This window comes from Larimichthys crocea, chromosome III (genome assembly GCF_000972845.2).
Source record: "Larimichthys crocea isolate SSNF chromosome III, L_crocea_2.0, whole genome shotgun sequence".
Lineage (NCBI taxonomy): Eukaryota > Metazoa > Chordata > Actinopteri > Sciaenidae > Larimichthys > Larimichthys crocea.
In genome coordinates this window covers 23538339-24115054 of record NC_040013.1, presented here as the reverse complement: position 1 = coordinate 24115054, position 576716 = coordinate 23538339, and the positions used below count along the sequence as shown (strand labels likewise).

Here is a 576716-nt window from a genome sequence, read left to right as displayed (position 1 = left end):
ACGAACTCACCAAAACCGTCTTTGTTCGTCCTTTTGGCAAATAGTTGCTTGCTGCTTCCTTTAAGAATCAAAAATGTCCTTGGACTTGGATTACTCTGAATCTTCATGCATATAATCATACTTAATATGTAGATAATGGAGGAATAACCATTAAAAAAGGACATTGGCAGTAATTTGCAGGAAAAAACAACAACAATCCTGTCTTTTAAAGGATAATTGGTGCATTGGAACATTGGAATTGATTGTCCAGTCATACTGTTTAGGCAGGAACTCATAAAAGACAGCCTGCTGTATCATCCAGAAAGGACCTGTGTAATGGGGATACGCTCTGTAGCTTCACGACAGAGGGGCACACAGAAAGAGCAAGAGTTCATTGTTGATGCCTTTAAAGGGTTAGCACCCCTGCCAAAAAGTGACAGGAGGCCAGAAACCTGGTGCCAATTTATTTATTTATTTCTATATTTTTACTTACTTTCTTTGTGGAACAAAAAAAAAACAGCAGCATTGTTAGTTAGAAAAGATCACAGAACAGTTTTTGTGCATGGTGGTGATTTGTTGGACACATAGCCTCTTTTTTAAAATGATACATTCATCTCAAACATCAACAAAGGCTCACAGAATCGCCCGATGATGACTTTAATACTACTTAGATTTTTTTTTTTTGCCTTGCTCGTTGAAAATAATTCATTCCAAATCATGCATTCACACAGCATGTTAGCTGAAACTATTTGCAAATTGCTTAACAAAAAGCTGCAATTCAGACGGCACATACTGTTGAGATGATCACAAGTGAATTTATTATAAACACAGAAAAAGCACAGAGAGACTCAGAATATATAACGATTTAAGAAAAAAAGGTCTAACTATTTATATTTGATGAAAAATCTTAGAGCTCTTTGAAACTGGCTGGCAAAAAATACTTTTGGGTTTTCAACTCCTGGGAAAAATATGTCAGGATTTTTTCTTACTGATACTTCACATAACTTCTTGTACAGTAGATGCTGATGACAAATGCGACTCTCCAAGCCGTCTCCTGCTGGGGATGTTTGGTACTCTATAGCAACTGCAAATTGAAGCAACAGGGAAATTACCCATAAATTACATGTCCGGTCAATTTTATTCATACAGCCTGATATTACAAATTACAAATCTGCCTCAAGGGGATTTACGAGCAAAAGGTTCCTTTCCATTTCCTTACAACCTGTAGAAACCTCAAGAACAGAGAAGGATCTCTCATCCAGGTCAAGCATGGACAATCGGGATGACAAAATGAAATGATAGCAAACACATATGGAGACATGGATCCAGGAGGACCTCAAGCAACTTTCAGGTGCCACCAAACAACCACACGACCTCCTCTCCGTCACAGAGATCTGGAAAGAGGACAAACTGCACAAAAAAGACAAGAGGCACAGCTAAAGCACACCATCCACACAGAAAACACAGAGGGAGAGAGAGACAATGACAACATGCACAAGAGACAGGAGGAGAGGCAGAATCTCCTAGAGCCCGATCCAACACATCTGGAAGGAGGCACCGACAGCCAAGAGAGAGAGAGAGAGGGGGGCCCCAGGGTGTCAGTTGAGAGGGCCAAGAACAAAACCCTGAGGTACTCCTCAATTCACACCAGAAAATGTTGATGTAGTATTACTATAGGAAACACGCTGTGTACTTTCAGATAAGACTTTAACCACGTGAGAGCCAGAGACACCAAATTGATTTTCTGGGAGTACACAGTGCCACCAAACATCTGTGAATGTGTAAAAACATTTCAAAGAAGCAGCAAAAAGGACAACTGGCAACCTCATGCTTCATCTGTGGGGTGTTTTTTGTTTTTTTTTCTCACTCAGTTACTTGTTGTTTCCCAGAGACACTGATGCTGCTAATGGGGCCTAGGATGGTAAAAGGCTTTTCAGATTAGTGCTCCTAAAGCAGCTTTAGGATTCTTCCCAGTCCCAGCTGTGGGAGAGTTTGGCTGTACAAAACACTCGGTTAGTCCAGGAAGAAAACTCAAGTTTGTATAAAGACAGCTTTGAAGGTTGAAATGATTGCCGTGCGATGTTTGTGCTAGTTTATCAAGTGTGCGGTTAATGCGTCGTGGTGTATGCATTTTTTGTCTGTTGATTTCCATATGAGGCAGCGTGCAAGCCTGTCTGTGTGTGAGTTATTGGTTTAATTTTCACCTTTATGCGACTGTAAATGGACGCTATTTGAATAAAGCTACCGAGGCTCATAAAAATGCCTCTGTTGAGATAGTGGATCTAGTTAAGTTCCTTCTCACATTCGAAGAAGAACGAGCTGATGGGCAGTGACAGGGACAGGAGCTGAATAGAAAATCCTACCACTCCTTCCCTTCAGTTGTGATATCTTTAAAGTCTTATTCGCACTGTCGATGAAACACTTTTGGGGTTTTTTTGTGACATCTCACTTAGAATCGACCTGAAAGATCAGGAACGAGGAACGCTATATATAAAAAGGCCAAGTATCACTTGGGTGGAGGCCCAGTCAACTACACTCATCCGCGTTTCAACTGCAGCCAGCCCTGCAGCAAATTTATCCTATCACTCATTTTATTTCGTTTTTAGACTATTGTGGGAATAAAAGATAAAAAAGGGTCTGATTCTAAAAGAATATATCTGTTTTGAGAAGACTCCACTGTCCTGACATTCATAAGCCATTTTTTTCCTCAAACACAGGTAAAATAAAACCAGAATTTGAGCCTATTGTTCAGGAAATCTCTTTAAAACGACTCGGCAGTAAGTCTTTTGAGCACAATCATGTAGGAATTTAAGTGCAGATTTATCCATATAGCCTCATTTTGGATTTAAATGCTCACATTTTCATGGTAGACCTCAAAATCAGCATCCGAATTACTGCAAATCTGTGTCACGTTGTCTTGTTAGGAGGGATCTGCAAGATGCATGCTAAGAACAATCCTGACATTTAAATAGCATGAGAGAAATAATAATAAGGTCACAAGACCTCCCATATAGAAACGAGGACACGGGTGTTTACACGGAAATCAGCATTAATTGCCTGTTTTAGCAGAGAACATGAATAAATAACATGGAAGTGCTTAATGAGGACTTCACAGAGAACTATGAGCCATTTTCCAAAATATTTCAGAGCAAAGTAAGGTTTCTGTATTTTGGCAGTCATAATAACCGCCTGACAAATTGCCAGAAAATATTCATCCTGATCAAATATGCTTTCAACTCAGTTGTAATGATGATGATTTGGGAGAGTTATGAAACCAGCCTGTGAGGATTTTGGGTTGTTATCTTCAAACATACAGAAGCTGTTCTTTGATGGGGAAGCACAACAGTGGGTTTGGTTGGAATATCTTAAAATGACAGCATGAGAACGTCTTTAGCAACTCCACTAATACCAGAAAAATGGGTTATGATTATGGGCAGGATGTATGAACTGTATGAACCACTGAAATGTATGAACCGCCGTCTTTACGAATAACCACGATGAGCAGTTGGTTTATGCATAATAAATGTGTTAAATAAAAACAGCAGATCCATTATTTACTCAGTGTTTCCTTCCACAGCTATGCAGATGACACCCAACTAATCCTGTGCTTTTCCTGATCTGAAATCCAGGTTGGCAGCGTGAACTCCCGAGCGTCAGGGTGACATACGCCTGAAACTCAATCTTCTCCTGTCAGTGGCTTCTCCTTTAACATTAACTTTGTGGTGTATCTAGCTCGGACTTTAAGGAACCTGGGCGATGACCAGCCGTCTTTCACTGCCGACATCGCTGCACCGACATGCTCCTGCAGATTCACGCGCTACAACGCAAAGGTTTTGTTCTGCAGCCAGCCTCAAGTGGCCAATTGAAACAACTGCAGTTTTTGCCACTTTGGCTTTGGGTTCATTTTACAGCCGCAGAGGTTGCTGCTTGGATTGAATGAAGTAATGGCAACGTGTGATAAAAAGATGATTCATTTACATCCTTTCCTTTTTTGCCACCTCAATAATTTCATGAAGTGTCTTTTGGGTCATCATCTATTTTTACCTCCTTGCGTTCTAACTTTCCTCTACCAGCATAGCATTAGCATATGAGTCAGAGCACCAGAGGGTGACACATGATCCAACGTTTAGTCTCCATGCAAAATGTGCAGAGCAGCGAAAGATGCTCTGACTTACATGTCAGGTGTTATTTACTTCAAAACTTGCTCTGTGTGAGTGTGCAGATAGATATTTGTGTTGGGTGAAGTATGCATGCCTACGTTCAACACCACAGGACCTAAGCAGATGCTGCTGCTCCTTCCTTCATTATTTTTAAATGTCACTGTTGTCGTATTTCTCTATACTCAACCCTGTCCACTGCAAATGCCACAGTCTGAGCTCAGTGTCTGTTTTTCCTCTTATTCCTTTCATTGTTTTCATTTCGACACACGAATCAATACTTACAAAATTCAGACAGGTAAAGTAAATAAGAGCCTCTGAGCCAGAGCGGGTATTGTTAAGGTACGGATGTCAGAAACTCAACCCTAATTTTCCCACTATGCTGACAGAAAACTGTAAATGAACTGCATCCATCCTCATTCAGCTCTCTCCATGTAAACTTTGTGCACCTTAATAACGCCTTTCTACACCACTCAAGGCTCTTTTACACTACACATCACATACACTGATTGGCCATGCACGGTGCCGACAGCACATTCACACGCCGATGGCACGAGCAGGTTGGGGGTTCAGTGTCTTGCCCAAGAACACTTCAACGTGCAGACTGGAGGATCCACCCGCTGATCTTTTGATTCGTGGACGATCAGCTCTATACTCCCGAGCCACAGCCACTCCACTCAGGTGAAACCCTTTAAACTTGTGAGAAAATAAAACTCCTAAACTCTTTGCTTGTGAACTTTTTCAGTTATTATTTTCTTTGGTTATCATACACCAGATGTTTGGACAGATAGCAGCCCTCTGTGTTTGGTTTCCACACACCAATCACTGGAATATGTGTGTACTATGAACCACAATCTGTTTGTGTACTAAAGGGCACGTTGTGTAGCAGTTATTATACCCTCTGCAGGGTTAATGTGTTGAATGATTAAATCAGCAGCATGTGAGCTCAAGCACGGATGATTGCGCCACCTGAAGCTTTGTGACGAATTGATTGATTGTTTGTCTGCAAGCAACAGCAGCTGCTATCGAGTTCAGGGTGCACACCAAAATATGTGACCGTAACTCTAGCTGGTTTAAAAATGCCAAGAAGCACAGTTTCAAACATATGAATATGAAACATGATTATCATTTAAGATTATAATGTTTCCCCACACGAACAGGTGATCATATACCCAAACATTAAAGCAGGTTTTTCATCTTTAAAAAAAAAAAAAATGTAGAGAATAAATTTGGATTCATTCATATAGCCTCACTTTGAATTGCAAATGTTGAAATTTGCATGGCAACAACATAAAGCATCCGTTTTACTGCACATTTTAAATCTGCGTTGCTTTGTCTTGGTATGAGTGGAATATAATTCTCAGTAATATATGACAGTATAGTCAACAGGGATCAGCAACTTGAATCACGTGAGAGAAATGATAATGAGGTCACAAGACCTCCCAAATGGAAACGAGGACATGGGTGTTTACATGGAGATGAGCAGAACAGTACATTTGCATGTCTTAGCATAGAGCATAAATAAATAAGATGTTTATGATGCACTCTGGTTCATTGATATGATTTCCATGTTTCAGCCACACTGCTTTAAAAGATGTACCAGCCAATCAGCCTAAGCAATACATCAATATGCAGAGTCAACTATGAACCATTGGACGGATTGTCGTGACATATTGTTCATTTGTAATTGATGGTCTCCAGATGAATCTTAATCATTTCCGTGATCCCCTGACTTTTCATCTGTAATGCCACCAGAAGGTTGACATTTTTTGGTGTCAGACTGACAGAGCTTGACGAGTGCTGAATGGACTGCCATGTTGCATTTGCTACTCACATTTATTCGTGTACAAGACTGTGCCAAACATCGGCATGTCTTGCAGGTGATGTTGTGAGCAATGGCGTGAGGTACTTTTGGGCTCTGGCTCTTGTATATCGTGGCTGCACTGTCTATATTTCTGCACCTGACTGGGAGCATGTTAGTATTTCCTAGTTAGCTCAAAGCCAACTTTATATGACTCCCACCAAAAAAGAGAAAATAATAGAAGAAACCTCAAGAAGAGCAAGAGTAGTAGTAGTTTTCCAGGATGGACAGACATGCAATAGAAGCCATGTACAGAATAGACCAATGTATAAAATGACTGTATGGACAGCGTCAGTGTTTTTCATATTCCATCAATATGAAACATTTTGCCGTTCATGTTTTTTGGAAAGTTAAAGTCTTTTTTTTGTTGTTGTTCAGGTTGGGATACATTATTCTGGTTTAATCAAAAGTAATATCTTTCTCTTCCGACAGATATAATAAATCATGGTTTTGTATTTTTGACTACAAATGTACCCCTGTTGAGAAAAAATGGGAAATATGCAACTGTTCAAGTTTTAGGATTATTTTTTATGCTTTCGGACTTTATGGAGGAGTGGTGAGATGAGCATGGGAGCTCTGATGACATGAAACATAAATCACGAGCTGGTGTCAGAGTCATTTACCACTTTATGGCGCTACATGCTTCTTCGACTGCGATGCCATGTGGGAGTTTTATTGCTTCATGGGACTGGTTTGTGAAAGGGGTCTTTCCCTCTGCATTTATTTAGCATGAAATTGAATGTGAAGAGTATGTTTAGATTTCAGAGTGGAGGGCTTACAGGAGAAATTTGACTTTTTGTCAAAGGCAGTACTAATACATTTAAATTTATCCCAAAAACTTACAAATAGGTAAAAAACTGTAGCAGATTCAACTTTTCATTATGTAGATTTAACGTGACAGACTGGAGAAAGGGCATCATTTGGCCAAACATGGTTCCTGAATGACATTGAAGTTAATGATTGCTTTCTAAACTCAGTATTCATATCGCTTTTGATTTGCCATAACTTGTGCTTCAAGGTGTACCCACTGATCCGCAATTATATGTAGCTCTAATGAATTCTGGACATAAATAATGTGTCTGCTCAAATTGCTCACCGTTAAGAGTGAACTGTTAACAGCTTTAATGTTATTGCAGTTAAATGATGCAGTAAGTTGAAGTGATGGGTGCTGGTAAACAGCTGCTTCTGTGTTTTTTTTTGTTTTTTAAAAAGGTATGTTTCACTTCAGAGCTGCTTGTTTTACGCACCATTTAGTTCTGCACAGTTGTACTCATTGACTGCTCCTTCTGTGGCAGCAGAGCTCTGTGACTGTGGCAGGGTCAGACCTGTTTAGATAGCTGATCTTCGGCTCTTCAATGGCTTTGCATTTGAGTAAAAAAAAGTTTAAAACAGATTTGCATTGTGTTCGTAGAGGCTAACAATTAAGATTGTGCTTTTCCATTTAATTTTTGAGCTTGACATGTGATGGAAAATCCATAAAAGTAAATATTGCAAATTTGTGTTCATGCAAAATGTATTTTCGGGCAAAGCTTAAGATGAGAGTCACCTGTCAAGGTACTTTGCCTTATGTCACATCCTTTAAAAAAGCTCTTATTTGACTGGTTAATACATCTATATGCGTATACTTTCCATTTTAATAGCATCATAAAAATATGTATTGCATTAGTTATGAGGAGCCCAAATATTCTGGCTAGTTTTATGGATAGTCACAATTATGTTATGTCATCATTGTATAGAAATTAAATAAAGAATGTTTTGTTGTTGAGTGTTCTTTTGCTTCCATGAAAGTGTACTGACACATACAACCACCTAATTTAATCTTGTGGTAATATTTCTGACATCTGTGACTTCTTCTGTCATTTTCATGGTTTTGGTTCGTCCAGTGTGATCTTATTGTAAACTAATTATATTGCCGTGGCACGATGGAGTGGGACCGCTGTCCTTTTTGGATAAACCTTTGTGCCTATTAAGGGTCCTTTTACTATGAGCCAAGAGAAGTGGAAAACAGTTTGGTTTTAGCTCCACTTCCTGTGTTGCTTTGTGCTGTTTACAAGGTGCATGACTAGAAGGTAGGTCAGCTCAATTTATGTGAGTTATTGAGGTTAAAATGCCCTCTGCTCCTGATGATCTTCCAAGTGGACTGTCAATCCAGACTCCATTCTAAAAGCAGGTGTTTTATGGTTGAGCACAATAAAAACTCGAGTAACACGATCACTAGGACTCTTTCAGGTTACTTAATGATGTTCGTCAGTAACATCATTAAGATTCAACCACTTTAAATTGACTTTTAAATTCCTGTTTTGATTCACGGAACTTGAAACAGTTTTCAGTGCAGTCATGGAATCGGTTCAGACTTTCTTATATTCTTTTATAAGAACAGAACGCAGGAATTTTTATTTAATCCAAAATAAATTTCATTCTCTTTCATTGAATCATGTTGCAGATCCAGTGGTTAGTCTGGGACTGGCCCTCAGGTGGACCATCTGTCCAGACAGACAGGCAGATGGCCAGATGGCCTAACATATTTACTGGCCTCAGGGCCCCACTGACAGACAGACAGACCATGATGAAAACTGGAGGCTTTCCACGTCAGCTTCCTGCAAAAAATAAACACACACAAACAGACTCTCTCTGTCACAGATGTGCACAGAAAACACATACACACAGAAGGTGTTTCTGACCACACAGACCATAATACCATCTGAAAGAAATAGATGAAATGAGACAGCAGCAGGGAGACTCTTATGATAACCACATCTGGAACTGTGTGTGTTGTGTGTTTTGTATGCTTGCAGAATAAATTACGCTGCATATCTTAACATATTTTAAAAGGAAGTATAAATGATGGTCTGTTGTCACAACTAGGTTATTAATGTTTAAAAATGAGTTTAGGGTTGTCACTGAGCAGGCTTTTTATCCGCTGCAAGGGCGATCTAGAAATATTGTATGCGTTCATTTCAATGTCGGAGGTCTATTTTCCACAACTGCTTATTCTTATCAGGGTCTCAGGGGAAAGGAGCCAATCCCGGCTGGCATTGGGCGAGAGGTGGAGTACATCCTGGACAGTCCTTGCCAGTTCATCACATAGAGACTCTGACATTCACACCTACGGGCAATTCAGACTCACCAATTAACCTATAAACCTGCATGTCTTTGGATGGTGGAAAAAGGAAGCAAGCGTGCCTGGAGAGAATCCATGCAGACCAACTTCTGATGCCAAATGAACAAAAAAAACTTGGCTGACCGTGACAGTCGTATGTTTCTTTGGCAGATGTATACAAAACTGAACTCTCAGCATGTGCGGCCTACATAACCACTTTTATAGTTACAAATACTCTAGTCTACAAACTTGTCTCTTAAGTCAGGGTGAATGGATTGGCCCTCAGTTTAAAGGTAGGAACTCTGACTTTGAGTTGTGTTCTGTGTTCAGTTAAGTGCTGGATTAGCAGCTTTCATTCCAGCCAAAATAAAGTGAACTAAACACACTAATAGTTACTTTAAACCAAACTAAATAGGTTAGGTGTGAAAGCAGCCTTGGCTGTATTAGGCTTTACTCAAAGTTGTAGCCAACCATACTGGAAAGAATTAAAATAGATCCATTGCCACCTATTGGCTGCTTATCATGGTTTTTCTTATCGTGTTTCATTAGGTGACCATCACTGCCACATTATCATAATCCTTCTGCAATGCCCCAAGTCATATTGTTTCTTTGCAATACACTGAGTCTGAAAGCATTTCTCCAGAGGCGACATGTCTCTGTGTGAACCGGTGCTTACCACACAATGACAGGGTAACCAGGTTTGCCTGTCCCAGACATTTTTCTAAGATCTGAGACAAAATCCTTAAGTTATGGAATCCTCATAAAACTTTAGTGATGACTTTGCACTCCGGGAAAGAGCTCTGCCATCACCACGATCAACAACAACTGTGTGGAAACATTCACGTTTCAAGAAGCCACAATCATCATCATGAAGGCCCAGCAGAGTATGATGCACTTCCTTTGCCAGCTCAGCAAGCTCAACCTGCCTAAGGAGCTGCTGATCCAATTTCACACTGTCATTATTCAGTCTGTTCCCTACTCATCCATCACTGTCTGGTTTGGATTGGACACCAGACAGGACAGAAACAGACAACAACAGACAGTCAAAACTGAAGAGAAAATCATTGGTGCCCACCTGCCCTCCATTTAGGACGTATACATGTCCAAAGTCATGAAACAGGCATCACTACAGATCCATCATCACCAGGACACATCTAGTTTCAGGTTCTTCCCTTTGGGAGGTTCTATGGAGCACTGCATGCCAAAAGGTACACAGAGGATTAGTACTTAGTGTTGTGGAATTTTCTATCCTTAGGTTACACAAGGTCACGTGTGGGCCTTGAGGTCCTCTGCAGTATTAGTTGTTGGCTTTGATTGAGAACAGTAGGTGCCAGTACGTCAACACTGTGGTGGCCAGGGTCGAAGAGACCTATTGCTGCCTTCATCGACATACTAGATAGCTGCCGTTGACGTTCCAATCTGCGTAAACAGACATCTGTGTCTCCAGACTATAATATGCTGACAGTAACACCTGCATGGGTAAAGACATTCTCTTTGACTAATTCTGGGCGTATAGTATTTGTGGTGTTATCTTGGGGTTTAAAGTCTTTCCACCAGGATGAGTTGTGCAGAATGTGAGACCGACTCAGGCACTTCTGATGAACTTTGAGAGTGTCTCTAATTCTACTTGGCCAAGCGTCAATAAATAATACAGCATAAGACATCAGAGGCTCCTGAACACTTTCTTCCCTCCTGACCTCACCATTGACCTTTGACTTCAGCAATTTCTCCATAACACTTAGTAGTTTTGCATTTTCTAATTCTGAAATGGTTCAAATGCACCACTTGAACTAGTCACAGGTATCTGAGACAGAAGATGGAAAACATTATCCAGTATCCTTTAATGGAACAGACAACAGGTGGTGAAGAAGCTGACTCATCATGTCTTCTTTTGTTCAATTTTGCAATCACAGATCTCTTCAACTGGAATAATCTTAGAATCGATACACCTTCTCTGATATCAGTGTTTGTGCTCCGCCGCATCAACGGGACGACAGTCCTGGACAAAAGAAAAGCAGTGTGAGGAGACTTCTGATTTCTGCACTTGCTATTGAGTTACAATTTTTGTCCAAGTCTACAATCAATGGGAACTAATGGCATCTTGGAATAGTAGGAAATGCTGGTATTGTTTAGAAAATGGTTTGGGTTATGTAACATACAGGCATCTAAAGTTCACAGAGGAAGAACATATTGGTGTTTTTATAGATTTAACCTAATTCTGTTGTTACATGCATTTTCCAGTCAAAATGTTCTGTGTATTAAAAAAAACACACATTTCAACTATCAGAGTAGCAATAACAAGAGAATAATTTAATAAAAAATAAAAGAATTATTTCTGTTCTGATGTTAAGCCTCACTATCCTACAAACCATCTGCTCAAACCGGCCTTCTCTCTGTTCTCTGACCTGTGGTCAGTCTGCTTCAGTGTCTTTTACAGCTTCTCAGCCACAGTTCTACTTATCTCCCAAGTCATTTTCCTTTCAGTGATTTTGTAATCAGCTCCTCATCACGACTTTATCCAGCCCAGTCTTAATAGGTTTCCCTGTGGCTAATATCAGCTCCTTTACTCTGTATGCCATTAGCCTCTTTAATGAAAGCATGACCCCTATTCTGCAGCTCTGCCTCGGTCTCCCTCTCGGCCCATCCAAAGCTCTAGACATCACAACGGCAAGGTGATGGAAAATGTCACTTCTCGTCCTTATTCAATTTGATATTTGCCGTTACGGCTCCTCAGAGGCTCAAACGAAGATGGTGACTGAAGCAGGAAGCATTAGGTTAATTTGCTGCTTTGTGTCTTTGAGTTTGTGTTTGATATTTTCTGAGTTTCTTCCACATGGTGGGATCGTAGCACAAGCTCGAAACGAAACACAGCAGAGGCCTGAATTTGTAAAAAGTAAATAAACATCTAAATATCACAATCTGAAGTGTTTATTTGCATTCTAACAAGTGCAAGCATAAGATAGCAAGTAGTGACTCATCTTTTACTGTGAGTGGTTACATCTCCAGTCTGATCCTGCACAGCTGATATGTACGTGGTTTGTTCACATGACACCACCGAAGTAATTTGGATTTCTTATGTGCAATACGTCTTAAGTTGTCGGACACTCACTGTCCATTGGGACACAGTGTTAGGAAGTCAAAGCTTCAGAAACACTTGGTCTAACAGTAAAGTTCTGTCTTTACACAGCAGGACAACATGTTTTAGCTTGTGGCCTTCATAAGGGAATCTGTCTTCTATGGGACATGGTGTTAGGCCACAAGACTGCAGGGCAAGCTAAGAGGTTATGTTAGTATTGGCATTTAAGTCCAACATTTTACGCTTCACTGCCTTTCAAAATATTAAATGACATGCAAACAAATAACAAAACCTCCAAAATAAATAACATAACATCTAAAAGTAGTGTAACTACCAATACAAGGGTGAGTCTGGAAAAGTCTACTGTCTGACCCTGGTAAATAAACCCTGTTATCTCTTTAGTATACAGTCTACGTGTCTAGAAGGTGCTTCAGTCAAATCAATACAGTTTTTAAAACTCCTTAGCAGCAAGTACATTCAGTAACCCAGTCAGTCACCACCAGCATTGCTTAAAGCAAGTTCCACTTACTTGTCACACATGTCAAAGTGAGTTTTGTAATATTATTACATATTTCAGTACTTTAATTTTGATCTCTGGCAGCTAGTTTGGTGTATAAAGGCTGTGTGAGAGAGATTTGTCAATGTTGTACTGAAGAGTGCAAGACTGCGATTACTTCTGGAAGCAGTGCCGACTAAATTCATCCCAAACTTAAAGAAGTAATGTATTAGCAGAACATATGTGTTCTGTGGTTATACCGCACAAAGCTCTGATGCAAATGCAATTGTACTATTATGTCAGAAATAAAAAAAAGCAGGTTAACCAGGAACATGATGAAGTGGAACCAAATGATGAAATCCATAAAAGGAAGTTGAAACAGACAAGCATATCCTATTCAGAATCTATTAAACAGGCAATGTCAAAGAAGATTAAGGCAGAAATTTAAACCCCGGATCTCTTAAATGATATTTCCTTGCTCGATCTTCACTCAAACTGAAAGTTACTGTGAAGAGAGAGAGTAGGATGGGGGTAGTTCCATTTATCACATTGGATGCATATTTTGTGCGCCGACACAAACTCTATCAAAAGTTTCCACAGCTGTTGAAAGCTAACTGATAGCTGATCCAGCTGTGATCAGATGACATGTAATGCTTCAAAAGGAAAGTATGACTCATTTCTCCAAAAAAAAAACATCTTCTCTCCTCGCATGGTTATCTCGAATCTCTTCACACATACCCAGGACTAAGACACAAGTAAGGGAAATGTGGATGCATTGATTTAAGGTTGCAACCACAGACTACAGACACCATGTGAGGGGGGATAACAAGGCAGACAAAAACAAGACAGGAAGTTAAGATAACGAAGACACACGAGGAAGGACTCTTTAAACTAGATCAGAAAATAACTAAACTAAAACCCAAGTCCATAATATACAAGGCTGTGATTTAAAGAGAATACAGTCTGGTCTCTTTGCAAACCCTACTTGTTTCTTTAATGATGATGATGACTGGGCTGGGAAAGTTAAAGACAAGTGTGGAACTCAACATGAATTCTAGTATGCATGTAAGCATAACTGAGGTTACAATGTTCATTAAATATGTATCTAGTACGCAATCATGGTTGTTTTTTTTCACCTTACAAATCACTCCAGTCCTGTGAAGTCTGTAAAACCCATTTATTTGCTTGAAACCTGTCCTCCCAGCTGTGTCATTACTTCCTTGCTCCTTTGCAGCTGTAATCGTGAGGACTTCAATAATTAATGACAAACTATTCTTCTAAGTGCTGCTCTGGAGCCGCGGTTCCAACCACACAACTTTATTACAAACGTGTTCAAACAGCCGTTTAAAGAAAACGACGGGTATTCCGAACAAATGTTACGATTTAAGCGAAAAGCACTTTGGGGAAAATGGTTATCTCCTGAAGTTTAGGCAAATGCTTTCCCTGAACGATGGGAAATCTGAAAGAGTCTCTTTGCACAAAGGCTCTAACTCTGTCTCCACCTGGGATAGTATGAGAATACCATTTTCCAGTGGATCCAGTCTGCAGGGCAGTATCAGAACCGTTTTGTGTGGTTGTAAAGTGCCAATATAATTTGAACTGAAGGAAGAAAACTGAGAAAAAGATGCATTTTTAAATATAACTGCATCAGTGTGACAAACTAAACCAGTTGTTCTTAAACTGTGGAATGGGCCCACTAGGGCCAATGTAGGGCTTCTCACAGAATGGAGAAGAAAAAAAGTGGAGCAGTAAATTAAATTAATTTCTTTTTCAGTACATTGGTTCCTCTGCGGTGGGCAATCATCTGTTTTCTCTTATTATCTCCCTCGGTTTCTCTCTCTCTCTCCATGTCTCCCTTTCTGTACCCAGAGTTTTGTGTCATTCGGCTCCCGCTGGTGCTTCATCAGGATATCTCTGATCCTCCGCAGCCTCCGTTTCCCTTTGTGTTTGTTTATCACAGAACCATTTGGACATTTCTCATCGGAAACGTTCTGGAAAAAATGGCAGGCACTTTCAAAAGATACTTGTTAGGTCTATCGCCATCTATCATGGGCAAACTTCAACCAACCTTCTCAGTACAGTTGTTATGAACATGGGAATAAGCTTTAAAGACCAAAATTGTTTTGTAGCAGACTGTTAATGTTTATTTCTGCTGTGAAGTTGGGCATTTTAATATGGGGGCTCATGGAGATTGACTCGTTCTATAGCCAGCCTCAAGTGGCCATTAAAGGAACTGCATTTTTTTGGCACTTTCCTTCACTTCACACACCCGGAGCTCATGTCAGAGTTTGGACACAAATGCGTAGCTTGAAGATGGACTTGAGGATGTATCCTTCTGTTTCATCTTACATACATAACCCATTACATGAATTGTGTTCAAACTCAACAACTATGATATGGTTATGACAAGACTGTAGTTATGGCAAAGAAACTGCATTTAGTCAGACCCTTGGTTACTGTTAATAAGAAAATGGATTGCAATGGAACTCCTGTTTCTTGCTTGCAGGTCACAATATTTGAATGCCCATGCACCCCTTCTGATGTCTGTATTGACACTAACTGTTGGTGTCACACATCATTTGTGATGTGCGGAATAATCCCATACGCACAAGCTGTCAAGTCATGCATCTGCATGTCTGTCCATCCTGGAAGAGGGGATAGGAAGGGTAGAGGCGTCTACTGTTGCACAGTCTGCAGCTAAGCAAAGCAAATTTGAGTGATTTGGGTGATTTGGGATGTATAAATTAAACTGACTTGACTTGATTCATGGGTGGGGAATAAACAAGGTTGCTCCTGCGATGCTCTGAAGGCTCATACTAGCAGGATTTATTTAGGCAGCAAATCGACATGTAAAGTACAAGATGGAAAGATTTTTGACAGGGAAGGAAAACTAATGATGCTCATCAATCAGACGCACCAGTCAAATCCAAAATACGGGAAAAGGCCTTTGTGCTCTTGGGGTCAATGTCAAGAAACTGCAGTTCAAGAAAGTGCAACTTGGTTCTTCACGAACACAGCTAAACAATTACACCAGAGCTGAGAGGTTTTAAACTTACCTATGGTTGGAAAACTTCCCAAGTGTGTGCAGCACAAAAATAGCCAATCCTCTGAATGAGTGAAATAATGACCAGGGCCAGGAAGTGAGCATTAAGGAGGTGATATATGACGACAAGTTGCCATCAAGAGTTTATAAATACATAGAAACCAACGTCTGTCACGCAGGATGTTTACTCACTTTTTGACAACCGTCGCAGTAAAACTCTTTACTTTGTCACGATGTGTTTTATCAGAGCATAGAAGCAGGATCACAAGAGAAGAAACAGGACACTGATGATAGAGAAAGATAAAGACCACATGCTGCGTCAGTGTCAGCCTCTGCCTCATGGAAACACAACTGCAGATACTCCCACCTTACCACCCACCCACATCAAACACACCTTCAAACACCCTCCTCCTTTCTGCTGCCTTCCATCGTTTGCACCTCCCTCCTCCTCCTCCTCCTCCGCGGGTGCTGATACAGTGCACTAATCACCAGCTCGATAAATCAATAGCCAAGCCAATAACCATTACTTCAAATTAGATGCTTGCTCCTGTGAGGGAAAGCAGCCGACACCTTCATAAAAAGGCGCCTTTCATTAGCGACTATCGACCAGGCCGAGCTATAGCACAGAACCTGCAGGACAACACAGCGCAGCGGGGAGGCAGAAACAGCAGGAGGGAGGAGTGGAGGAGAGAAGAAAGAGACAGACTGCTAGAGAAAGAAAACCCAAAGTTGTTTCCAGTAAATAAATCTTGGCTGCTGATAAATTCCCTCTGCCAGAATTTATCCTCCTTGAACAGATGGGATTGGGTTCACTGCATTGGAGAGAGGCGAATTACTGTACGTATGTGTATGTGTGTGTGTGTGTGCTTGTTTTGAGGCAGAAAAGGGATTGAAGGGTGCAGCATCTCTGTCTCTCTCTTCCTTTCCATCTCTTTCACTCCCTGTCAGTCTGTCGGAAGCACAAAACTAGTGCACGGATGTGGGTCACATGCAAATCAGCACGGCGGGTCGAGCTGGCGTTGGCTCCCTGGTGGGATCCCCCAGCTGAACATCATCTCAGCTTGCTTATTGTAAGACAGCCAGTCACGGTGTTGGTTTATAGATCACTTATGTAAGGGCAGTCTTGTGTTGTTTTTTTTGTTTTTTTTTCCTGGCTGGTGTTCACTTACTGACCCACAGATGGCAGTGTGGGATAGCCGGTTTGAGCTGAAAGTGTTTGTCATCATCGCTGTCCGGTCTGCTGCTTGAGACAGAATGGAAAAAAAAAAAAAGCAGCTTTTACAGCCCGTGGAGAGATAACAACACAGACATTAAAAGAGCGTTGAGTTTTGAACAGCACCCTCAAATCCTGGTGGAGCAAAACCACAGCTGTAACATACGGATTGTTACTTACTGTCATGCAGAAGTGCCACCCAGCACAGACCCACTGTTTGTTTATTCACAGGCTTTAGTTACAGAAAGAGTTGGTTTATGTGAATTTATTGATTACTGCATATTGATGAATGATATAGAATAGGGGTAAGACTAGACAAACATGTTGCTTCTTACTACTCCATTTCGAACACGAAATGCAAATTTATGTTCATTATTCCTTTTAAGTATGTAAATGAAATCATGTGTAGTGCTGCCGGATCTCAGAGGGATACCACTCAGGGTACAAATTGTCTGACTGACTCTGGAGACCACGACTACAATCACTGCTTTCAAACCTTTAACTTTAATCTATAACCTCACAGGTGGTGGATCAGAAAGGACCCCAAACGGTCACTGTGCTGGCAAGTAACTCCTTGTGTCCTTGAGATGTGAGGACATGATTCTCGGTACACATTTTAAAAAGAGGAATAGTCAGAGCATATGTATTTTGAGATTTTGAGAGGTGGACAAATGGTATTACCTGCATGGAACCTTCATACCATAATCCGAGTTTATTATGACTCTGCTGGTATGCTATGCCAGCTTGAAAGAATTAGCTTCTGAAGTGACATTTCCACTTTCAAATTTCAGTTGACAAACCAAAAAAATTTAAAAGTTCCACTACCCTTCGATTCCCTTCACCACTCATGATTTAGCTCTATATAAAAAAAGGTCAGGGGGCGACAAGTATATAAAGAATTGTCTCTCGGGATCCCTGAATGACTAAGATCTTATATGAAACCTGAGGGGCAAAACTTTTTCAGTAATAATAAATAAAAAAAGAGTTCACTCCAGTGATTTTCAAAAGTTCAGCACATAAATCAATCACTGATAACAAGTGCTTCAAACTGCTGTTGGAAACAGGCTGCTTAGATCTGATGATGGCACTTACCATCACTGTGGTTCATAGGTAGCCGTTCATACCTTGATGGAACAGTCGGTGAATGGTAATGTTACTATTTGGAACTAAAGTCTGAATTAACTCTTAAGATTATCTCCAATTTCCCTAAATATAATATCATATATCACACTTAATAACGTCTTAGGCAGGAGGAATTTATTAAATCAGTCTCGTTGGAAATGAGCCAATTTAAATGTGCATTAAAGATGTTGGATGATGGCTTCCATGGCGACCATAATATCCCGGAGTTTTCTCTCAGATTAGACTGTACAGTCAGGTAGAAGTGATTTCATTTGTCTAGAAGTCGCTGATACTCAATCACCGGTGGGTATATATACACAGAGGTTGTTGGCTAATGAGCAGCAGGTGTATAGGGAGGAGACCGGTCATGTGACAGGGAGGCATGATGGGTACATGTGGTGGACAGGTGAGGAATGGCAGGCTGATCGACAAAGCTTTGAACTCCAAGGATGTTTTGTTTATCTTTAAGTGTCATTGCTGCTTATTTATTCAGTCATTAATATTTGACCTTTTTTCATGTATAAATATGAACGATTTTAGAGTTTAAGACATTAAAATAGTTTAATAGTTATTTCTTAATGAACGAAACTTTAGTTTTTCAACATATATCTTCAGATACAGCGCAGGTTTCAAGGCTTATGATGAATTATCTCAGGTTTATTACAAAAGCTTGAAACTTGCCATTTTTGGTAGTTGTTACTTTGTATAGATTGACCAAACTAGATAAAATATATTAGAATGATGTCGTATCTACTGCGTTGTCCTCACTTTTTTTGAAGGTGTATAGCATAAATTTATTTCACTATCCCTCTCTCCTTTTCCTCTGCTGTTTTTTTTCCCCTCTCTTCAGTATGGTGCAAACCATTTGTCTTTATTTGAGCTGCTAAATTATAATGTTAAACATAACTCAAGTCTCTGTAATGGAGAAGACGACCCAGTTCCCGACTGATTGGCAGACAACCAGTAACTTCAGCTCATCACATCTTCCCACCAACTGGCTTCCTTGTCCCTCGCCTGTCTCACAGCTAATTTTATTGATGGCGCCATCTTACACAAGACGGGAAAGTGAGTCAGTTCGATTTTCTGCAGCTATCCTGTGTAATTTTTTTCACCTCGCTGTCCTCTCAGAGCAGTCAAAGTCAGCAGTTAGTGTATCATAATTAAAGGGGAAATTGGTGATAGTTGAACCAGGATTGACAAAAGCAATCACATTTAGATGAACTACCTGAACCTGGCTCAATCAATAAAAACACCGGGGAGTCTTCATTGTGAGGTGAAGCGGCCGCTGTTCAAAGAGAACAATAATTTCATAACACTCCTTTCTCGATGTAGGTGGCTACTCTGGATGAGTAATTTCTGCTAAAAGATATTAGGGCACATGGAAAGAAAGGCATAAGTGGAGGTGAAGGAAAGGTGGATGAAGAGAGAGAGGGAGAGAGAAGTGCTGGAAGACAGTATCTGCAAAGTGAAAGTATTAAGGCTATTTTTATAGTGAGTTTTCCATACTACCCAAACGTACAGGTGTCGTTGTCTCCTCTGCTTAACTTTACAGCAATAACTAATCAAAACCCACATTTTAGTTTTGCAGGAATCCATGGCTGTTATTTTTTTACGCACTGTCACTCCCCGGGCTGCATCTGTAGGCATTTTAGAGGGCGATCTAAATCTGATTTGGTGTATAACTCCAAGAATATATCAACTCTGCTGCAAGATTAAAACTTGTGATTTGTGTTGGGTCTCGACTAACTCTGGCTATAGCGATGGCAATACTACCTGCCTGTGGCAGCTGATAAAAATAAATGCTTAAAATGTGGAAGGATTATTTCAGGAAAGAGTGAATACGGGTAGCATGATAAAGTGTCTCATCGAGCACGAAGAAAACTTCAGGGTGGACAGGTATATAAAAATAATGCTAATAAAAAAGTAGGTACCGAATGAAGGACTTCATTGGTAGGTAAGGAACATGTGACCATTTTATTATTATTTCAGGAGGACATCTCTAGCCCTGGAGTTGTTTTATTTTTATGTTTTGCTCATAGTTTTCTGAATAAAGAAAATGGCCTTGTTGTTTCTTATATCAGGTTCAGAGCTATTATTCTTTATGCTAAATTAAAGGGTGGTAACATGAGATGTGCTTCCTGTGGGTACACATCAACAATTCAATCACTAGACAGACAGACAGACCTCTCTTTGGCTGTCCCTTGTCCTGCCAATTCAATTACGATTTTTCATTTAGCAAACCACCATTGTGAATGCACAACAGATCTGGAGAATCATTAGACAACAAGCTCGTATGCAATATTAATTCACTTCATAATGCATAACATAAGTAATCACAGGTGCCCAACAGATGGGTTCCTTTGCAAGTACATCACAAGGAAAAAGTAAATGATGGCTCAGCTGAACTAAAAAGAACTTCAGGCTACATACTGGGATCTCAAATGACCCATGACACCTTTTCAACCATGTTTTTGTGTTCAGTAAATGAACAAAGAAACATCTGGCCTGCAGCCTTCCCTGCACACACGTCTTGTAAACTCACGATTCTTTTGTTGTCTACTATTTTAACTGTTGCATTGCATTATCTGTAGACTAATAACCTCCAATAACCTCAATTTTCTCCAGGTTTGCACTCTCCCAACTCAGACTTGCTAAAAGCCTTGAAATCTGCAATATGGTACTCTAAGCACACGCATGGCTCAAACACATGAAATATGAATGTAATATTTAGGTTTTACGTGCCTGTACTGTCATGCTGAATAGCAGCGAGCAACTTTATTCATTTATTCAAATGATATTCCTGCTTTTTGAATAATTTGAGGTTTGATGTAAACACTCTTCAAAAAGCCGTTCGGCGTCCGGCGTGTGCACGTGTGTGTCTGTGCATCCTTGATGTGCCCAGCTGGAACTGTCGCTCACTGAGGGCTGTACCTATGGGATAGCGACGTTAGAGATGTTGTAGCCTACAACAAAGCAGTTGTGTTATTCAAAAGGAAACACTCAATGCTGGCAGCATTAGTCTGTTGACACGAATTGTCAGGTCAGTTTGTGATAATGTGTCCTTGAATACAGTGCTGAACTCTCTTGTTCCTGCCCCGACTGCACTCTGATCTCACAGGATCTCTTGAGGGGATATGCAGAAGCCAAAATATTTAACACAATGCATAAAAAGTTCTACATCTTATAGACTCAGTGGGGCTTTGAGCCAAACGCTAACATCAGCATCCTTACATGCCCACAGTGACAATGCTAACATGCTGATGTTCAGTAGGTATAATGTTTACATTTTTGTCACGCCCCAGTCTAGGGGGGCCTAGAGCGTAACTTGAAAACGGGTCCCCAATCTTCCCCGAGTCCCAAGTAGCCACTTACAAGTTTTATATGCACAAAAGAAAATGATTTATTTATACAACTCAGGGATCAAACAACCATGACTATAACTAAGGGTGTCAAGTTGACACCCTTAGTTATAGTCAACTTCAGGGTGGACCAAGGCCAAAACAACAACCAAAAAAATTCTCTCTAGAGAACAAATCACTACTCTCAGAAAAACAAATGACAATGACTTACCTTCCTAACTAAAAAAAACAAAACAGGAGAGATCAAAACTAAATGGCAGTCCACCCCTACTTTCCAAACAAAAAGGGAGTTGAGGAAGTGCTGGTGTCCACCCACCGGATGCCATCTTGGCTCCTTATATACCAGCTGCAGCCAATCACAGGTTAGGGCCTGGAATGACTCCACCAATCATGTACCGGGGGTGACACATCCCTATTTACATGTGAAATTGGGAACAAAAACACATCTATCTATCTATCTATCTATCTATCTATCTATCTATCTATCCCAAGTATTGGACAAACTATGACCTGATGATGGCGCTAGTGGGAAAGTCAGACATGGATGCAATAATGGTAACATGTGCCAATTTATCTAGGGACATGAAAAAAACACCAAAAATCTCCAGTGTTATTGTTTTAACTTAAAGTAGTTTATGTTGCTCAAACTCTACTCAACACCAGCACGACTCAAAAAAGTCATGCTGGTCTTTGTCAGATAATCGGATCAGAAAACGATGTAACTCAATAAAGGTATGAGGACTGAACACTTTATGAACTAAAGGACAATTGCCAATTACCTCCATCTCTATCCCCATGAAGAATATTAAAACTTATGATGCAATATTTCCAGCACTGCTGACAAATGTCATTGTTGCCAGTTATTGTTGGTGTCAGGAATCTATTGTGTTTGGTCTACAATGACAGATTGGATTAGATGCTGGACACTGACATGGCTTTTCTGATACTGCACACTTATCAACCATTTTAATCAAGTTTTCAATTACCGTTTCTTTGGCAACTCCTCCTAAAGCATTCCTTCCTTCTGAGCTTCGCTGTCAGCCAAATGATTGTGTGATGAGCTGGACAGCAGAGCAAAAAGCTGCAGGATATAAGGCTAAGTCCCCATTCTCTACTTTTCTCTTCCTCTCTCTCTCACTTTATCCACAGTAATCCCCGAGAGCCCGGATGATAATGGGTAATGGATCTCCAGTCCCCTCCCTTCCAGAAACACACATGCACTCAGTGTTGATGCTGAGGGTGCAAGTTCCTGTGTCTAACATCCTCCGTCCCAGACCTTGTAGCCATGGCGATTAGGTTAACAGGATTACCCGGCCCTCCATCTCTCCATCCATACATTTCATTATTTGTTAACCTTTTCTCCTTTGGAGCTGGCTTTACCTTGCTTGCCACAGGTATTCAGAAAAATGAGACCAGAAATACTGAGAAAACTTCATAAACAACTTTCATTGCAAAAAAAGTCAAGAGTGAATTGAGTGAGTCAGTTATATTGGACTCATGCACTGTGGTGTTGTTTTCTTGTTTCAATGGAGAAAGAAGTGTGGTGTTATTATATGGACCTGTGACCCAATTTCAAATAAACCACAGTATGTTAAAGTCGATACTAAACTTTTTTTCAGTTATTTGTATAAGAAATGTATGGCTGAGCTCCCAAACCTGACTGGAGCAGTGCTTGATTGTGTGGTTTCCACTCTGGATTGGGACTTAAGTTGGCAAATTAAGCTGATGAGCTAATACTGAGTTGTGTGGCAGGTTGACAAAATACCACTAGTACCAACAGTCTTGTGAACAATATGGACCAATAAACACATATTTCACATGACTGTTTTCAGGAGTAGGTACTGTCCTGTCTCTGCCAGCACTTAAAAGCTGTGAAAAGATAAAAATAAACTTTGTCACAGCATCTGATGGAGATTACACGTGCCATCTCATATGCTGCCTGCACTCCGTTTAAGTTTCCCTGCTACCACGTTACATGTGGCATGCCTACATGGCCAAGTGGAAGGCAGCCAATGTAGTTTGGTGTTACAGTGTGCACAAACAGGAAATGATACAATACATGCACTGACATAAAGTCACACAGTTTTGTTTTTTTTCACAGCATGTTTCTGCATGTGTTCCTTCCTAAATGTATTAAGTTAAATTTGACCAACTTAACTAAAATTCTTGACCTGAGTCTGAGAAATTGCAGTTTTCAAGAGTTACTGTTACTTCAAATTACTTGATCATTTTGGAGTCTGTTGAGCAGGGCCAATGACCAGAATCTGAGTTCCATCAAAAAGCAAGAAAATAATTTAATAATAATAATTTTGGAATTATCATCTGCCTCAACAGGCACATACAGCTGCATCATCAGCGTAAAAGCGGACATTATTTCATGACTGTGTAGAATTTAGCCCAACATTAAAAAGTACATACGATACAAAACACATTGAGACACACCCATGTGAGAGCCAGGTCCCAGACACCAAATTGATTTTCCAATTGTCTAGGAGTATACAATGATCTAAGGTGTCAAAATTCACCCTCAGATCCAGTAAAAGACGAACAAAAGTGGAGTCTGAATCCACAATAAGCAGAAGATAATTCATCATATTAGTCAGTGCCCTGAAGGCAGATTAAAAAGTTGCTGACACAAAATTATTTTTGCTACTGAATGGAAAATTAGAGTGGCCAGCCAATAATTATTCAAAGACTATGGAATAAGGTGTGATTTTTTAAGTAGATGTTTAACCCCAGGCAGTCTTACAGCTAGCGAGAACAATGCCACGATGCCACGATGCATGTCTTAATGATGATAACTAAAAATAATAATGAGCATGACAAGAAATTACCAGAAATTTCTAGATTCTAGATGGGGGTCGAGGAGAACAGCAGCTTAGACAATGTTTCAAGAGTGTCTCAAAATGTGTAAGAACACAGAACGACGTGCTGATTTTACAAAAGTAGAGCAAGATATCTTTTTTTTTCCTTTTTTTTTTCCTCTTTGATGCTTCATTTGGATTGATTTTGAGACCAGGATGTGTTTAAGTCACTGGTACAATTTCCAAGAACACAGGCAATTGCTCACAAATTCAGAAAGTTAGTTTAGAAAAAGAAAGTGATTTAGATGGGATAGGAGAGACGTTCAGGATAGAAACCATAATCTATAACGAAGTCAAGGACATAACTGCAGTGAGTAGTTTTATGCACAAACCAAAACTATCATAAGTTCCAGAAGCATCTTACTCAGATGATCAAAAGGCCTTTTTCAGGTGAATACTGAAGTCACTAATAATTAAAAACACACGAGTAACCATGTCTGAGATAAATTCTCAAAATCCTTCTAAAACTTGGGCTGGATGGTCTATTGAGTACCACATGGTGGACTCATTGGAGTCTGTTTCCTGGACAATGAAATCCATAGTTAATTTGAAAGAGATTAATTATAGATTATAGATGAATGTAACACCACTTCCTTGTATATTGTCCTGAGCAACATGGGCATTAGTATGGTCAGAAGAAGACGTTTCATTTAATAAAAAACAAACAAAACAAAAAAAACCTTTGGTTCAATAATCATATCCTGATTATGCTGAAAAATCAAATAATTTATTAGTAAGGCTTTGGGAAAAAGCGCTATAATATTTCTTAAACCAAAGTGGGGATCTTGCTTTTATTAACAGGCCAGTATGTGAAGTTACCAGTAGATACGATAACGAGGCAAGATAACAAGATATCTTAAATTATTTTATGTGGATTCACATATTAAGGGAAAGAGAAATTGTGAGTAACATGGTGGAAAGAAGAGTTGTAGACTTCAGGCTATCACTCTGATATTCACCATGCACCATGAAGTTTTCCCTGGCTGGACATATTAACTAAGGTGATGATTCAATATCCCCACTAACTATAATTAACTACAAATCATCTGCAACATGTCAAGTTGTACGTCCCTAAAGTTAAACTTGATATAAAGATCTATCTCTGTCTATTCCAGTATTGTGGAGACCATCCTCTCATGGCTAAGCGACCAGTTAATTGATGTTGAAGTCATACATCTTGGCGTGGCCAGACTTCTGGTTTTTGCTTGATTGAGGAGAATAAATAAGTTGAAAGGGAGAAGTAATAGACAGGAGTGATCTCCAAAAAAAAAAAAATCACACAGTTTGTCACAGGAAGCTGCATCAGAGGGTCAAAGCAGCTACAAGTGAAGCAGTGCTGCTATCCAAGCTTAACTTGCTCCATGGTAGCACATTTATTCTGTTTTTTTTTTTTTTTCTCTTTAGAGTTCTCCACTGGAAGAGTAGAGGTCCAGTCAGAGGACGGTTGGAAGATGGATGAAAGGTATCACTGTGTTGCTGCGTTGACCCGTCCTGGTGGTCGATAGCCTAACCGAGACAAATCAAACGCCCCTCCAATGTCCAGTAGCCCAAGGCCATTCATCGTATTTCAAAGTCCTTGGATCTCGACCCTCTGCAGAGGCATGAGCAACTCCTTTCAACTGATGCCCAGCAGCAACAACCCACGGAGGTACAGAATGATTCTCCTCGTCTATAGTATATGCACCGATACTCAAATTGCTTCCATCAGGCATCACGTTCACAACATCATAGCCTGCTGAAATACACATTTGGCAGGTCTCCCCTTTGCTTTTGTTGTACTCCTCAGAGTCAACTTGCAGACGCCTACCTTGTTAAACTCACCCACCGCTGCACAGAAAAACTTTGAAGTAGAAAACGGTCCACCTTTCACTTCATCGAGCCCCTACAGGGCAAGATCAACAAATCTATGGGGCCCAAACCTGCCGCCTTTAGCGGGTTCAGAAAGCATGTCAGTTCAACGGAACATGGTTTTATGACTAATAATAAATGCTTAAACCTAAGATTTTTAGAGAAAGGTTACACAAAACAACACAGGGAAATGGGCCAAGTGACACATTAGTGAACATTATATTGTTTAATCTGCAGGTGTGATTCCCCACAGCAAGAAGCTTCCAGGTTCAAATCCCCCAGCTGGGGCCTTTCTGTGGAGTTTGCATGTTCTGCCTGTGTCTGTGTTGGTTCTGTCCAAGCACACCGGCTTCCTCCCACAGTCCAAAGACATGCAAGTTAATTGGTGACTCTAAATTGCCCAATTGAGTGTGAATGGTTGTTTGTCTCCATGTGTCAGCCTTGTAATGAACTGGCGACGTGTCCGTGACATCTCGCCCAATGTCAGCTGGGATTGACTCCAGCTCCTCGCGACTCTGATAAAGATAAATGATTACTGGAAATGGACAGATGGATGTTTGATCCGCACACATACAGAAATATATACATATACATATAAATTCTGATTTTAGGAGGAGTTGTGTGTTGGTTTTGACAACAATTTATCCATCCTCCCAGCACTGTACTGTACAGAGCGTCTCTGGCTTTAGCGTGGGTTGCCTGGCAGTCGCTCTGTGATGACAAGACTCTGGGAAGTCAGTGCTGAAGAGCAGGATTATAATTGGAAGAAGCCACAAAATTCAAAACATCCATGTTTCCTTGTCTTCATGTATTCTAGGTTTGACATTTTACGAACATTTCTTCTGAATGCAAAAGGTGCATGACAGCCTGTATAATTTGCATGATGACATAGATGATCAAATGTCAACGACATGACATGTAAGAGGACTTATGACATGTACTCATATTCCACTCTGAGTACTCTGACTAAAAGTGTCCTCTGGATACTGATTCTGTCCGCAAACTATTTCAATCTGAGAAGGACTGAAAGAGAAGTACTGATGGACACACTTGCCACAGTTCTCAGAGGCAGAAAAAAATAACTGAGCTTAAAGATGTCATTCATAACTGCCCTGCACCTCCTACATGACTGTGTAGGAGAGAACAGCTGAGATATCTATGGATCATACAATGACAAACTCACCACCAGCCCACGCTGCTGTTGCAGTATTGACACCGTTGGCAGCATGTACGGTCTGAGATTGATGAGTTCAAGTTAAACTGATCTATAAAGCACTAGCAGAGAGGGTTTTTTTTTCTTTGTTTGTTTTTTTTACACTATATTCAGCTCACTTAGCATGAAATAACAGCATGCTGTCGTGTCTGTGCGGGGAGTAATCATGTCAGGAAAATCTTTGCATCACAGATACCAGCTCCATAGATAATAAGCATGACATTTTCCTGACAGCTATTAGTGCTTCCCTTGTGTCATGTTGTAGAGCTGAGCCTAATCTCACCATTATTGGTTAATTAACAAATTTGATCCCAAATATTTCAATTCCACAGGTGCATTGTTGCTGTTTGACACTCATGCAAAAATAACCTCCATCTTCCTGTATAATAACAAATAAAGAACCACTTGAATTAATTTGAGTTAGAACAGCATTTGCATTTGAATATAAGCAAAATGTTTGATTGCTGTTTTTTTCTCTGTCTTTAGGGAACAATTGAGTGGAACTGATTTAAAACCATTCAAATCATTTCTCAAACGTATTCCTTTCAGCATTTTTACAAATATAACCATGTCATTATAATAATCAGTGCTAAAATTGTACAGGTTTGACAGCTGAGTGAAAGTCTCACACACTCTCAGAACATTTCGAACCATATTATTTCAGAAAAAAATAATTACTGAGTCAGGTTAGCCTATTACGGCACTGTGAGGCGCTCTAGATTTCAATTTTTGTGTTGTCACATAACATATCTTGCCTGGCTTTCAGTTATCAAGGATGTCTGGGTTACTCATCTTTTCTGCTGCCACACCGACACAGTGCTCGATAAGAAAAAAAAACAAACAAACAAACAAAAAAAAAAGAATCAGAAACTTTCAGTATGAGAAACGATCAACACTGACAGCAAGATCTGAGTAGGCTGATCGATGTCTGGAAGATTTATACAGAAAGGTTAACAGAAACTGTATGCTGTTTCCTTTTTTTGGATGGCAATAGTAAAAGATTTTGTTGACATCACATTTATTAAGCACCATCATAAAAAGGATTGCCTATAAAGTTTGGACAGGAGACTCTTGAGTCTGCTGGCTGGTGGTGTGAAGTAATGCTGCATTCAAGTCATATCATATACATCATAAATATAGAGTGGGAGAAAGATTTTCACATCTCCATATCGCATTTATGAGTATAAGCAAATTCTCCTCTACTACCTCTACTACCATATAGTTTATGTCTGGTGAAATTACTAAGAAAATAGTTCATGTAGGCTGCATATGTTAAAATACAGGGCTAGCAGTTGGGCTCTTGGAATAATATATAATCATAAAAATAACACTCTTAACAAGATGTTTTCAATTTTTTACCCCATTCTACCGACACGGCATGAATGCAGCATATAGCCAAGCAAGTAAAAATAAATGAATCCACCAGGATCAGGTTTGTTTCAGGATCAAAAACAAGATATTTAGAAAGAAGAGCAGCATCCAACAATTGATTCATTGTGGCGAACAATCAGCCAGCGCATACAAAAAGTACAGGAGGAGCTGGAAATGAAGTTCTGAACAGGAACAGATTGCAAAATAATAAGGGCAAAACATGAGAGATAAATATGGAAGCCAGGAGATGCCTTGGTATGATTCTCTCATTGTTTTTAACAACCTTCTAATTATCTTGTCTGATAACTAATCGCCTCATTAGAGGAAACAAAAGATTTTTATTAAATATCGGCATATTTATCTTGAGAAATACAATTTATTTTATCAGAATAAATGAAAAAAATATTCAGGATCTTGGGATAATACTATCTAGAGATATAACTGAACTTTGACCAAAGCTTCATATATGATGAAGCAGAGTGTGTCCACCCTTTACATTGTCTGTCTGTATAGCAGCTGCTGCTCATTACGTACAGCTTGTACTGGTCAGCATGTGTCAGTGGCCTTAACACGCTCAGTGCATACTAACACAGTTTAACTCCGGGCCACTTAAAATAGCACACTACTCTGCTGTACGGCCTTAGTCAAGCTCACTTTGCAGCACGCTTTGTTAAACATATGTTCAAATCTGGTTCCTATTTTTAATTCTCAGACTTAATGACCCAGCCAGTGTGTCACTATAGCCAGAGGAGTGGTGCTGCTCAGTGGAGCAGCTGGTTAAGGAACATTTACTCTGTATGTTTGAGTTTAGGTCAAGATGTAGATGTGTGTGTCTCGCAGTGCACTTGTACAGCTACAGCAAAGTGAAGAAATGGAAGTAAATGGAAGACCGAGCTGGAATAAAAAAAATTTGAAAGGTTCCACCTAATCCGCAGCCTAATTTTTCACATTAGCCGGAAAACAACAAACAAAAAGCCTCCAAATCCTGTGAGAAAAAACAAAAAAAAAACACTTTGTATGCAATTAGGACTGATTTGTAAGGCGTCTGCAGACACACTTGGCTGTCCAGCACTTAGCCTGTGCGTGTCATCCTCATTAACACTCTGAAACAAAGTTTAACATGTCAAAATAAAGCAAAACACTATTATTTTTTTTGGCTTTAATCTTTCTGGGTTTGCTACAAGGGCGATTATTAAATTCAAAAAGCTGTATCTGTCATCGTATTGTTGTAAAACGTTTAAAGACTTGTTGTTTCTGAACCATGAATGTGAAATTAAAAAGCATCTTAAGACGTTGCAGCATCCCTCTGACATGCTTTCATGCACCCAAAGTCGGTGTGTCTGTGTGTGTGTGTGTGTGTGTGTGTGATTAAAGAGAGCGTTTAACGATTTAAGAAGGCTGCAGAAGACAAGTCAGGTGTCTTTGATGTGCTGAAGGTTGCTTTCAGAGTGGAAACGGAGGTGTTGCTAGACCTCCATTTGTCTTTCAGTCAAGCAAACATCGACTCAGGGTAGAAAAAAAGCAACTTCTGCAAAGGTATGCAAATGGATGCACTCACATGGACGCAGTTACTAGAAAATAATACATGCTCAGAAACTCCACTATGCGCACACTAACATACACCTACACTCAAAGTGTGACCTGTGAGACTTGTTGGAATGAGATGACTGCTTCTGACATATCAGTTTGACCCTGGCTTCACCAGGGTCGCTCGTGTCGCGGCTGCAATTGTGCGTGCGTGCGCGCGAGTGCGGTGTCAGGGCTAATGTGGCGTATAGAGTGACATTCTGATAAATCTCCAGGCGGCCTGCGCTCTGCCCTTTCACAGCTGCTGACTATGTTAATGGAGAGTGCAGATAGCACGGTGTGTGCCGGCTCTCACTCTTGTTCCACCCCCACTGCAGATATTTACAGTGGTGATGGATTCGATATCTAAGCCGATACAGCCTGCAGACTGAAGAAGGAGTCAGAACTGGAAGTATTTAGCTGTATATGTGCATTTGTTATTATATCACCTATGATGAAACACTAATGACTCAACAACTTTGTTAACAGACAAACATCAAGCAAGTGCAACAACACAAGACATGGCAGCCAGCTATATTACTTCTAGTCCAACAGCATGAAGCCCAGCTCATCGTCTGTCTTTCAGCTTTTTATTTCACAAAGCTCTCATCAACGACTAAAAGTCAGTCCGGTATTTACCTATCTCTTAGCTTCCCCCCGTCCATGTCTCCTTCAGTCTTTTTGCCTCTGGCATTATGTCCACAGAGGCTGCTGAGCCTAGTTACATTACTCTCTTGCTCGGCTCAGGTTCTGGCACAACACCGGCTCTGCCCTCCGTCGGCATGTCTTCCCAGTGGTCCAAAACACTCCTTGATGCTTATAGATCACAGTCCAGGTACTATAGCAAGTATTAGCTATCTACAGTATATATATAAAAAACATAACAGCAGCTATAATTCACAACAATTTTACTTTACAGTCCATCATGAAACTCTGTAAATCAGCAGCAGTCAGTGTCAACATGACTTAAAATTGGTTATTTTAATGGTAGAAAAGTTGGGTTTCTTTAAATGCACAGAATTAGAGAATATATATTCTTGCCATTGAGCAGAAGACACTGTTCAGAGGGCAAACAGCCTCAGGAAATAAGTTCATGTGCAACCAGATTAAAAAAAAAAGTTGAGCTGCGATATTTTCCATCTGGTCATTGCTGCAAAACAGAATTCACACGTCGGTTTAGCACATTTAAAGCCAGGCTTAAATTATAAATGCCTCCCGTGGACGTCTCCAGTGGGTTATAAACATCAAAGTCTGCACTCCTTTCATCATCATTTACCTCTGCAAGTGTCAAATGTCTCTTCTGTTCTCTTCGGTGTTAGAACAAAGAGACAAGGCTTTGTGTTTTGAAATAAAAATGTTTTTTACTTTTACTTCACGGTTTAAACAGTCGATTGTTTCCGTATGAAGGGGGGACACACCAGGTGAAAAAAACAAAAAAAAACTTTTATGTTTAAATTGATCTGTTGCTAACTTTTGGTGATATGTACAGACACAAATAGCAAAGAATTACATAAAATGAACACCTTAAAGTTTATTTCCACTTCCATGTAGACATTATGCGAGCAAAAAAGCACAAAATCTGAAATATAACCAGTGGAAAATCACATAAGATACAAAGAACACTGCCTGTAATGTCTATATTCTGAACATGGAAATCAGTTTTTAACTAAATAGTACATAGGATGGTTAAAACAATGATCTGGTATTAGTTTCACAAACTAACTTTAAGCAACAACACACACAAAAGCACTATGAACAACAGAAGTAGTCCCCCACACTCAGAGAAACAGGAGTACAAGTTTCCCCTAATGTTTTATCATTTATATTCAAGTTACATATCTCAGCATCTGAAAGATAAACAACCTCTAAATAACAGGACTTTAACACTTATCGAAAGGTGCGAAGGTATTTTGAGAATCCTTGACTCTTCTCCTTGCTTTATTTATGTTGCGATCAAAAATAAATATGTAGGTGCCAATATGAACTTTATCTTTTGTTATTTTAAACTTGCATTCACATCAGTAACACCTTTTATGATTCCTTGTATCAAAAGAAACAAAAAAGAAAAGGGAACATTGTCGCTTACCGCCTTTGAGAATTTGGAAACAGAGCGGCAATTTTGGATTATGATTTTATTGTGCAGCAGATGTAATATTTTTTGGATCCAGATGGACAGAAATGTCTGGAAACCCCTTTAAACACTGCAACGAGAGTTATTTAACGACCCTCATATTTTTTTTTTTTTTGTTTGTTTGTTTGGGATTTATCTCTCAGAAACACAGATGCTTAGCTCTGCGATATGATTATAATGATGATGCTTGAGAGGGACAAACTGGGGCTATGCAGCAACTGATAAAATAAAACTAAATTTTGCTCAGTGTCAAAGAGTTGTTAGTCATACATCGTTAACAACAAATCACTAAGTTTTATGCATAATCTGCATTATGATCATATCCTGTAGCTCCCCTCTCTGTGTAACATCTCCTCTTCTCGGGTAAATGATCCCAAAACACAACAGAACATTTGTGCAATGATTTAACCCTAATGTATATAGACGACCCTCCCTTTATGGAGGAGAGAATCGGTGCTCGCCATAACCCAATGTGTCAATAACGGAGAACTTGTGTTGACAAAAGCAATTAGTCATCGCGCACCCTCCTGCCGAGAGAAAAGGAGAAGAAAAGGTTAAAAAGGAAGGACGATAAGAGGAGAGAGCAGACACCAGGAGAGGCCGTAAGGAGATGAGTAAAGAGGTGTTAAGGGAATGAAGGGGGCAGATGACGAGAGAAGATAATGAGAAATGGGTGGAAAGGTCAAACAAAAGGCTAAAAAGTGGTTATATAGACAGATAAGAGGGAGGGAAAGGGAGCATAATGGAAAAGGAGGAGAGATGAAGGAAAATGGGATATAAAGGGAAACGGATTAAAGAATGGGAAGAGGGACAGAGAAGAGAAGAGGGGTCATTGAATACTGTAAATATGAAAACTGCATTGGAATCCTTGAGGGTATTTAAAATATGCTGCAGAAGTTTATATTGTTCAGCTGCTGTACAAAGCCATTAAATACATATCACAGCACACTGGAGATGTCAAAGCATTGAGACAGAAATTGCTATGCATTTCTGAAATTCACAGAAAAGTCGAGTCAAGCTACACTGGAGACGTGCATAGGTCACGAAACGAAAAGTCCAGCGCTGTGAATTACTTTGTCATTCTCTGGGTTTCGGTGCCTCGTGTGCTTTGAAGTAGAACCATAAAACATCACTGTTTCTTTGCAAAAATCAAACACCATCAATCACAATGTTAACGTGAACGGAAGCAGACTAAAGTTGCAAAAACACAAGCTGGAGACTAGAATCAGTTTAAATGTTTTATTGAACCAGATGAGGGTGAGGTGGAAGGATCTGATCTTGCAGTCAGAGGCAGGTACTGGCTGTGGCAGAGGAATTAAGGAATGGTTGCAAGGATTCCTGGAGCACAGGAAGATTAAGTTTAAGTTTCCAAACGTCACACAAGGCTGACATTCACTGCCACGAGAGCAACCAAACAATCTGAGGCAGACTTTTGTACTGCAGAGGCTGATTGGATGACGGGGAGCAGGTGTTGAGGTGATCAGGCTGGTTAGAAGGAAAACTGGAGGTCAAGCCCATCAACACACATACGACAGAGACAACAGACGAGACAGATGGGAACACAAGGGAAAGGGGAATTTGTTTGAGTAACACAGATTAATCATACAATATTTCATAGATAAAGCGCAGTGATCCAGCTCCCCACATTCTGCCGATAGCACAGAAAGTAGACGTTAACATTGGTTTGATAAAAGATTTAGTTTTTCAGAATTCAAAATCAAAGCTTCGCAAGATGTTTCCAGATTCAGCGTGACAAATCTCCCCCTATAGATTCACTGTCTGTCCCGGGATAGAGAGATATTGGACACAGTTTTTTAAAAACACTGTGATATTCTTAACATCTACACTGATCCTGTCTTAGTTGGACTGGGAGCTCCAGACACATCTGCATTTAAAAACAGCACCGTGGCAGCAAACTTTGAGGCTGTGGCTCAGTGAAATGTCTAATTCCCTTCACAGTGAAATAATAAGGTTCTTTCTGAAGAGTATAAAGTGACAATCTGGCTCCCCCTTTATTTGTTTTCTAAGAAACAACCCATAATGGGCACTTGTAGTGCGTAGTCCACTATACATTTTCTCCTTCTGTTGTCATGTCCCATCACCACCGTTACATATAATCTATATATAGGAGCAGGGAGGCAGCTAGAGGTGGTGGGTGTGTTTTGATCTGTCTATTTATTGCAGGTATGGCAACAGATATATATCCACCTTGTCATTTTTTTTTTCTCATGTGCTTATTTGATGAAAATGTAAGATCTACTGTATAAACCTCAACAGCCAACCAGTATGTAATCATCTCTACTATTTCTGGATAATGGGCAATCACCAGTCAGTCAGAAAAGTGGAGAGTAAAAGGATATTTGCCTAGCCCTTCTTAACAGTGGCACTCATTACTACTCTTGAATTCTGACTTTCCCTTTCAGTTCTTTAAAAAAAAAAATCCTTTCTGCTGGCCTCAATCTTAACCGCATTCATCAGTGACAAAACTATCGAGAGGGAATAAAACTCGAAGGCTGGTTACTTTTTTAGGTTGCATTCATGCTGGTTGCTGACTCTGCTTACTGATTTCTTTTTTACTTGTTGAATCTAATTCCAGTTTTATTCAATGCTGACAGCAAATCCACCTGTGTTTTCAGATTTAGACTGCCAGAGTCAATAAAGGATTCTTTTTGGCTATTGTTGAATTTGGTAGCATTGGTTTACTGTAGGGCTATAAGGATATAAGGCATCCCTCTCTGTATCATATTATTCTCTTGCTGCGATTACCAATGTTGGTTGACTTGAAAATTGCAATCAGTCATGAACTAGTTATTTTAGTAGTCATGTTTGGATCCTGATGAAGATTTTAAAACTAACAGAATCGAGATTCCTGTTCAGAAATTGTGCATGCTCGCATCTTGACTTCTAAACCAAGCATGAACTTGAGGTTTTTCCTCAGTATTTGTGTCACTAATAGTATTTCAGTTTTAGAACAGAAATGCACATTTATAGTTAGAAAAACAGCTTCATGGAACATTTCAGCGAATTTATTTGGTGTGTTTTCACCTCAAGTTACAGGTTTGTATCTGTGAATTTATCTTCCTCTCACCATAGTCTTGTATCACCTCTACCCAACAGGTATTGAACCAGCTGTCAAGTGTGTGTATTTGTGTATATATTCTCTTGACTGTATGACAGTACGCGTGAAGGTGTGTGAGTAGGTGGTAGAGGTGCCAACGCTGAAGTTTGCACACACAAAAAACATCTTGATATCTTTGGTTTCTTTTGACTAAGTTGTTCTACACAACAAACATTTCTTTGAGCTTCACCTTTTTTAACCTTTGACCAGCCCTCTATATAGTCCTAAAGGTTAGGGAAGAAATGACGTTTTATTCTTCGTAGTTTTGTTGTTGAACCTGCATTGAAAGAAATGTAGTCTGCAGACTAGTTAACCCAAGTCTGTCACTACACTCACATGGCATACACTTTTCACTGTAACATATATTTAAAGCACGCTTTAAATCATGGTAGTGTACTGTTACAGCCCTGCTCACTCTTTGGCTCCATGTTTGTTGCCACATTTCTTACCAAAAAGGATCTGCTCTTCAACCCCAGCATCCACCAGTGCGCTCTGAGAGAGAGGTTGGAGCCTAGATGCTAAACATTAATGCTGCACATATTGTACATTTACATAATTCTCTATTCCACTGAAGTGAAGGTTTGGTCACTCGGGGAAATGGAAATGAGCTGTAAACAACTCAGACATATTTTTAACATTGCAAAGCGTTTTTTTTTTTTTTTGCAAACAGTTGGGTATTTACTCATCCAGCAGAATATTAATATGTATTCTAAGTTGTGATTCTGGTTATTTGGAAAGAAAGTAAGCCTGATATTCACTCTCCTCTATTTGCCTCTGACTAACTCCTGGGGGAAATACCTCACTTATTAGCTTAACACTAAACTATGTCTGTCTGTTGTGTGATGCTGTGTTGGGTTTTTAGAGCTTTTGTGCTAAAATAAACCTGCTGCTTCTGCTTCTGCTGCTGGAAACACTGATAATAACACAACAGAGTGGACCAAAACAGTGAAGTAGTGGGTTGGAAAACCAAAACAATGACCCGTAAGTGTAGCTGAAACCACAAACCTCTTGTCCAACGGGTTTGGGTTTGGGCCGAGGCTTCCACATAGCACACTGTTTGTTTTCAGAGATTATTTTGTTGAGTAAAATATAGTTCCAATGGAAACTGTAGACGTTTTGTTCTGTGAGTGTTCCAGCGTAACGATGGCACTATTTTTTGGAAAAAGTTCATTAAATGTCACGGTTTCTATTAAATTCCATTCACCTCCATTGTATTGGTGAATTTTCAAGGACTGTCTTAATGGTCAGGTCCCACCAGGCCAAGGCATTTTCATTCTTATTTTATTTTTTACTTACCTATTCATTTTTTGATCATTTGGGTGAAGCTGTGTTTTCATTACAGGACCACCATCTGTTTCCTTTCTCCATTAGATATGTTTCTTGCTTGCAATAATTCAAATTCTGCAAATCTTATTGCGTTTAATCAGCAACACTGACACAGCAGAAAAACATTGTGATTCTTGGAAGGAAATGTTCTTTGAACATCTGCTGAAACTTTGATGACGCTCGACTCATCCTGAACATGACGCTTTGAATCCCAATGATTACACAGCTGTGTTCTGTTAGTTGTGGAGCATTTAGGTTAATAGGGTTACCTTTAGATCACAATAGCACAATCAGAAGATTTAAATAATGAACAAAGGTACCTCGCACTATTTGAAGACAGTGCAATTGATCCCGCTGCTGTGTGATGGCCACGGTTATTTAATTTAAGTCAAAGAAAACACAGCTAGATTCTGCATTTGGTATTTTCAGAGTGAGTCTGAAAGGAGATGTTTCAAGCCCGAGTTGAAATGAGTTTCGACAAGGTGCGGTTCAGATGTCAGGAGGCAATTCAATTCATATTTATTTATAGAGCACCAAATCACAACAGAAATTATGTTACGACACTAGTCATATAGAGCAGCTCTACAGGGTCTCTTTATAATATTATTTATTATTTCAGAGCACAGCTGAATTGTCTGAAAGGCTCTGTAAGGATGAGGAGGCCTGCTGATACTGGTGATAACCCTTTGCTTTCCAAAAAGAGCAAATGGAAAGTCAACTATATATATATAAATAAGATATTATAATAATTATAAAAATATATATATAAATATAATAAATAATAAGCCACTTTTCTTTTTACTTTGTGACTACTTCAGTTGATTGTGTTACACGGTATCTAATTAATTGTCATGTTCTGTCTCTGTGTGTCTACCTTCCTCGCTGACAAATGACATTTTTAATTAGTAAGAACTGCAGTGTGTGTCATGTATGAATTATTGTATGACGGTATAGAAGCTAAGCCAATGTGTTTTACGCACGATTGAATAAATTGCAATCAGATTTGAAACATTTAAACGGTTTCAAGTGGAAAAAATTAAAGAATACTCCAACTGAAGTGTCAAAGAACAAAATATTAGTCAAATAATTTTTCCATGTGACGATTAAATTTACATTAACATGTAAAATCTGTGGCGCACCCCATTAAAGTCACCATTTTTCTATGATCTAATCATTGGGTCATTCAGTTTTGATGTATAATAGCATTTATTTGTGCGTTAACATTACATTTACCACAAGCAGGAAGATCCTTATCCACAGTGAGTGCTGGTATGGGCTCCAGGCGACAGTGGGAAGGTGGTGGTGGTGGTGGTGGTTGGGGGGACTGAAGCAGGAGCCTTGCTTTCAGTCGCACTTGCTGTTTATTATGGAGCTAAATGAATCTAGGTGGCAGACGGGTGAGAGGCTTCACTGCTCTGAGATCCAGTGCCATTCATCTGCATTAGGACCACTTATTATAAAGGCAGCAATTTATTTTCTCTGGCACTTTTTTTTTTTTTTTGGAGGTTGAATAAATGAAAGAGAAGTGAGAGAAAAAAATGGGAGAAGGGGAGGAAAAGAGAGAATTGATTTTGCAGGATTAATGGAGCTAATGCTGTATAATATTTATCTCCACTAGATTAACGAACCAACGGGTTAATTGAACATCTCCAGCATCCCTCTTCTCCTGGCTGTTGCCGGCTTACTGCGTGCCCTTTTCTCACTTTTCTCTCTCTTTTCATTCCTCCCTCCTGCCAGGACTCCAACAGGAACAGATGAAACTGGCTGCAGTCATTCATCGATGGGAGAGAGAGAGAGAAATAAAGAGAAGATAAATAATAGTGGTTGAGAATTTTGGCATTTTTATTACGATTGGCGCTGTTTCTATTGCAGATTTGCATTTGGGGCGTTTTTCAACTCCAATGAAGATGCACATAAGCACACACACACACACACACCACACACTCAGGGATACAAACCGACACACACACAAACACAGGCGACGTGCAAAATGTACACACGTTCACAACAATCTCACTGTTAAAGTAATGAGACGGGCAGCAGCCTTTCAGCAGAGTGTGAAGAGCTTCACTGCTGTTAATAAGCTTCACAGTCGCTCTTTATACACACCTACACACTCATCTCACTCACTTATCGCAACCGGGTTATTTTAAGCACACGTGTGAGCTGAGTTAAGGTTTCTATGCAACAATGTACATATTCATCACTGCATGGAGAAAAACATCTCCAGCTCCTCTGCATCAAATACTGCAGACGTATTTGTGATGTTGCTGTAAGGTACTTCAGTCATTTTTATTTCTGTTTAATTTCTATTGTTAATCATACTTTCTTAGTGTGTATATATATATATATATATAATAGATAGATATATATATATATATATATAAATATATATATAGAATAGATACTATAGATATATATTGCAGATGTTCCTGTATACTATCCCAGCCACTTGGTTGTGCCTCTCCATGTACGCTGATCCATGGAGAGGCACAACCAGTATTCCAACCAGTATGGAATAGAAGTACCTAAATCCCGATGGGCCATACCACAGAAGGTGGCTGAGAACAACAGGGCCAAGGTTCTGTGGGACTTCAGCTTCCAGACTGACAAACAGGTCCTGGCTAACCAACCAGACATAGTGGTGGTCATGGACGGACTGGGACAAAAAATCGGCCCTGGCATTTTTGTAGCCCACAACCCCCCATGAGGCGAACTTTTTTCTCGTGCGCCATAGATGCGCCATGCGCCCTAGCCTGACCAGCCCCCCAGGGTGTGTGATCTACTCGTTAAATACATATATATCAGGACTCGTCGGCCCAAATACCACGTCAGCCCACCGGGCAAATGCACGGTATACCAGATTGCCAGTCCGTCCCTGGTGGTGGTGGACAAATAGCAGAAGAGGGTGGTGGTGATAGATGTGGCGATCCCAGCTGACGCCAACATCAGGAAGAAGGAACATGAGAAACTTGAGAAGTATCAAGTACTTCTCAAGTACCCTAACCCTAACCCTAACCCTAACCCTTGGGGCAGTAACCCCCAAACTGGGAGAGTGGCTCCAGCAAATCCCAGGAACGACATCTGAAGCCTCAGTCCAGAAGAGTGCAGTCCTAGGAACATCGAAGATACTGCGCAGGACCCTCAAACTCCCAGGTCCCAGGAGGACCCGAGCTTGAGGATGACACGGATACCACCCCGCCGGGGTGAGAAGGAGATTTTCTTATTTTCTTAACTATACTATACATAGTATAGTTTCAAATTGTGCCATGAAATCAACATACAAACAACTTCCTGTCTTCTATGATATTGCATACATATGTCTGTCTGTCTGCAATTGGCCTATCTCGCAATCCCCGACATGATTTAGAGATTCCCCAGAATTGAATGGGTTCTTCCTTGGCTCATACTACACCCTTTCACCAAGTTTCATGAAAACTGAGCCAGCAGTTTTTCCCTAATCCTGCTGACCGGCAGAGGATTATAAACAGCCCTACACCACATTTTCTGAGCCTGTTTCTTGCATTATATTGTTCACAGTATACTACAAACAAACAACAACTTGTTGGAAGCAGAAGGAGAGAAGTCAACAGAAAGTGGTGGCGGCAGGCTTTATGATCCAGTCAGTCCAAAATTTGCCTGGAGAAATGTACTGGTGTGGTGTGGCTGAAAGCATGAGGTGTGGATATGGTTGTAAACATAAACTGCAGGAGCGAGCATGTTTAGCACGCCAAAATCTGAAATCATCCAGCTTTTTAACAAACGTTTAAATCTCACTGATGTCTGAATGTGTCCCCATTTTGGGGAAGTGAAAGCCGATCTGATTGCACAATTAAATCCCCAGGGCTACCAACCAGAAAGGTGTTTTTTTTCCAGAAATGACCTGAACAATCATTCAAATGAGCCAATCACAGCAGCACTCGGCACTGTGCAGCGTCAAGTCGAGTGGAATGCCAACAAGAGAGCGCCAGGTAGCACCTGTCCAACTCACTGTGCTATTGTCACCCAACTTCAGATTTATGTTTTATGTTACTCGATCTGTTGATGATACAACTCCTTCATGTTTAGCTGGAGTTTAAATGTTCCAAAGTACAAAGAGTGAGTCATTTTCAGCTTTAATGAAAGACTCATCCCTCCACCTGTGTTGAGTCATAGTAGGTAGAGTACACAGATAATAAAACCTCTTGCAGCAGAAACCCAGCAGACACTGTGTCAGGCTGTGTGTGTGTGTGTGTGTGTGTCCTCTCTTTTATAATCACTGCATGCAGCACTCAAACACACACACACGCACACACACACACACACACATGCACCATTTGCTGGAAAGACCAATGAGAAGTTTTGCCCTGATGTCGTTTGGTCCTTAACTCTTTGAGGGTTAGAGCTGGGCTTGGTGTGTTATCATGGGTTAAGGATTAAGGAATGCAAGTCAAGGAGGTCCCAGCATTGACCCTGTGTTTTATTAAACTGTGCTCAGACCCCTACAGGGTCATATATAATGTCAATGTAGCTGTAATAATCATGTGAAAGCATGATGGTATCAGATATCAGCCCAATAACAGCTGGCCTAACTGATAGGGTGTCAAGAACAGAAATCAGAATAACAAAAAAAACAAACAATTGCTCTTGTTACTTTACTTTTTAAATTGGGACAGGACTGTCCCTATCATGCAAGCCTACGCTCTTCTGTCATCATGCAGTGCTGGGTGGCCCAATATGCTCATTATGCATGTTGCGCAAATTACACAAGGCCCCTGCCTTTACCTCGTAGCAAATCCGGTGTCAGTGTTTACAACTTTGAAGAGAGGATGAAGTGGAACCATGCGTATGGTCACGAAAAGAAAAGAAACTGCAGGAAAAGCAATCAGGTTCTCTTGTCTCTGAGTTTCACGTCAGCAGATAACAGTGACATTAAGTTGATGTGCTCGCTTGCACCGCATTGCTCTCTGTCTGTCTGTCTAATGTTAGTTGGTCACAGCACCTTATGCATTGTTTTGTGAACTGTGTGCCTGACAAAAGTGAGAGGAAACTCCAGCAGCCTCTGTGGGAACCAGTCCAGACAATATATGGGTGTGATGGCACTCATCAAAGGTGCGTATCATTTTTAAAACAAGATTCATAAACGACGATTGTCTCGTCTCTCAGTCCAGGTTTAGTTACTGTTACGGGAATTTTAAAGAAAAACCCTTAAATAAGGAGGATTGGATTCAAAGCATCAAAGTTTAAGTTGAATTTATTGTTCTTGTACAAGAGGAGCATTTCACAGTGCAACACACTAAAGGGGTTACAGAGAAAAAGGCTCCCTGAGGAGCGTTAACAGTTGGTTCTTATACATTTTCCTGAAGATGGGCTGTCTCAACCCCTGTGTCAGGCCGGGACTCGAATGAGGACTCAGATGCAGAGTTCAGGCGGAAAGAAGCTTTTATTTGGGTCTTCAATAACCCTCGAAAGAATGAGGCTATAAAAGTAGGCCTGAATAAGGAGAAACAAAAAATCACTCCGAAGAGGAAAAACACTGAACTAGGTAAATCAAGAAAATAAACAAAATCAAAATCACTCTCAACGAGGAAAACAACAAAGGGGCATAAACTAAGGACGCTCTGACAAAACTCTAAGCTAATCTCTCAGAAACAAAAAAGGGCTAGGCTAAGAAAATACAACAGAAAATCACTCTGACGAGGAAAGAAACAAAAGATCTCAAAAGCAAGGCTATGACTTTGGTTCAGGAACGAGGCTTTGGTGTACGCTGAGACAGACGAAACACTTCGGCACAGGACAAAGGGAGACGCAGACAATATATACACAGGGTAATGGGGAACAGGTGGAAACAATCAGGGCGGGAAAGACAATCAGACCGGTGACACATGAGGAAGGGCAAGTGACCTGAAACGAGAGGAGAGTTAACTATCAAAATAAAACAGGAAATGACAAGACATAACAAAAACCCAGCTTGACCTCACCGCGGTGTGACACCCTGTAAATTGTTAACAGTCAATTTGCATATAATGCATTTAAACAGCTTTCTTCAACATATCACCTAATGAGTAGCCAGTATGTCCCCAATCTAAATATCACCTCTCTGACCTGTCCCTAGGCCTCATTCTGTTCTGAAATCCCTCTATTTATACATTAACCTGAACTTTACCTTACCCTGCCAGTCTCAGGAAAACAGCAATGAAGGGAAGTGCCCTAGGACATGTAATATAAGAACAAACATTGTATAAGTTAAAACATCTAACTAGCTGTGTAACCCTAATTTTTATAACAGTTACAACTCTGGACTAAGTTTGAAAGCAATGGATTGACACAACTATCGATTTAAATATTATTTAAAATGTTGGGGATAATGGGCAATTTAAGCCAGACTAAACAGTATTTTATATTTGAAAATGTATAATATTGTGAGGATTTGACTCAGTATTTTATATTTGAAAATGTATAATATTGTGAGGATTTGACTAATTACTAGGCAGTAGAACCAAAGCTATGCAGGAGAGTGCACTTACAAAGATTTTATTGTCATCAGCTGTGCACTGAGCGTTTTAGTGTTCAGAGCAGAGGGTTGTCTCACCTTGTTATATTTTACCGACAGCGTGTCTGAACGGGAACTCTTGATGTTGTGAACCAAATTAATCAATTGGTAAATAAGATATTCTGCCATACTAATACACTCTAGAGAGAATAAGTTGAATTATACTTCTGCTGAGCAGGTGAAACGAGGGATTATTAACGCGGTAAACTAAGCTGTCCTAAAAATGCAGTGCATGCATGAGCGTAAGTTAGTGGCGTTCCAATAAGTTGCTTAACTTCATGTGTGTTAGAAGACGCTCATGTATTTGCTAAGAACTAAAACAACAAATTACATTTGAAACTTCCACAAAACAAACTCCACTGTAATGCAAATGATGCCACTGGCTGTAGGATTTATCTCACATTAACAGTCATACTCACGTTGGGTTCGTTTTGTTTCTGTCTTTGCCTTCTTCTCAGATTTCTTGGTGTAAACTCAGTGCAAACCTATTCCTGTGGTAGTTTTCTCTGTCTTCCTCACACTGTGATGATGATGACATTAGGGCAGCAGGGCTGCAGGGTGCTTTTTTTTTTCTTTGCTCTTGTCCCTTAAGCAAATGAAAGCCAGTGCTTGCATCACCCTTTCGTCTTTCTTCCCACTCTCTGTCCCGCTGGATGTACTTTGATCAGGCGTAATGAATGTTTAACTTATGAGCAAAATGTACACACTTGACTATATTCTCTTATTGGAGTCTTTGTTGTGACTCCTGTGCAAACACAATTATGTTGTTGTAATTACTTCATTTCATGCTGCTCGGGAAGTTTTTGAAGTGTAAAGTCTTATAGCCTAGTCTCAATAGGCTTAACACGTATAGGTGGATTTCAGAGGCAGTGATCTTAGAACACAAAGTTAATGTAAAGTTAATGGGATAGTTTAAAGTTTTTGGACAAAGAACTCAGTTTTGGAATTAACTTGCAGAACTCAGTCAGTGGTCAAAGGGTGTAATGGTCCACTTTAGGACTTTCATATGCTTTGTTGTAGGTCACGTCTGTCCCTGCCCTCGTTGCTACAGGTCTGAGTGTCAAACTTGCACTCAGCTGTTTCCTCTAAAAGCCTGTTTCAATGTGTATATAGTGCGTTGTAAAATCACTGTAAGAACACAGTCTGCTCAAGGGGTGTAGCACAAAATTCTGGACCCTTTACATTGGAATTTTCTAGTGGCCGTCCCCACATCCATGACTATTCATTCTACTATCCTATACTTCTGCTGGCACCTCTAGCATTTGTCTGTCTATGCCAGCACACTTTTGAACACACCCAAAAGCGAGCCTCTTAAAAAAAAAACTTAAAGGTTTTCCTTTCCCAGTCCAATTTCCAACCAGCACTAAAGGTGACAAGTGTGCCCTGGCTTTCTTTTATCAAACGAATGTACAGAAGGAGCTTAAAACTGTCGCAGGCAGGTGCTCCACCTACTCCAGCCTCCCAGTTTCCCACCTTGTGTTGTCACGCCCCTAATCACCTTCACCTGTGTATTTAAACCCTTTGTTTCCCCTTCCCCAGTGCCAGATTGTCAGTGTACCATGTGTCCTTTCTCTAGTGTGCTTTTCAGTTTCGACCTTTGCCTGTTTTTGGACCCTGCTTTTGCCTTACCCCTTTGGATTGTTTGCCTGCCTTACCTGACTGATCTCCCGTGTACCGAACCTTTGATTGTGACTAAAGACTGGTTACGTCCTGTATCTGCCTCCCGAGTCCTGCAGTTGAGTCCTGTGTCCGTGCCTTGTAACCAAAACAGAACCTTTCTCCTTCGAGAGGAACCAGTTTAGGTGGTTTGGGCCTCTGATGAGTCACCACCATCATTTTATAACAACTACCTTTTTCCAAGATGTTGTCCATACAGTGAAAATTGTTCAACAATTACATGTTCACTGCACATTTGTCTCTTTTTTTTAGACCTATTGGCTTGTCCTATCACATTATGTCATCTTCATGTTTCATTATATAAAGAGTATCGTGACAGCTCTCACTCATTAATACTAGTACGGTGCGTCAGTTATGGAATCTGGGCACATCCGCCGAAGACAAACATGTACATATATATTTCAACTGACCTGATGTTTCTAAAAGATGTTCTGAAAGAAAGTGGAGGACGATGCTTGGAAAAAGGAAATTTTAGTTGCTAACTTAGTCTGCCACTGTGACTCAGACCTGTGTAAGTGTCCTAAAATGGATGGATGAATGGACAAGAACTAAGAAAAGTGGGTCCATGCATGGTTTAATACTACCGTTACTTCAATCAAAGCTTTGGCTATTCTCAACTTTGAGCTTCTCCTTAAATAAAAGAGCTTTTAGCCTTTAGAGCAATGACGTCTCCATACTTTCCTTCACAGAATAGAAGACAGATCTGGTCCACTTACATTTTTATCTTTCTTTTTGGAAACCGATAAGTGAAAAGGGAAAACTGAATTCATCGTGGAAAATGACGTTGAGAGGAGAAGGGTGAGGAGGTCAGCATTAATGTGTCTCTTTTCGGTCTTTTCTGTGGGGTTTAGTGGTCCAGGTGGAAGAAACGCTGAGAGAGTACTTTCCAAAATAGAAGTCTAATGGAAGGCCTCCGCAAGGTCATTCAAAAACAAGGAGTTCAAAACATTCATTCTGCCTATAGACAGTGCCAACATTTGTATACCACTAATGCAAAAACATGAGAAGATAGTGCTTTTAAAACATGATGAGGTCTTAAATAAATAGAGGTTGTTTCTAAATGGCAAATAAGCTCTGGAGTGTGCAATATTATTCAATTAAGCCAATAATGTGTTACCTTTTCTGAGTATTTTGATGGTTATACAAATGCATTTTGATGCATTTTTCTCTTAGCATCCACTCTAATATCCTTTTGTACTCCTATCATCAAGAGCTTATCACTTCTTTTACACGATATCACTCATACTGAGGTGCATGTACATATAAAGATCTCAGTATATAGCTTCAATGCAAAACATCCATGACATGACATTACAGTCTTTTGTTGTTTGTTATTTTGACATGTCACAGTTTCAGGGTCCTGGTACTGTTTGTGCTGGCTCAATGTCACACTGTACATGACTCACCGGGACACTTGAATGGAACATGGTCATCATTATCTGATTTTTAGTAAGGTAGATGATGGTCATTTGCAGACATTTGCAAAGTTTCTATTATATTTTTCTTTTCTATTTCAAACCCACCACACGTCTGGAGCTCTGGATCAATCAGCTTGCCCGAGTACTTCAGGTCCACATGAGATGTTGTTGCAACATGAGTGTTTGCCGGCTCTTCTGTGAGACCTGATTCACATATTGAAATAAAACACACACTGCATTTGTATCACATACTCAAATCATTCTGTCCAGCTCGTCTCATCCATGTAGATGTCCCACATTTTCAAATAATATGAATAAAAGATAAAAAATACTAAATGCCTTTTCAAGCAAGGCTTTAGGGCTAATTACAAAAAAAAAAAGATATCTAACTAAAAAAACAACAACAAAACAATTATAAATGGTGGAAAAATAATCCCACGCCAGCCACTAGTTTTTGGGTTGGAACTGATTGATTTTGCACAAGACTTTCCTTTTTTCTCATTAAAGGACATACACCTTTATTAATATTCATAGCAGGTATTTGGACAAATACTTGTACTGAAGGGACTGTTAGGGTTGCCACAATATTTCTGTGGGTTAATTGCTATGCATACATTTTATTTTTTGGGTTTCACCTCAGCATTATCAAATATGCGGACTGCAAACTCCTTACCCAAACAGTGTGAACACCTTGTGAGACTATACCTTCTGGTTGTGTATTGACTGTAACCCATGGGAAATATCTCACTGGCCCTCAGAGATTAATATTGTTTTCAAAGTCCGCCCTCTGGCTATGAAAGATAAAAGTTGGACGTTGGCAGTACAAAGCATGCGGCTGACAAAAGTAACCTTACTTCTCTTCTGAGTTAAATATTTCAGTATTCTTCCCCACTCTGCTCAGCAAGGACTTTAAAATGTGCTGAATGTTTCTGCCAGAGAACGTTTTCTGTTCGTTCCTGTACGTTTTCTAGAACGTTTCTTTAACATCTACAGAGGCGCCACCGTGTTTCTACAGTAGCCCAGATGGGACAGAATGGTTAGTTGTGCTGTTATACAGTAAGTGAAGCATTCTGTTATGACCCTTTTATCCTATTGGCCCACAAATCTTCTCTTATTTTATTCTTTTATTGTCTTGATGGCAGAAATTACTATGGTGCTGACTTCTTCTTCTTTTTTTATTTGTGTTTTTTGGACAATTTACTATCTACCCTCATACTGTTTACACGTGATATGAAAGCAACTGCATCTATCCGTCTTTGTTGCCTTAAAGGCTTTTGACCTCTGCCTTTCTTTCTCCATCTCTCACCATCAACCCACTCCTCCCCCCCCTTCCTCCTCCAGTCCATATCCCCACGCTGCCTCCTCACTCCATTTCTATCTATCCATCACTCCGGGCTACCAGAGGCATAAACATTTCATGTAGTGTGGGTCCATGAGGCTACTGTACACATCTCCTTTCCTAGAGTCCCCCCCCTCGCCTCCCCACCTCTCAGCCCTAAAGCAGTCAGTCCGGACCACTAGCACCCCCACCTTTAGCCCAGGCAGGGGTTGCTGCTGCTTATGGTTGGCCTTGGCAAGGCAGCAGCTAGCCAGAAGGGAGTTTGCAGACAGGACTAACCAGGCTATAATACGTTTGACAGAGTGAGAAATGTATTATACTCTTGTTGCTGGACTTGTGTTGCATCATCTCACAATTGACAAGAATCCATCTCGCCAGGCTTCAAGCTATGTGTTTGTGTCAGTGGTTCAGATCAACCAGCAGCCTGTGAGGAACTATTGGCATGAGCTCTGCATGGTTTAATGGAAGGTATGTTTAGCAATAACTAAAACAGCAGAGACGGTGCTAATATCAGTATCAGATCTGAAAACACAGCACTGAAAGCTTTTCTCAATGGAAAATATGTTTTTGTATGTATGTCGATCTAACTGGTTCACCCATGACAGGCACCGATAGACAGATGGTTCATCCAAACCCCTCCAGTAGCTTCCTTTTCACACTGATGAATCCAACCAAAAAAAACACAATGAAATCCGAGTTGATCTGCCGGAGAGTTCATTCTTAATCAACCCATTTAGAATCAAGTGTGACATTAAGCTGGTAACCACCTCACTAACTTGGAAAGGCCTTTTGAAAACAAAACTAATCTTAATGGGTCCCAACAGCTTCACAGTCAATTTCAGTTAAGTTCCTTTCTTTAAATGAGGCTTGTGGCTGTTCTCCTCAAGCTTTTGGTGTGGTGCCACGACTGATGTGTTATATATTTTAGCAGGGAGCGAGGTAATTTAAACCACTTCATTTAGCTGAATTTCCCATGAAGTGAGGAGCTCCCTGACAGCTGGAAGCTCTGCGTGAATGATTAACTGTTGCAATAAAGAAGTTGTAAAACCCTTTTTTTCTTTAAAATATAGTCTTAATTATCTGTAAATTAAAATGTAGTGGTTGAAAACATGTTACTGTCAGACCAACACAAACTGTTTGGAGCATTATATACCATAATTATATAATTCATAGTCAATATCAATAGTTCAGTTCAGTTTAGTTGAACAACCCAAGATTTGTCTGTATATGTGATCTTAATGCTGAGCTGACCGGTTCCTCTTGTCCAACACATTTTATTTCATTGTTGACCCTGTGTTAAAAAATAAAGGACAAAGAAGGTCTAGTCAGACAAAACCTGGTCAAAAGGTCAGACCTGTTCGTACTTTCCAGTGGTCATACAGTATCTGTCATCTTTGGAGTCCTTGACAATCAACCTATGTGTGATGTGCTGTCCTTACACTAGAGAACATTAAAAACCCCTTGCCTTGAATGATTTTTAGGATTTGAGCTCTAAAATTGGGTCTTAATTGTTGAAGTTTCTGTATTTGCTTTGGTACAGTCCACATGACTCTTAAAATAATATAAATGTATATATTCATGAAAACCCCAAAACTCTTTAAGTCGTCTGAAAGCTTAAAGGGGTCAGTCACACTGGAGAAAGATATTTGATTGTTGAGTTTCAGGTCATGGTAAATGGGAAAACAAACAAAGTGGTTCCCTCCCATCACAACAGGTAGCGATCATGCTTCAAGGTCATCAAGTAAAGTCCACTATTTCCCCAACAGCTGGACATTAATCGCTTCCCCTTTAGTGGCTTCAAACAGAACACAAAATAAAAGCTAAACAGTTATATTCTGAACCGCCTACCACCCACTACAGCAGAAGATTAAATCGATATTTTGTACATTGATTACTTATTACTCATGTTCTCCATGACAACTCCTCATTGAATTTTCAAATTACACATACATGCAGCCTGCTTTTCTGCCTTTGCCAGGTGATTAATGGTCGGGATGTTTCAAAACTTTTTTAATCCATACTAAACTCTTTTTTTTAAAATCCTTGCAGCAGTCACTTTGGAAAATAAAACTGGAACTAATAAGACAGATGGGCTTTGCCTTGAGAATGTAATGCCAATTAACCAGGAACGAGTATTTGGAGTCATGAGGTGTTCCCCAGACTGCTATTAGATCATTCAACTAAAAGACTCATTTGCAAAGTGATATTTTTCTTCCTCATGCTGTTTTTATTTTTAGCCTTTTTCCAGATTTAATTTAATATATATTGTTTGCTATACAAATAATATCTAATGCACATTAATTACTATTAATGAGTGTCTTTACATTTAAATGATTAATGTGTAGGATTTAGTGACAGCTAGTGGGTGAAAATAGAGCCCCTTAAATCCTACATGCTGGAGCTTCAAATCATGTTTGTTTTCTCACGCTCGTATCACCTATTACACATTACACAGGTATCATCTTTGTTTATTCTAACAATGCACAATTATTTTCCCAGGCGTAACGATATATAAAAGACACCACAGCACAATGCCTTAATGCAGCATGATAACACCACACTGAAGGATACTACGGTTCAGTAGCATCAGACGATCACACGTTGCGTTTCCTTGCTATATTTCCTCAGCGTTGTACCCACAAGCAGGAGCCTGTCGGAGAAAAAGAAGCACGCGAAGCATGAAATTAGTTCATGACAGCTGTAAAGACAAAGTCAATATGGACTAAAGAGAATTCTGCAGTGTGTAAGTCTGTGAGGCTCAGTCAGTGAAACAGTCCACCATCACTTACTGCCCCTGAGCTGGGGGCTAAGTTGAGGATGTCAGTGTGTGATGCAGACAAGGTAATATTATCAGGTAGTGGAAATGAGCCACCGCTCTTTCTTGGAATTACATTCCGCAGAGGAAAATAGCACAGACGAGGAGAGGAAATAACAGATTTCTGGTTGTTATCTTCTAAACTGCTTGAAGATGACTGCATACCTGTGCAGCTATCTTGGCCATAAGTCATCTCATGCCATGTTATCATGAACAGAGTGAGTGTACAGGTGGTCTATGGATTTATATTAGATAGATCAAGACACAGAGAGATGGGGCTGAGGTAAAGAAGCAGAGAAAATTGCATCACCAATTGCTGCACCGCGAAAAGCTTTTGCAGCCGAAACACATTTGTGTTTATCTTTGTCCTCTCTAAACTACATGATTCGACTTCACAAAGTCTACTTCCCACCTTAGACTAAAAATTCACCCAGACATTTCATCCTCAATGTGTCGTTTTCTTGGAAAAAAACAAAACAAAACATGTATTTACATGTTAATACAGCTACAAGAACATTTTCAGCAACAGAGATCAAACTCAACGTGACGCTCTCTCACTGAGAAATGCCTCTCATGCTCCTGATATTTTAGGCAATTTCACACAGCGAGCTGTGATCTATGACGGAGAACAACTGAACTCGTCTTGTTTTGTTCACTGCTGAAAAAGTGATGAAAGACTTTACTTAAGGGACAAGCTTTGAATGTGCATATAAGCTTTGGTCTTACTAAAAAAAAACGACATTTGTTCTGAAGAGCTCCTACACTGTATGGTGTGGAGGCGGCGGCACTGACGAAAGGCGGGAGGTGGAGTTGGATGCGATGGAGTTGGGAGTGAAGAGGATGGGATGGATTAGGAATGAGAATATAGAGAGACAACTTAAATATCAGAGAACAATGTTGAAGTGAGTTGTCAGGCTATAGGAACGGATGAAGACGCAGGGAACAAGAAAGGGATGGAAATGGATGATCCACTGCAACGTTTGCACCCAATGGGAGAAGAGATCTAAACAGCTACATGGCCATTATGTTTCATGCACATCCAGTTTCAACCCTAAATATTGGGAAACACTGATAATATTGTCCTTTGGAATGAAAATGAAAGCATTTTAGGGCATTGCAGCAATGTTCTGATCATGAAGTCAGAAATGTATTAGCTCATTTACACCAACCTGTGTCCATTTTATCTTGTTGAAGCACCAAGCTAAGAGTAAGTGGGTTTTATGTGTTTTTATATGATGCATTTTAGTCAGTTTCTTTAAATAGTTGCTGCGTCTAAGTTTTCATCATTTTGTTATAACTTAATCCGTTGCTTTCTTATCGAATGTTATGCAGTGACTTACTGTGGTTTTACTCATGTCACTGCACAGCAGGGACATCACAGCATCTCTCCCACAGTTCAAAGACCCGCGGTGAAACAAGTCAGGTAGTTTGGATATTAGATATAAAAATTCAAATGCATGTTTGTGAGTGTTTCTCCCCCTGCTGTTTGTGTTAGCCCTCAGCGAGACTGCCAAGTTGGTCCAGGCAGGGTTCCTGCCTTTCACTTAATGCATGGTGGGAATGGCTTCTCCTGAGATAATGAGGAATTATAAACATGGATATCCCAGATAAACAGATTTAAGAGAGGCCACGAGAAACAGAATTAACTGGTAAAAGATCTGATTGTCTCCATGTTGGTGAGGTGGAGTGGCGCGGTTTCACTTGCATAATTGACTGATCATTATTTCACTGATTTAACTAGTAAAAATGCAAAACACTTGAACAACATTTAAGACTTCACCTCGTGCTCTTGATGGATTTATTCAGTTTTGGAGCATTTACGTAGGCGTGTGTAGAAACAGATTATAAGTATTTTTTTCCAAACTGTACTCATTTACTCAGGTATATTTTTGATCCAGTAATTTGCTTTTTACTAAGCTACATTTGCCATTCACACCTTTGGTGTTACAACTCGTTTGCTCTAAATATAGGGATTGCATATAGTGGTGAGTGAGGAACACCATCTGTCTTTTGACCACAACACAATAACGATGGCGCAAAACCCAGAACGAGAGCTTGCAGCAACAATCCCTGATATAGCCATCAATACCAAAATCAACAACAGTCTTCAAAAACATGTTAATTTTTCATATCTTTGATTTTCTTTTATGATGACAATACTTGTAGTTAGTTGTCTGGTGGGCTTTTAAATGGACTTTGGCTTTTAACTGCTTTAGGAAACAGTTTAAGCCAACATAATGTTATTTTTATTATTGCAGTACTAATAACCCTCTAAAACATAAAAAACACACAAAAACAAATATTAAGATGGAAAACAACTTGTACTTTTCATCAATACTTTAACCAATAATGAACAGAGTCATTAGTCAGAGCTCTAAAAGATAAAAACAACATTAACACCATCTAGCAAATGGAAAGCGGCTCTCTGTTTTTCATTCTTATGCTCCAGTTTGGAGAGCTTGCAGGTAACACAACTCCATTTCTCTCTTGCTCTGTCACATAAAGGCACAACTGCAATAAACCTGTCAAAATTCAAGTCATTAGGTTGTTTTTTTTTTTTTTTACAGTTCACACTTTACAGCTTTTGTCCTTCGCCCAGAGCCAATAATCTTGTGACTTGTACTTCAAATAAGAAAACAACATTTTATGACTTATGTTTTTTTTTTTCTTTTCTTTGTGGCGTGTTATCAAAAAGTGTAGCATTAAGAGGGTAGAGAAGAAAAGGGAAGAGAGAGATGAAGGAAAAGGAGACATGAGAGGAAACACAAAAATAAGTGGAGTGGAAGGTGAGAGGAGAGGTTGCCAATCTGTCCACCTTGAAGCAATAATACAATGGCAACAGACTGAGAGTGAAGAAAACACATGTGGTTTTAGGTCCATAACATCTCTAAACTAATGCCTAATCTTGGGATACAGCAGACTTCACATGTTTACCTCTATATTTCATGCTTATTGGAACACAAACACGTATTTGTTTTGTTGACTCGCGTGTGAAGGCATGCCGCAGGATCACGCATTGATCTGACACTTCATTCATATTCAAATTAGCAGCCTAATCTATACTACATTCTCTTCCACCTTCATGATCAATGACTCATTTTGTAAAGCCTCTATGTGATTATTGGGAAATAAGCGATGCAAAAGCCGCAGGGGAAATGGTATCCAGGTGGATCGCTGACAATGACCATAAAGGCATGCAAGTGGCGGAAAACAAAAGATACGTGATGAATAATTATCCCTTCAGTTTTGATTGCTGTAATCCACATTCACCTATACAGCCTTTTCCAAGTGACATAAATATTTCATTTCCACTCGCACTAATGCGCTAATGATAGATTTTCTTACTCTACAAGTGGCAATTCAAGCCACAAAACATAAAAAAGCGAGTGAATGTGCTCATCAACTCTACACTGAAGTGTTCATCTTAATCCCAAGAATATTCAATTTCAGAACAGCTATTGAATTTTAAGAGGATGCAATAAGGCCCTGCTTTGGTTGGATATGTTCTGTTTGCCAGGGAAATTGCTGATATGGGTTACAAATGGCTGCAGAGTGATAGAGACAATTGTGCTGATATCCCTGATCGCATTTGCTGTGCCATCTGTGTGAGGAAATTGGTTAAAGGGCTTTTAAATGTAGAATAAATGACAAATAGAACTCCGGTATTGCCTTTTCTTCTATTAAACTGCATGCTTGACGATGACAGGAATGGAAGACAGTGCTAGAACGAGCTGTCTGTTCATTTATTCAGACATTTAACAAGACAGCAGAAATAATTCCAACTTTCTTTGTGCTAATTTTAGTGTACTGTCTAGCTTCAATACGAGTCACCATGTTTCAGCGCTTGAAAACAGTCGAAATCAACTCGCCGTACCGACTAGCTGCACACTCTTGTCAAACTATGGCTGTTTCGAGCTTCGCAAAGCCAAGAACTTCCATCAAGCCATACTCAAGGCTTCAAAGTGTTCATCTGCAACATCATTATAGGCTACGTTCCTGTCGCATTATCTGTTGTTTCTGTACTTTAAGTACATTTCACTTACACTTATTATGTTAGCCACATTGTAGCTAAATGTACTATTTATGAGTCACAGTAAGACCACAGTAAATGTTTTATTTGCGACTGCCAGATCTTTTGCAGGAGAAAGTCCCTAATCGTTCATATTACAGCGTTTAGTAAAGTGGCCATGTTCTGCTCTTTGTTCGTCGTGGAAAACCTTATTACCACTGTTATGAAATTTTCTGTCCTTAGGTAACACAAGGTCACGTGGGGGCCTTGAGGTACTCGGCAGTATTAATTGTTTGTCTTTGACTAGGTGCCACCATATCTGAACACTGTGGTGACCAGGGTCAAAGAGACCTATTGCTGCCTTCCTAGACATAACAGATAGCTGCCGTTGACGTTCCAATCTGCGTAAACAGACATCTGTGTCTCCAGACTAGAATATGCTGACAATAACACCTCCATGGGTAAAGACATTCTCTTTGACTAATTCTGGGGCGTGTAGTATTTGTGTATTATGTTTGAGTTCGGCAGAATGTGAGACCGACTCAGGCACTTCTGATGAACTTTGAGAGTGTCTCTAATTCTCCTTGGCCAAGCGTCAATAAATAAAGACATCAGAGGCTGCTGAACACTTTCTTCCTTCCTGACCTCACCAATGACCTTTTGACTTCAGCAATTTCCCCACAACAACCACATTTTGCAATTCCAGCCACACTCAAAAGCATCAGCAACGTATAGGAGTGTTTTCTGATCTGACGCCACTATTGGCAAGATGATATAATTGGTCTTCTGCCTTCCGAAGCTGTCACAAATCATTGCTGAAAAAGAAATTTGGTTTATGGTGTGACAAGGCCATGTTTGAGGTTTGATTAGGGTTTAAGAACTAAAAATATGATGGTGAGGTAATGCTTTAATACAAACAACAATTTTCACCCATCATAATTAATACGGCTCCTAAAGGGCTTTATCACATGTTATTTTAGGGCACCTGCTTTTGTTATTCTTGGTAGGACACAAGAGAAAAGGCTTCAAACATGAGGACTATGGGAAACCTACCCACCTCCAATAGAGGGCAGTGATTTCCCTCCAGTTTTCAACTGGACGCACCACAAAAAGGATCAGGCGGTCCCAAATCAGGCCAATAAATCACTAAATAGACTACTTCTAGTACAGAGTCGTTCATTTTTATTCATATGATTATTATTTGGAATGTACTTAAGGTGGCAGTCCAAAAAAGGATCAACCATTTTGATCAACAAAAGTGGATTCTCTTCTCCACTCTTCTCAGTTGTGTTTGTGAAATGTTTCTATGGATTTTTTTGTTTATTGTAGTATTGCTTTACATCTTGACCTATACAGCTTTATCATATCTTTGTGTTTGGACATTAGCAATTGTGAGCTCTGTTAAATGCAGCGCTTGTCTTGCAATCCCCAGAAGCCATGTAATACCTGTCAAAAATACCCATTTTCCTGTACCATCTTGAACCCAGACACATTTAGCCAATGATTGATACCTGAAGTCTGGCACAACGCTTCACAAGATTGGCTCCCAAGGCTATCTGTGTAAATAAGGGGGTTTACCTGACAATCTATTCCATGCTTGATCCCTTACGCTATTCCTTTGATCCGTCCACAGCTCTTTGGTTGTCTGCTGTCCCTTAGGTGATCAGGCTCCTGGCCAAATGCTCTTTCTCAGTCATTCTCTACACTTCCTATCCATCCGTTAGCTTTTAAGGCTTACTGCACATAATGGAGGTTGACATTAAAATATAGTCCACCCAGACCTCTGCTTCTTCTCCTCAAAATACTTCTCTGCAAACAAAACTGTTTCAGGAAGGCACAGTATCTTGGCTGTATTGCAGCTGGACATTTTATCTACTTTCACCGGCTATGTTTACACGTTTTCCACCAACAATCCAAAACTAATGCATGCAAATAAACCCATGTATATGACATACTCTGATTACGTTCATGCGATAATGCACAGCCTAAGCAGAAAATATGCAGAGTAGTGTGTTTTTTGATGAGCTTTTCAGCCATGTGCACATTTTCATTTAGCCATGACACCTTACTGGAGTTTCCGCACACATAAATTCTTGTAGCGGAAGACACATGCCAAAGATGTTTCTTTCATCGTTTTGTCTTTTACAAACGCTTTCCGGGCTGCAGACAAATTTACTGTGCTTCATCAGTCTCTTTCTTAGGGAAAACATCTTTGTATTCACTCAAATATGTTGAATAACTCACAAAGAACAATGCAGTTTTACTGAAATATTTCTCCCAAGGTTTTTTATTAATGTTCTTGTTTATCTTTATTTTATTAATCCACTCAAGGAGCATCTGTTTTTCCTTTCTCCCTCTATGTATATTCTCTTCCTTCTTACTTTCTGTGAAGACGCTACATGAATAAGGTTTGACTTATTTTGTCTGTGTATGTGGAACTAATTGAAAATCTCTGCATGATCATAATTTGGTGGGGTTTTTTTTGTTGTTTTTTCCCCCATAAAGCCTCTTCACACTGGAAAGCCATCAATAGATCAATGTAATTGCTATGCCTAGCAGAGTTTCATGTGTCGCATTGAGACTATTTGCATACTGGAACAGCTAGATTTCCCCCTGGCATGATTAGTTGGTAAACTGTCAGTGCGGTGCTGCCACAAAGAGAAGAGAAGCATTAGTCCCATCCAGGTACTGACACCTGCAACAGGAGCCTGTCTCTTTCTCTTCCACATACACTGAGTCAAAGTACTTAGGGTTAAAGATTAGTCCGTCAGTATGCCTTTTGAAGATCTGAATTCATGAGTAAAGTTTTATTTAAAATCAGGAACTATCTCGGTACGTGTGCAAGAGAAGTTAAACATTTGATAACGTGACATTGTGCCATTTCCCCCTCCTCCACATGTGTGATTTCAGTTGAATAAATCATTCGACTTGTTGTGAATGAGCCTGGAAAGATCCCACCGTGACTCATTAAAGGAGAAATACCAATTGGTCGATCAATACAGGACAGACTTGAAGCACGCTGAAATGAAATCTATTGTACAGATGGAGAACCTTCAAAATCAGTTACAATGATAAACACAGGACAACATTACAACTACAAATCAAAAATAGGAATCCATCATCAGGTGAACCTTATTCATATCCTCAAGTAGAAAAATTAGATCATGAATATCTTTATTTATGACCTCACAGAGAGGAGAAATTCACAATGACTTATTTAAATGATCAAGAAGTTGGTGAGGGAATTACAAGTACCAGCCTCAAGTTTTACAATACTTTAATGATAGTTCTACTTCCAGCAGCAAGTTCTTCATCGTCAACATCGCTATACTTGCTGCAAATAGAGTTGCAGTACCTGCATAATGAAAGCTGGATTGGAGGGTGGCAGCCTGCACCTCCCATGGTGAAGCTCCTTGCTGACAAGTGAAATGAAGCAGCTGTACAAACCATGTGCCACAGTGGTAGTACATGTCTCTCACAGCCCCAAAGTCTCTTGAATTGTGTTCATATCGGATCCGACACCTCACGATTAACACCCACTCCCAACATTTAGTGTCAGACTGTCCTCCCAACAACAGCATTGGCCGTTTTAGGATACATGTTTACGAGACAAAAGCTGTCTAGTGGCCATGGTAATTATGATGGGGGCAAAGGAGAATGTAGAGCAGCAACATTTCTGTAGGCAAGAGGCTTAAGGTGGATGGATGTGTAAACAAAATGTTGGACTTTAACACAAAAGGCCGCTGTTTGTACCCCGTTTTCCACATTCAACAGTCATGCTCATTACCATTCCTTTCATACCTTGACCAGATGCTTTTGCATGCCGATGAAGGTCCCAAAACATGAACGAAGTGGCAATTTTGAACTAAACTTCAATGCTTCCCAACTCAACAGTGATTTATTACAGTTTTGGAAGGTACAGCTACCCTGGCTCTGTCTGAAGGTAACCAAAGCTCCTCTAGAAGCACCCCTAAATCTCACAAATGAACAAGTTATACCTTACTTGTATATTTCTTACAAATGGAGTCTTTTCATGTAAACTCTACAATGTAAACATAATCAGTTCTGAAAAAAATTTCTTTATTCAGAATATGAGTACAGAAATCTGCATACTTTACTTTAATAGTGGTACCACAATTGAGACACTAGGACAGACAAACAGACAGTTGGAATCTTTAAATTAATCTCATCTGTCATAAAATGTACATGAGGAAATTATAATTAGCCTTACACATGGAAACAAACAGAAGAACATTAACATTTAACTTATGCTCTGTGTGGTACTTGTTTTAGAAAAGTTATTGTCTATTATAAATATATCCATCAATATATCTATCTTAAGCTATGCCGCCAAAGGATATTCAACAAAAACTAATTACTGTTTTCACAGAGGTTTGGAGATATTCGAGCAAGTGCAGAAGAGTCTGCATTATTCAGTGTGCTGAGATAAATATTTTGTTCCTGCATTCCTGCAGTCTGTCTTTGATGATATTTTAGACCTGTCATTCATTTCTCCTTTTCAAAAAGACACAAAAGGCTTGTTAACAAATTCCACCGTGTGTAGTAAGTCCTTTTGAAATGAACCACTGTATGTAAACAAAGCTGGAGTTTGGATTTTAGCATTTCAGGGTACACCATTATACACAAGGCTTTCACATAACCCGCAATTTGATCAAAGTAGCCATGATTTGCTAATATGTATTTAAATGCCAGCACAATTTGGGTCTCTTTATCTTGTTATGTTTTGAACAATGTATGCAAAATGTGAGATTGGACACAGCTGCACGGAGCTGTGTGCAACAGAGCATGTGAGATTAGATGTACAGTAGTGAGTTCAGCTGCTATGCTTTCCTCTGGGTGTTCCTGATTCAACATAAACGTTGTAAAATATATATATGTTTGATGTTTAACCATTCAGACCAAGGTGGTCATATGAGAGAGCAGCTTATTCCTGTGCTGCATCTTATCTTAGCTCAAAAAAAGCTTTGATTTAGATGCAAATGAGGCTAAGTCAAAATGGTGTGTGTGTGTGTGTGTGTGTGTTTGGAGGAGCTTTGTATGTGCACTCTGTGTGCCTGCAGCTCATTAAGGGCAGTGCGTCCACTGATTACAGTCATGTCATGAAATGGCCCCTCTTTTCTTCCCCTTTGATTAAATACGCTGCATGGAAAAAAGTCTAGATTTAATATTATATTGATGCTTGTCTGGGCATGTCGAAAAATGCAAACCAAAAAGAAAAAAAAGGAGGTGGTTTGTCAATGGGAACCCTCCTCTTCATCTACTCTTCATCATATCCACAGATCCTATACACACAACCTCTGCACAAACGCACACACTTGCAGCGTTTACATTTTCTCTCACCTTCTTTGCCGCTCTCTGTGTATTAGTTGGGATGTTGGATGGAAAGTCAGTGACAATGCATCTCTACAGCCGGCCCTGCTGAAAGATAATCACATTCAATAATAGCCTTGACTCTGCACTCTTTGGTGGCCTCTTATTTCTGTACTCTCTTTCCACGATGGCTCGCACTCTCACACGCTGTCTCTCTCTCTCTCTCTTCCTTTTGTTGCCAACTTGGCAACTGCTAAGTGAACTGATGCATCCCGCATAGTTTGTTTCAAAGTCTATGATGAGTAATTTAGAAGGATTGTGTGACCCGTGAGGACCACCTGACACACACAATTAGGGGACTACACTTTGTTGGGCTACAGAGCTATACTACTGTACCTGCAAGTCTATTAGATTTTATTTTTTTTCCAAACAGTAGATTGTTCAGTATAATTCATTGTGTGTTATTTGCAACCACTAAGTGACTGAGACCTGCTGTTAAGGTATTTGGTCATGCACTAAAGTATTGCATAAATTCTGACCTGATGATAAAAAGTTTAAAGTATAATGAGCAGAAACTGCTGCACCAACTATGGAAATCCTTTCAGTCAATTTTGAGACATTGTCTGGCAGCTGTGACTGTCGCAAAATAATGAGATTTGTGCCAATCAGTCGGGTAGATGTTGAGATATAGTCAGACCTCCAGATCTCCACACAGCGCTGTGCCAGCCATAGAGAGACCTTTCAACCCATTCTAGTATCGGGGGAGAAAAACATTCTGGCTTGTTTGTATGTCTTTAAATCAGTAGCAGTCATCTTGAGTAGGATGCAGTAATGGTGCTCACGCAAAATAGTGTCTGAGGGGTACTTGTTTTGATGCAACATGAGGAGGAAGGCCCCGGTGTTAGAGAAAGGCTGAATCCTGCTAGATAGTTTATGTTAGCGACCATGCGGTATTACCATTTTCAGTGTGGTTCGGAGGTTGTTATTTCACGAAGCAACCAGGACTTTGAGAACCACAACGGGCGGATAGTGGAAGGACAGAGAATACCAGCTGAAATAGACCTGTACCAGAGTAGAGAAAACCTTGATCTGTTTCTGGCATTGTCCTCTTAGCACTATAGAGATCTTGGAGATCAACTTACACAAGTTGTTGACAGTTTCCTAAAGAATAAAAATGCCATCCTCTAGATGGCAATCTCTGGAGTCAGTGGGTCAATAGCTGCTACAGTACAGCAAGTAGCTTGGCTAAAAAAAAAAATACATTTGATGACGTCAGCAGCAACTTGCCTTTCCTGTGTTAATGCCCCTGTTTATCTGGGTAATCCACACACTGTTCAATAGTGACTATTGGCAATTGTTTACAGGGAGATTTTCTGGAAGAATCGTTTCTGTTAAGATCATATTCCCATTTGTCACTATTTCTACTATTATTATTATTTTTTCTAAAGCTTTGAGCACTGCAAACTAAATTCTGTTCACCACCAGTGAGGGCAGAAGAGTTTTAAGACAAGATTTTCTCCAGCACATAAAAACTAAATCATCTGCATTACCAGATACCTCGAGGAGTGATTAAAAACTTGACCCTGTCAGTGAATCATTTGATGTTCAATGTTTATTTGATATATGCTGTCTAATGAAGCTTTAACCATTGAGTGCTTCCATTTGCCTCAGAGTTCTCATAGTGAATCAGTCTCAGCTGTCAGTTTTAAGAGCAGTCAGCCACCCGAATGATGCTTGCTTACTTTATTCTCATTATCCATTTTATCAATAGGATCTCCAGCAATGCATCAGGTTGACAGATGGCGTGTCATGTGAATGTATCACCACAGCAGATGAGGATGGACTCCTGAATTGCCTCAAAGGTGTGGGTGCTGCTTCACTTACTTTTACATGCTTATACTTCACATGACACTCCAGAGCTGGGAGGTGTGCACTGCTGCTGCTGCTGCTGCATCCCATCAACCAGACAGTGCCAGGCTCATAGTAGCTCCCCTGCCAGCATCCACGATCATCCTGTTGAATAATGCAGAACCGAGTCTGCTTCTTCACTCTGTCACTGTGGACAGCATCAAGCGCACTGCGATGCCATCAACATGCTAATTGCATGCAGATAAGTCTTCCTGTGGTAAGCGCTATAAAAGGTAGGCCATCCACCAGCCACTGACTCATTCATCATAAGCGGGTTACAGAGCTTAAGGGATCAATATCAATGCCATGTGAGCATTCCATCAATGTCGCTGTTAACACATTAATGGCACAGAACATTTACACAGGTCCCCTGACACACACACACTCTGTATACACACACACACACACACACACACACACACACACACACACACACTGTACTCTAGCTTTCCCTCCTGAACCCTAGTTTTGAATCACAGCTTGAGAGATGGTAGTGTTGATTCTCCCCCGCCGGTGGAGAGCAATGTGTTGAGAATTGGGTTGAGATGATGTGACTGTGAAGCCCATGGCATATGATTCACATTATTTTTTATACTTCGGTAGACCCTGATGTTTAGTGAATGGCACATTAGTCATCCTGGACAAACCCATTCTCATCAGGTTCTTCCTTCATTTGATCAGGTCTAGGTGCTATACAAATGAAAGTACTTTAAAAACACATAGAAATGTATTCAGAAACCATGCCTTTGAATGGGCCATCAGGACTTCCATACAGTCGTGATGCCACGACTACTGTATATAGTCACCGTCTTCACACTTTGAGCTTCACAATGGCTGTCCATAATCCTACAGGCCATGTCACGGAGACTAGGTCCATGTTTTATATAGTCTATGTGTTGCACACAACTGTGTTTGCAGATATTAGTTGTACACAGCACAGCGATCACGCCCATCACCCTAGGTCACTGAACTTCACACTCATGGTAGCCAAATCAAAGACAAATGAAACTTTTCCGAGTTTCCTTTTAATGCTACCGTTACAGTTGGTGAGTCTTTGATAGTAGCGGAGGACTCCTTTGGATATCTTTGATAAATAGAAATTGATTCACTGTATCTAGCAGATGTCATATGATTACATTTTCCAAGACAAAAACAGTTATTGAAAGAGGTCCTTGTTGTTGTGTATTGTACAAATTACCAAGGAGTCTTGGTTTTAGTTGTCATTTTATCATGGTGGACAGGCTCATAATTAAGATGCCTGCTTTCTGACATTAAAGCATTGTCCAACACTCATAGCTCCAACAAAAATTAAGCATTCAGACATCAGTGGTTTTTTGAATAAGCAGCAATTTGACCATTGGGATGATCGTCAGTGCCAGAATTTTGGGTCATTAACCATTTCATGCTGTGCAAACATCAATGAGAAGGTGCCTGCCGAGGGTACCGTCCAGCCAGGGTTCGGATTTTTCTGCCATTCCCAGACTGTTCTCGGTTAAACCCACTTTTTTTTATTGCACAGTTAAACGTTGCCTCTAAGCAGATTTTGAACGAAGATCACAGTTGGAATATTATTTAAATTAAATTAATACTAATTCTTGTCTTGACAAGAATGACAGTGGGGCCCTGGACATCCAGCTATGGCCGGATAAAAAGAAGCCAACTGTTTCTCTGTAATGCATGGTGATGAATAATCCATCCTGTTTGAGAGCTCCCTAATGCTTTGCATATCTTAGCCCTGGCTGGTCATATTCCCAGAAAGAGAATGATCTGGGCTGTAGCTGAGACTGTAGCCTCAATCTGGATGCTGACAGACACATGCAAATACATGGAAAATGAAAATACACACATTCACACCAGATCTGTGCAGGGAGTCATAAACTCATGCTGTGGGTGTCAGCAAAAAATACCCCTGTCACAGCTGTCACTCTTGTGCTTCACGGTCATTCTTCCCAGTGGGGGCTAGTTCAACCCCATTCCTTTGCAGCTTTTGGTCTCGCATTCATGCCCAGGGCGGTGGGCATTGCTGCTGTCACCTGGCAGGCAGGAGGATGTTTTCTAAACCAAGCTTTTATGTAGCACTCCAGGGCCTGAGCTAGAAAAAAAAAAAATCACCTTTTCATAAAAGTGAAATTGTACAGAGGGAATAACCGTGACAAGCAAACAGACAAGCAGAAGATTGTATGGGCTTTTTTTTACATTACCTGACACAAGAAGCTGCAGACACATAACAGCCTGAGCACCTGTAAAATATAATACAATCCAATGCAACAGAAAGGCAGTAAAAAATTACTTTTTCAAAACTACTAATGTTTACTTTTAGCAGAATTTTGTCAGAGAGGTGCAGATTCACCTCAAGGGTAAATTTGACACAGTTTTTCTTGTTGCTTTAAGCCATTACATGAACAACAGCAACACAATGTCTTTAGTATCTTAAGTACAGTTTACATAAATAATGTGAAAGGGATCACTTGTGACAAAGTGACGTCAAATTGTGCAGCTCTGCACAGAATTTTAGCCCGTTGCGTTGGATCTGAAGTGGTTCAGTCTCAGCACCCTCGTCAAGCTCTGACAAATTTACTTTATGCTACTTGCTCAGTAAAAAAAATGGTACACCCACAAATTTAGCAACTAGCTAGTGAAGAAATATCTAGTTAAAGAGTAAATTGATATTTCGTTCTTAGGTGTGTTTGGTCTTTAGGCTAAAAAGACTGAAAATTGGATATATTCATTAGATTCATCAGCACGATCTTTTTAATAATCAAAACAAAACAAAACAAAACACCATTAAAAAAGGCACTTAACCTTGCACATTGTTAGAGTCACGATCAACAGTTAAAAGAAGATCTAGATCAATGCAGCAGAACCAGAGCGATCGTCTTTTTAATCCATGCATTCTTCTTCTTTGTTAAAAAGTCCTTACATTACCCAGGCGATTGATCAGCCTCATGTACCTCTCTCTGAAGCCGCAAAAGGCTTTAGAGAAGTTTTTATTTCTCCACATATGCAGTAGTATTCCCACAGACCTGTAAACACACTTTGAAGTGAAAGTCAGTGGAGTTCCTCTTTAAGCAACAAAGCATAAAGAATCTCGCCCCTGTGTCAGGAACCTTACAGCCACCATGGTAGAAAGTAGTCTAATGGATATTCACTATATGATATTTCCTTCAACGCAGTTATTATTTGGTGTTGCAGTGTTGTAATTTCCTTTTGGGTCTTCTTTGCTGTCCTCGTTTTCCTTAGACCTGCCTTGCACTGAATTCTCTTTAATGATGGAAGCCTGTGTAAGAAAAAACAAAACAATATTTTTTTAGATTATTAGGTAATGTTAGACTGACTTCAAATGTTTCTCTGGGAAAACATGTGAATGCATTTCTTATAATGAACTGTGGCAACATCAGTATGCGAATTTCATATAGCTACTGTAACTAGGCAACAAGTCCATGAAGACTTGGTGTATGATTATGTGCTTGTAAATACTTTTCATCACAGTCTATTGAAATGGCTGATTTTTATTCCTTTTTTTGTGTGATTACTTTCTTTTTGGATTACTGTGAAACACGGAGTTCCTGATTACTGACTGTGTTTTAGTCAAAATCTTTTATTTTGCCCTCACTCTGGCTCAATTCTTTATTCTTCTTCTTTATATTTTAGGCTTACCATTGACACTGCTGTGTTTCTAATGTTGATGTCGGCATTCTAACATGCTTACAGTGACAATATCTTTATGTAGTCTTTTATTGTCAGACCATATGCCACTTTCTTTGAAAGTTGTTATAAATAATCCTCGTCTTACAAAGCCCACTATAAATCTATCTAACCTGCCATTTCTCTCTGAGATCCTTGAGAAAGCAGTCGCCAAAAAGTTAAATGATTTTTTACATTTTTTGATTTTCAGTCAGGATTTTGAGTTAGTCACAGTCACATGGTACAATTCTTGGACCAATTCTAGTCCACTTATTTATGTTTCCTTGAGGTATTATTATTAGGAATCACTCTTGGATGTGTTGTAATGAATGTCTACACCAGCTGTAAACCAGAATCAGTTTAAACAGTGCAGGGTTCGTGGTGTGACACAGGACAGTGCAGGACTGAGTTCAATAAAGATTCAGTTGCAGGTGGGGTCAGAGCTAGACATGGCAGGTGAGTGCAAACTGGGTTCTTGGAGTACTGGGAGAACAAGACTAGCAGGGATTCAACAAGTACAAAGACGGCAGTTACCACTATGTAGTCAAAAAGATCTGTCAGAGTCCGGAAGCATGGGTTGGTTTTATAGGCTGTGAGGGTTGATTAGTTGATGAGCAGGTAGTGCAGTGCAGAGCAGGTAAGGGGAAGGCCAGGTGCTATGCCCAGTAACACATAAACAGACCACAGAGAGTGACATGCACAGACGAGAGGGGAAAACCAACAGGAAATACTCTGCATCATAGCAACAGAGTGACCTGCAATTTTCTGACTTTAAACTCAAAGATACAATTTTTGTAATTGGCCCCAAAGAGAAAGTTTCTCTAGATGGCATCACTCTGGCCTCCAGCACCATTTTAAGAAATCTCTATGTTGTCTTTGATCAGGATGTATCCACGAACTCTCATAAAACAAACTTCAAGGACTGCTTTTTTTCACCTATGTAACATTGCACAAAGACACCCTGTCTCAAAAAGATGCAGAAAAACTATCCAGTGCATTTGGCTGGATTACCGCAATTTCCTATTATCTGCTGCTGCATATGTACTGACAGAAACTAGAAAAAGAGATTATACTTTTTACAATATTTGCTCCTCTGCTCACTGTAAAATCCCAAATCCTTCTGACCTACAAAAGCTCTTCATGTCAGGCACCACCATACCTTAAAGAGCTCATATACCCTATTACCCCACTAGAACACTGCTTTATTAGAAACCAAAACCAGAATGGGAGCCACAGCCTTCAGCTATCAAGCTATCTCTCCTGTGGAGCCAGCTCCCACTTTGGGTCCTGGAAGCGAATGCCCTCTCCACATTGCACAGTAGGCTTAAGACATTCCTTTGTGATAAAGCTCATAGTTAATGTTAGCTCGTGTGAGTCTTGAACTATCCCTCTATCATGCTGCTATACGCCAGGGGACTTTATCATGGTGCACTGGGCTCTTCTCTTCTTCTTTCCATCTTCATCTCTAACATAATGTTCTCCAGATACCTTTTTAATCACAGATGCATTCATTTGTTTCTGTCATTGCAGGAAACACTAAATGCAGTTTGTTTAAGAACTTTTATTCTTTCTCATTCCTTCATCCTTTGTCATTGTTGTTTGTGGAAGTTGAGCTACTGCCAACCATGTGAACGTTTTAATCGAACTATTACCATAATCTAATTATTCAGTGATTGAGTTATTACACCGCATCTTAAGAAATACAATAAGGACAAATAAATTAACTTAACAGAATATTAGATTTGTGTATGCCACTTTTCTTTCCCCAGCCCAATTCTTCCCATTGGGATTTGTTGAAAAATGAACCAATATTACCAGCAGCTTTGTGATCAAGGTTGATGGATGGAAGGGGGGAAATTATCATCCATACTAAGAGACAGAAGCTTGTGTGTTTTCCACCAACACCTCCTCATTGCTTTACTAATGCATAGTCATATTGTGAAAAGTGCTTTTTAGGTTTGTTAACTTTTGGCAGTGAAGTAGCATATCGTCTTTCCACAGGATGATATGGGTCCTTGTTATCAGGTAAAAGTATGGGTTTGGGAATGGGTTCTTCCTGGGGCTGGTCTCATTGTTCGGGTGACTTTTAGTTACTTTTAGTTTAGTTTCAATTCAGGGAATTACTGTAATGTTTAAGATAGTAATGTGATTCAAACAATGCCAGCATCTTGGAAATGGCCCTAAAGAAGTCTATAAAGACATTTCTACCCCAGTTATATGTGAAAGAGTCTTGACCACAACCCTACTGGGATGAACTGGAGCGCTGACTCTGAGCCAACCTCATTAGTGCTTGCATGGGTGAATGGAAAGAAAACCCTTGCAGCCTTCCCAGCAAACCTATCGCCAGATGTCAACATCTTGAGTTTTCATTTTCTACAACACCTGTGCAGGGCAACTACACTATTGTTAACGTTAAGGAAACCAACACCAACAAACCATGGTTACAAAACTGTGTAGTTAGGGCTGGAGAACTCATACATGTGCTTAAATTTAGGGTATGATGAATAGGCTTCTGAAAACCAATCCCAAATTGCACATTATTTTCTGCAATGGTATTGTATTAAGTGGCAAATTTGTAGTCATAAAACGTAGGGTTGCACGGATATTCCACTGTTCCAAGGAAAATGGAAGTTGGCAGCATATTAACGCAGATGGTTTTGGAATGACAGGTTCAGAAATCATAAATTTGTATGTTTGTGTCTCCACATATTTGTTTCATATCATTATACTGTAGTTCTGAATGTATTTCTAGCTCAGAAGTAGTTATTTTCAATCTGTATTCACTTCTACCTGAGAGGCCATGTAAATACAGACTTTCCCTGCAAAGATTAATAAAACCTAATCATTAAACCTACAACTATTTTTCTTTGAGGCAGTTTGTTTACTTGCCCTGCCACCTCCTGCACATTTGGGCAAGTTCTCCTCCTTATTACAGTCAGTCATTCTGATGAGCTCCCTCCTTCACCAGTGTCTAGCCTGAGGCGAAGGTAACCAGCATGCCATAGAGAAAACAGATGGCAAACACGGACTGTGTGCAGTAAACTAAAAGCGATGCTTATGTTCTCTAATGGGCTTGTCTGCTTCATATTTAGCCTCACTGTATTTCTTCGCTTAAACGCAGCTCATGCATACAACACTTGCCTAAAGCTAAACATCACAAACATCACCGGAGAACCAGTTTTAGGAAAAAGATGCATAATGTAATAGTGTAGAATGAATTCATCTCCCTGTTTAAAGTTAGATATTGCTGGTTAAAATAAGGGATGCATTCAATATGCATACAGCTGCTCTTTTATTTTCCAGTTGTGTATAATGATCTTGACAATACAAACAAGTCCCTCGACTTTTCTGGTAAGTTCTGTATAATGAAGTGCCATGATCAGGTTGAGTCCTTTAAGAAGAAAATGTCACTAGTTTGGATATGTTACTGGTTAATTTTAAATATTTTTCAGTGTGTTGTCTCGTAACTTTTTGAGTTGTAACACACCGATGTCACGTGATTACAGTAAAGTTACAATCATGTATTTGAAAAGAAATAACTTATAATAAATTAGCATATTACTGCTGGATCCCACCGAGCACGGCAACAACAGGGGCAACGCGGCTGCTGGAGCGGATCACAGCCGTTCTTAGACGTTTGTAGGCCCAGAAGAGCCGAAATGCGTTTCTAAAGTGCCCAAGAAATGGATGATGCAGCTGCTCTGTCTAGTAGTTTTAGCCTATTTACTTGTGTTTAGAAGCATATAAACCAAAATGACCAAATCTGAGCAAGTTAACAAAGTCTGATGGACCAAAACGCTCAAATTCTGATTCTGAATTCCTGTGTGGGTTTTGAAGCTGCATAAAGAATGGACCAAAATAGCATTGTGGCTGCAATGTAACAGAGCCGTGGCCGGTGGCTGTTAAGTTTGTGCTTTTTTTGAAATATGTTGTGTTCTGTGACTAAACTCTAGATAATATGATTAAAAGCAAACTACCGGGAAGGGTATTGTTACAAGACTTAGAGCATTTGGAAGCCTCCTGATAATGACTAACAATATTACTGACAGATTATACTATAAAATAAAACAACAGACACATTTTGATGTATTAAATGAACTACCTCATACGTTAGAAGTTAGGGGTTATTACCTTCACCTCACAGTTAAGGTAATGGATTCTCTATTTTTGTTCTTTGCAAGTACGGGTAAATGTTCACACATAAGTGTGTAATAACCAGATTTTAGACATTTGCATTTATCTGCGGGAATTTAAGGCTGAAGCAGCTTAATATTACACCATAGTTTAAAATGATTTAATCGCACAATATTTCCCCTGAATGTCCAGATGGCTATTCTGCCTCTATATAACGAGGATGTATTAACAGTGGTGTCGAGAAGCTTCTGGGCTGCTTCTTCACCCTCTGCAACGCAGGTGGGATGGGTGAGGGGATGCATTCATTCTGGGTTAGACTTTATCCACTGGGATACTCCCCAGTTTTGTGAAATGCACTTTGTGGGAATGTCTAATGAGTCTTTTAGTGCTGGCACTTAGAGGCCTGCATCCTGGAACCCTGCCGATTCTCTTAAGAGGTGGTGGATGAGGAATAAGGAGGATGCTGTTCTCTTTATGAGGGCAGGAGGGTTAAATAGGCTCATCATGATTGTTTGGGCACATAACCACATTTTTAGTACACACATACAATATGTGGGTAATCGTAATTTGAATAACCAATCATTGATCATGTAAAACTACATAAAAATGTTTTAAAAGTCGTCTTCCCTGTGGCCTTGCTGCGTTACCTGTTGAGAGTATTTCTACCTGTCCTTTGCCGAGTCATTGTTGTCGAGTTTCGAGGCTGCACAATTAATCCTGAGTTAATTGCGATCATGATTTTGCCTTTCACAATTAATTAAACTTGATCAAGTGAGATGCTGACAGTTTCCATTTGGCAGGCCTATTCCAGTGCATCAAATCAAACGCTCCCTATACACAAGTGAACTGTCTCACCAGTCATAGGTGATTAACAGGTCTCATGCTTCCTGAACACGGCCGTGGCTTCAGGCAGGAGCATTTTCACCACAAAGAAAACCTGCAATTGTTACGGAACTGCATTTGTTATACTGGATAAAAATCTGTTTTATTTGTTTGCATGCTGTGGTGGCACTGCATGATTATTGTTGGAGTCAGGCTTCATGGTGTTGTTGTACAACTGAAAAATGACTCCATGCATACTAAATGCTGCTCTAACTGCAACAGGAACACTTCATAAAACTCTGATAAATCCTAAAACACTTAAGCGTTTAAGTCCCCAGATTAAGGTGGCATTTCACTTTTAAGCAAACAGCATCGATGAAAGTCTCTGCTGCTGCAGACAAATCCCCGGCAGGGAGAGCAAGATCACTATGACAGTGAGGGTCGTCTCAGTCAGGAGAACGTTGAATGCATGGTTCACGAAGCTGAGAAGTACAAGGCTAAAGACGGCACCTATAGCGTGACAAGGTTTTCTGGAGTCATATGTGAATAGATCGAGAAAGATGTGGCAGCAAGGACGAAATTTTGATTTCAGAGGTGGGAGGGCACAAGTATTTTCAGTTCACTGTGTTTTCTAGTAGTTCTTCTAGTTTTCTATTGCTACTTTTAAGTTTACTGTTCCCTTTTTTTGGTTTGACTGGTTGTAAAAGCATGTAGCAAAACATTATCACGCAACTCTGTGTTTCACCTTTTCAGTCTCAGTCAACTTCACTCCAACTCAGTACCACTGATTTTACACTTATTTTTGGAATATATGGTAAACAGACCACCCAGTGATGGGCAAACTGGCAGGAATATCACAGGTGGGGAGAAACTGGATAAAATGTCCATAATAATGAGTGTAACAGAGAACCGCTGTCATTTTTAGGCAGTTTTATGGAAGAAAATCCTACTTTCATGAAATGTGAACAAAGACCACAAAAGGGTCAACATAATCAAGTCATCCAAAGCTTCCAAACACATGTTGTCTTGGATCGGTGTAACACATTTCTTTGAGTAACTTTGTAACACTTTGACTTCTAAAGAAGTCTCTCATACATCGTGGCTGCGCCTAATTACTAAACACACACACGCACATACGCACATGGACACCGATTCAAACGTAAATGTAAATGAAACCTTCTCTGATATTTCAATCCTTCTTGACCCAGGCAGAACAAACACCCAATTTACGGTGGACTCCAACTAGCAGACCGGTGTGCAAGTCCTGGTGCTGTTTGCAACCTGATGGAGTGACAGCGGGGACAGGGACAATCACACAAGAAACGGCAGCGCCAATCGAGGAGCTTGTGGGCGGTAACTAAGGGAAACAGGCTTCAGCTTGAGCAGCCGCTTTCCGCTTGACGGTCTCTGTTTGCCATCGTGTAACGTTGGTAAACGGTAAAAACTGCAGGGGAAAAACTACATCTGTGTGTGTCACCATGAACCACCTAAAAGCTCCAATATGTAACAAGTAAGGTCAATTCCAAAGCTCTTATTCAAGAAATGTATAATTTATGATGATGCATGAAAAAAGAGATTGAGATGACTAACTTATGTTTTTTTTTTAGAATAAGCCCAATCATGTCAATCATCGCACAACACATCCTCTCTGCAGTGTTTCTCACACAGAAGTATGCACACTGACTGCACTGCACTGTATATACCGTAAGATAGATATTCAAACGTACAATATATATCCTGGGACTATATATCCTGACCTTTATGTTAAATTACCTCTTACTGCTTGCTTAGTATCAGTTGCAAATGAGCTGAACATCAGGGAGCTGGTCTCATTGGACACGTTCAAAGTGATTCTTAATGGAGGCAGACACATCTGACTGTGGATGTTTTAAACGTTGAGTTGAGTGTCGAGTCTTCTTCTTATTATTATAATTTAACCAGGAGAGAAAAAAGACGATTCCATTTTAAACTGATCATTTGATATTTCACAAGAGCTGTATTACTTCATATGAGAGAAAGAGTCACCTCGCTCTACACCATACACTGTTCTTATCCCTTGGGTAGAGCAATGCATAACAAAGAGTGTGTGTGTGTGTGTGTGTGTGTGTGTGTGTGTGGTAAATTTATGAGGCAGCCAACCTGGCTGTGCCTGCAGGCCTGGTGCAGATGACTTTCCTGTGAGGAATTACTCTGACAGGACAGCGGAGGGATGCTGAATGGTGCACAAACAAGCGTCGGGAGGAAGAGAAACAGGGAGGATGTGCGGTAAAAACTGTTCTGTGGCGTCATAAGTGATGGCTTTCTTTGGCTCTGAGAGAGTCTTCTTCAATCATAACAGATATATTTTTGAAATACAGAATGGTGTTGTCGAGCAATTGTAAGCTTTCATTGAGGACCTATTTTGAATCCATTATTGAGACTTTGGAGCACGCTTCTGTGCAAGATTTTTAGGTTTTTTTTGCAACATTTTCTAAACGTATTAAAAGCATTTTCACACCCATGCTGTGTCAGTAAATGTGCAGCCAACAACCTTTTTTCATGTTTTCGCCCATTTATAACAATGAACTCTTTATTGCTGCTCATTTACAGAGACTCACGGTTCTATAAATACTTAAAAGCACCACTGGCTCCCATTTATTTCTGCGTCGTATGAAACTCACTTTATTTCAGCACAGTGACCCTTGTAAAAGCTGCAATCTAACAGTCATAACACAAAGGGAACTTTTAAAATGAATGCATTCACTTACTTATTTTCATACTATATGGAAATAAATAACCAATCCTGTCCATTACTGTAGGAAAATGAAACTCAAATATCAAGAAATCATGTTTTGAGAGCTGGTGTCACATCTCTACTGATTCTCCAGGCATCATCCTTTGCATTTCTATGACCTGTCAAAGTGCTGAATTAGAGTGTTGACCTTTATTTTCACACAGGCTATAAGAGAAGTGACGGGCGGGGCGGGGCAGAAGAAGAAAAAAAAAAAGTGTGTTCAAAGGACACATTCACACAAACAGAGGTGTTTTGTGCTTACAGAACACACACACACACACACACACACACACACACACACACAATCTTCAATGTTGGGATGATGACAAATGTCATCCGTCAGATTTGACAGGGATTGAAAGCCTACATCTACTCTTATAACCTTACGGCAGATGAGTCAAGGTTAACATCACGGTTAAATCCTTAGTGATGATAAATTGCTGATGTTACTAACCTTTGTTTTCTAATTTCTTCTACCCAGGCTATCATTCTGTCATTGCCACACACGTATCAGTCTTTTTAGAGAGTTTAAACTAAATATACAGAACACATTTTTCAAATACAGTGAGCGGTGTAATAGTTAAATTACTTTCTTTTTTTTTTGCTAATGGAATAAAAGTTTCTGATCTAGTAGAGCGCATAGTTTTTTTTCCTTTTTGTTCTTAGCTGCACATCTCATCTTCTTTGAGAGGAAAATGAGACAGCCACTGCTTAAACAAATCCCATTGGAGGCACGCTGTTGAACATAGTCTATGTGTCACGCTGACTTCAATCAAAATATGATTTGCAACGTCGGAACAATTTAAAGAAAGGACTCAGTTGGAGTTCAGAGAACTGTGAGATTCAGAAAATTGTTCAGATTTTGTTCAAAGGCTGAGGATATGGTCTATGAGACTAAAATCCTAAAATAATGACACTGGAATCAACTGAGATCAACAGAAAATGGAAAAAAAAAAAAAAGGCTGACATTCAACGTTACAGAAAATCTGCATCTTTTACTGCACTGCAACCTAAACATTATTTCATACACATGTAATTAATTTATTTTTTTAGAAAAGGAAATGGTTTGTGCCAGTCATCATTTCATCAATGCTCAAGCTTTGATTATTATCATGCTGAGCTACTCTTTTTCTTTTTCCATCCACCTTTTTATTTATTTATTTTTACCCTATAGGCTTGAGCAACCTACTTGAGCAACTTTGAGCATACCAGGTTTTCACAAAAGGTTCAGACAGGTACACACCCTTTTTAACCCTGTTACCCATCATGTTGCATAAGGATCGTCCCATTCAATGACAGTATAAAGAAAGGAGAGTGTAAGCGTGAGGTTACACACAGGGTTCTTCCATCTCTCGGCTAAAAGTTGGCAAAGATGTGCATCATCGACAGACCTAACACTCGGGTGCTCAAACAAGCCACTTATAACAACATCTACCTGTCAATCAAAGCATCCATGCTGGTAATTATGCATAACTTTAAGCCGTACTATAATTGAATCGGATGTGCTCTATAAAATTAATATGGGTGCTTATGGAGATTGACATGTTCTGTAGCCAGACTCAAGTGTCTGCTCGAGGTACTGCAGTTTTTCCGCACTTCTGCATTGGCTTAATTTCCCAGCCACGGTGGTGGTTTCCATTTGGTCCTATTACAAGACTCAAAAATAAAATAAAAACATAATTGTTTACAATCTAAAGTTGTTGTGGCAATCTGCCAAAAGCCAAAATGATTTAAAGCCAATCTGGGTTTTAGAAAAAGTTATTTCAACTTTGTTCTGAAACATAAAAATCCCAAACTATCCAGCTGTCTTTCTATTTGCAGGTTTAAGATCAGAGTCACAGCTGGGTAAGCAGAACATCCCAGATGTCTGTTCCTCCTGCTACTTCCTCCAGATGGAAGACCAAAGAAGGTCCTCCCCAAACCAGCTGGGAGATAAAGTACCTTCAGCTCACCCAGACTTTTGGGTCTGCCTGGGATGTATTCCCAATTGTTTATGCCTGATATTCTACAGGGAGCTTCCCTGTCTAGCTCTTTGATTCATTTTTTTAAGTACTTTGATGCTGGTTTATATGTTTAATGTTGATTACACGCTGATGGTTTCATATGCAAAAAAGTACTATAAACTTTTATATAGTTCTGTGTAACATCATATATTCTTTTTTTTGGATCTTTCCTTTAAATTATGCCTTCAACATTTTAGTGCACACCTCATCAAAACAGCACTCCATAAAGATAATGTGGAAAATATGTTTATACTTTTTTGATAGGGACTCTTTATTTCATTATGCCAAGCTATAAGCGATTAAAATGCTTTCAGCCCTTTCTGTGACTCACCATCTTCCACTCATGTTATTTACTGATGTAACTAAGATGGATAGTTTGATTTCATTGTCTGCTTTAATTGCATTTCGTCTAAAACCACATTCACTGTCTGTGAACTTGGTCCTTTAGTCTGGCCAAAGCCTCAAGGTAAACTACTCTCTCTGGCTGAGTCTCAGAATCTTTAGTCACTGTGGAGCCAAAGGCTCTTCAGCAAGATGAATTTGCTTACACATTTGGCAGCGAATACTGCTAAGCATTAATATTTTCAAGCACGTATTAACTAAACATCCTAAGCTATCACTATTATATTCAAAAGTGTCCTTCAGCATCTTGTTTAGCAGTTGGACCGCACTTCCCAACTCAGTCACCTGCTCAACACTGATGCTCTTGTATATCCGCTCAACATGCACCAAGCAAAAAATAGTGTGTGACCAAGGTTTGTTATTTTTAAATGGTGTCTCTACTTGTAGTTCTTTAAGTCTGAGTGAGAATCCAATCATGCATCCATACATTATCTGTAACCGCTTATCCAGATCCGAGTCATGGTGGGGATGGAGGGTATCCAGGCGGGGGTACAACATGGACAAGTCGTCAGCTCGAGACAAACAACTACTCATGCTCACATTCACAACTATGGGCAATTTAGAGTCACCAACTAACCTCTTTGGACTTTGTGAGGAAGCCGGAGCACCCGGAGAAAACCCACACAGACATTGGGTGAACACGAAAACCCCACATACCTGTAGGCATCACGGTCAGTGTCATCGTGGTAACATGCTTTTGTAACAGTACTAAAAGGAAGAGTGAAATAGAAAAATAATGAAATAAATGAACAGGTTAGACAAAGACTTTGGTACTGGGTACAAACAGGTTTTCATTTGTAGTCCAAGAAGAAGTCACGATTGAGAGGGTTTTCAACAATCCGAGTGGGGAGTAAAAGATGTAGAGATGGACAAAATGCAATCTCAGAGGATGAGGATTTTTTTTAAAGTTATCTGAATTCATCCATGTGTCTCTGAAGATTTCCATGTATCAAGTTGCTAAATGGAAATTTTTAATTCTAAACATGGGGTGGATTTCTGTTACCGGCATGTTTTTTTGGACATTGGGCTCCTCAAGAAGCTCAGAAACATTTGATACTGGCCCCAGAGGCTAAATTGTCATGGGTTCCACTATTGTACTTTCATTTTATTTGTATACAGCATATTCTGTCCACTGTTATTGGGTCATGGTTTCTTACGTATAGTTGTTGTCTTATGTACAGGTGTCCATATACAGGTGGAACTGTTGGACTCCTGTGTTATCTTCAAAGCTTCTTCATCTCGTTTAACAAGGATGTAGTGAATGTCTTCCTAAAGACAGACATGACCCTTGAAGGGGCTGTTATCCATTCTGTGCACACACACACACACACACACAGACACGCAGGTGTGTTTTTGGCAGTCCGTTCCATTGACTCTGTGCCAATGTTGCCGCTTGGCTGAACATTAAATCTAGTGAAGGGCTGAGTTTATTTTCTTTGCTTTGAAAGGCCATATTTATCGTTTTCAATTATCACAGATCCATAAAAGCTGACCCCTGCTCTCTGCCACGCTGTCTGAACCACTGGAAAGGGAAAGAGACTGCGCTCTGTATGTTCAAGATTTGTGTGTGCGTGCCTCCATCCAGCGTGGGCACACTTATACAAAATGTGCTCATCTGTTTGTGTACCAACATGCATTTGCGCCCTCGAATGAACTGAGTGTTATCTAATGCCTCTTAAGACCCTGAAATCCAAACATCATCACTCTCAACAGACTCACAAGTACACCCCCCCCTCCCTCCGTGCGATACCATCAACATGACTTCTGATGTTAATAGTAAATTAATAACAGCCTTGATGTTAAACTCTCATTATCTTGTTGCGAGATGTGCTGCCTGCCTGGGGGCGCACAGCCGACGACGCTTCCCTTTGAACGGAGGGTGTATCGGCCTAACCCCCCTCTGTTAGCCATTTCAAAGCAACTACAGCAATGGACAGAAAATGATGCCATCTGCATGAGAGTGCGACTCCCACCCACTCTGAACATAATCTCCTTTTTATGTTGATTGTCTACACTTGTGATTATGAAGTTCAGCACTCTGTGTGTGTGTGTGTGCGTGCACCTGTGTCCATGTCTGCTCGCTTCTGATAGTTAACAGAGGAATGCGTGTAGATAAAACTAACGGCGTGTTTGGCAGAGCAGGACAGAGTACACATTTGGAGAAATGCATCGTTGAGAAAAACGCTGGTGCATTTAACAAAAAATCACTGGATGGAGGGGGCGGCCGTTACACAAATAGTACTTATTGTTAAGTTGTTAAATGCAGCTGCAGTGCTTTGGAGCTCAATGAGTACCTCGGTATCACTATATATGACACACCAGTAACACATAACACTCAGGATAAGCTCTCAGCTCACAACTATGACATCCACTGCAGAGGCTTGTTTTTCACTCTTTATTCACGCCACAATGTGTCCAATATTCCAGATCTATTTCTCAATGGAACAAATAAGAAATGTTATGGAAAACTTTTTACATTTAAGAAACTTTTATGAAATTATGAGAGAGTTTAGTCTGAGCCATTTATGTTTTAAGTGCTCCTCACTAACCCTGACCGTCCCAGACTCCGGCCAGATCATTCAGTCTCCTCCGCGGTAGCCAACCTTGAGCTCTTCTGATTATTATTTTTTGAGTCGGTCATTCCTCCATCACGTCCACTTTATTTTTGTCCTAGCTCCTGTGCAATTTTGCCATTACCAGCCCTGCGCCATTCTGGATCACACCACCAGTTGTGAAGGGTCTTGAGTTGGTGGTGGGGTCCAGAACGGTTCCCTCCTCCTGAGTTGCACCTCCACCTGTGCTTTCAGTAAAGACTGATTCTTCTCCCCCGGTTGGTGTTTGCATTTTGGGTCTGCTACCGTTCATTAAAACAAATGTAATATTCTTTCCCCTGGATAAACCAGAGACTTTTATTCGATGCATGAATTTAAAATGAATTTCACATTTATTAAATATTTTAAATATGCACAGAGCAGGGATCAACTGTATCCATTTATTATAAACTGCAGAAATTTGAGCAGTTCCTGTTACATTTATTGATTTATTTTAATGTGCATGATATAATGCACTTGTGGTATGTTAATATTTGATGTAATAACTTTTCTTTTTTGCTCTTTGTTTTAGCAGTGGAACCACGGTTTGCCAAGAGTGAGGAGGATTGTTTTCTCCTTGATATTATCATTTACACTGATGCTGGCTACAGAGCTTTAAAGTGGTGTATGAATAGGAGATACTGAGGCACATTTTTATGACAATCCGGTTCATTCACACAGTTTGACTCCCCTCACCCCCCAATGTCAATCTCTAATTCCTAATGTCCTAATCCTGAAAGCGTAGTTCTCAAATTTGTTTTAAAAACTGTAAAAGAAGAAAAGCTCATTTTCATGAATCTCATAGCAAACACTAGAACAGCATGTGCGTGGTCAGTGTTTGGTCATGGGAATATCTGTAGTCACAATCCCACGTCTCAGCTCCTTCTGCAGGCAGCTCAACACATTCATTCACCGATGGAAGCAGACGACAGATAGAAACGGGACGATAAAACAGAAGCGAAGACATAAACATCAGCATTTCATCTGTATTCAGCTGAACCGGAGGTGCAGTTTACATTTTCCACCGCAACCATCTGGCACGGCCATTATCACTACCACTGCTCCCTGGCTTCAATACATCAAAGTTGGCTCAGCGTGAATTAGGTTGCGTAAACTCTCGGATTTATTTGCTGTGTGTTCAGATGGAATTATTTTATGGAAGGTGTGTTTTGGGGCTCATGAGAGTCTTAGTGTTAGTTAGAACAGTGGGGATCTGTGCTGCTCTTTTTATTTTTTACTTGCTATTTCAAGGTTGAATGGCAAAATCATTTGATGTGACTTATGAAATAATAATTAATTAAGTAACTAACCTGTAAGAAGAGAGGCTGCACCCTTAAAAGTCTATTTGAGAGGCAGTGCAATTACACTCTTTTGCCTTTAGCCTAAAATACACTAATACAATCTCATTTTGACAATGAAACAAACAAAACAGGATCCAGACCGGAGGGGTTGGCTTCACTTTTAGCCAGTGAGAATCCACATTTTGTAAAATATATTTGTGCCGGGCAGTGACTCACCATTTGCTGCTTCTGTGCTGCTCTGTAGCTGATCCTGACTTACACTGGGAGACAGCCACCAGACATTTCCTACCAAGATCAATAACATATTACCATATCATTAGTCAGACCTGTTAAATATGCTCTAAAAATTTAATACAGATTAAATCCGGGGGTTCGTGGAGAGTTTCTTGCTTCATTTAAAAAGGCCGAGACACAGAAAATGTGTTATCGACTAAAAAGGCAACAGATTAACATCCATATTTTTATCTCTGACCTACAGTGATACTCCTCCTCCTCCTGTACAGTAGCTTTGGAAAGCAACCCTGCCTCTTCAATCTGTCACAGCACTGCTTTGTGAGGGAAGCTCTGTCTTCCTCATAGTGTCACTGTCCCTGCAGGCTGTCAGGATCTGTCCCCAGAGAAAACTGCAACCCCCCCCCACCAGTTAAGCTATTATGGGAGAAAGTCTGAGAGGCTGATGACCAGCTATTTTCTCCTCACGGCATTTAGCACTGTGTATTGCAGATATTCCCCCTTTTGTTATTTTTCCCCCTCCAGATAGAGGGATTGTGTGGTAGATAATGATTTGTGAGTGTGTGCTGTTTGTGATGGTGCTATACTCTGAACCTTCTGTAGGGCTACAGTAACCTCTATCCTCTGATAATCTGCCAATTACCAAGTTCTGCTCAGTGTCAGGAGACCCCTCCCCTCCTCTGTACTGTCTCCATGGTAACCTCTTCAGGGGCTGACAGAATGACTGTGGAGGCAGAATGAACTCAGGGATTACCATTTGACAATAACTGCAGGTCCTTCCTTTATCCAAGCCAAAAATCACACTGTGAAAACATTTTTCGTCAGCAAAGCTCCAATTTTTGCAATTACTTCATATGCACCGGTAACATAGCGTGTAGCTATTTCTAGTGGTAAAGGATTGATAATCAGTGCATGTACTGCCTGCAGCTTGTTGAGTAATGCACAAATGTTCAGGTACGTTTCTGAAATACAGATTTACGTACTTATTTTATTATTTCTGTTTTCACAGTATGGTTGTAAAATTCTAAAACTGTTTCAGACAAGAAATAATCCGATAAGATATGATGCATTGTTGCAGATAAAACAACAATTATATTCAGTATTTTTAAGCTTCAGTTCGGCTATCTGCGAGGTTACAATGCTATTTAAATGTTAATGTATCAGTAAGAATACCATAAAAGTTTCAATACATTCAGTACTATGGTCTGCTGATGACAAAGATACAGTAATGGATCTCCGACCAACCCCAGTTTAGTTTTGGTTGTAGTTAGCTAGTTGGCCCTTGCGTTACTTAATTTATACCATTACATAATTTATGTTGGCTAAATCAACATTGTTTGTCTTAATACACAGGTTAGTAGTCCATGTTGGTGGAGTAACTTAATAACTCAGATCCACTCAGTGTTTTGGTAGTGACATCATTAGTCAGCCACAATAGAACGTAGAGTTTTCTACCTCATATATAATATATTTCCATGCTTTGCAGTAATGTTATCTTTGACTTTGTATTGGACCCTGAATTGCAGTGGGTGCCATCCGTTGCCATTAGACTCCATTTCTAAACGTTGCATTGTTGCACAATGTTGCGACACTGTCCGGAAGCGGATAGAGAAGCCATACAGGAGTATGCATAAATGTTACATCCTTTGGTTGGTTCAAAAAGTGATAAAAACTAAAAATTATAATGCAAAATGCCTCAGAATCTGACTTATGACACCTTCTCATAGTCCCAGTGATGATATTATTATTATTATTATTATTATTATTTATTTTGTTTATTTATAGTATTACAGAATGCTTAAAAATGCTACAAACCAAGCAAACACTCAACTACTGCATACTGTGTATTGACCTTGAGATCCTGAATACCATCTTGCATAAGTCTATCAAAAATACAGCTGCTAAGAATACATCAACATATATTGTCTGGAAAGGATAACTGGAAATACATTATACACAATGCCTTTCAGTAAGTAATTTGTTGGGTCATCAGTGTGCACGTTTATTTACTATACTCACTCCAGCAGATCTCCAGAGGTTGTGAAACGTAATGCAAAATTAATTGAAAAAAACAAAAACAAATGGGGCAGTCGGTAGCGTAGTGGGTTAAGCGGCCGCCCCGTGTGTGGAGGCTATAGTCCTCGCTGTAGCTGGCCTCGGTTCGAATCCCGCATTGGATGACTAATTTACTGCGTGTCACTCCCCCTCTCTGCTTCCTGTCTATCTTCAGCTGTACTATCAATAAAGGCATAAAAGGCCAAAAAAATAATCTTTAAAAAAAAAACAAAACACATGAAGTGTTATTGACAAAACAGCACAGCAGGGTTGGTGTGACATTAATCTGAAAGCCGGAGGCATCGGTTCAGTAAATTCCAAACCTAAACGGTAGAAGTCTGTCTGATTAATTTCTACACCTGCTTATATAAACCGTTTTAGTAATAATAACAAAAAATAGGTCAGGTTTTAAAATGAAGTCAGTCATTGATCGTTTTTGTGCCATCACATCTGGCTAGTTTTCATTAAGAAACTCACCTGGCAGAGAAAGCCAGAGGCCCAATACATTACCACAACATCCCCGGAGACTCTGTCTGGGTAGTGTAACAAATGCCGTCAGGACTGGAAGGTCACATGTTACCTGGAGTAATATGGAAGAGATGTCAGCTGGCAATCGAGCTCTACAAATCACCATTCAGCCCACAGCTCCATGTTCAAGGTCCCTTCAGTACATTTAAATTATTTCTTGTCACTTTCTGTTCACCCTGGAAGCACCATCTCCTTTGTTGAGCCCTTAAAATCTTAAATACATATACGACAGGACATAACTTGATAGTTCATGTGTGCAGAGGCATTAAATTGCTTCCAATTTGAGGTGTTTTAAAAAATCTTCTGTACCAATAACAGCCTCTCGTGAGCTTTAGGAGATTGAAGGAGGACGTGTTTCTACGAAGATTCATACGCTACAGCGTACAGTCAGAATCCACAGCTGTTAATAGGTGGATACATGTTGATTTACATATTCATCCCATCAAGTGTAAATCCCGCAGGACGCTACTTATCCACGTGTCACCAAAGCAAAGGGATGTGGGACACGCGCGTTAAAATCTGACTTAAACCTACAGAAACGTAAAAGGTGTTTAATCTTGAGTTGCTCCGTCAATGCAGATTTGTTTAATAGTTTTGAAGAGCATGTCACAAGATTTGGTCATACAGTTCAGACACGTGTTGTATGTCATGTGCTTCGAGGGTTTTCCGTCATTGTATAGTTCTGTGTTATACTTTAAGTTACCAACTAACTTACAAGGATTATTTCTGATATACCGTACCTGATTCATAACGTAAATATAGCTGGTTTGCATCCAACCTGCACCAGCTACAGATAAATAATGGTAGAAATTTAGACAAATAGCTCAGGAGAATCTCTTGAGAATCCCACTGATATGGACCTTTAGAGGACTGTTGGCTTCCACCCACACCCTCTCACCAAAATTGTTAGGTCAGGAGCCATCGTGAGAGAAGAACAAATGAATAAATAAGACCTCAAGCACACTCTTCTGTAATGTAAACATTTATTTTCTAAATAATATCCAAGCCACTGCCAGGTAGTACGACCTATGAACTATATGAGGGGTTTCCTAGTCGCCTAAAAAAGAAATTAAAGAAGGAGAATAAAATTGGGATTATGACATATGACAAAATAACTGCAGCGTCATAGGCATGGCAATGCTCGACCATCACTTTAACATATCTCAGAAACTACTGGATTTTCTTTTCTAGCTCCTCCATGAGGCTGAAACTCTTGATATGTCTTGGAAACTGTTGGATGGATTGCAATTGAATGTAATAGACATCCATGGTGCCCAAAGAATAAATCATATGGCACAACTCCAGCCTACACCTAGTCACCCATTCTCTTGTCTACTCTACTTTCCCTGCCACATTTCAGATCCTGCCACTTCCTCCTACCCTACAGTAACCCCTTTCCCACCGTTCTCCATCACCTGCCCTGCCCGACTGCCTGCTCACCTGTTCCCATTTCCACTCATACCTTGCCAGATTGTTTAATGTGCATATGCCTGTAACTTTCCAACCTTACTGTCCACACCTGGCCGAGCCTGCATGAGCTTCTGCCTAACTCTCATTGCCCTTTTTTTGGTTTGGTTATGACTTTTGCCTGTAACCTGCTTGGCATGCATCTGGGTTCAAATCTGGTTGAGACTGAGCTTTATGTCTTCAAATTTCCTATCATGTCTCATCTAGCAACTGCAGCAGATTTTATGTGGGATTAGATATCTAATAATTAAACACGATCTCTGTAATTACTAAGCATCACATGAGATCTGTAGATAATACTGGACCTGCGTAAAAAGCTTATCTCAGTAAGAGCAAAGACTTTTTAAAAGACGGTCTCATCCTTGTCATCCTACTCCTGCTGTTTTGTACCTCCTTCTTTAGAAGCTTAACTAAGCTTATCAATAATTGTATGAACAATGCAACTTTTTTTCCGACAAGTGTGTGCACATGTGTGTGTGTGTTTATACGTATGTGTGTGTGTGTGCTGCTGGCCTGGCAGTAACGGCAGTCAAGCATGGGCAGTGAATAACACACACTGTTACAAACAAGTAGTGCATTAGCAAGGGCCATTACCCCCATCTCTGCCTCTCCTGTGAGCACACACACACACACACACACACACACACACACTCAAGCAGACACTCAGACACAGGAGGTGTAATGGACTGTGTTCTGCTGAGCTCTGATGGTAATAAATGTGAGCAGGAATGTGAGAACATTGAAAACTTGGCAACTAATCTGAGCAGAGTGTGAGGGATATGAGCTTAATAATGCAGCTTTGAGCTGGTTGAAGGATGACAGGAGCGTTAACCGTCCTCATTTGTGTAATTATTTAGTTTTGACCACACTCAGAACAAAACATGTGACCCAATTTTAGGTGTCGCTGCTCGAAATCTTATTCTAATAATTTCTTCATTGTAATGTGTGAAGTACAAACCTTTTGATTTGTGGCCGCTCTCCCTGCTATAATTGGCCGCTGTACAATTGTGCAATTTCATTAAGGGGTAATTTCCATAAGTTTTTATCATGTAATCATGACACGGCTTCACTGCGGCTAAACTTTGCTGAATCCACTCCTTTTTCATGGCGTGCAGTCGAGCGTTGTTTAAACCATTGTGAACCATTTTACTTTATTTTCCTCTGTGAGTGTTCTTTAGATAAAATACCAGATAATTTCATGTTTTTTTCCTCCCCCCAAAACACTCCCCAGGGAAAATATTCACTATTTCTAGTGCCCGCATAAATTTAAATTTTGTATTTTTATGCCCCAGAGCGCATGTTATATATTTAACTATAACGTATATTATTTTAACAATTTTCCAGTCTATCAAAACCGAGAAAATAAAGTCCTGAGGTTTGTATTGTAGTTAATCATACAATGATGTATGTTTCTATTCCAGTTGAGTTGATTTACGTGTTTCCACTGTAATCTAATCCTCAGGTTTATAACCTTATGGAAGCTGTAGGATTGTGTTGTGACCACAATCACCATCAGCCAACAACAGGAGACAGATGTGTTTTCCAGTGGGCAGTTTGCTGAAGAGTCAGCTGGGAGATCTGGCTGACAGTTCACCAAAGAGTCAACATGGAGGACTGCCCAGGTCGCAGTGATTTCTTTTACAAATATGAACTGATCGAGTCTTTCCTTAGGTAACTGTGCTGTTCTTGTAAAGCAGGGGTCGGCAACCTATGGCTCGCGAGGCAGATGTGGCTCTTTTGATGACTGCATCTGGCTTGCAGACATGGAAAGTAAGCCGGTACTGCGTACACCTAAAACATTAAGTGGCAGTACGCAGTACCAGGAAGATGGGAGAGCGTCTGCCTGCTATAAAGCCCTCATTCAGAACCAGTCACGGCCGCACTCTGGATCAGAAAATAAATCCGCTAGCAACATGCAGTCTTTCTTTTAACTCATTCTGAATTGTTTCTGAACTGTCCATGCTGAGTTTTAGTCCATGCCGGACGGAGCCTTGGCCGGGCATCTCCCCCTCTCCTCGGAGAGAGCCCGGTGGTCTCCTCTGCTCCCAGCCTTCGCAGCACCAGAAGTCGCATTAATGTTAAGAAGTATTTTAGCTTCAGTATAACAACGTTATTAAAAAGAATAAATTCAGAGACTTATTATACTCACTAATTGTTGGTCTTCAAAAAAAGGTTCCCGACCCCTGCTGTAAAGGGAATAGCTATTTCTCACAGTTTTAAATGGTTTCAGAGATGCAACAAAATAACATAGCCCTGAATCCCAACAACAACCAAGATCAACAGTATCTGTGCTACTGCACAACTGCTTCATCGTGGCCACACAATCGCCATTAAAGATTAAAATGCCTATCTTCAAATAGGCCAAAGTGCACAGAAGTAACAAGTTTGATGAAAACTGTTGAGGAGTTCGACGAGGCAAATGTGTTTTTTTATTGCTATATACCGGGCCGTAGTTGATTTTGACAGCATTTGATAATAAATGGTGGGAATACCTGTTGAAGTCAATGAGAAGCAGCCTCCGCGTTGTTCCTGAAAGTATGAAACAAATCACTTTAAAGGAGGACGCTTATAGCAGAGACAGAAACCTCACCTGTTGCTGATTTCTGAATATAAACAAGATGATTTCTTTTCACAAAAACATGTTCCATGTGCTGAACCCCTCAGCTGGCTGGTAGTTATGGAAAATGGTTGGATGGCTGTACTCTTTGCATTAGTTTTAAAATGAGTAGCTTTGAAAAGACATAAAAGTACTTTTAGTAGCTACAAAATGGACCCATTTTATTTCCTGTTGAAAATGGAAATTGGTGCAATCACGGTACTATTTTCTAAAAAGAAATGAGGAAAAGGAATATCAGGATTTAATCTGGTTTGTTTTTGTGATTACAAAGAACCAAATTTATTTTTGAGGGACTGAAACGTCATACCTGTAATCATAGCCTCTTCTTGTTAATTGGTAAATACACAGGTTAATAAAGTGGAGTATGATTATCATTACGAGCTGCTTCAACAACCATTACCTGCAGAAAAGAAAGTACTCTCTCACTATCAAAACAGGGCCTTAACAACCCCTGAGCAGGTTTTATTCTTTAATTCTCAAAATTAAATCCAATCTTCTCTATTCTCAGTATAATAGATGCATTGAGGAATTTAGATTAAACCTGGCAAATGAGCAGCTCACAGGTAATGGCTGGTAATAGCTGAGAGAAAATCAATACAATAGAGCCTTGGAACTAAATGAACAATCGATATGTCTGTTAGATAACTTGTCATCTTGAAATTTTAAAGTTGGATTTGATATTAAGCTTGGTCAATTTGTTGATTTACAATAATATGCCCTTTGAATGTAGCTCATAACGTTTTTCAGTGCTGGTTTAACGAGCTGCATTATGAGTCGATCTCAGATTTCAATTCGGGATAGTCTGGTTAAAAGTCTCCACGCAACATCGATCCAGGATGACTGAAAGCCAAGCTCTTTGCTAACAGACAAACATCAAGCAAGTGTAACAACACAAGACATAGCAGCCAACTAATATTACTTACTAGTCTAACAGCAAGAAGCCCAGCTGGGCTTCGTTCAGCCTTTTATTTCATGAAACTCTCGGCAACAACTCAAAGCCAGTCCCATATTCATTCTTGTCCGACAGCCTCTTTGTTGGGCACTCTCACTCTTTTGGTTTTTTTTAAGCCTCCAAGCATTTGGGAAACCGTCTAGAGCTTGCATTTGGTGGAGAGTTTTTCTTTTTAGGTGATTGTACACAAATGAAAACATATTTATGATTGTCATATTCCATTTCTTACCAATGAATCCCCCTAAACTTATTGGAATCGCATCGCATTCACAGTCTAAATTGCCATATCTATGTTATATTATCTGCATCAACAGTGCCTGCGGCGTCAGTAGGTACAGTATGTGCAGGAGTTAATGTTAACACTTCTCAGTGCAGCCTTGGCAATAGTTTCTAAAAAGGGGTAAGAGATCATTACTCATCCGTTCTCACCCCGAGTTTTCCAGCAGCGGCTGGGGATTACAAGTGGTGACCTTTTTAGTTACAAGCCCACTGGACCCTTAAATGAAAATGAAAGCCGCCCTCAGCCGATTGATTACGACATCAATTTTGACGTCAAATATTTTACTCTTCCTACCTTGCCTACAACTCCAGTAGAGTGGAAAAATACTAATTGGACTTCATGATGAAATATCTGGAAAAAGAGACTCGCGCAGTCCTCCAAATCTACTTGCCCCAGAGCACTCGACACTTTTTGAGTCCTCGGTCACATCCAATCTCTCTCCTCGCCGTTTGTGTGCATCACACAGCTTTCCACCTCAGTTCTCTCAACTATTCTTCCATCAGTGTCTCGCCCTGCTCTCCTCTCTGCATTGTTTTATCAAACGCAGCCCAGTGGGCGTATTCCAGCACAACCTTGAAGTGTAATCAAGGGCTGACTTTGGTCTGCTGCATCACAGCTAAAGACATTACATAAGTTACCTCACATCATGTTTTATTCAGCCTTGTTTCGGTGTTTGAATTATAATTTCTAACTGGTGGACTAATAGCTTGTGTGTCTGTGTGCATATGTGCATGTACAGTTAGGACAAAGAAGGTGCCTTAACCATACAATACAAATGAGTGATACAAATGAGCTGTGTACTAACAAGGGTCATTAACCTCATCTCGTTTTTCGCTCACATGTGTGCACACACACACACACAGTCCCTCGATGTAATGGCTTCTGTGGTGAGCAGCTCTGATAGTGATGAATTAGAGTATTAACGGTGTCTAATTAGCGGCTAGCCACAATAATATGCCGTGTTCATGGGAGTGAAACAAAGACGGTGTGCTCATGAGGGCCAAACGCCGCAGCTGCCATTTATGTTTACTTCTGCTTATTTATGTTGTTTATGTTTTACAATCTGCTAATGGGGGCAACATATCTCATTAGGTCTTAATAAGGTTACTATGAATGGGTTTATACTAGTTCTAAAACATAGATTTTAATGGAGGTTTTAACATTAGATTTGATGTTCATTGGCATTTATCTCCCCAATGGAGTTATTTAAGGTAATGCATTGATGATGCCGTTTGTTTTTTTTCCCCTTTTGGATCACAGATTGACCATTTTGTGCCATGGTCATAGAAAATGTGTGTTATAAATTAATACCCTGCCAAGGAAGAACAGGAAAAACAAACCGCTGCAGTCCTAAGACCTTAGGAACAATTCTGGGCTATGAAGATAGTGAATATACGCCAAATTCCAGGTCATGTGATGCACACTGGTTTAAAAACTTTAAAGGACCAGTTTAAAATGACTTTTTCCACTAGAACTTCAAATACATTTTAAGTCCAAAGAGCATGCTTTATGGGCCCAAAAAGTCATAGGCCTGAGGAAGCCAGAAAAACACGTTCGGCTTATGCTCCCCGTGGAGCAAACTGAAACATCTTGAACCATGTTATTCTCTTCTTTTAAAGATCTAGAATTGTCAGTACCCAATCGGTTACTTCTGCCCAATCAGGACTGTGGATCATAAGTCACCATATGATATATACCTCAGAGCGCATTCAGAATATGTTAAAAAAGCCATTTTGACACTAGTTTGTGGACCCTTTTTGTAATTCTAGTCACTGAATGAAAGATCTATCAACTAATATATTATAAATAGCTTGTATTTAGAGTCTGAACAACATGGCAGAACAAATAAGTGTGCAAGGTAGATTAAAAAGGTAAAAGTAACCATAGCAACATTGCCTCTATTTGATGCTGTGTTGTAATACCTCATGCTGAAATGACTACAAACAAACTTTAAAAAACTGGATTATGGTGTAAAAGCCTACTTTGTCTGTGCTATACGTGCGATAATGCACTCTGAGATGTCCTGATATAGAAAGTAATGGACTAAGCTTCGCATTGTGTCATTGTTTGTTCTATCAGGACACCAGATGGTGTTATCTTGAACAACAGTGTCACAATAGTGCCAAATATGCCAGAAGGAACTGTTGTTCGATGTAGTTGTGTATGTGCTTCTAGGGGCCTTTTCACTTTCACTTTGAGTTCTTGATTTGTATTCACTTTACAGCGCTTGCAAGTAAAATAGTTGCAGGATACTACCATGCTCCAGTGAACTGTTTCCTGGAAGATTTTAGGCACAGAATGGAATCTAGAGAGCTGTCAGAACTGATCTACAGGATCAAGACTTTTGAATTCCTATTTGATGGTAACTTATTTTATTGAAAATAGAAGACTGCAAGCATTCTGAACCGTATTCCTCCACAGGGCGAGCTGTAGTTTAATTTCATTCAAGTGCTGTAGCTCATGATAAGAGTGACAGTGTTCCAATCTGTGTGTAACTACAGCCGTATCACTGCAGACACATTAAAAGAAAACCAAATTCAAAACAAGAGAGCGGAAATGATAGCGACTAAAAAGAGACAAAGAACAAAAGGAGACGACGGAGAGAGAGAGGAAGCCACAGGACGTCATGCACGAGGATTTTGGTGGTGTGATAAGACCTTGGCTTAAAAAGGTGTCCAACTGCAAGCGTTTCACAGATCACACCCCGCTGTCTTATCTATAGCTCCAGAAGAGAGGAGACATTTATGAGTGTCTGTGTGTAAGAGAGAGAGAATAAAAGAGGGAAGAGAGAGAATAGCCAGACGTCTTATTTTGAGACCTCTATATATTTGTACTGCCCTGTTAGCAGGTGTTCGTGCCCTTGTGTGCAAACCGTGGATACATTTTGTTGTGATGCATTTGTTTCCCCATTAGCAGAACAACGTTTCTTTTTTCTTTAACATATTAAAGTTTATGTTTTATGAACAATATCTGCAAGATTCTGTGTTTATGTTCAGGTTTTTTTTAGCTGGTTACTCTCACTATATGTGCATTAAGGCAACAAGAGCTTTTATACAGGGCAGAAAGGATATCCACTGCCACAGCAGGAAAAATATCTATGAAATTGTGGAGCCGCTTGCCCCAAAGTGAACCAGACTCTTAGTGATATAAAAAGGTTTTATACGGACACAGTGAACCCAGAGAATGAGTCAGTCAAACAGCTGGCTCACAGACTGCAGCTAAACCCATTTTAAACCCTCAAAGTCACGGTGTCAAGAATTGCCAGCAATGGCAAAATGATATTGCAACAAACAGATTGTGAATAAAAGATCTAGAATAAGCTTTGAAAAGTCCTCAATAAGATTGATCAGTTGCACTAAAGGAAAACTTTAAGCATCAAACAGACAGAACGGAGACTGTATGAAAAAACATGACAGGTAGGATATTCATGGCTGAAAATGATTGTTTGTAATAATCTTTATTTTCTGCCAAAGCCAAGGGCCCGAGTTTGTTTGTCCTGTTTGTACTAGGAGGCAACAACGAGAGATGTAATGTACAAGGTTTTAGCAAACTGATATTTTCCACCCACAGGTCCCTGGGTAGGTAAATAAAAATATGAAAATCATACCTTAAAAGAATACAAAATACTGTGATAGTCAATAAAATTATGTAACAAGAGTGAATGAAAAAGTTTGCTCTGTGAATGTTTTGCTAGACTAGAAAAAAAAATAAAAATGTTGCAAATTCTTTTTATAAAAGTAAGATGATCGGCCCATGAATGTCTTCTACTGTGGAATGTTGCACTTACTGAGGTTCAGGCTTCAAAAGCAGCTTTGCTTATGGTTAGTGAAAAGCTAAATTAATAGACAAGTGTCTCAAATCACTGAAGAAATGTTCTGTATGAAACCAAGACCATGATCTTTCCTTCACCTTAGAAGTGCTGCCAGTGTCTAAATATAAGCACAGCAATGTTTAATAATGCTGCAGTTGCTATGAGCAGATATTATATTGCAAGATCAGAAATCAAATAATGTCGATAATGTCAGCTAACAGAGTTGTTTAAACTCACAAGAGGTCATACACAAGGCGAAGGTTTGAAGATTAGGATTCAAAAGACTACATTATCTATCACTTCACTCGAATATTCCAACCCCAAACTACAGTTTGTACAGTTTATCTAATTTAGTTGTTGCATCTTATTTGTGTAGTGCCAAAAGGTGTGGCCCATTATGGTTCTGAATGCAAACTGATTCAGCTATTGACTTGTGGTCTTTTTAGAAAGAGGGTTCATGTCTGGATGGTGTGATGATAAATATACTCATGCATAGAATATCCCTCATTATATACTGTACTGTACATGATGCATGAGACAAAATATGCCACCAACCAGCCTGAGTTAGTCTCTGTAACACCATTTGTTTGTGTGCTGTGACATTTAAGGCCCCTGACAATACATACATTGTTTATCCCGGCCTATTGCTTGCTCCATCATAGATAGCAAAAACAGACATCTCAAGGTTGCTCTTGCCAAGAAGATTATGACAATAGCTGTTACCTTGGGATAAACTGTTATATCCTAAAATCTAAATTTAAGCTCAGTGAAGGCTCCAGACCACTCCGTTTTGTGAGTCATTTTATGTGGACATTTATCTTCTGTCTATGCATAATCACAGATGGATTAACAGCACTTGGCAATGGCACTGGCAGTCTGGGGAAAATGCATCAGTCCAAGTGCAGGAATTTTGTGTTATATAGACACGCGCACACAGTACAGTAACACTATTGTTCATGTCAAAGTTTAACACTGTAAAAACAAGTAAAGCTGGAGAGATTTACATTGAAATCTGCGTTGTTTTACTGCCACTTTGCAAAGAAATTGAGAATTTATGGATGTTCTATTACCTGAATAACTTCTGAAAACAAACTTTTTAAAAACAGACAAGCTTTGTTTTAGTTTGTATTGCTTTAACCCTCCAGACCGAGAGGCAATCTCCTGGGCTGAAAAATGAGTAGCCAACATGGAAGTGCCAGAAACTGCACTTCCATGAATAACCACTTAAGGCTAGATACAAAAGCTGGAAAGATCCAAGTCACTCAGGAACCAACGCACTCAGCTTCATAATGGATTTTCAAAAACGTCACAGAGCCTATGTCTATATTTTATATAGTCTATGCTCCAGACCCACTGCATGCACGGTTCACGGGTTAAATAATATACAGCATCAGCTCACAAGCAGAGCAAAGTGTTTTACTTTAGGAATGATATACGGTGATTAAACTTTAATATATGAAGCATAAAAATTACCCACAAAACTTAAAAAAATAAACAAACAAAACAAAAACAGGGATCCCTAGACAGGGAATGTGAAACTGGTTTTGGGCACCAAAAGACTCATCAAAATGGTTCATCCCCAGTTTTAGCTATTCTTTTTTTTTAAATGTATTATTAATATTTTTCATGTAACTTTAGCTGAAGTACAGCCTTGATAGAAATACTTTGATCCTCAGGTGCTGGCCAGCATTTCAAAACCCAGTGTATATTAAAAAAAATAACATGTTTATAACAGCAGAGTCATTCACAATCAGTAAATGCAGATTGCTGAGCAATTTCCAATCTTCCATTTTACACTTGTGGACAGGACCCAAAAGCAAATTCAGCGGACAGTACAGGTAAGGTAATGAGACTCTTTAGTTATAGATCCTTTGGGATTTCATGAAGCAACAAAATGTGGCAATCCAGCCTTAGAGAAATCAGCAGGAAGCTAGAACACAGGGGCAAGTATGGCCTCCCAAATCAGGTCCCAAAGACCAAATGAGGCATTGTGACGGTTAGTCATAGGGCTGTGCATATTTATTTATTTGCTAATTGTAACTGAAACAAACAGAAAATCACTTACAGTATACTTGGAGAGTATCAGTTTAGTCTATGAACGCCACCTGGATAGCGCCTGGTGTCAGTGATATTACATGCTGACTATGGAGGAGTTTGACCGATGTGATAATCCGATTGGCCATGGCAGTGTGAAGCCAGGTTACGTTTCTCCAAGCGTTGGTTGTGGTTCAACTTCACTGCAGGTCACTACACTTTTTTTGTTCTCACCGTAGTGTCTAATTTGGTCTAAATTGGCTGCAGTTTTCACCCTTGGAGGCTGAAATGTTCAATAGCGTCCAAGTGATTCTGGCTGCATGGACATAATTATTTTTTTTCCCCAAATTCAGGCTTGTTTTCTTCTATTTTACTGAAATTATTTCACCATTAGGATGCTTGACTTGTGGACAATTCCCACAACAGACTTATTGTAAGAATGTGTGAGGACACAAAGTCTGCTCGTCCTCAAGCATATGCAAATTTCACAGTGGGACGGCCCTGAGTTCTCATGGACATATCGGGATTGCGTGCCAAAGTCTATGAAACCTTATGGGCGGACACTGGAACTGGGCCATTAAGAGCCAGAAAATGTTAAGCTAGAGGGGTGAAAGAAAGATGGAGATGTCATGCTGTGAAGCTGCTGGTGGTCAACTTCTGCTGGCTGCTGATTGTAGAGCTGTGGGTTGTCTTTAAGTCTTGGGAAAGAAAGCTATAGCAAGAAGGAGCCTGGTGGGGATAAGTAAAAGAAGGTCAGGTAGAGGAATCACGCACTCATTTAGCTTCAGTGCACTTGGAGTTCTGGTTAAAGTTAGGCTGTATGGCTCCACTGGAGACCTGCTGTCTTTTTGTATTGGCACCACCAGCTCAATACCTGAATACATTGTTGTGTTTGAACCTGGCCTGTAAAATAAATGCCACTGAAGTATTTTTTTTTTTTAAATATTACCCACGTTTTTATTCATTCTAACAAGGGAACTAAGGTGTATAAGAAAAAGAAACACTAGGCTGAACTGTGTATATAACAATTTCACATAGACAGAACTATGTCATTAGGTTTCTAATATTAGACTGTTCATATAGTACAGATATAGATTTAGATATAGAAAAGTTATGCTAAGAGTAGAATGTGAAGATTAAAGAAGTAGTACAAAATAAAGATGAACTCAAATATTAAAGAACTAAAACAAAACAAAAGCTCAGGATGAGAATTGGTAACACGAATCGTAATCAGAAAAAACAAGCTAGAGGTCGAAGATCGGGTAATCAAAGAATACAAGACAAAAAGAGACGCTGGGACGCAACACAAGACGATCTGGCAACAAACAAAGGAAGCACAGAGACTAAATAGAGGGAAAAGGGGAGGGGAATCAATCAGGCACAGGTGAAACACATGAGGGAGGCAGGTAATCAGGGAGCAGGGACGACACACCGGGGAAGCCGGAGACCTGAAAGACAAGACAGGAGGATAACAGAAAACATGACAACCTTTTGTTCCGTAATGGATTGTCTGGTAAAGACTGCTGATCATTAAAGTTATTAATTGACTTGAAATAAACACATGAATGAGTTTTAAAATGCAAGTTTGGGTTCAAGTTAGTGTTTGTCTAGACCCCTTATATGGTGAGTAAGCAAAGGTCTGTACACCATCAAGTCATTCACACTGATATCCAGCCAGATTAACCATATCTGTTATCCAGAAACAGAAGTATACCAAAGAGGCTATTTGAAGATAAATGAATATATATTTTTTTTCCTGATTTGAAACACATCAAATAACAACTTTTTCAACTCCTTATGGGATTATCATTGCATGCATGACATTTAGCAACAGTTGAATTCTTCTTGGCCACTGGTGGTTTTTGTGTCTGTTGTCTCGCAGTGACTCTCAGCTCGTCGAGTGTAGTCTGAGTGGACGCCAACAAGCAGCACGCTGTGGTTGTTGTATTGTTGTGCCACACCACCTACTGCCACCATCTCAAGGCCACTTGTGTTTCCTGGTGGGAAGCTAGCAGTCAATACAATGTTTACCCGCCATCAATGGACTACTGTACCAGGCCCGTGGCAGTGAGCAGTTATGCTCGCGGTTTTATTTCTAGGAGCAGGATATTATCCAGTCAGCCTCCTCTTAGCTTTGACAGTTGTAGTCCGTGCGCTCCGTGCTATCAGTGCTCACCAAACAGACTGACAGTTACTTGAAACACTTTAAACAAATACACGCCACGTGTGTAGCAAATTCCCCGTTTCTCCTCCCTCTCTCACATTTCACTTAATTGGATTTCGTTCTTCTTTTCCTCGTTGCTCCTTAAGCAATTTGTCAGCGTGAAGGCTTCCAACGGTATAATTGTATAAACGAAAGCGGGCTCTGTGCACACATAGAGAGGAGGATTGATATCCACGCGAGTCGTTTTCTATTTACTGTCAGGTCGTGGGCTGAGAAGTGTAGGGAGTCAATGCAGATGTCTAGTACTGTATGTGTACGGTGACAGGCATGGAGACTCAGCACTGAAAGGCGAAGACAAAAATGGGGGGGCACGATGGCGGTGGGATGACAAAGGGGACCGAGAGCAGAGCAGAGAAAATCTGGAGGAAAACTGAGGAGATAAAAATAAAGAAAAAAAAGGAAAGAATAACTAAGGCTGAAAGAGGACTGGGAGAATAGGTGACACGGAGAACAGGGAGGACAGATGAGACAGACATCATGTCCAGATTCTCGGCCTGGATCTTTCAAAGTCTGACTTTTTTTAGGCTGAATACACCTTAACAAGCTGATGGGACCCTTCCCATTTCAAAGGTTCCTTCAAATGCAGGACTGCAGGCCTCTCTCTGCTGAATTTTAAGAATAGGACCGGTCTGTCAGTTTCTCACAACCCATAGAGCACTGATCAATTGTTAGATGGAGCGTTCAGGTGATTCTTGTCAACGTATATAGTTTGTTCTAACGGGCCAGGCCAAGGCAAACCATAAAGTAGACCAAGAAGGCTGAGGATGGTTAACCAGCTTCATTAAAGGAATTTAATATTAACCAGACCTTAACCTAAATATAGTGTGAGATATCCCTGCATGTGAGAGAGAGCAAAGACAAAAGAAAGAAAGGACTCAAACAAAGCCAAAGAAAAGTGTCAGAGTCACTGAGTCAGTCAGCCAGTTAGGAGATAGGACACCTGAAGGCATCATGGGTTGTCATGGTGTGCTGACAGGTGATTCTTATGAAGTAATCAATGGTGGAGCCACTTTTTTTTATTTGTCATAGAAGGGAAAGCACAGGTGATAAACAACATTCTCAACAATGACACTGAAACTTACAACGCTCTTATTTAACACAATAAAATGTTACTAAACTTTAGACCCTAAACAATGTGAGAGGGGCATTTGAATTGCAGCATTATGGGTTAGAATAATCTGTCATCAATAATTATGGGGTTATATTCGCCACATTTCTATTATGTGGCATTTGAAGGAGTGATGCTGATTGTGAGTTGTGAGAATATAATACTGCTGTACTGCAGTGCGTCACCTGACAACCTAGTAATTTGCTAACAAGTGTTGCAGATGTAGTTTTTTCAGTCAGTTGAATTTATTTAGCCTGTTTGTAGTCCCAGACAGTTCGGCGTAGTGTTTGACTGGTAGAATTTATTTGCTTATGGACAAACTGACTCAAAGGACTTGTACAATCTGGATCTGTTTAGTGAGTGACGAAAGACTTGAGTTCGTAAAAGTATCCGAGTTTGCCTCCAAAACAATAAATCCATCAATAAATTGACTTGACCAAACTGACTAAATTAACTGTAGCAGTTTTCAAAATCTCTTCAATGTCTGAGTCATATTTATTTCCACTGACCTGGGCTTGTCAGACGTGAATATTTGCTGGTTTTGTTGGTCTTCTGTGATGGTAAATTTAATATTTTTGGGGGAGTTTGGGACTGTTATTCAGACAAAACAAACAGGCTTTTAAGCATGTCCATAGGCATTATTTCACTTTGTTCTGATATTTTATGGACCAAATATTAAATCGATCACTCAAGAAACTAAATTTCAGAGATGAATCAATAGAAAAATAAGCATTATCTGCCAACAACAACAACAGACAAGAGTTGGTAATTTCTAAATGAATGCCTGGTGGGTCCCAGATGCACCTCAAGGGTCCAGTCTGGCTTTGGCTGATATTCTGTTATTTAATTAGGCTTGGTTGGAGACGATTCCTGTTTCGTGATTCATCTGGACAACTCAGCCACCGGAGGTGAAAAACTGCCTACTCGCAGGCTGCTGACACTATCAGTATCAGTTGCAGATAGCAGCTTAAAGCTTTACTGGCATGCATTTTTGCAGTTAAAACATAGCTTATGGCTTATATTTGCAAAAAATATAAGCCATTTTTATATCAGTTCAGAGTTACTGAAAATTTCATAGCTTCAGTTCATTATTGACATTTCTGGACTTGGCTTGTAAATGATACTGGACACGCTACCCACTCAGGCTAGACCAGTGTGGTTCTTGGACTGCCTGGTGGATTCATTTTGTGACCTCATAAATCTGTAGAATAGAGAAAGTGAGTAAAAGAGTCAAGATAGTTTATGGCTCGATGTTCTCAAATGAAAAACAAAATGTTAATTGTATAAAGAAAATGGTGATTTCTAGTACAAAACTGAGCTTTAAAGCCATAAGTGCAAACATGCTTCTCTTTGTAGGATGTCTGAAGACATTTGCTGCTCTGAATCTCTGCCTTTTTCAGACCTACTCAACATATTTAAGACAATCAGAGAACGAAGGGGGCAGAAAAGAAGGGAAGAGAGGGACTGGAGGAAGATCTTTAATTATGATTAAGGGCCAGAGTCACTGCTGGGTGTCACCAGCTCGCTGTGTGGATCCTCTACATGACTTTCCCCACATCTTCCTCCGTTTGATTCTCCCATCACTCCTCCCCTCTTTCAATTCCATCATCCATCCTTAATTCCTTCCTCTTTTCCCTTCGGATTAGGAACGCCCAAGGCTTTTGGTGATTCCCAGCACAATCACAAAATCGCACTCACTGCTAAAAACACAGACACACACAATAGAGGCTGACGGATGAATTAACGCCAAATCGCTTGCTTTAGTTGAGAGTTTGGCAATTAGCTGCATCTACAAACAGTAACAGTGTGTGAAAAAGTAAATGAGGGAGAAAAACAGTTTGCTCAAAGACAGTTGATCCCGCAGGATCATTTTGTCCAGACAACAAACAAACTATATTTTATTAAAACACAAAAGGCAGCCTACAAATAGAAGAGAGGAGGGAGGTGGGGGAGTTCTTAGCTGAACTATTATTTGGATTTGTAATTTTTTTTTTCCCTCATTGATTGTGTCAGAAGTGCTTTCACACATATTTACTGAATATTTACTGATGACTACAAAGGCAGTTCATCTTCTGACACTTTGGCAGCTGAACGAAACCAATTGTACTGTCTGATAAATAAGACCTAGGACAAATGCCAATGTACGATAATGATTCCATGATTTGATTTTTTATATTTGTAGGTGGCTGACAACCTCCAGGAAAAAGTTCTCAGCTCTCAGTATTCTGGGCTCTATCAAGACTGTGTACTGTGTGCAAGTAAAACATATTAAACATATAGAATTATACATTTTCATGAGGGAGTGCCTCTGAGGCATCAGGTTTTTCCGAGTAGCATGAGAGTGTTGGCCATTCTGCGTGATGTTAACCAAAAATATACAAGATCTATGGGTGTTTATTAAAGTTTCAGAGCAGTAAAGAGTAACCATGGTAATCTCACTGCTGCATTTGTGCTCACACTACAAGAAGAGAGTGAGAGATGTAGCCATTTTCACATATATATATACACTCCAGAAAATATCCAGACTGAAGTTGTTATTTCACACATGTAGCACACAACAGGATATTGCGTCGAATATGTTCTCAGATCTTGGAAATACTCCTGTTAGTTTAACCGTGGGGGTGATGCCTGGGTAGATCGTGCAGAAGGAGGAGAAGCTCAAATAAAAATGGATAAATTGAGTCTTAAAATAAACACAGACCACAAAAGTAACTCGGAACGGACGACGGAAGCAAAAGGGTGATAGAAACAGAGAGAGACGTGTTTGACATGAGATTGCTCTGAGCAGTGTCGGCATGCATTCCAATTGAGGCCTATCTCGTGCAGTCACAAACAAATTCATAACTGATAACATCGCAGCGCGAAAATAGGACACTCGACAGCGCACAAGACAAGATAGAGCAACACAGCACTGTGCGGCAGTGAGTTATGCAGACCATCAGGGGCAAAACGAGAAATGCAAATCTATTAGGCAAATGTACACGTGGCGGGAGAGCGTGTGAAAAGTGTTAATTGCATATGTCTCACTGTCAGTGTGTTAGAGTTGTCCCTAAACAACCAGCCCTGCCTCAGACTGTCCCATCCAGAACATACTGTACACACGTCATCGCAAAACAGACGCTCCTGACTTCAGAATAAAATCCTGACATAATAATTGACCTAACCCTACCGATAAACATGCTGACTAACTAAATAACAAAATAAACAACTTAAGCAACTCACCAAGTTGCCTCAAACTTGGCAAGTTGTCATAACCCTCTGCTTCACCTCAGAGAACATTACTCCATGCACCCCTCACTCATCCATCAGGAGGAACACTATAGGGGAGAAGCATACACACACACACACACACACACTGCACAGACACACACACACACCTCTGAGTGCTGTCATGGCTCTCTGCAGGGCAACAAAGAGGGAATAAGCAAGCAGGTGACAGACAACAAATTGAGTGAAAAAGAAGGATGGCAGGAAAACAAAATAATAAAAAAAAACAAAAAACATGTTCACGGTTTGTATATTGGAACAGGGCTTCCTGTAAATCATGGCACACTCACAGGGTTGTTGCTTGCTTGATTTAAATAAAGTAAAATAAATTCAACAGAATTTATAGCGAATTTGACCTAAAGCCACTGAAAGGGAGCTCGTTTCCTCAGCCTTTAATGGCCTGGATCACGTGGACTTTGAGTCCACAGTCTGTGATGAATGTTACAAGACTTTAATCAGTTTTAGAGCAATTTAAGTGAATTGCAAACAGTATCCAATAATCAATTTTAGACAGAAACAGAGCATACAATACAACTTTCCATATGCCTCCCCCCGGTCAATAAAGCAGCAGATGGAAACATTCACTTTAGTCTTCAAGAAAATGATTGTAGCAATTTCTAATTCAAATGTAAGAAACAAATAAAACATAAAAAACATAAAACTGCATATTGTAGCGTGTACCACATGAGGCCTGCAATTACAAAGACACAGCACGTGTATCTGGGTTTAATGTTTTAAAATCTTGTTTTCTTGCTGTTACACATTGTATCTTCCTCAAGGCTATGGAGGATACTTGTTCTGCCAATGCACCGTATTTCTTTACCGTCACAAATATTGGGTCCAATGATTACATTAGTAAAACATTCTCTGTTCTTGTTACACATCAATTTCTTTCATAAATCTGGATCAGAACCAGTGCAGCCAAGCCGAAATGAAAGGATCATGATAGTACAGTAGCTACATAATAGTGAGTATATATTGAAGGGTTCATTTACAAAAACAGAGTTGTGAAACCAAAAGTAAAAGCTGACTTTATTTAAGTTATCCTGGCTGCAAAGGCTGGCTTATGGAACATATTTATCAAGTGCATAACATAACTTTTTTTCCCCCCCTAAACATAACCAAGCAGTTTTAGTCTGTCTTAAGTCAACAGACTTCAGACGACCTCATAATTAAAAGCCAGATTTCTATTTTAACAATTAATGGGACCTGCTGATAGAGAAAACAATAACTTTTCTCACATTTTAACTTATCAAAATACAAGTGTTATCAACTAATGCCAGGTACAGATTACACAGCATGAGGTTGACAGACTGAGGATGTCACGAAACAAAAATGGGCATCAGTTGCAACAACTGAACATTTTATATTGTGCAGTTTATCGTAGTGGATAACCAAACTAAAAGACAACATTTTTGCCTTGACTCACCTTGTATGACAAAATCCATGATCTGTGACACTGACCAATAGAAGCACAGAGTGCAAAGCTTCTGACATTCAGTACCTGGAAGTCTGCACCCTCTTCCTGTTGCATCAAAGACGGCAAGCTCACGTTTCACGGCCAATTCAAATAAATTAGGACGCTATAGTAGAAAAATATGCTGTGGTCCATACGCAGCATTATAGGTACGTGTTCCATCAGCAAGCCTCCTTGTGTTCTGCATGCTGGCTCACTCACATGGCCTACCGAGATGCTTCAGTAAGGCCTCTGAGACAAATTTGTGATTTTTGGGGCTGTAAAAATAAACTGACTTAAATGGAACAGAGCCATAAGAGATGGTATTAGCTACACCTGTGCTTTCCCCAAGACAAGTCAAAATGTCAACTGTGAAAAATGCATTCGCAGTTTAGCAACAATGGTGTAGAGTAATAAACGAGAAGGTAGACGTCACGCTTTACTGAATCGCATGAACAAAAGAGAAGAATAAAACATCTGAGGTTTTTTTAAGTATAAAACGATGAGCGGCATGAAGCTGTAACTCAGTCGACCATCTTTATAAGCCTCTTTCATGGAAGACATATTTGACATTAATTACATTTTATGTATGTGTATGTGCATACGTTCTCACTGGCATGGCTCTCTGGCATACTTAGATGATTTTGAGCCATCATCATCACCGTTAGTCACACCTGTGCTTTTACAGCTACAGCAAGTCAAACTTTCTGCCGCGTGACAGGTCGATTGAGTTTCAAAAGGGTTTAAATTTTGCCAGTCATAGCACATTAGTTTTACTAAGGACTTTCAACAATTAGCCAGAGCACTTCTTAATAGTCACTGTCTCTCATTATGAAACCAGTCTTTTGATAATCTGCAGTATGTGTATTTTGGGGTTTTGTAGATGTGTTTCTTGATAAGTTGTTGCAACTTTGGTGAACTTTGAGTTTCTGTTAGTTTTAGCCTTAAAGCACCATCATGTAAGATTTTGTATTTGTTGATTTAACGCCGCCAGATATGGACAGCTCTATACAAGTGTTTGTTATGAATAAATTATTTATGATAAATAAATAAATAAAAAAGTTGCCCACCACAAGACTAGAAGCCAGCTACTACCTTAGCAGTCCAACAGCAAGTCGCCTAAGGACACCGACATTTAGCAGCAGTGAACTGTGGCTCAAGACACTAAGAATTATAAAGAGTTGAGCATCAGAGGAGAAAACAGAAAAACATTTTTTCCATAAATTGATAGTCACATTTTGCGAAAAATTTGAGCATGGAGTGGGAATGACAGCGGCACCATTCACATGATTACAAGTTAGCTTTTACAACACCAGAATCTTAAAAGCAACAAATGCAAAGTAGATTTTTTTTAAAGAGCTTTTATGGCTTATGAGTACTTGATAATGCAGACTTTTATTTACATGAAAATGACAAGGATTATGGCTTACATTAAGACTGATTATAATCTATCCGCCATTACTTTGGACACATCTGCGAATACATTTTCCACAGTTGTGGTCTAAGTGCTGTGTCCTATCCTTGAAACAATTTTCTGCTCCTGTGATCAATTGATCAAACAGCCATTATCCTCAATGGAAACCTCAGCTCACACATGCTCTCGTCTCTCATTACCTTCTCTCTTTCTCTGTTTCTCGACTTGCATTTCATCTCCTTTCACTCTTTCCCATTTTTTAAATATTCCACACAGTAACGATCTGCACTTCCTTTTCGTTTACTCCACCCTCTACCAGGCCTCATTATTGCACATCCATAAATACTGTGCAGGTGCTCAGTGACAATTACACACACACACAAAAAAGATGTCTTTATATCGCCCAAAGAAAAAGCAGCGTGTTTTTCCTTTCTTGTTTCTTTTGTTTTCAATGTCTTCCATCCTCACCCTGTCCTTGTCTGTACCTCCTCCAAACGTCTCTTTGTACTCATTCTCAATTCAACCTTTGACTTTTTGGCGCCCCTAATCTTCTCTCGGGCTCGCCTGTCTGTACCCAACACCTTCACGCCTGTCTCAGACATCGTGTTCTCGCAGAATACCTGCTCGATGAGAAAATGGCTGCTTAAAGAAAGAAAGAGTCTTGATAATGACCTTGTTCGGTCCACCTCACCTCCAAGCCTCTAGAACAGCTTCTCACAGAGCCATGGAGAAAATTTCACATTTCAGGTAAACAGCCTGAATACAGTGAATTGATTATGTGATTTGGCAGTTCATCAAACACAGAAGCTTTCATACATTTCAAGGCTGAGATTTTTTTTTCTTCCCCACAACATAGCTTCACACTGCCTGGTCGGTTATAAAATGGCAGTGTTTGGAACTAGCTGTAACTTTGGTTTGCTGTGTCATCATCGACATGTAGCATTTACTCTATTTAATAATTTATGCAGAAGCTACAGAGTATGACTAAAAGCAGCAACACGAGCTGTGTGTAGGGAATCTGGACGTGAGGAACAGCAGGCTTTTTGAACAACAATGCCTGCAAACTGAGAATCAGTGTGAGTCAGACTGAATGAATGCTGCGTTTTTAGTTGTTATGTAGCTGCAAAACTCCCCAAAGACAGAATATTATTATATTGTGCAGGATTGGTCAGAGTTCATTGCAGCTGATTAATGTATCTCTGGATATAAAAGGCTCATTTTAAAAGGTAGCAAAAACACAACTATTTCTATTTTTAGGCAAGTATACACGAATGAAAACACACTTTATATACCATTTCTGTCTTATTCTGCCAATAAAGCAAGACGTGTGTGTGACAGGTTCCTTTTATTGGTTGTGTCGGCGGCTGGCAGGTTAAAGGTCAGGTGCGCACCAAGTCAAGCATAGGTGCTTCTCCTCCTGGATTATTGGCTGAAGTTTTACCATCTAACATTCACTTTACTTGGTCCCCTCTTTTCTATTTCTTTTCGAAAATGTCAAGTCAAGCAAGGATAGCACCACGCCTACGGGGTTTTTAAAATGTTTCTGTCATGGTGGCTGTAAGTAGAAGATGAATCCAAGTACATCTTTTAAAAACACTTGAATGATCTCTGGGGGTTTGTATCCTCATATGCCCTGAGTGTGTGTTTGTGTGTGAGTGTGTGTTGTTTGTCCGCCAGTCAAGGAGACAGTGTAGAGATTTCAGGCTTGATAAATGGATGTCATAGCCCATTTTCCTTTTTATACTTTAGACTAGACACAACATTCAGGACCTCCGACAGAGATGTCAGGGCCTCTGTGTTTAATAAATAAAAATCTGAGAAAACGTTTCCAGACTAAATTCACTACAGGAGCATGGTGAAGGAATCTAATGGAATCTTTCTCATGCAAAGGCTTCACACTGTTCAAGCACCAGATAGTCTGACCTCATTAAGGAGTTTTTGGAAACACGTCGGCTCACCATCCCTCATTGATTCCTTACAAATCTGTGCATCAGGGGAGTCATTTCCCAAAATTTGTTCTGTCATACCAGCAACATTTCTCAACTCAACAGCCTCTTGTGTTCCATCGACTTTACTAGATCATATTCATCTCCGAACCGAGGGTCCCTGTGAAATAAAATGTCTAATATACTGCGTTAGCTCTTTCAATCAGGGCAGTTTAGGATCTGAATTGTCACTGTGCCACTTCTGGATGAATGATATGAACCATCATAGTTCCACGGTTCCTGTTACTCTCTTCAGACAGGCAGGTGCCACGTTTTTGCCTGGCAGATCTTGAGGTGGTGCGAGGTGGATCTGTTATAAGAATCCACAATGAATAGTCTCAAAGTAATGACTCATGCACACACAATAATAACAATATACTACACAGTGCTAGAGGTATAGTGTGTGTGCACCTGACTTAATGTGTTTAGTAACCAGGATTGGCTTTCTACATTTAGGCATGTACAAAGAGCTAAGATACTGAAGGTACTGCTGTAAGCAATGCTCAGCTCAAACTAACAAAAAGTTAAATAAGTCAGTTTCCTCTGCCAAACATTTGACTACCTGTAAAATCCAGGGAGGACAAGCTCTGACTATGACATCATCACTACTCCAATTGCTTCTAACATCTAGTCAGTATAGGTGACATACCTGATTCCTTAGCTTCTAACATCTAGTCAGTATAGGTGACATACCTGATTCCTTACCTCTTGATTGCATGTGTATGCATAATAAAGTTACTTAAGTGCATGCATTAATAACCTCATAGTTTCAGTAAGCTGGTTCATTATGTGCATATGAACTAACTGCATGAAAGAAAAGTGACAAAAACACAGAACAAATGACTAAATTCAGTATTTGTAAGAACCTCCGTATCAAAACAAATCCCTTAATCTGCCCGCAGTAGTTGCAACGACCTCATTCAACAGAGAAAATTGGTGGAAGGAGATTGTAACTGCCCTCCACCTCATCAGGTGATAAAAGTAGCTCGAATAAAAGTTTGTGCAGAGCTCCTGTGTTTCCACTGAGGACACAAGTTTGAAGTGTAAATTACCCAGCGGAGTAGTGTGAACTGCAAGGCCGGCGTGAGACCCGTATCCATGGTGACGCCACTACACCAAGCGGCAGCACCGGGGTGGCAATAATTGTTGCTTAGTCTGTAGGCGCCTTTAGGGAGATTGGTGAGCACCTGCGACAGCTCGTTCTACTGATTCCACTGAATGTAGTTCACACCTTTAAAGGGTAACTACTGTAAACCCTCAAAGTCTGCTAGAACTTTCTCTGCAGGGATATTTTAAAATGTGCAGCCATGTATTGTGTGACGCTAAGGGTCAGGGGATCTAAGGGACACTTTCCCAGGGCACCTGTGTTGATCCAGGGCCAGCGACTCAACTATAAGAGGCTATCTTGTGTGCTCTTCTGTGTCAGTAGCTGTAGCCCTGCTGGTGAGAGTAATGTAGGGTCCAAATGTCTTCGAATTACTGTCAGGATCATGTGTTTCTGCCATCACTGTTCTATGATACAGCATGCCTGCCTGGTGTGTACGCCTCATTTGTGCCAGGTGTCATGTTTTTCTAGCAATTTTTAGATGATGCATCCAGTGAAAAATACCATTCTCTTTAAGCAATTTTTCTTTGGGGTATCCACCTGTTTCATTCTTCAGCAAGTCCATTATCACCTGTCTTCTGTGTAATTGCTTTTCTTATTCAGTCACTGGAATATCCGCAATTATCAGCTACGTATCTCACCCTCTGGTGTGTCTGCTATATTTAGAGAAAGTCTCAACTGTCACGGCAGCTTTGCTGCATCACCTCCGTCTTCTAAGACTTGACTGAAAGTTACATCAGACATACAGCAACCAACTTTTTCAAGTGTTCACCCTCTCTCAAGGACGCATTACGAAACCTTCATGCAAGTCTAATGAATTGTTAATTAAAAGAAACAACAATTACAACGGAGGTTTTCTTGATTGACGCCAGAATATTTGCCCCCAGAGGATTTCGTGAAAAGAATACTGGAGAAATTCAAAAGGATTGAGAAGATAAAAAATGTCTTCATGATCTTGCAGTCATTGATCATGGAGAACATTGCTCAATGCTGTTTTGGCAGCTTCAAAGCCCACCAGAAGCACTTCCGAATCAGAGCGTTTCACTCAGATTTGGTCATTTTTTTTCTTGTGTTTCTAACACGAGTAAGTAGGCTACGTAGCTTCAATGACTGAAAGTCTATGCAGGGTGTTATATTTTGGAAATCGACTTTTCTAAGCCGTTTTGGTGTCTGACTGAACTTTAGTAGTAAGTTTTTATCTTGGTGTTCATACTAATCACTACATTAGTAGTATGTGATATACTGGTATTGATGATAATCATAATGTTTAAAAAAACTTTAATTTAATTTTAATAATACACATGATTTAGTGCAAATCCTCTTGAATCATTCTCACTGTGTGGTTCACGATCTGTAATTGTCTTTTTGTACAATCATGGTTACAGACTCTCTCTCCGCCTCCTTGCACTCGCATTTTGAGTGTAATTCATTTGCCAAAAAAAAAAAAAAAGTGTGTCTCTTGTTCTCTGACATAATACAATACTGGTCTTTTGTTTCATTACACAAACACAAAACCACAGGAACGGTAATGAAATATCTCCATGTCTTTTGAATAGTCATCACTTGCATGAACAGATGTAAGCTTTTACAATGTTTTTTTTTCCCCCACAGAGATATGATTTTATAATGAAATAATAATTTGAATAGTAAAAAAAAAAAAGAGCACCCTACGGTAGCTGTAATGAACTTTTTGTTTTGTCGTCGTGCCCTGTCACTCCCAATCATAATAACTAGAGAGGAGAAGGGGCCGATTCACTGGACTGTATCTAGAACCCGTCGTTCAGGGAATTATCACAAGCTACTCAAAACAATTTTAAGAAAATATATAACCCAATTTGTGAGGGGAAAAGAAAAAAGCAAAATAAGTGGGAGCAATAGACCTTCAGCTTCAGACTCACACATGTGAAAACTATTCCCTGTGGGAGGGGGTAAGTTTGTTATCGTCACCCTTTGAGTGTTCGCTTGACGAGATCTCAGCCAGCATAGCAAATATATTATCAACTCTGTGCTATGTTCAGTAATTCAGTTTCAGCTATAAATCTGTTCCACATGAGTCGGCCGAGTAAAACATACAAATGTCAATACTGTGTTTGTTTGTCTAGATATTTATGCTTGTGCCAAGAAGAGATGAAGAAATACAGGGAGGGAAGGCTCATGGTTCTTTTTGCGTCAGTAGAGAGTTTTGCCAAATCAATGCAAAGAGCGTGCAATCGAATGTTAGTCAGCTTGATGGAGGTGTTAAAAAAAATTGCAAAGAATGGTTATCAGCGCGAGAAGCATCTCAGAGTAATTGTTATTTTTCTCTCCTTTATTCACTCTCTGGAAATGAATAGAGGACAGATGAGCATTTCTCTCCCGCACACACGATTCTCACACAGAGATTAGAAACCAAAGCCAAAACAGATGCAGTAAACAGTTACAGACAAAGAAGAGGCTGCACTCAAAGCAACGCGTCGCTGTTTTTATTGTGGATATTATTTTCCATATAGAGTAAAACATTATCCCAGGGAAAGTAATATTTCAAGTTCAACTTATGACAAGTTTCAACCATTCCAACTTCATCCAATTTTATAGTTTTATAAATACAGCAAGCTGTCATAAAATAGGTGATTCATGTATACGGGATCCTGTTTCATTGTTTTATGAACATGATTAAGAAATACAAGCTGAAATGAGACAAAGTGAGAAATGGCACAGAAGATATAATACATCGACCTCAGCCATATAAGCTATAAAGCCAAAAACGTCCTCTATTCATTCAGTTGGTAATGTCCTTTCTTTTCTGAGGAAATGGTTCCTGAAGCCAGAGGCTACAGTAGATGTATATGCAGAGAACGCATGTGTGAATATATTTAGGATTATTTCAAGGACTAATTCTCCAGTGAGACACAACCCCAAAAGAAAAAGAAAGCTGTGCTTGTACTAGCTCCTATATATATAATCCTACAATAACACAATCTGTACTGTATATGAGCATGTTCTGTGTTGTGCTGCACGGTTCACTTCAAAGTATCATATCCAAACATGTCCATAGTCCAATCGCTGTCCAGTCAGATACGTGATAAAACAGGCATCGGTCTTAAAGGATCTTGACAAAAGTCCTCATGAAAATACAATATGTTCTTCATCTCGAGTGGTTTGACCCTTCCCTTATTACAATGTGTTCCTTAACTATCTTAATGGACAATTGCCAGTGTTTAGCTTTGAGTTAAAGGAACAATGTGCGAGATATTTTCAGTTTTATATTGCATGGATTCAAAGAATGAGCATTGTCAATGCAATGTGAAGCGGTAAAAGCTATGACGTTGTGTCAGATACATCTATTTATCGTGCTTTAGAGATATCCACTGAAGTTATAATGCTAACCTCTTGAGATACCAGGCAATAGAAGGTTGAGGCAGCATCCAGTCCAACGCAATGATGAAGAAGTAGAGAAATGTGGCACTGTGATATAACTTCATATGCATAGTAGGAAACGTCCTCATGTTTTAGTTTGCTCAAAGTGGTCGTACACAAACCCATGGCCCAAAAATTGTGCACCCACACCCACACCCACACACACACAAAAAGTGTTTTGGTTTGTAGATTTAAATCTTTATTTTTACTTCCACACATGCAGGTTTGAGTTGATTTGATGCACTAGGTGACTCACTTGAAGCTTTCCCAATCAACCATCTGGACACTTTACGACTTCTTCTGGGGATTGTTTAATTGTTACACAGTATGTCCCACTTTTACATAACAGGCCAAACATTATTTATTTTTAAATTTGTGTGGGAAAATGTAAGAACAATAAAAAAATAATAACAAGCGCACATTTGTGAAGGAGGCCTGCTGTCACCCAAATCCCACAGAAGCTTTATTTGGAAATATGAACAACAGAAAGCATCATGCACGCAGGGGTTTATGACTTAAGTGCATTGACTGCATGCCTTGAATCTACAAATTATGCGTCTTCCCATGGGTGCTGAAGACCTTTACAGACTGAACAGGGTTAAACTCAGAATGCTGTGTTGTCAGTTTTTAAATAAAAATGTCCCAGATTATTAATATAGCTCACCCTGGAGTCTACAGCTTCAATTTGTTGTCACAATATCACATTCGGAGGGCATACAGTGACCAGAAAGCAAACAACTTGTAAAGCCAATACAATATAAGTTCAGCCACGCTTGACCGATGAGAAAGAGTCTCTTAATCTTAAAAGTAGAGTTCATAATCAGGATTGCAGCAGCCTACAAATTACAAGTAGGTAAACACTTCACTGTCTCTACTCATTCTCTGGCATGTGCAGCAGCTGCTACAGATAAATGGCTTGTAGGGTACAGAGGTGTAGGTATCATTTAACCTCACGGAGGATATGCTCCATGTAACAGGTACGAGGCTTAACATGACAAACGTCACCATTCACACCGTAAAACCCCACAGGTGAGGCATAAGTCTGCTGAAATGTGTGGACAGGTGCTAAATATAGTGGTGTTTTGCTAAAGCATCCGATCTACATGAGCCACGGATGAGGTCTGGTGTCAGCAAAACCTGCTTGAAGTGAGAAATGCCTGCAGTGTGGCTGTCAGTGTTAATCTCAGCACCCAATGGTGGGAGTTCTTTGCCTCTAAACTGTCAAGGTGCTCAGAGTAAAGAGAGGGCTGCAGTTGAGGTGGAAAAAAGGTTTGAGACAAAGAAGGCGGGCATTCTGGATTTGGGTGTCAAAACAAACTCTTTCATAAGTCGTCTTCTTTCATTTCTCCAACCAAAGTCTTAACAGAGAATTTGGTAGCATTTCATTATTTCTAAAAGTGCGTTTTGTTGAGGTATTCAGTACTTGACACACTTAAAAAAGGAAAAAAAACAACAAAAGAAACAATGACTAACAAAAGGTTTTTAAAAAGACATTGAGGCCCTTGAGTTTGACTCACTGTGCACTGTCACATATCACACCCACTTGTTGACTGTCAACAACCGTGCTGTAATGCAGCATTTTTGGTCCTGAGCTACCTGCCTATTGTAGTTGCCCTTGATTTATTATTATTTTTGAACAAGTGGTAGTGATGTCATGAAAACAGAAAAAGAAGGATGTACTTTTTGTACCAGGTTAGCCTGTAAAGTGTTCAGAGTGCTCACTAAACACTTTACTATCTACTGATTCTTTGGCATATACTTCAGCTGCTGCACATAAATGTCAAGTCTCATGGGGTCCTGAGGTGTAGGCATCATTTAGCCTCTTGGAGGATATGATCCATATAACAAGTACCAGATTTAACATGTCTGGTGGAATATGTGCACGGGTGCTAAACATAGTGGTGCTTAGCTTAAGCAATTATATAATACTGTCAAAAGACATGAATCCTCGACTCATCCCTTTCATACTACCCACACGTTCTTGCTGTTATCAGAGTTATAGGTGTCCATAGGGCACTGCTCGCACTGTCTACTATGGGGGTGCAGTCGCGGAAAACATAGAGAGCGGGACAACCGTTAAATGAGTGGGAATCGATGTCTCCAACGAGGTTGTCAGTGAGTCCGGCAGTCAGTCCACAGCAGCTACACTCAATGACTCGCACAGTTACACTGAACAAGATCAAATGGAGCATTTACTCAAACTGGGAGTGGGATGTCTGCCCAGTAAGAATGACAAATCCATACAGTCACATCACATTTCTATAACATCGCGTGTTGCATAGACTTTGTACATACAAGTGGTATGCTCAATAAGTGCATTAATAGACTTTGTACATACAAGTGGTATGCTCAATAAGTGCATTAAAATGACCTTTTTATCCAAAATTATGCTTGTTTCTTAAAATAATTCCCTCTAACTTTAAGCTGTTAGTTTATCTGCTCTTGATTCCTTTCAACAGTTTTAAAAACAGGAAGACCCTGGTTACCACACATGGTGGGCATTTGCAGTGTGCCAAACCGTTAAACATTTTTTCTCAACAATTATTACAAAGTGATTTGTTTTAGTGTGTCCTTTCAAGAGGCTGGATCTAATAATGTGCTGTATCGTATAAACACACATTCTGCCCTGTAATTACGTACATCTGTTTCATTTTTTCAGCCTTGCATTATTTCTGCAGCAGAAACTGCAAATTGCTAATGTGAGAAATGTAATACAGGAAAAAAAAAAGATGCGTATGTAGACGTACAGTACTTCTACACCAAACTTTCAATTAGGAAAAACATTGTTTTGAAAATGCTGCTCAAAATACCTCAGTTGAATATGTAGACTATAGAATACAATTGGTAAGCTAATAATCAAAGGTTATCAGGCTATTATTATTGTTTAGGTCCAAAAAACCACCATCACATTCATTACCTACTAAAGATATTGGAGGCCAAGATTTCATCTTCAGCATGATCATTAGATTTTTCTTCTCTGTTGTTATGCTTTGTTCATAAAATCAACTGTGGCTGATGTAAGTCACATACCTTATTCATGAAATAAAAAAACATGCTCAATATGAGGACACAGAATAAAAAAATAAAAATAAAAATTTCATTCATCTTTCATAGAGAAAAGAGACCAGATCAGTCAGCTTCATTTGTGTACTTTAAAATTAAAATGATTGCAATAATAATAATAATAATAATAATATCTCCACCGGCTTTTGGTTGTTTCCTTTGTGTGGTTCTTATCACATGCATTTATGAATGATTTCTCAGTGGAAACCTGTGTTGAAAGTGAGTCACTGTCTCCCAGGCTGTGGCTCTCACACTCTAGCATCTTGAGAGTGGGTTTGCAGTGATTTGTAATCAGCTTAATTGGTGTCCCATCGATTTGGACAATTACAACAGTCTTATGCTCCACCATGTTTCTGATTATTCTTTTTAGAGTTTTACAGTTTCTGCATTCTCCCATATATATATTCTTTGTGAATTCTTACTAATGCCATTAGAGTCAATATTTCAGCTCCTCGCTGCCTGCTTACATCATCTTACAGCTTTCCTAACTTATTCAGTTCATTCATTGCATTTCCAGATGATGCTGGCGCTGTGGTACACATGAAGCCCTTTTCCCTGGTGTCTTTACACATTATCTCTTTAAGAAAATGATTTTTTAACAGTTTCTCCAACCTGACTGACCTTAGTGAATTCACACACACAAAACAAAGCTACACAGCTCATCACAAGCACTGCCCCTAACCAGCTTCAGGTCTGACACTGTACCTTAATGAAAAATACATGGAAATCATTTTAGTTTTTGGCCAAATTGAATTTATCTGTGAATATAGAATAATCAATTTTCTATTAGGTGTTCCATTAAGTGCTGTACCAGATGTAAAACTGGCTTGGCAGCAAATCAGGACTAAGCATAAAAACATCCTCCAAAGTGGCCTTTAGTTGCTGTGTCTTCATGATTCTTTCAGTGGATGGGTGATAAGCTGTGTTAAATTTTAAGTGCTAACATCACATAGCACACGGGGGAATACATGAGAAGGAGAAGACTGAAGCAGGTTTTAGCGCTACCAGACTACACAATTTCAGAGGAACTGGCCTGTTCTAACAATCAAGGTCAGCCAGTAATGGAGGTGATCCCTATCCAGTCTAGCACACAAGCATTGGGCAGGTTGCGAGCAGGCAACGGCATCGGCGCTAGGGTAGCATAAACAAGCAGTAAGACAAACGTAGGAGGCAGTAAAGCAGCAGCAAGAGAACAGGAATATATCGGGGGAACAGTACACTGAAGACAGCAAAAGTTAGGAAAAGTTACTGGGTCGGGAAGCAGCTCCATATATCAGTGTGAATGTCCTTAATAGGGTCCTTGAAAGCTGACTTAATGTGAAGGCTATCTACAAACAGAACCTGAAGTTTGACAATATTAAAAAAAGAGTTAGAGATTTAAAAGTTCAAAGTAGGCCAACCGGAGTGTGGGAAGAAGGTATTACAGTAAATGACTCCTTTTTTTGGTTAAGCATGATTGACATTATATATTTAGGACTTTTTTTTTCCTCTTTCCCCTTCAAAGGCAGACTTATATCACCCCGTGGGGCAGGATGATCAAGGGTGATGATGTCCATGTTGGGTGCCACCATCTCTCTCTTTCCTTATACTGGTTATGTTGGGGAGCACCACACATGCTGCTGGTGCAAACCGCTTGGTAGTGACCCTCACAGAGGCACTTAAAACAGGACTTGATGACCACCTAAGGTCCTCTCTGTTCTGACCTTGCATTTGCCAATGGCCTCATAAAATATAAAATATGTTTGTGGTGGTATGTGTGGGTCAGGATAGGGGGTCATCCGGTACAATGCGTATCCCCCATCCCCTGTAGAAGTGAGAATGCCCGTTAATAAAAGCAGAGGAAATTACTTGATCAGTGTCACAATTAAACACGCAATAAAATTAATTGTGTATATTTGCCACACCTTGCTTAAACTGATGACCCAGTGATGGCCCTTGGAAAAGGCGGTATTCATCAACCAAGTGGGGCAATTTGTAACCATTAATCGGTGGTCACAAGTCATCTGTAAAGCCATTTCAGGTTAATTTCCCAATGAAAGCACTGACACAAAGGTACCAGCGAAAGCTTTTTAAAGGGAACCCACTGTGCTTATTAAGTACAGTAACAAAGTCTGTACTGTATGTGAATATCTCATGCAAGTCTACTGTGCAGTACTATTACAAAGCTTATTGTACATGCATACAATGTGCATATGTGTCTCGAATCATCTGAAAAATACAAAGACCAAATATGTTATAGTTTACATTGATGCTATGAAACACCCTGAGTGTCCCCTATGGTTCCTTTGATGGGGATGTGGGTGAAATCTATCACCCTAAGGAAATCTATGAAGGAACCAGATGTATATATTTCATATGCAAGTAAATGATACGACACAGCATTCAACAATGTTGCATTTGTAACATACTCCCTCAGATGAGAATCCATATCACTCACAGGGAATATTGTAAGGATCTTCTATGCACGGGGATTTTGCAAGAATGGTGACGCCATTTCCAAAGTTGATTAGTGAAAGGGTGTTACCATGGTGATCAAAGCCAGATTAAAAAAAGAGCGCTACCTTCATGACATTGAGAACTGTGACTTTAGGCTCCACATACCATTAATCTCTCTCTGTAGTACACCTCTGTGTGTGCGTGCCCTCATTGTTTGGACCACATCCCCAGTGTGTGCGGTCTCCATTTACAGTGTATCCCGCATTAATAAACGTATTGTTTTTATTGGCTAGAATTTTCATATTTCAAACCACAAAACATGGATCTTTATTAAAATACAGTCCATGTGCTGTAGCCTGTGAACCTCTATGATTTTCCTTGAAATAAAAAAAGGATAAAGAGCCAGAAGAACCAGTGTGTCTTAACAAGCCTAAGGTGAGAATGAATTGACTCGATGAGGGTCTGAGGGAGAAGAGATTTAACAACCTGTCTAAATCTACCTGTCAGCCTGTACTTAAAAAACACTCAATAATAAAAAACGATCTCTCATGTCTAAAGGGTTTACATTTTCCCAACTTTATACAGAAAACAAGACCTTTGCCATTGGGTTTTCTGTGGGAGAGTCAACAACAGTGCATGTGGGCTTAGAGAGACGGCACACACACACACATACACCTGCCAGACATGACCGAGGTGACATCTTAAGATCTCTGGTGGATTTCTGGGGAGCCGAGTTAGGACGGCGCGATGATGTTTGTTTACAATGTGCCTCCAAGGCTTTGTGAGTCTCATACACACCTGCACTCCTTGTTTGAGGCTCCTGTATTTTGAGTTTGAGGGCATGTACGGCGGTACAATGCTGTGAAAAAAAAACAGACATAGGGAGCTTGAGCTACAATGTAAAAACATTTGTAGGCGTTTTATTTCACGAGAAACGATCTGATCCAACTTTCAACACCCAAAGCGAATTGCATAATCTTTTGTGTAGCAAAATCTGCAACCATGCACTTCCAATAATGTCATCAGAATTTATCGGGGATAAGTTTGAGCGTGTTTCAGATCCTGCCACAGCAGCTCCACAGGGTCCATCCTGTCTCCAAGACATTAATGTCTTATGGTAAATTAATGTGTTGTATTAGTTATTGGACCACTCTGCTCGGGACAGAAGAGATATTGAGTTTAAACAAATTGTGAAAATCACTAAGGTAGCAGTGTAGGTAAAGCCTTCCAATAGGCTTTACCTATTGGAAGGCTTTCGTTTCATTTCACACCCCTTCAAACCTGGTCGAACATCGTCTTGTCTTCACGCAATTACCACTTTACAAGAAATTGGAACGGACATCCCTTCAATATTGGAATTTTGTCCCTGCAACATTACATTACCACAACTTTTCTCACAGTTTGTATGACGTTCCTCTGGGAGTTTCCGTGACTTGGAGAAAGTTTTGGATGCTGACAGCCATAGACATTGCTTCACATGCTTTCCCCCAGCAGATTTCAAGTGTTTTTGCAGGGACTCAGTAATGATGCCCACTCTTATGTCAAGGTTTAATAAAAATGAGGTTCAACAGAGCTTGCTCTAATCAGACCTGTTCTATTTTGACCACAGCAGTCTCTCATTATCATTATCAAACCAGGCTGACTGACTAATGGGGTAAATACTTTATGGATGGGTGATATGGTTGTTTAATAAATGGGCATCTAAATACATTTGAAGATGCCGTACTGTACATGTATGTATGGTTGTGAGACGTTTGACACATGTTAATAACTTTTGATTGCTAATGGGTGAACAGACAATGTAACTTCCACTACCTTCGGGTTGCCTAGAACAGCCTGGTTATGACAAAGGTTACCCAACCAAGTAGGTTAACCAAGGATGTGACATTTCACATGCTCCCAAGCACATTCTTCACTTTCCAATTTCAACAGTGTTGGCTACCGATGGCTTAGAAATATCACTGTGGTTTGGCGGTGCAGCGTGGGTCAGGCACGAGTTGCTTTGTGGTGTTGGCTGATGAGATGATTTGCAAACAGCAAGCAAGTCAGTAATTTATTTGCATGTATGCCACTTGGCCAACGTCCAGGATGATGCTCGCTTACACCTACTTACTGTGAGCAACATGATACTGGCCACAGTTCATTAACGCCCAAAGGTGTCAGTATTAATATAAAGGGTTTTCTGGATGTTATATAGAGAACCTTTGGAAATGGAATATGCATTTTCAGAGGATTATTTGTAGCAAGACGTCTTGCAGATCCACATAACTCACTGTGATGTTTGATTTGTTGCTGTTAGATCACTTGGGACGTTTTCTCAAGTATATTAATGATCCTCTTAAGATGGGTCATGCAACAGCAGAAAGCAAGAAGTCAAAGTACTCAAACTACGCCTTCAAGTCGCTTTCTCACAGAGTGCTTCAGCTCATTATCCATGTTTGTCACACGGTCACACACAAACACACTCCGAGGCAAGTCTCTTTGTCAGCTGCTAGACACGTTTTCCACCTGTGGGACTGCCAGTCTTTATTTCCATGGTGACAATGAACCAAACAGCATGTGTGCATTGAAAAGAATGAGCAGGAAAGTGCTCGTGTACACGCCGTCACACTTACGACACACACATGGACATTTGTGTCCTTGCACAGTTTGTGCTCGGGCGAGGTTGTCTGTCTTTATCACTCACACAAGCTCCAGCACACATACAGTACAAAACAACACACATATACACACACACACACAGACAAGTTTTTAATTGCCTCTAATAGCCAGCATGTACATGCTTCCCTTGTTTGCTGCTGCCTGGTGCGTGGTGTGTCGGGAGCTGCTTAATGATCATTACAAACGGAGGCGGTACACTGAGGTGAACAGGGAGCTAACCGGAGAGAGCCGAGACTTGCTCACGCTGCATTCTGGGAGTGTATTGTGTGTGTGTGCATGTGACAGGAAGGGGGTGTAAGACATAGATAAAGCATGCACATGCATTAGTATTTACTTGTTTGAACATTAGCATTAAAGCATGAGTGTAATGGACTATAAATGGACTAAGTGGACTTTCTAGTCCACTTAAGGCGCACACACACACACGATGACAGAGACTGTCAAGAACGTAACTAACTAGTCTGTGTAAATGTGTAATCAAACAGACAGAAAGAAATGGACACACAAGCAGGCTGCACAGCCGTGGTAAAATAGAGACGAGCCACACAGCCAGGCCAATTAAAATTTATTTATTTATAAAAGAAGAACATGAGAGGAGAACTCTAATAGTTGTGCGTGTAATCACTAAGATCAGCGGCGTAGGTGGGTGCAAGAGTGGAGAAGTGTGTGGGTGCAGTGTTGTGTGGTGCTGCAGCACCAACCAAAAGAGTCAAAAGAGTGTTGTGGGTGATCGTGCCTGGAGCACAAAGTTACGTATAGTGCAGGAACAGATGTAGGAATGACAGACGGTTCATCTGATTGCAGGACTGTTTAGATCAAAATGATTTCAAAAAAGGTACAAAATGTTTTTTCCTGGAGGTATGAAAAACAAAATAACCACTTTTTTTTGTCTTTATTTCTTAGAAAGCTTCTTATTCTCATGATCTCTTCTTTCTGTCATTAACTTTAATTACGGATACATCAGAGAGAGGAGGAGAGTCTGGCTGTCAGCAAGCAACACGTTTTATATAATTATATAATCATCATTACTGTACATCATTTCAATTTTCCCTGAAATAATTAGCCTTATAGATAACTGACAATGTTCAAAAGACATCATAATCATATTCTGGGTTGTTAAATAATTTATTCACACATATGAACATCAATAAGGTGCAAATAATGAATAAGTAATGCAGGTGCATTGTGCCAGGAGAAACGAGCCCTGTGCCTTTGAGCAGGATGCAGTAGACATACAGAATGCATGTATTCATGTGCAGGTGTTGGTTAGAAAACACTGTTGCTCAGCCACTGATAACTGTGGGCCTTTATTCGTATCACACACGTGTGCAGACATCTGGCTGCGGTTAGGAAACTTTACATACACTTCAAGTCACAAGCAGTCATGGTGGAGAGGGTTGTCACAACCGGAAAAGCCATGAACTTATACCGTACGCCTTGTTAGCCCTTTTACACCCTGGTGCCAGATAATAGTGTGCAATTGTGCAACAATTTGTCTGTTTTGAAGAAATCTTTTTGAATAAACATGGAATGATTTATCTCGACGGGAGCTTCACACACAGCTGTGAACCGCTCAGTGTGCTACTCCCTGTCTGTGACTCACAAAGGCTTGCTGCTCTGCAGTGTAGTGAAACAAACAGACAAAACATTGTTGATTATAAATTAAATGAAAAAGAAACTGGTGTCAGGATGGATGCTGTTTACTTATGCATTGTAATTGTAACTCAAGGTGCCTCAGACAACAAGTGATAACTGCTCTTTTCCATCGTAAACGCGTCATCGGCCTTGCCTCTGCAGGCGTTCAATGAAGAGGGGAAGTGGCCACTCTTGTCTATGCACATTGTGACTTGCCACTGCTGCCTGAGTCGGCCCTGAACTTTCCAGTTTGTCACGTGACCATGACACATGATTTGATTTTAACGGTATCTGAGTATGTAGAATTTTACTCGCTTGCCGTGAACAAACAGTTATATCATTTACTATATTTGCTTAATCAATTTAGTCAGACTGCTACTCACTAGTTACAGCTAACCGATTCTGTTCAACTATCATATTTTGATGAGTTTTGTCAAACTTCCCAAAATACAGAACACTATCGTTGCTGGGGAAAAAGTTTTATGAAAGTTGGACAGTCAGTAACCTGCTGAATCCTGCTACACAAAAGTTCATGACTTGGTTATGCAGAGTGAGTTATCCAACACAGAAAACACTTCAACATGCTGCTGTTCCTCAATCCTCAATCTCATTAGTTGACAACCACTCCTCCAAAGAACTATTTGATCATTAGATCAGAACGAATGTATTACTCAACTACAGGTAGAACTACTGGTGTTAAAAATGCTTAAGTAAATGAGATTTGAAAGAAAGGGAAAGAAAATTAGAAGGAAAATTAGAAAAATTAGAAACGCTGATGTGTAATGTGTTATTTTGTGTTAATATACAAAGTTAACAAATGACAAGTGATAAAAAAGGTATGGATGGATCAAACTACAGCAGCTTGTTTTCAGAAATACACAGTTAAAGCAGGATTTCTGTCAGTTAAAAGAATCCTAAAACTGTTTTGAACCTGTGTAAACTGCATGTAATCAGTATAAATTGCACTGCACACAAAAAGGCATGGACACTAAGCTAAGCTTTGGTTTCTGTTTCTATAAATCTTTAGCACTTGAATTATCCGTCTCCTGTGCTGTTCTTAGTGTTGCCAGCTTGGTTGCTTCCTAACTCGATTTAGGGGATTTTTCAAACCCTCTTAGCGACTTTATTTCTAAAAAGTGACTACTGACAAATTTTGGCACTTTATTCAGGCCATCAGGGAAAAGGGCCGAGAAAGATATTTAAATATCACATTGTAATTCATTCCCATGCATGTCGCACGGCTCTTCTGCCAACAGTGCCGGGTTCTCTCCCTCTCTTCTTGCTCACTCACTCTCTAGCAGCACTAGGTGTGTGTGTGTGTGTGTGTGGGGCAGGCAGGTTTGAGCTATTCTTTCTCTCCAAATCTCTGGATTAGGATGTTCCTATAGCTTGTAAATAGTTCGTTTGAGCTCCTCTCTCAGTCTCTCTCTGTGGATGCCTGGATTAGGACGTTCTTATAACTCGTAAATATGTAAATGACGTGTTTGATCTTGTAAACATTGTCGTTTGATCTTCTTCCTCTCTTTGTGTTTTTTTTTTTCGAAAACTTTACTTTAAGTATGTCCCTGTAGTGAGTTTGTGATGAATTAGCTAAGGATTTCCCTGTCTACCTTTTATATGGCTTACGGTGATCTCTCCTTCACTGCAACTGACACAACCACAGAGCTTCATGAATATAAATGCGGTATGATGTAATCCATATGCAAATTGGAAATAAGACACCATCCGGGGACTTTATTTGGAAAAAGAGTTGGCAACACTGGCCGTTCTGGTCGGTGTGGTCATCTATCCAAACCTGTGCTTGCTGCAGCATTTTGTTTTCATTGGCCCACAGTGTTTTCTCTTGCCAGATTTGCTTGTGGTGTGCAGACAAAAAGGAAGCAGGCAGCGTTTCACAGTGCTTCTACCTGTCTGGTGTGACAATAGTGCAGATGAAACCTAAAAAGAAAATGACTTAGTTACAGTAATGTCGTAATAGGCTAAAATTCAGTATTTGTAAACCGCTGGATTTGCACTTGAACGTTTCAGTTAGGATGCTTGTATCAGAGTAGAGTCGCTGCTCCTTTGCGTCGAAAAGGAGCCAGCTGAACTGGTTCAGGCATCTCATTAGGATACCTCCTGGGTATCTTCGTTAGGAGGAACTATATAGCCCATCTGGAACACCTGGGAATCCCCCGGGAGGAGCTGAATGCGTGGCTGGGGAGAGGGACGTCTGGAATGCCTTGCTAAACCTGCTGCCACCACGACCCAACCCCAGAATAGTGTAAGGAAATGGATGGATGGATGGATGGATGGATGTTCCCGTTAAGGCAGTAAGTAGGCTAAGCAATTAGCCTGAATCTTCATTTCCTTCTGCACTCATGTGGGTTCCTTCCAGGTGTTTCCCTGATCCAAACACATGCTCAGGTTGTCTCGGGAACAAATCACCAACGTGGTCAATGTCAATATATTTGTCCTTGTGTTAGTTCCGCCATTTGGTCCATCTGTTTGTAGTTAAAGATAACCCAAACAAATGTCTAATACAAACAGGTGACATTTACCCAAATTGAGAAAGACTGCCCTCCACAGTCGTAACTGAACAACAATTTTATGCTCAATATGAGTCCAACTAAAACATGAATAGAAATACAAGATCCCTCTAAACTTAAATATGCAGTGTGGAGTTTCTGTGCCTTTTGCTTAATGTATTCTGGGATAGACTCCAACTCTGGTCCAGTCCAGTGACCCTGGCTCAATCACGATGTCCACCCTTTGTCCTAAGCACCGAACCTTCACAAATATTAATTGACAACGCCTGCAAGCTCGATGTGAATGCATCAGGGAGTCTATGAGGGTGAAAGGGCTTAAAGCACTGCATTAGGAATGGGACAGCAGTGTACATCACATCAGATGTTGGAACAGAGGCATTTTCTTTTGCAGCCAGAAAGGTAATGAGGCTTAGATTGTATATGTAATTAAGTAGAATGTTTGTTGGGATAAATAGTAATTTTGCCGGTCAGATAAAAACATTTGTGGACACACAGCTATAGAGTACACAGTGCTTCATAATGAGCTTTGAACATGTCAACTTGTCCTTGTTTCAGTGTCATCCGTTTTTAATATATAATGCTAGTGCAGAAGTGGGCTGTCGAAAGCGTAGTTTAATGAAATGTCCACAGGAGAGCCCTTGAACTTGCAGATTTTATAGGGTGGAATTGGAAATGGGCTCATTTGTCTACTATGGACGTACTAAAGCTTGGATTGCATTAATTCAATTTGATTGAAGATCCAACTGAGATCAGAACGTTGATTATGTAAATAGATTAATAATGTAATGTAGTAATGTCTGCGCAGTTTGAAAGTTGCCGTGTGGACATTATTCTTTTCAGTAACAGACGGCTGCTGAATGCTGAGGAGCTCTGGAGGAATGAACACCTGGAGTCACGCCAGATTCTGCTCTGATCCAGACCCGCTTACCCACAAGAGAAGAAAAGAGCTCAGAGTTTATTTGTTTTTTCCAAACCTTTGGGATTAAAAAAAGTGGATTCATCTCAGTTTTGTTTCTTAACCTGTCTATAGCAGAGAGCCATGGAGATGCCACCCACAACGTGGGCATCCAAGGCTCTATCATACTTTATATTTGGACAGTCACCGGAAGAAAAAAAAAAAAGAGATTGCTTGGATTTAAGTAGGCAAGGAAGTTGGACTAACAGCTATCAGTTATACTTTAAGCATAGCCCTAATCAATCTAAACTCAGTATCCCGTGGACAGAATTGCATCCTGATGTAGTTGTTTTGATCTGTTTACTTCAATAAAATCACAATAAGTATATTTTCAGTTCATACTACCATAGTGAGCTAGATTAAGGGAAGATATTTCCTTGTGAGTAAACAGAAAATGAACCTGCGAGAAAATTCAAATGAGTAAAGCAATGTGAAAATGTGCTTTCATTTAAGTGTGAACACACCTTTACACCCACATGTTATGTGCATATACAGTCATCATATATCACCACTCGACTGATAAATACAAACTTGGGCAGAAACCTCAATAAATACTGTTTTGTACTCTTTCAAGAGCTAAATAAAGAACAACAATGCAGCAAAACCTATAGAATGTCTGAAGTTCAAATGTGATCATCACCTAAATTAGTTACCACCAGAAAGATACCAGGTATTTTCAGCAGCCTCTAGGTGTAATACATCTTCAACTCAGACAACCTTAAAAAATTACAAGATTTCTTCAGACTGCAATAGTAGTGAAAATTAAAGCACAAATCTCATGAGATCGATTTTAATGCCTTTGCCGGGTGATGGATGCGTAAGTTCGGCTCTTTTAGGTATATTAGGAGTCTGAACTCTAAGGCATCAAACTGCTTTTCTTTCTAGATTAGCCTCCACAGCCCCTTCATGCCAAAGTGATGTACAACAGGAGCTCTGAGCACTTGGAAAAGCAAGAATATAATCCATTATCATGACCAGCGACATCTCATTATCAGATGTTCAGCTCATTGGATGTAGCGTAACGCCAACACCTTCAGCTGCCACACTATTCAATTCCATTCCTGCCGGGCCAGCCCTCGTCTCCAAATCTATTGCTTTGTCCGGGCTGTGAGTCACTCTTGTTAATAGCATGTGCCAGATAGCGGTAGGTTAAAGTCAGTAAACAGCTTTAAATGAGAACAAAAACAAGTTTATTGTTCCTCTAAATGACCACGACTTTCCCTTCTTTCAGAGCATAAAAAGGAAACCACGCCAAGGCAATCGACCGTCAGACATTAATTCAATAATTGTTTCTGACTGTAGGGAGTAAGACGAGGAGTCAGACAGAAATGTTCTCTTGGCAAAAAAACGCTTGAATCTTTGTCCGGAAGCTCTCAACCAAACTCATCTCCCCACCCTGGAATCCCATGAACACTGCAAAATCCAAGAGAGGCTCCCTTGGCTCACGCCAGACAAGAAGCTTGCATGTGTCTCTGTGCGTGTGTTATGTTCATGCATGAGAACCTCTAAGATAACACCTTCTTTTGTGTGGATGCCCATAAAGTCTGAAGAGGATAAATGGAACCAATTACTGGTACTTCACCACTGATCGTAGCTCGCTCTGTAGCCACATGGTACTTTGACAACAGTTACACACTGACACTTCACACATACACAGATCTGGAATTAGTTCCCCGAAAGCCATCTTATAGTGAGGATCATCTTCATCCACTGGCTAACAAAGATGCTTGTAGCTATCCTCTGCAGTGTAATTGAAAAGTCATGTTTTTATTCTACGTTTAGAGAGGAATGTTATCAGATGGGTCACACACACACTCATGGACAGATTTTGAGACAACGGGCCCGACTATGTCAAAGCCCATAGGAGCAAGACACCAAGACTGAGGCACAAAATGCAAAATAAGGAGACACACTTCCAGATTTTACATCACTTTGTAGTTGCTGTTTGCACAGTTTAGTGACATTCTGCAGGCAAAGCAGAAGATCAGTACCTAGACTTAAAAACAGCAGCCAAATGTCAATATTTAGTTCATGGAGATGCTTTCTGACTCCTGTCCAAAGCTTCCTTTAACAGCAAATCTCTTTCTGTCTCCCACATTACATGTTTCTCTTTAGTAAAAATTAAAGCCCCTTAAAATAACAAATCTTTAAAAAGTTAGAGCAGGAGAAAAAATGAAAGAAAACAAGTCAAAGAAAAGTTTACAATAACTGCCCAATGGGCACAAGGAGTGCAAATACGCCTGACGAGTGTGAGTTGTGTTAATTGATCAATTCTGACATTTATAAATTAGAAAAAATAGAAAATATGCATCACTGGAGGTTATAAAATGAATCTTATTAACCTTCCTCCTCAACATAAGAGGAACAGAGCAAGATAGAGGGAATAAAAAAAAGATACAGACAGATTGGCACAGTCAATTACATCCCATCCTGCCCTGCAGCCTGTCCTGATTATCAGCGGCCCATCGCAGCGCTATCTAAATGATTCCACAAGCTGAGTAAATAAAGACATCTCACACCAGGAGGGGCTGCAGTGACGGATTTGACCACTGGGGGCTGCTGTTTCAGTAAGAGATAAACAAAAATAAATTAAATAAAAGGTTTATCTACATTTCTTTAGTAGTGTCTGCATGTCTCCATAGCTGACTGCTTTGGCTGTGATCTATAGCTTCCTTTGGCTGTCATGATAACATTATCATAAAGATTATATACTGTACAGATCTGAACACATGACTTAGTAGTTAATACGTTTTTAATTTGCATTTAAAACATAGAATTATGAAGGTGTGAAACATGACAGCTCACTACAAATAAGTCAACCAACTAAAGAGATATGTGGGTGTAACTGACAGGAACTATGAGTCTATAAAGCATTTCAACAAAAACAAACAATATAACAAAAAAAACAACAACTATTGTACAAAGATGAACAAAACCATCTGTTAATGCGGCAAATACATTAAAGCATGGCTACGATTGTTCCCTGACCTTATCCACCAAGGTCAGACCAACAGAGAGCAATGGACCCGACTGACCGACAGGTGATGGTGTACAAATTCCTTTCATTGTAACACAGTTTTACACACACCACACGATTGCAGGCTTCACTGTGCGCATTCCTACACACAAGCTGCCATCTGGATGTATCATGTTCTCTCTGCTCTCCAAAACCTCTCTTGGTCCCGCACGCCACTGTGTTAAGAAGGGAGAGTGATTAGCTAACTGGATGCAGGTGTGCCAATCACTCTCACCTGGCTCTCTCCACACCTCCCTCCTGCACCACGCCCCCACCCAAAGGCTTCTACTATGTTTCAACCTACACTGCCTAACCAATATGGTATAAAACGGATATATTTTTTCTCAAAAAGCAGTATCAAAACAAACTTCTACGAGTCCTTCTAGTGGACAAATTACATATTTTTTTATTTATTTATTTGGAGGACGTGTTCTTCTTCCTCAACATCTATCCACCTTAGCTCATTTTGCCTGAATGGAACGTGATTAGTGACATATTAGTTTTGTTCCTGATAACCAAATCAGACCTGCTTGATTGGATGACCTATTGGAGCCGTCTGTTACAAAGGAGTACTTCAACCACTGGTCTAGAAGAAGCAATTCTGTATAACTTTTACTTGAGTAACACTTTGAACGGAGATCTTGTAATGTAATACATTTAATATCAGTATACAACAGTTCAAGTAGAAGCAGCCATCTGAATAAATGTATCTGTGTATGGATGGATATGAAACTTTGTTCCGTCCCTGCTCTGGCTCAGATCTATACTGTACTTCAAAACAAAACAAATTGTCACGGGATAAAGAGTGAATTACAATGATGAGTGACAGGGAGAAACAATGCAAGGTAGGGAGGAAAATAAGGAGGGTGAAAAACAGTAATGGAACTGAGAGAGAAGAAAGATTGACAACAGAGCTTTGGTGAGCTGGAGGAAATTGAAATGCAGATGGCTGGGTATGCTGTTAAGCTCTCTTACCTCTCGCCCCATTCCCAAAGCCCCGTCTCTAATTTCACTCTCTTCACACTTCTCTTTATGTTTCTTTTTCATTTCCTTTCCCCCCATTCCCCTCGTTTATCTTTCCCTTCAGTTCTCTTTTATACTCTATCTTGTACTCCATTCTGTGCACCCCTATTTTTTATCAGCCCCACTCTTTCCTCCCTGTTCTTGTCCATCGCTCCGATCCAAACTACACGTGGCAATGAATTCTCTCTGAGCTGTGAACCCTCAGGAGCAGCAGCAATCCTCGGCCATAGGAAAGCAGATCTCTTTTCTTAGATTTTATTACACCTGCCCGTGTTTATGACACTCTGGAGCGAGGTTCTTACTGTGCACTTTATTTTTTAATAGCAGAATGTAACATGTATTGTTATGTCAAACACACACACACTGTGATATAAATGAAATAGATGTGTACATATACTAAAGCTTTTTACACCCATTTAAAAGTTGAAACCTCTGACACACCTTTCAGAGTCATGCCTGGCTTAAATTACTAGTTGTGTGCAGAGGGTTTTAACGCATAGAAACCGAGCCTACACATGTATCCACAGTAGTTACACCTCCAAAGTGAGGCTATGTTTTAGATACCAGGATGGAACATGTGGTATCTGAACTAAAAAGCATTCATGGTGATTCCCTTTTTAGACCTTAATGCAGAAACATAAATCCAGCTTTAAAAAAAAGGTCCAATGTGTGAGATTTACATGGCTTCGTATTTTTGCTAGTATATCATCAGCTGAAAATAAGTTACCCTGGAATGTGTCTTTTCTATCTATAGATGCTATTAATAGACAGTATAGTTCGTCCCGTGTGCATGTTGCAGGCGAAGCAAACAAATGACCCAATTGTTGCTCCAAGCTCCAAGCTAACCCTATTTACACAAAATAAAGACATCGAGCATGGATGAAGCTTAGGCGGGGTGAATGAAACCTGGGTACTCAGACAAGCCGCCAGTGATGGCCCCAACCAGTCAATTAAGCTTTTAATTGTACATGGTCATGCTCAAAACAGTTGTCATGAACAGGGAAAGTTCTACCAGGCTGTAAACATGTTTATCTCTGCTGTGAAGTTGGGAATTTAATTTAATATGGAGGCTTATGGAGACTTGTTTTGTAGCCAGCTTCACGCGGTTGTTCGGACAACTGCAGTTTTTGGTACTACTGCACTGGCTTCATTCCACAGTCACAAGGGTTGGCATTTGACTCCGCTACAGGCATTTTGATAAATCTTTATGTGCATCTCTGCCACATAATCAATAGTAAACACTACTGTTTCGAGAAAGAAATGTAAGACTCTCGTTGATAGTCCAGAATATACGAGTTAAGAGACTTTTATCTTTGCTTTTTTTCCCTGTTTTAGAGCTGGCTGGGGTGACAGAAAACTAAAGAGGTTTAAAACAAAGTAGCCTACACAATGTGCATCAGCAAGTGTGTGCAAAACACTGACGGTCTGTGCCACATTTCCTCGAGGGTCCGTTGGAGCGGTTGGGATTGTCTAGGATCACAACAGTGGCTGCGTAAACATTTACTGTAGGAGGACCGCGACATGATGGTAGTCATTCATCATTTGGACTCATCAGTGAGGCACTCACCACCACGTTTGCAAATTATTACAGCATTACAGCAATATCACTATAAAATACTCTTGTACTTTGCCACCTCATCATCCCTCACAGTGATCAGACACTGACAGATTGAAATGATTATTTTTGCTTAAGTCAGTTCAATGAAGCATACCCGGTTATTATAGTTAAACATTGTATATGGCTGTGTGTGTACAAAACATAAATAAAGACATGGAGAAACATTCTCACAGTAATATTGGGAAAGATGGTTTAGAAAATGTTCCCATGGCATGGAATTTTACCCTGTTTTAAGGATGTATGTACAATGTGGGAACAAGACAAGTATACTGTACTAAACAATCCCATCAAATAGCACAAAATGCTTGATGTTTTCAAACTTGTCTCCATTTTATAAAAAAAGACTTGTACTGTCTATTCAAACAAATGTGGTTTATTAATTTCAGACCTCAGAACAAATGATTTCCATGAGTATTATTCTAGTGCAAACATTAATATACTGGCACTCCACCTCTGAGGTTTGCACTCCTTGCACTTGTTGGCGTTGGACGTAGGAAGCTTTCTCTAATATTGCGCTCCAATTACATGTAACAATGACATTTTTAATAGCAGTCCCTAAACAATAACCCTGCCGCGGTGCTGTCACAACGACCTGTTATGGTGAATTCCTCCTCTGTGTTTCAGTGGAATACAACCCATCCGCTGTTATTTTATGAACAAAGCATCCATTACTGTGTAGGTTAAGAGACCATCTGATTGGCTATTCCTTTGAGGACTTGACCGAACCGTGCAGAAGGTGATGTTGATAATTCTGTACAAAGAAATGCCGTGTGTTTCTCCCTGCATAAAAGGTCCAGTGCACGTAATATGACACAATGCGCCCTTCACAGTTGGGTAATTAGGTTCACAATAGAACCAGTAAAAATTTGACTTGTAAGGACTTTATATTAATTACGTTCAGGAGGAAGGGCAACTATTGTGATTCATATCAGTCATTTGCTCATTTATCTAAATCACGGGAGGTATGAAAGCATCCAGATAACATCTAGCTGGAGCTTTAGTAGTAACCCCCTCGCCTCACCCTCTCTTTCCTAGCATGGACCTGAAACTACAATAGGTGCTGTAGGACGTGCTGTAGGACGTGAGGACCCACGGTGCCTGTAGGTATGAGTCATTCTAAGGCGATGAAAACATATGCAGTATATAATCGATTTCTGTCATATTATGAGCTCCCTAGTATTTGTGAAGTATTTATAAAACTGCAAATGGTCCTGGTGGTTTTTCTAATGATGAGTCAGTTTGGCATCTTCATTTGTGTTTCAGAGTATCACTGGCTCACAGATTTCCTGTCAGTAATCAGGCCTATGTTTCAGCATCCCTGGATTATTTCTCCACTTGTGTACTCTGTGTTTGCTTCTTTGTCTTTGCAGAGACAGAAAGAAGGATCCCTTATTCCCTCCTCATGCATGAAGGCCAGCTCTTTATCAGACACCCCTGTGGAGAGAGAGAGAGAGCGAGAGGAGGGCAGAAACAAAGTGAAAACACAGAGTGGAAATTCTGTAGACGGCACATGCTTACAAAATCTGAAAGAGACAATGAGATGGAGGACATGCACGGCAGTGTCTGGTCATCTTTTTGTTTCCTGAGAACACAAGAAAGAATGTGCAACACAAAACACTGACTGGCAGGATAAATACCTGAGCTGAGGACCTCACATAAAACCCGTCGCCTGAGAAGATTCTTTAGATGAACAAGCATTACGCTCCAAGTAATCACAAGGTGTCACACATTGCAACACTTGAAATTCTCAATCCTTACTCCCCTCCTATACACTCCTGCCACTCTGTCTTCCTGCTGCAGCCTGGTATGAATTTATCAGTCCTGGTACTAGTGTGAAGTATTGCTGAGGAAGTGTCGATGACCTCGTACCTCCAGGTCACAATATAGCTGGTGATCTGCATTCTGACAGCAGCGGGGGTGTTAGCTCTCTTTGCCTTGCCATGACTTGGTCACCGCTCTACAGCACCTGATTCGTGATTTTCCCAAATGCAGAATGAAGCAGCTCATATCTACATAAAATAAAAATGAAAACCTGCCCCTGGGTGTCAAATGTGCTATAAAAAAAAATAAAGCATGCCTTGCTTTCCTTCCAGGACGAGGACATAACCAGGATATAAGAAAAGCTGAAGTCATTTGTATAACTTCCCCTTGAGGAACCAAAATAAAGTCATTACATTAAAAGTTTAAACATATCATATCATCCGTATGAAAACATTGTGTAATATCAGTCTGTAATTGTCCTCAGGTTATTAAAATCCACAAATTCGTAGGGACATGGCCTTTTTGTCCTTAATGGTAGCTATGTCTCTGAGCGAGTCACTCTTCCTCACTGTATCATGCACTCTTATCCTCCACTTACTGTCAGACTTTCTGCATCACCGCTTTGGACTTTTAAAAGGCTTCCTCCTGCCCTGCTTTCTCAAATTCTCTGTCTGGGCTCACTGGGACACTGTCAGGTTGTGACCCTGGGAATCTCTATCACTGTTCATTCATAAAGCTTTGACTCAATTAGTTTGAGCCTACAGTATTATAACACTTTGGACAAGAGCATCCTCAAAATGTATTTTGGGAATCTAAACTGTCCAATTGAATCTATCGAATCATGCTAACCACGGATTTTCTTTTTCGGAATGGTCAGCACAATTTTTAATCTAATGTATTTCAGTAGGAAATATCTTTTTGTAAATGTTTTTTATGATAAACATGGCAACTACATTAACCATAATGGATCTAAACAGTTTGATTTTGCTGTGTTATTCTTGTAGAAGCTAGCCACACATGTCAAGCAGTTGTACTCCCCAATACCTGTAAGCTGACTTTGATGTATAACTGCAGTATATTGGGTTTTTCCAAAAGCTTGCCCTCTCCTGTCTTTGAATTTTCTTCATCACGTCCCATTTTCCCAGTGAATTACATGGATGCATAAAGAAATCCGGATACAGCATTGGAGGCGGGACTCCAGGTTCATTCTATAGAAGCTGCTCGGTGGCACGTGAAGCAAAAAAAGTCAGACTTCCAGCTATGAAACTACATGAATCTTTCACATATATATATATATATATATACTTCCATTGGCCTGGTTAAGCCCTCTGCAACCTTGCCAGGGATAAAATGATTCCATAGAGTTTCCTGTTTTACTATTAGACCAAAATGATGATCCAAATCTGATAGTGAAACAAGTCATTTCTGCTGGCTTGTCATGCTGTGCCATGCACCGATGCTCTACGGGCGAGGGCAATGAGTGAAAACTGATGAATATTAGTTTTTTACCAGAGATTCAACTTCACGCCAGAGGGGCAAATTATCTGTATTTCCTGAGTCACCAAAATGCAGGAAACAAAGTTGCTGAAACATATGATTTCTTTCTAAAGGGTAGACTGCCATAACCAGGCTTTGGTTTCGAAATCCTTCCCTATTTTTGAAGTCTGAAGTTTGGCATGCATGCTATTAACTCAACATTTTCCACTTTCTTCAATCCTTTTGACCTCAGTCAAATGAATGTAGTCTTCTTTATGCAATCAAAAATAGACACAGAATTTGCTTCATGTTCAAATTCAAAACCAAGTAAGAAATCCACCTTGTCAAAGAGTGGATTAAAGATGTAGTGTAAACTACATGTTGTACACTGCTGAAATTATGCTTACATGTAAAGATGTCAAAATTATTTGACCTTCAAAACTGACAAAACCACACTTCCCAGAAGTCATTGGGTGCTAAATTACATCAAGGTAACAAAGTCAGAAAGTTCGAAGAAGTTACTGACAGATAAGAAGTGACTGACATGGCTGACTGGCTCGTACTGGTGCCTGTGTGGGAGGCGGCGCATGGTCTCAGCCAAGGCTTCACAGGCACAGAATTATTCAAAGAATCTTCTGTTCATAAGAATCTGAATCAAAAAATATTTTTTATGGTGAAGTAAAAAAGCAATACTTTGATTATTTTTGCTCATTCATTGTCTCTAAAGACTGAGCCATTTGGATGCTTTTGATTTCCTATGATGCAGTTCTGCTCATGCTTCTTTTTCCCCCCCAACCGGGAGCAGCGTGTCCTTCACACATTCCCTCACTCTTTGTCTCACCGGAGCTTTTAGCGCACTTTTGGAGTTTGTGAATTGTCAAAACGCAGCTCCTGGTTGGCTGGCTAAGTGTGTGTGATTTTTTTTGTTGAAGAGCACGCATTGGGAACACTTGAGAGAAACAGAGACTGTGTGAGAGAGACAGAGAGGGAATAAATAAAAAATAAAAGAGGCTGATTGAGGGAAAGAGAATGGAGGGGCGAGCTGGCTGAGCATTGAAGAGATATTCTCTGCAGTGTGTTCCCTTTCCATCCACGGAGGCCGGCTCTTTATGTGCTGCCTCTGTGGGCAGGCAGAGACGGAAAGAGAGGCGGTCGTATGAGGGAAAAAAGAAGGCCTGAAACAACAGTGGTGATGGAGGCGAAATAGAAAGCAGAAAGGCAGAAACAGAGTGGGAGATTAAAAGCTTTATTGATATGTGCATACAATGCACAGGGAAAAAAAACCTGCCTTAAAGCAAAACGGTAACTTTTAAAAAAAGGAACGATCTTCCTTTTACAAATGGAAAACTTTAATTCATAACCAATAAAACACTTGATTCAATACATTCAGGGGCCTCTGCTGTATTGCTTGTGTAAAGATAACTGCTGTCTTTTCAAGTCTGAACTCCAGAGGACATCAGTTCGAACCCGCCGTATGAGAAATGATTTATATGTTTCTTTTTCATTCCACTCGTTCTTCCTGATCAAGAAGCGCCTTCAAAAACAAGTGCTCCTCCATCATGTAGTTGCAGTTTGTAGCCACAGGGGTCGCTAGTCAGTAAATGTTGCACACAAGATTGCTCTTGATTTTGTCCTTTGAACTTAAAAGGAGTTTAATTGAGGCGGACAATGACACACACGATGATTGGGTTCACAGTATGTGATGGAAGACGGCATGAACAGTATGTGCAATGGATGTATTGGCAATGATAGTTAAACGGATGCTTAAAACAGCAGAAAGGTTTGAGAAAAACGAAGATCAGAAGACACGTACACTCCTCTCTCAACCACACACACACACACACACACACACACACACACACACACACTTCCCTGACTCTGTACAAGAAAACTGATTTGTACCTGGGACATAATTACCTAAGCGTCTGAAGTCTGCTTCAGAGAAGAGAATAGACTCACACACACACACACACACACACACACACACACACACACACAGGGCTCCATCCTCAGAATTAGGGATGTCATAACGATGGCAGATCGGTTGGCATGCTTGTGGCTGTGTGTGTGCGTGTGTGCCAGTGTCCTCGCGTCTCGTAGACTCTGACAGAATCTATTCGCCCACCTGCTCCTCTTCATTATCCAAAACGCAGAGCTGTAGATATAGGGCAGCATATCTGGCTGGTTGGGTTCCTCTCCTGTCTATCTCTCTCCTTCTCGCTTTTCTCTTGTCCTTTTTTCTTTCTCTTCTTTGTTCCTTCTCTCCCTTTTGTTAGGTCTCCATCTGTTTCCCCTCCTGTTCCTCTCGCCCGCCCCATTCGCAGCTAACTTTTTTTTTTCCTCTTCTCGTTTACAGTGTCTTTTCATTTCCTCTCTTCTCTTCACCACGTTTCTTCTTCTCTCGTGCTTCCTCTCCTCTCCTCGACTACTCTCCTTCCTCTCATCCCATCCTTTTCCTACTCTATTCATATTCTCTTTCCTCTTCCCTTGTATCTCCACTTCTTACCTTGTTCTTTCTCTTTCTCTCTCCTCTCTTGTCCTCTTGTTTCCTCTCTTCCCCTTTCCTTTCTTCTCCTGTTGTTTCGGGTCCTCTCCTTTTTCTCCATGTCTCCTTCGTCTTCTTTCCTCTCCTTCTCTCATCTCCTTCATATCTCTGCATGCTTGCCACGTATTCAATTACCCCGGGCTAGATTACATGGTTAAAATGTGACGGTTGAAGGGTGAGCAGCTACTTACTCTCCAAAGGAAATCTATTGGCGTCCTGCTTACGATGCTTTTTTTTTCTTAGCTTTGCTTTTGTTTACGTGTGACTGTCCTACTTTAGTGCCGGCAGGTGTGTTGAGAGAAGCGAGAGGTCGGTTTCACTGACGTGGCAGCCACACACGCACACAAACAAAAGGTTCATTACCGATAACACCTGGCTCTTCAGTTGGTTACATTGTGCCGTTTAAGTCAGATCACTGAACCTGCCATCATGGAGTGATGGAAACACTCCAGAGTGTCTCCTGACGTTGTCACCCAGTATCGCGCAGACAAGAACATTCACTCAAAGCAAAGAAAAAAATATTTATAATTCTATTTTCTTTGGATTATTTTATGATTATTTGGCAAATAAAGATGAATCGGAACAAATCTTCCAAATATGCAGAGCACAAACTTTCGGAAAACCATTTATCACGCTGGAGAACGAAAGAAGACGTAACAGTCAGCACGCAATCCTGAGCAGATGTCTGTTCAACAAGTTAAGTGAAAACACCTGTGTGGGTGTACCATGGATTAATCTTCAATATAAGAATGAGGCAATATTTAGGGTTTTATTTTGGCGTTTTAAAAACCACATTCAGTTATTTAGTCCTTAGTCCTTTAGTCTTAAAGCAAATCCATTTTAAATGGTCTGGAAAGTTCAACAGTAGTGGACGCCACCTCCAGCAAAACACACACACACACACACAGGTAGGGAAGGGGACACACTTATGTCATAACTTTTTAAGGTGGACTTTATGGTATGTTTTATTTGCCCATGTTCTGAGGATTCACACAACTTTGCGTCAACAATCTCAAAACACAATTTGTCACATTTTACAGATGCAGAGGTTACAGCCGTGTAATTCCACACCTATCAGCGATGACACAAAGTGATTGAACGTATCCTGACTTACTGCTCGGTATACAGTAAACCCGATTTGGGACACGGCCTAACACGGTTCAGTAAAGGGAGTTTTGTAATTTGTTGAGATGCAGTTAAACTGTAGAGATGACCACAGGTTCAAGCTTGGACTTTATGGTGGCCATTTACTGAAAACAATCATGGATTAGTCATTTCTTGGGGTGCAGGTCAGTCAAGAAGTTCTACGTTGTCGTGTGTTGGTGATGTTGGTGGGACGATGACACAGAAAGAGAGGGCAAGGGAGTTACTATGTAATGCTGATAAAGTTATTAGTCATCAGCTTAAAAAAACAGATCAGGCTCAGGGTGACACCTTCAGCAGCTCCAGAAGTTTAAGGACTCGTCCTTGGTTGTAGGTGAGTTAGACTGTGTGCTGGTTTATTCATCCCTCCCACTGGAATGATGGAGAGCCTTGACTTGAATTATTCTCATTTTCATTTCTTGACATTGAGAACATCCCATGTGGACCTTCAGCTGGGACTTTTAGTGAAACTGCTGTAGCGACAGGGAAGACAGTGTATCATCAATAATGTTGAGAATTAGTCAAAGTCAAAGTCAAGTACACCCTGAATAAAACTTATACATCTTTTCTGAAAATGTTTCCAGTCTCCGTTTCAGGATTTGGTGAACTTTTCCTAAATAGATCCTGCTATGGCGTGTGGAGGCAAATTAAACACTCATGATAAGGAGTTTTATTATTAGTTCAATAAAATGTGTGTCATTTTGTCTTAATTACTTGTCGTCAACGAATCATTTTTTAACAAGCTCAAAAAATTCCCAGTTAATTATCAGTGTTTACAAGTAAATCTTCCATTAGAATGCAAATTGAAAAATACTTGTTAGTGTCACTAAATGCTATTTTCAACATAAAAGAATAATTTGGGGGGAGATGTTTAGCATATGCAATATATCCAAGACCATCACTGTATTAATGAGCCTACCCTACCAATTATGAAACTGATTATTATTGCCAAAATGTCAGTGAGTCCTATGGGATAATACATACTGACTTTTTCCATGGAGTCAAGGTGGGTGAAAGTAATTTTAATGTTTCATATAAAGCCTATTTTGAACAACACAGGCTTACAGATGTATAGCTATTATTAAGGGAAGGATAATTGGATAGAAGAAAAAACATTTTAAAAAAGTCAAAACCTTTCATTAGAGGGAAAACAAAAACAAGGATGTAAAAAAAAAGGTATCAAGCAAGCATCAACAAAATATATAAATGCAAATTGTGTATTTTTTATCAGACAAGTTTGGCTTTATGTTCCCAATGTATAAGTTCATAGTATTCTGTAATCTAAATCTAAAGCAATAGTTTCTTCACATGTACCGATTCGCTTTTGCTGAGAGTTGAGATATGAGAAAGTCAATACCACTCTCATGTCAGTCTGTTAAAGCTGGAGCCAGGACATGGTTAGCTTAGCTTAGCTTTAAGACTGGAACCAGGAGGCTGCAGCAGCTCGAATGCGCAATGACGAGGAGTGTTTTAATTAAGTTTCCGGATTCTTCACCGGGTCTGTTTGCCTGGTAACTTCACGGCAACGACAAGACTCCAGGAAATCTGTGCCTGGCTAAGAAATAATCTGACATATAAACCCTAATAAAACCACAGCTTGTTGTTCTTTAATTGAATTTTATTTGAAGAAAGTAGACACTGGCCTATATAATGCTGGAGAAATCAGAATAATTGCTAATTAAATAGTCCATCTCAGCTTCTTTTCTAGGCTTTTAAGACAAGTTATCAAATTTACACACATTAGAAATGGAGCAACCATTCCAGCATTGGGGGTTTGTCCCTTTGAACATCAGAATATAGATAGTATAAAGGCGTCTCCTAAATCATGTAGCAGACACATTTTGTTTACTTCATGAATATTTTTTGCATCTGAGAACCTGAGACATCTAAAACTATTCTGTCCAAAGTTTTAACCGAGACGTCCTGCAAATCGCCAGATTAGAGCTCTGTCCGTAATTTACTGCGGGCTCTCGTTTGTTTAATTGTTTACCACTGTTTGGAGCGCAGGACGCTGACCTCTTGACATTCGTTTTAATGAAACAAAGCAACCATTTTACTTACCGGGCTCAAACCAACGAGCTGATGAATGTACTGTTCCCCTGAGACTAGTTCAGTTTCCACAATCCACACGGATTGATGAAAAACTGCAAAGACTGATGAAACAGATGAAAAACTGAGTTTCTACACTTCTTTGTTACCTACTTCAGAAATGTTGTACTGCCTATTTCCAAAACACAGCATGATATCTAAACCACATCTTGAAAGTTAAAGTGACGAAATTAATTTCACAAGTTTGTTTATATATACATACAGTATATATTTCAGCAGAGAGAGGTCAGATGACGACAAAGTGAACCACCAGGATTGACTCGTCCTTTAATTAGCAGAGGTGGAGGCAGACCACACCTCACACATCTATAGCTTTGGAGTTATTTGCACACACAGCTGGCCTACACACAGCTCGACTGCTGGCAGGCTCACATGTCTGAGATTCATGCTGCTAACAAAGCCTGAGTCACACTGTGCAATGAGCCCCAGGCCCACTCAAACATACAACTCATCATCTCACCTTAGCACACACACACACACACACACACACACAGAGCAAATATCTTTCAGGAATGTCATGGCGGCTCAGCAGGGTGAAGCAGATAGTAGGTACTCACAATGCCAAGGGATGAATCTGGCTCGTGACCCTTCTTGCATGTCATCCCTTGCACTCTCTCTCTCTCTCTCTCATCTGTCACTCCTCACTCCATGATGATGCAATAAATCTGAACCAGCATGAAAAAAGAGAAACCTGTTCAGCCTCACACATGAGGAAGCTTAGATTAGAAAATATTCAATGCCCTGAGATGAGCATTTTCAGTCAGTACGGTTCTTTTGAGTTGCTGCTGTCTCCTTGTGTTTGCACTGATAGCTTTATATCCGTCTTTTACATTACAGTTACATCGGCACATTCTTGAGCTATAAAAACAATTTCAATGCAGAGAGGGACAAGTACTCGAGCCATGTTCGGTTCTGCTTTAGAGACCGCATCTTCTGATAAAGGGACCTAGTCAAAGACAGCACCGTCGTCTCGTCGGGCTCATCCTTCCTTTCATGCTTACACTTCATGAGCCGTTGTTCTTATCACTTGCTTGTACACTGTGTAGATGTTGCGCACATGTTGTGGCGTGTGTGTTTGTGTGTATGTGTGCCTGTATACTTAATGGGGCAATAACTGCCTGCTGACGGTCTTAACCGAGGCTTCCTCACAGTACGGCGAACATCTGCAGACCCTCAGAAGCTCACATTTCCAGCAGGGTGATTGATTAAGTGTCAGGGGTGTGAGTAAATTCACATTTTTACACTCTGTACAATGTGTGTGTGCGTGACAGAGTCATAAGGTCTATAGCCATTTGTGATCTGTGTGTTATCCCCTAACACACAGATGGCATTTTTTGTAAAATAAATAAATAAATGAATAAAAATGGAAATAAAATCTGATCAAGCTACGCAGTCATAATTTCAAAACATTTTGTGAGCATATGAAATATAATTTAACAAGCCAGACGTCCAGTTGAAAATGAAATTAATGCTATTGATTGTTTCATAAAATCTTAGAGAAAATAAGTTAAAGAAACTGTTGAGCATTTCACATGCAAACAATATAGAAAATTGACTCACTGAGAACCACAGTACAGTATACTGAACACTGTATCCATGTTTGAACTCAATGCATGGATCCAAAGTTATGTAAAACTGTCAATTGCGAGTCCTGCCTGAGTCTGTATTTCCTGCTCTTGGAGCAAATACTTTGACTTTTCAGTCAGAATCTATTATACATGTACTTCTGTATGCATTTCGAGAGGTTAACACAGGCTTTTGCTGGTGACACTGCTGGCAATTTATTCAAAACTCAGTTATATATAGCGGGGGACATGCTGTCCTTTCTGGTTTGCGCTTAGTGTCACCATCATTTGGACAATGACAAAACAGGACAATAACCCAAATCACACCTCTTTCAGACAGATGTGGAGAAGGAGGGTGATGAAGTGCTTCATCAGATGACCTGGCCTTCACAATTACCCAACTTCAACCCAACTGAGATGGTTTGGGATGGGTTGGACTGCAGAGTGAAGGAAAAAACAAAAAAAACATAGACGGTAACTCTTACAAGACATCCCAGGTGAAGTTCTTGAAGCTGAGTGAGAGAATGCCAAGAGTGCGCAAAGCTGTCATCAAAGCAAAATTAGGATTATACTGGGGTGCAGATGTCTTCACTCATACAGATAGTGTGTGTCTGTCCTGTCTTTTGTATGTCTACCATACCTCCCTTAGTTGGCCTCTGATTTACTGAGGCTGGTAGGGAGAGACAATTATAAATTAGTGGTACAAGGACAGGAGAGACAGGCTAGTGGAAGTACCACGTAGATATAAAATATAGTGCTAATTTCTGAGCAGAAAACCAACCAAAGGAATGTTATGACGTTATCTGTATCAGTGGGGAGGTGTCCGAGACAGCCCACTGTATATAAGAACCAACTGTTAGAGCTCCTCAAGGAGCCTTTTCTCTGTAACCCTCTTGTGTGTTGCACTGTTAAACGCTCCTTCTTGTACAAGAATAATAAATTCAACTTAAACTTTTGATATTTTGAATCCAGTACCTTTTATTTCTCAGAACAAACACATAATTTGACGTGTTGTTTCACATTTCTTAATCTTAAATCTTAAATTGGTACTAAATAACCTTCTATACTATATATGGCCCCTTACACACTGTATGTACTTGTGTTTATATTCTATAAACCTGAGTAATTTCCCAGCCTTGGGCATACACATTCACATTGCCTTTCTTTGATTTTGACACCGTTCATGCTGATCAAATAATGTGGGGAAGTTTTATTAAAATTTAATATGTTTGCAGTATGTAGCATGCATGTGTGTGTGGGCATGCAGGAGGTTGCTCACATCTCTTTAGCTTTGCTAAGATGATGTTGATACTATAGCAGGAGCAAACCAGCCCATGGATGAGATACACATGGATAACGGTGAATGTGTGATCGTAGCACTCCTGTGAGGAACTTGACATGTTTATACAGAGGCATTTACTGAGGGTCACCATGAGATGTTATGTTTGAGCTTCATGGATGCTTATCTTAATGTTTCGTATTGTGTGTGAGCGTGTGTGTGTCAAAGTATAAGAGGCATTATGAGAGTCCTGAATTGCAGCTTCAATGCCAGATACCCATTATACTGAAGCAGCGTTCTGTTCCCATAAATCAGAAATATGTGAAATTACAAAACACAAACGCACCCAGGAGAGAAACACATTTTACACAAAATGTCTGCTGTCATTGCAAACGCAGAAACATGAAAGGTAAGTGGAAAGAAACTGGAGCTCGTGGAGGAAACCCAGAGGGAACACATGCAACCGCCACACACAAAACAACTTTGCTTATTCAAATACAAGATATTCTGTAAAAACACATAATGAGAAATCAGCATACTGTTGTCTCATGAGACAAGAAGAATATTAAAAAAGGAAAACTAAACATACAGTTCTCTTTTCAATGTGCAAGGCAACACATTTTGGTCTATCCAAATATGAGTTTGGATATCAAACAGAGATTGTTTTTATAATCCATATGCAACTCAGGTAGGATGTTGTTGTTTACAGTTACACACATGCACAAGCTGCCAATCAGCTGCCTCGTGTTCCCAGTCCTGTTTGCTAACTGAGAAGTCTTGTATTTAATTAAGAAACTTAATAAACCTTCATGCTTCTGTTTTCCCTAAGTGGGTGTTTTGCCGTAGTATCTTTCTTCTTTCACTTACTGGACGAACGGCAGCAATTTCAAGCAAAATAGTGAGCTGCAAGTCTATTCCTGTTCTCTGAGTTAGTAAAGAGTCAATGGGGTAACATGACAGACAGAGTCTAATAGCTGTGAGTGGTAGTGTGTGTGTGTGTGTGTGTGTGTGTGTGTGTGCGGGCGTTTGCCTGCATCGATCAGAGGGTAAGTGTGATGGTGTGAGAAGACGAGTCCTCTGCCACTCTTATATAACTACAACAGAAAGCCACAGGGTGGCTGTCATTTGCCACAAACGCTTTGTCTACATGCGAGTGAAAAAGAGAGAGAGGTTTGCGTGTTAGTCAGCAGGATAGCCGAGGCGGTGTTACATGTACTCAGTTCCTTAGAAAGTCCCTGAAACATGTTGATCGATCGAAATCTATATTATGTTTACTTACGTAAACATAACATAGATTCGATCGAGCTCTTTGTTGACCCATCCAATGCTTGTTGAATCATTTTACTCCGAATTGAAGAACAGGAAGAAGAATAGGAAGAAGACAACCCACTAATGTAATCTACTTAATGTATTAATGTATAGGAGATGCCAGAGCAATCGGGTGCCATGTAGTTGGGTGCCCTGAACAGTTATGGAACAGTGCCTTGCTCCAAAACACCCTGCCAAGAGGTGAACTGGCACCTCAAACTACCAGTCCACATTGTGTACTGACTGTTCTGTGCTGGACTTGAACCGGACCACCCTCCGGTGCACAAGTCATGTCCTTACAGAGTGAGCTAGTGCCAAATGTCGCCCAGCCGGTGGCATAAATATGAAGTCAGGAGATCACCAACATCAATGAGATGAAAAGAGTTCATGCTATTCCATCCAAACGTAATTGAGATATTTCAGTCTGGACCAAAGATCTTTGGTCCAGACTGAAATATCTCAATAATGTTGAACTTATTGCACTGATTAGCATGCTTTAAGATGAATGTGTGTGTCCTTCATTGGTCAGCTCAGCCAGTTCCTTTCAGCAAAGGCTTAGATAATATTTGATTCTTCAAGTTCCACATTTCTAATATTTGCGTTATTTTATTTTATTCTTTTTAGATTCTGCTAACAAAAAGATATGAGATCAAGGGTGTTCACGAATCAGATATTTTCTTTTATGCTCCCAAATCTTTTTTTCCGTTCTCCGTGGTTTCTATCTGCTTCAGACAATCTTATCATCACTGTCCCATTATTACCTCCTCACCCCTTCCTCCACACAGTGGCCCATGTCATGTCTCCTGTAACCTCAAGCAACCTCTTCTTTATATGACTCATATTTGGGTCTGATTGGTTCTACTTTAATTTGCAAGCACTCTGATGGCACATGCAAATTGTTCCCTTCGATGCCAAAGATAAAGTTCAGTTTTTAACCTTACCACTTCACCAAGTGGTATAATTTTAGCTCTCAGATGGAAAGACATTTATCCTTGTCTTTTAGGTGAGGAGGTGAAGGATGTCCTATATCTCTGGTGTCACGTGGTTTGGAGCCTTTTTCAAAACACTCAAAGTAATTGAAGGGTTGCCAAAGGTCCCATTTCAATGAAATCTTTATGGATGGCAATCATCTGCAGAGCATGAGAGTGACACGGAATGTACTTTTCGGCGCACTGGCACTCGTATCACACTTGGAGACAGACAGTTTTGTTTCTTTGCAGTTTCCCTGCAGTTTTTCCAAAGATGTGTCACTGGATGAACATGGTCTATCGTACTGTATCATATGTAACATACAGTATAATAGCTATAACATTTTATTCTGTCAAGTGTGTATAAGGGGTAATTGCCCATCTTTAAATTGCTAGTGAATATTCCCACAATTACACTGCAATTAGACTTTGATAGTGTAATTAGACAGTAGTTTCATATAACGAATGTTGCTTCTGACTGTCAAGAACTGTAAGAGTTGGTTACATCCAAAAGCTATACCCCAAAAAACATTAGTTCAGTGAAATGTAAGTCAGGAAACATTGATGTCTGTCTAAAATTTGGTGAATCTAAAATATGACAATACATGTAGGTCACATATAATATAGTTTTCAAATAGTCCAAAAAGGTAGATGTTGAAAAAATGTTCACAGTTAGATGCCTAGACACTGTTTGGCTTCCAAATCAAATCAGTAGTGTTTCCATCCAAATGTATCACGATGAGTGAATCAGCAACAGAAAATGCTAAATAATGCATCCATTACTGTTGATGCAATTATTAGGTGTTGGTTCATTCAAACCCTTGCAGAAGAACACGATGTCAAACTCTAGTTGGATATCAAAGAGTCAAAACAATGCAGACTTTTTCCGTCTCTCTTTTTGCCGTTTACATCATTTTTACAATGTGATATTCCAAAAAAATAGTATGTTGATGGAAGCACAACGTCTACTGGCCTCTTAGATTGAAAGCTAGTTCCAAGTACTGAAATATATTTATGGTATTGGCATCTGACAACCAGCTATATTCACAATAAGGCTTAAGGTGAAATATGAAGCCCGAATGTGACAGAAAGTTCAAACCTGTCTTGTTTGTTCACATCCCTGGCTCCCTCAGGGTGCCAGCTACAGCATTAATACATGTGTAAAAATGTCAGACTGAGCAGTAGTTTCTGCAGGGAGGCTATATATATGTAGCACATGTATTATGTTCACTTGGCAGGAAAGATTGCAAACAAAGGGGAAGTTAAGATCACACTGAAGCTAGTTAACAACAATTGAAATTAATTTGATGTACAATCTCTGAAAGTTTTAACTGTTATTATATCCCAATGAGTCACAGAAGTTTGTTTGTACAATTTTAAAATGAGATTAATCTGCTCTCTGTCGGTAAATTGTATTTTAGTTGGTAGGTTTATTTAAAAGTTTTAGTCCCTGGTGTCTTAATTGACTTCACATATATGAAATAAATGTCAATTACAAGCTAGACAAATGCACAACGATAGAGTGTTGTTTTTATAGTTATTTTACAGTGATAAAATAGCAGTGTAAGACATTACAGAAGCTAAATTTGTTTGTTTCTCAAGGAAATTAGCAACAAGCCAGCACTGCAATCGAGTGTGAGCTCACAGAATCAGCGTTTAAGTATTGTAAGCAGTAAGATGTAAATTAGAAAGATGAAGAACAATGGGTGAAACTACAGTTGATACAATAACACAAACCCCATATAAACAGACAAAGGAAGTAGGAAGAAGCAATGAACAAATCCATTGCTCAGCCAAATCTGCTTTATGCCTGTTCATCTTGTTTATTGTTTCAACATTAGCCCAAGTACTGACAGAAACAGAAGATAGTTTCTCTTTTTTTGTCTCTGGCATTGCAGCCTTGTGAGGTTCACTGGTCCACTCCATCAAGGTAATGTGATTAGTTTACTAGGCCTGGGACCTGGACAGGTTTCCTCTTGCTTTAGGCGTTGTGCATGAACATGTGTGTTTGTAGGTGTGTGTGTGTGTGTGTGTGTGTGTGTGTTTGTGGAGCCCTTGCGTGGACAACGTGATGGATGATGAAGATGAACAAATCAATACAAAGGGCCTGTCATTGCGGCTACATCCCAATTTACCTCGGCATGTCTGGACTGTCAGTCAGCAGGCGGAGACAGAGGAAGGGAGAGAAAGAGCGAAAATAATGATAAGGAGAGAGGGAGGCTGAAAGGAGTGGAAGGGGAATAAGGAAGAGAGGAAACAAATGAAGAGCAGAAGCAGAGGGCGAGGGATTGATGGGCAGGGAGAGATCGATAGGGAGAGGATATGCAGGATGGGATTAGGGAAAGAAAGTAAAATGGATGATAAAGATACAGTGACTGTCTTGGGTATTTTTCCAGCAGCTGTGATATCAATCAAATGTGGTACTTTGCCTGAAAAGGTCACATACTACAGTCGGATACCTTGAGTAATTCAGTCATACACGCGCACACGCCGAAACGAGACATATAAAAATGTGCGCGCACACACTGCGGCGCCGGAACATTCACACATCCATCCAATCCCAAAAGGGCTGCTCTCGTCTCCTGCAGCAGATAAGCATGCTAACCCTTGACGGTGCAAAATGGATTAGGAGCGTCTTGATTGTGAGTCAATTTTCTCTGAGCTGTAAGCCTTAATGTCTGTTTTCAGCACCAGTGCTTTTCTTTTAATAGTTCCTGACTGCTTTTTTTGAATTTAAGGACGGAATTAAGTTTTTCACAGCGAAATAACTCAACCCACCGGTGCAGAACTGTGCGTGCATATACATGTACATATACTCACTAAGCCTCGGTACAGAGTGAACGACATATGGCAGTTGCATTCAGACATCAGTAATGCAAATACTGTCCATAAAAAACAGTCTATTCGGTCTATTCTGGCTTAAGAGCTAACAAATGACACTTTGTTTATTCTTCAGTTTGAATACTTAGATTAGATCAATAGAGCTGATCAGTATAGGTAACTTTAATTCAAAAAACAATAATAATAACTTTGGCACATTTGCTTAAACTGTAACATACCAAAGTGTACCACAACCGAGACAAGACCAAGACCAATTCAGGGTGAGACCGAGTCCAACAACAGATACTATAGTCTACTGAAGGCCCACTCACACCGGAGGCGTACGCGCCGCGGTCACCGGAGCTGATCGCTGCCAGTCTAGTCAATGAGAGCACTCACACAGGGCACGCCACGGAGCGTCTCAGAAGTGTCTCTCCGCACCACGGTGCGAGCATTCCGTAGCATTTCTATTTTTGACGCGAGCCGCTGCCAAACCTCATAAATTTCAACAGAGCAGATCGCACCATACAGGAAATCCGACACAGAATCAACATAATAAACTTCCGCACCCTTTCAAAATAAAACACAATACGCAGTTCTTGTAGCTTATCACAACTTCACATCAACGCTAAGTCATGATCGGTAGCACCAGGTCAGCAGTCAATCGATCAAAGGGTCTCAGCATGAACGATGAGAGACTAATTGTTGAAGTGGAACAACACACAATCATTTATGACACAACAGATGCTTTTTATAATCTCCTCCACGTCGGAGAAGCAAAGTCAGATGTTTGTTGTTGTTGTTTTCTTTATAGACAGTTTATTGTGGGGTCTCGCATACGTCCAGGATCCGTGATCTCGCGTGAATACAGCCAGCTCGCTACGCTGCCAACACGTGCCCGGTGTGAGTTGACGCCGGGCGCGGGACGGAGCTAAAACACGACGCAGCCAGTACACAGTGCTTACAGTACGTCTCCTATGTGTGTCCTGTGTTATGTTGCCAATCATTTCTAAATCTCTTTGGGTTATGCCGTCCAGTAAGTGTTGCATTGCAAAATTTACACGCCGCTGTGTGATATGCGTCGAATGCTGTTTTGCAGATTAACTCTTTGGGACGAGCTGACAGCCAGATCTTCTGTAATACAGTTTGGCTACCCAAACCACAGACAGCCACAGCCCACAGCTTCTTCTCAGTCTCCAACCATCATTTCCTTGGAGTGTGTGGGAAGGTGGAGCAGGCAGAGTGACAGCCATTAACAGTAACAAAATAATAATAATAATAATGAGTCAAGAATAAATCAAACAATGCTCAGATAACTGGAGGACTGATGGTGTTTACACGTGTAGGACAGGAGCTTTGAATGGCTGGGAGGTGGAAGAGTTCAAGCCTGGGACAAAGGGGGAGAATGATGGAGAATGGTGCCACTGTCGTGCCAGAACCTGAGCTTGCCAAGAAGGCAATGTAACCGGGTTCAGCTTCTCGTGGACATAACTAATGGCAGAGGCGAGGAGATAAAAGAGGACAATGGAGGAAGCTATAGAAGAGAAAGAGAGTTTGACCAAGCAAGAATCCAACAGACGAGTAAATCATGTACTGGCATTTAGTCACTGCAAGAGCTTTGTGAAATAAAGGGCCACAAGACGAATGCAGAGCTAGGTTTTTCTGTAATATTGGACCATCGTACACTTACACACTCTGAAGCTGTGTGTGCCATATCACAACAAAACCAAATCTTACATAATGTTGTTGTAATGAAAGGTATTTCTGTTCCTCGAGCCCAACTACTTCAAAGTACGCCAACTTTTTCAGCTAAGTGCATCAAGCTTAATGTATAAACCCCCACTTGGAGTGAACTTAATCTAGGGTGCTGTTCCCTTTAAAAGATTGTAGCATATAACTCTAATTTCTGAGCACTTCTGAGCTTCTTTTTCTTGAAAGACTGTTACAACTGTGAACCTTGAGTCTCAGATATGCAGTATATACCCCTAGGGATGCTCCATCTTTATAATGAGCCACCAAAGAAGTCTGGAGAAGCAGGAAGCCGAAGTGAAATAATGCAGACTCACTCTAACATCCACTGTATTGTATTCTGTACTGCATATGTGCTCTGTCTTACAAAAGCTCTAAAGCTGCCGCATCTTTCTACCTGCAGGGATAATAAACATCATCACTGACTTATTTTCCACAAGGAGCGCAGTTTAAACTGCAGTCAGACAAGCTGTTCACGCCATGCAATGATTGCGAATCACCCATGTTAAATGAGAGATTACACACAACCTACTGTACATATAAAGCGGGATGGCTCATGCTCGACACATTCAACCTGGCAGGTTGTGTGTCGATTTAATGCACATATTAGTCACACAAGTTGCAGAGCATATTGCTTAGAGGACATACAAAGAAAATGTTTTTCCAATAGCACCGCATTTACCTTGCTTTGCTCCGTACGCCAGATGTTGGCTCTAATTAAGAGGCTATTTCATACCCTGTTACAAAACCGTATTCAAACTCAATATACAGAGCCACAAATTTCAAACAATGTGCGTGTCCTTGTCCGTCCTGCCATGCTTCACATCTCTCTCTTCTGTTTTTGTCTCCCTCTCCCACTACTACAACACTCTTGCTGCTCATTTCAATTGCAGGACATTCACCTTTAATTGTTTTTTTACAGCTTCCTCTTACGTGCCATGGTTATGAGACCCTTTCTCACTTCCCCAATTAGTGTGTGATCTACCTTCCTCCACTTTGTAGGCCAAGAAATGAGACGGACCAAACTTTGTGGGTAAACCAGGACATATGCTGTCAGAGCATCATTTGAGCAGAGAGAGGCCTCGAAGACTGTGGAACCTATATGGGTGATGCGTGGGCATGTATACATTCTCTTGTTGTGTGTGTGTGTGTTTCCATTTATGTAAATGTGTGTATAAGAGTGCGTGTGTGTGTGTGCACAGGGTTGCTGTGTGACTGTTTTCTTCTCCCACTGACATTGTGGGACTGTGAGTGGGACGCTCTGGGGATCCTGCTTGCCAGCTGCTGTGGAGGGAATTGTAACTCCTGTATTTATCTGGCCAGTCAAAGACAGCACTAATAACTCTGCCAACTGTCCCAGCTGAGGGTATTTTAAGACATTCAACTTCACATCCATTATTGACGAGACAGATTCAGATGTCACAGAATTCTGCACCTTAGTGTACTACTCTTTAGCTCGAGCCTCTCCGCAAGACACATGCACGGATGCACACATGCATAGGGAAGTAGTCCCCTATAAGTTATGCTCATGAGCATTGCAGTGATTATAGTACAATGTGGTTTCAAATCAGTAGGTTTTGTGGCATTCATATAGAGCAACAAAGAGTCATTTTGCACAAGTCAGAGTGATAGATATGTGGTTTTTGCATAAAAACACGAGCAACCAAGATCCATGCCCTTTGTCATACAAGTGATCACCATTGATTTTCATTATTCATTTGGTTTACATCATCAATAGCACTTCGCCTGAAGAGACTTAAAGAAAAAAACAAGTACTGTCTTTTAGCTGCAGCTTGAAAAAAAAAAACGCTTAGCAACGAGTCGAAAAAAGGCAACTGTGTTGTGTCAAAATAAATATGTTCAATATGTTGATCGAACATGTCTATTTTATATGTATTTCTTACCATAAAGTAGACTTCAATGACACAGAGGTATAAGAGCGGCCTCTAAAGCTCTTCACACACACACACACACATACACACACACACACACACACACACACACACACACACACACACAATATGCTTGTTAATTGATGGTCGCCTCAGGGAATTGATGATAAAAATAAAACTAGAAAAAAGTTACTTTAGCACCATAATTTCACCATGAATACGACCTTCCCTAATCTTAACTAAATGGTTTTAATTACAGTTTGTTTTTCATCTTGCAGGTTGTTCATTAGCAAAGCTGAGTGGATTATTTCTCAGTCCCAGTTACATGTGGATTCTGAAAAATATATCTAAAAAAAAACCCGACTGTCTCTCCAGGTTGTTGCTCTCTCGCTGCTCTCTACTATATATTTTTTTCTTCTTACTTTCTTATTTTTTTGTTTGTTTGCCACATCCCTACACCACCCTTTCATCCACACCGCAAAAAAAACACTACCTCAAGGGTATTTCTCAGTTGTTTACTTGCTCTATTAAATTACCTTTGCTTTCTAACTCTGTGTAGCCTCCATTTTCATTGCCAAGTTTGAGATAGATGATATTGCTTAAAATTAAAGGTCCAGTGTGTCAGATTTAGGGGCCTCTATTTACAGAATATAGCAGAAATGGAACATAATATTCATTAAATATGTTTTTTTACGAGTGGAAATACGAAACATTGTTAATATGTAACTTTAGAATGAGCCCTTTCTATTATAACACATGCGACAGGTTCTCTGCTACTGAAGCACCAGAGTAACACAGAACAGACAAATTAAACATGGGCTCTAGATACATTTTCACACATTTTATGGCCACCATAGTTTCTCATTCACACTAGGACGGAGAGGATGAAACGAGGGGTTTGCAATCTGCAACTGCGGCGCTAGATTCCACTAAATTTGTGCAGGAGTAAGGAACTGCCAGACAATTTTAAAAGGGGCTGTCCTATATGCAAACCTTTTTCCAGGGGACATTGCCTTTCTCACATAACCCATTTTTTAGGCTGAAGATGGACTTGGGTATTGAGGGTACACCTAATCTGCATGCCTTTGAACTGTTGGAGAAAAAAATAAAGTGCTGGACTATGTATGCATGCATGTATTTACGGTATTGATTGCTATACTGCGATTATAGCTATACACTGTATGTGCAGTATACAGGTTAATGATGTCATCTATATTATATTATATAGAGGGAACCTTGTATCCATGTGCAGGCAGAAGGACAGGGCATAAATAGTACATCAGCGTACATGAGCATTCCCTTAGCTGCCTTTAATTTGATGTATGTAGTATTCTAAGCGCAATTATGCGCACCTCATACGAAGTTGCAACCTTGATTAAATCTCGTGAAAGCAGCACCTAGCTCTTGAAAATGTATATTTCAGCTTCTAAATAATAAACGCAAGAAAACTAATGGGACACAATAGTTCACACAACTTAAATCCAGGTTAAAAAGGTTCAAGTCAAACTCCGTCAATTCAGGTAATCTCAGCAGTCACAAAGCTGCCTCTGAAGTCGTTTTGTCGCCGTACAGAGATATCTATGTTGAAATCGTCATGACTGTATCACATCTGTAACTGCTGCCACCTTTTTTTCCTGGCCATTCTGGTCTGCAACATATCCTTAATAATTTTTGTCCAGTTTCTAAACTTCCCCTTCTGGCCAAAGAAAATTGGTGGCAGACAAGATAATTGCTTTCATAAATAGTAATGGTTTCTGTGATAAATTCCACTCTGGTTTTAGAGCAGGCCATAGCGGGCCATGGTCAACCTTCTGTTTTATCTCTTTTATGTCTTACATAAGATTGTTTTTGTATTCATTTTTTCTTTTTTTCTTTTCAAGGGGTCTTTTTATGTCCTCATACATTGGATGTACAATGTCCATGTACGTAATACTACGTAAAAACACTATTATTATTACTTTCAAAGACCTTCTAAGCTCATTCATATTTCATATTCAGTATTCCAACCTACTAACTATTAGCACTTCAGCTAATCCTAAAGGTCACAATGCCCATATCAGCACAAGTACAAATATAATAGAAAAACTTTAATGTTCCCTTTTTTTCCCCCTCCGCGTTTATTTGAGGATAATTAAACTATGTAATGTACCTAAATCATACAAACATAATTATTACGGGGAGTGTCAGTTTATGCAACCATGTAAGTGCTTTAATCAGACTATTAACTTAATCACAGTGTTGGCATTATTGTTCTCCTGTGTCAGGATCAGAGGCGGCATTAACATACATAAACACATTCAGAAGTCAGGAAAGACAATAGATTATGTAAAGCACTAAAGCATACAAATGCAGACAGAGGGACACCTGTGTGGGCAGACACTTACACACACACACACACACACACACAGATACAGGCTCTATGGCTGAAATGAATCTGTTGTTTGATAGAATGATCACAATCACAGCTGCGGGGAGGAGGTAACAGATGAACTAAGAAGTAATTAATTCCTCACTCTGTCCCCATCTCCCTCCCTCTCTATCTCCCAATCTCTCTTCAGGTAGCCGTCTCCATTCGTTTCATTACTTTAAGCTGGTCTGCCACCACTCTTGCCCAAAGGCCCTCCCCACACTACTCAACTTGGAGCTCATAACTGCCTTAACTGAAACCGTCATTGCCTTAATTGCTTTAATTAATCACCTTTCCTGTGGTAAAGCCTTTGTGGGGATTTGTAATAGGTGCTGACGTTGGCTGTTCGTTGAAGGCGGCAGGAAATTCAGAGAATAAATATCCTTGCTTACACAAGAAAATGAAACGATGGGAGGAACGGTTAAAAGAGCGACACTGGGTTTGATGGGGAATATCTATGCCAAAGGATCTGTTTGACTCCAGTGATTTACAGAGTCCTGAAACACAGCTGCGACTCCTCCATGCAGAGTGTGTTGTAAACACATTTCTTTGCACATACAAATCCCCGTGTTTGAATTGTGGAATTGGATGTCGTGATTTAATTTAGCAGTTTCTCCAGCAGCATCTCAAGGTTGGTTTGCTTAACTTTGACAACAACACTGACGAGAGCAATGACTGGATTTGATTTTTAATTAAAGTAGAACGTGGTGGCATATGGGAAGAGGTAACAGTTAACAATTAAGTACACGGGCTGTGGTTAAATACTTGAGTGTAAAAGGGCAACAGCATCATTCCCAATGGGGCTTGAGCACATCATGATGTAAGCAGTTCATGGAAACAGACTTGAACTGCTAAGTGCCTTCATTGTACAAATAACATGTTGCTCACACTGAAAGAAGACATTCACAAAGAAACAGAAGCAATTCACAATCACTGGAAACAGCTTTTATGCATTCAAAGGTCTTTTTATGTATTACAGTAGAGATAGTTGAAGCTTTGAAAGACACTGACGTGGCATTGACAGTTCACTGAAAGTTCAAAAGAAGTTTAAATAGAGTTCACCTGGCAGGGTCCAACTGGGAGTTATGGCCCACCAGACTCCATGGACAAAACCAACAATTTTACCTTATTTATAATGAAACACACACTTAAAACTGGAACGACCTAAAATAAATCTTTAAACTACCGTTGTTCTTGTTCAAACACTGGTTTGTTGAAAAAGCAACCTTTAATTTGCAAAGTTATATATGAAAATATACATAAAATAGGCTGTATTGGTGACAAAGTGGCTCATCTTTGGGGACAAACGTGTCTGTACAATGAACGTTCTTGTTTTTGCCACTGGCAGGTACAAATTGCTAATCGAACTTTGTTAGTCATTGTTCCAACAATCATCAACTCTGGTTTGGTCAAAATAAATTCTTAAGTCACTGATATTAAAGAAACAACCATTTAAGTTGCTCTCCTCAGTTGCACTTAGAGGGACTTATATGCACTAACATGTGCACACACGGCCAGAACGTTGAAATGAACAAGGCACGGACAGACTGGGACAACAACACGGGCAAATGGAGTGTGACGTCTGCCTTTGCTTGGGACGCCATTACTCTGCTCCGTCTTTCCAAAGCAAATAGCTGTTTGCAGCTATATTGTTTTAAGTCTCATATATGCATAACATTTGACGGAGCTGGGTAAAGCAGTCGAATCTGTGTTTTCAAGGCAAAGGGGCCACGTATAAATATATGTTAACAAAAATAAAAGGATAAGGACCAGACAAACCAAAGATTTTGACATGTATGTATGTATAGAGGTTGACAAATATTGCTACCTGGAAAGGTACCTAATACCTGCCTTTGTAGCTGTGTTTACTGTGGTTTATTTATTTCAATATTTGCCATTTCCTGTATTAATCATTTGTTGTTTTGTTTCCTCTCTGCTGGTGATAAGCCTCCTGTATGCAATTCCAGACCACATGTGGATGAACTCCCACACACTGAGTATTGATCTCTCTGTGAAATATCACCAAATAAATAAATAAATAAAACATATTGAGAAGCTTTTATTCAAACTGTTGAACTGGATTATTGTCCAGAGTCCAGTACTGTGCAACAGGAATGTAGACATGTCATAAAATCAGGGCTACTTTTAGCTCAACATCCCATGTAGCCTTGCAATTAATTGGATCACATTTGTAGCAACACCTTTGAGAATGTTCAGTTCATTTCATTGATGCCACTGTGTTGATGTCTATAGTCATTGTCCTCCTGTGTCTAGCATCCTTACAAGTCTCCATTAGGGGTGAGGAAACTTGTGTAAGCTCAATATTTTAAAAAGAGGAAATAGCTCGGCTAGAAAAAGGCAGAAAGAAAGACAAAAGAAATCACCTCTAATTCATTTTAATTACATTCTATCACAAAGCATTCATGTAGGTTGTAGTACTGTGATCTGACAAAAGTTTTTTTTTATGGCTTACTTATGATCTTAATGATTAATTTGTACGGCCTTTTATGTAATTCCTTTAAAATTAACTTTTGGTGTGAATACTGAAGAGATTAATGGTGATTAAGAGAACGGGCTAACGGGCCTCGAAATAAAATTTAAAAAAAATAGAATCGAGCGGGCTTCAAATATAGAATGAAGTAGCAAATGAAGATGGAAGGCATAACCATGGCCATAAGTCTAAACTTAACGGGTAACCTTGGTGATTTTCCTTCAATTTCTTTGTGTCAAAGTGACTCATGGGAACAACAGTTTTTGAAAGTGCTCCAATATGCGAAACTGGCTACAACACAAACTTACAACCACTAAAAATGTGTGTGTTTGCCATTGACGGGATTATAACAAGAAAGGACATTATGGAAAGGATCCCTACAGAGACAGACCATTTCGTCAAAGAGTAATATCTTCTGGATTTACCAGAAATGGCAGTTATATATGTTCAAAGCCACCAGACTCTATTGATGCAACAGACAAACAACAAAACACAAAATAAAACAAACCACAACCTTGGTTCGTCTTTGCATTGTTCAAACAATCTGCCATCTGGTTTTGTTGAAACACTCTGTTAGTTCACCAATTTCATTATTAAAATATTGGAGGAAGAGTGAGAGAGGCAGCATGTAGAGTCTGCATGTGTCATACGTGTGTAAATATGAATATAAATATATACTCTATATGTAAAATATGCTAATTTGACATATAAGTTAGAAAGCCAGCAGCATCATCTGAAAGCTACAGATGCAGACACCACAATTTAAATGCCCAGACATCAGCACAGGCTGGTTAGGGGATGGCCTCAGGCAGAAAGGTCTGGACTACAGGGCCAAAAAAAACTAATATGGCGGGGGCGCGATATATTTATTGTAATGCAGGAGGGAGCAGGCTTTTCACATCAGAGTGGAATTTGGACTATTATGAGTGGGCTTAACCATGCATGTAAGTGCATTGTCTTCAAGTGAACAATTTAGTTTTTTCTTCATATCATGGCTCCCACACTCACTTTCTCTCCCCCTCCTCTCTTGTCCTATGATAGTGAGGGTGTTCATTAAAATGTGGTGTAGGCTGTAGTTCTAGTAGTTTGACAAACAAAAACACTTAACATGGCTGAACTGCAGAAAGAAGACGCTATTGTCTACTCTCCTCGGAGAAAACAACTGTCAGTCATTAAGGCAGACAGGCATTATCTCCGAGATAATGCCTGTCTGCCCATTTACAAAGAACACTGTCGATGAAATAAGTGGCACATTTAAACAAGTTAAAGAATCTTTTTTTTTTACTATATTTTACTATATGTGGCTAACTTTTGAATTCTTTCTTCAAAGCAGTGGTATAAACATTGAGTATCATAATTGTTTCGAAGTTTTAGGCTCTGTCAGTGTCTTAATTAAAGTCTGGGAAAAAAACCTTAAAATAAGACAGAGTATGAAAGTCAAATGAAAATAAGAATATTACCAAGACAACAGAGTATTTTTTGAAACTGAAATGACTGTAAATGAAGCCGGTAAATGCTGCGCAGTCAGCCAAATGATTCCTACGGTAATTTAGTCCTTATAATAAAACCTCATTTCAAAATCAAAACAGATTTTGTAATTCTCTCTGTTTTGACTCTTGGAAAGTATAAAAGATTAGAATGGATGAGGAAAAATGAACCATCATGAAATCATTCATTTAGTTAAAAGCATCTACAAATCCATACACAATCCCCATCACACTTACGGAAGTTAGTCATCCAGCATGTATGCCAACAGAGATTTGTTTCTTTCTAATGTCGACATTGTGCAGCCCACTACAATTCTGCTTATTTGCTATATGACTATATGTGTTGATTTTACAGGTACCCAAGCAACATCTATTAACCAGCTCTAAAACAAATTTTCTTTTAATATCCTAATATAGCACATAGCATATTTAAATACAGGAAACAAGAGGTTGACTGAGGTTAAGGCCAAGATCCTTATTTCCCACTGTTGACAGGACACCAATTATGACTCTTTCTATAATTATTATTATTATTATTATTTGTATAATGTCTGTTCCGGTGTCCAGTTCTAAAATACATCCAAGATTCTGCCAAGTACCTAAACTGCTGAGCGAAGACGGAGTGGGAAATATATCAACGGTGATCAGTCATTTGAAATGTTTTCATAGATGATCTGCTACTTTTTTCACTGTGTAAACTTCAAATTCAAATAGACCACAACTACTGTTTTGCACAAACATTTCTCACCAAGCCTCTACATGGTGGAATAATAATTTAAGCAAATATGCTGAGGTTATCCGACCAGTGTGTCTTCCGCACACAACATCCTCACCTTTGCTCAGCTGTTGAGTTTCCTCCGCCATAAAGGGCAGGACCGGCCACAGCAGGGAGGTGAGATAAACGACGTGTGTATTTCACCGTTTTCACCTGACGTGTCAAGATGGGTGCCATCCATTACTCCACCACAATGACATTTTAAATTGGTTACGTCAAATTAACCTGATGTATCATGGCACCATGCTGGGGGTTTAAAATTGGTTTTGTGGCTTGTTATGAGCAATGGGTAGGCATTCATCAAGAGTGTCTTTTACTTGTCCCCAGGCAGGTGTACTTTCTTCTTTCCACCTGACCAGTGAGAGGATACAGACAACTGACTACTTCATGCTAAGTGCCTTGAATTAAGACATTTACCAGATGCCTACAGGTTTACCTAGATATCGATGTTAAGGAGAAATGTCCTAGTTTAAGACTGTTGGTTTCAGTCATTTAAAACTTGTCTTTTCTACAATGCTGACAACTCATGCCCTGTCAACATTCATCATCATTCTTTTGCCTTGTCCTTTTTAGCCATGCTAAGGTCATGGCTCTACGGTTGGCAATGATTTATTTATTGCCATAAAATTTTTATCTAGTACTACCATCACATCAGTATTTAGAATAAGAATGTGACGATTCTAACTTCAGAATAAGACAGATAAGCTTGACAGCAAGTCAAGGAAAGGGTTTCAACCTTTTTGACAATCTGTTGCAGATCATACAGCCAGGATACACAAATCCATGAATCCAGATAGACACACAGTGCAGAGTTCACGTTGTCTCAGTGCATCTTTGTGTATGTTACGAATGTCTTGGTGCAGCTATTCATTATGCAGCTAGAGACAGAGGGATGATTTTTCCACAACAAACACGCTGTCGGACTGAGGCAACACCTGTCACCTGGAGAGAGAGGATACACATACATGCTGAGGTAACACTACAAGCGTGCATGCTCAGGCTGTATGAATGCTGATCAAAAATGACACAGCTCAATGATCCCCATCCACACCTTATTCCATGTGGAAAGTGCAGCCACAGACTCAGTTTAACACATTTAAACGTTTTTTGGCACTTGGTGCAGATGGCTCCTTCTTTGACAATCCCATAAAACTCAGGAATAGCAGGACACATTGTGACAGGACTGCTCAGCTGTAAAAGGTTGTCAGACTGTATTTAATGGCAGGCCAGTTATTCCAACCAATCAACTCAATGCCAGTATCTCGTTTTTTCTCTTCACAGAGCTCAAAGTTTATGTTTTTTTTATTTTTATTTTTTACTGATGCTTCTAATGTAAAAAGGTAGAATAAACAGAGGCACATCAGAACAAAGTTAACCTAAAATTATTTCCATAAAATACAGTGATGTAAACTGTAGTCTTGATTTAAGACACAGTATATTGTAAAACCAAGCTGAAGACGCCAAGCTATCTTCATGTTGTAATTATAGACTGGATTAACAGGATGTCAGAGCTTCTGCTGTAGAGTGTGCAAAAGTCCAAAAACATTGGACACCCCATTGGATTCCCCTGTGAGTCAGAGCATGTTGACAGCAAGGTGACTCCAGCTGTTCAGTGTCGACGCTGACATGATAATATCTGCAAATGTTGTAAATATATTCATCCTTACAGCTATTCTGGGAACACACATCCAAAATATGCAAGTCCTGGTGACAAACAGGCTGAAAAAAAAGAGAGCTGTGGAAAAACTCTATAAAACATTATGTCAGTTATGATGTCATTTGTTTCTTGGTTTAACATTTCGTCCTGTGTCTCTAATCACCTGTTTTTAGACAGGTTCAGGGTTCAGTTTCTAAATTGGACCATACGACAACCCTCACTTCACTATATTTTGTATTAATCTAATTTAAAAAGATCTGTCTGTTACTAATGATCGCCAAGTCACTCATCATTTTCTCTCTTTCATGCTACAGTGCTATTAACTAATCATGAAAGGATGGAAAAGGTCATGACTCACCAATATGGATGCATTAAGGTCAAAAGATGTTTCATTTTTCATTATTTTATTTTGTCAGGCTCACTGTTGTCGCTGCAGTTTTCCAAAATTTAATAGGGCATAACAAGCACTTTGATGATCTGACGATTATTCCTTTAGTCTGTGATTATTATTCTCAACTTGCTAATAAATTATTGGTCTTAAAGTCATTTTAACTTGTGAATGTGTCTTCGTTTAGTGGTAAAAAAAAAATTAAAAAACACAAGGGCTTCTTCACCTTCTCGCTTTTTCAGGTATCACTTTAGACAGAACACTTTACCCCAAGAGAAATCAACCCAAATTCACACTCTTAGAAAGATATTCGTAGCAAACTGCCTGTCTAAAAAGTAATTGCTTTTTTGTTGAGCGGTTTTCATCTTTGCAATGTGACTCATTTGTTGTACCCATCATGCCCGTAAAGCAAAAAAAAAAAAAAAGGCTAATTGTCTTCAATGGGATCATGGTCTAACTTATCTAGCTGTTGTGTTTCGGTATATTTTTTTAATTGCTAGTCCAAGATCTAAACTGCCTTTTGCCAATTCATGCTGGAGCACAAAATGTGTAAATGATCACATCACATCTTAAGATCAGCTAGAAGTAAAAACTTGCAAATTTTAAAATATCCCTAAAAAGATATCCCTCCATGTTACTGTTTTTGTACCCACTAAACATACTTAAACTTGGTCGCTTTGTACTAATAAAGAGCAGGAGTTAAACTGTTGATAAGAAACCTGTTTGAGATTTGTTATATGTTAAAAGACACTGGCCAACCATAATAAAAAAAAGGTTATTGCAGTTTGCTATTTTCTATAGTAATATCATATAATATATAGCTTCTATGTTATAATGTCACTAAACAGCACTAAAGACTTTCTAAGAACCAGAATGGAGACCACCTTTGACCGCAATATGGGAATTAAAGGTCACAATGTAAAAGCTGCTTTATACTGTGAGTAGGATTTAAGTGAAGCATTGCTTTGTGAAAGAACCATATCTGCTATTTAGTTTTATTTAAAAAAAAAAATGGATTCACTATTAAAAATACTCTTTCCACTAGGAGTTTCACTTTTCATTTTGTGTATCTGTGTTTTATTTTTTGTGTATTTGACAATGCTTGCTTTTATTTCAGGACTATTTCCTTTTAATGAATAATTTCATAACATAGATACACCACCATTTCATTTCTCATATCTAGAGTATGTTTGCGATTCTTAACCTTGCCATCTGCTGAGATATAAATAGCCACATCAGTGTCTTTACAACAGAGGCTGCTGCTATTATTATTATTAAATAGATAGAGCTATCACAAGTGAAATCCATAAAGGCACACCTATTCTTGCAGCCCATATTATTTCAATAATATCTGTCAAGGATGTGAGCTTTTCCTCTGTAGTTAATTGGCTCTGTACTGCAGGGGTGTGAAAAAAGTCAATATGAAAATAAAAAAGAAATTGAAGTGTGTCTTCACCTACGAGACGCTGTGTGTGTTCAGTGGAGAGAGGCAGAAATAGCATAATGCAGAAAAAGGAAATCAAGGGAGAGATTTCATAGCATGGACCCTGAATATAGCCATTGTGTATTAACGTGCATGCATGCATCTTACATCATGTTTGTTTACCTATATGAGTCATGTAAAATGATATTTTGATCTTTAACCCTTTCAAGCAAACAAAAATCTATCTTTGATACTGCTACAGTGCATAGAGGTACACAGAGAGTGGGAGCAATTTTTGGGTCTCTCTTGTTACTGGTGACTTGTTCTGTTCTCACCTTTGATTCAATCATTCAAGAATCGATCTAGCAAGGTTTAAGCTATAGGTCCTTGTGTCCAACACAGTGGTTACAGACAACCACTGACTCTATCCCTAAGCCTAACCTCTAGTGGTGGTGGGCGAATCGATCCAAATATCGATAGTATCAATACCAAGTCGGTATCAGTATCGGATCAATACTAGCTTGGTGAGATTGATTCTTTACTTTAAGTTCTGCTCTCGTTTGAAATGTTGTGGTTTCGGCAAAGAGGAAACAGCCAGGTCGCCGGACTCGCTGCTCCTGTGTCAGCACAGAGCAGGCACACTTTCACCTCCTCCCCCCTCTTGTCTTTAGATGTTGCACTCACGTGACGTGACTCACGTGATGTGACTTAGACAAACAAACAAGCAAGTTGCTGGCTCAGGTTCATCAGCACACGCAGTGCGTGACTATTTTCTAGAAATAATTATGAAATAATTAGAAATAATTCTGTCCTGGGTTTCAACTATTTAATAATAAAAAAGGAAACAATTCTGTCCTGGGTTTCAACTATTTAATAATAAAAAAGGAAACATCACGAAAAACTCTTAAAGTCATGAAAATTAATTGAGATTTAGAAATTCAATGACGCATCCACTTTATTTATTTAAAAGTATCCGTATCGATATCGGCGATACTGGCCCGTATTTACAGTACTTACTCACTTAAATATGCAGTATAGCACACCCCTACTAACCTCTAACCCCAAAGAATGATACTAAATGCTTTTCTGGATGGAAAAGGTCTTTTCACTTTTCTGCTGAATGCCTTTTGTGAATGTGACTATGTTATATAGTTAGTTCATCTGATTGCTTGAAGTTTGCCCGTGATAGACAGATGGCTCCAATCCATGGTTGGTTTCCAAACGGTTTCAAATGACCACTTCACAGATGGTTCTGTATAACAAACTATGTGGCATGGTCAGGTTATTTGGATCGAACTTGCATCACACTAAAAAAACAGTCAGGGAATTTCAGCACGTGTGATGTGAATCACCTATCCAGTACTTGCTGAGAAATCCTAAAAGATGTCTTCTTCTATTGTCAGTGGTTTGAACTGTTGCTGCTTCCTTTAAAATCTTTTTGTTTGCTTGACCCAGTTTGCTACTGTTCAGTTTTCTTTGGCAAGCCACCAGCTGGCTGGAAGATCTCTCAATTATGTGTCCCACATATCAATACCACTACCAGTGAGTCTTTGCCTCGCATTAAGGCATTTCAAAAAATTCTAACGATCACTCGGAGCAATTGAAAGTCTGGTTGCAGACCCCTGACAAGCCTCAGGAAGCAAGAAACGGCAAAAAAAAAATCCAACACGAACTCTACGGAAAAACTTTCCAGGCAGTGTCTCATTAACAGAGACTTAAAGAAGGTAAAGATAAACTTTGTCTGCTTCGGCTGTCAATCTGTGGTTTACGCGGAGAAGAGAAAGTAAGAGGGACAAAGAGACAGAGACAGAATGAGGTTAACCACATGACTCACCAACCCCCTATCCATCACATACACACACGAGGGAACTGGGAGACATAGGTGAGTTATCAAAATGCTAATGCAATATAATGGACAACCCTGGCTGTGTTTTTTAATATACACACTACCTCAGTAAGGGTGCACCTCTTTGTCCATGGCTAGAAGCGTGGAGGTTGAGAGCGAAGGGAGGATGGGGGAATTGAGTGATAATGCGCTCCGTGTGAGCTGACCTTTCTCTTTTTCTCTGGCTGACGACCAGCGGCAGCAGTCTGTGAGGAGAAATCTCAGTCTGTTCGAGTCCAAAGGCTGCGCGTTATGAAGACATTACTCTCAAGAAAACTCCAACAGAGATGAAGGGAGTCGTGTGTTGACGACCGCGTGCATCAACAGATTGGGAATTTGTGATCGAGAGCATTGACTCGTGAGTTTGACGCAACCAACCTGTGCGAGAGCACACGTTATCAGCTGCCTCCAGCTCGGACCAGTCTTCCTCCATCATGTGAAGTACCCGCTTGAGTCCTTTAAGGTGGCACATGGCGTCCATCATGCTTTGTATAAAGAGAGAAGCCCCTAACTGATGCCTGATACCTCATGTCTGTCTATCAGCATTTGAATGCAGCGTCTCAAAAAAATGCAACCAACATTTCTATGAAAACCACAGCTATACTGCCTTAGTCAATTAGTATGCATTCATAATGCCTTATGATCACAGTCATAAACATACAATGCTTTCTGATGCACTGTATAAATGCACTGTAAACATTCATATAACATTAAATGTGACCAAGAGTTAATGATAATGTCAAGTGTCTTATGGCTGCTCTCGACTGGTTGTAGTCAAGGCTTATAATTAGTGCTGTCAAAAAATTAACGCGTTAATTAACGCGTTAATTTTGGATGTGGCAAAGTAGAGCGTTGTTTCCCAGATATATTAGTGTGTGTGTGAATGGGTATATAAGAGGCATTAACTTAAATAACTTTATAGAAAGGCGCTTTATGAAGTTTAGTCCATTTCCTTGTTTTAGTTTACGGCAGATCTGCCACATCCAATATGGTGGACGCGTTAACGTATCACAGCAACGGACCAACCTGCTCAATGAGGCGTCTATGTATATGTCTATGATCTATCCTAACTAAAGGAGAGTCTATGTATATATGTCTATGATCTATCCTAACTAAAGGAGAGTCTATGGCGGAAAGATGGATAAGGACGGACTTTTAGGGGGAACATTTCATTTTAAAAAGTTGCCCGACGTCTTGTTGGACAAAAACAAGGTAATTTGCACAGTTTGCAAAGCCAAATTTAAATTCCACAGAAGTAACACGACTTTAACATATCACCTCAAAGCAAAACACCCTGCTGAAATTACCTCCACGGGACCAGTCTACACTACAGGAGTGTGGCACTCGTCAGTATATTTCCTCATTCTGGCTTTTTTCTATTTGCACTGTGCATATGTGCACCTTAAGCCAATAAAATGAATGAATTTAAATATACTTTCTCTGTGTTTATTCTACATTAATTTGATCATTTTACATAAATAAATATTCATTTAAAGCTTCAGTCTCAGAAAAATGCAATGAATTTATTGATAAATTAATCGCGATTAATAACAGAAATTTTTGCGATTATTTAGTTCATTTTTTTAATCGATTGACAGCCCTACTTATAATGCATTATGACCACTTGTACCTTTATTACCTTAGTTGATGTAGTTCATCATGTGTATGTTTTTTTTTTTTTGTCAATTATATTATAATTCACTATGAATGTTCCCACGACGCAGCATAAAAGTGGTTTTCATAGAAACATACTCTAGCTGTGTTCCTTTTGTTGTAATAACAATAACATGTTTTTCTCATCTATGTGAACAATAGAAGAACAGAGATCACTGGATATGTAACTGTTTGATTTAATCAGTGGTGGTTATCTTTTATTTTATTTTATTTGTCTGCTTTGTGTTAGGGAAAATAATCGCCCATATCTGTTGCAACATATTTCTAACACAGGTTTGCTTTCCTCCTTTGGTAAATTTACTTTTTTTAACATTCAGAATTGTACTATTTTTGGCTTTGAGAAGTTGCCATGGCAGCCTGATATGGTGATTTTTTCCCCCCCATCAGAGCACGAGGTGATGACAAGTTAGAAAAATTCCTAAAAATAGTGACACACACACACAACATCTACCTACGCGTGCATACAAACATGTGGAGACACAGTGTGAATGTATCAGTGCTCGGTTCATTCTGACGACAAGCCAGGTGTTAATTATCCATCTGTGGTTTAAATGCAATGAAAAGATGAAGTAAATAGATAAATGTATGTTTTTGTGACGACCCTCCGACATGTTCCATAAATAAGCAGTATTATGAAATCTAAATTTTGAGGGAAAAAAAGGTTGAAGGAAAAGAAAGTGTATTCTAAAAGCAAATAACTTTGTTTTCATTAGAAATATACCAGATAGAAATTTTCCTGTGTTGTCTCAAACATAAAGCTAAAGGTTGAGAAAACAATTCTTGACCTTTAGCAACAAAAAACTTTTAGAAAAATTGGATAGGAAGTTGAGCAAGCAAAAGTTAGTTTGCATTGAGAGAATGGAAATCTAGAGTGCATATCATGTGGTTAATATATGACATGTATACTCCCTTATCTGGCAGCTTCACTCAAACGTTATGAAATGACATCTCTACATTATGTTCTGTGTACCTACAGTTTTCATTTAGCTTAAAAGCAGCCTCAAGGACTTAATAATATGTTTACTCAGTTTATATTGCATCATTCATAATGGAAATAATGAAAGCACTTATCTTAAACATACAAAGCTGCATGATTCTAGGATTTAGATATTAATTTTGAAGATGAAGTCTCATTCAATATGTCAGTGAGATGTTGGTGGAATGTTCTTCAGGGATCTGCTTTCAGGTGTAGAGTAGGTGACTCTGTAATCAACTTCTTAAAGTTGATTTTTTTACTGGATCTGAAATGTTCTTTCACTATATACTGTTAGAACATTCAATTTCCTCTGTCAGCATGTGATCAAGTCAGTGAATATAGCAGTGACTGAGGCTCCATATACAAGTGCAATACCAAAGCATAGAAGAGGTTATTTGGGGGAGTTTGTATGAGAATATTTAAGGTACCATCCATCTGTGGTTTAAATGCAATGAAAAGATAAAGTAAACAGATAAATGTATGTTTTTGTGATGATAAGCAATATTACGAAATCTAAATTTTGAGAAAAAAAAGGTTGAAAGAAAAGAAAGTGTATTCTAAAAGCAAATAACTTTGTTTTCATTACAAATATACCAGATAGTGATTTCCCTGTGTTGTCTCAACCATGAAGCTAAAGGTTGAGAAAACAATTCTCGACCTTTAGCAACAAAAAACTTTTAGAAAAATTGGATAGGAAGTTGAGCAAGCAAAAATTTTGTTTGTGACTGAGAGAATGGAAATCTAATCAGAGAGGAGGTACGTCTGGGAGCTAATAACTCAACTTCACACTCAGTTTGATTAGTAGTAATAGTAATGTGTGTCTTGTACCAAAATTCAATGCAGAAGATCCTGAATGAGGATTGTACAATAACGTCACAGTGCATACTGACAGTAAAGGCTCAGGAAGCCTACTTCATCCGTTACAGACGGTTAGAGCATGTTAGCAACGCTGTAGACGTGGCAGATGATGAAAAGCAGTCGCATCTAGGGTTTGCAGATGACTTTGTAAGTAAAAAACTGACTGAGCTACCTGAAGTTCCTGTGCACACTGACACATACATAAATGATAAATGAATAACAAGTAAAAACTGAGCCTGTCTTATCACATCAAACTGAGTGAGTAGAGAAGACATGGCAACTGCCAATGTGTCATCTAATTGTACGTTCAAGTCCTGCCATAACAAATCTAGAGAATCAGTCAGAAAATATGTGCTCGATGCCATTACCAGTGACCTATGACCTATGCTTCTTTTGTTAGAAATGACTACGTGGCTACGTTTCTCTTAGAAGAAGTAGCAAACCAGTGCACTCAATCTCCAGCCTGGTGATGATTTGCATCCACCATGGAAAAAAGCAAAGCAGGTGGAATCACATTTGCAATCTGGCTAACCATGAAAATGCACTTAAAATGCATCTGGATCTTATATGGATGTGAGAAACTTCAGTTCTTCTTCCACCTTCAGCTTTCATGCTCCAGTGGATTGGCTTCCCAAGCGAATACTCCTGAACGTCTAACAAGTTATACAACCCACGCACACAAATACAGCAGGACTACATATTAAACACATTACCTAACGTCCACATACTGTACACATGCAAAGGTTCGTTGTTGAACAGGCATCGCAATGACTTGATTCCCAGCCCACTGGCCGTATTTGACCCTTTATTGACAGTTGAGTCTGACTGCGGCCATTCAACTAATTCTTCAGTTGCCTTGTCGTATTAACATAAGAGTGTATTCAGCTTCATCTCTCCATTGGTGCAGAAACAGAAAATTAATTGGGATACAATGCAAAATCGTCAATGAATTCACCCATTCATTGGAAGGAATAGATAAATAAATGGTCTTATTTTAAATGAAATTGTGCAAGATTTTGTATAGTTTAAAATCTATTTCTTTTCAAACCTTAGGATTCAGTCAATAACTTATGCCTCTGTAGTGAGGCTCTTGTTTTGCTTGTTGGCAGCCGCCCACCACTGACATTGAGCAGTTGCCAGGGAATATTTAGAATAAAGCATCATGTGTTTAATATATGAAATGTATATATGAGCTAACACTCCCTTATCTGGCAGCTTCGCTCAAACGTTATGAAATGACATCTCTGCATTATGTTCTGTGTACCTACAGTTTCCATTTGGCTTAAAAGCAGCCTCAAGGACCTAATAAAATGTTTACTCAGTTTATATTGCATCATTCATAATGGAAATAATGAAAACACTTATCTTAAACATACAAAGCTGCATTTACCCACTTAAGCCTCCCTCAATCCACATCTTAGAATCTTTGCATATTTTCTTTTTCATCTTTCATGTTATGTGAACGCCAAAGCTGATTCTGTGTCATGGTGACATGATTCTAGGATTTAGATATTAATTTTGAAGATGAAGTCTCATTCAATATGTCAGTGAGATGTTGGTGGAATGTTCTTCAGGGATCAGCTTTCAGGTGTAGAGTAGGTGACTCTGTAATCAACTTCTTGAAGTTGATTTTTTTACTGGATCTGAAATGTTCTTTCACTATATACTGTTACAACATTCAATTTCCTCTGTCAGCATGTGATCAAGTCAGTGAATATAGCTGTGACTGAGGCCCCATATACAAGTGCAATACCAAAGCATAGAAGAGGTCATTTGGGGGAGTTTGTATGAGAATATTTAAGGTACAGATCACTGCACGGTATAGAAAAGTGGCCTGTGTGTATAATTTTTAGACCGTGAACACTATTTAACACTCTGTTGTTCCTGTATTTTTATACCAAAATGCATTATGTGCACATCTTATCACCCAATTCTGCAGCTTCAAAAGCTCCTTTTAGCCTCTTCTAACCACTTTTTAATTTAGCTTTACAGCACATTAAGTGTATGGCTCAATCTCACCGCTTTCATTAACCCAGAAGCAGCAGGCTTTCAGCTAACAAGCTCTGATAAATGCACCATAGGATAACTGGCCAGATCCAAAGTAACTGGTAAAGAAAGAAGAACCTTTAGCTTGGTAAAGATATTTTATACAGTGACAGTGCTGTCTCCTTTTGAGACACCTCATACTCTTGGTGTAATCATAACCTGTTTATCTAGATACTGCTCTTTCAGATTATTAAAAAAAGAAATGGTACATTGCAAAAGTTCGTGCATAGCAGCACGTACAAACACCCACTACCAGATGTGCCACTACCACTGACAGATGAAGTCCTTTTGTAAGAGACTTACTGTGTTGATTTTCTAAGACAAAATGCCATATTTAATAGTATCTACATAAATAATTTATTATGGAGAAATATAGTCTGGAAGAAAGAAACTGGCAGTTCTGTAGAAAACAGTTGAAGGTTATGTTGATAAAAATTGAAACTGTTTCCCAACCTGGAATAGTGGTTCAATCTTTAAACCTAAAAACTGTATCTGTGTGTATGCATGGGTACTGACAGATCTGAAGCATGCACAAAGCCAAAGATTCATGGAGCACAGAGGCATGTACCCTGTTTGATCCGGCAGGTTTTATTCATTACACGCTCAAATGTGTGCAGAGGTGGGAAATTTTAAGTGACAACGAGGCTACATGCTTCCATACTGTAGATAAGCACGGATCAGAAGAGCTCCTGAGAGGTTTCTTGTTGATTGAACCAATTTCCCAGAAGCTTGGTCAATCAAGTCAGAGTTAAGTTGCTTAACAACTCCTGTGTTGTCCTGGCAACTGCACATAAAGTGCCTCCTGAAAGCATTCAAAGCTTTTCTATATCATGTGCTATTACAACCTACAGAGGATTCAGTGTGGATCCTGATAGCAGTGGTCTAACCTTGTTTTTTTTATATAAATAACATGTTGAACATAAATATGGCGTTATGTATTTCTTGGACGTGTTTTACGACAATCTGTGAGGTAAAATTACTGTTTGATTGATAACAATAAAAACGTTTACTGGTTAACAAGGGTTTTACTCTTTAACAAAAAAAGGTCTATATCTGTATAAATCCATTTTATAATGTTGTCAGGCATCTGAGCTTGCCAGTAACATAATAAGCACTTTGACAGATGCACACAGAGCCAGAATATTTTCACTTATAACTCCATAAATTAAAGGTTTATTTTCACCGAACACTTGAAAAATGGTTATGATGAATTTTATTTCTGTTCAGTTTGAATTAAGTATGGTTTACTATGAGGTAAAATGATGTTGCCTATGGAATATGGTGGACCATAGTGCCAGTTTATTTTGATCTGCGATATGCTGCTCTAGCGTAAGACGAAGTAGCAGTGAATGTTGTATATCGTACCTTTAAAGAAAGTAAGCATCCAAGCACCTTTATGGTATGGTAGGCATGACACTTGTATCCAATCAAACAATCATAATTTATAACATAATATAACATACAAGCCACACAAATCATCTTTCATGTCAGAACTACATGGATTAATTAACTTGCCCAAGATGTCAAAATGGAGCGAGAGGATCAAGTTCCATCGGTAAGCAAAATGTTACACTACCCCCAATGTTACATATGTTGATGGAAGCATTATATGTTCCCAGCATGAGGTAATGGGAAATGTGCAAAGGTAAAGGGAAATGACTGCCATCGAGGAGGACCTGCTTTAAATGTGCCACAAGAACAAGCCAAGTGATTTAAGTTTGGACAGCAGCCTGAAGCGTGCAGCCAAATCCACAGATGGCTCCAGCAGGAATCTGAAAGTCAAATGTCTAGACTTTAACCCCATTACAAATCTGTGGAATTACCGTTGAGATACTTAAGAGACCAACCCGAGTAAGACTGAGCAAAGCAATCTGAGTGTAATGCGTGAAAAAGTTTTACCCTTCATTTCCATTTTTTTTTCACACAACAAAGAGACTTTAATGAAAGCGTGTTATGACAGATATTCTCAAACATGCGCTGTCAAAACACAGATTCTCTTTCCAACCGAAAGCTTGCATAAGACGAGTTAATTAATCAGCACACATTTTTAAAGGAGGAAAAACCTAATCAGTCAAATTACCGGTAAAGTGATTAGTTTGAATGACAAACTGTGCAGCCTGAAACCTTTAAAAAAAACTATTTCACCACCGTATCTATGCTTGTCTTTTTTTCTGTCAGTCCGAAACTTTAAAATATTAAAATTACAATGATGTAAAGCAGAGAAAATCACAGAATGCTCACATTTGGGAGGCAAATGTTTGGCACTTTGTATGATATCTTTATTAGCATGCAAAACACAGTTATAGCAAAAATTATGATGTAACCAGTGGCAGTTAAAAAGGGCACCGGCGTGCAGAAACTCATGATGTATTTATGTGAAATAGTTACAAACTCTGGATACAAATGAAATTGCTTTATCATGTAAGTATGACTACCGCACCTCTGTAATAAAACACTAAGCATTTATTTTAAAAAGACACATGCAATGATGTTAATAAGACAGAATATTGAGGAGTTTAGTTAGCACCCTGGAGAGGACTTCATCATGTTATCTGTACTAGACGGTCTCCCTAGAGGGCACTTCATTATGTCCTGTCCACTCAGAGGGGACCTTAGAGGCCACTTCATCATGTTTTATCCACTGGAAGGGCATCCCAGAAGGAACTTTATCATGTTTTATCTAACACAAGGACATCTAAGAGGGCAGGTACACCAGGGCACTGAAACTAACCCACAAATCAGTTCATCAAATTGTTCTGGAGATTTTGGAGAAAGCAAAAAAAAAACAAAAAAACTGTAGCACAGACATTCTGACAAGCGAGATTTGGCCTTGCTGAGATAACACATTGAAATGAAGCAGAATAGACAGTCTGAATAAAAAAGGCCATGTTTCATGCAGTGTGAATAGAGCACCCTACAGGAAAAATGTTGAATCAAGAGAATCACCTTGTTTCTGAATAGCGGGGAGAATCTTATTAAGGAGGGGTTACATGAAGGTGAGTCAACTGTAGGGAAGGAAAAAAAAAAGAGGAAAGGGAGGACAAAAGAACAGGTTAGGAGAGATGGATAGAGAGAGAGTCAGAGCCTAATACCCCATCGCTCTTTTAACATCTGTTTGCTTGATCCTAAAACCAGGGAAGCAGCTGCGACTCATCTGCTGATTAGAGCTGTAATCAATCACTCATCACACTGTGCGTGTGTGTGTGTGTGTGTGTGTGCACAGCAGTGCATGCATGTGTGTAGGTGGCTGGCTGCAATGAGCTGTGGACTGTGTTTTTCCATCACACCGCTCAGGAAGGTAAAGTTGGACTTTGATGACAGGTTGGAGGTGTGATCGTCATGAACCACAGTGAGGTCCTGTCGACTGCAGCCCTTTTTTTTTTCTATTCCTTCCTGTGATATTCAAAACGAACCCGCTGACCAAATTGCACATAATATGTCTCGACCTATTTTATTGTAAGTATAGCAGCGTTAATGAAGCTCTCCTTACTTGGTGACAAACTGTATTTCCTACATCTTCGACATCTGTTTCACCAGTAGAACGCTTTTAGTGTGAGGGAGTGATTTGGTTTGCACTAACAGTAACTTTACACAGCTCTAATACGACTAAAAGCAATCAGTAAACAGTAGTGACAGAGATTTCTCTCTAAACCCCAGTGCAGACATGACTTCAGCTGCTGAGGACACAGCTAGGAGGGTCATGGGTTGACTGGGGTTGGACACTTTGAGCACAAGTAGTCGCGTATCTGTGCGATCTGTGCCTTTATATTACAGTTATATTATAAAATTGTGTAAGCACAGCTCCCCTTGACTGCCAGTCTCTGCAGGCATGCTCCCAACCCATCTCCTATCTGCTCTCACAGCAGTACATACATCAGGAGCACATGACTATGTTACATAACCTGACAGCTTATTTGCCTTATACCACAAAGCTCTGGCTTCAGTTGATCAAATCTGCATTTATCATTATTTATCTTACTCTGTGGTGGAGATGCACAACAGCTTGAAGTCTGCTCTGAGTCTACTCTTCACCCATTACATTCTCATCACAGTGGGGGGTTGACGCTTTCCTGCATGATTAGGGAAGTATCAAAAAGAATCCTATTCCAACCAGTGGTACCGTTCTAGGAGATGCTTCGTCATGCGTTTAAAAAACAGTTTTTAAGATTAGATCTTTCTGTCACATGCCACGCTCATGACATTTCATTATCTCCTGTCAAATTGACAAACTGAAATGGAAATAAGGTCTGCACCGCTCTGAACGTTCAGTGTCGTGAGAGTTGTTTTTATATCTGTATATACACTGCATGTGACGAACATTTATTCAAAACATGCATAGGCTGATTTGTTTACATGGTGTTGGAAATGCAACGGTAATAATTTAGTTTGACAGCGATGAATCAGAGGGCAAATTCATCAAACATCAAACACAAACAAACAATATGAAAGAAATCATGTCAGGCCATGATGAAATGCTATTTGGGAAATGTTAAAGTTAGCATATGTTTTTGCTTACAGTCATTCTAATTCTAGTGTGTTTTTATGCTTCTTTTTTTAAATATGTGAAGAAACCTTAAAAGTTTATTTGAGGAGAATTTACAACATTTGGACACAAAAGTCAGACATGTGGGAGGTAAAATGCTCCTCAAAAAATCACCTTGTGAATGTGTTGCTCCTGGACATTGCATTTCCACTGTTGGTTGGACAGAAAATTCAGTACATGAAAGCCTGAACACTTGTAAATTTAGATTGGAGAAGAAGAGTAGATAACATTTAAATATGATTTGCTGTTGTGTCACCAGAGCAACAACTCACCTTGTTTTTTGTTTTTTTTTAACTTATCTGCAAGACATCTGTTTTAAAAATATCAAATTGTTCCACTGGTGCCAACCTCATGGGGAATAAGAAGCTCCACAAACTTCTCAGTATCGTGGACAATAACTCTCATCCACTGCATGACCTCCTGATGGAGCAGTTTCAGTCGGAGACTCTTGCAGCTCCATTGTAAAAAGCTATTACTCATTCTGTAACAGTTGATTTCATAATCTCATCTATCTATCTATCCATCCATCTATCCATCCATCCATCCATCCATCCATCCATCCATCCATCTATCAACCACTAAGGGCCAAGCACCACACTTGGCATGGAGCAACACAACTGTCTCCATAGCAGCTCCCCGATGTTCATGTGTAATTATATTGTGTGTCATTTTTTAATAGTGTTCTTCAATGATTTTAACTCTTTCAAAATGTCTAACTGTACATTTGTCATTACACTATAAAACTTTGGCATTTAAGTATGTTTATGAAAAATGTACTTGCAGTGAGGACTCTCTCTAAAGAAAGAAGTACTTCACACTTCCTGTTTAGATACAGATACTGCATGTATCACATAGCTGTGAAGAGTCAATCGTCCTTCTTTTACCTGCGTGCATGGCAACAACATGATAATCCTTTGCATTTGCCCACGTCATATGTGTATTGTTGCCTGGATATCTAGTGAGGTCTGCGCTTACAAAATAAAGCTGACTTACGTATGTGCATACAACGTGCAAAACTGCCAGCAGCTCATTTCTATTCTGTTCCAAACCTGAGATTTTCATATCAATCTCAGAATCTCTAGGTGTCTTTAACACCAACACATCTCTCATCAGCGCATGTGTGAATGTGTGCCCAAAAGTGTGTTTGCAAGTATTTTTGAGTGTGTGCTTGCATGCTGCTTTGCAAGTGCCCATCTCCAGTTTTTCTCTCTGTCTGGGAAAGATATCGCCGAAGGAGACAAACAAACACATCTCACACTGTGCCCACATGGTAACCAGGGAACAGAACAAAAAAAAAAAAAAAGAAAGAAAGAAAGAAATGAGATGGAGGGAGAGACAAGAAGCCTGGGAGAGGGGATGCAAACAGATGCTCAGGGATGGAGAGAGGAGAGGAAACAAGGCCACGTACGCTTGTCTAGTTGGATTTCAACACATCCAATGAAAGGCTCCAGGCTCTCTTGTTCAACCCTCTAATATCCTCTCACACATTTATCACACAAACTCAAACCATGTGATTTGGCTCAAGCTTTTGTTAATGTGTCAAACCCTGCTAAATGATACAAATAACCATATTCATATAAAAAAATAAATATATAAACACAAAATACTACAGTATTGTAGTATGCAAACTCCATGGTGACCTAAATGTGAAGATTTCAGCTCCATCTTGCAGCCTAATCGATCTTGGTGCCTTCAAGTGGAGTCAAATATCACCACTGATGTTGGATTCACAAATGGTAAATGGACTGTACTTATATAACGTCTTTCTAGTCTTCCGATCACTCAAAGCGCTTTACAGTAAGTATCTCATTCACACATACACTGATGGCATTGGCTGCCAACTGCTCATCAGTTTGAGGAGCTAACCATTCATATGCATTGACCCAGCAATTCTCTGGAGCAATTTGGGGTTCAGTATCTTCGAGGGGATCGAACCGCCGATCTTCTGATTAGTGGACGATCCGCTCTACAGCCGTCCCAAATAAAGTGGAAATTTTCTGAAAGCTTCTACAGTTGTCACATATTGCATCTATGCCAATAACTTCCCTAGACTATATTTCACCATGTTTTTGTGTCTAACGGGGACAACAATTTTTGAAATTGGTCCGGTATTGAACGCGAGAGCATTGCAGCTCCGAATGAAAGGATGTAAATCCTTAACTCACCGATTTAGATGTGAGAAATATTTCAGCTCTGCATGCTGTTTCTTCTCACCGCCTCTCTGATGCCCAAGCTCACACTCCTTTCTCAATGTTTTCACATCTAACTTGAATACATTTTCATACAATTGTTGGAAAGACAAAAAAAAAAGGTGAGTTTTATTTTGTTTTGGTCAGGTTTGAATGAAATGTTCCGTTACTACGGGATAAACTATTTTCGTAATGGATGGAGTCTGGTGGCTTTGAAAACAGGTGTTTCTGGTTTTGGTCTCTTTTACAAAAAGTCCATCTCTGTAGGGGTCCTTTTCACAATTTTGTCAGACACTTATAATAACAATCTGACATTTATTGGGCGTTCGTTGAAGGTACTCAAAAGGATTTCTTTTCAGACAGTTTCCCAGCTTCTAGCTTGCTCAATTTTGGACCCCCATTGGTTCAACTGAGATTGAAAAAATACCTTAGCTGAAGTGGACTATTATCTCCTCTAGAGATTAACACCCATCAGGTCCAAAATCCACAAGCCATAACCATGTGTGTTTGCCACCGAATTAACCAAAGTACAGCACTACAGCCCGAGGAGTGAGTTCAGTCATGCTGTTAGTTAGGGAGATTAATTAAAATTACATCATTGATTTTGGGGGAGTGTGTACTCCTGACAGCCATCTGTCCTCTCAAAGAAAAACCGGTCTGTTTCTCAGACTCTATGCTGCAGCTGTGCAGTTCACTCCTGAGGCCTTGTATGTGTCTGTGTGTGCATACACATTAAAAGCTGTGCTCCAGCATTCATCTATGTTGTTCAATTTGTTGTCACAAAAAAAAAAAGTTCTTTAATCCCTTTCATGCTGTAATCCTTTTTGATTCTGGGGTCTAAGTGGCACCATTTACAGAGGGGAAAAAAGAGCTTTGTCTCCCACAAACACTATTAAATGAACCATTAGTTCATGTCCACTTCACGCGTACATCAGTGTATTGATATTGTTGTGAGGACTGCCTGTTGAGTCATTCAGTAACAAAGAATGCAATGCTCAGACCAACTTCAGCACCGAATGAAAAAAACATCCTGTGTCCCTCACACTCATTTCAATAACATCACTGTGGTGTTGTGTGTCGTGATGCAGAGGACTCTACCAAAATTGTGCAGGAAAAAAAAAGAAAAGTTAAACATGTCTCAACTGTTGCTGACGTCATGCCACTGTGGTAGCCGATGAAATATGCGCAAAGGCTCATTACTGCTGTGTTACTTTGTAACATGACTTTTATTTCTCTGTTTCTTCCATTTAGATGTTCATTAAGTCAAACTTTGTGTTTTTATACCATACGTTTAGCACTACATGTCTTCTATATGATAGAAAAAGTCATTTTTTTGAAGGTATTTTGGAGTATTCCTCATGTTATTTTTGAGTTTGTTGTGTCTTGGTAAACAATAAAAAAATGTTGATGACTCATCCTGCACTTAGGGTATACTAATTTTCCCGTTACGCCACGCCACCAGAGAAGACTACCATATACTGCATGGACTCCTCAGCTTGAAGACTATTTGATTTAGAAAGTTTGGACAGATAGCTTTAACGACTTTCAAAAGTATTTGCTAATTAACTGCTTCTAACTGTATCTACCATTTGGCTCACCAGCTGAACTGGGTTTGAGGACAACCTAAATGTTAAATGGACTGTACTTACATAGTGCATTTCCAGTCTTCCGACCACTTAAAGTGCATACGCTGATTGCATTGGCTGTCATGCAACGTGCAAGGTACCATACGCTGATTGCATTGGCTGTCATGCAACGTGCAAGGTACCAACTGCTAATCAGTTTTTAGGAGCAAACCATTCATACACATTCACCCACCGATGGTGAAGCCTTCGGGAGCAATTTGGGGTTCTGTATCTTGCCCAAGGACACTTCGATCAAACTGCAGATCATCTGATTAGTGCACAACCTGCTCTACCTCCTGAACCACAGCCGCCCCTCTGAGATAAATACTAATGAGGTGTTTTATGGACTTTCATTGCTAAGTAAGGGAGGTGCTGGAGATCCAGCTGGCATTGGGCAAGAGACATGGTATACCCTGAAGAGATCACAAGGTCAAAGGGCTGACACATAGAGACAGCCAACCATTCACACTCACATTCATAGCTATAGGCAATGCAGAGTCGCCAATTAACCTATAAACCTGCATGTAGACATGCCAGTTTATAGGTTAGTTGGACTGTGTATTCAAAGAGAACTCACAGACACGGGGAGAACATGCAAACTCTGCACAGAAAGGTCTAAGCCGGGTATAGAGTTAGAATCAAATAATTAGACACCCCACTCTGCAATCAAAACACAGCTGGCCTTATTAAAATGATACAGTATTAAAGACAAACAATGAGTAATGTAAGTGGTACTTTATATATGTCAAAGTTGCGCAGGCATTTTAAGTCGGTGGGACTGTGTTGTTGTGTAACATTCTGCCACTTCCAGCTATAATAGGTGTTATGGAATTTTCTATCCTTAGGCTGCACATGGTCACATGTGGGCCTTGAGGTCCTCAGCAGTATTAACTGTTTGTCTTTGAGTAGGTGCCACTATATCTGAACACTGTGGTGGCCAGGGTCAAAGAGACCTATTGCTGCCTTCCTAGACATAATAGATAGCTGGCCGTTGACGTTCCAATCTGCGTAAACAGACATCTGTGTCTCCAGACTAGAATATGTTGACAATAACACCTCCATGGGTAACGACATTCTCTTTGACTAATTCTGGGCGTGTAGTATTTGTGGGGTTATCTTGGGGTTTAAAGTCTATCCATCATCACGAGTTCGTCACAATGTGAGACCGACTCAGGCACTTCTGATGAACTTTGAGAGTGTCTCTAATTGTCCTTGATCAAGTGTCAATAAATAATACAGCATAAGACATCAGAGGCTCCTGAACACTTTCTTCCCTCCTGACCTCACCTGACCTTTGACTTCAGCAATTTCTCCCACAACAATAGGCACTGAGTCAATCATAACTATAAAAGTCGGTTCATGTTTGTTGCACTGAAGGGTCATGTCAACAGCTGGCAAAAAGTCTGTTTGGACCCCAGCAATGCACTCCCAAATCAATATTTTTTCCTACAGCATTATGATTGGTGTCTTAATGTGAACAATCAATAGAATCGTAGCATGCATCTACTTAAAACCACAAAGAAACTACCTTAGCTCATGTTTAAAGCAATGATGCAGCAGCCAGTAGCTCCTTCAAACTTTCTACACTTTTGTTTAAATCTGTTATTAATTTTGGCTTTATTGCTTAAACATCATTGAATGATCTCTGATTGAATTTGATTTTAAAGAGCTACAAGCCAAAAATTGTTGACTGGAATGGGATTGGATTTTGCCTATAGCATCAGCTACTTCAGCATTTATAGATGCCAAAGTAGGTAGATCTTTTAAATTAGGCTAATTTTGTTTTCACTTGTTTCAGCACAATGCCTGTGAAAGAAACATCCTACAGCAGCTCACCTTGATAAGATCCAAATCGGCCAGACCAGGCACCAAGGCGGGCGCAGCAGGAGGTGGAGAGAGCTGGCATAGGAGCCATGCTGGCCCCAGCTTGGACTTGTAGTCTGCAAGATGGCCAAACAACAGGAAATCAGAGAGACTACATCTTTACCGAGAACTGCTCCATCAACATCCCGGATCAAGCATTCAACAGGCGGACTGAGTTTTTGAGGACAAGAGATGATGTCAACCTTGTGAAGACAAAACCATATGTTTCATTAATATCTTGTTGCTGCTCTTTACATTTCCCCCAGACGCAAACTCAAAAATGTTATATTTGTTATTCTGTTTGTAGCATGTAGAGACTGCAAACTGTGATACAACTTTGTGTTGTGTAATGATAAATAAATGTCCTTGTCCTCTGATCCTTGAAGATATAAATCGTGTGCACAAATAGATTTGCTGGCTCTTATCAACCGTTTTCAATCCAAAATTTGTCCCCAAATGTGTCGACGTTCAGACGCGCACACACTCCCTCTCTCACACACATATAACCACACACACACACACACACACACACACACAATCAGCAGGGACGCGGGCACTGGCAGCCCTATCAACAACAGTGGCACCGCTCAGGTTAGCACAGAGATGGCTGCTTTAGAATGCCAATAAAGAAGTAAAGAATAGGTCCAGGGTGACTCAGACTTTGGTATACCCCTATAGACACACACACATGCGCACACACACACACACCCAATCCAGACTCCAGCTCACGTCTGCAGCTGACAAAATGTCCCACTCAATCATGTTCTCTTTTTCTCCCCTTCATTGTCACTCTGCTCTGCTAAACCATTGCTGCAAACACAAACACACACACACACACACCTTTCTCTTTCGCTCTTGCCCCTCCTTTTTAATTCCCCTCTTATCAAAACGCAAACAATCCATAAATCCAAATATGACCATTTTATACCATACCACCCATCTCATAAGTCATATATCTTCGACTGGGACCGTGGATGTGTGTATAGAAACTGCAGGAATTGTGTGTGTGCCTTTAGGGAAAGTGCAGGAATTGTAATTGTTTGCCTCTTATCACCATTGTAGGAGTTGTGCAAAGTGTCAACAGTGTTTAGAAATAGAAGAGAAATGCAAACAGCAAATCAGTCGCTAAAGCATGAAAAGCTCTTTCTTTTGATGTCATTTGGCGATAAGAAAGAAAGGGACTGTTGTTTTCCCCATCTCCATTTGGATGAAAAATGCCTCCGATTTAATGAAATTCTCCTCTCATTACCTTCCACTATCTTGCTTTTATCAAGTCACTCACAAATTTTTATGTTTGCTGTTTTGGCAGCCGTGTCCCGTACTTACATTCACGCACACAGAATTAGATCTGGAGTTGGGAGGGGGGTGGGCTTTATATGGGTATTAAAGAGCCAGCATATAAAAAGACCATTTATTACTGCTGTCATTGGACTGCTCGGGGAACATAGTGAAGAGCCCTCCATAGCAGACTGTTAAAAAATAGATTATAGAAGCTGACAGGAAATTTCAGAATCTCTTTGGTTCATTCTGAGGTAGACGCCGCAGTTGCTTTTATTTATAATGGGATTCAATTGTATGAGGGAAACGCTTAAAAAATGTCTCGCAGATGTTCTCAGGGCTGTTTGTTGTGTGGGAGGGAGGACGCCATGCTGCTTCGTGCTGTGCTAAGCCTCGGATTTGAGGTTATGTGCATACTGTAATTGTGTTGAAAGTATTTCTTTTTCTTTGAACTCGTCGCTGTTATTTTCTCATTGTTTGAATATCTGATATGTGAGCAAACAACTATTGCGACATGCAAAAGGGCAAACAGAGAAACACCAGAAGAGCATGCTACAATTTAAGAATAAAGACGATGATTTAACCCTTACCCTACCAACATATTTAACTTACAAGGACCATTAACTGAGGCCCCCAGGGAGAATAAACTACTGTAATAAACAACCTTCATAGCAATTTGTTCCCAAAGAATTATCTCATCTGAAGAAAAACAACAAGAGAAATTCATTCTTCTGTCTTTCTGCCACACTCACACCTAATCCTGATCATTGCCTGACAGCAAGTCACTCATATGCATGGTACTATTTTATCGTCTTACCTCATATAATAGAACATAAAGATTTATATATAGAGATTTGATACCCATAAAACATTTTATTATAAAACATGCATTATATGTCTGACATGACTTTGAACAATCCAATTGAATTGAATTTAAATGTCAAATATAATCATACACAGGTGTGCTCCTACAAATTAAATTAATCAAAACAAGAGTAATAATAAAAATAGAACATGCAATGGTTGTTGTGGAAGTAATGTGAGCAAATAAGTATGTAAGCAAGTGAAATGTAGTCTAAGTAAGAAGTTTAAAGTGGTTTGAGTGGAGAAGCTCATCCTGTCTGAGCCTCTCAGTTCTACCTTCTTCCTGATCGCACCAGAGAGTAAAGACAGTTATCAAAGTGGTTATGATCCTTAAAGATATCATCTTACCCCAGTAAGACCGATATTTAGGGTTGTCGACAGAGCACGTGTGTCAGTCTCCTTCAAAATGACTGACAGAGCGTCATCCTCCTCTACGTCTGAACACCCGAAATCCACTGTTAGACCTAACTACCATTTACCCCAACAGCGAAACACCAGCTCTCTGAGTTCACAAAGAGAGAACAGCCTTTGACTGTTCCCTCCTGAGGTTTCCTCCATTTTATCGTAAGTCCTAAGGTTCTTTCTTTTTTCTTTTTTTTTTTGGAGGGGGGGTTACCTTGTTTCCTCAGAGAGTGTCCTGCTGTTATGGACCACTGGGACTTTGTAGGTGATACTGAGCCATAAAAAAGTGATTTGACTAGAAATGTTTGAGGTTGAAGATCAACACTTCTGAGGCTCAAAAGTAAAAATCCACAGGGGGATTGATTCAGCACTCACTTGGAGGACAAGACTACAGGAAATATGGAAATACAGGCCATAGTTAATGCCAGACCCCAGCGGTTTGTGAAATTATGCATTTAATGTCATCTGCTGGACGTCATAGAAAAGGAACAAACTCTTGAGTCACAGAAGAGAGTGCATATAATTTTCTCAACCTTTCCAATGTAACAACAATACAATTCACTTTGAAAAATGCCAAAAGGATCTGAAAAAAACAACAACAGGCACTATGAATACATCTTAATATACTTGGATTTGTCAAATTTTCATTCATCTTAAGCCAGAACTCGGACGTTTACACATTACAAGTGCTTCTTCTGTCTGCTATCAGGTTGCTTCAGTTCTAAATAATTCATCCTGCTGAATTATTGTTGTGTCCGTGTTGTAAATGAAACTAATCAGTACCGTGATGAATTCAAAGACATGTCTATATATTAGCAGTCTCATAAAGCAAACAGCGCCGGAGTGACAACATTTTGTGGGCTCAGCTGTAAATAAAACAACAGAAATAAAGTAGGTGTGGCTGTTATTGCACTAACTCTAATTCTTTAATATGTCTTCTTTTGTCCTCTCTGAGAGACTGAATGTTTTGTTCCTGGACTTGAATAGCCCCATTCTTCAATTTGATTAGTTTCCAATGCTCCAATAAGCGCTCTCCTAAAGCTGATTAGTTAGTTTCCATTCCACAAACACATTAAGTCTCATCTTCTGCCTGCTGCCTCTTGCATTTATGTTTTGGTTGCATGCCACCCAATATGACCATGTCAGATGGACGCATCTACTGAAATGTGTAGCACACATCTAAACATGCACAGACGAAGTTGTTACAAAAACAAGAGCCCTGGCACACAATTGCAAGTCTGTGAATTGCGGGTTAGGCAAGGGAGGATAATCCAGAGGCTTATCGGTCCAATTAACAGCATAGTTGGACATCATGACAACTGGGAGGGAATACCCTGATCTTCAGCGTGATTTGGAATGATAGACTGCACAGATTATGTGGTAATGTGAAGTGTTTCTAAGACTGATCTAACCACAGTCGCTGATAAAATCCAATCTGATTGTATCAAATGTTGAGTATTTACAACTCGGCATGGCTGCTTCCATGGCTGCTGTGTGAGGATTACATATGTAATCAGAAGAGACAATAGGCAGTAAGAACTGGGTTTACAGTGAAGCAGAGGAGAGTTTATAAGGAATGTTACCTACAATTTAGAGTCCTAAAAGTTGGGATGACGTGCAAAATGTAAATTTGGCTTGGGCGACGTAATGTCCGCAACTTCCAAAAACAACCTGAAATGTTGACCATACAGACTTTTCCATTTTCAGGCACAGAGCTTAGGCTCTGAGAAATCGATAACATTTCTGAATGTTGTTGATATCTAGCTTTCTCTTTGCATGGTGGAGTCTGGTTTGGTAGAGTCGTATCTTGCATTTGTAGATGCAGCGACAAACGACTTTGATTTATTTTGGCATGTTTCCAAGCCCAAGCAGTAATATCCTTTATGCAGGTCACGGGCATAGCTGAATCTTTATTGTGGATTGCAGATGGTGAAATCCATGGATTACTTACATATAATTGTGCTTTGACTAATGTCTATTTGCCCAGTTTTGTGCCTAATTTTCACAAACCGGCAAACCTCGCCACATCCTAGCTTGTGAACCACTGAGCTTTTCAAGGAGAAAAAATAAATGCATTCAATCTGCATTCATTCAATTGAATGTAGATGGGAAAGGATTTGAAAATGATTCTGTTTTTAGTTACTAAACTGTTGGGGAGCGCTGTAAAATGCAATCAGGGTTGTAATTAACAATAACAGGAAGGAGATAATGAGCTGGGAATGCTTGTCCTTCAAATACAATTATCTCAGTGCAGTGTACCGGGATCCACATTGAATTAATATGGATATCATGCCGGATCAAGCAACTAGAATACAAAGCCTGACAATGGCAACATTTTAGAGGTCGGCAGTACAATCACATTTCACCGATGATCATTTACAGTACAGCAGAGTATGAGCATATCGTTGGCATATATTTCAATGCACAGCCACTTTTGGAGGCTACTGTGGTCCGCTGCACTGCAGTATGTTTTGCTCATGTTGTAGGTGACATATGCAAATAAATATCTAACTATGCTGGCAATATATTTGTTATACTATCATAAACAAATCTGTTGCAACTGCTCCGAATCTAGCCGACTATTTTGTTGCTTGCACCTCCATATAGAAGTGAGCAACAAACTTTTAAAAAACCACCTTCAAGTCTAAGCCTACAGGAGATGACTCGTTTTATTTATTTCTTTTTATTCAAAGTCCAAAGCACAGACCTTTGGCGAGAACTCCTATAAAGGCTCGTTCCCTGCCAGTATGCACTTTATGCTACAAAGAGCAGACATTAATACCGAAGCTGTCCCGAGGACTTTTTTTTTTGTCTGTGAAAAAGACATCAAAGAACGAGACTTCATTTTGCATTAGAATTTTATGATGTTTATTATCATGCACTCCTGCGTGGCTGTCTAATAGTATAGCTCAAAACGGACAAGGTGATCAACAGCTTATGGCTGTTATATAATATCCTCTTCACTTTTAAACTCTACGGTATATCACCCCGCAGCTATATGCTCACACAAAACGGACATAAATATGCACGTACATACACAACCACATGCAGCCCACTCACACACACACACACACACCTTTACAAACAACTTTAAAGCTTGTGTCCTATAATCCACAAAATCTATTTTATGTTCCCCTTTATCTTTCCGCGCACTTTTGATGACCAGTCATCTGTCCATTTTATGTGATTCTGTCTTATCAATAACTCACCCTCATTACGTCCCAAATGCTCCAGGCTCGCTTCTCCCCCCTGTGAGATTTAAGGGCATCTATAAGCGACGTCTGAAAGACAACAACATCACGGGCCCTTCAGTTGTGAATGGGGCATATCTCTGAAAAAGAGAGAGCCTTATTCAGATGGAAAACGTCGCCGGGAAAAATAGTGGCAGATGCTGGCAGGATCCTTGATTCTGGACACATTTCGGTTTTATAGGCGGTGTGAAGATGGGGGAGAGGGACTCTCGGCGCAGAGATAGTGTCATTACTAGCTAGTTCACCTTGAGGTTATGCGTATTCCACTATAAATCCAGAACCATGCTCTCACCTTGGCCAGGTGCTACAAACTGTTCCTCTAAAGCGGTACAAGGGAATCTTTCATCTAATGAAATGTTTGGAGGAGCTTTATTTGAAGGGCTGGACAGGCCATTCGGTGTTTTGCCCTGAGTTATTCCGTAACACAACAGCTGTATTTGTCAGTTGTGTTTGTAGAAGTGTTACTTATGTATCTGGTGTCTCGGTGGTTGTTTAGAGAAAGACAAACGGGATCGCAGAGGGAATGGAAAAATGGAAAACAAAAAGAGCATTTGGAGAACTTAAGATTCTTCTTAGGTTCTGGGGCTGTAGAGGTCTTGTATCGGATTGAATTTAATTGTATGCAATTTAAAGCAACAATAAGCAAAATAATATTCAAAACTACAACTGCTGCTAACACAGCCAATCCATCAATCATCATCAATCATCAAGCAAGTGCAGCCTGATAATATTACTTACTAGTCAAAACAGCAAGAAGCCCAGCTCAGCATCTCACTTTTATTTCACAAAGCTCTCGCCAACGACTAACAGTCAGTCTCAGGTTTACTCTCCTTTTTATCTTCTCAGCTTCCTCCATCAATGTCCCCTTTTGTCTCTTTGCCTCTGCCCTGATACCTGCAGAAGGTTGCATTACACGCCCCGGTTGCATTACAGAACATTTTGTCGGGCGTCTAACTAAATTTAGCTTTCGCAAGCAAAGTTGGTCTTTTGATAGTGTAATCCAAACATTTGCTCATGCGATCACAGAACCCCTAGAATGAAATTGTGGCATCTTAAATCACTGTCATTAAAATTAGAGAAGGATTGCTTTTAACACTGTCTCCAAGTAGGAAGGAGATGGGACATGAACCCTGATCAAATTCACCCCAAACATCTCCGTACGACTTTTCACTGCACCAAAGGATGTTGGACTACTTTACCACTGAAGATAAACATGTTGTTCAGCTGCTTGAACACACAGGTAATGCTGCTGAGTTCCTGGAGACGAGCATGCAAGATTTACAGTAGCACAAAAGAAAGAAACATTGTAGAGAACACATGTACCGCACTGCTCTACAGAGGTGTGACATGTACAAATGGTGGCGTGCACACACACACAGGATACACTCCTATCCACAGGCTTAAAAGAGGGAAGCCACCAGCTCTCAGTTTTTTGGCTGCAATCTGTAGCTTGGTTATTATCCTGCTGCCAGGTATTGATTTTTGAATAGCGGGCCCAGCACTGCTACTCTGGACTGAGAGGTCCTGTCAATACAAATCTTATCACTACATTGACGAAGTGAAATAATTTCATCAATTCCCCTGCAAAAAGTAGGGGAAGGGAAGAATTATGTGCTCTGCCTCCACTTTATATAATCATAAAGGGATCTATTTGTACTCAGTGCATTAAACAGAGACATAATAAATCAGTGGACATCGTCAAATTTGCAACATTTTCCTTGTTAGTAGTGCTTGTTTGTCATATTTTTCCCACAGGGTAGACCTTAAAATTAATCAAAATGACATCAAATTGGCTGTGTAATTAACTCAGTCTGTCTTCGAGGTAGCGAGTGTGAATTCTCAGTGAAGCATTTTCATGTAATTATTGTAATTACTGTTTTTACGGTACTCTTGACTAAAGCTGAGGTCTGCTGCAGTCTAAACACAGGGAATGTTCTTACTTTTACTATTTCAACATACAGATGGATTTCATTAAAAAAACATTTTTACTGAAATACATTGAAGTTTTCAGCTTTATATTAAGGACAACTGTTGTCTGTTGCCAAGTCCCCTGGCTACAGATTTTAATGGGATGCTCCAACTGGCATCGATAAACACGGTCCACCCCTGCATGCTCTGAGTTTTTTTGGCATCCCTCTGGGTGGACTAACGATCTGTTTGGCCGGCCGGGATAAACTGCTCTAAGTGCTCTCAGCATTCTGACTCCCTATTCCAGTCAGTTCAGGACATTTCTGTCTCTTTCCCTTCAATTTTTACATCATGGATATCACTTTGTTTATGGATGGACTTTACTCAGTTCTTACTTTTTTGTTGTTTATATATATATATATATTATATATATATCTATACAGAGAAAACACATAATGATAGCAGTGAGGCTTGAACATGTTCCGTAACGCTGGAGGGAGACTGTTGTCACAGCCGTGTCCTTCGTAACATGTAATGAACATAAATTTGAAATGTTCTGGCACTGCAGATGCCTGCTGGAAGACAGCAGGAAGGATAACTTAATGAAGCGCTGAAAAGGCCAAATCAGCATCATAATATGTTGGTGCTATTGTATTTTCCCTTTGCTGGTTCTGAAAGTACATTGCACTACTTTTTTTTTTTCCATTTCAGCCAGGGCTGCTGAATATTCTTGAAAGACTTTTCAGAGACTTAAATTTCAGATTCAATACATCCATACATACATGTTAAGGCTGCATATGGCTTAACATGACATTTTTACAATTTCATTCTTTGTGGGGAATGCATCAATACCAAACTCTACTGATTCTGCTGTATAATGTCCATTTTTGGGGCCCAGGAAGTCTTTGTTATGTCATTCTTTCTATGGTTTAGTGTGAGCAGTATTGATCTTAGCTATACCGACTACCGATCTTTATAGCGTTCGTCTGCTTTTTTCTCTTGACTTCCAACAGCAACTCGAAGAACCCTTTTCAAAAAATGATGCAGGTGATATACACAGCAACAGCAAATATTGTTTTTATGTTGAAGAAATGTTGTTAATGGATGTAGCTAAGAAGTAGCAAAGATTGGCTGGTTGATGCTGTACTTATCAGTGAAGTGTTAATGGACAACATTTAATTTGCTTTCCATCAAAATCTGATCTTGTAATATAATTTCTGCCCATAATGGGAAAAGCAACATCATTATGGTTACTTTAAGGCACTTAGGGTTAGGGAATTATCACGGTCTACAAATCCATGATCTTTCCCTCAACATTAAAACAATGTTCGGGTGTAAGACTCAGGGCAGATTCAATGGCAGAATATGGTACAAATGAAATATGATATTCATAAGTTTGTTTATTTATTTAAGCCCCCAATAGCTACTGCATTGTAACTGAATAGCTACTCTTCTTGGGATCCACATTTTTACTTTTAACAATAATTCAAGAATTACATCAATACATCAACACATTCAAAGAACCACTTAGATACAAACACCAAAGCCTGTCTAATATATATGAAAACTGCCTTAATTCAAAAAGGACAGATCAAACAGTGGACCTTTAACCACAGTTGTTTATTTTGACCTAAACCTAAACACACGCAAGAGATGAAAACTTCACAATCAAAGTCCTGCAACCGCCTCCCTCGGAGCACAAGTCAACCAACAATCAGGTTTATCACCATACCCCAATTGGGAAGACAATTCTGTCCTATGAAAAATGTCATTTCGGAGACAGGGTTACATGTAAAGATGGTAACAGCTGTATGGAAAAAATATCTTTAAGTGTGAGCAGCATAGCAATTTTGAAAGTTGTCCAGTCTGCACTAGCTTTAATTCTCAGTGTTACACTACTTTTCATCCCATCATTCATCTCCCTTCATGTTTCCCCATCAATATCCACACTTGGAGCAGAGTTTTACTGAATGAAGAGTTGGGTAAAAAATAAAAATGAACAAAAAGTAATAAATAAATATATTAAGCAAGTGCAGAACACTCTATTTTGTATAGATGACTGCATGAGATTGAGCCTCTTCTTAACTGAATATAACAAGGCTAATGATGTGCTCTGACTTCTATTCTACAGAAATAATTCTTATTTTTCCTTCTGCCTACGTGCTGAGCTGCACGTATTTATCATCGTGACATGTTTATTAACTGTTTATTTATCTTGGGTTTTACATAAACATGCTTTTTTCTAGGTAAAACCTTAACTCCTCAGCTGAATCTGTGCTGTGTAAACATACAGAAGTTCCCGAAAGAAGCAAGAAGAAGAGCATGTTGCAGAACATTAATTAGTCAGGTTGGCTGAATGTATAATTTATGGATGCTAAAGTTCTCAGTACACCACAACCACACTGGCACAGAGAAATCATCACACACACACACACACACACCCATGTGTTCACACATGAGCAAGCACCCTGACACCACATGGGAAATACACTGTATGGAGGTAGCAAACCTTTTCAAAGACTTTAATGTGTCTCAGCGATGCAAAATAAATATTTAAATAATGTGACATTCTCTTTCCTCATTAATCCATATTCAAAGATGAATATTGCTAATTTAAATAAGTCCTGTTCCTTTAATTATTTCACTCAATAGAAGAAGTAAAATGTGAAGTAAACATTAAAAAAAGAGTTTTGTAATTACATTTTTCTGTTGGCAGCATTGTGCCAATTCTGATGCATTGTTTGATACTGATGTCGGTCTACAATGTGAAATGTCCATCAATGTGTAATGTTGCCGACACTGAACTGAGCTACTACTAAAAACAAATTCTACTGACTCAAGTAAAATGAATTTAACCCTTTTAGCCAATGTCTGTAGATGTATATCTGTAGAGGGATATTATAATTATCTATCCCTGTTAGGTCTGGGGTCTCTCAGCGAGCTCATATTTAGGTGGTGCTCTGAGCTAAATGCTGAAGTCAGCATGCTGATGATGATGGTGCTAATTAGCATTAAACACAAAGTACAGCTGAGGCCGATGATTTTGGGTAGTAAGTATTAGAAAAACTAAAATTTTGACCTGATAATGATGTCTAGATGTCTAGAAATCAGATATCATCAGATCTTGAAACCCATTGGCTAGAATCTGATTTAATCTCAACAACTAATGTCGTGAGGCTTCCAGTGTAAATCCAGCAGCTCTCCTTTCAGATAAGACTTTCTGCGAGCTGTCATTGTTAGCAACTTGAGATCCGAGACTGATGGGATACATGTTAGCGAACCTCTATGAACTGATACGACACGATTGCAGCCAGGACAAAAGACAAAAAAAAAAAAAAAAGCTAATAAAAATTGCACGTTATTGGTCTTTGGACTGCAGAGAGAAACCAGAATGCATCTGATTACAAAACGCTGTCCCATGTCTACAGATGTTCATTCGTACGCAGATGTCTGTTCATAGAGATCACCAAAGTTCAATTAGGATATAAACCTTGTGGTGGCCCTCGAGGGAAAGTCAGCAATGTCATTAGGATTCATCGTATGGACACCGTGGACACCTGCGATCAAAGTCATGGAAATCCTAGTCATCGACTTTAATAGTGAAACCAAAATAATAGGGATGGGAATCAAGAACCAGTTCTTGTTGAGAACCGGTTCCGTGTGTTTCAATTCCATGGATTAGCAGTTTATCGATTCCAGAAAGCACGAATTATGTTGCGTAACTTCCGCAAGAAGTTACGCACGCTCGATTCCAGCAAGCACGACAAATTACGGCACGTAACTTACGCAAGTTTCGCACGTGCAGTGCAATCAGTAGTAAACAATGTCACCCACTCGGTTCAAACCCTCCAAAGTTTGGCTGCATTTTACCAATATAGATGGCTACAGGGCGACTTGCAATCATTGCAAAGTGGAGATAACAGCGTCGGGAGGGAACACAACGAACATGCAGAAACATTTTCGCACACAACATGCAATATTTTTAAATGAATGTCGTGTTTTTGACACGCTTCGGACTAGAGATGAATCTCAACCTAGCAGCAGCCAGGCTATGAGCACCTCTGCGGTTACTACGGAAGGTAAATAACACACTGCCTACCATGTTAGCGCCATGTGCTGCTTTGTAAAACATGCTATGACAGTTAACATTAAACGAATGCCTTCTGCATTACATTTAGAAGATGACCATGACGAGAGAGAGAGAGTCTGGCTGGCTCAGAGGCTGGCAGCTGTACTAGTACTCGTCCAGTTCACTACCTCCTCTAGATGATGCTGATCAAACTGTTTGTTCTCCTTTTTTTCCCAAATGAGAATCGATAAGAGAATCGATAATATAATCGGAATCGTAAAAATCTTAACAATTCCCAACCCTACAAAATAAAGATCTTTGCTGCGTCTAACGTGAGACTCCAGTCTGTATAACAGAACTCATAGGACAGCTGTTCCTGTCGTCTCTTTGCTGTTATATTTTTCAAACTAGGCAGGCACAGAGGGGATGGAATACGGGGATATTGTTATCCTTTCATGTTCATTTTAATAAAGTTTGAGCTTGACATATAAACTTTATAAACTCCCGTCAGGAAAGTCGCTGGCTGCTCCCTGCCTGTGAAATGAACATGAATGAACCTCAGAGGATGGGTCATAGTTCTCCCGGGGGGCTTTGATGACATGCACACAGACAACGCATACAGGAATACAGCTGAGTGCAACTCAAGCAGACAGGCGGGGAGACGGCATTTTGAATTGTAATTAGCGAAAGCCACCCAAACAGTCCAACGGGCCTCAGAGGCATGAAAGCGGAAGTAGAACATCCACAGAATCCTTTTGAATGTTGTACTTTGGGCTACAAAACAAAGCTGCAGACAAACAAACACTGGGCATCATTAGCAACTTCCACACACGTGTTAACAAGGATGGAAATGGAGCTGTAGCCAGCGAGCCTGCAGCTCAGACCTGTCACAACGTGACGCGGAGAATTATTACTTTGCCAGTGAATATTTCATGCTTATTTTTGCCCCTCTCAGCCTGAAAAACAGGTTTAAAAAGTTGAGTAGAAAACTAGATCAAAGACAAAAAAAAGTATTTGAGAGCAATAGAAATATTCATAATAACAAACCTTCATCTTTTCAGTTTTACCCATTTGTCTTAATACAAAGAAATGATTTTGCCCTTACAATCAGATCTGTAGACTTTATGTATGTGCATCACATTTTTGAGTAGCAATATCAGAGCTAAACTGTTAAAAGCCGAGTCAGGGTCTTTCAAGGAATCCAGATCACCTCATGCAATCAGGAGTAATCAAGCCTTAATTAGTAACCATTAATTAAAACCATTTGGGAAAGCCACCCACTGCTGAAGGTAAGAGTCGGAGAGTTAACGTGAATTAAATTCTGAGTGAGGATTAATGGTTTCTGTCAAAAGGGGATCCTCCTGGGTGCTGGAAATGTTTTCCTAGAGGTTACTGGTGATCAGGGAGGAGAAAGAGAGAGAGAGAGAGGAGGAAGGATGGGTGGATGACTGAGAGAGAGGGAGAGCGAGTGAGAGTGAGGTAACTAGATAAGTGCTGCGTCGAGTGAAGCCGATCTTTGACATTATTCTCCTGTTTGTCAAAGGAGATGGACTTTGCTCTAGGCACAAAAAAAGACGGCGCCCAGAAACCACAGGACTCAAACTTTCCTGTTCTCCAGATCACCTCCTCTCAATCACCTATTATTTTCTCCTCTATCCCTACTCCCACAGCATGTTGGCAGGCTCACGCTCTGTGCCCGCTGCTCTGCGGGTATGTCCATTAAAGCTGTGGCGGGAAAGGACCATTAGTGTAGCGCTTCATTTACTACAGCCCAGCCTCTAAATCAGCTGTCAGGCAACTCCAGCCGTTTAGACAGAGTTGCAGTTCCAACCGTGTACAGGCTGCAAGTCATTTCACAAATGCCCAAACCATCCCGCCAATCCTATTTTACCAGATAATGACGATCCTACCTGCCTCTTGGCATGCTACACTTCTCCCAGTTAACATGTTTTAATATTGTTTCTCACAGGCAAAATTACAGGAGACAAATTTCTACTTTTTAGCATTCATTACCTCGGATGGCTTTTAATTAAGATTTTAAGAATTTATATTCAGTAAAGCTGGTTTAAGGAGGTGTTATGTTGTCGTCGAATATGGCCACTAAAGTGTGGTTTCTAGAGTTAATGATTCTTACTTGCTTCATTTTCTTACTTAGAAATTCACATTTACTTTATTTATATGATGATAATCTGTGGCTCCCAGTTGGATTTAAATATTCAGCAGTTAAATAAGAATATATTTATAGACAAAGAACTCAACACAAGATGTTAAATTCACCATTAAGAGGTTCGATTTTCTTTGGCTCTCGTTACAGTCACAGAAAATATTTTACTAAGGGTAATTGTTTTATGTTTTAGTGAGGAAAGCATGTCACACATATTCTATTAATACGCAGAAACACCAAAAGTGTTAATCACTATTATTTAAGCTGACTTCTGCCATACATTAACTGTGCTGCTGAGGTGACAGCGCTAACACCCTTCAGGACCACACACACACACACACACACACAGCGATCACCTGTCAGAGCGGTACCACATGAGCACACGTCACGTGACATGGAGTCATCCGCACCTGACCCCGGCTCGGTCCTGGAGGATCGTCGCAGCTGCGACCACGGGAGGGAGTGCAGAAGCACATGGCGGTAGTTCCAGCGTTCGTTGTGACTTTTATACGTGACATTTGCTCTTACTTGTGTTGCGCAGGCTTCGACATGCTGGGTCACTGTGAGGAAGATGTTTCAACCGTGACCATTTCTGTGTAGTCTCCGGGGCACAGCGAACGGCCTCAGGAACTGCTCCGGCTCAACGTTACATGAACAAAAAGCTTTTTGAAGGAGTCAGGATTGCAAACGCTGATGCAAAGATGAGTCATATAAACTATTTCTTTTTTAAAGATTTCTTTTAAAATGATTCTTGGGGACAATATCTCTACTGTTCAAGTGTGTGAATGAACAAATCAGGACTCCTAAGCTGAAGTGAGTACTATTGAATCACCAGTGATTGAATCAGTTGATTTTAAAAAGCAGCTGATTGCTGAGCATTTCATCTAATAGGGCTAGTTTTCTTAATGAACTCAACAAAACAGTTTTAACCAACAGAAGAAATACCTTTAAATTATAAAATCAAAGAAGTGTTGTTGTGTGGTCAGTATGGCCACCCTGACCAGGTCTGCACCTTTCTATCAAAACCAGAAATAACGCTTTAACAATTTGAGCTACAGCACAACATGGGCCAGGCTTCACTTCCCATGTGCATCACTGAGCCTCGTCCACCTATGACCCTGTCACCGATTTACTGATTTTCTATGTTTGGACCACTTGTGATACTGTGGTACTGACCACAGCAGACTAGAAACGCCTCACAAGATCTGCAGTTCTGGAGATGGTCTGACCCAGTTATCTAGCCGTCACAATTTTGCCCTTGTCAAAGTCACACACACACACACACACACACACACACACACACACAAACCCTGCACATTTTAGAGTGGCCTAGTCATGCTGGTTAATCAGCATGTTGATATGCCACACCTGTCAGATGGATGAATTATCTCTGCAAGGGAGAAGTGCTCACTAACACACATTTATATCCATCAAACTTGTCTGGTTCTGCTTCTTCCAGTTATTAACCATCTCAAAAATCAAATCCATGCTCTCACACTCTGACCTCGAAAACATAATCTACACCCTTATCTTTTCAAAATTGGACTACTGCAATTTGCCCCTCTGCGGCCTCTGCAGTAAATCATTCATTCACACCTCCAACTAGTTCAGAATGCCATGGCTAGACTTCGAACAAGCTTTAACAGACATTACTTCACCCTGTTTTTAGCTTTCCTCCATTGGCCCCCTGCGTTTTAGGATTGATTTTAAGATTTTACTGATCACTTTTAGAGCCCTTTGGAGTCTGACCCCTAACTTTACTGCTGGCATGTTGACCCTGTACAAGCCAGTTTGCAGCCTTACATCCTCAGGTGGGTCATTCCTAGCTGTTCCAAGGTCTAGACTCAAAACTGGAGGCTTCTCCGTCAACTTTGGAACAACCTGCCCGAGGAGACGAGGCTTTCAGTTTCAGTAAACTCTGAAAAACAGACTTGCCTTTTTGCGATGTTGTTATATATATTTTTTTATCATCCCCCTTTCATTCTCCATTCTCGTGTTTATTCACACCTCTTTTTCCTGTTCTGCTATTCTTTTACTTCCAAGCTTTTAGAAATCAAAGAAGACTTAGTTTTAATCTTTTATCGCTCTGCCTGTTCTCTGACTTGTTTGGCCTTTTTGTTTGGTCCTCTCCGCCGTAATGGACTCTCTCCGACATGCAGACTGGAAGAGCCTTGTATTGAACTAACGATTTTCTGATTAGTAGATGACTCTACCTCGTGAGCCGTGGCAGTCCCTTAGATCATTTACTTTGGTGAAAAGTGTTGTTGTGTTTGGAAAGAAATGTCACCAGTTTGAGTCAGATCAAGACTTCAAGACAGAAAAAAGAGCAGATTTACAGTCTGTGTCTGAAGAGGCAGTTTTTATACCCACTATATTTTCAACACTTGCACTAAATTCCTTTGTATATATCCTCAAAGATCAAGTATATCAAACTCTAAATCTGTGTTTTGGTGTATGTCCTGCTCTCTAAACTGCCTTACTATAAATGCAAATGTGTAGATGTATAGGTAGATGAAGTGTGATGGTCTACACATGCTGGCCGGATTAAGATGTATTTTCTTGCAGCAAATAAACACTCTTCTATCTGGGATTATGAGTTATAACGATAGGTTGTAATGGTTGCCTTTCAGTATGCTGGTGTGGTTTGCCAGTTTGTGAGCCGGCTGAGTCATTTGACCTTGGAAAACTCAAACATATTAATGTAAGACACGAGCAGGTGAGTGGGCTACATTACAGCAGAATTGACTGCTCCTTGATAAGCCTTTATTAAAAATGATTACCTGAATAGCTGGTGAGAGACAAAGAAGAAGAATCGAGGCAGTGAAAGAAATGTGGAGGTGGCAGGCGCAAATGAAAACACACCGCGTGTGTGTGCGCGCATGAGTGTGTGTGTGTGTGTGTGTGTGTGGCATTCAAGGTGGCAATTTTCCTGTCAGCAGCCAGCAGAATGATTTGATTTCTTGGTAACAATAAGGGATTCATGTATACAGATTGAGTCAGTGTTCTTGAGCGTCCGAAGGTTACAGCTGGAGTGTTTGGACAGATTTACTGAGAATAGGTGGGGGTGGGGTGGGGGGGAGACCGGGGGGGTAGTAGGAGACAGAGCGGATGAGTATACGAGTGAGAGTGTATATAGGGTGGAGAGAGAGAGAGGGGACTCTTAGCCTGTCTTCATTATCATTTCACTCAGCAGCCGATGCGGCTCTTCAACCCAGGCAGGCTGGTGAATAGGTGAGCAACACAGAGATGCAGAGGAAGGTGCGGGAAAGGGAGGGGGGCGGCTACTATAAGTGCATCAGTTGGTGGGTTGTCACGACGACGGACATTTGTGACCTCGCAGGTTTTGAAGAGCATGCCAAGACAGATGTTGCTGCCATGCATCATGTTCATTGCTCCAGTGATGAGCCCAAATAACCCAGTTTTACGGGCCAGAAGGCTGCTCGGTGCATAACTGTGACGCCAACAAAAAGAAAATTCTGATTATTATACTTCAAAAGATTACTCTGGAAATCATCATGCTGCTTTCTCCAGACCAGTGGCGGAATCAGGACATGCATAATTTAACAAGCTACACAAGTTGACCTCTGCCATTCTGCACACATGAATATTTTTTTAGCTGCTGCTGACACATAGTTGTTTGAATGATGCATTTGGCTGCTTCACATTTGAAGTGATGGTACTTTCTTCTGTCCTCCTATTTGGTATTCACTATACGAAACATCACGTAAACAACATGCAACGTCGTCTCGACCCATGCTGATTTGATAGTTCTTCAGACTCTTCAGACACTCAAGGATGCTGTGTACATCTCTCCACATGTCAGGAGTGACCTTATCATTCCCACACAAAAAATGAATAAACAGCCGTAAACCAAAGGTTTAAGTGTTAATCTTGATTTAGCCTAGCTATTTGTGAGGCAAGGCCAAGATAGCTCAAATGTAAACTGGGAACACAATGTCCTGAGTGCAGTGTCGGCTGTAATGCCTAACGATAACTTTCATGCCCATAGCTTGTCAAATTCCTTCTCATTCTTAAACTAATGAGGCAGGCATGCAGATCTTTCATCATTTTTTGAAATTAGAACAAGGCAGTGTACCTTTTTTTTTGTTATGAGTCAACTGCATGCTCATGAATTAAACCACTTGAATGAAACAAATAAAATACAGCCTCAATGGGACGTGTTGTAAAGCAGCACGCAAGCATGAAGCAAGTGTCATTGCTAGTTTCCAGCCACAAGTTCTTGTGGCCGTCTGTTCACCAGTCGACATTTTAGTCTTAAAATGAGGTGTGGTCAGGCGCATTGTTTGCTATATTAAGGCAGCAGAAAGTTCCTGTTATTTGAATGACACATTGATTGGTTGTACAGCGGTCCCTTGTTTATCGCGGGGGATACCCACGAATTAAGTTTTACAATTATTATACATGTTTTAAGGCCGTAAAACCCCTAACCACACACTTTTATACACTTTTCTCAGACAGGCATTAACATTTTCTCACATTTCTCTCTTATTTAAACACTCTCAAAGTTCAAACTTTCACAGATTTAACAAAAATAAGTACAATACTGTATTAGTAAATGAAACCGTATTTCACACTTCCTCTTTGTCCTGGTGCCGCTCCGCTGTAACAGCTTTTTCCTCCTTGGTGCAGGTGTTTTTTCCCCGAGTGCAGAACATACAACGCATTTTGTACAGTACTCCCTTAGCTAATCAGGACGCTGAACACAATGTGTGTTCATACTGTACAGTACGCTGTAAAAAAAGCATGCAAAATTACAAAAAAAATCTGAGAAACAGCGAGACTGTGAAAAGTGAACCGCGTTATAGCGAGGGACGACTGTACTGTAAGAAGTGGCTACATACATCATTTCTTCACTTTTCCAACTTGCTGAATCCTCCATTTAAAAAATGCACTAGATACAGATGCACCAAGTTTTAAAAAGGGAATAGAGATGAGATCATTATTATTAACACCCACGATTAATTAAGACACTAAATGCAACATTTTTGCACCTTACTTTGCGTCCAGAGTACGCAATTGACTAGCAAAAGGAAAATTGGTTAATCTCACATCTGGCATGCATTTCAGATCTAGATTATATATTATTATAGATAATAGGCCGTGATTTCCATCTAATGCAGCATTATGTCGATGAAAAGTTCTAAAAAAAAAAGTTCTAAGAAAGAAGTAAGTACCTCATTGTTCAGACAACACTGTTATATGGATGCTTGAGCAACACTGAATCATTATAGTTCCGAGTTATTTTCTATAGCTCTAGATGTGAATAGACCTTTAGCACCCGAGCCATTGAACTGTGCAAGTTCCTATAATTAGCCCATCAGAACAACATTTCATACATTACAGGGCAGGGTGATGAATGCCTGCTCAGAGTAAAGCCTGCAAACAATGAATAACGACCGTTCAGTAATGGTAGAGTTACAGCAGTTTGAAAAGGTCTTCCTGTCGTCTCTACAGGTCTTTTCAGGTCCTCTTTTGTGGACTGCATAGGTCACTTTTATTATAAATCTGAATATCAATGCTCTCTATTGTTAACACCTCTTATCCCTTTAGCCTCTCAATGCTGGCAACCGCCTGCTCGTCTTATTATTATTTTTATACCCAGTTTGCGGCTGTGGATGGGATAATTGGATGTTAACGCAGCCGTGGAATGTTTTAAACCAACCACAGCACCTCACACTCGAAGTGACATTATTAATGTTTTTTTAACAGTGTTTTAGCTTGTGTTTCTGTCGTTCCATTTACTTTCACTCAGTTGCACACACAAATAGTTTCAAGGTTGTCAAGTGATTTGACAGGATCAGTCTGGCGCAAAGTCTGTTAACACTTGCATGCACATGAGATGAAAATGGCTCAAATTAAGCCAAGACGTTTGCTTATCATGGAGCTTTGAGAATCTGCTTTGTGAACGTGTTGATCGTAGAGGAAAAAAGAGAGACTGCCCCACACATGCTGGTGCATGCTTACAGCTAACATCTCTATAGTTGGCACATTTTGGGAGCCGCAAAAAACAGTCGCAGTTGATGTAAGGAAACTTTAGTTTGCATCTAACACATCCTCAAAGCCACAAGAATAGGCTTGTTTGCTATAAGGGGGGCGGGCGAGGGTAATGTTAGTCTCAAGAAGTGTTTATGTCTACCTGATGAAAGTTTGTTAGGTCTCTACCAAAACTTGAGAAAAACAAATCTGTACGGATCTGGATGTTTCATTGTCTTAATTATCTTATTGCTAATTTTGCCTGCCAATTAGTGATGAACAGGCAGGCAGTGTTTGTCAGAGTTTGTTTGCTGACAACAGCTGCCTGCGTGAAGCTTGAATGACGGGAAAAGATGGCTAAATATTAATGTTGAGCTTGACGGTACAGTAACTCTCTGTTGGGTTTTTTTTAATTTTGAGCAATCCCTTACCATCTCTTACCTGACTCACTGTTATTATTAAATATTGATCAACAGAGCTTTAACCTTGAATAAGCACACACACACAGAAACACAGTGGTATGATGTGATTGATTGTCATAGGCGATTCCCATTATAAAGCACAGGAAGCAGGAAGGAACGCTTCCTGTTTTTGGATCCATTAGGAAGGCGATCCACCGGACATGAAGGCTGACTTATTATCTTTGATGGAGGGAAATGCTGTAAATCTCAAGAGCAAGCACATCGCAGTGTGTATAGCAACACATAATAACTATGTGTGTATGAGTGTAGGTAGTGCCACAGGCAGGTAGGGTAAATACGAGCTGTGTGTATGCGTGTGTGTGTGTTCTGCTAATTAACAAATGAAACACTGATGGCCTGTGCATTCATACAAAGCAGTGCCCACACTCTTCACACCACACATGCCCACACATGTAGCTCCACTCTCTCGCACACACCAGGAGATTTTTTTATGCCTTTGATGTTCACTGGATAGCCACTGTTCTCTCAGCACTCAGGCTCATCCCCGCGCTTCTGTTTGAAGTTTAAACGTCATTTGGGATGCATACTTCTTCTTTTTCTCATAAGCCTTAATTTTTTTGGCTTTTTATGCAGCTGTCCTGCTGGGGCACGTAACATAACAGTATAGTACTGTCTTACATCATATAGTACGTAGAACAGGGACTTATAGATATGACCTAGTGTCAGTGTTTACAATCCCTGTGAACACACTTAGACCTAAGACTGAACACAACCGCCAAATCCAGCAGCAGGTAGGCTCGCAAAGGAAAAGGAAAAGAGTAGCCTACAACAGTGGTTTCCATGCTGGGTTTGGCTCCTCGTATCCCAGGGTTCTTCTGCTAACCTCGTCTTTCGTTCCAAAAAAAAAAATCCAGGCTTAGTCGGAAAATGATGGTTTTCTGGGTTTTTATTCCCCACCTCACCAGGTGCAAACAGTGCCAATATGTACAAACCAAAAAAAAAATAGTGAATGAACCAAAAATGCTCTATATACAATTTTTTTTTAAAAACAAAGGAAGGAAAAACAAACAAGAAAACAAGGAAAACGAGTTCTTCAATAACTCAGCTCGCAGACAACAAATCAGCCACTGTTACCTCCTCTGTAACCAACCACGCACTCTCCTCGATTAGGGCCCCGGCAGACCCTTTTATAGTGGTAGCCCCTCCCACTCGGACTACTAACTTCTAAAAACAACATAAACATCTTTTTCCACATTATGACGGCCATTTCATATGCAGTGATCATGACAACAAATTGTATAAAAATTATATCAGTATGTTCACTGTTCATAGAAGACTGCCTGGTACTCAGATAAATTGACATTATTAAAAACCACATATTTCTCCGCATCACATGGTGTCCAATTACGCGCGTCATAATGACGGTGATGCGTACGCCCTGTTTCTCCGCCGGAAGTGGACAGGTAAGTGGTGGCAGGCGTATTTCCACACACCCCGTAAGTTATCATCTCTGTGTGTATGAATACATTGAATTAGCGCTGCCAAGTGTGCACCCTTGGCTGTGCTATTGTCCGGTGAGGGGAAGAGGGATGTGTTTTGTTATGTTCTGTTTGTGTTGTGTTGTTTGTGTGTGCGCTGGCCGCAGTCAGTGACGGCGCTGCTCCGTCACAGTTAGGTAGTAACATCATCCTGCCAGGAGTAACAATTGTACACTTACCTGGTGGATTACTTCCTAAAAATGTAAAACAAGTGCCACAATAACTCTACAGAAATGTACAATAGTATTATAAACCACATTGCAGTGGTTTCAGTGTTTGTCAAGTCTCCAGACTCATGTATCTTTCACACAAATTGGACTTTCTCGATTGTATTTCATTGTTTCACCTGAGGCAATAGATACACACCAAATCAGCCCCTTTTTTTTTAACTAAAAATTTGATCTGAACAGTCTAATAAAAAAAGCGGTTCATTTTAGAAACTTCTAAAATGTTTTTTTAAATTTTTTTTTAACATAAGCCCAGAAAATGTCTAACAACAGTAAAACTGCCTTGTCACTGTTCAGAACTGAAAGAAGAAAATTAATTTTATAGCCTGGCTGGCTTGTTACAGGGGAATTATGCAAAAATTATGATGACATGATTAATGTGAAGTAATAGGAAGAAACACTACATGTTACCCTAGAAACTGCCTGTGTGTGTTGTTTTTTTTTTTTTTTCCTTTTTGATGAAATTGACCTACATACAACAAGCAGTTGGAAACCACTGCGGCATGAAGTATTTCCTACAGTAGCAATCAGGAAAGCTATTAAGCGATCCCCTGTCTTTGTAATATCAATCACTCGTCCAGGTTGTCTCATTCGAAGCTGGCGGGTGTAACAGGTGTGTGGATCTATGTGTGAATGTGTGTCACAGCGTGTGATCAGATGGGGAGCAGATGATTCATTCTGTAGAACAGTGTGAGGATTGCAGGAAACACCAAACCAAACAATTATTTTAATTTATCCGAGAAGTCAGAGAAGTGCAAAGGCTTATTTGTGACTCACATTGTGTTTTATATTTACATGTACTATATGTCTCTGTGTTCAGCTGTAGCCTAAAGCAAAAATTACGTCTGTTGAGGGACAATTCTGCAATCATACAGTATCCATGCAAGCTATAGTTTGAAAGTCTAACCAGTTGTTGCATATTTATTGTTTCTAACTTTACTGCATCATCCTGTGTGTCCAGAAATGACCTACAGTGCTGTATTTTCAAGCAAAAGCGGTAAGAGTTAAGTGTGAGAACATGTTGGTCTCTTGATAGATAAGACGGCTGGTCCAACTTGACATAACCAGGATGGAACCAGACATCTGGAAGCATTATTGCAGATAACAACAACTCTGGGGAGGTAACATCTCAAGTGGTGGGCACATGATGGTTATGATTTAGGCCATGGTTGGATAAACCAGCTACGGCGTTACTGCAAACAACTGGAGAATTAGTGCCGTGTACCGTATGTGAAAGTATTCAGCTGTATATTCAGGTTATCTGCAGGTAAACCAATCTGATTTAGTTTATTTTTATTTTAAAAGCAAGCAACCATTTCTGTTTTGGGGACAGGCACGTGTGACAATTTGCTCTCACACGGGGTATGAACTCGACACCGGCAGGATGCCTCACATTGTTGTACCTTGACTACAAAGTATTTAATTTGCACCGACTCGTTTTAACACAGCATGCAGTGGGATTAGATGTGGTAGCGGTAGGCCAAGATGGGACTCATCTGGGAGATTTACGTGTGAGTGAAAATCACATTTGCACATTTTGACAGGAGCACAAATGATAATATAACAGACACAGATTAAGCACACTTCAGGGCACAGACAATCCCTTAACACCCCTATCTGACCACAGCAGGATCTGTCAGACTAAACACAAACACTGGATGTAAGCCCAATAAACTACACATATCAAAAACGCCACATTCAAACCCAAAAAAAATGAAATAAAATAGGAAACTGAATGTGTGAGAATGAGGAAAGGGCTTATGAAAAAAATGTGATCAATTAGGCAAATAAATGCTTTTAAAGTTGTCATGGTCAACTGTATGTGTGGTTTCAATTTAAGGATATTAAAAATAACTTTAGACAACAAAGACACCGCCTTGATGATTAGCGTTTTGCAAGACCTTGCACATACTTTTGATGTACCGTAATATATCTGTTTGCAACTAATGAACGAGGACGTGAGCACCGCTTCGCTTACCTCGGTGCATCACTGAAGAGAGAGGAAATCAAGCGGAACGATGGCTCATTAAGTGAAGGATGATCAGAAGAAATCTTTAACGGTAAGACCACAAGCCAGCGGTGCAAAGCTCCTCCAGCTCAAGTCAAACTCACAGCAAAGCAAAAGAACAGGAGAAATGAAAGTGGACTGTTCATTTTTTGGGACTGTGAACTTTTAAAATTAAACTATAAACGTGAACGAGTTCATTTTTAATCTTTGTGAACTGAACTTTGAGGCAGCTCTTGTTTAATCTGAACTTCCACAACACCATTGATGCTAAGGAACAAGATCTTAATACACTGAAGCTATGACAACCTTCCATCCATCCATTTCCTTCCACTAATCTGAGGTTTAGCTGGGCATTCCAGGTGTCCCCCTGCCCACCAACTCATTCCTGCTCCTGCTGGGGGGATCCCAAGGTGTTCCAAGGCCATATGGGCTATATAGTCCCTCCAGGGAGTGCTGGGTCTGCCCCTGTTTCTCCTACCCGTTGGATGATGATGCCAGAACATCTCCCAGGAGGCATCCTAATCAGATGCTGATCCTTTCAACGCAAACACCAAGCTCCCTCCAGATGTCTGAGCCCTTCACCCTATCCCCAAGGCTGACTCCCAGGTACCCCACGGATGAAGCTTCTCTCGTTCTTTCAGTCACTAACCGACGTTCACAACCATAGATGTGGGTGAACATGTACTGGAAAATGGAGAGCTTTGCCTTCCGGCTCCAGTCCACTGGTCCACCTCATGCTCCATTTCCCCATCATGCATGAACAAGACCACAAGATATTTGAACATTCCATCATTAATCTTAATAAAAAACTTTAAATTTTATGTTTGGTTTCGCTGAATTATATATTTTTCTTTGGTCATTTCAATATCAGTCAATCCCACCCCCCAACAGCCATTTTCCAACCTACTACATCATGAACATGGAAATTAACTATAGAGGGGGAAAAAATGTTCATGAGGGTGGACGTGAGGGTAACAGGAGGACTATCCCTAAAGGCCCACTCACACCGGAGGTGTATGCGCCACGGTCACCGGAGCTGATCGCTGCCAGTCTAGTCAATGAGAGCACTCACACAGGGCGCGCTGCGGAGCGTCTCAGAAGTTTCTCTCCGCACCACGGCACGAGCATTCCGTAGCATTTCTATTTTTGAAGCGAGCCGCTGCTAAACCTAAAATTAAATTTCAACAGAGCAGATCGCACCAGACAGGAAATCCGACACAGAATCAACATAATAAACTTCCGCCCCCTTTCAAAATAAAATAGAATATGTAGTTCATGTAGCTTATCACAACTTCACATCAACGTTACGTCATGACCGGTGGCACCAGGTGATCACAGATTGATCAAAGAGTCTCAACATGAACGACGAGAGACTAATTGTTGAAGTCCGTTGAGTCCGTCCATGATCTGGTTCACCATTCTCTTCTTGAGGGCAACCCACTTCTCCTTGCTGCAGTTCTGCACAACCTTACACTTGTACAACACTCTCATAGTCAGAAAAGAAACAAAAGTGTGAAGCTGCTTGACACTTTCTGCCTCGGTTGTGGACTCACAACCAGAGGCAGAGGATCTGCGGACTCCACGATTATCTTTGATGGTTCCATAATATGGACAGGGTTAATATATAACAGATGAATATAACTCACACACATTCACTTTAGTCTCATAACTACTCATATGTATTGACACATATTACCATAACACAAACACTTCTGCTAACACTCATTAAACAGTTATGATATACCAAAATCTCTCCATCATATTTTACACATCATTCTCTCCCACACATTTGCACTTCACTGCGGCACCTCCAAGATGGCACAACCCCGCCGTGTCAGCAAATGAATGGAAGTATGAAAACTAGCTTAAGTATCACATTTTAGTTATTTAACTCACATAACTTACAGCTGACTGGCTTTAATACCCAGCATGGAGGCACAATTTAAAAGAAAAAGACAATTTCAGTGAGATATATATATATATAAATAAAAAGGTATTTTGCCTAAACTGGGACTAATGAGATCAAAAAGATGCTCTGCATTTTAATTTTGAATAATTGATTTCATTGCACATGCTTTAAATTCATATTAGTCAAAACAGAACTTTGCATTTGCACAGTGGACCCTGAAGAAGCTCAGTTTAGCTCATTTAAGTGGCTCTCCCCCTGCTGCTGTCTAATTAGATTCTAAGTAATACCTGGCGGGACAACTTTCACTCTCTGTTAGAGTCTGTAAGTTTCAAATAAAGTAACAGACCACATTAAAAAAAAGAGAACCTCAGGGCGTGGAAGTATCAAGTCCTACATATGTGTTGATGAAACTATTTTAGTAGGTGATATTTCTGGTATGAATAAGAGAGTGCTAGACAGTCATAACAAAGTCTACTTTATAAAATGTGCAAATCATTTGTTTTGTCTGATGGCTGCCAGTATTTCTCAAATACAAATTTGCATCCGTGTCATAATCCCAGTTTTTGAGGTCAGGTCCAGGCCCAGTGGGATTCGCAGGTAACAGATCACCCACAGTCGTCCCTCCTGTCACTACCAACAGGGAAACAGAAACTCTTTGAAGGGCACCAGCCTTTGAGTCAGATATGTGGAGAAGGGCCAGATAAATATGAGAACCATTCTTCATGTTGTTAAATTGTCAGACAAAATGTTGTGAGGTGTTCATAAGTGTCAGGCAGATAAAAGGTCTAATTTACATGTTTTAGGTATAGACATTTCATGGCTGAATGCTATGCAATGAATGCTTGTCCTGCCAATTTGTCATTTCTGGTTGTTACTCGCACAACAGGTACAAATGTGTGTTTTGGATTTAACCAGATAATCTTGTTTTAGTACATCATATTCCCTAGATTTGAAACATTGTCAGTGTTCAGCATGGAAATGCAAATTCAGACTGCATTGGTGTAGACAGCTTGCTGGTGAGACCAAACATATGATAATAAAAAGGTCAATTTGAGTAGCAATTCCATCTGTGTAAACTGTTTTAGACATGAACTCTGCACTCCTCCATAGCACCAAGGCAACAATTATATCTCGCATCGCATTAATGGCAATGCAAACAGTACAGAACCAACATGCACAACGTCATTTTGTCAGTGCTGTTGAGTCTGGTTTGACATTTTTGCAGGTTAACCCTGCAATTTTTCGTTTCTTACTACACTGCTGCATTATTGAAATGGTCTCATTTAAATGAACGAGGCGGCTCTATCTTTCCCATGCAGGGCAGAAGTCTATCTGGACGCAGCCTTATACATTATTACTTTTTCTGTTTCAGATCTGAAACAGACAAAAGGAGGATGGACAAAGATTTCTAGGCGCACAAAGAGTTTGACATTTATACTGGAGGGTTTTTTAACATTACCTATGGCAGTGTCGTTTCTTTAGTAACCTTATTCCGCTTGACTGTTTGAGTCTACAGACTAAATTACCTATTGTATGCAAAGTGTGCAACATTTATTACCCACGTTTCATTTACACAACACAAATAAAAGCGCAACAGAAAACCCATCGGACCACAATTTTCCTCATGGAGTCTAACACACCTCCTTCGCACAGAGTTTGTGATTGTGGCCTATGGAAAGTTGGCCCACTCCTCTTCAATGGCTGTGCAAACTTGCTGGATATTGGCAAGAATTAGATCCAGACCAAACATGCTCAATAGGTGACATGTCTGCTGAGTATGGAGGCCATGGAAAAACTGGCATGTTTTCAGCTTCCAGGATTTGTGTACAGATCCTTTTGTACGTTTCATTATCAGTGTTGCAACATGAGGCGATGGCGGGGGATGAATGGCACCACAATGGGCTTCAGGATGTCACAACCTTATCTCTGTGCATTTAAGCTGCCACCAATAAAATGCACCTGTGTTCATTGTCTGTACTGTAGCTTATTCTTGCAGTGACCCCACCGCCGCCATGAGGCACTGTTCACAACGTTGACATTGACTTGTAGATATGACACCTGTCAGGTGGATGGATTATCTAGACAAAGTAGAAGTGTTCAGTTCTTCTGTAACAATCTGTGTGCATAGAAGTCATCTCATTAAAAAATGTGAGCAAAAACAAAAGTGTCATTTTTATATTTTTTGGTGAGTGTGGGTGTTCCACTTTTATGGCTCTGGTGTTTATCCACTGCAAGGTTTACTGTGATATTTTTTGGTGAGTGTGGGTGTTTCACTTTTATGGCTTTGGAGTTTATCCATTGCCCCCTTGGCAAGGTTTACTGTGACACATATGGAGGGAACTTTTTTTTTTCTTTTATCTTAGGTACATTATTACACTGCTGCATTATTATTTTTATTTTTTTGTTGTTGCCAAAATGTCTATTGCTAACAGTCTTACATGGAGGTGATAATGGAGGTCCACCATTAGTCATTCAAACATTCTGACCGAAAAATAATGAGATGGAATTATTTTGTCTTCTCAAGGTTGTGCACTAACTTAAGTTATGATTTGCCTCACAAAATGCATTTATCTAATGCAAATTACTTTTTTTTTTCCATCATACATAAGCCTGTAGTTAAAAAATAATAATACTGGAAAAAATAGCTGTAATTAGTCAAACAATTAACAACATATATGGATCCTTTATTATAATAGGCGATAACCTAATGTGGTTATGGAGCCATAATGGTAAAAATGCGTGCCCCTTACAAACTATCAAACACAGTAATAAGCCCTATCAAGACAAAGATCCCTGCAGCCCCCTCTCCCTCCTATCGATTCACAGTTATTACTCTAATGCCGCTTAGAAGAGTGTGTGTGTGTGCAGACACACATTTAAAAAAAAAATGTGTTTGTGCATGTGCAAGTGCCCCCATGTGCATGCTTTATATTGCTTGTAATGGTAGAGATAGTTTCAATGCCTCCTCTCCCCGGGCCGGCTGGATGTTTCAGAGTCAGCAGGATGGGAGGAGGCGGAAACATTAGCATGTGTGGAGGGAGGACTGAGCAGACCTTTGCTGTGTACCGTCTGTACAATCCTTATCTTCTCGTTGCAGGGTCTGCTGCATGGAATCGAGCCCTTCCAACTATGCTAATGCTAATGCCACCAAGCCGGGTGGGGATGGTAATGCTCTCATCCCAGACAGGCCCATTCTTAATATATATTATTAGAGCCTGTGTGTTCAGGGACGGAGACACAGTGTAAATTGATGACATGGCAGCTCAACTTTGTGCTAGTTAACTGTTAGTAGGTATAAATGAGCCACCATGGATGGACACACACACACACACACATGCACATTACAGAGCTATAAAATACATTTTATATGTAAAATAAGAGACTTTCATTTCAGTACTGCTCTCTTCATAGTCCCACATCACCTTACTGGTGACCAGCTGGTGTGTACACATGGAATCTCTATGTAATAATTACACTTTGAGTGTTTATTGTGTCAGCAAACATTAGTTTCTCTCCCTCTCTGTAGTGTGTCAATACTCTAAGTCAAACAGTATATGAGTGGGCATGAGAACTGAGAGGCACATATCCTGTCCTGGTCTGGATGGCTTACATGTTTATATTGTAAGATTTGTGTGCTTCCACAATTCCATGTAAATTTCAATTCACCGCTGGCACCGACACTAGAGCGTAATACACAGTCAATATTTTATAACCTGTCAGCTGCAGTGTTAAAAGATTGCTTTTATATGTACACACAAACACACACATGTACGTTTGTATTACTTGGGAGCACCCTCATTGATATGCATTCTACAGATTGAACTCTAACCTGAACTGCCTCTACTACATGCCAAGGTTCACCCTAATCTTAAACTAAATTTAATTTTAACCTAAAGTCTAACCTTTAAACCTAAAACAGACCCTCAAAGAAGTAAGGAGAGTCTAACCTTTAAACCTAAAACAGACCCTCAAAGAAGTAAGGAGTAGTCAAATATCCTCATTTTCCCCATAAAATGTCCTGAAATCACACTCCTATACACAAAAAAATGAGTTATGTGAGGTCAAAACATATTTTGGAATAGGGGTTGTGAAAAAATAAATAAATAAATAAAACCCATAAACCGAATTCTCCATAGTTATGGACTTTTTACATTTTTTTTTACAGTTTTACAGTCAAGATGATCAATACATAAAACTCCCTAATAAAATGAGATCTAGTCAGAATAAAAATCCAAAACCTCTTGTAAGATCACCAATCCCTCTGTGGTCTGGAATCAATGTTGCATTAATGCTGCTTATATTTTTCCTTACAACATATTTGTTTTGCTATTGTCAATTAAAATGTGGTTAAGTAACTTATTATCAAGGCATATAGTAATTCCACCTGACCTTTTGGCTGTCAAACATGTCAAACATTTGGAAAAAAATTTGAAAGATGATTGGCATCTAACAGACACATTGCATTGCTGCTGACGTGTTTAACGTCTATTAATTATGACAGATTGATATGAGATATGGGAATCGTGACGGATTTGAAAACAAAATTTAAAAAACACCACCTTTACAAAGTCTTTTGAAGGTGTAACACATCACAAACATACACCTCTAACATCCAGCCACGATACTGTATGAACACACAACGCACTACCTCAATCATACCTGTCAGCCCCACCTGTGCTGTATCCTCTGCCATCCACTAATGTCATTACATACTGTTCAGGGTCACGTCTAATCACATTATATCCTGTGTGTCACGCTGTCAGAGAGGGGGGGGTACATGGGATCTGGCAGACTCACCTAAACATGGGACATGTGCAAAGGCAGATTAAGGCACTGATTCAAACATTCCTGCTGATCAAGTGGCAATTAGTAATTCACAAGCTGTTTCCTCAATTTGTCACGAAGTACTTTGCTGTGGGAGAGCGTAGCTCGGAGACAGCTTTTTGTAGCTGTGTAACGTTTCCAACAAACCAAATCATTCACTGCATAGTGCGACTGCAGCTGGCTCGCTTTTGCCTCTTTTTTTTTTTTGATGCATGTTGTGTTTTTACAAACTAAAGTGTGGTTTTGCGAACCTTAATGAGGTGTGCTTTGATGAGTCATGCTATAATCAAGCATGAATTTGCAGAGGAAATATATTTCCTCTCTTAAAACAGAATTGAAGTTCACATTCACACTCCATATAACCAGAGTATATCCTCTTTTTTCTTAACACAGAAGGAATGATATGAATGTAAGCAGAAGATGCAAAAATATCTTGGCTTTTAGTTGCTAGTGTAGGTCGGACTTCAAACACGCTGGATGACCTCAACCCATTGCATCTCTGGTTTGACACATATAGTTTGTAAAACAAGTTTTCTTTGATAAGAGCCGGATGACCCTTGATTCAAGTCAACTGAACGGCGCTTGTGGAATCTGTTTCTGTTCCATAAAGACCTGTGGTGTCTGTAAAAGCTCATTCTGAAGTAACATCTGTTGTGGTGAACAGTAGCGAGCCCAGTATGCAAACACAAGCCTTTAGATCAGAATCAGTTAGTCTGAGATGTGAGATTGTTCCTGGCGGTGCAGGGCTGGCTCCAAAATCTGGAGCAGAATACAGGACAGAGCTGGATATGACAGGAGAGGGATTCTGAGGCACAGGTAGATCAGGGTTAGCCAAGATTAACGAAACCCCACAGAAGAGGGGGTAGCGTTTTGTCACCACTTTGATGGAGACTGTGAGGACTGAGCAGGTTGATTGGATGATTGGAAGCAGGTCTCGCCGTGAATAGGCAGGCGTGGGGGGAAACTCAAACAGAGTGAGATAGATGAGATACAAACAGGTGAAAGGGATGATGGGAAACATCTTTAAGTCTTTAGGCACAAGGGAAATAACTAAATCTGTATTACAGTACTTCCTGCAATCAAAGATTTATCCAAGGTTCCTCCGAATCCTGTCCTTGCCCATTTTTCAGTTTATTTCTAAATCCATTCCGTGATCCCCTATCTTTTTTTTTCTGTGGGACTTGGGGAATTAAAGCAGGGCTGGACAATATCAGACAGACACGGATGTGTGAAGTGATATGGGCTGTGATGACAGCAGGCGAGAAGAAAGGGAGTTTGTCACTCCACCTTGCGTGATAGATGCTTTTATACTCTGTCTTTGGCTAATGACAGTGGGGACCGAGAGCTTTAAAGGGAGGCTTTAGTTGTTCAGTGTGTATCCCATAGGTGTACAGCATCTACGAAGACTTTCAGATAGTAACAATATCTCCACAAAAGCTGCCAAATGTTATAGCTCACCTCATTTCGGTTGTGTACATCTGCCAGCTTCAAGCTCATTTGTATTTCACCCAACACAATGTCAAGCCAGATTTCAATCAGAGTTCGGATGTTTGCAGCGCTAAGAGAGAGCACCGCTCCAAACCAATTATGTAAACCTCTGTAATGTGGCACATTTGACAGTAGCCATGAACCTGATGTTGCTCCGCCTTAAATATTACATGATGTTGTATTTTAAAAGAGCTTTTAGAAAAGTCAGGCATCCAGTTAAATCTAGGAATGATGCCAAGTTTGTATAACGCAAGGTTCAAGGCGAAATGTTTCAAATGAAATATTAAAACTCAGGTCATTAAGTTCAGAATTTAATTAGTAAATAGTGATGTGTTGGTGAGGGGAATATATTTCCACCGCGCTGAGATTCCAAGGTATTCTGCATTGAGCTTGGCAGGCAGGGTGCTTCTGTTTACCACCTTTAGAAACCACACACTGCAGCAGGATGAGCTTTAGATGACTAAAGGGAGAAATTAGCTATTTTTAAATCTGAAATAAATGTGTTGATCTGCATGCAAGCTTCCGTATCATTACCCAGCAAGTAAGTCAGCGGCGTATTTATATACCGCATTTCTATAAATATGTGTGTACAGATTTAAATGTGTCTACAGAAACAAAGAAATAGAGAGAGGGAGTGAGATAAAGAGAGTGTGAGAGTGGCAGACAGACAGAGAACGTGCCCAAAAGCATTTGTTTGAGAATATTAACAGCTCTGGAGAAACAGAAGAAGTAGAAAAATGTCTTCCACTTCATAAAAGCTGCTGTTTTTATTCCACCACACAAACATAATCAAATACACAAGCCACCGGTGACAGAGTACTGACACAATACACTGTATACTCAAGCAGAAACGTAAAGCACCAACGTGCAAGCACATGCCGCTGCACAATAATGAAGCACTTCTTTTCCAGGGATTGCATCCAACCTGTCAAGTGTGTACAGCGGCTCATTTCCAATGGAGCACCTGGCAGAGGTGCTGCATTGTCTGAACATGCGAATATACCAGACTGCAGCTGCTGGATTCATGCATTATGAAGACTTTATGGATAATCAGGAATCTGGTTAAATCAAATGTTCTTTTTTTTCTTGAATGTCCTTCATGATCTACATGTCGTGCATATCCTTTTTCATCGTGATGCAACACTAGCAACAGTACAGTACAACTGCGGCACTGTGACACTGTTGTGGTGATATAACTATACAGGTTGATATTTGGAGCCTACGCACATAGCTTCACCCTAGTTGACATGCGCCTCCTCAAAAATGTAACTACACATCGGGGCAATGGAGTGTGGAAAGAATACTTTTCTCCTGTAAGTTTCTGCTGCCAGTGGAGTTCGTTCAAGTTAAAGAAAGACTTCTTCTCCACTGAAATATTCAGCAACTCCACTGAAAACTCACCACAAATGAAACTACGACAATTGCAAGGCTGCTCATATTCACTTAGTTACTTGACATCAGATGAAAGCCCTCAGTTCCAAAGTGGATGATCACATACATTACTACAACCACCCAGCACTGCAGTGGTGTTGTCAACGCGTGGTATCTGACGCTGAACTTTAAATGAAAACCTCAGCCCATGGCATGTACCGCTGTAAACCGCCTGCAAGTATAATTTTAGCTCCTAATTTTATTAATATAATTAGCATGAAAATGAGGTTAGGCATGAAATATATCTCAAACAGTTCAACAGAAACTGAGTAAACAAATGAGTGCACTCTGACTCAAGAGGGAGGAACATGAGTCAGACCTGTGAAAGCTGAACGGTAAATGTAACAAGCGACAGTACTTAGTGTACATTATGTTGGAGGTAAGAGAGGTTAAGACAGATCTACTATATTCAATCAAGTCTTAATACAAACGTGTTGTTTGAAGCAAAAATAATAAAAGAACATGATCATAACATGATGATGTTTTTATTGATCTCATGTGCGCTTTTGAAACATGTACAGTGGTCCCTTGTTTATCGTGGGGGATACGTTCTAAAAATAACCCGCAATAAACAAAATCCGCAAAGTAAGTTTTACAATTATTATACATGTTTTACGGCTGTAAAACCCCTAACCACACACTTTTATACACCTTTTTACAAGCATTTTATATACGTTTATTAGGGACCATGTACAATTAAAACATACATGTTGCCATTTAATGCATGGTACCAGAGTTAGACTCAGGCTAGTTTACATCCGCAGTTTGTACAGTACTCCCTTAGTTAATCAGGACGCAGAACACAATGCGCGTTCATACTGTACAGTACGCTGTAAAAAAAAGTGCAAAATTACACTAAAAAAATTCCGAGAAACAGCGAGTCCACAAAAAGTGAACCGCAATATAGCGAGGGACGACTGTACACCAGTTATGCTTTCTACTATAAGCAGAGATTGCTGATCATTGACACAAAGCAGAATTTGCTCAGTCATACAAACAACAAGATCATAAAAAACAAAAGACCAAATGTTCCAACAATCTTCCAAGTATAGACAACTTATTTTTTTAGTGTTTGACAGGATGGTTATTGATTCATGGGTTAAGAACCGGTGATATAATCATGCATCTTCACAATGCTGCGCTCTGTGGATGTTAATTCTGGATGCTGTAATAGCAGTGTCAATCTCCACTGCTGTGACTTGGGTGGAAATGTCGTGTTGTGTTCTGTGTGTAGTAAAGCTAGTGCGGCAGAAGCTTGTGTGACAGACATGCACCGAACATCCTGAGGGGAGGTGTGCAATTTTTAGTGTGTGTCTGTCTCCCTTTAATGATGATGGCTGCATGGGGGTTTTTTGTGTAGGTGTGTCTCTGTGAAAGTGTAGCCGAACACGCCGTCACTGCAGCCCGCCGCTTGCTGCTGTGTGTATGGGAGTGTGTAGCGAGGTGTGTGCCACCAGTGTGCTTGATCAGCAGTCCTGCTGCTATCCCATTAACTGTGCTGCCGCAGGGCATGCTGGCGCGACCCAAAGGACCCTGGGTAACAGCAGGTTCCAGGGAGGTCATTTCCATTCAACCGCCTCACTCCAACTGGCCCACTGCTGCACCATTCACTGTGTGCAAGAGAGAGAAACTGCATGGATATTGCCAATAAGGTGTTTGATGACAGGCTCTGGCTAAATAATGATTAAAAAAAAAAAAACTGTTACTGAAATTTGAATCAGCCATACAACTACACTGACTGATTGATTTAAAGAAAGTGAAAGCACAACGGAAACAGTAAAACAGTTAGAACACAGAGGGGAGATGCTTTCCAATCTGTTCAATGTATGTTGAACAGATGGGAAGAGAGGAATATATAAATTAAGCTGTTAAGAGCAAGTCTGCATCCTGCTGGAAGAAAATACAGTTAGCATTCACAAAATGTAGTTGATTTTGCATATATATATATATATTATTATATATATATATATATATATATATATATATTTGCTGCTTCTGTTTATTATCAGATTAAAGTTACAGTCCTTGAACATATAGTGAATTAAAATTTAAGGTGGAAATATGGTCATGCATTAAAAAAATATTTACATTCATATAGAAATGTAAAAAGTATGATTTGAGTTATAGAATATGACTAAGAAACGACCCCAGCTGGCATTGGGTGAAAGGCGGGTACAACACGGGCAAGTCACCAACAACACTCAAATTCACACCTAATGGCAATTTAACACCCCGGCCCTGGCATGGGGTCTGAACCAGAAACCTTCGTGTTGTGAGGCAACAGTTCTAACCACTACAATACGTTCATTTTGGAGACAAGAGCAACTTTACGCATATACTGCAAGCAATAATGGATTTACTGTCTTGCATATGTGGACATTGGGTGGGATAGGATCTATCCACTGACCATTAGATCAAGTGGAATTGTGTTTTGTTAATTGTCCTACAGTTAGCACTCTGCAGTGCAATGATCCAAGAGCAATGACTGAAGCAAGCTGTATATATTCGTCCATGTTTGTTGAAATGTTTTGGGGAATTGGTTTCATTGCTTTTGTAATTGCAGTTTGTAGTGAAACAACAATATGAACATCTGTCTCAACTTTTGGATTTGAACACATAGGATATGACTGCAAAACAGTGTTGATGTCCTGCTTGAGGAAGAAGAAGAAAGAACGAATCGCAACTCTGGATCAAAAGCACTAAAAGGCCATGAGAGAGAGCTGATCGAATGTGTGATCGATTTCATTCTGTTTAATAATTAACATGATCGATTAGACCGTGCATGTAGGAAAAAAAACAAAAAAATAGATCGAGTTTTTTAAGATTACTACTCTGAACAATCTGCACTTTTATTCTCTTTTGGTTAAAAATAATGGGAAAGATTTGTTCAAGAGGCAGAAGGCTTGAGCTTCAGCACATTCTGTTCTTGTCCTCATTAAAACACAGAGTGTCATTTTGTTTTTTTGAGAACAAGTGGCTCGTTCACAGGGACGAATGATAAAAGACTTGATTTTCTAAAATACAGCTTTAAAAACGTCCTGCACTGATCGCGGGTGTCTGTATGGACATACAGAAATGAGGTGCAATCAGGAGGAACCTTCCAACTGAAGAAGCAGATCACCTCTAAACACTCGTCAGCTATTCTACTTGCATTTCAACTGGGAGTGTGTTTTATGGTTTCAAGATTACTAATGTGAAATGTCAGTATTAACTGATTTTAATCAGCCTCCATGTTCTCATCTGTCCAGTTCTCCTAGGCCTTGGATCTCAACTTTGTTTTGACATTTTAATAAAGTTCTCTGAGCTGCTACATCTGTCACAGCATCTCTGTTGTCTGATACCTCCACTTTACTTTTGAAGGGACACTTTCTTCTTTTTCACTTTCTTTCTCTCTCTTTTTTTTCCAGCATTGATGTGTGATGCAGTCAGCTTCCTATTCCACAAGACAGCCTTGTCTGATTCTTTTGTCAGTCTAGGTCTGCTAGACCTTTTTTTTTCTTTTCTTTTCTGCTTGTGATGTAAGCCACACTGCTCAAAAAGGTAATTTAAGTTTTTTTTGGCAACATATCTATAAAAACAGTCTTTCATGCCTCAAAGTAATAATAGCTTGCCGTTTTGTCTGTCATGAGTTGACATTTGCCTTTTCTGATGCCTGCTGAGAAGACAAACTTTGATTTTAAGGACCAAATAATTGCATGTTGTTAGAGCCTGGTGAATTAGAACCTGTGAGTATGCTGGTAAGGTTTTCCATTAATCCTAAAATGTGTAAACAGTAGTAGCATGTACAGTATCCATGGATTCACTGAATACATCTGTAGTGTAAATATATTGTGCCACACATTTAAAGGAGATGCATTTAAATTAGGCAATCTTCAAGGAAGAACAATTGAATACTTATGCACCAATTCTGGTGAAATACGTGATGAAATATCTCAGAAATATATGATGAAATTTTATCTGAAGAAGATTGAATTTCCTAACCATTAAAAATGACATTTCATTTTTTATTCAACATTTTCCGGCAGAAATTAGTAGTGCCTCTACATCCAACCCTCAGAAGTAATAAGCCAAAGTCAAATCCTATGATAGCCACACATTTCACTCAGCTGGTGTTTTCCTATGGTCAACATTGGTATGCAGTAACAAAATTATGGACTTCTCACCTCAGGTGTTTTTGGCCCTTAGGGCCCCAATCTATATCCTGCAGTCTGACCCAAATGTAGCTGGACAGCAGACTTGAATATTTGCACAAACAAGCACATATGCTCTTCTACTGCAACACCTGTCCAAGTATGTGATGAGCAGGTAGACTCCAAAAAAACAGGCAATACAGTTTTCCATGAGGGATTTCTGTATAATGTGATTATCATTAAATACAGGCTTTTTTTGGGGGGACTTAGATCCAAATTGAGGTTCAAGTGGACTAATTACTTTCCCCCCAAACATGTCTCTTTATTTTGAAAGATCTGTTACTGCTTCCTAAATAAACTGAGATGTGCCCTTTACTAAGAGTGCTTGATCACTGACTATTACTTAATTACATTTTCTAATGTAATATTCAACAAATTGTCTAATTAATAGTTGTATTCACCCATCATCAAGGTACAGAACGTAATTATTTAATGACAGGTAGTGAATGTTGCCCGGCAGCAGGTTGATTAAGCTTGATATCATCTTTATCTCCACTTACAGCTTCTTCATTTATCTCTTTTATTCACAACAGTTTGCCGTAATTGGGTCAGACTTAATTGCTCCACTGTCCTTTGGCTCAGGTTAAAATGGGTGTAATTAGCCCTAGGTCACTTTCAGAATGGGTCTTTATTAGTTTATGTACATTAGATTTGGGTAACTGAATCACATGGACCGGTGGAGACCTTTATTTAGAGATACCACATACATATCAACTTCGCTACACAATCATTGCATCATAATTAAATGAAAAGACAGAACTCTGCACTCAGTTACATATGCCGTATGTGCAGACATGGGGGTCAGGTGATGTGGATAATTATAGGACAAACCACCTGTGATTTGGCTGCACGCAGCATTCCAACACCTGTGGGCTCTGTACTCACTGAATATATACACACACACTCGGTGAACACTGTGCTTATACTTTATGAGCTCATATAAGAGATATTATTGTGTGACAGCACAGGCTTTGTAAGGGTGTGTTCTTTCAATGTTTCTTGAAAGGATTGAAGTCAATGGAAAGACTTGACCCAGAGGATAATTATAAAGAATGCACAATCATGGGCGAACATGTAACAGTCTTTGAGAATATGGCACTGACCACTCAAAGCTGACTGAGTCAAGGCAAAGCTGACTGCCTCAGATGCTGGGTAAGGAGCTTATCATATCTTCACATGAACTCCTATTTCAATTAATCATTATTCCAAAATGACAAATTAGGTGATTTAGATATCTGCTCTCAACCTAAATGACTGTTCTGAAAATGACTCATTAACGTTATTGCCTGCCAGGTCCATGACTAAAGGCAACGAAAACTAATTAGAGTAGTTTGAGAAAGGAGTCACGCGGATTAAAAAAAATATTTTTTGCTGTCATGTTTTAGCCAAAGGCCTCACAGCGTGAATACTGTTAAAAACAAATTAAATATGAAGAAGACAATCATGCAGGGAATAACCTGATTCAACACAGGTGTGCAGCAGACCACACCCAAAAGGGGCATAGACACCAAGTCACAAGAGGCAAGTGACAAAAACCAGGCCACGCCATTCAACATGCCCTTCTTGAGTTTCCTTCTGCAGGTTCCAGCAGTGTATGTGACCCACAATGCAAAATTAAAGAAAATATATCCTTGGTTAATATATGAGAAACTCAGGTGGTATCATTTATTTAACGGGGGCAATGCATTTCACTTTAGTTCACACATCGATGTGGATGTTCCATCATGAGCTCATTTTCATTCTGAGTGAATATTACAGATAAAATTGCATTTTCGTTTCTTATACAGTTGTATATCTTATAGTTCTGTATAGGTAGGCTAACATGGGAATAAGGTTCACTTGCCTACTTAGCAGATAGTTTAAGGAAATCTCAATGATGGATTGATACTTTACCATAACTCTAATTGCAGTTAATATTTACTAAGGTTATCAATGTGATTTTTTTTTTTGCCTTTTTATGCCTTTATTGATAGTACAGCTGAAGATAGACAGGAAGCAGGGGGTAGAGAGAGGGGGAGTGACACGCAGTAAACTAGCCGTCCGATGCGGGATTCGAACCGGGGCCAGCTGCAGCGAGGACTATAGCCTCCACACACGGGGCGGCCGCTTAACCCACTACGCTACCAACCGCCCCTCAATGTGATTCCTTGATGACCAACATCTGGAAACAAAAAAAAAATGCTTTTTTGAACGATTCCATAAACCTGTAGCATTTCTAAAATCAGATGACCAAAATTGGTTCAGTGCTAAGTCAACAGCTAACCCCCGATCCATGATAGTTTAGGCTGGATGGGTATAAGGGTCGGTGCGATCCATTTAAATCTCCCACTCCTGCTAACTGTACCTCTGCTTACCAACTGGCCTCCACGTGACTCGTGCTGATGCTTACACCAAGGCCTGAGGGGTGTAGAAAAGAAAAAAAAAGAATACAAGAAGACAACCGCAGTATCGTGTATCAAAATGATTACAGCCCTTGAGGGTCACCTGTGTTGAATTAGGTCATTGCCTTGATTGCCTTGTCTTGCTGTCTTTCTCTGATTTATATATTACATCTCTGGTTTGCTCTCTCTCTCTCTCTGCCTCTCAAACGCACACGCTGACGTCAATAACAAAACCTGTTCTTTCGGGTCAGGGGCAGGCTTTGAAACCGTTTTCACATTCTGTGATTGGAAAAAAAATATAAAAAATGAAATGTGTGAGGACAGAGTGCGGCTTTACTTGCAGGCTAGATAAAGCAGGTCCCCCATTTCTTCCACGGTGATATCAGTGTATTTGGAAGTCTTCAGGGTAAAGGTTATCAAGAAATCCTCCTACAGCACAAGATGATGACAGTCTACCTGTCCTTTAACATCCTCTAACACCTGATATTATCCCATTCTCCTGTTACAGAGGGGATACCAGTGGATGTACTTCAGAAAGCACAAAGGAGGATTAGAAGAATGCTCAGGGCAAGAGTCAAGGCAAGAGATTTTAACATATTCTAAAGTGGACTTGTCTTAGTCGACTCTATCGTCCTCTTAATGGATTGTGCAGTAAGTGTTTTAGACTCGTGACATGACTACTAAATTTAAGAGGTGTTCTTCTAACCCCTGTGGTGGTGTGCACTTCCAGATGATAAATGACCTATTCAAAACACAGAATGATGTGGACTGACTGTAAAATCATTCTCATGGTCTGAAATGTTGTTACTCAGAGTGTTTTCGCTTTTCATCTGACAGCAGGGAAAGAAAAAGGTCAGGAAGAAGGAAAAAGGAGATCAGAGTGGTGAACAAAAAGAAGCAAACCCTTTCAGGAATGACAGGAAACAGCATTTGCCAAGAGAAACCCTTACATGTTTTGAAATGCAATAGTATACTTTCAGGCACATACACGGTATTTCCACTGAAATCTCGATGCTAGAAAGAAATAATAATAATAATAATAATAATAATAATATAATAATAATAATAACCATAGTGTATCTGTCAGGAATATCACAAATTTGTCCCAAGGGGACAACATAACACCTTCTATCCTTAGAAATGCAACTTGAAAGTTGGTGAGATTCGCATCTATCCTTAGAAATGCAACTTGAAAGTTGGTGAGATTCGCATCAAGCATACATGAAAGAAGTTTGTGATAAGTTGACTACCACATTTTTATTAGAAAACCTTGAGGACATTTGAAGGATTGACTCTAACAAGAATGTGTTAGATCTGCTGGTATTATTTTTCTCTCTCAATAATACGGTACAAACACTTGGGGGGGAAAAACAGCAACATTTGTTGTTTCCTTTCACATCATGAAACGGACCGTGTTACTGAGTGTTTTGATCAAAAAAAATATGCCTGCTTGTGCACGCACATCAGCATGAACACACATACAGACACAACGGTCCCTCATTATATTGGTAGAAACACAACTATTCTTGTTCTAAAAGTTCAGTTTTGTTTATGTCTTGGCGAGCTTGTTAATCTGCAAAGGGAGAGCAGGTGAGTAGAAAAAGGCTTGTGAGTGTGTTTGTTCGTACTGTATGCTGTGTGAGAATCTTCTGGATGTGACTACGTGCCTCTCGACTGTTTTCCAGTCTCGTCATCAAATTGATCTGCCTGAATGTTTGTGGTACTGAATGTCCTGTTTTCCCAGAGGAAAGCAGGCAGTGTTCACTGACGGATTCTCATTCTCTCTTCATCTTTCTTACTCTTGCCGTCAGGTCTCCCAGGGGACCATGAACAAAGAGAGATAAAGCTGTTGATCTGCATGAGTCAATATCGGCATCGTGACTTATCCTGTTCCATTGCACCTATCATACAAATCATACTGAATAGAGACAAGGAGGATTAAAAATGCATTTAAGCAAGATTAAGAATTAAATGGAAACATCTTTCACTGTTAACCTTGCACCCAACTGTATCTGTCACTGTGTGACATTTATAGTGAATTGTAGTGGATCCGATATGCAAACGCCAGCATGAGACCAGAATCAGTTCAAACTGTTAATTGGAGCCAAAACAGATGCAAGAGTGCAACTCTCAGCAGAATGACAGCATGAGATCTTGAAGTAAGGAAGTCCAGAATGGTACAGGGCTAGTAATGACGATAAAACTTCACGAGCAGGTGCTGAGACAAGACAAAGCTGGAAGTGGCAGGGGAATGACTGGTGGGATTTTGTGAGTATCATTGAATAATTGAATGATCTTGCAGCATCTGAGAATTAGATTTTTTTAAAATCAGGCATTAATGGCGATGTGGACAGGTGGCACAGTGATGAGGCAGGTATGAGGGAAAACTGGAGGCCATACCCAGCGACATGCAAATCAGAGTGAAACTGACATGTCAGACACAGGGAAAGGGAACAATGGGAAATACTGTGAAAACTGGGTCAAAGAGAAAGTGACCAGATAAGTTGTGCTTGAGTCATGGTCTGCATTCCAGAACGTAATTATACAACTTCATTGGAGGAGGCAAAAACCTCCATCAAAACAATGACCTCATTGTGATACCTGGCAGATTTTAGAAAGATTAAGCCACCATGGTTAAGTAAAAAAGTAGAGAAAAGAAAATAAGATTTTGTTTGTTTATCAGTTTATTAGAGTTGTTATCATCTTTAAAAAAATCTGATATAGCAGTTACAATAATAGAGTTTCGAATGGCAACATAATAAAAAGGAAAAAGCCTCACTAATCGTTAAGCTAGGCCTGCTCAGTGGTATCAAACTATGTCTTGGCCAAGAATAGTGATTTCGTGAAGTATCCCCACAGTGATGACAAGACTCCAGGAAGTCATTGGATTGTCCAAAACATAGTTCCAACACTCCCTCTAAAACCACAACTTGTCATTTTTACATCTATGTTTGTGTACTAATTAAACAAATTGTAACTAATTAATGAGCTTTATGGTTGCTGGTTGGTTGTTGTTTTTACCCTTTGATTGAGCCATCCTATCTGTTTCTACCTGCTTTCAGCCTTTAGGGTAAGCTCATCACCTGCTGGCTCTAGCTCTTTAATTAGCATATGGACATGCGAGTGGTGTAAAATCCTTGGTTGGTTCAGAAGCATCCTGCTTCTCCCGCATTATTTGCCATTACGTCTTTCAGTCATACTCATCAAAAGCTATAGCAGACGAGGATCAAACAAAACAAACATTCAGAAACAAAGATGTCTAACTTTTGACAACCTATACAACAGGTTGACAATCAACGTTTGGTATGCTTGCTGACAAGGGCACATGTGCTACAACAGCCCAAAACATTTACATTTTCAAAAACACATGAAAATGCAAAATGTATTGAACAACAGTAATGTGCTGCAAATGGAAAAGAGATGCACAATGACCTATATATGTACAGAAACAATGCAAAATCGAAAAGCACAGAGACTCTAAATTCACACTTGCCCTGGCTACAGGAAAAAAAAAAAACCCAATAAGAACATCCAGTCAGCATAGACAGAAACTTGGGGTTTGTTAAAGAAAACCACCTGCCAGTTAGGTTAAATTACCTTCTCTTCCTGGAAGTGAAAACCTTCAAGGTTCACTTATCACAGTTAACAAAGTATTCACTAAACCTGCTATCTGGAGTTCACCCTTGATGACTGTGTTTGTTTTTAAAGCTAAAAGAAAAGTGTAGTAATGGGGCGACATAAAAAAAAGGTACATATTAGTCTTTCACAATATTATACAGAAGCAACAGATATACAATGCTCCTACTTGAGAACTTTGGTTGTTCTGAATGGATATTCTGTTTTTTCTGTTGCATTTGTTTCACAGTTGTGTGTGTTTTGGATTGTGCATTTGCATTGTGGATGCTGTGAATTTGTTTGTTTTGGGAGTACATATTGCAGGATGTTTCGGTCCTTTTGGATTTCAGTATAAGTTTTCCAATTGGCACCATTTTCTTTTTGACATTCAGCAATGTAGGTTCTTTGATTTCAGCACATTTCTCCTAATAGAATGCTTTGGCCCATTGTAGCACATTTGCTCTTGTTGGCCACCGTAATCTTTGCTTTTCAACAGCAGAAATTTCACAACTGTCAGCTGTTACCAGAAAATGATGAATGAATTTATATGGTTTGACCTGATTCCCCAGGTCCTACCATCTATAGACTCTGATTAGCTATTTGGTTTAACAAAGCCTAACCTACTAGCATACAGCTCAGAGACTCACTGGACTGCATCCACCAAAGAGAATATAGAAAACAAGTTCTATAATATTGTCAAGTTGTTGAAATACTGGACATCAATGTATAGGAATTAGCCCTTGCTGATGGAGTCCTGAATTTTTTGCTTGTGTTTGTGCCAGTTACTTTCTCTCAAATCTTCCTCCGTCTCCAACCAGTTTCCGTCGTGATAACACACCAGGCCTCATGACTCATAGTTAAAGCTGTCATCTCCCAAATCAACTCCTCTGCAGTTCTCCCTGAGTTTATTTCAAACATTACCGAACTGACAGAACCTCCGGATCAAACTGAGGAGGAGCTGTAGAAGTGCAGACTCAGAAAATTAGAGATTAAAATAAATGAGTCACTTGCTTGCTCCCCTGTTTACCATGGATGTCAACTAGGGGTTCTAGGGATTATTCCAAGGTCATGAAATGCCAACGTACATGGGAAACAAACAAATAAATCATAGCGAGTCACACAATACAACAGGAGGTGTTCATGTTTCCAGGTTGTCAAGAACCAACACTTTGGGTTGGTGGCTCAGGGATAGTTGTTGAGTCTCATTCCCAGCACGAAAGTCACGTGTTGTGTTTCTTATCTTCTATGAGCCACTTTGTTTGATTCCCATTCAGGTTGATATTTCACAACCTGGGCATGAGGCTCTACAATAAGCTTCATCTTTCTCCAGTATGGCTGACCCCTTAAAATGCTAAAAGTCATTGGTTTAACTTCTCACATTGCTGCAGTGATGTATAGGTGTACTCCAGGACATAATCTACAAAAAATGTAAATCATTTGAGTATGTTACAGCAAAGCTGGCCATCAAGCTTATGTTCTGGCTTTCTGCCATAGCGCCCTCCCACTCCCTCTGCCAATCTACTGCATTAGTCTCATTTGAACGGGTCCCAAGATCCTCCTTGTCTTTTGTTTTGAATGGCTCATAAAAAAGGAAAACCCTTTTTGATGTCTCTGGTACTATTTAGATTTAATGATGCCACCCTTAAATCACTTAATAAAATATAAAATGACTAAAACATGACATCGTATCTCATGACATAGTGATGACATTTCCATGCAAGCTGCATTTGTATTATCCACCCCACTTTAGTAAAAAGCAGTGGGACTGTTGAACCGGATTAGCCATTAATGTGTGAAAGAAAATTGCTGTTACTTTGAAGTTTCTTTGAAATTGGATGCAGTGTTGCCGTTCTTGTCAGGGTGAAATATTGATGTGGGGTTCGTTAAGTATGAGTAAATTATTCTTGTCGATATGATAATTTCACTGCGTTTTACCAGTCCCTGAGACTTCCACTTCATCAGGAGGAGAGGTATTCTTCCAGTCAATGCCTTTGCTTGTCTGCATTTCAGAAAACTGTCACTGTTCAGGAGGAGGATGATGTCTTGTGATGAATAGCTATTTATGAAATTTCAAACAGACGAGCCTCCTGCGCCTGCATCATTGTTGGTCGGTTTTCCAGAAAATTCTGTCCTAGCCTTTGCTCTACAGTACATATTCTTTTTTCTCTACCCATTTCTCATCAATAACACTGTCCTGTCTGTGTCTTATTTGTTTGACCTCTGTTTTACCTAGAGCACAGTGCCAGTTTCCCCTCAGTTGTCCCCACTTCCCACTGCAAATGCATCACACTATCATCCTCTATTGTAAAATATTTCATATCTGAAATTCTGAATCAGATTCAGTGCTTCTGTTCTGTTTTTGAAGATAACGTACGCTGCTTACGGGATAGATGGCTTCATCCTTCAACTCCACATCAAAAATCATCTCTTTTACAAATAGGCCAGAGGTAGAAATAACAAGTTTCCTAGTGGGAACCACAGAGGAAGCACAATGTTGTTGTGTGTTACCTGAATTGGTTGCATCAGCAGTAGACAATTTGTAGTTTGAGGGAGGCTGCTGTCCCCCTTGTTAACCTGTCCTTGCCCCTCTCCATCCCCTAGTAGTAGAGCGAGTGCAGGGGCAGAGAGGTTGTTTAGTTCAATATGTCTAGTCTGCCTGACTTACTAATCCTTTATCCGACCGAAGTTTATAAAAGTTAGAATCTATGGCACAGACTCTGAAATATCAGCAGCCAAACTGTGCTGTGTATTGATAAATCTGCGGAGCTGTCCGTGGTGCTGAAGTAGCAGGCCGATTAGTCATTGCGCCTTTTTCCTCTCAGCTTTGTTTGTAATATTCTCTAAACTATGTACTACAAATACTCTATACTACATTGTAGCCTATGTACTCTATAGAGTAGCTTCACCTTAATGAATCAAAGTGACAGTAGCGTCGTGCAGTTGCGGAAGAGTGAGAGGACCATACATATAATTTTTACCCAGAGTCAGGGTTAGGGCAAGGACTGTTCCTGCAGATTTTGTATGTGGCTCAGTAGTTATTTACCTGTTACTAGATCATCTGACAGTAGTTTAGTCAACGGCATCATTGTCAGTATATTGATCACATGTCTACATATCAATCCCTTGACATATGTTTAGGTTTGAACACAACTATGCATAACGAAAATCTGCTTGAAGAAAAATGAGTATGCAAGGCCGCCTCCCACTTAGTAACAGTAAAGTGATTCATCTTCCTACAAAGAAAATCCTTGACAGAACCTTGCCTCACATACACCCAGGCTTCTTCCAGAAATGACTGTGATGCATTAAACTCAGCAAAGTTAAGGTAGGTGGAGTGAAAAAAAACACGCTTGTGCCAAGAGTATGTTTACTCTTGAGCTGATTAGAACGTGTTTTTCCAGATCTCAAGCTGTCAGCCCTAAAAGTTTGTGTGAAAGCTGTTGTCAAATCCAGGCCATTTGACGGTCCTGGGTTCCCTTCAAGCAAACCCCTCTGGAGTCCACACCAAATGTATAAGCCATCTGCTCCACACATTTGAAACTGAGCAGTGTTTGTTGAATGTTTTACGCTAATGTGTGTCACGGCTCATAGCAGTTGGGAAGATGTGGTTTGGAAACGTTTGACAGGGGTTGCAGGAATGTTGGGGAAAAAGAGAAATGACATACTGTATGTGGGTGTGTACATGTGTGTGTGTATCAAAACACAACTGGTAGAAGGATTTGTTTATGTTCCAAAGTGGGGAATACAGTACAACGTAAGAGACGTTGTCTTTTACTTACTATACCTGGGGCTGAGAAACCCAGCTGCCACAACCTAACCTATGTCGTTGCCGCTCCAGGATCCTCCAGCTCATTAGGAAGCTAGGAGATGATGACCACACCTTACCAGCTGGAGCCAATCACGAGGAAAGGTCAAACTGGGTAAATATAAAAAGACACCAGTATTACTTCATAGAGCTGCTAGTATGGAAAAGAGCACATCAGTTTTAAAATAAGCATAACTTATAAAGTACGGTGCAAAGTCACACTCACAGCTTTTATCATGAATTTGGAAGATATTTAGATCATTAGGACTACATTACATTTGTGTAAACAACGTCAGCAAATTGTATTTGCTCCAGACAAGTCACAGCTTGTACATTCATTTTCATAGTGAACTGACATTAAAAAAAAAAAAAAAACCCCAAGAAACCATTTAATCTCATCACTTAATATGAACCCTTTCGCCAAATTGGTTGTCGATTAGATCACTTCAATTTAGGTGTCAAAAATAACACTCGTTCTCTTGTTAACACAACATACAAACAGAAACCTCCGTTGAGCAGTGACACCATCAACCAATTCCCGGGGAATGGATCCATCTGTCTGCCATCTGCCATGGATCAGGTAATTTGTCCACTTATATTGGTTGGTGATGCCAATGTAAAATGCGCTGCAGTGGAAATCAATGTCAAATAATGCCTCAAAAAACATGTGGTAATGCAGAGACGCAGTTGGAGATAAAGACTGAGTATGAATCATCTTTATATGGATAGTCAAAAATGGCTTGAAAACTTGCAGGCTGACAATATATATATAAAAAATATGTTGTGATGAAATCCACAACTGGTCACAAATGCTAAATTTTTGAGTCAATGATACATCACACGGCCTAAAATTAGCATGTTCTGCACTGTGGTGGTATCCTGTTTTAGAGCGAGGTCAAGAGAGGGCAAAACAAAATGTCCCAAAAATGTCCTCACTCTCAAGGTCTAAAGTTGGTTCTCAGAAAAAGAAAAGTACAAGGCAAGCCTAACTCTCCCTCCCTCTCTTTCTATGACACACAAACACGCATAAATATAAATGTTCATTTCCAACATCACCACACAACAATGAACTCTTAACACAAAACACACATTTGAGAGGAGCCAAATATCTTTATGAACAGAGAGTACACAGAGTGTAAACTGGACTCTGGCACTGAACCAACACCAGTTGTTAATGTTTGCAGCTGGTGAAAGGCGGCTGTGATGATAGCTGAGAGCAAATTGATGAGGAGTCATCAGGGATCCACTGATATGGATGCAACTTGAAAAACATTAAAAGCATTTGTAAGACTCTGCATGCAAATAAACACCGATGCGCATAATCCGTTATGATCGCTAACCTAAAACGTAATGAGGGAGCAAATCATATAGAGCTTAACTGCATACAGAGTTTAATTGTTTCAGCCCTCCCAATGGCTTTTCTGGCAAAACAAGTGTAAAGTTCTTGCCAGTGCAGCTGGAGGTGTTGCCCGTGGACACAAACATCGAATGAACTACATGTTTGTGTAGATTATGATTGGAAATCAAACTGCAGACATATTCAAATATGAGTCAACTGCTGTTCTGATCCAAATGGGTTTGATTTGCACTTTCTCAATAAAAGTTAAATAGTTTAAGGCTATTTCCGAACAGAAACACGCACAAAGATCCGATCAAAATGTGAAAAATGTGCAATTTCCAATACGTATTGTCGGCCTGTTACAAAGCATTTCGTTCCTATTTTAAATAAAATGTTGTTTCCTTTGCAATGCATCACCCGAATCCCTTTTACAGCACTGCTTGCCCATGTGTAACTGTTCTCAACGTTGCTACTGTGCAGAAAATCTGTGTGGAATTTATATGGCCATAATCATAACCGATTCAGCTTTGCAAAGCTTTTATGAGTTCCTATGAACGTCTGATAGGTATCAAGATGCACCGTTACACTGCAATTTACAAGAGCGCTAAACAGATAAAGTCATACATCATGGTAATGTGGGACACACTAGAAAAAAAGAAGAAGTTTCCTAAATGCCACATTTTGTCTCTTCTCTTTCAGCAAGGAAGGGTGATATCCAACAAAGTTTAAACTAGTTCACTGAATATAATAGTGCATTCTCCTGATATCTATTTATAAATAAAATAACAGATGGGATTCTGTTTATTGTGGAGTCAGTACTTCATGATAGCCAATTTATTACACTGACACCAAAACATAGCTGTCAGCGCTCGATAAAACTCAGCATGCCCCTTCTTAACTGACCCGACTACCACAACACCAGGTCTTAATGCATCTTTACAAGATAGAGCTTACAAATAAAAATCTTCTCCAAGAGAAAGATTTTGTAATTACGAGAGACTAAATCATAAGTATCTGATGCGGATAGAGATAAGGTCTCCAATTTATTTTCCTCCTTCTGCAAATCTATTGTGCTTCTGTCATGCGACAGACCGCAGTGTTTACTGGTTCATTAGATCTGGATGCGTACAGGGAGTAAAAAAAAGTCTGAGATGCCCTTGAGCAAGGACCAATGATGCCAAAACAAAATCTGTATAAGTTGAGAAATTCTCCTCGTCTTAATATATTCTCATATTGGACAGCTTAGATACAAGATACAAGACCACGTCGTCTGTGTCTCCAAATGTCAATATGGACTCTTACATGCACAATCCATTTGCCACGACACACTTACAGTACTGCAGTGTTATTCAAAACATGACTGTTTTTTTTTCCAGTTTTAAAAGAGGATTGGCAGAAAGGATGAAAAGCAGCGAAGCATTTCAAACACTCGGAAGATAAATGGGCAGAAGGTGGTGGCACTTATCCACACATTAATTTATGAAAGGAAACTCTGAACTGAAGCACCTTCATTTTATAACAAACAGCCACGAAAGACAGGCGGGGAACACACACACACACACACACACACACCCCTTTACTTGACATGCACACACAGTGTCGAGCTAAAATAACACGTGCTTGTAATGCACTGCTAATTTGAATTGGAAGTGTATTTTCCACAAAGCCGTAAGCAGAGTGCATTCTCGATTCCGTCGTGCTTCAAAAGAGATTTTGAAGCAAGGCTGTACTGAACAGCACTCAGACGGAGCTTCACCAGAGCTGGAACTAAACCAAAACACAAGATCGGTGCAGGTAAGAGGGAGAGAGCGAGCAGGAGAGGGATTGAAAATAAGTGACGAAACATTTTCCCTCTGCTGCTAGAGTTACTTTGTCTTTGTGTCTTCCAGGTATTTAACCGTGGATGCAATGGAAGGTACATTTTCAGATCGACCAAAGTCATTATTGGTTTGAAAAGAAAATGGACAGTGTTCAAAAGGTTGAACCCATCTGGGTAATTACGCCAATTCCATCAAATCACAGTAAATGTAAGACAGGAAGCACACATGCATCATGTAAACTGCTGTTCGGCGAGAATTCAAGCTACTGAAGCAAACTCTGTCTCCTAGAAAAAAAAAAATAATATCTACAGCAAATCTGCAACAGGAAATGCACTTTGAGAGAAACATAATGAGAACTGGCTTTAGTTTTCCATGAACATAATGAGCTGAAAAGCAATACATACTTAAATTAAGTTGCAAAATGTTGACACTACTTGGAACAGCAACATTTAACCACGATCACGATCTTTCTCTAACCTCAACCAAAGTGCTTTTGTTGTCTAAACCAGAGATCAGGACTCTGGCGTCACTACCTCCTTGTCACTCCGGCGTGTCACATGAACGTAGTGTTCAATTTGCTCAAAGAAACCTTATAAATAAACATGATCCAGGCAGCGATCGCGTTCATCACCACAATGTAATAGAATTTTGCGTCTTGGAGACTAAAACACTGTCAGATTTATGTCCCTCACATAATGTCAGCGTCAATATTGTGGTTCACACATTTGTTCAGCGGCTATTTGTGAAATACCAACATGCAGGAGGGAAATACATCAATACAATAAAAACATGCACACGGTGGCAGAGTCTTCCTTGCCCAGTCGTCACTAAATTATTATTTAAACCATCTTCTTAACCAGCGTCTTAATTACTTTATGATATTTCTAAAAACACACTGTTCATTTGTTTTCAGATGAGTCTGTTGGGATAAAATGTAATAACTTGAAAGTGATTGAGTTTTGAAATATGGCGCCTAAATGTTGAATGAAATCATCAATCAATTTGTCAATCAAGATGGTCCTGAAGCAGTAACATGAGTTAAAGAAAAAAGAAACGAAACATTTTATGGCATATGGATGAATCTTTCAGTTTGAATTGCTGTGTGTGTGTTGCCATGGCGCCATGTATTTACAGTACAGTTTTTAGCATAAGCTATTTTTTCATGTTTTTTTTTTTTTTTCCCTGAGACGAACCTCCATCCATTTGTGTGCAAACATCGACTTGAACTATGGAGATTACTGATGTGCCTTTTTTTCCTGTTATACAGACTACTTCATGTTGCATTGGGTGACTCATTCAAGTCAAAACCGGCTGTAGGAATGGCTTAGTCTTTCGTTCATGGAGAGCCCACTCTACCAGTTGAGTCCCAAGGACCCACTGGAACAAGTGAATTTCCTTGGTGTGGGATCAATAAGTCTATTATCATATCTTATTAATATAATGAAGAAGTGAACTGAAGCTTTGTACCTTAATTGTGACAGGCCTGGTGGCTTTATCACACATCACCAAAGACTGTGCAGGTAAATGTGGCCTCTCAGTTCTGTTGCTGCCTTAAACATTATGTTCCCAGTGTGTCCCCTGAAAAGGCCCGAGGTGAGGACAGGCTATTTTCAGCAAGCATATTGCGGCGCTGCCATGTTCCGATATGACTGACAGCTCAGTTTGAGGGTGGAAGAAAGGCTTTGTGTCGCCTCTGGATGATCTGCCAATCACAGCTGGACCTACTGCTGTTGTTGTGCATTGTGTGAGCATCTTGTGAGGGTGGTTGGCTGCGTTTACATGTGTGCACAAACTTCTGTAGCTCCATCTGGTGTGAATGGGGATTGTAGTGGGGGGGAAGTTTAAAAGGACTGCCGGGAAGCTTGTCTGTATTGTATTGTTTTCAATAAGCTGTGTGTGAAGTGACAAGGAAGGTACGCTGTTCACTCTGTCTTACCTTTTACAAAACATGTTCAAATGCAGGTAATATTTGGGAGGGAACGTAATTCCCTAAATTATGTGTTTGGTTTAGTGCGCCTGTTTCTGCACTATGTAACTTTATGCTCTGTGTATCACCCACAAGGACGTTTTACAGCACTAGGTCACACACCAACAACCCTTTCACTTATTTTGGTGAAACTTGATCATATTTTATGGAGCAAATGTTTTCTGCTTTTGCTCCCATGTCCTCCAGGTGCTGATTTACAGAGTTGCAAAGTTGTCACTCACTAGTTTGATTAGAAATAATATAAATCATAACAGATATACAGTACAGCTATACATATTCATGACAGTGGTGTTGCATTCTGAAACTAGGTGCACACAATTTCAAACATACACATTTTTATGCGATTGTGCGTCAATTGGAGAATTAGGAATATTGTCTTTGTTGAAATGTTGAAAATGTTTTATGCATGTAAATGATTTTGATGCCTAATAATTTGAAAACTTTTTGGCCAAAAAAAAAAAAAAGTAATTAAGTTAACTTTGAGATATTTATTTTGTATAGTTTGATCAGAGTGTTATCATATTTTATTAGATATCTAACTAAACAAGTGACATTGTGTTTTTTCTTGATTTTACCGCCTATCTCAGCTTGACAGCTAGACTGAGTTTCGATTTGCTACTATCAGGTGGGCTCACAGAAGGATTCACAATGCAGACTCTGAGACAAAGCTGGTGGTTCAAAAAGGTTTTACTAGTCCAACTAGAAAAACACAAATACAGGCGACAAATACAAATTCGTAAGGCAAAGCTCATGGTCGGAAAAAAAACAGGCTTGAGGTTGAAGATCAGGTAATCAGAGAACAAAAAGACAAGACAAAGAGCCGCTGGATAGGACAAGATGAACTGGCGACAAACAAAGGGAGCACAGAGACTAAATAGAGGGAAAAGGGAGGGGAAACAATCAGGCACAGGTGAAACACATGAGGGAGGCAGGTAATCAGGGAGCAGGGACGACACACCAGGGAGACCTGAAAGACAAGACAGGAGGATAAGAGATAACATGATAATTTCAGACATGACAGCTACATGTATAGTATATGTACAGCAAACACCAGCTGGCTTCCACGTATCCTCACGCTGTGATGACTATCTCAGCTTTATTTTTTTACAGTCTTGCACAAAACCCAAGGAGAAAATGTGTCGCTGTTTGGACACATTTTAATTAGTTATCTCTTCTAATTATACTCTTTCCTCCCCGATAGCCTTGATCACTATAATCTCCTGCCTTCCTGTTATTAAAAGCAGGTCGGGATCGTGCTATTCGACCATCCTATTTGCCTGTTAGGTTTTAGATAATATTACTGCTTTATTTCATCTGCTAGATATCTTAAAGGTCTTTCCACCTCATCTGAGCTGAACTGCATCATGAACCACAGGGTCCCCAGTTATATGAATGCCATGTCTCTGGACTGTAGTTTGGCAGAATGCCAAAACACTCATATATCAAATATCCACATGGTTTCAACATAATTCACACTAAAAGTATGAATACAACTCAACATACCAAACCCTCTTTAAAAATTTGATTTAGACTTCTCCACTGGATCAAATGAGTCTTCTTGTGCTGCAGGCTTTATGACTGAAGAGTTTTTTTACTGAAAACTGTGTTTATAATGCATACTGGTGCATGCAGGCACATTAATGCAAGCTGTCTGAGAAGGATATCACTGATCTTTCGGTCTATATTACAGATATTTCAAGCTGACAGAACTGATTTTCGCTGAGATTTGAGGGATGATTTTATTGGCGTGCACACCACTGACTGCGTCAGCCTGACGACAGTTCTCCAATATTCTCATTTTCTGTAAATATGAATATATAAAATATTTAACTAAGTAATTTCCACAAACGCAAACACTGTGTCAGCTGGTACTGATACAGAAGACGATCCAATATGGTATATGGGGATCGAATAAGGTTAACTAAATAAAACAAGCAGAATTTGGTTAAATACATGTGCATAGTTTGTTTTAGAATAGATAGAAACATTTTGTTCATTTCCCAGGGCTATGGGAGTTAATTAGCTCCTTTGCAGGAGACTAACGGGACCTCCAGGAGACTTGAAGCGTGTGATATGAATGGCACAATGTGGTTACTGCTTTAATGGACAACACAGGTGACCAGCACAGATTGTAAGTCCACATAATTAGCACTAATTTCCCTTCAACTAACGTCATACATAATAATACAGCTGTTAATGTGTACGTCTGTGCATTTTCCAGCAGCTAATTAGACTTAATGAAACTTTTTTCAGTGACTTTGACATTGCTGTGTTGCAAAGACAAGCCCGAGATGTTAAATGATGATCTGAATGATCAAGTGAACTAATCTGGATACAAGACTAATCAGTTTATGGACATAGACATAAAGAGTTGTGTCACTATTCAAACAGATGATCCAGAGAGGGCAGCTTCTTCAGAATTAAAGCGGCATGACGCCATGAAAAAAAAACATATTGATGGATTCTCCATTATCCTTGGCCAAGCTTCAATAAACCTTTCAGCATATTGGATGACTGTGTGCTTTTTCTTCAATAGAACAGTCTTTGTCTTGCCTGACTTTCCTCCTGTTTTAGCTTTCTGTTACCATCCCCGGTGTTAAGGGTCGGTTTCGACCCATGTCTTAAATCAGCTTTAAAATACACTAAAAACAATAACCTGTCATCCAATGTTGTTGTCATCTCTTGGTTACCTTGTTAGGCTTCCTTATCCATGAAAATGTTGGTTTTAATATTTTGGTGTGCGTCTCTGGGCCTTTTTTTTAAAAAATCAGTATACCTCTTGATTTCAATAAAAAAAAAAGAAAAATTAACCTCAAGAGAATCATATAAATAAATAAAAGGTTGTTGTGTCACCTGAATATTACTGAGGGGTATAGAACACATCTCTGAAATGAATTAGCTTGATTTATTTTTTCATTTTAAAATGAATAACTATGGTAACATCTATGGTATTATGGGTCTTTTTCGACCCATATATATTTTCTTCCAGAAAATGCAAAACATATATATACATTTTTGTCAGCAATAGAACTTTAATATAAACACATTGAAACACAAAACAGGTCATAACACAAAATATTGATTTGCAAGTTCAAACAAACAACAACCAATCAAACAAATCAAACCAATGGAAATCAATTACTACTTCCAAAACTATTAGAAAGCTAAATCGGAGTAAAAGTCTCTGTGTGCAAGAACATGCTTTTTAACCAGAGACATAATTTCAACCAGAGCATTTCATAATGTAGTGAAAACAATTTGTTTTGTTTAAATTTTGTTGAAATCAAGGTTCCTGACAAAGTCGAAAAGCCTTGATGCAATAAACTAATTTTAAGTGATTCTTTTTATGCATTTAAAAACTAAAACGGGTCGGTGCCGACCCTAACACAAGAGGAAGGTTAAGTCATATGGGCAAGTTGGGGCATTGAACAGGAAGGGAAATAAAGGAAACACACAAAGTGATTAAATTAGTCTCATTCATAATGTACAGCAGATATGACAACGGTCATTATGTTGCAGCCAGATGAATGACTGAAGGTTTTCTAGCAATGACGTTCAAGACAAAGGTCCTCATGACAGCATCATGTTAGCGAGTTTGCTTTTTCCCGGGTGAATGTTTGTTTGCTTGCTACAATAGCTCAGATACAACACAAGCCTTCATGCTTGTAGATAAGGAGACATACAACAGTATTGTTTGCTTTCTTTGACAGATCCTTTCATTGTCTCTGTGGTTAGCCGCTGTCTGGCTGAAGGAGTATCCGTTACTGCTTATGCAAATTCAGCTTGGAATGTCCCGATAAGCTAATGTATACACAAAGGGGTTCTCCGTCTTACTGCACGGATAATTAATGACGTGCCAAGCGGTAGGTGCACAGACTCACAAAAAAATATATAACATAAGGAGGACACACAATGTTTAATTTAGAGATCGGATCTGTATGCTGTAGCATAACGGAATTTAATTCACATGGACTACTAAAATGCTGCAACTGGTTCATAAATCACTTTGTGGCAGATGGCCAAAATACATGTTTGATATGCTTGAAGAATATAAACCTGGTAGGTCGCTTAGATCTCCAGGAGCAGTCAGCTGGCTATAAACAAGCACAGTGATGTTTCAAGGTACTACACTGAAGATAAATAAAACCAACTCTCATGATATTAAATATTTATTACATTATAACTTCACTTACCTGTACTTTCTATTTTATCTTAGTTTATTAACTTTGAAATTTTGGGTTACATATCACTGCAGTGACTCTTAACTCTTAATCTGACACACAGGCACACGCTTAAGTTTCCGTAACACCACATAAGTATATTGACAAGGCAAGGCAAGTTTATTTGTATAGCACAATTCGTACACAAGGCAATTCATAGTGCTTTACAGAGGCAAGGAAAAACACTGGACATTAAGACAAGCAATAGCAATAGAAATTAAAAATTAAAAAGAGAAGAAAATGTAATTAAAAACATCAGAATGTCATTTAAAATCATTAAAATAGCAAATTTGAAAACAATTTAAAACAATAAATGAATCACTGGATTATGATTAAAAAGACAAGTACAAGTGACCATCATATTTCACATCAAAAGTGTAAAATCTGTAAAAGTCATTGCTTTATTTTTCTGTGTTATCAATTCTTCGGTCATAGAACCAGCACACTGGAAGTAATCTGAATGCAAAGAAAGGCACAGCCAGAGTTTGCGATCCATATGCCGCGTTGCCTAATTCCAATTAGAAAAAAGCCCAAATGTGCAGATTTCAATCTGCACGAAAGCTGCATAACTGTACCCAATGTGAATTAAGCCCAAAAAGCAAAGGGTAAAAAAAAAAGTAGGAGCATGAGAAGATTAAGAGTCTAAAAGCTGGGGTGATAAACAAAACAATTATTTCCAGCAAGGTCTGCAGATGTTATATTAAATGTATAATTAAAGTCAGATTAAGGAATCTTACATCCTCTTTTTTCAGGCAACTTTAAGTCGTTCCTCAAAATATCATTGGAGATGTTGAATTTTGCGTTTTTTTCAATTTTTATTTTTTAATCGACTGCTGTCACATTGTAATATACAAGAAACTACACTTGGTGTTTTGTCTGTGGGTTGCATGTAATTTGCTCCATCATACAGACGTGAGGTCCCTCATCAGCTCGTCCATAAAATGAGCACTTGACAGCACGGGGTACAATCTCTGTCTCTGTCCGGACTGAGTGGTCAAATTGTTGAATCACTACATTCTGAATTGTGTCTGAAAGCCAATTATCTATTGAACCCGTTGTCTGGTAGATGGAGAGTTAATGTGCATTGAAGCATTAGTTCATACAGTTACACCATCATGGCTCCTGGCACTTCTGGAAGCACTTCACATGCGATCGAGGAAAAGAACTGCCTTCAACAATAGCTGGAGAACATTCATTGATAGGCTGATGCTCTGAATAGTCTACCTTTGGATTTATGATGCTCTATTCCTCGTGTCCGTTACAATTCCAGTTTTATGTTCTGTGCCATGTTTGCCTCTTTGGTTCTGCAAACCTACCAAGGGTGTAGGTTTGGTTTTACATATCAATGAATGTTTGTTATGTTCAAGCCTTTGCCAGACAAGTTCACACAATGATAAATGAGTCTATCTGTCACAGGCAGTCCCCGCTCCGCCTACTCCAATCTCCCAGTTTCCCACCTTGTGTTGTCACGCCCCTAATCACCTTTACCTGTGTATTTAAACCCTTTGTTTCCCCTTCCCCAGTGCCAGATTGTCAGTGTACCATGTGTCCTTTCTCTAGTGTGCTTTTGCCTTACCCCTTTAGATTGTTTGCCTGCCTTACCTGACTGATCTCCCGTGTACCGAACCTTTAATTGTGACTAAAGACTGGTTACCTCCTGTATCTGCCTCCCAAGTCCTGCAGTTGATTCCTGTGTCCGTGCCTTGTAACCCTATCGCCACCAGGTAGCAGTCGGACAGTCGGAGAATTTCTTAACTTGTCTATTACTTGTGCAAGGCCAAGGCTTGTATTGAGTCTAAAACTGAATATTTTTTATAGTCTTTAAAACTTTAAAAACTTCACTTTGTATTTATCTTTCAATCAGGTCATAAACAGCCAGACAGCTCACCGTCTGTGTGCGTCTGTGATCAGGCTGCCGCTGTCAGGACAAACATCCAGAAAATAATTCTGCACCTTTTTGCATAGCATCACTCGGCATCTGTTATACACCTGATCACTCACTGAAAGCTGAAAAGGTTTTGTGAAGACTCGACGGCTCTTGATGTCTTATTTTTATTTAAAAGTCACATAATTTACATTTGTAGAATTTTTCATCTTTGGATCTTGAAGTGGGTTATCTAATCTAAATCGATGGGTGGCTGGGTGCTTGATCACTCCACTCCTAAATCAAACACAAATCTCCTCAAAGGCCTTTTAGAATTGCAGTTTTCTTTTTCTGTGGTATTTCCATGTCTTTTGAATTGAGACATAGACTACATTTTCTTTTGGGTTATCTGTCAACTGAATATAAGATAAGTTCTAAATATCTCTTAATATTTTCTTTTTTTTTGTAGTGGATCTGAAAAGACTTTATAACTCCTTTTATCAAAAAAGAAGATTATCTGTTCACGTTTCCCATAGCTTTCCAGGTTTAAAGTGAAATGCAAATTCAGTATTTTACATCTTACTTCCTTAGGTTTAATAATTTATTTTTTAATCAGCTTATGAAACAGTTTATTAGTTTTTAAAGCAACCGTTTTTACTCGCACAAAAATAACTCACCTCCTGATTATTCCCTGAAAAGGAGAAGTGGTGGGCAGGATATTAGTTTTATAAACATTAATCCTACTTCTTACGAATGTCAAAGATGATAAATTAATCCACACTTTCTTTCTTTCTCTTTTTCTAGACACGTTTTTCTGAAAGAATAAAAAGGATCTGACCAAGAACCAGAAAATCAAGCATTAGATTTAATATATCTGAGCAATGATCACAAATGAACCAACATTTATATTTTAATATAAAGTTTTAACTACAGTGCTAATCACTTGAAACTACTGTTCATTCCCCACCACTCAGACACTACTGCTGCCAGTGATGCTGCTAGCTGACAGTAGTACAGCAGGTTGCCAGTTCATCGAGCATCCCCGTAAATTGTTCTGTCAGTCTCCATCGAAACGGTCTAGTAGAAAACATGCACACCTGGTAACCCTGCAGAGACTTCTATTTTCTATTTGGTAGGAGGCAAAAAAAAATTTCTTCAAAAAGTCTTAAAGCAAGAAACTTCTGTGTTCTCTACGTACAAGCTATTATGCCTGTTTTGTTGTTCAGGTCAGGACAACATGTTGAGCAAAACATCCACGCAAGTGCCCTACGTCTTCAAGAACTGATCAGGTTGAGTGCCATTGACTTTACCTCTTAGAGGTAAATGTGAACGTTCACAATGGTCTGGGTGGAAGACTGCATGTGTTTGATCCATCCACCTTGTGGACTTTCTGTAACTCAGTTTTGTCTTAACTGGTTCCACGTCTCTACTAATTCTCCTGTCATTTCAGATCCCACCTTTCTTCCATGCAATCAGCTCATTTCCCTCACCTGGTTTTCCCCGCCCATCTCCTCACCTGCAGTCCATTTTCTCATTAGCCCCTCAGCATATATATACTAGTCAATTTCCACGTGATCCCTGCCAGATTGTCTTGTGTTGTTTTTGCCAAGCTCGCCAGCAATTCCAGCTTTGACTTCTCGTCCTGACCCTGTTTTGCCTGTCTTGGACTTCGGATACCTGCCTGCCCCTTGTCGGATTTGTTTGATCTCCTGGTTTGACCCTGCCTGTACCTTGGACTGAGTAAATTGATCTTCTCTTAAACTCGTCGTGCTTTTGGGTTCTCCTTGCCAGTACCAGCAACCATGACACTTTCTCGCTCCATATACTACATTTCCACACTTCGTTTGCTCCCATCATAATTAGAGGGTTACTTGACATGCAGTAGCTGCACTGTGATACACCATAAATAGGATCCCCCAATTACATTACACCACACTTGTACACTTATAGTGGCCTAAGGAGTTCATTGAACTTAGGTCACTTTGGTTAACAACGCTGCTAAGAACTGGTTTAACAGATTTATGTAGCGTTGATTCATGATGTCTCTGTTTATCTTTGGCTCTGACTTCCTCTGTCATTTTTTTGAAAGACCGCTATCATACTTTTGATTGTGTTAAAATTAAGATTTAAGCACAAGGAGACTTTTCCCTTTCTCAGTTAATGAAAATGACCTCCAAGTGTCAAACTCTGCACATACATCATTCTGACCACTGATGGTCAAATTCCCAAATGAAGTTAAAATGAAGCAAAACCCTTTTTTTTTTTTTGAGTAGCGGGACACTCTAACACTACCTGAAAATGCTGACCTCCAGCGGTTTAAATTCTCATATTTCTGCAGTGGCGTACTCCAGAGAGGTTTGATGAATTTGTCCCTTCGTACTGGATGCTGCTTACCTCTGTAATGCACCTGAAAGTACAACAATGAAACCCTATAGGCGTACAGGACACCAGCAGTCACAATTTGCTGTGTAAGTTCATTTCATATGACGAGTCAGCGTTCTTCCACCTAGCAGATTTAAGTGATATAGCCTAATTATGCATCCAGTCTAAGGAAAAGAAAAAGATTCCTGTCAGGCATGCGTCATACGGGCACACTCTGACTTCAGTCAACATGATAGAGAACAACACAAAGCTGAATGAAAATGCTGGCAGAAAGACGAGTTAGGTGTGTGTGTGTGTGTGTGTGTGTGTGTGTGTGTGTGTGTGTCAGAGAGAGAGACACAAAGAGATGGTGTGGCTGAGCTCAGGGAGCCAGGTGTGCTAGCTGTCATGTAGCACGACAGTTTGTTTCAAAATCAATGCTGCAGCTGTTTGAGAGACGAACAGAGTTTTTGAGTTTTGTTTTCCTGCAGCTGAGTTTAGTGACGGTTATATGGTTGGGTCAGATTCAGTTATTACGACAAGAAGCAGCTCTCAGGGATGCCAGCCGTTGTCGCTACAATGCTTTCATCTCTACGAAGCATTCTTATAGTGATTTTTTATTTACAGTAAGTTCATGAAACATTGCTGAAAAACAAGTGACCCCATCAATTTCCATTTTAAATACAACATAACCCCTCTCCGTGACAACCATCGTGTTTGTTGCATCTCAACTTGGGAGTGGCTGAATCACATCAGTAGAGACACCTATTGGTAAAATCTGGTATTGCACATCCAGTCTAGTCTTTGACTTAAAATTAAATGTTTACATTTGCCCAACAATAGTGATGGAGTTAAACATGTAGTTAGCTGTCCTGGAACAGTAAAGAAATGCCCTAACAGCCAAGTCCAGATGCAGCAGTGTATTGCACATGTTTTTTTGTTGAAATAGTTTAACTCCATGACCTAGAAAACTGGAATGATAGCATGTTATAAGCCTTACGAATTGTCAAATATCATTACTTTTGGAAAATGTACCTCAAAGTGTTCGTAACCACCTAAAGTTACATTAATTACTCAAGGTTACTAATCCAGATTTTTTTCTGTATTGTTTAAAGCAAAGCATTGATACCTGCAATGACAGAGTATCTTGTACACAGAGGTAAACATGGCAATTAATTCAATACGCCCAATGATTACAAGCAATCCGTGTTATTTTCCCAGAAGGAACAAATCTGATGCATCGGCCACAAATTATCCTCACTGAAGTCGTGCATGTTTTGGCAGAGAGATCAATGCTAATACTGGTGAATGTATGTTGGCATATGCAAGGTTTGTAGAATGCATATGATGGACTGTATATATGCACATCACACCTGCAAGTACTTACATTCAGGACAGGTGTCAATATCATTCTCTCTGCGTTTTAGAACCTGAATACACCTCGCCACATTTCAGCCCATCTAGACTGTCCCTTTGTGTTACAGTTACACTTTCTAGAGAGGGCACCTCATTAAAGATTTACACAGCTCACCGCTTAATGAACCACAGGGAGACAGGAGGGAGAGGAGATGAAGGGAGGGACAGAGACGGATGAAAGAAGAAGAGGAGGAAGGGAGGCCAGCGGGAGGTGAGACGATGAGGTATGCGAGCGTCCTGGGCTTCAGGTGTAAAGTATGGACAGTAGTAAAAGCAGGGGTAATCTGTGCATGTGTGCATAGAAATCAGAATGTACCAAAGATGCACAGGCAACCTTTTTTGTTGTTGCTAGTCTCCAAACACTCCCCGCCATTTTGGGTTTTTCACACATACACAGACGCCCACTCAAAACTCCAGACACCAGACGCCTCGCTATCTCTTACTCTGCTGCCAAAAGCTGTCAGGGAGATCAAAGTGGGTAAATGTGTTTGATGGAATACTCCATTTTCTTAATTTTACCACGTAGACTGGTGTGACTTGAAAGAGTTTTTCATTGAAATGAACTTCATGCTGGAGTGCACTGGGGAGCTTGTGTGCTACAGGGCCGCTCCTCACTTCCCTCTATTATAATTTGTGGAATCAACTTTCAGTACAAAGCAGGGCTCAGACTCGGGTTGAAAGGGTAGCAAAGATAAGCTTTACACTGTAGAAAAAAAAAAATATTCTTCTCAAATATCAAGCGCTAACACAGTCTTGTTCAGGTGTTATGAATGTGATATGATTCATGGATAATATAAAATGTCAGCACCGGGTTGCTTCTCCACACCTTTCTTTTGTTGCCTTTCTCTTTCTGTATCTCCTTCAGTTCACTCCTCTTCAAACGTGCTCTTGTCATTTATCTTCCTCACCACCGACACTAACACCTTATGTCTTTTCATACCTCAACTCCACCTTTCTTCTCCGCCTCCTCCTTTTAACTAACCAGTATCTCCTTGGATAACCTTTTTAAGAAAGCCCTCTCGGTCATCCCTACGGGTAATTAAGTAGGCGGGATATCCATGTCAATGAACAGACCCCAACTGTTTCTTCCCTTCATTAGTAAAACCGTGACATGAGAAGAAACCATGGCAACCACCACAGAACAGCCACAGCGGCTGTATCGCATGAGAGAGAGAAGAGAGAGAGCGAGTCTATGAGGCGTCGTCTGTGTGTGCATACATCTGTGTGTGTGTTGTATGTGTCTGAAAGTGGGTGCTTTTTTTATTCTTGTTAATTACCCGACACATCCTCTTTGGTCTTATTGATCAATAGCTTTGATGGCTGTTAATAAGGAGTCAGGGGTATCAGTACCTTTTTGGAGTTATTTAAAAAATGAGGACAAATGTTGAAAACTTTAAGGCAAACTCCGGGCCATGATATTGTATCTGTAACTAAGATGGATACTTGTTTTTACAACACCATATGCTCACAATCGCGAAGCAGCAAACTTCAGGTGTGTAAGATGCTGTAGAAATCGAGCAGGTCAACTGCAAGCCCTCTGGGCTTACTTCAGGCACACTCACACAGAGCCAGTGATGTAGTTTTAAATGCCTTTATCGGTAAGTTAGGGCATATTAGAGTTAGAATCCACAAAACAAAAAACGCGGACCATTTTTTCGACCACTGCCGGTCTTCCTCAGGGCATGGATGGAAACAGGATTTAACCGGAATGTAAAGTTGTGATTGCTTATGCAAAAAAAAACTAGTGGTAAGCAGGATAATTTAAACAGTTAAAGATATTCACACACATGGACATACAAGGCAGACAGAAACACAGTAAACACAGGGAGTGGGAAGGGAGGAGGCAAAATCGGAAAATGGAAAGTATAACAGCACTTGGACCTGATTCCAGCTTAAGTCACGATCTAATGATTAGGTTTAGACAAAATCAGGACTTGATATTTGGTATTTATGTTGAACAGCAATGGTTGGTGATATGTCTTGGATTTTGGTTTGCTTTCATACATGACTTGTTGGCCCAGTTGACATTCTACCTGGCTCCATGCTTATTTTCATTCTTCTTTAACTTTCCACTCTGCCTCTAACTTTCTACTCTTTTACCCTCAAAGAACTTAAGCACCTGTTGCTCCAGGAGTGGAGTGCACTTCAACTTTGTCTCCAGCTGTAGACCTGTTGGAAGCTTTACGTCATCAATTATGTAAGAAAAATGTTTCTTTAGTTCAGTTTTTAGTTGGTTAGAAACAGCTGGATATTTGACAGGTGGATGTGATGTTGGGAGCTCACTCATGAGCACACGTTTGATACATTTTTAAGATTTTTCAGATGGAAGGGGTTTTCTGAAGTGACGGCAAAAAACTGTTACGGTGCATTATTTCATCGTAGTACACATCCTCTAAATTTGCGGGAATTAACTGGCTACTGAATTGCAGGATTAACACTGTAGAAATGGTAAGTGTAGACTAGGGTACAGCACCATAGTGTAACAGTGCAATGAAATATTGTATTTTTAACAATAAAGATGATGATTATTATAAAATCATATTGTAATTTTACATTAAAGTACTGTGTTTGTTTTTTACAGTAACTTCTGTAGAAACAGTACAATATTGTGATTTTCATATAATACTGAAAATAAAATCACTATATTTCTGTGATTTTACTTCAACTATTAGCAAGTAATTTATTGTAAAAGTACAATAATACATTTACAGTGTAATGGATGTTGCTAATAAAGAAGTAGCTGGAGTACTGCTGCTCCTAAATGGCACTGTAATAGCAATACTTATTATAAAGTATTATGGTATATGTTTTTAATGTGTTATTTCAGTGCATACTGTGAAATGACTCAAATTGGTTACGGCAGAATAATTAATTTGGCATCGTGGATCCTCTGCCATAGGCTCTTTGGGGCTAGTAGAGTGGAAATAAGTCATTAAAGTGAGTTAGTGAAGTCTGCAACTAAAAATGCATTGATTAAGACTCAGGAAATTAAAACTCATGTGCGCAACTTGGTAAGAGGGAGATTGTACTTTTTGATTAAATACTGTAAACACGTTAAGCACCTTAAGTTGTTTATACGTAACTATAAAATGCCTCAGTCGCTGCTGGTGGATATTGTGCTTTTTACTTTTATGCTGATGAAAGTGCTTTATTTAAATTATTGTTAATTTAAGAGTTAATTTAGTGAGTCAGAAAACAGTATGGAAGTTTTGCTCCCCAGCAGTAAAGAAACATTGTCTTTATCAGTGTGTCCAAAGCACTTTATGGTCAAAAGCGAGCGTGAGCTGCATTGTGTTTTATAATACCTACCATTGTCTCATAGTGGCTTACTGTGGATTTAATCAGCCTTACTGTAGCTCAATGACTGTTTTAATGCCTGTAATTTTCCGGTAAGTGCTACATCTGCTGCAAACCCTACATGTCCTGTTTCATTTTAGCCCCCGCATCACTCTCTCACTGCCTCTGTGCAACCGTATGCTCTTTTAATAGTATTTTGTTTTGTTGGAGTCACATGTGATTGGCTTAAAGTAAAGCTTACATACTGGAATCATATACAATATGTTCACATTCATATTCCAGTTCTGCCTTGGCAGCTCCGTGCATGTTAAAGCTCTGTGAGAATCAGTCCAAAGTTGTTTGATGCCATCATTGTTTGCGATGTCTCACCAGCCCGTCCGTTAAATTAGAACCGATATGAAGAGCTTAGTTGTCGATGGTGAACCTCTCTAAATCAATTCAGTTACGAAGCCTTAAACACGTGGTCACGACAAGTTTTGTGGAAAAAAACAAAAACGAAAAAAAAAAAAACAAGGACCCCACAGACCTCATTTACTTTTTTAATAGAATCCCTAATCAGAGATAAAAAGAATAATGGAGGCTTCAGGCAGCTTGAGTGTTTGGAGGGCTTAATGAGATAACAGAGGGATCTATACACAAACAACAGCGATGTTTAGAGCGGCGGAAACTGCAGAGATGGGAGGCGAAAACAAACAAATAAAAAAAACGAGGTCAAAGGAAATTCATTCAGGGGTTGATTTGTTTGCATAATCAACAATAAGCCAGGTTTCGAGACGTGCGCTGCCTATGACTGATCTACAAATTCATAGACTTTTTGTATGTGTCACATACACTACATGCAGAGCAGTGCCAGACTAAAACATCTCACTTAAACAGACTTGGAGCTGTAACTCAACACTAACACTTTTTTTTTTTTAAGCAGATGTGTTTTAGTTGAACTCAAAATGCGTCGTTTTCCCAACATGTTAGCCACAGTCTCAACAGATGTCTTCATTACTGTCACTGGAAGCAAAACGCCATCGGCATGACCGCTTTTAACCGCAGGGGGTTGTCAAAATCAAGAAAAAGGAACGGTGAAACTATCAAAATGTTTTTGCCGCTAACAGACTTTACTGATTATGAAGAATTAACCTTAAGAAAACATTTTATTCTCAATCAAAAACTACTAGAGACATGTTTTTGCTTAACAGATATTCAGTTTCCAACATGTTAAAACTGCACCTAATAATACTAAACATGGGGTATTTATGAAATATAATGTGCGTACCTATGTTTCCATTAGTGTATAATCACCTGAAAACAAGAACTGTTGTGTTTCTGTTACCTTCGAATGAGCCAGTTGTATCTACAGATGCTACAGGTTTGTTTCCACATAGTCCGCAATGTTGAACTGTCTATTGTAGCACAGAACAGACAAACCTCTCGATGGGGCTTTTCACATTTTGACACATTTCAAGGTTTACACAGTTTCTCCAATGTGTTGCAGTGTCACTAAGCTTCCCTTTTAATGACTTATTTCCAATGCTAGGCAGGTGATGGTGAGGGGACAGGGTTGCAATCATCAAACACACCAAGCAATCCTTTTGAAGGACCAGTGTGTAGGATTTAGTGGCCCACAGACCCACAGAGAATTATTTCCACGTGTCAGCATCTTCCAGCTCTTTGGTTACTTTTAACTTCGCCGTTTGGTTTCGTCTCACTGCTGTCAACAAGCAGAAAGATTTCTTCAGTGGAAAAAAAAAAAAAAAAAAAGCTCTGAACTGACTATAGACTGACCAAGCAGCATCAAGTGGCAAGCAGACAGGTACGAGTGTTGAGTTAAAGAGCAAGATTTTATTATATTTTTTTTCTTAGGATTTAGCCCCAAAAAACAAACCAAAAAAAAGGCTTGCTGCTTGTTTTGCTGCCCCCAAGTGGACCCTATAAATAATAAATGCAGCTTTTTTTTGTTTTGTTTTTTTGCTTGTCTTTTTTCATTTAACGATTAACCAAATCTTTCTCTGGTGAAGCGTTAAGATTTTTGGAGAAGTTTCAGAGAAAGTGTGGTCGTGCTTTTCCCCCGCTTTCACGCTGTTACACTGTCCTGACTGGAAGCTGTTGCAAAATGGTTAAGAAGCCAAATGAAGGGAAGAGGATTACCACTTTGTGATTTTATTTGTGCAGTGGAACAAGAGACAGAGCACAGAATTAAATAGTTTGTCTTTGGCGTAGATCCCAGCAGTGTGATCATGTGCTTAAGAAGTTTGGTAAGCCCTTATATCCTAAAAACAGCATGGTATCTGAGAGAGTGACATATTGTATAATGCAGATATGATTCATTTAAATTTGGCCTGTTTTACTTCAACACTTTACTTAGTTTACCAGTCAGTAAAGTAAGATGTCCTATAACATTTTTCCTTTGGGTTGGCCAGAGTGGCAGTTTGTCTCCTTCGATTGCTCACACTACAAGACCACCAGCGAAAAGTATTGAACATGTTTGATAATGATCAAGGTCTCACAGAAGAGGCCAGGAGCACTGGATGGCAATTAAAACCAGGGCATGCCGACCTTTTAACAACACACGGGAGACAAGCCAATCATGACCTGATCCTCAAATCACCCATTGGTCAGGCCAGATCAGTCATTTTGTCAGCAAGAGATCCCCTGACTTCAGCCAAAACTGTGTAATGGATCTCCACATTAGGAAATGTAAGATGAAAAATGCAACAAAATAAGTAGTGTGTGTGTGTGGCTATAAATAAAAATAACTTACAATTGAAATGTATCAATGCACATTTTCTCCACTTACACTAAATTAAACTGATTCATGTATGACATCAGAGCCCTTTAACGAGGTTCACTGTAGGGGAAGGGGGCCCAAGCAGCAGGACAATTTTATTGGTTTATTTGTGTTAAAGCTCCCAGGTAACCCCTCATCTTTATAGCCTTTTGTTGGCTTGACAGAACCAGCCACAGCCCCCATGATTTGGTAACAAATTGGATCTGGGACAATAAATTCAGGGCAAAGAGACACAAAAGGTGAGGTGAGGTAAATTCAGAAGATTAAACCAGTAAATTAAAGCTGCTTTTATTTCTGTCCACCACTTGGCGACAGGAAGAACTACGCAACAAGCAGACAGACATCACGACCTATATACATACTAGGGCTGCCACAAACGATTATTTTGATAGCTGACTGATCACCAATTATTTTTTCGATTAGTCGACTAATCGGATCATACGTAAATTGACTGTCCTGGAGAGGAGTGGGTAGGCGGGCGCTGTAAAGCTCGCGGACGGAGCCGCGAGCTACCTTCGCCCCCGAGTCTTTCCATGCCGACCCAGAGCCGCCGCGGAGGAAATGCGCCCGGCGGAGGCCAGCCAGCGCCGGGGAGAGGTCCCACAAGGGAATCCTCCCGCACCATGCGGCTGTCCCTGACCCGCCGAGTTGAGACTGCGCGGAAGTTGCGAAAAATTTGCAGTGATTGTAACACTGCCCTGAATTCACGGGGATTCACTGAAGTTGCAAATCGCAACATCGTAAATTCCTGGAGGGTCTGTGTTATGGTATCATTTACGTCAGGCCTGACACCGATTACCACTACTGCGCATGTGCGTAGGATTAGTTGTCGACGATTTTGTTCGTCGACATAATCGTGACTAATCGACTAATCGTGGCAGCATTAATACATACTGTAGAGCACCTTTTTATTTGGAGCCATGTCCCGTGTCTGGTGCTTTCCACCAGTTGGTCTTTAATTTTCTTTGTTCTGTAGTTTGTTGCTGAACATGTAGTGAAGAACTGGGTTCCTGATTTGTTGTGGAACTAAACTAATAACTGATGACAGGCTGAAAACCTCCATAGCACTGTAGAACCGGTGATAATTCTCTGCGGGTTCCTCACTGCGACCTTTCACATGAATGGATTTTATTGTTAATGAGAAATATTGATTGCTGCAGATGTTTTCCAAAATGTTTAGTTTCTGCCAGTTTTAGCCAACGTGTTCATTCATGAACAATGTATTACATTTTTTTAAAACATCCGCTTTCAGAAGATACCGGCCTGCACTGTTGTTTTCCTTTCTTTTTCTTTTTTTTTAAGAAGGACACAATCACACTTCTTAATGAATGGGTGAGATATCCACTGACCTCTGACACCCGTTCCATCCTGGAGTGTTTGCAATCTGCTCTCTGGGCCTTATCATTAGGTCTCCAGGGTGCGAGCTCTGACAAAGCTCTGCATTTGCATTGATTCAGCAGAAATTACCATTTGATGCGTAATTGAGGAAACTGCTGCCTCCAGTAGTATGAGGAGAAAAGGGCTAAGACGTGAGTTTTAAGACATTGATTTTCTCATTACAACACTGTCGTACCACTGGTGAATATTTATATACCATTTATATACAGTTTCCGACATTATTTATGAGATGTGCCACATTGATTTAGTGCTGCAGGAAAATGTGTCTTATACCGTCACTCATACTGTAGTTGAGTGTAATCTTTAAAGTTAGAAACCATTATCTTAGTAAAAGAGAAAAAAAAGAAGCAATCTTTGATTTTGTGGGAAAATAAGATAATATAGAGTTGCAAGATGTTTCTGCATAATGGGACAGAAACAGATTGAACAGCACTTGGTCATTTTTAGTCATTTTTGCCGCCTCCATAAATCTTGCACGTAAATCCTGCGCGCGCTGTCAAAAGCCGTGAGGACCTCAGCAGTGACAAATCTCTGTGTACATGCACAAGGTGTGAATATGTAACTCGCTGGTCTCCTCTCTAACCCCTCAGGGCTTGACCCAGACTGACCCAGAAGACACCAGTGCATTGTTGATGTAAGAGCGATGGCATTCAGACGGAGATGAAACATCGCATGGCTGCTTAATCCTCGGGCCCTGACGCATGAAACACGTTAGAAACAAGGTGTTACTGAGTGCAGTTTGCCTGAACTGCCGCTGATGTTGACATTGTCAAAGCGAGGCAGTAATGATCCCTGCTTTTTGAAAAGAGTGTGTATAATAGGTTTAGGATTTTAACTAGTTGGTGTCTTCTGTCACTTACATAGACCTTTAGCCTGAAGGAACACATAGTATAAGATCTCTGAATGAAGAAAGTCATGGACATACATTAAGACAGTTAAGCCTTTGCAGAGGATTATCATCCCATAATGTCATATTCATTGCAAAATGTCATTCCCATTGGCTTCTGTTAGATCAATGAATGAATGGGGTACATGAATAAACACAAATAACATGATCTGGACACAAACATTTGGAGATTAGGAAGAAAAAATAGACTTAGGGACAAGCATTCAGCAAAAAAATAATAATATTAACAGTGATTAACTGTAATTACAAAAGTGTTATTAGAACGATGTTCATCAGATACTCCATTTTCTGAAACATATTTGCTTGCTTCCTGGGTATTTGTATTGTATATTGTTAGATTTTCTTAGTCTTTAGTCATTTTTTTTTTTCCTTTAAGCAGTCCTGACTCGCTCTCGTGGGATTATTTTTTGATTATTATAGCCAAAAACTTGCTGTTCAGTGTGGAGCATTTAAATAAACCAAATTAATTTACTCGAATCGTATTGTGAATGATTGCAGAGGTGTTGTAGAACTCAGCAGAGCCAATGCAAAAAAAAATGATAGCGTGCCTGCGAAGACGAAAAGAAGCAATGAAATCCCAAAGGATAAAGCTCTTACCATTGGATCTAAACTGGATTAATGCTGAATAATAAACTCAACATCTGCATGTATTCTACTATGGATGCATGATTTAAATTTTAAAACAAACAGCTGCAAATAATGCAAGGATTGATTGAACTCGCATTTTTTTTTTTTTTTTTTTTTGCGATTGGAAATTCCTGGAGGGACTGATTAAGCCGAGATCCAACTCTTCATGCACACATTATTGCTCTGAACAAATAACTACAACACTGACCTTTTGAATAGGGCTCATTGTTTGCTGACTGGAGGAAATACATTTGTTTGCCCTTTAATTAAAAAAGCAGGTTGCAGTCTGGGAGGTCATGCGGACAGTGAGGGCTGGCTTCTGAGCGTTTTTGTCTCTGCGCGGCTGTTACGCCTTCCTCTACTTACCCCTGATAACTTGACGTCTCCGTGTTCTCTTTATTCTTTTGTTTTGATCTCTGTATACTGTATGTATCCTTGTTTGTGCGGCCTATCTATAGTATATACGATTTTTTTTGTCTCCCAGCTAACCACTGAAACTCGGTTTTTCTTTTCAAAAAGAAAAAATACTAGTAAATTTCTCAGATATTATAATAGAATGTTAAATTTCATACTCAACACAATTTTTATACTACTAATACCCTGACGGAGGACTTATTAAATGCCTCTCCAGACGTTCACAAGGTAAATGAATTTGAAACATTTCTAAATGCTGAGTGCACTCAGCACTCATTGCTTAGTTTCCGTGCCAGTTAGAACAAGTGGATGAACGCAGAACTTACTGGAGACAAAACAGGGTCACTCGTGCATGAAAAACTGGAAACTTCTGGGACGCTGAAAGTGAAACTGAAGCAAACACATTAGTACAATCTAACACCAGACACATATATGAATGAATTATGCTGCTTGATGGTAAACAACAGATGGAAAGGGGATGTTGAGAACAACAGAAGTGAAAGTGATGTTTACATCTAGAAGAATCTCGGGCAGGAGCTTAAAAATAAAACTATGAGCGGAGTATAAATATAAATCACATACGGTGGGTTCAAGTCGACAGAAGGATCCTGACGCAATACTTACTTGTTTATCATAAACATGCCGACGACAGTTTTCTCCAGGCCTCCATGATACAATGTTTGGAAAGGACAACGACAAATTTAACATGAGCGCATTGAAAAACATACTGACCTTGTTCAGTATTGGATTTCACTGCACACACACTTTTCTTACTGTAGGTAAGGACAAGTAATTAATCCATGAACGGCACAGGCCGTGATATATTTTAATTAAAGACAGTTAAGGTCCGTCCTGTCTGCAGAGTTGTATGCAGTCAATTACAAATTGTTCTACTTTGGAGGCGTAGCAGTTTACTTCCAGATGAATTTGGTGAATTGACCTATTTGCAACTGAAATATAAATATACTCATCAGGGATTTGCATCCTTTGTTTCATTAACATCCATTACCATAAGTTTTGATATTTTAATGTCATCAAAAGTGTCGTCTTCATCAAGTGGAAGTGCGAATGAGTTAGCATTTAATTTGAGTCCCTGTGGCTGTTTGCCAGCGTCATTATTGACGATTCTTTCAAACCACCACAGTGTCGTTATGGCTGCTTTAACAGACTGTCGCTGCCATACATTTGTGTGTTAGGAGACAGACAGAGGTGTGAAAAAACCCACAACATCCCTTGAGTTTCCCCACGGGACCAATTGAAAGATACCCCTACAGGCAGATGCTATCTGCATGACTTTATGTGTGTGTCTCCCGTGATGCTATCACTTCCGAGTAGACACACTTGCAAACACGTTCATGTGCACGGAGATAAAGTCACAATACAACAGAGGATACAGTTCATGGTTTTACAGCAAGCATCTTAAAGGTTGTTTTACACAGTGCTGTACACTGTTAAATTGATTTGAACCCAGGATGGATTTACTGAGGCTCAGCCATTTAAACTGGATGATTGAAGTAATACAGAGCAAGCAGTGATGCGAAACTCAAAATATTATTAGCCTTTTGTCTTCTGTCTGTTTTGCCTCCATAGTTTTTCCTCCTGACTTACGGCTCCGTTTAATATTTCGTTTTCCCTCTCTCTACATTTGTCCCCAACTTTGTCTCTATAAATCTCTTTTTTTTTTTTTTTCTTTTTTAATGGAATTTTATGAAAAGAGCGGAATAATAAAACAGGATATGAGATATCCACAGTAGAGTTTTAATGAAGAATATACTGAAAATTAAAAAGAATAAAGAGAGTTCGGTGCTTCTTGCTACCCAGACAAAGCAACACTGAATACTGCGCACCGCACTTCAGCTTCTGACCGAGTTAAAACAATTTTTATCCATTATTCTATTATTTCCTCTGCAAATGGAAGTTTGAGCAACGTCTCTCTTGCTTGTCACTTCATCACACGTGTGATTAAAAAGGACCTAAATCATGTGAATCGCTCCTCAATGAATAAGGATCACAATATAATCCAAACTAAAATTAAGCATGTCAAAAAGATGCTGTAACTGATTATTAAGTGTAACTAATATATAGTATGATTGTTATTTATACGTTGTTAATTAATTTGTCACATAGAAAAAAGATTAACAATGATACATCCCAAATATCGAACATATATTGAGAACAAGCAAGCTATCTCTAAAAAAAACAAACAAACAATAGAACCAAACCAAACAAAGATTATACATAAAAGAAGCGGCTGATACAACGAAGGTATAATATTTATGAATTTAGAGTTATCTTTGCACTTGACAGTTCGAGCTGACGTACAGTTTTTTATGGGCTTGCATTTCTAAAGATTGTATGTGCATAAATATTAAATATTGCTTTAGATAGACTTACTGTAAGTTTGGTCATTGGGGGGGGATAAAGGAGGGGGTAAGACATTTTCTCCCCTCTGATGCCATGCACATGCAGTGGGCGGGGCTGAGGCAGTGAGTGACAGCTCCTGCATTGTGCCTCTGCTCTGATCCGTCTGGGCTTCGTGCTGGTAACTGCCTCATCTGCCGCTGCAGAGAGCTCTATCTCTCTTCCTCCCCCTCCCACTCTCATTATCTTTATCTGTACACACACCTCCACTCCCCCTTTCCATTTCTTTCTGTATGCATTCTGCATCTTTACTTACTCCCCTCCCTGCTAACGGAGGTGGGCAAGCTTCCCAGTGCTGGTGCATCTAGCAGGTGCAGCCTCTTTCTCTCCTCCCTCCCTCCCTCCATCCCTGATTCCCTCCTCCCTCCCTCCCTCTCACTCTCTCTCTCTCTGTTTCCTTGCTCTACCACTGTGCACACTCTGCTCAGTCTCTGTCTGCGTTTTTTTTTCTCCCCCCTTCTCATTCGTTCTGTCTCTCAGCGGCGGCAGCTCAGGGAGGCAGCTGTATGTGCGTCTGCATTACAATTGCCACAGGTAAAGACAGCTGCATCGTCGGATGTTGCTAACCCCACAAGGGGAGGGGGTTAGGTAGCCTTTGGTGCTGCGGTTGCAAGTTCTCATCCCAGCGCGGGGCACACATTTCTAATCATATCCAAGAAAGCATCCTGGAGGGAAGGACGGACGCAGAGCAGAGGATCCCAGCAACCCGACTAACAAATCACAGGCTGACTCGAAAGAGCACAGGCTTCCAGGGACTGAGGGGGGAAAAAAAACACCTCTGAGAAAGAGAGACTCACTGGGATATTTTTGAACATTGTGGACTCTTGTATGTGTTTTTCCTCCTATCTTTTGCTTTCTGCTCTTTCTGTTTCAATCACTTCACTCTCTGCTTCTCATTGTCCTCTCTCTCTCTCTCTCATTTTATCCCTCTGTGGCGGAATGTTCCCTTCAAATAGATGAGAAGATGCTCTCTGAGTGCTTGCTGCAGTATTAACGGACAGTATACTGAGACAGCAGGGCGCTGAGCGGACAGCTTGGGGAAATCTGATCCACAGCCGGCTGGAGAAGAAGCGGATCACGCATCGCAGTTGCAGATTTATCCGCCCAGTGATACCACTGCGCGACAACACCCCTCATTCTTTTCTCTTTTTTTTTTCCACATCTCCCTCTGTCTGCACTCATCTGAAGTGCTTTTTGACTGGATCTGGAAATTTAATTGGATTGTACTGCTTTATTTTTAGCCCGCACTGGAATTTAGAGCACACACAAAGGAAGCAAAGTGGGTTTGGGATCCGAAGAGTGATAAAAAAAAAGAAAAATCCTCAAAAAAAAGGAGAGGCTGATTGAAAAGCAATGGGCAACGAGGATAGTGGATAATCCGAGGAAAGTGTTTGAGAGACGCATAAACGACAGATATCTTTGCTCTGGCTCTCTTTCCTTTACAAAACAGACAGATTTTGGGAGCCGAGGGACGCTGACTCGGCTAAAGCTGTTGGAACAGGCTGCATTGGGAAACATCTTTCTTTTTTTTTTGGTCCTGCACAGGGTGGGGAAGCAACAAGACCCACCCTGCAAGTTTCACTCACGTGATTAGACAATACTGTCCCGTCGTGGATTGTACGTGGAAGGGGACATACACGCATGTTAAGCAGAAATCGCTGTGGATTTTTGCTGCAGTGACATCCGAACACTGATGCCACAGATTCCTCACATGCACAGATGTAAAGCTGTTCCTTCCCACCCATCTCTCCCTCCCATCTCTATCTTTGTCCCTCGTTCTCCCTGTTAGAAGAATCACTTCTTCTTCTCCTCAGGCTTACCCTGCTGTGAACGTTCTTGAAGTTTACTGTTGCTTCACTTGGACATCGGGAGTTGGGCAGGACTAAACGCGGACTAATCGGACGATTATCCATCTACGCCAGCTCTTTCATTTCTCACTGGGTGTCTCTGAGTGTGAGTGTGCGTGCTTGTGTGCTTGTGATTGTGTGTCTGTATGTATCTCCTGCACCTATTCCCTTCTTTCTATCCTCGGATTACGTATTTGTGTATGTGTTATTGAGCGTCTGTTTCCTGTGGGGTCCTTTTTTGTATCCATTTCTTCACCTTTCCTTTTGTCTCTTCTCCATGTCCGGCATTGTTGGGAACCTTTCTGTTATTTGATACCGATGTCTATCACAGGGTTAACCCTCAATGAGCCATAAAGGACGGCAGGGAAGAATGAGTGAGTGTTCTGGTGCAGCTGTTTCCGGGGCGGTGATCCTGGAGGAACCTGAGGCTTCAGGGGCTTCAGGGGGACGTGGTGAAGGCCAGGCCCAGGATCAGGGTGCCCTTCGTTGTGTTTGGCCTCGCCAGCAGACATGGCTGTGTGTGGTCCCCTTACTTATTGGTTTCATTGGCCTTGGATTGAGCCTAATGCTGCTGAAATGGATTGTTGTTGGTACAGTACGGGATTACGTACCAACAGACCTGGTGGATGCGAATCGAATAGGCCAGGATCCTATATTCCTCTCAAAGCCAAGTGGGATTCCTAAAGGTCCCGATACTACCACCACTACAACTACTCCTACAGTTGATGGTGGGAACCCCTCGCCTAGAACTGTAACTGTTGCGAAAGGTAGAACTCGTTCCACCGCTACTACTACTACTACTATAAACACTAGAGGGGGTGGAGCCTCGGGTAGCCAAGTAACTCCCCGGAATCCTGTAAATCGAAATGGACGTGGACCATCGGGTTTTACTACAACCACGGCAGCACCACGGACAACCTTCATAATTGGAGCGGCGACATCTAGCCCCTCACCATCCAATCCAACTGTACTTCATGACTCTACACAGATGTGGACCCCAGAGCATACTACTACAGAGACGATCTCCACCACAATCTCCACGCGTACGCACAGCCACCGCAAACCACGTAAGTCACTTATATCTGTAAAGGCTTGCCATATGTTCTTATGCATCGAGATATTAAAGAGCGATTCAGTTATCTTTTGCTCGAAAAGGACAACATATTTGGTCACTGAAGTGAAGTCTTAACTTTAACTGATTTGTCCTGACTTGGCTTGGTTGAACAGATAGATGGGCAAAGTACAACAGGTGTGTTTTACTGGCTGAAATGTGTAAAAGGTTTGTTTATTGGTTGGTTGGTTGGTTGGTTGGTTGGTTGGTTTCTTTAATTCTGTTGGGTTTGCAATTGACATGTGCTACTGTCCTGTTTTGGATATTGTACATTTGACACTCCGATAGGCTGAGAATTGCAAAAGAGCAATCAATAGCATCGATTGATACAGTAAAGCTATCTGAACTATTGCATGAGTCAGTAATCAATATTTCTGCTGTGGATGGTTAAACCTTTTCTAGTAGTAGAGAAACAATGGCGGTCCATACACCTTTGGTCTTAAATAGGAAACGTTGTCGTAGTATTTCTCGACATATTAGGTAATGTTCGCATCACATGTGGGCAAGGATTGGTTCAAAGTGTCAATCATGTCCTTTTTTTTTAGGTATGATGTGCAATATGATTGCTGCACTGTGATTATTAAGGAGGTGAACGGATATGACGAAGTTAAAACAATGTGCACCGTCATTTCTCATGCATTCGTTTTGCAAATAAAATGTTAAAGTAGGCTTCTGTTTTGAGTGCATGTGGGCCATGGTGGTGCAATGTAAAAAAAAAACTAAAAGTGACATCTGGTTCAAAGAAGTCAAGGTTAGGTCTGGAGTGATAACACTGACACACTTCTGTACGTTTGTTCTTTGTTTAACAGGTAATTTAAACTGATTATTTGTTGTGGAATGACTTGAAAAGAAGTCTGTTCTAATCCATCTGTTAATGGATGCTGATTCTTCTGCTTTTACCATCTCTGTCCTTGACTCCTTGACACAAGTCATGGCATGCACACATGGTATTGATTGGTGCTACGGGGATTCTTTTGCAACAATCGATGACAGATCACACACACACACACACACACACACACACACACACACACATAACACACAGCTTCCTCCATGATAAATCTCTCTGCTCTCAAAATGGTGTCACATTATGTGCTGGACTTCCCTCTTGCTTGTGATGTTCGTGTCTCTGATTCTGGCTTGTGCCTATGCAGACACTTTCAGAGTGACAGGAGTGGGTTATATTTTTAACAGTGTGACCTCATGCTCTTTTCCTGTCTGCAGTGAGGAGAAAAAAAAATCAGCAAGGATTTCATGAAAACCAGTGGTACAGGCATTTTTATATATATATACACACACATGATCTCTCCTTGTAGTTTCATTTGACATTGGCATGATATTATCCGACTTAATGCCAAGGTCTGGACCAATTAAATATGATATATGCATGTGTTGTATGTTATTAATTCAATTGCATTGACCTAAATAGCTGTATGATGGCATTTCAGTTTAAATAGTGTTGCTATTCTTTCATTATATAGTATGCAGCAATGTGTGATCCATATATTATTAATGTTATTGATTGAATTATTGATAAATACACAATTACAGCCACATAATTAATAACTGATAAACTAAATCCACCTGATGCAGCGTCTGTCTTCTGGAATGCAAAGGTGCGGATGCTTCATTTGTTCCCATGATGATGAAAATGTCCCCAGATTACAGCAGAGTTCAGGGAATGTTCCCTCTGATAATTAAAAACACAGGGGAAAATTGTGTATCATTTCATTACCAGGAGGAAAATAGGGGCCATTTATCACCATCCCTTCATTTATTAATTAACCATTAAGAAAAAAAAGTGTCATTTCTCCAGCAAGTGCTCATGGAAACCATTAAGCCTGGTTGATAGATATCCAATGGAAAATGTCACTCCCTCTACAGCTTGCCTGAGAAAGTTCTGCCACTACAGAAACAGCCGACTGGTTCGATAATCCTAAACACCCTTCACCCTCCCACCCCCTCTGTTCTACCACCCACATGCTGCTTTGATTTGAAAAGGCCATCATTTTCACATTAACTATCCATTATGTGTGAATGTGTTACACGGTATTACTGAATTGCCTGTGTTGGCTCGTGCTCAGAAACTGAGAGGATTCTATTAATTTAAGTATAGTAGGCCATCTGTGTGCTCTTATTGATGCTGTCCCCGTCGTTGTGGGTCACAACATAGAGACGGTCATAGATTTTCATTTCACACTGGGCTGGACTCTCTGGTGATCTCCCTAGTCTGTTTTGACCTGTGGAGTTTGAAATGTGGGATGAGACGCTGGTTCTATAAGTATTCCAATTATCTTTCAACAATATCCTTGAAACATAGAAGATGATACAATAGGTTGTAATGGACATCCTTTACCTTACCTTGCCTTACTTCATCTTCATTGTGGAGAAATCATATTTGATATAGAAAATGGCTGCAAATACTGAGATACCCATGACCCTTAACCCTTTGTTGCTCTGGGGAAGTGCTGTGTGTATTTATCTGGTCTCTACAAAGCATAATCATCAGCTTTAGCTCGCCACTAGCAGCAAACATACCCGATATTAAAGTTGGTGATCCGACAACTTGCAACCTGACCTGAACCTGCACCTTGGGAGTTGTTGACCTTACGTTTGTATCCACAGGCCTGCACTGTGGCAGGGCTATCGGCTTGTGGATACAGAGTACAGGCCCATTGGACCAGGGTACTGTACATTCTGAGTACTGACTTTTTTTTTTAATCAAAGACTCTATTTCATTTTGTCCCAGTGGCTCAACCTCTTTATATAGCCATACATGCCTTTGAAATCCCTCAACTGCTAGTCAGCTGTTATTTTTTTATGCACAAGATGAGAACCTCTGGTGCTGCAGTGTAGCTTTGGTGGTAACCGTGGAAAAAGTCAAGGTCTGACAACTGTAGAAAGATATTACAGTCTTACTTAGCGAATGTCACTTTGAACGTGTGATTGACATATCTAGATCTGTTGGATCTGAGAAAAATCTTAAACCGTCTAAATTCTATAGGCTGGAGAATGAAGGAGAGGCCTTGGAGAGATGATACCATTAACGAGGAGCGAAGTGACCTCTGCACGGCAGAGCAAAATGTCAGGTGATGCCTCAGCGATAATGTCACATGGATCAAGCGACCTGGAAATCGGATCTGTGCCCCCTTACTCATCTCCCCTCTGAAGATTACAAGTTACGAGCAATAATGCAATGATACTTACATATAGACTAGACGAGAATCAGAAATGTTGACTGCTCACTCAAGGATTATTGCTCACCACAGATGATGTGTCAGACGGATGACATGTCATTTTTATTATTGTTGCTGTACTAAACAAATCTAAAATTAAAACAGTTATTGAAATAAGACATGAGCATGCAGAGTCTTGATAAAAAGCGGAACTAATACTGCAGATGAGTCATTGTAATGACGAGTAAATCCCTAGAAAGGTTTGAATGATGAGAAGGCACTGGGACTGTATTGCTGTATTTGATATGTCCCCAATAACTCAAGAGAAACAAAAACATAAAACAATGTGGTCAGTAGATCTGGACTATGATTGTAGACTATGACATGATCGTCAGGATCGGCTCTTCAAAACATGTTCTGGTGCAGTCTGATGCCTCCATGGTGAGCCACTCAGTGGGATTAGGTTTCAGTCAGACAGTGGCCCTGAAACCTAAATCCAGATTAACAGCCCATCACCATGACTGTGGAGGCAACAGAATCACATTAGCCCACCTATCAGTCACACACACTCTACATGGGCTTACAAGCAGCCTGACTGCTGAAGGATTGTTTTGATAGATGGTCTGTGGCAGGATGTTTTTCATCAAATGATGCTAACGTGACGTTTTTAAGGGAACATTTTCTCTCAGCTGCGTACCCCCTCAAGGGTACACCGAAGAGCCCAGAGGAAAAGGTTTGCACACATCATAACAACACCAATGTAACAACCATAGCAGTGCAGTGCAGTTGAATCTGTTCTCAGTGCTTATGGCATATTATGCTGAGTCATGCACTCCAATTAAACTTGAGTGGGAATTACTTCAAAGTCAGATGCTTTAAAAATACCAAAGGCCGATAAAGCGTAAACTTTTACTGAGTGCTGTACTGATTGCCTAAACATGTAGTTCCCATAAAAACAAGTTTTGGATTACATTAATGAACACATATTTCAACAGTGCAAATTTTTAAAGTTGATGGAATGTTTCTCAACTCTTTGGGCAAAAATCTGTTCTTTGCTTCAGGCCAAAATCCTTTATGAGGACATAACGTTTTATGATCAGTATATGGCTCAAATTCTGCAGAAAGCCAGGACGAGTCTAAAAATGGCCCGATCCAACAGACATGAGGCATCTGGAATAAAAAAAGTACTGGGTATGGCGATTTATTGTTTCATCTTGTGTCATAAGACACCTTATGAAGCCTCTATATATCATCAAAGTCCTTCTTTAACCTATTTATGGGGTATATGACCCTCTGTCTAGGCCTCTTTCATCCAATAACCTCTGCACAACTGTGCAGGTTGTGAAATGGTCGTTATCTTTGGATGGCTTTCAGCTGTGTCATGGTTATGATAAACAATTATGAAGAATTAAAAATCATGTATGATGTGTAATATTTGTGTCCTGGCATGTTTGTTTTTTAAACCAACTACAGTAGATGGATTTCCAAACCAAAAGCATAGATATAAATGACAATAAGTGAACCCCAATTATCGGTAAAGTTGACTCTACATGTGTTTTATTGGACATTTGTCTCCAAAGGATCTCTGCATATTATGTTTTGCTTCATTTGGGGATATTCCCTGTGTGGTAGATGGACTAAAATGACAAAATGTAACTTTCATCACTGTTGGCCAACACTGAAGGCATTAATGTACATGTTTGCGTTGCACTAATCATCTCACACAGAGAGATTTTAGGTTTTAAACCAGATTTCTGGTTTTAAATACGGCTGTAGAGCTCACAATCTTTACACTTGGATTAGTTCTCTGTGAGCTGCTTAACACACTCCCTGTGTGGTTTTTCTATGTATGTATGTGTGTGTCCGTGCACTCTGCACAGTCGCATGCTCATACACACATGTACACACTTGAGTATTCATGGTAGCATGTGTCAAAGCGTGTCTATATACATTCAATGTGTGCGACCTGAAATCAGCACCATCCTTGAAGTCTGATTGCTTCCTTGCAGCTGAGAGGACCTTTTAGGACAAAATGACAGCTTTTGGGTGGAAGCAATGCTGACTAAAATATGACAAATCCACAGTGTGAACACTGTGTTATGTCTTCCTTAAAAATATGCTCAAGATAGAACATTAATGGTTTGGGTTTCATCTTTAACATGCTTTAAAGTGGTTGCTCAAGAGTCTCACTGAACCTATATAATCTCATGATTATTTAATTCCCATTAAGGCTGGATCATGAAAGAATGCATGACTCATTTGTCATGTAAAAAAAAAAAGTCCACCTAACAAGTCATTTAGTCTTAAATATAGGCTTTAAATCTTAATTTGACTTAAATATGTAGAGGAATTCTGCCAGTGGGGTCAGATAGTTCAGCTTGTTACTGACAGAGTTCTGAGAGGCAAAAGAAAACCAAAAAAAGTGGTGATGGGACACTATCCACAGTGCTCCAGGTAGTACGGTCTGTAATTCTGCATTATTATTCAGTCTTGAAGCCCTGTCTGACGGGCAGCCTGTGCTAAAATCTAGTTTTTAGAGCTTCATAACAGACTAAATGAATTCTGTAGTGAACCCTGATGCACAGTTAGAGGGCTACGAAATGAATTCCAATTACAACTTTGCTCGTAACACATCTCAAGACTCCCATGATCAAAATATCTGGGAACCCATCGTTTGTATTCCAATGCATCTAAATAAATGCCCATTCTTTCCTCATGTTCCACTTCATTTCATTGCCAAGATAACTTACTATAAGAATGTTGCTCCTAAAACATGAAGGCATTTTTTAAATCTTATGATACAGTTAAGAATACACAATGCAGTACAGTTGTTGAGACTGCTGTGCTTGACCACGAACTGAACACGTCAAAAACCTGTCACAACATCTGCATTTTAATTTGTCGGCGATGCCGTGCGAACGAAGCTTAACGTCACTTTGATTCATTCTGATGAAACGCCTTGCAGGGGGAAGAGCGATGAAATATTAATGATGCGAAAGAGAAACATGTTCAATATGTAGAGGAAAGTGTAAATAATTGAAGATGGCCCTTTGACGAATTATCCCGTGCTGAGCAATTCCCCGTACATGCATACATCTTCGGTAAATTAAGGTGTTCAGAGTGTGTTCATTCTCCGTGCTGGAAGGATTGTTCTTGTTGGTGAAAATAAAGTCAGATGTGCTGTGTGTGAAGAGATTTAAAATAAAACCGCTTCATAACTGCCAAGATTGAAATTCTCCACATGCCCCTCTTCTTCTCTCCCGTCTCCCCCCTTCCTGAGCACATCTATCAGCCCGGTCCAGATGATGATGAGGTACAAAGTGGTTAAATGCTGCTGCTAACTTCAGAGGAGCTTTTAATAATGAATTCAGGTTTAAGCTGCCTTGATTAGATGAGACTTGCTCCAGTTTATTGGAGCCAGTGGCAGGAAAGTGGCTGACAAGATGTAAGAGAAGTTAATTCCTTTTCTGGGATTCACCTGCCCTGCGCTTGCTCTCCAGAGGAGGCTGCCACCTGCCAGCTAACTGCTCAAATGTCCCCATACTCTGAGGTGTTTGCTTCTGACTGCTGATGGGAAATGTGGTCTCATTGAGATGATAAAGACTCATTTGGCTTAAGGTTAAGAATGCTAGTTAAAGTACAGAGGCAGCACCCCAGTCTTTAAAAGGTCATATGAGTATTAATGTCTACACTACACTTGGGCTAACAACAATAATAACTATAGATAAATTGATACATTATCTTATAACGTGTCCGAAAAGGCTGGATGACCAAACCTCTGAAAGACATGCAATGGGATGAGAGCTTACATTAAATGGCATTTACAGAGAAGAAATAAACTCACGGGGCGGTCGGTAGCATAGTGGGTTAAGCGGCCGCCCCGTGTGTGGATGCTATAGTCCTCGCTGCAGCTGGCCCCGGTTCGAATCCCGCATCGGACGGCTAATTTACTGCGTGTCACTCCCCCTCTCTCTGCTTCCTGTCTATCTTCAGCTGTGGCATAAAAGGCATAAAATACCAAAAAAAAAAATCGTAAAAAAAAGAAATAAATTCACCATCTCATCAGGTAATCAGTATTCCAAATAAAATATATTCCTCCAATGCTTTGTGTTGTGCACTTCCATTTAATATGCAGGTTTTCTTGAAATAGCATCTAATCCATAGCTGTCTTGTATTCATTCTGAAATATCTGATAAAGCAGGATGTATATTCAACCTCAAAACTAATATGTTGTTTTCAAATTCCATAGAATACATCAGAGAGCTTCTAAGAAACGCATATTGATTTTTGTGTTACTCAATAGGAGAGGTTTCTGACTAGGCAATAATCCACACCCCCCTTCTCCCACAGCCCACCTGTGGCTCTTTTTCTTATTAAATCTGTCAGCTGGCCTACAGCAGAAAAACCGTTTAACACAAGTAAGCAAATAAATATCAGACTGTTAGGAGTTCAACCGTAGCCAACAGCTAGTGGTGCAGCTTGTTCCTCTGTAGTTATTTCATATGAGTTGGCACCTGGTGGGCCGTGACAAATGGGGGCAGGGAAAGTCTAACTATGAGGGCAGGTAACCAGATGACCTTTAGGGTCCACTGGAAAAAAATAAAAAGGCCTATGCTTGCAATCTTTAAATCTGTAGAAAGTAGAGTTATGTTATTATAGCAACAGAAAACCACTTAGGGAAGAGGTCAGGGTGACAAACAAAGTGTGTGTTGGCGTCCCACCCCCTTCCAGCAGCTCGAGTGGTTTAGTGTAAGACCAGTGGACAAAGGGGAAACAATGGTCCACATAGTACACTACATGTAGGGTGGATCTGCTTTGCAGTTCATTAAGTTCTGGTCCAATCCTGTACGAAACATATTTAGTAAGTTAGCTCCTATACCATTCAACTAACATATGTAGTCAGTGACACAGTCTGACCTCTCCCGGTCTTGTGCTTCAAGCATAAAATGTTCACCAGTGATGCATTGGCACGGCGGAAAGCCTCTCCCTCTGCCTTCTGCTCGTTATGCTGTTGGCACCTGGCTGTAAACAATGCTATTAGTGAAGATAAAATGCTTAGACAGTGATTATTTAACCTCCATGTACACACAGAGCTAGCAGGGTGCCCAACAACTCAGGCCTGAACCAGTTCTGGTCTGATGTGATTTTATTTCAATGGCTGAGCTGATGATCTCTCTTTCTCCTCTCTCTCTCTCTCCTCATGTCTCTTACCGGCTGTCTCTCAAGGTCAGCTTCTCTGATTCATATTACCAGTAGTCTGCTGATGTTGACTGGACTCTGTGGAGTGTTTGTTAAGAGCGGATGATACAAAGAAGCTCTCGAAAAGTTATGTTTTCCAGAAAAAGTGAAATGAAGAACCCCCGTTCAGTGATCGTGGAGGTTGCCTTTGCACCTGTAAGTGCTTTGAAGAGGATACTAGCTTTCACCAGCAAATATAGTACTTTATATTCATGTAAATGTGGAAAACTAAAGACTGGCTTTAGATAGAGACTTTTGCACTTTCCATGGCCACCATAGTTTCTCCTTCTCATAAGGGAAAAGAGGGTGACGTGAGGGGGTTGCTACCAGCAATTACACATTACACACCTTTAAGTATTTGGCTTTGTATTCTTCTCCCACTGGCCAAGGAGGAGTTCATACACTTTTGTTTGTGCAAATGATCGGTTGAATTGAGGGGCCTGTCTAAAGAACACCTCAAGCTAATCTAATAAATCTGTTTTCATGGCCATTAATTCTGACATCAGTACCGGAGATCCTCCCTCTTGGTTAGTTATAGATAATGATTCTTTTTATGTGGGTGTGTCAATGTCTGGCGGTACATTTTTCATGCACATTATATGAGTCACCTCAGCCATCCTCTGCCCTCCTGTAAGAGATATTGATCCCGGTGTGATTGTGTCCAGGTCTTTTTTTTGCCACTCAGCAGTTTAGCAGGCCGGGCCATGTGAGCGAGCGGTGCCGCCTGCGTATGGGTGTGGGTTCTGATTATCCCAAGCTCGCTGCATTTTGCTGCGGTTATTTTTAGCTTCAAAGATTGTTGCCAGCTTCTCTCTGGGAGGCTGCGTGGAGCTGGCTTTTTCTAGTGGAGGCCTAGGAGCTGACAGCACTAGAGGAAATAGAACAAAAGGGAGCACAGAGGAGACAGTCGAGACGGCGACTTTAGTGTCAGTGGAAGATGGTTTTATTTTGGAAACATTGCAGTTAGGGAGGATTTAGGATGTTAAGCTCAATGAAAAATTATTTCCTGTGTTGTGTTTGTTTATTTGGGGGGGGGTGCTGCCTTTGCGCTGTATCTTATTATGCTAAGTAACAGCAAATGGCCTCGGTGATGGTGAGTCTAAAGCTGTAGGAGGCTAGTTTCCAGGAAATCGGAGCTGTTAAACCGCATATTACTTATTATGTTACCACACGGGAGGTTTCCAGGGGAAATGGGAAGCTTTCCAGAAGGTCACTTTCACCTTGATGGAGAAACACACCTCAATCGCACACACACGTACATGCACACACACACACACAAAGCTGGTAAGCTCGGTGTCATATCCTCGGCGTTGGTCCTCTTCATCTCTGTCCTTGGGGCAGATGGTTACATCATTTCTCTTTTGGAGCCTGACATGGAGCATGTGTTTGTGTGACTGTCTAGACAGTATCAGTAGTTTCATCATTTATCAGAAGAGCTCAGTATTCACTATTCTGTCAACATGTTTCACCCTATCTCTCTGTCTTGCTATGTTTTTCCCCCCTTCTCTTTCTTTTATTTTTTTTTATGTTGGAAGTTTATTTTTATTATCCAATAATCTTGCAGTGATGTTTTGGATGAACTGATTATTCTTCTGATCTATAAAATGACTGAAGATACTGCAAACAGTATTTAATTACAATGACAAAATCATCAAAATGTCACATTTCAATGGTTCCATAAGCTGCAACTTAGCATCTTCCTGTGACAGATGACGTCAATGTTTTTTCAAAATCGATTAGTTTTCCGTCAATCACACAATTGTTTCAGCACCCTCTACCTGTCTCTGCGCCTCTTCTCTCTGACCTCGGGACATTCCTGACAGCTGTCTCTGAAAGACTTTCTTTGACAAGCCCGTTGAACTGGTGGGTTGTCTGTCTGTCTGCATATCTGTTTTTCAAAGAGCGAGATCTACCGATGACGGGCGAACTCACCTGCTTTCTCTCTACAGAGGCTGTGCGAGTCAGGATTTTGGAGATAAAGGGTAAAAGATATAAGACAAAATAAAGACCAGTGTACAACCATCCTATAAGCAATGGAGGAGGGCAAGAAGGGAAGGAGATGGAACTGTGAGGTTGGAGTGAAGAGCAAAAGGCAGGAAAGGAACGAGTGGAGGCAAAAACAGAGGGGACGAAGTAAAAGCAGAATAACGGAGGGGAAAAATGCATTGGGTGGGGCGAGATGAAGGCAGAAGGAAACTAGTCTTTCTCATCCATCCAGCAACAGTGAGCTCTCCCTTCATTCTCCCTCCATCTTCTCCTCTCTGCCCACTCAGTTCATTTACATTTACATTACACCCAGCTGGAGTTGATTTGGTGGCGAGTGATGGATGGTGAGGTTCTGATGCTGTTTATAGAAATGGGCTCAGGGGGGTTAGCAGTGTCAGCTGTTTGCAAGGTGGCGAGTGCAGTCTGATACAATATGGTCTGCTCGTTAGCAGTTAAATTGCTAGCTGCAGCGGTGGCACATCTATTTGTGGAATATGAGGGTTTAATGTCTGCTGCTTGTCACAGTAACTAGCTAGTTAGCACATCCGACATAAGTCTGACAATGGAACAGACTGGCCTGCAGTTGTTTACTCCTACGACTTTATTTTTTTCCTGAAGCTCCGATTGATCTCGGGTTCATTTTACAGTGGGAATGCACTTTTAGTCGCACAGGATCAGTTCAAAACAACAACATGAGCTTTCACATATGCATACTAGATAAATTAGATTTAAAAAAAAGACCTGATTACATCCATACATGTTCATGAATTAGGAATGTATCATTGCTTTATCTCACAGTTTGATGAAAAACAGTACTTACTCTGTAATTTGCAGGAGTTAGAGGCCAGACAGGGCTGATCCAGGCAGGATTAATATCACTGGGTGCATCTGTGACACAAAAATGACCCAACCTACCCTGTAGAAACCAATGCTGTCAGAAAAAGAGCTTTCGTGTGTAATACCAGATGGCCATTCATGCAAAAAAAAGGGATCTCTGATCACTGTTCAAAAAGGTTACATGGTACTAAACAGTATGATCCACTTTTCTATTTCTTGCGTGCATGCATTATGGGATTTCTTTATTTATTTATTTATTGGGGAGGAGCCAGGGTCTTGTTTGCATGCCAACAGCTCAGCAGCGAACACATTTCATAGAGTAGTGGTCCATTCTACAGTTATCAGGTTTCCCACACTGAATCGCGGATTATTGAGCAGTCAGCTTGTAAAGTGGTTAGATATTGCTGTTCAGGTGAAACAAGCTAAAGTCCTCCCAGCCTATAATGTGTAGTATACACTCCACATACACACTACTGCCACCCTCCTCACGTACACATGCACAGGGTATTGGTGAGGCAGGTATGCATTTCTGTCCGCGTCAAGTAAATGAAGACAAAGGACTGTGGAGGAGCCGATGTGACAGCTCTGTGGAGAGAGTGCAAGAATGTGTTGATAAAAGGAAACAGTAGGAACAGAGGCAAGTAAATCTAAAAAACTCCATCAGTCAGTAGATAGGTCGGGTTGATTTCAAGACCTTCTTGCTGAGAAACAGCAGTGTATATAGCAAGTCAGACAGACTAACGTCAAGGAATGTTTAACTTGTTATACCAACTCTGTCCCAAACAGAACGCTGGCAGTAGAGAGTTCTACCAAACCAAACACTGTCATTGCATACAGGGATGTTTTTTTAATGCTAAATGCCAATGGCTTTGGCCCAGCCCATTCTCAATCTAAAAAGGCATCAAACACTTCTCACACTGTGGACTCCAGTTCAGATGTGCTTCATTCCTGCAGAGATGAACACGTCAGACTCATGAGCTGTCAACACTCCGTCCGACACTTGTCAGCAGTGACTGATGTCAAACGCCCCGCTCCCGATCTCTCTCTCCCCCCCGTCTGCTCCCGCTCTCTTTCACAAATCACAAACACGCACTGACTGCAACGCATGCACAAACATGCACACACACATATACACATCATACACACACCCGCCTCCCACACACAGACAGCTCTCCCAGCTTAGTGCCCTGAGTGGAACACAGAGGAAGATGGACAGGCAGGAGCTGTCAGCGAGGACGTCGGGACACCGAGTCGGCTTCTCACTTCGAATAATGAACCGCATGTGAAGCATCAACGCAACTCCAATTAGATCGAATGATAATTATCTCAGCACAAGTCAATCATCCTAATCAGGGTGTGAACTCCTGGAGTGTGTTAACTAAAGCATAAGGCAGCGATTGCTTATTTGAAGCCACCGTGGAGCTTAGTTAATGTCTACTTTCCTATGTTTTTTAGTATGAAGAAGTCTTTTATTAACCACGACTGGATGAAACCGATTGATATTTTCTAGGCCGCTGTAACAGAATATCAACAATCTGCCATGTTTCCAATCGAATACCTACTGTGTTTGTGTCTGTGTGGTATTAGTATTGCTAGTTCATTTCAATCAATAGCACTTTGGTATTTTTCTGTGAAAACAGCCACTGGCTAGGTTGGTAATTCTCAGAAAAAATACAGACAATGATGTTTTACATTTGGATGTTGAGAAGCTGTGTCCAGCATGTCTGGAAAGACAAAATGAAAGACTGGAAACAGAAAAAAATCCGCAGATGATTTTCAAAGCATCAACAGTGCGTTAAGAGAAAAGATTCTGGGGCACCTGCGTGCAAACAGGAAAATCTTTGAGTGTGTATTTCCATCCCACTCCTTTTGAACCAAATCTGTGTCTGCACTGAGGTAACACTAAATTCTTGCACCAAGTTTTATTTCTCATGCGTCCCTCCTCTGTCCTACTTTGTGGGGAAACTACTGTCACTTGTTATCGTTAAATTTTAATTTGATTCTGGTATGTACAAGGAAACAAAACTGCTACGGCATGTTAGAGGGAAATCTCTTTGGTGAGTAGAAGGGATTGGGGCTTGATAAAAAATGCAGTTATTACTTATTTTTCCTCAAAAAATATGGGTGGTTTGTGGGTTTATGTGCAAACTTCAGAATGCAGAAAATCTGCTTAAATCTGGCCAGTTTCATTTGGACAAACAGCGCTGTGGACAACAACTGGAGACATTGTTATGGATGCTCAAAGGTTTAGCATCCCCTGTAGACCAGCTACAACAGTATTACAAGGACAATAAATGTATTTAATGTTGTTTGGAAACTCATTGATACAAAGACAAAAATAAAATGGGGTACAGTTTCATGCAATGCTTCGTTTTTCTCTTTTTGTAGTGGTCAGACTCTGTTAGTTTTTATCCTACCAGCCGTAAAAGATGGTGGAATGAGCAAGGCCCTAAATAAATAATTTCTAAAAATGGTTATGCTAATTTTTAACCAATAATAAATGAAAAAAAAAGATCATGATTCATCCCAATGAGTCAAATTACATCTATTAGTGTTGTAGGCTTTTTTCAATTATCATATTCCCTCTGCCCTAAACGCTCTCACACGTGAACAGAAGCTCTGTCTTGTGTCCGTCTCAGCTCTCACACGTGAACAGAAGCTCTGTCTTGTGTCCGTCTCATTTCTACTAACGCTCCGTTTGACATTTGGAAGCTCGTCTTGCTGGAGTTCCACTACATGTGTATGCTCTCCTATATATATTATATATTACTACTACGTGAAACACTTTGAGTAAACCCTCCTCATACACCCTTTTAAATGCTGCACCGACATCCACAACATTAATAATACATATCTCACTTCCTGTGACAGTGTAGGTCTGTAATACTGAAAGATTTGTTGAGAACACTCTGTTTGCAGACAACATGCATGATAACCTTTCCGCTCCATTGTAATGACGTTCATTCTGTATTCTGACATTTCGCGCCATTAGCGAGATTGTACTGTTTTCAGTGGGGAATTGACCTCAGAGCTTTGACCTGCAGCCTACATTGTTATTATATTTCTTTCTCCCTGATATGGAGGCGTTTTATATGGGTCGACCAGGCGTTTGACTGATTAGGTCTACATGTGTGTTTTTACTATGTAGGTGGGTTTCTAAAAACCACATTTCCTTGTATCAGAATTCACCATGGGACACACTGATCTACATAGGGTGTTTCAAATTCTTTCTTTTCCCCATATATACATATATAAATGTATAATTGTAGCACTTTCTCATCTACCGACCATTTTGACACACTCTCTGTAGGAGCCTACGATCAAACCAGGAGCCTTCTGATCTAACGATCTATCTTCCGATCCGACCGCGTCCTACCTCCTGAGCCAAGCTGCCCTAAATATCTTTGAAAATCTTTAATGAGAAGTGAGAGATCAGTGAAGTCACTGTAGCCCGCTTTCTTATGTAATCGTGCAACATCATCTTGAATGTATTTGCCTAAAAGGTAGTTGATGGAAACATGCACCGAGTTACATTTCGCGCATTCGAATGTCTGCTGTGTGCGTTTTGTCACCTGCAGCGATCAGAATTCATGTGTGAGGGATTGCACGAGTATGTTTGTGCATGGTCGTACGTGAGCCAGCGATACTATAGCTCATCCCAAATCAGCTGCATGTAAAGCAAATGAAATGTCATCTGGTTAGAGTGTCACACGGATTAGGTTTGGTCTGGCTCACTTACACAGACGTCACACTGCACAGAGACACCATTAACCTTCTGAACAGGGCTTCAGTGGGATTAATGCGACTTCACTGCTGACCTTGTTCTCTCTCTCTCTGTCTCTCCGTTGCTCTCTCTCTCTCTTTCTCCCTCTTGCCCCTCCCCCTCTTTATTGCTCTTAGTAACAACAACTCGCCATTAAGCCTCCCTCGGTTTAATCATCAGAAATGCAAGATCTCACAGATGTTTGAGGAGCGCTGACTTTAAAAGGTTCTCATGTACAAAGTTCTTCTGTACGACTGGTGCCCTCTATATAAACCTATGCATACACTGTAACCCACGTACAGTAATTGTTCTCGATTATACAGCTCTCAGTGAAATGTCAATTGCAGTGTAATTTCTGTCCCACAGATGGATCGTTGCCATTTAATCACAGCTCGGCGTGCGTTTAAAAAAAAAACAAGCAGGTTAAGCGTCACGGACGTGAGAGTATATAACATAAACCTGATTGTTACTGTGAATGGTAATGACTTTAATTGCCTTCCGTCCTGATGAAAATGTTAAAATTGAAATGCATTGCTGCAATTATAAGAATGTGGAATACGTTATGATGTGTTGTTGTCTTCATAATCCCAGTTGTTGGGGCTCAATTTATAAAATATGACAGGAATTGAATGCAATATTAACTATATTTTCATGAGTGTATCATCACATAGAAGAAGAATTGTTGTGTTTTTGTTGACTTACAAGGAGGTGTTGGTATCTACATATCTGCTCCTATTCAATGAAGGATGCCATGTAGAACCACCATGTTTCTACAGTAGCCCAGAAAGGACAAATCAATGGCTTTGGTTTTAGATAGCCACCAAATCGTACACACTGGATGCTAAAGACTGAAATATGAATCTAAACTTCTATTGTACAAAATCAAAAGACAATAATTGAGATTTTCGGCACAACTTCCCTTTTGTCAGATTTATTTTTTTCACGATTGGGAGTCTGTCTGGTGTTTTATTTTGAAAACTGACCAGTTTCAAAGATTCTCTTTGATGTTTTTGTGTCTGACGTCCAACCAGTTCGATCTTCTTCTTCGTGCTGATCGATTCGGCCGATCGCGGCATCGGACAAAAACAGATCAGCGTGTTTTTTGGGGAGCTGGTTCTGAAACACAAACAGCTGCAGTGCAACCGAAGATATCGCAGCCATGCCCAGTGGAGTTAAGTGGTAAATACGTGTTAAATTTGTTGTCTCATGATGGCTCTTTACCAAAAAAACAAAATGCAAGTTGCTCAGACAGCAAAACACTATACAGGCCATAGAGTATGAGCATTACAGTTCTTCTCTGTCAGCAGACTCACTGCATATGTCAACAATATAAAATGGATGAGTGGACATATCACAGATTTCTAAATGTATATGATGGAAATATTTCGTCACATGGAATTTCAACTGTGGCCTAACGCTTTTCACAGGTTTTTTTTTCCCTTTCCTCCCATCCCTCTTTCAGCCTTTCCTCCATTTCCAACTTCCCTCCTCTGCCATTAGAAATAAGAGCAAAAGCCATCTTGCTTCCGGAACTTTCTCTCACGCTCATTAGTGCTGGAAACCCTGCGGCAACCAACATCCAAACACACATTAACCTTTCCCGAGATGCTTTTTCTTTCCTCTTCTCGTTCTGCTTCTTCTTCTTCTTCTTCTCTCTTTCTTGTCCAGACTTTAATTTGTTGGATCAAGCCCCGCTCTGTCGCTCCCCTCCACATCTTATTTGGCATCGTATAGAATCGTTTGGGGGGATTTTGAGCCGCAGCTGTGTTGATGTATGGTTCGCATGCAAGGGCTGGTCCAGCTGTGGCGGTTATTGCTCCTTTGCGACAAAGTGGGAAATACATTGCGATTCAGTCTCTGTGGCTCTACATTAATAAACAATGAGCTTGCTGTGATTTATGGGAATACACAGGTGTGTATGAGAGAGGGTTCTCAGTTTGTGATGGTTTAAGGAAAGCAAGAGAAAGTTAAAGAGACAGGTGTCAATCTGTGTCATGCATCCGTCTTCAGGGCGTGTTCTAACTAATATTTGCTCTCCATCTCCATCCTTTTAGTTTTGGACTACAGCTTGCGGGGACATGTGGGCAGTTCTTCTCTGAACAAATGCAGCTAATATTTGTCTTTCATCCCTGCAAGATGTGTTGGCACCTACTTTACCCTACTTTAACTGGACCCACATCAAGTCATACCAACTTCATAACACAGCAGTAAAAGACACAGATCTTATTCTTCTAAATCATAAAAATAGCAGAACAAACAGTTTTTTAAAAGTTAGTTTTAAAGCCTTTGGCTTTACTTGCAAAACTGGACGAGCCTCAGTTAGCTATCTACTCTTTTTAAGCCCCAGGTGGAGAATAAGCAGCACTACAATGAGTCCTGGTGAAATCAAAATCCTGCGACAGTCAGGAAGAGAGCTTCATTGAAGTCACGTCCTTGAAATATATAGGGGTTACAAGATGAATTAAATATATACTTAGCTTGCTGTCTTCCTGACTCTGCATGTCTGCTGTAGCAAAAGTCTTGGACTGTCTTACCTGCAGACTTTAACCCCAGTGGAAGAATTCAGTCTCACCTACATGTTTTCTCAAACTACCCAAACAACTGACTCAATTAATGCAATCAGGTTCATGCATGAATTAATACAGTTAACAACATGTCCCAGTCCCTCCATTATAATGATGTGTTGCATATTTATAAAAATTACATTTCAATCTTCTTCTTATTCTCCTTTCGGCTTTTCCCTTCAGGGGTTGCCACAGCGAATCAGTTGCTTCCATCTAACCCTGTCTTCTGCATCCTCTTCTCTCATACCAACTACCTTCATGTCAACCTATAAACCTCCTCGTTGGTCTTCCTCTAGGCCTCCTGTCTGGCAGTTCAAAACTCAGCATCCTTCTACCAATATATTCACTATCTCGTCTCTGGACATGTCCGAACCATCTCAGTCTGGCCTCTCTGACTTTATCTACAAAACCTCTAACATGTGCTGTCCCCTCTGATGTAACTCATTCCTGATCCTATCCATCTTGGTCACTCCCAAAGAGAACCTCAGCATCTTTTCCAAATTTGTTTTCCCAAACTCCCAAAGTGTGATATGCAAAAGTATTCACTCTTTGCTCTTGCTCTGTCCATAGGTCTACTGCATTTCTTGCACAAGTCATAATGAGAGTTAAGATCCGCCCCTGGAGTAGATAGAATTATCCCTAATTTCAAAGTCATTGTTTATACTGGTCATGTTTCACTGACGGTTTGATTGAACGGGACCAATTAACAACCTGTCTAGGCAAAATGCCTTCAAGGTATGTCTCGCACTGTCTAAAACACTACTGTACGTACAACTTATTTACATGAGTAAATTGTCAACTTGCCTGGAGGAATGAGGATTTAATTACAGCAACAGGTTGCGTGCATGCTAGTTGACTTTAAATTTGAGTGTGAAGCATGTGAAGGGTGTTTGCGGAGTTCTTCTTAGGTGATTTTCCCTTTCAGCATATCTCACGAATGCACCGCTGTGTGTTCTTGTCACCGTGAGCAGCAGCTCCATTTCTTCAGTTGCTGTCACTGCTGGGTGTTTGGCAAATATTTCAACCAGTATCATACTCAGTCTTTGCAGCTTAATTTACTTCTGTCTGACTGACACTCTCTCTCTCTCTCTCACTGCTTTGAATCCGGCTGCTTGTGCTTGTTTTTCACCCTTTTTATTTGCAGGTTCCTGTATAGTCAGGTATGCTGTTATTTGGCATGTGAGTGGCAGTAAACATATCACAAGCCCCTTTTTTTTGTTATTAATATAGAGAGTTGTTTGCCTGTATATTCAGATATTACTACCTTACAGCAGGTGTCAAGCTTAGAGTGTCTCTTCAGGATTTTCTTATTTCCAGAACACTGCCACAAATATAATATGATAGTAAGTGTAACTTCAGTTTATTCTTGAACTTCTTGAAGTACATTAAGTAGCTGATCTGATGCTTTCTATCATATTAAATCTTCATATTTACACAGAGCCCCTCTTCTTGTTCACGTGAGACTAAATGTTGAGCATCATAATTTGACTTGACCTTGAAAACGTCAGCACTAAGTCATCATTTTAAGTTTTTTCTGAAGCGTTGCATGAGACCTCACAATGTTCATCAGCAATTTGAGTAGACTTGCGTTTTGAGTTGTGGCACTACAGCTCCCATCATGCTTTGAGAGAGGAACGTTGCCCTGGAGTCAGTGAAGTAGGCTGCAGACATGGCTAAAATTACATTTTGGCAAATTAATATCATCATTAAGTCATGCTGCATTAGCTCCTAGCAGTTTCTGATTAGACATACCCATAGATGTGCAGACACTGGGCAGAATGGGCGTGTTTTGATGCAAAATGTGCCAATGAGGAACTAGTTATGGTCTGTCTCTTTTTCTAGTTTCATATTCATTTGCTCTCTCCTCCTCGACTGTCTGTCTCCTCCATCATCCCATATTCATTTTTCTCTTTGCCTGTTGCTTGGAGAAGATGACATTGTTAAACTTGCTCTCCCTTTCTCCCTCTTCTTATCTTTCCATCCGTCTGTCTCGTTTCTCTGACCCCCACCTGGGTGTGGCAGGCTTCTGCCTCCGTCTCAGCCTTGTTGGTGAGTGTTTGAGCAGAGTGACAGTGAGAGGACAAAGGGGCCAGAGAGTGATGGATGGCCATTCCTCTGGCCCTCTCCCTTTCCCTTCCCCGACTTCTCTCCTCTCATTGCTTTCCCGGGGCTCGGCTTTGCTGGTAATGGCTTGAAACATGATATGAGTCTAACCCGGTGTTTGGCGGGGGAGAGGGAAGGAGTCCCCTAGTCGGCCAGAGTAAAGTCTCAGTCTGACAGGCTAAGGCAGAGAGGGCTTCTGCAGAGGGCTGATTTACAAGGTGGAAGGATGGGAGAGGTGGATGAGGAGGGAGGGGACAGTGCACCAAGAATCAGTCAGAGGGAGAAGAAAGGGATGATACAAAGGAAGATAAAACATAAATGAGATATGCGCAGTTGCCATCTTTTATCCTATTTATTAATTTATTTGAAGTTGTTACATCCAGTGTGCTGGGGAAACATTACTTAAAACACTAATCCTACAATCGTGAGCTGCTTCTCTGCATAGCCTCAGCAAAGCAACTTGTACATCCACTTTTGTTGAAATCGACCCAGTGGGTTTCATTAAAGCTTTTAGCTGTTATACAATAACCATGCAGCCTCATTAACCTTTAAACTAGTGAGCAGTGGTGAAAGAAGGACTCAGAGCTTGTATATGAGTAAAGTAGCAATACCGCAGTGGAAACTTTGTTACGAGTAAAAGTCCTGCGTTGAAAAGATGACTACATTGTGATCTACGTATATTATATATTTAATCATTTGTGTCTGGAATGTCCAATTGAAAAAAAATACTTGTGTGGAAAATAAAATGACAAGCTGAAAAACAGTAACAAGGTGAGCATCAACATTTTAGTGAGCCAACAGCCTAGAGAGCCAGCAGACCAAGAAGTACCGGTGTTCAGCCTGGCAAGGCTACAATTAGAAGCAGCTACATAACCTCAGGAGGCCAGACTACATGTCTCAATCTTAGATTTTGCAATGAAAAGCAAGTAAGCATCTACTGGGAACATCCATGGTACACCTACACAGGTGTTTCCACTTATGTTGGCTGACTTGGACCTCTTCTCCTCAGGACTGTGTGGGTGTGACTAGACTAGGGCTTGATTGACGTCTTACTCAATCTCCTGTTAGCTGCATTGTCCCAGCAGTTTGATGGCTTTGTGTAATTGCGAGAATACCCTTACCCTTACCTTCCCCCTGAGCAGAGCTCTCATCAGAACGACAGGAAATAAGTGTGTGATGTCTTATTTAAACTGTACATCAGGTGATACAGCAGAGTTTGGTGTTTTAATTTATTTAATGTAATCAGAAACTAGTTTTGGTCACATCACAAGGTCAGCCCACTGTGTACGAAGGACTCATGTTGATGACAGCTGTCAATATGTATATTCCAAGCAACTGGCAAAAAAAAAAAAAAAAAAAAGATCCCTACAATTATGGGAGCTAAAATTGTAGTCCGGCAATTGATCTGGTCATTTGGAAGTAAAGCCCTAGAATGAGGTTGTAGGCATTGACGTAAATGCAAATCGGACAAGGAAGATTGATTTTTATAGTTTGGGTCATGTTACACGGTAACAGTCTTTCTCAAATATTGATGTAATAGAATTTTTTGTCATTTCACTTTCACTATTGTTTTTCCTGACTTGCACAGTTTGATCAATATTCATTAATGAGTCATTTAACGAGCATAAGATGCTGCATTTTCAGTGGTTCAAGCGGTTTGGGTTGTTGGGGGAAAAAAAAAGAAACAGCTGAGAGACATTGCTTTGGGGGTTTTGGTAATCGGTGTCACTTTTGCATATTGGACGGATTAAAACAAGAATAACATCTGTGAATATGGGCGCACTGACATACTCAGTATATTTACATGCCGCTGCATGAAGCAGCAAAATAAATGGAATACTAGCTCAGAACATGAGGGCCTGATCCTTCAAACATCTCTCATAATGAAAATAAAGTTTGCCCTGTTTCCACGTGCTTCCTCCTTGTTATCCGTCCCCCTCGCTCTGTCAGGTTAGAAGGGCCCAATAGCAGTTTGCTGCTGGCTCCAACCCCCGCCAACAAAAAAAAAGAAAAAAGGAATAAATAAATGAGTGAAAGGTTTGTTAAGAAGGGCGAGGAAAGCACTCAGACGAGTGGAGCTGAAGGGGGCTCAGCTGGAGAGTGTCTGTCTGAACAATAGGAAGCGGACAAAGAGAAGTAAATTGGCGACTGAACAGCCTCAAACAAATACACTGACATCTCTCTCTCACACAGTCGTGCTGTAACTATGTTTCATTGTCTAAGTGTATATGTCCAGTCACATGTATTGTGTAATTGACTGACTGCACTTGTACATACGGTACAGTGCTGCACCGGAAGTGTCTGGTGGTTCCATGTTTTAGTCAACAAAAAAAATCAAAATCAGTGTTACTTAAACAGACGTACAGTAATGCTTTATAATAAATTAGATATTGTATTGGATTCATGCTGCATGTCAAAAAAAATGTGGAGAAAACACGTACACAGGTGCTAAATTATTTAATTTTATTTTTCATAAATATAAAATGAAAATAACTGGTCAGTCTGTGAATTGCACTATGCATATTTCATATATTTCACCACGCTGCGAGAGCCCTAATACCATCCTTATGCTGCATCATCTTTCAGATCATTCATGCTGCTTCCGTATTGATTCCTTAAGCCTTAAGACTTTTATTTTTATATCTATATATATATGTATCATCACATCCCATCTCTGTCTACATCCGGCACACTATATAAACTGCATCTCCCATACCTCTTCGGCTACTAATCCATATTAGCAAACCATCAGTGGCTGATGTCAGATCACGCACTGATCTGATCCATCTTACCTCATCACAAGCATCTGTTTCCAGCATATTGCAGCGATATAGGACCATGTAGAGTTATGCCTCGTAATGCTCTATACTGTACTTTTGCTAATGCCTGTGCACTGGGTGGCTTGGAGTGCACACATAAAAAAAAAAAAAAGAATCACACATATTTAACATGTGCGCATGCATTTCCAGTCTTTCAATTTACAGCTGAACAGATGCAAATGTGCACACGCACATACGTGCACATTTTTTTGTGTAACCCAGGCCCGGTGTCATTTGAATCGGCACTAAGAGGCTTAACATGAGCGGCCACTTGCCCCAGCAGAGCCGGTCAGACTGAACGCAGGTCCCCACTGCAGCACATCTGTTCTTCTTTCTCTCTCGTTCCAGTACATCTGTACTGTGCTACTTTAGGGGGGAAACACATGGAAACACACATACATCCATGTCCCTTTGGCAAACATATGCATGGAGGAAGAAAAAATCGTAGAGCAGGACGTCTCATGGGACCGGGAAGTTATTCTGTGTTCTGAATTTGTTGGAGGTTCTACCGCTGACAAAGCTCCACCCAGAGGCCTTTTCTCCTCAACCTGTCCACAAGTATCTTGTGTTCATAAACCTCAACATCTGAAGCAAAATAAACAGCTTAAAGCCACATGTGTGTGTTTTTTATGTATATGTATATTTTAACTTGTTCCGGCAGCACCGATTTCCTCGGTAAAAACTGCTGCAGGTTCAGTTCATTCATTTCTGTGTGACCAGATGGGATCTATGACATGTAGGAGTGTGACACTGACAGCGTTTGGATGTGAATAAAGCTCACCAAAATCAGAAAGATTGAAATCATACACATACAGGCTTTGATAGGCATTTTCACTGAAGCTGCTTGATTATTGTGCGATGGTTGTAAAACATCAGTCATATATCAACCAATATTCACTTTTGTTGCCAGATCATTGCTGTCTAAAAAGGTGGTGGTCCAGATTAATAATCAGGATGAGTTTTATTGGCAAAGTATGAAAACACATTGCAATAAATTTACCATCACCATCTCAACGTTTAGCAGCATCTACTGGAGACCTTCCATTGATTTCACACTTGGTTTACATTGACGTTGTGCTGGCCCACATTAACAACAACAGAACCTAGAGGTGTCGACCTCTTAACAGATGGCAACGCGAGGCTACAACAGAACAAACACTACGGTGCGCACACACGGCGTAGAGTTCCACATGAGTTGTGGTGATTGCAAGGGCCAGAGGGCAGCAATGTGGTGAATGTACAGTATATAGACATCAGAGTAACACACTACGCAAAAGCTTTGGGATGGAACCATGAACAATCCCACATGACACACTCTAACGGACGCATGTGTGTTTTCCTCTTATCTTCTCCCGCCTGCACTCCCCACAAACTCTCCCTCGCACGCTCACGCGCATAGTATCAACAAAAACCGACAGAATTTATAGAATAACAAACCGATAAATGAACTGCTCCTTGGAGGCACTGAAATAGTCATGCCCATTTCCATCTTTAGACTCTAAGTATTTGTTTTCTCTGTTCATTCCCAGTTTATTTTCTCCAAGCGGTGGTGTCGGCTTTTCAACCGTTTTGCTGTTTGCCTACTTTGCGGATGCGGTATCACGCTAAATAAAAGAACCGATATGCAAATAATATATATATATATTGTTACTGGCATGAAATGAAGTCAAGATGGGGTGAACGATGAAATCAAAGAGAATATTGGAGTGTATGAGATAGGAAACTACATATTTATTCATTTATATACAGTATAGTATAATGTAATATATTTTATATGAAGCCCAAAGGGTGACAAATTCTTGGAAAATGCAGATCAGTGTCTAAAATGAGCCAAACAGAAATGTATATATGAATATATGGTTGATTTATCAGGATTATTAATTGATTATAACGCATATTCAAGCTGCTCTGATCGTAACTTCCCAGACGTCATGAGATATTATCATTGTGATGTGAATAACACGCACACAGCCCTCTAAAGTTTATCACCGTGGCTGCTCTGCGATCAGGAGAACCTGAGGGACGAAAGAGCCCAGAGAACATAGTAACTCCAGCTTTTTTTTTTCCTGGATGGAGCGATTGCTTGCTGCCTTAGAGACAATTTGTCCTTTTCCCTGAAGTATTGGTTTGCTCACAGTTTTCATTTGGGGAAATTAAGCATCTGGGGCAGATCTACCGAGTCTTAATGAGCGGGCATAGCATGTTTATTTCGTCCCATTTTGTGTTTCAGGTTGAAAAAAAAAGATATTTTAACAGCACGGGGAAAGTGGTGTGTTTCTTTTTCGATTAAATAATGATGGCAACCTTAGGGCTTTAAGCCTCTTTAGGACCCAGTGAACCCCTAGAGTTTTGTATATGGATAGGAATAGAATGGATATGAAGACAGGTAGGGAAAACAGAGCACACGCTGTGTTTCAATATAAACGCACAGGCTACTAAACACATTAAACAGATGTAGACTGCTGTGCTATACACTGCTTTCGAAGTGAAAGTCACTGACTCACAAAATGTTTGTTTTTTTGGTATTTCTTTTTTTATTTATATATATAAACTGAACCTGTATTAGGTTTATGGGACAAAACAAGATTTTCTTTATTAATCTCTCAATGGGGAATTTGTTTTTCCACTCGTTTTTTTACACAGACAGGTTTGAAATCAAACCATCGTGGCGTCAGATTTTACACAGACAGGTTTGAAATCAAACCATCGTGGCGTCAGAAAGGAAAAGTACTGATGTTAAATGATGAAGAAAATGAAGGTGACAGAATACAAACACTACCCCGAAACCACAAAAAGCATCGCAATTACAATAACAAAACGTAAGATTAACCCACTCAAGCATAACTATCATTTAGTCCAGTGATGCAATGTCACAAAAAGTTTGTCATTTTTGGATTCTGGCAGACATTTTGTTCAGTGATTTATTTTTTTCTGTTTAACAGCGCTGTAGCACTGTGACACTTTGGTGTTAACAGATGGTGTTTTCAAAGCCAGCACCACTCACAGTTATGCAGACCCACGGCAGTCCTTCTGCATCTGAGCACCTATCACTTCTAATGCATTTTATATGCATGAACCCTTTACTCATAAACAAGTGCAGGAGCTTTACATTTGCATACATTCATGCACACACTCACAGTTAAACTATCTGTGTGTGAAAACAACAGTGTGTGTTTTTGTAATTTGGACGCACTGACCCTGGAACGGCGACTTAATGTTTTCTTCACTTAATTTCAGTGAAGTCACAGTCCAGCAGCTGACAGCGGCTATCTTAACAATTGTCTGCTATTGAGATTGATAGTAATATGGACGAATGAGCAGCAGTGAAGCATGCCAGGCATGGGTTCATCAATCAAATCAAAGAGTGTTAAGAGTCTCATGAACCAAATGGCTGGTTTTGTTGATGATGCCCAAAGAGCATTTTAAAGTTTCATCAGTCACACCACAGCATGTCAATCATATCAACCCCAGCTTCTATATTTACAGCCAGAGGGTGTGACTGTGTTCTTTCTTGTTGCTGTGGTGTGTATCCTACATAGCCGAGTGTTTCTGTGTGTGTGTGTGTGTGTGTTTTGAGCCTGTGTGCACATGATAGTGAGTCTTTTGATGTATTTGGACTCAGTTTGTTCTTGTGGGACAATTTATCATGTCTCTTGGCTCCCAGGGTGAGGAAACACAACACACAAATCTCCCAGCCTCCCTGCAGGATGCAGTAGTGGGCTAACTGTCCAAATATCCAGGATTTATGGGGTGTAAAACATCTTGCGGGCTCCACAGCACATCACTTCTGCCAGATTTGGGTAGAGAAGTTAGAGGAACTGCAACAATGGCATTTCTTATGTCTTTCTGGGGTGCTGGGTGGATTTGAACCTGAGAAAAATAAACTCAGAAACAGTGACTACATGAAGAGTGAGGGTGAGAAGGTCCTGGATTCCCAGACAGGTGTTTGTACTTATTGATTAGGGCCAGGTTGCAGTTGTGCGGCACTGTGCTTAGAATCTGCTGACGTGTTTGACCACCACTGCAGCTAAGAAGAAAGATTTTGATAAGCAAGTTCCTTTTTGACTTTGACTACTATACATATGATACAAACCAAGAAACATTAACACAGTAGCGGGCCAGACTAACCCCTAAAATACACTGCATGTGGAATGGCTGCAGAACGGCTCTGCTCCGGAACGGCTGCGTTCTCCACTGAACACCGAGCGTCGCGAGAACGCACGAGATCTCGCGAATTCGCGCATAATCGTGTGATATTGCCAGCTGTAGTCTCTTTGACTCCTACAATGGCATTCCATGCTGCATCTTTTTTCTGGTGTCCTTATAAAAAGGATGTGAGGTGTCATCAATGATTACGCCTGAAAACCCCTCACCTGTTGTCTTCAGGTCGGCCCCGCCCATTATGACGTGTTCTTGTAACGAAACTCGATCCGCGGTTGAAAACAGAGTATTTTATTTTGAAAATCAAACAGGGTTTTATTTTGTATTTTGTAGCTGATTTCCTTACCCGCATAATCTGTGCTGAATTTATGCGCCGTGCTCCGGCGTCCGTGACAAATAGAAGCTCTGCGTATGTGTTGCGGAGGGCTGCCGGACGCCGCAGTTGTTCTGGAGCCATGACGTAGCGGGGACGGAGACTGTGTGAGCTGACACATTGACTAACATTGAAACGTATGCAGTGTATTTTAGCCTTTAGAATCTGCTGATGTGTTTGACCACCACTGCAGCTAAGAAGAAAGATTTTGATAAGCAAGTTCCTTTTTGACTTTGACTAGTATACACATGACACAAACCAAGAAACATTGCAATGCCTCAGCAAAAGCCAGCAAAGAAGAAGACTTGTGCATTTGTACATTTCACAAAATCTGCTAGTCGAGTTTTCAAATTGATATTTGTTGGTTTGCTTCTGTGCTGTTCCAACACCTGGATTTCCTCTGTGGACACTAACAACAGCAGTAGTCCAGATTTATCAATCTTCAGGTTCACACAGGTGTGTGGGATCTCTAATCAAGCTCAAGTTGGTGGATTCCAACAACTACTGACTTTCATAAATTGTAAAGGCATCGTCGCCCTATCCTATGTAAACACTTGATCAGGTTTTTATTTGTTTGTGTCAAGCAACCGTGCCGTGCACCGTCTGTCTTTAATATGGAGCGCATAATGTACACAAATCCATGCATACTGGGGATACTACCACCACTATGTGTGAGGTGTGTGTGTGTGTGTACACACTTCCACGATGACAATAAACACCTTGTTATGACTATAATTACATTTCCTGTGCTTTCACACAGAGGAAAACACACACTCCCACTGCAAAGCCAAATGATACGGTTCAGTCTTTATGAAAACACTCGGATCGTGCTCTATATTTTCTTTCCCGTTTAGTTTTCAAACAACATGCTAACCCCTAATACTAACACTTAGTCAAATAGTACCTCATGACTCGAAATGTTGTATGAATTCTCACTTTTAGAATACAGTTTCCAGAGATGAATGGATAACATTATGTCTGATCATCCAAATTCAAACCCTGTGAACTGGCTGATCAAATACACATTTCTATGTACGGGATAATATATTGTTTTTATATTAAACAAAGTCTATAATGGTCAAACTTTTCCATCTTTATTCGGTCTGTAAATTACAATCCAGAGACACCTCTGAATCTGGTCTGAAGTGAAGAGAGGTGCATGAGATGATGAAAGTACCTCTTGAAATTGCCATGACTATGGATTTCACAAAAAATGTTGAAAAGTAAGAAAAGCTGAAATAATTATGGCGAGGTTATAAGAAAAAAAAGGTAGAGAAACTTCATTTGATCTCCTTAGTCAGCCCACTCCGGGGACATTTTACAGTGATGTGACAGTGCTAACCACAGAGCCAGTCCTCCAACTGTGGTTGTCTTAACTAAATTAGCCGAAGCAGGCATGACCACAGAACACGGCGGCGTTAAGCGTGGAGCTGCTGTCACCCTCAGCACTGCGTCGCACGTCGACGCTCATCACTGCTCAGTCTGGAGGGTGATGGAGGCAGAAAGATGGGACCAAAGGGAAACTGGATCACATATCTGCATGAGTCAGTTTTTGTAAAAGGACTGTGCAAGAGGAGGATTTCTATTCCAGGATGGCCTGGATGATGTAGGGAAGATTTTCTAAAGATGTTTTCTCTGCTGGATTCCTTTTCACTCTCTGTCTCTCCTGATAATCCTCCCTTTGATTATTTCAATACTCTTCCGGTGTTTGGCCTACTGTTCTGTCTCTATTCTATTCTATCAATACATTGTCCTATTATTCTGTTTCTCATTCTAACATTAAACCATTTTAAGGTAGCATCAGATCCAGGGTCCTTCTTCTCAATGTACTGTTTCTTCTCAAAGTTTTATTGTTCAATCTACCATGTCATTCTAGTATCCTAGGATCTTCTATCCCGGCATTAACCATGATATGTTCTTTGTGTTAAACCCTTTGTGAGGCCAAATCCTTGAATTCAGCATCACCAAAAGAACAAAGTCTTTTGAATGAGGAGATAAATAAATAAAAAGAGAAACCCACACCTCTGCATGCCGTACAATGCCAGAAGACTAGCTGCTCCTCAGCTTCCACTCGATATTTAGTGAGCTATTCTTTCGCTCATGGGCATCAATTCAAAAGTGTGTGTGAGTGCAACATGTGTGTGACTAATATATCCTCATCCTTGGCAAAGGCCTCGCCGAGAGCACAGCAGCCCACAGAGGATTTTTAGAGAAAGACATAAAAAGAACTCCCAACTGTATTGGAGCTCCTTCTGAGGGTGTGAGACACCGCCAAGAGATAAGAAGTACAGTCAATAGTCAGAGTGTTTACCAGGGGCGCTAGGCAGGAAGGAAGAAGGCTTCTGTTGTGAGCAAGTGCTGTGGAGCAGTGAGTGAAGTTTGTTTTCTTTGTCTTCTTTCATTTTTTTGGACAAGATTTTACAGAATCATTTTGCAGTAATGAAGTGCACCACAAACTACAGAGTAAGTAGAGTATGGTGCCAGCAGCAGGGATTAATACATTATACACAAAATCATTTTGTTAAGTTGATGTCTATATCACACCTGCAGCCAAGAGGTTTTTCACTCTTTTTCAAGTAGCTACTGGTACATTAAACTACTTTCAAATTATCTTCTGGTCATGCAGTTGCTAGAGCACCAGTGTTCAGGTGAAGTGACCTGTTTCAAAGCACCTCTGCCTCATTTCGAGCCTTAGAGAGTCAGAGATGAAAAATGGTCACTCGTACTGAGTAACCAGCATCTTTTAGTCCATATTTTTACGCATTAATTTGACCCCCATCTTTATTTATTCATTCTTTACTGGACAGCTGATTGCGAGAAAAAGGAAATGAGGAGTGACAGAAGGGTCAGTCCAGTCCTCATCAAGAAAAAAACATTATCATCTCATTTATTTTGTATATGTACAGCTGTTCGCATTATTTTGTCCAACCCAGCGTTTAAGCCAGTAACCGAGTGCAAGTGAGGAGGGACTACATGCTTTCATGGCGTGACAGCGTGTCAGTGCGTAAATACCTATTTGATGTTTACAGACTTGGCCTGGCGTGATAGATTTTCCCAAAATGCCAAAGCCTGTTCTCATCCGCTGGTCTCAGCAGGCTAAAGCAAACCTTCAAAAAAGGAGTTGAAAGATTTCACTAACTCACTGGCCTCGAGGTGGAACACAGCTGAGAAGAACCGAACAGTGCAGACTTACTCAGACATGCCAGCAGACTGCTTTTCATCTCAGTCTGAGATGTTTTAAGTTATTAAGGTGACTGGTAAAAGAAATACAAGATGAGCCAATTGGCATTAAGCTTGGTTTTGTTGCCCTATAAGCAAAACTATGAACATAGTGTTATTGATTTCTTTATGTCACATGTGTGACTCAGGCCGTCTTTGAAAGCTTTAAACGCCAGAGATGACCTGAAATGCCTGGCTGTCCTGGCTTCACATCAGTTAGTCTGTCTGACAGTCTTGGCCTTTTAATCCAAGAAAGGGCACAAGCGTGTCACATTTGTCCAGAAGCTCTGTGTTTGCACGGCAACCACATGGCCCACTGTTTATTTCCATTGAGAATATTTGCTTCCATGCTTTCTTGATTGCTGCGTGAGCACTGCTTTGCAAATAAATTATAAATTATGCATGTGAGACAAATAATGATAGTCTCTTGTTTTGCAATGCTTCGGTTTATTGGAGACCCACAATTATGATTTTTGGTTGTTGTTTGAATTCCTTATAGAGTATGATGAAACTGATTGCTTTCTTAGGGATGCTCATGATTGCTTGCTTGTTTGTTTTTTTTGCAGTATTGGTGCAGGGAAGTAGACCAAGTTTGATTACCAAACTAAGCTAAATTGAATACCCATAAAATCCAACTATACACAAAGAAATAATTCTAAGTATAGACCTCCCATTCAGGCCAAACAGAGTGAGGGTGCTGCTGTGATGCATGTTGGCTCACTTGAAAGGCTCTGCTGCAATAAATGGAAAGGTGCCTTAATTAGTATCACTGGAAACACCTGCATTGACCCAGGTATTATATGCCATAAAATGGCTGCTGTGGAAAAGGTCTATTACATTTAAATGTCACGGTTTTGAGTGTTTCCCGCCAATTTTGATGATCTGTTCCACCCTGATTGGTTTTCACCTGTCGCCCTGTGTTTACTTGTGTATTTAGTCCCTGTGTTTGTTGGTTTTCTCTTATCAGTTCAGTTCGGCAGTCCAATGTTCTGTTTATATGCTCCTCTTCTGTGCTTCTCCTCCACCTAGTGTTCTTTGTTCTGGATTCACATTTGTTTGGACTATTTATTGGAATTGCCTTCGATTGTTGGGCTTCTTCTTTTTATTTGCATGACTCATCAGCCGCCTTTTGTTCCTTTTGTGTTTTCCATCCATGTACTGTAAATTATTCATCTGCATCTATGCCCATATCCTGAACTAAACCATGACATTAAAATAGTTTAGCCTTATTTGATTGATGTTTTTTCCGAGAAAACTCTTAATGGGGGGTAGCTATGTTCCCGTCATCAATTCATTTAATAATCATAAAAGCAGAAAAACTACAGGCAAGGTTATAATTATGTGTAAAAAAAAAAAAAAAGAACTACATGGGCTCTAAGTAGCTTTATTTAGTTTGAACACACCATGGTAACAGAGACATTTTTCTCAAGAACTTTATTTCTGTAAGGGCTGCTAGGGGAAACTGAAACTAAGAGGCAGAACAAGAAAGTGAGATGGAGAGTGAGTGGTTGTCTTCGTGATGGATGAAATAAGGAACGACTGAAATAGAGAGACAGACTGAGTGTGATAGTCTGACAGAAAAGACAAGAAACAGTCTGTTTCAGAACAAACAGAAACAAGTTGGGAAGAGAACACCAAAAAAACAAACTCAAAAGTTTGTGGAAAGCAATTTTTGGACATTTTGAGCTGGAACTTTTAAAGGTTTTGCAGGTACAGTAAGTAGTTAATTCAACCTTTCTATAGATGAATGAGACAAAAAAACATATTGTAGCCATTAACAAGCTTAAACCTTACGTGCACGACAGTGTGTCGTGTAGTTATGTACACCAGCATTCATCGATTTCACTGTGTGTTCCGAGCAGAGAGTGTTCTCACCGCTTTGTAATTGAAAGAAGAATGGTAATAGAAGCACTTAAAGGGACTGAGAGTGGAGCGGGTCAGTCTACAAAGAATGACTGCGGAGTGAGAACAGTGGCAACGAGGTGGTAAATGTCATGCCGTCGGCAGCAGGGAGAGCAGAGAGGAGTGGAGGACGGACAAGGGGAGAGAGGGAGGGTGATGGTGTGGAGGCGGTGTGTCTCATTCTTTGCTCATCGCACACTAAACTCGGAGGTGAAAGTTTCCTTTACTCTGTTGGAACAATACACCTTCTGACAGCCATATGACTTTAACTTTGCATATATCTCAATATTTATGTCCAGTTCATGACAAGTGTGACTGACTGAATTGCAAACCCTCATATTTAGTTTAAAAAAATGCTCAGATATCAACAGTAACAGTAAATAGTATCATGTTTACGCCTTCACACAATTGAACACATGCAGAGCAGATTTCCCATCCAAGAGCCAAGTGGCACAGGGAGGTTAATCCAGTGCTTATGTAATTTCTCAGTTCACCCAGTGGGGTATAATTATGCAACGCTGCTGTGAATTTGGTGTGTTTGTGTTATCACTGTATGTCTTGATGTGAGTGATAACACTCCCGAGTAACAAGGCTCAAGTTCTGGTTACAAATCATGTTGGTATTTACCATGTAACCTGCCCTTACCCTAACCTTTATTGGGCTTGCATGGATACCGCAATACTAATTAAAATCAAATTCAAATCAACATAACGTGGACAGCTGTATTTGTTCTGATTACACTACTCATGATCAAAAACTAGTGAGACAAACATCAAGCGAGTGCAACAACACAAGACATAGCAGCCAGATAATATTACTTACTAGTGCAACTGTGTCTGTCTTTTAGCTTTTTGTTTCACCAAGCTCACGCCAATGACTAAAAGTTAGTCCCAGATTTACAGACTCTTGTCCAGCGGCTTCTTGGTAGGTCACTCTTTTTCTGTTCTCAGCTTCCTCCATCCACGTCCTCTTGGGTCTTTTTGCCTCTGCCATATGTCTCTATGTCTACTCCTGGCATGTGGTCAAATATCATGCTTGTCTGTTACTGGTTTAGCTCACAGAGAAGCTGATCTAACAAAAAAAAACAAAACAAAAGCTTGTGTTCTTTTATAGCTACACTATGTGCTCAGATGATCACTTTATTCCTGTTCCCAGAACTAAAAGTGCTGGAACTGATAGTGATGCTGGAACATTTCCAACATTACTCAGATAGATAAAGAGAGATGAGGAGGGAGATATAAAGTTCTAAATACTCAGCGTGAGATTACCCTGAGCTACTGGGTGTGTGCATAAGCTGTCCCGCGGGGTGCTTATTGAGCTAGGGGAGGCCCGGGGGCAGCGTTGTCAAGAGGGTGAGCAGGCCGTGTTTCAATGGACGATTAAACAGCTCTCTCAGCTCGTCCTCTGCCCCCTCTCCAGCTTTCTGCACCACCTGACAGTTTCTCAAGGTCGAGTCCTTTTCCCCACACGCACCTCTCCACCACCGCCCAAATTTCCTCTGACTAACACTCCCTCTCTTTCCCTTTCTCACGTCCCATCTTCCTCTGATAGTAAAGCTCTCCATCTACTTATCTCACTTATCTAATGTATTTTCCTGTACTGTACAACATCAGAGACTGGTATTTGCATGTGTGACCTGCAAATGTCAAGATCAGAGGATAAGGGATAACAGCAGTATTTCTGTCTGTTGACCCAGTGCTAAGGTTTCAAGCAAGACTTCATCATATTTCCATTTATAAACAAGGGAAAAATGATTGTAATGAGCAAATTGCCATGAAAACAACAGAGCACGCTGCTGCTCCCGAGAGATTTCAATTTCAGATAATCCATGAGCATTTCTCTTGCACCAGTCCAATCCAGCGTCAAAATAACATCCGATATCATGATCAAAAGAGGATAGACCTAGACAAACCTTTGTTTCTCTCTTGATTCTCCACTGGTGAGACTCTAATAATTGGCAGAATATGTTGTTTGCTGCTCGCAGGGTTTTAAACTGTTATTCTTGTTAAATAATAAATAAAAAGACTCTACATATTGGCATCCCTTTGCTTTGGCGTTGCTTGTTGCTTCATGGCAACGCACCACGTTCAGCTGGCTCTTTAAGGTCAGAGTCGAGTCGAATCCAATTAAGCGTCTTATGTGTGCAACTTTGTTGCATGTTACCAAAAGTTCGTTGTTTTTTCGTCCCCTGTAATTAGTGGTGGGACAGCTGCGGCGTTCTACAATATTTAGGGAGCTGTCCAGATTGCTTAAACTCCACTGCAGCTGTCCACTTTGTGCGGTGCTGAAGTGATGACTCCAAACCGAGGCAGCGTTCCTTATTGGCTGTGCCCCTGTCTTACTGTTTCAGCAAAAATAAGAGTAATGATGTGAGGGAGCTGTCCACCCAGTGTCATGCTGAACTTTAGCTCTTGTATAGTGAGCCAATTTAGGCCTGTACAAAAGCTGCAAACAAGGGAGCAGTGACAAAAAGACAAAAGTCTTGTAAACCCAATCTTACCATCTAATTGAGGCATCACATATTAAACTATGATCTACTATGTTTTGTATCAGTATATGGATATTTATTTATTTTATCATACCTGTCTGGCGTCCAAGCCTGTCCTTTTCAAATTATGTCATACTTGGAACATGAATTTTGCTGGTGGGGATGTTATGAAGCCAAGTCTGGCTCTTCTTGTGCGTTATACAATGTTGCTCTGTTTGATCAATTACTCAAAAAGATTTATCCTTGGGTTATTCTCATTTATGACTCCAAACTGAGAAGTGGTAAAGCTATATGGACAACAGCCAGATGAGAGATCAGAGAGACTGTCATCCATCCATCCATCCATCCATCCATCCATCCATCCATCCATCCATTTGTTGTGTTTACCGTGGAGTGGGGTTCCAAATGTACCTTTCCCCTGCAATGCATTCCAGCTCATCCTGGGGGATCATGAGACGTTCCCAGGCCAGCTGACCTATATAGTCCCACCAGTGGTTTCTGGGTTTGCCCTGGGGTCTCCTACCGGTTGGATGTTTCTGGAACACCTCCAAAAGAAGGCACCCCGGGAGGCATGTTACCCTGCCGAACTTGCAAACTGAGTTAAGGGTATTTAAAAATAAATCAATATTTAAACACATGGAATCAATATTTAAACACGGGGAATGTGGTTAAATCTTTTCAAACCCAGATTTACCTTTTGGGCTGATAAATATATATGTGTCCACTCCCTCCAGGATCTGTTATAGAGAACTCACCTGAATAAGTAACATATCTGGCAGGTAATCTGTATTAGATGCTAGATTGTAAATCCTTGTCACTTTTTGCCATTTTCTGTAATAAATTCTGATCTGGCTTGCTTACAATTACTTTTTACATATTTTCAACATTCACAATCTTAACACGGATAACTATGAATATTCATGTCTTTACCTCGGGGTTACAGAGATTTAGAAGGATAATTCATGTCAGAATTTTAAAACTTAAAGTAGTTAAAATGCTAATTGACTCTATCCCTTAAAAAGTATGGGGTTATTCAACCATCAAGTAGGATTTCATGAATATTTTAGCCTTGTTTCTTTTATGCAACTTTCATCTAACCCTACAGTACTAGACTATAATGCGAAACAAATTATTTAACTCATGAAAGTTTAAGTTTAATTTGTATTTTTGTTCATAATCTGTTTTTGCCACCATCACTCTTTTATGCACTTGGCTGGTTAGAGGTCTGCGATTGGGCTCTTGTGTGTACAAGACCTCTAAGTGGATGTACTTCACATCATGTGTTTGTGTGCGCATGTCTTACATGTTTGTACATCTCTGTAAGAGAGTACGTCTCTACTGTATGTGCGCGTGTGCAAAGCTTGTCCACATTTGATGAAGTGTGTGTACATGCATTTCATCCCCGTCAAAAGCCAGCACCGTTCCCTTTGCCGCCATACTGATTGAGCACACCCTATTCAATAATTTGTCTTGATGAGAGGACCCTCGCCTATTGAATAATACCTGCCACGTAACTCTCAGCATTGGTGTGACCAATTAGAGAGGATTGACACCTTCATCCCCAATCCCTACGAGACAAGCCGTCGTAGATACAGCTAACGTCGACCAATGGGGGGCGCTTATCTGTCCTCTGAGGGAGTGCGACAGTGGTGGGGAGGGAAGAGCTTGTATCCTGGTCTAACCAGAAAATTTGGATTTGCTGCTTGGTTGCTGTACTGAGCCTGGCTTCAGCTCGGAGCAAATGACTGTTTAATTTGTTCAGTGTTGCAGGTAATTTCTCTCGTTCACTCGGGGCAGCCTAGTCCCAAAGTGGCTGCAGGCAAATCGATAAGGATTAGGAATATAAGAGACCCTAAAAAAAAAAAAAAATAAAAAGTTAAGATTCTGCAGTGTGAGCGTACAGCGGAGTCTGAAGTAGAAAGTGGACGAGAGTGATGACAGTAAGAGCAGAAATGATTCAGTTTTGTTTACAGCATGGAGGTGCACATTTTGTGATAGGGCACAGCAGAGGACTGGTCAGGAGTGAATCATGCGAGGTTGTCCTGGGGCTAAACAATGCTGAGAGAGCGTTCAGCAAAGGCGATGACTGTGTTTTTTTGTCTTTCTCCTCGTGTTCATGTGTGCATACGCACGAAAACAAAGATTCAACCAAGCGTCCAACTCCTGAAAGCACTCAACTGTTTCGATTTCACTCTTCATACTCTTCCAGTGAAAGCGAAGGAGGAAGAGAGGGAAGAAGGAGGAGTTGTGGGAGAGGGGGAAGGAGGTTGGTGCTGAGCCTTTGACATGCTGCTGAAATATTGATGAAGTTGCAAAGTGGTGTTTCGCTAATAGCCATCCTTTAGCATTTGCTGACAGGCCATTATAAGGCATTTTTCTCTCTTTCTCATTGGCCTTTTTTTCTACGTTTTCTGCCTCCTTTAACCATTTTTCTTCTGTCTCTTACTTAACAACTACAGTGCAGTAATTATCAACAACAGCTGTTATGCCTATTTCTGAGGACTGGGCAGTTTTAGTTCAGACACAAATCAGCATTATTGTTATTAGTGAAGGAAGGAAAGGCAAAACTGTGTATAACAACATATTTATATGCTACACATATGATCTTACAAATTGTATGATGGACATATTGCTGCCTGGATAATGTTTGCTGACGTTATTTTCTTTCTTCTCTATGTAAGAAGTGGGTGTTCTCACAAGGTCTAGCACCATTGAAAGCACATAAAGTAGGTCCTTGGTCCTATATGGACCTGTAAGCTACAAAACACTTGAAAAATGAAAAAGTCCTAGTGCGTCCTGTCTTTGGCTTCAAGTCAGAGCTGATTTTTCAACAACCAAGACAACCAAGATGACAATCTTAGCCAGGGAAAGCTACAACTGAATAAATACATAGGCTGTGAACCTTTACATGTATGTTTGGCATAACTCTTTCCTTGTTATGTAAAAACAAACAAAAAAAAACTCAGAGAGTAACATATGAACATGTATTTTTCAGAGGCTGAATTTGTTGTGGTGCCAAGCAGCAAAATATTTTCCATTTTTAATGGAAATCATTGTAGTACATCGTGATTCCCTTCAACACAGCTTAACGCTGTGCAGCACACAAATGCAACCTCATAAAAATTGAAAACAGAGTATAACCAGATCCCGTGCAGCACTACCAGCGTAGCCAGTACAGTCAACCCTAGTTTGAACAGAAACAATTACTTTGTAGGGGAATGAGTGTGATTTCAAGCTGCCGTGCGAGACTCAACAAGCAATTACAAATCAGTAAATAATAATTACTATAGCAGCTCGGTTGAAAAGCTGTCTGCAGTGGAGGCAAAGAGCTTCCTTTGAAACAGATACTACTTGCAAACACAAACACACACACATATGCAAACCATTTTCATTAGCAGCATGAAGAATCATTACCTCTTTATTCCTTGCTTTGTGCTATCAACACACAACTATACATAATGCACATTGAAAGTCCATAGTGTGTATACAGTTGTCCTGGGAGGGGCTAAGTATTAACATAAGTAATCCTCGAGCATGCCTGAACCACCACAAGGGACCAGTATATTGCATTAGGGCTGCATATAGTTACAACAGGCACTGGATATCCATTTCTTATTTCTAGCCAATTCTAGTATATGTTGTATCCACACCTTCTGTTAAATCACATTGCATGTATACTGTTGTGGCATCATTATAGCCCCACACACCAATGGACTCATTTCCTGGAGTGCCTTTTCCACTCTGATAATCACGACAGATGTTTTGTTGACCTTGTTAGTCATACAAACATCAAATCGCTTTTCTTTTGTGGATTTCCAGGTCAAATATCTTTACTGTGTAGATTCACAACATTTAAGGCTAGAAAAACAAGGTAATCCAATTTAAATGACCCAGGCTAAAGATTAGACAGGGCATAATCTGTGGGCAGTTGAAGTGAAAAGCCTTGTAAATCACACAGTACAATCATTAATGTCAAAAGGTTGGAGGCTAAAACCTCCAGGGGTTAATTTAAGACACTGCTGCTGACAGTGTCAGAGCTGGTCTGACACCGATACCCACACTGAAGATTCCTATTTTCATACCGTACACTGATACCTTGGGTGGTGCGAATAACTCTTGGATTGACAAGAAACTGTCATTTTAACCTTAATTATGAGTATGTTTTTAACCATCTTGTTGCACTCCTCCTTCATCTGAAAATAATCAGTACAAGCTGTTCCTTTACGCTTCAGCCTATGTCACAGTTGGTCAAGAACAATCACCCTTGAGCTGACTGCCATGAGAAAACCAGCCTCGTTTGATTCATCTTGTTCCATTTCTGTCATAAAGTTCTGGTCTCGTAGTCACCCAGACCACGACTTGCTGCTTGGCAATAACACAGAGACCCATTTTAGTTGCAAGTTTTTCCTTAAGAAACTTTGTACTTTTCCCTCTGGATAGCAAATGTAGTTTGTTGTCGTTAAGATTCAGACCCTATTGTGTGCGATGTCTTGATCCATGGGTCATCTCAAAGATATTTAGTTTTGAACGATACACGATGAAGAGCCGAAGATTCAGTTCTTCAATCTCGCCTGATAAAAGCCTTCCAGATATTGAAATCTTCAATCCTTCCTAATCTACTAAATATTCACTTTGTATTATTATTGGATAAACGTTATTGGATGATGTCTACCATTAGTGTTTCATGATTTAGTAGTAAGTACATTTTGTCAACTATGTTGGGTAACTTTCATCTTTCGTCTTTTTCTTCTGTACATTACTGTGGGGTCTGTATTTGTTTGATGTATTTCATTATATTTCACATTCTCATGGGACTTGAACATAAATGGAAATTGAAAATATTGCTTCCATCAATCCATCCATCCGTGTATGCGCATAATGACATTTGTTGTGGGTAGAGTATTCCCAGATTGGTTCAGAGATCTAACTCTGGCAGCAGCCTCCTACAATTCCTTCACGCAACCTTCAAAGGATGGTTGACCACTCTACTTCGCCTGCGGACCAGAATCCATTTGTACAAGGTGTCCAAACAGGTTTAACCTGTTTAATCTGATTCATGCAAATGTAAAAAGAAATTATTTTAAAGATAAGTAACATTGCTTCACAACTTGCACAATACAGCATATCCCAAGCTTATGGATGAGGTAATGACATGCCACCACCGTCGTGGGGAAATATACTGCAGGATAACAGACAGCAAACATATCATTGCATGTGTTAAGCTGTAAGGCAGAGACTTAAACCTAAGCTACAGCAAGTCACATATGTGCTGATTGATGTTAGAAGAGGCTTTTGACCTTAAGGTCAGGCAGTATTTTCTGTGTATCCAACATGACTCTTAAAAAAAGCAATATTATAGAAGGACTAGGGTGCCAAGGTGCATCATGTGCAACTAAAGGCAGAAAAAGGTGAAAATGTCAGTATAAAGGATTATCCAACTCCATGTCTCCGCTCTCTCTTCTTCCCTCTCAGGCTTCTGGTATGTAGCATGCAGGTGTATGACAATGCCACGTGCGGCCTGAGCTGATGTTATATTCTATTCTGCGAGTGTTCACTTTTACTCATCCAGGAGAGGAGGAGGCGGAGGAGGAGGAGGCGGTGGAGGAGGAGGAAAAGTATGGCAGTGATGACAATGAGGAGGCGGAGAGGAGGTGAGGCAACATGACGAAGGCGGAGGTGGAGGAGAGAAAATGTCGTGCGAGACATGTTTATCTATAGTAGGTCGTCTGCGTCTTCTTCCTCCTCTTGCTGCCTCTGCTCCCTCTTCTTCCCCCATCTCCTCATATTGTTCATCCACTAGCCGTTGCAGCACGCTGCCTTTTTCCAGTCTACTTCTGCTGGCTTGGATGCTAATGGCTGGCCATGAAAGTTTAAATACCCTGAAAGGCTCAATAATTTAATAATTACCTCTTAGCAGATGGACAGCAAGCCCATCTTCTGCCCGTCCTCTTCGGGTTTCTCCTCCATCAAGTGGAAAACAGATCACTGAATTGGAAAAGACGGTGGGAGTTTATTAAAAATCGAAATGTATACACATGTGAAATGCCAGCATATGTGTATTAGAGTCGACTTACAGTGTTTTGACTGTGCACCATCTGCATGAAGTAATCCAGGTCCCACTATCCTGTGGGAGAAGAATTGGGTAGTGCATGAATGTGTGTGCACACTTCCTTTTTTCCACTCTCTAGGCTTTCCATATATAAATTACATTCATCCCCCAGTGCTCTGTCTCCACTCCTTCCTCAGTCTAATGCAATTTGCGTCTCCCCAATCCCCGTTTGCATTTAAGAACAATGAACTTTCGAAACAGCTATACAAAAAATAAGTGCATGTTATAACAGTAATGCAGTCCCTGTAGCAGGTGTGAGCTTTAGGAAAGTCATATGCTACGGGAATGCTGGCGTGAGCTGTGCACATCACGTTCCTGCTCTGCTTCCCTCCGTTAGCTCTATTTTTTCAACACACACACTTCTGTTTCACTTGGGGACCTAAATAACAAAGCAAGCAGAACTGGGCAGGCGAGGAGGCATCTGCTCCAGAGAATAGCAGAGTGGGCTCGCATGTGTCTTGTGCCATATCTAAGAATACACCTCAGACACTTCCAGCGTTGACACACTGTTGTGTCTTTCTCCAAAGACAGCCAAGAAAATTTTAATTTCATGCCACAGCTAATGGTTTTAAAAGAGTGTGAGAACTCCAGTTAGCATTCAAGAGTCTCGCCGAGTCTCCGCATGCAATCTGATGAAACGGATGCAAAACTGTATCCGATGTGACTACCAGGATTGTAAGTGTTATGGATTCCAGGAGGGGGCAGAGCTCTGGAGAGAGAAGCGAGTGACTACGCATTTCAGAGATAAGTATAAATGGGACAAGGAGACGGTGTGAGTCACGCTTGACAAGTCTCTAAGCTGAGCAGGAGTAGGCCCGGGTCTACACACACCTCTCTGTCTTTTCCTCTACAGCTTTTCCTCTATGGGGTGTGGAGGCCCAAGGGTTCTAGTCTTAATTACTGATGAGAGATGCAGAGCCTGAACACCTGGCCTTACCTCTCAGCATGATTCACTCTGGGATCGTTTCTCACCCGATGGTACTGCATGACTAGCACTCAGCCCTCATATAAAGTCTAGCACATGTGGTGCGCTCGTTCGTTGTGAGCCCTGTGGTTGTCAGGCGGTAAAGCTCTTCTGTGCCTCCTGATGAAAGTCTTCCCCTTGCTTCAGAAACAAGTAATTCCCACAGCCTGGCTAGAGGGCCAACTCAGCAACAGAAACACAAACGGCAACAACTATGTGGCACAAAGTAGAGGCACGTTAATCTTCTGCAGCAACTGTCCAGTACATCTCTTTCAGTTGCTCTCCTACCACTTTATTCGGTTTTTGAAACATCGGCATGGCATTTATGTCGAATCTTGTAATGACTTCTCCGCTGGGCCCATCCCATTTGATTGGGTCAATTGTTTGCCACGTCTCACAGTGGGTGCTAATGCATGTGGTTCAGTAGTTTATAAATGGTCCCACTGTACATGAATATATATAAATATGGATTGTGAGTGAAAGCATATTTGCATATGTGCAGTTTCGAGCCATAACTCTCCTGTTTCTGTCCACCTCAGTTGGTAAACTATCAATACAGAGGGTGCCCTTCGTGTTTCCACGTAACAAATTGAACTAGTATTTTACTATTTTTGATTGAAATCAGCTTAATTAATGCTAATTCCCATCTGATACTGACGTGCATGCATCAGAAGAGGTTCAGAGAGATCGCAGGTCCATAAATGTTATTTGTCCAAAGCTATCCACCTTCTGTTTATCTATATCTATCCTATATACATGCTGTAACAATCTCTTTTCGTTGGTCAGTGAGATTTTAAATGCTGACGTTAGGTTGCCACAATGATTCCCATCAACCAGTGAAGATCTGTGTCTTGATCCCATCAGCGTTGGCTTACACAGAAATCAAAAGGCATGGGTTCTAATGAACACTTATCATGATGGTCACTGATGGTGCCGCCACCATTATCGTTTTCATGGGAAGCAGATTTTAATGGTGATAATTGTGTACCCAATAAATGGTGATCTCATTTTTTTCTTTTTCATTCTATTATGAATAAGCCTAATGGGCTATATTGCTGCTAATTTATATGATTTCGAAGTACATGATGATCCTTATTAAAGTCGGATGAAGCGAGAAGGAACAACTGTTAATTTGTCTAATGGCTGATTTTACGTCAATAAGCAGAAACATCAACAACCACCCAAGGCAAATACCCACGTTGCCTCGATAAAATCTTGTCTTTCAATTTGATGGCGATGGTGTTTTGCTGGAAAAAAAAATAAAAAATCAAAAGCTAAACTTCGAAAACGCTGCTAAGATTTTGCTAATAAGATCCCAGAAGGAGCCAGTGAAAGAACGCTGATTTTGTCTGGACACGTTTTCATTCCTGTGATGTCTGCTTAGCTTGCACTTTCATGTTTGATCCCTCTCTCCTCTCCCCGTCTCTCTCTCTCTCTCTCTCTCTCTCCGTCTCAACACAATGCCAAACTGCAGATGCACAAGATTTTAAACGTCTGGCTTGTGTCAAAACTCCTCTCCAATTAGTGTTGCTTTCTGACAACTTCAGCTCTACCCATCTCAATATGTTAAGCTCTCCACCACAAGCCTCCCCTGCCTTGTTCTCTCAGTCTGTCTTTTCTCTTTTCCACTTTGCTCCACTGCTGGAATCTTTCTTCTTTCATCTCGCTCCTCCCTCCCTCCCTTCTCCTCTTTTCTCTTATCTGTCTTACCTTCCGATAACCCTTTCCTCCTTCCCTCCATGCTCTCACTTCCAGTTCTCTGTCTCTGTATCGCCTTCCATCTCATATCATGCTACCCTGGCTGATGGTGTGGCGTGGCGCCTATTGAATAGTTATCAGAGTGTGTCTCCTCAGCTGTGGGTGTGAATGCTGAACATGGAGTTATGCAGGCAGCGAGGGCTCGGGAAGAGTGGGGAAGGGGGTTTGGAGGGGGACAGTGCTGCCGGCCCTGGGAGATGGATGGAGGGGATCAGGGGCTTGACTGACAAGCCAAATGGTAATAAATGACTCCCATGCCGGCTGACGAATGAACGCACAGGGCTAGAAATAGAACCAATCACAGCAGATAAACACTGACATGACATGCAGCTTGTGTGTTCTCCTACTCTGTGACCCACTTTTCTGTTGTTCCTGTTACTCAAACATTGCTGAAATTGCAAAACTTGATCCCTTATGCATTCTGCATCCACCCTTTTGGCGGGGTCACGATTGCGCACACGTCCCGCGTGCATGGGTGTGAATTTGTGCACACGTGTGTGTGTATGTACCTGTTTAGGTAATGGACACAGCAGCATAGCTGTGATGGATGGAGTCCTGTGCTGCTCCACTGGGGCCATTAGTCAACCAGAGAGCAGAGGCTGGCCACCTGGGTATGATGCACCACGCTAGAGGTTGAAGGCCAGGACAGACACTTACTATTGTATGTGTCTGTGTGTTTATGTGTTCCTGTTGCACCTTGTGTTTATTCAACCTAATCTCTTGGCATGCGGTGGTGCATATTATGCATGTGTGCTCCGCGTTACGCTGTAACCTTACTTTCATCCTCCCTCTGCAACCATGTACATCCATCAGCCATGTTCAGCCAGGATGAAAGATGCATCGCACGTGACAGAGCACTGAACAGAGCGCATGTTTGAATTTCAATTTACAGCAGTTTCTAAATATACTGAACCCCAAAGTAAGTTTTGGAAGAAAATGCTGGCTACTGCAAAAATGGTTGCAGAAATATAAAGAGATGCAAAATCCTGCCTCCTCTCTCATCTCCCTTAGCTTCTGTAACTCATTGGGTTTTGTTATAGAGGGCGGCTTTCATGGAAAGCTTAAACATGATTGTGGTTTTTTTCTGCCCATGTTGTAAAATATGATTATTCTTTTTCCTGCAGCTCCCATTAGGCTTTGACAAAATACCAGTGGCTGAGGCAAAATAATAGTTGTTTTATCATGATTTTAAGCTTTTTCAGAGAAGAAAGGCGAATCCTCTCCAAGGGATTGTTTAGTGTACCATGTATTTAAATAAGATTCTTTTTATAAATCACAGATGTTCACCGAGGACAAAATATCTCTTTAAAATATGGTGGCTTACAAATCCTCCTTTAAAAGAAGACAAGCGATCTATACGGCTTCACGCATTGCTTAGTTTAATCTCACCTCCCTGATGTGGAGCCACATACGCAGTTTGTCATGACAACTCAGATTTGAAAAGGTCACCGACTGCAAACTTATAAAGACTTTAATAATCTGATGGAGGAAAAAAAAGAATAAACAGAAGCTCTAAGAAGGGTATAATGAACTGTCTAACAGCCCATAAGAAACTGCAGAAGCACCATCAGCAAACCAAACATCTCACCCTTTAACCCAACTTGACCGCATGCTTGTCGCCGTTCCTCCCATCCATGTTAACACCGAAGCCTATTAACTGACCAGCCCCATCCCCCCGCGAGCTGAACACACAGCCCGCCGAGACCAATCGCACCCACTCACATCAGCAAACCAGAATTTTTTCTGCATGGTTCTGCACACATTCTCACACGCATGTACACTCGGAGCTGTATGCGTGGATGGAAATACAAACATAGAGATGTGTACGGCCAATCACGTGGACGAACATAGATATCCTGGCTGGAAAACACACACTGCCGAGGAATACGCTGTCAGTTCGGTTTCCTGCTTGAGTAATCGCCTTTCGTTCATGCTGGACATTGCACTAACGAGCTTCTTGACTGAAAAGGCATGACAGCTGTAAAACTTTAGGTCTAAACTCAGGCTCTTGGACTAACAGTTGCTGACATGTGGATGGACTGACCGAGGCAATGCGATTGCAATGTATACCTCCAGATTTCTTTGAAGACTTTGACTTTAAATAATATGTTTCTTTATAGACAATGCACCTGCACTTACAGCATTCTTTTGGACTGCTAGACATCCGGTGTGTGAAATATTGTTTTTTTTTCCTCTGAATGAAGTCACACTGCGGGGCCATGTGATAATGATGTGTTTTTATATGATAATGACAGTTCTTTCAAGTCTCTGTACATAGATCTGCAAGCCTATCCTCCCCCTTTCACACACATAACTCAAATCTTTTCTTTCCCCGTTGACATCCATAATCTGTATTTTCCACCGCGTCTTTCCGGGTCATTTTCATCAGAACATGACATTCACCTGTGCTCTTACGTAAGACTCACCTGCAGCTCTGTGTTTGTCCAGGAGTCATGCTGAATTATAGGAACTCCCCTGGCTATTCAGATGCTTTGTGTTAGCTGATTATAGGTGGCCAATATCAAACCAGCGTATGAAGTAATTCAGATAAAGTCTACGCTCCGGTGAAGCAGCAGAATATTTATTTTGCTCTGCTCATTTGTAAAAATAATTTAAATCACCTCTGAGCATGTTAGTCTATAGTTCTCCCTTTGCTTTATGGGTTTGCACCCCTACTAAGCTGCAAATCAGATTACCGCATGTCCCAAATCTTACATTTTTAAATATGTATGACCCAGCTTAATAAGGTAGTATTGCTTGGAGCTATTTTATTCTAAAACCAATATCTGTCCTCTTATACACTCTCCAGAAAAACTGCAAAACATACATTCTCGGTCATGCACCAACGAGCAGGTGAAAGGCACCCAAACAAAGTGAGAGAAATGGAGGGAGAGAAAGAGGGAGTGAGAAGGAGAAAACAGAGAGATGCAGTGCTAAGCAGCTTTAAGACAACGTGGAGCAGGAGGTTGCTCATTCGAAGTCCAAATGGCTGCTGCTACCCCTACGTTGCTGCTCCACTTAAGCGCACACACGGACACAAACACACAACCATACGCGTGTGAAAACACACGCCGACATCCATCCGCCTACACAACACACTCCTATCGCTGCTGCACATGAGTAACCCAGATGTGCTTCCCACGTACACTGCATCTCCTCTCTACACCCCTCCATCATTGAGAATAAAGAGGATGAGGAAGCAGAGCACGCCGTGGAAAAACACAGGGAGAAAATGAAGAAGAAGAGGGGTGTGCTATACTGAGACAGCAAGATAGGGAGGTGGTAGAAGGACACAGAACGCAAGTAAAGGAAAAGCAGGGAGAAAAAAGACGGGAAGAGCGGGATGACTCAGACTAACAGATGAGTGGGCACAGAGGGAAGAGTTTAATAATACAAGCCTGGGAATCCCCTTAATGTTTTCTGGTACTTGGGTCAAAATGTGAAGGTCTTTTGTGGGTGTGTTGGTTAGTAAAGCATTGGTTGGCCTGATGGCCAGAAAAAGGAGGAGGGAGAATGAATACATTTGGCCCCAAATCCCTGTGTGACTACGCCGTTATTGGATGTAATACCTTGGTTCAGCGAAGAGATATTCTTTGGTACCGGTGCTCGAGGTGAGAAAGCTGCTAACCTCTGCCTAAAGATATTGAATATGCTTACAGGTATCTCCAAAAAAGTCTTAGTCATGCCTTGCAGCCAAGCCATCTATGCATTTGAGAGAGAATTGAAAGGTTTTGTAATGCCTTCACAGTAGGGATGTTAATAAAAAGGATGATGATGCAGTTTACAAGAGCGATATTCACAATGTGAGATGTCAAATAATTTTTTGGAAAAGCTTCATCGTTTTAGCTGGAAAAAGCATGCTCACTGTTTTCCAGCGATACCCTACCAGGCTCCATATAACACTAATACTAATACTCAGAGACGGCACTCAGAATCAATTAGAAATCTCTGAAAAATGCACCGTGACAGTCCAGCATGAAAGTTTCTTCAGATTCAGAAAAAATGGTAAAAAAAAAAAGAAGCCTATCCTTTCTGTCCACATTCCCCACTTAATTGCCAATTCCTGGGGCGTGATACCACATAATTATAACACAGGTTTCTGGCTCAAGAGAAATGAATAGCCCCCGTCCAGATACAGTACTGCATAACTGTAGCAATGCTTTAATTGCAGTGTCGAGACAAAGACAAAGACATCTGATGTAGAGCAGATCAGGGAGTAACAAGATTTAATTCAAACATTGTAATTGAGTCAGAAGGATATTGCCATATGATGAAACTGAGAATTTATTAGATATCATGTCAGCTTTCCTTCTTCTATGGGACATAAATAGAAGCATAACACAAATGACAAATTAGCCATGGGCGTTGTACGCTTGGTTGCACATTGTGCAGCAGGTGCTGGGTAGCTGAGCCTCCAGTTCTGTTCTGAAACTCTCTGGTCTGGGATCTCCTCAGCTGGGAAGGGACTGATGGGCAGCCCGAGGAAGGCAGCCAGATGCTCCCCCTGCAGGTTATTCCACAGCTCAGTTTTCATCTCCAATTAAGGAGATCATTCTGAATTGCAACTGACTGGGGAACTGAGGTGAATCTGAGGAGAGGATGTTCCCTGTGGTGTGCAATAGTGGCCTGTGAATATGCACAGTTGGACCATGGTTAGGTTTTTCCTATGAGATCATTTCGTCAATACTTCAAGAGATATTTAGATCAAGGACTTAACACTTGACACCTTGATGAAAAACTACTCCTCATCCATCCATCCATACATCCATTTCCTCCCGCTTATCCACGGGTCGGGTCACAGTGACAGCAGATTTAACAGGGCGTTCCAGACATCCTTCACCCCAGTAACGCATTTCAGCTCCTCCTGAGGAATTCTGATCCGTTCTCAGGTCAAATGGGCTGTCGAGTCCCTCCGGTGAGTTTCAGGTCCCCTGCCAGTTGAACGTGCCTGGAACACTCTAGAGAAAGGTGCCCAGGAGGCATACTGATAAGATGCCTGAACCACGTTCTACTCCGAATGCCCTCTGGATGTCCAAGCCCCTCACCCCATCTCTAAGGCTGAGCCCAGCTACTCTATAGAGGAAACTTTTGGTCAATAGCTAAATCTCATTACCATAGGTAAGGGTTGGAACATAGATTGACCGAAACATGGAGAACTTTGCCTTCCGGCTCAGCTCCATCTTCCCCACACTGGTCCGGTACAACGTCCACATTACTGCTGACTCTGCACTACTCCTTGCCCATTGAAGGGAGAGGATGACAAGATGCTGGCAAACACACAGCGCTGACTTATTATCACATATAAATGTGTTATGGTTATCATAGTTTTACATTACACAACATTATCATCAATTTGGAGTCCTGTTTCTGTCTACCTGATGAGCGTTAGCCGACTCTTAAGCTGCCAGATGTTAAATTTTCTTCACCGTTTGGTTTTAATTTTGTCTTTTTGCCATTTGGGTGCTGAGAAAGTAGTGTACAGTCGTTCATTAGAGCTTATTTGCTGAAAACAGCCGCCTGCTGGTGTTAAAAGTGGCACTGATGACAGCAGTGGGACTGAATTACACAATAAATGTGCTCTAAAACCAAAACAATGAGGCAAAAGAGTAAAATGTAGAAAGGTAATAATTTACTTGTCATTTGATTGATCGCTAATGTGTACGTGTCCAAATGCCCATTTGGAGAGTGTGAAATTATTACATATACATTAGATTACAGGCTTATGGTTATTGCTGATGCATTCATTCAAAAACAGAGATGCAGAACGGATAAAATGCTGCAGTAGTGTTGGTGTGATCTAGCCATCGTGGTGGCTAACATTTAAAACGCTTGATCTTGGCTTCAAGATTTCTAAATGTTAAAGTGACTCAGTCTCCTGTCACATTGCTGCCAACTTTGACACCATGTTTCAAAGTTGAAGCTGCAGAGTTCTGCATCTGTGGCTCAGCCAACACATCTGTGTGCGCCTGGCTGTGTGGCAGAAAAAAGCAGCACACAGTGGGGGCAGCTAACACGACTCACTGAATCGTGTTTTTTTCCCCAGTACACAGAGGTGCGTACACTGTGTTTGTGTGTTTGTCTGCGCCGATGTGTGTTTGGGTGCATGTGTCTGTGCTGTGTACCCATATTAATATTGCATACACATCCTACTTCAAAAATAAAAAGGAGGATTCGCTTGGGAGCACCCTTTTCAAAATAGATTCACTTTTAATTCATTTAATTTAGGCCTGCACCATGTGGTATGGAGAGACCGCCATTTGATATGCAGCCTGTGCTTGAATGAGTTTAATTACTTAGCCGTCAAACAAAGTTATGCAGCATATGCACTTTCAGAAATATTGGATCGGTACTACATGGGATGCTTATCAATGTGGAAGAAGATGTGTGTATGCATGTGTGTGCAGTCTGCCTGGGTATTTATTAGACGCTAACTGATGATCATGCTGAATTTGATTGAGACGTGCCTGCAATGCAAATTCAGCTATTCACAGACAGGCTGCCAGATACTGTAGGAACGACTGAAAGATATTGTTATCGGATCATACCAGTGGTTTTGCATATCCTATTATCTACATGTTTTGGAACAGACACTCTTTTGCTCTCTATTTATTTTATTTATTTCCATTCACACCCATCAGAAAACATGAATAAATAATTTCACTCTTGCAAACAAGGAGCTTCCGATTGTAATTTTGTTTGTTTCTCCATGAGCCGGCGTTGGCTCTTTCCTTGCACCATATTTGACATTGATATATGCACATTTAGAACATGTACTACGAGTAACACCACAGCTAATCATTTTACAAACCATAGTAACAAAACATTGTGAAAAGTTAATGCAAACAAGTTCATTGTGATTGATGACACAACTTAAGTAAGTTTCAAGAGCCTGCTGATAGATTTATAGATGTGACTGGAAACAATGTAAAGATTATTCCAAATTTTTTTACTCTAGCAATTGAAATTCAAAACCAGTTGGGACAAACAGAGAAACATAAACCCCCTACATTTGCATAAACACTCACACAATACGCAGGCCAATAAATACACACATACATTTACACACGTATCAACCCACATTGCACACACTGACAAACCTATATTTCCATGAGAGATATGTGAAACTGCAGGCCATTACTCCTGCAGAGGCAAGAGTCAGCTTGACTGGGAGCTAATGGATAGACCCATTAAAGCCGAGAAGAACCAATGTTTCACCATTAGATAAGGAATCAATTATATGTTTGTATGTTGCTTTCTGCCTCCCATATACTCGCCCTCAGGCTCTGACTTAAAGCTCCTATGAGAAATACAGCTGGAAGAGAAAACTAGTTCTCACTTATTTGTATTTTTGTATTTTTAACTCCAACTTCAAGTGGTGGCAGCAGGTTTAGCAGGGGGTTCCAAACATCCCTCTCCCCAGCAGCACATTCCAGCTCCTCCAGGGAGACCCCCAGGCATTCCCTGGCCAGATGTGCTATATAGTCCCTTCAGTGGGTTCTGGGTCTGCCCTGGGGTCTCCTAGAATATCTACAAAGGAAGGTGCCCAGGAGGCATCCTATGCAAAGGAGCAGCGGCTCTACCTCGAGCTGACTCCAGTTGTCTGGGCTCCTAACCTTATTTTTTAAGGCTAAGCCCAGCCACCCTGCAAAGGAAGCTCATTTCAGCCACTTGTTTCCGCGATCTCATTCTCACCACCCAAGGTTACTGACCATAGGTGAGGGTTGGAATGTAGATGGGCTGGAAAATCAAGAGCTTTGCCTTCCGGCGTCCACTTCCCCACAACGGTCTGGTACAACATTCGCAATACTGCTGACAACGCACCAATCCACCGGTCCATCTCACGCTCCATTTTCCCCATCACTTGTGAACAAGGTCCCAAGATACTTGGACTCCTTCGCTTAGGGGAAGCAACTTGCTCCCAAGGGAGCATTCAACTGTTCTCCAGTGGAAAATGATGGCTTGAGGTTTAATAAATCAGTAAAAATGAAAAAGACTAACATGAAATATGTTAATAAATGCAACATGACATCCTGTGCTATGGTGATTCATGAGACTGTTTTTTTTTCTTAGTTTCTTAAAAAAATATATTTAATAAAGCCTCCAAATCCAGAGTGCCAGATGGTGAATTCCCTCTGAGACAAGATGCTCATATGACACAAATTGAAATGAAGAGACAAGATAGAAGAAGATAAAGAGAGGTGGTCTCCTGCACAGAGAGGCAACAAAGCAACTGCAAAAGTACATATAAAAATGATCATGTGTGGCCCTCATGCTCTGACATCCTAACTGCAATAACATTAAATCCTCTTTCCTGACTGCAGAGATGTTTTCACACGAAACGGGAGCATTTGCTAACAAGAGCAAAAACCTACAAATGTTGTTCTGGCAGCAGTCAGTCCAAGGACTTTTGATTTTTTTTTCTTTTTTTTTTTAGTTGAAATTTTTGGGATGGAAGAGGATTGGTGCTTTGCCACAACACAAGTCATGCAGTTGCCAAGGTAATCCTGGCACGGACACCTTAGGTCCTCGGTTTGAATATGTATCCATGGAAACAGCATCTGGCTAGTTAATGTTTTTGGTGATATAAAAGATTGTTTATCACTGCTCCAACAGCAAAAAAAATATATGATTAAAAGTAAAAGTTATAATTACATGCTATAAATTCTATAAATGATCAAATAAGTCTTCAAAAATAGCTCTTGCACTAACACTCAATGCTTTCTGCAGCTGCTTCACTCTTAAACTTACATGACATAGAAACATAATGCCGTTTTAGCCAATGGAAGACTTTTCATGCGACAAAATGATGCAAGAAGTCGTGAGCTTAGCACTGAACAATGTACGACTGACTGCGGTTAATTAGTGATTAAGAACAGTATTTCTATTTCAAAGATTATCTCAGAGCAGCAGTTTGGTAAGTATGGGCTCTGCTGTTGTTGTGGTGGAATTAGCGCTGCAGAAATATGCATTAGCCCAAATTTATCAAGCCTACAAGTAAATATGGACGAAGTGTTGAGTCTGCATTAATAGCAAACAGCATCAACAGCAAATTAAAATTGGAACAGATAAAAAAAACAATAAAATCTCCAGCAAAAATATGGTATAATATTCTGTCCTTGCTACAAAGGCCGATTTCGCTCTGCAGCTGAGGTAAATAAACTATTTGAGAATATAAGTATTATCAATTATTGTCAATATATATGGATTTAAGACATGAACTGTAACAGCACAGGTCACTTCAAGGTAGTTCATGATTGTGAAATTGATTTCTACATGGCCAGAGTGCATATAGGGTTACCCAGTCACATGCAAACGTTTGCATGCAGAAATACACAAACTCTCTTGGTGGCACACTCAGAGCTGAGAAAACTGGCTTTGTTTTCTTTCATGGAGCTCTTCCCCCTGCACACAGATGCAATAAAAACTGAATCTTATTAAAGTTTGCAGGTTCCTGAAAGGATACAGGCAACAGTGTTTTCTCTGATAAATGTCTTATTTAACAATCTCCCCGGACATCCTAATTGTGGTGTTGGCTCGTGTTTCAGTGCACTGAACTGGAAAACCTTGGCATCTGTGCTGCTCCCTTTTCTCCTCTTCTCTCTATCTCCTCCTTTCTCCCTTCCCTTTTTTTCTTGTTTATAAGAGAAATTTTCTTATACCACTTAGCGTACAAAGAATTATCCCGATTATGTCATAGATCTGTAAAGAAAGAAAGCATTCATTTTCCAACTTTAGCATTAAACAGTTCAGAAAAGCTTAGAAGCTGCCGCGTGAATCAATTATTGGTTGTACGCCAGGTTTATGCATTTAAAGGCATGCAGAATATAGCACAGCTGATTTCAAATGGGCCATGATCCGGTATTTAGGGAGAAAATTAACTGTCAAAGAAGTTTATTGATGGCTGCGGGTATATTTAATCATTCACCTTTTTTTTTTTTTAAAGATAGACACTTATACGTGTCTATCTTTGGTCTCACCCAGTGAAGGAGTGCAGACTGGTGCCAGCAGCCAAAAGCCATTTTTATGAGCACTAAATGGCGTCCAGTGCATTCACCCCTGTGAATAAAAGAGGCGCTAGTCTTGTCTCTGTGAAACACCCCATTACTCCTCCATTGTTTGCCAAAGCACTTTGTCGAGAAATAATTTACACCGAGTCTTTCCACTTCCAGCCTGTTCAACACAAGGTCAAGTCCAACAAAAATGGCCCTGTAGTGTACACCAACCAACAGGAATGTTCCTCATCCGTTACTAACTTATGAGATGTGTTTGTGGAAGCAATATGGGATTGATTAATCTGGTATATTATTATAGGAGGGAACTCGTGCAATTATTTTTGACTATGCCAGTGGACCAGGAAATTAGCAGAAGCCTAATTAGCATTTTTTTTCTTGTAACCATGGGATACTTTTCATTCTCTAAACTACACATGTAGTAGTATAATGCCAGGACATCATACAGTGAACAGATATAGATTCATGATATTTGATTCTGTATTCTTCATACAAAACTCTTAGATCAAGTTCCTTAATAATGTTCATTGATGCACACGTGGGGTGCTTTGTATTGTGTAATTTCTTTCTGATAGATCTGAAAAGACCAAGATCAATGAATTAAACCATGTTTTTCTATAAAAGAATAATACTATTAACTGAAGGACGAGTGGGAAACCCTTGGTGACAGTGCAGTGGAGAGGACTTGACCTGTTCCTGATCCTGAAAAGGGGTCCTCCAGAAGATGATAAGAGGCTACTCTGTCCTTTTCCTCTCTGATTTATCTCTGTCTCCACAGACCCGTCATTCATGCCACGCTCGACCAGAGATAGCACCAGGCCAATTATTTCTGGACAAGCGCAATGTTTGGTGATAACATAACAAGATTTGTAGCTATTTTCTACTCAGGAACGTCGATTGTATGCTGCTGCTTTTTGCTAAAACTAGATGCTGATTCTGATACCGAAATCAGATGATTTCACGGAATGCAATTTTGAATTTTTGTGGAGCATGCCTCACAGAATAAGGTAGAAATGAAATCCCCTCTGCTTTACATTTTAACTGATGGCTGAGGTTTATACATATGCACACGCCTGCACAGAGAGTGCTGGCTCCAGCATGGAGAATAAAGGTTATATTTGATAGACATTGCCTCAAGCGTGGTGCTCTCAGCAGACTCGTGCCACCACTTTTGCAGAGCTACTCAAAGCCACACTGTGGAGAAATTAAACTGCGTTTGGCGAAAAAAAAAAAAAATAATAATAAAAAAAAATATCTATCTATATCTATCTATTTCTGTGGCCTATTTGCAATGCAAATTCCAGAAGCCTGTGGTCTCTCAGGGTCTATCATAGACAGCAGGCGAACCAGATGAACACGCAAGCGAGTGTCGGAGCTTTCATTTTGTATGCTCTCGCTCTCTCAGTCCTTCTCATTAAAGAGGCTCCATTTCTAAAGACATTTGTGCATCTCATGTATACTGATTCAAGCAATGCATGGAATCTCCTAGTTGTGAGGTAAACAGACCCTGCCGGACTGTTGGTTTCCACCAACCAGTAAAACAGTGAAAACGACCAACGGAGAGGCTCATTATGGTCCATAAGATTGGCTTAAATGGGCCTTTGTAGTGTACAGTAGTGATCACTTAGACCTTTGTATAACTCTGTGGTTGAAATGAGAGGTTGATATAGTTTTACAATACAGCATACGCCATCCATAAGGGACCACATAATGCACAGACAAGGACGGGGAGAGATAAATGCATGCTAGTTTGAATTTGTGGTTGGATTACGTACCAGATAAGGACAAATTCACGATGTTCATTTAGACAAACTTCAATGCTATATCAGACCACAAGAGTTCCCACATGAACTGCACTGGTTATGAATAGTTTACCCTTTAATACAGCAACATCCAATATGCATCTGCCATCCATTGCATCTCCCATTATCTCCCATTTCATTGAAATATAAATGTTCATGCATGCTAGAATACCCTTAAAGTTTATTAGATCCTAACTCTTGTATATTTACATCTTCAATAGTAGATTGTTAACATGCCACCAGACATTTACTTACTAATTTAGTGATGGTTTCCTAGAAGAAAGTCTTTAAAAGACTTTCTTTTGTGGATAAGGAAAAACAAACAAAAAACATTTAGCCTTTGCTGCTGAGTGACTTTGATATCCTGGTCTTTTGCCCGTTGCGCCATAATCCTCACTGAGCGGCCAGAAATGCAAGCAGGTGTTATGTTGATGTTCCAGTTGGCAGAGAGAAGTTTTGTTGACCATTAGAAAATTCCAGCCAGACAGTGAGTTTTGAAATTTCGGACATATGGACACCTGGTAATGATTTTTGTTTAGATTCGACCTCAGCAACCCTGTAGGTGTATGGTATTATATTGGTAGGTGTAGATTTCTTTTCCAAACATGAATTCCCAACGTGATCCCTCCTCAACCCCTCCATCTGTTGAAACATTCCATCACCTGTGTTTCTGTCGTTTTACTGTAAGTGTTAAGCGAAAACAGTGTGGTGAACTTCTCACCTTTTAATACAAGTCAGTCTGGAGCTAAGCGATGGTATTGAACCCAAATTATCGCCAGACTAAGATGTGTTTACGAGTGCCAAGAGGACATGTTCCAGAAGACAGAAGACCTTCATCAAAGCTGCTCTGCGTTGTATTGACATCAATTCTACAGTACGCTGGAGGTGTTATTGGGCATATGAATGAAATAGAAACTATTGATTTCTGTCAGCTATAGTGTCTTATGTTTTAATGCAACAAAACAGATATGAAAAAAAAAACAATTACCTTTTTTAAATTGAGGCTATATTTTGTTCTCCGCTTTGCAAAATAGCATCTGATCCACCAAGCTTTCTCTGTATCACATGCTTTGTCTGGTTGTCTTTGCCGTTGGCGCGCCACAACATTCATCTCGCACGCTCATATCTGATCAAGCTTTTCATTCAGTACAATTTACTGTGATTTTTTTGGGAGGACCCATCCCAGAGGTGAATGGCTGTGCAAAGATGGCATTTTCTCTGCATAAATCAATTATATTTTCATTTCTTTGGATTCTAGTCTGTGGCAACTACAGATGATTTCTGAACCCATCTTTGCCACAGGCAATCACATGGACCATGTCAAGAACAGGAGAATTTGAAACCCTCTGCACATTTGTTACAGCGCCAATTATGTTGTTTTTTTTTTCCAGTGAGGACTGACCAAGTGTGCGTGCTCTTTTTCATATGCTGTCTGATTTTTAATAATTCAATTACACACACAATCGGGAATAAAGATCTTCACTGGAGACCTGGCATATGTGCACATTGTTAATAAAATGTAGTGTAATTCTTTCAATTTGTGCAGACAGTACAATATGTATTGTTCTTGCCAGGATTTTTCCTACTTGTTTGGATTCACAATCCGCCTATGTCTTTCTGTGATCTTGCATTTCTTTTGCTGTTGTTGAAGGCTTGAGCAGAGTTGTCATTGACTGAAGAGAAGATCTACAAACAGCTACTGCTGCTGCTGTGTGATCCCTCATTTCAGACTCAAACCTGGCTGGTTTAAAAGAACATTTACCAAAAAAAGGTGGCTGAATGTAGCAGAAGACAACTGTCAGTTTGGGTCTTCGGCATCTACGATGGATTTTAAATCATTTTCAAGTAGTACAGAAGTATCCATCTCAGGCCACTGCTGCATGTAATTCCATCTCTCCATTGTTCACCAATAGTTCAAAATGTTCCTGACACACACTTACAAAACACACAGCCAACAAATAAATACTGTTTTGTTTTAAACCACAGTCCATGGCATTGTACTGTGAGTGAAGAAGACAATTATTTTGCAGGGCTGGTTCAGAAGTTTCACCTTTGAATTTGTCTTATCCACTGTAAAACTGAGGCATTATTACTTTGTTTTCATGCCTCTGAATTGCTGTCCACATCGGAGTTTGAGTACTTTGACAATCTTCCTCTGTTTCCCCTTCTTAGAGAAACAACTGACTAATCATGGCTAAGTAGGCGGGACAGGGACATCTTCCTAGCTGGCTAGCAACATTTGTGAACATGGCAACAGATAATGATTATCAGGATAATTCATATTTGGCATCTGTTGTTAGTTTTCCCATTTGCAGATTTTCTGTAGCACTTTGCTTTAAAACTCACAATATATTCACAAATATATATATTTCAAGACAAATCTGTGGCAGTCCATAGGTTTCCTTTACTTCCTGGATGAGATGAACCATAACAGAAACAAGCTCTTAACCAGGGATGGGGAGCTCCCATTATGTAATCCTGGATGGCTTCTACAGGGACTTAATGCACTTTTCTGATTGGCAGTGGCTTCTGTTCACCGTGTTTAGGAAATCCCAGCCTCCCTTGCTTATTCTTTTATTTAACAGTATATTTGCTTTATCTGAGACACACTGTCTTTCCCTGCAACCCCTAGCTTCCTTTTGCGTTTCCTTTCCCATGAGAGATGAATGTAGATTACAATACGGACTGAGATGCAGAACAAATTGCTTTGTGTATGCTTCAGACCTCTGGGCTGAAGCCTCTTGATAGTGGCTGTAGGTGAAGTCCTAAGTATCACTAAAATGTTGGTTTTACAGCCACTCAGGAAAATATATTTATATTTGTCACCACTCTGTCCCCTTCTCTCCTGAGACGAGTCCACAGAATAATGAAATGCAATTATCGCAAGAAAATTGTTTTCTTTTTTTTTTGCTTTCTTGCCAGTATTGGTGTTCATGGTTCTGTCATGCTGACTGAAATGAATAAATCAAACGTGAACATTGTTAGCGACGTTTCCTCTGCCTTATGGAACTATCCGAGCATTAGGTGAAAAGTGCCTGGTTGTCACTTCATTAATGTAAATGCAAGAGCAAAGTAAAACCCATTTCCCAAAGGATGAGAATGTTTATTTGTGATTTCTATTTTTATTTCCTATGAAGGCAAAGTGATGAAATGATACATGGCCCTAGTGCTGGCTCGATGATTACTGCCTAGATGGAACTTGATTTGTCGACTCTTACCAGATCACAACCTCCTTCTTCGCCTGTTTACTCGCTCAGTTTTGTTCCTCAATCCATCGATCTGTTTTTCTTTGTCTCTCTTTTTCCCTCTTTCTCCATCATTCCTACATCATTTCCACTTACGTAAGGCCTAGCAACGCAGTTACTGAGTCTGAGTACAGCTGTAACTGCCAGATGGATAGGTGGGGGTTGCCTTGACTGTCAGCCAGCATCCAAATCCTAGCTTTTTCTCTTTCTCGTACTCGGGGCTGCCACACACACAACACATACTCTAGGATCATATATCTCAAATTAGTTTCAAAGATAGAGAAGTAGTTCATTTCAAATATATCTTTGACTTAGGGTAAAAGGTTCTTTTGAAGCACAGACATCTGTGCATCTACGAGAATCCAATTGTAAAAATGTTTCTGTATGTTCTTTTGTTACATTTGCTCAAACGGACACTAATGCTGGGTGCAACTCGGTTGAGAGAAGCTGTATCAGTGACAGAGTCAGCATAAGGAGTGCAGTCATGTACCTGCAAGCAGATTAGAACCGACTTAATGTCACCCAGCTTCCCTGAATACCTGTACATCTTTCAGCACACACTTATGACAGAGGCCTGCTGGTCAGATAATCTAACTCCCATAGTGTGTCCAAACGTCAAAGCAATTTTGTTCCCCTTCCAGCTGACATTTTTCTGACATTTTCTTCTCACAGTCGCTCCATTGAACAAGTTTCTTGAAGACCAGTAATTTCATAATTTACTCCATTATCATGCTTTTACATTTATGTATCATTTTCCGTGTAAACGCTTGTCAGATTTGTAGCTTATTCCACGTAATTCCTTGATGGAAAGCGTAAAAAGCCTAACCATAGTTTATCTGGTATAACAGCACACTCTTGGACCATAAAACATATATTTTTTCCAACATTAAAATGTTGCTCAAGTGAACATCCCACAGGTGGGATTTGGGAGTCAACTCATCTGCTTTCCTTTGTGTGATCATCTGAAGAACAACACTGTGTGCTTCTATATCCCTAAACATCCATAATCATTCAACAAAATAAAAACACCTTTCAAATGCATCTATGGTATGCATCTCTCAGAGGACCCCTACTATAAAGAACTCCAAAGACTGAGAATTACAGGAAAACACTGGACAAATGATTTGCATCAGTGAGTCGGGATCTTTTAAAGGTAAACACTCCATGTAATAGAGTATTTGTTCTGAGCTCTAGTGGGTAGCTACTTTGTGTATACAATACTCAAGGGTACACCAACCAATCAACAATTTGAGTAATCGAAGACTAAAACAACTGTTATCTCCTGTGTGTTGTGGTCGATCATCCGTCCAGCCATCCATTTCATCGGCTCATCTGGTCATGGTTAAGCAGGGTATTCCAGATCACCCTCTCCTCAGCAATGTTCCTCTTTGGGATCCAAGCACTGGATCAACTCCAGGGTGTTCTCCCAGCTGGAATTACAATGCAAACATCTAAAGGATGGTCCCAGAGAAGCATCCTGAACAGATGCTGGAGCTGGCTTCTTTCGACACAAAGGAGGAGCTCTCTCCAGATTCTGGAGCTCCTTACACTATCTATATCTAAGACTGGGCTCAGCCATCCAACCTTGGAGGAGACTAGTCAAATTTGATGTGGATACAATGATCTTTGCCAGAAACAATACAGGAGTTATACATGGCCTTTACTAATACATTATCATAGAGGCCATTACAATTCAGCCCTAAATATTAAGCAATACTACAATATGTAGGTATATACTATGTTGTATTATCTAAATCAGTTTTAATAAATGGTTAAAACAACCTAAAACAAAACAAATATCAAAGTATACTCATACAGGTGCTGAACCCATCGGCAGCAGCAGTTTCTCATTGGGTCATTTTCTCTTTCTCGGACAGTACAGAGGGCAGAGCAACAGAAAACTGGGAAGAAAGACAGTATGTGCCTTGAAGGCCCTATGAATTAAATATTGAACTAAAGTGACATTTTTTTTTTACAGTGATACAATATGCCGAGCTACAGTATGCTTGTTGTAATGGATTGCTGTTGTGTGCAGTTGGTGGGATGGTAGTATTACAGAGAGAGAGCCTTGCCGCTGCGCTGCTCGGCTGACTGTTGCTGTCACAGAGGCTTGTCCCTGTCAGCTAGATAGATGACATTCTAGCTACCCCGCTATCTACCTGATACCTGAGAGACAGAGACACCGGTGATGCCCTTCAAACGCTATACACCATCAACCCTGTGACTCTGTGTGTGTGTGTGTCTATTGTCAGGAGAGTGACGTGTGTGTGTGTGTGTGTGTGGGTGGGTGCAGGTGTGTGTGTCTGCACATGTCATGGCATGGTAGCATGCAGGTTTTGTTAACACGTTACATGTACTCTTGCACGTACGCATTTGATTTAGAAATACGAACACCGTCTTTAATCAGGTAACATTACAGTACGTAAGAAGGAAATGATGCATGGCACATAATACATGCAGAGCATGCAAAGCATATTATTCTAGTCTAAATAGTTTAACAATGGATGCAGCGTAAATAGCTTCATATGGAGCATCCTCACTTCTGTTGTGCATTATTAAAACCATAGACCTCCAACGTAATGGTCTTTGGTATTGGTTTTATTTATTATTGTTTCATAATTATGTTCATGTCATGTTTCTTTAAGTCAGCCTAACAACATATTGTTGCAAGAGGTGTCACTGTGATAACATTTATATTCTAAATCAGTGATTTATTTCCCTCTTCTTCTACATATCAGCATCTGTATGTTTGCTTTATTATTTATGTATGCTTTATTTATAATATCATAGCTTTAATACAGAAAGTTTGAGACTCTTGCTCTGGTGTCACGCAGTCCATCCAATCCGTGTTAAAAGCTGCAGTGAGCAGCAGCGATTACAAGACAAACAGTTGCCTCAGTTGCAATCCCGTTGCCAAACATCACCTATTTCCTTTGGCACTTAGCGGGCGCAAAGCTGCCAACGATCTCACTTTGAGCCCATAATAGCGCTTCCTGAACACCCAACACTCAGAGTTAATAATGCACTGGTAGTTGACTGTTGAGGCTGCCAGATCTCAGTAGTGACCACAGCTACGCCACCATCTCCCTCTGCTTTTTGCCTTCAGGTGGGGAGGCTGACCTTTGTGAGCGGCCAGCTGGAAAATGTCAGTGCAGCGTAAACTGTTAGCGATCTCAATTTGCGATGGCATTTTCTGACGCCAGACCCTCAGGCAGCCACTCATGGTCGTGCATGAGTGTTTATTTACACGTGTGTGAGTGTGTGGCTGTCGATTTCTGACTTAAATACAGCTTGACTGATCTAATGATGGTTTGACTCTCTAACCCGTTCATTTTCTCCTTTCTCCTTTCTGTTATTGTTGTCAGTTAAACCCCTGATGCTTGTGCTTCCTCTACCTGTATCTTTCTTCAATAACTTTCCGGCTATACGCTGCTACTTGCTCACCTTCAGTTCACTGCCTCGCCATTAGTGGCTACTATTACATAAACTCTATCTGTGTGCAGCGCATGCCTCACAGATTAAAAGACCAAACACTGCCCCAGTCTATCTTCCAAACAGACCAAATAAACAGCATATAAAAAGATTAACAGTCCTCTCGAATTAGAATATGTATGAATCCCTTGAAAGACTTGAGCATGAATCGGAAAGTCTAGTCAGTATTTCAACCACACGGCCTAAAAATTAAAGGTTTTCTGTGTACACTATGATGAGCTAAATCCCCCCGGCTGTTTAGGCCTATGACTGAAAGAATGTCTGGCTTTGTATGCAGAATAATGAAGGCAGTCTCCAGTGAGCTGGGCGAGGCGAACGATACTATCTTAATGTTGTCAAATACGCCAAACAAAAGGGGGGGGATATCAGCGGTGAGGATGAATGTGGCTGTTACAGAAAGGGATGGCCTTGCAGATAGCACCGCCACAAATGGCAGCCGGGACTGTTTGTTTAGCCACGGCGTTATCTTTAAAGTGAACAGGTTTCCTACGACGGGTCAGGTTCAAGCAAGCTACCCGTGCATACAGAAGATGTTCCTGTACTCGGGGTGAACTCCGACGACTGGAAACTGGACAGCCCAGTAGAATCTTGTGAAGTTGTGCGGACACAAGTGTCCAAGCTGCTCTGATTTCTATTTTTACATTGCACTCACATCTTTGATCGTAGTTCAGAGGTAGTGATAAAAGGCCTCTTTCATTACAAAACAGTATCCTTCCAGAATAATTTATCCTGTGATCTCCCTTTCATAACAGACACATTTTCCAGCTCTCAACTCTACAAAAGCCATATTCCACCACACCAACCTTCCCTTGGGTACTCCTTAAACTCTCTTACCTCTTAACTAAGCACTCATTTCCTCTCTTAACCATTTTCCTCCAGGGTTCACCTTGTCCAACTACTTGCCAGTACATGACCTGGCATTGGCTTGCTGAATAATGCTTTAATTAGGGAGAACGCACAGGGGGTGATCTCACTGTCGACCACAAAGTGCTGCCTCCATTCCAGGGCTTCCCCTCTGAGTTTGTGTGTGTCGGGAAAAATCGTGGGACTAGAGAGACAGAACGATGCAGAGATGGAGGGAACTTCAATTAAAACTCCCACCTGAATAAGTTATGTCTTTCTAATAGACTTCAGGGAGTAGTCATGAATATATAAAGAGGAAATATGCATTCATCAAATCCTCCATTCTGGTCACACACTGAAAGGGCAAATTGGTAGGGAAAGTGAGAGAAATAGTTTAGGGAGGGGTTTGCTGAGCTTCCAGGCTGTCTGGCATTTAAAAAAAACACACAAAGAGAATAATATGGAATTGAATATAAAACACCTTTTAGAGAGCGACTACAAAATTAATGACAAACATAAAGGAACATTTCCAGATGCGGATGACGCAAGTGAGCCGGTGTTGGAGGTAGAATGACTATGGAGCTGATTATGGAAATGTATTTGCAGGGCAGATGTGGGATGGACAGGAAACACTGTTTGGGGAAGAAAAAAAAAGGTTGCTGACATATTGATTGAAGCATAGTTTGTTTTACTTCCTCCGCGTGGGGTTTCAGAAAGGTCAGCAGGAAAGGATTTTAGGCTGGAGCATCAAATGTTTTCTTTTAAAGTAAGAATAAATATGTGTTCAACAAAGAAAATGTTATTAACCACTCAGCCAATTTTGAATGAAAAAATATCGACAGGTTTATGAAACTAGGTGTCAAAATCAACTACTAAACCTACATCTCCATTGTTGCATTTATTGGATGCCCATAATTCAGTATGGCGTTGCCAAAGCAGGTTAACAATGTAAGGAAAGAGACCACAGACATTACAGCACTGTCTACACAGTAAATCTAACTTGAGAGGTTTAAAAAATAGAAATAGAAAAATAAAAAAGAACAGATGGAAGATAAAATAAAGATGATAATGACTTGGAAAGAGCCAGTTATGTGTTGCTCCCCTGGAAATAACCCGGCACACTGTATGCTGACATGTGACATGTTTTGCTGCTTCACTGTCAGTGTTTCCCCAAATAAACATGGTGTTTCGGTGCGAGACTACACCAGCGCAGATTGGAGTTTATTTCGTCGAAGTACTTTTATTTTCCTCTGCCTTCGTACGGTGTAGCGGGATGTGTTGTTCTGTCTCTCACACTCTTGTTCTGTTTGAGTGGCTGATTGAGAGATTTGTCAGAGTCTGGTGCAAGCTTGTCTGGGTCTGCATGAATATTCCTGGAGTGAAGCAGATCCCTCGGAGCTTGGATGCTGTCAGGGGGGTCGCTGTGACAACTGATGGGATTTACTGCTGACAGATGACTTTGTGTGTGTGTGTGTGAGAGAGAAAGGGCCACCAGTGGCATTTGACATCTACAGTATATCTCAATTTTCACCCTTAAATGGTCGTCCATTAGACACAGCAGCAGCTCAGGGCATTCAAGTATAGGCCCTCTTATATGTGGGCTACCTCCATATTGTGATCTTGCACATGACAACACAAATACAAAAGAAAAAAGATAAAAAAAAACTTTTTAGAAATCTTTTTTTGGAGTCTGGTTTCCTTGAGATTCTGTGTGTGTGTGCACTTTATTTACTGACTTGAGTGCTGCCCTCTTTGATTGATTAGTTTTTACCATCACGGAAGACAAGATGGAGTGCACCAATTAACATTGCTTTTGACAAATGAACTTGGAGATGGAGTTCACTAAGGAACCGAACTGCTGGGATATATAATATATGATGTTTATTATGATGGATGAGGGTCTGAGATGATGGTCTCACAATGTTTCAGAGATAGATTTGAACTATCGGTTAACTATTGGCGAGGCTGTTAAAGCCCGATTCAGTTTCAAAATAAAACCAGACCTAACAAACCAGCCAACAAAATATTACTAGGGTGGTGGTTTATGTCCTAATCTGTCACTTATCCACGGATGAAAACATCGTTTATTGGCAGTGAAAGCCGAATGTTTCCAACATGTGGTAAATTCTACTCCAAATGACAGAATCAGAATTCAGCCTGGTTCACCGAATCCGAAAAACAGCTCACACAAAAAAAAAGAAAAGACAAACAGGGAGAAAATGCCCATTTTTCCTCTTCAAGGGATGACAAAGACTGCAGCAACACTCACAACAAGCTCTGCCGCTCTCTCCCTAGAGCAGTAGCTTGGCTGCATGGACTTGAGCTGAAATGGGCAGGACCAAAGAGACTGAAAAAGTACAGCCAACAACATCCTTAACAGGCTGCCTCTCTGTGACATTTCAGCTGTGGCTTCGGGCTGTGTGCCGGAGACATTTAATGTGCGTGACTGCATGTACACAGGCGTGTCTGTTTATGTCCACCGCGCTGGCACTTCCAGGATTTAAAGTCTTGACAGTGTTATAAGACTTAAACTTATACTTATCAGGACATTGTCAGAAAGTCTTTAGGATGGAAGCAGGAGCTGGACTGACAAAACGCATTTACAACATCAGGTGAAAAGAGACAACAGACTGTAGCACAAAGCCGACAGCTGGAGGGTAGACTTTGTCCTAAAATGACACGGGCCATCATGCAGTGAACGGAAAGTTGATATAAGGATGGGAATTTCAAGACAGCGGCACTAAAATCGTCTCTGCCAGCATCGAGATTTTATGAAAGGCATGTATCACTAGATTTCTCTTGAGTTCTATCCGTTCTATCCCTTGCTACCTCTGTTTGGTCTGCTGGTGGAAACCAGGTTAATGACACTAAATTAAGACTAAGGATTCATGTGAAAGAAAATTAGCATTGAGTTGCTCCGAGCTTATTCTGTTTTAATCACAAGGAGACGTGTTATTTAAATAACACGGCTGTGCTGCATATCTGATTATACTTTTGAAATGCATGACCTACAAACAATGGGCAGAAAGAAAACACGTTCCTTGTTCATCCTTACTCGTCACCTTTTCTTTTATACTGTTTGTTTTGTGTGTCACCTCTCATTCGTTTGCTGTCTGTAATTGGTTCCGTTAACCCAACTACGGCATAATGCGCACACCAGAAAAACATGTTGAGACCAACATAAAACCCATCTTTTAACTGTGGTAATTAAGATGTAACACTTAAGAAGTGTATGTGTCTCCATGCTGATGTTTAGCAGGTCATAATCTTCAGTATAGTATGGACAATATGAAGAATGGATGTCGTATCCGTGATGTCTTCTGAAGCTCAGAGTGTGGTGGCTCTGGCCGCCACCATCTTGGTGAAGTTGAGCATTTTTTTATTAGATTATTTTTTTTGGCCTTTAATGATAGGACAGCTGAATATAGACAGGAGGCAGAGAGAGACGCAGTAAATGGCCGTCCGATGCGGGATTCAAACCGGGGCCTGCTGCAGCGAGGACTATAGCCTCCACACACGGGGCGGTCGGTAGCGTAGTGGGTTAAGCGGCCGCCCCGTGTGTGGAGGCAAAGTTGAGCATTTTAATATGGGGGCCTATGGAGATGAACTCATTCTGCAGCCAGCCTCAAGTGGCCGTTCACTGCAGTGAAAAGTCAATAGTCTTCATCCCCTAACTTTGGTTATCAGCTCAACTGTTGGTGACAAAGGATGGAAAGTCTGAATATCACCAAATGAGCTGTTCTATTTTCTTGCTTCGGTGCTTTCCATGCACTTGTGGACAATAATAGCGACAATGAAGTGCCTGTGACGCCTTATGGAAGATGATATCCTCATGCTCACAAACCCTTGATGAACTATACAGTTTGATTCCCCCGATGCAACTAACTTGCCGGAGGCATTGTGCATTAGCGCACAAACAAAAGGCGGGCACATGTTCGCACACCAGTAACACACTGCTTTAATGGCACCAGAATTTTTCCAGCCTAATGATCAGTTCTTGAGATGCAATTAGACAACCTGTCAGTAAAGCCCGAAGTCACTGTGTGTGTGTGTGTGTGTTCATGTGGATGTCATCGTGTCTGTGTGTGCATGTGTGTTTCTCCCGAGGTGTAATTGCCAGTGGTGCTGCCACAGGGGCCTCCGGCTGTAAGCAAGCAGCCGAACGCAGGCTAGCCAGGATAGGAGCGGTGGCAGTAATTGGCCAGAGTGAACCTGCAGAGAAACATATGTAATCAAAGGAATAGACGGAAAAACACAGAGCACAACAGAGACAGAGAAAACATGTCTTCCCTCCACACAATAGAGAGGAGACAGAAACACGGACATCAGGAATGGTCTACATGGGAGGGAAAGTTAACACTTTTAAAGTACACATGAATACAGGCTTCACCAGACAGATGAGTCATTAAAATGCTACAAAAACAGAAGCAACACCATTGCTTGTTTTTGTTATGTTCAGAAGCCGCTAAAAAAAAAAAGTGGCATGACACTGGACATTGGAGTTCTTTTGAAACGGCTCATTTGAATTGCTTTTGAAACCCATTTTATTGTGAAGGTACAAGGACTCGGAGTGTTATGTATGTGTGTATAGCAGCACATCTTTGTGTGTGTGTGTGTACAAAGATATCCTCATGTTCATGTGTTTATCAGCAAGCTGTTGGGATCTACATCAGCACTTCTAGGCAGCTACGGCCACCCCTAATCCATACTGTCCCTGTCAGCCAAATGCTAATGATGCTGGAGCCCAGTCCCCTAACCGGCTACCACTCCTCCACCTGCATCTTCTCTATATTTCACATCTCATCATATACTTTACCAATGATTAGATTTTTCTCCACATACAAGCCATCCAAACAAATCAATGGTTTACAAGGCAAAACATGGAGCGATCCATCCAAGTGAAACGGGGCTCAGCTGTGTCTCCATGGCCGACCTCCCCTGTCACACACCTGCACTTCATCTTAGCTGGAATGAAATTGAGGCTTGCTTGAGATGATTATGTACCATTTTTTCCAGGAAAAACTTATGAACGAGGGGGTGGCAGCAAGGTGATGTTGGGCTAGTACAGACTAAGACTCACATTTCTCTACCATTCAGAAATAATGATAGTTATTTTATACTTTCATAAGGTTGTGTACGACCCATCTGGCACACCTGAAAAAATCTCAGTGGGCCGCTGTACCGGTGGTCATCAAATAATGCAGTTTTTACCGGACTCCTGACCCTGCATGCCTCTTTACCGGCACTGTCTGTGTGCTGTGTCACTGTTGACTTTCGTCCCACCCTTTCCTTCCTCCAGGGAGTCCATGGCAGAATAGCTTTCCCAGTACACCCCTGCTTTTAGCATATGAGGGAAAAAAGTCCATCATTTTACAGGTAAAGCTGCGTCGGGGCAGCTCTGACTTCTCTAATGGGAATAATTAATGATGCCTTAAGTGCGTGAAGTTCAATGAGATTCTCGGGTAAGTGTATTGCCAGCGGTAAATACACTTTAATTTTATAAATATTCTACACAGGTAATCGCCTGGCATATTAAATATTCAGTTTGTGTCAAGTTTTCCCATTTAGCTTGTTAGTTTGTTGGCAAGTGAATCAGACTGGCCATGGATTAGAAATATGCATTTCTTGTTTATTTTGGCGAAACGTTGACTTTCGACTGAATCAACACAGTTTGACTGTTATGAATTATGTTTAAAGTGCTGCTTTCTTTCTGTCTTGTGAATTTGTGCACGTACGGTATGAGTTCCACACACACACACACACACACACATATATATAGAGAGATACAATATATACCTAACAGGCAGGGAGGAAGAGGCACAAACTGAGAAAGAGGAGAGTGACACCCATAAATTTGACAAATGAAGGGATTCTGGGGAGAATTGCTCAGGGCAAGATAGACATTGATATAAACAGATGGATGAGTGCAGTGAAAGAAGAAGAAGTATTTTCAAGTGAGAACATAAAGTACACACACACACAAACGCACACGCACACACACATGCATACATATGAACAAATGAAAACCTTCCCTAACTTGTCAGTGTCTGGAGAATAGACACTTATTATTGGTTTCATTCGGCATCTATATCCACATGTAGCTGGCAGGGTGAGGCATATACCGCAGTATAATATGTGCCGACACAGAGGACCGGAAAAACATATACCGTACTTTAATATTTACATGTTGGTGTTTCCAGACGTATTAGTAAGTACTTGAGCTGATATATTTTTCAGAGATTGGAATGTTTTCAACGATTTGGCAGTGAAGAAATGACTTATTGATGTCTTTTAGTCGATATAATAGTATTTCAATCAGGATAAACAAATAGAAAGCATGAATGTCAAGCTATTATTACTGAAGTGAGTCACAGAAGAGCCTGGAGTGTGTTATATAGATCACGTAATTGTTTTCAAACAGAGGTCACCTGCATATGAAATCAATCCCTATCTGTATACTCCATTGAATGCAGGTGTTGTGGAGCAGCCGGTGATAGATCACGTCTTTCTAGTTGCTTGTGGGATCTCTTGTGGGAAAGTACTTGTTACATTTTCCCAATGAAGATGTCCTAACCTGCCCTGTGTGTCGCCGAATCAGCCGATCTAGGAAATTCTGGACACTTGCTCTACCTCAAACCTGCAAAAGCGAAATGTGGAGATAGGTCTGGCTAAGTAAGCAGTCAGCATGGACACTTAATAGAGAAGTTTGCTTTCTGCCTGAAATGACAAGCGAGTATAATTCATGAGATGGAGCGCCACATCTTCTATGAGGATATCCTCAAATATGACAAGGCTTTGAAGTAACTCAGTGAGCATGGCTATGGGATGTTGTGGTTGGGACACTGCATGGCTTCATGCCCCATCAGGAGCGTTTCAGACTGACTGACCGTCAGACTTTGTTAATTTGCTCACATTTGCTTCAGTAAACTGTCCTCAAACTATGTAGAAACAAGGCTGACGAAATGTTGGCACTGCAGCATCGTATCTGAACAATTTTCAGGAAGCAGTATCAGACTCCGGGCGTGACTATCTGTGCCCCAAGGCAGTCAAGGTTAGCAGTGATAACGCCTGAGTAACATTTGAAATCAGACATTTCTTAATTGGAAGAAAGGTGGAAGAAAAGACTTCAGCTTTAGTAATATATTCACACGATATTCACAAGGACGGTTTAAATTTGGCACAAGCGTGATACATGGTTCCCAGAACATATGGAGAGGTGCGACAGGTTAAGTGTAAATTAAGGAAGCAGGAGATAACACAGTGAGGCACAAAAGAAAAAGGAAACCGAAAGACAACTGTGAGGTAATCCCTGTCTCTAAAGCTGAAGGGACAGTGTACATAAGAAAAGTACAGCTTGATTGAACCTTTGTTAAACCTTCATTGCATTACAGTTGTGATATTTTTTCTCCTGTGTGTATAGGACCAATCAAACTTTCACATTTCTCGCCACGTCTCTCAGCAGCTTAATTTGAATCATTAAGTCCATAGAAAGGCAGATGGAACAGAAGAGGCCTGACAAACTGCCTGTTAGACTGACAGTGTTTTGGCTGTGATCAGTCTGTTCTTGCATAATTAAACTTTCTATCAGACACCTAGTCAAAATGAAAGCCCGAGATGTTACAGCTTCTAAGCACTGCCGTGGAATCCAAGCAAGGTCACTTTTACACACACACACACACACACACACACACACACACACACACAGGCACACTGTGTATAAAGAGACCAGATGGACTCTCTACACCAGCTCGCCTGCATACGGCACTCATGTGACCCTGACCACCTGGGCTCCGGAAGGTGACAGCGTGTCTCCGTAGTAATATATACACACCCTCACATACACACCAGTGTAGACATATCTGCAAGAACACAAGTGCATGCACATACACACACACAGAGACACCTGGACCCAAAATATGCAGAAGTCCAACAGTAGCTTGGTACCAACCCCCGTAATTGTGTGGACCAGTGATTAGAGCTTTGTTGTGCAGGTGAACGTAGGAGTGTTATGCTTACTTTGGAAAGGTGGCTTCATATGAATGATGTAATGATGAATAATGGGCCAACAGAGGCACTGGTGCATGCAAAGTGTATACATTGTGCACTCGGATATTATCAGTCACAGTTTGAGGGGAACAGAGACGCACAAGCGATCCTGTGCGGAACAAAATGTTTTATTATTTGTGCACAATTCAATTTGCTTTTAGGAAAAAATATTTGAATTCCTCATCAATATACCGCTGTGAAATTAGATGTAAAAACACATAATAATGGGAGAAAATGAGTGTGACCGCGACCGTTTCAAGCGACGTCTGCGGTGGTTTCAGCGTGGCACAGGCTGGTTGCCGGAGGGCTGCACGACTGCGGCGGATTCATTAGGGCTGACTATTAAAAGATGCTAATAGGAAATGAGAGACAAGTGCCAAAGAATAAAACATATATGTACGCTTTGTTAATTAATTCATAGAGTCCGACAGCAAAATAATTATCTTAATTCATTCGCCATTTACTGAGCGAACTCTCTCACACTCTTTGACGATGTCACACACTTCATTACATCACATTTCATATTTCACATCATGTTTGATGTCATATACACAGAAAACCTCCATGTATAATTCAAAGCTCATCACTATGTGTAATGTATAGATATATCATCCATTGTTGATGAGGTACAATGCTTTGTGGGTGAGCTAAAAAGTCACTGGGGGTAAGGGCACTGGGCTCTGTTACTGCTGTGATTTGAGTATTCACATTGCACTAATCAGATGTGTGCTGTATGTGTCGGGTATGTGTTGTGGCCTCTCTGGTGGTGCTCCTTGCTCAAAAGTAATTTGCCGACTTTTCTTTTCTTGTTGTTTTTCGAGTTTAATTACACAGCCTGATTGGTTGATTGCAGGCTCATCAGTATAGGCTTTTTACCCGTTCTGCTGTGTTTATCAATGGTGATATTACCTCCTAAAACATTTAAAATGCCACAATCTACTCATTAACTTTATATTAAGTCCAGCTGCTACCTGGAGCAAAAATCCATATATTTACAAATAAAGTTTCTTTTAGATACTTATTAGCAGCCCCGACATTCATTCTAACCCAGTGGAAGACTGTGTAGTTTGTAGACACATATACAGAGCGAGAAAAGAAAAGTATGATAAGACGTGACCTAATGTGAAAGTAAGAGCAGTTACTCAAGTAATGTATGTAAATCTTTTCTCCGTTTACTTTCCAGTTTGTAGTTATTAGAAATGTTGCACATGAGGGTTTTACATCATAGCAATTTTTTTGAAATTATAAAATGATGATATACTTTATTAATCCCACGAACGGGGAAATTCTTTTTACACTCTATTTTTATTTACATGCATTATTTGCATGCACACACATGCAGTACAAGGCATAGACATGCAATTTTGGAGAGAGATAGTGGAGTGATGGACAGCCCCCCTGAGAAGCGCCCAGCGAGCAGTTGGGGCGGATCGGTGCCTTGTTCAAGGGCACCTCGGCAGTGCCCAGGAGGTGAACTGGCACCTCTCCCGCTACCAGTCCACCTTCCATGTGGGACTTGAACCGGCCACCCTCCGGTTCCCAAGCCAAGTCCCTATGGACTGAGCTACTGCCGCCTCCTAGATCCAGATCCACTCTATTTACATAATTTCTGCCATATTCTGCCATATTATAGCACTAACTATGTTTTCATTAGAGTAGAATAAGTACCTTTATATTTACAGAAGCTGTGGGTCCACCATGTTGATCAACCAAACTAAACACTGGCTCCAGATAGGGCATTTTGCCATTTTGTGTAGAAAATAGAGATTGAGAAGAGGGGGTTGCAATCTGCAAATCCACTGCTGGATGCCACTGAATCCTACACAATGGTCCTTTTGTTAATGTTAATGGAGTAAAAGCAACCCAAAAAACGAAGTAAAATACTATAATACTACTGATGATAATACTGCTACATTTACTCTTATTCAAAATCTTAAATCTTATTTAATATATCCACCAGCTCTGGATTACACATGCATTGCACCCAAGCACATTTTGTTTTTCAAATGAACAGATTGCACATCCGCATCCGTCTCGTTAAAGCATCACATCCTGTAACTCAAGTCCAACTTATTTTGACAGTTTTATATTCCCTTTTTAGTTGTACCAAGCAGCAAAGAGCTTCGGTGTGAACGTGTCTATATATGTGTCACCCACAGTCTCATCCCTCAAACATACAGCCAAAAAAGGCCATCTGTGCGTCTGTGTATGCATCCACAGGGATGAGGAGGGGAAGTGGAGAGAGTGGAGAACTATAGTGAGGAGGCCACACTCAGGGCTTCTGTTCTGGCTTTCAGGGACGATAATGACAGCACAGAGAGCACAAGTCTTTCAGTGTGGTCTATTTTGCAGACACTGCGGGAAAATAAAGACAAATTGGTTCAACTATCTCTTCTTCCATGTATGCCCCATCTGGTGTACACTTTCATCTTGTCTTTTTGATGCTTTCTGAAATGCTCTCTATCTAGGTCTCTTTTTCCTTTCTTTCTCTATGCACATCTCTATATGTGACTAAGGAGGATGTCACTTGATCTTTGTGTTGAGACATAGAATAGTACGGCAAGCAAATGCTATTGTTTTAGATGGGCTTTTATCTTAAGTACGTATGCAGGAACCACATTCACTGTCGGAGGCAGAAGAGAGCAATTTCAACTGTTCAGCACCAGAATTATCTCGACCTGACCATTGACTTTAAATTGTAGTAATTAAATCACCTCGACCTCAAAATGATTCCCCACCGTTGTTAAAGATGTGATTGAGGTTACGAAGTCATTATTAAGTAGTAACCTCGAAGAAAAGAATATCTACTCAAGTACTATATGTTCACTTTAAGTGGCCTCTCAGCGGCGTCACGAGAGCCGTTGGAGGTTAGACACATTGGTCAGAGATGTTTCAAAAGAAATATCGATTCACAGATTCCTAATGCGCTCTAGTAATGTAGTGCTGTGGATTACCAATGAGTTTAGCTCCATGCCACTAAAAACTGGGTAAGGGTGCATTTCTGATTATGTCTGTTTCCTGTATCTGCACTTTTCTTACACTAAACAGTGAATATCTGATGAGAGGGAGAACAACAAACTACACACACAGCCGTGAAGTGAATGCAGTGGAGGGCAAGGATAAAAAATACATTTCAAAAAAATACATAAAGATAAACTTCTTTGAAGTCATTCATCAGAAACCTTTGGGTTTCACCTGCTGTTTGCCGGGCAACTCCCTTTCTCAGACAGATGGAGACGGAGGTGAGGTGAGGTGAGGGCTTGTCTTACATGAAGACAAGTCCTGGTTGTTCGTTTGTCACTCTCACTCATCAAACGTCTGTCATTCCTGTTTGGTTTCTGTTTCTGACAGAAAATAAAATGAGGAAAGGATGCATTACAAAACAAAATCATCAAAACTGTGATCGAAGAATGACGATGAAGTTCTGTACACAAACTAGCTGCACTCCTGCTGGCACTGTGTATTTAATCAGGGTTTTCCCGTCTCCTGTGTGTCATCATCTTGGTTGGTTAATTGGGACTTGTTTATTGATTGATACAGCCGATGCAGCTTGTTGTTGACGGCGAGGCGGGCCGTCTAAGTGATGGTAGAGAACAAAAATGACCCCTACTGAGCTGACACTACAGGAACAATTGTCACTGCCCACCATGTGTGTGTTCTCCTGTTTGTGTGTGTGTGTGTGTGTTATGGCGAAAAGTACATTGGAGATTTTGAGATTGAAAGCAAAGCCCCAATAACAGGGTTTGGTTCCAAAACAAAAAAAGTCTGTGGCGAAAAAACAAGGACATGACTGCATCCCAGACCACTTTAATCGACTAAATGGGGCGGCCATCAGTGCTGGGGAGCATTAGCTTGTCTTCTTCGCCGCTATCCACTGGAGAATCGGCAGCTCTCTGGCTGGACTGAAGAGCAAGCTTTTGTGTCTTTGTTCTTGTGCCTACAGGGAAATCTGTGCAGCATTTGTGATAGTATATAAAACCAACACACCCTTTCCATAGAATAGCTGTCCGTTGGGGGTATCAGAGACAGATGTACCAGACCCTTCAGACCTGCACAATGCTGAAACTTCATACGGTTGTAGTTTGGTAAGGTTTAGGCACTACGACTACTTGCTTAGGTTTAGGAAATAGACACTATTGACTTTTGGTTTCACAGTCTCTTGGTCAAAAGTCATCCATTCATCCATTTTCAATAACCACTTATCCTTATCAGGGTCGTGGGACGCTAGATCCCAGCTGACTAGAGGCAGAGTACACCGTGGACAGGTCGGAGGTTCTTTACAGGGCTAACTGTTAACTGACAAGCTCACAAGTTCACACTCACATTCTCACCTACGGGCGATTCAGAGTCAAACCGGAGTACCTGGAGAGAACCCACAGAAAGGCCCCAGCTTGCCACGAACCTTGAACCTTCTTGCTGGGAGGCAACCAACTGAACCACCACGCTGTCTTTTACATATAATTTACATACTATGAGCCTGCCTGAAGTAGCTTCATTATTTTTGAACATGGGCTTTAATGGAGACCGATTACGAACTATAGTGGACATACACATCCGTCTGCATTTGTTTATAATGCTTTACTGTAGGCTGTATGACCACCGAGTCATATTCAGTTGCCATTACAGCGATCGTATGTTACTGCTCCAAACCACAACTCTTAAGGGCAGACAGTGTGTCCACATTAGATGCCTTTAAGGTTTCAGTTGAGGTAAACCGCATGAAGTGATAGGATAATAACCTACACATTCATGTCACAGCTTATTCATGCTGAGTCATGGATGAGTGAAAACACTACTTCTGTCTGACTGAAATCATTAATATGACGATTTCACAAAGAGTGGATGGATTTTTTTGACCCGACATTTTCATCCTGTGTGGCAGCTCTTATGAGAAAGTGAACTCGAAGTAATGAGCATTAATTATTTAGAACGTACATCTCATGAATTTGTCACTATGCAGTTTCTGTCTCTCTTCATCCATCTTTACTTTCTTCTTAGATGTATCATGACAAATGTGGAAGCTATTAATATATCCGGGAAAGGAAATGTGCAGGTGTCGGAGTTGAGGTGCTGTCAGGAGGTTCTCAGTGAAAGTAGTTCATAGACAAGAAATACAAGAAGTCAGTATGTTTCCGGATCGTTTGATTGTTATTTTTAGGTGCAAAAAATTGCAGGTAGAGGTTACAGATGGGACAGTAAGGTGGAAATAAATGATTTTTTTTCACAATCCATCACCTGAATTATTGAATTCACAATGGTACAAAACTAAAAAGCAACAAATGCACCCACAGTTGGATGTTGATGAGAAGACGATAATCGATTATCTAGATTCAGTGAGTTGAGGGATCATCTGACCAATCACTGATATTGATATTAAGATTAGAGCTTGTGCATTTATTTTAAACTTTCATCTTTGAAATGTCTCCTTCATTCATAAAGCTTCTTGAACCTTTAATGCTTTTGCTCATACGGCAGACAGTATAAAAGTGTCTTGGACAAATTCAGTGTGGGATTAGCCCGTGATCATGAGTAGCACCACAGCCACAGCTGTCACAACGTGACTGTGCTTACCGCAGCAGTCGTGACACATTTGCGCAGATTTTATTTTATTTTTTTAAAGTACTTCAACGTCAACAACACTTAAAAATTACTGAACACTGTCAGGTGCTTTTGACAGAATTGCTGTCAAATCATTTACTGTTAGCAGGTCTATGAGCAAAGTTTGTTTTTTTTCATCTTCATGTTGGAGTCAGCCAGCGGTGAGACCTTCAACTTTCAGACAGCACAAAGCAAGCTGTGAGTTGACCTGGGTCATAATAAAATCCTGATGAAAATAGTGACATAGTTGTAAAAGTGCACACAGATTACACACATTACATTATTCAGGGAGTGGGCTGCACAGTATACCAGATACTTATGTAATGTCTCTACCATAAAATATAACTATATATTTTAACCTACACTGACTCATAATAAAGTGAATTATGCAGCTGTCATTCACACTCTCCACCCCTGTACAACTGTTCATGCACTATGTAACTTTGTATCGGGTACAATCACCTGCGAGAAGTGTGTAACACTTTACAGTCCCTAAATGACACACCATCAACTTGTTAACTGTTGGTGGTGTGTCAAATTATATGGACAACACAGGAATGGGCACCAGAACCAGAGCCTGGCAATGCAGGAGAGGCAGAGCACAGCAGTGGACACTGGAAGACAGAAGCAGGGAGTGACCGAGTGAGACGCCACCACGCAAGACTAAATCTGACTTTTAGTCTTCGGCAGGAGTTTTGTGAAATAAAAGGGTAAAAGACAGAAGCAGAGCTGGCTTCTTGTTCCTAGTAAATAAGAAACACATGTATACAACTTGATTGACAACAGTATTTATTTATTTATTGCTCTATAAAAATGAACTCTAAACTGTGGCTGCCAACACATCCCAACAAATATCAAATTGTACATCATTTTGTTTCAGAAGTCTGTGGCTCAGGAGTTAAAGCTTGTTGTCCACAAATCAGTGGCTCCTCCATTCTGCATGTCAAAGCGTCCTTAATAAGGATACTGAAGCCCGATACCACCAAAGGTTGTTGAAGTTGTAAATATGTGATAAATAAACTATTAAGGTGCCACTATTAATACATCTTAAAATCGTTTTAAAAGGTGCCAAACACATTAGAACCATAACAAACGTATTATTTTCATGTCTGAGAACAGTCGGGAATTACTTTAGAAAGGAAAGCTTCAGGATTCCAATTGTGTTTTTGATCAAATCTTCAGAGTCACTTGAGTATCAACGGAGGACGAGGCTATTTCATTTAAATCAGTTTTTTTTTAAACTATATTTAATAAAAGATGAGTTAAAAGGTGTTTGAGCATTTCTTCCTCAGTTCATAGGTCCACTGCGGCATACTTATCAAAATAAACATAGAAGTTATGTTTATTTTGATAAGTATGCCGCAGTGGATTCCCATCTGTCAATGAAACAAGTTCCTGTTCTGTTCTGTGCACTTTTCACTGGCTGAGCTTTTGTCTGTCCATGCATGAAGGTTATCACCCAGCACTTCCTTTAATTGAAAAGAGCAAATTTAAAAGCTTCCATTGATTTTTTTTTTTGTCTGTTTTTTTCCCCCTCCAGTTTGATTTCCAATTTTTGAGCAGCACAAAGTGTTTTTTTAATTGAAATGTGAATGGGGGCTCACCTTAAGAGTTGTATACAGAGTGTTAATACTTTCAGGCCCGTGGGTTCAAAGTGCTTTACTGCTAACAGTACACGGACATATGCATAGACCCCACGGGGGGTTAGACCTCAGGACTCGGACCTGCAGCCAGCTGTCTGCCGCTGGGGTGCTGGCCTCGCTCCCACCTCTGAGCTCATCGCTAACCTCATCCACGCGCACATTAACACAGGCAAACAAAAAGTACACAAGCACGTGAACGCACACTCACAGCGTCAGCCCCGCTGTCTTCGGTGCCTGTGGTGCTGTATTTGGATTTGACCATCTGTTCCAGAGTCACCTGACAGGTGTAAGTGCAGCTCTCTCTCTCTCACACTCTTCTCTCTCTCTCCTCTTTGCCCTCTACTCTTTTTTGGGGATGCAGGGACGCGTCACACGCATCAAAATTTAGATATAGCCAATTGTGGGGTCATTTGAGCACATGCAATCTCTCTCTCTCTCCCCTCAAAGCCCATTTTACTCCAGTGAAGTGAACTGAAGCAGTCACTGTAGTATTCTAGTTTATGGTAATGCGGAATGTGTGAATACACAATTTAACAAACCAGTGAAGGCTGCAGCTCACTGAACCTGCTGGACTGATAAACTAGGGCTGCTGAAACATCACTGCACTGTACAACCACAACCGAGGCTTGCTTTTGGATTTTTATTGTTTTAAAAGACACATTTCTTTTAAAGTAAACTAGTGTTCACTTGTGCTTTATGAACCGGTGCATCTAAAAGTTATTGTGTCTCCAGCTGCACAATAATATTCTTTTTTTGAGTGTACAGTAAACATGGTCCTTGACTCCATACTAAAACTAAAAACACTCCTGAAGCACTCACTCTGTCATGACTCACATAAACTGCAAGTTGACCCTGTGCTTTGAATTTCCCGTGGCATGAATCAGGCAGTTGCTCAAAAGCATCTACGTTTTTTTTCTGTTGTATTCTCGTCTCCGCTAGAATAAAAGACAGAAAACGTTTTAAAGCACTTAAAATGGGAGGCGGAAAAAAAAAAAAGAGGAAAGGAAAGAGGTTAGATGCTCGGAAAGATGCTAAAGTCAACAGATGGAGGAGAAAGAGTAGCAGAGACGAGGCAGCCAGAGTGGAGAGGGAAAGAGGATTTCATCTTATCCCTGAAAGCCAAAATTCTGTTGATCTGCAGTCATGCAAAGAAGATTAGAAATGTGTACGATGAGAAAGAACCCAAAAACAAAAGCAGTACACAATACATTAAAGTTCATGAACTGATATCGAAAATGTGATTTCTTCTTAACTCCTGCTTGCATGAGCGCCGCAGTAATTTATATATGTCTGTTTGGTGTTGTAATGGTGTGTTTGCCACCTCCGTCTTAAGTCGTCTTCGGGTTGAAAGACGGTGACGGCTGTCGAACGTCTCAAGGTGCTTTGCGGATCTTCAGCCCGGCGTCTGTTCCTTGCAGAGATAGTAAACAGTGCGAGGATAGAGGAGATAAGGTTGCGTGGGCTCAAGCTATATACGCTGCCGAGCTCTCTGCGCCTTTGGACGAGTCACCTGCGCTGCGGATAGGGGAAGAGAGACGCATGGGGAGCTTTGCATTCATTTAGTAATCCCCGCTGCTGGCACACCGACTATTATCACACTTTGATTCTTCAAAGACTGGTTCAAAGAAAGCGACAGAGAGCGAGGAGATTCTTTTCTGTTTGCATCCCTTCAAGTTTTCTTTGTACATAAATGTATCTTAATGATGTCCATGTCCACGTACAGCCCTATACACACACACACACACACACACACACACACACACATATATATATATATATGCTGAAAGTATACATAAAAGTCCCAGTGTGCTCTGTTTAGTTTGTGCCGTATGATTCCATGTGTGTGTGTGTGTGTGTGTGTGTGTGTGTGTGTGTGTGTGTGTTTTCACTGGGGCAGATGGTGTAAATCCATCATTTCCTGTTGATGAGGTCATGTGACAGCACACCTGTAGCTGCTTACACAGGTCTATGTGTGAAGTTAATTAGTCAGATGAAGAGCGGTGTGCCCCAAATGTCATCCAGTCGTGTGCGATGATAGTAAACACTGTAGGTTTTCCATTGGAAGGTTTTCGGGCTCACAAAACCATTTAAACACTCACTCAAAATGCATCATCATCAGCATGCTGAGGGTAAGGCTGTTTTGATTTGTTAATCTCTGTATCCATTCATCTATTTTCTGTTACCACTTTACTGGGGTCACGGGAGGCTGGAGCTTATCCCAGCTGACTGTGGGCGGGAGGCAGGGAACACCCTGGACAAGTCGCCAGGTCATCGCAGGGCACATAGAGAGAAACAACCTACATTCCTACGGCCAATTTAGAGTGACCAGTTAACCTATTAATGTCATGTCTTTAGACTGTAGGAAGCCAGAGTATCTGGGGAGAACCCATGCAGACACAGCAAGAACATGCAAACCACCATGCCACATAAGAATTACTTATGTCAGAACATGTCACCTAAAGGTCAAGTGTGTGGGATACTGCTAAAATCCCTCCTATCTTGAGTCAGGGGCCTTTAATGCATCTAAAATATATTAAAAACAAAAATTTATGCTGGTGTCTGGTCTGCAAAATCTAAAAAGAAACACTATAAGGGAAAAAGGTTGAAAGAGGTAAATGAGACAGATGTGTCTTGAGTAAAAATAGCTTCCTGATACCGCCTAAAAAAAGCAGCAGTCTGGCTGCCCAAGCAGACACATATGGACGCACTTCAAGTTCACTTTCAAACCTCGAAAGAATGGACATCTTACAGCTGAGTAAAATAAATTAAAAACCAGAGAAACCGAAGAAGAACAAAAGAGCAAACTGATAAATGAAAGCAAGACAGAGGGAGAGCGGAGGGACGTGATGAAGTGCACCGATGATATAACCAACGGACGGAAGTCCATCTGGCCGTTCTGAGATGAAAAATTTAGCCGTTGTTTAGCAGACATTTTCTAAATCTCGACTCAGTGCCTCCTTAATTTGTTTTTTAAGGTGAGCGTATCTGGCCGGTCAGACGAAATGTTTAATTCATGGCCAATAAAAGAATATGGAGGATGTCTGAAGGCGTCCATAAAGAGGCATGCATGTGTGCACTGTTCAATTTTATATTCATAGACACACACTCAAGCCTCTAAACAGCTGCCGGCGGACACACAAACACACACACACACACACACCGAAACACACACACAGGATCAGGCTGACTCAGCAAAACATACACTGGCAGTTATTTCGGGCGGCGCTGTTTGTTGCTTTCAGAGCCTCTGGAGAGAGAGCAAAGTTTTAAGGCTAAACTCAAGTCGTATTTTTTATTAAAAAAGTGACAGCTGTGATAAAACGCCTCACCTGCAGACATAATGACTGAATCATTTGTTCACTATGTGCAGTAGCAGCTGTCCAAGCCGGATGGAAGCATAAGAAGAGTGAAAAAAAAAACACAGGAAAGGGACGAAGTTCAAAGACGTTATGTAAAAAAAAAGAGAGAGTGGAAGTGTGGTGAATAAATGGAAGGAGGAGAAGAAAAGAGGACTGGCGATATAAGAACGTTAATATTTAAAGGGCAAAAGTCAATGAAGCTGTTTGTGTCATATTCTGGAGCTAAAAAAGACTCTGGAACTTTTTTTTGCTCTTGTCTCATTAAGGCACGAGTGCGATAGCTGAACTGTCTATGTGAGGTGAAGTGCATTCATTAATGCCTCTTCTCTCGGCGATCGCGTCTTCTCCTCATCAAAATTCTCCCCGCCGTGTGAATATACGGCCAAATATGGACTTCCAAACGACGTCGTTTTGATTATAAAACATCAAACAAGAAAAAAGGTTTAAAACTTTTACTAAAAAAAAAATAAAATAAAAAATCTATTCCTGCATTCACAGATCGCTGGACAGACAAATCCACACACATACCTACGCCAAAGACAAATTCAAGGCCTGCTTTCATCAACACCAAATCAATTCTGTCTGGTCACCGGCTGTACGAGCAGCGAGGACCTTGATTTTGACTTCAAAGCCCGAATGAGAAAGCAGGAGAGAATGAAACAGTCAAGGAGAGTTGAAAGGATAAAATCGGCTTCACTGAGCATTTTACCTAATCTTTAATGTATAGCTGCCTTTTTACATTATGGCCTCTTTTTTATCAGGCGCATCCCTTAGTCTCCCCTTTTCCTTTTATCAATTTTTGTTGTTTTTGTATCAACTTATCAGCTGCTTATGATTCTGCTGCAGTCTCATACAACATCTTAGTTTATAGTATGTTTATAATAATGATTAGAATAAGTTTTTAGTATTAAATCAGTTCGTTCAAGTCCACATGCTTAATAAATTTCATCATGCTATCAGTCTCACAGTACGGAAGCCCTAAAAGGCCATACATATACATACATACATTTTATTCCACCCGTTTTCTCGTGATAACGAGATAATTCATTCGAGATCTCGAGAAAACAAAACGATAGTCTAGTGTATTAAATCAAGTGTGCCCGTATTTCAGAATGTATGGCAAATGCATGTAGTCCATGATACGGAGCGAGCAAACCTATTACGCCACTGTAACATCCCTTTGATCCATAATTTCTGACAAAGGTTTGTACACTTGATCTCAGGACTGGAGTGAGGATTAGCCAAAGTGTATCAACCTTTGTCAGAAATTATAGCTCAAAGGGATTTTTACAGTAGAGTAAATATTGTACATAATGCCCCTTTTCAATTCAAAATAATGAACTTTGAGGATGAATTGCTCCAAAACGATACAGTAAATATGCTTTATACTGAATGGGTGAACAGTCAGGATGGTCCTGAGATCAAGTTATCACGAGAAAATGGAGGAAATTATCTCGTAATCACGGGAAAACGGGTGGAATAAATTGTATGTATCTATGGCCTTTTAGGGCTTCCGTATCACAGCGTGTAACTCACTGCAACATATTTATTTCACTCCAGTTATAGGGACGTCTTTTAAGATTGGCTTGATTTCATTTAAACATTTTGCATCAAGTTATTTCTCGTATGCAATATGAGTTTTATTTTCTCAGTCCTAGTCTAGCGACCTGATGAATTTCCTTTGCCAGCACACTGACTACTATCACACTGAGATTCTTCAAAGAGCACTTCAAAGACGGAGGGAAAATGTATTCAGGATATTTTTTTTTCTCTTTCTGTTTGCATTTTTTTCAAGGTCTCTCTGCACATATAAGCTCATATAGGTCTTCATATATAAGTACCAGCACATAACGAGCAAGATCTAGTTATTTCTTGCATGTATGAAGTAAATATAATCAAAAGGATGTCTTAACTACCTAAATAAAATCAAAAGATCTAAAAACTTTCAGCACAGAGAAACATCATCCCCCCAACAGTGCTTCTAAACAAAGATATCTGTACATATGTGTGAAATCAGCAAATCAAGTATAGTGAACAACTTATTATTATTCCTTTAATGAAGTAACGTTTTGGGACTCTGTTGTAGACAGAAATGTACTTTTTATTGCAGCATAGTTTCCAGTGAAGATGACAAAAAAGACTCCACAGCGAAGCCCCGTCCACAATAACAAGTCTTCTCACTCCAGGCCGAGCACAGAACGCATGAGCCAATCAGTGACATAATCAGGGTGTGACCGGCTAATTAGGGACCACATAACATAACATGCAACCGCATAAATGTTGATGCTGCAGTTTCCCTTGAAAGGACTATCTAAGGTATTTTTGCACAATGGGGTGGCCTAATTAAGACGAGAAGCCAGCAGAGACAGTAGAGGAAGGAGCATTTGTCTTCTTTATTATTCATGAGGGGGGAAAAAAGTGTCTTAGTGAAAAGTTGTGTTTATTTTTTTATTTTTTTCCAGGAAGGATACAAATAGCTTTTCACATTGAAGACAATGAAAAACTATCTGCCACCGTGCAAGGTCTGATTTAGTCAAGGTAAAAACATATGTTTGTCATGTCTGAAAACGGTGTCTGGACTTTTAAGGAAAATACAGGATTACTTTTTTTTTTTTGTAAGTTAGAAAGTTTGGAGCGGTCGTATCTTTTGAAGACGGAGGAGAAGGGAAAGATGGATGGATGGGGGGGGACAGGGTGAGTTCAAGTCTCTAAATGTTTAAATATACCATCTCTTGCTGTCTTCTCCATCTTTCTCCTTCACAGTCTCTCTCTTTCCTCAGAGGAATTAGGTGACTCAGAAAGCAATTAAAACTGAATTGCTGCTGCTAGACAGAGGAGGAGGCAGAGGAGGAGAGTGGGGAGGTAGAAGAAAGGGATTTAGAAGGAGAGAGAGAGAGAGAGAGAGAGATGAGGAATTGGAGATTGGTACAGACGAGTAGAGGAATTTCAAAACAGCCGCCTACATTAACCTGCTCATTAAAGACTCAGATGCTTTCACATTAGAGAGCTGTTTCTGGAGTGTTTGCGTGTGTCTGTGTGTATAATCTGTGGGCGCATTCATGCCTGTTTGCAGTAGAAGTGTGTGCGTGTATGTGTGCGCATAATGCCGTAGCCTTAATATGCATGTGCATGGTGTAGTATGTCTTTGTCCATGCTTGTTTGTTGATACTCCGGAAAATGTTTGCTTATGCAAATCAGAATTGAATGGGATCCTTTTGAATATGGCATGTTGTAGTTACAGCAAGTTCCTTTCCTCAAATCTGTGTGTGGGAGAGCTCGGCAGCTGCAGTATGAGCTCGGTGCCATAAGCCTCTGATGGAAAATAAAGCCGACTGTCTCCTTGAGAATGCTTCTATGGAATATATATAACGTTCATCGTTTTCATTCGCCCCTCATCTTCTTATGGACGTAACACGGTGACTCCCATAGGCAGAATTCTTAACTCTGCACCTCAGTTATAGCAGGGTCCATGTATCTGTTTAGAAATCATATTTATATGAACAACAACTTCTTATAACCTCAGCCCGACCTTACGATAATCACTTCAAGTTCAGAATCCAATTTCCAACAAAATGAAGCTAAATAACACCGAAAATACACTGCATGCGGAACGGCTCTGCTCCGTAACGACGGCCTACTCCGCCATCCGCCAACTCACACGTAATCCGTTTGTGGTGCGCACGCCGTCCACCGAGCGTCACGAGAACGCACGAGATGTTGCGAATTCACGCATAATCGAGCAATATTGCCGGCTGTAGTCTCTTTGACTCCTGCAATGGCATTCCACGCTGCATCTTTTTTGCTGGTGTCCTTATAAAAAGGATGTGAGGTGTCATAAATGATGATGAATCAACTTCTCCTCATCCATGGTGTCGACTGGGTGAAAAGACGCCTGAAAACCTCTGATCTGTTGTCTTCAGGTCGCCCTCACCCATTATAATGACGTGTTCTTTTTTTTTTAAAGATAATTTTTTTGTCCTTTAATAATAGGACAGCTGAAGATAGACAGGAAGCAGTGAGAGGGGGAATGACATGCAGTAAATTAGTCGTCCGATGCGGGATTCGAACCGGGGCCAGCTGCAGCGAGGACTGAAGCCTCTACACACGGGGCGGCCACTTAACCCATCATGCTACCGACCGCCCCTTATGACGTGTTCTTGTAATGAAACTCGATCCGCAGTGAGTATTTTATTTTGAAAATCAACTGGGGTTTTATTTTGTAGCCGATTTCCTTCCCCGCATAATCTGCTCTGTGCTGAATTAATGCGCCTTGCTCTGGTGTCCGTGAGAAATAGAAGCTCTGCGTATGTGTTGTGGAGGGCTGCCGGACGCCGCAGTCGTTCCGGAGCTGTGACGCAGCGGCACCGGAGACTGTGAACTGACACACTGACTACAATTGAAACGTATCGGCTCCGCCTCGGCTCCGTCGCCGCTCTGCATGGAGTGTATTTTAGGGGTAACTGGGCTCCTGTTCGGTCTTAAGCTAACATTACACTCCCTGCTTGCATCATGGTTGGCATGGTTACGCATACATAATGATTATGTATTAGAGCTGTTTTGAGTGTAGTGAAACCTGGTAAGAAACAGCAGTCGGTTTAAGAAATTAAAGGTCACCTTAACAGCAGTTTTAAATCTGTCGAACCTGAAGCAGTGATGTCACGATATACTGAGTACATTTCTACCTCACTGCATGTGGAGGGCTGCAAAAACCACTATTAATAGACTTTTTACCCTCCTTGTGTTCATTTATTTATTGTGTATGAACATGTTTGCAGAAATTTTACCTTTAAACAGATTTTTGTGTGACTGGAGTCTAAAATTCATAGAAACGCCGCATGCAGTGTGGCGAGAGGAGCAGTTCTTTACTCCTTGCAGTTTCCTTTCTTCTCTTTCATTCTATCACTCCATCCCTCCTCACACGTTCTCAATCCATCTGCTGCCCCATCTCTTCTCGACACTCGTCTGCTCTTACCCTTCTTCTCACTCATTCCCGGGAACGACCTGTTCTGCACACCAATCATCGCTCTCTCTCACACGCATGTGTGCGCATGTGAATCCAGGCATGTGTGTTGTCTCCTTGGTTGCTGTCTGTTTGATGTGTGATCAAAGGCCCACTCAATTGGGATGAGAAGCTAAATAGACCAATATGGTTATGTGTGTGTGTGTGTGTGTGTGTGTGTGTGTGTGTGAGTGTGGTCGGAGCACACGTCTGTCTTCCTTCCTCATAAGCTATATGTCTATTGTGTATGCATGAAGTGTGAGCTCTGTGCCATCCTCACCATGGCGTGATATGGTCTTGTCTGGGCGCTTTCTAGAGACCTAACCCCCTTCTCTGTATGTGTGTTTGGTTCACTGGCTGCAATACACACACAAATATACAGGTAATGGATGCACTTAAGAGTGTCAGTTTCTTTTTATATACAAATGGATAAAAGAACATGTTTGTTATAACGTCTGTGTCATCTTTGCAACTCCAAGTCACGCACATAATGTCACGTTATATGATAATTGAACTGACTCATGAGTTCGACATGACCTGACAAGGTTGTTCACTTCATGTGAGCATTAGTGATGTGTCGGTCACGAACAAGCCGGTTCAAAGAGCCGGCTCTTTTAAGTGAACGATCCGTCCGTCCGTGACCCACACAGGAGTGTGGTGCAAAAATATATTATTTTTTACACTATACCAAAAACATTCTGGTTTTATTTGTCCAGATGTCAGTGGTGGGCATAAACAAAGCACATTTACTTGAGGGCTGTTATTTAATCTTTATTTTTTTCCAGTACTTTTCATCCCATCACTAGTGAGCATCAAACGTCTTTTTATATATTTTACCGGTGAGTGATGCACGCATGTTTTGCCAGCATTCGGCTGCAAATGATGCAAATGTTGTTATGCAGACTGCTGTTGGTCTGATCGAGGTCTTTTAAGACCTTTGTGTGGCTCCAGAAAATTGGTGCTTGTGCAGGGAATTAGACATTTCAACCACGTGCGTATCTTCTAAGTACATACCTCACTTACATTTTGCATGCATAATAAAGTTGCAGTAAAAGTCAAATTTACAATAGAGTTGTGGTACACTGTGAATGAATCACTGGTCCCTGTGCTGTTTGTTATGCTTTCAGAGGCAGACTGATATAAATGCTGTCAAGATACTAGAATTATTAGTCTGAATACTGCTGAATAGATATGAGGGGAGTAAAAAAAAATAATAATGTGTTGTGTTGCACTGTGACTATTGTGTGTTGTAGTTTCATGTGAACAACCACCTTAATTTTGTAGCTGAAAGTAGCACGGTGGTTATTAACGCCGTCCTTTAGGAAAGCTCAGGTAGTTGGACATACACAAACACACACACACACACCTAAGAGACAGGGATAAAATGAGCACAACTTTATTTACTCTCCTGTTGTACAGCTTCGACCTCGCTGTGGTTTGGGATTTAGATGTTTGTTTGTGTGTATCTGTGTGTGCACATGTAGCTGCACAAACACTGTAATTTTCTGGACGCGTGTTTGACTACATGTGTGTGTTCGCGTGAGGTATGAACCTGCTTACGTCTGCAGTCCCTCCCTTTTCCCACCGCCGCTGATCTCTGCACGTGATTAAATGTGGAAGACGGAGGTTCAGAGGGAGCACGAGAAACATTACAAAGGTTGAATCATGCACAGGAGCCCTCATGCAGTTCAGCAGCCTTCACAATCACCCATGTGGAGCAAGTGTGCTCTTTAAACACACATCACATAACCATTAGGACCAGTTGGAGTCCGCTTGACAGATGAGATTTATGGCTAGAATATTCACCCTGCTCTCAATGACACCAGTGTATGAAAATATACCTGAATAAGTGGGTGATTAACATAACATATTTGTATGCGTGTTCTCATACTAAACCAGTTGTCTGGTTGTCACGGATGGTGTTATGCCTAACCCAGAGGAAATCCGGCCAGAGTATGAAAAATATTTGCCCAACTCCCAAGACACTTAGCTATAGGAGATTAAAAGTAGCTCAGGAGTCTTCTGTTTACTTTTTTTAGTCAGACGGAAGTATAAATCATATGGGAGATAACAACATGCATGCATCCACAAACGCAGCCTCCCAAACACTTGACCCCCTTGGCAAATTTCAGCCTCATAGAGCAAAAATATGGAACAACAGAGCTATCTTTAGAGCTGCTGGCTGCAGCTAAAACATACGGAAGTAGTTCCCCAAACAAAGCTCACTTACCTACTGTGAAAATAATGCACGACAAGAAAAAAAGATACCACAACTTCCTAACCTAAAGAACCTTAAGTCAGGGTAATGCAAGTATTTCCAAAACTTAAGAAAAATTTAGTACAGAAATGTACTAAATCTCCAAATTACTATTCAAAAGTAGAGTTAGTCACAAAGATAGGTGTGGTGCATTGTAAGTCTATGACCTACTCAACAGTGAGCTTTAAATAGTCAAGGCAAGTTTGTGTGGACCAATATACCTGGATACACCCACTCAATCGGCCAATCACATTCACCCACCACCCACCACATAAACTCAGCCACATGGGAAGAGCAGAAAACAGGCCTTATGGGATTATTGGATTTCAATAAGCAATGAGTTTGGGGCCATGTCTAGTATTATTAAAAGATTAGATTGAAGACTGGATTTATATTGGGATGGTGGCTGAGATTGGGCATGGAGTAGATGCAGTTGGAGACTCCAGTAAACACTGATAACGAATGCAATATGTACGTGTCTGTGTGTTTCTGGGCTGTAATTTCTTCATATGAGAGAAAGAGGAAACTTGGACAGTCCTTGCCTCCTTAAGACGAGGGATACATTTAGATTTAAGTAAAGTCTGAGGTTAAGTATGGTACAGAGAGAGTGCACTAAGTAATACGAACATGTGTGTAGCTACGTTCATGGACTAGTAAGTGTGGTGTCTATCAGATAACCAGGCAGAGGAGGTTGTCGCCTGCTAAACGGAAACTAGGATACGCTCCCTGCACACCAACGAGCCACTGATATCACTCAATTCCACTTTTTTCGGTTGATTTCAAAGGATTGCAGCATCCGCTCTGCCCCAGGGCTCCCGGGGTACAGAACAAGACATCCGAATTACAGATCAGCAAGTGAGCTGAACTCTAGAAACAACGCTCTATCTCCATTGTGAGCTATCTGTTAAACAATGCAGCACCTCGAGTTAATTGCAAATATCACTCAATTTGCCTTTTCTCCTTGCTGTTCATCTGAGTCAATCACAGTTAATGAGCCTTCCGCTTAGCGACAAATTAGTACACAGTATGAATGCTTTAATTGTCCTTGTCCGTCACGTTCTGTCCTGTTATTTCTGTCTTTGGGCTCCGTCTTGCTGTCCTTCTTGGTTGATCGCAGATGATGGTCAGCAGTGCTCTTCAGTTAAATGCATCAAACGTTGAATTTTTCCCTTCATGTCTATCCAGGCTTGTACTGATGGGCAGATAAGAGCTCTTGTACTGACAGCACCCTTTTGAACATGGTAAAATGATTTTTGATACAGCATTTGACCGTAAAGAAAATCTTTGGCCAGATCTAAAAAGTCTCATATGACAGCTCTCTTGATTTGTTTTGACTAGCTCTATTTTTCAAATTTATAATCCAGTTCAAGATCTGTGTATCACCACTAGATCTCTGAATTTTTAGGCACACTCTCATTCCTAAGGTTGTGTCTTCTAAATTTGGGATTTGGATATAAGGTTTCTGGATACTGTAAAGACCTAAGCAGCTTATGAGAAATCCACGTACACTCTGTATATTGTCCTCAAATCTAAGTGATTCACATGAGCCTTTTCTGATCTGCTGTATTTGAAGTTGAGGTATATTTACATACTTTCAGGCAGCTGAAATGTCTTGGATAAGGTTACAGAGAAATCAAGTCACATTCAAAGGAAGCCAACATTTAATGCTGGTGGAAGATCAGAATCCGAATCAATAGGACAGGACATTGCGCTTCGCCCTGCTGTGGCACTGAAGGCAAACACTCGTAGGCGGTTTTAAGACATTCAGTGCATTGTTCGTGTTCGTGTATGCTGTTGATTTTGCCCGGAGCCACAGAAAACAACCTACAGTACATTTAGTAATGTGCATTGTGTTTGTATCAATAGCTAAGGCGTTAAAGCTGGAAGAAAGGGGCTCCTAACGCTCCCGGTCTCATGGCCAAAGGTGCCCCACTACATTTAAGCTTAAAACAAACATGCAGGGGCGTTCGGTAGCGTAGTGGGTTAAGCGGCCGCCCTGTGTGTGGAGGCTATAGTCTTTGCTGCAGCTGGCCCCGGTTCGAATCCCGCATCGGACGACTAATTTACTGCGTGTCACTCCCCCTATTTCTGCTTCCTGTCTGTCTTCAGCTGTCCTATCATTAAAGACATAAAATACCAAAAAAAAAATAATATGCAAAACATTCACAAGGTGTACAAACGTGATGGCTGTCATAATCTAGATAGATAGATAGATAGATAGATAGATAGATAGATAGATAGATAGATAGATAGACAGATAGACAGATAGATTGCTGTTTGAAATTGAGATTTTGATGGCAATTTAGATCCATAAATACAATACATGAGGCTAATTTAGCAGGTGCATTCACAAACACATTTGTGAAGCATTGCATGGCCACTTTGTCCAAATTACAGTGACTAAAAGCTGAGAGTAAATTCATATTCAGGGCAGGAATTAAGTGGTCAGCCTGCTATTTTCTTTAATTTACATCTGTGGGTAAATTTGTCGTCTGATGTCTGATGCCCACACGGAACCGAAAAAGACTTAACATGCAACTGAGTAAAGTAGTACTCAGACCTACTGTACTTCTTGCAAGCTGCATTTACACACACAGGGGTTTGGCTCATCACTGTGTTGGCAGATGATAGCTTTCTCTCGCTTATTATTCCTCCCCTAGACTCTTTGCAAAGAGGAGATTATGCAAATGCACACTTCCTAAAGTTTCTCACTGTCTGATTCTTTCTCTCGTCTTTCCCTTTTCTTGATATATCTGGGTCTGTGTAACTAGGCCTCTCTTCTGTCTGTGCGTGTGTGTGTGGAGTGCATGTTTACCATGTGAACTGCCATGATAGATGCCTACTACAGTGTTTAAATCAGTCTCAACGCAGTCTTCATCTGCAACAAGCACAAGCAGAAAGTCAAGCAACATGAATGTCATACAACCTTTGTTTAAAGGTCGTTTAAAGGTGCACTGTATAGGATTTATTCAACATAACATTACGAAATATGTTTTCAGTAATGTGCAATGCCCAGAATGGGCAAACAAACTGTTGACCTACATAGGGCCTTTACTGTTTTTTGTGGTTTGGTGGCCACCATAGTTTCTCCTATTGGCCTTGAAGGAAAGGTGAGGTTAGGGTTATTCAGCCGGTTGCATTTTGCAACTTCAACGCTAGATGGTGCTAAATCCTACGCGCTTTAATTCTATCACCACTTCTCTTCCTGCTCCTGTCCTACACAAGGAAAAACGAGGTGTATTTGAATGTGTGGACACGAGAGTAATCCAATTAATAAAACAACGTGATTAGATTTGCCAGCACTTCATTTGTGGGCATCAATTAAGTTCAGTATTTGATTATGAAACTGCTGCTCTGACATTTGCCTTTTTTTGGTATCCGTTTAAACTCCTTCGCTCTCATCAGACGAAAGGGGTTGTGTACTACGAACAGTTCGTTGGCGTTTTCTCCTCCAGTACAGCTTCACGAGTTTCTTCAAATCAGTCGGGGCATGCTGTCATGTCGCTGCTGTGGAAGGTTGGGTGGAGAACAGGATTGCAGTGGAGCTTTCTCACACAAGTCAACTAAAAGGGGCTCATCCCTGACAGAGATGTTTGAAAGGTTAGGCTATGTATGGTCGTGTATTTTGTGTTTTGTAAGGCAATGATTTGAAAAAAAGTGGGTGAAGAAAATCTTGTAGACTTGAGGCTGATTTTCGTTTAGGCTTATATTGGTGGTAACATTTGGAAGATGAAAAAATAAGAATAAAAATGGAAAGTATGAGTCTGTTAGTCTGTGAATGGTTGGTAGCGATGCGACTGCCAGTGGAGACTGTTTCTGTATTCAGCTTTGCAGCTTTTAGATGACATGAAAAAAAGTGTTATCATTTCTGAAAAATATTCGACTGACTCCAATCAGGTTGTACTTCAAAACAAAAACACTATAAACAATCATTTCTCAGCCCGGTATCCCTACAATCATGCTCGCATTGGACATTTACATATCTTTCAATTTACATCCAGTGGCTACTTTCAGCACCAACGCTTCAAAGAAACGAAGGAACAGAGGGTGAAAAGGCCACGTGGTCGAAAAATATTTGGCATGTGCAAATTTTCCCTCAGAAGACATAGACATGCAATTAACATCTGCGTTTTACTAAATGTAACCACCATCTCTAAACTTGCTCTAAACTTGACCATACAACTGTCAAGAAGACAAGAAAATGAATCATCCAGCGTTCGAGTTAAACACAGTTTATTTGCCATATTGTTATTATGCAGATTTATGTAATGGTCAATGTTTTTCTAATGTCTTCTTTTCTTTCTTTTGCTTTCCGGTGCTGCATAAATCTTTCTACGGAGCAGGTAAGTGATCTATCTATCTATCTATCTATCTATCTATCTATCTATCTATCTATCTATCTATCTATCTATCTATCTATCTATCTATCTGTTGCATATTTGTATCACATCTTGCTATTGCATCGTTACATGGCCATTGCCCACGGACACACTCCTCTCCTTTGACTAAGCATAAATCTGTGCTCAGTCTTGCAGCACTGTGTTCAGTCAGTGTAATAATGCATGGATGGTGTTGCTACTCTAGCGTGCAGGGACCCAACGATATGCCAAGGCCTGTGTGTTTTATACCCTACGCTGTCTAAATGGCCGGCAGCCGTCGTCTCGGAGGATAAGGCCTCGCCTTGCCCTTGTTCCACTTTTCCCCCCGAATACAATCACAACTTCTGAAGTGAGGGAGAGTGAGAGATGGGAATTGAAGGAGCGAGGTGGTGAGGGAAGATGGAGGGAAAATTATTATTATTATTGTTGTTATTTTTCCTTTGGAGAGACAGAGGGAGCAGCAGGCCATCACACACTGCACCGGAAATTAATTATTTTGCATATCCGCCTCTGAGACCCGCATAAACATCCTAACTCGCAAAAAATGTCACAGCAGAGGCTAGAGCATGAGATCAGCAGAGAGGTAGCCATGCGGCAAAAGGTTGGGGAGTCATCCTCAAGGAGAATTTCAGCAAGTCAGTAATTTAGTATTCCTAACCTTGGTGACTGGAGAGAGAGAGAATGAGTGCAAAGAGTGAAGGAGAGCGAGTAGACAGAGACAGGCAGAGCCCAGCAGGGGGGGCAGATGTGTGAAAATGGAGGGGGAGGACGCAGCCCAGAGAACAGTAGGTAACGGAGAAGGGTGTATGAGAAGACAGAGAAGTGAGAAACAGAGACTGAGGGAGAGAGACAAAAATAGTTCAGCAGAGAAGGAGCAGATGCAAAAAAAAAAGAGTATGAGAGAGAGAATTCAGTCCAACGAGAAGGAGGGGAGAGATGGAAACTCGTGCACGGTATGTGAGTTAAAGGAAGCGATGTCAGGACTTCTTTAGCCCATCAAGACTGAAGGGAGAGAAAAACATCTAACCTACCCTTACCATCACCTCTGGAGGTCACCTAATCAAACAATTGTATCTGCATGTATGTAAATGTTGAGCTTCTCCTGCCACTGAGGAATAGTCTATCCTAGCGTGCACACTAACCCTCTTAACCACCAAATTTCTCTCTCGTCTCTTTTTGTGTTCTTCTGGCAGGCCGTGGGGTGTTTGACACATGAAAGGGCCTCTGTGCATCTTCGCAGGGTTTTTTTTTCATCCATAATTGATTTGTGTCACATAACGAGAGAGTTATAAGGCAGAAATGAGTGAGTGTCCGAGCCAGCTGGTCCGCTACGGTTTTTCAAAATAGCTATGGGGGCAAAATTTCAAGAAGATCTCGCCCCAGAGGATCCCTCACTGGAATTGTAGAGGGAGCGAGGGAGGAGGAAAAAAAAAAAGAGGCTGACTCTGTGCACAGGGGTATTAGTAAAAGGCCTGAAAGATATCTGTCATTTCTGTGGACAGAGGGCTTGTGTCAGGGTTGTATATTCGTCGTTCAGGAGAAACACAGCAGGGGGTTGCTCAGCATGGGGCCGATCTTATTTGCTGGAGAAAGTTTCAGATGTGCAAACTGGGCCACACTGAGCCACTGGATAGACATCACACTTGCTGGGTCATGACCAAAAAGTTCGCAGAGATTGTTCCAGAGAATTATTGATAGTAACTAAACTCAGGTGAAAACATAACGCTGTGTCACTGCAGCCTGTTCCGACTAACAACACATCGAACAGGGCAGCTGAGTCGGTGGCCCTTCACTTTAAAGTATGACCCTGTAGATTCCCCTCTAACGTAATGTTATGATGTGTCATCAAAGGTGAGGCAGCACATGGAGTGAGAAAAGTCGTGTGTAGCGAGGAGGTTGGCGCTCTATAAGTATGAGATTACGCATGTGTTTGTTGTCACTGTAGTTAAGCAATCTGAAACCACCTACAAATAAAGGACTATGACGTTGAAGGTCACCTCCTTGCTGAAGATGAATAGTCATACACGCATCACGTAGGTGCAAAGAAAACAGCACCATTGTTGACTGATGTTATCATGACAACAAAGGTCACCTGACTTCATCCTTTGCTGCAGGTACAAAACTCATGAAATGTGAAATGTCTTGCATAACTTGACTGTGTAGAGGGTTACCTGCAGCAAAGTTTGAAGGGTCACTGACCAAGCTGCCATTTCGTCCTCATAGCTGAGCATCTCCCGTTCCATTCCTCAGCCTGCCCATAAGCAAACACTGAACTTCTGTATCCTGGTAATGAAAAAGAGGATGTGAAAAACACTGTTACAATAGCAATAAGGGGTATTATTAGTATTAAAGACTGTATAGCTTATAATATCTGAGTCATTGTTTATTGTATGCTCATGGATACTTCTGCACATGATTGCAGCAGAAACATAAAAGAAATCATGTTTTTTTTTTTTACTTCCTTTTGTCCTCAGGAATCAATATGAACTATGAGAGCTCACACTGTAGGTAGATCATTACAGGAAATGCTGTCTGACCATAGACCAAATCAAACAGCATCTTCAAACAGCAAAATCCTCATCAGATAAATAACCTGTGAGGCAGAGACTGCAGAGGAACAGACACGGAACATGCATGAAAATTCAATGAGATTGCATCACACACGGGGATTTGTCTTGCCGGCACAAGAACACTGTTACTATTCTATGATGCATTATTCATTTGTTTGTTTATCCTTATGAAAGGCAAATGAGAGACAACTTTCTGCCGCAGCCTTGAGATGTTTTCATTTGGTTTGTTACCTGAACAAAAAGCTTCACCTCTCTCTGACCCTCGTTCGTCATTGCTTTCTGTCAATGTGTGTAACAGCGGCGGACAACAGTTTCAGTATTTAGTAGTGGTGCTCACAGGTCCACTGATTCCTAATAACCAAGACCTCATCTGGGACTCTGGGTTGGAGTAGATCCAAATTCTATTCAGTATTATCATGTGGTGGTCTGGTTTTAGGATCCTGTCTCCCAAATACATCTTAATCCATAGATTCTCGATACTTTTGGGCCTTATTCTACTGCCAGATGTCTTGGTTTTTGTCTGTCAGCTTGTCTAAACCTAAATAGATCCAAGTGGTCTTGAGAAAATGTTTGTTTTTGACCCAAGATTTAGGATGTGGGCTTTGAAGTGCAGATCCTAAAACTACTAAATACAAAGTCCTGCATTCAAAATGTAGGTATAATAATACAGATTATTAGCTAAATGCACGTTAGTATCAAAAGTATGATATGTAGAATCCCCCGTTTTCTTACTGCATTGACATTAGGGGGTGGCACGAGCTCGGTCTGTATGGGTTTGGCCAAGGAACCGGATTGTAGCCAGCTCAAGTCCAGTATGGATCAAAGTATGGTTTACCAGTCCACCTCCTGAGGACTGCCCCAACAAAGGTGGAGCTAAGTTAACTGGTTATATTCTTGGGTAGTTCATACCACTTGTTCCCAACTTTTTTGTATGCTTAAACTTTAAGATGGATTTGTACTTGTATAAATAGATAGTGTACTGTTGTACTATTATTTTCTATACACTATCCTGAAATAGTCTATATTTATTTCAAGGTCTCTTTTGTTTTTTTGGTCGTCGTTTCTCCATCTGTTCTGGTCAAGTATACATTTGTACTATACTACTACTTAGAGTGGAGCTATACGTTTGAAAACCTCCACTTGCTGACTAACTAGTTTTTATGCACTCACTCTCAACAGCAGCGGGCGGTGTCAGGTTGGTGGGAGGTATGTACTGTGTATATCATAAAAAGATAATTTATTATACAGGACACACAGGGAATGAACAGCAGTAAATGCCAATGTGGGACACATTTGTAAAGTAAGTAAGTATTGTAAATAGATAAGTTGTTCCAAATAGGGGCGGTCGGTAGCGTAGTGGGTTAGGCAGCCGCCCCGTGTGTGGAGACTTTAGTCCTTGCTGCAGCTGGCCCCAGTTCGAATCCTGCATCGGACGGCTAATTTACTGTGTGTCTCTGCCCCCTGCTTCCTGTCTATCTTCAGCTGTCCTATCAATAAAGGCATAAAAGGCCCAAAAAATAATAATAATAAAAAAAAAAGTTGTTCCAAATCAGCTTCTTTAGCTCGCCGTATACTTCAAAAGCACCTATCCACCTTTCCACATCTACTGCCAGTTTCTGCCCTCTCCCTATGTGGTAGACTTGGTCCCACGCCTTCCCAGACAGCATCCCTTATCGCTGCAGGCGCTGAATCTTACCCTGCTTTATTTATGAGCCCTATCAGCCCAGGGGGTGAGAGAGGAGGAGAGAGAGGCAGATAGGGTGAGGCAGGGGTTGGGGGGATTGAGTGACTGATTACTATATTTCTGTTTGTAGCCATTATGGGGTCATCTTTTTGTTGTGTGTGTTTTTTTTGCTCACAGCCGAGAGGTTAATGAGCTCGGGTTGATTACAGTACACACCTCTGTGTCTTACTCCCTCACACACACACACAAACACACAATTTCACACAGCTGCAAGTCTGCTACGATGCCTTTTGCCTTGTTTATGAAAAATGTACAATCAGCTGCAGATAAAACTGGATGATTCCATGTCGGATGTCGCTCTGTGCCTGTGGCCATGTTCTCAATATGCTCAATGCTCCTGCAGCAGCGCTACAGGCACTTAGGAAATGCAACGTCGCCTACACACGTTACATAACAAACATTAACAGCGCCATCGCCTGTGTCACCGGAAACCGAGTCTGTATGTTGTGACCTCGATTCTTGTTGTTATTTCCGTGCAAGGAATTTAAAGATTAAGGCTAACTTCTATCAAGTGCAGCTTAGTGTGGAACTCCTACACCCTGTCTCCGTTTGTTTCCCTTGAAGTTTGCAGCAGAGACAGACCATGATATACAGCACATGTTGACATGGGAGATGTAGAAACGCAGAGCTGTGGAATTGTCTTGACAGCACTTGTAGGGCGGCTTTATGTTTGTCTTCCCGTGTCGTTGGGAACACAGATTCTTGCATCTTGTTTCCGCTAGTAAGAGCCAATCCTTTTTTTTTTTTTTTTTTACAAGTGTGCACTTCAGGAGGAAAAGATTGATTTCAGGAGCTTTTAATCCATTTCTGACAGTTTGCGACATCAAAATATGAATAGTTTTTAAATGCTGTGCTGCACTCTGAAATCTTCCGGATGTGCTTGTTTGTTATGTATTTTATTCATCTGGTTTCACACACACTGCCATCAATACTTGCAGAAATGCAGTATTGATCCTGTCTATCCACATGTGTATTACCGGAAGACAATAGTGAGAACTTACATTAATATGCATTTCTCGTTTGACCTAATGCTGATTCAAAACCCATCGATCAAGCCTGGTGCTTGTCTTGCACATCGTAGATGTTTGAGTCACGCGACGGTGCATCTTGGTCTGAAAATAAGAGTAGTGTTTCTACAGTAAGAGGAAGAGTGTGTTTTGGTGCCTACAAAAATAATGAGGGATGTTGGTAAATCATTCCTAAAGAGCAATACATACTTCATTTTTAAGTTTATTTTCAGCAGATTAGAGCACGGCTCATGTTTTCTCTTAATTCATTTCACTAATCCGCCCTTACGGTTGTTCCATTTCCATTTTAATATTGTTGCATATGATTGTTGTACAATGATTAGAACAAAAAGACAAAACTAATACTCGCCACAATAGTTGGGAATCATAATCTGTATATAAAGATGAGCAATGCATCTCCACTTCCTCCAAGTGTACAAAAAATAATGAAAAAATAATCCCATCCATCTTTCACTATAGTGACCTCATTTGGAGCCAGAGTCTGTGCAGTAGTAGTGATCGCGGTTGGAGGTCTTACTAATTAAAACCAAGGTTATGAGAAAAACAAAAGCTAGAATATATATATGCGTGATAAAAACTACCAAAAATAACAGGAATCATTTTCAGTTTGTCCCACGGGACGTTCGAGATGTTGGCGTCAGTTTTGGGAAGCTGTCACAGTGTGTTTTAACTACAGTCAATGTTGGGAGGTCATCTTAGCCCATAAGGTGAGCAATACACTGATCAGCTTGAGGTTATAGCCAATGTTACCATTTTACTTTCAGTGACTCACAAAAAGTTCCTCCACCTCCTGGTTAAAAACCGCTTGAGTTACTCAAGCGTAGTACCTCAGTCCACACAGGTGCTTGGAGTAAATCTAAGCTCAGCTCATCAGGTCTACTTATGTGGGTAAAGAGCCTAATCAGGCAAATAAGAGAAGACACCTGCATGTGTGCAGCATAGATGTGTCAAACCAAATGATTTTGATCCCGACATGCTTTTCTTTTTCTGCCTGTTCGAGAAAGATGTACGTTTTGGTTCTGATGGAATTTTTCAATATTTCTTAAGAAATACAGAAAAATCTCAGAAATACTGCGTAGTATTTTTGTTTGAGAACAGTTTGAGACAATTGTGTGTATTGTCAGTTTGACTTTCCGTGCAGGACTCAACTGAAAACATTTGAGTCTGTACATGAGCGGGCGACTTTAAACTTTAAACCAGACCACAAACCGTTTGAGCGGCAGGTCAGAAGACATTTTATGTCACTTTGAAATTCATGCACTGAGAAAATGCATTTGTTGCTTAGGTAAGAGGACTCGTCGGCATTGTAAACAGTGAATCAAAGTCTATCTATGCCGATGTCTGCATTTTAATATGAATGATGTGAACGCAGACAGCGATACAGACAAATCCAGCTTCTTCGTTCACCTCACATTCACCCCTCTGACACTGAATCCATTTTACATGCAAACACAACAAAGGCTGTCTCAATACTTTTATCTCTGCTGACTGAGCCAACGCAGAGAAAGCCATGTGAATCAGAGAGAAAAACTGTGTGTGTGTGTGTATGACAGAGAGAGAGCGATAGTGCATGTAGCTGAAAGTTGCCCACACAGTGATTAATTTAGCTCTTGTCTCTTTCTCTTCCTCCCCGATGTCACTCACACTGTCACCCACACACACAGAAATTCATGTATGATATAGAAAATGTCCTTGATCAACATGTTGTCAAAGCATACCCATAAATAAATCAGATAAGTCCATAAAAACCACAGTGAGAAATAACATTTGTCTTTCCCTCTTTAGACACTCTAACATCTTCCATTAATTCATATTTATTTATGCGTACGTTAAACCATCAACACATCTGCTGACAAACTCAAACTGTCTTGCGAGTTCGTGGCATCACACCCACAATTTCCCCAACAAAGGAACACAAGCAGACGCACACCCACACATCCACGCGGTGCAAAGTCGGTGCTAACGAGGCCGCGATGCAACAACTCTTCTTCCTCGTGCTTCACTTTTTACAGTCCCTCACAGTTTCTTTTTTTCTTTATCCGCTCAGCCTTCCCTCCATCCCACCTCCTGCACACAAAAAAAAACAATAAAAAAAGAAAAAAACGCGATGACATAGTGTTGATGTTTCACAGGCACACTGCACTGTGGGAGACACGAACACACACACACACACACACACACAGACATGATTTTCAGTCCTGTCACACCAAAGCTCACCCCCTCATTATCACAGCGTTTCCTGTTTGTGTGTTCCTTCCTCTCTGTTACTTTCGACTGTAAGTCCTGCCATGCATAATGTAGCGGCTCTCTCTCATTTTCAGAGTAAATAATCATCAGCAGCCGGATGTGCGTTACTGCTGTGAAGTAAACAAATGATAATAAGGATTAATTTCCTCATTATCATATTTTTGTAATTGTGTCAACCCCACCCCTCTGCTTTGGAATGCAAAGTGATTCACTCCCAAATAGGAATGTCACTCTTCTCCTTCGTGCAGAGTACATGTATTTCTGTTCGGGTTGTATGTCGTGTGATATCCTTCGAAAAAGTACACAGGACGGATATGCTGGTGGTCTGTTTATTTATCACAACACCTCTCTTGTTACCTCTTCCTTGGGACAGCCCCGCACTCTTGGTGCATGCATAAATCCGGCACTTAATTACCGTAATCTCAAAATGGCTTTCAGTGAATAAGAGCTCTAATTTCAAAACAGAATGATGTTGCGGTAAATTGCTGTTTTCAGGAATCACGCCGATAGACTTGTGTGCTCCACTGCTCGCAACTGAGAAGCCTGCAATTAAAACTAAAGTAAACCCACGGTCTTAAATAGCAAATACCACAACATTCAGTCTTGCAATATAAACAAAAACACATATTTTGTTTTGTTGTTGCCTTCGTGGAGACGGACCAACACGGATTTTATGATCCTCGAGAGCATACACAAAATATTTTCGACTTTTTTATTTCACACTATGAATGTGAACCGATGTGTGCAACGCAGGCTGAAGATGGACAAGCAACCCATCTGGGTCATTTTTTTTGCCCCACAGCATGCTGGGATCAGCTCCATCTTCTGTGCTCCCTTAAAAAATGAATAAATGGTTACTGAAAATTCATAAAAGGAGAAAACAGGGCAAAATAAAATCTAGAAAACGTAAAAAATGCAGCAGCATGACATAAGAAATAAAGTGAATAGCTGTCTGTGCATTATACAGTCAGGTTTGTGGCTGATAATTGGTCAGTAAATGTCTGTCCAGAAGTGAGTTGCTGAAGGGTTATGACAGATGGTTGTCACAGCAATACAATCAGATCAAATCAGATGGTGTGAGGCGATATTTGGAGCAGCATTAATGCAGATGATGTCAGAAGAAACATACACATGGACACAGACATAGAGTTATGTTGGTTCTTGGTGTCATTCATGTTCATGTCCCAGCTGACTTTTTAAACTATTTGAGTTAAAATATTGAGCCTTTGTGTACATACACTGGAGAAGAAAGTACAAAGTCTGCAGAAAATAAAGAGACTGTACTGGAATGTGAGTTTTGTCTTCACGCCGCTCTGCTCCTGCTCTGCAGAGCTCCAAGCCAACTGATGATATTTAGCTAATATTGTGATTCCATTCCTCAGCTCTGCATATTTATTATCAAAGTTCTGAATAACAAAATATTGTCCCACTAGATATCCGGATATTTAGTCACAGCCTCATCCACGAAACAAGATCGCACGACGTTCACACGATTTGAGTCACCTCATGCTTGTCATGCCATGAAGTCACAGTAACCCCTTAATGGGCTCGGATGTCTCGGGTCCTGGAGCTGATGAAAGCATTGTGACACAGCAAGTAAGAGAAAGACACAGAGGCTCACTGGAGGGTCCATCAGCGATGAGGGGTCAGCTGCATAAATGTTCTATTGATCCGCTCCTGTCCACGAAACACTTTCCTTTCACGTTAGCTGCCCCTGTGCACTCGCCGACGACAACTCGCATACACATTTTGGTGGACGACACGAAGGAGTGATTTGACATGTGCCAGCGGCAAACAGAGGCACAAGCGCACAGACTGGTGTGAGGGACATAAGCAGACTGTCAAGCAGAAAACAAGATGGTGTTTTATCAATCAGCAGAATGTCCCGCGCCCGTTGGAAAGCAGTAATGGTAAAGAAGTCGCCACAAAGCTTTTGAGCAATTCCACAATTTCTCAGTGGTTCTTCTTTTATCGCTCTGTCTATTTGTTGTAGTTTAAGAGAAAAGCCATAAGGTTTTAACAGCCCTATTTATTCTTCTTTCATGAAGCCTGGGTCTGGGCAGGCTGATAAAAATGGATTGTGTCTCTGGAGTACCGCCAGTGTAGTCTGTCTCAGGGGCTGGAGACCCTCTGGGAGAACTTTGCTTTCTGAGGTTATAGGAATGGATTGGAGAGTAGACAGAGAATTGCTTGAAAAACACCAACTACCAATCTACAATATACTCTTAATGAAGTTCCATCTGTACACTGCTATAACCATTCTGCAGAAAATCTTTGCCACACAAGTGCATAGTTATTTCGTTATTAGGCTTTAAAAGATTTCAACACTTGAGCAATTTCTAAGTCTGTCCTTAAATTAGATCATTTAATGCTCTGTTATCTCTACTCGAAAAGCCAGTGCTTTGGTTAACATTAAAGTGCAATGTATGTACTTTTAGGAAAGAGCAAGCCTGGCTGTGCTCGGCTTCAGTAAAATATGATTTAATATTCAGGTAGGACATGTCACGAAATAAGATTGACAGCCTTTGCTGGAGGAGCTATTGTGTCGGCACTCAGCACCAATATAGGACCGGAACGAAATCCCCCAAATCACCAGAGAAAGCAGACACTGCAGTAAAGCGGGAATTTGCCACGGACCTTCTGGTCATGGAATTAGAGCAACAGTAGCAGGTCAGGCCCCTGAAGTGTCTGTGTGGAAGGAACATTTTGACATTTTTACATTATGATTTTTCCTCACCACAGTGCAGGCACAAAAGTTACTGTATTAACCCCTTGAGCTACGGTTTGCTAGTTTGCATCAGTGGCAAAGCTGCAAGCCGCCTTGTCTCTGTTCTAATTGATTAAAGTTCAAATTGCAGATGTATCCCCATGTTTTTGGAGAATCAACTGAATTAGTTGTGTTCTACCACCCCTTCACAGAGTTTCTTTTTTTTTCTTCTGCTACGTGAGAAGGTTTTAGTTGCAGGCAGTGACTTTCCACAGTCTGGCCACTTACCCTAAAGGCTGTAATTCTACAAACATCTTAAACATAAAATTGAGCTGTCGTGTTTTTTTTTAGCTTCCTCTCAAAAAAAACTCTACATTTAAAGATTAGACGCCCAAAGCAGCATGAAGCAGAAACAAATCGTTATTATTTCTGGAACCAAAAAGGCACCATACCAGTTTAACCAGGCTGCATGGACTGTTCACTGCTCAAAAAAACACACTAATCTGTATACTTGAACCTGAAGTGATCGCCACATATAAGGAGTATAGAAAATATACCTCTTAAAGGATTACACTGGTATTTTGGCAAATACTGTTGAAGAAGATTAGTAGCAATTCCGCCATGTAGGAGTATCAATACCTTTGTTTTCTTGTATCTCAGAATTTCACAAGCATTATATAATCTGTACTGTGTGGGTATCCAGCATTTAATGCAAAATATTGGCAGAGGACTGAGTTGTTTTTTTTTAATTTTTTATCATGACCAGACATTGTATTCTACAGCCTTTCTGCAAGACGGAGCAGGATGCAGTGCACAGGTTTAGAAGAGTAGAATTCATTTTAAAAAGATTCATTAGAACAGATACAGATACATGTCTAGTACATGAGAATTTCGATGATGGTGTACAGTAGACAGACAGATCAAACTATAATTAATTTGATAATAAAATATATCAGATTCCCCTTGCTGAAGGTCTTGGATGAACGCAGCCTGTGACAAAGCTGCTGTATCTCTCATCCCTCACACCTCGGATTTAGACAAGATCCACACACCGTCACTGACTGACTGCATCAAGGAGTACTTGGTCATGAAATCAGCTCCTATCGAGCCGGATGGTGTGAAGCCAGTTGACTCCTCGGGCTCTTCTGGGTGATTGGACTCTCAGTAGCAACCTAACGGAACCAATTTATCTGGCGACTCTGCCCGAGTCCTGGGCTTCAATATGCGTGTATGTGTGACTGAGAGTTTGTGTGCATGTCTGACACACAGAAAGAGCATGAAAGTACTTTCAACACACACACACACACACTAAGGTGAAGTGCCTGGTCTGCTCCACCTGTCCAGCTAAAACTCAGTCACAGTCTCTGCTGGGGAATCGATTCTCCTGAGGTGTATGTGTGAGAAATATCTATCTATCTATCTATCTATCTATCTATCTATCTATCTATCGCTGGATGAATACGTCTGACATTTTAATCATGCTCTGCTTCTTCCGTAGAGGTATGAATTAGCTGACTTCATCTTGGTAATGTGACACTAGCAGCTTATGAGGATTTGCTTTATCGTGACATGCTTTCTTTCTGGAACAATCCCAAAGTTATGTAGTATGAAGTATTCTGTCAGAATTATATAACATAGAATATAGCTATCATCTACTTACATGTCAGAATTGTACTTCCAAGGATGGGATTGTTTTGGGCTTCAGTATAAGTTTTGTGGCAAAATCCATGTCCGTGTGCATTTTTTCCAAATTAATGGCATCGATTTTTTTCTTTGGATATTCAGACCCTTTGGTAATACAAGAAGGCTTGTGATTTCTGCAACTGAAAACCGTACACTCTGTACATCATTTTGACAGTAGTAAAACTAAGCTTGCAAAAGCTTGATTGATACCGCTCAAAAGCTCACCGAAGCCCTGCCTGATTCCTCGTAGCACATAAAAAACACCACACGTTGCTTCCTGACAGTATGCAAGTAGTTTCATATCAATTATTTGTAAAGTTTTTGGAAGACACATGACAATCCGGCCAAACGAGGCCTTGTAAGAGTTGTGTAGAGGGCAAGTAGTTCACGAAATTCAATTTAAAATACCAATCAAGATTGCTCTGAAACCATTAAGCAGTTCCAACTGCAAAATAACACTGAGTTTGTCAGCCACACCCGAACACACAAAGCATCAAGGTTAAACCTTTGTTCAGCCCCAACACAAGTTTGCAGCTACCCTTTGTGTTTTTAATCTCTATCCTCACCGAAAAAGATTGACTGTATGTGCTCGAGGCAGTGGAACACCACTTTGGCTAAACGTCGCTCACCACACTAGCCAATGTGGAGTACCTGGTGATGGAGAGAGTGGGTTGCCACTATAAATACAGAACTGACTGATTCACATAGCCTACATGGCTCCTCTCATTCATCATCTATTGTTCTGCGACTCCCACAAGAGAGGCAACTGAAAGAGGAGAGGAGGAGTGTGTGAATAAAAGGGAGAAAGACAGGCTCAGAGAGAATAAAATGAGTATTTCAGTGTTTGTCTATGTGTGTTACGTTGGCTTGGGGACTGTGTGTAGTACTAGGATGGCTGTCAGCGGTGTCTGAGGTGGTACAAAACACATATACTCATTTTCTATCGACCATGATGCTAAGCTTTATTTTGATTAATGTAGCTTAGTCGTCTTTTGGATTTGTCTTAAGCTGTTCATAATAGAAAATTGTTTTAGTGATGCAGACATTGTGTGTTTTGAAGAACATAACATCTTGGGAAAACTGTATCAGTGTTCCCAATGCACAATAATAGGATCAATCGTGTTATACCAGGAGCAGAGTGAGGCGTTCATCCCAGAATGTATATAGGTCCCTTCTTCCTTTCTATCATGGAGACTATTTATTTTGGTCCTTGTCTCACCTATAGTTTCTTTTTTTGCATGCGTCTTTCTGAGCTGTCTGAAATAGGGGCAGTGTGCAGGGATTGTGAGACATACAACAAACCACTGACAACTAGAACAGCGCCTTCCACCCCATGCTGAGGTGACAGACGGTCACTATGGCAACCTTGCCCCGCTCAAACAAACTGAAGGTTTCTTGGTCTGTTTTGTGAGGAATTAACAACAGATTGCATTTGCTACTGACATGTCAATTTCACAAACTTCTAGCTTTAGGGAGAGGTTTTTTTTTAACCGGCAGCATCATGATGCTCCACGCAGCACTTTCTAATTTTAACTCTGAAAAAAGGGGGATTCTTTCCCACCAGGATGTTGACCAATTTCTAAAATGCACCAGCTTATTGCTTCCAAGATCTGCTATATGTTGGAGAAATAAAACACATTTTTACCGTTAGCCACCGTAGGGAAGGGTGTTGAGGACTGTACTGCATCCAAGGAGCTTTACCCTTCTTGCTGTTGAAGAGGACATGGAGGATGTTGTTAAGGTGAAACCTTGAAATACAGAATTATTGGCTTTGATTGGATTTGGTGCTTGAGTAAGCTCTAATCCCTTATGTGTGAGTTTACCCATGAGTGGGTCAATAATACAAGGTACTGCACTCTGAAACATTGGCAGACACCCCATGGTTAGCTACACCCTTGACAAAAAAAAGCAAAATGTTAATGTTATTTACTTTATTCAATATCACAAAGACACTAGTGGATGAATGCCAGTAGAAATATATCCAACGTGCTTGTTTAAACCAATGAACATTGCAGCATTCATGAGGTGGGTATCTAGTGATTGACCTAATTCCTGTGCTTGCAGTAGCCACTATCGATTGGTTAGTGCACATGTGCAGTCAGTGTTAGAACTGGTAGCCCAAGCTACGTCCTTGCAGATGAAAAGACGTGGCTGTAAAGACATGCCTTGCTGTAGCAGCCTACAGGACAACAGTAAAAATTTCAAGTTGGCAGAAAACAGACGGAAAAAAAAAAATCACATTTCTGACTTATTGACTTATGACTTATTTTGCTTATATGAAGGTCAGGGGGCAGCAAAAGCAACAGAGTAGCCCCTCAGGAGCTGGTAAAGATTCAGTACCCATGTCATGAACTGACAGCATGTCATGACCTTGTCAGCAGGGTCACTGTATGAATTACAGGGGCATGAACTCAGGCATCCCTCTGCACTCTGCTGCAGAGATACATGTCAGGAAGCTGGAATTTCAATGCATATAACTTTATATGGCTGCGTATCCAAAAAAAAGCAATGTAAGTGGTAATGAATGTATAATTAAATAAAAATATAAGTCAACAAGTCCAGACTGATTCCAGCTCAGAAATTGCTTTGAGGATAGGCATCTTCCCCAGGTACCGGACAACTGGGTCAGTGGTGATGGCGAGTTTGCTGAGTGCGTGTCACGTCTGTCAGGGTGAATACTGGACTTCAGTAGACCTTAAAAATGGCACATTTTATGTCTGTGTACTTGTACTTGATCAGCCGTGCTCCTATATGGGGGATAGCAGGAGTTACATGTCCTATATTTGCTGGCAGGTATCTGTGCTAGATGTTGTGCCATTAGCCTTTGCCCTGGATAAACTCCTGAGTACCCCTCGCAGTGAAACAGACAGTTCCATCATTAGTATGATTATTAATGTGACCTTTTCATTCTAGTGAGGTTTGCATCAATCATGCAACAGTCAATTGAACATCTCTGCGTGACTTGCATTAATCTCATAAAACAATGTGCCATTTCTACCAAGCATAAGGACCACAAAGCATTAAAAAAAATAATAATAATAATTAACTTTAAGTTCAGCAGTCCATACACAAATGGATCCATGACTAATTTAAACTTTAGCATGGTCAGTGCCTGGATCCAGTAAATAAATATGCTGTTCTAAACCAAGAGAGGATAGAGCTGCACATTGGACTATTAGATGCCTCGTCTTTCTAAATATGGCATGAAACATTTACCATTTTCCTTGAATTATAGATTGATATCATACCTCATGGCAAGGTTTGGTAAAACATTAATGGAACATAAAGCCTTACAGCACGCCTCTGTGTCTCCCACTGCAATTGATCTATGGGTACCTCTGTGACTGCTGTCCAATGCTCTCCTCAGCAATAGCAGGTGTTCCTACTCTATTTCCAACAGTTGGGTCTTCTACCTATGAAATGGGTTGAATGATCTGGGCATATGCATACCTTCTCCTGCTCCCGCCTTACTCCCAGACAGAAAAAGCAAGGAATGGAAAGGACCATCCCTTTATTTACAGTCATTTACAGTGTGAGCACTGGGGATTTTAGGACATATTCTATTTGTGTTTGTGTTTGCATGCACTCCGTACATGAACAGGGATGACCGCTCTCAACTCACATCTATAAGATGTAAGACAGCTTCTGTATCTCTGCTCGGATGTCTGCACATCCATTTTGCACAGTGCATGTGCATCTGTGAGATTAAGCTTTTGATTGTGCGTGATGTACTGCAGTCTGTCGTGTGAACCAGCTGCCTCTGTTTACACTGAAGGCAGTTATACACCACTGCCCAAAAGTGCATTTGCTCTAGCTGTGCCAAATCATAAGGGACAGACCGGCAGGCGCCGTGTAATGCCTACTCTACCTTTAAACTTTGCCTTGTTTACATCTAAGACAAAACCTAGGGTCGATTCCAGAGGTAGTTATTAATGTGCCGTGGAAGCATGAAGCAGGTACTTCAGCAGGCAACTTTTTCAACATGAAATTGTAACATTTGATGCAGCCATCGGGAGCTGTCCCTCAATGTGTATATCACAAACGGCAAAACTGAATATTAAGTGTCAAACGGTATGGTGGATGGTTTCAATCGGCTTTGTAAGCCTGTCTTTAGTACCAATACTCCAAATCAATTGGTGTAATGGATCAAGAATTGTTTAATTAGAGGTAGAAATGGAGGTGTGAAAACAATTTGACTTGAAGAAAACTGAAAAAACAATAAAGATCACTAATAATTTCCGTAGTCGTCACCCCATTTTATACGACTACGATCAACCATTTGTTTATTTGTCGTTTAGTTTTTTTCGTGTTACTCCTACTGTAGTGAACAAAACGAAAAATGACTTTTGTTTTCCAACAGAATATTTGAACAGGAGCATTTTCACCGCACTTAGAGGCTTGAAGCCATTTTCATGTTTACTTGACTGAGCATAATGTGTGTATGTTGAGGGGGCGTCTAAGTACTCCAGCTTCTGGGCTCACAGGCACAAGAGGCTGTCCTATGAGTACAGCTGTGTACACATATCGCCTCTTCTAGAACTAATGGGCTAACACTTGTCCAGCGGAGTCAAATAGTTTGTGTGTGCTGAGTACATGTACATGCTCAGTCAACGGCTGACTACATTTCATCTGTACATGACTCATTATTATTGCCCTGACTCCTCTACTCATACGTGTTCAACAGAAGGACAATCCGCCTTCTGTTGAATGCAAAAGGTGTTAATGCTTGTAGTAGAGTGTTTTATTTATTTATTTCGCAAACAGAAGTGAGTGAAACTTATGTAACGGGTTGAATGGAAGACAAGTAATAAAGCCATGGATCTCTGACTAAAGTTCCTAGCCCATCCACATATTAATCGTCTAGGACCTTGGACCAAACATACCAATACTTCAGACACTTGTATAATTGGTTATGGGAAGAATCCTGAAAATAGAAACTGGCCAGATGGAAAGCTATAAACTATATAATTGAGTACTTTTATTGAATAGTTTCCAGACACCAGTGACGGCACTGAGCGCATTGCTGCTGAGCAGCATTGTAGCCAGTAAGTGAGGAAGAAATACTGCACCATCTTGACTTTAAATGATTTGTGACACCCCCTCTTTGTTAAAGAAAGTCATGTTCATCATTACTTTACACCCACACTTGGTTCTTCATTCTGTGACCCATAGGTTGCAAAGGAGATTCTCTCACATCCAGTTGGTTTGTGTATTTAATAGTACTCCTGCAAAGAAAGTTTCCTGATTTGAAACCACCACAGTTCTCTCTTGCACGGTCTCCAGCTCTCAAGCTAAATTAGCTGAGCAGCATATACAAATCGAATATGAAAGAAACAAACAAAGACTGTTCTGTGTCAGGATGAGAAACGGTCACAAAATACCACAAAATAAAGTTTCAAGTGTAGGCAGTCTCAGTTTTAGAAATGAGAACACAGAGGGATAGCCGCATTTCATGTGTGTGCATGTGCAAGTAAAGAGTGTGTAATAGAAAGATTGTGTAAGGAGCTGTGTAATAGGATTGAGGGCCATCTGCCTCCCTGTGCTGCCCACAGACCGTCTACTGTCCCTAAAGGCTCCCAGCAGCACTGGCAGCTAGAGAGAGATAGAGCCAACTTTGTTTCCTTGGAAAAACTTAGGAAAAAGTGGGCTGCATTTAGTTAATTTATTTAAATTTAACTGTCATGTACTGTCTTAATAAAAAAGTGCAGAACCTAATCTAACTTTTTCGGTCCTATCAGTCCATTCGGGGGCCTGATCGTGCACCTAAAAATTAGAAATGAAAGGCTGAAAGTGATCCACTGGTCTCTATACTCTTTCTTTAAAGGAATTCCCATGGCTGTGAGTGAAAATCGTGATGCACATAAGAATTCCTGGCTATATGCTGATATTCTTACTCAGAGACGACTTCCCGCTGCAAAGCCGTGCGGCAATTAAGTCTATCTCATCCTAATCCGATGGCAAAGTCCACCTGAAAAAAGATAATTTCGCTGCAGGTTTCCAAGAAGAAAGAAGTGTATCACCCCTTATTAGCAAGCTCTCCTGACAGTGGGCTATACATTTACCAGACATTTTGCAAAAAAGGTGTCAGCTGGGGTCATCATCAGTAAGTAATTCCTCTTTTGCACACTGGAGGGAGTGGGTTTAGAAATACTGCCTGCCTAGTTCACGTGAGGAGAACCAAGCGTGTGAATGTCACTTTCTGATGGCTTCCTTAACTGTACGTGTTACTTATAATAGACTTCCAGGTGGATAAGACCACTCACTGTACCACGAGAAAAGTACCTTTACTTATGTAAAAAGCTTTCTATATGACAGTCCAGTGAAGTGAAACATGTAAAGAGAAGCAGAAATCATTGGGATCACTGCACCTGCGTCATTTGCATTCAAAGCTGCACTTGGGGTGGAATGCAACTGGACAAAAAACGAGAACTGGTGTGATATATAACATTAAAGGACTTTTAGATGCATAGAATCATAACTTCCCAAACTGAGCAGAGCAATTCTGCTGCCTAAAATAGTCCTGCAGTGTTGTTGTGTGTGAATGCTTAATAAGGACCTCACAGACGGGAGGGCGGGCAGGCGGTCGGGCCGCTGGACTAAAATCATCACAACCACCATTTCCCTCCAGATCTATAATAGATGACAGTCACCAGCAAGCTATCTCTCATCACCAGTTCATACCGGGTCAAAATCCTCACTCACATAGAACCAGACTGAGCTAAGTGGAGTCGAATGGATATAATCTGTCACATCCAATCAATTGAAGCACTCCGGAATGAAAGGAGAGCAGGGTTGGGTTAAAGAACGGAGCGAGGGAAGCGGAGAGGACGGAGATCAGAGTCACAGAAAAAAAAAAAGATGGGGAAGGGGAGGAGTATTGAAAAATGAAAGATGGGAAAGTCAACCGCCGAGACAGGGAGGACTTCAATCAAAACCTCCACTTGAATAAGTCATGTCTTTCTAATAGACTCCAGGAAATAGTCATGAATATATAAAGAGGAAATGTGCATTAATCAGAGCCTCTTACCACCTTCTCTTTGTGGGCACACTGAAAATTGTACCTTCTCAGTCACTAATCTGGCACAGTGACAGTGGAAGAGAAATAGACAGAGATGAAGGGACTAAAGGAGCAGAAAGGAGGAGTGGTGGTACTACCAAAAAAAAAAAAAATAAGATATTATATTATCCACAGTAGCTGGGGATGTGGCGTTGAAAGCAAAATATATCATATTAATAATCCAAGCACAAAATCCCCTTTATTTTTTATCCTTTATTTCAACGCCTTACCTAAAGGGCATCTGGCCATGTCATAAATCCATACAGGCAAACAACATCAAGCAGTAAATACGATAGGAGAGGAGAGGGAATGAAGCACGGCAGCTGCTCTTGAGTCTTATTGCACCTGTAACCTTTTTTCAGAGCAGGGGAGAGAAAAAGAGCTGAGATGGCTGGCAGGGTGGGGGGACTGGATCTAAAATGCCTCTTCATTTTGCTACAGAAACACCTGGGATGCTACTTGGTGGTTAGGCTGCACGCATGTGTGAGTGTGAGCGTGATGCTGCTGGCTATGGGTTGCAAACTGAATTGCAGCAGGAGCTAAATTTAGTAGAGATAGATAGATAGATAGATAGATAGATAGATAGATAGATAGATTGAAGCTTAATGATGAATGAAGTCTAACAGTACGGGGGCAATGGAGGGTGGAAATGAGGCTGTGAAAGACCAAGATAAAGAGGAGACACAGAAAGAAATCAGACAGCAGGAGGTTGGTGGGAAGCACCAGCTGCTGTCCCCAGTTCTCTTTTATATTTTGATTTGCCTCTCTCTCACTCTCTTTCCGTCTCGCTATCTTTCCTTTCCCTCCTTCCATCTCTCTGCATCCCAGTCACGATTGAGACACTGTGCTTTGTGGCTGCACTGCTCGCATGTATGTGTGTGTGTGTGGGCATGTGTGGCCGTGCGTGGGATGGTAATCAGTGTGCTAATGCTGCGCGCTGCCTGTTGGGTTAGCGTCTGCCCTTTTGTTCCAGCTCAGCCCAGATGTAAAAGCGTACAAGGCTCAGGCAGCAAAGGCTGAGCCGGGTACATCTACTGTAGCCAACACATGCACATGCACAAAAAAGAGTTTCACATAATAAACACACTGGCCTCATTTATTATTGGCTTCCAACTGATGTGTTCCCTCCACCACAGCTGCACAAGAACAAGAATTTTCAGCCTAATCAGCTCTGTAGGGTCTTCCAGGATGTCGCCAGAGGCGCCAGCTATTGTATATTTCATGTAGCATTATTTCTTTTATATTCCAGATGGCTGTACTGTGACACAGACGAGTTCATCCTACTGCCTCAATATAATAAATGCCAGGAATTTAGGATAAAAAATTAAAAAAAAGCAAACCCCACCCATATGGTAGGAATTACCTCTAAATGCAGTAATATAGCGAATGCTACGAATCATGATCCTCTCACGGAGGTCTAATTAAGCATTCATGTCATATTTACTGATTGGGAAAAAAAACACACACTATGCTGCTCTTGTAATTACAAATAGGACATACGGGAATTATTGTTGACTCATCTCTAATTTGGCATCATGAGCACAAACAGTAAACATGTGAATCCAGTCAAGAGCAATAAATATCCAAATTGTTAGATCCCTTACGTTCTAATAGAGTCAGCCTAACTCCGAAAATAATCAATTTATGATTTATTTATAAATTGACAAAATGCTGGATGAGGCGTTCAAGTTTTGTGGTATAGTTTTTTAAGTTGCGGCATTAAAACATAATCCTGTTTCCCTTGCTGCTGCTGTCTCATATCACATGAGTGTGGCATACCAAGTAGGCTAAAATTAGGAAAGTAAATTCATCACGGTTTATTAATAAAGCTCAGCAGCAGCATCAGCAGCACAAGACAAATCTCACCCATCATCGCCGTCATCGGTTTATGACTCGTCTGATTGCGAAGTTTATTGAACCCTACGCTCAACCTGAGAAAATCTACTACATGTTGAGTTGTTTGCGTGTTCCTTTCATGGTCTGATTCAGTTCTGATGCCAGATGCCCTTTTTATTATCGATTCATTATTCATCAGATTTATGATTAGTCTAAACCAACCAATGGGGCTGAATGCGTTTCAGATTCTTCCATAGATCAAATCTAAACAGAGCGATTTCTTAACATGGGTGCCAAGAGGAAGCGAGCGGCGCTTTGTGGCGCCTCGCGGCGTGTCGGAGCACTTTGCTGCGCTTTTGCCTCCCCCCATCAAATGTGATTTTGAATTCAACCAAGGCATCAGCTGCAGTGGTGCAGAGGTCCACAGTTCACAATTCATATTATATTGTGTTAGATTTCACCGTTTCTCTATCTCCCTTTCTCTGTGTGTGTTTATCTGCTCTGTAATTGCTCAGGGAGGAGAAGGATTATATCACATTGGCATTTGGGGCCTCACCTCCTGCCACTAAGGGCTGCAGACAAGGCCAAGGAGAGGGACATTAAAAATCACAACTGGGAGGGGAAATATAAGGCATTTTTAAAGTTGCACAACAGTCCTCATCCATCGTCATGTCGGCGTCCTTGAGCCTGACTCTGAACCCCTCCCTGCCCCTGCAAAGAGCAACTGTGCATGTTGACCTCGGCAGTAGAAAGAGAAGAAAACTCCTAATTAAGTCGGTATAATGGAGAGGGGTGCAGAGGGGAAGGAAAAGCCAATACATAGGTAGGCTTGTTGACCATGAGGTTGGCATGTCTCATTAAGATTGCTGAAAACGCAGGTGATTTATGCATGAAAATACTGTACAACACGCTGGATTCATGACAAAATCTGTGCAAAGAGCACAAACCCAGAGCTGAAGAAGAGTCACACGTTTCTGTTTATCTAATTATCATTTCCTCTGTCTCCTCCATCAGAGTGTTTCTCCGGGAACCCTACTGGAAAAATAATTATAAATTGCTCTCTCACAGCGACACATTTTTCATATCTTTGCTATCACAAAGACGAACTGCCAAATGATGCAGGAATAAATTCTCTCCTCAGATACTGCTCGCTCATCGGGTGAATAGGTAGCAGAGATCGACACACTGGGGAGGGAAACAATTTCAAATCATTGGAATGCAAAATTGAAGGGAAAAAATATATCTTCGGTGTTGTGGTGTTTTATTACCCCTTCTCTCCTTTTTTTTTTTTTTTAGTTTTTTACATTGCTTCATCCATCAAATGCAAAGAAAAGGGCCCTTATAGAACCTTCTTGACTGTGATCCAAAGCACCAATAGAAACTTTGTATCGAAACCTTCTGCTGTAAACATAACATGCCGGAATAAGATGATGAAGATCATCGTTCAATGAATTGCAGATTGAGTTGCACAATGTCATTGACTAGATGTGTAAGATTTTAGTAGCATGGTGCATAGCTATTCAAATACCCTTCAAACTGGACCGAAACAAAATAAAACTTGTTAGTCTTTCCACAATCTTTCCAACAATCACCAGTGTTGGTTTGTTCGAAATAAACCCTTCACTTATCAAGTTAGATGTGGAAATATTCGGCTGTGATGGTGGATACATAGCTAAACCACAAGGTCAAACACACTCATTAAAATATGTCCAATAAAGGTTTATCATTTTTGGCAATAAGAATCTTAGATTGTTAATTTTAGTGTCTGTCACCATTATGGAAACGATCCCTACATATCCCCACATTCAACCAGAAACAGCAATTATATTTCCGTTGCTCCCCAAGAAACTCCGTAGACAAAAATATAAGATTATCTTGCTAATCATCATAACACTGTAAAATCTGGGATTACAACATAGGCAGAGGGAGTGTCATATCATTTTCTGCAATTCAATCTCATTATTTGTTTGCAGCTATATTAATATATCTGTGTATATAGTTGTGCAGTGGTCAGCGCTGTGGTCTCACAGTAAGACGGTTCTGGACTTTGTATGTTCTCCGCGTGTCCCTGTTGGTTCTCTCCAGTTGACATGCAGGTTAATTGGTGCCTCTGAATTGTGAATGTGAGTGCGAATGATTGTTTGTCTCAGTGTGTCAGCCCAGTGACCCGTACCTCACCTCTCGCCCAGTGTCAGCTGGGATCAGGTCCAGTCCCCCTTGGCCCTTATGAGGATAAATGGTTATGGAAAATGAATAAATGAATATAAAACCTTTCAATGTATAACTATACCTGGTATAGTTGTATGCTGTTTCCTATTTGTAGCATTGGGATGAACATGAGCTGAGTATAGAGTTTATTTATATAGCCTGGAATCACATTGGTGTCAGGACACCGAGCTTTAGACTCTTAGTCTCTTTCAGGATGGAGACCATCTCACCATGCATAATAATATTAGACACAAGTAAGGATTGCAAAATAGAGAAACATGTAAAACACAATAAACCACAAAGAACTATGACTTTATATATACTGCTCATAAAATATAAGACTGTTGTAGATGTAAGTGCATTTCATTTGTGCGTAAAGACAGGAACAATCTGGATCAATAAAGAAGACATCAGGCAACTTCCAGATGTTGTCAAGAGCTGTTACAGCCTTGACCTCAAAATCAGCTCTGTGTTGTGGAAAGAAGACAGAACTGACAAACTCCAGCCTAGCATTCAGAGAGAGAAGAGAGCAGAGGTGCTGAGAGTGGGTGCTGTGGTTAGTCATCGAAAAAACACACAGTGCTAAAACAGTTATGAACGAAGTCTCAGCAAACACTGACTGAGTCTCCAGTAGGATGAAGACCCAGATACTGTACAAGCAGACAGAAACCATGGACCAAAGCAAAGATGGAGAACTTGTAAATGACTGATTTCCAAACTTTAAACAAATGTTGATTGGCCCTTTGCGCCTGTCCCAGCTGACGATACCAGTGAAGTCTGTTTTAAACAGCTGCTCTACAAGAAATAACCAGTTACTCACCATATTTGTATTTTCACACATAAAAAGCAACAGCAAAAGACCTGTATCACACTTTGTTAGCAGGCCAGTGGTTCAAGTTTTGCAATATTTGATTAAAATAAACAACAGACTTCCATAACAACTCTGCCATGTTTGTTGCAGAAGACCATTTTAAATCATGTCTACTGTAAACGGCAGCAACATGGTAAACAAGAGGATAGCTACAAAACTGTCCGACTGGATCAAGTTTCTGTAGTTTCTGATGATATAAAATGTTTATTTTATTGTTTGTCATATTATTATTTTTTATTTTTGCAATAATGACTTATCAAAAAATATGCTAATTATCCACATTTGCATTGTTATGTTAAATGGTTCCATTTAAATGATAATTCATCAATTATAATAGTGATTATGTTTACAAAAGTATCTGTGATTTATACAGTATAATGGGAATATTGCTTCAGTTCCAATCCCATTACAAAATAAACAAAATAATAATATTTATAAATTCCCCTTGATATGACTGGTGGTCTATGACTATGGTCTATCCCATCATCCCATACCCAGAATCATCAGTTTATATAAGAACATAATTCCATAAGTCTCACAAAGGCATTACCCATACGCAAAAAAAAAAAAAATGCTTACAGTGTAAGAATAAGCATGCGTGATATGGACTGCAATGTAAAAAGGGAAGCGTCAAGAATATTAAGAATGTTTCCGCTGAAGCACTCCCTGAGATCCCTGCAGCGTGCATTTTAGCATAAGAGCACTTATGTATACGTCTTGGCTTCTACCTGCATATTGATTTCTTTAATGTGCAGCTGTGCATCAGAAGGTTTTCTTGGAAAGTTTCACTGCAGTACACCTGAATAAAAGACATTTCTCCCAGCTGTGTGCAAAATAATTCAATCCTGACACACAAACACCTGTGGAGGTCATGTCCTTACAATACATGCCAACCACAGATTAAAAAAACATCATAGTGGGTAGGACAGAATTCTCATTTCAGCCTAGCTACGTGTAAACAGTTTTTGACTAAGCAGTTAATTGCAGTAAAGACAGCGACGGCTTCATCCATCAAAGGCCAGCAGGCCTTATCCAACCTCAGCTCGGTTTGGAGGACAAGAAAATAAAAAAAAATAAAAAGTCAAAATCAAGAAAAATTATGCGTGGCTTCAAATGAGCGATGCCCTTAATGGATCAGCAGGAGCAAATGAGACCTCTCCGAACACCAGCATGAAGAGGATGAACACATTTATCATTAATGTCTAACGCGACATGTCTCCGTCTTTCTTTAAGAACCTGTCAATTCCCTCCATCAGGTGTTTCACTTGGTTACACGTTAAATTAAACGATTAAAGGTCAAATCGGAGTTTTAAAAACTTAATCACATGCAAAGGTCAGGTTCGAAATCTGCTCAAATTAAAAAAATGCTCAGGAAATAACTTTTTTTCCAGGCGTAGGATTTTTAAGTAGCCAAATACCACCAGGTAATTCAAATTTCTCTGTGTGCAATAGGAGCTCATCTTCCATCGAATATGCCGTTTTTCTACAGTATCGTTCTTGTTTCAGTTGAACATTAGTTTGTTTAACATTAAAGTTTACTGTATGTATGTTGTGTGAGTGTGAGAGAGTTTAACGCCCACACTACAAAGAAACAGCATCCAACACTCATGTTGCATCAGTTGAGTTTCAGCTTCCACGTTCGCTGCCCCAGGTGGCCGTCGGCGAGGGTGTTTCTGTGGGGGCTGCGGCCCAGCAGTGGGTCTCTGCGGCAGACTGAAGCCAGCAGATAATTCCCTGCGGGTCACCACTGAAGGCTCCCTCATCTCTCAGACCCAGTCACAGATTAATGGCCTGGTGACTGAATTCAGACGCTCTGTCTTCTTTGATAATCAAAGGCAGAGCAGAGCACTATTGGGAGAGAGTTTCTTTAAACACAGAGCTAAAAAGAAAAAGCAGCCAGACGTGATGTTTGCACGGGGACCAAAAGTAAACCCACTAATCAAATTCATGTGGTAAATACTGACAGTTTTGGTGCCGTTCCCTGTGAAGGAGGCTGTGTGTTGTTGCATAGACTATTAAACGGGCTTGAGCCCAAAATAAACTGAACTGGTTCATTAGAAAAATAAACTGCGGCACCCTGGGTCTGTACCCTAGCCCATGTCATCCCATGTGAGATTTTAACAAAGATGCAGCTTTATTTAGCCCGTTCGTTTGCCCGAGTGTCCACTGATGTGCATGTGAGTTTTCAGAGGAATAGAAATGTATTCCAGTAGTTCTATTTTCAGCTCTCCAAAGTCGTGAGCACTGCTGATGGCTCAGACTACCAGCAGGGTAAAGAAAGAAGATGCTTTCCTTGTAGCTTTTTATGCATATATGGTATAAGTTAGGATTCTTGTCATTCAGAATTCAGTTGCAGTGGATTGTTGCATTCTTTTATTATATTTGTTTCATTTATTTCACTGGAAGCAAGCCTCCTTCAATCCTGTGAGAAGAGTGAGATAAGAAAAATGAGAAATCATGCACCTCTGTGTTAATCCCTTGTGGCGATGCACTCGAGTCAGGCCACAGTGGACTAAGGATTTTTCTTTTTTCCTTTTACAAGACAGAACCTTCAGTCTTCTTCACAGACTTTGGTTGAAAAATCATTTATTGGAACACTTTTAATGTTGACTAATATTTCCTTAGCTGTCTGGACAATTCTTTGGGACAGTTGGTGGCATTTCCCACGTCTGTACTGTAGATCGACATTAATGAGTAATACACAAGTGAGGTCACTTCAGCCAACTGTGCAAAAGAGTCAGAAGGTTGCAGGTTTTCATGAATATTGGGTACAGACCAGGTAAAAGCATATTTTGTCCATCTCTGCAATAAATAAGATCACCGAAAAACTGACCTCATTGCTTGCTGTCTCTTGAATACGCTTCAGGAAAAGCACATAGCACCTGCTGAAGAGTAAATACAGGATACATTACAGAACGTACATATTTGAAAGCATATACACACACTGGTAGTGGGTAATGGAATTCATTTGTAATTAGCTATTCATATCATATACAGATATGACAGCAACATTTATGTATTTTCTACAGTTTCTTTCAAACCTGATACGTTTATTTTCAGCTTTTCTATCTGCGTCTGCTGGTTGGACTTCCCCACTTGCTACATTAACATCAGCTGTCTTAAAACAGAAGAGAAAATGCTTGCTTGCGTCTGTGCTTAGACAATGAGTTGACAGTATGAGGTTGACATTTACTTTAATAGGCAAAGACTGTGCTTTTGAAGCGAACAGAGTTATCAGTCTTTAAAAAATTCATGTCTAGTGATAGTAATAGTATAAATCACAGTCTATAAATGTTAATGGATTGTCAGTGTCTTAACTTGTTTACAGTGCCTCAACGCCAGTCACCACAATAACCACAAACTTTTTCAAAATCCATGCTCTAGAAAATAACGTATGGCTCTGACCCAGGATCCGTAATTCTGTTCGTCAAGTTGTGTGCTGTTGAACTATCCAGCACAGTAGCCTGTGTGTTCCAGCTGGTTATGGTGAATGACCGATGCATCGTGTTCAGTGAATACAAGCTTTACATGCTCCTTCAAATGCCTGAGAAACTCAATGCTATGCGCATAAAATCCTTGAAATCCCATGCAACAATCAACAAGTTTGCTTTTTCTGAAGAGAGAACATTTTAAAGGGGAACATGTTGGTCTGAATCATGTTCGCTGTCAGGTTTTTGAACATTTTGCCTGCCCCTAACTTAACTGGATGCTTCTTTTTTTTATCTCGTGGGAGTTGGCAAATAGTATGACGCTCTCCAGTTCTTAGTTTTGAAAAGTGTGCAGCATTGCTGCTGCTTTAAATGGCTGCTGCTCTATTTGTATGCAACAAATAACTAGAGACTCTTGAAGGAGATTCGATGATCAACATCTTGATGTTCCATCCCGCGAGTACTCACACACATCTTGGCCACACTGTGACTAAATCTGTGCACCAAAGAATATTCAAACCCGGGTCTTACCCGAGAAATGACACATGCACACAATGTGAAAATCCCTCATTCCTAAACCACACACCTCTTCAACATGTGCCTTTTCTTGATCTTAACTACACCCCTGTACAGTTCCATGACTAAATCTCACACGGATGCGACGCTGTTGCATTGACAGAATCTGTCCACAGACGGACATATGAACACCTGCCAAACGACTGAAAATCATCTCAGTGGTAGTTCTCGCTGTAGTAGGTGTCTCCAGGAGCACAGACCCACAGGGTGAAAACAAAAACAGCCATCGCTGTTGCGGCTGGTAAACATGAAGTCTCTCCATGAACAATGCATGCACAAATTGGACTAATCAGTCACAGGATGCTTCATTTGTTCAAGCTTCACTAAAACTGGATCAGTGCTGTAGCTGTTATGGCCATGGAGATTTTTCTTCTTTTCTGTTTAACCCTTAATTATAATGTTCCCATCAGGCCAATCAGTGTATTCTTTAAACTCTAGTGTCAGAGCAAAGCTGTCCAAGAAAAAAAAATCTGTCGTATCTTTAATTATAGCACCCTCACAGGTCAAGAATTGTAGTTTGTTACAGATGATGAATGGTCCAAAGATGCATCTGTATGGATAAGAATCTGTCCACAATGTGTTATTCTATCAGCCTGTTTTTGTGAGAAAAAAACTATTGCAAAGATTTATGAGATACCTTTTTGTATTTCAATCGAAAATGACTGATGGCCTGGGCGCTCTAAGTGAGACTATACATAATTAATGTGAAATGGTACAGTAGCTACGTGTCTGTACAAATACATACATGTATATATGTAACCCTCAGACCTGCTCCCATGCTGTGAAAATATCCCACTTTGATGGCTTCATCATAGCAAGGACCAATTTTAAATCTTCCCATCCGTATTTCCCAGGCTTCCATCAATTTTCTGCCTTTCTCAGTAATGAGCCAACCCATTATTTTTTATTCAACTTCTTAATTTAGATCACAAGTGGTCTTTTCTTTCAGCCTTGAATCAAAAATACACAGCAGGGAGCTGAGGCCTGAAGACAGCAAGAGACTGATGAGGGAGATAGGCTGAGCTGACACCCTTTGAGTTTTCCCCCATGGTGACTAATTAACCTTTCAGGTTCTTCAAGTCTCCATCATCATCGCAACACCCGAGTGCGTGCGCGTGGGCATGTGTGTAGGATCATACTGAGACCATACGCGTGGCTCAGTGGGGGCTGGTGACATTTCCTCTGGACTTCAATCTTCCTCCAACAACCCTGTCAGCTCCTTCAGTCAAAGACGGTCCTCATCAGATCAGCCTTTCTCTGCCTGCCCCTCAGCTCCGTGCGTCTTCCGGGTTGACCTGTTTCATAAGACGGATGAATCTAATGGGTGGTGACGTTCACTTAGCTATCTGTGTTAGTTTGTGTTTCCATTTTTGCTTTTTGATCTTGATTCGGTTGCTAGTGAACGCGTCATGGCAAAGAAGATTTGCAAAGAAGGGTTGCCTGGATACTCCATCCAAAACTGTCAATGAGGCTGTGCACTGCAACTAATAAACGACTTAAATGTTTTAAAAAAAGAAGATTTTGTACGATTGGGCTAGAATTATAGTTTATTATCAACAGAACAGAAGGAGGTAGCAGCTGTGACATTATGCACTGTGTTGCAGAGATATCTTACTTAAATAAGCAACGTTATTAGCTTTGTTTCGTACTTTCTTGAGTCACTAGTGTTCGGTCTGCCCAAAGTCCAACATGAGGGTGAAGAAATGGAGAGCAGAGGGATGGAGCTGCTGCTAGTCTACATCTGCTGAGGTTTGGGGAGCTCTAGAAAAAGATGGATGGGCCTAAGCCAGTCACGTCAGATTCTGCTCTGATCTGGAGAGAGAGCTCACATTTATTTATTTATTTTAACTTTTGGATTTTTTTTTTCCACCTGTCTGCAACAGTGGAGGTTCAGTCATCCACTGTTGTTATTGTAGCTGTCTGTGGGCACCCAGAGCTCTATGATACTACTTCATATTTATACAGACACCAAACAAAAAAAAAAGGAGAAAGTAAGCAAGGAAGTTGGACTACCTGTGCTGCCTCGGTGTCTGTTACTGGATTTCGAGTTTACTTACTAACTTACTAACTCACTTAACATAGCCCGACAGTGTGGATCATGATGTACTTATTTTAGCTTCCCAACACAGCAAAACTTTCAAAACATGAGTAAATAGGTTCATAGTTACTTGCACAAATAAGCCCTAATGATCTTCTGGTCTTATTGTAACCACTTGGCATTCGTTTGATGAGACTTTGGAAAGTTTGCCTTACGTTTCTGAGGATATTGCAAGATTTCTCATGCGTGTCTAACTGTAAACACTCTTGAAGAGTACAATTTCACAAATAGTGGTAGGAGGTAAAACGCTGACCTCTATTTTTCATGGAGCATGATGGCGGGATTATGAGATAAAGGCTGCCAACTCACAGGAGAAGCTGGGACAACCTAACCCTAACCCTGAGAAAGATTTTAACCAAACAAATCAAACCATGAAGCCATGCTTTGATTGATAGAACTGATTTCTCCACCTAAAAAAAACATTGACACATAAAATAAATGAATATCTATTTTCTTTAAGATAAAGTTCCCCCAAGAAATCAGTTAAGATGTTTAAAATGATAATCCTAATAAAATGAACATTGCCTTTTTATTGTAGTCCTGGTACCACCGACTGTGCATGGTTGCTGCAAAGCTTCAAATTTCCTTTATGGGTTTGCCGTGCACACAGTTGGACACTTTACATTGTTTGGCCTGAAACAAAAAGTCTCAAGCAAAGAAGAAAAGAGATCAGTGGATGACAGCGTACCTGCTTAGCGTCTGCTATCCCTCCCCGCCTTTCAATTCATCAAGTCGCCCCTCCAGATATCTTTGTCTCTCTGCTGTAGTCTGTCTCTTCACACCCTCTGCGTTTCCTCCAGCCACACTGATGATTTTTATCTCATGTCCCTCGCAGATATAAAGACAGGGAAGTGGCGAGGGACAGGCAGAGCATTAAGAGAAGGGGGAAAAATCGTGTTTTTGTGAGCGAGGGCACTCTAGAGACACGTATACCCGGCAGAGAGCTCTTCAAGTGTCTCAGATCTGGAGGTACTAAAGAACTGCTGGTGCAGCAGAGGTGTCTCTCCGGAAGATCTGTGTCTTCCCTTCCGACTCGGACAGAAAGAATAAAAATACACCTTCGGTGTGATCATGAAAGTTCACACTGGGGATCATCTTGAGACTGTGAGGTCAGCTTTCGGTAAGTAGGAGTGTATGGTTGTATATTTACAGACTATCAGTTGATTTGGTTTTAAATATTATACTTGATGTGGAAAGTTCCCCTGCCAAGCCGTGCGACTCAGACCTGCAAGTTTTTACAGGCATTAACAATCTGTTTATAGGCCGTTAGGGGGAGATAATATTGCTCTCAAGGTTTACTTCCCTTCCAGTAATGTCAGAAATGTAAAACTTTTAACGACCTCTAAATGCGTCATAAAGTCGTCTTTTCCACTTGAAAAATGCTTTCCAGACTCTGAAGCAGGTTTACTGTAAAAAAAAAACATTTAACTATTTAAATGATTGAACTACTGAATAGTTGGTTTAGTTTGTGCATTGATCATGTGGGTCTTCTTCCAAGGAATCCACCATGTTGCACCCTATGCTTCTACAAAAGCCAAAAATGGAAAAATAAAACATTGATGTGAGTATCTTTCATATTTACTCAAGTCTCTCTTGAAGGTTCTCCCACTCCCTTTTCTTGGAAGGGGGAGGTTGAGGCAAGGAATATTCAGTTGGTTGCAATCTGGATCTTCTTAAATCTTCTGTTGTTATTTTGCCCAAGTATTTTGTTTGCGCTTCTCTGTCAAAGCACTTTGCAAACTCGTTTTTTTAAAGGTGCAATATGAATAAAGTTATTGTTATCATTATTATTATATACATCTAGATGAACTTAATATGTGTGATTAATCTCAGAATATCTCTAACGTCTAAAGTGTGCCTCAGAATAACTTAAAAGATGCTTTAATCGTCATGAATTAAGACGTCAACAACTGTTACATCAATATGAACTGACAGATTTGCTCAGCAGTCATATTTGTCCTTTCAGTGCAGGAATATATTTTCAGGCACGATGTAAGTAGCATTCCCTTTCTGACCAATAGCCACGTTAAGACTTACAGGAGAGTTATGAGTGCAGACTGTGGATAGGTATTGAACTTCAATACCTCATTATGGTTGACGTGTTCTATTTTATCAGGAAACAGACAAGCCACCATTATGTAACCGCAACTTGAAATCAGGGTTTTTTTTTTGAAGGGCTTTAACCTGAATACTGTACTGTGCTTAAATTATGCTGATTAGCCTCGGAACAATCTCAATTTGATGAGTTTAGTGAATGCTCAGTAGGGCATTAAGTTCATTCAGCTCATCATCTTAAGTTTCACAGCTTGAACTCATGAATATTTTAGTTTGATTAGAGGCATTTGTGAAAGAGAAATCGGTGTAAAGTCAGAATAGATGTTTTCAACATGGTCCCCATATCAAGAAAGACTAAGAACTTGTTGCGAATATGTTGAGAAACATTCACTCGACATGAAACTGACATTGTTCCACTAATTGCACTGAGTTAATGATAAGTTGATTTCACGAAACTGATTATGCGATTTTACAGTGTTGAATTCTAAGTCTCAGAATAAGAACATAACAAAACAGACCTTTACTGCTTGTTGTTATTGTCTGTCCCAGCCTTCAATACAAATATCCTCAAACACACAAGCACAGACGGCCACGCAAACACACTCGGACACACGGCAACACACAATCTCATATGTGCACAGCGGGTGCTTTACAAGAGAGAGGGAGTGGGAAAGCTCTATTACTCTTCCTCCTCTCACAATTTCTCAGGGGGTCTTAAAAAGTAATGTGTTTTCAAATGCAGGGCTCTGGCTTGTCGCGGGGCCTTGCTGGCCGTGATATATGAGCTGAGAAACAAGCGAGAGGGCAGACGCTGCCTTACAGAGCAGGAACTGAACATAGTCTAGTCTCCGGCTTTACAGGAGTGTGTTTTTGGAATGTGCTGTATATGGGTTGCAAAGGAGAAACAGGAAAAAAAACATAAGAGGCCAAATGGATACAGAGAGAAAGAAGGGTGGGGAGCAGTGGTGAAGAAAGGCTTGAAATCTTTGCTTTACTTTTGAAAGAGGCTGCCTACTTTAGGGCCACGGCTTTATCACAACATACAGAAACCTTCATCAGAGAAGGGCAGCAGGTCAGATATAACTTGTTATATTCTTAAGGGAACTCTCCACCATAGTACTACAGCTAATCCAAACCATTTTCCTCAACTACCATCATAAAAGTGACAATTTATACAATATATATATATATATATAGATGGTGGGTGGGGGTCATGGAAAGACACTTTACCACTTAAGGCATACATATTTAATCTAAAGCAATCAGATCTGCCGGATAGTCCACATTTAGAATGATTATAATCAAGTGGCGACCTCCATGGAAGTGACATGAAGCCAACACAGCAGTGCTAAAAACTACAGTTTCTCGAATGGTCACTTGAGGGTGGCTATAGAACAAATGCCTTAAACTCTGAAAACTAACGTTTTCCTAGTTCATGACAACTGTACTTAAGCTGAATGTCTATTATATTATATTAAGACTAATAAGTTATACATAATTAAGAGCGTGGCCCACTTGAATGACAAGTGAGTGCAATTACAGTCAGTGTGTTTGAGCACCCAGGCTTCATCCAGCCTCCACCCACGCCCTAACGTCTTTGCCCATTTTCGGTTTAGGTGGCAGGACCTCCAAGATGACCACACGCTAAGCTCCACAACAGCTCTTCAGAAACCTATGGGTGATAACACAGATATGACGTCTGTGTTTTATACTGTCTGTGGTGTTAATTCATTCAGCTATTGTGTTTTATTTGGCTGCATTATATTGGAGGTTGTTTTTAATAGTCTGAAAATCGGCTCTGACAGTGTCAGTCAAAACTGAACAGTCAGGATTGGTGGCTACCGGGTGTGTATGTCTTTGTCTGCACAACAGAGAAGTAAACCAGTTAGAAAAATATTTTTGCTGTGTGTGCTGAGTGAACAGCTTCCATTGGCATTAACAGATGCCATCTTGAATCTGTCTTGCTGAGTCAAGCATCCAGTTCTCATAAGTCATCCAGGAGATTCTCTCTCTCTGCCCCACATGATGCAGGAGAAGGGTGCTTCAGCAGTCACCAAATTTCACAGGTACACCTGCCACCCTCACAACCCCACTCCAAAAACCAATATACACACAGACAGTCCTGGCATCCTCACCCCACTTCAGGATAGATTCCCCCAAAGGAAAAAAAAAAACTAAAATTAAAATTGAAAAATGGAACACTGAGTGCTGTTTCTCAGCAAGTTACCTTGAAAGTCTGACTGGACATTGCATATTTATTATTTCTGACTTTACAAGATGTCGCATATTAGCTGTCCCTAACTTTTTAACTTAACTGCACACTTAAAACGGATGCTGAAGGGGTACCGACAGCACTCTGGCTTAAGAAATTAACAAATTTTATGAATTGGGATGGAGAATGTTTTGGTATTTAGCTGACAGTCAAACTAAAACAGTAAATGAAAACATATACAGAGCACCAAAATAAAAACACATCAAACCTATCTTTGGTATTGATAAAAAAGAAATTCTGAAAAAATACTTTCAGTATGGGAAATGTTGGCTGTCTGCCCTGAAAATCACATTTTATCTGTTATCAGCAGCCGGGCAGACACCCGCTCAGTGCAGAAATCAACATCCTGATGGCTATATCAATATCCTTATCTCTTTTTTTTTTTGTATTTATTTACCTTCAATCATGTCTTAGCAAGCCATGTGTTCCTTTCCCCTTGTCTTCCATAAAGCCTAGTTAGACATGTTTACTTCTGTGTGTGGATCTGTTCACATGTGTGTGTCCATGAGAGCCTCCATCTATTCGTGTGATTCACTGTTAGCACCATCGATTTGGCATGCGCGGTGTTGATGTTTACCGTCGGCCACTTGTTTTGCGCACACGGTGATGAGCTGCAGAGGCTGTCAGAGAATGACATGCTAATTCACCGATGCTAAAAGGAGTAAATGGGTTTGGGCGTTTAAGGTGGTGAAGTGTGGCTATAGAGAGAGCAGAGAAAACCAATTAGAAATCCAATTACACCTATAATCACTGAGACTCGCGCTGCTTAATCTTGTCCTAGTATAGTAAGCACACGGTCGAAGGAAAGAAGAAAAAAAAAAGTCTCTGTTATGTCAGTTATGCCATGGGGATGCCCATGGATTTATAACATGGATGTTTTTCTATCAGAGTTCTGAATTTAGCGCCACTTCTTCTTGTGTCTAATTAATGCTTTCACATGCTGTCGAAACAAAGGCACGTGATTAAGTACAAGCCAGACGCACGATGGCTGCAAAAAAGAATGCATCTTTGAATCGCAATGAGACATTATGATATGATTTGCGCATACCTTGACAACAGAGGGCATAATTACATAACAACACGTGTGAAATGTGTTGATCCGCACGCTATCACTCATTAACGTGGGCACACGTGAGCCAGAACCTTAAATAACACCTCTAGAATTAGTTCTGCAGTGTTTGCATTTGTGCCCGTGTGTGTGCGCGTGATGGCAGGCGGCTGCGTACAGTACATTAAGGTGAGCTCTAATTAGCCCTACATGCGAGAAACCTTTCTTTCTCTCTTCTCCGCTCAAAGCTGAAGTACTTTCTGTCCCCCGCGTTAGGCTTTGAAGTCTAGTTTCCGAGCAAAAGCCTAACAATCCAAAAAATCCCCGCAGCAGTGCTATCATCTGTCTGCCATCATAACAATGCCTGTGTCCTGGCTGACCCTGTAACATGAGCAATCTTGTTCCTCATCGAGTTTCATCAAACAGGCTAAAAAGGCAAAAAAAAAAAAAAACGCATTAAATATTCGCTTTGATTGCTATGTTATCGTTGCACTTTTCCCATTAAGCCTTTCAGAAGCAACGGGATGAATAGTCTTTGTTTTTCAAGCATATCCGGCTAAATGGAAAGCTACAGTTATTTGAATTCAATTACTCTGATTTGAGAACAGTAACAAGCTCTGCATAGTTTGATCCGCTTTTAGTTTGAGAGAGGGGAAACCCTTAGCCCTCGGAAAGTCTGATGACATCTCGTCGGCCTGTTGATTTTACTGTCCAACTAATCTGTTACCCCATCCCTCTCTCTCTTCACCACCCACTCAGTGTCTAGCTAACAGCCATATTGCTGGAATAATGAAATTAATGTTTTATGGGCCATTACTGAGCGATGATAAGATGACTGAGGGGGAAAAAAAAAAAAAGAGGGGAGAGGAAAAGATGAACAGGAAGTATGAGCAGATGGAGGGAAAGAAAAAAAAAGAGCAAACCATTCAATGTTTAGTGCCTTTTTTTTTGGGAGCAACGTTTTCAAAAAGATTGAGGTCATGAGTCATGTGTGCAGCTTCTTCTTTTGTTAAGAGCTTATATTGATTTCTGGAAACGTTTCCACCTTTTCACATCTGTCCACCTTTTCTTTTTTGCATCCACGCCCAGTCTTCACTTTTTAACAGGTTGTTAAGACCACCAACATCCACCCAAATATCAAGGACGTGACGTCGTCAGCGGTCTCATCGGGAGGGAAATATACAGGGAGCTTCTTTTTTTTATCGCCACGTTTATTCCATTTCATCCAATCTTCCATCACTGTTTTGGATTCAGATACATTGCGATGGGCATTAGGGACACAGCTTGAAGATATCACTGAGCAAGGATAAACAAGACAGATTGAGTGTATGACTGGCTGATTCACTGGCTGACTGGCAGAAATAGCATCTAGCTGACAGACAGACTGACTGACTGACTGATTGATTGGCACAGACAATGTCTAACTGGCTGGCTGGTTTGCTTGATTGAATAGCTGATGGACAGACTGGTTGACTAAAAGATGGGCCGTCGCGGCAGTGAAACTGATCTGTTTGTTGTGTTTACTTCGGGTCTGATGCGTATTCACCCGCAGGAGTATTGTGATTGGATATTCTCCATGCCAATTGCCCCCATCTGTATGCAACGGTCTCACAAAGTCTGCCCCAAATACTGGCAAATGAGCTGGGAGCGCAGATGAGGGGAAACGATTTAAAGAGGCAATCAGTGTGGGAGGGACAGAAGTGATGAAATGGAGTAAACAAGTCCCTTTCTCTCATTACACACACATCCAGACACACACACACACACACACACACCAACTGCCATCAGTCTCAAGAGCAGTAAAGCAGCAATAGTCACAAGAAAATCCATTCTCCAACAGTTCATGAATTTATGAATTTTTCAAAGCTCTGTTGAAAACTCACTTTTTACTGGCTGCTCAGAACAGGATTATACTTTTTTTTATTTTATTCTTTTCTCCAAACACTTGGCTTTGAAGTAGTTCTAGCATATTATAATTTGTTCAGAATTAATACACTAGTCATCCTTGTTGATCACCCTTGACAATTCATAAACACTCATGGCAGAAACAAGAGCGGCAAACAGACTGAACGGAAAACTGAAATTGCACAAATATTACAGGAGAATTCTATCGGATTGCACAGACCAAACAAAATCTAATTATAAAAATTGTTTTAGGATAAAAAAAAAAAAGAAATAATAATAAAAAAAAAAGAATCTGATTTTCCCCTTTGATGTATTCCAGCTCTGTCTCTGCACTCTGAGATTTACAGTTTTTTATGGAGGAAAAAAAAAACAGGGCAGTAAAATAGCTTTGCATCGCTGGGAGGATTGGGAGGTTTTCAAGCCCGGGGTGTCGGGGTATCAGTATGGGATCCTGACAGGTAGTAGAGCCAATGTCGTGCCAGAACCAGAGCTGGCAAGCAATGTTACTGTGCTAAGTAGCCTCTGTGGACGTGGCATAGACCTAAAAGAGGGGATGACTGAGTGTTAGGCCTACTCATTGGCTAGTTAGGGGTTCATGAAATAAAAAGGCTGAAAGACAGATGCAGAGCTGTCGTTTTAGTAAGTAATAGTTGGCTGCTATGTCTCGTGTAGTTGCACTTTCTTTATCAGTAGCAGGACAGATAAAGGGATTGCACGCATGTGTCAACATGTGTTATATATTTTTACATTTAAATCAATGAAATAAAAAAAAACGGATGCAACATGACTTGTTTTAATTAAGAACAGTTGACAAAAAGACAGCTCACTGAAGTTGTGTTCATTGCCATTCACACAACATGAAGTCTCATTAGTTTTCAATTCAATTTGCTACTGAGAAGTAATCAACTGTTGGAATATATTATCTTTCAGTATCAATATCATTTTTGGAAAACTTGATACGACACACAAAAGGATAATTCTGCCTAATGAAATGTGTTTATTAGATGGCATAAAGAAAAGTTGTGTTGAATAAATTAACTAAGGGGATACGTTCATTGTTTTGAATCTTAATGTGGTAGAGTGCCCTAATGTGTCTGACCCTCTATTAAATGTGATTTTTGTCCTTCCAAAAGGAAAAGAAAAACACTTTTGGCACCTTTATCCAGACACAATATTACATAACTTACCGAGATGTATACTCTGTCAGTCCTGATTATTTGGCTGGCCGTGTTCCTCTGGAATTTATAAATTATCATTGCTGAGAGAGCGCTGCCTCAACTCTACTAAAAAGCATCTCTGAATATACTTCCATTGATCAAGGCCTGGAGCGCTGCCGAACAAGGTGCCCACTCAGAAGTGGAATATGTTTTTTTTCCGGATGTGGCAGAGCTGATGAGCTTGTCCAGGGTGTATGCTGTTAATGTTGTATAGTCTGTCTTTGCCCGGACAGACTTGGCCTCTGCTGTGGCTGTTCTGTATAGATGTATTATGTGTCTTGTAGGTGGGAGTCTAGCCAGATGGAGAGGCCTGGCTCCGGGTTCTCTTTTAGTTTTGAACAAGTTGGACTATTTGATGTATTTCTCTGTGGCCTCTGAAGAACGAGAATAAATGGTCTATAAATGCAGAGTCAGCTGTTGGATTTCAAATCAAATACTGAATGGCCGCATAGGAGGTCAACTGACTGACTCACTGACTCACTCCAGGTGATTATAAACCATGTGCATTAATATTTCATATTCATCACTTCGTGACATCCACAGATGCTCTTCCTTGAGCAGCTGAAGAAATATGCAAAGATATATGAACAATTAGTAAGCAACCATGCCAAATACCATTGTGATATTGGATAACTGAAGCTTGGGTGGTGTGTCCAGTCTTTATCTTTTATCAGATTCCCCACAAAAGGATCACAATACTATCCTACTGATGTACAACAATCAAAAACATGTGAATGTCTTCAAACAAGTTGCGATGTCTTAATACTTTGGTACACCTGATTGCTACTAATCATGTATACTTCAGAGATGATTCTGCAGTTTGCAAAACTTGCTGCCATTTCAGAAACTACTGGTTTCTATTCATTTCCATAATGTCTGAAAATGAGTCGGCGGATTTTTCTGAATTGTGTCATCTATCAAAATGTATAAAAAGTCTGCATTAAATTTTGTCATGATAACTGTATTGAAAAGCTTCTAGTGATGACCTTTCTAGTCTGACCAATGGGCGCTGATACCATTCATCACACTCGATGCCCAGTCAGTCCACAGTAAAATATATTAAAAAAGACAAGAAATCACTGTGGATTTCCCTATATCTTATATAATTGGTAGCCAACACCTGCATGTGTAGCACCAAGGTGTCAAGACTTTGCCTGTGAATGGATGGTGCTCCAGTTTAACCATCTCCTCTGACAATCCAACACAAAGAAGACAGGGTGGGTGTCGGTCGGTGGGTACATGTGGAATAAAAATGAGCACTGTGGGATCAGTTGAAGGAAATGTGATTAAGTTTAGCTAATGAAAGAGTAATGACATCAACCCAAGCCACCGCTCTTAAGCAACTGGCCTGTTCCCTCTTTCTCACTTGCTCAGTGGAGAGCCCCGAATATAAAGGTAATTCCTGCTCTCCAGGAGCCAGCATACATAATGAATGGCTGGTTAACTTGATGTATGCCACTGTAGCGAGCTGCTTTGTATGCCGCCGGACCTACCTCGGTCTTGTGCAGGGTCATAATGAAGCGATATTTTTGACAGATTTTGCATATGTTGGAGCAATGAAGCATCTGAACTCTTCACACTTCAGCACCGTGGCAGCCAAGTTCCTGCTTGGCAATTCAGGGTGAGGGAGGATACCCTCTGCTCGCCTCTTGCCCTCACGGCTGCGGAAACAATCACACATCCCCTTTAATAATTAATAGTGAGAGGTGTTTCCTTCATTTCAATATTCCTGCCCAAATGGCATTTTAAGAGCAATCTTTGTTGAGCCCAAACGTAAAAAAGTATGTATTGAATTATGCATTTGCAAAGGTTTTATCCCTGTCTGACTTTTTTTTTTTGTCTTTGTCTCTCTCCCTCTCCCTTTTTTTCCCCACTCCACTGGACCTTGCTTGGATCGTGTTCTCTCTCTCCAAACACTGTATTTCTCCTGGCTACCCAACAGGTAAGTTTGTTTGATCACATCATATTTATAGACTCGGTACGATTGGGTTCGCCTCGCACTGTGTTATTTAGTGCTGTGGACTCTGAGCTACCTGGCGTTACCCGACAGAAGGATGGGTTATGGATCTCTTGTGCACTCTGCTAAACAGAAACTGTGGTCACCGATGTGGAGCAGAAAATCTTTGGTTTCACAGTGTTTATCTTCACTGCTTTGCCATAGTGACTTTAGAGATGCTGAGTTGTAGTCACCTTATTTGCCTGACGAGTGTCTCAACCGTAAGGAGGGACGCATTTGGTGTATTTCAGCACGGTTTTAGTTACAGACTTATAATCCTTTACTCAAAGCTTTAAAGTGAGTCGAAAGGGAAGATTTTCGACACAAATCTGAAGCATGGAGTTTGTTTTGCAAAGAACCCAGTTGGGAGAAAAGTGTGCACGAGGCAGCTGAGCTTGAAAGCAGTACCTTGAGTAACGAGGGTGATGTCAGAGTTATCTGAAGTGTAGAAAAAGTATGACTAATGAGAAATCAGCATGAGATGTGTCATATCAGGCTGATGTGAAGCCTTTGTGGCGTAAAATGACACGTCACATTTGAGGTATTAGGAAACAGAGGTGAAGCAGGTGAAAGATAAAGTTTAAATTAGTCATAGTCTATTGATAATTTCCTAGGTAGCATCAGAATATGGGATTTGAAACCCTGTATTCCCCAAATCAAATCTGTTATCATCACTGGATTCCTAGAATAATGACAAAAATGATTATTCAGGCTTCCGCCAACAAATCTGTGTACATGAATCATAGCCTACTGATGCATCTTATGAATATCAGTCTGCTCTCAATTACTCTTCCTTAGGGTTAAACAACAAAATGCTTGTGTGATTTAGAGGGAATAAATATGAGCTGTTGTCCTTTGACTACAAATCAGTGTAGTGTGTGGAGAGAAGAGTTAACTTCTGTAACAACCAGCTAAATTTGTTACAGCATAATAGATACATTTTACAGGGTCAAGACAGCATACAGAGTGGAAAATTGCCAACTTACGACAGTAAAAGAAAGGTAAGAAAAAAACAAGTCCATTATCGTATAATGGGATCTTGTGTTTAAGCAACATTGACTAGCTCAAGACAAGGTTTCCCACTGGGCTGAGCTTTTTTAGGAACTCACAAACTTTTTGGATGTTTCTAGAATTCAGTTTCTGGCTTTCAAAAATCTACCTCTTACTGTCTGATGACCCAGGACAGCAGGATGGAGTTTGCTGAACTGTCACCATATGTTCCCCTAAACTTAATCTGATGCGCATTTTGAAGTATTGCATTAGAAAAGTTTGATGGAAACTGCAAAATTCAAAAGTTCTTCTTCCTACTTGAGGTGGTTTTTGCCTTTTTTGAAAAAAGTTAATGTGCTTAATGGAAAAATTGAAAGTTGAGATCATTTCTTACGTAGCGAACACTGCTCTGATGAATTGCGACTTTAACTGACTGCTCCGACAGTCTCGTCATCGCATGCATGACTCTGTAACACACCAATTCCAACCTACCCCAAATTAATACATTGCTTGTCACCAGTTGAGGTTCGACTGGCCTCTCTGAATGGCATCATATTGTTGCTGGCTTCTGGTTTTCCGACTGGAGAATTGTCGCCACCTATCATCCAAAGTTGGCCAGAAGTTGGCCAACTTAGGAAACACGACTAATGATTGGAAAATTACATGCCTCAAGGTTGCTAAAACGTTTAGTATTTATTCACAATCTCAGAGCTTGAGATAGTATGGTTTATTGACGTCAATGCAATATTATACAGTAGACGTGGTGCACAAGAAAAGTCTAGCTTTCTAAGTGTGTCACTGTGGTTATATAACATTAGAAAATAACAATAATAACCAGAGAATATGCAGCACATTGTTGCTCATTTTCAAACAGGAAACTAGCCTTTCTGCCATTTTTAGTCTCCCTTTTCACCTCTGAGCATTTGTGGATAGATGTGGGTGACCAACATCCATTCAAGCATGACAGTCTCGCAGCAAAGACCCATGTGATATTTGTGTGTTGCATCCTGTGTATTTGTGTTTAAACATATTGTTTGGAGCTGCTGCTTATTAATTGCTTAGTGGTCTAATCTGTCTAATCCTCGTGGTTCTTTCGATGCAGAGAAAAACACAAAAATGAATGTGCAAGAGGGACTTTAAGGAGATTTATTTTATGGCACTCTTTATTCCCTGGGACTATTTGATTGAAAAGGGCTATTTGAAACCAGAACCAACCATGTGTGACAGCTGAAAAGGCAGCCAGGAAAGTTTGAGGTGAATCAGACTTGGGTCCAGTGATGTTCTTTGACATTTAAGGTGCTTATTTTCCATATACAAGTCAGGATCTTAGCTGTAAATATGCCTAAAACATACTGTCAAGCATTTCCTAGACTGGGGATTTAAGGCAGTCTCTGACATTTTAGCAGAGAGAGAGCAGATCAAACAGTCAAAAATAGAGAGGATCAGTGCATTTGTCTGGATGAAGGATGATGTCTCACATTGATCGTTGTTGGAAATCAAACAATGTCAGCGAGCAGAGAAGTGATGGTGGAGTGCAAAAGATGTTTTTGGGGAGGTGTACAGATATATCCAGAGAAGATTTCTAAAAACTGTAAGATTCCTGTGACAACAGCGTAGCATCATATGTTTAAAGGGATGAGTAGAAATAGCTCATCAGAAGATTTTTACAAGTTTACAATGCAGGATGGCATTATTATTTTATTATAGGCACAGCGTGAGACAACAAATGTAGGGCAGCAAACACTCCACGACAATTTGGATTGATATGAAGTGCAACTTGACTTTTTGCAGAGTCAGGATGAGTAACACTCCACATGAGCGTGTGTCACTGGCATAGTATCAAACCACATTGTTTAGAGACAGCAGTACCCTGCACTGAAAGCAAAATACTTTGTGCACTTCAGCTATGCATTCACCATTTCAGTTACTGTGTCACTGCCAGTCGTCGGTTAGCTCAGTGGCCAAGGTGAAAGCAGGAAGATGTTCACAGTCGATGGTTGGTGACCCACATTTAATGTTGGTTTATTTTAACAATGAAGGTAAGCTTAAACAGAACGTATTCATACTCTGGTCCCTGTATAGCATGCAGTGCAGTATAGCTGGCGCTACACCAGGCATCTGGTTCTGTCAATTTATTTTTTTTATTCACCGTGTTTGAGCAATAAATATGAATAAAAAGAGTTCCAGAGCTACACAAATATATTCATACATCAAAAACGCACTGAAGCACCAGAATAAATAGGAAACAACAACCAGGAGAAAAACTTGCTTTCGGAGAAGACTGCCATTTCTGGTTATTTATGTTTTTTCTTGAATGTCTGCTTGGTTGCAGCACAGTCCGCCCCAAACAGACTTTTTTTCACAGGCATCAACATTGTCTCCAACCTCTTGCTGAGACAAAGCCACAAGCATGGCACCAAGAGCGCATAAACCAACATGATACCGGCAACAAAAGATTACCAACAGACAGATCATCATTGCATCATTTAAGAGCTGTTCTGACTCTGTGTTTTGATGCTCCGCTTTCATCACTTTCATGAAAAGGGAGTTGGAGATATTTCGAGAGAAGCGAAGGGACTGACAGCCGAAAAGCACAACCGCCGACTTGTGAGTATTCTTGAAAGGTGTTGAAAAAGTCAGGTTAACATACAGATGAGCTAGCAGGATAATAACAAAGGTTTCAGTCTGTTGTAGCCCAGAAAGGCATCATTGAGCTCCAATGAGCTGGAAATTGCACCCTGCTATGGTAATGCTCTGTTTTGTGCTGTGTTTTTGTCAACATCTCAACCGATACAAACGACTGAATCAGATGCAAGCATGATGCAGATACATGGCAACATGCACGCGTGCACACGCACAAACACACTGGCTTGACATCCAGACAATGTTTCCCATGAAAGTATTTGAACGGTTGCATACCAAATCCAAACTCATTTATACTGTCACACAGTCAGATTATATTTCTTTAGAGAATAAACACAGTTTTTCTTTGATATTTCCAAATCCCTGAGGGCTTTCAAATCTCAACCACCTTCAACTGTGCCTTCAGCGTGATGTTCTTGAACTCCAGAGTATCTGCTAGTGTCATGCACTATCACCGATACCGCGGGTGCACCTGCTGCAAGCCGCTGTGTGTCGCCCCCGTGAGCATGTATTGTGTGCAGCCCGAGTCAGCTGCCCGCAGAGCTGCAAGCTTTGCAAGACCACTGCGGAGGGAGGACTGAAAAGCAGCCTAATGGCATTTTCCATTCCCTCGCTGTGGGAGATATCTTTATGGATGGGGGTGTGTGTCGACTTTCTGCTCCTCCTCGCTCGCTGTGGAGTCATGAAGAATGATGGCCATGAAGGGAGGGTGGTGGAGAGCGTGTGGTGAGGAGGAAGAGGATTTAGAAATAACGTGCAAGAAAAAGTGAGAAATAAAAAAAAGGAAGAGGAATTAAAGAGCAAGGATACGAAAACAAGAGAAAGTGGTGAGTCTAGAAAAAAAAATAGAAGAGTTTCATAAAAATCAAGAGAAATTACAGGATGCCTGAATTTTCTCCTCCTATTATTCAACCCATTTAGTTCTTCCTTCACACATAAACATTCTCCCACTGTGTTCTTCCCTCTTCAGCCACAAGACCTCTCTTCTTACTGACGATATTTACAACACAGGGACTATTTTGTGTCCATTATTTAATAATTTTCAATAGGATGCCAGCATGACGGACAATCGGAAAGGCTTCTCTGCTAACTGGAAGCGATGTGAACATAAAAGTGTGAAATAATAGCTCAAATAAAATACTCTGTGTTCACCGCGGATGGAGTTTCATTACAAGAACACGTCATAATGGGTGGGGCCGACCTGAAGTCAACAGGTGAGGGGTTTTCAAGCGTAATCATTGATGACACCTCACATCCTTTTTATAAGGACACCAGAAAAAAGATGTGGCATGGAATGCCATCGCAGGAGTCAAAAAGACTACAGCCGGCAATATCACGCGATTATGTGTGAATTTGTGAGATCTCATGTGTTCTCGCAACGCTCGGTGTTCAGCGGAGACGCACCTGAGCGCATCACAAACGGATCATGTGTGAGTTTGCGGACGGCGGAGTACGCAGCCGTTCCGGAGCGAAACCGTTCTGCAGCCGTTCCGCATGCGGTGTATTTTAGGGGTAAATTGTCCCACCCCCACAAAACTCAAGGGAGAGCAATAGAGATGTCAATCAAGCCCTGACAAGAGGTCTAATGAGGCACAAGTGCAGACACCTGTGTCAAAGGAAGCATGGGTGTGTCTCTTTTAGAAAAAAATACTCAACCTCTGTGAACTATAGCCAGCTGATAAAGCTGCTTTTAGCTAATGCTCGCTCGGATTATTAACTGGGCTGCCCGGACAGTGAGCGCAGAACACCTGGGGAGTATGAGTGCTCATATGACAGGTGTTTTGGAACAACAGGAAGACGGGAAGATGAAGTTTTCAGGCCCGGTGCGTGGGCGCACGCCGATAGGGAGCGGAGCCGATGTCGTGTCAAAACTGAAGCTGGGCAACGTAACTGTTCTCAACAGCCTCTATGGACATAATGCCCGAAACAGTACAGTACAGTGTGTTGACACAGGAAGCTAAGACGAGAAGAGGAGAGAGTGAGCGAGCAAGGAGCCACAAGACAAAAATAAATCTGAGTCTTAGTTATCGGCGAGAGCTTCATGAAATAAAAGACTGAAGGATAGGCGCCGAGTTGGGCTTCTTGCCGTTGGAGTAGTCAGTAATATTAGCTGCCTGCTGAGTAAGTGTAAAGATGAGATATATATCCTGAACCAGCAGCTCAGCCCTGTGTCACCATTCTCTTGTTACCGGGAGAAGAATAAAGGTAAGTCAAATGCAAACCCTTTCTTCGAAATTTTAGCAACAAAGCAAAAGGACAGACGTTCACGTCCATCTTAAGAAAACCACACGATCGGGAGAGTTCATCCACAAATTCCTTCAAGTTTTTAATGGGACGTGATCAGCTAACGGCAGACTTTCACATGGCCCTAACTCAAAAGACTGAATCGCTGCTTGTCAACCTTTAAAAGGACTCACTGACCAGTAAAAAGGTTCAAAAGAAAAATCAATACAAGGAACAAACAGGAGAAGAGTCTTTAATTAGCTCGATATAAACAAAGAATGCTTCTATGATTTAATTTGACGGGATACACTCGAGAACACTTTGAACATCAGACAGATTGAGAGACCTCAGTGTGTGTGTGTGTGTGTGTGTGTGTGTGTGTGCTTAAATATATTAAACCACAGCAAGACAGTCAGTGTTTAGGTCAGTGTTTAACATTCGTTATACAGCACTGACATACAGGAGCAGTGCTTTTAGTCAAGCCATGGTCGTTGCTGAAACACTATACCGTGCACTTGTTGTGTATATTAGATCTTTACATGCAGGAATGAGGAACATCTGTGAGGCTAAGTCCACATTATTAAACCTACAAGACTCCCACACATACCACACAGTCTGGCATGCAGCAAATGACCTCGTGCTTTTCATCTTCTGCACAGCATTTATTTAAGTCTGAATTTTGAATGTGTTGGCTGCGACAAAAAGCAGTGATGGTTACAATACAACCTTAGACTTTTTACATTTTTCTGACTGGTTGGCAGGTGTCTGTATAGATTTCATGACCTGACTTCAGTCAACAGTTTCAAGATTTGAAAAGGTTTAAGCTGCTACTGTGGTAGCAGTATTTCTGCTTTGTGTTATATCACATTTCTGCGTATGTATCTCAAAATGTGTACCTTCGAAAGCACTTTGAGGTGCGAACAGAACAGTTAGCCGGTAGAAACATTGTGTATGTACAGGGTAAGGGTTCATGGGTATGTTTAAATGGAGGGCAGAGAAAGGATTAAATGAAAAGTGAATGGATAAAGGCAAAGAAAGGAGTTTGATTCTCAAAGATGGCTAAAGAAGTTGCACATCTGAAATCACATTATCCCTCTTTCATCTCTTCTGTTCAGTGTTCACCTCCATTGTTGGACACTTTTGTCCCGTCTGGATGAAACTACCTGTACAGTACGCCTCCTATTTCTGTTTCACTCCCTCTCCCTCCGTTGGGGTGGGGGCAGTCAGAGCAGAGATAGATGGAGGCGCTGTGTGCCTCACATTGCCACCCATCCCTGACAACAAGATTAATCTTCACTCTTCAACTCTGATGAAAGTCCCTCGGTGGTACCACCTCTTCCTCTTCTTTTCATCTTTCTCCTACTCTCTGTGGAGGATCGCTTCACCCAAAATGAAAATTAAAAGAGACTGTGAATAATTTATTTTTTTTAACCATGCATGAAACGGTACACGCTACAGATTCTTCTAGTGTTACGACTGGAGAATTAATGCCACCTACTGCTTATCTCAATTAAGCAACGCCTAATTACAGTGGTGGATGAAAGCAGGCATTTATTTGTATTTTCTTTTGCTGACCTTCTCAAAATTCAGTTAAAATATCTTATACATTTAGATGGAAATATAGGTATTTAACAAAGAAAATTGGTATATTAATCACGGACTGTGTAGTGACAGTTTAAAGCTATGGTTATAGAAACAAACACAAGCTTCGGTTTTAAGCTGGAATCTGTTTAGCTCAGTTTTAACCAAGCAGCAAACTCCATGGCTGTGAAGGGAAGTACCAAAAACTGCAGTTTCTCAAACAGCCACTTGAGGCTGGTTACTGATCAAGTCAATCGCTATGTTCAAATGTCCAACTTCACAGCAGAAATAAACATGTATACAGCCTGGTACAAAAAGCAGTTTTGATCTCAACAGCTAATTTCTCCGTTCATGACAACTGTACTGAGGGTGAATATCTAGATAATTCACCTGTTCAGATTATAAGTCTTAAAGTGATTGGCCAGACCAAGGCGGGGTCCTCAGGTCCAGCGATGATCCGCGTCTTCGTCCATTTTCAGATAAGCTGGGAGACAGTAGAAGCAAAACGGTGGCAGCCAGAGCCACCACACTCTGCACTTCACAACGGCTCCTCAGAAACAGATACGACATCCGCTCTTGATACTGCCTATGGTTTCAACTGTAAGATTTAGGTCATAACGCATCTACTGTGACAGACTGCAGGGACCTTTTTAGATGAGCCTGTGAAACCGCTTCTACTGAACTCTGTCGATATGAAATAAAGTGTTAGAAGGTGAGTGCATGGCCTATTTCCCACCTCAGACCCAATCAGAAACTCATTTACAGAATACCTGTCATATCTTTCCACTTTAAAAATCCAAAGCACACATCAATGACAGCTCAGAGAATATTGCAGTGAGGAAAGTTAATGTGAGAAAAGCTCTTGTCAGAGCCCGCTTGAAATGACGCCTGCAGTAAGTAAATCCATATTGTTTCTCGCTAGACCACGGAGAGCTACGTGAAAACTGACTAGACTAGATTTACCGGACAACTTCCTGCCATTATTGTCACTGTAGACGGTACATTTTGGCCTTGACCTGTCAAATCACAAACTTTAGGGATTCTGACAGTGACATTATTTCGCACACATTTCTCTCGCTCTCTGTCATTCTCTCCTCACTTCCTTCCTTCCACCGCTGCCTTCAGCACATCTGGCTCTGAATTATACAGTAGCTCAGCAGCTCTTTCACATGGTAAAAAGGGATGTGTGCAACGCTGTGTGTGTGTTTACACGTGAGCTGGTATTCGCATGTTTGTTTAGCACATGTTCTTGCAGGTGTGTGTCTGTGTATATACATATATATATATATATATATATAAGGTACACATTGTACAGTTTATGCTGCACATGTGTTGTGTGTGTATGTTACAGCATGTATCTATCTGTGTCAGGGTGTGCTTGCATGCTGCAGAGTCTGTACTGAGAAGACCCTGAAAGCTCTATTCAAAAGGCAAACACATGTTTCGCTTTGGCACTGCTGGCATCAAGGGAGTGGCTGATGAAATAGAAAAACAGACACACACACACACGCACGCACATCTTTTCCCAGAACAGCCATGATAGAGGATATAAAAGGAATAAATCTTTTGGAACTGTAGACTGAGTTTAGTTGTTTGCTTACATTTAAAAAGTGCTCACCCCCTGCTCCCACCCCATGAACGCCCACCTCCCAGGCCCAATCTCCCATATTGTCCAAATCTGAGCCCCCTTTAGGGATGGATCATGTTTATTATACCCCTCTCTTAATGTAATGCTTGACATCATGGTTGGGGTTGGGGTGGGGAGAGTCATGGTGTCACCAGATTGTGGCAAATCTGAATCCAGCCTGACATGTGCTGTCAGACACAACAGATGTGGCTTTAAATCAAGGAAAACACTTAAACACACTGAGGTTAAAGTGACACTTTAAGAACTAATGAGCTTTTCAGAATGACTGCAAAACTCACTTAATCTATTTAATTATCCGAGCAATGATCAAAGTGGATTTATTGAAAAAGTTCTGCACTTCAGCCTGGGATTAGTCAGTCAGGGTTGAATGGTCAGTTTTTGTTGGGGTTAAAGGTCCAGGCAGGAATCAAACACTTACTTAAACTATTAGCTACAATTAAAAAGGTTTTCACCCTTTGACATTAGACTACATCCCATTTCCATACTACTGCATACTTTTCACAGTATACATTATTGTGGTTGCACAAGAAATAAATGAATTGAGAGCTCTTTTTTTTCCTTCGTCTGATGCTTTGTGGGATGATATCCATCAGCAGCACAACAAAAACCAAGCCCAGGCTCCTCTGCATACTGGCATCTTTGAATGTAGTTCATTTTGTCACTTTTCCATTACACTTTGAAAGCCTGCTTGGAATTTAGGAAGTAGGACACAGCAACAGTCTGACCTTAAATGCACGCTATCCGCTCCATCACATCATTACGTCCCGATGACCCTCTATCCACCACCTCATCCATTGTCTCCCCCTGCAGTAGCCTGGAGGATGGAGTTCAGGGTCATCCAGGAGAATTTAGCTCACCTAATCTGCCTTCATGGGCTCTCTATAGCCCTCTTCTCTGCACAGTTTACCTCGTTAAAAACATAAAAAGACCACAAAAGCTTTTAATTCCTCTTATGCAATGGACACATCAAGTATTGTCAGCTGGCAGACTTTATTTGTTCCATGTAAGTGGTAGTACAACCTTGTTTCCTTTTAAAAATGGAAATGAAGAGACAAACAACATATAGGTCTGATATTAAATCTATGTTTAGGTACAGAACACAGTATGTAACAAAGTTGTTTCATCCAATATTAATGCCTAGAACTAATATGAGTGTTGGCACACAGAATTCCCATTGTTTGGAGACGTTGCCAGGGGCAGTTTTACTGGGAAAGAGGCCAATAAGAACTTCCAGAGAGTTGACGGCTCCATCAGCGAAGGGGCTTTGCTGCAACAATATGTGGGGAGTGGACCGTTTGATTTTAAAATACCGAATATAGATGTGCACATGACATGAGTAATGATGTGGCAGGATGGTTCGATGGATGCACAAAGGCAACACTTCATCAAACAAACAATTTCTCAACTGTTTGTTGTGATGAGCTTACATTGAGCTTTGTAATGCAAGTAGTGTCAAGCTTGCTTTGACTTCTCAGCTGTCAGTCAACAGAAGACTTATCGTCACTCTAACATCCTATGTGCTCTGCAATACATTGTGTTCACTTGTTATTCTTTCAGTCAAGCTGGTACAATCATCATGCACCCTAAGGCTGCTGCGGGGCCGAGTATTGTTAACCTTGAAGTAACATTGAGCGTCCCTTCAAACACAGGAAGTTTGAATCCCCTGAGTTCATACCTTGGTGAGTTTTTAAAATAAATCTGTTTTGTTGTCTTTCATTAAGTATTTTGCTCACTTTCCCAGTCCTTCTTGTTCTTTGTTCAAGAAATACGTAGATTTCCATTTGTTTCCTCAAGTGTTTTGAGCTCTTCTTCTTCCTCTTTGTGTTGGTAAAAGGCTCAGAGATCGATCCGTTCATAAAAGGGTTCCCTCCTGCCACGGTGTTATTGATGCTCCTCTATTAGGTTGGCTAGGGATTTGAGATACTCTTGTATCACCTTTTATTGTGAGCTGTGTTAGTGTGTGCAGCTGACATGCGGTATCAACATACAATACATTCACCTGCAAAATCCCCTTCATGTAAGAAAAACGCAGCCCCTGCAATGCAATACATCATACAACGGAAATGTGAAGCAGTTGCGATTCAACATTAATATTTGCGCCACAGGTGCTGTAGGAACAAATCGATTTCATGAGTCAGAGATCAAACCATTGCCAAGTAAAACATGACTGAACTACTTCTATAATAAGCATTGCTGGTTTTATGGTTATGCCTTCACAATGATGACCATTAAGCTGTGTGTGCTGACCACAATCTCCTCAATTATATTAAGTATAGTTGCCTGTCTACATAATGGATCATGAACAATACTTGGGTGTTTAAAAAAAAGGCAAAAGATAAGGCTAAAGCTGGCTTTATTTATGTCTTTCTTATTGTGAACAACTCCCATGAAAAAACCAACTACGTGTTACTTCCCGATTTCACTGGCTTAACACCAAACCCCTTAGTTCCTACTGAAGCTGTGAGTGAAACTAAACATGTCATGGCCCAGTTGTACATTTCCTTTTTCCCTATTGTTTCTTGTTTGCCATCCCTTGTGTTTCTGGTGATTACCTGTCTGTGTGGGTGTCTATCTAGGCGTGGCCACCTAATCATCCTAATTAGCAGGCAGGTTGCAGTATATCTACACCAGCTTTTCACTCCAGTCTTTACCAGATCTTTCATTGATCCTGAGTACCTATCTTAAAAGCAATTCATTTTGCTGTTCAGACCACTTCTCAAGACTGTGTAGGCGTGACAGAGCACATGTTGACTGCTGTGGACAGAGGAGCAGAAATATTTTGACCGCTTTGCTTTGCTGTCAGACAGCCCACTCCGACAGGGAACTGAAGCTGTTATCTACGCTCTCCTCAAAACCACCAGACCGGACTTCTTTTGACAAAAAGACAAAAGAAATATTTTCATATCTCACTCAGTGAATTAAGGAGGTACATCAACCAAACCAGAATTGGTGATTGTTGGAACAGTGGAAAGACTAACCAAGACTGTTTTGGTGAGTTTTATTTAGTTTTTTTAAAAAGTTTTAACAGACAATTAAGCTGATCCTAATTCGCTAAAAAAATAAACTTTAATTTAGGTGTATAGTTATATACTTCTGTGTAAGAATGTTTTTTTCTTGGTCTACAGTTTATGGGTTTTTATGGGATTTATTACTGAAGACATAGTGAAGTCAGTTCTGGTGTTTCCAGCACCAGGATGGCGCTCATGTTCATCGTAATGAATGTAAATAAATGTTTTAGTCCGTATTTGTTGGGAATATCAATGCATTGTTTGGGATTCAGTATAAAATATTGCCAGCCTTATCTTGCCATTAATTTTGTAGTTTTAGTGCAACTCTTTATTGGGAGAGAACACAGTGAGGAACAATTTACTCATTGTTTATTTAGCAGGGACAATGCACAATGCATAAATTGTACCACATATAGCTAGTAGTAATTACATTTCCATGGGCGGAGGACAGTAGTGATGTGCAGGTAGCAAATCTAAACCTTACTCAAAACAAAACACACTATGAAAACTACGAAACAAAACCAGAACAAAAAACCAACCACTCTGAAACAAACAACTGAAACACACAATGCATCAGTACAAGAAAGAACCAATCAAACAGCATTCAGCATTTCACAGCTCAATTATTACAGCCTGGCTGTCCTTGGACCACGTTTGCAACCTGAAATAAAGTGTTTAAAAAGTCTGCACACTCTGATATTCCTGATATACTGACATTTTCAGTCGGCATTGGGAACACCCACTTCTAAATCCCCTCTAATGTGCATCGTTCAGGATTTTGTTCTCTCGGCTGGTGAAGTCAAGACATACTTTTGTCCAATTTTCATCAGTAGATGGAGTAAGAAATAAAGAATGCCTCACTCAAAATGATGTGGTTTTCTGCTCAGTGGGGCAGTATCTATTACTGCACCTTTTCTGTAGCTGATTTTGTAATGATCCTTACTCCTTAGAGCCAAGCAGGAGAAATTGGGTAACACTGTGCAAATGCTAGTGACCCAGTTTTGAGAGAGCTACAGTGCCTTGCAAAAGTATTCATCCCCCTTGGCTTTTTACCTATTTTGCTACATTACAGCCTTTAGTTCAATGGGGGTTTTTTTATCTGAATTGTATGTGATGGATCAGAACACAATAGTCAAAGTTGGTGAAGTGAAATGAGAAAAATATATACATACAACTATTTTTTTTAGAAATAAAAAAACTGAAAATTGGCATGTGCATATGCATTTACCCCCTTTTTGTTATGAAGCCTATGTAAGGGACAATGTTGTTGAGAAGTACAAGTCAGGGTTGGTTTGATGATCCCCAGGAGCACCATCAAATCTATCATAACCAAATGGAAAGGACATGGCACAACAGTAAACCTGCCAAGAGACGGCCGCGCACCAAAACTCACAAACCGGGCAAGGAGGGCATTAATCAGAGAGGCAGCACGGAGACCTAAGGTAACCCTGGAGGAGCTGCACAGCAAAGACTGGAGCATCTGTAGTTATGCACATTGACTTTTTCTGTTATTTTGGCCTATATGTTGTTTAAGTCACAATTTGAAAAAAATTAAAATAAAATCTTCAAAGTTGTGGGCACGTTCTGTAAATTAAATGATGCAAATCCTCAAACAATCCATGTTAATTCCAGGTTGTGAGGATGCAAATCCTCAAACAATCCATGTTAATTCCAGGTTGTGAGGCAACCAAACACGAAAAATGCCAAAGGGGATGAATACTTTTTTTCAAGGCACTGTAAATACACAGGAGTAGTCTTACATGTCACTGTTTATAACACAGGGTATTTATTCTTTGCTGCTTTAAAAAAAAATTGTGTGTACCACTTTTAGACATCACTACATTACTGCAGGCCGCCTTAACTGAGAGGCAGTTTTTGCCCAAATGTTGTAGACTGAAATATAACACAACAGTCCCCTCTAGAGGAAGCTCCTGTTAACCTTAAACCAGGTCTGCATGTTGTTCCAAACTGTTTTAAGAGGTGGCAGTTTTAAACTGTAAATTATTTGAGATAATAAACCAACACTAGACATAGACAGCAACTCTTTTAGCAGGTCTACTCAGCTGGCTGCGTGAAAACCAAAATAGAAAAAAAAGGCAAGCAATTATTTAAAAAAAAAAAGAAAAAGAAATACATCAACTGAGCAATTATTAATCTAACGCATCAGTGTATTAATCAAGAACATCACCGCTACAACATGTACAACTAAGATTAATCATGGTCTTAATGAGCTCTGAAAGTACTCAGGGACACAAGATGAAGATATGCTGTAAGTGATTCCATGCAGCATGGCTGAAAACACACTTCCCAAGCTTTAATTATATTGAGAGTGTGTGTTTGTGTGTGTGTGTGTGTGCTGCGGCAGGATTTAAGCTTGTGGAAACATGTTGAGTCTGTCTTAAATAAAAAGCCGTGTGGCTTCTGGTTATTCTTGTCGCTTTTATTAATTTGATCGACGTAAGAAAGTGGTTAATTATCACCTTTCACTCACACATTGGTTCAGTTTTTTCGCAAAGGCCTGTGCTCGGATTTAGGCGACGTTTTGTGCAGAAGGTGGTATTTAAATGTGAGCTCAAAGCCATCCTACAAATGGCCCCTTTCGGGTTGAATGTGAATCAGAGTTGACATTTCCACAGCTTTGGAAGTTTAACTTTACTGCTTCCGTTCATGCCCCCTGCTAGGTTTTCTAAGTACGCCTATTACTGTGTTTAAAAACAAAAAAAAAAAAAAAAAAACGCTTTCCAATTTTTGCTTTCTCTGAAAATTGTACCTGTACTGTGAACTCTTAACTCTCACTAATGTAAAGACACAGCATGACTCAAGTCTGCTGTGCCCTTCCAAAACCGTAACCTACTGGAAATAACACAGCCATATTTTCTGCTTCAAGTGGACCGCTTAGTAGCGCTTTAACTTAGGACTACACTTCAAAGAAATGGACCACGAGCCAATAATATGCCCCAGCTACAGAAGAAGCTGGCTGATTACAGCCTACCACTTAGATGCAAGACGCTCTTATCCTTTCACTAGCTGCGGGTGGTGGCATAAAAAGACCTCCAGCCCCAACACTCAATCCCTTCATTTCTCTGCAGTTCAAAAAGGCGAGGGAGAGCAATCGATCATGACTGAAGCACATTTCCCATTTGTTCGCGACGTCCTCCTCCGCGACTGGAAACACTATCCCAACACACCCCATTATCCTGCAGCTGACCTAACCAATATTTGGCCGAGCAAAGAATAAAGTGTGCGCCTCGCACAGAAAAATGGGGAGATGTATAGACGATTTGATGATGACAATCAAACAGCTGGTCCATGACATTTAAAGCGGCGCGCCATAAACGCACAGCAGAATTTATGCGACCATTAGGAAGTGGACAGTTTGTTTCCAAACAAGTGTTGATGTGCAGACCGGAGCTATGACCGGCTGAGGTAAATTTAGCTGTGCACTCAAGCGGAACTGATGGAAAAACTGTGACCGCATCCAGAATGAATGAATTTTCTGGAGATAAGGCTGCATTTTCTGGTTCACGTCTAATGGCATTTTTATGCCAATAATAGTTTGGTTCTGCGAGCATGTGAATACCGGAGTGTTCTCTTTTGATGCAGGGAGGCATTTACCGACACCCGATGTCAGTATTTACACATATCCCTCTGTATTAATCAAACAAGGTTCATAAAGAAGGTTAGCGCAGCTTCAAAATGCATCACAGACCACTGAAAAAAACCTATTAAGACAGAAAACAAACAGTAAAACAACGGCAGACTAATACATGACAACATTAAAAACAAAAAGATTAAATCAGCCATAAATACTTCCAGCAAAAGCCGGAGTGAAAAGGGCAAGTTTATGTTCTAAAGAAACAGTCTGAGCTACTCTGAGATCCTCAGCAGGCTGTTGGAGCATGTCCAAATCTGATACTCTCTCATTTAAACCACACAGCGCCATTACACTCATTAAAGCATCAGCATTAATGTGGCATTTAGGCCCTGTGCTAATGCAACGTGTCTTGAGGACAATGCTTTACAGAAAGACACACACACAGAAAATACACACACTTGCCTTCATGTAACTTCACCTCACTGTGTGTGTGTGTGCTGTTTGAGTTATGCCTTCCTTCAACTGGCTTTCCACCACATTCAGCTCCTCTCTGAATGAACCGACAGTGTTTCTTTTAATATTAAATTGGGAAATAGTTTAACTCTCTTTGGAAAGCCAGTGAAAACTTCTATTATCCTCAAAATTCCATAACTTATTATGACTTAAGAGGACTGTGAAGAGAATCCATATTTTGTACAGTGCTCAGGAAAATAAAAATGACATTTAAAGGTCCATTGTATAAGATATAATGAGCTCTATTTAGATAATTGGGCAAAAAAACTGAAAATGATGTGCAATGTCATACATAATTGCCTGAAAATAAGAACGTTTGAGTTTTTGTTACCTTACAATGACCTTTCAACCGATTCACCATCTGGAACCACGATGTTTTTTACAGTAAGACCGGCTCTAGATTGTGTTTTTCATGCATTTCGCAGCACTCACCGTAGGTTCTCCTGTGGGGTGAAGGGGGGTGCAATCAGCAACAACACTGTTAAATCCTACAACACTTGACTTTCTTTTAAATCATATACTCAAAAAATGTGTGCTAAATATTATCCCAGTTTGAAAATCACTGATCTAATGAACTAAGCGCCACAAACCCCACAACTATTCAGATCGTTCAGATGCTGCAACTCTACAGTCTACTGCAAAGTGCAAATATAGCTTCAGCTAACATGGAAATCTGTAACACTGGGGGAAAATAATTGAATTGGAAAGCATAAAAACACTTATGACTGAATGAAACTTAAATCTGGTTAGCCACGCTAATCCCTTTTAAAGTGTGAACTTAGTTGCACTGAACGAACTCTCATAGCTTTCCAGTTTAACAACCCTTGCGCTGGCTGTAGCCAACCGCTCAGTTGATCCGTCCTCTCTTCAATCCTCACAGCGGAACATCAGCCTGTAGTTGGCTTCCAGACCCCCATCAGGTGGGTGACTCATCCATTTCATCATCAAATAAGATGGATGCATGACTGTGAGCGAGTGCTTCGCATCACGCCAGGGCATGGTTTAATGGGTAGTAGTAGCAGATAGCCTTGTTTCTTCTCTGCTCTCCCGTCTTTCACGTCTCCCTCTCTGGCAGTAATTAGATCTCTGGGTGCAAAAGCCTCGCTGAAAATCAAAGTCTCGTACTCACAAATTGTCTATTACTCTACATTGTTGTAGCAGTAGAAATACTCTTAGAACTACTGCTGCTATTACTGCTACTGCTTCTAGCTGCCAGTGAGTTTGACCGTATGAAGCCATTTGTAGGCAGGTTGTTACAGTGCTACTGAACCTGCTAATTTAGAAAAAAATAATGTATGAACTCTCTCGTACTAAAGACTGCAGAACTTTGATGCAACACCACATTAACAACAGCCCAGCCGTGCAATAAAAATAAATGATGCCACATGAAGGAGCTATGACGTGATGTGCCGTGCTATTAGTATCATATCGTATAGTATCGTATAACCTTCTTGGCCCACAAGGACTACTTTACATACTTTCTTAGTATATCCTCCATTCAGCTTTTGGAAAACTGCAGCAAATGAAGCTGAAACACGTGGAGGAAAGACGGGGGAAAAAAACATGCTTAGTGTACCAGAAAACTGGTAGAAGCAGGACTGTCGAACCGTTAAGAAAACATTCTGTGATTGCCCAGTGAACCTGAAAATGGGGCTGGATGGAATTCATACGAAACCAAACGAGGGACTGGATGTGAGTTTTGAATCACAGCTGCGGGACTCACCGTTCAGCCCACATCTATAGACTGCTGGCAGGATGTAATGGAAAGAGGCTCAATTAGTATTCAGTCATATACACTTGACATGCTGTAATTTGGTATTAGATGCTTTTATTCTTCACAGGCCACCTACAGTATGTATATTTGAAAGTTTTGATATGAAATTTCACTTTTTTTCCCCATAATTAATCATTTATTACAGTCATTAATGGTCAAGCATGTAGGAGAATGCAGTCGGCAACCAACCAAGTATACTTCTCCTCACTCCTCCCAACATTTAGGAGTAACTATGGTCTGTACGAAACAATGAAAAGGCTCTTATCTAAAACTTTTTCTGCATACAGTATATACAGGGCTCATTCTAAGAGAACTCATGAGCTGAGTATCAGTTATGGAAAATTGTTATCCCTTCTGAATGTCTGTGAAACTGGGCAAATGATACATTGGCATTGAAATATTTATTTAAACATTAAATCTAAAAGAAGTGGATGCAATCTAATAAAAAGAAATACTTTCGGCTATTGTTATGTCTTGGCACATTCAGATTGTGTCATTAATTACAGTGATAGACTGTACACTAATTGCTCAATTAGTCTATAACGAACCTAATTCATCACTTACAGCAGGTAGTACAAACAATAAACAATATAACTTCCCCCATTACGTAGTTGAAATTCAGTTATGTGATATCCATAAAGCACAGGTTAAATGTAAAACTAATCCCTGCCCGAACACTTTGTTCTTAAAACAAAGTGTCTGAAAATAACAGTGACATCCAGGTTTCCACACCCTGTGAATGAATACTGATGCACAAGCATTTTGTGATTGTCCCTGTCAGGATATCAGAGAAAATACTATTAGGTTAGAAGCATTTCTGACAGTCACATTAAACAGACATGATATTAGCGGTGTAATTTTCCACGGTCACATTCGCCAGTCCTCACTATCATTGGATTTAGCATTGTTATCAGCTAATCTAAATGGGCAGGCTAACCAGACCATTAGCATTTTTCCCCAGCCGCTTTCCATTGCAGTGCAATCAGAGTATTAGCATTCTCCCACTCAGCGTAAGTGGTCTCTAATCTCAGCTAACAATGCCTTATGTAGCTTCATTTAGCAATAAACACACTTTTTCATATTCATGCCCAGCTCCAACACATCCCAGTTTGATTCAGAGTGATGGCTGCTTTCAGTTTGCCTCGCTTTTTCTTTTTTCTTTTTTTTTAATCCAGCGATTATAAAAGAAAAATATTTGTATAAGCATCACGACGCCACCCACGCACACAGTGAGAGCAAGGACGTTTTGGATTTTTAACAAACTTTGCAGACAAATGTCAATTGCCAGGGAGCAAAGACAACTAAACTTTCAGTAATGAGACTATATTACTAAACAAATGTTCCAAATGATAGAATCATGGCTAAATTTGTTCTACCCAAGAGGCTTAGACATTTTTAATGAGAATAAACATCTGTCTCCTCTGTATCCTACTGGGAACCACATGACAAGTGTGAAAAATAAAAATAGTTTATTCTTAAATCCCCCACGAAGCAATTGGTAACATAACACCATGTACAGTACAGTGTAGTATTTCTCAAAAGTCATGCTAAAGTTACAAGGCAGGGGATTTATTTAGAACGTGATATGCAACATAAGTACTTTTATCGTTTATTTATGTATGATTAAGTAATCAGAAACCTTCCAAATACCATAAAAAGCCTTTGTGCTCGCCTGTTTTGTGTGTTATATTTAGTCGCCGACAAGCCAGTACTGAGACAACTGATGATTTATGGCTGCATCCTTAACGCCTGACTGTAAATAAAGAGATTGACAGAGTCCGTGGGGAGCAGCATAGGGTACGGTCGTCACTGTGGTCAAAGAGCAGGCAGTAATTACAGCCAGAGAGAGGCGATCAGAGCCACGGGACGTACAGTAAGGCACTGTGAAATTCCACAGTAAGCTCTTAACATAAAGCCGCCTTTTGTCTCAGAAAACGCAGCAAACAGTCATTGATGGAGCTCATGGCTCTTGTTTGAAATTCCATCCCACCCAGAGTGAATGGGAGGGGGAGAAAAAATACAGAGCGTGAGAGGATAAGGGGGAGATAAAGGAGAAGAAAAGAGGGGGGAGTAAGGAATAGCGGGAGGGGAATCGAGAGCAAAGACGTGCTTCAGAATCCAGAGGTTAGAACTACCTTTGCAACCGGAGTGAAGGATGTGTTTTGACGTGCTGGCACTGAGCCACCTCTATTTTTAACCATGTGGCTCTGTAACCGATTGATTGTCACGGAGGTGTGTTCTGTGTGACCACATGTGCACTTCTAAAGGTTTATTTCACCCGAAATGCAACATGCTCACCCCCGTCTGAAAAGCATGTGGCCCAGGGGTCAGCAGCCGTTACTCTCAGAAGAACCATAAAACATATTTGAGGCAAACACATCTGCCCACACACTATTCGATTCTCCATTTTCCTCCTGGACTTTTCTTTTTTCTTTGAATTTGGAGTCCATGGTTAGGAGTTAGGATGTAATGCATGATGCACCTTTTATATGGTTGTGTATTGGCTACACATTTATCTTCCATTTGGAGAATGTAACAATTACTTTGCACCTACATGTTACAATGTGCCTTTTTTATTATTATTATTTTGTCTTGAAACCTGCAGCACATGAAACCAAAACCACCTACGTACAAGGCAAAATACTGCTCGAAGTGAGCGAGAACATGCTTTTTTTTTTTTTCAAATTAGGTGAACTCACCCTGACCCTTCAGGAGAGATACGCTCTGCATGAAATATTCATATTAAAGTACGGGTTCAAGCGGACATTTTCATAATAGTTTCTATTCAATCTGAAGCTATTTATTCTAAGAAGTGACCTCTTTTTTTTCAAACACTTTTGAATACTGGTTCTCTCTTTTTAAACTCTCCTCCATAGCCACATTACACATTATATTTATTTAAAAACCGAAAGAGATTCACCTCCTGATTTCAATTCACCGTTGCCTTTGTCATTCTCCCAAAGTCCAGCGTGAAAAGAAAATGCATTTTAATGACTCATTGCAGTGCCTCTGTCCTTGGTGCTGAAATGTTCAGTCCCTCTACAAACTCGCCCGTCTCCACGGTGCTGAATAGAAGCTCTGCTGTTTTTCATTTTGATGTGCGATGTTGCTTTCATTGCCTTGAATAAATGTGACTTTTTCTCTTTTTTTTCTTCAAGCTAAGCAGCTTGCAATGGAGCTCAAGTGCACCGTAGGTGTGAATGTGCAAAGACAGAGTATCTGTTGAGATGGTTGCACTAAGAAAGGGCTTACAAAATGTGGTAGGGTGGGCCGGATGAACACAGAAATATAAGCTCGGACTCTGAAGGAATGTGAATAGGCGAGGGTGTGTATCTGTCTGTATATGTCAGGGGAAGCGCAGTCAGTGCTTGTGTGTGTTTTAGAGGTGGCAATTCAAGGCCTGTGGGCCATTAGTGTAAGACGCTGGTGCTTGTGGGAGCTTGACTGTTGGGGAATTCGGCTGTAGAGTCAAACTGGAACTCCCGGCGGACACAATTAAACACACACAAACATGTACAGTACCCACATACACCAGCCCCCTTTGCTCGCAAAGGTTATCCGTGCACTAACATTCTTAACGATGAGGATGATATAATGACTAATTAGCTGTGTGGGTGTCCTTGTTGTGCATTTACACACATCTCAATCTATATAAGATCCAATGAAGAATAAAGGAAAGCTGCATGTAATTACCCCCAAACATATGAGGCTTTTTTTAACCATCTGGAGCAACATCAGAAAAGGCGTCGCATGACGTAGTCATTACTTTTCGTTGCTGGTACGAGAACCCATTTTCAGAATTAACATGATCACTTTGCATCGCAGCTATTTCTGGCCTCTGGCTACATCTCGAGTCCATTAACCCTGTCCTAACCTTTCCTGGCCGTTATGTGGATTAAAGGTTGTGCGTGTCCAATATGTCAGCAAGAAAAATTACATTTCATTGTTGATTCAGAGGAAAAATCGATTCAGATTCTGATGCATGTTCTGAACCAGACTCTAACCTTTTGGTCAACACTGTAAATTACTTTATTAGAATTACTGAACTCACTGGCTTCAGCTGTGTCTCCACATGTGTGTGTGTGTGTGTGTGTGTGCGTACAGTATAAGGTGTGTGTGTGTGTGTGTCACAGAGTGAGACAGCAAGCAGCGCAGCAAGTATGAGTTTGCCGACAAGGTGCTGCACTCCCATGCTGTCAGATCTGCTCAGCGCCCCTCTAGCCCAAAGTGTGGCGATGTTCCATTAGGCTTTTATTTGGACAGCAGCATGGAGAGTCATAGACTCACAGCTCAGCATGTCCTGCACTGTCTCACCGTGTCTTTCTCGCTTTCTCTCACCTTTTTAACTCTCATCCACTCTCACTTAGTATGTTCTAAAGGTTTATGTCGGCGTTCAGTTGTGCTGACGCGGCATCTGTCTCACTGCGCCTGATGACACGAGAGAGATGAAAAGGTAGAGGAACGGGGAATGTGTTATACTGTTCTTATCAAGCCTTAAATCGGTTGCCGCCGAACGGGTTGTACCTGCATGTCATCCACAGGAAAGTGGCTCTTCGTTTGGAGTTCCAGCTCTAATTACCCACAAAGTTTTTACTAGATGGAGTTTTCTGTTCTTGACATTGCCGACTGCATGGTTGTAAACAAACCAAAAGAACATTAATTCAGTCTTTACATCCAACACTAATAATAGATTTTCAGATTTCTAGTAACACTATCCACGTTTAAGCGATGGAGCTGAACCCCTAACTAGATTAAGATGAATTGAGAGGAATAAATGTGATTTTGTTTATCATTTTTCTGACGCAGTTCAGTACAAAGCAGAAAAAAATATTAATTCTGCAATATATATATATATATATATATATATATATATATATATATATAGATATCTATATATATATATATATATATATCTATTATATATATTATATTATATATAGTGCTCTAGAGGAAAACACTCAACAGATAATTGGTACTTTGCAGATAAGATCAGATGAGCGGGCCTTTCTCATGTTTTTAGTCTCCCCCAGCATTTCTGCAGCTGTTTTTTTTTTTTTTTGTTTAACATCCATTCAAGCGTTACATAACACTGCAATGGTAAATAACATTCACGCCCAATTTCCACAAGTCACAAAGACGTGTAAAGGGCTACCTGATTTATGCCTGACTAGTTCTTTAAAACGAGCCATATTCTGCAGTTTGGCTCGCCCAGGAGCGCGGCGCTATTGCAAACCTCCAGAGACATGTAGCCTGATCCAGCTGTGCTGTTGTATTCTAGCACAGACATAACACCCGGATAGTCAGCTGTTTGAAATGATGCCTGTGGCACAGCTAATAGAAGAAGCAGTCTGGATAACGAGACTGCATTGACCAGGCGGAGGTTTAACAGCCAGGCCTATATGCACAGCAGAGACTAAAGAGAAGCATTAATAAATGAAACCGGGCTTAATAGCAAACTAGAAATCTTGGCCCCCACTTGTCACATATTGATTTTGTTTTCCCTCCTCACTGTAGAATAGCCAGCTAAGCTTTTTAAAAAGCTCAGGTGTAATTGTTGCATTTAGGACAGAGCGATATTGATCAGCGTTAGCGAGAGCCAAAAGAGCCACTCCATATTGCCCATAATGTCACAAAGCAGGCGCACGTAACAAGAACCATTTGGTCAATGTCTCATCTTTTCTAATGGTCCCAGTCATTTCTGTTTCCAAAGGAAGACCAACCTTTTCTCTGTTTCTCTTTGATTTGCTGAGCAGGTCAATTTAATCCATGCTCATTTCTATTTGGGTCAGACTGATTTGGATTGATGACATACGAAGACGAGGGTGTGTGTGTGTGTGTGTGTGTGTGTGTGCATGAGAGAGATCATACAGTATGCATCTGTGTCTGTGTAAACACCCCGAATGTGTGAGTACTCCAGGTAGAACAAGTGGCACTACAGGAGTAGAGAAATAGATTGCTATCATCAGCGTGCAGCTTGCTTCACTCATGTCAATTTTAAACCCCGGATAGGTGGCTGGAATATCTTCACCTGCTGAGGTGATTGAAAGCAGATTGATTGGAGGAGCGATAGGAGGAAATAAGACCGAGGTAGAGACACAGAACAAATGGAGGAAGCAGGTAAAGCGCAAGTGGGAATTAATTGGAAAGAAGAGGGGGTGATGAAGGACAGGTGGAGGGCACGAGGTGTGGAAACAAAGAAACCTGGAACAGAGGAGACTTGAACAAAACTTTATTTTGTTTGTATGTCAGTATCAGAAACATAGTTAGAGATTCTCCAATTCTCGGGAGCTTTACTGGAGTGATGAATACCATTATTCCAAAAGACATCCCTAATTCAAAAATCACATGAAAAAGAATGTGGAGCCATGATTTTGACGAGTGGATCTCCATTTTGTTTGTATGTGGTGCCCTATCAGTGTGCAACACACGATCCCTGCAGACATGTTAGGTCATAGCAGTAGATAAAAGTTTAAACATTTACCCAGTGAGCTCCATGACTCCATGCTTGGATATAATTAGATACATGTTTTAAGAAAAAGGCATGTCATGAAATAACATTTAGAACAATTTTTCGAATTTGAATGCTACATCTAAATTCACTATGTTTCCCACTTTGGCACTCAGCTGCAGTATCCAAAAACTCTGCGACACTGCATGCAATGAGGTGTCAAATTAACAATGCAGAGTTTGAAAACATTCAAGAAGTCAGCTTTGCAAATATTTCATGAGGTAGGAAATGCATTCGATGTGTTTATGGGGCCTTAAATTATGCACACAATACGCCCGGGTGAGAAACACTGAATGTAAACAAAACCATGTTTGTTTGGAAGACTAATCCACAGTGCACTGTTTTAAATATGATTTTTATACACGACATTTTTATAACTTTACTTACCCAAGGAAAACATGCTCCGCATGCCAACTCCTTTTTAAAGCAGGAACCCACCTCATCCTCCAGTGCATCTGCACTTTTCCACCCGTGGCTGCTGAGCAGCACTCGGGAGAACGCCTGCAATAATTATTGAGAGAGAGAGAATAAGATTATGGTGTGATGGAGAGACAGATAAGCAGACAAATCCAGTAGCTTTAGGAAAGTGTGTTCCTTTCACCGCTAGCCATTGGATAGCAATTCTGTCTCCTGCCAACTATATTTTTCCCCGTGCGTCATTTCTCCTCCGTTTGCTCTCTGCTTCCACTGATTTCGTACTAATTTATTTAGCAGTAGCAGCAGTACACCAGACGAGACGCACCCCTGGCTGCCAAGGCCTCGCTCCCCATCACTCAGACAAGGTTTGAGTGGGCGTGCTATACCCCCTGCGGCGGACCACACTCAGTAATGCATAGCTGCAGGCCTAACTAGAGCAAGCAGAGGCCCCCACTGCTGCACAGGCGCATCCTCCATTTTGTCCCAAAAAACAAAAGTGCACAGCTCGCGTCACTTTTTTTTTTTTTTCTTCCTTCCTCGCACATTCTTCTACAAACACACCGCATCCATAATGCAGAGACTCTAATTACAAAGAGGCATGGCATCTATAAAACATGGACCCTAATTACACAGAGACACATGGAACAGTCAGGCAACATGAGGGTCAGAACATCACAATGAGCCGCAGAGTCAAGCAGAGGGCAACTCTATCTATCCTTTTAAAAAATGGATTATGAAAGCTGTTTTATCCTGTCAGTTTGAGTTTTAGGTGACAAATTAGCCGCAGTGTCAGACTGAGAATAACTCAAGAAGACAGTAGAGCCACTGCAGGAGCCACTTCAGGTACAGTGAAGGGATGAGTCAAATAAGTATAACATTAAGAATAAGTACAATATTTTCATTTAGGTTACAAAACATCTCCCAACAACTGTAACTTTTCTCCATCCATCCACACCCCACATTCCTGGGTAACAGAGAGGGCAGGTTTAGCCATAGTCCTGATGTTTTTCTCCTCCAGCTCTTCCCGGGGCACCCTGAGGCCTTCTCATTGCCAGGTGGGATATGTGGTCCCTCCAGTTTGTTCTGGGTTTGCCTCAGGCTCTCCTCCCAGTTTGGCATATCCAGAATCAGATGTCCAAACCACTAGTCCATTAAGCTGCCTACCAAATACAATTCTAGTCCTTTCCAACATCCATATCCTGTTGCTAATTTGTCTCCAATATGGTGTGGTGAGAGTAGAGTCAACAATTATTAACTACATACAATACACAAATACAAAAGATTCAGTTGCAGTTTGAACAAGTAGATCATGAAAAGAATAGGAAGCAGCAATATATCCTGATAGTGTGACATGGGGATGTGTACCACTGTAATCTAGGATGAGGTTGAAAATATCCACATTCATCCTGTGGGTGAAAATAAAATAAATGCCGGTCGACCATGCGTGGATGCTTCTCCTGCCGTTCTGCCTGTGCAACAATTGTGTTCCAAAATGTACAAACAAGGTTCAAATTACTGTGTGTGTGTGTGTACAGCCGACTGTTATATACAATGTACACTATAGATTTAAGAATTCATTCACCACATGTCCTTGTTCCGCCTTTAACTATTCAAACCCAAAGTTCAGCAAGTGACCATGAAAGCTAAATGCACACATCTCATCCAACGTGCTCATAGAGAATGACCTCGAATCCATTCAAAGACAACGTTACTCTCAACAACTCAAACAAAAGCCTCTCAGCTCACTCGGGAACATGGGACCGTACATGTCGACGGTATAGTGCTTCTATAGCTTTCTTCTTCAAAGATGCACTTGACTGACCTATATGTCATGGTCAATGTATCAGTCATATGGAGTACACAGCCTCTGAAAACCAGTCGTACAATGTCTCCAAGTTTGAGGAAATAACCACGGTATTGTCGTCGTTGTGAAATTCAAACAGACAACATTAAAGCAAGGGGTGAAGCGGAAGCGAGATATCTCAGCTTTTCTTTTAATTATTCAATTCTTGACTTAAAAAAGGCAAAAATAACTGCCAAATAATTTATACATATTGCCAACATTTAATCAAATAGTAGATTAGTGTTGAGAGAGAAGACAGTCTTTAAGGTTTAATATAAGTTTTTTTAATGATGCAATTTATAGCACCATTGTGCAGGATTTAGTGGACGAACTCCCCTTTGCACATTCAGTAGCATAGAAACCCTCCATCATGTTCACATCAGGCATGATGTCATTATTTGACACTGACATCACTGTTTACGGGGGGTGAATCATTGCACCTCTGCTAGAAAGCCTAATACAAGCAAAGAAAAAACAACAACAACAACTGCTGTCATGCATGCTGATCGCATAAAAATCGCAGAGAGCTGCGCACGAGCTGCAGCTGTAGAGAGGGGTAAAGTGCTGCGTTCATGCTGTTGAGAGAGTTTCCATCGAAAAGATGTTGCGTGTTACCTGCAGAGCACCAGTGCAGGCGGATGAGGGGGCACAAACTGCCTGCATCTAAACTATCTGTCTGTAAATCTGCATGTCCGTCCATCTGTCTGAAGTGTTGTGTCCTATCTGAAATGTCAGAGTGATGAAATTAGCCTTTCACATTTACTTTTCATCTTCTTCTCTCTTTACTCTCTTTTTTTGTGGTTGTGTCACATCTATTTTGCCATTTTTCCATGTCCTTAAATTGACCTCAACAGCTCAAAACATGGCATGTATTTGAATAATCTTTTTTTTTTTTTAAATGCCCCTAGTAGATAACAGAAAACTGATACTGTGTTTGTATACTTGATCAAGCAGCAGCTGCTGGTTAATGCTATGGGGACAGTGCTAGTTGGATGCCGCGAGAGATGAATATGTTTTAGCAGTGAGGGTCAAAGATTAAATTCCTCATTTTGCTTCCAGGCTTTAAAAAAAATAAAAAAATAAATAAATAAAAAGCAAAATGGCTGTTAGTTCCATGCTCCCTGCTGGACTGCGCCATGAAGAATGCGATTAACGGTCTTGGTAGGCAGTGTCTGTTTTCTGACCTCGAATCTCACCTCCTCTCTTCTGTATTCTGCAGCTCTCGTCTGGCCTACTGTCCTCTGCAGAAAGAGGCAGTATTAGTGTCTGAACAGAAGCGGACAAATGTAGAAGGAAGAAGAAGAAAATGTCCTTTTTTTTATATAGACGAGTAAAGAAAGTGAACTCCTTTCCCCGAGAAGTGTTTAATATCTCAAGAAATAAACAGAAGACTGCCGACACTTTCACCTTTGTGCCTCTGTGTATATTTTTCAGATGCGGTTAAGCTGGTTATTACTCGGTACACACAGTGTGGCAAGGCATTAATGAATGGATGAACACCGTAAGTGAATAAATATCAGATACGCGGAGGTAATGTGAGTCATTTGCACATTTTAGTGCAGACAAGCAGGTGATGTTCGACTTTAAGAGGCGGGAGAGGGAAAAGGTGGGCGAGGGGTTGGAAAGAAGTCAGCAAGAAAGGGAAAGGAAATCAGAATGCAACGCTGTGAAGTTGAGGGTGGAATACAAATAGGGAAGTGGGGGAGTCGGTTAAAACCAACATGCAGGTGACTGGGGAAAGAAAAAGAGGAATGAGTGGGAAAGATAGTAGCCGCACTGCTAAAAGTAATCTCGTTCGTCAGTAATTTAGCCTGTAAATGAGTTTTTTTTTAAACCTAGTTTTAATTTGTGTAAGAGCAGCAACAGTTTCCCATTTGTATGCACACATTTCAAGTCTTAAATCATGCATTGTTTTCTACATTACAGAGCGGCTAAGCTGCCAACTATGTGGGTACAACCGAAGCAAAAAGTTCATTCATGGACTATATTACTGCCAGAAATAATCTGATTCACTGGCCTATACTCTTGTGTAAGACAGGAGCATTCTGCAATAGGTATTATGGTCATAAAACGTTGGCGATAATGTCGTCCAGCAGCAGTTTCAGTGAGCTTCAGTGAGTTCAGAAGCAGATCTGCTATTCATTATCCCCATTGGTTTTCAATAAAAGGCTGTCCAGAGATCAGCGGGGAGGCTTAACCCGGCACGTCACTCACATGAGCACACTTTGGAAGACGCCAGCAGCCAGCGAGCTGTTGGCATTATCTTTTAGCTGGTCAAGTTATGTTTGGATATTGTTTTTTACGATTGCTTTTCACATGATTTCACTTGATTACTTCTTTGGAGAGAAGAGGCGGCGTGCCGTGTGTTTAACAACTTCCCAACCTCAGACTGTGGCGCGTTCAAAATGCCTGATCCTGAGTTTGAATATATTTTTCATGATGGGGTCAGTTAGTAAACTGTGCTGAGCGCTGACTTTGTTTCGCTTTGTTCGTCCTCTATGCTCTCGCTCACTCTGCGGCCTATGAAGTAGCACATTTGATCCACATCTCTTGACTCTTAAGCTGTTGTGGTCTGCAGACAAATGTGCCATTTTAGGACAACTTGGGGGAAAAAGTGCAGTGTTCTTTCACCTGCTGAATCTGCTGAATTTCCACTCAGATCCACCAGTTGCGCTCTATGAACTAGCTCTCTGTCTATGCGTGTGTGTGTGTGTGTGTTTGTCTGTGTGAGTGCGCGTGTCTGGAAGTGTGCTCTGGAGTGAGTGATGGATGGAATTATCCCTTCAACCTCCGGGTCATGGCGGAGGACTTTCCTACCACCAGTGAAATTGTGACAGGAAGCTATTGAGCCACCGTGTGTGCGTCTGGTGGTCAGAGTGGGAGATAAACGCTAACTGAGGTTGATGGACAGAAGCGGGGTTCTCCTCCTGTGTCATGCATACAAATGCACACAGGAAAAAAAGACACATACAGAAAGAAAGAGAGAGGAAGCTGCAGCTGTGATTGAAGTCAGTCCAGAGGATGAGAGTGGTGGCAGCAGACATAACCCCGGTTATAGCCGGTAGCAGAAAACTGTAACTGTTTTTCTGTAGAGGGAGAAGAGAATAAGAGACACGCAGAGAGAAAATGAGACGAAAAAAGTATAAAAGGAGGAGATAAGATAAAAAAAAGTGAGAGAAGAAAGGAGAAGAGGGAACATAAGGTGGGAAGAGAAAGAGAGAAGAAAACAAAATGTACACTAAATAAAAATACAGAACAAGTAAAAATAAAGTGGAAAAAGAACAGGATATGAAACAAATAATTAAAGAGGGCCCACAAGGGGTGAACTTTCACTTTATATAAGAAAGTCTGGAAGTGTTAGACACAGTAGAAGTGCTGCTAGGTAGGAAAAACTCTCCCAAAACTAAAACGTCTGCTTCTTCTACAATGTAAATATAACCGCAGAGATCAGCCTCGATAAATTCACAATGACAGCGACTATGACTCCTGCAGGTCGCAGGGCTGAGGTGTGTTTGAGTGTGTCATGCACTCTGGCACCCACTCTCTCTCAGTGCATCCAGCGCCACGTTGGTCTACAGTATGAGTGACAGACTTGCACTTTTAAGATGTCCTGGTGTCATTCGTATGCATTCTGCAGCTTCAGGAGAGTCACGTGATCTCCTTTTGCTTGAAAAGCTGAAGCTCTGTCCTTCGCATCTCCTCCTCTGTGCCTAAATAGATTTTGACAAGCTGTTAATTTGGCCAACATATGCTCACACATATACCGCACATAACCGCACGCAACTTAACCTGAGATTACATGCTATCCTCCGCCAGCTGTCCTCAATTCACATCAGCTCTTTATTTCAATGTGGCACTGACAGACATTAAAATACATATTCCACTGTTTAAACATTTGAGTCATGTAGAGAAACCGAAGGGCACTCTGAAGTGGATAGATTTAAATAATAAATCAACTGGTCTGCAAATCTTGAGTGGTTTAAAAAAAATAATGAAATAGGATAAATGTGCAAAGGCATGACGCAAAGACAGTGAATCTGAAGGGTGGGGTCAAAAGCACAGGCAGATGGAGATGTGGAAAGAATTACAAAGACAGGGAGCGAAGTGAGATACGTAACGAGGGACAGACAAAGGCGATGTTACGGAGAGAAAAGGGTAGGATGACACATTCAGACGGTGAATGGGAAGAGCAGCTGAGTGTCAGACTTAACTCAGGAGCTTTTCAGACTGCAGGATTATAGCACATAAATAGCCCCAAACATGGGAGGAAAAAAAAAAAGCCCTTCACTTAATACACAGGGTGTCATCAGTGAGGGAGGGATGAAGTGGGTGAGTGAAGGATGGAGGAATTTTCGAAATAAGGGAGTAAATAAAGGTTTGAATGAGAGAAGGAGTGACTAATAATGCGTCCATGTCATTTCATGTTATTACATACTTACTTATGTCACCATAAGTTCTCGTCTTTTTATAGCATTCACGTCATCCAAGTCGTGATTGTGACATTTTCGGAGAGCTCGGATATGTCCGACTTGTCGTTTAATAGTATCTAAGTGCTTGAAAACCAAAGAAATACGGATACCTCAATCATCAATGAGTCAGTCAAATTTAAATGATGTGTTTTGTCCAGGATATTTTAATCCTGACACTGTCTTGATGACGTGAATGCTCCCTTTCCTATATGATAAGAACACGGAGGAAAGGAGTTAGTGATCAAGTAAATAAGGGGGGATAATAGAAGAGGAAATAAGGGTTTGAGTGCGACTGAGTGAGTGAATAAGGGAGCATGTTACTGTGTAAGGGAGTGAAAAAGAGAGTGTAGCAAGTAAGAGACTGAGTGACAAAGGGGGTGTGAGGTAGGAGAAGCTAAGCAAGTGAGTGACTAAGGGCATGAGGAGTGAAGGACAGGAGATGAATATCTGAGTGAGGGAATGAATAAAGCAGGAAGAGATGGAAGGAAGGAAGAAGTGAATAATGGAGAAAGCGTGTAGAAGATAAAGACAAAGATACCTATCGTTCAAATGCAATCACGAATCTGTCCGTTACTGTCCCCAACGCGTGTGCCCATACTGTACAGGCACAGACGTGGGTGAGAGCTGTTTATCACACAGAAATATCAAATACTGGAACTGTACATCCTCGTATGGCGTTTTATCTTCAGACTTGGTGATAAATCTCTAAATAAATCAAACGCGCCCATGCAGTGTGTGTCGGATACAGCAGGTTTACTATCACGCCCGCACAAGTGGAGGCAGCTTGTCGGATAAAGAAACACAAAGGTTATATAGATACAGATGAGGACATGTGAGTGAACACGCACGATCCCGGTTTGAGGCCTGTGAATGTACGCAAACAAATCAATAGTCAATAAGTTGATTTATTCAAATGAATGCACCTTAAAAAGTGCAAACATCACTCATACGTGTTAAGATAGGGGAGTAAATCAACTGCACTTCTTTGGGATCTCTTGATATGAACCCTTTGGAATTAGCTTCCTTTCCAAATATTGATGAAAAAACAAATTTAAATATATGTTTCTTCCCAACGTCTTCCAGTTAAAACAGATTTACAGCAGCATGAAAGCTTTTCTTGACATTTCTACCATTCAAAATCCATTTAGGCATGGCTTTCCGTGGTCTGCGTGTTATTACATGCATTCTATCCAAACTCAAACTGACTGTTGCAGGTTTCTGCAGCAGGTTTCAGCTGTAGCAGCATCCATGGTCGTGGATTATAGAGCTCATTTTCATACTGTATGCGTCCATTTTGGAGATCCGTGCATTGATTTTTGAGAATCGGCTTGTTTTGGATCGACAGATGAACGGAGCAGATTTGGAGAATAATGTGATTTATTTTCAGCCCAGCTAAAAGTTAGCTTACAGATGCCAACGCTGTGATGGAGGGTAATTTCATTCTAACATGCTGTCATGTGTGACACAGGAGATTGAGTGAGGCAGGCCCGGCAGCAAAAGTTGCAATGCCGCAGCACTCCTACACACACAGCACATAAATCCATCAATCCAGCCATCAACCTCCTGACACGAAATTCCACCTACCTCCATTGGATCAGACATGAAAGCAGAGTCCTCGTCACGATTATTATTTACTTTTTTGGGTGATGCAAGTATGAATTACTTATCAGAGAGTCATGGGCATGCTCTGTGTTTGTGACACATCAAGCGTCGATGTTGCAAATTGAGAAAAAGCAACATGATGAAACTGAAACATTTGATCTCCACAACCCCAAATGTGTGAACACAGTGTTAAAACAGCTCTTTGTAAATGAAGACACAGTTTGCATGTTGGTTTTAAGCCGTGATCTAAGACAGATCGGAGTGACTTCAGGAAAAAATAAATAATATTCAGGCAAAATAAAATGACACTTGTCAGTAGGGGGTGGATTCACTGTTGCATCACGTTGTAATTAAGGATGATAAGTTTGCTTTTGTACATATAAATCATTTTCAGTGTCGTTGGGGAGGGGAAGGGAGAATAAAGAATGCCACTGGATTAACCAGAATTGATTGAGCAAACAGAATGATGCAGATATGTATCTCATTTTGAGGGAGAGAAGGGAAAGCAGACGTTTTGAATTGATGGACGAGTGTGGACGAGAATAATGGAAAGGTAGAAGACTAAAAATAGGGACACCCTAGAGATGTAGTGACAAATAAAAGTAGACAAGATAAGAGGCGGAGAGGAGATTAAGAAAAAAAAATAGCTTGATGTTCTGACCAAGTTTGGGAAAGAAGAAGGATAGACGAGTGCGCAGACGGTTTGATGGTTGCCGGATAAAAGGATGATGTTTATTTTAAGCAGGGAAGGACAACTGAGCAAACATAAATAGGAATTAATGGAGACAAGGATAGATGAGGGAAATGTGGTGGACAAATTGTGAGCCTGAGACAAGCAGGACACGAGGAGTAGACCTAAAAAAACAAACAAAACAAAAGGAACGAAAAAACAGACGAAGACAACCAGGTTGAAAACAAGTTTATCTATTGAACACATAGAATAGAGACACTAAGTAATGTTTATATGCTGTAAATCACATGTATAATGCTTATATTGACGTTTTATTATGCTGCCCCAACTGCACAGAAGAATACATTATATGCTTCATTGTCTGTTGTGTCACAGTGATAGATAGCTTCATGGCTTTTCACTTACTTACAAGACTAAATTAATAGACATTACCAACATAATAACGTTCACTTAGTCCCTTAAGTCCTAGAAGGCTTTCATTAAGATTCAAACAACCTGAATGAAATGTTGGAGGCAAGATTGGAAGCAAGGAAATTATTAAGCAAAAATGAAACGGAGAGAAACACTGCAGGTACAAAAACTTCCCTCTGATATCATCACGACAAGAGGAGAGCCGCAGGCCGCACAAGCTCTGCAAACATATATCTGCATATGAATGCAGAATCTAGAGGCAAGGGACCAGAATGTTTGCCCTGGAAACTTTCTGGTTCCTGTTTGTAGTCTGAATAGTATTTACCAATCGTGTCTGAGTGGGCTTTGGTTGCAGCAGTCTGTTTAGAAAAGGAGCATGGCACTGGCTTGAATGCAATCTGGGAAACTGTCAGCTATTGTCTGATGATGATTAATCTTTTCATATGCAGATATCTGTTTATAGAAATGAGCTGAAATGTGTCTTTCCCATCATTCTCACGTATCATGTTGTATCATTGTCTTGGTTTCCACATATCCACTGGTCGCACCGGAAGCCCTCAAATGTTGGCTGTCGCCCCCCTAGAGGCTACATCACTGTCAGATGATAGCTGATGGGCTCCGAGAGCGGAGGCCACATTACTCATCAAATGCATCCATTGTGCTAAAAACTGGAATCACAATGGTGTTACACCTAAACCGGCTACAGGAGTCAAATAATGAATGATTTAAAGATTAGACACAACACAACCAAACGAATGAAATTGAACTTTAGAGTCGCACGAATCAAAACATCACAAGGGAATTTCACACAGTTTATGACAGTGTGACGGATAATTCATGATCACAAACATTTAAAAAAAACTGCTGGGTTTGTTTAAAGTGGTGGAGTGTTGCCACACTTTCTGCAGAGAACTCCTAGGAAGCAGTAAATATTTAATTGGGATTTGGATTTAGATTGGGGTTCACAGATGACTAAACAGTCTGCTTCGCTGGAGAAGACACAGGGTGACATTGTGAATGTGTAGGCTGGGAGGCCGTGCGTGCATTTGTGTGTTTGTGTTCGTTTGTTGTGGTGAATTAATCGCCTCCATTATTTGCTTAACTTAAATGCAGCTGGAATACATGTAGAAAAAGTAGTAGTTGTAGTTTAAAATATTTGGGAGCTGCATCTTTTCTTTTTTGGAGTACATGCAGATCAACATGTAACATTAATTGAAGAAGGTTTTAAATTCACTTATTCACTTATTATGCTGTTACAAACTACATTATTGAATGACTGGCTTAGAGGAACTCCATGAAACCCAACAGACATTCAACCGTTTCAGCTTTTGGCTCTGGATTAGTCTTCACCAACTCCTAATTTCTTTAAATACTGTGGGAAACATAATCAATGAATATAGCCTGTGTTATCTAACAATCCCGAGGAGCTAGCAGACTGTAAAATCCTGACATCTGTTTAGGTGTAAGTAGGAATGTCAGAACAGTCCCCTCCTTTGGAAAATCTCCAAACAGCTTTTGAAACAGGGTAATTGAGGAACAGTGTCTTTGTTTGTGGCTTCTTTTGTACTTCTTAGAAGCATAGCATCACAGTGAATAAACACATTTCACACTGGGAGGATCATAGCGTTTCTTTTTCTGGGTTAGAGTGAATCTAAATGCCCATATCACAAATTAAACTTTTGGTTATTTTTAAATATTTTGTGAGGATTTGGCGTATCAAAGCTTTATACTTTCAAAAACCAAGCATCACAAGTATCTCGCACATGCTTTCATGGTCTTCCCCTGTGGGCTTAGCTGTCATTGGATGCTGTGCTGGAATCAGAGGATTCCTGTAGTTTGTATGGGTTCAAATCCTGTCTCCTGCTGTGATGTGTGTGGGGTTTTTTTTCCTGCTCAGTTCCTGTCTCGCTTTACAGTACCATGTACGGGTGCCGCATGGCCTTCTTTTGAAAAAGAAATGCTTTTACGCAAACTTTATTTTACGATCACAGATCTGAAAGTGAATTTTGTTTTTCATATCGACCGAAAAGGAAAACATGCTAAATCAACAAGACAATGACTGACAGGAATTAGCTATTAGAAATACAACGTCCAGTTGGATGTCAAGTTGTCTATTGACTGTTGTCCATCGACTCGAAGCTCATTTTGTCAATTGCTTTGATTTTTTTTCAGCCTGCTGACTTGTTAATTGGCAGCAAATTGAATTTTTAAGCACTACCGTAGGTTGATATTATGCAATAAAATAGGTGTGAGACTGAGAAAGGGCACACAAGGCTCACCACAGACGACTAGCCAGACCGGAAACTCTAAACATTTACTATAACACAGAACATTGCACAGAATACAGAATATATTCGTGTGCCGGTTTTATTCAACGTGCTTTGTCCATGCCCTTAAGATCCCTCTGTCGTATGAATACAACATATGTGAATAATGTTTTAGCTCTGTTGCTGGGACTTTAGAGCTTTAAAGATCTAGTTTTCAATGCACAGGACAGAGTCGGCATCAGACGATCAAAGCCTCAACTCCTATGTATGTGGCTTATGTGCCTATGGAAGGTTTCATCATGTACACGTGGGGAGTAATCCTTTTTCCGATGCACCAGCGGCTCGGTGTAGATATGTTCTGTGGTGTGAGACGAGCAGTACATACTGTACTTCAGCATGTGGACATGTCATTGGGCGACATTCCTGCAGTGACGTGTCTCTCTGATGTCAAGTTTCAATCATCATACGTCATGTCTTCTCCACGTCTCCACACAACACGAGTCTAACATCTATCTCTGACTTTAGGTTAAGTCACTGAGCTTAATAGAGCTGATCACATTCCCGGGGTTATGTTACTTTTTCAGTCTTCACTTCACCGCAGCAGAAGATGTTTTCCACTCGCTGAGTCGTTCTCCTCATTACAGGTAAACTGATCTCGATGTGTAAAATCAGTGAAGTGTCCCTTTCTCCCAACAGCTCTGAGAGCCATGATTGACATCCATGTCTCTGACTCTGAAAGCTGTAGTGCGAGAACTCCACTACTACTACTACACTTCATGTTCTCCTGCAGGCATACGACTGCTGATCAGCTGGGGCCCTCAGCCAGCTAACCCTAACCCTTATGTTTCTCATGTCGTCAGTATGAATTCATCAAAGGTGGATGAGAGCAGGACTTAAGGAGATTGCTTGAGACACTGTAGAGGCTTCTAAATGTTTTGTTGGATACATTTTTTTCTGTTTTGTTCTAGTTTCTTTGTTCTAATTTCTGCTGGTATGATCTATTTTCTTTTGTTCCTCTCTTCTCTTCTCTTCTCTCCAGCAAAATACATAGAAACCTGCCTTGCTTTAGGCTCACTTTGAAGAAATGAATGTCGTTATCGGCCGGGAAGGAAATCATTCAGAGTGGAATGGTGCTGACTCCGGCAAGCTAAAAATCTTGCACCTGTCAACTCAGTCGCAACCTAGAAGGTTTTCCCTGAAACATCCATAAACCCCTTCTCCCACCACAATTAGGCTAATGGTGAGGCACAAATACATTTCCAATTTTATTAGACATAGATTTACTGCTCCCCGCGTAGCTATGTGAAATAGACTTTCGGTGATTGACTGGTTTATCAAATGGCTGACTGGCAAACTGAATGGCAAAATACAGCGACCATGTTACAGAGCATTGATCATTGATCTTGACAAGTGACACACTTGCATGCACAGCCTTCCCCAGTCAGACCGGATACTTTTTCGAAAACCTCCGACAGACACAATTAATTTTAGATCCATTTCCCCCTCGCTGCCAATGACCATTGACTGCCTATTCCAGCCTGCTCAGGGGCCTTTGACTTCTGAGAAAAGCACGACATGATTCACTCCCACACCTCCGTTTCCCCCCCTCTATCCTTCCTTCCGCACTCCTGCACATGTCAGCTTCATCAGACACGTATGTGGCTTTCAGGGTCTGTCAGAAAGGCTGCTTTTCTTTTCACATGTCGGGCCATGGATGAACGCGTCCTCTATCTCTTTATAGTCTTCTCTTACTCTCTTGTGCTCTTGTACCTCCATATTTCTAAGTCAAATTATTATTATTTTTTTTATTTTTTTATTTTTTGCAAAGCCAGAGGAGGGTGGCTAGAGGAAAATCAATCATGGCTGTTTAGGAAAAAAAAAAAAGCCACCACTCTGTTGAATCAGCTGGTAACCTTTTTTAATTATGATAAGTGAAACCGAATAAACAAAACATCAAATGAGCTCTTCTGCTCTAAATACAACATGGGCACTTGTGCAAGTATAGTGGGCTTTTGAATAGCTTTGGAGATGAATGGTGGTGAATTGTTATAGTGTGTGTGCATGTCTGAGAGTGAGTATGTGTTTTATGTTTTATGCTTGTGGGTGCGGGGCACCTTTCATGTGACATCCGGCACAAAAAAGAAATACAACTGTCTCTTTGGAGTTTGTGTACTTTGATCTCTTTGCGAGGACCAGTTTTGTGAATTCAATATATTTGGGATTTGGAGTGTTGGTCAGTTTTAAAAGCCTCTCTCTGTCACTATTTTTTCTTTTAATATTTCACAATATATATAATGTATTAAGGCAGAATTAGGTTAGGGTTTCTATACATTATATCAACGAGGATCCTCACAAGTGCAGAAGTGCAAACCTATGTGTTTGTGTTGTGGCACCACTAGTGAGAAACGATAAGAACTCTGAGATACCAGACGTACAGACAGAGCTTCTCATGTTCTGCACGAGACAGCACGGAGGAGAATATTCAATTAAATCTTATCAGATGTGTTTCTGTGTGTGTGCGTGTTCATATGTAGTCACATTTCTCCCCGTGTGTGTGTGTGTGTGTGTGTGTGTGTACGTGGCAGGGTTTAAGCTCTTTACATGCGAATATCTGACACAGGCTTTTGTTCTGGAAGAGACACTTATTGATAATGTCTCATCATAACGTGCCTTATAGACGCCTGCAGAAAGCAGCTCATTAAAAAGCTATTATTATCAGCTCGTGGTGTAGCAGCTCCGGTAGATGGTATCACCTCCAACAATGTGTGCATGCTGTGTGGTTATATAGATTGATAGCTGAGTTGCCAAGGCTGTACTGTAGCATATCTCAGTGGATCATTCCTCAGTTACTTACCACAAATCTGAATGAATAATTTACAATGACTGCTCTTTTTCCCCCGTTCATTTATTTACTGATATCTTAGTAATAATAAAAGTTCAATACTACATATCCTTTATTTAAAATGTGCTTTCACACACAATTTGGTCAACTTCTAGTGCAGTTTGTGGGAACTGTCGAGCAAGAAATCTCCTGTGAAGCAACGCAAGATTGTTTGGTCATCATGGTAATGTATGTCAGCACGCGAGTGTTGGGCATTTTTCCTGTTAGTGTCAACAAGTAAATGCCTGGCTAACACAGTTGTGGTGCACTGCACTTTGGCAGTTCCGTATTGAAAAAGTAAGTGACATGTAGTGACCACACGTCACCTTATTCAATGCAACAAGAGACCTCATTCCTGTATCTGTCATTAATACTGCCACAGTTGCCACCTCGAATAAGAATGATCACAACCACAATATTTTCACCTGATAACTTGGCACCCTTGAGAGAAGGACAAACCTTGAGAGTCCAGTCTGGAGCACTTGAAGTTACATGATTAACAAGCATATCCTGCTTGGTGATGCGGATCACAATGGATTGACAAATAAATGCACAATTTTCTTACTTTATAAATGTACCAGTGCCATAAACGTTAGATCATATTGGCAATTCTGAAGGGCAAATGCGTATTCTTGTCAAAGACAACATTGCTATCTTTGTTCACCTCCTTTAAAAAAGGCATGAAAAAAATCTGATCTGGCATAACTTGTGTGTGTGTGTCGCAATCAATTCAATCTGAACTCCAAACTGAATATTTGGCGAGTCCATCTTATTTTGTACTTTTCAGGTTAGTGTTTCATTTATCTGTGATCCATCCATCAGCCGATGCCAGTCACCAAATAACAGCAATCATGGTCTTCATCTCTTATTTATTCGGTAAGATAGAAAAGTGAGATCCTTAAAGAGAGAGAGAGCGAGAGACACAGATAGACAGCAATAGAGAGAGATAGGGGACACAAATTCCTTTCAGAAATCAAATACGTTCCAAAGACAAGATATGCGGAGGGGGGGTGGGAAATATATATATATATATATATATGAGGTGTTCGTTCTTTAGCCATGAAAAAGGTACTCCATTTCGCCGTGGAGAGACAGACGAGAGGGGAGAAAAAAAAATCCCCCAAAAGAAAAAGTAATGGATTGATGCCCGCGTGTTTATTTTGCTTCTCGATGCGGAATTTCTAACAGTGATTTTCCACACCAGCAAGCAGTGGCCTCTGAAATGATCCCCTCCTCACCATCAGCAAATACATAATCTTCAGACAGTGAAGCTGCTTTCACGGCATGCAAATTAAACACACCTGAATGGATTTCATTATGGATATCGACTGCAGAAACTCACATCACGACTGGACAATCTTGTATCGTGGGACCCATATATGTACGTCATGAAGAGAGACATTTGACATTGATATAGGCACACTGGTCAAGTGGGATTAGATTTTTTGAACAGTGGAGAGAAACCCTTTAAGCGTGTAACCCTCTGGTGTACATTTCTCTGTGACAGACACTTGTCAAAGTGTCAAGTTTTGTCCCCTTGGGCGTCCCCTTGGTTTCTGCCGTGACCTTCTACTCGTGTCACCTGTGCAAATGTTCCCATCAGGGGATAAAAGTTATTCTCAAAGAGATTGGTGATTATATATCCAGAAAATTTGCTCACAACCCAGTAACTTCCAAATTCATGAATATAGAGTCGCTGGACTTCAATCAGGGTGGAGAAAAGGACTCATTGGTCTTCTTCCCTCCATCTGTCCCTCTTCTCTGCTTCATGGTCTGGCTCTCTCCGTCCTTGGACTCTGCTCATGTGGACAAATTCATTCCAGGGCTTCACAGGGTTTTCCAGCAAAAGCTTCTTGTGGAGACTTTCACTGACTGTGTGTGTTTTTAGTGTGTATGCCTTGAAGAGAGAGTGATCGAAGTCACTTCAGCTACCACAGCTGAAGACAGTGGGAGAAAGGTGGAATCAGCCGATAGCACGAGAGGCCCAGCGGATGGTCTGAAAAGTTCTGTGGCAAAAATCAAATGCAGCATGAATCCAATCCGTCCACCAAGCAGATAAGTGCATTCTTCACGCTATCTGTGGGAATGACAAATCTGTCGGACATCCATCGCCTCAGGTCAGGATAAGTAAAGTCTTTCAACCTGCTCGCTCGGTGTTGACGTGCCTCAGCACTGCTGCCGTGCCCGCCCGCATGTTGAATTACCCCATTAACATTTTCAGAGCCAGAACAGGTCAATTATTTACAGGTAATCTAATATGAACCAATGCATTGGCTAAAGGAAGCACAGAATGTCTTCAGGATATCAGAGGATAACCAACAATAGAATAACTTTTCATTCCTTTGAAGCAAAATGCACTTTACAGTGTTCTTTCCTGTGGCAGAATAACAACAAGCTGTTCTGTGTGATCACCATATGTTAATAGAGCCTGTGTGAATGACTGACTGACTGACTGACAAGGTCGTCTCCAAAGGCAGAGGCAGAGCCACACAAGACTGTTCTGCTGGCTGCAGCACTCCGCCACTGTCACCGTGATGGATCTCCTCCACCTGGCACCTCCCTTTGCTGATTGGGAGCAAAGGCAAGGTGTGTGTGCTTGGTGCAGGAGTGTAAAGGCGGAAGAAATGTGGACTGGGACGAGTAAGAAAGAGGTGGAAAAGACAAAAAGCGGCAGATATTTGTATACGCTGAAGGGAGACATCAAATGCAGAGCATTTGGCAAGAGTGACTGGTGAAAGAGACGACGTATTGACAAAGTGACAGAAGGAAAGTGGGCAGAGACAGAGAGACAGAGGCATCAGGAGACTGACGGGGAAAGAGAGACAGAGAGGGACAAATAGAAAGAAAGAGATGAGATGGACAGAGGGAGAAATGAAGATGTCACCAAACAATATCTACGATCACTGTAATCTTTGTGATACATAACAGACCAATCAGCGCAAGCCTGGACTCTCCATGACCTACTTCCTGTACAGCATACTTAAAAATAATGTCTGTCTGTTGTCTGTCCACACTGAGCGATTGTGAGTTATTGCTTCATTGAATTTTATAGGCCGTATTAAGATAATGCATCTGTCCCCCATTCAGAAAGTTACTAGTGCATTTACAGGATGGAAAATACATCCTGGAGACGAAAAGAGGTTTAGCCCCAAGTTGATGTATTTAAATCTACTCCGAACAGCTCGAGATAATAGACAGACAGAGGCAGCCGAGTTATTCTTCAGCCGTTTCCAGCTCACATTTCTTCGTTGGTAAACCAGAGCATTTTCTAAACTCTTCCTGCCATTACGCTCACTATGTTTACTGTACAGTCACTGACTGTGTCAACAGAAGTTGGAACGTCACACTGTTGCATTTTAGTGCAACTGAATTCAACTTTTGCTTCTTTACACTTACTGTGCATGATCTCACACAGTTTGTTCTTTCACCGTCTGTGGCCCGCTGTGATGTGAAGTGTGGCATGAGGTGAAACCTGAAAGTTCGTGAATAATAAGCAGGCTTACTTTATTTCTCCATATCTGTCATAACTGCACTTTGAGGTTCTTTGAAACCAAGTACCAATAACTTTTTATACTAAGAACTGTTTTTGTCTCACCAATTTGATCCCAGGCTGCATGAGAAAAATCTGAAAAGTAAAGTTATGCATAATATCAATTCACTAACGAGGACCACGCCCATACAGATGAAGTTTAAACGTGTTTATTACAAGTGACATTTGGGTAGCATGGGTGATATGCTGCGGGGAGGGTTTAGGGATAGAGGGGTTGAGGGATGGAGGGATGAGGGATGTTAGGAAGGACCATCGGCAGAGTGGTCCTGAGGTTGACAGGAGGGATCCTGGAAGGAACCTGGGGGGATGGAGACCCTGAGTGGGGGAACCGTCTCTTTGCGACTCTACGGATTAGAGCCCCTGGTTCCTGTGTGAGAATGGAGACGAGAAAAGGGGAGACAAAGCGAGAAAGAGGGTTTGGGGGACAGAGGCATCAAGGAAGGAGTGGATGGAAAAGGAGTGCTTAGGTACGTGGAGAACGGAAGTTGAATGAGTACGAGGCGTGGCCCTTATTCCTGAACCCAGTTTATAAAAACTCCATTATATCTGTACGACAAAATATTTAAATATCGAAAAACTTGCAGAATTTGCACTACGTCCTTTCTGTCCTGTAAACCTCAGTGAAAAGACCACAGAGATCTAACAAGACGACTTGTGTGCCTGGTGGGTTTCTTATCATGAGTTGAGAGTCATTGCAGCTACAGAATACAAGCAAATATGTGTCTGTTTTGCGTGCTCATGTACAACTCTGCTGCTTCCTCACAGGCCAAGAAGTTGTTTGTATTGATTGTGAGTTTTTGTGTGTGTGTGTGTGTGTGTGTGTGCGCACGCTCTGGGCACCTCTTCTTTTTGATTTATAATTCTGTTCTTTGAGAGAGAGAGACAGAGAGAGAGAGAGAGAGAGAGGCACAGGAAGATGAGTAAATATAGAGAGTAAATGAATGATAGATGGACAGGGAGCACAACAAGGGTTAGATAGGGGAACACAGTGGAAGGAAAAAAGCGGACAAGTAAGATACAGAAAGAACAAGAAGAAAAAAAAAGTAGATGTACATGGGATCAACTTTCTAACTTTGGGCCTGGCAGGTAGAAGCTCTGAGATAAGAGGACGGCAGGCTGTGGATGTATATTTCACTGTGTTTGACTATCTTTTATTTGGCCCTCGAGCTGCAACATTATTCATCTACGTCTGAGACTCGATGTGGTGCATTTTATATAATTCAGACTCCATGGAAACAGATTTTCTCGCTGTCACGTTTGTTTTTTTACACTTGCGTGGCATTGTGCCAAGGCCAACCCGGGAGGAAACCAAAGTCATGGTTAACAGATGTTTTGAATAACATTTACTGTCGATCGACTTCAAATCAAGGCATTAATATCCATGCAGATGTGGCAAAACACAAAAACACACTGAGCTCCACTGGATGCTGAAAAAACAGGGCTGGAGATGATGATTTTTTTTTCTGTTATCACAGGCAAAAACACACTGTTGCAGTCCTCTGATAACTCTCTGTTCCTCTAACACTTAATAAACCTTTATAACTCATAGTGGCCTCTATATGAACCCAGCCTGTGCTTGGCATCACAAAACTGAGCCCCCGTGTCCTATGGGAGCATCAGTGTTAGCCAGTGCTACTGAACAGATGGGCAGGAAAACGCTGGTCATTTTTCGAACCGTTGCTAAATGACTTGAAAAGCGTTTGTTGAAAGGTCTCGCCGACAACTAAAAGTCAGTCCCAGATTTACTGGGCATCTTGCTCTTTCACTCACTCATTTCCTCTGCCTAACTTCCTTCATCAGTCCTCTTTTGTCTCTTCACTTCTGCCATTATGTCCATAACGTTTATGCTGCTGAACCCGGTTACATTGCTCCACTCCTGGTCAGCATTCCCCATGTACCACAGGTGGTCCAAAATACCTGTGCTACAAACATTCAAACCCTCTGAGCTCACAGTCCAGATGGCCTGGCTAACAAAGTGAGCTAACATTTAGATAACAGCAGCTGTAGTTTGGAGCTCTTTCCATCAGGGAACTCATCAGATAATATTTTCTCGATAAAATATGATCCACTTTCATCAAAATAAATGAAATAGTTGGTGGTGTGACTTTTTGCAATGAAGTATTCCATATTTTAATACCGTACCCAGAGGACAAAGTTACACAATGCAGGGTCCAATGTGGGAATGACACCAGTACCGCAATGTAAAAGATTCCTTTAAGATTTCTCTTCTTCACACTGTGCACCATTCATTACATTTCAAAGTAAATCAACACTAAATCACATGGGGTATAAAAGTCTACCGCAGTGCTCTCTGTTCGCAGTTTTGGCTAAAGTTCAGTCAGTGAAGAAAATGTTTCCCATTAGGTCAACTTTCTATCCAAAGCGCTATACAAAGCTCCACTAATTATTGCTAATGTCGTACAGCGCCTATAGTGCCTTCTATGTGCTCTCCAGCTCAACATGTCCCACTAATGTTATTGCATGGGGCAGATTACAGGACTCTCTAAACACTGAAATAACCCCTCAAAGACCAGATTCACTGTAGGAAGTCTTAGAGTATTCAGACTTGATCTCTCTCTCTCTCTGTCTCTATGATGTGATTAGAGCCCCACAGCCATTGGTGCCACAGAGCGAGGACGATCAAGTCTGTCCCAAAAGTAATAGCTTCATCTCGACTTAATTAAGGAACTCGCTCTGCATTCCATGTAAGTGAGGTGGCGGGGTGCTGATCACAGTGTGCTACACAGTGTGTGGGTATATATGTGTGGCAAAGCGCTCATAAATCAGTGTCTTTTTTTTAAAAAGATCTTTTAAATATTCTGTTTGTGGCTCTTTAGAAAAGAAAAGAAAAATCTACATTTCATACTGAATATTGCATATTGCATGTTGTGCTGCTATGTAATTCCCTGTGAACTGCAGATGGTTTGTGGTATATAAATAGTTTAGAGGAGCATTTAGTGATCTGAGCTAACTTTGTCTGGAGGTCTGCGTAATGAGCTTGAGAAAAAAAAACTTGATAAATAGAATGATTATCAGAAGAAAAATGGGATTCTCAAAAAAATATGCTTGCTCTTGCGCTTAAACAGGAGAAAGTGAAAGCGGAAACACCCATGCATGCATCCCCAGAGACGAGACTATCTTGTTACTAAAGTAAGTTAAACACACAAAAAAGTTCCACGGCCTAGAAAAAAAACGGGAATCCTCATGTGAAATGCAGATAAGAAGTTTATTTTTAAAGTAAAAGGCTTGTTGAAAGGGAAGAAACTTAAATGTTGTTGCTGACCAAAGCTTTTCCGCATCAGGCAGACTGAACCTCGAGCTGCCCGGTGTCACGGCAGTTCCCAATTGTTAGCTGTACTGCATCTCCACTGCAATCATTTATTCAAAGGGACCTCACAGAGATCACAGTTGCTGATGTGGTAGAAACATTAACCTACAGTGATTTAACTCTCTGGATGTACGTTTCTTCCTTCTCCATTTGCATGTTGCACAATTTATTCCAATGGCTCTTGAGCCACACATATACACAGGCGTCATCAGGAGATCAATAATTGGATTTTCTGTATATGCTCACAGAGAAGTCCCTTGGGAGCAATAATCTGTTCATTTTGTCAGCTTGGTTACACTGTCCCATGAAATCAAATAAGAAGTTCCAATACTGTTGGTAAAATACAACTTGATTGAGGATCCTATTAAATCGCCCCGTGAGTGTCAAGTAAAAGTCCAATGAGGTTTTAGACTGTATGAATTTTGCAGGTCTAGATATGATTTTCCTGAGTCTTATCGGCTTTTGCAGTCAGTAATTCACAATCCTAATTCATTCTTTAGGGGATTCCAGTTTGATTAATGGAGGTATTTAAAAGTGGCACAGAAATATTTCGCCTGATTCTTACTCATTATTTGGAACCGTTGCTATGGAAGTGAGGACACTTTTGATGAATACACAAGCTATTAAAAGCTGATCAGGAACCCAGATTTATTTTTATTTTTTACAGTTTAACCTATACATAACTTATAGGTCTATTAAAAGAACCTTTTTCATGGGTGTATGCAAATAATTGTATTACATCATTTTAACTAATGGCCAAAGAATGTAAAATGTGGGTACATGCTCGATGTTAAGACGTCACTAATAAATGTGAACATTATTGAGGTTAAGCTGCCAGATACAACAGAGGGGTGGACTGCACCAGCATACATATAGTCTTATTATAGATATATATTCAGCATCTTATACTGCCGAGTGACATGATGAAGAGATATTGTTATAATGTGACTGAGCTGCTAAAAAATATACTGTGGTGAGTAGTACTGCACGCATACATTATAGCTACCAGTGGGATCAGATGTCTAGTATTACGGGATCTACTGTAAGATGCTGTAAATATACTGTAAGCATTTATTTTAAGATATTTAGATAAAAGAACGCAGACTGGAAGTCAGTGCTTCGTTGACCTGGATTCGGGTGACCACAGGAGAGAACCAAGAACAACCAGGGATAATTACAGCAATATCCATTAAGTTCTCAAATTATGACTGCAGGTAATTATTTCTTGAATGTTATACGGGCGAGCCCAATTAGTAAACCGCATGACACAGCTCGAGTTTCACACACGAGGTTACAAACCTTCTGATATAGGATACGCCAACCTTTCCCCATTTTGTTTCTGGGGAAGAAGCTTGGACGTTTCTGACCTGCTGCACTCTGGGGTTCAAACAGACAAAATAGTGTGGTCAGTAGCTTGCATGGTGGAAAAAGAAAGATCTTGGATGATATACAACCCAGTACTGTGTGATTTTTAGAAGTACCTTCATTTGCGGAATCAAGTAATGCTTGACCTGAATACATTCCCAGTGATCTACTCCTGTGTGAGGACTTTCTGTCTCCCATACTGATGAGACAAACAATCTAGTAGCAGAGAATGACGTCACGCTCCCTCCGCCTGTGTTTATATCCCAGCCAGTCTGTGCTTTGTTTGCTGAAAGTGGACCGGTCGTGCGTCCATGTGAGTGCAACTGAGGAGAGCTCCTCTGTGTCGGTGAATTGAGGACGTGTTTTGATCAAAGCACAGTTTGAAAGTTGAAGTTAAAAGACGACTTCAGTGAGTTTTGTCTCAGTTCTCTTGAAGTTACAATGTTATCAATGATGTGGGGAAAAATCACTGCTTTTGTCTATTAGGTCGGCAAGTAATAGCAATATATGAGCGGTTTAAAGGGATCTTACTCTTTGACAAAGCGTTTGTCTCTGGGGAGCATAACGTTTTTAGACACTTTTTAGACAGAATAACAATCTGAGCCAGTTGATGGCAAAACAAATACTTATACATAATAGTCTTTTTACGGCTACTTTGCCACTACCGAATGTTTTCAAATCTAATTCTGAGAATCAAGCAAACAATTTCAACCAAACCGACGATTGTTGAAAAGATTGTAGAACGACTAACAAATATGGTTTCGGTAAGTTTTATTTAGTTTCTGTCTGTTCTGGTTTATGGTTTCGGTAAGTTTTATTTAGTTTCTGTCTGTTCTGGTTTTGGCCGTAGCTCCTGTTTGCTTTGGTCTGAGATGATGGCGCTCTAGTGATCTCTCTCTCTGTGTTTTAGTATTTTAAAAGTCAATCTTGGTTTTTAAATGATAAACTTCTCTTTTGTTTGCTAAACCTTAAACATTTAGATAAGAGTTTCAAAATGACTCAAATTTAATAAACAGATTTCATGTTGGATTCAGATTCCGTGTAATCTGATCAAAATCCAGCTGTTTTTTGTAACAGTACTGTAGCAGTACAATGAGTATTTGTTGCGATAGAGGTAGAAATAGAGGTGAAAATATTGGCAGGACACAGAACATTAGTATGAGCAGCAGCGGCGGTTGCAGCATTCACATTCACATTAGTACCCAGTTTGTGATTATAATCTCCAGTGTCAGAATGGAGCCTGCAGGGATACAAAGCCAATCCAGAGCGAGTGCGCTGGAGCTATCACCTGGAGAGTAATGAATTTCTCCACTATAGAGCCAGATGGCTAGGGGGACGGGACGAGGCCTGATACTTAGCGCTATTTATTTGGCGAACCCTCTCGCAATACGATCGGAGCCGAGAACAGGAAAGTACTGGGGTGGCACTTTTTATGAGCCTGGGCTGAGGCTGACTGACACACAGACAGATTAGCAGTGGTCGCGGGCCTATCTGCAGCGAGCAGGTGCGCTTAAAATGAGCCACTGGAGTGTGTTTATGTGTGTGTGTGTTTGTATCTGTGGGTGTTCAAGGAGAGAGAGAGAGCAGGAGAAAACAGGTAGTATCAGATTTCCATGATTGGCCCGTTGTTGACCGCAGAGCTATCTTGACACACTGACATTTAGTTTTTGTTTGGCTGTACAGTCAGAGCACAGAGGCCTGATCACACATCTATCTGTGCCATGCCACACCGGGGCCAAGTATCTGCAATGCAGTGGCTGCCATTGCTTAGCTCTGCTGCCTCTGTGCAACACCCCTGAGTCCACACAGACAGATTGAAATGCATGCACACACACACACACACACACACAGATGCATGAAAACATACACATGCAGGCGCACAGGAGCGTTTGGATTGAATTGGACAGCTGCCGCACCTTTTTTACTCGATAGGCGGGATCGTTCCTGTAAATCCCATCTCCTCTCTCTCTCATCTTCTTTCCCTAACCCTTCCAACCCCACCACATCCTCTTTGCTTTTCATTTCTCGCCTACTCATCCCTCGCTCTATTGACCAGCAAGGCCGCGCTGTCTGTCTCCCATTGATCTGAATATAGAGTTAGATGGGAGAGACACATCTCCCGGCGCGCCGTACCAACAAAGGTTTGTTTCTCAGAGTTAACAGGGAGGCTACCCTCCCCGCAAGTCTGCTTCTTCTTTCTCTGTCAGAACGTTTCTATGCATCAGTACTTCCTTTCAGAACAAATTTGATCAAATGTTCATGGTCAAATACTCCTGCTGGTGTTTTTTTTTTTATCTAGGATGTGTTTGGCCAGCGCACAAAACACATTCAATTCAATTAGAAACAATCTGCAATGAAGGAATTCAAAGTGCTTTTTGAAAAAAGACAGCACATCATAGACTGGTGCTCTTATCGCAAAAGAGCCTTGGCATCTATGAAGGTGATTTGCTGGATATTTATTGGACAGCTGTATAAGAGTGGGGATGAGCGAGAGAGGAGAGGAGAGGTGTGCTGTTATCTTTATTGGATCATGCTGTGCAATAATGATATCCTCACACCGCTAAAGCCACCCTGTGTCTGATGGTGCAGCTACGACATTGCCCTCGAAAACCTGCTGTCGCTTCACCGAGTGAGGCTACGGGAACAGTAACGAGGAACCGAATTGGAGAATGTGTGACAGTGAGTCAGATAATAAGCCATGTGTGCGTTTGTGCATGTGTATAGTGAGGGCATTTCTGCCTTATGAAGATGGTTCGGGTGGCCCTCACCGCTTCTAGCGACTGTTTGAAGGATAAGACTTGGTTTTAAGATTAAGGGAGGAGCAGTGTACAGCCAGAGTCTGGCACGAGACGCTTTGTGCTTGTGTGCATTCACTGCAAAATGCATCATTTAAGCACTTGATAGAAACAATAAAGGAGTTATTAATACATGGATTCTAAGAGCATGAGCTACTCTGCTTCTTTTCTCATGATGGCAAGAGGCTTCACTAGTAAGGATTAGCTCACACAAAGATTCATGCTTACCCTCGCCTCCTCATTACACACTCCTCTGTTGAGGTAGGAGGTGTCAATGTATTGTGGCAGCCACGTATCTTGCCCACCCATGCACCACAGATGCAGTCAACAGTAACCTTTACAAAGTTCTTTTTCTTTTTTTTAAATAAGGCCCACTCAACTTGTTTCAGGAATAATAAGTTGTATAGGATGACATGACTGAAGTGCATTTACACAGTCAGTTAAGCGGTCCTCAATTTGACTCAGGACACATTTGTGTACACACTGCTAAAAGAAAAATGTGGTCATATGTGGCCCAGATCATCACCGAACATGGCTTCAGCAATCGGATCTCATTGCGTCTTGACCTGTGATTGGATGACCGGTAATGTCAAGTGAAAAAGGGTCCTATGACTGCATATGCTTTGCCCTTTCTTTTATTCACTTACACACACAGGTGTGTGTTCCTTTAGATGATGTAGACTCTAGATGCAGAAGCTAGCAGAGTATGCGTGTGTTGCATCCGTAGATATGTGCACGTGTGTTTCAGTTCTTTGAGAAAGAATGAAGAGATGCCCTTGCTTTCAAAACAGGGAAATTGCTAGTGACCCTGCTGTTGCAATGGTGGGCTGCAGATGGTCAGATAGACATATAAAAGATATTGGAGCAGTAAGTGGTGGTATAAAAGAAGAAGGACAGAATGGGATGGAAAAGAGATAGACCAGCAGAGAAGGAATATGTTTTTTGACCTTTATTTACTAAGGGATTGTTTGCGGAGCATGCCTGGGGTGCGTTCGAAAAGTCTTTTTTTGATTGGGGAGGCTCCAAACTGAGTGAACCGACCCAGAAGTATCTAACTGGGAGCCATGATAAAAATCTTGTTGAATTCTTTGAATGCTAAGAAAAGATGCTTCAGGGTTTGATTTTCTATCTCTGTCCACCGACGAAACAACACAGCATCATCCTTGAAGGAAAACGAGATATAAATGTACTAGAATTCTTCGTCAGCAGGCAACTCGGGTCTTCCAAGCCAACAATGTTCTACTCTCTCACAAATGTGACTGTTTTATATTTGATTACATCTGTTTTTGTTTGAAAATGTATTCAGAGAATAAAGAGAACTGGATGTATAGAACTCCTACAGAAAGAAGTATGAATTGTAGTAGCGAGGGCACAGTGCAGGTCTAGTACCCATTCAATAAAATTGCAGCTTATTTTCATTTTGTTAGTGTTTTTTTTAGTGCAGTGGGATGGTGGCAGCAGCAAAGTCAACACGGTGCTTTCTATACAATTTCTATACAGCGCCGTGGTCCCTAAGAGATCCTGAATTAAGTTACTGAATGGAATCATTGTGTTAATTTAACTGAAACGTTTTGAGTATTGAGCTAAGATGTATAATTTAGACATGTGTGTTCATTCTCCAGTAGAGCTATAAGCTTCATAACAGATACAGTGTGAGTATATATTCTTCTCACAGTGCAAACTATGTGAAGAGGAATATATTTCTGATCTCTGGAGAAGAAAGGATGCCATTCCCTGGATCAACCAACATCTGTTTGATAAATAAACCATCTGAGGCTTCATGCATGAGTTTCTATTTGTTTCAAATACCTTTCGGATGGTTTGTTCGTAAATGGCTCCAGTATGCATCATCAGATGGGTTGCACTGTGTGTTACCAATTAAGCCACAGCATTAAATAAAAAATATTAGCCTCACAGTTTCAGTTATCAAACAACAGGCACGGATTGCAACCATAGAACCAGTTCCAGGATTGGATTATTTAGTTTTTTATATATATTCATTGGGCAGAAATCCATAGAAAAAAATGTCTGCATGCCATTGTAATGGCAAACCAAAGAGCCATGACAGTGGGGTTCAAGCTTTAGTCCATTAAAGGCTGACACGCTAATAGCATAGGTGTAATTTTATGAGGACACAGGGAGACGTGCCACCTTTGGTAATTTCGTATAAATCATTTGTCTCCCTCAATTAACTCCATCTAGTGTCCATGACAGCCGCTTCCTCCTCAAATAGTCTGAGAGAGAGCCAAGCAGCCAACAAAGGGAGTTAATCAGGGAGAAAATTTTACTTCATTTAGACACAGTTGATGGAACATTCTTTATGTGCATTTGCTGTCAGGTGAGGTCAGCTGTTAGCTATGACACACGGGAACTTATGAAATGTGAGGAATATTAATGGACAACCATTTAAAAAAAATAGCTCTGCGATAAAGAAATTCCACCAGTCCTGGTTGGTGACTTATAAAGTATCTACACATATTCCTGTGGTTTTGATGTGGGACTGTCTTTCCATTTGGACTTGGTTCCTTCGTGAATGAAAGGAAATTTTGAGGTTTCTGCCTACAGTAATACTTAATACAATAGTGTTCTTCTAACTTGGTTTGGTGGAGATCCTTTCTTGGTTCATCATGACAATAACCCAGTGCATGCACAAAGTGAGGTTCATAGGAGAATGGATTATTGTGGTTGAACTTCCGTCCTGGCATCAACTTTTCTGGAGGATTTTTTTGCTTGTTGGTTCTTTAAAATCCTTTTAATCCTTCTCAGATATTTTATGCATGATGCCACATAGATTTGTGTCATCTAGCTTACTATATCACAGAACAGTTTCCTGTCCTGGCTGATGTCCAATCCAAAGATTCAAAGTTCTTTCTTGGGTGTTACTTTTACTAGAAATGGTAAAACACCAACAGAACTCTTGAGACTTGTTGATATATTTTGCCTCTTTGGTGGAGCTCTGCCACCTTTATCTGGGCTAAATGGCTTGCTTCTCTGTCTCTGAATTGCTACCCTCTACACCATTACGTACATATCAAATACCTAGCACCTCATACACCTAATAACCCTTCTTTTTCAACCAGAAAACACCATGTTCCCTCTTTGCCTGTATCCTTTCTTCTCTAGTCCCTGTGCCTCTGGTCATTATTCCTGCTCTCAGGGCCAATCAATAATCAGTCAGGCCAATCCTATCCTACCAGAGATCTTCGCTATCACTTAGCATAGCTGCCTGGTGGGCTTGCAACATGGCTGACTGGTCGGTGTGCCACTCTCGGAGAATGTCATCTGTGAAGGACACAATTACAGGTCTGCCCAAGGGACTGTCACACGTTTACCCCCTGAAAGACACCTGTGTATAGGAACACATGCATGTAATAGGGGGGAAAAGAGGAGGGAAGAAAGTGGGCAAAGATAAAGTAGTGACCAAGATGCAGAAGATGGGGAATACCTGATAATCATAATATGATTATTGTCACATTTTTTCAGTGCATTCAGCGATGGAGACAATATAAATACTGCCTCCACTATCAATGCAACATGTTTACATCCAGGTGTTTCACAGTGTATTCCCTAATTGGTGTTTTGTTGATAATTGTTAGCTTTTTCATAAAATATGACTTGAATCGTGGTTTAGCACATTTTGCTGAACTGGCCCTTTGGAGGTAATTAATTTAGAACAGACTGCAATGCAAGCAAAGAAAAGCTTCCTATTTTCACTCGGAACAATTTGGAAATGTTCTGGTTTTGGCTAGGCTGCAAAATTCTTGACATTTAAAAGGACCGATTGCAATATTTTCTGCACTAAGCACATTTAAACATTCATGTATTCAAATTCTCTGCAAAAAAGCGTGGGGATAGTTTTAGGCAGCCATGGAAATCACATAGAAATGACACAAAGAAAAGTAAATGCACTATAGAGACCTTTTTTTTTCAAAGTGATGCATATAGATAATGTATGGATTCAACAAAATGGGAAATTAGAAGTCCAACAAGCTACTACTGCACACTTAAAGAATGAGTTTCTATTGAAAACAGTCTTTACTTTTCACGGTTTCTACATGAAAAGGCAAACAAATGCATGTTGAAGGAGCTGTGGAGGGATACTGCGAATAATGCACAAATATTCTGGAACTGAAGGGAAATATCTGACTTGCTTAATAAATAATTTGCTGACCAGATGCCTCGGAAACCAAACTCAGAGCTCTGGTAAAAGACAAGAGAGAGAATTATTTATACTGCTTGCAGCCGCCAAAGAAACCTGTACCATAGCGTGGCGTCTTAAGAGGGAATCTCCGACCGTTGACACAGAGCAAACAATTATTAGGTCAATGTGGTGGAAAATATCAGATAAAGATTAGTACAAGCTAGGTTCACCTTAAAGGTTATCGTGTATGAATCAGAACTTAGGCTTTAAGACCAAATCTATTTCTTCTCTCTCATCTTCCAGTCCTTTCTTCTTAATATTTCTGGTGTATTTATGTCTTTTTGGATTTTATGCAATGTATTTTTTAGTAGTATTTATTGCAAAAACCCTGTGGTCTTTCTTTTTCTGCCATGTCTACAGACTGTTTAACAGAAAGCACTGCCAAGTGACTGTGAATGAGTATGAGCACAAACCTTATGAACCTTTTAAAGACAAACAATGGTTTCTCTCATTTCTAGACATTTTGACACGAGATCATTGTTAGAAATAAATCTACGACCTGCACTCATAGTTTGATAGTTTAGTCACTGACAGCACACATTGTCTGACCTTAATCTGATGTTTTAAACAAAAAGACAGTGAGCCTCAACTCCTGGTCTCCATTTTGGAAATTAGCAGCTTGAAAATATCGTTAGTCGACATTGTTGAACTGTCAAGTCTTCAAATTAGAATTAGTAAGTGTTCAGTGATTCAGCCTGTATATTCCCCCGCTGATCTGGATTTACAAAACGGAAGAACAATAATTAAATCATGAATACTGCATCACCTGAACCCACAAGTGATTGGATTCATCTCAGTGTTGATCTCCTTAGCATATTCAGCTCTTTGAGAGTCTCCTGAAGACATCAGCGTAACCCATCATTCAGAAAGAGCTCTGATTTATGTTTATTATTAAATTATCAAGTGTTAAACAATGGTTTGCTGAAATGGTTTGAAAATCAGTAGATTCCTCGTGCCTTCCCCATTTATTTCCGGTAAGCATAGAAAGGGTGACCAAAGAAGAAAAAGAGAGACTGAAGTAGAGGGTTGTGTTATCCAGTGGCCGATGGTTTATTGATCCTTCTGGTGCCTCTCCCTGATTCTCTCTTCACAGCAGGGCGCTTTAAATTGGACTGTTTTCTTCTACAGTGATTGACGTCTGCCTTCTTTCAAACTTGCTCGTGATATTTTCAGCAGACTGAAATGATTTTTTCCCCCCGTTGACTGGCATTACCTCTTAAAATGACACCATTCTTTGAGTGCATACTGACAGGTGACGGGTGTTAAGCTAAACAACCCACAGTGCACTGCGACAACTCCGTCAACACGGAACAAAGGGAGAGGACGACAAATGGCGCTTCTGTCACTTATTGGCAGGACTAACAAAACAGCAAAGCCCCATCCAAGCATGAAATCATGTCTAGAGGGAAATCCTTTATGTTTGAAAAAAAATAAAAAATCTAGCAATTGCGAAGAAAGACACGTTGGTGCTTTGTGATTTTGGGCGTGTGTCACTGCAAGCCAAAGGAATCATGTCAGGACATACCAAATGACACTGTTATATTATGCATTTTTTTCTTACTCTATTATAACTTTCTTTCATTTTATCTTTCTAGTTGTCAGCTGCACTTTGAATTTAATCTCGGTGTGTCCCTGTAATGCATGTGAATTGCAAAGTGTAGCTTTTAAAGGTTTTAGTTGAGGTGCCAGTCGATGGTTGCCATGTTCACGCTGTAGTCTTTGTCATGCTGAGCTGACGTTGCGATTTCCCTCTAGCGTGCGCATAATACGTTCTTATCCTGCAGTAAATTAAATCAAGTGACATTGACGAGCTGTCAAATTCAATCCAATAGCCAGAATGAATGATCATGCCGCTAACATTTCTAAAATATCTATTGATCTGCTCATGGTTGACGTTAGGGAGGCATTGATTGATTGTTGCTCTGTGACAGGATGCAAACTCCAGCCTCATAAAAGTTGGATGCAGTGCACACATCCAGCTTTCCAGTGTGTCTCTATTGCAACTGTATCAATTTGATCAGTCTGTTTTACACGAATCCTGCACTTATACAATCCTTTACCGCCATCGAACTTCTGTATGATTGACATTATCCTGTGTTTTAGTAGGTTAGAGCTTCACCGTCAAGCTCAAGGTTGACGAAAATAACACATGCAGTAAAATATCAGATCAATTTGATGTTTTAAAACCAGTTACAACATTGTGAATAATTGCAATGTACCTTTGCTTCTTTTAATGGTTAACAAAGTGAACGTTCCGTCTGAATGTTGACTTAAAACACCAAAAATTGATACTCATGCCACTTTTATCATGTTACTTTGCTTAAAGGATTACTGCTGTACAACATTTGGACACCTGTAAGACACAGAATTGTCAAAAAGATTGAAAGATGTTTACCCTAGTATGGGATGGGACTCCACAGGACAAGTAAAGTCATCTTGATGTGTAAAATCATTGTTTTTTTCTCATTAATCTACAGTAGTTGTGGCTTTAAATGAAAATATGTATCTGGAAGTGCTGACTTCCTCAAAAGTTAAGCCTTACTTATTCAAACAAGCTGCCACTTTGATTAACACGCTCCTGTCGTCTTGTCCAACCTGTTGACATCCCTGTGTAATAACCACATCACCGCTGACTCATTTCAACTTCTTCCCCTCTACATGGAAACTAGTCTCCTAACAGCCAATTACCAAGGGTTGTTCAAGATCCCTGGAGTCCTATCACCACCCAGCATAATATAACAACACACACACACACACCTCATACTGTTGATTAAGGGACATGAGGCCATGCTGAAATAGCTCACCTCTCTTCACCCATCCATTCTCCACCAAACACTGCTCATTATTATTAATCTCGTATTATCTCTTGATTGAGAAATCATCAGTTCATGGATGTATCTTCCAGACGCCATTAAAGGGACAAGCTGAGACAGTAATCAGTACACTATAGTAGTAGTAGTAATAACAGCATACAGTGAATGCGTGTGATTTTTAATCACTTAAGCATAAAGTTGTGGCCCATCACTGTTCATCAAGCTACTTTAAAAAAAATCATGTCTAATGAGAGCCCTCAGCACACTCGTTTTTCATTTGTAGGCACAAAAGAAACAGTCAGCAGTCTGGTCTGGTATTAATAAGAGCATCAGCTGTGGTGCAGTTCTGATTTCTCCCCACGTATAAAGGCCATGCCCCGACCAACTGCATCTCAGGCTTTCAAAACACTGCTGATAGATGACTGCTCATGAACTCTCCGAAAACTCTACATTTTCATTTATCTTTTCTGTTTTTTATAAATTATCCTCAATGAGCACAAATATGCCCAGAACGCCAATTAATTGCACCATGTTCTTGTTTTGTTTTTTTTGTTTTTCTTTCAAATTTGAGGATCAGGTCACTTTAACACTTCCATATTTCCTCTTAAGCAACCAGCGCTTCACTTATTAATTTTAATGATACGACCATTAAGGTATGCTGAGCAGATTCCCACAGAAGTGTGCACTGTCCACAGTCAGCCATGCATGTTGTGATAAATCGCTGAGAGAAGTCAAGCTCTCCAACAGCACTGGTGTGACCACAGCGTATTAATCACAGCAGGACAGATTATTACCCGTCCTCCATCCATCTTTTTTGCTGGTGACATTGCCGGGTCTAAACAAACAATAGTGTGTTTGGTATTATCCACAATGTGCACTATGTTATGGAGCTGTAGCAGACGTTATGGATCCTTGGGTGGAGAGTAAGTAGCCTCCACTGGAAGAAATGGACTGTATTTTCTTTTTTTTCCTCTTTCTCTGCTGTAATTTAGGATGATAAGATGATTTATTTGCAGAACTGTGGGCTGAAGCCAGAGAAAATAAAGAAGTTTGAGGAATAATAGGCTGCTGGATGACAGTGAGATGAATAAATGCTGTCACTAAGCCCAATTGTTAGAGAGCAAATGCATTTGTGGTTATATATTTGGGGTTTTTAATGACTAATGAGAGTTTCTTTGTTTGTCCTGCAGCATCTCCAACTGTCCCTCCTCTGCACTCGGAGCATTTCAAACCGTGCCATGAGAAGGACCTGGCCTACTGCCTAAACGGTGGCGAATGCTTTGTAATCGAGACGCTTAGTGGGCCGCACAAGCACTGCAAGTAAGTGACTGTCCTGCTGTTATTCTTGGTCTTACTATTTTAATGCCTCCGTATGCTCCCTGCCTACATCGAATGCTGTCCTTTCCATCCTGCTCCTGACTCTTCCTTCTGATGCTGGTGTCAGACTATACAATATCAGCCTCATTATAGCCCAATCTGGCAGATGAAGGAGGTCAATGAAACAACAATGTGTGTCAGGCGCAGCAAATGACTGTTTTACCCTGTGACGTCATAACATAAAGGTAAAAAAGAGTAGCATGCTCAAAGTTATTTGTCCTTTGGGACGAATTCTACAATGTGTGTTCCAAATGGAGCACAGAATGCTCATGGGGAAAATATTTTTTCGAGGCTTTTTTGCAAACACGTTCTGACCAGTATCTTGTACACACTGCAGATGTTTACATTGTTGTTTCTTGAAGACTGTCGTGCCTCCTGGTGACATCACATGATGACTGGTTGGGGAGCAACGTGCGTCTTGTTTCTGACTTTGTAATTTGATAATTTATTATATATTTATGCCTTTAATGATAGGACAGCTGAAGATAGACAGGAAGCAGAGAGAGGGGGAATGACACGCAGTAAAGGGCCGTCCGATGCGGGATTCGAACCGGCGCCAGCTGCGGCGAGGACTGTAGCCTCTACACACGGGGCGGCCGCACAACCCACTACGCTACCGACCGCCCCTAATTTGACAATCTTGACATCATGTAGTCTGACCATGGCTTAAGAACAATCAACAGTAGTGTTCTTTTCTTGGGGTTTGTTAGGTTACGTACAAACGTACGGGGACAAATGTGTGGTGAAAGCACAGAAAACCTCATCCACTGCTGGTTTGAAAGGTGAAGATTGTGGCTCGCTCCCTTTTGTGAGTAAAATGCTGTGGCTTTACTCAGCTTGCGTTCACAACACTTGGGATTTAACTGGAGACATGGAGTCATGGCATTGAACCCTGGAAGATTTCAAACAGTCCTTGCCTTGCTATTGCCAGGCTATCCTGAAGCTCTGTTAGAAGTTGCATATTTAGCAATGTGCAACCCTGTTCTGGAACTGAACTAGAATATAAAGTAACACACACATTAAAAATGTTTCTATGGAGATTTTGATGCTGTTTTTTTGCCTACATTGTTATAATCCAGAGTAACTGCTGTGAATCCTTATTTAAACTTATCAGAGCCATGCTTCAAGCATGCAGGCATTTGAGTGTTTGAAGTCTTACAGTGAAGAGCTCCTTTCATTCTCTGTTTGCTGTTGGTAGTTATCCATAGGAGCTGCCCCTTCTGAAAAAAGACTGTTTGATATGCTGAACAGAAAGACGTTATAGCCCAGTCTCTGTGCAGCTGTGTGTGTGTGTGCATGTATGCATGGGTATTATTTTCGTATGTGTGTATGTGTCCTAGTTGTCCCAGATTTGAGAGTAGAGCTCATGGGCACTTAGCCCGTTCAAATGTGGGCCCTACTAATTAAGTCCCAAAACAACTTCTTCCAAAATCTAACCGCAGGACTTCCACCCGACCTGTTTTTCAAAGAGCCTCTTTTGCATCCTCTGGGGTATGAGTATACATCCATATGTGGCTATGTGCGTGTAAGCGTGTGGTGTGCGCTGATAAGTGGTGAGTTTTGGCTCAGCAGTGTAAGCGAGACTCACAAAGTTGAACATAAGACACGCAGTAGTGTGTGTGCATGTGAACACACTTTAACATACTGTAATGCATACAAACCAAACGGAAGTGAACACAACAAACCGGATTACTGGACGTATACGGTTACGGAGGAAATGTCAGTGCATTTACATGAGTAGCTTGCCACTTGCTTGCCGCAGTTTTCCCATACACACAACCTTATTTTGAAAGTAAACCCATTTTAAATGCATGAAGTCTCTGGCGTTTTCTAAACTAGATTCAGACTTTGATTTGCATGGTGCATAGGGTGCCCAGTCCCACCTAGTCATACATTTTTGGTGGTGCACGCAGAAAATTCTCACCAACATGACCAAAATCTGATTCATTGTAGATGATTGTAGACACATGTGCAAAGTGTAATTTTGGTGGTTTGACAGTTGAAAACAGGTTCAATAAAAACAGCATCACCTTAAACCTATGGGTCGTGAGCCAGATGTGGCTCTTTTGATGACTGCATCTGGCTTGCAAACAGGGGAGAAAGTAAGCCAGTACGGTCCAGTACTACGTACACCTAAAACATTCAGTGACGGTACGCAGACCAGAAATCAAATCAAATCAAATTTTATTTGTATAGCCCCAAAGTAGATTTGTCTCAAAGGGCTTTACAATCTGTACAGGGAGTGACACTCTCTGTCCTTAGACCCTCGGTTCAAGTGAGGAAAAACTTGCCCACAGGAAGATGGGAGAGCGGCTGCCTGCTATAAAGCCCTCATTCAGAACCAGTCACGGCCACACTCGGGGTCAGAAAATAGATCCACTAGCAACATGCAGTCTTCCTTTTAACTTATTCCGAATTGTTTCTGACCGTTACTGTCCGTGCTGTCCATGCTGGACAGAGCCTTGGCCGGGCATCTCCCGGCGGTCTCCTCTGCGCCCAGCCTTCGAAACGTGTACCACACGTTTAATGTCTTTACATTTGTTGCAAAATGTCCCAATTAAAATCAGCAGGCGAGTAAGCAGTTGTGTTTCGTGTTATTTTATTCAATTTAAACGATACAGAACAGCTCAGAGACGACCGGAGAGTTCACTCAGCAGTACGTGAGCGTGCATGCGCGTCTCCATCCGAAACACAGCGCTTGCTATGTGGATTGCCGCATGATCAGGACTATGCATCACCAGAAGTCACATTAATGTTAAGAAGTATTTTATTTGTTATTGTTTAGCTTCAGTATGACAATATTATTAAAAGAATAAATTCAGAGACTTATTATACTCTATAATTGTTGGTCTAACTTAAAAATGCACGCATTTATTTGTATTCTGTTAAAAAATATTATATATAAAATCTGTTGCTTTCATGGCTCTCTCAGCCAAAAAGGTTCCAGACCCTTGCCTTAAACAAATTCATCTTTTTAGAGAGAACAGACAGCATCAGTATTTGACTGAAAACACAACCACTTGTAGTGTTTAATATTAAATGTTACACTTTATTCACCAGCTAGTCTCTAATATTATAATTATATATAATTATAACATACATGTTTCTGATGGTGGGAAAAACCGGAGCACCCGGAGGAAAACCACCCAAACATGGGACGGACACGCAATCACACTGTTAAATTATGGGAAAAACCGGAGCACCCGGAGGAACCCGCGCAATCACACCGTCAAAGGCCTATCACACCTATGGATCCAATTTTCAGAATATCTCTAGTGGTGTGATAATTCCTGTTCAGCCAGCCCTACCTACCTCCTGCAACTACCAGTGAAACCAGCTGTTAAACCAGGAGGACTTCTTCTTGTGCTTCTCCTCCATCTCGGCATTCATAATGTCTCCCATAGTTCTGATTACCATGCCTAGGTCTTGGCGGTTTCTGGTTGATGCGACGTAGAGCTGGTCTTGGAGGTCCTCCACCTCCTGCTTCTTTGACATCAGCTCAGAGTAGACCTTGGATATCAAGTCGTTCATTCCCGGCTGAATGTTCATCTGCTGCTTAGCGAAACAAGCAGATTTGTCACCCTCGATCTTATTTCTTAGCTGCTGAATCTCTTTTTGCATGTTGTCATGCTGCTTATTCATAGTCTCCATGCAGGCCTTGTTCTGCACTTCCATGGCCTCTAATCTTTGTAACAAAATGTTATTTTGTTTCTGGAGCACGTTGTTTTTCTCGCGGAGGGCTTCGTTGTTTCTTCGAATACCGTCGTTGTCTTCTTGGAGGGACTCGGTCTCTCTGCGGAGGTACTCATTTAGGCGTTGAAAGGAGAATAACTCATTCTTCATCTCCACCACAGGCATGACGTCGTAGTCGTACTCACTCATTTTGTCTTCAGTTCAAGTCTGACTGACTGTCTGTTTGACTGCACTGTTCAGGCTGTGAATCTAAATTCTGTGAAATCAGGAACAAATTTAAAAGAGCTAATCCAGTGATGAAATGATGACGTAACAAAAGAACAAAGAACTGGAACCGGAATGTTGTGATGTCACAATGTCACATGACAGGAAACCCATGTTTTTGTTTTTTTTTAAATAGTGTTTCTGAGTCAAATTTGAAAAATGCTCACCATTTCAGCAAAAGCTGCAATATTATACCACATGACATTATCACACAGCTGTCAATCAAATCCAGGAAGTGGCAGGCTTCACTAGTCAACCACTTCCTTCCTGTTTTGACCAGGTCATGTGCTAATACGAGACACTAAATCCAAACAAAAAACTAAACCCAACATCTGCCTGCAGCAGCATACACACCATCATCTTCAGCCCCTTCTGTAATCTGACAATAATATAATCAATCACTTTTTGAAGTTGTTGCACATTATTTAACTGTAAATTTGATCTTTTATATACATTTTAATATATATAGTTAATAATAATAATAATAATAATAATAATAATAATAATAATATACAGTTTATATGTATTGTTCTTCATAGATGGTTACTTGTTTACATATGTTGTTCTTGTTTGTTTGTTTGTATATTGGAGTATTGTAAGAAAAAATAATTTCCCCCTAGGATTATTAAAGTATTTCTGATTCTGATTAAATAGCTGTTAGTGCCTGTTTGATACGGACATTACTTGCTTCGTGATCCACACCGATGCAACACCAGTAGTTTGTTGAATGTCTGTCTGTAAGATAAACACTTTTTGTTCCTGGTCCGTTAACAGGGATGAAAAACAAAAGACTTGTATAACTTGGCTATTTGAGGTCAGCGGTGGGCCCCTGTTCTAGAGCTGGGAATCTTTGCCCGAACCTGTCGGTTCTGGCGGATTCGGGCAATAATTTTTATCATTTGAATCGGGCCCGGGCCGGGTTCGGGCTTGCGTTATGACTTGCGCAGTAAATAAGCAATCATGTGATGCGTTTCGATCTACGCGAGACAGGTGCAAAAATGGATGCTGAGGAGGTAAATATGCACACATTTGAATAACGTCGGGCTGCAAACGGGTTCGGGCTCTACAAAGTTGTCAATCAAAACGGGCCGAGCCGGGCTCGGGTCGAATTCTATCGGGCCCGGGCCGGGTCGGGCCGTTTCTTGCTCTACCCTGTTCTGCATGCAGCTGGCCATCCCGTTTTGCACTGTCCGTTGTAAAGGTATGCTTCACACACACACTGTGTGATCTGCGTTCAGAGTTTGTGAACAGTGTGGGGACGTCTCCGGCAAAAGTACAATTAATCCACTCCGTGCTTCAGTCCTCTGAGGCCGGGGTCGATACTAGCAACTTGTGCCGGTCACTGCAGCTAACAACAGCACCTAACAACAGAGCAACTACCATGCATAGGTGTGAGCTTCGCCATACTGCCAGTGGTCCATGGCCTGCCATGAAGAAAACCTGTCGGTGGTAGTTAGAGACTGGGTGTTGGCCTCTGCTTGAGAGCTCAGGACGTGAGTCTGGATCATGTTCATGCAGCGTCGGTTCTGGCTACATTTGCGCCCTGGGCGAACAACTGGCAGTACGCTTCAGACTAGGGTGCTATTACAGTAGCCTGCTAGTTTAATTACTGGATGTGCCTGTTTGGTGTTTTAATGTGCTGTTAAAGTCAGGAGATGATGGTGTGGTGATATTAATTGTGGCTAAATGATCGCAGTTAAGTAAATACCAGTTGTCTTACTTCAGTTCGTATTCCACAGCTTTCTATACGTCCTCCACTGTGCAGTCCAGTCAGGCACAAAGACATTTTCTTCAGTATACGAGAGGCAGAAAACAAAAAGAAGACAGCACGAGATAAAGATTGAGGTGTAGGTGGATGAGGAGTCGGACTGTTGCCCTCATTGCTATGACAACATAATATGTGGGAAAGTGGGAAGCTTTGCAACGTACACTGGGATTGGCCTTGAACACATTGTCTGTGCATGTTAATGTGTGTGCCGAGGTACAGAGGAGAGAAAAATATGCAGCGAGTCAATCTGCACTGCTTAATCGTGTGGCAATGAGCTTTCCAAAGGAAAGATGTGGACCATCAAACAATATGGCATTGCCACTTAATTTGAATAACAGCTGGTATGATCATGCAGTAAAATTATGAAATGTGTTTAGTACTTTGCTTTAAAAAAAAAAAACACTTAGAGGTAAGAAGGGGTAATCTTTTATACTTTGGGACTTTGAATAAAACTAATTAAACCAAGGCCATGAGTCAATTTTTGAAATCAAACCCTTTTATATGAATATTTAATGAATCTAACAAGAAGGTAAACAGTGTGTAACTAAATTTCCCCATGAAAAAACGAGGACACACTGCACTTCAATTGACATGCTGCTCGATATTAATTCATCCTCGTCAACAATAGAATGACAAATTTTACCCCAGGCACAGGATCAATGCATAATCTGATTCAATTTGTGTTTAAAACAAATTGAGACAAATCAGGTTGCAACAGTGTGATCAATCCAGACGTTTAATGGGGATAAATTAAGACTTGTTTGTGGCGTTATTTGTCACCGAGTTAATCATTTTTATTTGCGAGATGAAACAAGATCCTTTCTGCAATGATTTTCTCCAAAGAGTCATGACTCAAATATCAAGTGCCACTCCCGACCAGTTGTAAAACCGTCCCCCAGAGCGCTGTTTAGCGCTGTCGGTGCACGCCATGCTCGTGTTTGTCGACCCACGGGGACGGATGCGAAGGAGGGGAAGGGATTCGACGTGCACATGGAGACACACACACACACACCAGTACTCACTGCTTTGGGCAACATAGTCAGCCATTCAATCATTAGTGCTCAGCTAACCAGTAAATTAGTCAGTATGCTAAGATAATGTTTTGGGAACATGGCAGTAGGCCAAGGCGTTCAGTTATAGAAGTATGTGATTCTGAATTCGATTAACTCGCTTTCTGAACTCAGCAGGATTTTCTCTAAAAGAACAAAAACTCTAGTGGTGGATTTCGTGTAAATTACTGGTTCGTCCCTTCCCCTTGCCTATATGCTGTTGCTCTCCACGTTTTACTTTAATATTCTGGATTTTGTGGTAGCTCTATGAATAACAAATCCTAATTGTCACAGTCCCTCTGTTGAGCCAAAGGACCTGGGGATTTAGCTCAACCTCTCCTTATCGGCCAGCGGTGGTTTATTTATTCTGTCTTTGGCTGTGCAATGGATTCAATTTCTGCCGTGTTTATAATTTATTTCCTTCTGCTGGTGTGGCAAAAAGAAAGTGTCTCCCACAAACTAGTTACCAACAAGGGGCTAGCTACAGTAAGCCCATCTCATTGCCCTCTGTCCAGTGGCTATTTCAGAGCGATAGAAAGGCAATCTCACCCGGCAGGTGGAGGGTAGCGGAGGTTTGATCCCTCCAAAGCTCCGACCAATGAGACCGGAGTCTGACACAGACACTCTCTGGAGACGAGGAACAGATACATGACACACAAACAAAAGCCTGGCACGGTTTGTGTGTTGGAAGCTAAGATGTTGGTCCCGGCTGTGTTGCAGATTGTAGAACTGACCTCTCATCAGGTAAAGGTCTTTCATAGGAAGACATTGTAAAAACGCTCCTGCAGGTCCAGTGCTAAAATGTTAAATATTAAAAATACAACATTGTAAAGGGAAGATGGGGGCAGTAATGCTTAATGTGAAAAGGATCTTGCATAGAATCAAGTAGTATATGACACAAGGATCAAATTAATTGCATTAGTAGAGTTGGAAACGTAAGATATGTGAATGACACTGTCGGTGTTTGCTGGCACAAGGCAAAGAACACGTCAAGTGGGGGGAAGGTGGTGCAGCAGACAAACCACATCTTCCTGGAGTGTAATCCTCCGTCTCTGACTCACAATCCTTCTCATCCACCCCTGTCCTGTCTCTCCGGGACGGCAGCCTTTCCTTTCCTGGGTGACCTTAGGCTTTTCTAAAACCCACGGACCGGCACCACCAGATTGACTTGGGTCTCATATGTGCAAAGAGCAGCTGCTCAGTGGAATACATAACACTACCTTTCCCGCTCGTACACCCATACACACACACACTCACACACCGGCAAGCCAATTAACAAGAGGCATGCATGAAATTGAAAACATAGCAGCAATAACACACATCTAAGCTGCCAGTAAACAAGGAGATTAAAATGCATATGAAAAAATGAACAGGCACCTGAAGCATCCCAGAGCCCCAGTGCCATGCAACACATTATTAATATACTATGACATAGTAAATACTATATAATATTATGCCTTAAAATATCACAGAGATCGAACAAGCTGTGCATCAACAGGCATCTTTATTTTTTTGTTTGTGTGTTCAGAGCTGTTTCACCCCTGCAAAATTTAATATGATATATCGACGTGCAGCTGCACACTGACATCTATTGATTTAGGTGCTGTAGAAACAACTATTATGAGCAATCTACGTCTAAATACAAATCAGTGCTTCCTGTGAACAGACCACATGCCCCTCAAAATGTTTCATATCATAACGTCGAGGCTAAAATCTGTAGAGGAAACTAAGAAATAAGCACGAGCAGTTTCTCCTGAGTTCGAGAATCTTTGCTCTCAGAGGGTCCTGAAGTCTCTCCTCAGCGGAGAGCGGAAAGGGCGCATGCATCCGCTGACATGAAAACATGCACACATGTGAGTTTCTGTCACCCCAGGAGATTCCCTGACGTCCAACCGGTGAGCGTAGCAGGAGTCAAGGAATATATGGAAGGGTCAGGGCACTCTGCGCGATATTGTTTCTGACAGCAGGGATTTACCTTGACAGGAGAAAAAGCCTCTGGGATAAGAGGTGTGTCAGACGCTCACTATATAGAATGCTAAAGTGCACATTTATGTTTGTGTGCCGTGCTCCTGTGAACACAGCAGTGTTAAGGTGTATTGTCGTTACAGGAGAAAAAATAAAAAAGTCATCTACTCCTGCCTACATTCAGAAAACCATCTGGTTGCTGTTAAAATGGAAAATACCACTTTCTCTCTCATTCTTCCCATGTTTCTCCTCACCCTCCCCTCTCTCTCTCACTCTCTCTTTCTCGTCATCTCTCTTTTCTCCGTCTATCTCTCTCAACCCTCATCGCCATCTGTGCGATAATAATGGCGCACCAGTGGGAGTTCGACTGGTGTCTCTCCGACAGTAATAAACAAGGCTGATGCCGTGGCATGCTTTCGAGGTGGGAGAAAATTAAACAGATAAGAGACCGCATATTGTGGCTTGAACGCACTGCTTTCGGCAAGCGAATCCTCCAAGACGCCAAGAGGAGCACTCAGCGTGCCTGGGAATGGAAAACAGAAGCTGGGAGGGAGCCAAGGAGGAAGACTAATATAAACCAGGAAACACACAATCAAGAGTGTGTGTTTTTTTTTTCTTGTTGTTTTTTCGTTTTTTAGTGACATGGTGAAGTCGGGAGTGTGAGCAATGGTGGCCAAACGTCAGTTTGTCACTGTGTGCTGATTTAATTAGCGCACAATGAAGGCTTAATGATCTCTTGGCAGCTCAATCAGGGTGGTTAATGCAGTCAATGCAGTACAGAGGAGTCAGCCATCATTTTCGGGGTTTTTTTTTTTTTAATCAACCTTATTGTTTTGCATTCTTTTTAAGCCACCTTAGCTCCAATCTAGTGCTTGAATAGCCTCACAAATCAACGTGTTTTATGCATTAACGTTGAACCCAAACCTACAGAGAATTATCACCCAATTATGCAGCTGAAACGGAGCATTCAGCCTCTTTTAACCCATTATTTTTGGTTTTATAGCACATCTGCTCTTTTGGTTAGTCCTTATATTTTATTTGGATCTCCATTAGCTTCCGCAAAGTGTTTTTCTAGCATTACTTGGGTAGACTGGTTAATCGCGGCTCTCATTGAACTCAAGCAGCTGTTTTCAGCGAAACAAGTTCTGTTAAATCTATATGGAACGCTACCCGCATGATACCACATGGCAGAGAAACAAAGTTAGCGACTAGCTGGTGAAGTAGGCCAAAGAAAGACCCAGTACTGATTGAAACTACAATGCCGATCTTGGTATTTATTTCTGGATGCTGAAGTATTTGCTAACCAGATTCCAACTAATACTAATAATAAAATAATGTAGATTGAGCTTTGGGCTTTAATTTTTAATGGTATATAGCTGTATATGTATGACTGCACATCTGCGTTCTCTCCATGTGGAGCTGAACTACTGATTACGTTTGATTAGTGTGTGATTTTCAACTTCTCAATGCCATTTCTTTAACTTGTCAACATGCAATTAACTTGTATTGACTTCTTTGTCAGTTTCAATTAGCGAGATTTAACAAGTTTAATTGTGCAATTGCATTAGCTAGCTCAGATTGGTAAACACAAGAGTATCCAATTAGGGATCTTTTGCAAACATAAACACATGAAGTGTGTCTGTGTCAGAATGCGACACCTTATGACAAACATAACGTTGAAAATATTCTCTTTTAATAAAATCAACACTGGCTGAATGTGTCGAGGCTGCCATCAGGATTTAAACTGCAAGATAAATAACTATAGAGACCATCGTCTGTTGATAGATTCTGACATAGGTCTAACAACGTATGGTACGTTTTTGACGGAAAGTTACACCAACTAGAGAATAGGGATGTGCACTGCGGACAGTAATCCTTGAAAGCTTTAAATAATTGTCAAACTTAACACTGTTATGAATAGAAGCACTTAAACTAATTACGACCATTAATCACAATGACATTTCCCTGTGAATAACCCTCAGCCTGTGGCAATTGGACCCTGACGATGCCGACTGTAGGTTTTAAAGATAAAGCAGTCTGATAAAATACAGTAAGAAGACAAACTATTTTAATTATTGGTCATATTAGGCTACTATTTCAATTTTCAAAGTAAGCATTAATATTTGTCAGTGATCAATTATTCTGCACAACACCAATCACCATCAAAGTAGCATGAAGTATGAACACACATTTAACATTAACAAGTGTGATTGAAGTAACCAGTATTGTAATCCTACATCGAGACAAAACCTTGGAATCGATACCAGAAATTTCTTCAGACTACTACAAAAGTAGAAATGGCAAATAAAGTGAATTAACGACTACATTACTGACTCAAAAATATAATATTATGAAGTGGAGAAGTCCATGATAGTCCTTATTCCTTACAAAAAAACAGCTTTTTTTACTAATGTGCTTGTAATGCATCACTACCCACCTCTGCATTTCTTGCTCATCTTTGCTGAAGACCTCCCGGTGAGCCCTTTGATTGAATTCATGTAATGGTGCAAATTTGCTTCATTTGATTGCTGAAGTAGCAACAGTACACTATCAGACCTATTATACTGTTGGACACCTTAAAATTGAATTTTCCTCTTTAAGGTTTGAAATAAATGATCTCAGTCAACATTGTTGGCAGTAATACTTGCTATGCAAAGGAAAAAAAAAAAAGTTTTTCCGCTCCCTTCCCCATTCCATCAAATGGCAATTATCTACATGTCCTATACATCATTACATGTTGCAATTTCTACCACAGAATACCTTAGAATGGAGTTTTTACTGGCCCACTGACACTGATCAAAACATTTACCAATCTTACTGTGGTTTCCATGATGCTCCCGCGATTTGAGGTGAATGCAATGAATCGTGGACTGACCTTGATGGTTTGCCCCATGTAGCTGGGAAAGACCAACACTCAAAAAAAAACAGGAATAATTTCATGGTATCAAACACATTGGAAAGCAAAAGTACTAAAGATCATTTTGCTTCCTGCTGTTCTTTTGAAGTGACTGACAGCGCGGGATGTATTTCATTACATAAATCAGTCATGTAAATCACTGAGCGGCAATATGGGAGCACATTTACAGTATATTCCAACACCCACACAGTCAGCTTGTCTAGCAAATTTGTAGGTGTGCTTGGAGACGGAACAGACATCCGCACATGCATTTAAAATGTTTGGCAGCTCTGCCAATCCTGTCAGCGATGCTCTGAGGGAACAGAAAGAGTCATGACCTGATGGTGAAAGAAGAAAAAGAGGGACGGCGAGAAATAGAGATGGGGTTATAAGGAGTGTTTGGCACATCAAAGGCGAAGGCATATATTCCAGCATTATCCTTTATAATGATGTACAAATACACACAAACACACACAGGTTATGTACTGTACGGTAATACTCAGCGGGGAAACAGAGGAGAGTAAGCTAAGGCGATAGTGAGAGGACAGAGAGGAGGGGAAGGGAGTAAAGAAGTAGACATGCAGTAATTTGGTGGTGTTTCTAATCAAAGCCTTTCAAGTCAGCAGGTTTGATGTGTTAATAAGATGCAAATGTATGCAAATGAACCCTCATTTTTCCCCCCAAAACTCTAACTCAGTTTGCATTGCCTCCTCCTGCAAGATGGAGGACTTTGAGCACAGAGAGGTACTATTGATTTTTTTTTTCCAACGAGAAAAAAGAAAATCAGGGGAAAGTTTTAAGCTGGCCACAAAGACATGCCTTCCTCTGGGAATCATTCCCCAGCGACCGAAGCGTGGCACAGCGGTGAATTTCAGCATGCATGAATAGAGGGCAGGAAAACTAATGTGACAGTAAAAAGAGGAAGATGCAGAGTAAAATATATATTTGCATAAAGGATTGCTTAGGAAAGAAGAAACGGAATGGAAGAAAGACGGAGATTGAAAGAGACAGGGAGGGAGAATAAGAAAAGAGAATAACTGAGGACCAGCTGTGTCTGCAATATTAAGTAGGTCTGAAGTTTCAGTTCTACCTGGGAGCGATACCAGCCTGCTGATGTATGTTTTCACTGTGGTGCACTTCAACTATGAAATAGCAGCGGTGCCTCAAGCACAGACATGTCAGTTTCCCACTTTGACTAACAAGAAGTGTGTTTTCAGAAGAGCGGGACTTGATTACACACGTGTATAAGCAATCCATGTCATGTACCCTATAGCGAGGCACCCACACACACTCCATGTTTCACAAACATGGAACAAGGACAGGATTCAGCACACAGCAGCTCCCCTCCCATTCCCCTAAGTGTTCATGAATATTTAATGCTTCCTTCTTTGAAAATCTGGTCAAGGTCACTGTCATGCTGACACCCGGCTAATGACCATTTTGACATCTTCAACTAGAGGCCCTGTAATTGTCCTATTAGGCTGCCTTTTTCCAATTACACACAATTAAATATTACCTTATCTGGAAAAAACAGAATTCGCCTGTTGAAAAGCTGTTGCTCCACATGTAGAGGTAGTGTGTTTTAGCTTGGTGTGACATTTTATTTTTCTTACATCTTTTCAAACCCCATTTGTTGCAGCTGCGATTTAGATTTTTTCATGCAGGGCTTTTAAAGTAGTCGTCGATGCGTTTATGACGGATAACATCATCAACATCTGTTGAAAGCTCCACGAATAGCTACAACTCCCAAGGTCAAATCGACTTCTTAAAAGCTAAGCGTAAATGGGATTTTATGTTTTTTATTTAATTGTATTTTTCTTTTCAATTTTTAACCCTGAAAAAATCATTGCGGTTTATTGCAGTTTGTAAAAAAAAAAAAAGCTCACCCTTGAGGTCGGTTAAAAAGAAAACTGTGAGCGCACAACTACGGCAAGTACAGAAGGTCAAAGTTAAAGCCAGTATATATACTGCAAAATCGGTTTATAATGGACAGAAGTGGGACAAAAATACCAAGATGTAGAACATCTAATCCACACTTATAATACCACAGTGGCTCTTGGTTATTAACGTCCCACAATTCAACATGGTCTACTTTATTTTTATAAATTCAAGACCGACTATTGGCCACTATTATTGCCACTATTGGATCAATTTTTTCCACTTCCTCAGTTTCTGCAGCAGACTCACAATGGAGGGAGAAACGGGGATTAAATTGTAACACATATTAATAGCAGCAATACGTTCATTATTACTTTTATAGAATCGGTTGGAATAAATAAATATTAAAACATGAATCATGCTGTTTACTCATAACTTGCTTTGGGTTGCTTTTTGAGTGAAACTGAATCAACTGACTGCGAGCTAAAGATCTGCAGGCTTTAATATCGCCGACGGAAAATGATGAAAAACGCTGAAATGATTTGTCTCAATTTCATCGATTAATTAGACAGACATTCTATATGATTTCTTATCAGCGCTCCCTAATCTGCATATAATACGTTTCTTATTGCGTATAATGGTTTATTACATGAAGTGTGTGTGTGTGTGTGTGTCTGGGTGAAAGTGTAAGCGCGAGTGTGGGTGGTTGTGTTTATGTGTGTACATAAACACTGCTGGCTATAAAAAGATAATCATGTGCTGCAGAAACACAGCCAATAATGGAGCCATTATTTCCTTTTTGTTGTTTTTGGTTTACTGCAGGGCTGGTTGTGCCTATCCAAGAGTGGAGAAACTATTTCAGGGTTGCAGCCCCAACAATGCTTTGCTTCAGACTGAGACTATAGGAATCTGTCAGTCTTCCAGCTTATGGGCATGTTGGCCATATGTTGAATCCAGCATATGTCAAGAGATGTCATGATGTACAGTAGGTCTGCCTGACGTCCAGGTTGTCAGCTTGTTACTGAGAGGAGAAGAAAAAAAAAGTAGTTGGATGAGTGATGGAGTGAGTGAAGGAGGAGGAGATAAGTGTGTATGTGACTGCACTTTTTTACACATCTCTTAAATGTGAGTGGAGGAGATAGTATCTGCAGACTACTGCCATATCTGGAGGAGCGAAGACGGGAGGAGAGGATGTGCACGAGCGGGAGGCTGTGAGGAGATGATGTGATGGATGCAGACAAGCTTCCATGTCAAAGTCTAGCTCTTCTCGTGTCACCGGAGTGCAATACACACATGCGCATAATGCATGCACAAGCAAACAGACAAGACAAACACACACAAGTGAAGACACAAACCTAACAGCACACGTACTGTAAACACTCATTAGGTGAAAATTAGGAAGAAGCATGCACAGGCACCTCAGTACACATAAAGGAAAGGGCATATACACGACAGACTTTGGCTCTGTTCTCTGATTTAAGACCAGAATTAAGCCACGGTGTCATCTAACTTTAACCTAAATCCAATTCCAACTTTGACCTGAAGATAACAGCTTAAACCCCCAAAAAGCCCTTTGGGGAGTTGAGGACTGGGAACTGGCCAAGAATTGTCATAATCCTCAAAAATTGTCCCGACTTAAGGTATAAGACTGATCTTCACAAAGAAGAAACAAATCCATTCACTGTTAGCACTTTCTCCTGGATGATCGATGACAAACGATGTCATAAAAGAGAGTGCAGAGATGTTGGGCGTAGGTGGAAAAGCACAAGGTTGGAGGTTCATTTTATCTGCATAAAGGAACTATTATCATCTTTCGATACCAAAGTGAAAGAGAGAACTGCTTATCTCTCAAAATTTGATGGACTGAAATAAGAAAGAGCTACAGACTTGTTTTGCGATGAGTTAATGAACCATGTCCCTCCACCTGCACCGGTCTCATTACTGTGGATAAGGTTGGTAACTTAAGGTGTAACATTTTGCCCTCCTGTACTGCCATGGTTGCCTGTTTGTGTTACGTATAACATGCAAAGTGCTGGCCTGGAGAGATCTCTGAGGTCAACTGACCAAGGCCTTCTGGCGGACACGAAATCTATGCTTAAAACCAAAGGTAACTGATCCTTTGGAGTTCTGGCTTCTACCGTCTGGAGCCAACCATCCTTAATTTAAAAAAAAAAAAAGAAAAGAACACAACCTCGGAAGTCATTTTTTGAATAACATTTCCCAATATCCAGCCATCATGCAAGAAATTAAAATGCGTGTTCCAATTTTGGCTTTGACAGCTTTCAGTGAAAAATCTGAAAACTGCACAAGCAGAAAGCATTGTGTTTTTTTTTTTATTCCAACCAATTCATCTGTTATTCTTTTGTTATCCATCACCCATAATTGCTTTGAATTTAAGCACCTGACTTCCTGTTATGCATTGATTTACGGGGACAAAAGTGTCCATCAAGTCTGCCTTAAAAAATTGCTGAAATTTTGTCTCCACGCTGACATTTCACACTGAGTTACTTACTTTTGTCAGTCTCCCACTGTGAATGCACTACAGACTGAAAGCCCAGTTACAATTAATACGTAGAATGTAATTGGGACACAGCTGCCAAAAACACCCTGCTGGGACCATTTAACAACTCTGTTCATTTTTGTGTCTATCTAACATGGAGCAAAAAAGCCTATTATTATGTATTGTTACTGTCCTTCATATGTACAGTAACTCTCCAGTGTCTCTCCAGTCCACCTTTAAAAATAAATTCTCTCCTGTTGATGCTGTAAAATATTTATTGCCTCACAAACTTTACCTTCATCTTGAGCTCCACAGGACGTTTCTAAAACTTTGTCGGCTCATAAATTTCCTGCGATGTTTGACCAACTACACTTACAGTAAAGGAAACAATAGATTTAAGTGTAGTACATTGACATCCTGCATTTCGTGTCTTTTTCGTGAGAACTGCACCATTCAGATAGCTGTGTGTCAAAGCAGTGAACTGAGTTTTGGCACTAGCAGTTAACATTAAAACTTAACCACCTTTATACTAGAGGCCTCTTTCTCCTTCCGTCTGTCTCCCTGTCCTTAACTGAACCATGTTAGAGAGTGAAATAGGAGAATGTCCAAATCCAGAATTCCCCAATTACATTTTCTACAGGTCACAATTAAGACTTCTAGTCTAAGTCTTTTTTTTAAGATTATTTTTTTGGCCTTTAATGATGGGAATGACACGCAGTAAAGGGCCGTCCGATGCGGGATTCGAACCGGGACCAGCTGCAGCGAGGACTGTAGCCTCTACACATGGGGCGGCCGCTTAACCCACTATGCTACCGACCGCTCCTAAGTCTAAGTCTTTTAATAGGAAAAGTGGAAAAACACACACATGATCACTGATCCCACATTGGTGCAGTTTTTGCATTTTGATAGTGTCGTCATGTTGCTAAACAAATGTCCAGGTCTCACTGCGCGCACATGAGATTCACACTCCTGACTTTATTAGCTGCGCTGACAGGCCCCGTCCTCATTGTGTATTGCTGTATTTCTGCACTGGGACTGCAGTGAATAATTTGTAAAGGAAGAGAAGAGCGCTTCATCAAACTCTGATTCTCAAATGGAGCTGCGGTACTTGCTTTGCATAGCGAAACAGCGAGAACAAAGTCCCCCGAAAGTCACCTGTGAATACAACCTAAACACTTTGTTGTTGTGCATTGGGAAAGAGGGAATGCCACTGAAAGAAGTTTTACTATTATTGCTTTTTTTTTTTTCTAAAGGCCCGGTTGAGGGACTTGCTAATTACTGAATTTTCAGAGACGTTACTAAATATTAAGACCTTGCAGCACTTCAGAAAGCTTTTCCCTGTGGTAGGTTGTGCTGAGAAATTCTATTGTTGAAACAAAATGACCTTTAGATTAGGCTCTGGACCTTTTTGTGAAAGCTAAATATGTTGTCCCTTTCAGGGAGAGACTGTAACATTTTCAGCTCGTCAATTGGTAAATACTCAAACTGAACCTTGCGAAATCTTACCTCTATTTTTTACACACTAAATGAATCCCCCCCTTCCTCCTTCTGCTTGTCACGCTCCTGAGGGAGAATAGGCCTGGCGTTTTTATGTGACAACTTGTGTCACAGCACCATGCACAGCAGATAGAATGTGAAAGCAGGGGAAGGAGTGGATCTGGATGTTGAACAGATTTACAGTGTCCAAAGCAGGTTGGGATGTTTGCTTTTATGTCGATGTGCCACTGAGCCACTTGATTCAGGAGGCGGCAGCGAGCTAAAGTGCAAAGTGAAGGTTTTATTAAGGTCACAAAGTAACTTTATACCTCCTCTATTAGTGTACGGCAGACTGGCTTATGGAGATACAAAGGGCAGATCGATCAGCATTGCAGATGGAGCGCGGCGCGGGGCGGAAGTCGGCGGAATTAGCTTTGATGTGTCTTATAAATCAGATGATAGCAACTGGTGCGCTTACAAGGGTGGCTGCTAATGTCTCCCAGTGTGATAATAAAAAATCTGTTTGCTAAAATAACGTAACACACGTACTTACACACTCTATCAAAATCACTGCCATGCACACTATCTTGACCCTTAAACTGCCAGGTAGCATAACAGTCATTTTGTTGGCATCAGTGTATATAGAGTAATATAAAATAAATAATGTTCCTGGTGAATTAAAAGCATGTGATCTCAGATTCCCCGAAGACTGGACGAAAACGATCATATATGATGTCATTTGGAGAAAAAGAAGAAGGAGAAACGCTGTGAACTCATTATTTTTTACTCCTCGTTCAGTTTATTTTTGCAAATGAAGACTCTCCACATGACTTAAATTTGATAATTATGCATTCATATATGCATGTGCAGTTGACTGTAGCCTGTTTTCAAGCTTTTTAACTTTGTACACTATAGACATAAAATTACACAACATCAAAGCTTTGGAGGTTGTGCTGTGGCAGGACGCTTATATGGATGGTAAACAAAAAATACATGCAGGATCTCGGTTTCTTTACTATGCCCTAATAATTTCCCAGAGGAATGTGCTCCTACATTTAACTGTAGGTCTTTGGTTTTAATTGTTTTGCCCTGCAAGTAGAAAGAAAGAAAATATATTTACGATACATCTATACGTTATACTATGGCATTCTTTATTGCTGGATATGTACTGTACTATTTTGTTATTATATTGCCTCTGCCAAGGAGGTTATATATTTCAGTGCCTTTTTTTTGTTATCTAAAAAACTACTGTCTTTATTATTATAAAACTGAATGCAAAGATGTAACACAGCCTCAGGAAGAAGCCAATACATTTTGGAGTGAATCCAAATCATGGGGGTGGGTATGTGAGTTATTTTTCAGTTTTGTTCAAATGGTCATTTAGATAGGTCAGTTGTAATACATATATACTGTACAGTGGTTGTGTTTGCAGATTTGCATATCATAGAAGATTTGAACGGCCTTGGCAGAGGTCTGTCCTCTCTAAGAGCCCTTCTTTTTTCACATTTATTATAGGATATCTCGTTTCATTGTGTTTTTAGGATGCCTTTTTAACATTTCTTTCTGTCAAGTATTGTCCCAAGTCCACAAACTGGTATCTAGATCTCTCAAGACAAAAGAAAAGTCAATTTGCATGTCATAAAGGTAATATTGAGAACATGTACACAAATGCAACAAAAATACAGCAAGTCAGGTACTGTACTGACAATAATAACTAGCAGCTGCTTGATCCTTGTGGTGTTTCTGTTGAAGAACCAGTTGAGGGGGGATACAGCTCATAGACCAAAGAAACATTGATCTGTTGTTCTTTTTAATTCGAGCTTGTTTTGTGCTCACAATAACACATTTCAAATGTACCAAGAAGCCCAAACCTGAAGTCATTTGACAGAATGTCAGAAAATTCACTCACATACATGTGCTCTCACTAGAACAGGCCTGCAAATCATACATATGAATTCTTGTGGGTAAATATGTATCGAGACAGGAGAGGAGTGAGTCTGACATCGAGGTCATGTTAGTATTGAATACAGTAAGGAGCAGGAGAGACTTGGACTTGTATCTGTGTGTAGGGGGAGAAAACCAGGGAATAAAACCTACATCAGGTCAGCTGGTCAGTCCTAGACAGCTAATTAAAGAATAAGGACCCCAGGCAAGTTCAGCGCTCTGGGGGGAAAAACAGGACATTTGTTGAAGGATACTGTGTTGAATTCTCACAATCACAGCGTATGTATGTGGAGATATTTCACAATAAACAGGGTTCAGCTTGTCCCAGCCACTGCATGATTCACATCAAACCAAAGGGATATCTACATTATTTGCAAAACTTGCAGGTCTGTTTAGTCCAGTATTGACGTGCTGTTAGTCTGCAAAAGGAACTTTTGCTGCGCTACCAACTTCAATTATTAGTTTGCTTTTCTAACTTGCAAAAGCTGTTTGCAAAAATAGGCAAAACATGCAGAAAAGCAAGTATATATGACTTGAAGCAAAATGCCTGAAGCAAGATCAGAGGCACAACTGACTTCTCTGCCACTTGTGAAAAATATTGATGCAAGCCCCTCAGAGTTGGTCTCCTCTGATTGAGTCTGCCTTTTATTCATCCTATCTAGAGATGCTTCACTCAAATATTTGTGAGCCCACTCTGCCTGTAGGAAATGTCGCACATGTTACAAGTGGTTTTGAATTTTTAGAGTCAAGATAAACTAGGGATTGAAGATGCCTTTCTTGGAAATAATTAGCCAGGCTTGAATCGCCATCAACCACATTATACTTCTCGCTACAAAGAATCAACACGGCTTTAGTCTGCACCCACTCTTAAATGGGAAAACAGCAAGAGGATTTGAAGCTGACCACTGACTCTTGCGTCAATATCTCAAACCAAGATCTTGTTTCTTAACAACTGCATTGATTGCAGATGCTGTGAAGCCACTTGGAACGGCAGGATAGGCTTCAGTGGACTCGCCTACCTTCTGGGAACATAAAGTAGATCCCTATACGGTACTTTTGGGGGATTTTGGGTGACTTACCTACCAACATTTATGTAATAGTAATAACTCTAAATGTGTAGTTGCTCGTTGCGTCCCTCACCTCAACCTGTACATTTTAGGGTTAAGACTGTATATGGTGTAAGGTTTGGGTTTAGTTTGTTGTTATGGTTACGATAGAGGGCCACAAACACGAGTGGCTTGTGACATGCACACCTTCTAAGCCCGGTCACCTGTGGTGACTTGATGCATGCAGTGATATTCACAGCACATTGTTCAGCGAGGGGGGTGGGTCACTTCTTTGCCTTTGCAGAATAACACACCTTTTTTTGCTTCACTGCACAAGCTTGTGAATAAAAAAAACGCCTGTCTGGCTGTATGACTTGTGCCTAATGAGGATAAGAATTTGGTTTGAAACAAGTATTTCATGCTTTATATCCAGACTTTAGCCACAGATTTGACACATTTTGAGAGATAATTTAACTATTTCCATGACTTATGGTGAGATAACCATCTGAAACATTCAGTAGCTGAGTGACTAATACCATATTCATGATTTATTTTATCTTTTGTCTAATTGTTGCTCTCATTATAGAAGCTTTACAGGTGAAAAACGCACGGAAATGTTTCTTTGAAGCATTTTTTGGGTGTAGCTGTTTGCTATTTTTACATCATGCTCATCACAGAATTCATATGAAACAACACCAAGAAGAAAGGTGTCATCTTTCTACAGCTAATCAACCATTCAGCGAGTTTTCTACTCTGTAATGAATTTGACATTAAGAAGATTAAGGGGAGCAGAAGGCATGACAACAGTAACGAAATGTTTTTCTGAAAATGTTTCTCGTACTTTACACATTGCCCTCCACCATGCTCGGAGAGGGAAGCAAAAGCAAGGTTGAGTGTGTGGTCCCCTTTTAAAAAAAAGAAAAAAAGATGAGCCTCTTACTGCCTGACACCATGAAAGTCTTAAATTTCTATAAGCGCATCTACAGTATATCTGTGGTATGAAATTGAAAGAAATTAAGACCAGGAGTTAAAAGCCTATATATAGCGAGGCTGGGAAGACAGAAATATCTTTTTACTAGACTGGTGGGATGAAATCAGTTGTTTGTGTGTTAGTGTGGAAGCAGGCTTGCCCGCCAAAGGAACAAATGTAGACATGTTGTCAGTAAGTCCGGGGTTCACACGTTTGAACAGGTGTTTGCGTGTCGTGGAATAGAGGTGAGAGCGACAGACTGGTGGTTCAGGGGAAATGGGAGAGAGAGTGTAAGAGAGAAAATGAGAGAGAGAGAGAGAGAGTCAAGGTCAGAGAGTAATTAGGCTTTTTCTGTCAGACCAGGGAAACTGTCAAGCCTTGGGGATGAAAAGTGATTATATGGGAGTATGAGAGTAATTGAATTCTGTTGCAGAGCCAAGAGAAAGGATAGGACAGAGAGGGGAGCATGATCTCAGCAGTAGTTTCCAGTTGTCTTTCCATTATTTCTAATTCAGGTAAAATGATGCGCATGCTTTCCACCGTATGTGTTCAAATCAACTCCAGCAAACATTTCCTGACACGTTATACGCAGCCATTTCGCTCGTCACTCAATAGTCTGTAAGAAAATCCCGTGTTATCGGAGCCGCGTAGAAAAGACTGGACAGATGTGTTTGCCCGAGCAATATGTTTTGTGTGACACGCTTAATGGATTCAAAAAATGATATAACGTGCGAGTGACATGTAATCACAACATATTAACGCTAATCATTCATGGCAGAGATTCAATCATCTGTCAGCCGTAATACAGTAGCTGCAAGAGCAAAACAAATAAATAGAGGGTGTCTCTCTCTAGGTGAAATGTCCTGTGACGTCTGTGTTATGAACAACTGCTCTCAACATTGCCTTTTTTTTTTAAACAAGGGAAAAAGAGACTTTGCATGTTCTTGTAGTTTTCATTTCAGAAGCGGCAATCATTTAATAATGCTTCATAGATCAGTTTAAAGCCACAAATAGGAGATACTTTGGGGTTGTCAGGGTGTGAAAAATCTGTATGGATGATGATTATGCCCCCATTTAAGTGTTTGACCCTAACAACTTACTTATGGATAAATGCCACCTAATGACAATTTCACAACTTGCTTACTTAAAATTGGCTTATTTATCACTGATCTAAAAAAAGCATCATTAAATGATTTATTAACCCTGTTATTTATAAATAAACCTTTTATAATAAATCTCGTATTTAAAGGTGATTCATCTTGACTTTCTTGACTCATTCATTAAAAACAATCAAAATCAACTTGTGATACAATCAGCCCTAATCACACAATGGCCTAAACATAGAACATTCCCTTATATAAATCCAATATTTGTAGTATACTTGCAAGTACTTTAAAATATGAAGTCTCAATCTTGGATAATTGCCTCATAAAATGAACCCTTGTTGCATATATCGAGTCTACAATGCATCCATTTTTCTTCCTCCACTGAGACTTTTTTTTCTTTGTTTGTTTTCATAGAGATGCACATTATCAGGAGGCAAATGTCCCTGATGGCAGATTGATGGCGGTATTGGTAAAGGTTTTATAGGCCAGTTAATCGCAGCTCAGTCCATAGACTGTCTAAATGTGTAAATAAGACATTGATCCCCCCCCCCCCTTTCCTCAGAATGAGCCCCTTCAATAAATATGACCAATGAATTAGTAATGAGGGGAAATGGGCTTCGAAAAGGAGGAAGAGGAAAGGAGGGGAGGTGAAAGGATGACTAGCAAGGGGGCAAAAGAGGAAGGATGGTAGGAAAGTACATGAATGGGAGGCAGAAATAGAAGTATTCCATCATGAGATTAAAAGTGTTTCTTCTATTGTTTTATGACTCTTTAAAACGGATAAATATTTTTCATTTTCATGCTGCGAGATTTATTTCATTGTCACACTATAAGTAGCAATATTCCATACAGTCTATGCAAATTATTCCCTCCCTCCTTCTTCTTCTTCTTCTTCTTCTTCTCCTTCCCTCCCCTCAACCTTTCCTCCCGTCCGACTCGCGCTCCGTTAGGAATTGAAGCTGATTATATGAGTATAATTGAATCTCTCTGATATGCAAGGCATCCATTTCTGCTGCAGTGCAGCGATCGATAGAGCTAAGGCTAATTTAATATGCACTTTATCACCCTGCTCATGAAACACTTTATCTTTGTCCACAATTACACACTTCCTCACACTGTCGCTCTCTTCTTGTTTAATATATCGAGCTCATATCCGTGCATGCGCGTCGCGTCACGTGTGCACGACTCCTAGCTTTGTGTCTGTGTTGTTTTTTTATTGCCTTTGTGATATTTATGTCTTTCTGGGGATGCAAAAATAGTTTGCGGTATAGTAGCTCACAAAAAATGAATAAATAAAAAATACTCTGTATGCAGCGCCACTCTCCTCCCCTCTTTCCTCTCCTGCTTTCAAATTCAAATATTCTTTATTGGCACGATGGGAACAAGACATTTACTGCGTCTTATCAGTGCAGTGTTTCCTCTCTCTCTCTCTCTCTTTCTTTCTCTTGCACTCTCTGTGTCACAGTATCTAACCTACTCCAAACCAGCTGTATTAGTTTCATCGCCACATTACAAGCAAACCTTGTTGTCATAATTTTTTTTATTTGCCATTCTCATTATTCAATTCAGACTGTAAAGGTTTTTTTTTTTGGGTAGTGTGTTGTGAAATTAAAACAGAACGCATGTAAAAAAAAAAATTTGAGGAGAAGTGAAATTATTTCTCAGCAGAAAATGGGTCAATTCATGAAAAATGAAGGATTTGTGGAGCATGATTCTTCCTTCCTGCATTTTATCTCAGTATTGCATGGCTCAGGGTACAGACAATAGATATGTATCACAAGTCAGGAGATGTTATTTCACATATCACAAGTTCCAGCTAGTTTGCATTCACAGCTCCAGCTCAAATGTATGAATGGATTTTTTTTTATAGATTTCTGCTTTATTAGATATCACACAATGAAGAGTGACAAAGGTCATGTCTTGTAGCAGGTAGCTCTGACAAGCTTTGAGTTTTCCTTCAGTACTGTCTGTTTTGCAGTATGTAAAGTCTCTGTCGGGTTTGATAGCTTCAGACACTTGTTGATTGAATTGCTGTTTACCAGCAGTTGCCGCTGAGCATTCCCCCAGGTTTCCTCTTACAACCTGCAACCTTCCAGCTGACATACATGAAAGGAGAAACAACGGCACAACCCAACTCCCCTCTGACTGTACATGACAACGCTCTGAAAGATGCCATTTAGAGGAGGCTGTCACTGTGTCATGTGACTCAAAGCATATATATATAAGTACTTCATATTAACGTTTATCATATCATATTATGTCTGAATGAAAACATACTTGTTCTTTGAGATAGGCAGGTTCACTGTCACTCCCATTAAAAGCAGGGGAAACTCCAGGGGCCTTGAGGACCGCAGTAAAGCCCAGAGAGCAGCAGAAGCCCAGAGACTCGAAATAAGGTTTGGTGCAAACCAGTTTTATGAGATTGAAAGCTGTAGGCGGTGCAGCTTTTTTACAAAATCACAGGCTTTCGTCCCAGTTACAAGAATCCAGCCATTTCAAGGTGATCTACATAGCCCTGAAATGTCAACCGCTATGCGTGACCCAGCGATTACCATGGATTTACAATTTCATTTAGCCCAACCAAGGTTGTTTGCAAAATAATGCCCCCAATAAATTCCTCCGAAATCAATCTATGTTGTTGCACAACACGCTTATCCGACCGGGCTCTGCCTGTCATTGTAGTATTTCATTTGACTTGTATTTGTGTTCATGTTCTTCATGCTAACAGCAATGCAATCAAGATGGTGTATTCCGGAGTGATTTCCCGTAGCAATATATATGAGCTATCTCACAGCCCTAGAGGATCACCGCATCACACCAGCCTCACCAGTACACAGGCTGTGTGAGATGCTCAGCGTGACCCCATCCTCACCGTTAGCCTTTCTGATAAGCCCAATCTCCCCAGCCAGCCGATTGAGTTGACCCCGAGCTTTGAGGCCCGACGCAGAAAGCGTTTGATAGCTCCGAGAGGTCAATAAATCAAATCTGGCCTGACCCAATGAGAGCGCCCATCGGTAAGGGGTCATGGTTCATGGACAAGTAGTCGTCACACGGACAGGAAGGAGAAATAGAGGGCAAGAGAAAGAGGTTGTGCATGCGTGGGGGGGCATGTACAGCACACCAGTATAGCCAATTAATGAGATATAATTACAGTCACAATCTGTCCACTGTGGGAGGGCCGGCCTGTCTCTACAAAGATATACCTGATGTGTCATATCTGATGAATATTGACGTTCATAGCCACTGAACTCAGACCAATCTCTCACAGATCAGCTCGAGGAGCCGCTGGGCAGCTGTGTTTGACAGGTTTAAGATCAAGGTCATATTTCTTATTTCAAAACTTGGCCAGATTGGCTCGCTCTTAGTGTGCTTTTAATGCCTGAGGTGTCCAGTTGTTATTTTCAGGAAAGCTCTTTCTTCATTTTTATTTCTTTATTCATATTTATATTTTTATTTTTATGTGGTTTACTGGTTCCTAGTTTCATAGTAAAACAGTCTAAGTATGGTCAGCTGTTATGATTACATTACTTATGAAATCTAGTCAACAACTTTGCTTTCAGTCAAACATTGAGTGGAACAACAAGGAGCCCAGCTTGGCATCTCTCTTTCAGCCTTTTATCACTTTTCTCTTCTTATCTTTTTCTGTCAGTGTCCCCTCCGGTCTTTTCGCCTGATGAGCTCGGTTACATTGCCTACACTTGCCCAGCTTCGGTTCTGGCACGACACCGGCTTCATTCTCTATCTGTTTTTGCCCTGAAAATCTCCTGTTCTCGGCTAACAAACTGAGCTAACAGCAGCTGTAGTTTGCAGCAGTTTGCCGCCCGTCAGGAAACATTTCTATCATTCTCTTTCTTCATTAACGTGAGTCCAAAACTGAAACACAGAGTGAAGGCACAATGAAATCAAACGCAAGAACTGAAAAGCACTGCAGAGCATCAGGTGCTAATTTCTGTGTGTCACTTTCGCACTTCATTTACACTTGTCATGTTACTAATTAATTAAAAAAATGTGGATTAGTGAAGCTTCAACTAATTTAACTGCATTCTAGCAAACACAGACTCGGTGTCGCTGTCAAAGTCGCCTTTAAAATCAAAACCTCCCTTCAAAGTAAATGCAAAACAACAATGTCAGACCGGATGATGGAGTGGTTACACACTGCATGTAGTGTGAATATCAGGCAGACAACACATCTATAGAATTATCTATAAATACATGTGTCGTCTCAAATAAACAAGCACATTAATGCAGGCCAGTAGTTTGATCTATCTAAGGGAGAATATAAACACTGTCAAAACCATGACTCAGGCATAATAGTCTCATATACGATGGCATTTCCTTGCTTTGATTCCTTTTTTTTCTGCTCCGGCTTCTCCCGGCGAGCCATGCAGTCATTTATAATTCACTATGTGAAGTGAGCACGGGCTGATTTATGCAAAAGTGAATGGGGGATAGGTTGTGATTGAGTTTTTATGCAACACTGTAAAAGCTGTTACATAGACACATACGCACACACACATAAAGAGAAGGGAAGGCCATGTACTAGGACACCTGCTGGGAAGGAGATTGGTCTAGCTCAGCTCTAATATTCTGCCTCTCATCCAAACATCCCTAAGGCTTTTGCCCCAGCGTGAACACACTGCACCACCTCGCTGATAAACAGTGTTTTCTTTTTTTCATTTTCCAAACATAATGAATGCAACAATCACAAATCAATTTTATTTAGATTGACATCAAGTCACGGATGAGGGTTACGGGGTGCTGTCTCTTATTCCAGGGAGAAAACAGTTCGACGCTGTCAGTGAGACAAAGGTCTGCTGTTAAAATGCTTCATAATCGGTTACAGAGCAGAAAGAGAGTCGTAATATGATCTGGGAGCTGCTGGGATGGATTTATGTTAAGAGAATTCATATTACTGCTGAATATTCATATCAGTTAATTGATGAGGACTCTGACTGCAGCTGATGTCTGCAAAATGTCATCGCAGGAAGGTCTGAGCTCTGATCACATCCACTTTCCATTCCTAAAAAGAAAAGCAGACGGCATGGTGTAATGCTTCTCAAGGGGAGCTTGCTGAGAATTCTGGGGCATCTGATGACACATGACTGTCAAATATCTATAGGATACACTTCAGTCGGTGTAGGGTGACACTGAAACTGTGCCTAACAAGCTGCATTTTAACAATGTTTTAATACAAGGATGGAACTGCCTGGTTATTTTATGGACAATGTGACATCATCAATCATTACCTTATAATGTCAAATAGATATGTGCATTCCAATAGTGAAATGTTGTCCAAGAATTTATAAACTTTTTTTAAAGTAACAACTCTACTTTGTGTATTATTATGCCATAGAAAAAGATTCATGAGCACCAGACAGTTTTAAGATAATGAGTCTTAAAGACTTTTAAAAAATAGTAATAATAATAATAGAGAAAAGTGGAAGAAACCTCAGTGAGAGCAGACATCCAATAGATCAGGGGTCCCCAAACTTTTTTCGGTGCGGGCCACATCAACTTGCCTTTCTGTGATGGGGGGCCGGGGTCAGTCTATAACTGAAACGATATCAGTCCCACCAGGATTTCGCGGGCGTTTTTTTAAAGAGTTGCGGCCTAAAATGCCTGATGTTGCATGAGGTTTTCAAAAAAATTGCAATTAAAGTTGCGGTGCTTTTTACATTTTTGAAAGTTGCGATAAGTTGCGATTCGACAGTCGCGGAGAGGGCACAGCGAGCACTAAATCCACGGCCCTGGGAAGCGGCGAGGTCCGGGCAGGAGGGTGCTGTAAAGCTCGCGGCTGGAGCCGTGAGCCACCTTCGCCCCCGAGCCTTTCCAAGCCGACCCAGAGCCGGTCGCGGCGCACTGCCGTGGAAGAAATGCGCTCGGAGGAGGCCAGCCAGCGCCGGGGAGAGGTCCCACGAGGGGATCCTCCCGCACCGTGCGGCCGTCCCTGACCCGCCAAGTTGATCACGAGCAAAGTCACGTCGGAATATACCATTGTGTGAGGGGATAAAAATTAGCTAGAACTGGAAATAGTTCGTAAATAGGGTAGATCTTAATTAGAATGCCAAGCTTAATCATTAAGTGTGGATATTTTATAATAGGAAAATGTAATTTTGAAAAATAGGCCATGTTTAGAGGGATTGTTTGGGATCGTTAAGTGGGCCACTCCAATTGTTTAGGCGGGCCGAATGTGGTCCACGGGCTGTAGTTTGGAGACCCCTGCAATAGATGCTGTGCATGCAGAATGGACCCATGTAAAATCACAGTATGGACAACCAGGATGACAAAATTACAGATGGATTGTAAACATATTTGAAGAATGGATCTGGGAGGGTGTCCAGCATCTTCAGGTGACGCTAGCAGATAGGACTGGAGCCACACAACCTTGTCTCCACCACGGAGAACTGGAACGAGGACAAACTACACAAACACACGAGAGGCGAGGCTGCAGCAAAGTGCATCATTCACACAGAAAGGCAACAAGTACACCGAGAGGGAGCGACACAATTACAACAGGAGAGGAGAGGCAGAATATCCTGGAGGACGAAGAACCACACTGAAAACATCTGGAAGGAGGCACCAGACAGCCAGGAGAGAGAGGTCCCAGGGTGGCTGACGGTCCTGCACAGACAAGCTTGAGTAAAAAGAGAGGACAGAGAGGAAACTACAGGGAGGAAAAAAATCGACACACAGCTTTGACTCATGTGTCTGTGTTACAGCAAATGAACACATGTACTAGGTTTAATAGATTCACTGAGACTGAGACAAACCGGGAACAAGTACAAGAAATTAAGTTATGAAGCAAGTAACTAAAATTTAATTTGAAAAGATGAGACACTACCAAATGAACCAAAGCTGTGAGTTGCATTTTAATTCAATGTACGGCAAAAAAACATTGTTTTTGTATGTATTAAATGTATCTCAGTGATGTAGAATAGTTGCATATAGGGTTAGGTAACATCTCGGAGACCAGAAGAATTGCTATAAAAGCATTACCACATGGTTTCATTTGTCCTAGAAGAACTTCTGTGACCACAGTTTTCTATTCTGCTATATCAGTTTTTGCGTGTATCAGCAAGTCTGTCCAAACCAGTAATCAGTTTTTCAAATGTTAAAGGAAAAATATTGGCATTTTGAATATTACATGCTACTTTTAATCACTTGAAACTGGCGGAATGATTCAGCATTTCTGATCCACTTAAGTAAAATTGTGGCGATCACCCTGAATTCTTTAATGATAATGCCGTTCTTTGTGGCCTTTTTCCGTGCGAATGTTGCGTTTGATGTCATTAAAACGGGGTACGAGTAGATCACAGTCTTCAAAGCCACAGCTCGGCGTTTTGAAAATGTGTAAAGCTGAGCGCTGAGACTTTTCCACTGATGAAACACAATGATATTAATGAAATCCAACTGGGGGGAAGGGAGGGAAGGACCATGGTAACAATGCATTCATCTAAAAAAAAAAAGAAGAAGAACTGCTGCCCTTATTTCCATCATGATAACACTTACTGTAGCAGAGAAAATGACAAAATAAATTCAAGGCACACAGCTTGCAGAAATGCCCCCTTTCCCCTGCTTTAAATATTCATTAGCTCTTTGAAAAATCTTTTTATTTTGGTCTTTTCTTTTGTCTGATCAGAGGTTGCTCCCTGTCTTGAATTATGCAGCCGGGCATGTCTGAAAGGAGAGAAGGATGGTTGAGTGGGGGTGGGGGGGACATGGTGAGGAAGAGAGAGGCAGAGACAAGTGAGATAGAGGTTAGAGACAGAAGTCAGCCAGGGAAACGTGACAAGCATGACCTCAGCGGTCACATCCTCCGTCCTCTCTCTGGAACCTTGAAACACTAAAAGACTGCAGGACTACAGGAGGCAGGACCGAGTCTGCTGTCCCCTCCAGTGGAAGAGGAGGGTGACCAGCAATGCATGACAATTATCCTCACAGGTACCCTGCTGTCATTGCTTTCTGCAGCTTATCCAGACAAACAGAAAAGGGCTCAAGAAGTGTGTGTTTCCCTGTGTAAGGTTGGTGATTTAAGAGTTTAACCTCATTCTGCTGCTGTGACTCAACACGGATAACCAACAGCACTGACTGATGTGAGCGAAAAACAGTGACATTGGCAGCTATGAAGGACAAAATGTAAATATTGCAGACAGCGAGGAGAGACGGTTTGTGGCAGGTGTAAAGGTGCATTAAAGATGAGGCTAATTTTAGAGGGTGGTGCGGTGAAAACAAAGTCAAAGGAAAGATGAGACGTGATGCAAACAGAAGTTTTTCTTGATGGAGACAAGACAAACTTAAGACAGAAACTCAAAGTACAAACTTTAACGATTAAGTAATCATCATGCCGTTTATTAGAAACTACTCACATTTGTGTGTACCGGACCACCATAAATAACTTAATACACATACAACTTGATTGTCGTTTGATGTCCTTTTCTTATCAAGAGCACGCCCCACAGATTCATGATTTCTAAAGACAATTTTTTGTGGACTCAACAACTTTCTGTCAGTCCATTTCAGAGGAGCTCAGGTCCAAAGAAGTCAGCAGCGTTTCTGGATGTTGTTGATATCGAACTCTTGCATGGTGGAGTCTCAACTTTTATTTATAGATGCAGTGATGAACTGTGTTTCCTGAGCCCATGTAGTAATATCCTTGATAGAGTCATGTCATTTTTTAAAGCATTGTCGCCGAGGGATCGAAGGTCAAGGGCATCCATTGTTAGTTTTTGGTTTATGTGATGACATTCTTTTATTTTTCAATGACCACTTAAATATTTGTATTTTCCATCTATTATGACATCCTCTGCTGGTCAAATCACAGAAAATTCCTGCTATCCCTACAGAGAGAGAAAGCTTTTTTGTGCCTATCAAAAAACTACAACGCCACACAAAGTCAAACACTCACACACCGTTAAGCCTGTGTGTTTCTCTCAGTATTAAATGGGACTTAGTACACAGAATAATGGCGTCCTGGCTTCTTAGACAAGACTAATCCACTTTCATGCCACAGCACTCTGACGTGTCAAGCCTTGTTCGTTGTCCCTGCCTCATTAATGAGTGGAAACATCAATTAATATCCTTATTAATGATTCATGGACTCTATATGCTAATTCCTTTTTCTTGTGTCAGGAAATGCTTGCAGACAAAGTCAGAATGTTGAGATTGAGATTACATACTGTACAAGGGTGTGCACTCTTAAGTGGTGCACTTTCTCATAAGAACCTTTCACCTACAGCACAAGTGCTCTGCTGCCACTGCACTTCGGTGTGTCTGATGTGTTGCCACATTGTCATGTGTACATGTTCTTGCTATAGTGTTTAAGGCATAGCATGTTTTCTAGATTCACTTGTGCAGTCAGTGTGGCTCTAAACCGTATAATGTGGAGATTATATTCACCGTGTGAGCATCTCGTGATGTATTCATTTTCCCAAGACGACACGGTGAATGCAGAAATTCATCTTTCAGGAGAAAATACCGGCAGTCACAAGAAAACATCAGGTTGACCTATCAACATAACCGACATGTTTTGTTGTGACAGTGTTTACCCTTTGAATAAAGCAAAGAAATATAGTTGTGACCACACGCATGAAAGCATATTTTATTATCATCCCTAGCTTGGAGTCTACAGAAATTCAGTAATAACGGTCCCTGTGTGTGTAAATCTGTCTTATCCTGAGAGAAATAATCAATTCGCATCATCAATTCCTCTTCCAATATATGAGAAAGCATTCAATATTGTATATTAAAGGACCAGTATGTAGAATTTAGTGACATCAAGTAGTGTATGTATTGATTGTGACCCCCTCACCTACACATCTAGGAAAACATAAGATATTTTTTTTTATTTTGAGGTGATTATACATGAAAATGTAGTTATGCATTTAAAAAATTGTCATATCCAGAATCTTACACCTTGGATCCTTTAATGAATAAATAAATTATGCAAATAAAGGCTGTAAAGAAGAAAACAGAAAATTCTTCATATCCAGTCATTATATAGTTTTCTCTGTGCTCAAAGCTCCTTTTTTTTTCTTCTTTGCCATTATTTGTGTTGCAGATAATAATGTGTCGGGGAAAAGAAAAGTGGCCATTGATTGTTTCCTTGCATTTTAATAAGCATATCTTCCTTTCATGTTTCTTGTTTTAACAGCTCATAGCACCGTGCTTTGATACACCGCGCATGTCCAGTTTTTAAGACAAGCTCTCAATCAGCTACAGTTTGTGCTCTTCATGTAAAGAAAAAGCAAACTAAAGACACCAAGAGCTATTGCGGGCGTCCTATTTTTAACAGTCTATTTTCTTGCCTTAATGTTCGTTCAGTTCATTTAACCCTAGAAACTGATTCATTTTTTTAAATGCTGGTTAATTGTTGCTCTGACTCAGTTGCTCCATTTACTTGGTTAGTATATGCACATAGGCAGATGGTTGAGATCAACATGTTGATTGGTTTGACATTTAGTGTGTTTACACGAAGACTGAAACTTTGATTGGATTAAAGTATTGGTGTAATTATTTGAACTGCTTTGTGGACACGCTGAATAAGTAATCTTAGATGAAGTTTGAAATGAGAGTAAACATAACCTGATTAACAGATTTGGATCACTGAATTACAAGCGGTACATTTATAATTACTGCGATTCCATTCAGTGTTTTTATTCTGTCCATAAACAGGATGCAAAGTACATCAGTAACAGCAGTATGGGGGTAGTAAATGAAGTTTAAATAAATGAAAGAAGACTCACCAATTCACTCAGACATCAACAAAGTCATTTTCTCTCTCTTTATTTTGTGATGCTAATCACTTTCCTTCAGGCTACCTCCCATCCGTCTGCACACTAACCAGATTATCACACACATCTTGTAAAATTTGGGAAATCAGGTTAGTGGGAGCCATGTAAACACTTTAATCAAACAATTACCTAATCCCGTTATTCACAGTAATCACCGGTGTATACAGTTTGTACCGTACGTAAATGTGCAGCTTCTCCTCTCACACACACACACAACTTGACAGATGCCTTTTATGTCTGTGTCATGAATATATGCGCATCGCCAGAGCCGACAAGGACGAGTTATCACACATCATATGACTGAGGTTATCCTGCTGACTCTTGATATGTTGGATTAGTATGAGATTGGAGGTCCTGACATCGGTGACGTGAGTCAATATGTATTCATTTGCACATTAATGAAATGTCCGTCGATATGCACTGTAAAAGTCAAAGCCTATTATTAAAGGTGTGTTCAGTCACAGAATCAGTTATGACTTCATAAAGTCAACAGTTACATGTTAATCTGTCATGGGCCTTTGGTGATATTGACTTTATAATAAATTACACGAAGGCCCAACTGAATGTTCATCACAATTTAATCTCGCAGAGCAATGACTAGTTTGGCAGTGTGACCTAACCACATTACATTTACTTTGACTGTGAAACAAAACCACCGGTCGTCATTTAAAACATTTAAAATCTCTGTTAAATTTACCTGACAAACCTCTTCCTGTCTTAATACAACCTCAACAACCGCATTGTTGAGCTTATGCAGAATGTAACTTTGACACCAGAGACTCTAATTCTCAATCTGTTTTCTCCCAGCAGTTGACACTGGTTACTTTTAGTTCTTCAAATCTGCAGTGGCAATCTTTGAACATACACAGTGCGAACAACAAAACTCCTTTAAGCCCCTCCCACCAGACCAACAGTTTGAACCATAGCAGAAGGCACCACTTGCCCTGCGTTGCCTCATCCCTCGTAGGTCTCGCTCTCCGTGGCATGAGCCTCACAGTGGCTAGTCTCCTCAAAGAGGCGCCCCTCCAGCACTTTGCAAACCCAGATCAGAGCGCCCCAGGCATCAGAGGCAACTATGACCTGTCTTACAGTGGGATGAGAGGCTGGTAGACCCACATCGTTCCCCCTCAAAAGTTATTCCCCACTGTTTGCCAACAGTCCTCTGCCACTTGTCGATCCAAGGACCATGGCCTAGTAAATAATAAGCTCAAAACTGCAGTGAACCAAGGTGTGTTGACACATGTTTTAAACTATTATTGGCAAAGACTTTATTTGGAAAGCTCCTCTTGAAACCGTAGCACTGAAAATATTGAGCTTGACTAAGTGAGAACATGATCCTGATTTTCTCACAGATTGTCCAACGCACTACTGCAAAACATTGTATTAAAGTTTCCTCCATTTAATCTTAAGGAGATGTACTATTCCATAGGTGTAGCAGAATGGAAGCCACCTGTTGCATTTTTTAAACATCTTCTGAACATAAAATAAATTACTGGGTTTAATAGAGAAGGCGTCACAGCTGTTCTACAGTATTACAAACTGACCTGCTGCCTTAGTTAGGAGTAACCAATGTTGTAGTATACTCATCTGTTTTAAAATACATTTTGTTTTGCCTTCTGGAAAAATCAGGAACCGAAAAAAAAAAAAGACTTGGTGAGCTTTGTCGATCAGACCACTTAAACCAAAGAAACTATGAATATATAGCATGCAGGCATCATTTTCAGCAGGCGCGTTGCCACTTTGGTGCAGAGAAATGAATTGGATTTCAGCACTGCACAGGAGAAACAGAAGCCCTTTAATTTGCCAAGTGGGATACAGCAGATGCACAAGGAATTTGACCTGGTTAATTGGGGCTGGCACGTTCTAGATAGTTACATAATGCAGGATTGACACACAAACTGAAGGGAAGAAGCACGTGTGTAGTACAGAACAGATGAATCACACTATGTGACAAATCCTGTATAAACACACTATTCAGGTATGGATGAACCGGATCTCCTGGGGATGCACCCATGCACGTTTTAAGGAGATTACCAAGCAACACATACATCTGTGCATTCAAACAGATGAATGTTTTCCTTGCCTCATGGTTGCGGTAGTTCGTGAGCAGTGCAAGTGAAGAGAAGAGGGGAAAGTTTGCAGCTCCATGGCATCGCCTGTCTCTCTTCCATTTGCATGCAAATCACCACCTGACACTAGTGCATAACCCCCCACTGGCTGCATGCTATAATCCCCTTCTTCGGAGAGGATTTTCAAAACACACACCATGCACACGCATGGACACAGACACACAGAGAAAGGATTTACATGATCAGCATCTCTGTGACATGATCCTTTTTTTTTGCTCGTGTCACATGATGACTCCTTGATCGCACCATTGGCCGAGCTTGTGTGGCCTCCCAGGGCCAAAGCAGTCAAGTCCTTTAATGTTTCTCATCTGTGTGACAGGATAAGAGCACTGGCAAACATGCTCCTCTATCTCCCTGATATGGGTCTGAGCCAATAACATATGTGTATGTAGTGTAAATGCATGTGTGATGTGATAATGGGATGAAGCGGATCATACATAGCTTAGGTGATGTGGGCATTGCTGTGGGATATGATAAGGCCTATAATATTACATCAATGCTTATGCCGTGTGTATTGTGTGGTTTGTTTCTTTCAAGGAAAGTCAACCTCAAAGTAAGTGTCATTCATCCATACACAGACACAAAAAAGTTTGAGTGCAATGGAGCTGTCTCAGTCTGTGTATTCCAAGTGAATACAACAATGCAATCTACCCAGAGTTTTGTACAGGAAAGACATGCAAAATAAAAGCTCAAAGCACTTGGGAACTCTACAATAAGAGCTAAAACAAGGAGGTAATTTGTTTCATAAATGGGTGTTTCATCTGCAAGTCAAAGGCCTTAAACTCTTTCTTTGATTTCCAGCCCTAAGCCCAAGAGCTATAAAGAGCACAATTCCAGCATAATACCCAGAGAGGCACTCCTTGAAACATTTGTCCGTATAAATAATATAGTATGTCTCCGTTCTGAGTCAGGGTGCCCAAAAGCATTTAGCTTAGGGATCAGCGCAGTTCATCAATGGAGATGGGAAGATTTACGAAATATGGGGCCTTTGGGAAAACAAGCTGCGAGTCCTTTAGAACATTTTCTGGGTGCATAAAATGTAGTGCCATATGCCCAATGTTCTAAACGCTTCAAAGAAAACTTCTTTGAGTAAAATGAAGTCCACAAATATCTATATGCTTTTCTTCCTTTCTCTTATATCACTTGGGTTTTAACAAGTTGCCTAATGTGACTTTGTCCTGGAAATTTCCACTGTTTTTGCTGATATTTTATATGCAAATGACGGTCAAATAATCAACAGATTACAGGATAATGCAAATCATTTATTCATGCGTGTATTTAGGATCATTGTCTGTTCAGTTGTTCTTGTATACCAGACAAGGGAAGAGTACACAGTCAGCTGTTTTAATTTGTTAACATGTGTTTCTCTCTCGTTGCAGAAACAGTTACATTCATATTACATGTATTTTCTTGTGGATGTGCCTTTTCACAGAGGCACAGTTCTTTAAAGTTCCCGCTTTGCTTATGCAAAACACCCGCGCATCAGAGATAATGTGTGACCATCTCACACGCCGAAGTGAATATCTTTGAATGTAAATGCTGTATATGTTTGAATAATGCATGATTCACTCTGCATTACTTCACTTGAAAACCTTTCATTTTTTAATGGCATTTCATCACGTACAATACACAATCACACACAATCACGGTTCAATGTGTCATAACTGGTGCTCAGTGATACTGATGCCATTGAATGGCTTGACAGTGATGAGTAGTAGGAACTTGCAGCTCACTCTGGGCAATTACTGGATGAATTATATGGTGACATTTCAAATTACATTATAGAAAAAAAACACATACATTACTGTAGTTTCAGGCCACTAGAGCCTGAAATGCATGGACCACTTCACCTGAAGAAACGTGCAGGTTTTGAACTGTTATGCAGTGAGATCAAACCGTTTTTTTAACATCAAACCCTTTTTTATTATTTGACATCAAAAATATTTTGCATGAAATTCTTGTGTGCAATGAAATTTAGAAAACTGACAATTCCATGTGGGTCAAACAAATGCTTAATTTGCAAAAATATAGAATTTGTTGCTTTGACAAAACACCTAAAGTTGAAATGTAAAATTTAAAAAAACAATCAAATCCAGCAACGTAGTTACGTATACGGAACTGAAGCTTATTCTTATTCCTTATTCTGTTGTGGCACTGCTCTCTCTCACCTCTGGTTTTACTCTGTCACTTACTACTGGTTATAAGAAGCAAAGAAAACTTGAAGTGGAGTCCCACAGTACATAAGAAGCTTCTTGAGCATGTGTGTGCTTGTGTGTGTGTGTGTGTGTGTGTGTGTGTGTCTGTGTGTAGTTTTGTGTAACAGACAGGCCCTGATAAGGAAAAAGCCTCAAGGTGGTAAGACAAGCAACCAGCGGACACTTTTCCAATATGTCACGTCTCTCAACGCTCACACTCTTTTACCCGCGCGCACGTACGCTTACGCCCGGGAAGTACATACACAAACGTGAGGGTGACTATGGGTTACTATGGCAACCCTGTGAAGGAGGCTGGGGAGTTTTACTGCACTGTAGAGATGGAGAGAGAAAGAGAGGGGGAAGGAATAAGACAGAAAATACAGCTCCCCAAAGAGCTAGTATTTCTCAACTTGGTTTCCAAACTGCCACGTAGAAACCGAAAACAACAGATAGAGCAAAAGCCAGCATGGAGCATACCGATAAATCAGACCAATCTGCATTGCTGATGGGATATAAAACACTGAATTATAAAGGGAAGTGATTTATTCCAAGGCCCACTGCCTGGTGGTGGAAATGTGTGAATTGAAAAGCCATTAGAAATGAAAACACCAAGGAGAGGTTGAATAGACCAATTACTGTGGGGGTTTACTGCTAGCTGCCATTGAATGTAACCTTGATGAATGATTAGTTGGATGCAGTTCAATGAAAATGTACAGTATGTCTGACTTCCGGTGCTGTGTCAGGTGTTTGTGTATGCAGGATAGTCGAGGACTGAAGTCGCCTCTGCAGTGATGACTAAAAAACGAGTCTTAGCAGTCCTGAAGAAGGAGACACCATGAAACACACTTGTATCCAAATGAGTGTTCAGCTGTATATAGCAGGACCACCTATGAGGTGAATGCACAAGGACCACGCTAAGCTCCAATGCTTTTATTGGGTTACTGACACTTGGACCACACCAATATCATTGATAACCACATCTCCTGTACTTAGCTCTTGTAGCAGAAGATGTTTAAATGAATTAACAGCATGATCTACCTTCTTCACACAGCTGCTACTTTAGTTTCACTTCATATACCAGTGACTGTACAGACAGTTGTAACCTTCAGGTCTTGTTTTATTTTTGTTACAGTTGTGTGATGGATTTATTATGAGCGGAAGTAAAATAAAATGCAAAATTAACAGGTTTGATGGTGTCTTGAACTGCCTGCTGAACAAGAACATTTTCAGCGTAAATGATGACTAAATCAATTATCCTTGTTGTGTTTTTTTGACATGGATACTTCATGTTTAATTATTGTTTTCTCACTAAATTGATTTTCTGGACACACTGCTCTTCAATCCACCACTGTTCGGAAATGGTAGCTGTGAAACTTCAGATACTAGTCAGCAGTAATAGAATAATTTCTGCACAAATTGGCATCAAACATGAAGAATGGGACGAGCCTTATAGCCTCCTAATGCTTGCGTTCATTACATTATATGAATTTATATTGCTGTTGTTGTCACTGGGTAAAATGTTAAAGTGCGTTTTCTTATTAAGAAGCTCCATTATAATCAGCCACCTTTCAAAGTAGCTTTAGAGTAGCTTAATTACATTTGTCTACTTGTAGCTTTGATAGCTGCATTTTGTGTACACACAAACTGTACACGCATGCCAGTAAACACTCAAGGTGAAGTGAGCGAAGGGGCATCCAGGGTGCTTGGCAGTTATGAATTTGTGTGTTCATCATATGTGCCGTGTGTATGTTTGTATGTGCACCAGATTCTCTGAGGACTTAGCATCGATGCTGTCACGCCCCATGGCAAGCCTCACTCCGTCATATCAGTCCCAAACCTCCCTGCACTTGGCGGTTCATCTTCACCATCCCAAATCTCACCCTCACTCGTTTCCTCTCTGTCTCTATTCTATCAACCTTTCTCATTCTGTTTGCCTGGATGCCTGCGATATCTTTGGTTCCCAGTTGCTTAATTCAGTTATATGTGTACACACTGTGTGTGTACTCGTGCATGCATGTGCGATCATGCATGTGTGGAAGTGAAGGAGGATGGCGGCGGGCCCAAAGCTCCAGTCTGAACGTTAAGTTGATCAGGGAGTAGAGGCATGGTTATGGGGGTTGTAATGTGAGCTCTGAACAGCTCTGATAAAACATCTTCTTCCCCATAAGTCCCTGCATCCAAGTGCTGGTCTGGCCACAGTGATTCTCTTCCCCTCTTATAAATCTCCACACTCATAAACCCACACACCATCTCCTCAGTTGTTCTGACCTTGATGCTAAGTAAGATTGCTCTTTGTGGGAATTCTTTGCTCCTCGGTTGCTTAAGTTAATAGTGCAGCTTCCATCTTACTTATTGAGAAATTTATGCAAATCAAGTTGCAGTGCAAACACGCCCACCAAGGACCACCATGCACCCAAATAGCCCCACTCAATCACCCTTTGTATTTGCACTCTGCACACTGCATAAGACTCATCACAATGAGGTTGCAAGCTTTTGTTTCACTCATAAATCCTATGATTTAATAACAAATTTCCCTGTTTCATCAAGTGATTCAAGTTGGTGGATATTATTTTGGAGTGAGTAATGTTTCCATTCTTGCCTGACATCCAAAGAGGCTGCTTTTGGCAGTAGCTGATATTATCATCTCTTTGCCAACTGGATCACACTCCACATTTCACTTATTACCACTCATTACCAAGGGTTTGTGATTTTAGAAATTGTGGAAGTAAGCAATGCGACGTGCTCAAATTTGAGCTTTCCTCGAGGCATGTGTTAATGCGGCTAAATGTGAACGAAGAAGAAACACTTTAAAGGTTTTACTGATGAGCTTTTTCAGCACTGGGGGTGGTAGAAGAACGCCACAACAGACAGCAACACTTCATAGGTCCATGTAGTACTAAGCATCTGAGACCAAATTATACTTAAGAGGGTTAGGAAGGGTTTGTGTCAATATGTCTCATACCCAATGGGATCCAAACAGATCTGCTACAAGTTCTAAATATGCAGTGGGTCATACTTCACAATTAAAGTGTCTAAGTTTTCTGTCTCTGTCAGTATCTTTAAATCTCTGAGCTGTTAAGACATCTAAGACATCCAGTACATTCACTGATGTAGTATTGGCTCATGAAGTCGTTGGCTAACGTGTTAAGACATCCAGCAGCAACATGAACATTCATTTGGACTTACTTCCAATCTTCTTTTCAATTGGGATTGGTCTTCATCAACTGAGAAAAATATGTCTCTCTAGCCGATATCTCACTTTCTCTAAGTTACAACATCTGTTCCTAGGGAGTTACTGTGGAATTATCAGAGCCTGCACAGTGGAAATGGAGTGAGGGAGTACAGAAATAATGACCATACAACAAAACATTGTGAGCGAATCCCTCTAGATCACACATAGCCTTTTGATTTATTGTTTTAGAGAAACATTGATTGGTGGAGCTACAGTTAATGAGCACCAGTCTACATATATGGCATGGATGCAATATGTAGATCAAACTCTTTGAAAATCAGCCACCAAGTCAATATTTTCTTCTTAATGTATGACCTTGGAGTTTGTATTGTGTGTGTTTGTGTGGTTGTGTTTTTGTGTGTGTGTTCTTCAGTCTGCTGGAGATGAGCCCGGGATAAGATCTGCTCATTTATTATTCAATTAAAGATCGCTGAGGTCACAGCAGATCATTAGCCATGGAGGTTATTTCAAAGGAGGGAGACTCACAAACACAAGCAGAGAGACCGACAGAGAGAGGAAGGTAAAAACAAGAGAAGAAAGGAGCCAAAAGATCGCTAAAGACAAATGTATTGATTCAGTGATTGATTTTTGTGTTTCATTATTTTGTCTCGCAATTCCTAATTACAGTGTCATGTTGTGCCTCCCGCTGAAACATCCTGATTGGCTTTGTTGATGGCTTTAACTCATTAATGTGAAGACACTGGCAAGGATCTATTGGGAATGTATCAGAGGGTTTGCACTGCAATCTTTACCGGGGCTTAAGTGATCTATGCTCTGTGAACAGATTGGGAAGAGCTCTCTAAGACTGATCTAACCACAGCTCAGTGGCAACACAATATTTCTTGATGCACGACCCAGAACATAATAAAATCAAGAGAATTTCCAGAGCTGCAGCCTTTGGACAGCGACAACAATAGAAACTTTAATAGACTTATGTGTTATTGATTTTCTCTGGCCATCAAATGTTGAGTACGGAGAGAGATAAATAATGAAACGGCACACACACACACACACACACATAACCACAAAAGCACAGCTATTGACACATGCAGTGTACTGCAGATGTGCCTTTATTAATGGGAACGGGATTAGGGCTCACTTTAGTCTCCATGGAAACAATTATGGTGACACGGCAGATGAAATTAACTCATCTAATGATGTTTTTATAAAATCCAGCTTTTGTTGGCGTTGGCCTTGATGTGTGGCCGCAAAGACAGAGATGAATCAAGAACAACACAAAAGGTTTTTTTAGCGGAGGAGTCGTGTGCAATTGTGCATCCGTTGAGGTCGAGAGTCAATAATGAGAAACAAAATGAGGAACACTATTTGAGAAGGTTAGAGACGTGCGTAGGTTGGCTGTTATCTTGGTAACTAACTGTGACGCTGCTCTCACCTTCAAGAACACAAAGATTAGTGTGAACATTTTTAATGAAGCTTTTGATTGCGGTCAACATGCCAGTTATCACTGTGAAGTCTCTGAAGATTCACTTTCTATTACAAAGAATTTGTGTAGGCATCTATTTTTTTTTTTTATTAAACTGCACATGTTGTATACATTAAAGTATCAAGGTCCCCTTAGCCTTATGATGAACTTCATTAGCGTTGAACTCTATTTCACTTTTCAGAGTAGACACATCAGTTCGAATCCTACCTGATTCAAGTCACGAGCTGTTTTAATAATTAACTACAAATGAATGACTGCGAACGCATACTCCTTCCACCCTGGTTGCAATTAATGGGATTATTTCCACACAGTTACTGAAAGTTAACATCCTTTTGAGCTGGGAACCACCTTGACGTGACATCTGCGCCGATAAGAAGTCCAATTACAAGCAGGGCTGGGTCAGAAGTTGATTTGAGCATCAAGAAATTTAGACGAGAGAATCCTCCCTAAGTCTATGCTGGCATCCACAACAATAATGACTGCAGTGCTCCTGCCAAAAGGGTAATTAAACCTGAAGACAATGTGAAACTACAACTAGGCCCTCTCACTGTCTGCCTCTCCCCTTTCTCTCTGTCTCTTTTCTCTTGGCGCTGAGTTGAAACTGTGACACTGAGGGACAAGATACTCAGCCTGGGAATGGGTTATCGACATGGAGTAAACTGTGTCACGTAGGTCCTGAGGCCTGGACGGAGGCTGATGAAGACCAGTCTATTGGCTCCACTAGGGAATACCACTTAGTGCCAATCACTCAGGAAAAGCTGGACCAGGGAATACTGGCCTTGTTCCATCTTTCTTTCTCTCATTTCCGTCCCTCATTCATCTGTCTTTGTCCAAGTCACACACACATGTAGCAACACCAATCCATCTAACTGCCAAGAATCAAGGATGCTCCCTCCCTTGATAGACTTGGAGCCTTAATTCGCTCCAGAGTATAGTGCGTGTGTGTGTGTGTGTGTGTGTGTGTGTGTGTGTGTGTGTGTGTGTGTTTCATAACAGCAGCAAACACACACGCCAGGCCTTTTTAAACCACAGCCCGCCTGGCTGCTGTGTGACAGAGAAGCTAATTTGCTTCGCCAGGACACTTTACCCAACCGCCATGCAACTCTGGCACTCTTCCACCTACCAGCCTATTATATTAGAATATCTCTCCATGCATGCCACAATAACACATTTACAACCAATGAGTGTGGGGCGTTCTGCCCTAAATTAGCCGTGACTTGCCTTTCATAGGGTCATAAATAGCTGTGAACGTTTCATAAACAGCCCACAGAAGCTGCATAACAACACGAGGATTGTGTTTAACCAGAGTCACGTGCACTTGAGCAGTTCAAATTAACAAACCAATGCGCTCTCGTTGCCATGGCAACATCTCTGGCATCGGTTCAACAGATCCGCCACCTACACATCATGCCAGATAAGTCATAGTGTGGGCATGTACAGTATGTATTCTGAGCATGGGACTGCCATGCATGATGTGTGTTGATCATGTGTGTTCACGTAATGACAGATGTGTCAATCCGCCCTTTGGTTCGTACTCTCGCTGTTCGTCACTGTCACTGAAATGGCTTGAAAATACATGTCTCTCTAACAGCGAAACACGCTGTCACACTGAAGGAGACGCTGACAGTCTGTGTCCCCAGCAGCAGCTCGCAGAAAAACCAAACTAAAGAGTATGTAGGAATGTCCGTGTGTCCCGGTTGTCATTTTACCGCGCAGTCGTGTTTATGGAGCGGTTATTAGTTGCTACAGGGAACATGCCACCATGTTAGAGGAGCAATAACTGAGGTGAGAGATTACAATGCTGTGACTGCTGCCTCAATTCTAAAGCATATAATGTGTAACAACAGTTCAAAGAAGATTATTCAGGGAGGCGTCGGAATGAAAAAGACAAAATGATTCTACTGTTTCTGCACTCTTTTGTAATATATTCAAATCAGTTTCAAAATGATTGTATTTCTAAGTAAGCTGTAGTTTTCAGTCTCTCCAACTCCTCTTGTAAATCAAACTGTTTGCTTTATTTTGGAGTGCAGTGGTTAGTGCTGTTGCCTCACAGTAAGAAGGTTACTGGTTCGAACCTCGTGGAGTTTTGCTCTCCATGTGTAAGCGTGGTGTCTCTCCGGGTACTCCGGCTTCGTCCCACGGTCCAAAAACATGCACTTAATAGATTAAGTTAAGTGTGATTGGTTGTTTGTCTCTATGTGCCCTGTGATGAACTGCTGACTTGTCCAGGGTGTACCCCGCCTCTCGCCCAATGTCAGCTGGGATAGGCTCCAGCCCCCCATGACACTTGTGAGGATAAGCAATTCCAGATAATGTATGTATGTATATTTGCTTTGTTTTGAATTTCAAAACCCACTCAATCCCAGTTTCTAGTTTTGTGACTATGCATTTTTCAAATAAGGGGTTTGACTTTATCTGAGAAATTCACAATCACAGATTTAGAGATACATAGTTGTCCTTGGAACAACAAACAGCACACACACACACGATATTTGATAAAGCAAAGTGACAAAATGGAAAGTTGATGTGCTCCATCTTCATGTGCAATAAGTCAAGGGGACAGAAAAAGTACAAGAGACCCAAATATATAATAAAATAAAATAATGCTATGTCTCTCACCACGTACAAAAGAGAAAGTTGTACATAGTTTTTTGGAGCACTTTCTTCAAATGTAGGACAGGAGGCTTGCCCTCAGTTGCAGAGAAAACAGCTACTAAGCTGCTAAGCCTCCACTTGATAATGGAAGAAGCTGTGGGTACAGGAGATCGATAAACAGGCTATAGAAAATAAAATATTGCACCACATGCAGCCATATTTCCTGTTATGTGCTGAATAGCTGGGCCACTCTGATTGAGAAACTTAAAGTTGTGGGGTAGGGAGAATTTGTTTTAGTCTTGGCTTTTATTCAAAGGTGGTGGAGGTGATCCTCCAGGAGAGTTTGTCCAACTCCTCCTACAGTATGTCTTCAAGTGCAGCCCACCTCCATCGGTACCATCTCAAAAGGTGATTGGTGCAGTCCAGCCGTTAACATGGATGTTCCCAGAGGTAAGGATGTGAGAAATATACGGGGTGGAATTTTAAAAAAGAAATTGAAGTTCTGACCTTTTTACACATTTGAACACCTGTGATTTGCTGCAGAGAGACGGGGGTGGCTGTCAAGTTTTCTCGATTTTCAGAAATACGTCTGGGCAATGCACATTCCGTCTGACCATTTGAAAGGAGCTTTTTACCACTTTCAAACTTTCCGAACAGCACTTGAGAGGCTATATATTGGCATTTACTACATGTACAGGCTCAATGTTTGAATTCCTACGCCCTACCAGACTTTCTTCCCTGCCATGCCTGCCAGTATATCTGTCTATCTTTATGTCCGTCTTTCCAAGGGTGGTGAAATATTTCAGTTGTGGACAATAAAGCTTGAGCTTTAGCAGAAGGTCAGTTGTATTTGGCTTTTGACTTTGCCTTATCTGTCTAAGACAAAAGGGAGGCAGCGAGCAGAGGACATGTCTGGTTATGGATTCCACTCACAGCCAGACGCTAGTAGCCCTCTGTGGGCAGAAGCTCACATCTGGCAGGTGCTTGTTTATGAGAGCAGTTAACACTGGATCAGGGAGGGTTTACAGCGAAACACATGCGCACACCCACATGCACGAACTCAAGTCCAACGTTTGAAGGTTTTTCTTAGGCGTGCAATCTGTTGTGTGCAGCTAATGCAGCCTCTCCAGGATCTTGCAGAGGTTTTAAGGTGGTTAGGTGATTACCGAAACCTGTAATCCGCTCAAATTTGAAGCATTGTTGAAATAAAATGCGATCATTGATAAATTAATGGATAATCATAATATAGTCCAGTTCCAGTGGGAGAAAAATCAGTTAAGAAACTCCACAGGATTGTTTGAATGGCCTGTTATTGGAAAATAAGTCGATAACTGCTTGCCTGTGCACTTATAACCAGGATGTTTTAAGTGCTTCTTTAATTTATTTCCCCCCTAAATTGAGTATAAAAGTTAATTTTAATACTTCAAAAAATAATCAAGTGGCGTACATTGTTGGGAGCGACATGACATTTTGCAGCCAATTTCTTTGTGGCCTTCAGTTTTGATTGGTAACATTAGTCTTACCATTTGTTTTGTTGTTTTTGTTTTACCAAGCTCCCTCGTAGCATTAATATTCATCTGCAGAGGGCACTTTGTTTCAAACCCCAGATCTCTGATTCAGCTGAGGGTTTGTATATGACCAGATAAAGGTCAAGTAAACCAGGCCTTTGCAAAGATAAAAGCACTTCAGTTCACTCTTCGCTGGCAAAGCTGACAACAGGTTTGTTAGGAATGCCAAAGGAAAAAAAATCTGACAGGCAAGTCCAGCGCACACACACACACCAACACACACACACACACAGCTACTCATCCTTGACTGTGAAACTAGGTTGATGGGGGGCAGCCTATCTCCTATGGCTCACACCGTGCTGACAGGCTCATTATAGTGGAGTTAGAGTGGAGACCTTGGTGTGACAGAGCCAAAGTCATCCTGGCCAGCTCCCTCCAGCTTTCTGTCCCACTCACCGCACTGCCTGACCAGCAGAGAAACCACAACACAACCCAGTTCATCCAAACCACGGATCCCCCAGGGATCAGGGCTTGTTCAGACCCCAGCGACACATTACAGCGTGACTAAAATGCGTCTGAATGCTTGATGAAAAGCTCATTCAGACAGTTTTCCTTATGTACTGCCAACTGTGTCTGAACCCCTGCTGTCTCAAAGAAGGGATAATACCTGACAAGGTCTATGCATCAGGAACATAAGAGGTTGATTCTTTGCATTGAAGAACATTTTCAATAGCAGTCATTACTTTACTTACACAACATTTTCAACTGAAGTGTGACAGAATTCCTCAGTCTAGTCTTGTGCAGGAAGTATCCTGGTGACATAATGTTCAGCTGAAAACAAGAGGGTTTTGTACAATCTCGGAACCTTTCGGCAATCTATCCCGATATCCAGGAATAGATAATGAAGATGCATTTCTCTTTAATCTCCAACAGATTTCTGCATATGTATACATGTAACTTTAAATCATTGTTACACTATAGTTTCGAGATTGTTTTTCCATGATTCTTGGTTCCATGATTTTCCTCTCCAAGCAGACTGTTGCAACCAAAACTCATTTAAAAGTGACCAGACTGTACGACTCATTCTACAAAGGAAACCAGAATGCTTACTGGTGGAAAAAAAATCTTGGTCCCTACAGATTCTGAATTCATTTGCAGACATCTGTTTATAGAAATTAGGTTTCAAACTACTTGAATTTATCTCCAAATTCTGACAAATCATGAGCACACCCAAAACTCCAAGAGCATAAAATAGTTTGAATCTGGTAACTGTAACTGTCCTGAAGTTTATCCTCTCAAATATGAAATCATTAGCTTCAAATAATCTTTAATCATGTTGACATTCGCTGTCATATGTTATAGTTTATTTTTAGATTAGTTAATGCTGGGAACACATTTATTATGTAGTTTAGAGGGGGTTGCTCTACTTTCTGGAGCATTCTTGGTCTTATTTCTTCTTTCTTGGAACTGAAGTATAAGGGAATTATCCATCTTATCTGTCTTTCATTGAGTGTTGGGTGTGCACGCCAGAGGCGAAAAAAAGAATTGTAGCACACTGAGATGGTGTTGCATCCAGAGAGTTTAAGTCATCCATCACCCAAGTGTAAGAAGACACGCATGCGCCGAAAGAAAAGAAATATCTCGGAAATGTGTCATAACGGCTGCGTTCCATTAATATATCACATTGTTATGTGATTGACTGGCACAGTGGAGGAGTTCATAGTAGCTGACTATCACTTTAGGGATTAGCGATAAATCCTTTTCATGGATCGTGACTTCATAACATCCATTCTCCCTTTAAATCTCTCTCCCACCTGCTTTATCTCAATGTTTTCACCTCATTTTCTCCCTCTCACTCTCCCAACTAGTTCTGCATCTCCCCTCTGAGAGCCAGGGGCACGATGGGCAAATAGACTGCACTCTAATTGCCAATGTAATGATGCTGCAGTCCACTCATCTCACCTGCCTAATTAATACTACAGCTGCCTCCCCTGCTCTCTTCCCTCTCATACTCTCACGCATGCGCACACAATTACAGGAGACAATGCGTGCTTATGGGTTCCCGTCACGTACTGTCTCCATATATCTGCTCAGCCTTCCCTTTTCTCTCTCTCTCCCCTTTCCTTCCTCGCCACTGTAAAACATGGCCGCGTCAAATTGACACGATACACCGAGCTGCACTTGCAGAGCAGTGAGAAAACTGGTCCACTGTCTAAGGAGAGAAATACATCTCATGATAAACCAATAAAAAGAAGATTTACATATGTAAAGAGAGATTTTTACAAACACCACTGTGAAAAATGGACGTTCATATTTGCAACTCCCTGTTCATTAAACGAATACCATTTGTAACTGTGATGCTTCCTGCTCCTATAAAGCACAGGTTAAGTCAAGTGGAAAACATATTTTGCTTGCTGTACAATCAAATTGCAGTTATCAGTCAAATAACATTTCAAGTGCCCCGCCTTGCAGTAATAATGTTTACATACAACTAGGGATGGGAATCGAGAACCGGTTCTTGTTGAGAACCGGCTCCGTGTGTTTCACTTCCATGGAATCGTTTGGCAGTTTATCTAACGATTCTCTTATCGATTCCAGAAAGCACGAATCACGTCGCTGGCAGCTGTACTAGTACTCGTTCCAGTTCACTACCTCCTCTAGATGATGCTGATCAAACTGTTTGTTCTTCCAAATGAGAATCGATAAGAGAATCGATAAAGAATCGAATCGTTAAGCAGAATCGATAATGGAATCGGAATCGTAAAAATCTTAACAATTCCCATCCTTACATACAACAAATTTGCAGCACATGAGTAAAGAGGGAATCGTGACGCTGAAAGAATTACATTATATAACGAGGAAATGTTAATTAACAAACATGGCAAGTTGCAAAAGTGTTGATAGAGACTGGATGAGAAAAACTGTTCACTCCACTTTTAGTGACGACAGCGTCATTCAACCTTTTTATGGTGCTGGCAGCACTTACGGTTAAGGTTAGAGAAAGATCATGTTTGTTTTAAAAGGTTATCTTTTAAAACAAACATGATCTTTCTCTAACCTTAACTTAATAATTAACTGAAATCATGATATTATATGATATGATGCTTTGGCTGATGAGATGAGAGGGGTATTCAAATCGTGTTCCCTTCAAAGCTGGAATACTTGACATTGTTCAATGGCGAAACATTTATTTCAGAGAAACTCTTTCTTTGACAAAGTTGTAATGAGTCACACGTTCGTCACTTGTTTTCAGACTCATTTCCTTACTTCGTAGCTCTCTCTAAAGTTCATCAAAAAATAAAAAAAATACTCGTCTTTTTTGCTTTTGCTCGAGGGTGATGTTGAACAAAACACATCTGGGAGTAGCAGTCGCAGACTCGCTCTTTCTTCCTCCGGAAAAAAAAAAAGACTGTAGCCAGGGTGTGTTTCTCAGGTCTTTTATGGTCACATAAGCCGCTACGTGTTGCCAGTCCTGCGGCACGACGGAAGTCTGTAAACAGCTTTTCCTGTAATGTGCTAATTATTTCCTCTTGCCCCTTTTTGTCCTCATAACAAAACTTCTGTCTTCTTTTTTTTTTTGTCCCTCCCCTAAAGAATACTGTTGACAACAGATTTTCAGAGGTTCACTTTCTTCTTCTGTTGTTGTTGCTAGTTTCTTCCGCTCACGGTCTTCTTTATTGTCTGCAACCTTTTGTACTGTTGCTCCAGATTAAAACTGATGAGGACCAAAGAGGTTCCGCCTTTAGTAATTAGAAAAGTTGTCATCTCTTCCTATTCCTAGTCTTTGTTCCTTGATTCATTGTGAGAGCAGAGGTTGATTGCTTCACTTAAAATCAAGCTTAGACTAGGCCAACCTTGTTCGAGACTTGAATGACCTCAAGATTTCTGATCATTGCTTTCTTTTTCCGATATTAGCATAATTGGAAATCTGTCTGCGTCACGGGTAGAATAAGTCCAGATATGAGTACAGAAATTCCAGTTCTCGTCATGTGCTCAAGAGTCTTTTTGGCATGAGAGCTTTTATGTGAAGCCTCTCCTCAAAATCATTAATATGACTGAAGTACTGTGAAACACCTTCTAACTGCTTCTTAATAATCGTCTAACATCCGTTGTAGACTAACAATTCATCTCAGCTGTGCAAAAGGTAAAAAAACTAAAACCTATTGTCCATGGCATGCACCACATATTGCGAAAGATCCCCGAGCACAATGATTTTCTTTTCCTAGACATGCACAATACATGACACGACAGTTACGCAACATAGCATCTGTCAGTGATGATTCATTTGTCCCAAATCTCCTTTACTCATCACGATAGTGTAAACTGTTATGTAAGAAACAGTAAGAATGAACAAGGGAGTTACTTGGACACCATCATAGTCTAAATTAAACTCAACTGCAAAGGAAATTTGCTCATTTTTATTATAAATATACTGTTCAGTACGCGGTTTGACAGTAGTAGTCTGGATCATGGCTGGGTCATGACCTTTCAGCGTGGAGGCTCGTGGTTCTTCCGTGCCGTTTTGTCAAGTAGCTCCGTAAAGTAAAATCTGTCTTTAAGGATGAAACACAAGTTAAATATAGCAATTCAGTGGGAACACACTTCTGAAGAGTGACAGATGATGGGGATATACTTGACATTTTTATCCAACATGTTCATCCCCATGAAAGGAGTCCCACTTTCTTTGAGAGTTCACTCGGAGGGCAACGGCAGAGAAACACCTACACTGAGGTCGAAACTTTAGGTGTGAATGAATGCAGATCACATCCCCCTCTCTCCTGTTTCGCCTGCCAAGTCTCCGTGTGTGATCGTCTGTTAGCTCATTTCTCAGTTGCCAGAAAAAAATGCCTGCTAACTTTTTTTTGTATTGGCATATTTGTCATACATTGCATGTACAAAAAATATTGATTATTGCCACTTTAAAGTTCCAGTGTGTATGATTTAGACAGCACTATTTACAGAATATTGCAGAAATTAAATGTAATACACACAACTATGTTTCCATTAGTGCATAATCACCTGAAAATAAGCCACAGTAGTCTCCCCTTCATACTAGGAAGGAGAGTGTGAGTGGAGGGGGTTGCAATCAACAACTGCACCTCTATACTACTCGATCTTTCACACTGATCCTTTAATAAATCCAAAGCTTTTTAGTTCTCAGAGCGATATCTTGGGATTTTGTTCATACTCTTGTATTGTCATGTTAGCTGTGGAGTATAACATAAGCCATCGGTTGAAATGAGCACCTGTCAGGTGTGATTTCTCAGGAAATGAATAGACCATAGCTGGGATAATAAATGTTTTTCTCAAGATTTTGACATCTATCTCTCCGGTTTGGGAAATTGTGTGTGCCAAAGTCTTTAATCATCACTGTTGGGTAATAATCCTCAGAAAATTGGTTATATCCTGTCATATAATCCCTTTCTATAGCCTCAGGCTGCGTTTTGATTCAACTGGATTTTTTTTCCATATTATCTGGAGGTAATGGAGCTTCATATGGCCACATCATATGGATAAAACAAAAACACATTTTCAAATATGTTTATGATTGAATATATGCATCATAAAAGTCTTAGTGGCCCTTTCCTAGGGCTACATTGTATAATACCAGAAATATAAGAGGATAAGACATATCAAAAATTCAAACTGTTTCAGAAGATAAACACACTAAACAAAAAAAGAAGAAATTACAGTTTAAGATGCCCTGATACTTAACAAGAACTGAGCGATTTTACTGGATTCAGGAACAAGTTTGACATTTCCTGATTTAAATCTTTAAATCTTCACTCACACCTTTTTTTTACCCGGTGGGAAACATTGTTTGCGCGGTAAAACATTGCAGCATCTGCTTTTGTCTTGCCAGTATTCGCTTTGCCATTTCCTGTGCTCCGCGCGGACCACTTCTCCCTCTCGAAAAATAATTGGCTCGCAGCACGTGTGCTGCTGCTTACAAGTACAAGCAGCTCCTTCTTAGTTTTGAAGTTTTTAATTCAGCTGGTCATGCACTCAAGTGCTTCAGGTCAGAAATAATGACAAAATAGATCCCTCGCTTGTTTTTGCTTTCTGTGTAGCTTTTGTATTATTTACAGACAGGGGAGGGCCACGTTTGGCACTGCAGAACAAGGAATGTCTGCATCTGGAAATTTAATTTATTGCTTAGTGCATTATCTACACGTAAAATAACAGTGTTCCCAATCTTCCAGTAAAAAAAAACAGCACCAACATTTGGGAGATGAAGTGAATTCCAGTTTCCAGAAGGTTTATAACTTAAAATTCCTTGGTGAAGTATTAACCTTGCCAAATGCGTTCTTAGCCGTGCCCTCTAATGGGATCAGCAGCATGCAAGTGACACTTTCACGGCGGGAAAATTCTTCCGAAGGGACATTAAATAATCCGAAACAGAAGCCAAAAGGGGCGAGTTTAATTATCTGATTACCCTGACGGACTTCCCTGCTGCTTAATTTTATCCAAAGGTCAAAGCCTTCATGAGAATATTGTTTTTCTACAAAAACTGCACGCTCTCCTGCATAAATCCTCCTTTGGCATTTGGGTGTTAGGCTATGATAACGCTGCCACCCCTGACGTACCTCATTTGGCAAAGTCCACTCCTTCCATTGTTTCAACTGCCAAAGACACAGTATGTCTTATCATCATATGCTATGAAAGAGGATAGGGCAAAGAAAATATAGTTAGTGTCAGATTGCTCCAAATAACTCTTAATGCTGACTAGTTTTTCCAGCCTTATACACTACATACCCATCAACAACAGAACAAAGTATGTAGACACCAGGACATAACAGTGTAAGTGATGAATATGTCATTCAAAAACTATGGGCATTCATCTGCCCATTTTCTCCATGATGTTCCCTGGTCGTTGACACAAGGCTGTAAGCATGATGTTGTCTAAAATACTCTATGTTGTAGCATTAAGATTTCCCTTTAATGGCCCAAACCATGTACAAGGAAGCCCCAGACTCAAAGTACGTCATTTTATTTTTGTGTTAAACTGTCCAGAAGAAGGCGCCATAATCACTCACCGATGACACATGCAAACGCCGTATGACGTCCTTGGATGGAAATATTTATGTGCATGAATGTCTGTGCATACTTGTACAGGTTGATGTTGCTGAGTGGAGTTGGGAGAGGCGGGGTGAAAACCTGTTGCTTGTCACGGGCAGAGATAACAGCTAATTTAATCGATTGAAGTACCTCAGCACCTCCTTTAACATTCAGATGCAATGAAGAGATGCAAGAGATACGTTCTGAATGTCACTAATCAAGCTGACTTAGAGGGAGGGAATTATTAAGCACAGAGATAAGTGGTCTAAGTGATAAAGTGTTAATATTCATAAAGAGAGAGAGAGTCAAAGACTGGGGGAAAAAAGGAGAGAGGGGGCAGAGTGAAAAAGAGATAAGGGTTTGGATTTAAATGTTATCTCACCGTTAATGGTATTTCCAGTCCATATCAAGATCGCTGCATAACACAGAGGAATGTATTTATAGAGTGTGGCATGGTAGTCTTCTACAGTATACAAGGTGCTTAGGTGACTTCTTCTGAACTAGAGAAACGAGCTGAAGTGTTGCAGGGAAGACTTTACTAAGCAGCCAGAGAATCCACATGTTTGTGCTACCCTCTACAATCTTCTTTTTTGTTCCAGTGTTTGCTGTTGTCTCTCCTGTTCCTTGCCGTGTGTTTGATCATGGTTATGGTTGGCTAAGAAAAGATTGTGGTCATGCTGAAAGAAATTCTCTGAGGTTGGAGTTTGCTTCTTCATGGAAGACGGCAGCTGCAGTCCGGGGGTTTTGGATTCACTTAGTTTCAGTTACATTTGTTATTCGCCACCAGTTTAGCAGTATGTACCTATATGTGACAGCTAAGTGTGCTAGAGACAAACAGCAGCTGTGTATTTGGCCATATTCTGATGAAAGCACAACTGTAAACACTGAGCATATGCATGGACACAAAGTGGATGATGCTGCAACAGTTATTTGAGAAGCAAATGGGATCTACTGTAAACCTGGTGCTATACTTGAGGTAAACAGCATATGTTTTCATCTCTGTTCATCTCATCTGTTCCCCACAGTAACTTTATGCATATAATTTTGGATACAGATCAATAGTATTAGTAACCTACAGTGACTGTAGGGCGCAAATCGAAGTTCTTCGCTGTCAAAGTCAGATCCTTAGATTTGCGTGTATCCAACTTGACGTCTTACATGCATTGATCAAACAATAAGGACATTGCTCTGATCTCTCTGGACAGTCATTCTTTACATTAGCACAAAGGTGTTGCTTGCCAGGAGGACATGCATGAGTTGTTTTAAGCTGCAATGTTCACATTTTGGTGAGGACAGATATCCTCTCGTTTATTGTCTCTTTATGCGTCTCTTCATTTCTGCTGTCTGGTGCTACCGACTCTTTGAGAGATGCTGAATGAACTAATGTGGCACCTTTGCTCTATTCCCAAAAGGTATTGTTTGAACAAATCCAGCATTGCTTTCTTTTTGGCTGCCAGATGTATAACAAGTTGAGTGGAAGACAGTTCTTTTATGTGGGTCCACATATCCTCCTCTTGCCTCCACGAATGGGTGTCTTTTATCCCCAGTTCTCCCTCAGGTTAAATAGAGTAGGGCATACGTAAAGGAGAGTCACAGGAGCAGAAAGAAAGGGCAACTGAGGTGAGAGATAAGTGGTAAGAAAATAAAGAATAAAATATGAGGCACATCAGGGAAAGTGTTTTTGTTTTAATTTTGGGATCAGTGGCGAGGTGGAGCTGTAAATTATTTAGTAACTTCCTGCCCTTCTTGAAAGGGTTGCGAGGTGGAGGTGAGGTTTCACAGGACTCATGGTGAGATGGGAAGAAAGGGCACACATGCAAGCACCATGGCATGTATGCAACATTCAGTGGGTGGCATGTTTTATTTAAAAACAAGAGAAGCTTAGCAGTCAGATGCTTTTGACAGCTGAAAACATCCAGAGAGAAAGCTGCAGGAAATGTCAGAGATGACTGTGAACGTGGAGATATTAATGGAAGGAAATTTAAATAACTGAATCTTTCACCGACTTGCTCTTAGGGGGTCTGTTTCCAAGCTTCTGCACCTGATTTGGCTCAGGTTGTGATATAAACTTCAGGACTGCGGCTAAGATTGAAGTTTTTCCTCATTCCATTCCAACAGGGTCATGCCTACACTTTAACAGTATGGAAAACCCAGGGAACATCACAGAGTGCCGACATCCAACTTTTAAATTGCTGCAAAGAGAACGTGTTCCTCTTCACCTTGAAAATGTCAGGATTCCTCATAAAATATCTATCCATAACTCCTTAAAAGCCATTTGGAGAAATTAAACTGGAATTGGTGTGGACTACAATTAGACCACCATTTGCTCCATTGAATATAACTTAGCAACCTCATCAAATGGAAACCAAAATGATCATGGGAAAAAATTATTGATGCACTGAGAAAGGAATGCTCACATGCAGAAAGATTTGCCATGGTGATGCATGATGGCACGTACAGTATGTAGTGCCAAATGTCTTCTCCCTTTGGTTTACATAGTGATGTAGTATGTTAATTAAAGGTGCAGCAACAGAAGAAAGACTGTCGAGCATCTTCTGGACCTGTTTTCACAAAGGTGAACTATAGTTTATAGCCCTTATATCCAAATTATTCTCATAAAACATCCAAATTCCCTGGTTGCACACAAGTATGCATCATGGCCACAAGACATGGCAAAATGAGCTACCACTTTAAGATGCTCAGCACTGTCCAATCTGGCAATTATCTTCTTGTCTGAGCACCCTGGCCAAGGGGGTTGAGGCGCTGACCATAAACTATAACATCCCCGGTTCATGTCCAGCCAGGGACCTCTGTTGCATGTCACTCTATCTTCTCATTTTCCTGTCGGCTATCCAATAAAGGCATAAAATGTCCAAAAATATAAATTAAAAATAAACTTATTGGGTTACTGCAGCCTTAGGCTTCGGTTGCATAAAACCAAATGTGTGAGAGTGACAGAGGCCTGTCGAGGCAGTACAGGATGTGATGCACATGGAAATCTGTTTGCTGGTTTGTAGTAGGGGTTTCGAGGTCAGCCACACACATATTTGCGATTGGTGGAGGCGAATTCTGCCCTGCTACTGAAAATGAAGGTTTTATTTGACCCTTCGCTCGCATAGAATGGGGTGAACGGGAGGCAACTCACCAGAGATGTATAGTAACGAAGTGGAACTACTTAAGTACTGTACTTAAGTACTAAAATGCAAGTATCTGTACTTTTTTGGAGTATTATTTTTTTTCCCCAACTTCCATTTTTACTGCACTACATATTTTTGATGAATTTAATACTTTTACTCCGATACATTTTTCATGTGCTGAATCGTTACTCATTACTACTATAGCGTCTTCTACGAGGCGCTATTCAACAATTATTGCTGAACGGTTTAGTTACAGGACTCGGTTACTGTCGGCCGTAACCACGCCCAAAAAAAAAACATAACAGTCCCGGTGTCACACATCAACCTCGCTTGTGCGCCATACGTCATACACCTGACTCACCCAGGCGCGCAATCTCTCACCTGCTCCCCCGTCCCCTTGCTCAAGCATTCATTCAGACGCATTCACAGACCATAGGATATCACAGAACTCTACCATGAACATTGTAACACTGTAACATTAGAAGTTGTGCCTTTATAAATATTTGAAATAATATAAACAACAGTACTTGTAGTTTTACTTTTAGTACTTGAGTAGCAATTTTTTACATACTTCTACTTGCAATACTTAAGTACAAAACATTCTGAATACTTTAGTACTTTCACTTAAGTACACTTCAACTTCTACTCAAGTCAGTTTTTTGATATAGCACTTGTACTTCTACTCCACTCCTTTACTCCAGTACTCTGCAACTCACCATGTGTGACCCTTTTGCATTGTTTGAGCTGAGCACTGGCATCTTTTTGGCAGTTGTGCAGCAGATGACATCGAATACAGAGTTTCAAAGGTAACTCGACTTGCCTTAGACTTAAGACTAAAACTAAGATCGGCCTAACTCTACAGACCAGTCCTTGTTCCTTATGAAACAGGCTCCTGGCATTTCACTTGCAATATGCTTACATCATAATTCATCTGTTGGTGATGTATCTATGACAGCACAACCATTAAACACCCATCTAAACATGGATAGAGCTGTACTCGAATGAGCATTTGGTTTTGTTCAATTATGTCGTTTGCCACTCACATACAAACACATACTTGGATATGCACGTTTACATACCCTGTGAGGTGTGAGAGCTTGCTCTCTGTTGGTGTATGTGTGAAACACAAATATGCAAAGACATATGCACATACATATATGCATAACAACACATACATTGCACACGGCGGTTCACACCATCCTTGCTTCTCATAAACGCTCAGGCTGAGACATGGCGCCCCAGATGCTCACCCCCGTCTTGTAAAAAAAAAAAAGAAGAAGCTAGATTTTCATTTCAATTTTCTGCCCCGTCAAGAAAGCCAGAAATCAATGGAAACACACACGGGTGAGAGATATGTAATGTCATTAAAGCAGAAAAGTAATCATCTCGGGCCTCCTTTGAAGTCCGGGATGCCAATTGTATTTGGTTGTCTGCAATTCTGATTAAACAAACCTCAGAGCAGCAAGTTGCTATTAAAGCCAAACGTATTGGATTACATTAGGATTTGATACATCAACTGATATGACTTTCCTGAGTATCCACAGTAACAAACAGTTTTCTTCATCTTATTGGCTTAAAATCTAATTACAAAAAACATGATGAAAGTATATCTGTTACATCTGTTCCTGTCCGTCACACATAGGAGGGCCATTTGTGTTTTTCATTGCATCGAATACTTGGTAAAGAATTTTCATAGAGCAATGACACTGCCTCTTGAGATCAAGAAGCCTTCACACTGGATGAACTTTATACTTGCTCTGCATCTTGTTGTGAATAATAACCCCCCAATATTATAAGACCCCTGTAAACCTTTCCTTAAGTGAGAGCCATGTCTGCCTCTCTCTGTGTCAGGAAAAAATTTCACCTAATTTGTCACCCTGCATCTTTACAAAACAAAATTCAACTGAACCTTCACATGTTTATTAGAAGTGTGACCAAGCATTATGTAATGCATGATGCATGAACCATTTTAATTCAAAAGTTGTGTCGCTTTTATCTCCTGAAATCCTCACTGAGCAGATTGCCGTATGGTCAGGTTCCAACCATGACAGAAACAACGCTTTTTCTCGGCTATTTCCTGTTATTTGTTGGCCTGTTTACTGGAAGCGTATCAGCCATTTTGCTCAAAAATGAATTTCATGCTGAGAAAATAGCCCACAATGTGAAGATCATTGAACCAACCTGTCACAGCCTGACCAATGCACTGTGGCATATTTTCTTTTAATAGACCGTTGAGCCTCACACTGCTGTGTGGCTGCACTGTATTAAATTGGTCTAAATGGCCGTCCTGCCAAGGAGAGAGAAGGGATTGTTTGGATCTCTAATAATACTTTTGATGTTTGAGATTGAATATTACCTCATTATTTTATTTGTATTACATCTTTAGTGTCTGAGGGGGGAATCAGTGGTTACAATGTATGTTTTTTGTGTCTTGTACCAGCCGAGTACCAGTAATGTAACAATTGTGTTACAGAGGAGGACATTTTAGACATCTACCTTCATTCATTTTCAGTCTTTCTGCATTGCTCACAATCTATAAATATCAGGACTGGACAGCACCTCAGGTTATGCCAAAACATGAGGACAGTGTACAATTGAAGTTGCCTGTCAGCCTGATTCTCTTCTAATTTGGTCGTTTTTAGGCATCGAGCTCAAGATAGCCTACAGATCTGCATATTTCAAATGCTGTGAAAAGTTTTAATGAGACCATTGATCAAACTTTAAAACAGTGCTTTTAAAGATTGTGATTGTAGCATGCATAATTTGCAGCCTAGAGACAGTTCAAAACCTGTATTTGCAGGATAAATCCCCGAGGCATCCTTGAGCAAAGCACTGGAGCTGCTGGAGTGCTACTGTTCAGCTTCAAAGTGTGAATGTTACTGTGTGAGTGTCCTGAATAAGAGAGCAAGGCTAAATAAAAACCTAAATTGTACCTCCAGATGTGGGCTCGTGTTGCCTGTTTCTAAAAAACAAGATATTTGCTTCAGTTTGGGTTATTTATGCATGTATGAAACCAGGAGTACAATGCGTAATCTCTATGAACAGATATGTTCATATGAATGCAGAATCTGTGGACAAGGGACCAAGATTGTGGCACTGGAAGCATTCTGGTTTATGTTTGTAGCCCGAGTAGAATTGACCAATCATGTCTGAGCGGGCTTTGGTTGCGTGGAGAGCAAGAGAGACGGAACATAACACAATCTTTGAACCCATAGGCTATCATCTGATGACGTTTTAGCTTTTAATTAGAGTTTTTCTTTCCAGTTCCAGTTTATAAATGCAGATATCTGTTTACAGAGATTAGCAGAAACAGAAGCCTAGAAACATTGGCCACTGCTGCCAGAGGCTAAATCATTGTCAGATGATAGCCAGTGGTTCCAAGGTTGTAAAATTCGTAACTGGTGTTTGCATGTAAACACACTCGGTGGTGGTACACTAAAATGTCATCAAGTTATTTGTCAATGAGAAGTTTATGGTGCATCTTTGCTTCATCCCAATGACCCAGAATCGTAAAATACACTTCAGATGGAATATTACATAACAGTAAAAATCATGATCATGGTTTGCCCACATACATGGATAACTTTTGAACTCCTTAAATGGGATGTGCTCTTTCCCTACACATTGCGTCATGCATATGTATGTGTGTCTTTGTGCACCGGCGCGTGTATTTTCACACTTCCCTTTGCAGAAATTCATCATCCTCCAGGCAGGCGGCATGTTTATATTTATCCCCTGCTCTGTGCTGCTCTGTGAATCCGTGAGAGATTCACACGTACACGTGCTCGCACACATGCATGCACATGCGATCTCTTCCTGTTTTTGTTTTAATTAATGACTGCGGTGCTAATTAGAAGGCACGAAACTCCTCAATACCCCCCGACTGCCTCTCATCCATTCTTAGATTCACTCCTCCGAGCTTTATGCAGCAGTACTCTGAAGTGTTTTGATCTCTGCTGGGAACACATAAGACCAAAGAAGAGGAGTTTGTTGGATACAATAACTCCATATGCTGCACTGCATCAGACATGATGAAGAATGATATTACAGCAGGTTTTTTCAAAAGGAGGCTGCGTCTACACATTTGTGCATAATTCTTTTGTGATCTTTGTTGCCTCAAAGTATCTTTTTGACACAATTTATTCACTGCCGTATATGCTCTTCCTCACTTCCACAGCTCCCCCTAATTAGAATGACACCCAGACAATGTCACTATGTTAAGCCTCTATTCTTTTAATTACATTCTTCCCCTCCACTTGGCGTGACAAAGGTCGCCGCCTGTCACAGTTTAGCCAGCTTAGGTCATAATGGCAAGAGGACATGTTAAATGACCACGCATTTAGTGCAGAGAAAAGTCCATCTGTGACCTGTTGACATATTAGACTTTGATCCTGAATTAAACCATCCGATAAGGAAGCTGATGACATTTAAAGCGCTTTATAACCGTGTCTTTATAACAAGACGGCTGTGTTTGTTTGTGTTTGTTTTGTTCTCCCGCTCCCACACAACACATACTTGGCATCACGCATCGCAACAGTCAAAGCTGAGAACAACAAACTCGGATTACAGGCATGCAATATGAACGCCTTGGTAAATGATAAGATTGTTGAGGCTTCCTTAACAGCATAGTTGATGTAATTACGCTCTGCCATCGAGGTGATACGGTGAGTTGATCTGAAATTCTCTTTGTGTCGGTGGAAGACAAACACATCCACAACTGAAAAAGGACATTATAGTTAAAGGAAAACATTTCACAACGAAATGCTCCTCAACAACAGCAGCAGTAATCAAGAAATAGGTACGACAGAATGCAACCCACAGCACCTAAAACCAGGATTTGTTAAGGGAAGATAGAGAGGATCTCTGGGGCATGCAAAGTCTGCATAGGACACTTCATATTCACCATTTAGAGGGTGATATGTTACTGCCACCGTCACTCAGGTCTCGCAAAACGGCGTCACAGTGTGTTGCTCTTAACCTGCAATACTCTTATTGAGTTTGTTCATGTTAACTAGAGACAGTGTGAAATACCAAGCAATAATGCTGAAACTTAGTGTTGCGGAGAATTCTATATATAAGTCAGTGGAGAGAAAGAGTCCAACATGTCCAAAAGGTCTAAGTTTGTCCAAGGAGAATGGAGGATTTATCAGTACGCTTGTCATGACACGATGCCGCCTCGATTCTGAAGAAGTTGTCCTCTCTGGATCGTCTTATCGAACAGTGCCACAACTACTCTTTGTCCACAAATGGTCATGAGCCTACAAACAAAAGGAAATTTATTTGCTCTAAGCGTTCCAACATTGCTATCTGACTGAAGAGCTTTCTATGTTATGTACCTATCTGTTGTGTCTAGGGAGTGAGGCAGCCCTGTCCTCTGAAGTCGGTAATGACCAGAATGGCGCCGAAATGCTGTCAGCACAAACCTACAGCTGCTCTTCATCTTAAGGAGAAGATGTCAGTGTCCCCATAAAAGTTGCTGAATAAAAGAAAGATACTAGAATAAAAAACGTAGAATGTGAACCAGTGTACGTCCGTCCGCTCCAAACTCTGGAAGCTTCGGCATGCAAGTATAATCATCGCCAACCTCGCTTGTAAAATGTGTTGATGTGGTGACTAGGAGAAGCCCTCTTACATACATAGAAAGTACAACATGACGGCTGTTTGTTAAACCACATTCTTGACAAACAGAAAAATATGCCCTTGGGTTACTATGACAACCAGTGTTTACCTTTCTAAACAGAAATCTGGGCGAATGCCGTGTTAACCTTAAGATACAATGGACTAGTTACACAGCAGACGTCATGGGAGGAAACTCATAGGCGTGTTAATGATGGCTGCATTCCACTTAGGGGAGCTCCTGCTGGTTCACTGTCACTGGGACACTCAATGAAACTGAGCCATCGTTACTGTTACCTGTGTTTTTCCAGCTTTGACAAGTCAAAATGTTTGCTGTGCATCCGCTCCATTTGCATTCAGGCTACAATTAAACTACAGTGATGAACTCATGTCAGTTTACCACCGAATGCTAATTAATATTCATGCGTAGTACTCGTCAAGCTGAAATGGTTATGAATATATTAAAGGCCTTTTCACAGCAGACATTTTTACTTGTCAAAGTGCACAGGTGTTGCTAATAACATAGACGCAAGAGACATTTTCCAGCTTTTGGACTTGTCATAGGAAGAACAGCAAATGTTGTTAACGATGGCATGTGACTCAGTAAGCCAGTACACACAATACCAGAACTAGCTGGGACTCACTGACCTACATACAATGCAGTTGTTGTTAATGTTATCAATTAAAACTGTGCTTTTCCTGCTACGACATGCCAAGATGTCTACTGTGAAAAAGGCCAATTAATACCATACTTGATCGCTGACACGTCCAATTTCATGCAGCATACTAATTGTGTACTGTATGTTCTAATTACTCATTGTCACAATGCACTGCTGTTGTTGTTAATATGCAAGAAATCCTTTTTGTACTACAGGAAATTATGCAATACAGCGCGTGTGGCCATGTCAGTCTGGAATGCTACCGTGTACTACAGCACACTCAGAAATCGAAACATATTTGTAATTTTTTGTTAGACTCTGACTCAGTGTCACAGACTCACTTACACGCCATACGTCTCACCATATGCGCCCCCTTTTCCTACAGCGAAGATGCTCTTTAAGCATACCACTGGCGTGCATAGCCGATTGCATCTTCCCCCCCGCCTACTGCTGCTCATTTCATAATTGAAAATCACTCACCGTACGAAAAAGGCAAAAAGAGGGTCGCCATTATCATACGGCACAGAACAAATCTTTGATATGTCACACTGCATTTCTTTGTAAGCCTGATCTCTATGCACAGCTCCGTTGTTTTGTCTGGCTGGACGTACATGTTCTCTCAGCTGGAGGCTTCCAAAAGCAGGGACCGTTGGGATATGTATATTTGCTCTGCTGTCAACTTGTCAGAGCAGATACAGATTAATTCCAGCAGTGTCACGGAAACAAAGCCACAGGGGTAAACAGGGGAGGAATTGGGATGCAGGTTGGGTAGGAGCGAAAATTGAGACTTAGTGAAAGGGAATAGTTGAGAAAGTGACGGAATGATAGATTGAATACATATAGGGTCAAATTTGGAGAGATAGCACAAACTACTTCTGGTGCTGAAGTTTCTATTTTATTTGCATGTATGAGACTTTTCCTCAGGAGGGACAGAAAAAAAAAAACAGAACAGCGAGCAAGGTACAAATGGCCAGAGGCAAAGACTGATATCTAAACCAACTGAGGCAATTAAACTTCACCCTGCACACTGGCATTTTGGCTTCCTCCATGCAACTGCATAGACATAGTTACGCTTATATATGTTGATAAAGATATGTGTATTGAACTGAAATTAATTAAAAACAAATCCTTGCAATGCAAACCCTTTTCCTAGGACATTTTCTGGAGAACAGCCCTAGCACATTTCAGAACTCATTAGCTGCTTAATGGTCTCTGACTGACTGGCACCCTCACAAACGTGCCAATCAAATTCAACAGTTTGAGGACTATCCAGGTACAATGGAACGTGCGTTTAATTAATTGAGCGCTTCACATCAGAGTTGTGGCTTGTAGGGGTTAAAAGGACCAAATTTGGCTACACAGAGTTCTTACTTCTTGCTTTTTGATTCATAGTTTGGTGTTTTCCATGAAGATTTCCTTTGACCAAGCAAGTCAACTTGAAACTCATTTAGCTGCACACAGAGAAAGGTTATAATGGGGGATTGGATGCTCTGTTTCTGCTGCAAGCTCCAATTTGTGATTTTGGATGAAAAGACAAATGTCTTCTTCAGGGAAAGTCTTTCCCGTTGCAGGTTTCCGCCTGTAAAGATCACCACACTATACATTTCTTCCTGTCAGCATGGCTTACTTTGCACTTTTTTGCAATTCAGCTCACTTCCACAACAGCTGAGCCTTACCTACATTTGTCTCAAAACATGAGGTGGCAGTTTATGTGCAGCTTTTGCATTTACATCAGTTGTAGTGGCATTCGTTCCCTGGCAAATCGACTTCATGACTGATGGTTTATTCTTATGTTTCTTTTCTTTTTTTCTCCGCCAGGTGTCGAGAAGGCTACCAGGGAATCCGCTGTGACCAGTTTCTGCCTAAGACTGACTCCATCCTGTCTGACCCAAGTAAGTTTCCACATTTGCTAAAATGTATTTAATGCAGCAACATCTACCATTGGATCATAAATCAAATTTGGATGTATAAAAGTAAATATGCAGGAAATGGAAGGGGTCATATTTCTTAGATCCTTCTGATGAGGTTTAACTGGAGGAAATCTTAAAAGTACTGATCCACATTTATGAAGGATGAGGAAAAATCAAATGTTCATGACCTTACACTAACATTTGCTGTACGTGTCCCGGCTACTGAATCCTCAGCTCTGCTGTGCAAGCATCCTACAAGACAGAATGATATATAATATTAACTTGACAATTTGAGCACTCAAATAGGCTGTTTGCATTAAATACAATATTTTTTACATATATGGTATTTCTTCGAAAATTCTGCAAGTCATAATATTGGTGCTCCAAAAATAAAGTGCCTATGTGCATGGTGCCTCTACATGCACAATATGCAGATCTTATATCATTAGGGTTTAGTGCAGGTTCTCAGAAAGAGAAGTCAGAGTACTGCCGTTTTTGTATTACCACCTAGATAATTGCAGTTAAACTAATTGCAATCACCTGGAATCACAGACTCTGATTAAAAAGACAGCAGGGCTGTGGGTCTAATTCTAAAAAAACAAAGTCTGTTACATGCGTTGATACACAGAGTGAAACAGGAGGAGGGCAAAACAGAAAAATAACAAAAATTTTACTGAATTCCTTTATTTTTTTATAGATGAAAACATTTATAGTAATACAAAAAAAGCTACATTTACGGCGTCCTTGAGCCTTAAAAAAAAAAATTCTGGCATTTCCAAACAATCTTAAAAATAACTAAAATAATAATAATAACAGCATTTCAATCTTAGCTTTTCGGACTTCTTTTATATTCTCCTCTTTCTTATAATTTATCCTGTTATTACCTTTTCATTTTCACCTCCCTTTTTGTTTTATTGGCTGTAATAACCAGCCTAAAAAGGAAGCAGGGGCACTATTTAAACTGCAGTAAACTCCTTTGTCACCCAGGGAGAAAGTACCAGATTCCTTAAAAAACAGAAGTTTTGCGAGGTGTTGAGTTAGGCTAAACTTTATAAACCTTTTGAAACATTAACTACATTAAGTTCTTAATCATTTGACCCCTTTTGTGAATTTCTTGCATTTCTGTGGAAGAAATTGTCTCAATTTGTTGGCAATCTGTAGAGGTGTTAGGGTTAGAGAAACTTTTACTGAACTGCAGAATCCTTCATATCCTTAATAATACATAATTGATGATTCCAGATGTTAAAGTCTGTGAAGGTTCTTAGTCGTCCAGGTCATCTTTCTTTGAGAAGAGTTAACTGGACTTGGTTGTAAACTTGGTAGACTGAGCTTGGTTAATTGGAGATGTTAAAGTAATAATTGCTGGGTTAACAGCATATCAACCGTTTCTCTTCTTTTCTACTCACCTGTTTCTTACAGTTTGTCCTCATATTACCTCTTCATTTTCTCCTCTATCGCCTGCTTTCTCAAATACCCTCTCCTACTCAGACTAATGTCACTTCTCACATTTCTTTATCTCCCAAAGACATGGTCCTCTCAATGTCATATAGCAGAGGAAAGAACACAAATTGCCCTAACTTCTGTTCATACTGCTCACTATCTGCCATATTAAATTTCCCGTTCCTCTAAGCTCATTCCAAAGAAAATATGCAACCTTGTCACTCGGGCACTAATGTTGTGTCAGTACAATAGCTTTATCTGTGACTTTTCTACTAACAAGGTGCATGCTGTAATAGCACCATTTACCGTAAAAGGACAGTTCTGTGCCTTTGGGGATTTTTACCTCATAATAGTCCAATGTCACACAAAAAATTAAATCTTTAATGGTAATATTATGAAATTTAAAATTTTAATGATCAATAAAAAATGTTCTACGTGATTGCAGTGGAGAATGTGCCATAAATGAGACATGTAGATTAAATGTGGCAAATGCAACAACATTGTTATCACTTTCTCTGTGTTAATATCCTTTACTTTCCAGATCATTAATTAAGTCTCCGTAATGAGGTTTTTAATTCCAAGCAAGTATTAGAGTAATTGTCCTTGTTATAACAACAGTGGTGTTCACTGGAGTGACACCCGTTGCTTTGTTTGTACAGCAAACTTACTGACCTGACTGTATTGGCAGCCAAGAACTGTGACCATCCTCATCACTTCAACAATCTGTCAAATGTCAGACGGAAATGGTCGTTGATTGCGTTGCTGTTGTATGTGTTGATCACTGAAGAAGCCTTCGGCATCATCTAATCTGTGTGATGGTAATTCCTTCAAAGCGTTGACCTGCCGAGTCAACTGGCCCGCGAGCCAAAGAATCTACTGTATTTGAAGTTTTATCAGCTTAGTCCAGGCACAGCTTTGGACAACAGGGGGCCCTAAACAAGATTGTTTCAGGGGACCCTTTGTATATAAACAATAAAAGTATTATTTGTTTTATGAGGGCAACATGGACATTCCAGAGATCTCTAAAGTGGGAATAATCCTTGAATGACATTAATACACAAAACACATATTTGTAGGAAACTTTTTATTATTATTATAATTATTACCTCCAACCTTAAATTAGAGGTGTCAGCAACATCCTCAAGGCACACACACACAAGAATCACACAGAGACATGAGAGATTAAGGCAGAGACTCTCTTTTGAGCTGGTTGCTGTAGTAACCATACCAAAAAAGAGATATTAATAATTACTTATTCCCTCTTGCAAATTTGGGAAAGGAATATGTTAAATTATTCTTTCTATACTGGTCTGTAAGCAGAGGGTACTTGTGAACACACCACTTCACCTGAGAAAAATCTGTAATGATGGTGAAAATGTCAAATTTTACAAAGACAGTAAATGCAATTGTTAGTACGTGATGTGCAACAATGTCAAAGTGACAAATTATTAATTAGTATTGCCCTTTTGTGAAAAGGGCAAATACCCGAATCCCAACTTCTGCTCTCTGTCTTCACTATCTTTATTTTCCTCCCTGCGTTAGCTCTGCGCTGAACTTCAGCAGTCTGAAGTTTGATTGGAAATCTATCCTCTGACATGACTTCTGTGGAAGCCCCCTGGGTCAGAGAGATGTTGATTGGCTTGACATGATCTATCCATTGAAGAGTGGTGACGCGTAGGGTTTCCAGCTTTGTCCAGGAACGAAATTATGAGCTGTGAAATAACTGCAATGCAAAACAACTATGAGGAAGGGTCACAAAATCCATCCTTACTTGGAAATAATAGAAAATAGCTGCATGCTCTGGCTTTCTCTAAGTTTCAAAAAAACAAGCATCTGAAACAAACTCTAGGATACGCACTACCTTAAAGGCTAAGGTAGAAAAGAAAAAGAAAGCTGTTCTCAGTTTCAAATCTTAACCATCACCTCAAATTGGTTTTCTTGCCCAAGAGAGTTGCTAATTATTAATCTATTAATCTGCAACTCTTTCAGGTGAATTTCCATATAAATTGTCTGGGAGTTTTGAAAAAAAACTTGAGGAGAGAAAGTAAAGTCTGGCTGAAACCCCCAGCAGACTAATCTCCCCCTACACCATTCTGTTTGTATCAGCTTTAGCTCACAACACTTTGCCTCATTCATTTCTAAACTCATTCATCTATTCTTTGTAACTTCCCCCATCTCTCCGCCAAATCTCTATCCTCAATTCATTTTCTGATAGTTAGAATTGATCGGCCTACTTTTAGGTCATTCTTCTCGCTGCTCGATCCCTCTCTCGAGTATACCTTCTTTATTTTTGTACCTGTTTTCTGTTCTCTACTCCAAAACAGAGAGTCATATCGGCTATGAATCACTTCTTTCAGTAACACCACTTTTTCTTTCTTCCTTTTTTCCCCCCATTTTATTCAACTAATCCTGCTACAAAAAGTTGGTAAGTGCAAAACTGAGAAAGAAGAGTGGCAGATTGTGCCCTCTCTCTTCTTTCCTCACCCCTCAGATAATCTTGTCACAGCATCGCTCCTTGACTCCTTTGCTCACAGCTCATCAAATCCTAATTTCCTGGGTTACCTTTGTGTCTCGTGTTCCAGCTTGCCTCAGTGTTGACATCCCTGTTCCCCCCTCCAAATTTCCCACCTGACGGCACCCTCTCCCCCCTATTTGTCTCTTGCTAACCTCCTCCGTGCCATCTTTTCCTCAACACACATCTTGTCCAAGCGTCAGACCTCATCCCTTCTCCCCAGCCCACAGTTCTCTGTCCAACTCATCTCCTAACATAAGTGGCACTGGTCTCAGATGGACTGAGGGTTGAATTGTGCCAGCTAAAAAGGTCCACACACATGGGCAGGGCACACAAACGCTGCCAAGGACCTCTGGCATGCTAAAGTCTCGATGGAAGGGGAAGAAGGGCACGGGCGAGGGGGGAAAGATGTGGATGAAAGTTGACACATCTTCTGGTTTGGGCTATCACACTGTGTCACGGTCTCAGAGGACAAAAGAGTCATGACTCCAAAGGCTTTACAAAGAGAATGAGAGTGGGATAGAAGACGGAGACAGAGAGAGAGAAATGTTTGTCTTTTTTTACAAGAAGCACAATGCTTAAACTATTCAGAACACACAAAACTGGCTTTAAAAAAACTGCTTCACAGTATTGACTCCAACATATATAATGAAATGCAAGACATGAATACATGCAACACACTAAAATTTTAAGGTCTTGAGTTTAGAATCAGAATCAGAAATACTTTATTAATCCCTGCAGGGAAATTATTTTTGTTACAGTGATAGCACGGAAACAATATCAAGAAAACAAAACTTTAACACTATCCTATTTTAACACTATATACACATATATATAAATAACTGTTAAATAAAACCAGTAACAGTAAAATAAACCATCCAAGTAACAGTGAACTATGCAATATGTAAATCTAAAACCTTATAAAGAATTTAGTCCTTGAGAGACTGTACAGAGAATACACTGATTGTTAAAGTGCAGTATGCATGTGTGGAAGATTGCACTTATGTATTGCACAAGACAGTTCGGACTTGACTTGGAGTGTCTGAAATTTTGAGGGAGGAGTTGTAGACCAAGACCAATAAAAACAGCATGCAAAAGAAAAAGGAGAAGAAAACATTGGATTATGAAAGCTCCAAAAATATTTTCTATTGATGAAATGTTTCTACCTTAAGGTCCTCTTCAGACAAACAGCAATGCCTGATGATCAAAACCAAGAAAAACTCTTTGTGTCTGGAGAGCTTTTTCGCCACATTCTGGGTCCAAGATGGGCCGTGATGTAGCCAAACATAACCAGGTCACAATCATAAAGCTTTTATACTCTCATGTCAAAAAAGCAAAAAAAAAAGCAAACTTTGAATAAGACAGAACATCTCAGGGGTTGCACACAACCCACAGTCAGGCATTTAGTTCTCAAAATGCTGAGGCTCGGCACAGAGTTCGTCAGGAACCTCGCTTGATGGGATGTGTGTGTTTGAGATCAAAGATTTATTTAGGTTTCCCCTGAATCTGTCAGAGAGCAACAAAGGCTTTTGTTGTCATCGTTACATACAGTATGTCAAATCGTTTCAATGCAGTAGAAACGCAGTTCAGACTGCTTTTGTTATCAGACATCTTTTGTTGTTCAAACTGGGAGGTTGCTGATTGGCGCCAGCCCATTCTGAGGAACTTTCACAGGATTATGCAGTATTCAGGAGCTAACGTCGACTACACTCAGAATGCATTGCCTTTGAACAGTGTTGCCGCTCTCTTCTTGCCTTACCAAATCTCGTTCTTTACTGCTTTCATGGTCTGCATATGCCTTCCGCAATCATTGTCTCCTCCACATTGAAAAACATGTTTAACCCCTCTGAATCGAAGTCCTGGGAGCCGGGTTTTATGATGCTGCAAAGGCAGAGTCAGAATCAGCATATTTCCATCTATGGTACAGTACATGCATCATATCACACACCATAGACATAGAAAGAGATTTGCAGATTTAAATCTAAAGACAAATTTAATTCACACTATCTTTATGAGATCTGATTTCATGCCTGGCAGGTTTGTGTGCACCACAGATGATAACACTGCAGTAATCATGCAAGTCCAATTTCCTCGAGAATACAACCCCCGGGTTTTACGTTATATGCATGTTTCAATCCATATGACATAAAGGAAGCATAAAAGTGAGACTCCTTTAAGCTTTATGCTTTTGCGGTGAGCTAACTGTTGTGACCAGGGCAATGCGAATCACCTTGGATTGTTACAGTAATGCTCCACTGAGCATGTCATACGTGCTAAAATACTTGTATTTCTGCTTGAGCCTCACAGCCTGCAATAGAATATTATTCAGTTGAGTACAAGCATAGGAGATCTTCTGTGAGAAAACATAGTATGAAATGGGTTCCCTCGGTAAAAGAGTGAACATAGGTGATGCTCTGTAGCTGACCCTGACCTTTAGACAATTGAGGAATCAAAATCAATCACATATCTGCCCAAGTAGTAGTACTATATCTTTATTATTTAGCAAAGTCATGGGAAATTAGGCATAAATAGATGATGTAGGTGTGTGGGAGCAAACTGGTCTAGCAAAGTGCAAAGATGTCAATAATAGCCACAAGCTCAACATTTTATATCAAGCAAATAAGTAGACATGAACACCAGGCAATTCACTGAGACTTTGTTTACTTGAGACTCTACAAAGAGTAAAACAGACTAAATAATAGGTCAGGTTAAAGAAAGAAAAATGCGATGGGAAGTGGTTTCTCACGACCAAGTCACATTGCTGCCTCCACCAACATCAACTTTCTAATACCTTCTAATGGAGGCTCTGGTCAGGTGAAGAAAGAGCAAATTCTGTTGTATTGTAGGTACAGTCTCCAAAGATCCAATCTAATAACAGCTTTGATGGGATGCTGTTAAAATGCTGTGTCACTTTAATTGGCTGCATTTGGACCTGAAAGATGATACTTGACTTGGACTCAGACCCAAAAGACTTCAATTGAGTTTTGGCAATCCAAAGTTAAATTTTTGTTGGAATCGAGTCAGAATGTTGATGATTCAAGAAAAAAGTTGAGGCTGAAAGTTTGTGTGGTTAGATTTATATTGTTTATCATTTTTTGTTATGTGCTTTGAATATACTTGTATGGCACAAATTGTCCATTTGTTTTCCATCTCTGTGCAAATGGAATATTTTCAAATTATACAGTTGTTGTTTTGGAAAAAAATCTCGAGAAGCTTTGTGCAGTTCCTGTGTTACTTTCAGATCCATGAGCGAAAGCGGCTACTAGCTTGTATCTTTTTCCAGGCTGGCGCATTTCCTTAAGTGCATCTTTGTGTTTGTTTGTGTGTGTGCAAGAGTGTGTGTCCGTGCTCTACATTTTTTTGCATTTGTGTTTCTGCATGGTTGCGTCTCCATCCTGACATTCCCACACAGTGTCGGGAAGTGAGAAGCGGAGTCTCGGGAGACATCTTGTTGAATTCACACCATCTGAAAGACGAGGAGGAAAAGAGCTGGCTTAACGCTCAGAAGTACTTGACGTCTCTGGCGTCTGCTCTGGTATCAGCCCTCCTTCTATACTGACTTATTGTAGAAAGGCAAATCCATCCTACCAGGATATGGATAAAGAACTGTCAAGTCTGCATGCTTGACATCCCTATAATACCAAAGGCAGTAGGGGTCTATGTGAAAGATGTGAGTTTCTTTAATGCCTAACAGTCACTCGGGGCAGATTGAAACCCTTTGAATCCTGGATCAGTTTTGTACTTTATAATATTAAAAAAGAAAAAAATATCACTTGCTTTGTTCGAAAGCTCTAGCTGGAGAGCCACAGTCTACTTTTAATTTAATTGGCATGTGTCCAGGGTGAAGGAAATGGCAACATTCACATCTAGACTACCCATTAAAAAACAACAAAAGAAGTCTCTCTTTGACAGGAGGTCTCTTTGAAATCAGATGAAAAGAATCCGGCTTTACACATTAATAGTGTTCACCAACCCCTCCATCGCTAGCTGTCCTTTGTTTGTTTGTGCTTTCATGCAAGATGCTGTACTGGATTACAATTAGTAACATAATCCACAGACTGCTGCTGTACTGTAGATCAGACTGTAATTACACACAGATAGTAAGTGCAAATTTGTATAAAGGCGCCAAGCATTTGGCCCTGAGATTTATGTATGATAACCAGGCACAGGAACTCTGATTAAATATAAGACCTACCAAGTTTGTTGAATACTCATCAATATTGTAATTTCCCTCAGTTCAGATTGCAACAAAGCTTAGTCAAGTGGACACCTTGCTATTACTACCAATAGCTTGAGTTGAGGACAGTCAAAAGCAAAGGTTGCATTGCATTGCACTGGATTGGCGTACCACCAAAATGTTTTCAGCATTGTTGGTTCCATCTGTATTTTTCCTGCCATTAAACCCTCCCATAGTTCACCATATCATGGCTCAAACATAAAGGAACAATGAGAGGGGCTGCTGTAGCCTGTCAGCAGGGCCACCATGTCTTCACCCTGAGACTCATCTGAGATTGAGGTCCCTCTGAGAGCAGCACAGCAGACACATATATAAACCACAGAGAAAGGGCAGGGTGTCATGAGAAGATATGATGCACACAGCAAAGAGTGAAGATGAGAGAATCAGTAGCCCTGGGGAGAGGACAAGGTAGCTGCCTTTGAAAAATGTCTTGTTCTGTCCTCAGATGTGACCTTGTTGGCTTCTGAGCATTTTGTTTGTTTGCTGCGAGGGCAGATGTGACTTGGCATGGCGCTGCAGTGACCGAAGCATAGTCATGGCGTGTCAAAGTTTATGACTCTTCTCAGTCAAGTTTTACAACCCTTACCCTTTGATTGCCACTGATGTCCACCCATGCTGAGACTTACAAGCAGGTACAAGATCACAAGTTTTGATTGCACCTCTCCCAGCTGTACTTCTTTTGTAGCGAGAGCTAGGGAAGGTGGGAATAAAGTCAAACATTGCTTCTGGTGGCAGTAGATTCTCAGGAAGGTTCTGTCCTCCTGCCTGTGCCTGCAGAGTTTTCGCACACCTTCTGATTGAGTTGCTTGCTGCATGAAAAAAACTGACTTCTCTGCAGGCACACTAGGTGATGAGAGACTGTTGCTAGTGGAGATTTCAGATTCCCAACATGTGTTTTTTCTATTTCACTTTCACTTCAGACTTTAACCTATGAAGAAAGGTGTGCTCTCTCGCTGTGCATACATAAACTGAGCTGCACATAACTGCTGAGAGACTGCTACATTCAATTTATTTATTTATTTATTTTTTGAACAGCTCACCTGTCCACAGCCTAATTATAGCTTCTGCTTTCAGGGCTGAAGGTGTCATTTACACCCAGCATTTACAGGTTCCCGGTGCACAGCATGGTGCTGGCAGCTTGCGACTGATAGCCCCTCTCCTGTCAGCTTCCATTCATGCACACGTATAGGCTGAGGTTAATTAGCTGCAGGTGTGACTCATTGACCAGCAGGGCTGCTCCCGGCTCGCTTACATCTCGACCTATGCTCAGTCTCCGCCCTGCTCGCCGCGGCGACACCGAACATTAGAGCCCGCAGCCTATTTAAACTGAATTAAGACGCACAAACGTATCGCTGAGCACCATTACCACGGCTGCTGTTCCTGTGAGCCGCAGCTGGCGAAGGTGAAGCCTACAGTAGATTACACACTAACACTGCAGAGCGCACATTCACGGATTCACGAGTATTACTGTCATCTTTGTGACCGCACAACGCGATGAAAGTATTGGATTTGTGCTGAAGTCTATAGGTTGATCAAAGTTCATCATGTGCATTGTGCTTTCTGTCTGGCATCAGTCATCATCTGTCAGTAACTGATTCTTCTTCATTTTCCTCTGCCCACAATAACAATCTATTCTGCATTCACCTCTTTTTTGATGTGGACAATAACATGAATCTATATCGTTATATATATTATTCCTCCCTCTGCAGGTGAACTCGGTGGCAAACGCAAAATTGACTATTGCAGCGGAGCTTAATGGATGCTGATTGCTGAGGCCAATTTGCCTCCCGCTTGTCTATTGCTGTGGACAGGGATAGCAAGCGATCAGAAAAGAGAGGGAGAGAAAAGAACAGAAATTCATATTGATTGCAGCAATTCATCCGGCGCTCACTCCTGTGTGACTCGGCGTTCTGGAAATATCTACACGAGTGAATGTAAAATGTTCTGGACTGCTATTAAAAACAATAACTTTGTAATTTATTCCACACAACGCGGCATTGTTTTTCGCTCATTCGTCGTCCTGTTTTCCGTCGAGCATCCGATCAAGACTTTTGGCTGTGCCCACATACAGACCCTAATGGATCTGGAAGGCCCAATTTATAGTGAAGTATGGGTCTTGTCAGCTGGTGCTTAGTGAAGAATATGGCAGTGGGATGCAGATTATCCCTGAGCAGTGCAAGCTGGTGTGCCCGCTGCTTGCACCCACCCTCCAGTCACAGGTCGTTAATAACTGGGCAAGGGTGGCAAACAAGGCAAGGCAATTCTCCTTCCTTGTCTCACAGTGCCACATTGTTAGCTTCCTCTCCCTCTTTGTCCATACTTCATGTTTGTCTGGCTTTGTGTTCCCTTTTCTCTCCATCTGCTGCTTAAAGCTTTTGTCCTTCTCAGTTTTCTTTCCCCCCCATATATTTATCATTAAGCAATGGAACACTGCCCTTTAGCCTGTCAACCAAAGTGAGCTGAGGGAGCTTTGGGGTGGAGTGTGAGGGGGCATGGCCCTGTGCTAGTTTAGTCTAGTTTAGTTGTTGCATCTTCCCACTGAAGATACAGAAAACATGCAAAGAGAGGAATCAAGCAATCAAGGAAACTAGTTTTTAGAGAAATGAAATGTCCTTTCCAATGAACCGTCATTTTTAATATCACAACTTTTTGTATACAGCCGTCCCTCGCTATAACGCGGTTCACTTTTCGCGGACTCGCTGTTTCGCGGATTTTTTTAGTGTCATTTTGCATGTTATTTTTTACAGCGTACTGTACAGTATGAACGCGCATTGTGTTCTGCGTCCTAAATTGGCTAAGAGAGAACCGCACATGTGTTCTGCGTCCTGATTAACTAAGGGACTACTGTACAAAATGCATGTAAAAAGGTGTATAAAAGTGTGTGGTTAGGGGTTTTACGGCCTTAAAACATGTATAACAATTGTTAAACTTACTTCGCGAATTTCGTTTATTGCAGGTTATTTTTAGAACGTATCCCCCGCGATAAACGAGGGACCACTGTACACAAATCATTTTGTTTGAAATTAAAGTGATAAACTATGCATTCATAGTAGCACTGAACTCACTGAAAGTCTAAAAAGAACTGTAGTAGTATTTTAAATTTTAAACATCATCTCAGTTATTTCTGTCTGCACAGGCAGCGACACGGGTTACTCCTGCCGCCTTTTTCAAATTTAGCTGCTGTGAACATCTGGTTCCTGCTGCCTCGTGACATTTCTTGTCTCATTTCTGTTGCGTTGTTTCGTCGCTGTGGCTGCTGTTTTTTGGACTTTTAACAGAAGTGTGTGTGTGTGTGTGAGAGAGAGAGAGAGAGTGAAAACACAACTTTAGCGATTTAAGCAACTGTCTCATCTAATGACGTGTCCTCCTAACAGCAGCTCCAGTGAGTTAAACGATTATGACAACTTGCCACAAACGCAGGTGGAAAACGTGCTAATGGCTCAGCCGATCTCTGTGATGGAACAGTTGGATGAGAGCAATAGTGGAGCAAAATGACTTAAAATTGCCCTGTCCAAATGGCTTTTTAATGCTCTTTCTCTAAAGCCTTACCAGTTGACAACTGAGGATAGTGTGATTGTCCGTCAGTGGGAAGAAGCACCATCTCTGTACAAATCATCTCTGTACAGACAGAGGCATCCGGAGTGACCGACACTTTAGTACCTCTCGCCATCTCTCTCTTTCCATTCATCTTTTTATTGCTTCTCACTGCCTATCGATTCATATTTTCTCTCCAAATTTGTTGATTCATCAATAGCAGAAATTATTACTGGCCGCCCTTCACAGCGTGTAACACAGAGGTATCTATATTGCTGACAGGAGGCTTGGATTATGTTGTAGAAACAATGTGCAAAGGCCAAGCCCAATTGCACTTCTCTAGTTTGTGAGATTAAATAAGGAATAATGCAACATTAAAGCTCCAAAAAATAAAGAACTGTGTTTATGCATGCAGCTTTTTATTGATCTGCTTTTTCAAATTCATTTTTAAAAGGAGTCATAACTTTTCTGATTTATATTTAGATGTTTAAGTAATAAATTGTGGTACTTAACTGCAGGATACAATACAGTAAGTTGTAAATTAATAAGTTAAGATACAATAATAAAAGTCAAGTACAGTTTTCCAGCTGTAACTTGTAGTTTTAGGTCATTTTTTTTGTTTTTAGATTTTGTTTTATTTCAGTAGAAACTGATCTTTACCAACGTCTTTGGGAGCTTTTTAATTTCCATTATTGATGCACAACAGAAACAGTAATTGGGTGAATCTTTATTTCAAAAAGATGATAAAAACATCCAAAAGTATTTCAATATATTCATTATAAACTGTAGTATAAGTCTTTTCTGTAAGTACAGTGAACTACTCATCTAAACTTACCCGTTCTACTTCACAGACCCTTCTTCTTCTTTCTTCATCCTGGCCTTGTTTGTCTGTCTCTTTTCTTTCTCTTCATGAGACTGAACTCATCGCACCTTTCCACCCTCTCAGTCTGGAGACGAGTGTCTGGGTACATTAAGACATTCTGCTTTGCCTGTGCTCCTCCCGGATGTGGCTCTATTCCAGAGCCTGTACTCATTAAACCTCCAAGAACAAGAGGAACTGATCAAGGATCACTGCTCGGGTTGTGTGACAATATTAAACCACACTTCACTAAGAGTAACACTGGTCCTCTATAGCTGGCGAGATAATAAAAATAACTCCAGCTATCCCCAGATTACCTTTCACTGTCCCCCTCACTCCAGTTTTTCAGCATGTTCGGACCAGATTTTTATTTTGGCCTGTGGAAAGAGTGATTTCTGGCTTCAAACTAACCAAACAACCCAGACAAACCTCTTATTATACCATCATAGAGAAATGGCTCATGGAGAAGTTGAAGGAGTTGGTTCGGGTAGAGTTCAGTTCACTTTCATTTTCTACAAAGATGGTGTTGGTGACAGTGGCAGTTAAAGCGCTTGAATGGACACAAAAAAAAAGGCGTGGAGTTAGAAAATAGTTTGAACTTTATTGATCTGAAGCTAATTTTATTTTGGGATTCTGGGTCGGTATTAAATCAACTTGACAAATATGGATTGCAGTTTTGTTTCCAATTGCAATGACTGAATTCGCCACAGTTCTGATTTATGTCTCTTACCAATGGTTGTTCATAAACCTAGTACCATAAAATCATCCAGGAGATTTATTTTCCAACGCAGCCGGAAGAATCAGACATTACTTCATTATTTACTCCAACCTAAATGACCTTACCTGAACTTTCTGTTGGTGTTGTTTATGCTTTTGGAAGGACGGTTCGTGTCAGGACAATCCTACAGCTTGTCGAGTCGACACTACAACAGACTGTGCAGCTGCGTTGATCTCATTTTTAATTCCACCTACAAATCTTAGATTGTCAACAAGCGGCAGTTGTCCATGAGTCACAACACCAGACCTATTTATTAAATCATAAAAATAAAAAAAAAATCTGAGATGATGAGGCCTGTCACAGCAAACATGATATCAGCTTATCATACAATAAACTGTATGTCATACATACAATGAAGACATGTTGCAGCAACATCTTTTCTGGTCCTTCTGCTTGATTAGATTCTGAACCAAACACATCTCCTGTTACTCCTCCACTACAGATGTGTGGTCAAGCTTACTGTATTTCTAACCATATTGCATTATTGTGCTATTGTATTATAATTATGTCTTTGGCTTCCAATAAAAGTGGTTATCTTGATAGGCCAAGAGATGAGGAAACAATTTGGAAGTCTGATTTGAGCAGCGCTGAGGCAAACTTTCAAATGGAAGTCTTCCAGAAGCAGGTCTCTAAAGGTTTAAACCTCCCTTGCTCCATATGAGTTGCCTCTCAAGTCGGATGAAATAGCTTTACCTTAAAATGTCCCACGTCAAGACTGCTGGAATTGGTTATTTATCTGGCATTTCGAATTTGTCCTGGGTAATGAAATAGCGAGCGAAGGTGGAGGATGGACAGAGGGAGAGAGGGGGAGTGACAGCCTCAAATTGTACTGTCTTAAGTACATGACACGCGCCCTGCCCTGCTGAATCATAGGTTGCCCTCTGTCTGTCAGCGTCCAGCTATCTTTCCACTCTCTCCTCTCTCTTCTATCTCTCTGTCAGTCCATCATGTCCTTCAGGCGCTGCTTACTAAAACTCTCCTTATCACATACCAGAACTACCCAAACTCTCCACCAACATGCCCTGCCTCTCTCTCTCTCTCTCTCTTTTCTCACTCATGCTTCCTTCTTCATTTCATCGCTTTTGGGAACAGTTTACTCTCCTCCACCCTCCCCCACTCTTACTCATTCATCCTCCCAAAGCCTGTCGGCGAGCCACCCTCCTCCTCTCTGTCTCTCTCCATCCTCCTGGTTTCCGAAAAAGCCCCCAGAGGCTTGAGTGATTCACTGGCTGACCTTCCTGTGCTGCATCTAAAGGCTTGCTGGCTCAATTCCTCCTTTACATCTCTGCAACTGTCATCTCATCAGACGTATAGTTCCCCATTGAAATGTGAGGAGGCACACTTTGTGACGCTAATTAAGTCCTAACATTTACTAATCATCATTAGGTGTGTTTTGTTATTGAGATATATCATCACAAAGCTTAGTAAATGCTACATTTTGGCCAAAATAATTATCTCAAAACTCAGTTTTAACTGTTTCTAAGTAAAAAATGTTGTATCTGATGTAAAATTGTAAGATTTTGTGACGTATAATAATGATGAATTACAGAGTAATTAGGATTTACATGGTGACTAATGTGCATTAAATATCATATGAACATAAAATGAATCTCTTTGATAGCTAATTTTTATTACCCTGGAAACTGAGAATAACACGAGAGCAACGTTTGAATGTCCTCACGACTTTGAGTTTTGTTTCTAACGTTGAAAAGTTCATTCACAGAGAGATTGTTTTGTTCGATAATTAGTTAGAATCTGACCTTCTGACCTCCAATCTCAGCTCGGCGACCGCGTCATTCCCTGTATGCCCTGTACACACACAGGTGTTCGGTAGCAGAACATGTTAGACCATGTAGAAACGGTATAAAGGATAGGTGATGGTGTCTGAGTCGGAGCTGAGTGAAAAGATAAACACCGAATTTTGCTGTGACTCTCGAGTTTCATGCCGAAAGAAATCGATTGAGGAAGAAAAAGGCGGATCAGCTTGTTTTGTAACAACGGGCGACTCAATAGTCGAAACCAGATTGCAACAGCACACAGCACAGTGCTTTTTCCAAAGTGGAAATACTTGCTTACTTTAAATCTTATAACTTGGGCTCTTACTCCTTCCACCTGCATTTTTTTTTGTCCGTAGCTGAACACAACAAACTCTCACCTGTTTCGTGGATACTTTTTTTAAAAAGACATTCTGGGAAGAAATTACGGAAAAGTGCAATCTTGAAGTAGATGTTAGACGAGGCACGTTGAGGAAAAGTGGGTACATCAAGAAAGATGAATCACATCAACTCCACAAAATAACTCCAGGAACACACTGCACATCACAAATGGATGATGCATAACAGTAAAAGATATTAAAAGGGTACAAGGAGTTACGGAATGAAAAAGGCGAATATAAAGCCCTCACAAATGTAATGTGTGAGTGCATGTGTAGGTTTTAGCCAAAGGGCCAGAGAGGAAGATGTGTTCCACCCCTGACGATGATTGACGTTTCCTGTAGGCGTTCCCACGGTGACTCAGAAGTTGTCATGGCTATTTATTTCTTTATTTTTCTCCCCCCGCTGAACAGCATGTATTATGAACAGTGGCGTTAACAGATTGAAGTCTAAATGATACTGAATCCCATCTCAGTCCAAAAAGATAAAGCGTTGGCTTTAGCCACCATTTTTTTGACATTTTAAAAATTTGCACATGACTTTTTCCTTCCAGCTTTCATAAACAGTCATATTTGTGAATACACTTCAGGCCCATTTAACTTCAAGCCTCGTGGCTAATGTAAAATTTGTCCTTGTGCAGCATGAAAAGGTTCACTCAGTTCACTCGAGAGTGGGAAAAAAAAAACGATTTCAACCCTCGAACTCCAAACAAAAGCAAAGTCAGTTAAAAGTACCTTTTGCGTCTCGTTTTGTGTCACTTTGCTTTAATGCTGTGCGGCGAGCAGGAAATAATATGAGGGAGGTTACTGTCAAATGGAGGGGAAGACTGCATTTTCTTTAGCTAAAGACAAAAAAATCAGAGCGCCGAGTTATCGTGTGTGTGCATTAGCTGACTGCTAATGGCCTTAACACCCACCTGGCTCAGAGGAATGAATGGACATAATGCACGGATGTGGGTAGTTAAAGGTCGTAATCAGGGATGGAGAGATTTTTAAAACTCCCTCCAATCAGGCGTTTTGATTTTACCTTTTATTTAAAGCTTATAGAGATGTGACATTTTCAGCACGATTTAAGTAAACTGCACTCAAAGATTATTCTACATCTCTTATTTTGATTTTGTTGCATCCATAGATGATCATTTGGCCGTTTTCTTAAACTATAGTTTACCGTTTGTTAAATGAATTAAACCTTATTTGTTGTTGAAGCCTCACTTCATCACATAACGCTTGACAATAGTTCTATAGAAATTCTAGCAGACAACATCAGTTCAATTAAAATTAACATGAGGGTTAAGACAATGGAGAGATTAAGAGAAAGAGATGAATAGAACGATAAATGCACTGCAAAAAGCAAAAGCAACAATAAAACCTTATGTATTTTTTTATTTATTTTTTTGGTTTACAATCCGATGTGTGTTTATGTTGTGTGTTCAGCCAAATTACTTTCACAAAATTGTTGTTGTAACATTGCTGCAGTTATGGTCTATATTATATTTTATGCCTGTCTTGGCACTGAAGGTTAAATTGGTTTGTTATGGCTCCGCAACTTGCTGTTCTGCATCTTGCACTTTTGCTTTGCTACCGGTTATTTTATGTCGCTGCACATGATGTTATTTTATTGCAGGAATAATTGGTTTGATCAGACTCGGGGTTAGTTGCTATATTCCCAGTACAGTTGGCTGGTTTAAGGGGAAAACAAGTGAATCAAAGGAATGCTGAAATAACTCAGATGGCGGGAGTTTATTTTTCCTACATATTATCATCTTGACGGCTTGTTATGTATCTTGTTAATATGGAGATACATTTAGAGTCATGTTTCTGCCCAACTGATTAATGCTAAGTTTAATATTCGCTCTCCTGTCTCTTTAGCTGATCTGTTCCACTTTCTTCACCTGCCAGCCGGTAACTCTTTTCTGTCTGCTGCTTGGTGCTGAGCAGGCGGTTTTACAGTGGGTGGACCAGAATTTGTTTGTTGAAAAACAGCTGTCGGCTGCTGCCTTAAAGCTCGATGAGGAGGAAAGAGGAAATAGTACAGAGAATGTGTCACGAAAAACCAAACCAATCAACTAACGGAGGCTAAAAGGCTTCGTAAAAAACTGCAGAGTTGGTGACAGTTCTCCCTTTCGCATCACAGTTAGAATCATCTTTAAAATGAAAAAGTTGTTTAGCGAAGCTTGAAAGCTTTTTGTCTCATTCCTGTGGCGTTACTTTGAATGAGTCTTAGGTAGTAAAGTGAGCCATAAGTAGTTCATCCTCCCCGGGCCTGTCGCTTCGACCACTTTGATTTATGGATGCAGATCAGACAGCTCAGATGAAAGAGTTTCTGCCAGGTCAGAGGATACAGATACCTTGTTGCCATAGCAACTGCTGCGGGCAAACACACACACACACACACAAAAAAAAAGAGGAATCCAAGGGAGAAAGAACAAATGATGAAGTGATGAAAACTGGTTAGTGAAAGACAGCATTCAAATTCAACAATGAGATCGCTATTCAACAAACAGATTGACATATTTGTGCTCTGCACATGCAGCTTTTAATCTGTCAGAGGGTAGCATGCTACAGGACGCTCCTCTCGGCTTTGGGCAGGCATGTGAAAACTATGTAGGAGTAGTTTGAAAGGCAGCTAAACCACTGTCGGGCTGACTTCTTTTCTTAGCTGCTGTTGTTTTGCACGTCAATGTTTTCTTCTGTTGAAAATTATTTCAAATAAAACCACAATGACAGGTTCAAGTATATTACCCGCAGGGTGCAAAGCTCCAGGCAACAGTTACTGTAGCTTTGTCAGCGTGACGAGATAAATGTTTCACATATGTTGTCTTACTCTCTTACCACATGAAACAACAGTTTTGAGGGGATGTTGGGATTTCATGGCATCTCATTTGACTACTAAATACTTATTCTAATGTACTACACCAAAACAAGTGATGATCCCACTAGATATGCACATGCACCTGCAAAATCTAGTAAACAACAAATATTGTGTAACGCAGAGCAAGAGAGAGCGAAAGTGAGAAATCCAGACTCTCTGTTACGTCACATGATTGTGTGACTTATCCATATTGTATTTCATCAAGGCTGAACAGTGGACAATGCAATGTGATCATTTAGTTTTCCCCCTCGGCTCCTCCAGCGCCGCCATCTGTCAAAATATCAATTTATTTCCGCGCTCTCTAAAGAGTGCTGAGCTCTAATTGGAAATAGCATGTAGCGCGTTCTCTGTTCTGCACACATGGAGAGCGAAGCTATCAGTCAGTCTGAGATGTGAATATGATGCAATCAGTCCCTCATGCCCATCTGTGGAATAATTCATTTTCTATCTGAAAAGAGGGAAGTAAAAGAGATGATTATGTGTGTTTTTGTGCGTCGCGTTGTATTCGGAGGCACACAAACATCATATGTATTAAATAAAAGGGGATTTATATAGGAAAAATGTCTTTATAGGTGCAGCATGCAAAGAAAACACGGAAGTCTATTATGAGTCTATTATGTAAAGCATTGTAAAACCTCTGAGATCAAAAGCTATGAACAAGTGCCCTAAACATATGATGAGAATAATACGTAAGCAAAAAGTTAAACCACATATAAAAATACCAGACAATAATAAAAAATATCTAACGAAAACAAAACTTAAATGCCTACATATTAAAATATATTTAAGCATGAGCTGGGAACTTGTATGCAGGACACAAATAAAAGACAAAAGTACAGTTACTAATATAATATCATGAGGTCGAGCACTAAGCCTTGTGGCACACCATGTGTAATTATTCATCCTAATCAAACATAAGAGTAGCAACAGAGGCTGACATGTTCTGATTGATGGTTTTAGGTGTGAATTTGTTCAAGGCAGCCTCACAACTGTCGTTGTTGAGTATTTCACAATCAACTGTGTTGATGACAGTGGTTTGCTCAGTATTCATGTTGAAACACAGCAACAAAGCCAACCAGCCGGCCGCAGCCTTTATGAAAGAGAGACAAACCTACCATAGTCATGTTTCAGTCATGTACTTTTTTTTTGGCCTTTTATGCCTTTAATGATAGGACAGTTGAAGACAGACAGGAAGCAGAGAGAGGGGGAGTGACAGTAAATTAGCCGTCCGATGCGGGATTCGAACCGGGGCCAGCTGCAACGTGGACTGTAGCCTCCACACACGGGGCGGCCGCTTAACCCACTACGCTACCGAACGCCCCGAATGAAATGTACTTTAACATGTGGATGAATTTCATGTCTGTTTCCTCATGGTTAGAATTGAACTTAGCCAATTGTCTTACATGATTTTGTTAGATTAAACAGGTGATTTAGATATGCCCCAAATTTAATTAATGACTGAATAAAGCACATAAGGGCTACTGTTTAGTTTTATGATGCCTTATGTTACGCCACCAACGCTAATTTCAAAATAGGCCTATATTCCTGGCAAAATATGATACATAGGGTAGCGTTTTCATATCTGTAAATCAGCAGGGTGTTTGTCCCAGTGGAGGTCAGCTAATCTGTCTTCCACTGTGAGGCTCACTCCAGAGGTGGAAATAGGCAGGAAGCACACACACACACACACATGCATACTGATATACACACACCGATATTCAACCTATCCCCATGTGTGGGTCCACAGGGAGGGGAAATAGGGCGACACAATACAGACTCCCTGCCACCCACACCTGCCTCCACCTCAGGCTGCAGACACACAAACACGCACACACAGACACACTGGGGAGTATCTACTTTCACATAAAATGCTGCATTGGTTCCCTTAGTTTTTTCATCTTGTATGCTGTGTGGTTTATTTGCCAAGAATATTGCAAATGTGAGAAGGATTAGACATTTCAAAAGGCTTTATGGTCTATTTATGTCAAGTTCAATGTCCACAAACAGCAGAAATATGCAGTAGTTTCAACAAGCACCGGACTGGAATAAATTAGACACATGATTATACTCTGCATTTTATCAGCATATTTAGCAATTTAAAACATCTTCTTTAATGGCTAATTAAAACAGGCCAATGCTTTGGTTGTATTTAAATAAGAAATATAATATCAGCAATGTAAACACATGAAATGAGCCCTTCTATTCAGTACAGAGTGTTTCTATTTTATCCAACTGTACCTGGCTTATAAAATATGATGCATAACAGATGGAACCAGTCAACATCATTTAAAGTCGATTAAATTAACCTCATTATCTCCTGCAACGGCATCAAAATGCTGCTTATACGTGAACTCATAACTTGTTATTCCATCCTGCTTCAGAGTAACACAAATATGAGCATGTTGCTCTTGATTGCATCTTCTTTGCAGTGGTTTTCACAAACTAATTCAATGCAAGAATCTTCTACATGTCTTGTGCATCATGTTACACTGATTTGCCCACAATTCAGCCCCAGCATATTTGGTTGCTTTGGAAACTGGGTTTAAGTTCTGTAGGAATGTAGATTTGTACTTAAGTAAAGGATCTGAATACTTCTTCCACCACAGCTGAAAGTGAAACCTTTACTCTGGGAGGAAATATACGCTGTGAGTCCAGTCCTATACCCAGCAAGAAATTTCATGCTCGATTACAAATCCAGATCATCCCTGCTGGTGTAAAGTCTGTCACCTTGTAACGTCGCCTTGTATTGTGGCCTTAAAATCCCCTTCTATGTCACTCACCTCAACATCATTACTGTATTTCTCTCCACATTATTTCAGAGTCAGAAATCTACCTTCCTCGCTGTGTGCCTCCCTTGGGTAAAACCTTTCTGATGGGAAAACAATATCCTGTTTTGTGAAAGCGTTTCTCACAGTTTTTGGAGAGTTCCTAGCCTGTTTTGGATCTGTTATCTGCCAGCCCATATAATGACTCAAAGGCCATCAGTTCCCACAGAGCATATTTAACATATGACACTTTGTGGGGCCTTCCATCTAAAGTGGTTTACAGTGGCAGGAGTGCATACATCTTGAGTATGGGTGGCCCCAATGGGAACTGAAGCTCATATCCTGACAGTGCTGGTGCTGATATATGCTCTACCCACCAAGCTACACAGAAAATGAAATCCCTAACCTTGGCAGCTTTAGTGCTAGGCTCTACTCATTGAGCTCCATGGGAAATTGAGTTTCTAACCCTGGCAGTAGCAGCGCTTATAGATCTGCACAAAGGACTGCAAAACTGCAGAATTTCGTAGGACAGATCACACTGTTATTTTCTTTTGGTTCTGTGGAGGTCAATGGATTTACAAAGTCCAAAAATATAGATGCATGTACGTGGCCGTTGAGAATTTTAAGTAAAAGTGTCGCCTAAATGGCAAACAAAGATGAATGGTGGTCATTTCGTTTGTGCACAACACAGCGACATTTTGCAAAAGTCAAGTTTTATACCTTGTTTGAAATCCACATTTTTCCATGCTTCCTACAATATTACAATAAATGTATAGTTTTTTGACAGATTCCAAAACTAAATGGTATCCTTACGTCTCATATTTAAAGTTTTGTTTTAGTATCTGTTGGGGAAAAAATTGCCAATATAATAAAAACTCAACAGTACAAACTTCTTCCCGAGCTTACAATCAAATATTATTAAAGTTTTTTGTTTTCAGGCATTGACTGTAATTTAGAAAAGTCTTCAGTATTTAATGTACATCTCAATTTTCTTATTTTTCATACAAATAAGTACACGTCTATATATTTTTTGTAGTATTTTTTTATTAAATAGATTGGTCTTGATTTTGTTGTTTTGCTGCATCAATCATTTTAATGTATGAATTCTAAGTCTCAGTCTTTGGATTTAGCCTAAAGCTGTACATTTAGCAGGCTTTCTTTGAGGCTTATAGTCAAACTGACAAATATACTGTACCTGAACACAGACTTTTCGAAAAAAGCTTTAATGTGGGAGTAGCGGTTATCTTGTTCATCTTCTCATGTCCCACATCACAGACATTTTTGAAGGGAGAAATGAAGAAGGGAGAGCAGAGAGGTCTTCGGGTCATTGCTAAAGTGAAAAATGATCCGCTTACATCCGTGCTAACATTGCCCGAAAAGATTGAGAGCAGATTGGACAGAGCTTTTCGCATTAGAAAGACCAGCTCACCCACTCTAAGATGTTAGGGCAGGTCCACTCAGGAGATAAAGTCACCGTCAGTGTAGTGAAAACCAGTGGTGGCACCACAGAAAGCACTTTCTCTCGATTCTTTTTAGTGAATTGGATATTCCCAGTGCTTTAAAGCCCAGGGAATGTCTGTAATCTTCACAGCTGATTTAATTAAACTAAACTTGTTTGCTGTTTGTTGTGCTATTTGATTCAGTCAAGCCTACTGTTTTTATTTTTTTTAGAGATTAACTAATAGTCAGAAATTCCACTTCACTTCACTACTTTAAGGGTTACAAATTCTCCTTTATATACTCAGCAGGAAAAAGTCAGCACAGATGTATTTGTAGCTTCAGCGTCACAATGTGAGTCATGCATGATGAACCAAAATGACCTCTGACCTCTGGATTCACTCATGTTTCACACAGCTGTGTAGGCGTCCACTGTGTTCACCTTTTTGCGTTTGAGTGCGTACTCTCATGCACATGAAAATCACCGACCCTTATGGCAGCCGTCACGTTGCATTGTGGGTAATGTAGGCACCAGCTATTGGCAAGAAAAAAAAAGACGTAGAATTAAAAAAAGCTCTTATTTTGATAGTGTTTACAATGTTATAGTGCAGTGCCACATCAATGTAGTACTCTTTTACGTACTTTGATATTCACTGAAGTGTTATTGTTATTAAGAATCATTCAGCTGGATTGTGCTTTGTTCAGATTTTGCAGTGGTTTCAAAGCTACAACAACCTCACAAGTGTCATCAGATCTTGACTCAAATGTTCCCAATTCTTGATTTGGGCATCAACCTTTTGAAAAAAATCTCAGAGTGAGAAACTAATTTAGATGAATTGATGAAGGTTCTAGGTTAAGATAAAGATAAAGGTCTATTATCATCATGGAGGGTCCTCACAAGCACGTGAGGTCGTGTATCATTTCTTGTAACGTTAGCAGCATGTGCGTTCTGACTCAACGTGACAGCGGATAAAACACAGATCCAGCAGCTGACATGAAAGAAGTCAGTGATGATCTCGCTATGCGCTCTGACACAATGCTAACGTACACTATTTTAACAATGACTTCATTTTCTCTCCCTCTCTCCCCCCGTCCCTCCTTCTCTCCTCCCTGCTGCCTGAAACAACAGATCACCTGGGCATCGAGTTTATGGGTAAGGAAGCTCTTCTTGTCTTACATCTGCATGAGTCACATCAACACATGGCTTCATATTGGATCAACATTGTACTATGTAATTGCTTAATTAACCCAGGTACTTTTCAAGCAGAGAGGAATGAACATACCAGAACACCTGCTTATCTATATGAAGTGATGAAGAGATGGAGTGAATCAGTCCTCTCAAATGATGAGACGCCCCTGAGTGCATCCTCTGTGCGTCCTCTGCTAGTCTCATTGTCTTATTAGTCATCGTAAAACAACGTGCGGGAGGAGGAAAACATTTGATTATTCTCTATTAAATATGATCTGGAGCCATGTTTGCTGACGTTGAGCCCTTCAAAGACACTTTATTTCCTATATTCTGGTGATTTTAAAGAATGAATATAGCACATTAATAAGTACACTGCACAGCATTCACAGAATTGTTTGCCCTCCTGGAGTGATTCTTTCACTCTTTCATTTTCGTTCATTCACTTCATTTTATTGCATTTTGTTTTTAACCCTGCCTGTAGAGAGTCTCTTGCACAACACAGCATCTGCAGCATGCCCACAGTAGAGTGCGCCCAGCATAATATATCGAATCCCACTCCATCCCACATACATAACAGGTCACATCAGTGTCTCATGTATTTTACATTTCCCATATATAAACACTGTACAGCGCCAGGAACAGGTTGTGATAATGGAAATTCAACTATATATACTGTGTTTATACAAATCAGGAGAAACAACAACCAGGAGAGGGCAATAATAGAGTCTCCAGGGCAAATATGTCTGAAACTAAACAACTGAAAAATCCAAATAACTGACTGTACAGTGCCTTTAAGATTACTATACTCAATCCTTGAGCCACTGCACAAGTAGAGCTCTGGTACTAGCATGCAACACAGAAACACGACCAGCGTTTATTTCATAATTCCTTTAAATTATACTTTAGTTTATTCAGCTCAAGTTCTAGTCTGATTGGCACTGTGTGGTGTGTTGCTAGTATTTCATCAGAAAATTGCCACACTGTAAGACAACACACAACACAGCTCAGAAAACATTTTAACCAAGAGAACGTCTCACTCTCAGACAAACATCTTATCTTTATGCTCATAGCTCACTGGTGCATGTCATCTCTGCTTTACCTTACTTCTGCTATCTTATTCTACTCTCTAAAAACCGGGGAGGCGCTGTTGTCGTTCTCCTCTCTCCAGCGCCACCACTGCCCTCTGCTGAACTAAAACAGTGAGTGCAGATGGGGGAAAATTAGATAAAGATAAGCTCCCCTTGAGTACTGGCTATTTTGTTGTTGTGAAAGCTGAAGTGAAGATGAATGGTATCTGTATAAATGTGCATATTCACAGCCATCAACCCTTCTCTGCGCACATGCTGTACAGCGTCTCTTTGAAACATCAGCCAGTTTTCTTTATCTCTCTCTCTGTTCTCCCTACATATATGTATTTACTTTCTGCTCCATCTCTATCTTTATGCTCTCTTTCTCGCTCCTGCCCTCCCTCTCTTTCTTTCTCTCACAATTGCTTATGAAGTGTCCCTTCAGAATACCAATGTGCTGCAGTCTCCTTGGAAACAGTGAGAACAGAGAGGCAGGCAGGGTACAGTGAGGGAGTTTTTATGATGTTGGCACTGTTACCAAATGCGTTCCTCATTAAGACGTGCGTGTATGTGTGTGTGCACATGCATGGCGCATGTTCAAAAGTGTGTGTTTTTTAGTTTTTGTTTAGGCGAGTTAGATGAGATTCGCCCAATGATTGTGTGTTTCCCATGCACGTGCCTCGCGAGGCTGCACAGGGTGTATGCCAGCGGCTCCTCCTCGTCGTTGCCAAGCTCCCCTCTCTCCTGTTCTTGGCTCTCCTCGCAGCTTCTGTGTCGGGTATCACAGCTCAGGAACGCTAGTTAAAAACATGGAGGCTTGTTGTAGAACTAGAACCCCTCACTCTCTAAGTTGTTTATAATTTGGGACCTTTCCACACAGACAGGTTTAGTAAAGCATCCATTGCTTTATCCGAAAAATCGCCTTGCATTCTCAAAGTGAAATTTCACAGGAACAAGAAGTGCCACACTTCTTTTTTTTTCTTCTTCTTCTTCTTCTTCTTTCTGCTGCAAGGCCACTGCATTTGCAGTGAAACGAACAAAAGCTTTCCCAGGGAAACTTGCTGAGGCTATGCAAACTTGGCAGTGACAGATGATCTATTCCACAGGACTATCTTGCAGGTTTTTCTTCCATTTATATTCACTGTGAGGTTTTATGCCTCAGCAACATTGTTCAGCCTGCCACATTTACTTTGCCTAGCTAACGTCTCTAGTCCTGCCAATGTCTTTCCCAGCATTGTGTTAAGCGGTGCATGGATAGATAAGCACCTCCCACACTCAACCCTGGCTTGTCAATGTCGGTGGCTTTGGAAGCTGTTTCTCCTGAGAAAGAAGAAAGTATAAGGCTTACACACCGAATCACTGAAACTTCACTGTTACAGATTCCTGTTATTAGTTCACTTAAATGAATACATACTGCGAAAAGAGCTACACGTGGGGAAGATACGTAGTGTGGGTTATGGGAATCATCTACATTTCTTCCTGTAAGCTGTTTATTGCATCTGATGCCATGTCATTATCTGGAAGAATCCTTGTCATCCACAGATTGATATTATGTCTGTCGGACACAGTTATTCCGAGAAACTGGCTAGAGGAGAATCCGGAGTAATCCCAACTAATCCCTCTTTAATGAAAACATACAGGAACATTAAATCATAGTAAAAGCCAACAAAACCAAAATCTTAACACTTAACAAGAGAAAGAGGAGGTGTGTGTTGTAAAGTCCACTGTCCACACCTGAAGGCTACTCAGCTAGTAAGCAATCGACTGGTAAATGAGCCACTGGTGGTGCATGACTAAATCTGCTATTACAGCTAAGCACGACTTCAGTGCTCTGTCTAAACCAATGCAGTGCTCCATTTCTTTTGTAAACGGGGCTTTTAAAGTATAGTTCTGCTTCATGAGAACTTATTTCTTTATTTTTGATAGCTTGGGCTTATACCTAGTGGTGGTAATAATATTAGTTGCTGATATCTGGGAACAATGTTGATGAAAAGACATCAGATTTGGCAAGAAACATGACAATCAGTCAATGTTTTAACAGACTGGCCCACTTTGACCCTTTGTTCTCGCTGTAGTTGTGTGCTTACACTTTTAACTTCGAATAAAGTGTTTCAGATAATCTGGATAAAGCTTCTCATCGGATCATCTGACTGCTCATGTTTCCTACTCTGTTACTGTGTTCCCACATCTTAGCAATATGTATCATTAGCATGTTGGCCACATTAACACAAGTGAGCTTTATTTAATTAATTATAGATACATTAATACTTGATTATGCTGAGGATATATTGCCCAATGCCAGCTGGGATCAGCTTCATCCCCTCTGCTACCCTCATGAGGATAAGCAGTCGCAGGAAATGGATAGAAATTGATGTATTAATAACATGTCACAAAATGGAGCTCTGAATATGGTTAATCGGTTAATAATCTAATGCAACCCAGCACATACAAAGTTCTTAATGTTCAGTTTTGGGTGACATTTTCAGAAAACTAAATAAAAAACTGAATTATAATTTAAATTAAAGTTTATTAAAATTATATTCAGTGTTTCCTCCTTTGCCGTCATAAATCACTTATATGAGGGCTCAGAATATTAGTCACATCTCTGAATATAACGGCATTCAGTGCATTATTTTGTTTAATGAACGCCTTTACGACATTGTCAACAAACATCATAAACGTAGAGTTTATGGCAGAATTGTGTATAAGATTGCAATAGACTCTAATCACATGGTAGTTATTCCACAGACATCCCATAGCCTTATGCATGATTTATAGAGAATGAACTGCTCCCCTCCAACAGAGTCAGTTTCTGAGGTTAAAATTAGAAAAGAAGCGTCTGAAGGTTGAGATCTCTCCATATCGGACACCACCCACCCAAGACTTAATGAAACAGAGAATATATTCAAGAATTCTTGGATCCGGCTTTCCTCTTTATACATTTTTTATACCGCTTGGCAAAAAAGGGGAGACATTTTCACTGTATCTAGTCAGTCACTCATGTGGACATCAATATTTCCTTTCCATCAGAGATCACTGAGCTCTGACTGGAAGATGTTCCACCTGGTTGTAAATCAATGTTGGAGCAAAGTGTTACAGACAGCTATTTTAAAGGGTGGGATAGATTTTAAGTCATGTTGATTTTCTATTTCCATCCGAGGGTTTAAGGTGTAGGAGCTGGGCTTTACATACAGTACATCTTGACAGCAGTGATAGGAGTTAGTGACATTTATGTCATGCAGTTGTCCACTAGGAGTGTAGGCTAAGTAGAAAAAGTTTTCATTCCGCTCTTGTCTTTGACAAGGCCTTGAATGCATTGTGTCTTCAGAACATTAGGTCAAATACGAGAAAAGAAGATAAGTAGAGAAGAGAGACAGAGAGACAGGAGTGAAGCAGCAATGACAGCATCACTGTTCTCCTGTGGATCTTTTGTGTGAGGTTTGAATTCCTCAAGGTTCAGCTTTGTTTTTCGAATAAAGGGGTACTTCTGCCACCGGAAACATAAAATGCAGAACTTTCTGTGGATACAGAATAGAAGAACAAGTGAATGACAGCAGAGTTCAGGTTTCAAGATCTTGAATACCAATTTTGATTTTTTTTTTTCAAACCTAAAAGAAGAGTTTAACTTTTCTTTTGGTTTTAGTTTTGAAACCAGTCGGTTGCTGAATATAAAACGTATCTTGGGCCATTCATTTTTGTAAAGCTAGCTTTGCAAGCCACAGCAGGGGCAGCAGATTTTTAAGATATTTCCACAGCTGCACCACCATCTTAAAAGTCAAGTTGCATTATTTATAAAGCACAACCCAACAAACTTTCATGGCAAGGCTAAAAATCTGAAGTGTAAGGACACATGTCACAGATACAGGCCAAAAACTACAAAATAAATATGGCCTTTGAAGCTTCAGTTGTCAGGGCAGTCCTGTTATTACAGTCTACTAGCCAGGCGTATCAAGCAAAGGCTTTTGTTTCAACCTAGACCACAGCCAACAGCTTTAGTTCAGACTACCTCATTTGACCAGAAACCCTGAGGAGAGTCAAGAGGTTAAAAGGTGTGATGCACAAGATGTGGCAGACAAACAAACTGTATTTTAAAATCAATTTGATCCCATGCTGGAAGCTAGTAAAGTAGTCAGCACCACCTAACACCAACAAACAATGATAGTCTCAGAAGGGAATGAAGGTGTGGATAACATCTATCAGACCGTGAAGCAAGAGAGAATATGTAAGAAGGAGAAGAAAAGATAGAAAGAGAATCACCAGCTGAAACAATGGTCCCCGCTCTCCTAAATATAGTCAGTATGTAAATGGCCGAATAAAGCCATCCGAGTAATAGAGGAAAGGACCGTGACCAGCCAAGAGAGCATGCTTATTCTAGCACAGCAGACCTTCATAAATAAAGGTTTTATCCTCCATCAGCGGTCTGTGTGGGGCATGAAAAGTCGAATGCTCAGGAGGATCCATTCCCTCCCTCCTCTGTGCTCTGTCCTCTTACTCTAATACTTGTTATGTCTTTCCGTTTCTTCATCCATCCCTGTCAATCTCAGCTCTTCTCAGCACATGTTATACAGAGCAGAGCTGGTATCTGACCCACGCAATGGCCCCCCCCTAAAGCTGGGTATTTTCAAGTCCAGTTGTGGCACAGTTTGACCTGTAATAGGAGAGATTTTGCTGACGACATGCAGTTTACTTACATGACACATCCTTGAAAACACACTGAAAGTTTCATTGAAATGATTGCTAAGTTTTTGATTAAATGAACATGTGATTAGCAGTACTCATGGAAATGAAGTCCACTACTTTATTACTCATCTGTGAGTTTTTATTTTCAAGCAGCAGTGAGCTGTGGCTCAGTTTAATGATATTTGATCTGTCTGGCGGCTGCATATCCGTACAGAAACTAAGACCTCATTGATCTGAAATAACATTATGCTTAGCTGTGATTAAGGTTCTAACTATAGTTCATATGTTACCGTGATTGTTTGTGCAGCAGTCAGCCAAAACTGACCTTTTACCATCATTCATCCGGATTCTGCCACTCTGTCAACCTTGAACCGATTCCAAAGCGCTGCCACAAAACATTAAGTTTTACTGCCCTCAAACCAGAAGCCACCGCTCAATTTATAATTGTACAAATGCAACACAATTTAATAAACCTTAACCTAATATCTGCAACAGACCCTGACAGTGTCAGTGACTGCCAGCAGTCTGACTCGTCCATATGGCCAAAACATTCGATAATGACTCACAAAACCTGGCACTGCCTGTGACTTAAAATCAGGACATCACACGTCCTAATATTGCCTAGATGGAACAGGAAACTTATTTTGAAAGAGATTTTGATAACTTTAGTAGAAAATAATCTGATAATGATGGAGCACTCACGTGTCCTCTGTTTCTGTTTATGTGTCATGAACCCTCACCATGCAGACTAAGCTTTCTCATCAGAGTCAGCGTGTCTCTCAAAATGCCACCTCAGCCTGTCCCCAGACTTTACTCACCTCTGTAGTGAGTACATGTGTCTGCGCTGTCACCAACAGTTTGACTGTGCTGTTATTGTTTTGGCTTGTTCAGTAAAGTAGATCCTGAGAAGATGGCCACTCGTGAGGCCTGTAGGTCATCCTGTGTAACCTCCAGTGTTGTAGTCAAGACTATATCTGTCGAGTTTAAGTTATATTTGGACGCATTATTAACAGCGTGGCCTCTGATTGATTTCAGATGGCTTATTAGAGCAGCCAGGCATCATTCGAACCCAACGGAGGTCCAGTAATGATCCACATCTTTTGCTGATGTTCAGATTAGCCGGGAAGTGGAAGATTCAGTACAGCCAACGCGGTGGCGACCAGCGCCACATATTTTCAGCTTCGGAAACTTGAGTGACGTCACTCATGTGCTGTCCTTTCTTTATACCCTCATTGGTCAAGACTAACTAGAATATTCGGAAAGATCAAGTCCAAGACAAAACATATCTCAAGTCAGGACTAAACAAGTACTACAGCAGTGATGACTTGGTTATTGTTTTTTAGTTCTTTGAGCAAAATCTAATCAAATGCAACCAAAAATGTCTCCAAGTTGCTTCTTTACTTGAAATTTGGTTGGACCTGTTTGACATGTATGTATGAATGGAGCTTTATTAATGATATTTGGATGGACATGTTGAATATTCAGCCTTTGTGTTGTATTTACTTCAGCACGTACTATTCTTTGTGTCTATAATATCAAGATATATGTCATAATACTTAAAGCAACAAAGGCTAAAAGCTTTGTTCTTTGTTGGATAATAGGTAAGCGCATTTCACCGCTTCACTACATCACTTATTGATTTCTACCCATCCAACCTGTATAGAAACATGGCTGCTGTTAACACATTCTGAATGTATATGATTACACACGTACAAAAAGGTCAGAGCGGCAGCTCTGCAGCGCTGCTGCTACCACCTTTAGTGTAAAATATTAATCATATTTTTCTTTAATGTTGCTGCAAATAAGCAACCAGAGGGGCTGTACGGGGCAGAACACTGAGTTTTGAAGTGAAAATAAATAGAAGACGTGACCTCGCGGCCCCACAGATGGAACATGAACACGCTTTTCCTCTCCCGAGTCGTATGATTTATTCACATCAAGGGGAGTGTGTGTTTGTGCATACCGTCGGTGTGTCCAAATAAGGACGTGGGAGGGTTGGAGGAAAGGTCGAAGTACTTTTTGACCTTGGCCACATACTGTATGATAGGCCTCACACCAAGCGTGCTGCATGCATACAGTATAGTAACATTTAAGCTTGACTCTGGGTGATACCCTGAACTTTTTTTTCCACACTAACTACAAAAAAAGTGTCAGTAAAATCTGTGTTTGTGGGTGTGTAAGTATAGTGTGGCAGACAGGACAAGATGTTGTCACAAGTTAGAGTTTCAATTTTCAATCCCCGTCCTTGTCTTCCATCTAAATCCCCAGCATCATCTTTACTTTTTTTTATTTTTAATCTGTTTCCATCACTTTTTGTTTACAGTGTCAGAGCGACATCTTTTCCACCTCAGCCAACCATAAAAAGACTTTTGTTGAGTGTTTTTTTTTTTTTTTTTCATTTTCTGGCACAGATGAAAAACCTTCTGTATCTGCTCCTCTCCTCCTCCAACACTTCCTTCTATCACCTTTCCAATCGTTTAATTACCCTCCAGAACCAAACTTATTAGCATCATTATCAGCGGACTGCATCGTTCGTCAATGTCTTCCAGAACTGCTACAAATCTGAACTCTGGTTAAGGTTTTGTAAGGTTTAGAAAGATTGTGGTTTGGGTTTAAATACCTGCTTTATTAAGGTCATGGTTAAAAGAAATATTGACTGTCAGGAGGAAACAAATATCAAAAAGCAGTCTCCTGTATCAAGAAGCCTTGAGTATGTAGCTTCAAGGCGTTTGCTGAAGCAACTGATGCTGTCATTTTTCTCGGGGCGACAGTCTCCTCTGATACACGGAGTCATTACCAGCGCTGATACTGTTATCAAACAAACAGGGCGACAGCCAGACATGACAAATCCGCATCAGGTGCTCCTTCTCTGTCGCCGTGACGTTGAAATTATTAGAAAATTACAAAAAGCCTCCTCCTCCTTTACAGGAACTCAAATTTTTACGCTTTTATTTGCCACTCATCCTGCGGAAAGAAAAAAAAACTTGTATAATTTGACAAAATACTCTCAACTCAAACTCTGCTTTCTTGCTTTTCCCAGAGCTTTTGACAGTTTTCGTCAGCGGAGGTTGTTTGCTCACACTTTATGTCCCGATGGCAACTGAGAGATGCTGTTCAAAGCCCTTGGAGAAGCTAGTAAATGGATCTGGATGAGGGTTAAGATTATTCTGTCAAATTACTATGTAAGCTGAAAGAAACAGATGTAAATTGTGCCTTTTGAAGCTCTGGAGAGAGCTCGGCTAACATTTGAAAAATGAAGGGAGGACTGAGTGAAAATGTTTTTGAGGCTCAGTCCTTGCACATTCTGCTTATTCAGACTCTTGCAAGTCTGAAAACATTATGGAAGTGCAACGTTAAATGGCTGGAGGACACCTTTAAGGAGTGATCAGTTTGAGATATATAGTAATAAAAGTAATAAAATGTATGTGCATACACCGGAATTCATTGCAACTAATCTGTATCAGGACAGAAAAAAAGAGAGATCAGTGCATCTCTGCCTCCTTGTCTGATTCCTCATATCTTCCCTCATCCCTCTCTCTCTTCTCTACTCTGCATGTCTGTCTCAACCTCAGCGTGCTCCCGTAGGACAGCCCCCAGCTCCCTCTAATGATATAATCATAGCCAATGAGCCAATGTGATGACTCAGGCTGATTAAACATCAAAACAACAGCGCAAACATAACTTACACATAGATGGAGGGAGACAAATAGAGACACAGGAGACAGAAAAAGATGCACTGGCAATGGACTAATAGACTGTATGACACGCCACATGTCTGATAGGTGATGCAGCATCTGTGCGGGCTTCAGTAGCTTTATATGCTTGTGCTGACAGATCCCTGGTTTGAAAAATCTGGATGTGGTCATGAATTAGTAACACTCTACCTCATTGCCTGCTGTCAGGATGCCCTTGAGCAAGACGCAGTGGTTGCAGATGCGCCGCTCTATAGCTGAGAAGGTTGTGGTTGTGTGAATTTCTGCGCTTACTCACTGAGGGCGGCGGCGGCGGCTGTAACTGAACTTTATCCTTTTTGTACTAAAGTGGCCATTCAAACTCAACCGCAGTAGAAATTTGTCTCAATCACCTCAATGTAAAACCCCAACACCTTGTGTCATCTTCATGCTTTTCCAAGGTCTGAGCCTCGCTAAATAAAACCTGATTGATCGCCTATTAATGTACCCGAAGGCAACTATGATTTACTTGTTCGTAGCAAACAGGACAGCTTCCATTTTTCTCCACTAATGGCGTCCGTCCATGCCATAACTCTTTGTGTCTCCATGTGTTCAAGCTCCATTTCATGTGGCATCCATTTCAAAAGCAGTCTATTGTGCCATTATATCGATGTGGTAGAGCTGATAAAATGGGCTGTGTGGTAACTAAGAATAGCAGGCGTTGCTGGAGGATTGTAAATATGTTGTGTTGGTGTATTGTAAATGTGTTTCGAGTTGTTGTTTTATTTCAGTTTTGTTTCGTTTATTTATGGTAAAAGTAATTACAGGAAAGACACCTCAAGAGATCTGTTGTGTGATGAGTTGTAATGGCTGTTTGGGTACGACAAAACAGTAATATTAGAGATTAAAAATGGGTAAGTGCAAACCTCAAGACCATGTTTAATTCTGCGTTATGGTGAGATTACTGTATAGTATTAATTCAGAAGCTCTGCAAATATTGACTTGGGGTTTTGCGCAGATATACACACTCATAAAGACTCACTAAACATATTTCTCTTCCCTTCTTCCGTTCTCATACACACATGCTGACAGATGTAAGTGACCCGTGACATTATTCCCAAACAGTGTGTTGCTCAGACATTAATGCAGCTCCTTCCTCTGTTTTTTTTTTTTGTTTGTTTCCCTACAGAGAGCAAAGAGGTGTACAAGAGACAGGTGCTGTCAATCACATCCATCGCCATGGCGATCAGCCTCCTGGGAACCCTGTGCATGGCCCTCTACTGCCGCAACAAGTGAGAGGACAAACACACAGAAACATGCGTGCATATATACAGTACTGTAGATACACATCAAACCCACAGTGTTTTCATGTAGATTTATTTAAATGAACTGTTTGAAATGCTGCTCGTTTGATAGTAACTGGCCTTCATTCCTATTGATGAATGACAACATTTGGTTGAATTGCTGAGGGGTTTGTGGTGACATTGCCACAACAAAGTCAATCAGACAATCCTATCGGTTTTAAACAAACACAGTAAGTTTTTATCCAAACATCTTGCAACAACGTTTTCTGGCAGATGAGAAATTACTACTGACGTGTCACTTGCGGCTTTATCTCCAAATAAGTTTTAATGTTATGGTTTGTTCACATCTTCTTTTGTCTTTTGTTCGTTACTGTGTTTTCACATTCCAGTGACTTTGGTAATTAGATATCAGTTATCATGATCAGTACAAATGAACACCAAAACTACAGAAATAAGTTGTAATACACCAGAATTATCCCTGTGCAAAAACAATATTAAAAAAGCAACTATAAAATTCAATCACTGCAAAAATAAAAGATACTAAACATGTTTCAGAATTATGCAGGAGATCAGGATCTGTTTCTTGAATCATGTTCCCTGTAGCGCTGACCTTCATGGATATGAAAAGGGCTCAGGTTATGTTGTCACAGACAGGACTGGTTTGGAAGGTTGAATTAAGGTAAAGGAAAAACAGCAAAGCACACACACACACAGAAACACACACACACACACACATACAAAGTTCAAGGACTGTAATTGGGCGTTTTCACACAACTCTTAGATTCATTCCATTTTTCCAGCCATGCACAAATGTGACATATGAAATTTTCTCATGAATATATTGTCAGGTAAATTAGCTGAGGTGACATGTAATTTCATCCAAACCATCAGTTTTCTTGCTTCCATTTGAACTGAAAGTTACTCCAATGATTTTTAAACTTTCAAACTTACTTTGGCGATAATATTTATGGGCAGAAGTCCTAAAGTAAGCAAAATGTTAAAGTATTTGGTAATAAGCCCGGTTGGGTGTGGGCAGATGAAATGCCCAAGGAGACATTTTGTTAATTTAGTGAAGGCCGATAAAACATGTTGAGGCATCAAACATCTTGAACGAAATCCCAGACTGGGTATTTGCAACAATTTGTAAATCTCATTATGTGCACACACATATTCATAGCCCATTATAACCCAAAGGTCAGCTCATGTGGCTCCTGTACTGTCTCCCTCTCCTTCCTGCCCCTCTCTCTCTCCATATCTGCATATTTCTGCAGTGCATGCCCTGTGTGTGCAAATTAATTGCCATATAAATGGTTCACACCCATTCCTGCCCGTGACAACTTTGCATAGCTGAAGAGACACTATATTCTCAATAGGTTGGGTCAAACATTCGGTATGTCGCAGGCAGTCTGTCATTCAGGATATATGGACCGTGGAGTATAGGCTGTGATAGATAGCACTGTAATTCCATAGGCTTCCCTCTGTAATATAATGATGTGAGTGAGTGAGCAGCCTGACAACAAGATAATCGGATCAAGGCATGATGGACAGGCGCTTTCAATGAATCTGTAATTGAGTCAGGGAACCAGCTTGTTCAATTGAGAAGATGCATACAGATCAGGAGGAAGTGTTCATGCAAATCTGAGTGGCCTGAATAAAGATAAAGTCGAAGGTTCTCTCACACTGAAAGGAAAAAATACATCCAGACAAAAATACAGCTAAATAAAAGAGCGCTGATTCTTCACTTCCTTGCTGTCGTCATTGCTTTTTAAAGGGAGCCTGCAGTGCAGTGTGTATGAATTTCCTCTCCACCTCTCCTCCAAACATTGATACTGAGGCTACAGTCATGTTTTTCAGCTTGTCCACATTCATGTTTTTTTATACGTAATCCCTGGATTTTAGGACACAGTGATCCAAAACCTGCAGACAAAGCAACTGAAGAGTTGAATGTTCTTGACCAAAGTTAGTCACTTCACCTCAATCCAACTGATCGTGTGTTTCACTTTCTGAAGAAGCAAACATTACAGACCTAAACAAAAATTCCCAACCAATATCAAATTTGTGATTTTCAGTTCAAGTCCAACCTCCTGTGTTTGGGTACAGACAGATGTTTTTACACCACCGGGATACTGTGGAGAAAAGAGATTTGAGTTATCTTCATTTCAACCCTGTTGCCAGACGGGAACCTCAATATTTAACTCAGAAGTAAAACCCCAAACCCAAAGTCCAGTGCCAACATTTTTCAAACTCAGCTTAACCAAGTCCGTCAGGTTTTCGATCGTGGTTGTGGCAAAATGAGGCTAGTGTTAGGGAACAATCATTAAAAATATGAACGTTAGTTGGTGTCCTGTGACAGGAGATGAGCTCTAGTCTCCTGCATGAAAGCTGGGCTCACTGCCCAGACCACCCTCTATATCCTTCCTATACCCAGGCAGAGTGTGAGGGTATGAAGTAAGCCCAGACTTCATCCAATATGGACATAATACCAAAGGACATTGGGCTGATTAGTTTTTAATCATAATAAAGGATCCTCTTTTGAAGAACAGGCAGCACTTGGTGGTGGTTTAAGGATTAAGATGCTGACTGCAACATCACTGCTTCGTCTGGCTGAGTTGTATCTGACTTGTGTTGTATCTCTCACTCCCTTATTTCCGGTTATCTCTTTACCGGCGCTATCTAATTAAGGCATACAAGTCCCACCAAACAAATACAGCATGATAAGTCGCATAATTAACTCATTAAAAAGTGCTGCAATATTTTTCGAGCAACGTGACCTGTGAGATTGAGCTTTCTGTCGAATCCATTATGGTATTAGTCATGTAGTTTAGACCCATTCATATTAATATACAGGTTTGACTAATCAAATGCAGCCTGAGCTACGTTCAGAGCGACTGGCATCATTCAGTCTGATTTCGAAAGCGCTTCGAACATGAAAAGGCGAGCATCAAATAAACAAGCGGACTTTGTCTCGGCTTTAGAAGAGATAATGAACCTTTCATTTTAAGTGAACGCTTTAGTGTGTACCAAATGTCGCAGACATCTTCTAAGGAAATATAATTAAAGTGCCACAGAGGTGGAGAGGGAGCTGTTTGTAAACACTTCATTACATCGCTGTCATTCAGCACACAGTCAAGACAGAAACTGTAATGGCTCCGTCGGCTCTATCCGATAATGAGCACACCCCTGCCACAACAGAATGAAGTTGTAATAAAAGGGTTCTTTCCAGCGTACTTGCACAAACTTGGATCGCTAGTGTCATTGCACTGGTCAAAAGAACAAAACAAAGAGAGCTTCTTTCAGACAGATGGAAGAAATCAGACCTGTTTGCTGCATAAGGTCTAATTATGAGTCAGGTCTGTGTCTAAGCAAGATTTAAATTAGTTTTATTAGTTTTCCAGACAGTGAGTTCAGTCCTTCAGTGTCAAATTAGTGTTCTTATTCCACCGGTTAATAAAAACACATAGGAACACAAGAAATAAAGAGTCTAGACTCAAAACACCTTCTCACAAATGATAGAAATGAAGAGAGAGTCAAGGTTCATCGTTCAAACTGGAATACTAGTTTGTTCTAGTTACTTTTTGTTACTGTGCAGAGGAGAAAGAAGGAGAAGTGGAGATAGAAAGTTCCTTTAGTCAGTAGCTAACTTTCCTCTTCTCCTCTCTCTTCAAGGGCAGTAACTAATTCTTTGAAAAAAACATTTTGGCGGATGAGTCTAAAGTTTCTGAGAAAGATCTTGTAGATACTTCCCAGTGTCCTTTAGAAAAATAAAGCAGAATAAATGCACATAAATTCCGTGTTTTGACTTAAATAGATCTCTATTAGGACATTAAAAACACACATAAGCCTCCTTTATAGTTTCTTTTTGAGTTTGAAATAAATTACTGTCTATTGGAATCAGTATTGGGGCCAGAGAGCTCCTCAGGGAAAGGTGACTTTAAAATGGTCTGCAAATAACTCCATATGCTACGTTTGTTGACATGCCATCATGACGTGCTGTAGATTTAGGAAACATGTTGGTAGTTTAAAGTCTAGTTCAGGCTTCATGTTCTGTACTGTACTGTTCATCTCTGACACAAAGGCACAGCAACTGTCCCAAGGCTCCTGTTGCGAATTAATTAGAGCAAAATTATAGCTGTGTTGCAGGTAGGACTTGGTGGGAAAGTTGATTGCAGAAGCTAATTACGACAGTGAGGAACTCAGAATATGTTTTACTAGAAGCCATTTGAAGAGGCTAATGTGATGTTAATGAAGGATGGAGATCTCCTCTTCAGTGAAAGCAAGGTTAAATACTTTTGGGCGAGCGCGTGCTTTATCCTCATACTTGAAAACCCCGCAGACTTAGACCGGATTCACAGTCATTCAGCAGTCAAAGCCCTCCTGAAACACATTCCACTTGTGCATCATCCCTTCTTTTTTTATTTTCCTCTTCAGGAGGCGCAGAGAGAAGCTCCAGGCCCACCTGAAGGAGAGTCGCAGTTTGAAAAACTACACTGCTAACTCGCAGAATGCCCTGGATGCCAAGATGAGGGCTCCTAACACCAACCTGCAAATGCATGAGGTGACTAATGCTGGTTTTACTTTCCCCCATCTTGACTTTACTTTCAAAGTACTGTAGCCTTCTGGTAATGGATGTCTGTGCATGTACACCTGTCCAGTATTCTCAGGATGCTCCCATTGAATTTCTTTGAAAACTGGCTGTCTTGAAAATCTGTTTAAAAATCTTCCTCGTTTGCTTATACCAACATAAAGATACAGCACCAGAAACTTGCATGCCATTAGTTGCCATCAGGCCAAATTCGAAATGTTTTGTTGCTAAGATAACTGTGAAGGATTTAGTGGCATCTAGTGATGTAGTTTCAGATTTGAAACACTATCACCTCACCTTCTTTCCTCTTGAAAACTGAAAAAAACGCACAAAATGTCCTTTTCTTGCGTCAGTGTTTAGTTTGTCCATTGTGGGCTATTGTAGAGGCTCATTCTAAGAAAACAGATTCTTATTTTCAGGTGACACACACTAATGAAATGAGTTATATACATTTAAAATGTGGCATCTGATAGCGGTGCCCCTGGAGTGATTATTACAAATCGGACACTCGGAGAACACCTCCGAATATTATAGCATCTATCATAAAATTCATCACCCCCCTGCAGTGTTTAGCTGCATATGAATCGGTATGTATTCCTGTCTCCACCTGGCCACTTGCGTCAGGCTCACAGGTCTTTGAGCATGCAACCGTTCAGTGGTTTGGGAGCACGGTGCTGGCTGGAGACGTCATTCATCATCTTCTCAGCGCTCTTTGTCACCACATCTCTCCCAGATGTGCGCCGCAGAGTAGCTGGGATGGAAAACATTACCTTAATTTGAATGTCAGTCAAATCCGCATGTACCATCGCCTTGGGGGCGAGCCTGTGTGTATGTATGTATTTGTGGACCATTGGGCATAAATTAAATTTAATCGTTTGCTGCATGTTTATCACATACCTATCTAGTCTACGGCGGTTTGACAGAAGGCTTTACTGGATAAACTGTACATCCCCTCAAAGGCATGATTTAAATTTAAAATGAAGCAAAGTGTACTGTGTGCACCAAAGACTCGTTATCCATCATAAACAAATTGATATGCACCAGATTGATAAACTCCTGTGTGGGTGAAGCAGAGACATTTGTGTCCTGTATGTACAACCGTCTCCGACCAGCAGTAAACACTAGTTTCTCATTGCTTGTCTCATCATAGAGCCTTCTTTGTTTTTTGTCCCCTAGAACCTACACACTGATGCTTTAGTTTAACATTTTGGGGAACTATCCATAACTCATATAAGATTCAAATCACGTCACCAGTTTTTAGCTTGGCATAGCTATCGAACTATTGCTTTTAAAAAGGTCCAGTCTGTTGGATTTAGTGGCATCTTGCAGTGAGGTCGCAGATTGCAACCAACCGAATAACCCCTCCTTGAAACCTGACTTTAATCTTGAGTGAACAAACTTTAAAACAAGGCCGGAGGATCTTAAAACGATCAGATATCTAAGCTATACAGCTCGGAGATAGAGCTAACCAAAGCTTGAAAGTAATCTGTAAAATCTGGAGTTTGCAAAGACGTTGTGTCAGGTGTGCCTCCTCACATTACTCTCAAGCTGAGAGCTCTGCCCAAGGACAAACAAACCGGCCTCCCAAACGTAAATGAAGATCAAGGGGATGGCAGCAATCCAACCGTCTACTCAGATTAATGTCATATAATCCATAAATTGGAAATGCTCAAATCAAAGTGATGCCCTTATTAAAAATGTAGTGTTATTACACAGCACTGGTGTTGTTGCAGCCATAAGAAGTATATTAAAATACGTTTTTGTGGATCCACACTTATAGCTCGAATCTCTATTCAAATCTTCTAATGTTTTGTCCTTTTAGGCATCATTGATGTTACTTTTTTAAAATCTTTTTCCTCTGTGAGTCAATGAAAAGAATGTTCAAACCTGCCTCATTCCCTTTCTTCTCTCAGTTGGGAACTTCATTGAAACTTTAAATGGGTCACTGCACTTTATCAGTTAGCTTTGTGATACATTTTTCATACTTTCTGAAAAATCTGGTTTTATGCTTTTTTATGCTGTATTTAGACTTTACAATGTATATAACATTATTGTTTTATTGAGGTCATGCGTCATCATCTTTTTATCAACCAAGCTAAAAGAGGTCTCCTCAGGAGTTTCAGGGTCAGTAGTTGTTGGCGTTTCTGCTTCACAGCAAAGAAGGCTCAACCTCAACTACAGCACGACTTTCTGACACAAGCAATTACTTTAACTTTTCTAGATTTGTTTAAAGTCCTTGTTGGCTAAAAACAGAGCTAGACGATTCTTTCTCACCTGTTTTCTTATCCAGTAGTTGAGAGAATAATCAGCGTTCAGCATTGCGGCTCGGTCGCACCAGAAAAGCAAAGTTCATCCATGGATCCTTGTGAAATAGGCAGTGCTAGACGCTTGCAAAGCTAGTTGTTGAACTGGCTGGTGAGCAAAGTTTTAATATTGCAAATATAAATATGATAATTATTATTTCCCATGTTAGTGATTAGAATATAAAGAGTAGATAACAAAATGCAATAAAATCCAACTGAGTCAAACAATTGAATCGCGTTCTATTAAAGCATAATATGAAACCATTTAAAAGCGGTCCTTTGGCTCCTATTTTGCAAACTGCTCTATTAAAACCAGTTCATGAATTACTGATTATTGCTTACTGTCTCTACAGAATATATTGTTGCTTGAACAACAAGCCTGATCTTCATTGTATAAATGTTGCTTTTAAATCTTGTTCTGTTTATTTAATTTCTACAGGAGCCTTCGGGAAACTTACATGCAAATGAATTGTATTTGCTTATTTTGTGCCTACGCACCCAGAATCCCATTGATCTCTGTCTACAGGCTATCAATTACCAAAACGCCTGAACACAGAGTAACAAAGCACAGGGGTCAGTGTGTGTTAGGAGCTTTAACTTACACTAATGTGTCATACAGACTCTGTTGTGTTTCATTCTTTATCACATCTCTGCCGCATGCCTTTGAATTTAATGTTTTCATTAGTGTATAATCACCTGAAAATAAGAATTGTTGTCTTTCAGACACTACAGATGCCACAAGCCATCGTCCAACATGTTTCTACAGTAGCCCAGAACCCACAAACTAACCACCGGATAGGGCGATTCTCCATTTTCATATCTCATAACCACTGTAGTTTTCCCCTTCACATTAGTAAGGAGGATGAGACAAGGCCGGATGCCGCTAAATCCTACTCACTGATCCTTTAAGTCCCAATTTTATTTTTCTAATCTGACTCTAACATGGATTCTTTGTTGCATTTAAGCGCGTGTATACACGTAGATCAACACCCCATATAATTGGGTATGTCATGACAAAGGCAGCAGAAGTACCCAGGGTTTAAAACCCAATATGGGGAATGTACACTTCTGATTAGCGCTGGAGGGCCATTTGTTGGAAGTATTTGATTAAGCAGTGAAGTAAAAAGCTGTTCTGACGGAGCTGGTCTTTCTCCATCAATCAGTTTTACCACCCTGTCATGTATCCCACAGGTTTTCCACAGAGTCTATCTGTCATTGCCATATAATTGAAACTGCTCTGTCTCTATCATGAACACGAAAACCTTGCTCTGCTGTGCTTAGGTCTGAGACTAAGGTGTGTCTGCGTGTGTGTGTGTGTTCATAATGCTATAAAGTTGTTATTGATGCCAGCATCTCTGCACAAATCATAAAAATCATCTCCTGGTCCCCTCCTGATAGTCTGTCAGTGTTAAAAAACCTCAGTGCCACAGGCATATGGTGTATTGTAGTCCCTATCTCAGAGATTAAAACATCCATTACAGTGTGCACACACACACACACACATTGTACACACACACACACGCACATGTCCATTAATATAGTACACGTCATTACATACTCCCTTTGAACCGCAAACGTCCAGACTCGGTCAGGAGTCACTGTCAAAGCGATGATTACTTTCACCCGTTGTATCTGTGCGTCGTTTATGGAGCGAGAGTGCAGAGTTTCTTCGCCTGCAGCTGCGCAAGAAAACATTGCATTTGTATTGATGACCTCCATAAACAGTCAGTATTGCTGTATGACACATGCACACGGTTTCCGCTTTTTCCTTGAGCAGTCTTCCTAAAGCCGAAATCTATTTTCAAACTGAAACTAAATGGATGCTGAACATTTGCACAGCATTTACAGCTTAGATGCACTTTTAGTTGCTAGGCAGCTCTTTTTATTAGTCTGTTATGGATAAATAAGTTAAACACAACACACAAACACTTTTTTTGTCTGCTACTGTAAAAGAAAAGCATTGTTAAGAGAGCTAAACTGAACGGTCCTTCAGTAACGACTAGCAGAGCCGATTAAAACCGCCATCCATTTCTTCTTAATCATGAATTAATTAACAGCAAACGCAAGCAGCGATCTTCATTCTCAGTTTGAATAATTGTAGCTCACTTTTTTAGCATAATGTCCCACTGTTAAAACTTCATATTTGCTGTTTTAACCACAGGCTGTCTTCACTGGAATCTCCTGTATCAATTAGCAACTTGGATGTGCAGAAAGAGGGCAGAGAGAGCAAGAAACTGGTGTTCACCTCCTAATACACATTGGATTTGCAATACATTAATACTGTATAATTGTATTATTTGTGTCTATACCCAATACCCAGTGCACTGTTAACTGGGTAGTCGAGCGATTTAGTGTTGCACAGAAAGTTGGCAGACTCACAAGAGACAGATAAAAAAAAATGAAAGCAGTAGAAACAGACTTTTAGTCCCTTGTTTGAAATTATACAATTCTTTTCACAGACTAATACTCCTCATAACAAGTCTATTGACCTTTATGTGTGAAATCAGCTCCTTGAACATCACATTATCTCTGTAGTAGATACACTACTTGTTTGTTAAGTGGTAAGCCAGACTCAGATTTCGTGAGGGTAAAAGTGCGACTCAGACACAGAGATGTCAAAGTCGAAGATTTTAAACGTGCTGCAAGGAGTTTTTAGCTGGTTATGCAACTGCCTCAGTTTATTGCATCTATATGACCTACATGACCTACAAACAACAACATAGATTGGTTACTCTTAATGCTTTACCACTGGGTCAGATTCAGTCAGATTCCCCTTGAAATCAGACTAACAAGCGGTAGAAACACGACCACAGGGGCTGCTAGAATCAACCCAAAAATGAAAATTCCTTTTGGCTGCTTAAAGATTTACACGTTTCACGGGAGTTCCTAATATATCAGTTCAGTACAGTTTCAATTCAAGTTAGGAAAGTAGCCTGTGTTATGGTTTTATAAGTACAAATCAGCCTTCAAATGGTCACATAACTATGGCGGCATGGGTGACGCTAATGAGACTGGTGTCCTGCAGGGACACCTCAGAAGGGATTGCATCGGCGACAGCCTTGTTAGTCAGACATCAGACCTCAGAACTCTGCATGAAGACAAGAAATAAATGTACTTTGGAGCAAGAAACTAAAATAGCTTATGTTAGGAAAGTCTAGACAATGCTGTGATAATGCTGAGGAGAGAAAACTGTCACAGCCAGAGAGACGCAAACCACAGATACGTTTGTGTTGTAGAGAGGAAATCAAACCAGCACTGCTCTCCTAAGCCTAAAACGCTTTCTCATGTTGTCCTGTGTTCTTTTGTCGAGTTCACAGCAGATGTTTGCCGCTTTGCAGCCGAGTCTGCCTCGTCAAAGACATTGCGAAGCACCAAACTAAGAACTGAACCGACCACCAGAGAGCAAGAGTGCAGCAGGGGGTGACAAAGGGAGGATAAGTGTCGATGAGAAAGGATCGAAAAGAGATGAAAAGCAATGAAGATGTAGAGAATAACAGGAAGAATACATGTCTGAACAAAATGACAGAAATCACCATACTGACTATTCACTCAACTCGACTTTTGTTAGAGTAAAGGAAGTGGACATTAAAGCATGACCATACAGCAAAAATGTGGTATTATAATGAGATATGTACTGCAAAGGCGGTTTTGTAATATTTAAATCTCCATCTCTTGACATTTTATTTCTTGATGTTTCACCGAACAGAAGCACTGACAGCTTAATTGCATAGATTTACTAATCAACTTTTCCACTGTGGTTAATCCAGGCTTTAAATGTGCTTATTGAATATTAAAACTGTGTTATTTCTGGCTTATTTGATTGAATTATGTGCATTTATACATTACAATTAAGGCTATCACCACAAAATCTATTACATACATACATATATACATACATATTTGGCATATATAATATCCTCAGCTCTTGAGCAAAGTGCAGCTGATTGTGATATTCTGTTTGCAAGGATTTTTTCAGTAGAATTAAGCTGAGCCATTTCGCCAATGAAAATCCCTTTTTATTAGATTTCACATTATGTATCGTAAGCAAGATTTTTAGTGACTGTCACTGTTCTGTAATTGCAAATCAAGATATGGGCAACGGTTCCCAAGTATTTTGGCGCGTGTCCCTTTTAAAACGAAGCAGTGTCCACGGTAAGCAGTTCAACCGAGGTGATTTTCTCCTTCCCAGACTTCAAGTTTCAAGTTCAATGAAAATTAAAACTCAAGTGAAATCATGAAAGGCGCTCGCATAAAAGTATGTTTTAAGAAGACACTTCACTGACTCAGCTGACCTGATTTCCTCTGGCAGACAATTTCAGAGTCTCTGGGCCCCCGACTGCAAAAGCTCTGGCCCGTTTAGTTTTCAACCATGCCTGTGGAACAGACAAAAGCCCTCTGCCCGAGGATCTCAAAGTATGCGCTGGCAAGAATGGTTCTTCTTAAGACTTATAGCAGCAGAGAGGCCTTAAAGTAAAATCTATCCTACAGAGCAGGAGTGATGTGATCACGTTTCTTGGCAGCTGAGTTCTGTACTGTTCGGAAGTCAATGGATTTTCGGTTCAGGCATGTCACAGTAAACCAGGCGTGTAAAATAGTTTCATATGACTCTCTATATGACCATCACCTTTTACCTCTGCCATCATAAATACATCCACGGTGAACAGTGCAGCATTCATTTCACTTCATCTCTCTCCCATCTGCCACATATTCAGCCACTATTGACACATCTGGACCTCGGTGAAGTCGCCACTCTTCATTGTTGGTAGAAGATTTGTGACACAACCAGAAGCCTTAATGCTCTTGATTTTATCAAGCTGTCAAGCAGCAGCCTCCCTCCCTCCCTCCCTCCCTCCCGCTCACACAGTGCAATTTACCTCAATCCCCGAAAAAGGCGAGAATGATGTTGAGGAAGGTGGCAAAAGGCAGAAATAGACGTTGCTCGACTCCATTTAGTCTCTGACAGTCAGTTCCCAGAATCAAGGCAGTAGGCACTCCCCGCCCCGAGGCTCTCGATGTGTGAGAAAGAGCTGTGGGAGAAGAGATCTAAGAAAGCTCAATATAACCTGCCTGAGGAGGAGGAGGAGAAGTTTTATTCTGAGTGGGATCACTTTGTATCACATGATGTCTCTAACATACTGACGGTCATTTATAGGATCGGTTCCTCATACATTGTTTTTATTGGTCCTTCTTGCTTGTTTCCACAGTACTTCAAACGCTCCTCCCAGCCTCGCCAGGGAAATGTCTGTGAGTCCAGCTTTGCACACTGCAACATCTCCACCACGCCATCCAACAGCTCCAGGGGCACAGCAAAACATCACAGGTATAACACTCATTTACACACACACACACACACACAGACAAATGCAGGTGTAATGTTACACTGGAGATGCAGCTGCAATAATGCAAATTATACCAACAATAGGCAACTTCTGTGTCCCTTCCTATAATCAGCAGGCGCTCAGTGAAGAGAGAAATTGAATTATCCACATTACAGTGCAGCCAGAGCTAATTGCTGATTTACGGTAGAATGATAGTAATTGTAATTAAAGCTATAAACATGTTAATAAGCATATCTATAACGGTCATGAAAACAGAGGAGATGTGACAGAGATAAAACAGGAAGCGCAGATTTATGAGCCGGTGCAGATGTAAATCCCAGTAAGCTTCTTTTTTTTTTTTTCTTCTTCTCACGCTGCTCGGCGGTTTGTTAGAGTTGTCTGTGCTTTGGCATGTTCATCAGCGGAAACACAGTCCAACACACACACTCCACTGCCTACTTCTGACAGAGTTAGGATTCAGCTCTTTGCCAAGGCTGGATTTTCTGTTAGAATACACACGAACAAACACAAATGACAGAGCTGAGCCAAAGAGAAGGGAACCCCTGCAGATCAGGTGTGTACGTCAGACCACCTATTGGTGTTTTTGTTTTGATGGTTCGCAGATTTATTTTCTTAGTAATATATTCAGTGATTACTATATTAAGCTCTGCCTCGAGTTTTTTGGTTTTCAAATCCGTGAGAGTGAAAAGACAGTGTGATTTTCTGATTCTGGGACAAGAGGTAAATGAGTAAAATGCACACATGCCTCTTTTTTGACTTCGCTCTCTGCCATTGCTCTTCAGTTACAGACATTCACACCGGAGAGGCTCTCAGGGCACCTGTGGTTTTCTAACTCCAAGTACTAAGCAACTCCGCTGGAGCAGCTGGAGGTTAATCGCCTTTTTTCAAGGGGATCCAGTCAGTGGTTGAGAGGAGATTTTCCCAGAAATACTATCAGACAACTTTTAAACCACTTGGGCTAAACTCCTGCACGGCTTTACTGTCTCCTTTTCTCTCACCCTCTCTGCACTGAGTTGATCACACGGTTGGCTGCCTAGTTTGTTGCTCTCGCCACAAATGACATTCTTATTGGCCGGTCAAGGTTTATTCGTTTACAATCTCATCAGCTCAGACAAAGACTTTGGACACTATACTGTCAGGAGAACAGAAGTGTGTTGGGAAGAAGATGGGTGATTTGAGAGGGGGATCCCATCCTCCTTAGAAAATGCACCCCTCTTAATAACCTGCAATCCCGACGCTCCATCCTTTAGTAGCAGAGAGTGTAGTGGCAGAGGGGTTGTTCGGTTATGATGTCTAGTCTGCCTGACTCACTAATCCTTTATGTGACTGATGTTTATAAAAGTTAGAATCTATGGCTCTTGAAATATCAGTCCCCAGCATCTGTGGTGCTGAAGTAGCAGACAGATGAGTAATTGCGCCTTTTTCTCTCAATCCCGCCCCTCTGTCATTTTCACTTTGGCTCTATGATATTTTCTAAACTACGTACTCTGAGTTATAATATTACAGTCTATATGCTCCGGAGGAGTGTCACCGTCAAAGTGACACAAAGCAATTTGTAGTCACAGAAGAGTGCGAGGACACACTGCGAGCCTGTAGTATCCATATAATTTTTCTATGATCATATAGTAGCAAAAATACACCCTGAAACCAGACTACACCATACATCAGGGGAGATATGACTACAGGTTATGAATGTTAGGCGTAGGAAAGTGTTTCAGACATGATGTATCTTTTTAAATGTCTTTTTTAGAAACTCTGCCAACGCATGTAAGCGCCTTATTCTATGCAGAGATTTAAAATAATCAATAAGCCCAAGACTATATTAAAAACTCTTAATATTCTCTACCTGTCGTGTATATTTCAGTTTCTGAATGTGCTAAAACGATCAGCTGTAACATTTTGACCACTGACAGACGAGGTGAATAACACTGATTATCTCGTTATCATGGCACCTGTCAGTGGGTGGGATATATCAGGCAGCGAGTGAACACTTCGTGCTCAAAGTTGATGCGTTAGATGCAGAAAAATAGGCAAGCATAAGGATCTGAGCAACTTTAACAAGGGCTAAATTGTGATGGCTCTACGACAAAAAGGCAGATATACTGGTTGTTATAGAAGTTAAGAAGCTTATTTTTAGAGGCAAATCCTTCTAAACAACAGAGTTAAATATGAATGAGGGCCCGCAGAGGACATTTGCTACTTCGGTAAAGTACATCAGAATGTACTTACAAATATTCCAGCTCGAAAATCATATTTGGAAGATGTATGCGAGCAAAGACGACATACACAAACACCATGCTTTCCGAAATGAATTAAGATCTACAAATCAACTTCTCTTAACTTGTATCTGTTTTCTACTGCAGGATCTTTTTGGGAACTCAGGAACTATATTTGTGTTTTAGTAAAATCAACTCTCAACCACTGTCTAAATAATTGTATTAGAAGTTAAGCCAGAAAAGAGTTAAAGAGTTGTTAAAGATTTTCTTGTCGAGCTTAGTTCTTTGGCTCCTTAGCTCCCTGGACTATTGACTTGAAAAGGCAAGTACTTCATCTGCTGGTCAGTTTCCATCTAAATTCAGTTTGATGAAGCATTTTAACACTGGTCACATGTTGATTATTCTTTTAACTGCTTACAAGAGGTCAACCTACCCAAACCCTTTGTACATAAATTAACTGTAAAAAAGGGAAACCAATCCAAAAATGGCAAACAGACCAATGGGTAATTAAACCTGATCCAAACAGAGACTGAACAGTGGCACTAGACCACCAGTTGATGAATAAAATCAGTAACCATCAATCTACTCTGTCCGTGTCACCTCAAAAACACATCTTGTGGATGCTTATAATTCCACTCAAATCTACTCAAGTATTACATATTTACACATAGACGTCAGACCCTATTCAACACAATTAGAGTACCTAGTCCTACTCAGGACTCCTGGGATGAGAAGAGGTTATATTTACATATATGGCAGCATATTCCATCAGATATTAAACAATGTGACCTTTTTTCTTCCTCCTCAGAAGTGGTTCCTTATCTCACATCCCGGATCAGAGAACCCGGACAGCCCATTGGTCAGCTCCACGCAGGACCCCGCCCATACCCAGGGGGAGGCTAAATCCGATTGGAGGATCCAAGTATTCAGGCCCCGCCTACCAACACCTTCAAGAAGTAGACTCCTCTGACAGGGAGGCTGAAGCACAAAGAGGGTGAGAAGAAGATGAGAATTAAAATATATTTGTGATCAACAAACGTCTGCCAACGTCTGACAGACTGACCACCACTCAGTGTCGCAAGAACAGCCAAAGAGCTCGTCGTCAGAGCATGAGCAGCTGCTGTCAGACTATCAGACACACTGTGTCGTACCTGTGTTGTGTGTTGGTCTGCTGTCGGTCATGGGATCATCATCATGATGATAGTGGAAAAAATAGTGTAGACGCATACTTTGAAAATGAAGGATGGTTTCACAGACTCTTCACCCACGCAAAGGCGAGGACCAGCCATGTCTAATTAGAGGGCATTAATATATTTCAGTGTGCAGCAGCTCTTTTAAAAATCAAGAGTATTTTAAGGTTTTATCCTCACGACTCCTTCCTTTTCCCTTCTGTCCTTACTTCTGTGCAGTATCCACCATGTGCTGAGTCATTTTAATGAAAGCTACTAACTGGAAAATACAGGCCTGCCATGGACCCAAAAAAAAAATTAAAGCGTGGATATTTCAAAGCCCATATTCAGTTTTTCTTAAGACTGCATTTCTCATTTATTTAATCTCCTTTACTCCCTTCCATCCTTTTGTTTTCCAATCTGCTGAGCAGCGACGAAAACAAGGTCACGTTATGTTGTGGTCTGCAGTACAGTGGCGCGAGCTCAAAGCAGTCGCTTCGTCTGTTGCTTTTAATGACACGATACAGGCTGCACATCCACATTCTTCACTCCCTCTTTCCCTCTCAGGCATCTTGTCATGCCTGGCCTAAATTCTCATTCTCAGCTCTTTTTAATGCAATGGCTTAGTAGGTAGAACAATTATAGTAGGGTTACACTTTGCAGACGAAACTGCATGTGCATAGCAGCCGGGGGGATATGCAAATGATATGTTCGAGTGATTAGTAAGAAATGTATTCAGTGCGAAAGGCGCTTCGACCCATTTTTGGTGGGTCATGAGTCAGTGCTTTACCCCACCTGGACCGGCAAGTCTCTCTTCAAGTGTTCAGGTCCCAGCAGTCGAGGCTCAGGATAAAGCTTCACATGACCTACATGCATACTAATACAAAGAGGACGAGAAGAGCACACACTAGCGTGCGTTCAGTGAATTCAGTGATGTGCACGCTATGGGGAGGGGTTTCGAGCGATGACTACCCATGCCCTTTTTTTACTCAGAGCGCTTACGTTTCCTTTTGTTTTAATCTTTATTTAAGCATGCTTCATTTTCACATGCTTCAAATGTCACTGGGGCACTGGAGCTGCTTAAGTAAGCTTCTCCCTCGGCACAAGTGCTCTTCTCATTGGCCCCAGTGCCACTCAAGTGCCTCTCTGGTCAACTAAATCCATCCCTGTGTGCCCTCTGGTCAGCCCAAGAGTCTTCTGGTAGCTGAAGTGTCCTCTGGTCAAGGAAAGTGTGCTCTGGTTGGCCGACCCAGGCATCCACTGGTTGCCCCAAGTATCTTCTGGTTTCACATTATTAACCAAAGTTCCGCTCTGGTTGACACAAGTGTTCTCTAAATGCCGTCTTTTCAGTTGAAGTGATCCATTGGCCTCGAATGATCCCTTGGTCAGCCAGCGTGTCATATGGTCACCCCAAAGCGTCCCCCCGGTCAGCCCAAAATGTCACTCATGTGTCCTCATGTTGGCTCCGTCCTCTTCTGGTCACTACAAGTGTCCTTTGCTGTCCAAATGCTGCCCTGCTCAGACCCTTTTGTTGTTTTTCCCCCTGCCCCAAGAGCATCTGTGCATGCCACTGACCAGAATGAAAATTCCCCTTTCATAAAAATAAAAAATAAAAACACACTCATGCACAGATGCTGCACAAACGCGCAGACAATGTTTGGGATGTGCGGACGAACAGGTTGTGCTGAAAGGCAAAGAGGTCACACACACACACACACATATCCAGAACATAGACACACTCATGCAGACTCAGTTCACTCACTCACAGCAGATGGACGGACAGGCAGACGGACGAGAATCGCTTTTTCCCATAGTGTGGTAGTGTGGGTTGCCATGGAGACTTTGGACCACGACTGCACAGAAAAACCGAGGGAGAGATGCAGACACAGAAATAGAGAGAGGCAGAGAGCAGTGCGAGCCCGTCCTGACACAGACGTAAAGGCGCTCAGAGATCTGGTAAAAAAGAATTCAAAAATAGCAGCAGGGGAGCACAAGAATGTGATAGAGGAGTGTGCAGATAGCATGTGACAGTTAGAAAAAGCTTTAAAGCAAGGTTACCCGGTCTATTCCATGCCTGTTAGAGAAGCCCAGTGTTATCTCAACAAAATGGCTGACAGGGAGACAGAATGTCCTGTGTTGTTACTACTATTTTAAGATAAAGCTGTCTCCAAAATGGCTGACAGAGAGGCTGCATGCATTTTTCTGTATTTGTGTCTACTGCAGGAATTCAACACGCCACTTCTTTCTCTCTCTCTCTCTCTCTCGCTGCTATATTTGTCCCGCGATATATTTTACACAACAGCCTTCAGGTAAACAAGACGCAGCTTGTGTCCACGCGTAGGCGTCCACCTACATGTATGTATAAACGCCGCCTCTCTCTGCAAAACATTCCCCCGGTGTTACAAGGTCACTGCATCACGCCGAATAGTTTGACTTTAGCTCCAAACAGATGAGATATTTTTATCTGCAGGGGAACGGATTAATGAAAATGACTGTTAACACTTGTACATGTAATGAGCCCCAGTAAAAGATAAAAGCCCAGTCACTTATCTCACCTCTCTTGCACACAATCCCTCTGTAATACCCCCTCTAGCTGCTCCCTCGCTTTGCTTCAGGGTCTATATTTGAACTCTGCTTCATAGATTTTTTTTTTTGCAATCTGATTGTGTTTCAACACATCAAAAGAGAGATTTGTCTGTGAATGTTATCTTGGGAATTAGCACCCTCGCATCATCCTCTCTTATCGCTCGCGGGATCCTCTCTGTGGACCCGCTAAATCTCCGCTGTGTTTTTTTTTTGTCTCTGGAAAAAAATACTGCGGCGATAAAAAGAACGATGTGATTTCCTCTGAGTCTGAAAAGAGAGCACCTTCTCCTCCAAACCATTACCGGTTTTTCTGGACATCCTGATGGAGACATGTTAAGTGTGTGTGATGAGGTCTTACAAGGCCCGAGGGGAGTCAAAGTTGGATTTTGACAAGGTGGAAAAGGTTTTGCAGAGGATTATGAATTATTACACAAATATGGCTCAGCTCTAGAGTGCCACTGGCTTTAGACAGCGATAACACTCTAGGGCATGGTCAGTCTCTGATGGAGGGAAGGGAGATTATGTCTGGACACAGAGAAGTCAGGTTATATGAGATAAGCTTGTCGTTGGCATCTCCAAGATTTAGCAACAAGGATCTGTAACAACAAGGTGTATATGAGCTGAACAGATGAGGCAAATGATAAGCCAAATAAAATGTCAAGGATCACTCCAGAATCTGCAGCCTGGATAGCAGTTGTGACGCAAGTAGGAAACTGTCCACTTTCCACATCAACCAGATTGTTTTTAAACCTCATGCAAACAGCATGAGCAGGATTAGCAATCCTGTTTCTCGAGCTTCATTTTTGCTTGAGAAACCATGCGTACGTCAGCTCATTAGCCTCGGAGCTACATCTACACTCTGCACCTCGTGATTTACACTCAGTGTCAGCGTTCAAGCGCCAAAGCAGGAAGTAGTTGGAAAGTATGGATGTAAAAACTTCAGCAACGGATGAAAAAACATCATTCATGATGCACAGAATCATTCACTATTGATGTCATTCTGCAGGGTTACCATAAATAAGACAAAGTTTCTAATGCGTACCAAAGCTTCACACAGGGAAAGCATCACTGTGGGAGCCGTGGGGTGTCGGAGAACGTGACGGTGCATCTTTGCATCCAGAATAATTGAATCCGAACTGACGCTAACACTTACATAAAGAATTGTAAGATTCTTCTAGTCAATATATATGACAGCTTCTGCAGCTACATCCCCACTCCAAAGTATGAGTTTGACATAGGGTCGGGTTTTGTGGAGTAATCTCATTACAGTCCAGCTGCATGTAAACACATGTACAACTCTAATCTTTGTGTCATGTGAAACAGATAAAAAACGTCCAGTTTAATTTTAGAGGTTGGGGAGTAGGACGGCTAACAAACAGGCTGAGACTAACAGGGACAGACAGGCAGGATGCAAAAACAAGAGATATGTTGATAACTTGATTTGATGAACAACCAGAAACAATACGTGAACATGCCGAGGACGTCTGCCAGACAGGTTAGCAATAACACAGGAAAAGAACTATAGAAGAGGAAGGTGGATGATGAGGGCAGAGATTAAAAAACGTGAATTGAAAATAATACCTGTCATAACTTGAATCAGTGCAGTTATGTAATAACTGAGCAAGGCTGACTCAGAAAGGGATTTTCAAAGAAACTGGTCTTGACCTACAGCTGCAAAAAAGAAAAAAAGATAAAGCCGATTGCAAGTTACACGTGATTTCCTCACTCGTCCTTGTACGTAGCTGAAATGTTGAAACAATTCAAGTCCTTATATAAATAACATAAATAATGAACTCTCTGCTACCTATTCACTTATATAAAGGGAGTTGAAGATTTGGGAAATTTGTGTGCGTGTGTGTGTGTGTGTGTGGACTCGGATATAAAGAGATGAAAGGTGTCAGATCCATCCTCTTCTGTCTCAGTATACACGGTTACGCTGAGAGATGGCAGAGGGCGGAGAGCTGTCCGTCTGTGTATCCTGCAAAGGTTTCAGTGTGGTAGTTTGTCAAAGACAGAGGAAGTGAGGAACTCCAGCTGAATAACCTTTGCTCCCCTTTCTCTTCTTTTTGTCTCTGTCTTGTCCTCCGCTTCCTGTTTCTTCATCTTTTTTAGTTGCCAAATGCATGGAGAGAACCAATGTGACGACCCCAGACGAGATGCCTTCCTACATATGCAAACTCCTGTTTCCATGGAGACAACGTCATCGCCTTGGAGCGGCCGCATGCAGGTGCGCCCGGGCCTGTGCGCTCCGCCCGAGCGCGGGGATCCGAGTCCCACCACCCGCAGCCTGCGCAGGCCAGGACGCCGTAACAGCCACTCCCCTCCGCCTCCGTTTCGCTCCTGCTCTATCCCCATCATCCCATCCGTCCAGGGTCACCATGACAACGAGGTGTCTTGTATGCAAACCAGCGTCACCCCGGCAACCACAGCGTTGTCAGTCACCTGTGGAGCCATGCCCTGCAAGGGAGAGAGGCGAGAGAAGGTAGCACACACCACGCTGGCTTCTTCTTCCTGCTCGTCCGCCATTGGCCAGCAGCAGGACGAGGTGGCGCTGCTGCTGGAGGAGGCGCAGGAGCAGCTCAGGGCGTTGGCACTGGCTCACAGGAAGCAGGAGGAGGGTGGGATCAACAGCGGCGGCTCGACGGCTGCGCTGGTGGAGGCCAGAGAAACTGTTTGCTTCCTGAACCTTAATGGAGGAAATACCGGGGCGCTGAGCTGTAACGGACCCACGCAGACCCAGTTACTCAGCCCCAGCCTATCACACAGAGACCTGGGCCAAAGCAGCCAATGAAAGGACACGATTTAGGACGTTCACTTTTCGGTTTGACAGCGTTTGACAGACTCTGGTGTTCTGCGTCTGTGGGATACAAATGGAAATGCTGAATTTAGAAAAAGAAAAAAGAAAAAAAAATGTAATATCATGGAAATTCTGAAAATGTGCTGATGATATGCATACTGTGTGGATACAAACATACAAACACTTCTCGAGTGGCCGCCTTTACACCGACTGACAGTATGGAAAAAGAGAAAAAAAATATTTACATGCATTTATTTACAAAAACAAGAGAAACACTTCTACTTAGGCAAAAAGAAACCAAATAGTCTGTCAAATCCATGGTGTTTTTAATTGTAAAAAGAATATATAAATATATATAAATATATATGGATATAAATATATGGAATTCAAAAAGTGACCAAGTACAAAGTTGAAGAAAACAGGAATGATGTAACTATTTTTCTTTCTTTTTTTTTTTTCCTTCTCCCTGTTTTGTATTAACTGTCACATTTTGGTTTTTTTGCTCAACTCTAACAAAAGGACTTTCATTAACGTCCCGCCGTGCGTCCACGAGCCGCGCGTCTGATTCTGTGAAGCCGGCACAGAATCCCAAAAAAGGCCGACAAAAGGAAGGAGCCTCCACACAAATTCCCCCCCCAAGCTCTTGCCTTCTGAAAACTTGTCTACCCTGCCAAGAATTACAGTACAGCCCTCCGCTGTTACCGACAACATGCTGAGGATTTACGACACTAGACAAAAAAACTCCCCCCCTGCCACCTGTGTGTGCGAGTATGTGTGTGTGCTGAAGTGCATCGAGGGACGAGAGGAAGAAGAATTAAAAACAGGAAGCGACTTCTTCTTCAGTTGGTCAGATTTGTTGGGGGGGAGGCGTTGCAGATTGTTAAAGACAGCCCAGATGCTGACCCCCCCCCTCTTTGGCCAGCATTTCAAACCAATCTTTAGGTTATTTTTGTTTTTGTTACAAATGATATTTTCACACACATATGCACACACACACTCACCTGTGCATTATTTTTTTTTTCCATCGGTTGGATGAATGGACAGAAAGACAAAGGAAAGGACAGAGGGCTATGGAATACCACGGGAACTAACGTGACATTTGTTTTTAGTTGATTTTGTTTTTTTTTCCGTTCAATGAACAATGCTGCTTTCTGGGGCTGATGGGAGGGAGAACTACGCAGTTTGGGTATGAAAAACAAGAAATAAATGTCTCTATGTTGTATCCTATGAATTGGAAGCTTTTGAATCTCTGTATGAAGTTACAGCCAAATGTTTCTGGTGACAAAAAGTTTAAAAAAACAAAAAACAAAGAAAAAAACAGTGGTTGCAATTCTGGTAAAGATTTTTCAAAATAAGAGTTGTTTTGGTGGATTGCTTGGAAGACATTTTGACTCCCTTAAAAAGCACCCTATCCAAACATGCATGCTGGATAACGTCAGTCCGGTTTGGGGCGGTATCTTTGGGGGCGTTTTTCACAGATATCCTGGTCTAAACTGACCTGAGACCAGGACTCACAAAGTTCTCTATCTTACCCAGAAAAGTAGCTTGTGGTTCCTCCTTCTTTTCACCATGCTGCCCAGACTACAGGAATCAACGATAAATGAGGTTTTTAAAACATGGTTTCATTTCAAACTGTCATACTGTACAATACATCCGTTTACGAAAAGGTCTTGATGCATACATGTCAAAGTTTCTGAAGCACAAATGTTTCCATCCACGGTTTTAATTGCAGTAGTTAACATGATCTTGCATATTTTTTGTAACAGCAGCTGTCTCTTTCCAGATGTTTGATGATTAGAATTTAAAAATTACACACAAATCAAGGGGGGAAGCCGGCCTTGCTACCAAGGTATCTCCCAGTATGATTACAGATTATGGTAGTCTTACTCAAAATTCACCTGCGTCATACATCGATGGGAGGAAAAATTGAACAAGGTATTTGTTTTTTCGAAACGTGGATGTTTTGGCATCCATATAATTGTAAAAGTAAAAACTTGAACTTTGTACAATAAGCAGAAGTAGCAACAGTTTGCTGTTTAAAAGTGTTTTTATCGCCATCAAACTTTTAAAAAATCTCGCTTTCAGAGTTATCTCTCGGACGACTTCTGCATATTTTACGTTTTTGATATGAAACAAGTTCAATCCAACGCCGAAAGCAGCCCTCCTTCAAGCTTTGCGAATGTGGCACCCTGTTAACAAACTTGCTTCTTGGCCAACATCTCACCATCTTCTGTGCTTAACACGTTCCCTTCTGTGGCGCCTTCCAATGCGTGTGAGCGACGCTGCTCACTTCAGAGAGGTCTACGTCAGTAACACGACACCTCGGTTGTAAGTTGGCAGTACCTGACAATTCACACCGTCTTATCAAATCGCTCACAATGGCTGATCCTCTGAAACATTTACCATTCAGCTCTTTTCTTCTAGAAACTCCTGAATGGCAAGGTTAAATCTTATTCAACGCACACATCAGCCTGGAGCATGGTTGTTGTTTTTTTAATTTCATTTCTTTGCCATACTGCCATTAAACCCACAAAAGGAGCTTTTTTCTATATCAATTGTTGAATCTCAACAGTTTTTTTGGTTATTTGATACCGATGACCATGAAATCCATAATGTCCACACCGGAACAAAAACACTGGGGACTTATGGAGGTTGATGTGCTTCTGTGCACAGACACAGTGCAAAAAAAATGTGAATTTGTTTGTTTGACCAACTGTAATCAGTGTATGAGCTTTTAACAGATAAAAGTCTGCAAGCATTGTCTGGATTTGTTTTCTTATCTGAGATGAACCCTGCGAATATTCCTCGACTGCACAGCATTCACAGAATGAAGCCTCACAGAGCAGAAACATGCACATTCGTCAAGAGCAGACACCAAACAGGCATTTTCTTTTTGATTTGACAGTCCTGTAAGAAGTATTACCGCACCTTGAGAAAACTGCAATTACCTCTGACATCCAGGTACTTCAGTACATGAGCATCAGCAATTATACAACAGAGGAGAGGGAAAACTCATTTAATGCAGGCATCTTTGCTTTCCACTCTGAACATATTTAAACGGTTTTACATGTGCTGGTAATTGAACAATGCTCACTGCATAGCTTCACATCCCGCTGCTTTAACATTATCAGAAGCAGCACAGGAAGAGAAATGAGCGCGTGCATTCGATTAGGAAAACCTCGTCAGCTTCTGTTTTTATTAGTCACAGATTTAGAGGGCATAACTGCCTTTCTCCGTTGTATTATAATATAAATAGTTGTAATTATTTTCCAACTTTATTCTTAAATTTGATCATCGACACTGAGTGAATGTAGGGCTTTCTTACAGAGCAAACACTCACACACATTTATGTTATGTAATGCATCATCAGCAGCTCTTAAGATTAAAATCATTTTGATTAGAGATTCCAACTAACTGTTTACATGGACGCAAAATGAAATAATCCAATATGATGTGTGTTTAATGCCTCAGAGCATTTAATCAGAATGTAACTTTTTTTTTTGACACGTGCAAAGTGGTTCTGCACGCCGTGAGGCGTCTAATCTGCCAGAGATTTGTTGTGTTTCTGCTGTTCTTTCTAATTAAGCAGCAATCTAAGCACCACATACTGTACTTCTTTTCTGTAGAAGAAGAGGACGCTTATAGCTCATCAAGAATGGTAAACCACAGTGCTCCTTCCCGTGACGCGAAGGCTGGTGGGAGTAAGTCGTTCTCACTGAGTTTAATTTGTTTCGGTCCTTCTTGGAAATGTTTGTGTGCAAAACTTGGCTGAATTTCTCAAAATTTTGCTTCAGACCAGCCCGAGAGTAAAACAGATTCATATTGGTTTGATGTTCAGTTGTCAGCTTGTTTCTCTCTATTTTTTCTGTATTTACTCTGAACTGTGGTTGTCGTCTAGCAGCACTGAGGACGCTGCAACATTAGGTGGGTAAGTGAGGACAAGTTCTGGGTGGAGAATTTTTCTCTCACTTCCCAATGCACAGATTTACGGCCTGCACCGCAGTTTAGCTACATCAGTCAGTCACATGGCAAGAAGTAAAGCAGTGAAGACCGTCAGTATAGTGTCTGTATGTGTGTGTCCATGTGTAGGTGTGAAAGACTGATGGCAGGGAATAGAGGTTAGACCATCAGGCCATAGAGATAAGAGCTACAGCTTGATGTTCCAATAGGACTGGACTGCCAGGCCAGGCAATCCCATTAGACCCGATCTGAACTGCACGCCACTTCAGTGTCGGTGATCCCAGATACTCTGAACATTTATATGCATTTTCTACGCTTGCGTGTCAACGTGTCTTTTCTCTGCCACCGCATGCAGCTCGTTCAGTAATGCAGACAGAGATTTCTGGCCTCAAACACCAGATTGTGTGCACATATCACCTGATATTATCCTCCAGACACAGAGTTCATCTTCTTTAACAAAACGTCCCCATGCAGACTGTCGGTTTTTTTTTTTGCTATTTCCAGGAATGAATAAACCGAAAATGTCTCTCTTGGGATTTTGAGTCATCGCAGTGGAAGTGTCAATGCAGTACACATCAATAAAACACCATCAAAATATATCAAGAAAGAAAAAAGAAAAAAACATAACCAGATTCCAACACCCACAAACACGCTGTCATTCAAGACAGACTGTTCTCTATTTTCCTTTAATTTGCAAGCTAGATTTGCTGGTTGTCAGGATCAGCCAGGAGCGAATCCATTTGCATCTGCAGAGCTACTAATCTTCACACGGTCTCAGGAACACAGCAGCCCATAATGAGTGGTTGCAGGGCAGATACCGCAGAACACGCTTGCAAAAAACGTCTAAATGAGAGCATGTGTGTGGCGCTGTAATTATCACATCTCAGCATGCACCGTGCGCCAACATGTCAAGTGGGTCCGTGTAGTCATTTACAGCGTGCAAATCGTGGCCGACAATTGAATGTCGTCGTGTGAGTTCCTTATTGTTTGACCGAAATCTTAAATCTGGTCATCTAGAACTTGCAAAAGAGCGAACTGAAAATGTAGCCCTCGAGCAGTGAGGATCGCGTTCATCCCCGTGAGGAGAGAGTTTCTCAAACCGACGCTGGAGCTGCAGAATCGCTTCAAGATTTCACAACATACAAGGCAGATAAGAAAATACGCAAATAAATAAATAAGGTGGTTGAACTGGTAGAGTGACCTGGTTCCGAATCCAGCTTGTGGTCCACAGACGTTTCCTTTGCTTTGTGTCGTCCCCGCCTCTGTCTACCTGTTTTCCTGTCTGTCTTCAGCTGCTCTCACAAGTTGAAAGCTGTCTAAAGTTACCAGCGAGTTTGTTCACGTCTTCATGATGCTATCGTCTCCATACTCCCTCTGTAGCCTGGTTAGCGGCGTTAGTCCTGTTGTTCTTGAACAGCAGCTGACGGCGTGATAGACAGAAATCAATCAGGTACAACATCCGTCCATTATCTGTAACCGCTTATCCTCATTAGGGTCACGGCGGGACTTGATCCCATCCCAGCCGATACTGGGCGAGAGGGAGAGTACACTCTGGACAGAGTCGCCAGCTCATCGCAGGGAAAAACAAGCATTCACACCTGCAGGTGATTTAGAGCCACCAATTAACCTATTAAGTGCATGTGCTTGGACTGAGGAACTCACACAGACATGCAAACTCCACACAGAAGGACACCAGCCGAGGTTCGAATCAGGAACCTTAAAAAGTCGAACAAATTTTCACAATGAATTAATCATATATTTTGAGCTGTCATGCCTTCCTCAGGATGTTACAGGAAGTTTAATTTCTACACACACCAGAGGGTAAAGAAGTGAGAAAAAGATCTCCTTTTTTTTCTTTGTCAAACTACAGTGAACCAAATTTCTTCCATAACATCTTTAGAAAAAAGAATTCTCACATTGTTTCAGATCTAATTCTTTGTTTAATCTCGTGGCCTTTAAAATCTATGATTTATGTATAAAAACAAATCTTAATCTAATCTAAATGATCTCCTCTCTTTGCTAAAGATTACTTCACATATATTTAAGGATTACAATACAGAGTGAATGCTTTGTTTCCATAAAGAGCACTGTGATCACTCACAATACACTGAAGGGTTGCCATGTGCACACATGTTGTAACTGAACCTTGACCGAGAGACTAAGATAATCATTGTTTATGAATCTTGTTTTAAAATGATGTGCGCCTAAAAGCGGTACCATTACGCCCATTTCATTCACGCGCATAGCAACACATGTTCCCGCGTGGTGCTGTTATCTATCTGAGCTGCAGTTTCTAAGCACCGTTGCCTGTTGCCGTGATATTTCACTCTCACTTTTGTCAGGCACAAAGTCACAGAACACATCCTACACACACACGCAGGCCGCGAGATGCACTGCCAAGCCGACGTTCGCGAGACAGACTCAGAGAGAGCGATGCAAGCCAACGACTTAATGTTACTGCCATTTTCCCGACCTCAGATTTGAAGAGGAGAGAACCTGCTGTTCCTGCAATTCACTCTCATGGTGTTTTTTTTTTTCTGTCCATGACCAGAAGGAAGGTTCATCCTCTCCTCAAAGTTGTACACGATGACAACTGCTTTGACACGAGGGGGAGACAGGGCCTTTGCAGAATTAGCAAGGTTCCTACACAACTTGCATAATGAGCGTGTCGGACCGCCAGGCTCTGGTATGACGACAGAAGAGCGTAGGCTTATGTGCCTGGAATCTTAAAGATCCAGTGTGTAAGAACTAGGCGGCTCTACTTATGGCAGAAATTGGATATAAAATGCTAATATAATACAATAAATGCTTTTTTACTAGTGTAAAATCATCTAAAAAAATGAAAATGATTGTGTTTTTGTAGCTCAAAACTGTATATCTGTCCCCTTCAGGGTCCACCATGCCCACAAATCCAGAACAGGTATCCACCTGGATACTCTTTAGTCTCTGAGAAATTTCAGGCTGTCTGTGGAGGGTTTATCCAACCCGAGCGTCTGATTGGTGGCCGGAGCAGCATTTTTCCAAAACATGTTTTTTGCAGACAGCCGGAGCCGAAACAGACGACCACCGCTCAAATGAATGGAAAAACCTCTGGAGGTCAAATGATTTGCCCAAACATTTAATCAACATTTAATCAAAGAACTAGTGAATAATTAACACAGTATTAACATTGTGGTAATTATAATATGCTGTAATAATAATCAGCACAAAAAAAAGTCCAATTGAAGATATCGTGTTGCTTTGTTGTTCATAGGACTCAAATGAGAATTTCCCTTGTCTAAGCAAAACTAAATTAAACAGGGTAACTTTCTTAAGGTCAGCACAATCCAATGTGTGTCTTTATCAGAATGTATTGACTGAATTAATCAGGTCTATTTACATACAAAGTGAGATTCAGATCATCACAATTCCAGCAGCAAGGTTTTCTAGTTTACCAAAGGTTTGTGCTGAATAAGGCTAATTGTGCAATGTGAGTCGAATAAGAAAAAAGTTTCTCCGCTTTAAGCTTCATCTATCTCATTATGTGTGCGAAACATTCATTCAGAGTTCAGCTGCCAGCGCTGCTGTTTTTATGGTCATATATCCTGTGTGTCCGCAACGTAACAAAATAAATGGAGCTTGGCAAAAGTTTAATCTGGAGAACCACTTTATTATTGCTCCTCTATTTCTTCATTCATTATGCCCCCGATGCCACACCCCTTTGGCTTCTGTCCATTCATTTATTCTCCCGCTTCCCTCCATTAACCTTTAAATTTAAAATCTAAGAGGCAACTCCCTCCTGGTTCGCAACATCCAATCAAGTCACCCTAAAAGCCCTTCTCTCTTAACCAAATGAGGGCAAATTACTAATCAGCCTCCCTTTTATCAGTGTAGCTAGTTGCAGCTGTAGCACCCTGCCTCCACCTCCTGACACCGATGATCCAATCACCACTTTCCCTTCCAAACAGCAGCATCAAGGCAAATATTATGGTTTGAAATGGAGATCCTGTGAGGTTCTTCCCCATGAATCCATAGAGACAATTTGACATCATCGGGTTTGATGGTTTGATTCAGAGCTGGCACCTCATCATCCAGTAGGAAGAGAGCTATTGAGTTAACCAAGAGGAACACAGTGAGTGTGGGGCAATCCTGGTAGAGCTCAGGAGACCAACAGCTGACTCTGGAGGGTAATCAGCTGATCAAATAGGCCTGGATCATCAAGGTATATAAGCCGGAGCTGGACCGCACTCGCTCCTTTCCTTTAGCAGGCATTCAACCTTCACTACATCTGTGTGAAGTCCATCTTTTTGTTATATCGTCTGAGATCACAATGACATTTGTGCTCTGTGCAAGGTTCGCCTACACCAAAGGTTTTCTTGATAGAAGCCAGGTCAAGTATCTTTTCATGTTAGAAGCTGGAAGAAAAATATAAAAAAGATGATGCCACTGACTGGATTCTAGCTCAACACGCTCATTTGTGTTGCAGCGGCACATAAACTTGATGTTTCGATGGTGGCACAACCGATCAGTGTGATGATACAGATAATTAAGTTACTATTGTTTGCATCCCTTACAAATAATCAATACACAAGCTGATTTTTACTGGATTCTTGATTTAAAATATATCTGTACCCTCACTTTGTAATGTAAAATATATTATTATTATTGATAATATAGAGACTAACCAGTCTTTACTGTGACTTTGTGTTATGGATGAAGAGAAATATTGCATCATATTTGATAATAAAACACAAATATGAGCACATTCTGAACAGTCACCATGGCTGTTTATAACTGTAACATGAATAACTGATCCCAGAGCTGTATGGAAGAGTCTTCACATTCTATGTTATACTATGAAACTGAGCGAGTATTTGCTAAAATGTAGGCGCACGCAACAGATGTCAATGTGCACAATGCAACACAAAAAATGACAAAGTTGGAGCGCTTGTTGCTTAAATGCACCCAGAAGTTTTGTCAGTGGCTTGGAAACCATCCTCTTTTAATGTCCAACAACAGTTCTTCTGCTTTGTGACAGTTTGAACACAGCTTCCTCAGTTTCTGCTATGGTATACGCTTCATAATGCACTGCAAGGTGTGCCAATATAAACTATATCAAACAGCTGAAGAAACCTTGCTTCATAATGTGGCTGTCTTTAGCTTTAACTCATCTGTTTTTAGAATATCAGGACTCCTTTTTAATTATCTCATGTTTATCAACAATGCCTAAATGAATAAACACATATACAAGTATCCCCTAACTGAAATTTTACAATTGCATGTATCCGTTTACAATGAGCTGAGATGGTAGGAAAAGCTCAAAGTAAAGTTTTTTTCCTATGTGTGAAACTCGGCCCCACAG

General features: G+C 40.6%; 1 protein-coding gene across 2 annotated transcripts; it reads left to right on the top strand.

Moving 5' to 3' along the window:
* The first annotated feature begins 252399 nt into the window (after positions 1-252399).
* On the top strand, positions 252400-568368 carry nrg3a (neuregulin 3a). 2 transcript variants are annotated; one of them, XM_027276560.1, is made up of 11 exons: positions 252400-253920; positions 254146-254881; positions 446911-447040; positions 511835-511908; positions 515789-515791; positions 535642-535665; positions 546309-546411; positions 550852-550978; positions 558513-558628; positions 561672-561857; positions 566731-568368. In XM_027276560.1, the coding sequence occupies exons 2-11, from the start codon at positions 254158-254160 to the stop codon at positions 567407-567409; spliced, it is 2166 nt and encodes a 721-aa protein (XP_027132361.1). In that variant the 5' UTR covers positions 252400-253920; positions 254146-254157; the 3' UTR covers positions 567410-568368. The 2 variants fall into 2 exon arrangements, with proteins under 2 accessions (XP_027132361.1, XP_027132368.1); XM_027276567.1 differs by lacking the exon at positions 515789-515791 and having other exon boundaries at positions 252401-254881.
* Positions 568369-576716: the final 8348 nt, after the last annotated feature.

What these genes read in the sequence shown, in the direction of transcription:
- nrg3a (XM_027276560.1), top strand. Translation starts at nt 254,158, where the DNA reads ATGAGCCATAAAGGACGGCAGGGAAGAATGAGTGAGTGTTCTGGTGCA. An exon ending in GCACAGCCACCGCAAACCAC is followed by an intron (nt 254,882 to 446,910) that starts GTAAGTCACTTA and finishes TTTGTCCTGCAG; the next exon opens with CATCTCCAACTGTCCCTCCT. An exon ending in GAGGCTGAAGCACAAAGAGG is followed by an intron (nt 561,858 to 566,730) that starts GTGAGAAGAAGA and finishes CATCTTTTTTAG; the next exon opens with TTGCCAAATGCATGGAGAGA.